The 428,292-nt window shown below is 47.2% G+C and overlaps 15 protein-coding genes, 2 long non-coding RNA genes and 1 other non-coding gene across 34 annotated transcripts; 8 read left to right on the top strand and 10 right to left on the bottom strand.

Annotated features, from left to right (window-relative positions):
- Window positions 1-4,148: 4,148 nt before the first annotated feature.
- Window positions 4,149-12,836, bottom strand: MDH2 (malate dehydrogenase 2). Its single transcript, XM_052804246.1, has 9 exons — window positions 12,679-12,836; window positions 10,719-10,887; window positions 9,846-9,929; window positions 8,720-8,829; window positions 8,067-8,192; window positions 7,319-7,396; window positions 6,066-6,165; window positions 5,471-5,622; window positions 4,149-4,454 (listed from the first exon to the last, which is right to left on the bottom strand). The coding sequence occupies exons 1-9, from the start codon at window positions 12,760-12,762 to the stop codon at window positions 4,323-4,325; spliced, it is 1,035 nt and encodes a 344-aa protein (XP_052660206.1). The 5' UTR covers window positions 12,763-12,836; the 3' UTR covers window positions 4,149-4,322.
- A 126-nt stretch (window positions 12,837-12,962) lies between these two features.
- Window positions 12,963-23,708, top strand: STYXL1 (serine/threonine/tyrosine interacting like 1). Of its 2 annotated transcripts, XM_052804835.1 has the most exons (9): window positions 12,963-13,146; window positions 14,001-14,062; window positions 14,544-14,670; window positions 14,991-15,047; window positions 15,993-16,138; window positions 17,522-17,667; window positions 18,784-18,878; window positions 20,935-21,044; window positions 23,258-23,708. In XM_052804835.1, exons 1-9 carry the CDS (start codon window positions 13,044-13,046, stop codon window positions 23,387-23,389), a joined length of 978 nt encoding a protein of 325 aa, XP_052660795.1. In that variant the 5' UTR covers window positions 12,963-13,043; the 3' UTR covers window positions 23,390-23,708. The 2 variants fall into 2 exon arrangements, with proteins under 2 accessions (XP_052660795.1, XP_052660796.1); XM_052804836.1 differs by lacking the exon at window positions 14,991-15,047.
- Window positions 23,709-24,034: 326 nt separating this feature from the next.
- TMEM120A (transmembrane protein 120A) lies at window positions 24,035-33,689 on the top strand. Its single transcript, XM_052803295.1, has 12 exons — window positions 24,035-24,203; window positions 26,676-26,794; window positions 27,310-27,426; window positions 27,930-27,989; window positions 28,720-28,815; window positions 29,131-29,220; window positions 29,617-29,682; window positions 30,076-30,137; window positions 30,391-30,483; window positions 31,235-31,299; window positions 31,934-32,002; window positions 32,092-33,689. Exons 1-12 carry the CDS (start codon window positions 24,129-24,131, stop codon window positions 32,203-32,205), a joined length of 1,026 nt encoding a protein of 341 aa, XP_052659255.1. The 5' UTR covers window positions 24,035-24,128; the 3' UTR covers window positions 32,206-33,689.
- Window positions 33,555-65,155, bottom strand: LOC128148894 (NADPH--cytochrome P450 reductase). Of its 3 annotated transcripts, XM_052803294.1 has the most exons (17): window positions 65,137-65,155; window positions 62,821-62,956; window positions 51,858-52,050; window positions 44,451-44,499; window positions 43,464-43,592; window positions 42,691-42,840; window positions 41,688-41,812; window positions 40,677-40,766; window positions 40,105-40,203; window positions 39,321-39,437; window positions 38,374-38,492; window positions 36,983-37,164; window positions 36,676-36,825; window positions 35,837-36,104; window positions 35,232-35,377; window positions 34,881-34,966; window positions 33,555-34,629 (listed from the first exon to the last, which is right to left on the bottom strand). In XM_052803294.1, the coding sequence occupies exons 3-17, from the start codon at window positions 52,034-52,036 to the stop codon at window positions 34,485-34,487; spliced, it is 2,034 nt and encodes a 677-aa protein (XP_052659254.1). In that variant the 5' UTR covers window positions 52,037-52,050; window positions 62,821-62,956; window positions 65,137-65,155; the 3' UTR covers window positions 33,555-34,484. The 3 variants fall into 3 exon arrangements, with proteins under 3 accessions (XP_052659254.1, XP_052659252.1, XP_052659251.1); XM_052803292.1 differs by lacking the exon at window positions 65,137-65,155 and having other exon boundaries at window positions 62,821-64,451; XM_052803291.1 differs by lacking the exons at window positions 62,821-62,956; window positions 65,137-65,155 and adding an exon at window positions 57,612-57,759.
- A 3,788-nt stretch (window positions 65,156-68,943) lies between these two features.
- RHBDD2 (rhomboid domain containing 2) lies at window positions 68,944-76,513 on the bottom strand. The gene is made up of 5 exons (XM_052804035.1): window positions 76,458-76,513; window positions 75,734-75,951; window positions 74,173-74,574; window positions 73,646-73,796; window positions 68,944-71,427 (listed from the first exon to the last, which is right to left on the bottom strand). The coding sequence occupies exons 1-5, from the start codon at window positions 76,511-76,513 to the stop codon at window positions 70,995-70,997; spliced, it is 1,260 nt and encodes a 419-aa protein (XP_052659995.1). The 3' UTR covers window positions 68,944-70,994.
- Window positions 76,514-78,353: 1,840 nt separating this feature from the next.
- Window positions 78,354-101,146, top strand: TAF15 (TATA-box binding protein associated factor 15). The gene is made up of 16 exons (XM_052803665.1): window positions 78,354-78,527; window positions 82,603-82,639; window positions 83,776-83,824; window positions 84,023-84,113; window positions 84,192-84,309; window positions 87,061-87,344; window positions 88,168-88,282; window positions 95,285-95,319; window positions 95,949-95,981; window positions 96,557-96,666; window positions 97,212-97,341; window positions 98,544-98,633; window positions 100,008-100,092; window positions 100,183-100,268; window positions 100,373-100,475; window positions 100,779-101,146. The coding sequence occupies exons 1-16, from the start codon at window positions 78,518-78,520 to the stop codon at window positions 100,816-100,818; spliced, it is 1,416 nt and encodes a 471-aa protein (XP_052659625.1). The 5' UTR covers window positions 78,354-78,517; the 3' UTR covers window positions 100,819-101,146.
- A 7,030-nt stretch (window positions 101,147-108,176) lies between these two features.
- On the top strand, window positions 108,177-126,393 carry MMP28 (matrix metallopeptidase 28). Its single transcript, XM_052804647.1, has 8 exons — window positions 108,177-108,325; window positions 115,655-115,734; window positions 116,410-116,573; window positions 120,431-120,652; window positions 121,300-121,545; window positions 121,986-122,135; window positions 122,672-122,839; window positions 124,019-126,393. The coding sequence occupies exons 1-8, from the start codon at window positions 108,236-108,238 to the stop codon at window positions 124,411-124,413; spliced, it is 1,515 nt and encodes a 504-aa protein (XP_052660607.1). The 5' UTR covers window positions 108,177-108,235; the 3' UTR covers window positions 124,414-126,393.
- A 2,844-nt stretch (window positions 126,394-129,237) lies between these two features.
- On the top strand, window positions 129,238-133,936 carry GAS2L2 (growth arrest specific 2 like 2). 2 transcript variants are annotated; one of them, XM_052804437.1, is made up of 7 exons: window positions 129,238-129,462; window positions 129,569-129,938; window positions 130,615-130,853; window positions 130,999-131,106; window positions 131,697-131,793; window positions 132,161-132,434; window positions 132,601-133,936. In XM_052804437.1, exons 2-7 carry the CDS (start codon window positions 129,581-129,583, stop codon window positions 133,811-133,813), a joined length of 2,289 nt encoding a protein of 762 aa, XP_052660397.1. In that variant the 5' UTR covers window positions 129,238-129,462; window positions 129,569-129,580; the 3' UTR covers window positions 133,814-133,936. The 2 variants fall into 2 exon arrangements, with proteins under 2 accessions (XP_052660397.1, XP_052660396.1); XM_052804436.1 differs by having other exon boundaries at window positions 129,238-129,938.
- A 928-nt stretch (window positions 133,937-134,864) lies between these two features.
- Window positions 134,865-145,331, bottom strand: RASL10B (RAS like family 10 member B). Of its 4 annotated transcripts, none has more exons than XM_052804434.1 (4): window positions 145,314-145,331; window positions 141,194-141,526; window positions 138,437-138,481; window positions 134,865-138,025 (listed from the first exon to the last, which is right to left on the bottom strand). In XM_052804434.1, exons 2-4 carry the CDS (start codon window positions 141,407-141,409, stop codon window positions 137,639-137,641), a joined length of 648 nt encoding a protein of 215 aa, XP_052660394.1. In that variant the 5' UTR covers window positions 141,410-141,526; window positions 145,314-145,331; the 3' UTR covers window positions 134,865-137,638. The 4 variants fall into 4 exon arrangements, with proteins under 4 accessions (XP_052660394.1, XP_052660393.1, XP_052660392.1 ...); XM_052804433.1 differs by lacking the exon at window positions 145,314-145,331 and adding an exon at window positions 144,750-145,011; XM_052804432.1 differs by lacking the exon at window positions 145,314-145,331 and adding an exon at window positions 143,784-144,356.
- A 1,960-nt stretch (window positions 145,332-147,291) lies between these two features.
- AP2B1 (adaptor related protein complex 2 subunit beta 1) lies at window positions 147,292-229,295 on the bottom strand. 3 transcript variants are annotated; one of them, XM_052805088.1, is made up of 22 exons: window positions 229,117-229,295; window positions 224,839-224,896; window positions 222,652-222,757; window positions 221,244-221,379; window positions 218,658-218,903; window positions 205,944-206,134; window positions 203,564-203,785; window positions 202,550-202,670; window positions 200,238-200,333; window positions 195,402-195,517; window positions 194,111-194,276; window positions 193,493-193,591; window positions 190,245-190,504; window positions 185,602-185,794; window positions 175,065-175,106; window positions 173,002-173,148; window positions 171,579-171,724; window positions 168,921-169,050; window positions 160,189-160,273; window positions 159,384-159,470; window positions 150,714-150,868; window positions 147,292-149,623 (listed from the first exon to the last, which is right to left on the bottom strand). In XM_052805088.1, exons 2-22 carry the CDS (start codon window positions 224,873-224,875, stop codon window positions 149,549-149,551), a joined length of 2,856 nt encoding a protein of 951 aa, XP_052661048.1. In that variant the 5' UTR covers window positions 224,876-224,896; window positions 229,117-229,295; the 3' UTR covers window positions 147,292-149,548. The 3 variants fall into 3 exon arrangements, with proteins under 3 accessions (XP_052661048.1, XP_052661049.1, XP_052661051.1); XM_052805089.1 differs by having other exon boundaries at window positions 229,136-229,224; XM_052805091.1 differs by lacking the exon at window positions 175,065-175,106 and having other exon boundaries at window positions 229,117-229,242.
- A 39-nt stretch (window positions 229,296-229,334) lies between these two features.
- On the top strand, window positions 229,335-232,188 carry PEX12 (peroxisomal biogenesis factor 12). 2 transcript variants are annotated; one of them, XR_008237716.1, is made up of 4 exons: window positions 229,335-229,522; window positions 229,853-230,397; window positions 230,956-231,754; window positions 231,917-232,188. XR_008237716.1 is itself a non-coding variant. In XM_052805087.1 (3 exons), the coding sequence occupies exons 1-3, from the start codon at window positions 229,397-229,399 to the stop codon at window positions 231,353-231,355; spliced, it is 1,071 nt and encodes a 356-aa protein (XP_052661047.1). In that variant the 5' UTR covers window positions 229,335-229,396; the 3' UTR covers window positions 231,356-232,188. The 2 variants fall into 2 exon arrangements, 1 of the variants encoding a protein (XP_052661047.1); XM_052805087.1 differs by having other exon boundaries at window positions 230,956-232,188.
- Window positions 232,189-233,993: 1,805 nt separating this feature from the next.
- LOC128149635 (uncharacterized) lies at window positions 233,994-236,056 on the bottom strand. Of its 2 annotated transcripts, none has more exons than XR_008237718.1 (3): window positions 235,871-236,056; window positions 235,279-235,426; window positions 233,994-234,402 (listed from the first exon to the last, which is right to left on the bottom strand). It is a non-coding gene; the product is annotated as an uncharacterized LOC128149635 (long non-coding RNA). The 2 variants fall into 2 exon arrangements; XR_008237717.1 differs by having other exon boundaries at window positions 235,347-235,426.
- Window positions 234,977-235,074, bottom strand: LOC128149737 (Z30 small nucleolar RNA). Its single transcript, XR_008237801.1, has one exon. It is a non-coding gene; the product is annotated as a Z30 small nucleolar RNA (small nucleolar RNA).
- A 5,666-nt stretch (window positions 236,057-241,722) lies between the features above and the next one.
- Window positions 241,723-257,043, bottom strand: UNC45B (unc-45 myosin chaperone B). Of its 2 annotated transcripts, XM_052804655.1 has the most exons (21): window positions 256,932-257,043; window positions 256,498-256,582; window positions 256,193-256,362; window positions 255,356-255,392; window positions 254,845-255,020; window positions 254,195-254,284; window positions 253,522-253,689; window positions 252,165-252,333; window positions 251,705-251,875; window positions 250,680-250,851; window positions 250,033-250,333; window positions 249,526-249,620; window positions 248,717-248,858; window positions 248,127-248,267; window positions 245,442-245,569; window positions 244,902-244,968; window positions 244,415-244,528; window positions 244,188-244,303; window positions 243,724-243,841; window positions 243,460-243,615; window positions 241,723-242,543 (listed from the first exon to the last, which is right to left on the bottom strand). In XM_052804655.1, the coding sequence occupies exons 3-21, from the start codon at window positions 256,352-256,354 to the stop codon at window positions 242,277-242,279; spliced, it is 2,790 nt and encodes a 929-aa protein (XP_052660615.1). In that variant the 5' UTR covers window positions 256,355-256,362; window positions 256,498-256,582; window positions 256,932-257,043; the 3' UTR covers window positions 241,723-242,276. The 2 variants fall into 2 exon arrangements, with proteins under 2 accessions (XP_052660615.1, XP_052660614.1); XM_052804654.1 differs by lacking the exon at window positions 256,932-257,043 and having other exon boundaries at window positions 256,498-256,728.
- A 2,811-nt stretch (window positions 257,044-259,854) lies between these two features.
- RAD51D (RAD51 paralog D) lies at window positions 259,855-267,117 on the top strand. Of its 2 annotated transcripts, XM_052804595.1 has the most exons (11): window positions 259,855-259,922; window positions 260,251-260,386; window positions 261,643-261,704; window positions 261,864-261,982; window positions 262,753-262,834; window positions 262,949-263,083; window positions 263,510-263,605; window positions 263,783-263,873; window positions 264,727-264,797; window positions 265,735-265,902; window positions 266,605-267,117. In XM_052804595.1, the coding sequence occupies exons 2-11, from the start codon at window positions 260,305-260,307 to the stop codon at window positions 266,686-266,688; spliced, it is 990 nt and encodes a 329-aa protein (XP_052660555.1). In that variant the 5' UTR covers window positions 259,855-259,922; window positions 260,251-260,304; the 3' UTR covers window positions 266,689-267,117. The 2 variants fall into 2 exon arrangements, with proteins under 2 accessions (XP_052660555.1, XP_052660554.1); XM_052804594.1 differs by lacking the exon at window positions 259,855-259,922 and having other exon boundaries at window positions 260,034-260,386; window positions 262,949-263,087; window positions 263,514-263,605.
- Window positions 267,118-268,748: 1,631 nt separating this feature from the next.
- Window positions 268,749-302,711, top strand: RFFL (ring finger and FYVE like domain containing E3 ubiquitin protein ligase). Of its 4 annotated transcripts, none has more exons than XM_052802862.1 (8): window positions 268,749-268,964; window positions 273,577-273,655; window positions 289,667-289,857; window positions 295,080-295,484; window positions 297,406-297,489; window positions 297,869-298,076; window positions 299,375-299,398; window positions 299,959-302,711. In XM_052802862.1, exons 3-8 carry the CDS (start codon window positions 289,672-289,674, stop codon window positions 300,138-300,140), a joined length of 1,089 nt encoding a protein of 362 aa, XP_052658822.1. In that variant the 5' UTR covers window positions 268,749-268,964; window positions 273,577-273,655; window positions 289,667-289,671; the 3' UTR covers window positions 300,141-302,711. The 4 variants fall into 4 exon arrangements, with proteins under 4 accessions (XP_052658822.1, XP_052658823.1, XP_052658821.1 ...); XM_052802861.1 differs by lacking the exon at window positions 268,749-268,964 and adding an exon at window positions 269,820-269,962; XM_052802863.1 differs by lacking the exons at window positions 268,749-268,964; window positions 273,577-273,655 and adding an exon at window positions 269,819-269,962.
- Window positions 293,863-299,921, bottom strand: LOC128148732 (uncharacterized). Its single transcript, XR_008237388.1, has 4 exons — window positions 298,242-299,921; window positions 297,286-297,500; window positions 294,982-296,184; window positions 293,863-294,225 (listed from the first exon to the last, which is right to left on the bottom strand). It is a non-coding gene; the product is annotated as an uncharacterized LOC128148732 (long non-coding RNA).
- An 833-nt stretch (window positions 302,712-303,544) lies between the features above and the next one.
- Window positions 303,545-318,783, bottom strand: LIG3 (DNA ligase 3). Its single transcript, XM_052802865.1, has 19 exons — window positions 318,211-318,783; window positions 317,541-317,678; window positions 316,374-316,571; window positions 315,770-315,921; window positions 314,674-314,840; window positions 313,918-313,995; window positions 313,638-313,806; window positions 312,800-312,955; window positions 312,203-312,334; window positions 311,363-311,442; window positions 310,807-310,894; window positions 309,749-309,826; window positions 309,355-309,478; window positions 308,837-308,979; window positions 307,915-307,989; window positions 307,169-307,315; window positions 305,928-306,102; window positions 304,921-305,012; window positions 303,545-304,079 (listed from the first exon to the last, which is right to left on the bottom strand). The coding sequence occupies exons 1-19, from the start codon at window positions 318,767-318,769 to the stop codon at window positions 303,846-303,848; spliced, it is 2,985 nt and encodes a 994-aa protein (XP_052658825.1). The 5' UTR covers window positions 318,770-318,783; the 3' UTR covers window positions 303,545-303,845.
- Window positions 318,784-428,292: the final 109,509 nt, after the last annotated feature.

Raw genomic sequence — 428,292 nt, 5'->3', positions numbered from 1 at the left:
ATGACCAGCTCCCACAGCCTCCTCTGTGACACCATCTGATCTGTCCCAGAGTCCCCAAGGACCCCCTGCGGGCAGCAGGTGCCATGGACAGGCAGAGCAGTCACAGAGCTCAGCTCGAGCGTGCTAACCTCTCCTAACAGGCAATCAAATCCCCGCCCCGGCAGGAGTCCCTGCATATTAATTGCACTGCGTTATCCAGCCATCTGTTCCCACAGCCAGGAAAAGAGCAGTCCCTTTGGTCTCCTTTATTAACAGGTTTCCCTGTAAATGCAAACAAACCCTCCTGCCTCGGCGCTGCAGATCTGCTTTGAGGCACCCGGGAGGGAAGCGAGAGCTCATGGGCATTTTAGTAAATCAAGAGCAGGGAATGCAAAGGTGGTGATTTCACACTGCCTGTGGCTAGGTGGGAGAGCCAGGGGAGGGGGGAAGAGGCCTCTGCAAAGCCAAAACTGCAGATCAGATGGTTTCTGATCCTCCTGCTCACATTAAAGCGTCTCACCATTGCCCTGCAAGGGAAGGGGGAAGCTGAGCCGGCTGCAGGGGAGAGCTGCCCGTGCCCCAGCCGTGCCCAACCCACCTCGGGGTGTATTTCCCCCCCTCTCCTTTCCCTGTTCACCCACCATCTCCCTGGGCAGAGGATGCTCTGCATAAAGCAGAGCCCAGCCCGGGCTGCTTCACCGCAGGGAGGTTTTACACCCCTACCAGGGCTGACCCTGCCCATAAGCAGTACCTGGTGCACCGGAGGGGCTCTGCACAGCCACACGTGGTGGGATGCCAGATCCACCCCAGTGAAACTAAGTGGGAGCTGGCTCTGTCAGCCAGCAAGGAACTCGTTACGCCTGCTGAGCAAAGCATGAAGCCTCCGAAAGGGGATCAGCCACACAAAGCCTGCCATCAACCGCCAGCCCCAGTAAACCGAGGCTGAGCAGCAGTGACGGGCGGGGGGACACGACACACCAGCATCTTTGCAAGGTACCTCCAGCCCCTCTGGTTTTGCTCCTTTTCCGGAGCTGGGAAGGCAGCCAGCTTTGGCAAGGCAGAGCCTGCACCCAACTGTCTTCCTGTTGTTGTTTCCCCTGCTTCTTCTAAATATCACCAAAATGCCAGCAATTGTCCCCAGGCTGCGGGGGTACCAGCCCTACCCGAAGTCTAGCTGCTGCTGCCACCTCCCGGCTCCTGCTGCCCAGAGCCCTCCCAGGGTGAGATGGGGCTCAGGGGTAGCAGGTCTGTACCCCCACCCCAAAGCACTGGCCCTTAAACAGAACCAGCAAGAGAAAATAGTTTTCCCAGGATTGAGGGACACGGGGCTGCCAGCCTGCACCCTGCTCCTACAGGCATCCCACCTGAAGTCCCCCTGGGACACCAAGGTCAATCACGATAAAAGACCCGAGCCGTAATGTCCACCATTTGCTTTTCTCCTCATTTCCTCCTCTCCTGCACTTTACCATGTTGCCCCAGCAGCATGAGTGGCAGGTGGGATCAAGTGACCTGACATCTGGCCATCTGGAACATCTTTATTTATTGCTGTTAATACACATCTCCTCCGTATCTTGACATCTGGGCTCCAGCGTGGAGCTGAGCTGCCTGAGGAGGCGGTGGCAGCTCCATGCACATAAACGATGCTGCAATGGAAGATGTCAGATACTTAAAGACCATCGAGACAAAAGTCTGCTCAGTAAACAGGATGAAACTCAAGAGATCTGAGCAGGGCAGGTTTTTCGCCTCCTCTCAGACCCGCTCACAGCAGCCTGGTTACTCACCTCCACAGGAGGTAAAAACCAAAGGCTGCCGGCACCGGAGCTAGCGCCGTGACTCAGCAAGGCAGCCACACCACAGCAGCTTACAGGACAGAGGATGAAGGTCGTGCCTCTCATTAGAGAGACAGCACCAGGAAACAACTTCCAGGGCAAAGCATCAGCTTACCTAGGTACGCCCAGCTAATTCCTACTTCTCCTGAGGAGGGGTACGCCCCGGTTCCTTTCCTCCTCTGCAGAATCTGTTCAGAGAGAAGAGAAGGGGTGGGATGTCCCACACTCACCTCTGCAAACCATCTTCAGTCTTCATAGCGATTAAGTTATCCACCACAGCAGTGTTCGGCCAGGGGGACAGGACATTTGACCAAGCAGAGAACGCCTACACAAGTTCATTTCTGACCCTCATCCAATGTCCTCCCGGCCTCTGCCTTTACTGCAGAAAGCCACAAGAAGGGTCTCATTCCCTTCCCAAAAGGAGAGCAGATTTCCAGGCCCAGGGAATAGCTGCAACTCCAAGCATGAGGCATGGGATTGGAGGGGGAAAAACAAACCAAAAACCCAAACAGTGCCGAAAGGGAAGGGACATTGTTAACATTAAGGGGATTTGAAGGAGACCCTGAAGAATCTACGAGTCAGCAGGTGCTGGGAAGTAATCCTCTTCCATCTCAGCTCCACTTAGCCATGCTGTTCCTGAGTCCCTACTGGTATAAGTGAAGCTTTCTGCTTGTCCATGCAATTCCCCCAGACTTTGCTGGATTTGGACTGCTGACACAAGAAAAAGAGAATAACCCAAGCCACACTATGAACCTCAAGTTCTAAAAATCTCCAACCCTCAGCAATCCCCTCTTTCTGCTGTATTAAAAATAGCAGGACTAGAACAAGTGTATGTTATTTTCCTCCTGGTTGGAAGGCAAGGCTTTCCCCGCAGCCCTTAGCTCAGCAGCTTCGTGTTGTAGTTCCCCTGGACCACCTGGGCACACACACTGGGGGTGCAGACCACTAGCTCTGGCAGATGGGTACACGTGATTTTTAAATAACCCCTGCTGCCTATTTCTGGATACAAAATTGCTGACAGGCCTGCAAGACCCCTACATCCTGCAACCTGCCTTATAGCAGTCTGCCACACACTTCCCCTTTATTGTTCTGAACAGACCCCATGCTGTATTTACTAGGTCTGGCCAGTCACTCTTCCTCTCAGTGTCCTCCCATTCTGACATCCTCCCCTGCCCCCCTCCAACTCTATCTTTAATTCTTTAATCTTTAATTCTATTAATACCACCTAATAATTACTTTGTTCCAAGCCTGCTGAGTAATGACTGCCGACACTTCTATTTCATTACTATTCCTGTAAAGAAACCAAGCTTTAAGACATTGAATTTCTGCAGAGGAGTGACAAGAACTGTGCTTGCTGTCCTCTCTGCCTACATGTTCCACAGGGCAGGGAAAGAGCCAAGCACTTTATTCTCAATGCACCTTCAACAATGTCACAACTGTGTGATCCAGTTCAGAATGATGAACCAATTAAAATTAAAAAAAATAAAAAACAGTTCAGATAGCTCAGAAGAGAGTTAGAATACAAGAAGTGGGAGGAACTAAGGTGGCAGTGACCAAACAGCATCTACTACCTTTAGGTATCTTTCTTATGAGAAGCTTCTACACCAGGTCCTCTTGCTCAAATCAACACTCCCCTCAGTTCCTCCAGAGTTGCTGGGCTTTGGTGTTTCCTTCACCCAACCAAAATAAAGTCTGTTCAACTTAAAATTCAACCTACATGGATCAGAGCAATTCAAAGCAATAGGGTAAGCAGCCCACAGAGCATGGAGGAAGAGCAAATTAATAGCTTCCTTCATTAAAGCTTACCTTCGAAGAAGTCAGCAACAGAACTTATCATCACCATTTTCTTGCAGACATTTATTTTTATATTCACAAGAGGATGAATGTAAAAGAAATTTATGTAGATGCTAAATCAAGGCTTTTGTTCCTAACTAGAAAGAAGTCACTCTCAGCATTTTAATTCTTTTTCTTAGAGCTGGACTGACGTTTCAACCACTGTGCTCTTTTACTAACTCTTTTAAAATCAAATTACGTAAGAGATTAAGGCAACAAAAGGTAACAAACAGAGGTAACGCCACCTCCTGAAAAAACACCTCTTGGATCACTTCATTGTTATCCCTTTCGCAAGCCTCTTCACCCTATCTTGATCTTATTTGATCATGCCTCGTTTCCCAGGCTGCACCAAACAAGTAGCCCAAGCCAAAACCCAAGCAGCAGAGTTGAGAGTAATCGGTTCACCCACTTTAAGAGGCTATTTCATCCCTACTGAAACTGATAACCTTTCAGAGACCTACAGCTTCTACCTTCAAAAGACAAGCATATCAGGACAATTCCAGATGGTACACTGAAAAAATGAGGCCATTTTATTGATGATTAGACTCTGCACTGGCAACAATCATTAAACTAATACAGACAGACTTCAATCAAAGCATGAGCTTTGAATCAGAAGTCGTAAAGTGACATGATGCCTTAATAAATTAAGGAAGTTGTTAATTCCTCTCCGTCATCAACTCTTCACTTGAAGTTCTTCGCAAACTCCTCTCCTTTCTTAATAGAAGCCTTCAGCTCAGACATGGCCTCAGCAACCATCTTCTCTTCAAAGGGGGAGATCTTGCCAATACCTAGGTTCTTCTCAATTCCATTTTTCTGAGGGAAAGAGGATTTAAGGATTAACCATTCATCGAATGACCCAGAGAGTAACTTAACAGCTCTGATTAAGTATTATCCAGCTGAGATGGAGAACTAGCCTGGGACCTGTCATCTCTAGTCTGCCAAGCCTGTGCTTCCTGGCAAGGCTCAAAAGCCCCTTATTATCTGTAGCAACTTCTACAGCCTTCACAAACTTCTCATTCACTGTTCACAGGTGTGAAACTTGAAGCTAGCCCATCAGCTCCTTCAAGAGGAGGCTGATACCAACTGCTCCTTCATGCCTCTTCCTATCTTCAAACCCACCGTGTGGCAAAAGAATTTCTCTCCTCTGGTGTATGCCCTTCCCTTGCCGCTGGCTTGCAATCTGAAACTGCTTCAGAGTTGCACTCCTAGGTTTTTGAGATCTCATGCCTACATCCAAACCATTCCCCCTTAATACCCCCCTACTTCCATTCCCTCACCAGCCAGCACCTAAGACAGCACACACCATCCTTTGCATCCCAGCAGGCATGACAGGGCTGCAGCATCCTTGTTTTTCACTCCACCCACAAGGGAAGGGTGACAAAAAGAACACTGCTTTTAGAGTTCAGTAGAGGTCCTGAAAGCAATCTATTAATCCTAATCCATGCCATAGTTCCCCATGTGCCTCAATTTCTGAGGGATTTGCTTGTAGCAGATCAAGCTGAGGAGACAGGATTGCTGACCCTGGTTAATCATATGAAAGCCCTTCATAAACAGGCACTGACTTGAGGCAAGCATGACCTCTTAAGCCAAGTCTGAATCTCTGGTTACTCAGCGACCCGCAGCCTAAGAGCAGATAAAAGCAGCAGCATCCCTGTTAAGCATGAGCATATGCCTAAGTACAATACCCAAATATTCAAGAACTCTCAAGATACACTCAGCTGTTAACCTCAGTGATACCTAGCATTAGACTGTATTGAAATCACTGAGTAAAAACCACAAGACTAAATCAGTAGCTGCTGTTTATAAGCCTCATCATTTAAAGCACATACTCCGAGTAGAAGGGGTGTAGAGAAGTACGGGCTCTCCGTCTCTTCCGATCGAACAAAGGCACATTCAATAACCCCTTCCTTTCCATTCATTGCATCCACCAGAGAGAACACAAATCGAGCACCAGCATAGGCCATAGACAAGGTGGCAGATCCTGTAAAAGTTAAACCACTTTTAGAACAGATCACACTGAAATCTGGTACTTTGTTTAGCATCAAAGGCTTCCATACTGATATGTTTACAGAGCTGCAGTGTCATTGACTTCAAGCGCACAGCCAGTTGGATAAAGCAGCAGCTTTTGGTCAGCTACAGCTACTTAGTTGACCAGATTTATAGGAAGAAATAGCTTAATTTGACAGAGAAGATTCTTTTTAAAGCCATACATGGCATGCGATCAGTTAATGTTTAGTCTTACCTACATACTGAGCTGCTTCTAGTACCACAGTTCAGGCAGTCACTGACATGGCAGAGCAGCTAGGTTTGTAATCAGCAGTTCATAATTCTGCACCGCAGTTGTAAATAAGATTAAACTGAAGAGGACTGCATCCATTCAGCTGGCCAACAAGAATTACTTGGAAGCTGTAGTCAAGAACCAACCTGCTCCTGCTTTAGCTTTGACAACTTCAGTGCCAGCTTCTTGAATTCTCCCTGTAAGCTTTTCCAGCTGATCTTGAGGGAAGTCCACTTTTGGTGTGCACTAGATTGGAAAAAAAAGAAGTTATTATCAGATAGCAGGACCCCTCCAGATTCAGCATAAGGCCACCCACACGATGCTTTTTGTACCATTACAGTTGTTACCAACAGTTCTCAAGTGGGAAAATCAGTTACCCCAGCTCACAGATTGTGTGACACTGACCACCTGCAAGCGTTCAGGGAGGCTGCTGGTTATTGCATGGACTGTAACAGGAACCTAGCCATGCCTAGCTTGCTCAAGGACAAACCGCAGCTTGACAGCAAAACCAGGGCTTGCCATGGTTACTTGCTAGTCTGTGGTCCTTTGCACTAGACGGATGCTCTCCAAGCATGTAACAGGCCTTAGGAATTTCAAAAAAACTAAGTAAATATTTGGGTCACTGTGGCATTATAGAAGTCGAAAGACTTATGAATGATCGTCTGCCAGCAGTATTTAGGAAGTTACTGAACCTTCTGATACAGCTACGCAAATATGTTAAGCACAGCTGTGTCTGCTCTGATCGACTGTCTAATGAACGCACCCTCTCAGCATTCAGCCCTTGCTCTTATTCCTCAAGAACATCCTTCTCTGAAGGATACTTTACTCCCCACTTAGAGCAAAGCTTTCTCCACTTTCTCGCAAATTGCTCCTTGGACATACCCTAGCCATCTCCTCATGAAGCGGCAGCCTGCTTTAGAACTGCATTTCATTCTGGCTTAGATGTACGAAGGGAGCCTCTCCCTGACTACCAGTCATTACTGAAGCAGGCATCCCCACACAGCTTGAGCTACGCCTCCTCATTTCAATGGTGCATGTTGAAGTGGTGTTTGTAGTTCACCACAGCAAAATCAATTTCCTTTTCCTGCTGAAGCAAGGTATTCATATCATGAAATACCTGTCACAAAAAATAAGAACCAAAACAAACAGTGCCAAGACATCTGAACACCCACACTACGCCTCAGTTCTTATCCCAAACTCCTTTAGAGGAGAAAGGCTGGAACTATTTTAGCTCATTGCCTTCCAGGATCCTATACCTCATCTCAGAATGAAAGCAGCCACATGAGCAAGGAAGACTGTCTCTGCTGTATTTTAGCACATTACATGCCATCATAAAGGCACTTTACAACAACTCTAACTGATGAGTGTGATGCCACACAAGGCAGTAACTATGACTTACCTGAGAGATCAGAGGGATGATTGTCTTCCCGGCATGGCCACCAATAACCGGAACACTTACTCGAGCTGGATCTAAGCCCTAAAGGAAACATGAAATTTTCCAGCTTCTGAAGCATATGGACAAGAAAAACATCTAAAAACCACATGCTTCATTTTCTGCCCCGGATATTTGGACCCGTCTATAACCCAGTGCTACACAGGGCAGGAGTTTCAGAGGCAGCTATACTCCAGGGACAAAGCCAGATCTACAGAGTTGAACTCCAGGTTACTTTAATAATTTTAGACAGTTACAGGATATTATTAATGCAAGTTCAGATAAATAGCAGCACAAATACAAACTCCACCAGAGCTATTAAGAGCAGTAACCTGCTACACCTCCTGATACTTTGCAGAATATCCTGTAACACACAGCACAGATAGTTTGACTTGCAAATACACACTACGATTCAACCCTCTCCTCCGGTTGCACCAGCAGGGTTGAAAATGCCAATAGAATTAAGGCAAACATGTAGCTTGCTCACAGGGGACAGCTATGAAAAGAAAAGGTCAAAGTCTCTTGAACCACATTTTGCAAGAAACCCTATCCCCAGGCTCCTCTAGAGAATGGAAACAGGGAATCATTGCCTTTGCCTCTAGGTCCACAGAAATCCGAGCTCCTTTGGCTCTCTGCGGTGATTTTAAAAGCATTTTTGATAGATTTGATGACCGAAGTAGGCAGTATCCCGCCCCCAGCATCTATTATGACCTACCTTTAGTTCAGCCACAAAAGTATTTGCTCTGACAATGTCCAGCGTTGTAACACCGAAGATTCTGTTGGGATTATACACACCATGCTTCTTGAAGACTTCTGAAGTTATTGGGATGGTTGAATTTACCTATAAGCAAGAATAGGCAAGCATTCATTAAAATCAGTATAATAATGAAGCCAATGCATGAACTGAACAGGCCAGCAAACAACCTGAAGTATACTTCCAACTTGAAGTCAACTGTAGCCAACAACTTTAATTCCTAAATTGAAAAGCAATTCACAGTCAGGCTGGAATAAAAATCATCCATTTTAAATAACCATTAAGACAACAAATTTGTTCATTCACATTACAAAAGCTCCTCCCTTAGTGAGCTAAGACTTCTATTCCAGCTAATATATCAGCATGTATTATAACCACAGTCATACAGATGTTGAGATATTAAGCACTTTTATATCCAAGTTTCCTCTGACTTAAAATAAATATAGCCAAGAAAAACGGGTTAGTAGAACCAGGCTTTTAGTTCTTTTCTGTAAATACACTGCAGACCTTAGAGATACTGGTCAAAACTAATAGGAACTCAGATTACTCTAGTATTCTCAGTCTGGACTTTTTTTTTTTCCTCTACATTTTCAAGGTCTCCAGAAAACGCTTACCGGGTTAGAAATAATACAGATCATGGCTTCTGGACAGTGCTTTGCACAGGCAGATGTCAAAGTAGCAACAATGCTAGCATTGGTGTTGAACAGGTCATCACGGGTCATACCTAAAATGCATCCAGTACAGTATTTTAAGTTACCCATAGGCTACTAATTAACGGACAAGCAACCCAATCAGAAAGCAATATTCTGCTCTGGACAGAGAGACATCAGCTTCTGGTTTCATATATCAAGAGAAAACTCTCCAGCTGCAGTAGTGAACTGGCTCCAAAGGTAGCTCCTCTCGCTAATAAAAGATTACTGCCCTTTCAGAGAGATCAGCCCTTTTCAGCAGCAACCAGCCCAGCTGTCAGTTGTCAGAACGTATTTCAACTAGGCAGCCTGAAGTACGGTGTGACCATACTGACCCACACCAGTGTACCAGTGGTGCTCAGAGCAGCATAACTGCTCCTGAGATGAATTCTCCTGCCCCCTGAAGTCACCTCCGCAGCTACAGTTTGAATGCCAACTGCTCTGTGCAAAATATTGCTAGTTGCTTAAGTGCCACCTCTCATTTCTGTTGCAGCAACTACTTTAACCACGAAAAATGAAGAACTAGGAAGAGCTAGGCATTAAAGTCTAGAATTTTGCTACATTCCCAATAGGATAGTCAAAAACAGTAGAAATGGAGCAGGTCAGGGACATTCTAGGAGGGATTAACAGCATTCATTCAGAGATGCTCTAAGAAGTTATCAACCTATTAACGCAAAACAGATTATTTCTATTCTGCCGAGAAATGAAACAAAGAACCAGGGTTGTTTTGGTTTTTTTTACTAGAGTATTGCTCTGGGCAAGAAACACTAAGGGAGATTCAGGACCACTTGCAGGGAAAGTCTTTGCACCTCACCCCTACACAGAACTCCAGAAATCAATTCTGCCTATTTTACAAGGGACAATCTAAGACAGAAGCAAAATGAGATGCCTGATACCACAACCTCTAGGTCAGTGTCATTAACAGACTACTTACATCCCAAGCCAACACTGAGAGCACCATAAAGCACCAGACACAGCTTTATTTGAGTAACAGTACTGCAGAGATACACTTCAATGAAGCCCTGGGTCTTTTTAACAAAAAACAACATACCTGGTTTTCTAGGGACTCCCGCAGGAATAACTACAACATTACAGCCCTTCAGACATTCTGGCAACTGCTCAGGTCCCAGGAAGCCTGGAATGGAAGACAATCAGGCATTATATTTTTGCCAGTTATTAAACATCTGACACTTTGAAGTACAAAATTATGCCCAGAGGCATCCAATTCCTTTTTTGATTTAGCCTTCAATTCAGACTTACACTGCAAAGCAAAGCAATACAATCACAGATGGATCCTATTTGATGTTCTATCGTTGTTTCAAAACTTGCAAAATGAGAGTGATGAGAACCTCACATTCATCTGTTTTGAAACGCCTCAGTTCCTCCTGTTACGTGTAATTTACTCTCCAAAAACCCTAGCTTGCCACTACAGTCAGTGCCCCCAAAGAACTGCAGATAGGCATATTCAAGTAAAATGTAACCTCTTGGTGATCTTCAAATAAAATTAAGATCAGCAGGTTAAGTTGTGATTTCATCAGAACTTGACAGCTGTCCCTTCAGAAAAGAAGCACGCAGAATTCACGTAGACACCCAGGGAGTGTTAAGTCTATTTGTAGTCAAACTTTTAAAATCAATGCTCAAGCTTTTTTCTGAGACAATTTTACTGAATATTTCCTGCCAGGTATTACAAATTCCCCTTCAACAGTGCAACCACAGACCATTTTCATCTCCATACATGTCAACGTAATCAGCTAAACCTTAATTAGTGATGCACTGCTTGAGAAAAAGCTACTTAAATTGATACTAGGTTTCAGGTTCATGTGAAGATTCCCCTTCACAAGCACAGCAATGGGCATCTCCAAGTGTCAGAGACACCCAAGAGGACGCCTTCAGAACACAGACCGTTTCCAGCGGCTCGCAGTACCTTTAACGTTTGCTCTTGTCTCGATGTGGCTGAGGTCAGCTGCAACACCTGGAGTGTGAGCGATATCGTAAAGGCTGAGCCTGCTCACCAGTGGGCTGTTCTTCAGGAGAAGGGAGAGAGGCTGGCCAATGCCTCCTGAGGCCCCCAGCACTGCTACCTTGGCATTGTTCTGAGGAAAGAAGATGACAAATACATTGAAGAGATGCTTTGGTAGTTATTGCAGCAGTGACCTTGGGGATTTCACCACATTTTCTTTACTTTTAGTTCTATTTCTCAATTTCTTTATCAAGCACTATGCAAAATCGATTGCCTAAGGCCACAGAAAGCGATCATCACTACAGCCTCCCAAAGATCCATGAGGTTTATTGGTAGGACAATTAGAGGAAAATGGGTTTTTTGCGATCTGAAGCTCAAAAGGGAAGGAAGGCTGGGCAAAGTAACCAAAACGATCATCTTTCTTCAGATGGCAACATCTGCCTGAGGCTAATACCTGCTACCGTGTGGACCTAGGTCTGACTTAGGGCAAAATCTGGTTTGCAGTTTTTCTAGTTTTCATTACCAGTATCAAAAAAATATGCCTTCCCATTGGGCAAATCAATACATTTAATGGATTACAATAAACATAATAACCACTGTATGTATGTGAAGAAAATGCATATGCTTGAAATAAATTCAAAATAGTACCTGCAGCTGCCTCAAGATTGAGGCCTGAGAACATCAAGTGACTATCATTTCCAGCTTTGATCAAGTGTGGCTGAGAAGCAAATAAAACCAACGCTGCTTTATTGCCCTGGTGAACCAGTTTTACCCTAACATGCTCACTGGAAGAAAGTTATTTCTCTCTAAAATGGCTGTGCTCCTGTTTGTAGAGAAAGTGTCACTAGGCAAAAGGCAAGCTACATTAAAAGTCCAGAACAATCTTAAAATGCAACGCTCTGCCAAAGTGATGGAGAACCAGAGGCTACTGCAGGGACGTAACATGGTAGTACAATTACCGCTGATAAGGACGTTCTCTATCGCACCGTCTTACCAGATAAAGCCATAATAGCTCCAAGTCCCTGCACGAACAGCTTAATTATTATGCTATGACAAGAAATAATCTACCCAGGAGCTAGATCAGCCTAACCACAGCTCAATTTTCTTGCTATTGCAACAAATGTAACTCAGCATGAAACTCTCCAAGGGGAAGCAAAGTCTAGCGTTAGCCACTGTTATGCCCCATATTTATGGCTGACCTGATACCCTGAGATCAAAACCGCATTGCTAATAAATATAATTCCTATCAAAATAATTACACAAGCCTCTCTTGTAAAATGCATCTTTATAGCTACAATAATCATTTTGTCATATGCCACTGGGAACTATTTACATTAGAAAATAGATGTTGGTCTCTACCTACCATGTAGCAGCAGTCCTCTCCTGGTATCAAGAGTCACGCACAATGAATTTCAGCATATTAAGGATTACTGTTAACCCCCCAACCGCCAGCTTTAATTCTTGGTACATTTTGAAAGCAGGGGCGTATTTTCAGTAGAGGAAGGAAGCAGCGAGCAAACCGGCGTATCACCCGTTAGAGAAATTCACCTAGAACCGACACATTTGGCCAGCAAGTGTCTGGAGAAAGACATCAGCCTCTTTCTCGGCCAGGAGCCGCAGGGCGATGCCCGCAGCGCGGACGCTTTACCGGGCGGAGACACCGCACCAACCCGGCACCCCCAGAACCGACCCCGACCCCCGAGCCGTGCTCCTCACACCTCCCTCACAGCACTGACTGAGGCGGTGACCCCCACCGGCTACAGACGCCCCCAGCCCCTCCTCACCGCACACAGGAGGGCCGAGCCCGCCGGCGGGCCCGGTTGCCCCCTCACAGAGGAGGAGGGCCTAGGCTCGACCCCGGCCCCGAGGGGGTGCGGGCCCTGTGCCGGCGGGGAGGCTGACAGCGTGGCGTGGCGTGGCGTACCTGGGCGGTGGTGGCGAGGCCCCGGCGGAGGGCCGCGGCGGCGGCGGCGGCGGCGGCGGCGGGACGGGCGAGGCGGGACAGCATGGCGCGGCCGCTCCAGTGACTCCAACGACCTCCACGGCGCGGCGCCTGCGCGGGACCGCCCGCCCGCCCGCCCTTCTCGCGAGACTTCCCGTCGCGGGAAGGGAGGGGAGGAGAGAGAGAAAGCCTCGCGACATCCGCATGACGTCACCCCTAGCGACGGCCCGGCGTGCGCCCTCCCTAGCAACCAGGCGGCGCCAGCGGGCCGCGCTCCGCCGTTGCCACGGCAACGGGGCGAGCCGGGCTGTAAGGCCTGTCGGCGACAATCGCCCTGTCGGCGGGGGATGGCGGGGATAGCGCTCTGCGAGCCCGGCCGCCTCTACAACATCCTCAACCAGCAGCGGCGGTTGTCCCGGCTGGCGGAGCCCAACTACCTGTGCCTGCTGGGTGAGCCCGCGGGCAGGAGGCCTGCTCCCGCTGCTGCTCCCGCTGCTGCTGCTGCTGCGGCCTGACCCTGCCTGCGGCCCACGGGCACCGCGCTCCGGCCTGGGCAGGTTTCCTGAGGAGAAATGGGGTTTGTGGGCTCCGGCCTACGGGGAAGAGCACACATTACTTCTCGTAATTCCTGGGGCCTTGCCGTTGGGGCGTTTCTCGCATCCCATCTCAGGTGCCGTGAGCCGGTACTGCTTTTGTCACGTCCAGCTCTTCCTGCTCTGATGCGTCCCAGGGATACACGCTCTTCCCGGCTGCTCCCGGAGGTTGTAGAGGTGGACAAGATTTCTTGACCGTTGCACAAAAATTGCGGATATGCATTTGCATCCGGCATGCTGCCAATACCCCCCAAAAGGGTGCCTGATATTGCAACATTATTAAGTGTTTCGGCGAGGGAATCAGCCAGTTTGGGAGTGGGGTTGGGGTCTCTCCGGTGCCCCTCTCCCCGTCTCAGGGGCAGCACAGAGGTGGAGGTGCTGGACGCCAGGAGGTCAGAGCAGGCCCAGTGAGTGGGGGCCTGGCTACACCACAGGGCAGAGCAGAACAGAGCATGGGACTGGCGCCATGAACGCTGCGGTACCACACTTGGGTCAGGACTAAAGCTGCTGGCATCACTTGGTGTTACACGTAGACTCACATCAGTATTGGCATTCATTATAGCCACATCAGAAAGTCTCAGTGTCTGAAAAACCGAATCTCTTTCCCTGGTTGATGTCGGTGCCTGAATTCCCACTGACTGAATTACAAACAGGATTCTACCTTTAAAGCATCAAACAAGCCAATCGCTCTGTCTTGGTTGCTTTTTTCAGATGCTCGTACTCAGCGTGAATATGATGAAAGCCATATTATTACAGCACGCAGGATTGAACAGGTGAGGGGCTTACCGTTTGTGTAAACCATCCTTGGATTTAGCAATTAGCTGTAAGCCAAAATTGACTTTAAACCCACGGAAATTGTCCCAGTCTCTCCCCTGCCTGTCTCAGCCATGTTCCATTTCTGCCACTGGGGGGATGTATTCTGTCACAAAGCAAAGGTGGCTTCAGTAGCCCAAAGGATTGGCACATAGGAGCTGTATATCAGGAAAAATATTGCACAAGAATTAACATATTTGGCCTTGTCTCACAAAGGACTGTGCTGGCATCTTTACCGCTGCAGCTGATGAAGCAATCCGGCGTAGTTTGCGTCATTTCTGAATTCTAACTGGGTCTTTCAGCGTCAAGTGCAGACATAGCCCCAAACCCATCCCATAGCTATAGAGTAGCAATTTGCAAGATGTCGCAAGATGTAGCATTGATGCCACAAGAAAAGAGTGGAGCTGTGCTCCTGATAGAATTCCTCTGTGATTTTGGTAGAGTCCTACAGGGGAGTACCTGGTACCGGATTCAGAGGAGCTGGGGTGTGTCAGATACTGTGTGGTGTATGACTGCGAGACCAGCTCTTTGGATTGCTGTGACTATGAGGAAGAGGAGAAAGAAGAAGGTACGTGTGACCCATGTCAGTCAAGACCTCACTGTCAGATAGGTATTCTTCCCATTTCTCATTTAATTTTATGAGCTTATTGGAAGAGATGCAAATTTACCCAGTTTTATTTGAAAAATGAACATCTGTGCTATGCATGTGGTTTTTCACTGTGTTGCATATGTTCTTAGGCTTCAGAAATCCAGGTTTTATTTCAAAGCATCCTGGCAGACCTGGTTTCCTATCTGTGGACTGATCCCGCTGAAGTTCCTTGTCGCATATGAGGAATTTTTTTTTCCACATTTCACTGAGATTGGGCTTGTCCAATGATTGTCTTTTAGGGAGCAGTGCTTCTTTACATACTGAAAACACTGACTCAAGTTCCGTATGTTCACAGAGTGAGTACTTCCTTCTTTGAGGGTTATAAAAGGCTTTCACATTATCATATTCTAAAAGACTTAGCTTTAATGGGGGTGGTGATTTGATGGAGTTCACTGAGAAGTGTGAAGAGCTGGAAACTTTTCCATGTAATTGTTCAGTCTTCCCTGAACCATGGAAATGTTTAGCTTTCACGCATCCTTTGGCAAGGAGTTCTGCTGTGTGCAGAACCACTTCTGTATGTTTCTTTGGCTCCTATTAGCTTTATAAAGGCTACTGTAGTTTCAGCAAAGATTTACATCATTTGTTTAAGAAAAATATCTGGGAGTGTAAGGGGAATGAATAAAGCAAGCATGCTCATAAACACTCGGTGATGAGACAGTAGCAAGGGAAGGTGTGAAGAATCAGAAGTGGGTTTCTATTGTGCTGATCTATTTATAAAGCAGACATAGCTAGAGGCAGGCGGGATGGATCCCTTGGGAGAAGGAGGGGGGGCAGCCATCTCACATAATATACTTCACTGAGGGGAGTGTTCAAAACACTTGTGAAGAATTTATTCACGATATCTCCTTCTTTCCCCCTTTGCCTAAAGCAGACTAAAGAAAAGGGGCTCAATAAAACTGAGATTATTAGATTTAAATTAATAATACTTCCCTATTAGGGAAATTATTACAAGCATTTCCCAAAGAATACTGGGGAGGGAAAAAAATCTTGATCTAGACCTACAAAAGAAACCAGGAGAGGCATAAAAGATCAGGACAAGAGGTGAAAACCAGCATGCTCTGTTACTGACCTGCAGCAACAGTAAAATTTTGAATAAGTCTAGCTTTTAACAAGACTCTCTACAGACCATTAGGTGAAATGAAAAGGAATTTTCTGTCGGTGTCAGTGGGACAGATGTAACCCCCAGTGCTGGTGGAGGCACTCTGAACCTACCCTGGCAAACAGCTTTTTGATCTCATTAGATGCTGAGGAAGGAACTGCCATCCAGTATGCCAGATGCTTAGAGCAGTTCACCCGCCATCCCGTCCTTGTCCTGAGGGGAGGATACAAGCGTTTTTCAGCTTGCTATCATTTTCTGAGGACTCAGAAGATATTGTGGATGCCTCAGGTGAGATGAGACTAATTTGCAAGTAGAAGACATTAGCATTCATATTCAGCTGATGATGGCTAATGAATTCAAATGAAATGGTGTTGTAAACCTGCTATCAGAATAATTTCAAACAAAGGAATTAAATGTAATTTGAGTTACTGTGCTTGCCCTGAGTCTCACCACTAGTTCTTTTACAGCCACACTTTGCCTTTTTTTCCTCTTGCGTGAAAGAAAGCTCATGAAAACAACCTGGGAAGGTTTCTCTGATAACCCTGAAACTGGCCCACTGGAGAGTACAGATAACTAAACAAACAGTAGCAAATGATGAAAGGAAGCAGGTTCCTCTCTCACACGTGGTTATCTGGGATGGTATACAGTAAATGTTTTCAGACAGAAGTACAATTCCTGTCAAGCACTGTGTTCCATGTCTGTAAAGCTTTTCATCAGGAAGGATCACAAAGCAAGTGCTGGTGCATTGTTTCAACAGGCCCAGAAAGACAACAGCCATCCATGGGAACACTGGTATCCTAATTGTTTGGTTTCGTCTACAAACATTGATCTATTTAGCTTATGAGAAACAATTACCCTTTTTTCACATCTAGGACAGGACCTGAGGCAGGGCGGATTTAGAGGGCGCTGGACAGCAGAGAGCATCTCATCGCAACATGTCTTTTGTTTCCATTGTTCCTATTCACTTCTGGTTCACGTGAAATAGCCCATGACACAGTGCTAACCTGTGGGATGCCACAGCACAGGAGAGAAAATCAGTTCACTTTGTGCTTCTTTGTGAAGGGTAGCAAACTGCTCAACTTCCCCATCAGATTCAGTTGGACACAGAGTACCTCCTTGGCTCTCAGTTTAAGCTGTTGTTCTCTGTTGCTTTAAATTGTTACGCTGTAGCATTAGCCAAGTATCAGTTAGGGATGTAGAGGCACTATGGGCTATTTGTGTATTTTTATTCTCAGCCTTCACACTGCAGATGCTGGAAGCAGTGACTTGTGTTGTGCCACTGCGTGGCACCTGCAGCTCTGCAGGTGGCAGATGATTTCATTTAGCCTTGCAAACAGTAACCGGGGAGAACATCAGATGAATCTGTTATGCTGCAATCCCTCCAGACAATGTAAAGAATATATGCTGCCTCCTGTTTAGTTAGGATTTGTTTCAAGTAATGCCACAATGACAGCAATGCTGTCAATTATTCTCAGTAAATCTAGCAAAGACTTCAATATACAGAAAGTCCAGGTGATTGAATTTCTTTACACTCTTCATTACACTGGAATGTGTCATGGGCTGTTGACTAAGTGTGTGTTCAGTTCTTCACATGACTTCTGTTTAAGAACTTACCAAGCTAGTAGGAGCAAATACACTCTCTAAACTGAGCCTATGGTTTCTCTCTGGCAGGAACTAGACAACTTCCAGCCATACCCTGTAGAAATACTGCCTGCAAAGTTATATATGGGCAATTTCAAGCAGGCCTGTGACCAACAAATTCAGAAAGATCTGAAGATCAAAGCACAAGTCAACATCTCTGAACAGCCTGCAACACTGTAAGTTAAATAGTTCAAGGTTTACCCTCACCAATGTCTGTGCCTGTGAAAAAAGTGAGGTGGCACAGCACCAGAGCCCATTCACAGAGGAGTCAGTGCCTGTGAACTTCCAAGGAAACCTCTGTTGTTCACTGCAGATTCAAGTGCTGTTTCATGCTCATTTTTCCAATCTCTACTCCAGAGTTAGCACAGCAGCAATGCAGTCCTGCAGCCTTTGACCATGACATGGGTGGATTGGGTAAGAGGAGGACTGGAAGGCCCTTGGCATTTTGAGTCTATTGCATACCACCATCCTTTGGGAAGAACGTGTATCTCTGAATAGCTTTCAGAGCAAAATCTTACAAACACATCAGTGGAAAAGCTAAATCACCGATGTTTCACATTGGTGATTTCACATTGTTGGTCTTCCTTCCTTACCTACATCTGTCCCCGATCATTCAGCAGAGTCTGTAGGCCATCCTGGAAATGCCATTTCACACAGTGAAAAATCCAGTGGCATTTCTCAGTGTGGTGACCAAAACAAAGTTTAGTAACAAATCCAGTTACCTACCCCAGGACATGTGTACCAGCAGACATTTCTCATGCCTTTGGCTCCAGAGGAAAATATCAAAGGTCTCTGTGTCATGGGTAATCTTCCCATACCCTCTGCGTGACGTGCCTTAACATTTCAGAAATTCCTCACCAATTTTTTGCTCCATTAGTTCTCTGAGTTGAGTTTTCTGAGCTTGTAGAAGGAGGAGGATGCTGTCACAGAAAAACACATGAAGGCAATTGGGGGGCTATGTCCACAAAACAGCCAATATGCACACTGTGAAGGCAGTCTTGCTTTCAGTCAATCCGTTTTCATTTAGCTCACAGATAAAGGAAGCTGTAGGTTAAGTTAAGACATCAGTGCTGATACCATGTGGAACAGAAAATCAGTAATTAAAACTGGTTCTTTATTACAAGCATCTCGGTGTCTTACCATAACAAATCCCTTATCATAATGTTAATGATGACGATGATGAAAAACTCAACACATGTAATAGCAAACAAAATTATCAGCTTGCCTCCAACAAACACATTTTTTCAAAGCTGCTTCTCTGGTCCATGTCACGCTCTGTACTCTTTTCCCAGGTTTGCAGAAGGCGGCAAATACCTCCATATATCTGTTCCAGATTCGCTTGAAGGAGATCTTTTTTCTTCCTTTGCCACCATTTGTCATTTCATAGGTGAGTTGTTCCTGATCTGGAATTCCTGAGACCTTGCTCACTCTAGGATATTAGATGGGAGTGACTGCAATTCACTCGAACAGGAAGCTCAGACAGGAGGGTCATAATCTTTCATGATCAGTATACTCCCGAGCAAGCCCACACCCTAATGGATGCCAGAGCTGCCTTACCAACCAGCCTGATGGACAGGGAGATTTTACAGGGTATCTCACTCTGATGTTCCTACTCACTTTAAAGAACACCTCACTCTGATAACAGTGAGCTTTCCACCTGATCTGAAAAGGTTTTGCTGCAGGATGTCTACCAGGGCTTCATAGGATTGCGTCCTATTCCTTCATTCTTAAATACAACCCTTTGACCCTTACCAGCCCAAATCTTCATCTGCCAGAGCTTTATTTGAACAACAGTGTGACACACATTAGAGAACTTACCACAGGACGCTGCTAATCTTTGTGATTTCCAGTGCAGACCCACCGTAGGGCCTAGGAAGATTTTCAGGTTGGACGGCATAAGCCCGCATTCAGCTGATTACATCAGAGAGGGCAATAAAGAAACATACTCTGCAGCTCAGTGTCTGCAGCAGCACAGCAGACAGCTCCCACAGCTCCATCCTGTGATGGTGTGCAACCATGTCGTCATCTTTTATCACACTTATGAAGTAACACCTGCCACAGACCAAGGAAGGCCCTGCTGAGTTGAGTGTTGTACAGACTCAGAAGCAAAAGACCACCCTGTCCCCATAGACCTTATAATCCAAGTACAAAATAAGAAATGACAACTGGATGCAAACAAAGAAACAAGGAAACAATATTTGAGGATATAATTTTGTAGTCCTGAACTGAATGTCGTGATCTGCATGCATTAAAACCCAAGTATCAAAATACACTTAATTGCCTTTCATTTCTCCCCAGGTTTTTTCCCAGTAGTATTTCAGAAGAAAGTTTCTTTCCCACATCAGTTTGTGGAAGTTTCCAAAAAGACTATTAAGACTTTAGTAGCCGTAGCTCCTGTGGAACTGTATACTGTTTACTTGATAGTCTGTTTACTTGACAATTTAGAGTAGATTACTTAAACTGGAACAGTTATGGGTGAACAGTAGACTAAAGCTCTCCCCATACTCTGAGAGGAGTGTGAGTGTCCTCATGCGAGGTGTATGCTGGAGTGAGGCCATTGCTGCTCAGGTCTTAGAATAGAATTAGTATCTCATGGTAGAAATAAGTCAGAAAACTGTTTTAGAGCTTGAAGAAAAAAATACAAAACCCTACAACCTCTTGGCAGCAGTAAAAGAAGAGGCTTTGCCCTATGAATTCTAGAGTTCAGTTGCTGATATTCCAAAAACATGTCATGCTGCCTGCTCTGGAGAGCGAGGGAAAGAATTCAAAAGGCTATTAATAAAATAGGCAACCTTTTAGGCATAGGTAGCAGAGTTGATGTGGTTAGGAGCGACTGACAGCATCCCTGGGCTTCGCTTTTGTAGAAAATGAGTTTGCTGATCTTAGCAATTTTCACTGCAAAGTATCCATCATACAAACATCATAAAACCAGTGCCCTAGCTGGCATGTACATGCTTCCTGCTGGTGATCACCATGGAGGGGTAAGGGACTGGAAGTCTAAGTCCCTCCAGTTTGATTGCTGATTCCTCCAGCTTCAGTGGAGAACAGTTAGGCTTGCATTGATCACAAATTTCAATATCTTTGAACATTTCTGGGAAGAGTTTGAGTAGCTGATGTGATGCTGACCACAGCTGATTGGTCATGGTAGGCCACTTTTCTTCAGCTATCTGATGTAAAGGCGACACTGATCTGTAATGAAGCATTGACTGGCCATTGTCATTTGTTCTGGTCTTCAAAGCCACGTTTTAACTCTGGATTTTTAAGAAAGGCAAATGCTACAGAAACAGGAGCTGGCAGTGCCCATCTGCTGCTGTCAGGGTTCATGAGGGGTCCTGTCGCTCAGGCTGCTAGCCTGTCGGCTGTCACTGAATTAGATCTCAACCGTACAACTGGAAGTTTGATTTCCCAGATCACTAATTTGTGACTGGCATTTCTTTACTCAGATGCTCAGCTGGATCACGGAGCGGTACTGGTGTTCTCCAGCCTGGGGATAAGCCGGAGCAGCACAGCAACCATGGCCTATCTTATGCATTCCTGCCAGTTTTCCCTGAAGGTACATCACTGTCATATTTCCCACAGATACTGGCTCGGTCTGCAGTTTATTTCTGTTTCTGAAGCCTCATTACTGTAGTAATGAGAAAGCCATTATCTGTGCTTTGATGCAGATTATCCACCTGATAATGTAACAGATTCTGTTATATCAGATTGCAGCCTCTATACTGTTAAGGAGGTGGCTTAGGTGTGATTTTGGATCTGTGAGTCCTTACCCTGGCACCTGTCATATTCTTGTATTTCCCTCCTTAACTACAGGGCTATAAAAATAAAGCTGTGGTTACAGATCTTAGCATTTCTGCTCTCCTGGATCCGAGAAAGAAAGTACCTGGAAGCTACTGGAGTTAATCCCATCTCTTAATACCATGGGGTTACAGGGCAATTAGAACCCAGTGCTTGCAGGGCTCTGATTTACCACTTACTTCAGCATCAGCATTGACTTCTTCCAAAATCCTATTTTATTTCTCCAGAAGCAATCCCTTTCCCACAGGTACTACTGTAGAGAAATCTGGAATGGGATAATACTAGCCCAGGAGGCATGTACAGGTTAGATGGCCAGTACATGCTGTTTCATAGCTCTGAATAATGTAAGAAAAATAATGAATGATGGCTGAGAATGACCCGGCTGTGCAAGAGCCTCCCCTGGTGCCAGGCCCTTTTTCCCTTTGCATACAATGCATGGGCATCATGCTGCTGTAGGCACCATCCCATGGTGGTGCCTGCTTAGCACAGAGCAGGCTAGTTCCCATGGGAACTGAAAGGCGTCTCCTTAAAAATGTTGTCCTATTTTGGAAAGCGTTTCCTCCTTTGGGAGCTTGAAAGGATTGATCCAAGCTTCACTGAAGCTGGGCCTGTATCTAATAATTTAATTGATTTTGTGCAAACATTTGCAACATAAGAGGAAATCTCTTGCCATCGCTGTGTGCCAATGGGTAATTTCAGGTTGAGCCTGCCAACAGGGCTGCAGACACTATTTAGTCTCTGCCACTAATGCTGGGTGTGATTGTTCCTGCACACTGATAACCATTCGCTTGCACACTAAATTACTGGAGGTGCTTGCAACGGCAGTGCAAAAGTCAAAAGCTGAACCTTGCAATTTCTCTCAGTTGGTATCAACAGGCTTGTTTCAGGATTTTACTAAGTGCCAAAAAAAAGAAGAAGGAAAGGTCGACACAGCAGCAGCATGCTGCGGCTCGCCTGGGCAGTGCTTGCCCACAGTTGACTGGGTGAAGCTTTCCTGGGGGATTACCCTGGCAGACAAGTTTGTTTCTTGCTGACGAAAGCAGTGCAACAGACTCCCATGTGATCCTTTAGCCAGTCTAGGCAAAGATCTTCGAAAGCTTCCAAAGATGCAGATATTGCAAAAGAAAGGCAGACTTGGGATGTGCAGCCCCTTATTCTGTCAGTAATTGATATGTGAGTAGATCTATTGAGTTCAGGGGAACTAGAGACATCCACACTGTGGGCCCAGAGGAGTAAATATTGGAAGATCAGCCTCGGAGCCTGCAGAATCATTGAGATTAGAAAAACAAACCAATGGAGCACTATCTTCTAACCTTTGGTCTCATTACGCTTAAGCAATCCTCCAGGTGCTGGGGGCAGTCTCTTTTAAAAGCGGGAAGATGAGCACTACTGGGTAAACCCAAGGATGCAGCTGCAGTAAAGCCAAGTAATGCTGGTGGATCTACCCTGTGTGTAGCAGAGTTCCTAGCTGGTTACTTGGGACTAACAAATAATGAAGATGGCTGTGATTAATGCAGTGGGATAACTGGAGTGTCATAGCTGCTTTGCCATATCAGGTCACACCAATCCAGAAACATGATAACCTTTGTTGCTTCCCTGTGAATAGCTGATACTTCACTGCTTTGCTTATCATCCATGGAAGAAACAGCATTTTAGGGTAAAAATCCAGGGCTGCATTGCTCCATCGGTGTAAAATAACACAAGATACCTGCTAGGTGGTGAGAGCAGCCTGAGCTGTCCTCGTATCCAGGAGAGCAGAGCATGAAGGTGACAGGCTTCTTGGAAGTTCACATCTGGATCCAGACTGTCCCTACTTTGGTAGCCAAAGTCTTATCTGCAGGTTCTTGCTGTCCAACACAAGGAGTAAATACAAAGCTGTGTCGTCCACAGGTGTAGCTGCTTTGTGTACCTACCCGAGATTCACATTCAGTTCAAATTCCTAACACTTCTTTTCTTTCCTTCTGTTCACAGAGAGCTTGGGACTACGTTCTGAAATGCAAAACGAACATGAGACCACACCGGGGCTTTGTGAAACAGCTCTCAGACTGGGAGACCCAAATCTATGGGGCCACGATCACAGACATCTCTGAACCAAACTACTGACAGGTAGCAAAGAGAACACCCAGCGGGGAAAGGTGCTTCCCTGTCCGTACCACCGTGTCGGTAGAAAGTTCCTTGAACTGTTTGGAAAAAGATCTTAATGTAATGGAAAGGCTTTCGTCTTTAGCTCCGTATTATTTTGGGTCAAGACCACACCTCCCACTTGCCACCTTCTAATACAGCAACCGAAGCTCTTGGCACGGCTGGTAACTTTGAAGCATCAATCCTGCTACGTGAAACCTAAACTCAGTACTGTCCTCTCTCTTACCGCACTGTGAATTCTTCACGTTGGCGTCACAAAATAAAACATTACAGAAAACGCTCCTGGGCTTTCCTTGCACTCTGTGCTAAGGATTTACGGTTTTTTTTCAATTTAGATCATCCCCCGCTCCGTTTGTAATTCAAATACGTGCGCTCAGGGACGGAGCCAGCCGGCCTGTACCGTTCTGTAGGTGAATTTACACCCAGAACCACCCGAGCTGACAGCGAACCGGCCCCCTGAGCTTCGAAGAGCCCTGAGCGCCCGGGAAACGTCTCTGATTTTTTTTTTTCTCCCTCCTTAATCCAGGTCGCTACTTACAAAAAAACCCCAGGCTAGAGCTGGCCCCGCCCCCCGGCCCGTGGTCCCGCCCCTTTCCCCGCCCCCCGGCGGGGCGTGCCCGGAAGCGGGGCGGGAGGCGGCGGCCGCCCAGCGCAGCCCAGCGCCGCGGGCCGGGGCCGCTCGCCCGCCGCCATCGCCGCCATGGCCTGCGGCACCTCGGCCACCGAGTGCCTGCGGGAGTGGGAGGAGCTGCAGGACGGCTACCAGCGCATCCAGGTACCGCCGCCGTGCCCGCGGGCAGCCGCGCCCCGCCGGCTACCGGCCCCCGGAGACCGAGAGGAGCTTTCCCCGGGAGACCCGGGCCCGGTGACCTCAGCCACCGGTTGGGCAACCACCACCGGTCGGCGCCGAGGGCGGAGGGACGGCTCCGCCGTTGCATCAGGGTTCGCCTCGTCCCCCAAGCACCGCGGCGGGGACGGCCGAGCCGGGGCACCCCGGGGTTACTGTCACCGGGGGTGAAAGCTCCTCCGCGGGGGGGGCCCGGCAGCATCCCTAACGGGTGCCGGGGACAAGCGGGGTCTCCCTGCTCGGATTCTGGTCGCTTTTCCCGCTGTTCCCCTGCCCCAGCCCTCGGTCACGACTGATAAACGAGCCCTTGTGCTTCTGGGAAAAGGGTTTCCGAGCAGGGCAGGGGGTGCCAGGCTGTGCCGGGGCACCGCCAAGGAGCCTGGACACGGGAGTTTGGCAAGAACCGGGGCTTTCCAGGGCTGGGGCAATCTAATTATCCAGCCTGTGATGGACGTGGCGTGGAGACACGAGGTCTCTGGGCTTTTAAAAGCTTGGAGTGGGGAGCAGTGCTGCCTGGCATGGCACAGCTGGGAATGAGGTACACAGATGCTGTTTCACACTACTTATCGCTCCTCTCAGCCTGGCTCCGGCAAGCCCAAAGCCAGCCTCACAGTGGAGCCGGCCAGCAGAGCGGAGACAGCCAGGAATCCGGTCACACTACAGCCAGGCGCCTTGTCTCGAGAGCCTGCCTCCCTCGACCCCGGGCACCCTCCCTCCAGTGCCCTGTCACCCACCAGGGCTGGCCAGGGGCTCTGTGCTGGGAAGGTGACTGGTATCAGAGATGTTTCCACCTGCTTTGTGTAATCCCCAGGGCGCTTGCTGCCAGGGGAAGGAGTGGGCAGGCTTCATTCTCAGGCAGGGGTCACCCAAGGAAAAGACTGGCTAACCATCTTCTGCTGCGGTTCAGCTCAACCAGCTGCATCTGCACCAGTTCCCTTTCCCCCTTCTTCCCCCCCGGGAGCGGGGCGAAGCGGATGTTGTTGCGGTCACGTTGCAGCTGTGCCCAAATCTGGGGCAAGGGAGGCTTTGAGAAACCTCCTCTTGCTCCATAGGGGTTGTGTGGATGTCCCAGGTTGCCCGCTTTGAACCCTGCGTGCAGCTGCACAGTGCCGGCCCTTTCCTTTGGGAACATTCTCCTGGAGGGGCTCCTGATCCAGGCTGTCTCTGAGCGTGGTGCTCGGACGCTGGCACGTCTAAAGGAGTTGTCACAAAAGCCACTCGCTCTCAGTTAACTCCAGAGCAATAGAAGGAGATGACTCCAGCTGGGAGCAGGAAAGCTTGATGGTCAAGCAGGGCATGTCCTGTGAGAGATCAGGGACATAAATCACTGCTGAGGGAGCCAGGGCTATCTGGGATCTGTTCTCACCCTTCTGCTGCTTGTCACCAGAGGGAGAATGAGTTGTTTCCCTCCTCTGCGTCTCGGTTTCACCTTTCTCCCTTGGGAACAGCTTTGAGATCTGCTGATAAAGTGCTCGATAAGAGCTATGGAGGCTAAAATGTGTGTGCGTCAAGGTCTAGTCCAAGGGTTGTTGTGAGCAGCATTTAATTCCACCTGGTGGAGGTGGCATTCAGGCTGCCCGTGGTCGAGGTGAGGCTGTTTTCCAGCTGACCTGGACAAGGAGCATTGATCCAGCACGCTCTCTCCTCTTCTTTCCTTTCTAAATATAGCAGAAGAGTGGCATCTAGCCTTACCCAGGTGCGGTTGGGTTACCGCTGCACGAGGAGCTGGGCAGTTGGCTGCAGCCATGCTGCAAGTCTGTCCCCTTTGTCCAGCTCATTGATGGGCTCCTTCCAGCTTCCCTGGGGTGCTCGGGATGGAGCCCCAGAGCCACGAGTCAGGGCAGCAGCAGGTGCTGCACAAACCTCCAAGCAGAGAGTGCTGCTAATCCTGTCCCTGCAGTCAAAGCCACTGCTCCCGGGTGGCTGTGGCCCTCAGTTGTAGCTCTGGCCCCAGCAGCCTTTTTTTCCGAGTCTTTCCTATCTCCTGTGCTGCAGTCAATGGTTTCCCAACCACGGGAGCATCCCCGGAGCGGGACCGTGTTGCTGGCTGGACTTTCAAAGCCCGCAGCTGGAGGGGAGGCGGACGCAAGCCATGTGCAAGGGCAGGACCAGGCTGTGCCGTGCGGATGTGTCTGCACCTGCAGATAACTTCCTTGGGATTGGGGATGGGTGTCCCCAGCAGCTGCTTCTGCCTCCACCGAAGCAGGGATGGCTGCAGGCTGTCCCCAAACACACCTGGCTTTCTGCCTGCAGTTTCTGCCCACCTCTTGTCTTACCCAGCTGCTGCGCAGGTGAAGTTAAAGACAGATTTTCACAAATGCATCAATAGATGCCCCACAGGGGACCCAAGGACAGGGATGGCTGGGCAGACAGCTGTAACGTATGCCGGTCTCTCCTCAGGATAATCACAAGCTGTACAAGCAGAAACTCGAGGAGCTAACCAAGCTCCAGGATGGGATCTCGAGCTCCATCGCACGGCAGAAGAAGCGGCTGAAGGAGTTGTCGTTGTCCCTCAAAAAGTGAGTTGGTGTCCTGCGATGGTGCAGGGCAGGAGGGGAAAGCGGCAAGGACGGGGCTATTGAACTCGTCTCACGGCTCTGTCTTCAATACAAACATTACTGCAGCCTCACTGATAGCAAAGCACTGTGGAGGTCTGGACTCACCTAGGCAGGTCTTCCTCAGTTTCCCTTTCCTCTGCTCTGGTTTGTGCCTTGTTTGCAGTTCAGAGCTTGCAAGGGCTTTGCAGGTAACGAACTGCCCCCCTCCTGCACAAAGCTCTCTCCATCCTTCCTCGAGGGTGAGAAGACCCGTCTGTGTCTGGCCTCACCTTGCCCTCGTTCCTGCTTCCTTTTCTTGAGCAACATCCCAGCCTGACAGAGGAGCTCGCCCTGCAGATGGAGTTGTGGACTTGCCTCCAGTCCATCTTCCCTGTCCTTGGGGTGTCCTTGTCTGAGACAGTCACGTATCGAGTACCAGCACGTGCTGATTGTGTTACAGAGGCTGTCCTGATGCCAGCATCGTGTTTCCTCCCCAGATGCAAAGCCCACGTGAGTCCCGAACAGGAGGAGTCCATCCAAGAGACCCAGAACCTAATAAAAGAGAGGCAGAACGTTTTCTTCGAGATGGAGGCCTATCTGCCAAAGAAGAACGGGTAAGAGGCGCCTCGTCTCTGGGTGAAACACCAAGTCCTCCCTCCACGTCCCTGCGGCTGCAACGCTGCAACACGCAAACCTGCTGTCACCCTGCTCCCAGCAGCATCACAGCTGCGCTGCCCTGCTCGAGCTCCCCAGAGGACACCTGGGCAGGAGCCAGGCTGAGCCTCTGCAGCGCTGCCCTTGTCCCCCTCGCTCCTCTGCCTGCTCGTGGCCCTTCACCCACCCTTGAACGGCAGCTGTGCACAGCGGGGAGCCCCAGCAAACACCCCAGTGCTCAGGGGAGGTGGGGCGTGTGCTCGGCCACCCGTCCCCCTGCCCTTGGGAGGAGATGCCAGAGTGTTTGTGCCAGTCACGCTGCCTGGCAGCTCCGAGTGGAAAACAGCTGGGGGCTCGTTCCCGGCCCCACTGCGTCAGCGGTGGCACGAGAGGGGATGGCTCTGCCTCGCCTCCGCAGCAGCGCTGCCAGCTCCCCGTCCTAACGCCTCTGCTCTCTCCCCAGGTTGTACCTGAGTCTGGTGCTCGGGAACGTGAATGTCACGCTGCTCAGCAAGCAGGCCAAGTACGGTCCTCTCGTCGCTGCTGCCCTGTGCTTTGCCTGGCTTGGGATCCCCTTGTCACCAGGAAACAACAACTCCTCCCAGGCTGAGCTGCTGCATGTGCAGACACATGGCTGGCCTGACCTGCCTGGTGCAGATTCCCTTCCCGGGCTGTCCCCTGCTTCCTTTCCCAGAATCAGCTGAGTCCTCATCTCCTCCTTACGCTCCTGCTACGGGGCTGGGATGGACTGTTAGCTCTGACGAGCTAAATAGGATCCTTCACCGAAGCCATGTCCAGGTTTCCCCTGTGTTAGAGACTTCCAGGAGAGACAGACTTGTGCAGCCACTGGCGAGCCCCCTCCTCTTCCCCTGGGAAACACCAATAGCTGATTTTGGCCTATGAGAGCCCCCTCTATGCTGGGACACTAATGCCAGAGGTGCCCAGCCAGGAGCCTGTGTCCCCCTCTCAGTTCCCCAGGCCTCCCCTTGAAGACCTGAGCAGAGGCCAATCTGTCCAGCTTCCCCAGAGTCCTCTGGACCACCCGCCAGGTTGGTGGTGTCCTGAAGCTGTCTCACCTGTGTGAAAGTGGCCTGGTGTGCTCTCCTCTCAGAAATACCCAGGGGATGAGACTTTTCCTGAGCATGTCCCAGAGGTTCCCAACAGAACAACAGTTTTGTCCAGCCAGATGGGATGGAGGACACAGACTTTCAGCAGCCACCTTGCTCCAAGCCTGTCCCTGTGCTTCCCTGCAGGTTTGCATATAAAGATGAGTACGAGAAGTTCAAGCTCTACCTCACCATCATCTTACTCATTGTCTCCTTCTCCTGTCGGTTCCTTCTCAACTCCAGGTGAGTCTGGCTTGCATGCTCTCTGTAAGGGGCCAGGCAGAGATTTCCTCCCAGGGCCCATGTCCTCTCCCATCCCGAAAGGTCCAGAGCTGAACAAGAGATCCTGACAAAGGATCTGGCGGCTGCCCTAGAGGTGGGGTGGCTTTTGTGGCTGCTGTGGTCTCGCTGTGGCCATGGTGGATGGTGGAGAAACAGGTCTCCCTGCCCGTAGGGTGGCTGGGCGTCCTGCAGCGTTGGCTATCTCGGTGCCCGTGCCCCCAACACACGGGCAGTGGCTCTGCTGCTGGCTTTACACCCCGCTTTGTTCCCCACCAGGGTGACAGATGCCGTCTTTAACTTCCTCCTGGTGTGGTACTACTGCACCCTCACCATCCGGGAGAGCATCTTGATCAACAACGGATCCAAGTGAGTCCCTCGGGCTTCAGGAGCGGGGTATGCAACGAGTTGGTCCTTCTTTGCAAGGCTGGGGAGTTGGGACCCGCCGTGTAGCTCTCTGCTTCCCGAGGGAGCAGCTCCCTCCTACTCAGGGTGTGTAGCAAACCCTGGTAACGAGCTGTACCGGGCATGAGGAACTCCCCGTGCGGAGGCGGTGCGGGAAGAGCCCCAGCCCCTGGGTGCTGCCTAGATCGGAGGCACTGGGTCCTGCTCCACACACGGCCGTTTCGCAACCAGCCCTGCTCCTTGCCTTGCCCTGGGAGCTGGAGGGCGGCTGGCGCTGGGTTGGCTCTCCTCTCCTGGTGTGTGTTTGGGTCTTGATTTGTGCTTAAGACTTGACGCCCCTTCTCTGTGTCTGCCTTCCAGAATCAAAGGCTGGTGGGTTTTCCATCACTACGTCTCCACTTTCCTCTCAGGTGTCATGCTGACATGGTAAGTCTGCGTCCCCCCATCTTTTGGCAGTAGAGACCCCAGCCTACTTGGGCTGCGGCCAGCTCAGACAAAGGGGCCTTCACTGCCCTAAGCCATGGCTGTAGTCCTGCTCTGTGGATGTTGTGGTCTACCAGTCAACGCCACACGTTCCTCTCCAGGCCCAAGCACCCTAAACAAAAGCAGCCGTCAGCACCTTTGTGTGGTAGGCAGGGTCCCTGGGCTGGGAAACACGATCCCCTGCACTGCAATTCCTGTGGGAGGGCTATCTCAAATCCCTGATTTGGTGGGAGCCGGGGCGAGGCGGCGGTGCCCTTACCCTGGCTGTGGGGTAGGCAGGGCTGGCTGCGTCCCCTTTCAGCCCCACATCCCCCAGCCAGCACCGTCTCTCCGCAGGCCAGATGGGCTCATGTACCAGATGTTCAGGAACCAGTTCCTCTCCTTCTCCATGTACCAGAGTAAGTGCTGCCGCGTGTGCTGGGACCACGGCTGGCTTCAGAGGCCGAGCATGCCTGCCCAGCTCTGCAACATGTGGAGGCCTGGCTGTAGCTGCTCAGAGCTCTCAGCTCACCTGGGTTTTCCCTTGGCCTCTGTCCTGCCCTCCACCACCCTGGCACTGAGGTGGTGTTTGAAGAGTCATCTCAGAGCTGATGCTGGGGCCAGGGGATGATGCCTGGGCATCTGCTGATCACATTCACGCTCTCCTCGCAGGCTTTGTGCAGTTCCTCCAGTACTACTATCAGAGCGGGTGCTTGTATCGGCTGCGAGCGCTGGGCGAGAGGCACAACATGGATCTGACTGTGGGTAAGCTGGGATCTTCCCTGACTGGTTGTCCCAGTCCAACTGGACCTGCCATTGCCGCGAGGCCCGTGGCTGCTAGCAGCTTTCCTCCCAGCACCAGACAGGTGCTCAGCTAACTGGGAGCTGTGGTTTCTGTTAAGGCAACAGTGACCGTTATTTTTGGTTTGAGGTTAGTTTGGCTGCAGTTTATCAGTGGCAGTAACGGTAAAAGCTACAAATAAGCCAGAACCCCACGAGCAGCATCTGCTGTGAGGCAGCAGCACTGGGGAGATGCTCTGTCCCGCAGGCTGGACGCCCTCCTCCTCCTGCTCTCCTGGGGTCGCCGGCCCACGGCTGGCTCCCTCAGGATGCGAGGTAGCAGTGGATGTGGCTCCTGGCATCCGAGCTTCCCCCAGGAAGCTGCTTCACAGACAGAAAGCCTCCCTCCGACACCCACGTGCTTGTGGGCTGCCGCCTCCCCGGCCCCTGCGACACCGAGTGCTCAGGCTGAGGGATGGCAGCTGCTGGCGAGGGCAGCTCTACCAGAGCAGCTTCCTCCAGAGGCCCACGTTAGATTAGCGCTAGGAATCCCTGCCACAGTCCTCCCTGCGAGTACAAATGCCCACGGTGAGGCTGCGTTAGCCTGGCAGGACCTTCTCAGCCAGGCACGGGGTGGTCACCAAACCTCCCTGCCCGCAACCTCAGGAGCTGGGCTCTGTCCGGTCCCCTAGCTAGTGTGTTCTCAGGTCTTCATGCAAACCTTCATCCTTTGCAGAGGGCTTCCAGTCCTGGATGTGGAGAGGCCTCACGTTCCTGCTTCCTTTCCTCTTCTTTGGGCAGGTGAGTGTGCACCGATCCTTGCAGGGACATGCAAGAGCCCCAAGCCTCAGGTGGGAGCAGATCGTGCTGTATTCTCAGCTGTGCTGGGCAGCCTGGATATCACACAGGTCCCCACAGGCTGCTACGGCCATGCGATACAGATGCCAGGGGCAGGGAAATGCTTTCAGCAAATGCTGAGCCTTTTCCTCCAAAGCACCCACCACCTCCATGACTCGGCTAGTGAGCTGGGGAGGACCTACGGGGCTGCTGGTAGTTCTGCCAAGTGCTTAAGCGATGGGCAAAATACAGCCGAAGTGCTGGCTCCGAGAACCCTTCAAAAACCCTTCTGCAGCTGCTGCTGCTGAAGGTCGAGTTCTTTCTTGGTCAGATCATTTAGGCCAATGGCCAAAAGCAGTAGGCTGATCTGAGGCTTCCTCCTGGCTGTTGGGCTCCAGAAGGTGACAAGAAAGGGGGAGATTCCCAGCTGGGGTCCTCTGGCCCCAAGCCTGGATGGGGTTTCACTGCGTGCTGGGGCAGGCTGGCCTCAGGCAAGGTCTGCGTGGGGTTTGTGCCCAGAGGGAGCAGCTGGATAAACATCAGCATGGGGTCGAGCCTCTGAAAGCAGAAACTCCCCTAAATCTCCTCTCTCTTGCAGTTCTGGCAGCTCTACAACGCTGTCACCCTCTTCCGCATGATCCAGCACCCGGAATGCAAGGAGTGGCAGGTAAGGGGGCTCCCAGGCAGTTGCCCTGGGGAGGGGGATGCCCCAGGCAGGTTCCCTCCTGCTGACTTGTGCCTCTGCGGCTCCTGCAGGTCCTCATGTGCGGCCTCCCCTTCTTCATCCTCTTCCTGGGGAACTTCTTCACCACCCTCCGCGTCGTCCACCAGAAGTTTCAGAACAAGAACAAAGACACGAAGCGGAATTGAAGCGGGGGCAGCGTGGGGGTCAGGACTGTTTCTCCCCACCAGCTCCATCTCCCATCCCCATCTTCTCGATGCCGTCCAGACTCTGGTGTCTCGCCCTGTTCCTTGGAAGCCTGGGTGTGGGACAGAGCTTGGGGCCTGCTCGCGAATAGACCGCGCGTTCACTGCGGTGCTGGATCTGTGCCCGAGTCACTCACCTGGAGTCAGGAGCGTCCTGCAACTCCTGTCCTGTCTGCCTTCCTCCTCCAGGAGAGCAGGGTGCCTGGGGCAGCTGCTCCCCTTCCCTCTGCCCTGAAGACATTTACTGGGATGGTTCTCTGGGGTCGAGCCCAGCTCTGCTAGCACTCCCCACCCCACTGCAGGCAGGGGGCAGCCCGGGGTGCCCAGCTTGCATCAACTCCCTTGGGACAAGGCAGGGTCCAGGGCTGATGGCTGCCTCACACAGCTCCTGGGGTGGCCAAATCTCTCCTCCTTCTCCCCCCAGCCCTGCAGCAAGGGCAGCTCCTGCATGTTGAAGGCAGAGGTTAAAAAGGCCCTCACATCTCATCGGCTGCAAGTAATCACTTCCCTGGCTGCCCTGGCAGCCCTCTTTGCTTTCAAGTGCAGCTGGAGGCCGTGCAAAAGTGCTGCCTTCCAGGGTGCATCATACCCCAGTTCCTCCTTTACCTTCATGCCACAGGGCAGAGGAGCTGTGGGAGCACCACAAGTCTGAACCAGGCTTCACGCTGGAGCCATGCAAACAGCACCCTGGTCTCGCATCTCTGGAGGATGCGCACGTAAAAATAAAGGGAAGGTGCTGCCTTGGGTTGCCAGGGTGGTCTCGGAACAGCTTGCATCCTCTGAGTGGGCCCAACACTATGTATCAGGGGGAGGGAATAAGAGGCATCTCCAAGTGCCCCCCACACCAGCCTGGGGTGCAGGGGGGACAGGAGGGCAGTGCTGCGAGCTCCCTCCTGTGGCACCCCCGACCCACACAGCCCCGTGCCACGGGCTGTGGCCAGAGCTTTGGCCAGCCAACGAGCCAAGCAGAGCCCAGCAAGACTTCAGTGTCCCTGCAGACTAGGGGAAGAGAAGCCCTGTACTACCACCGGGAACGCCTGAAGCGTTAGGAACCAAACAGCACGTCTAGCACAGCTGTGCCTCAGTCCAGAGCCATCCACCACCCCGCCCCAGCTGCCATCCTCACTGCTCTGCCAGGGCTCAGCACCCCAGGGCAGGGGCTGCCCCAGCTCCAGCACAGCCTAAACCAGGAGTTGCCGCCTGTTGCCCAGGTTTCTTCCTGGTTAGCAGCCCATTGCTCCTCCTGCCTCCCTCTTCCCTCTGGCTGAGTAGAGAGAGGGCAGGAAGCAAACTACAGAAACAGTATTTTTATTCCAAGGGCAAATGTATTTAAATAATTTACAGTCATTGGACAGCCTGAAAGTTTTGGGGTTTTTTTCCATGATTAAATCACAAAGATGTTAAAATAAAAACTATTTAAAAAATGACCGTATGCACCATGAGGGAGGGGCTGGGCACCGGGAAGCTGCCGGCTGCAGGGAGCAAGCAGGGTCCCTGCGGACTGAGAGCCCCCCCAAGACTGGGTCTCTTCCAGAGGGGAGAGGAGCCACCCTCTCCCCGCTGCGTGCTGGAGCAAAGGCAGGCAGCGGGGGAAAGGAGCAGGGTGCCTGCGGGGTCCTGGTGGTGTGGGGCAGCTCTGTGCCCAGAGCCAGCTGCCAGCCCCACATCCTGCCGGGATGTCACAGGGTGGGAGGGAGGCGAGGACAGATGGCTGCCCCACGCCATGCCCTCACGCCAAACCCACAGCGCAGGGGGCTGCCGGCTCCTCCGCCCCTCTGCTGTCCCCAGGCTGCCCGTGCCAGCAGGCCAGGGTGGTCTCCAGCCCCAGGGGATAAGGCAACACCTTGTATTCAGGGAAGGACCCCAGAGCTCCCCCGGCACCGTCCCCCCCTCCTGCCCCACATCAGCTGTGTCCCTTGTCCCTGACCTCAAGGCAAACGCTGGTGCCATGAGGTGCTCCCTGGGGTGCCGGGGGCACCGCAGCTCCTGGACAACAGCCTGAGCTACCCCTCTGCCCCTCTCAACCCCTTCCACTCCCCAGGGTACACAGCCTGCCCCGGGGGGCTACTGTGGCCCAGGAGGGGTTGGGAGTGACATCGGGGTAGCGGTGGGCTGGGGACGACACTGTCACCCACAGCAGCAGTGGGCGAGCAGGCACTTTCCACCTCCCACGGGCCCACACCCGGGGACCCGTTCTCTCCCCAGCCCCGCCAGCCCCGCTCTTAACTCCAGACGTCCAAAGAGTACCGGCCCTTCGTCATCAGTTTCTTTACATAGTCCACAGCCTGGGGCTGGCTCATGTTCCCAAACTCTGCCACGATCTCATAGAAGGTGTTCTGCACGTCCCGGGCCATGTTGCGAGCATCGCTGGAAACAAGGGTGACCATGAGTGAGGCAGTAATACATCAGAGCCACAGAGCCCTGGTCACCTCTCAACACCCAAACACGGACAGTTCGCTCACCCCAGCCCGTCTGCCTGGCCGCTTGCCCTCCCCTGGAACAAGGACAGCGTAACCCTCCCAGGGCTTGTAATGGCACAAGTGGGTAAACCGAGTCACACTCGTTTTCCTGAGAATAGCAATCTTTTCCCAAAGTCCCTTCCCTGCCACCAGACCTACCCGCACACGTAGATATGAGCGTTCCCCTCATTAACCAGCTTCCAGATGTTTTCCTTGTTCTTCTTCAGTAAGTGCTGAACATAAACCTGGCAGGAAACAAGGTGGGAGTGAGGCAAGAGGAGCAGAGCCCCCACGCCACAGGCCATGGAGAGGGAGGAGAAGCCAAGCCCGTGCTCGTGGCTCCGAAGACAGTGGAGGTGCTGGGTGCTCCTGTGACTGCCATGGGCTTTCCCCAGCAGCGAGGCTCCAGGCTGGGAGTCTCCAGCCCTCGGGGCCTTTTCTTCCCCCGCTGCCACGGCTGGGAGCGATGGTGGGCAGCACGAGCAAGCGGCTGGGGGACTAGAGCGGTACCTTCTCAGCCTGGTCCCTGGAGAAGGCAACGTTGAGCTGGGTGAGGACTCCCTCCTGATGGAAGCGGGCCAGCTCCTCACGGTACAGGTAATCCTCACGCTCGCGGCGGCAGCCATAGTAAAGCACTGTCTCACCCACCTCTTTGCCTGCAGAGTCACACAGCACGCATCAGCTGGCTCCCTGCAGCCCCCAACCTGGCCTCCCCACCTCCCTTTGTCCTGCCAACCCCGGGGGAGGCAGAGCTGCGTGACTGCTTCTGTTCATAAGAGGAAGCTCAAGACTGATTCCCAGAAGTACCCATATGCTTTAGAAAGGAGTCTAAGCGACTTGGCTGTGGTTATTCGGAGACGTGGTGGCAGAGGTCAGAGAACTGTCTCAGGTCTATCTGTCCCCTCAAACATCCTCTGTGGCCAAGAGGAGGACAAAGCATCCTTGTGCTGGGCAAAAACACTTAGCTGCTGTTCACCCTGCTCTACCACCTCTGCTTTTTGCTAGACCCATCACCGATGTGAGCAGCACAAGCTGCACCTTGGAGGCACCAAATGGCCCCGCAGAGCACCGTCCTGCAGCACCTCCAGTCCCCAGGGAAGTTTCTGGGCTCTCACCTTGCTGCTTCAGCCAGGCCCGCTCCTGAATGAAGCCAATGAAGGGGGCTATGCCAGTCCCTGGTCCAATCATGATGACGGGCGTGCTGGGTTTGAAGGGCAGGCGAAACTGCGACTTCCTGACGTACATGGGCACCAGGGAGTTGCTCCCGTTCTCGTCAGGCACCTTGTTCTTGAGCCAGTTGGTGGCCACCCCTTTGTTCAGGCGTCCCGTCTTGGTCTCGTACTCCACTGTCACAGCACAGATGTGAATGGCGTTGGGGTGAACCTGCAGGGAAGGGATATCAGCGTCAGGCAGAGAGAGAGCCCCAGCAATCCCACAGCTCAGTCCCTTGTGCTCAGGGATGGGGAGAAGTTTAACCTAAGATTAACGCTGGGACAGCTATTCCTCCCCTGGCAGACCATACCTCCAGGCACGACCCTGTGAGGCTTCTGTCTGGTGCCCAACTCATCACTGGACCACTGAGCTTTCCTCAGTATTGCCAACAACCTCAGGGCTTCAGGCGCAAAGTAAAGAGTAAATTTCAACCAATCCCTAAAATGCCACCTTGCTTCCAAGCCCTGATGGCAAGACCTATGGGCGAAGAGAAGCAGGGCGGCAGGGAGGGCGGTGATATCAGGGCACAGCTGGCTGTAGTGTGGGACCCTCTGCAGACCCTATGGAAGTTGGGATAACCCCCTCTTCTCATGCACAGAGGTAACTAAAGCTGCCCCCCCTCACAGAAAGTGTCGCCAGGGCAAGTTCCCCATGTCTGGTCCCCAGCTGAGATGGGAACCACGGCATTGTGGAGCTGAAATGGTCTCCCAGCAGCCTCAGTCCCTGCTGGAAGCACACTCACCTTGGAGGAGGAGGCGATGGAGTAGTAGCGGGCCTGCAGGCGGGGCAGGAGCTCACACAAGTGGTCGATGGGGGGGCGCAGCGAGGGCATGTCCTGCAGGATGGCCAGGATGTTCCTCCGGGCCTCCACCACCCAGCTGAGGTAAAGAGCCTGTGGGCAAGGAGGGCACACGCATGACAGCTTCCCTGCCTGGCAAACACTCCCTCAGCTCTCTGCACGTGGTGCCCAATGGTCCTGGATCCCTTTTGGGGATCCCCCAGCACCCAGTTCAACCCAGCAGCTTTGCTGGGAAGGCCACAGCTCCCACCTTCCCCTCGGCAGCAGATGATGCCATTTTGCGGAGGCGCTCCTGCTCGCCGGCATCCGTGGCATACTGGGCCAGCTCGTAGAGGACGTTGGTGCGGGGTGGGTTGGTGATGTCCAGGTAGTATGTCAGGGCTGTACGGTAGGATGTGGGGCAGGGGAAGGGATGTTTCTTATTGGATTCCTCTGGAGAAGAGGGAAAGAAAAAAAAAAATTAAAAATCAGCAACCACATGCTGTCATATGAGAGATTTCGTGCCAGCAGCTGCATGTAGGGTATGAGAGCTGGAGACAGAGCAAGAAAACAGGCTTCAGGGAGGAGAGAGCAGCCCTAGGGCTGAATCAGCCTGTTGGCCAAAGCCCCGATCCCACACTGAAGCAGCTCCAGCACAGGGCAGCTCCCTCTCCATGCAGCTACGTCTCCAGTAGCCTGTCTTGTGTTTCACAGATGCTGCCTGACAGCTTATCAACAAAAAAAAAATACCCCATGCTCCCCAATGGGGCTCTAAGTCCCATAATATCCATGCACAGAGGCACCCAGCAAACTCCCAGACCAAGCAGGAGGGCTGTTCTCTACAGCTAATTTGGCCTCACAGACTTACACCTCCTTCAGATCTGGCCTCAAAAGTGTCCTTAGTCTCCTTCAGCCATGGACAGTTGTGCTCAGAGCCCCCTTGGGAAAGGTAAGCGCCAGCAGTCAAGGCTGGAGACATTCAGTTCAGCAAATTAAGATGCCCGTAAGGGACAGGAATGACAGCGTGAGGCCGGACAACATGGGACACTGCACAGGGGGCCGCAGGCTCTGGCAGTGCATTAAAGCCACTTGCGCTCTTGAAACCAGGAGCTCTCTCAGGCTTCTGGGCCAGCGCATCTGATGCCTCAGGTCAGGCTGCACTGCTTCAGGAGTAAGATGGGCAGCAGCTGCCACATCCCTCCTGCCAGAGGCCAGCTCTGCTGGAAACACTGCCCAAGAAGAGCTCTTTGTATCAGCACAAGTGCTCCCTCCTGGCAGTTCAGTCCCCAAGTCTGTGCCTCCTCCAAGGACTGAATAACAGCATCTTGGACATGAAGGCCCCTGTTAAGCTCCAGGGCTGCTGTGGCACAGAGATGCTCTGGCAGGCTGATGCTCTGTAATTAGGAGTGTGCTGTTACATAATTTGCTGTTGAATGGGCACACTAAGTACATTTCACAACTGACCCACTTCAGCTGGCTCTCAGTAAGCAGGCTCTGTGCCACTGCTAAAATGGCACGGCATTCAAAGTGGCCACGGGACGTCTCTGTTTGCCTGGAGGTGCCCTACAGGACCTGAAGGTCATCTGGCTCCTGCTCTGGTGGGAAAGACAGAGGCCATAGCTGAAGGAGAACTGCTGACGCTCAGGGGTGATCCATACTCACCATCCAAATTGTTTAGGGACATGATTGTGTCCAGATCCGTGCCCAGGATCTCACCAATCTGATTCACCAGAGAAGAGTCGTTGGCTGGGTACACCGCCACATGGTCCCCAGACTCGTACCTGGCATGAGAGCAGGAGGAGAGCAGGTGAAACACCACCACCGCTTCTTGTCCACCCCAAGCCTGAGCTGCTCAGCTAGAAGACAAGGGGCAGTAGGACAACACTAAGATCTGAGTTGCTACACAGTGCCTGCACAATCAGGGATCCCAAAGAGCTGGCAGCAATAGCAGAAAGGACCATTGTGAAATAATGGTTTTAAGAACCAGTTTTTTTACAAGGGACCGCCAAGATAACAGCAGTTTTGCCAGAGACTTCAACGAGGCCAGACTTCCAGCAAGGACAGGCCAACTCCCCAACAGGGAAGAAGCAAAGCTGCTCAAAACTTCTGCAGTATTTTGTTATGTTAAGCCACCCAGATTCATGGCTTTCTCACAAGCATACACAGAGGAATTTAAGCCAGCAAGAGGGTTTTTAAGAACAGGGCTTTATTCCCCCTATGCATGTACACCTAAGCCAGGCAAACCCAGGCATGAGCGATCCCCAGCACTCGCCTCTCTCATAGCTCATCTGCCCCCTCATTTTTTGAACGACTCCTAGAGAATTCTTGCAGTTGGGACTGCTCAGGTAGGACAGGTATGTGCAGCCAGCTCTGGAGGGACCCAGAGCAGCCAGCTGGCATGGCCAGGCAAAGCGCAAGAGCTGGGAGAAAGTCCTGACATGGGGTACCTGATATGTGGTACAGAAGTCCTGAGGGGCAGTGTCAAGTAATTACGAGAACAAGGTCCCCTTCTGAAGTGCTGGATGAGGCCAGGGCCACATCCTTGTTCTTTGCTCCTGATGCGGACTGCTCCTGCCAAAACAGAGGAGCAGTCTTCCATGGGAAACTACCTGATTTTGGAATTGGAGATATCCAGCTCCAGGTGCATAAGGTGTCGCTCTCCACCCTCATTCAGCTTGCGGTTCTCTCTAACCTGGGCCAGGAAGGGGTTCTTGGCATCAAACGGTCTGGAAGGAAAGACAAGGATCCTCTGGGTTACTCTCCTGCAGGCTCACAGTGCTTTCTGTATCCAAGCGTGTTCCCTCTGCCTCCAGAGCAGGCTCCCATGATTTGAACATGGGGCTGTCCTGGCTCATGCTTCAAAGCACACCACAGCACAAACCAAGTTATGATCCTGCTGCTACCCACACTGGCAGAGAAAACCAATCATTTTCCTTCTAAGCATGGCCCAGCAGTAAACAGCCTCTGTCCCATTAAGAACAAGTGACGTAAAAGTAGATTGGAGGAAATGTCACATCTCAAAGAGATATTTCAGTTTGGAAATAATTTATACAGCTAATCTTCCCAAAGCAAAACTGCAAGCAACCATCACACATTAGCTACCCTGGGCGAAGAAAGGCTCTGAGTGACCTCAAGACAAGATGCTGCAAACATACCAGCCAAACAGCACATGTAAACACAGCCACCTTCTCACACACTAGTGATTCATTAACTGGGGAATTCCTGAGAGTCCCAGTGAAGATCTGAGCCCATTTCTCTTGGGCAGACACCTGCCACATGGCTACATTGCAGAAATGACACTGCCCACATAGCACATGTTGTTAGAAATATCAAGGACTCCGTTGGCCAAAGCCTGGCCCACGTACACCCTGCCCAGGGTGGTTTCACACTTACGGCTTCTGGTTCTCGTAGCTCTTGAGACGACCCATCTCACCAGTGTAGACTTTGTTCATGTTCACATCTGTGTGCACCACCAGCTCATACTGGCGGATGCTGGAGGAGGAAGGGGGAGAGAAAAGGAAAAAAGTCAAACTGGAAGTCACAAAGTACAGTTGGAAGCATCATCTGCTTTGCTGGATTTGCTGCAGTTCAAAAACAAATGCAACCTCCACCCCTTTGCTCCTCTCGAGACATTAGGAATCAGGCAGACCATGCAGAAAGCCCAAACCAAGAGGAAACATCAGCTTCACTGGGAGCATCAGAACCCAGCAAAGCCATCCACAAAGGAACTAAACCCATCACATCCCCATCCAGAACAGAAATCCAGAGCTGGGTTCAAACTTGCACCAAGACAGGCTCAGTCCAAAACAGCCCCACTCACTGATCTACTTCACATGTGCCCTCTCAAGCCTGGAAGGGGAGGCAGCGCACAGGAAAGTGGACAGCAGCTCAGGGCTGATGGCACAGCCACCAGTCAGAGGTGGCCAATCTCTCTGGCACCCAGAAGAACCTGCTCCCATACCCACCTGGACTCTTCTCCTGTAGCCTCCACCCCAAAGTGCTCACACACCGCTGGCCAGAATTGCTCTCTCCAGGTGATGAAGTCTTCTTCCAAGCTAGCCAGGGCAAAAGAGAGATTCAATAACCCTGCCCAAGGGGGAACAAAGGGGTATTCCCAGAGGAGCCATCTGAGATCCCTATGGACTTCCTCCTTCACCATGGGAAAAGGCACTTGCCCTTGGATCCAGGCAATTTTGGTATGTCTACATGCCCACAGATCACCAGAAGGGTATCTTCAGATCACTAAGTGGAGGGAACTGTTGCTATACCAGCCACCCCTCTCTTCACTAGGTCTGCCAAGGAAGGCTTTGTTATTCAGACTGGCTCTTTAAGCAACTCGGCCCCCCTTGCCCAATCCTGGCGTTAGGTCACCTTCCTAAAAGGCAGATTCCACCATGGCAATGCTTATTTTTCTGGGTTCTGAGCCTCCCACACACAGCACATCCCTCTCATCAGATCTTGCAGCCCTTGGAGATAAAGCCACAGGCTGATGTAATTTCCCAGGTTAAGCTGCTACCCACAGGGTGCTCAGGTGAGCACAGAGAGGTCCAAAAAAAAAAAAAAAAAAAAATCATTGTCCAAGTTGGAAAATTGTTGCCTTCCACCATAAAACAAACAGTTCACAAGGAGACAGAGCTTGCCTCCTCCACATGGATGGGTGAGTTTATGCATACAGGCTGGGTTACCAATGGAGCTGCAGCAGGGCAAAGGCAAAGGAGGCTGCGAAGCCTCCTGGAGTATATAACTATGGTCATTTAAAGCTGATGTGGGATTTCCCAGACACCAGATCACCTAGGATCCTCTAAGTATACAGGGATCTGATTGTGGGAGAGAGCAGGCACACACTTAGAGACATGTCAGCTCCCACAACTAGCCCTATGGAGTTTATTTTTTAGTAGTAGAGCCAATTTCCTACCAAGGCCCCTTCCACAATGCTTTAGCCAGCTCTGACTAGCCCATCAAGCCAAGCTACTCACTTGCCATCGTCATCTCCCAGCCCAAGTTCAAAGATGCGCTGGGCTCCAAGCTCCTCCAGTCTCTTGTCCACATACTTTCCCATGGCATTGAAGTGCTCATAAGTCTTGTTCCCCAGCCCAAAGACCTAGAAGAGAACACTGCTAAGTGTGGAGAAGCAGGGGCTGGACTTTTCCCATCCAGTTGGCATCCTCTGGCCAGTATCACCCAGCAAATGATGTTGAAGACAGACAGCAAGACCTCTCCCAGCTCCCCGTCAGCTATTTGTGGACCTTGAGTAAGAATCTACCACTGGAGAGTATCTGGTCAGCAGGCACCACCACCTCCCCTGAGCCAGGCCTCAGGCGTGTCAAGAGGATGCACATACAAGAGCTGCCTGCGCCATCTCCTCGAGGGACCAGTAAGAGCCTGGACTGCCTGGAGACCAATTGCTGTCCCTTGCCTCCTACAAACCACTCGGCAAATGTCTGCTCACTGCTTCATACAGAGCAGCTTAACATCTCCAGCAGTGGATTTTCTACTCATTTGCAATTATTATGCTACCTAAGGAATTTGGCTGAGGTTTAGGTGAGGTGGCTGTACCTCAGCCAATTATTCAGCTCATCACAGGAAAAGTGCTACACACTCCTCCAAGTAATTTAATTTGTGGGAGAAGATCTGGCCCAGGGCTGCTCAATTAGCTTCTGAACAGCAGCAGCAGCCTGTAACTCATTTACAGACCTTGTATTCAATGCCTGCTGGGCTGTTTGTGGCAAGACATTACCAGCAAAGCCTTGTGATTTAGGGAGTGGAGAGAGTACTCTGACATCTGCATTTAAAGCCCCAGATACATGTTTACAAGCGTCCATGAAGCTGGGGGAGAAAGACAATAGTGAACCACATCCGACACAGGCGTACAAGGCACAGGCATCAAGTTGTGCCTTTACGCAAGCCATGTGCAGGCACAGTGGAGTGCTTTTGACTTTCCAGCCCAAATGCAACATAAACTGAAATTGAGGCACTTACTGCAAATCGGAGACCTGACAAGTCAGTGTCAGCCTCCTGCAGCCAGTCGTAGAAGTCTTGGGCATTGTCCGTGGGATCACCCTCGCCATAAGTGGCCATGCAGAACACAGCTAAGGACTTGTCAATCTCGGAGAGGCGACTCAGGTCCGACTACAACCAAAGCAAAGAATGAACCCTCAAGGATCCCACAATGTGGTTATTGGGCAAGCCTATTCCTACAATACAGCTACCTCTGGTGTGCAGAACAGCACCACATAATGTCAAACAACTGATTACAAAAGGGGTTGGGAAAGGCCAAGCCCACCCAAAATGGCAGGGGAAATAAAGCTAACCACCCTCACTGGACTGCAAGTCAATACTTCTACCCCACCAGAAAAGAGATAGGATTTTCCATACAAGGCTTTAAGGGACCAGGATCATTGCTCACTCTGGAGAACAACACAATGTCAATGCCTCTGTCCAAGACTGCAGCAGTATGGGACCAATGCTAACTACAGAAGAAATACAGAGCAAGTTTCATGCTGCCAGCGGATGACTTGCAACTCCCAGACACTCCAGGCTACCTTCCTCTTTCAGTCATGTTGTAACGTCCACTCCAAATCTGTAGAACGGCAAGGACCAAGCCCATCTCTGCATCTCTCAGGCTGATCTTTTCTCCCCTAAATGACACTACTAAAAGGGCAACTGTCCCTTGGCCAGGTTCTTTCTGGGGTTTTTTGGGGGGGACACTAAAAGGATGTTACCTATCCTGAGGCTGTTCATGGCTAAATTACCAAGTCATACTCCTCTGGATCCGCTGCCATGCCCCGAAGGCCGTAGCGATGAGCATCTTTGGAGAGACGATTGGCAAACTCCTCTGCTGTACCCGTCTGGGAACCATAGAAAACCACTATGTTTCGCCCCTGGAGAGAAAAAGAAATCCCTGTTAAATGGCGATTACTCATTTCGCAAATGCACGGACAAAACACATCTTGTCAGAGACAAAGGAAACGCCTGGGATCAAGAGCCCTGGACTGCAACCTAAACACAACTAGGAGTCTGCACTTGTATGGGACTCCATGCCAGGTTTGCAGCAGAAAACTCAAGGTTAAGCTGTTAATAAGAACGTGACTCTTGTCAGTCTCAGAGGGGTGACTCAAGTCAAACTAAAACCCAAAGCAAAGAATAAACCTTCAAGATTTATTCTCAGCCTCAAGGCTGCAGCTCAACTCCTCGAAACAGGGAACTCCCTGGATGAGAAAGCAGACTTGCCTAAGCTTTGGGAAAGTGCCTAAGCACCGGAGCTCCTCCTCTGCTGCAAGCCAGCTACTTTGAAGTAAAACAGAAGATATATCCAGCCCTTGCTTCTTCCTCTGCTTCCTCTTGTGTCCAGTCCAGCAGAGTCAAAAGCTGCCAGTTCTGTGTACAACAATTCCCGTTCCAGAGTGAGCCAGTCTGGGACTCAACCACGCAGATAAACAACTGCCAGCCAATGACTTTAAAGTCTCTGCCATTTCCCTCCTGACTTTGATCTCGTATTACACTTTTTTTGCACCAAATTTTCACTTTAATTTCTTCTCTAAGAACATCTCTCAGGCATAGACTGAAAGAGCTATTCCTGTCTGTCCACACAGCCTTCTGCTGGATGCTCTTTGCAGCAGACGTGTCTGTATCCAAACCAGTCCCCCTGCTGACAGCTAGACAGTCTCCAGAGGAAACTGGGAAGGACACGAGCTCCCCCACCTTCCCAGCACCCCACATAGCCAGAGCAAGAAGCTTACCGTCTTCTTCATCTTCTCAATGAAGCTGCTGTCCCTCACCGGAGCTGCTCTGAAAGACAGGAGGAATCTCCTTTCAGATAAGCACGTTCATTCTTTAAGGTCAGGAATAAGCAAGTGGGGAAAAAGCAGCACCCAGATCTCAGGAAGGCTGCCCAAAGGGGCGAGAGTCCCCACTGACCATTGTTATTTACCCTGTCCCAGGGATGCCCATCGCTCAGCTGCAGGGCTTCTCTGCATGCAACCAAGAAGCAGGGACTCTTGAGAACAGAGGGGAAAAGCTGACCCCCTGCCTTACCTCCATTGATAAACCCTCCTGCAGGCAAAGCCCAGACACACAGCCCTGGGCATCAGGAAACCTTTACTCTATCAACTGCCCTGAGAGGTTTCATAGCTGAGCAGGTTACAAGGATCTAAACGAGCTACGATGCAAGAGTAGGTCTCCAGGTAAATCTCAGGGGCCAAGCCACTGTGGGAGAGAAGGCAACGGAGAGCTCCTTGTTTCCCCCACCACAGCAGACAGGCAAGGGATCGGTCCTGAGCCATGCCCCCCAGGGTGGATTCCCCAAGCTTAAAGTCAGACAGGGCTAAAAACCAGCTGTTCCAACCTCAAAACAGCATGCCAGACATGAGTCCCAGAGCTGGAGAGCCCTGCGGAGCAGACAGATGCAGCTGATCAGACCCACAGAGCCGCCAGCAAGGCAACTGCTGCCTGCCAAGGTCTCGCAGGGCTCATTCCCACACCAGGGTTTCCGTCCCCAGTGCGGATCTCTGACACAGAGACCGTTTGCATTATTGCATGGAGGTGGCTTTCTCTAGCTCAGAAGAGGGAACAACTGTGACAGCATCAGAAACTTCAAAGCAGAGATTCACACTGCTATGGCTACCCTATTAGATAGGAAGCCAGAAGAGCTTTGCTATCCTAAGCACACCCATGGGTTTTCAGTGTCACAGGGTGAAAACAACCCAGCCCTGGGGACCGTGGGAGCCTCACAAGCAGAGGTGGCTCTAGCTACAGTCAGATTAGGCACTGGGGTCTTTTCAAGGCAGGATAACAAGTTCCAGGACCTCACTTGCTGTCTTCCCCGCTGGAGCTTTGGTAGTGGGGAAGAACATGGGACCCGTTCCTGTTTCTCTTTCACAATGGAAGAATGCAAGGTCTTCTGTGGGAAGAGAGAAGCCTCCAGGCAAAAAACAAATGGCTTTGGCTCCGGCCCATGTGAGAATGTGCAGAGCTCGCTAACAGTTTCCTAAACTCTGCAGTCCAGAGGGAGGGATCTTTGCGGATGTGGTGAGACATTTGCAAAGCGTGCACACACACACACACACAGAGTGTGGCAGGGTGGAGGACGTTCAGTAAAGCATGCCTTCAAGCACCCCTTTCTACCCAAAGGTATGAAGGAGCTCTGTAACTGGGTCTGACAGCTCTGCGCACCAACACAGGCTCATACAGCATGCACAGAAGATGAGCAAACCCTACCCAAAAAAGCTACCCAGGGCAGCTGTGCTCCCAGGAGAGAGCTGCTTCGCACCCCCCACTTTGCTCTCTCAGCAGTTAACAGTCTCCCCATGTTGTCCTTTGTCCCCTCTTGGGAACAGGGATATCGCAAGCATCTTAAGAGAGCAGCCCCAACCCTGCCCAGGCTACCGCCGGGACCGGGACTCGGGAGAGCTGCCCCCAAGCCTGCTCGCAAGACTCAGCTCTCCCTTAGCTTTTGGCTTCCTGGTGAACCTCTTTGGTTTACTGCCCTCTGCAAATGAGATCCAATTAAAATAGCTGTTGGGTCAACTGCTAAACAAAATGCTTTTTAAAAGAGGAAAAAAAAAGGGTTTAGATCCTTTCAGCAAGCTGCCTTTGGAAGAGAAAAGGGAGCACATGGAGCTTGTCCATTTTCAAAGGAGGCAACCCTGCACTGAAGTGTTGTGGTGGAGAACAGTCTGTGCCTCAGACACAGAAGAAATAATGAGTCTGGCTTTTGAAAAAAAGGCTACACAACTCCCTGAAATTGCTTCATCAGGGTGGCTTGAAAATCTGAGCTGCAAAAATGCACAGATGCCGAAGACAGAAATGACACTCGTTTTCAACAGTCAGCCTGGAAAACTTAGAAGAGAAAGCCTGTTTTCAGCAACGACTGCTCTTACAGCTTAGATAGCTCAGAGTAGCAACTAAGAGAGTTAGAAGAAGTGACGGGTGGAGGAAAGGGGATTAAGTCCATTGTCAGAGCAAGTCTTTTGCTTGTACAGATTGCCTAGCCTTGGTGAGAGCCCACAGCACAAGCAACTCCCAGGGCGCTATGTCACTTTGATTTCAGGAGAAAGAAAGGGGGAGGAAGTTCCAAACAGCTCAGCAACAATACCAAAGTCTCCATCTCAGCTGAACACCTCTCCTTCAGAAAGTTCCCATACCCATAGCTTTCCTCCCGAAAGCATACGTACATCCAGAAGTGAGAAAGCAGCCTGGACGCTGCAGAGGAACTGAGCACCAACAGCAGAGTCTCCTCTGGAGCAGCCTGCCTCTGAGCAGAGCCTCTCCCCTTCCTTCTCCTCCTGCCCCAGAAGGGAGAGGCACCCCACTCCACCCAGCTCTGGGGAAGCAGAAGCGACCCTCCGAGTCAGAGCGATCCCGCCTGCCCATCGGGCAGATTAACTCACCTCACCACAGCCGCCTCTTCTCGTGGGGCCGAGTACACACAGCCCATGGTCAGGGCAGGGAAGAGGCAGACAAAGAGTCGCAGGGCAGCCGTGTCCGTCTGCAAGGGGAGGTGTGGGGGGACGGATCTAACTTAGCTCTGGAGCAACACACACACAAGCCTTTCCATTCTGCTCCTCCTGGGCATTAAAGCCAAGCGTCAGCCTTTTGTTAAGAAGAAGAGAGCCGGCACAAAAGGTCCCGGCACAGGTCATAGCAGGAGTGGTCCTGCCCACTCAGATCCTCATGGCGGGGCTTTGGAAGTTACCAAGTGGATCCGCGCAGTCCTGAGAAACTGCAACATCTGGCAGCAGTGGCAGAAAGGAATTAGGAGTGGAGAATGAAACCTCCCAGGATCCTCCGCAGCACACATCCCTCTCCCATCCGTGTGGAGCAGAGGGACGGGACACAAAACCCTCCCCCAGCCTTGTTACCTTGGAAACTGTTTATATCACAGCTGCTTTTATATATATTCTTTAAAAAAAAAAAAAAAAGTCGATGCCGTAGCTGAATGAAATGATTCCAGACACTGCGTGAGCAACACTACGGGTAACTATGGCAGTGCCATTACGGAGGTAGCTCAAAGGAGTTTGTTCTCTTCAGGATCCTATTAAATTAAATTAGAGATGGTCTCTCTCTCTCACACACATGCAGGCAGCAAAGAGAGCTAATCAGGCTAAGGAGTTGGAGCAATTCCTGCCACAGGAAGCCCCACAAGCACCAGGGAATGGATTTCTCTATAGCTGCAGAATAGAGATAAGCCAATTTCTGCCCCAAACAATGTTAAAGACGGGGGGAGAAGGGAGGGGGTGACACCCAGCATACCAATCACTGTCTCGCCTGCATCTGCCCAGGGCAACAGTCTGCACAACTCCGGAGCAGGCATATGAGAAAGGAAAGAAATCTGCAATTGAGAAACACACAGAGGAGGTGCAGCCAAAGAATAAAAATAAATTAGTGCATTCCCCAGCAATGCCCCTGCAAGGAAGCGCAGTGGCCATGGCTGCGTGGCGATCAAGAGCTGTTCTCCCTAATGACATCTGCAGAGCAGGCTGTGGGGAAAGCTGCTCCGGTGGTTTCAATTAAGTCTGAAAATGGTCAAAATGCAAGCAATCCTCAGACGGTGGTATCCTGGCCTGCCCCAAGCACACATGTATTACACAACACAGGTACAGGACATCTTGTACACAGGAAACCTCCGCATATGCTGGACTCTGCCCCTTCTCTGCGGGCCTTGGGCAGGAAAACAGCTCTGCTTGGCTGTAAGCGTGAGGGATCAGCAAGTGCCCAAGCTGTGGCTGAACCCAGAGACACATCGTCAGGGCAAGATCATGACCATTCCCCAGCCACGCAGGCTGGTGGAGCCATGCAGAATGAACCCAGTCCAGGTGCCATCCAGAAAGGGTATTTTGACCATGCATCTGTTCTTCCACAATCAAGGGCAGTTGCAGCAGCGGCATGTCCTTTGCAGACCCTGCTGAGCTGACATGGCTTGATCAAGGTATGCTGCTCAACAGCGGCTCCCAAAAACCCCAGGAGGGCACGCAGTTGCTGGACGCTGTGTTCAGGTCGGAGACCCTGCTTGCACTCTCCCACGTTGCAAGCAAACCCATTGAAGCAGCAGCCATCATCACGCGTCCGAACTGCTGTTCAGCACTTCTGTCCTCAGGTCTTCCAAGGCTGAAGCTGAAGTTGGGGGCCAAAGCGGCACAACAAAAACTGTCACCCAATACCATCAGATAAAGCAGTTCAGGACAGTTTGGCGAGTCAAGGCGGAGCTGCAGTGAACGTGCTGAAGAAAAGCAACACCTCTTAAGGTCAAGGCTCTCCATGTCAGCCAGAGACAGCCCTGCCAAGGGCTCTCTGCCTTCATGGGTCTGGGACAGCTTCCCTGCAGATGCGCCTGCCCCTGCCTGCCCATAGACCAGCTTGCTACATCCAGCCAGACACAGGCAGTGGCTGAGAGTGTGATCCTGTATCTTGCCGATTTGCTTGTTCGTCAGAAAGGAAACTCCACCCCAGACTCAAGGATGACAGGAGGGAAGGAAATCCTGGCTGAACAAGCTTGTTTTCCCCACTCATTTCCCTCCCAGTTCCAAGTGTCCCATAAAATAACACTGCAAGAGCTGCAGGAAGCCGCTGTCTCTGTCCCAGAGGATGGACGTGCCACCAGCCACAGTCTTGGCTTACGGGTCCACACTGCCCTCAGACCAGCTTGCTACAATGACCACAGCAGGGCTGCAGTACGCTGTGGCAGGGTCAGGCTTAATGTACGGGGAAAAACTGTTTCAAAGCCTCCTCACTATTTACCTGCCTGGGTGTCACTTTTCCAAAATGCAATTATGTCAGACAACGTCTGGAGCAACCTCGCCTCTCCCCCCTGGTTATCGGTGATGGGAGGTGCTGCTTTTCCACAGCTCTTGCAAGGAGCAGTCGCACAGTGCTCCCTGCTAGTCATCTCCCATGCAGATGGAGAAGGCAGCACAGACCCCACAGACGAAACATAGGCAAAATGCCCGTGAGTAAGCTCAAAGCCAAAACCTGCAGCCAGTCTCAGATGGAAGCCCACAGGCTGAGGTCTTGCTGCAGGACAAGGTGGTAACACGCACGCAGGGGGAGTCAGAAAGCTCCTCTGCAGCGTGACTTCTCTGCAAGGTCATGACAGCCTCTGGAAGAGCTGCACGTGATGGGTGGTAGGTGGAAACAGTCACAAGGACAGTGAGCATGGGAGCTCTCCAAGTCAATCTGTGCCACGTCGGGATCTAACTTCAGATTGATAGTGCCATTTCTCCAGCCACCTTAGCTCTCATCGCAGTGCAGCCGTTCTCGTTACAATCTCCAGAGGCAACCACACGCACTGATACACACAGCCTACTCTCACAGACACGAAAGGGAAAGTATCTGACCTATCCAACAAAACAAATTCCCAAGGTAAGGCCAAGCAGGCACAGATAGCCAGGCTGCTACCAGCCTCATGGGCGCCTGTCTGCACAAAGTACTGCAGCCAGGGACATTTCTTCCTTTTAAAACCCTCCCAGACAGAAAATGTACTTTCCATCCTCCTGCGACACCAGCGTGTGCAGCCAGCCTGAGAGTTTGTTGTGAGCTGTGTGCTACTCCTCCCATTACCCAGGGACTTCACAACAGACCTGGCATCCCAGGCTTGCCTTCAAGCAGAGGGCTCTGCCACCAGAGGAGAGGGTTATGATCTGAACAAAGTGGAAATGATGAGATCAAACCTGGTCCTTTTCAATTATGACCTGAATTACAATGTAAACACTGGATGATGAGCCCTGAAAACTGAAAGCCACATAACCCACTAAGGTAGACATACAGGTCTGAGATAACAGACCCACAACTGCTTGCTGTGTTTGATTTAGCTTTTACACACAGGGTAACAGGAGTATCAATCCCCTGCTGAAATGCCTTGGCGTATCACCAAACATCCTCATCTGAGCAGCCTATGGACAGGTCCTGCCACAGCTTCTTTCCACGTTGGGCTGTAACACTTCGAAATGAAGGACTGAGAAGTATTTCTTGCCAGAGCAGCACCCGCTAAGTGCCACGGGGAGAAAGCCACTTCACACGGGACACCTTGCTGGTGCAACTGTATACATTAAATCTTGAACCTACTGCAAGCAGCCAGACATCACCTTCCCCCTCCTTGTGGCATGGCCTTACAACCAACTGCTCAGGACTGGGAGGCCTACAGTGAATTTGCAGCCAATGCTACAAACCCAGAGGATTGACCTTTGTTGTGTGGTTACCTTCTGCAAAGGTACTGGAATACCTACTGGATTACTGGAATACTAATACTGGAAAGCACAGAGCTGGGCTAAGGCTGAGGCTCGCTTTCTCTCTGGGGCAAACTGCACCCACACAGGGAACAGATCCGAGGAGACTGAGGGGAAAGGTACTGCACAATGCCAGCTCCTATGGTCTCTGCTGCAGTGGGTTTCAAACCTCTATTTAGTGCTCTTACCAATGCTCCAGAAGGAAACAGAAGGAATGAGCTAAGAGGTCCAGAAGAAAACTGATGTTAAGTTTGGTATGTGACTGAGATGAGGAACTAAATGCACCCAGACCTCCACCAACATGGCTTGCTCCTGGCCCTAAGCCCTTTGCAGAAGACCAGGTGGAACAAGGACCTCTCCCTCTCCAAATCCAGTCTCCTGCTGTGGTTGTAACCTGGCATGAAAGCCAAGCAAGTTTCACAAGAGCTGCCAAGCAGCTCGTGCCCAGGAATTATCTCCCAGCTCCCCAAGACTATTTCTTCTCTTCACAGCTAAGGGCAGATAAGACTTCTGATAGGAAACCTGCTTAAAAGCAAGTCCACTTTTCTCCAGATTTATCTAAATATGACTTTTATCAGAAAATGCAGAGAATAGCCAAAGCAATCCTTAAGAGTTTTGAAGTACAGCCAGAGGCTTTTCTGCCTTACCTTTTCTTGCCTTGCCTGGGAAAGACAAATTACTGATTTGGGCCACACGGTGGGGTAAGGCAGAACTGCAGCCTGGCTCTTCCACAGGGATTTCTGCATTGCGAGGTGAACGCGCAGCTCAGAAGAAACGTGAGGGGAGTGAAATGCACTTTGGGACCAAGTCCCCTCACCTGGGGACCTCCTATAATCCAGCTGAGCCTCCTGCACAGCCTCCAAGGACCCACCATAAGCAAGACAGAAAGCTACGCTCACCCCATGCTGTCTGAGAGTTGTTACTTACACTGATTGCATTTTGGGGAGGTCTGGGACTTCCTCCTTTTTCTTGCGGAAGAAGAACCAGTAAGTAAAAAGCCCAATGATGAGTGAGATGAGAAACAGGTCCATCATGCTGAAGGCAGAGTCTTGCTGTGCGCTGTTGTCGGGAGGGGAGATGTTCGGTTCCATGCCAGCATCCCCCATGATGGTCAAAGGCACTGCAAGCAAGGAAAAACAAATGAACACCAGCAGTCACACAGCGCCACAGAAAACCAGAAGAGCATTAGGGGCCGTTCAGAGTATGCTTTTTCACTATACGTTTAGTCCTAGGAGCACAAGGCAGCCCAACTCTTTGGAGAAAGGCTTTACATCACAATACTGCAAGATCCTTTTGCATCCCAAGGTATCTCGCTGTCCCACCAAGCTTTTCCCTTCCTGTAGCATCCATGCTGATCCATCAGAAGTGATTTCTGCTCTCCCTTTGCCAGCACCATTGGAGCAGCCCCACATTCCAGCCAGGGAGCCCAACCTGGCTCCTACTAAAGCCCCAGCAAAACTGAACAGGGACTCATGGCCAGCCTTTACTAAAGCCCTTACTCACCACAGAGCCCATGGGGTGTTAGTGGGGGAAGACCCCACTCTTCCAGTCACTCCACAGATCTGGGGCTTTCTCCCTCCTTTCCACAAGGTGATACGATGCCCCAGATCTACTGCTGTGCTTAGTAACCGCAGAGCAGAACTCTGGCATGGTAATTCTGTGAGCATCCCCACATTAGGTCATTACAACACAAATGATGAATACTTTTGATTTACTATACACCTCCACGTGCAAATTGGATTTACTATCTACTTCTTCTTGGGCCGATGACCTCCCAGTCCTCTCCACTATCTTCCCCAGTTTAACTTCCATCTCCTCGAATTACTCCTTTCCACTTGCCAAGGCAGAGTTTAAGTGACTTGAGACTTGGCTATGGCCATACCCAGAGTCCGCAGTAGTGCAAGGATAAGCACCCAGCCCTGAAGTGCCTGACTAGCCCTATGACCCCTGTCCTTCCCCTGGGGAGCCACCCATCACTCACCCCTTCCTGCTGCTCTGCCAAAGCTCTGAACTTCTCTGACCCTAGTCCAGATTGCAAGATTATCTTCCCAACACAAAAGGGCGCACTCTGTCCAAGCAAACAGATAATCAACTCAAAACTTGATTTGTAAGGGCAAAGTGACTCTTCTTGTACTTGGGCATCCTGCCAACCCAGGAGACCATGGACATTTGAACTTGCACACAGAAAACTGACTCAGAGCTGTGGGGGTGCCACTGTAGAGAAAGGACACGTCCCATGGCTGAGCCGTGCGGGGAGAGTTAACCTGTTCAGCAAACATGTGCCTGCTGGAGAAAAGCTCCCAGACAGCTTTCCTGGGGGGCTGAAAGAGAAGCAGCAAACTCCAAGCTGTGCCTGGGCTGAGAAAGAAAACTGACTGAAGTTTAAGGTTATGCTAATGCATTCACAAGGTGGGAAGAAAAGGGAAGGTGATGCTTAGGGAGCACTAACAAGGGAGACCAGGTCTTCAGCAAAGAAGAACCCCTTGTTGTTACTCCTACAAAGAAAAAGTCCAGCTCTGGAGAACAGAAAGTACTCTGCCACAGGCCACCAGCTATAAAAGGCAGCTCTGCAGCGTGTAGGGAGAAGTCCACGGCCACCTGGCAGTAATCATGGGTGGGCTCCTGGGTACTTTTGCAGCCCAACTAGTTCTCAACCCCACAAGAAGTTTAATTTGGTGGAGAACTTGGCAAGTGACTGTAGTACGAAGGGTACTAAAACACCACGCATTAGGTTGCCAGAGATGACGCTAAGCAGGGAGTTGGAAGAAAAATGTGAGTGATGAGACTGCAGACAAGCAAATTGCCCATTCCTCTCCATCAGGCAGGTCACCCTGTCCTCCCTCCTTGCAGACAGGCTTTCCATCGCTGGATCTCAGAGCCAGGCAAGAGCTGTGTGTTATTTATGTACAACTGTAGACTAAACTGTTAGTTAAAGCCTCCACAACTGGAGTTTAGCTGCCAAAAAGGCACAGCTCCCAGCAGGGTGCCTCACCTCCTCCTTATTCCGTTCCAGTAAATCACCAAAGAGCTGGTCTGGCAACTGACACCAAGGAAATGCACCAGGGGGGAAAAATGTTGCTGGTTTATTACCTTCACTCCAATGAAACCTCAGAAGTTTTAATTGCAAGCTCTTCTCCTTGTCACTGCCACCCCACCTCATCTGTTGGAAGATCTCAACCAAAAACTGCCAGATGACCCATCCTCTCACACACAGTTTTGGTTCTTGCTGTCTCTCATCACTTGAATTGCTCATTACATCTCAGGGCAAAGAACCCCTGAGGGCTGCTGGTCAATGCTTCCCCAGGGAGCCTCAGCTGCTGCTCATGCACAGCACAGCCCTAACTCTTCTGCAAAGAGATGGAGGAAGCAGTGCCCGAACACAGGCAGTAGGCTGCCTTGATAAATATCTCCAACACTGCAAGGTGCATTTTTTTCAGTGCCAGCTTCCATTGCCCAAATTACATGAGGGTGACCGGTTCCACTCATACAGGGCAGCGATGGCCACGTCAGTAAGTTTATCCTCAGCAACAGCCTTTCTTTCACCCACTTTCCTTGACAAGCCCTTTCCCATGGTACATAAGGTAATGACAAACCTTTGCTCAGAGGAAGCCATGAAAAAAAACAAGACTGGAGACCACACTAAGCTGGTTTGGGGCAGCAGATGCATACCTTCCCTTCTGAGCACCAAATCTAGCACTCACAGCAGCCAAGCCCTAGGAAAGCCTCTTTGCACAAAGCACAGCAGTATCTCTTGTAATAAACTGCATGTGGAGGAGAGTTTCAAGCTAGACACAACTTTGGTGAGTGGCAGCCAGCCCAGGGTGGAACGCATATAGGCTGCATATGCTTGGCCCCACAGCAATTCCCCTCCCAGCTGCCAATAGCTCAGACATGGATATTTGCCAGCTGCCCTTACACAGGACAAGAATGAGTTCCCAGGCTCATCAGCAAAGTGAGGGCTATGTCTCCAGCAGCAATAATTGCCATGGCCAAAGCAGCAGAGCTTCTGGCCTCCCAGAGCAGAGGGGACAAGCAGCAGCCACAAGGGGTTTTGCTTTTTGAAGCCTCGGGAGGTGGTCTGCTCTCCCAAGCAGTGACGCCTTGGAAAGACGCATCCTCAGGAATGAAGCTCCCAGGAATGCAGCATGGACAGATGCAGGGGAGGAAGCCATACTGTCTCCTGGCCTTCACCACACTGCAGCTCTCCAGCATTTCAAAGGGGAACCCTACAGCTGCAGCAGCAGCCAGACCACCCACTAACTCCCCGCACCCATAGCCAGAGGGGAGAGCACCATTTCTGGAGGCTTATGGGTCTGGTGCATGGACCAGAGTCTTGGCTTGGTCTCCCCTCTCCATTTACAAGTCTCCATAGCATAAAGGTTATATACTGACCTCTAACTCTGGAAGGAAGCACAGTTGTTCTCTAGTGATGGAGCCAAAGACACAAGAACTGCTTTAATTTTGATGATGGGCTCCATCTGGTCCTGGACATATAGTTATCGAGTCCTATATCATAGCTACAGGTTTTTCTTTTTGCTCCCCACCCTTAGGAAAAGGTTTGCTTAGATGTATCAAGAGAAAGGCAAAGGATGTGGAATTAGACCTCACACTTCTTTTTTTAAAGGGTTGTCATAACTCAGGAACTATTTAACTCACTTCACCTAGCACAGGAAGACTATTCCTCAATTTATCTCAGTCTGACCTAGTTGGCTGTAACAATTATTTTCCAGAAGTTCACAGCAATTCATTTTCAAATACATGTCCTTTTCTAACTTCCAGTGAAAAGAAACCTGACTCTTATTTGGAATTTAGCTATCCTGGAAATCCTGCAGTCTCTGGAAGGACCCTGATAGAACCAGATCAGGTTTTTAAAGGGGAAAAGAAATTTATGATGCAGAAATAAAAGTTCCCCTGACACCAGTTTCAAAGGTAGTTACTTTATCCCCATTGTTTATTATGTCTTCAATCAGGACAAGACAGACCTCCATTTCCCCTTTTTTCTTTCTTTTTTTTTTTTTTTTTTAAATCATGGCTGCAGTTCCTGGATCCTTGTTTATGCACACAGTATCTGGTGTAAAGCAACCAGTCTCAGCAGAGATGTCAGGCATCTATGTCACACAGAAAAGTCACAACATTTTGAAAGATTGCAATCAAGCGATGCTATATTTTAGCGCAGCTTTTCAGCTTCTGAATGCAGCTTCTAAACCCGGGAATTTGCTTGATACGCAATCATTCAAATCACCGGGGACCCTCTCTGCACATCTCCGTGCTGCCAAACAGATGCACTTCCTTCTCATATTAAAAACCATATTCCTATGTCTCATGCACATCTCAAGCAAAGGACTGGAAGCACTGTCAGTGCCAGGCATCCTCAAATTCCCCACAATTTCCACGTGGACAAAAGATGCTATCACATCATAGCATTAAAAATATTAAAATATAAATAAAAATAGTATTACAACAAACAAGATGGGATGGGGAGTGCCCTAAAAGCCAAGTGATCAGCAACCCGAAGAGATCCATTCTTTCCCCTCTCTTGCACACAGCCAATGGCAGCATTAGGAGATGGTGGAGCAGATGCCCCCAAAAGCACGCTGCAGCCCTCAACTCCAACTGGCAGGCACAGCACCATAGTCATGAAACATGGCTGGGAGGTCTCTCTTTCTGCCAAATACAAGGACGTTTCTGCGAGTCATGTTGCAGCATCTTCTAGTGACCAAAAAGCCTTGTCTCTGAAGCCAAGTTGGCGACCTGGGCAGGAAGTTGGCTCTTTGAGTTGAAGTAGCCTTTTATTTATAAAATGCTTGGGATGAGTTTCAAGTATCTCAGGACAGTTTGGCTTCCCGGTCCCAGATCAGGACTGCAGCCTGTGACTCTTGCTCCAAAAATGAGTGACCAAGCCCTGTGCCATCATAACCACGCCACAACCCACAGCATCAGCCCTGCTCACATGAGAGGGAAAGGAGAAGGAAGACTGCTGACCAAGCACAGGCCCGGGCTGCTCACTGCTCCCACCTCCAATAACCCGACCCCAGGCTCCAGCTGATCACAACCTGTAGCACCAAGAAGCCTCCGAGTTCAGCTCAACACAGCAGAGAGGGCTCCCCACAATCCCTGCACACCCACACAGTGATAGGCACAAATTCTGCTGTGCCCTACGGACTCTGCCTGCCCTGGCATGGGGCAGTACAGAGGCTGCACCCCCATCTCCCATGGCCCTGAGCTTATTGAAACAGCCAGTTTTCCTAATGGGAACCAAGCGGCAGCAGCGCTCTTTGGACACCTGCAGATAAACACAGGAGCTGCAGGCAGAAGCTCTATTTTGCAGTATGTGCACACAAAAATCTGTGACAACCGAGTCAAATGAGGAATCGAGTGACATAAACGCATGCAATGCCATTAGCCACTGTCACCCAACCCTCGCACCAATGCCAGGCACCGTTCAAAGGATGCTCAGCAGGGCGCAGGCAGCCAAGCCTTCCCCAGCCCACAGCAAGGTCCAGGCTGTTTCAGATAGATGCTATCAGGGACACCAGGTAGCCAGTCTGAAGTCAAACCATGCCTGCAGGAACGAGCTCTCCACACATCGCGCAGCAACGCCATCATGCCACCAACACAAGCCCCAGAGTGCCCAGTTCCTCCATGCTAGCCACCCCGTTCACTCCCAGCAAGGACACTTACCGAAGGACTGCCTTCTGGTTTCTTGTAAACGGGAATCCATGCAAGTCACCACCACATCTAACAGCAGCACACACTCAAAAAGCCACTGGTTCTTTCGGACTGGCTTTCTCAAGTCAGACTGCCAGAAAAAGCTCCGCACAGCCGCACCAGGGAAGGGGACAAAGGGGCACTGCTGGCAGAGCCAACCTGGCGGAGCACTCTTCTTGCTCTCTGCAGCCACATGATGATGACCCTCGTGTCACTGACTCAGCACTTGCATTGCATTAGCAAACAAAGCGGAAACACAGCTGTGTCAATTTCTAGCACTGGAAGCTCTGCACAGCTGGGGATGTCAGCATTACCACAAGATCTGCCACAGCCATCTTTCTGATTGAGAGGGACCAACCTGAATTCCCTAGGTGCAGGAGGGTGTCCATGACCAGACCCCCCTCCCCACCACATGCCTGGCCTGCCCCAGGGATCACCCTTTCTCTCATGCTGACCATCCTTGCACGGCATGGCACATGGCACAACACAGACCAGGGACATGATCAGCTTCAAGAAGAAGCCTTACAAAAAAACCCCTACAGTTTTAAACCAGAGATCAGTTATTTCCACTGGCATCATGGCACAGCCCCAAAAGACAGCTTCAGGACAGAGGGGAGAGATAGCATGGAAATGAGCAGCCAAAGCAAATGGAAACCCCTTCTTTTTGTACAGCATTGACCTGCAGCCTGAGCTTTAGAAACAATGGCAAAATAAACAGAAACTAACTTAAAAACCAGCTAAAACACCTGGGAGGAAAAGAAACAAAAACCACTCTGCAGCCCTCTCACAGGTCCCTATTCCCACGGCATCTGCAAAGCTCATTGAGAGCTCGCACAGACGGCAGCACCAAAAGGAAGCTGCAGCAAGCCCCCATCGCTCTGTGCAGTGGTGGCGGTAGAAAAGGAAGGGACTTGCTTACAAACAGGAATGCAGTCTTGTGACCGGCAAAGGGTTTTCTTCTTTCATCCACTAAAGATAGAAGACAGATGGGTTACTGACTTGTGTCAGGAAGAGGAGCCCCACAGGCACAAGCCTGCAAGGAAGGATGAGGGTCAGCAGCAGCAGAAAAAGAGCAGGGCTGTAGTGGAGATGGCATTTCTGTGCCCAGTCTCTTCTGAATCTCACTGCAGTGAAGACTTTCCTGCATGCTAGTGTGTGGTGTTAGGCCAGGAGACCCTTGGGGCAAAACCAGATTTCTCTCGTTCCTCTTTGGGTATGAATGCAACCGATTAGAATAAGAAATTCTGTTTACATCAGCCTGTGCCAGTTACTGGCCTCAACAAGTCTCAAATTAGCTCTTTTTCCCTTCCTTTTTAGTAAAAGGAGACCTGGCAAGAAAAGTGGTCCTTTCCAAAACAAAAGCAGACCACTGAAGTTGGCACTCAGATCCAGGTTATTTAACATTGCCTTCAACAGCCCTTGGATTAGCCTTTTCTCTGTGGCTCTGCCGTGCAGAGATCGCGTTTCCTCTCAGTAAGAGGCCTTTGGTCAGCCCAGATGAGTGGCCGTGCTTGGTCTGGTCTGCACAGGCTCCCTGCTCTGGGTGGGACCACACTACAGGCGAGTTCCTGGGCTCCTGGGGGCTGCGCTGGGGAAGGCAGGCATGGTGTGAGACCTCACAGCTTCCTCGCTCCATCAGCCTCAGCTCGAGCACCAGTGTTGGGGCTCGCTGTGAAACAGGGCGGCCACTGCACATGGTGAGCCAAAGGCGTGCTTTCCTCATCACAGCAATAACAAGCGGTGATCCAGGGCTGACTTTCACCAGTGCCCACAACAACAAGGTTTAGCTTTCACTACGCATGAAGGCTCACTACGCCTAGCACTTCTGTATCACTTTCTTCCCACATATGTAAAAAAACATCCCAGCACATTCCACAACTTCCCATTAACCACCATCAGCTCAGTAAAGAAGGGTGGAAAGCAGCAGTCTCTTTTTCACGCAATACTGAGAAAGTGACTCTCCGTGGGCCTCTCGTCACTTCCAGCAACTCGGAACCCCCCACCTAAACAGAGGACTTGGCTGCAGCAGCACCTCGAGCAGGGGTAAGAAACACACACCCAACTCAAAGCTGGTTTTTTGGTGAGACAGAACAAATTACTCTCACTGTGCAAGGTCTCTTCTAGCCAGACCTTGACACACCGGCTCAGACGTCGGCAGAACTTCTATTTTAGGCATGAGACACATGCGGAGCGTGCATCAGTCAGTCTGGAGCTTGAAACATGGCATATTTGAGCTTTCACTGTCACACTTGCTTTTTTTTTTTTTTTTTGGCCAATAGGTCCTTATTCAAGGACAGCAGAGCAGCTGTAAAAGCAAGGAAGAGAACAACAAGAGGAATGGTTTTACTGAGGCAGAAAGCAACTCTACCCTATGGGTATACCAAGGTAGGGCTATGTGGTAAGCCCAGTACACTGAACAAAAGGACTTAAAGTATTATTCAACACAAAAATGAATTCAAACTTGCCAAGTTGCCTCAAAAGAAAGCAACCCAGAATTACTGAATTTGCACACTTCCTTTCATCAGATAAAAGCCTGTCTCTCAACCTTTAAACAAGGATGTGGGGCATCTCACCAGCTTAGGCACCTGAACACCTTCCTTCATGGAGATTAACATGAGCCAGCACAAAGAAACAAGTGTTCAAGATTACAGGATAAACAAAACCTGAGAATGGCAGGTAAACTGAACCCCCTGCTAACTAATACTGTTCCCCAGCCTGCCCTCCCAGGGAGGGACAAATTTAGAGCACCATGCTTCAGGCATTTGAGAGAGGAACAGGGGTCTCAACACCACCAATATTCAGGAGTTGGGACAAGTCTGCAGGAGTTTTAGAGGAGTTTTATTACCAACTACCGTAGGCACTACTCAGTCAAACCAACAGCTCAGAGGGCTATGCTGCAAAATCTCAGGAGCAACCCATTCAGGCATGCATTTTGCATGGTTCAGCTCCTGCTGAAGATGTTTTTTTAAGATCAAGAGGGAAATATGGTATTTTTTCAGCAGCCTCTTCTGCAAGTGTTTTACCCAATGCTGCCACAGGTGGAAGTTCACTTTCCCCAAACAGGTCATTTGCTTACCCCCTGCCTGCATTTGTTGAGGGTTTGTGTGACAAGCCGTGATTTTGCCTGCAGCCACTACAGGGAGGGGAGCACTATGGACAGATTTGGTATCCACAGACTTTGACCTCTTCCACCAGGAAGAGTTTGGACAGCAAAACCCTCTAACACCCTTTTCATCTGGAAGGTTTCCATTGAAACTGACAGCTGGAAAAGCATCAGAGACACATGGTTAAACAGATCCTGCAAAGGTTTAAGAACTGTAAAGACCTCCAATCAGAGCAGTATGTTTTGGGAATTTATTTATTTAAAGAAAACCAAGCACTGTTTGTATGGAACCAGGACATTTTGTTTTTATAAGGTAGCTTTCCTCTGAGGATGCGAGAGCTTTTCAGACATTACATGCCTGTTTCCTAAGTTGCTGTGAGGGAAGGAGGTGTTACTGCACAATCCTTATGTCACGTGGTAGCTCAGCAAGAGAGCTGTCCTCCTGGTCCCAGACCCAGGCTCCATATCCGGCTGCTCTATTAGAAGTGTGTGCAGTCACCCTATGAACCTCCCTGCCTGCTATGGGCAAGGCAATCTGAGCTGTATTTTACTTTCTTGAACACTTGTGAAATACAGACCCCGCTACCCAGCCCAGTCCCCTGCAATCACACACAACCGCATGCACCAGCAGACACCAGAACATCAATCCAGTATCCAAAGCGGGTATCCCTGTGCCAAAAAGGGACACCAGGCCACAGGACAACAGACAAGTCAGGCAGGGAGTAAGTGGGGTCACAGGCTGAAAGGCTGACCCTGAGTTGCAAAAACTGCAGCTCTCCAACTCCATACTCCCACTCCAGTACTGTCAACGTAAACAGAAGATACTTCACACAGAATTTTTCTTTCCCTTTGTAACACAAACTGCTCCTCTTACCTCCAGTGGCTACGCATACAGCCCTGTTACACAATCAGGGCTTGCACAATCCTTGCAGGCATTTTATCAGCTTGCTCCTCCAAAGCTTGGAGTTAGCTCGAACCGAGAGATGCTAGCAACGACCCATGAAAGCAAGTCAATAGATGCATTTCACAAGCAACCATGCAGCAAGATCCAGCGTACTTGCCAGCATCGCAAAGACAAACCTACCAACTCCCCAAGCTAGTTACAAAACCTTCCTGACAGACTTGCACATGCGCTGCCAGAGCCAGATTTTCCAAGGAGAAAAATCCAACCCCATCTTTAACTCTGAACCTCCCCATCTTCTACTCCATACAGCGAGAACGGAAAGGAAAACGAGTCAATAACTCTATTCCTTGCAAAGGAATAACTGGAGGCCTAGAAGTGGCTGGTAATTAAGCAAAAATACTACCATAATCTGCCACTATAGATCAAACTCAGCCACTCTTTGGACCTGTAGCTCAGCCACTCTTTGGACCTGTAGCTCTAGAGAAGCCACTGGAGATACAAGCGCTCCTCTTTCGCTCTTTCCAGACTCCATGAGTGATCAGCAGCACACAATTGACTTGAATGTTCACTTGGGGAGAAGCAGCAAGAGATTACAAGCAGCCTGTAATTATTTGTTCCGACATATGAAATTTCAAACTTTATAAAAAACCAATCTTGGCAGAGGTGTACCTGTCACTGCAGGGCTCATGACTCACTCTTAACAATAGCGTGTATAAAGTAATCTCACCGCTCGGATAAAATGATCACATTAGGAAAGCAACTTATGCAAGTTCTACAAATTTTTTAGAAGTAGGAGAGCCCACGTCAGGAAACGAACAAAGTTCAGTGTCAGCAGAGGTAACTGCCAGGTGGCTTTCTTTTATATCAGGCGAAAGGGATGGGGAGGACATGGCAGGAGCGCAGACCTGAGCAGGGAAGCCTTTTCCCTAGTCCTTCAGGATCGAGCAAACACATTATCTTGGCTGCGTCACAACAGCCAAAGGAGAGAGTAAAGATCAAATGGGATTTCAGTCTGGACAGAGTTCTACATGCCACTTTTGCAGCAGGTGAACTAGGTAAAGAAACCATCGCTCCCAGCTCCTGGCCTGTCAGCTCTCACTGCCAGCTGCCCTCCCCAAACCCAACTGCACCCACAGATGCTCCACAACCTGTGATGCTCAAAAGAAAGAGGTTACCTTGCACCTACGGTTCTGCAAGCAAGCGCTGATGCGGCCTGTGAGCTCCAGCACGAATGGTGGCGAGCAGCAGGGAAAGCCTCCCTCAAAACAAGACAAGGAGTTTTGGTCGTATGGCCCCGTTGAGCTCCTCCAGCTGCTTTGGAAGAAACAAAATAAAAGTTGCAGAAGGCACTTACTTGCTCAACCCTGGCTACCCAGAAGGCACCATCTCAAGGTTATTGACTGAACAGGAGGTAACTGCAAAGTGATGACAAAGCAAGAGTTTTTACTCTGTCAGTTAGAGCAGGACAAATTAACAGAGGGTTAAGCCAGCTGTATGACACTACCTCCTCCTTCCTGCCCACTCTTCACCTTACTCTGGAAGGCCTTTACTCTAGAAGATTAAAAGAAAGTGCTCAGTTGCGTCAATTTTTTTTTCCTGTAGCACCGGTATCCTCCCTGCTTCTTCACTGCTTTATAGAAAGTGTTTAGCAAATATAGTACTTGTGCACCATCACGTCCACGTGCAACACAGAGGACTCTCCGAATCCAGACACTCTGTGCCGTGCACATCTTGTTTCAGTGCAATCAACCAGCACAAGATGCATCTGAAGGAAAACTGACAGCTGTACTGGGACAATGTCAGGTTCTCCAGGAGGGGTCTGGCTCACCAGCCCTTCCTCAACAAAATACCAATTTCCTCATCTGCAGCAGAGTAATCTGCAAGTTGGCTTTGCATGTGCCCAACAGCTCATCAGGATTTCTCAGAGAACTACAGAAATACTGGAAGAAAGCACATTCTTTTCTACCTAGCAAAAGGGATGAGTGCATCAGTGCACCCCACTAAGCGCAGCTCTGCTGGCTAACAAAAAATATTAAATCACGCAGCTCCTCGCTATGGTCCACACAAAGCATAAAGCACTATGGAAGAAGGGATGCCCCCACCAACGCTAGCACTGTTTCGCCTTCAGTATCTAGAAACAGAGACATCATCCTTCCTTGTCCTTTTCCAGCTTCTCAACTGGATATGTTTCTGCTTTTTAAAAAGAGCTGCAAAAGTACAAACCCATTTCAGTTTTCCAGATTCACTCAGATAAGGCAGAAAACCTCAGTGATCCCTCTTCTCTATATGCATTCCACTAAGCATTACTATTTCTTTTCACACTCTGAAAGCTAAGCCAAGCTAACCTGTGGTCTAAACACTGGCAGACCGCACACTCCAAGCTGCACCAGCTGTGGTTATTCCTGCAAGTAAGACAACTTCCCAAGAATCAATTCCACGTTGATGACTAACTCCCAACACTGCGATCTAGGTTTCTTTGCCCCCTCCAGCTTTAATATTCCCAAACAGGGGGTTTTCCATTATTTCCTTTGACAAGCACATTCCCCAAGGGAATAACTTCACTCTCCAAAGCAATTCCATCAGGAAAAGACAGGGGCAAACAGTCTTCCAACACCCTAGAAGTTTATAAAGAGAAATAGGCAGAACAACAGCAAACCAGACCAGCGTTCAGCAAAGGTGTCAGATGCCAGGAATAATGTTCTGCAGAGAAGCGCCAGAAAAATGAGTTCATTGAAAGCTTTTAACCAGCAACAAACGGCCTAGGATGGGGTAAGTATAAGCAACCCTTCAGCACTGTGGAAGCAAAGCAGGCATCACCCTGGAGCACCCCCCTCCCAGGCTGCACGCCCTGCCTCACACCCCCGCCTCAGCCCCAACATGGGGGACCCTGCCACCTGGGTGCTGGCTAGCCCCCTACCCCTGGGGAGCCAGGCATGATAGGGGTACCCCCCCCCAGTCATCCCAGTCCTCCCAGTAACGGGGGCTCAGTCACACCAGACCCCCTAAATAAAAGGGGCCTCTAGGCATCCCAGTCCCCCCCCCCAAATAACAGTGGGTCCAGTCACATCAACTTCCCCCCAAATGACAGGGGGACCGCTCACACCAGCCCCACCCATACAGGGGACCCCAGTCATCCCAGTCCTCCCAATAACAGGGAGCCCATCACACCAGTCCCCCCACAGAACATGGGGCCCACTCATCCCAGCCTCCCCCACCAGGGGATGCCGGCCCTCCCCTCTCCATCACAGAGGACCCAGGTGTCCGAGCCCGGCCCTCCTCAGCCACAAGGGACAGACCCAGGGCCCCGGTTCCCCGCGGGGAGCCTCCAACCCCACCACGGGCGCCCGCGATCCCCGGCCCCACACGTCCCGGCACGGGGGAGCCCCGGTCCCGGTCTCCCGGTCCCTCTCCCGGTCCCTGTCCCTCTCGCGGTCCCGGTCCCGGTCCCTGTCCCGGTCCCCCGGCCCCCCGCGGTCCCCCGCGGCACCCACCGCCCCGGCCCGGCCCGCCCGACCCTGGCGGCGGCGGCGCCCCGCAGTCCCGGCGCGGCCGGCACGTAGGGTGGATCGCACCACTCGGGCACAGGCGCGAGGGGGGGGACACGCTCCGCCCCCGCCCCCCGCCAATGGGCTGCGAGTGCGCCTGCCCGTGGAGATCTTCCCCCTCTGCGAAGGCGCTGTTGGTACGGCCCCACCGCGCCCGGCGGAGGGAGCCTTAAAGGGACAGGGAGCTCGGGAGGAGAGTGCGGGGTCGGGATTAGGGGCAGGGTGGGGTGCTGGGGTCAAAGGTCAAGGAGGGGGTCAGGGAGCGAGCTCAGGGAGCGGTCGGGGTGCCGGGGTCAGAGGTCAGGGTAGGGTGGGGGCGCAGGGGAGGGGTTAGGATTAGGGCGCAGTGTGGTGGTGGGGGGGGTCACGGTGCAGAGGGCTAGGGGTCAGAGGTCACAGTGGGGTGTAAACAGGGGGTCGGGGGTCAAGGTGGGAGTCAGGGGTTGGGGCCAACATTGTATTTGGGGACGGGTGAGGGTTGGGGCCAGCACTGGGGTCAAGGTGGGGTCAGGTTTGGGGTCAGGGCTGGGGTCAGGTTTGGGGTCAGGGCTAGGGTCAGGGTGCGAAGCAGCTTTGGGGACAGGCCCTGTCTGAGCCAGGACCCCCGGCCGTGGCTGTGCGCGGTGCCTGGGTGCACGTGGTGGTGGTGTGGGACCCCAAAACCTCCCCCCGAGGCCGCTGCGCTGAGTGGGGCCTGTGGGGGGGCCGGGTGACCCCGGGATGGAGGCTGGCACCCAGTGGTGGGTCACCACCACCCCTCCCTGGGAAACGAGGGGCTGCTCCACCTGGGCAGCTTACAGCCAGAGCGAGCGAACGCTCCCGATTTAACCGCAAACCAGATGATTCAGATGTTTTGGGGAGGCCTTTCTCATAATGCCTGCGATGCCGCTGCCGGGGAGTTGCACAAGCAGCTCTGGAAACGTCCCCGGCAGGAGAGGTTTCACAACCCCGACCCCCAGACCCTGACTCCCACGGGGGGACCGGTGCTCTCCTCTCTCCTTTTTTTGTGAAGCTGAGTCACGACTCTGCCAAGCCCAGCCCGGCCGAAGCCAGGAACACAGCTTGCCCTGACCCCCACCGAGCAGCCCCACGGCCAGGCCCCGGCCCCCTGGCATCGTGCGTGGGGTCACCCCGGGGCTGCTTCCCCTCCCTCGGCCAGCCAGGCGCTGGCATGTCCGAGGTCATGGTCCTGCCGCTATCGCTGTATTGACACTTGCTTCAGAGTCAATAAAACCCTCGGGGAAGGTGCAAAGTCTGCGCCAGCTGAACAGGGACCGGCAGGCACCCCAGGGGCCAGGAGGAGTGCGAGGAGGGGGCACCGACCCCAGAAAGCACTGGCTCTGGGGCAGCGATGCCCGGGGCTGCAGGGACACCCTCTTTCATGACGGCACCCGAGCAGAGGGCTCAGGGGTGTGAGGCCACCCGGGCACCTGCTGCCACCCACATGGGCTCTGGGATCGATCCCACAGAAGCTCCCCAGGGTGACCCCGGTCCGTGACTGTCCCCCGTGGGGTGAACGGCCGCAGGTTAAAACGTGCCTGCACTGGTCCCGAGGGGATGGCAGGACAGAGTTGGTTCATGGTTTGGGGTCATCAGGCCCATCAGATGCCCAGAGAGGGGACCGGCATTATGGCACAGCCCGTCTGGTTTTGTTCCCTGCGCGGAAGGGGCCGGGCTCTCATCACACCCAGACCAAACGCTGCAGGGGCACGGGGAAGCCCAGCCCAGCCCGCCCACAGGGACCTCTTCGGTCAGTGTTTTGCCTCCACACATATTTCTCCCACCCGCCGCGGGGCGTGTGAGAACTCGCACCTCTCTGGCTCTCCTCCATCCCCAGCACAGGCTGGGCCTGAACTTTTGGCCGCAGAGCCTCCACGGTGCCGGCAAACAAGCCGGGACCCGGTGGGACAGCCGCAGAGGTGGCGTTTGGCAGCATCCTGGCCCTGGCACAGAGCTAACCTGGCCCTCGATGCAGGATAAGCATCTGCCCACGTGTGCTTTGCCACAAATGAATGAGCGACAGGAAAGTGAATACAGACCCATTTTTCTTCTGACATCAGTGTCTCCTGCTGGGCGTCCCCACGCTGCAGGACCCCCCCTGCTCCCAGGCAGGGTGGTGATGTAGCTTAAAGTTGGTTCTGCTTCCCCACGTACCCTCGACTCCTTTTATCTCACACCACGGTGGGTAAGGAAGAGTGGAGGGGAAGGAGCTGGGCTTTCCTGGAGCATCCATCCCACAGCAGGACTGGGCTGTCACAGCAGGACCACTGCCCTGAGTGCAGGGGAACGGCCAGCTCAGCTCCCAGTGCTTGTCCCCAGAATCTCATCATTCTGCAGTGACCCACCCAGGAAAAAAGGGACAACCCAAGGGGCTTTCTGGACTCACTGTGCACTCTGCCTCCAGGGCAGAAGCAATCCTGACCTTCAAAGAAGTGGCGGCTTTACTGGGAACGCACCAGAAGCACAAAACAACAAACCTTCAGGAACAGCATGTTCCCCGGGGGCAGCCATCCTAGGCTGAACTGGGGGTTTATTGATTTTTTTTTCTTTCCCCACCCCCCCGCCCACCCCCCCCCCCCCGGCTTTAGAAACTTTAATTCTCTGTCTCCCCTCCGAGGAAACGACCTGCTATTGCAACATGCAATCAGCAACATTGCTGTGAGCTTAGTTAGACAAATGCCAAAGCCCAACGAGCTGATCTTTTTTACGTCCCTCTCTTACAAATTTAATTTCTCTTTTCAGCCTTAGACAGATTTGCAAATGTCTCATCCCAACCTCTTCCCTCCTTCCCAGCGACTTCCCTTCCCCAGGCGAGGAGTTATGGGTTTGCCACCAGCCCTGGGGAACTAGGACTTGGTTGGACTCCACGGCTGGAGCAGCAGAAGGTCCTCAGCTGATTTATATGACAGTATTTCACTGTGAAACGGCTGCCCTCAGGAAAGGCAGGGAACAGACCTTGCCAGAAATCATCTTTATCTCTACAAACGTCTGTCTGAAGGCCACTGAACACAGGAATGACACATTTCAAGTGACAGGTAGGCACCAGGGCAGTTGTGTAGCTGGACTTGGAGCAGCCCCATGGATATGGTGGAAGCTGATCACAGAGACCAAGTCATGTGCCAAGGTCACCAAGAAGCTCATGACAGAGCTGGGAGCAGGAGGAAAAAAACCCAAACTGTGGTTTTGTGGCCATCCCACCATTTCCCATCCCCAGGGCTCACCTGCAAGGCTGTGGCAGTTGCCTTGTCCCAGCATGGAAAGGTTAACGGCTGGTACCTGCTCCCTCGTGCATGAGCACGTCGTCCCGCTGCCAGGGCCAAGGGGCCCACCTTACCTCCTGGAAGGGGGTTTGTTGTCTGTTCCCGACACCAGCCAGGCTTGGGACTGTTCTCACTGCCAGCAGTGACGCAACGGTGACTCTTACAGGCCAGGGCTTCCTTCACCACTCTAAAGCCGTGAAGCTACTCACTGGAAACACGCCATCCCTTTGACGGCTCTGCAGGGAAAGTGAATCTCTTACCAGATCAGCCGATAAGAGTTGGAAAGGAAAAATATCCGGTTTCCAGCCCCACAACCGGTTTCCAGTATGCAGTACCAGTCTTCCCCAGTGCGCGTCCTTTGTCACCAGTCTGCCACGCAGCTAGCACCCTCAGATGCCCGCTGCCTGACCTGCAGTCCCCATTGCACCCAGCCCACCACCCGGAGGGGCATGCTCCAGCTCCCCACTTGAAAGCAAACCAGGACGCCTAGCAGTTTGTCTTTCAGATTGTGTTTCAAGCTTACAGTTTGGAGGTATACAACATTTGCAATTGCTACCAGTCCTCATCGTGCTTCTGCACGTTTCTGGAAAAAAACAGTGATAAAATTCCTAGGTTTACAGAGGAGGATCTCACAAGGAAGAAAATCAAGGCACTAATGAGAGTGGAGTATCAACATTTCAATGTTATGTCTAGCATTTCTTTCCTGGTATTAAAAACATGCTTTTAAGTTCCAAACAAGCACCTTATCCTGGTTTTGCTCCGCACTAAACATGTAACAATGCAATTGCTGTCAGCAGGAAAAACAAGAACATGAAGTCAAGTCCATTTGTGATCCCATGGAGGAGTGAAACAACCAGGGATGAGACAGAGCTGGCTGCCAACTCCAGGCTGGTTCCTAAATTGCTGCATCCTCCTGCAGAAAGCCCCTGCCCAGGGGTGCCTGCCTTTGTGAGCAGAGCTTCTTACTAACGTGCATCTGAGGTCTAAATCCTCAGCATTCACTTCAGTCTTCCCCCAAAGCAAGCCCCTGCGAGGCCACACGTTAACTGTGGCGGTCATCCCAGAAGGGCTGCTGGAGAAATAAGCAGCTGTACGGCAACATGGGGCTTCTTCAGACACCGAAAAGGGGAAAACAAAGACATACATACATGCTTTGGAGCATGCAGCTGCCAATGCTGCCTATGACCCTGGCTCACTGATAGCATGGAAGAGCCCCAAGACTACTGCAGTTTCTGGGGGACAAGTTAGTCACTGCAAGAACATCTCCAAGAGCAGTAATGGCACTTTGTGCTCAGGTAGCTTTTTTTTTTTTTTTTGAGCACAAAAATACCTCTAAGCAAAGAGTCAAGAGCAATAGTTGAGATCCTGGCTGATTTACAGACACAGAGACAGAAGATTCCTCCTGGGCATGGCACAGTAAAGCAGCTACACAGCTGGAAATAAAGCTCAAGTCCCACCAACTTGACCAAACTCCTTCGTTACTGCCACAGGCACCAAATGCTGCATCCTGCTCTGAATCCCTTGCTGAAAACTCCCCTCTCCCACACACCTTTCCACCAGCTCTGAAGAAAAGAGAGAGAGAGATTGTGCTAATACTGGTGGGTGAGACATCTAAAGCTGAGCAGTGTGAACACCCCCAGTGGCATTGCTACATTCCAGTTAATTCTTCTAACCCACTGTTAAGGTCCCTCCCAGCTCCTTGGATTTATATACATTTGCTCAACAAATGGCCAAAATCCCCTACTGACGAGTCTTCCGCTACTTTGCATGCATCTGAGGTTGCCTTATTCACAAGTGCTGGCAACACAGGCTGAGCTAGTGCAGTGCTATCAGAAAATGAAGGCAACATGTTGATGCACGCACAGACTGCAGTTAAGAAGCACCTTCAGCATTTTAGAGCTGTGTTTTGGCAGGCAGAAAAGGGTGTTCTGTACTCTGCCCTCTTGCCTCAGCCCTGGTTTAACAAGCCCCTTCAAGGCACACTCTTAGTGGAGAAGTCATTAGCAGAACAGACATCTGTCCTCCTCCACTGAAATATTAAGTTATAAACTAAGGTTTCCATGATTTCAACCTCTTTTGGGTCCGAGCTACACCACACCTGTAAACAAGATAGGAGGCTAAGAGCCTCAGCATAGATAGGACATGTCCTTATTGCTGCAGCCTAGTTAAACCCCAGATTAGGGTTTTGACAATTCGGTTCCTAGCTTGAGTCGGGGAGCTGATGCACTGTAACTCTAGTGGCAGTGTGGAAAAAGGCAGCTGCTAAATACAGCAATGAAAAAAGACTCCAAAAGGATGAGAAGCGCACAGAGGTGATACAGTCCCCATCCCCATTTTTTACATTATCAAAAAGTAAAAAAAAAATTATAAAGTAACTATAATTAAAGTAGCCTGTGCCAGGGGGCAGGGGAATGACCTACATTGGAGCTACCAACCCATTCCACTAGTCACCCAGATACAGCAAAGATGCCAGCAATGCACTGCTGTGTGAGCATCACACAATGGTCCTGCCACAGTATGAGAGTCCTGCTGCTTTCTGGAGGATCAGTACACCTGCACTCTCGAAAATTCAGCTGAAACAGGAGCCACCGTGGCTGCTGGATACCCTGATGCTTGCTGAATCCCAGCCAGGGGGCCCACGCCTGCAGGTGTCTGTGGATCAGTGAGACACACGTGCTGTGGGGGGGAGAACGTGCCCAGCTGGCAGCACTGTCCAGGTGAGGCTCCAGCATGGGCCTGCATGTAACACTCTCCGAAGGCACCTCTGACTTGGTAGGGGGAAGAAGCGAGGCCGTGTCCTGCAGCACGGCCATGCTGAGATCCCTCGTGTCCCAGTGCATGGCCATATCCTGGAACGCAGCTGTGTTGAAACCCCTGGCTCAGAGCATTAGGGTGCTGCATCTGGAAAGCAGGAACAGCCGGAGGCGAAGAGCAGTAGTAGCTTTGGGTTGGGTAGGCGCCTGGCGCAGGGTTAATCCTGGGCAGGAAGAAAACAGAAGGTTACACTGTGTTGAGAACTGGCATTGCCTCATTAGTGCTGGAAGTGCCCTGGGGGTAGATTTCCTCCTGACCAGTGCTCAGAAAGGTCACTGCAATCCACCAGAGAGAGTCACTACAAAAAGAGAAGCTCTTATTATAAGCAGCACTTAAGTAAAAATAGGTTTACTGGCCTCCCAGGACAGATGTTCCCACTCCCACCCCACCCTAATTCCACACCCACTGAATGAGCACGGTTCTTGACCTGAGTCTCTTTGTGCAAAAAATACGCAAGCCAAACTGCAATGTGCTTTTAAGATTTCCATACACATCCTCCCTGCCTTCCACTGAACGACACATCTGCTAAGTTATTAATCAGAAGTCACAGCTGCCAAGTGTTATTTATCAAGAAGCCATAAAGGCCTTTGGTGAGAGTAAGAGCCCAGAGTATAGAGCAAAAAGGGAAGGAGGAGAGAGTTACAAATAAAATTAATCATTCAGAAGCAAGGTCTAGAAACAGCCTTTGCCAACAGAAGGCATGACTCATCCCGCCAAAACGTATCAAGAGAGAGGCAATCTGCCTAGAAGCCAAAGCCTCTGGGACTTCAGGAGTATGGCTCAGCCCACACACAACACTAAGATGAGCGCTGAGAATCAAGACCATATTCATGAAGACCATGACTGCCAGATTCCCAGCAAGAATAAGAGACTGGCTCATGCTGGGCTTTTTGGGCTTGGATTTTTTTTTTTTTTATTTGGGGTGTGGTTTTGGGGTTTGTTTGGGTTTTTGTTTTGGTTTGGGGGTTTTTTGTTTGTGGACACAAACATGATGTCAAAATCTGGACCTCCTAGAAATGTCTCCTGTCTGGTGGCAAGTTGATGCCTGAAGTCTTATGAAAATTTAAAAAAACCCCAACCAACCAACCAAAAAAAACCAAAACCCAAACCATCAAGAGCTCTTACTTGGGAATAAGAATCAAAATAATAAAAATTAAGCCTCAGAAGCACATATAGAACTTGTGTCCAAGACACAAAGACATGCAAATTTAGCTGCAGAAATGGAAACATCCTAGAAACACCTTCCCACGTCCTGCTTGATAGTCAAATGTTTATGTAAATACCTTTGAGCCAGAACAGTCTACTTATGTCATCTCACCTAAAGAAAGCAGGTTTAGACACAGAGCAGAGATGCTGTCCACAACAGTTATCAGCAGAAGCATTAGGCTGATGCGGACACAGGCTCAGCATGCAGTGAGACAGTCCCTCCTCCCAAAAGCAGCACTTGCACAGAAGGGAGAGAGTAAAAAAACAAATGCTGCTGAATCTGCCTGGCCTCTCCTGCAAGCACTCACATGTTTGAGTGCCCTAATGGATCTGGGGTACGCTCCTGCTGCAGGCAAGGGTTTGTTTTATGGTTTCCCCACGGGCAAGGGCAGATGCAAACACTTGGGAATGCTTCCACTTCAAAGAACACTTTACAGTGAGCTGATGGCTTAAACAATACATAGAATTTAACCCTTAATAGAAAGCTATCCTTCCTCTGTGAAACTGAAATGACGAAATAGGGAAAAATTTGACCTACATTTCCAAGCTTTTTAGAATACAAGCGAGTTCTCACAGCTTGTGACATACACAAACTTAGAACCATTCCTGAATGTCAGCCACAGGCCCCAAGGTTTCTTTTCGGTAAAGCAATCTTGTCTTGACACTGAAAACATGCATTGAAAGGTCTACATTGAACTTCGTAAGTGACATCTTTAATTTATAATGCTCTGCTCCTACCTAAATTTGGACACAACTCACTTCACAGCATTCCTGGGAGGCGAGGTGGGGCAAAGAAAGATAAAGATCACGCCCCAGGGAGCCATACAGCCAGAAACAAATGCCATAAGTCCTAATGTTAGGGCAAAACCGCACAACTTAACTTTCATGGCAGCCGAGCTGCAATACCTTTGCATGTGTACACACTGCCCTTACAGCAAATGAGAGGTCTTTCACCTCAATTTAGCTTTCAGTGAAAGACCTGGTTGAGTTAATGTGTGATAATGTATTAGTCACAGTAATGTCACCAGTGTAACATTAACGGGTCAGTATGTTCCCAACACCCAGGTTATGAACACAACAAGCACAATACAGCTTTTAAAGGCAATTTAATGCCTCCACTTACACCTCAAAATTCCCCTATATTGTAAGATTTTCACAGGAACTCTTGTACTTACTTGCTGCTTTCAGAGGCTCTTCTCTCTGCTAAGGACCCTGGGATGTATTTCAGCCCTGGTATCCTCTTTAGCAGACTGAAAGGGAGCACCCGGTCCACCTTAGTGCCCACCGACTCCGGAAAATCCAAGCAGAAACAGTAGCCAAGACCATCTGAAGTCAGCAGCATGTTAAGGAGGATTGCAGACAAAACACACTCATTTCTGACACAGCCACACGCAATCCCAGTCTGGCCACAAACCACTTTCCCTGGAGAATTCTCCCAGTTCTACCCAGCGCTATCTTCACAGACCATCGCCCTTCTCAGCTCCATGTTCTCTGCATGCACTAAAGCCACAGGGGAAGCAGAAGCCCGAGGTGAAAAACAAATGCAGAACTGGGTGTGATGAGACTGGCAAAGCCAGTGAGAATTTAATGCAGAGCAAGAGTGCAAGCCTGTGCATCTCAGCAACAAGAACCACAGCACGCCCTCCCCCTCATGAGCCAGCGATCCCACTCTGGTTCAGGGCTTTGCATGTGAAAAGGATACAGGCTTCCCCAGCTAGAAGCCCACACAGGTTACTCAAGAGAGAAGAGCGGGGGATAAACCATGCTATGCAAAGCATAAACCACGGCATCAGCACCACTGGAACTCTAACCCCAAAAAACAGAGTCCTCTTCATCCGTGAGCGGGTGGTGGACACACCCAACATAGCAAAAGCTACTGGCATGAATCCTCTGGCATCTTCCACCGCTGACACCTTCGAGACAATGGTCTCGAGTAAGAGGTACAGGAGGGCGGAGAGGACGGCAAACGCGACGGTGAGGAAACAGTGCTTCACAGTGCCAACGTTCTTCTCAAAGCTGCCCGCAAAATACCAGATGATAATGGCACCGCAGATCAAGGATATCAGGTCGTCGTAGACAAAGATATAGGTAACTAACCTGTGAACTGAGCACACCAGCATATTAGAAAGGCAGAGGCAGCAATGAATTTGTTTTAAACCACTACAATGACATGCTCGAGCAGAGGGAGAGTGAGCCTACAGGATTAATTAATAGCTTTCATTTCTATCCTGGTGTAGAAGAGAAGGAACTCGAGGCCTTTAAAACCAGGCATAAATAACCAAATAGAGTTAAAACAAGTGCTATCTTGGGTATCACAGACATATGGACTGACTCTTGCTACTCCCTGGGAAGCTGCCTGGAAAAAAGCAAGAGTATCTGTAGTAAATTTCAGTCTCATTAAAAGAGAAGGCAAGAGGTATAAAAATGACCGTTATGGTAACTATGATTTTTCTCCAAAGATAAACACTTCTTAAACTGCTAGAAGGCCGATTTTTCTCACAAAAAATGCCTGGAGATTATCAGACCTTAGAAGTGTTCCCAGGCTCTGTGGTTAGCTGTTCTCCTGGGCACTCAGTGAGGACTGACGCAGAGTTCTCTACCTCCCTCCCATCAACCTCACTCCCACAGCCAGGAAAACAGCAGTCGAGGGCATAACCTGGTGCAACCTGACTGTCCCCCTGGAGACATACGAGGAGATGGCGGAATTCACCCATCAGCTCACCACTGGACTGCTCAAAGAAATCACTGCATGGGGGCGAGCAAGAACATGGGAATTAAGTGTGATAAAAATCGTTTTGGGAATACCACAGGGACTGAGGAAAGCAAACCCCTCAAGCTCCTAACAGCATACGCCCTCTCTGCATAGTGTCAAGGGCCAGAGATGGGGACTGAGGGGAGAGCAGCCTGATATAGGGGGGCTGAGAAGGATGCCCAGCAGGCTCGGTGCAGGTCAGGGGAAGTGCCTAGAGAGGGGGGAGCAAGGGGCACAGTGCGGGTCATGGGAAAGGCCCAGAGAGGCGGGCCACGGAGGGAGCAGCAGGCTCGGTGAGGGACTTGAGGAAGTGTCCAGAAAAGGGGGGTGAGGAGGGGGGACCAAGGGGCTCAGGGCAGGACACGGGGCAGGCCCGGAGAGGAAGGAAGCAAGGGTTCGGTGGGGGATTCGGGAAAGGCCTGGAGCAGGGGACCGACGCGGGGACAAGGGGCCGGCGAGGCGGAAGGACCAAGGAGGCGGCGGCTGCTCCACCCCGGCGGCCCCCGCTCACCTTCCCCCGCGCGGAGGGCGGCGGGCCGCAGCGAGGCGGCGGAGGAGGCGGCGGGGGCTCCCGGCAGCAGCCCGGGCGCGGAGGCTCCGAGCGACAGCAGCAGCGTCAAGGCAACGGCGGCCGGCGGGCGCCCCCACCCCGCCGCCATGCTGCCGCGCGCCGCCCTGCTTCCGGCCGCCGCCGGAAGGCCTGGACCGTTGCCGTGGCAACGCGAGGCGCTGCGGCGCCCCCGTTACCGTGGAGACGGGCGGGAGGTGTTTGGGTTTTTTTTTTTTTTCCCCTCCTTTTGAAAAATTTTTAAATTATTATTATTATTATTTCCCTTTCCAGAAGGGAAAAATATCCCCGGGGAGAGGTGTGAGCTATCGCTGGAAGCCCGCCCCAGGCTGGGTTACTGCCGGCCCTCTGCCACCCACAGCCCCCCCAGGGTGCGGGAGGCCCTGCCGGTCCCACCGAGCCGGGAGGGCCCCGGGCACCCCCGTCCGCTCCCCGCTGCCGTGGCGCGGGGTTAGGCTGCTCGGAAGGGCCAGGTGTTTCCCTTCAGGTGTGAGGGATGGAGGTGGAGAGGAGCGCCCGCACCGGAGCTGCGTCTGCCCACCCGCGCTGGTGCAAATGGAGGGGATGCCCAAAGACAGGCCTCCTCCATGTCAGTGCGTTACAAACCAGGCTAAACCTGCTGAAACGGCATCAACTTTGCTGTCCGTCTACAGCGTTGTGCACGCACCGGCTGAACACACCACTGCCTGAAGGGAAGTGGCAGATGGAGGGATGCTCTGACATGGGAGCCCCTCGCCCCGAGAAGCTGCTGCGTGAGGAGAGGGACGTGCAGGAAAAAAGTGAGAAGCAGGGAGAAATAGAAGCTTTGCTCCAAGGGCGGTGGGAGGCCCCAGCAGTGAGCGGAGCATGTGGCTCCTGTTGCCCAGCTTGGACACACATCCACTCGCCAGGAAAGGTTACGTGGCAGAAACGCTCCCCTGCCACCGGCTCCTCCTCCAGACATGACCCCAGTCGCAGGCTGCTGGCTCAGGTATAACAAGAGATCTGTGAGGTCTTGTCTACGTGGGAAGGATCAGAAGAAACACACCTTCCCACACCCCCTCTGATTTTGCAAAGTAGAGAAAGCATTTGAAGCAGCTGGGATCTCTTTCGGCCAAGGGTGATGAGCAGAGGGGTTGAGAGTCTGACATCTTTTTCCCAGCCCAGCTTCAAAGTTTTTGGTTGGGAGCAACGGGAGAGCACAGCACAGACCTATCAGCAGGCAAACAGACACATCAACTTGTCTCTCTGTCTCAGTTAATGCCATCTTCCATTTATGAGAATCCTTCAATCTCTGAGGAATGTAAAGGCACTGAGAGGCTCTATGCAGAGCAAAAGATCCCCCCACCTCCCCTGCCCTGCCCCTGCCTATGAAGCATTGTTTGGGATCTGCCCTAATCCCGACAGAGCATGGCAAAGGCAGCCCTTGTGAGAGGTCCCAGGTTGTCGCAGGCACGGGAAGGCTAACAGCACGGGAGAAGATGTCACGGCTGGAAGAATTGAAGTTTTTCAAGGAGAAACCAAAAGACAGGCAGAGAGCTCAACCCCTTTTTTTAATTAATCATTCTAGTCACTGCTTGTTTTGCAGAAACTTATTTTAGGCTGTGGCAGTGGGATTTGCCTCCTGCTGCTACACCCGGGGGGGAAAGAAACAGCCCAACTTATTTGCAGATCTGCTCAATCCATTCAGCTGAAATCAGAGAATGCTCTTCACTGCCTTTAAAAAACAAAAACCGGGGTAAAATCTCACAGCGCTCGCTGTTTCCCCAGCTGATGCGTGCGCAGACTGTCACTAGACAGAAAGTGTGCAACGGTTAACTTTCCCTCTCCAGCTCTTGCAAGAAGGTAGCTTGATCTGAAACAAGAAATATGACTGCTCAAAAACAATCAGATGAAATAATCAACGTTGCTTTTGCTGTTGTTTCAGTTCACTCCTCGTTAATCTTCCTTTCTGAAGCAATGTCTCGTTTCATATACTTGCTTCCCAAGATCCCGATCCCTTTTCTTAGCCATTCTCCAAGCCAATATTTCGCTTTTTAAGATAGTCAGAAACCCTGGCTAACCTGGTTTGGTTTTTGTTTTTTCCTCTTTAGGACCCAGATTTTGGATGTTTTCTCTTAGCACCTCGCTTCTTTTCCTGGCTGCACGCACCCAAAGCGTAGCAAGGACTTCTCCCCTTTCGGTCCCCCCCCAGCTGCTGTGAAGTTTGGCATGGTGAATTCTTTTTTGGAAAGCCTGAAACATCCTCAGGTCCAAATGATGATGCACAATCAGGGTGCAGAGAGGGAACCGGGGGGGCTGCTGGTGCAGAAAGCCAGGCGTTTGCCCGGCTTTCCGCACCAGCAGCCCCCCCGGTTCCCTCTCCGCACCCCTACCGTACCCTGCCTGTTTATTAATTAAACTAATCTAATCTTTTAAGCCACTCCCGGCCTCCCTGCACAGCCTCCTACAACCCAGCACGCCCGTACAGCGCCGAGCACCCTCCGCCCCCCCCTCTGACCGCCGTAAGTTGGTACGACCCACCTCCCCCCCCAACTTCCCCACACGAGTGGTAGGCGCCGCGCGCGCCGATTGGCTGCCCGGCCCCGCAGTCCGCGCGAGCTGCGGGTGCTTCAGTGTGCGCGCGGCCGGCGCGGCGCTTGGTCTCGCCCTTTTTCTCTCTCTTTCTCTCGTTCTTTTTTCTTTCTTTCTTTCTTTCCCCCCCCCCCGCCTCTTCCCTCAGCCCGGTTTGCGGCCGCCGCCGCCGCCATGGCTTCGGGTAGGTGCTTCGAGGCCCGGCGGTCTGAGGGGACGTTGGTGGCGGCTCTTGTTTCCCGTCGCCAAGCGCGGGGTGTGGTGGGCGCGGGAGGGTGGGCCAACGCCATGTGGCGCAGGTGGAAAAGGTCGCGGCCATGTTAACGGGGAGACGCGGCCCCCTTCGCCCTCACCCCCCCCCCCCGCCCCCCCGTTTACCGCCCGCTCCGCGCTCCCAGCCGGCGGAGAGGGGGAGGGGAGCCACGCCCCCGCGGGCTCGAGACCACGCCCCCTCCCCCGGGGAGCCCTGCTCCGCGAGCCCGCCCGGACACGCCCCTTTATGGCCGGGGGCGTGGTCAGTCTGGCCACACTCCCCCCTCCCCCCCCCGTGTCGCAATGGGTTGGGGGGCGTGGGGGCTGAATCCCATTGGGGTCGCCCGCTCGGATGCTGCGTGGGATGTAGGTCCCCCCCGCGTGTGGGACTCCCCTTTGGTTGTGCCACACCCCCCCGGTGTGAGATGTGGACTCTGTTTCGGTTCATGCCCTCCAGTGTAGGCCCCCCGCTTTGGGTCGCGTACCCCCCCGGTGTGAGATGTAAGCCCCCCCCCTTTTTTTGGGTCATGGTCCTCCCCCGTGTGGCCCCCCCCCCGTGTGAGATGTGGACCCGACTTTTGGTCGTGCTGCTCCCCACAGCGTGGTTTGTGTGATCCCCTTTGTGTCAACACTCCTCATGGAATGCAAACGCCCCCTCCCTTGGGTCGCGCCCCCCCCCCTTAGCATGGGACATGCACTCCCCACCCCCCCAGCATGGGACCCACCTTTGTGTCCCAGTATCTGCTGCATCTGCTCTGCATTCTGCTCTAGCAGCCCCCCCCCCCAACGAGCATGCCAGCATAGCGAAGGGGATAGCTTCACAGCCCCCCTGCCGTGGGCTTAAAAATGCACTGGCTGTAATTCTTTTCCCAATGGAGGCGTTTAGTTGAGTATGGAGACAGTATGTCTGCTGTCCCAGATGACTTGACAGCCCAGCTTCTCCTGGGGCTTCTGCGAACACGTCGTGTTGTGTTGCTGTTGTTTCATCCCATTTGAGGTGAAAATGTTTCGGTCCCACCAGCAGCGATGCCCCTGTGAAGCCGTGCATAGGTCATGTACCCCAGAATGGGAGAAGAAATGCCAGGGCTGTAAGTGCTTTGTGGAGTAAGCCGTGTTTTGTTAGGGTTGAGCCATTTTAGTGTTGTCTCACGTTACATATAGGAATGATAGAGAATAAAATCAAAACAAAGCAAGGTATGTTAAAGCAATCCTTTAATGCAAGGAACAGTTCTTTACCATGAGAAGAAAACATGTCCAAAGGTACTGTAAAATGAGTTCAGACCATGAATTCTTCTACTAAATGAGTAAAGTTTGGTAGTAAATTAATACCACTTTCTTCCCAGACCTCAAGTACTTACCAGTCAAGCACCTGAGTGTCTCCTCTGTTTTTACTCTATGGTGATGTTCAAACATGAGATTCTTTTTCTGTTGAGAATACTACAGAAGCAATGCTGCTTCTTTAGATGAATTACTTTGTACAAGAACTTCACGACACAGCAGATACTTCTATCTTAAGAGGACTGCACTTCCTGAGCAGTGCAAGGTGAATAGTCTGCTATGCCCCACTTCATTCATGGGAAATTTTTCCATGAGCTTTTTAAACATTCAGAAAAAGTGTCTGCATATCCAGGAATTTCTAGAATAAACTATCTGTTGTTTCTGAAAATAGTTACAGACTCTTGTCCCCATTGAGTCCACCAAAATAAATTGATCAGAAGTCTGTAGACTAAGAGGTCCAACAAAGGGTGTAGAAAAATATATAAATAAAGGAAATTCCTCTGATTCTGTGTGTTCATATTTTACAGGCTCCTTATCTGGTTGCTTTCAAACTTTTTCCAAAATTTTGTGGTTTGGCAGAAGTTTGTAAGGGAGAAGCTAAGATTAAATGTAGTCCTTCAATTTATAGCTAATTACATCCTTACTCAAGAATTCTTTCTGATAGAACCATTAATATCCTTTGCTTAAATTAGCGGCATTAATGGCATATAAGTTTTAGAGTTAAACCATAGTTTTAAAATGTGGTTTAATAGTAGTCTTTGTGATCATTTATATTGAAATAATGTAAAAATTTGACCTTCATCTCATTAAAAACAAGAAACATGTTTGAGTTGCACTTTTACCTCATTTTTTAATTGCTTTTCGTTATGAAAAGGCAATGAAATATTTGTGTAGCAGTGCAAAAAGAGGGGAATGTTTCATATCTGAGTGAAACTGCTTTGTAGGATGTGTGAAATGAAATACTTCATCTCATCTTAGCTTTTGGTAAATGTTTCTTTTACAGAATATGAAATTTGATGCTTTGTGTTGCTTTGAGGAGATACTTTACCATTAAAAATGCTGCTTCATGTCTGAATAGCTTAGGTGATATCCTCATTTTGGAAGTATATATGCATGTGTTTAAGTATATGTGTAAGTACTAGCAGGACTGGATTTGTAACCAGATGAGGGAGATATAGTGAACAGACTTTCAGTGATTTGATGAGTGTTTTGATTGGAAAACGGTTGTAGTCTTCTACAGTTTATGACATTTACCCTGCATTGTAATTAATTCTCGGTTTCAGCTTTAGTCAGTTCTAGGTATAGAGGTTAAGAGAGAGAGCGTGGGGGATAGACTGAAATCAGGGATGAAAACAGAGAAGTTCCTGATAGTTTTTATTAGACCACAGCACCACAATATTTGTACAAATTCTTGAAATGATTTGAAAGGAACAGGAAAATTGTAGGGCTGTTATCCAGAGTGACAGTACTGGTGAGGCTGGTAGGGAAGGGAAGAAGGTGTTTGGCTTTTGACAAGAAGGTGGGAATTTCAAGCAAAAATGTCAAGAGGAGTTGAGACTCCTGCATAGAAAGCAAGATCAACAGAGTCCGTGTGGTTAAGAAGTTGGTAGTGCGTAGAGCAGCTTGCGGCACGTGGGTATCTCTGAAGAGATGGAGCCTGCTTGTGACAGTCTGAATTCTGAAGGGTCTGAGGTTGATGGAGCAATGCATGCATGTTCTGTGTGTCTGCATCTGTTGCATGCAGCTGGCTTGGGAAACTAAATCAGTAGGAATGTGTGTTTTCTCCTGTATAATAAGAGCTTTTAACACATAGAAATTTGCAGTTTTGTAGAAGACAAGGAAATCCGTCATTGTGCAATTAACAAGATAAAATAACATGATAAGCTAAATCAGTAAAGGCAAAGCACCCTATTTAAGAACTGAATTCCAGCTAGCAGGTAGTGGGGTTTGTTGTAACGTTGATAGCTTTCACAAATTAAGATACTGTACTTTAAATACAAGTCAAACAATTTCAGTGAATTTTTTTTTAACTTGAAGTCATACTTTGAAATCCATATTCTTCCATTGTGTTTCAAGAATAAATTTCCTTGATAACTGATGTTTACATTAATTGGAAATAATATTCATAATACCTGCCTGGACAACTTGTGTAAATGAATACATTCTTGCGTGGTTTCAGCTATGAGTAATGTTTTTCCTTTTGCAATATGAGAGAAGGGAAATGTCATGGTTCCTCCATCCCTGATTTTACGTCTCCAAATTCTGCCTGTGTCTGTGCCCTTTTGCTAGGCAGAGCTTTCTTACGGCGTCTTAAAAAGGGGTTCAGTAGGACTGACCTACTTAGCTTTGCTTGATTAATTAAGCTGCTGCATTCTGTTCATTGATGATGGCACTGTATTCGATAGCCATTAGAGGGGGTTGTGTTGTCCCAAATATTTGAAGAGACGCCTTAAAAATGGCATTCAGATCCTTCAAAAAAGAAATTTCAAAGTGGCTAATACCTGTGTCATGTCCCCTGCACCTTGTGCTTCTGTGCTCCTGTTCTCCCAGTTTTACCATTTTCTCTTTTATTAATAAAGAGGAAGCTGTCTCATTTTGCAGGGAAAGTAGTTGCATTATCCAAGTGTACTTGAACCTTTCTCCCTCTCCCTCAATTTCTTCCTCTTATAGTAAGTAGAGGAATAAAATGTTAATTGGAAGTTCTCAATATGACTTACTTCTTTTTCTAGATTCTGGAAGTTACAGTCAGTCTGGGGGCCAGCAGAGGTATGTGTGGGTTTTTTTGCTGTTAGCAATTAAATCTGCAAAGTAAAAGACCATTTAGTATTCCCAGCATGATGTTTGAATCTTTGGGCATGATACAGTGTTGATAGGTTTTTAGAGTTTTGGGTGCAGAAAGCTTGCTGCCCTGGGCCTTTATTAAGATGTCTTATAAAACAGGAAAAAAAATTTATATTCCTGAAGAGAAGACAATAAGCAGGTTTAAAGTGGAATGACATCTTTTATTAGTTAAAAACTTTTGTAATGTCACGAATATAGAGAAATATTTTTCACATGGCTTCCTTAAACTGTCCACTAAGATTTTAGTCAAAGGCTACACAAGTGTAAAGATGATGGGCCATATAGATGTAAAATTTTATTTTTCCATTTTATTTTCCTGATGGAGGGAAATTTTTGTTAAAACCCTCTCATAACTGTTTGTAATTGTGAGATTTAAAAGCCAGTTCGTAAAAATAGCTGCAAGTTTAGTGGTGGTGGGGGGTATTTTAATCAGTGTAACAAAAGTGTTTTTGTGGAAGTATGAAAATCACAGCTAATACTGACTGTGCTAATGAAAGTCATAAGGTTTTATGCATATAACACTGCGTGAGTTTGAGTTTATATCTGAGTATGATATGAGTTTCAGCACATGTTTCTTCTGTCAGTTCATGAAGTCTTAAAGTGGCAGAATAACGAGTAAGTATAATCTAAAGCTAGTGCATTTTTTGATGATGATGTTATTGTTGAATAGTCCAACAAATACCAAATTGACAGTAATTGATGAAAATAAAATTAACTTTATAAGAATATACTAAAAAACTTAAAATGCCTTGGCTCCATACAATAACATTTTCTGTGATTCTGAAGAATCTGTCAAATTACAGTAAGCCCAACTTTCATGTACTTGAAATTTACACTTGAAGCAGAGCAGAAATTAAAATAAGCTCTTCTGGCTTCTGACAGTCAACTATGGTAACCATTAGTTTATTGATGCAGTTCTGATAAGCCTACAACAGCACTACTTGGATTAAACATCTATTTTGGAATGAAAAGAAACTTAAAATAACACCAAAAATACCTTTACTTTCCAACCCATCTGGAGGGCACTGTAAGCATTTACTAAATGCATTCTTCTCTTACAGCTATTCATCCTATGGCAATCAGAGCAGTCAAAATTATGGACAAGCACAGGTGAGTTGAAAAAAACATCGTGTCTTTCAAAGCAGATGTTCCTTGAGTAAAAATAATTGTTCCTGGGTGACCATATCTGGACCAGGCAGAAGTCCATTCTCAGCTGTGCTTGATGTTTGTAGTTGTGTCTAGTGAAGGAAAACCTTAATTACCTGCTGTGGAAGTTACACTTATTTGAGTATGTTCTTGAAATTACAGGGATATTCTGGTTATGGACAGAGTGGAGACAGTTCCTCCTACGGTCAGAACTATGGAAGCTATCATGGCAACTATGGACAAAATCAAACAGGTTTGGCTAGCTTGTTACATTCATTGGCAGTAATTAAAAGGTGAATGTTTACTAAAAAATTTCTTCCTCAATTTCCAGGTTATGGACAAGATTCCCAGGGGTACGATGATGAATCCAGTTATGAAAATCAGAATCAGAGCTCATACAACCAGCAGTCTTATGGCAGTCAGGGGCAGCAGAAAGGGTCGTCTAGAGGGTAAGGAAGCCAAGATTAACAGTATCTATTTAAAGTACTGCCTAGACTAGAGCTATAACAAATTTCCTGCTATCATTGCTAAAAAAGGACAAACATCTGAAAATCCACATTCTTAGGACATTTTTAATGCCTGAAAGGACAGGAGGTAAGGGGAGAATGTTTCTTTATATAAGAAGGATGGATGCAGTTGTTTTGAAGTCAAGCTGTACGGGGAGATACGCTTTAGAAAGACTTTGGATAGTGACTTTAATGAAGAATGGACTTGGTAGAGACTATTTTGGTTAGGAAAAATATGTATCGAGTACCTCTCCAATCACATTGTTTTGTATAAGCTTACAGTACTCTTTTATTAACTTCAAGTAAGCTGTTAGCAAGGAATTTCTTAGCTGTTCTTAGATTTGCAGACTTCTTATCTGATTTAGAATGCCTTTTGTTGGTGAAAGAAGAGGAGAGGATTCAGAAATGTCATTTAAGAAATATATTTTCTTTTTCCAACTAAGTAGGATTCCCAAAACACCATGTTTTTTATATCCTCATCAATAACTTAAGTGTTCATATGCATACTGCACTCTGATTCAGTACTTTACACTATTGCAAATGTATTTTACTTGTTAAGTGATGTTGTACTTGAATCAGTTTCAGGAGGATTAATGATACAACTTTGAAAGTATGTTGGAAAATACAACCCAATTTCCCATAACAACTTACAAGGCCACTTGGTGCTAGGGTACCTTCATTATCTAATTTACAAGCGTTGTGCGTACACCCCAAGGTTACTGCTTGTATTAGATCTTTATTGAGGATCATGTGACATCTTTAAAATATGCTGTCATGTACTAAACTTCATTCTTGTGTCCAAGGTCCAAATATTTTTGTGGGTTTTTTTGCAAGCTGATAAAACAATCTGGACTTCAGCAAACCTGTGCTTGGTTTCTGTGTTTGTAGTTATTATTGCAAAACATCTTAATATAAACAAGCATGGTCTCAATCTGTTAGCAGTAGGTTTTGTTACTCAGAGTGTCTTTTTCACATCCCTAAAGAAGGCAGGTAGGCAGTTAAGTTTTGCTTTGCTTTGTTTTCTGAGCATTAATTAGAGCTGCACAAAAGGACGGAACTAGGCAATAATGTAGTTTTTAACTCTGTAGGCATCTAGGGAAAAATGCAGTATGGCATAGATTCTCCAACAAGTTGGTTTTGACCAAGAAAATGAAAAAAAGATATTGGAGGGAAATTTTCAATGTATGGTTGTAGCAAGTAAGGAGAAACTGAGAAATTAAATTGTAGCAACTTTAAAGAGGATGGCCACAAAATTGTAGCGCTCGCATCCTAAGTGAGGGAAGGAAGGAAAACCAGCAAATAGTGAATGCTCTCACCGATGCTTCCTTCACTGGTGACAGTGCAAAGGCTAAAGTAGAGCTGATTTTATTTTTTTTTTTTTAAGTGAAGATATTAACAAAAATCTTTGCAAGCTCTTTGCCACTGGGTTTAGTTATGTTAAAGCTAAGATCTAGGCTAGAACTGGGAGGGAGCAGATTAGATGGCATTTACATGGATTGGATATTTTGAGATTGGTTGGACCAATGTACTTCATCTTAGAGTGCTTTGAAAAGCTGGTGGAAACTTTCTCTAGGCTCTTAGATTTTTTTTGTTTGTTTTTCTGAGACATTTTTGGCTTGCAAGTGAGATTGCCAAAGATTGGAGAGTGGCAAATGTAGTGCCTCGTCTTTTGAAAAAGGGTGGAAGCAGGGAGGAGGAAGAGAAGAAAGGGTGGCAGAGGTCAGTGATTAATTTCAGTTACTGAAAAAATAATACAGTTAAGCCGCAACTAAGTACCCAGGGGGAAAACAAAGGTATGAGTAACAGCCAGTGTTTCCTGGATGCAATTTATTTCTCATAAATCTATATAATGTCTTGCTATGAAGGGGTAACCCCACTGGAACTGTTCTGTCATATATATCTAGATTTTCAAAATACTTCTGTTTCTACCTTGGATGCTGAAGTAGCCTAGGGAAGTATGGTGTAGGTGAGATTTCCTCGTGGTTGCTATAAAGTTGTTATTAGTCAGAGAAGGGTTACAACTCCCTTTTAGAATGTATAGCCACATTGTGTTGGAGTATCCTAGATGTGATGTTGGTCAATGTTGCTGATGAAAGTTGGTGGGATTGTATATGTAGATGGCACTAAAGTGAGAAGAACTACAAGTATGTCAGAGAACATCACAAGAGTTAGAAAAGATCTTGGCCAAATGGTAGAATGCCCAGAAAAAGATAAGGTTGCAATTCAGTGAAAGCAAAATTTTGGGATGCTTTTTTTTTTTTTGTAGGTGGAAGTATTAGCTGCACAGTACAACATGAGCAGCAGGTGTCTTCCCTGCAGTTCTGTAGAGAAGGATTGGGCGTGTAGCAGCTCACGGGCTATGCATCGGCCATTGTCACGCTACTGGGGAGAGGGGGGAAAGGAAGCATTGTACTGGGATATCTAAAGGGAGTGATGCTCTTAAGTTACATTTACAGGGGAAACTGAGGATGTCTTGAAAGCAATGGTAATGTAGTTTTCTGCCTTGCTTGTACTGGAAGCCAGATATATCCCAACAGAGATGAAACATAGAATATTTTCATATCCATACGCCAGTAATGACTGGGAGGTAACTGTGACTAGGAAATTTTAGCAATGTCATGAATTTTCAGCCATTATTTTGTTCTCTATTCTGTGAACATTTAGCTATTAAATACAAATTCTGTTTATTTTAAGTGGAAGAGGCTCTTACGAACAAAAGTCAAACTATGGTCAGCACCAAAGCTCTTATGACCAGCAGTCAAGCTATGGACAAAACCAAGACTCTTATGACCAGCAATCAAGCTCATATGACCAGCAGTCGGGCTATGGCCACCAGAGCTCATATGACCAGCAGTCGGGCTATGGCCACCAGAGCTCATATGACCAAAAGTCAGGCTATAACCAGCACCAAAGCTCCTATGGCCATTCTCAGCAATCCTACCAGTCTCAGAAGGGAAGCTATAGCCACAACAGCCAAGGTAAAATTCACAGGTTGAATTCAGTATTGGCTAATAAAATTGAGCAGAAACATGGTGAAATAGTTGGATTTCCTTCCACAGACAGCTGATTTGATGCATAGTTAAAGCTCTTTTTCTGTGTTGATATTCTTGGGGAATGTTTTATTTGTTAAGACTTTGAAAACATTGTGCAGAGATGAAAAACTGTTGGGCCCCCCAAATTGTTGCATTTGCATTTGTTGGAGGCAGCCTTGCAGAGCCCACCTCCCTGAGTTCTGCAAATTCTAGATGAAATTTTCTTCTAAGCTATTTTCAACTTTCTTGCATGGAGGTGACATGTCTTGATCAGTCGTGAAGAGCTTTTGCACTTCACATTCCAGCTTTATGCTGTGTAGGTGAATTCTGAGATAGAAGGAAATAAGAAGTTTTACGATCAACCCTTTTTTTGCAGTAACTTCACACGAGTGGCACAACCCACACTCTTTATCCTTGTTCTGTCTTCTGTTACGTCTTTTGCAAACCGGGAAGGCTACGTGGAAGTAGAACGAAGAGTGTAGTCTAGACAATATGTGTTTAATGTTTGGAAAATGGAGTGTAATGAAAGTACAGAGTGTTTACATTCTGAGATACCTCGTGGCCCTGGAAGCCAAGGGAGATAACTGGAGCAAAAATCAAACTTTGCTCCATTACTTTGTGGTGTAGGTAATCTAAGAGAGATTTAGCGGTTGACGCTTTCCAGATTTAAATGGCAGACTTGAGGAGGGGGAAAAAAATTGTAGGGTGGGAATTTTCACTGCACTGCAGTTTGCACTACAATTTACTCTTGTTTTACTTGTTCCTCCAGATGATCGTCGTGAAAAGAGTAGGTATGGCGAAGATAATAGAGGATATGGCGGGTCACAGGGAGGAGGTAGAGGGGGATATGACATGGATGGAAGAGGTCATATGTCTGGATATAGGTAAGTGATCTCATTCCAGTGCCTGCAGTTTTTTACCCTTGTTTCTTATTATTTAGCTGTTTTAAATTTTTGTTTACTATATGTCTGTTCCTAATGTGGTTCAGATTTAGATTTCTAAAAATGGAAGGTTTCTAAAATTAAACCTTTCTGCACTGCACAGAAATGCATTTTGCCTAGGAAAAGCTTTTAGGTGCAGATAGATTGAGACCAAGCATTTGATTGTTAGGACAGATAGCTGCATTTTATTTACATGAGCTGTAATACAAAAACTGCCTGAGCCCATCCCTTGAAATAAGGTATTTTAAAACCTGTAAAAATTTATTTTCAATGACAAGAAACCCAACAACCAGGGATTGAGAAATTTTTATAAAATTAATGGCTAAGGTAGCTAACATTTTAGCCGGGAATTATTTTGACTTTACAGTGACAAATCATTACACTAAGTTTGGCTAATTATCTTTCTGCTTCCTAAATAATTTAGGAATAATTTATTAATAACATTACTTGTTATTTACTATTTTTTTCAGTTTTAAACTTCTATTAAAATACACTTTTTATTATTGGTTTAGCTGTCAGTCTAAACACATTTATTTTAGGTAGATTTTAAATACTAACAATACTGTTACCCCTTCTGCCATTGCCTTAGGCCCTGTTCCTGTCAAGAAAATTTATGCACATATTTAATTTTGTGCTTGTAGATTATTTCATGCATAGGTCTGAGAGATTGGGACCTTTGCCTTAAATCCTATTGAATTAGGCCATATGACATTATTATTTCTTAATAAGCTATCACAATTTGCTTCCCTTTATGTACCTCTGTGAAATGGTTGGGGGTGTAGAGTGCTCATTGATGCAAAGTAAGAATGTTGAAGCTTCCAGTGAGCTTTGAAGTGTTGCTTGTCAGTACCACTTATCCTTTAATAGGCTGCACAGTTCTGGATTATTGCTAGAACTCCAGATGAAGAACTCTAATTATGTTTGTTTGAACTGATATAATTTAAATAAAACAATCCAACAGTGTGTTAAGACCAGGTTATTTTTTTAAAGTATTTATTTTTAAACTATATTTAAAATTTGACTGCTTCTAAGGTGGTCCCAAATTGTACTTCATGGCTTGCTGTTTTGATGACATAGGTGGACCCTATCTCTCCTAATTAGGTGTGGTAGCACAATTACAAAAGCATATTAATAGTTATTTTGTGTTATAGTTTGCTGGGGTTTTATATAATATAAACTGAACTAGCAGAGTAATTTCTAAGTTCATTTTCAGTTAAAACTGAACAGTTTTTAAAATTAGCTTTTCTGTGTGGATGAACGTTTTCCCTATTCCTGTGATAAAATCTGGGTTTTTAGAAAAGTTGTTAATAGCTGAGCCCTTTCCAGTAAGAGGAATGAATGAATGTGAGCTTCAAAAAACATACTTTTGGTAGATTATATCACTTTGAAACAAACTTCTGGCTTTGCAAGATAAAGTAAGATAAATTAATGTCTGTGAAAATAAAGCCTCTTCCCATCTTTTTCTGAAATGTAAGAAAAATTTTGTTCACACATCCATGTAGGTAATAGTACTTTAGTGGACTTGAAAGCCAAAAGAAGGAAAGGACTGGAGGTGAATGAATAAGTGGGGGAAAATACAGCAAAGTGTGAAGACATTTATTAGGAAGTCTGTCTGCTTCTGTGAAGTGATGCAGTCTTTAATGCCGTTTGCAGTGAAATTTTTCTGAAACTACAGTGTCTTATATGTTTATTCAGTCTTTCTGCATAATTATGATAGATTCTGCTTCTGACATATTTTACCAAAGTCATGCTTATTAGAAAAGTGTAAAAGGTTAAATTAAATAATGAACTGTATAATCAAGGGGATGTAATCAAGGGGAAAATAACTTCTAATAAGGTAAGAAATCATGTTCAGTTCTGTGAAAATGTGGGGTTTCAGGGTAGTTTTTTGGTTTTGTTTCTTTGGGTTTCTTTTTTTTTTTTTTCTCCTCCCCTAAAAGCAGCTTGTGTAGGAATGTCAAGTCTATCTCCAGTAATTAGTTATCATTTTCAGTTTTTTACTTCGATCACATTTTAGTGCTTAACATTAAATTGTGGAGATCCCATAGCCATCAGGAAATAATCTTATCTAAAAATCTTGTCTACACAGATATTTGTACTGCTGTAATAACATAGGCTTTGATTTTTATTGTGGTTAGAAAATAATGTGTAAATCAGTTTAATCAACATAAAAAAAAATTGTTCCTTGACATCACAAAAAAAATTAGCAGCTAACTTGAGATCATGAATCTCTTCTGTGTTAGCAGTAATAAAAACTTTGTCTTGACTGGCATTCAAATGCTGGGAGAACTTGTTGCAGCTTGTTGTTCATCAGTAAGGGCATTACCCAGTCACTGGTGTTCTTACAGCTGTATTGCCTAATCTGCTCTGTAGTGCTGGGCCATCAGTGCATCCTGTTTACCAGCGTCATTGCTGACTTGCTGCTGTTCTGTACTGGTGATACAGTGACTTTGGCTGCAACATCAGTTCTCCCACAAGATTCTTGTGAGTTGCATTGGCCTGTATAAACTTACCCTGCATGAAGACCTTTCACAGCAGTCTGCAAGTGCAAAAAAATTATTCTGTAATACGTGGGGCAAAATCAAATAGCATTTTTAAATTTTGAGAGCTTTCATTTCTTTGAATAACCTTTATAAAAGTACTTCAAAACTTAGTTGGTAATGTTAAGGTATGAATTGTTATTCTGAAAACTAGAATGACTTAAATATGTACTGTAATAAAAGCTTTCAGCACTCATTTTTCTTTTGTGCCTGTGCAAAGTCATGCAGCACTGAGAAGAAAATATCTTTTGAGAAATTACTGTTCAGGTTCCCTAGCTGATATTGTTATGACAGAGAACAGTCATTTCCTTGTGTGTCAGATGTTCACTTTTTAATCTTACTAACTTTGGGTTTCAACATTACTCTTCGGATTTATTTTTTTTAATGGTCTTGAATTACTTCTTTTGGGTTTTTAGTAGAATTTTTGCACCCTTTCATTCTGAAGCTTGAAAAAATTGATGATCTTACTAATTTGTATTTTGGCTAAGAAGCAAAATATTTTGTTTTTTAAAACCCATAGTAGAAGAGTCTCATCTTTGAGCTTTTGGTTAGAAAGCAGGTACACCAGGTCTTGAGAATGCAGAGGTTTACTCTAAGTTATTTTTCCAAGTTTCCTTGTAGAGTAAGTCACCTTTTTGTTAGAGTCCTCATCCAAAAGGTAAGGAATTAATTGCTCATTGTGATTGTGGGACCGAATTGTTTTGGTTAAGCATGTAAGTGTGAAATAGAGTAGCAATACAAAGCAGGTTTGTTTTCTTTCATCTTGGGAAAGCTGTTCAGGCAGTCAAGTAGCCATACCTGTGACACTACCCTTTTAGAGTCTGTGGATTAAATGGAAGAAGCTTTGCCCTTTAATCTGCTCATGCAGTCTGTGTTGGTGGAACTACATACACGCAGTTTAGAAAAGGATTTACCATTGCATTAAGATTTGTCATAGAAATCCTAACTTTGCTCAGCATAGATTTGTTTGTTTGTTGTCCTCTTGTGCAGATTTGATGTTGGTATACTATAAGCAAAACTTACCTATGCAGCTTAATTGCTAAATTAGCTATTATGAGTGGAAATTACCTTATGGTGGTACAAAGAAACTACAACTTAGTGCAAATGGTTTTTACAGCAGTGCGGTTTGTGTTCAGAATTAATATTTTGACTTCTATATGCTTGAGCTTAGCCTTATATAGACTTTGGAAAAACATGAACAGAGGCAATAAATATAGGCAGAAAAAAAGAAAAGCCATCTGTCAGTGACTTTATTGGTGCACTAAGCATTCCTTTCTTGTTTGTAAAAATACATTCTTACGTGTAACTCCTACACGCTTGGCGAGACATAGATGCATGTTGGAGGCTGAAGTTTGGTTTCTGAATTCTTAGTGCTACCTCTGCCAATATCTGATCATTTTTTTTAAGTATATTTCTTTTATCTGTAATGTTCAGCTCTCCATGTAACTGTGCCTGTAATTTAAAGAGTTATTCCCAGCTGAAGTAAGCAATGTTCAGATGAACTCCATTTACACTTAAGTAGGTGATGTTTAAATATATGACTGAGTATAGGAGAAAAGAACATCTGATGACGTTGCTTTCATAGCAGTAAGTTTTTGTCACTATGAATGGTGCCACGTACACATTCTGGCTGCTTGCAGTTCAGTCTCTTATTTTATTATCTTTGTTGGTGGCATTGCTGAATTTTAGCTACCTCTTCATGATTCTAACGTAGGATGTTAAAACCCCAAACTCCATCTGGTTGCCCATCTATTTGGTCTGTGTGCAAGACTGGTAAAGTGATATAGATTGTGAAACACTGCAATTCTGTTTTCCACATGTTCTATGACAATAGTGTGGGAACTAATTCAGTTGCTGAGATTGAGCCTTAGAGTTCAGGTCTTAGTGAGGCATAAATCCGAGACTGTGGCATCAGGTGCTTGCAGCCAGTTTCTGTGTTTGACTTCGCTTGCTGCAGCATATCCACATGCCTCCTGGGGATCTTTGGTAGCTTTGCCCAGCAATCTCAGGAAGTTAACACACTGCAGCTGTATAAATCACATATGAAATGGGACTAAAAATGGAGGAAAGCATTAATCTATCATCAAAGGTATCTGTCACTGAATTGATGTGGGTTTTTGTTGTGTTGGTCATGTGAGGCTAAACAGAAGATAACATGCTGAAGCATACTTGGGCAAAAACATTTCTACAGAAATTATTTAAAAAACTAATTAAAAATTGTGGATTACACGTGTTAGTGCAGGGTGCAGAATTACTACTGTATCACAAAGTTAGAAATTAGGCATTTGATTGTGACTTCCTTTACATTTTATATATCCAACTCTATCACTTCTCAGAGTCATGGTGCACACATTTTTACTCCAGCATCTTTGCACACATTTTTACCCCAGCATCTTAGCAAAATCCTCATTTCCTGTAAAATCCTAGTTGTGTTAATCATAAACTTATTATCTGTATGTTTTTAGATTGTTGGGTTTTTCTAATTTATGTCTCTGCTGCTGTGTAATTTCAAATCAGAAAACATACATGTTCTGGATAATACTGTCCTGATGAATTGGGACCATATTCTAGGGTTGGAAAACTTTGATAACATTTCCATGGTTGATGTATTCACCCTTATTATTTCTAAGTTAAGATCCTAGAAGAGCAGGCATCCTACTGAAAATTGTGTCATAATGAAGATTTTTTTTTTTTTTTTTTTAGCTGAAGTGAATTGGAGGTGGCAGAAAGATATTTACAGTAAATTATATGATCACCATTGTGGTTTTTATCATCAGTCCTTGAAAACAGCTAGCCTCAAATAAAGACCAGCTCTGATGCTGCATATAAAATTCATTCATTTTACCTCTTTAATGAGCAGAATGAATTACTTACGAGTAAATGACACTGCAGTTTAGCATTCAAATCTTTTCTGTGGAGAAGCAATTTAAAATCTGCAGAAAAAACTTATTTTAAGAAAAGTCCCAGTAAAAATGATAGTCTGTCATGACAAACGTCTAATACTCCTTATATGTACTGTCACAGAATGTCAGTCACCCTTCAAAGAATGTCTCTTAATCCAGTTTTGATAATATCTGTTCTATTTCTTTTTTGTCCCTCACTTTGGGCAGATTTTATCTCATGAATGTTAAGTAAGCAGTACCTTCCATTCATGACTTTACATTTGTTGTAACAGAAAACAGATATACAGTGTGCCAAAGGAGTTACTCCCTAATTTTACTTCATTGTCTGTTGCTGGGGTTCATGTGTCCCATGTTTGGACTCTGACGTGTTGGCAGGTAGATTGAATTAAACCCCAGAGTGACTTCCAGTTGTAAAGCGTATTGGTGAAGAGGCTACTCGTACTGGCACAATAGTTCCAGAGTCTGGAGATAGCCCTCTACATCAGGGTTTGAACTTACACTGGCTTTATCTTAGCCGCTGAGTGTGAAAGCTGTCAGGATTAGGTGAACCTGCCCAGTTTTCAGGTGGCAGCAGTGTCCCCACATGGAGGAGGGCAAGCGGGCGGTTGTACATGGCAGTATGAGACAGTCTTTCTGACACTTGGTTATTGACTTTCTAAAAAATCCAGTGATTGTATTTTTCCTGAAGGCTTTGAATATCGATTATATTGTGTTCATAACATGGATGCAATTAAAAATGCTGTTGTGAAAAATCCTATTAGTATGAACATTTATATTGAAAAGAGTGAGGGTTTATTTTCATGCACATAATTGGAGGCGTAATGTCCTGTTTAAAATCCCCTTCTAACCTTTGAAAATTGATGTGTGTAATCTCTTAACTTGGTCTACATTTTGTGCCACAGGTTTCAGAATGAATGAAATAAAACTTCACGGCCTCTGCTTTTGAAGCTCACATACACACACCTTCTCTGTAATGTCAAGTGCTAATAGTACAGTAGGTCCCCGCAGACCCTTTCTCAGAGAATGGCTGATACCGCTAATTTGTCCCCCGTATATAAATGCATAACAATGGAGGTTAATTAACATTAGCTCTTCTTACTTCTAGGAAAGTACTAAAGTACTAATTATTCCAAAGTATCAATTACATCTACAATAAAGCCCATTAACCTTCATGAAAATAATGTTTCTGTATTAAAACCCAGTTTTTAATAGCAGTCGTTTTGGCTTATGGGATGGGAGAAAGTTGAAACAACGACATGTGTATGGGTTAGTTTAAAATACTCTTTAGGGCTTCTCTCCTCCAGTGCAGCACCCTGTGAGATTATTCACTTTCATGTAATTTAATCTTTGAACATGAATGAGTAGTGAGGAGAACATAGAGATGGTGCTTTAGCTGCCAGACAGTAACTCTCAACTTGTGATCAGTTAACTGTAGATTGAGCCTTGGGCTCAGCACATAGAGACTTAAGGAAGAAATCATTTCTTCAATTTTTCCTCTGCAGTGGTGGTGACCGTGGTGGCTTCAAAAATTATGGTGGTAAGTGCCGAGTATCCAAAAATGTTTCAGTGGAAATTCTTTATAAATCTAAAAGCCACCAATATCTTGTTACTATCTAGTAGAAGCATTATAGTGTTTTGGTGAGGCTGGTGTGTTCATGAGTTTTAATAGCAAAACTTGTAGCAATAAACTGGATTTCTACTTTGTCAAATTGCATGAAAGAATTTGTGGAGACAGTGACGTTCACCGGATTTTTTTTTTCTTTTCTTTTTTTAATTTTTATTACAAATGCTTCTTAGAAAGGTACTAGAGGTTAAAAAAAAAAAAAAAGTGGTAAACTGCTTGGTGATCTGACAACCAGCATTTGCAAGATTAACACCAGCATAGCATCAGTGTGGCAACTGCCACACGCTGCAAGTTAAAGAACACGTTAACGCACGTAACGTCCTACAGACACCTTCTGTTGAACGTTTTAATCTAAATATTCTCTAAATCTCTGGTTAATGTTTTAGATCTTAGATGCATTACATACATACTTTAAATATTTTCTTGTCTCTAAAAAAGTCACTTGAAAACGTTTTGCTAAAAATAGTATTTTTCTTTTTTTTTTTTCCTTTTTTTTTTTCCTTTTTTTTTCTTTTATTTTTTTTTTCCAACTCATTTCATAGGTCAAAGGGATTATGGACCGAGATCAGATGCTGGTAAGAAAACAAGCAGTGGGTGGGAGTGGATTGGAGCTTTTAGGTCACTGCTTTTAAAATGTATCTGTAGAAAGATGGATGTAGCTGCAATTCCCATGGCTCAAAAGAAATCTAGCTGAAGCTTGTCTTCCGTGAAAGAAATTTGTTCTATTAAAAAAGTGCATGTGAATTTTTGGATGTCTTTTCATGCAGCAAGTAAGAATTAGCTGATGAACTTTGAATCTGCTTGAGCCAAGCAGCTGCTTTCACTGTCACAACGCTTCCGCTAAACTTGTGTTCTTTAAAACGTGTACTACTTTGATGAGTTTGGGTGTCCTAGCTGCTTGGACAAGTTGAGTGCGTGGCAGACAGCCGGTCAGCTGTCTCAGATGTACTGTAGCATCTGAAGGTGCTGTCCATGCATTTTTGAAGTTGATGGTGTTAACTTCATAATTATGCTCTCTGCTCATCTTATTTCACGCAAGATGTCTTTGGGATTTAAGGATCTGCTACTGGGCAGCATAGACCTGAGCTTAAAATGTTGCTTCTGTTGCTACCGCAAAAATGCATGGTAAATGTAGCTTATTTTTTCATAGATTCAGAGTCTGACAACTCTGATAACAACACTATCTTCGTGCAAGGACTTGGAGAGGATGTTTCAACAGATCAAGTAGCAGACTATTTCAAACAAATTGGTATTATAAAGGTATGTGAAATGAGAAATAATTGGTAAGAAGGAAGAGAACTTGGGGAACTACTGTATTGGAAATGTACTGGTGTCATTCAAGGCGGGTGCTTCTCTGACTCCCCAACAGTTGTAGATAATATTTTTATCCGGGTTCCCAGATGACAGCTCATTTGTAAGCTGGCAGCACTGGCAGCTTTTTTCTAGTGACATTTAGATTGCTTCGTATCTCTTCTTTAGTCTTTATAACCCTTAACACAGACACTCTATCCATTGTACCACTCTTACACTTCAGCAAGTATGCTTCTGTGTTCTATGGCTGTTTCTTCTGTTTCTGCAATTCTAAATTAGGGCTTTCTGCACTTGACCTCATTTTTTGTTAAAACTGGGCCCATCATTACTTCATAGAGAACAGCCAGTCAGTATCCTTTAGTCAAAAGCATCTGTTTCTGCAGGCTAGCTCCAAGAGAATCTTCTTTCTAATGATACTTAGCTGTTACAGTTTATGCTGTGAACTGGCTTTACCAGTATTTCTCCTATGCCAAGTGTACAACTTTTCTTTTCAGACCAACAAAAAGACTGGCAAACCTATGATAAATCTTTATACAGATAAGGATACTGGCAAACCAAAGGGAGAAGCAACAGTATCTTTTGATGACCCTCCTTCCGCTAAAGCAGCAATTGACTGGTTTGACGGTGGGTGAGAGTACCTGTTCTTTTTGTTATTTATGAATCTAAAAAGCAGTGGAAGAAGCAAATCAATAACCTCATTAGAGACCCATGGTACTTTTTGGCTTTTGGTTTTTGGTTTGTCTTGGGTTTTGGGTGTTGGGGTGTTTTTTGTTGTTTTTTTTTTAACAAAGACTTCTATTTCATGGTCTTTTGTGTGTGCTGGCTTTCTTTTTCATTCGGTGGAACAGCAGCTAGTGATTAAGACCAAAAATGTGTAATGAAACCATTAGGGTTTGCTGCTGTACTTCAGTCATCCCTGCACAAAGTATGAGAGATGGTGTTCAGGTCACTTGGGGGAGCATAACTTGTTCAGACCAATAGAGCTGTAATCTGTGTTAGCAGCTGGAGGGATTTCCTACAGTGTTAGTATTGATGTTATTAGTGTTATGGTAGCATTTTTAGAGTTTGGGAAACTCTTCAATCTTGATGCGGGAAATACAGTGATACTCTTTTGTAGTAGTAAACTTGAGGCAGGAGGGAAAGTGCCTGCTCCTGTGACCTTGTGTGTTCACAGAATTTTAATAATATTGGGCAGAAATAAAAGGACATATTCTGCATCTGGTGTGAAATGATAATGCATAAAAAATCTGGCATGGCATGCTATTTGATGGGTTTGCTAATAAAATGCAAACTGACTTTTGTTTAGGAGGGTAAAGCAAATATGACTGTATTAGACACATGCAGTCCTGTTGTTCTGTGATAAACCTTGTATCTGTGGAGAACTGAGACTTTGTATTTAAAAAGTTCATGTTTTTCACTTCCTGGGGAGTATTTAATTTTTGTGTTGGCTGTTGAATTGTACAAAAGCTGTGTTGCCTGACTTGGGGGAATTAAAAACAGAGTTCTAACATCCAAACTACTTACCCATGAACATGGCCAAAAATCTTTTAAATATTCTTATGTATCTAGTTAAATTGCAACTTACAGATCACATGTAACTTAAGAGAAATACCTGTGGGTTTATGGAGAACCTAACAAGTACGTCAGTGTTTGTCATCTCACATTTGGACCAGTGTGTTAGAAAAATAAGAGATTTACTCCAGACTCCCTGTGTCTTAAGAGCTTTGTATTCAGTTGTATGTGCAAATCACTTCCGTTCTCCTGAACTTGCTGCTGTGTTGTTGGGAGCTGTATTGATCTTTCTCTCACTTTCTGTCTTTCCACAGGAAAAGAATTCAATGGCAATGTTATCAAAGTTTCTTTTGCAACTAGAAGGCCTGAATTCATGAGAGGAGGTGGAGGTGGTGGACGTCGAGGTGGGACTAAAATCTGTAGAATCCTTGTTTTTGCATAGTTAAATGCTTTTTAACTATTATTAGTTCATAAAAGAGAAGTTGACTTTGAAGCAGTGATTCATCAAAGCCTTTGGGATTCTGCCATGAAAGGGAGTAATAAGGATTGAACCAAATTAAGTAAACTGAAATCTGTAATCTCTTTGGCACAGCACAGAATTTATGCTTTCCTTTTGAACTGAAAAGTCTCCAGATTGTGTCTCAGCATTGCTTTTAAAGAGGTAGTGTAACAGTGATGTTGAGGCTGTACAGGTTGTACATATATAGGTGTGAATGCCCAGTGAGTACTTGCTTATTACAGCAAAGCCTTGAGATACTCTGATGTTTCCAGATGGTATTAAGCAGGGTAAATGATTCAACTGCTACTGACTTAGAGCAGCAGTTGGATGTCTGACTCCTTTAATTAAATAGATGTTAATCTCCCTGATTCTCTGCATAATACAGTTTTGTCAGTAGTCCACTGGATATTAATTTCCATTTTACAGGAAGCATGCTTTGTGTGGTGGTTGTCAACAAATTTTAGTTCTTAAATCAGGCAGTTTTGTAGGCTGATAAAAAAATGATTCTTCAAGAACTTCAATTGGTATAAAAGTTCTTAATCTTTTTGATGCACAAAACAAGAACTGTGTTGTCCCTGTGCTTGTCAGATGCATCCTGGCATTAATCTAGACAGATTTGATTTTGTTTTTTTTTTTTTGTTGTTGAATTTTTGTTCTGTGACTAAGTCTGGCCATATGTGATTGCTATTATACATTGTTAAATCTTTATGAAATTTTATTAATGCACATAGTGGGTTTATATTTACCCATTGGCAATTCAAGCAGATCAAGTTTCCTTTTACTGCTGAAAAAGAATTTATAAAAAAATACATGGTGGAGCAAATTTTTCCGGCTGCCATGTGCTAGCCTTACTTCTTATTTTTCCCCATCTGCCTAAGTTACATATCTGTCCATATGAACATGTGTATTTCAGCTATGCAGATACATTAGCTTCAGGACATCGAATGCTGTTGAGATTTGGTGGTGGCTGAAACTTCTGTTGTCATTTGCTCAAGTCTTCTAGCTATCTTTTAGCTAGTAGTAAATCAGCTAGTAGATGCTGAATTCCACAGTGGTACAATTTTTTGTTGTTGGCACTACCTGCTTCTTTCAGAGTTCCTAACACGGTTTCAGAGGCTTGCCCAGTGGGGTTATATTTACATTAAACACTTACTCCTTCTTCCACCTGAAAGGTCTGTCACTTGGGTTCTGAAGCCAGTGACAGTCTTTAATAAATGTTTCTCATGTACAGGTCATAGACACTTCCCCTCCTTTATTCTGATTATAATTTTGTCTACAGGTTCACGAGGTGGATATGGAAGAGGTGGGGGCTTCCAGGGTAGAAGTGGGGAACCCAAAAATGGTGATTGGGTTTGTCCTAACCCGTAAGTGTCATTTTAATTGGGCAGTGGCGTTTCATGTATGCTCTCTGAGTTTCTTAGCATCTAACTCTGGGGAATCCTTGTCTTTTCTAGGGCCTGTGGTAACATGAACTTTGCTCGCAGGAATTCCTGCAACCAGTGTGGTGAGCCCAGACCAGAAGATTCACGTCCATCAGGAGGTGTGTAAAAACAACTGTGTCTCTTCTGAAGTGTTAGAAGCATTAATGACATCTGCAGCTTTTGGAAAAACCTGGCTGATGTGTCGGTTTGCATTTTCCTCCAGATTTTCGTGGGAGAGGTGGCTATGGAGGAGAAAGAGGGTATCGAGGGCGTGGTGGCAGAGGCGGTGATCGGGGAGGTGGCTATGGTGGTAAAATGGGAGGAAGGTAAGCAGTTTCTTTGCCTTTGCTTGGTTGTGTAACATACAGACCGTGGAACTGATAGGGACTGTGGGAAAAATGTGCTGTTTATGTGTGCACGCACAACTATGCTATGAAAATATTAACTACAGATTGGAGCTTCCTGAGAAAATGAGTCAGTTTGCCTGTTGAGTGTGTTTTGTGAGCATTTTTGGATAAGGCTATCTAAACATAGAAGAATACACAGAAGTCGGCGTAGAGATGTTTGCTTGAAGGAACTATTTGTTATTTGCTTAAGTGATTCCTTATAACTTTTTATTTCCCTTTCAGAAATGATTTCAGAAATGATCAGCGCAACAGACCATACTGAAGACCACTGTGAATGTTTTGTTTGTCTTCTTGATGCGTTTGATAGTGAATTGCCAGAGTTTTGCCTGCCGCTTCACCCATGGCCTCTTTGGATAGTGGAATTGAGTGAAACTAGATTTTTATTTTGGTGGGAGGGACTGGGGTGGTTTGGGAGGACTTTTTTTAAGCAAGACATTGAAATTTAATCTTGATTTCAACATTCTCCTCTTTTCTTCCCCCCATACCTTTTGAACAGGGCCTAAGAAGGAAAAGGATAAACTGTAAAATATTGCCAAAATATGAAGTGTTTTGTAATACAACAATAAATGCTGATTGTTTTATTTGTGAAATCTTACTGTTTCACAATTACTTCAGTTGCATGCATTTCTTTACATATTCCCTGTCTTCCTGTGATATGAGCTAAGTAGTAACTAGGGTCTTGTTTGAAATGACACTGCTGCTTTGACCCTAGCTCTGTGCTGTTTGCAAACAACTGCAGTTAAGTCAGTGGTAAGTCTACTTGCTATCATTGCCCTCTATCCCAGACTTGCAGAGTTGTCCCCTGCTCCTGTCTTTCTTCCCTCTGAGACTGAAGTCCTGTGTTGCCTGCGTTTCCTGCTACGCATGCTTTGGTGTGCCCTGCAGCCTTCATGAGGAGCAGGCAGATGGCAGTGTGTTCTTGTGCTGCCATGGAACATATTGTGTCCAGGCCAGGATAGCTCCAAAAACAAGGTGGGATGGCTTCAAAAAAAAAAGGTAATTTGCTACATATTGCTGTGCCTTTTAATTGCTGCTTTTGAAGTGTGGGTGATAGCAAACAAATGTGTGCAGCCATTTAATCTTTGAGATAAGATGCAGGCGAGGTTCAGTAGACACATTGTAAGCATTTGGGATTCAGCACTGAAGCCAAGGTTTGAAGAAGCAAGGGAGGTTAATTATCGCTCCTCCTTGGACTAGGTCACTCTGCACGCTGCAGAGGTGGGTTGGTGGGAATCTATGAGAAGCTAGCGCTGCCACCGTCAGCTTGTGTCCAGTGCTACCTTTTCATGACAAGCCTTTAAGAGAGAATGTCCGGTCGTCCAGTGCTCCAGTGGGCAAGATACTACAGATGCAAGTTCTCGGGGTCTGTAGTTACAGTCTTGATAACTGGGTGTACAGCTGCACAATATCCATGACCTCTCACAAAGAAATGAGCAAAAATGGCTTTTGTTAATGTTTGTAAGCCAACTCCCTAGCTTGGTGTACATTTATGGTCATGGTAACGGTTAAGTTCAAATCAGCAATTACCCGTGGCTGTAAATGTAGTAACTATGCTGTGCCTTTTTAAGGTTTCTCCTGGAAAGCACGGGTACTGTTGCTGCTGTCAGAAAATGCATTTGTTGCAAATTCTGGATGGCTTGTTCCTCTTAAAACAGTGGAATTTGAGGTGTGTGTTTATATATATATCAGTGACACTATAAAATTTAATGTATGGGTGAGGCTTTAGAAAGGCAAACTGTAGACAAATAAATTCCATATCTGTTGTTTTGCTTGGTTTAAGATCCAAGGCCTGATAGTCCTAACTTGGTTCTGTCAAAAATGAGCCAGGCTAGAAAAGTCCAAGTGTTTATCGTTGTTAAGCTAGTGTGATTATTTTGAGTGATGCAGGCTAGAGGGTGCTCTTGCACGTAGCTGCGTTGGCAGATCTGAGGGAGTGGTGGCTGCTGGATGGGGTGAAAGAGGAAAGCAGTGATAAGCAGTTGAGAACAGAATGGGACTTGTCGCTGCCTAAGGTTTCTTCCCCAACACAGCTGTGCTGGCGCGTTGCACTGCGCAAACACTTCCTTGGGGCTGCACCTTGAGTCCTCAAAGCTGTGCGGAGAGAGGGAGGAATGGCTGAGCTGAGCAAAACCCAGCTGCGCCGAGGCAGGCGTAGTGTCGCCTGTCTGGTCCCACGAGTTCCTTGGTGGGGCTCTCGCTTTTTCCCTCCTGGGGAAAGGAATGGCGGTTGAAAAAGCTGGTACTTACAATATTGGGAGTAACAGTTCTAGCTCCATTTAATGCTGACTCGGCTTCCAACCTTGCTTTCTCCCCCGGGCTAAGAGCACTTACGTCTTTAAACAGTCACTACCCAACTGGATTACTAAGTAGGCTGGTATTCAAGCAAGCCACGGAACTGCTGGAGGCGTCACCACCTTCACAGCTTTTCCAGCCTGGCAACAATGCTGAATGTTTGTTTTGTTTATGTTCTATTCTGCACTGGGGCAAAACAACCTGTGTTCCTACGTGGTTTTTAAGACAGTGAAGACATCTTCTTCACCAGCTGTTTTGTCTTACAGCAAACTAGCAGGTCAAATAGGGAAAGGGTGGTACTAGTTTGATGGCATGTATGGTTTTTAGTTGCTTTTGGTGTAAAGAGAGTTAAATTAGTTTAGAGAGTCCTGGGAAGTGATGTTTTGTAAAACATGTAAACCCAGATGACGGTTTAACTGTGTCATTGCCCTCCGACTGTTTCTGCTAAGTCCTTTAGCACTGCAGTGTGTCTCCACAGCTGCCTGAAGTTCAGCAGGGTAAGCTTTAATTGAGGTTAAAAGAAAAGTAAAAAGCTTAAAAGAAAAAAAAACCCCAGTAGCTAGTATATTAAGGATTGAATGAATTTTAGCTCTTCCTGGCATGGAAACATTTGCTGTTAACCTCTTGCACTCTGGTTAAGCAGACTGCTCTTTTAAAAACAAGGCCTTACAGTCATGCTAGGAATATTCCTGCATTTAGTTAGATAAACTGAGCAGGTTGCATATTTAAGTGAGCACTTCTGGCACTGCAACTAGCTGCTCCTGTTCCTAGGGATTTATTTGTAATACTATGCAAATAAAATGCTTTACTGATGGTCAGCACTGTTCATAAGAAGACAGGGTTTTACAGATACTAGAATTGCTGCCTTTTTTTTTTTTTTTTTTTTAAACAGATGAGGAAGGTGTCTGTGGCAAGTAATCTTTTACTTTTAACAGACCAACAGCTGAATCAAAAATAAAAGGCACATCTCATGAATCCTACTTTGAATTTATCTTCAGTAGGTGCTCTGTGAGAATTTGGTAGGAGTTCATATAATAAAATTGCAAACTCAGGAGAGAGGATTGCAGACCTATCAGGAGGTGGAAAACCAAGAGAGGCTATCCCAGCAGAAGGAGCAGTTTGGGCTGTCTGAGCTGGGAACAGCTATGCTCTGCTTCCTTCATCTCTTTTTATGACCTATCCTCCAATACATTTTCGAAGCGGCGAGGTTTTAGATTTGGAAATCAGTCCTGTATGGAATGCTGGTGGTTTATTTATAAAAACAGAGCTAGCACTTGCCAAGCTCAACAATGACTTTATGGAGAAAAGCGTAATAGAGGGATGCCAGTGTAGAAGAGGCATGTGATCATTACAGAGCTGAAATGCAACAAAAATAGCTAAACAATTTAAGAGACAGCCAAATAGTTTCCGTGCTGGCTCTATACAGCCAAACCCACCTCACCCTAAGAAGTAATGCAACTTAAGTTGCTCAAATACCACAGTCCTAGAGAGAGATATGGAAGCAGTGACTAAAGTCGATAGCTCGAGCCTTTGGGGTTTTGAGGCCAGGATTCATCCAGTGCTGCTTTGTCTAATTTAGAAATGATAATTCCCATTTCCAGGGTAACAAAGAACTTGCGTGACGTTGTCCCCAGTAGATGATGTTGCTAATGCTGCTGTAGAAATCGCTTGTAAAGCTGTTGTAATAAAACACAGCTGTCGGAAAGCACCCGAAGTTGCAAAACGGCTTAAAAGTCCACTTCTCATACTAATATGATGATGTCTGCTGGAACTTGGGTGACACCCTGATCCTAGAAAGAGAGATGCATGCTTTTAGCTGTCCTCTGAGCAAGTAACTGCTGAGATCCAGTCAAACTGTTCCAGCAAATGCAGAACAACTTGTGCTGATGTATTTGTAGGGGGGCTGGTGAGCTGGGCGCAGCCTCTCTTGACCTTGCTGACTTCCCAGGAACTCCGGACACAAAAGGTAAAGCCAAGAAAAGCATGTATGGATTTTGCATTTTCTTTTTTTCCTATACACCCTTGTGATAAGTATCTGTTCCTGGCTCTGTTGAAGGCAGGATACTGGACTAGACAGATTTACCTAACAAGTTAAGGACACGGGGAAGTCCTGTCACTTGTGAGAACTTACTGTGCACAATGAAGTACCCAAGAAAACTGTGTCTAAGCAGAAAAGCTTTACCCTTGTGACAGCTAAAGCCAGGGGAACGTAAGCTTCTTGTGCCTGTGTAAAGAATTTGATTTGACTCTTGCAGGCTAGGGTTGCTGCCCGTACCAGAGGGCAGGAGGGAAAGGCGTGACTGTGCCCATCTGATCTGAACTGAAGTGATCCCAGATCTGGCCACCTTGCAGCAGCAGGGTTAATATTTTTGACATTGCCTGACACAGCACCCAGCGAGCCACCCTATTGCTCCCCAGCTGCTGCAACTGGTTTTGAGCAGCAAACATTTGAAGAATGACTGTTCTCGAGAGGCGCTGTCTCGAGTGGATGAAATGGAACAACTTGAACGTGTTCTTAGTGCAAAAATTTAAAGGCTTTTAACCGGCAGTTCTTGTGCATCACATCCATCCTGGGTAGAAACTGCCACAGAGGAGTAACGGTGTTGCTATTTGCCTATGGGTTGTGGTAAACATTAAAAGCTGCTCTGAGAAATTTCACGTCATTACAGCGTTGTTTTATAATGTTGGTTTATAAACTCCTCTTGGAGCTCACCTCTGCCGGAAGCAGGCGGTGATTCACCAGCGGTTCAGCTGTTGGCTCCGCAATGCGCAACTGCTCTACACTGCACCCGTACCGACAAACAAGCCCCCCTGATTCCGGGTTCCATGTCTGTGGTAACAACATCTAGTTCTCTGTGATGTTTTCAGGTGAATATGCTAATGGTATTAAATTAGGAACCCCCTGGATCTCCCAAGTTCAAGCTGTGGAGTCATCTTAGGAAAGGGTTCAGAAATCAAGCTAGCTGACTGCATTGAGACCTTTTGTGTGAAATTCAAGGGAGATGGGATTTTGTCTAGAAACCCAAGAAATCAGAAATGTTTAGGCAACCAGAACTTGTATGGATGTATCCATCATGCTCTTCTGAGAATGTTTTTCAGTAAAACTTTATCAGCTATTTGCCATAGGCTTAACTTCTCAGGTTTCAGTTTTGGGCTAGAAGTTACAAGGATTCAAACTCTTTCTTGTGCCCCAATTCTGAGCTTTTACCTAATGCTGAAAGAGTTGGAAATCTGTTCACCTTTCCACAAGATAGCTTTTCTGTTCCTGATACCATTCTGATTACAGCAGCTGGATAAACATCTTTATACTCCGAGCCAAAAGGCTGCAGAGAACTGTGATTTGGCATCTCCAAGACTGGGCTGAATTCTTCTGTCTGAATGCCCCAAACCCTAAGGACTCATGCGGCAGCCCCGGGAAATGCCAGGTCGGAAAGCTGGCTGCTCCGGGGGTTGCAGGTGCCCTCCCAGACGCTTCCCCACATTACAATGAGCAGAGGGGGGAGTTTCCTGCTCTTGCTGGAGCCGAGCCAGTCACTTTCTCATCATCCATATTCTTAAGTGGAAGAGCAGATGGATCAGTTGCTTCCTAGATACGAACCAAACACGGATGCGTTTGCAGACAGAGCTGCTCTTGTTTTGAAAGGAAGCGTTGGGCTGACCTGCATGAGGAGCGGTCAGCTCTTGGATCTCTGTAGCAAGGCCGAGTATTCCCCTTGCACCAGCCCCTTACGGCATGCCAGCCGCCCTCTGTGCTGTCCTGGCAGCCCGTCGGTCAGCGCTTACTGGCCCAGCTGTGACCTTCTTCATTTCTCCTATCTGTACTTTTCTGCCTGTGGCTCAGCGACTTCCTTATTTTGCCATGTTATGCAGATCCCTTTCTCTCTCCTTCGAATCCCGCTTGCCTTCCCTGCATGCTAAGCCGTGTCTGGCTGAAAAGCAATGTGTTACAGGATCCCTGCGGATCTCTTCAAGCTGCACTCAACAGATGCTCCTGTAACTTCAGATTTTGGCATGATTAAAAAGAAGAGGAAGAGGCCTGTGAGCTTTAAAATAGGTGTGTGGTTGAAGCTGGCATGAAAACAAAAGCAGATATAAGTCACATCCTATTTTTTTCCCCCAAACCAAAGCAGAATCAAAACATCCTTTTGCTTTAGTCAAATTAAAACAAAATAGTCAAACGAAATACTGCAGGGAGTAAACAGAGATGGTAACTTGCCACTGGAAACTGCAAGATCATCAGCTGTGTACCGTTTGCAGGAGAGCTGCAACGCTGACACACGTGCACCCTGTTGCCTTGGGTGGTAAACAGCCCCTCGTTGTCTGTGGGTGACCAAGTCCCACGCCTAGGAAGGGAATTTAAGCATAAACAGTGCAAGCCCACAACCCTGAGTGGGGGGGGGGTATTTTGTAAAGCTTGAGAGTGTGCTCTTCTTACATGTGGGGTTGTTTTTACCAGACCCCTTGAAGAGGGGTAGCGTTGCTTGTCCAGCCTCCTGCCTTGCTCGGCTCGTAGCTAGTGCTGGCCACTGTCAGAGAGGTACCCCCTGCGTCCAAGCCCTCGTCCGCTCTGCATCCGTGTGCTCGGGACGATGGTGAAGGCAGGTTTATGAAAAGCTGGACTTGCTTTCTCCTTCTCTTTCCCCCAGCTTCAAACCGGGCAGAGCCCAAGCCTAGCTGCCACAGCTAGCGGGAGGTTTGTCCCAGCACCCTAACCGGCCTGTGCTCCGCTCCCCATCCGGCCCGGAGAGACGGTGCCTGCGGCAGGGTGGATGCATCCTGACACGGCCACCGTGCGTGTCCCGCTCTGCGATGGATGGGGTGAGTTAGTGATGCCCGGCAGGCCTGGGAGCAGAGCGGAGATGCTGCACAGGGGAGACCAAAGGGAAGAAGGATCCATCCTCAGTGCTACGTTGGCGCGAGCCGGCTGTGGGGTGAGTCCCCGGGGCAGCTCTCCCAGCCTTTCCCCAAGGCTGGAGATGGGGTTGTGGCGGCCTGAAGCTCCCGAGGGCCCTTTGTCCCAGTGGCACAGCTACCCCTTGCCCTGAGCTCGGCTCCCTTTCCCCTCAGTCCCAGGCCGTATGTGTGCGTGCGGGAGAGGGCCGTGGAGCGAAGGGGCATCGCCCTGCCGGGAAAGGACGATGGAGAAGGCACAAGGGATCGTTTCTCCCGCACGGGAGCAGCCTGCGTGCGGTGGGAGCTCTCTGCTCGGGAGCAGCACCCACCGCTCGGGTGCCGCCGGCGGAGCCCAACCCTTCGGCCGGGGCTGGGGCGGGCCGGGGCCGCCCCCGGGGGCCGGCACCGGGGCGGGGAGAGGAGAGGCGAGGCAAACCGGAGCCGGGACACCGGGTGCCGTCGGGTGCGGAGGAGGGGAGCGGAGAGCCGCCGGGATGCTGGGAGCGCTACGGGCCGCCCTGGCGCTGGGGCTGCTGGCGGCCGCGCAGCCCGGACCGGCCGCTCGCCAGCGGCGGGAGGCGGAGGTAGGACCGGCACCGGGGCACCGGGGTGGAGGATGGAGGGGAGGGAGACTTGGTCTCGCACCCGGCCGTCGTGGGATTCCCGCGCCCCGGCTGCGTGCGTGGGCGTCCCCGCGACGCGTCGACGCCGTAAGGTGCGTGCCCGCGAGCGCTCGACGCGTCTGCGGGCACACGCGTGTGCGTGGTGCGCGGCCGCGGATGGCGAAGGCGAGCCCCGCGTGCCGCAGAGCGTGTGCGGGTCGGCCACGGCTTTGGGTCCGTGAATTTAGGTGAATCCGTGGCGGAGGCGTGTGCGCGCCGAGATGGGCCCGCGCCGTCGGGTTGTGTTTGGGGTGTCAAGGCGCGTGCCGTAGACGGAGGTGTGCGCCCACAGGTGATGCACATCTGCACCCCTCCTCCTATATGGCTCTGACAACAATAGAAGTCTTGCACTGGGAAACCTTCCCATCTCCCCGCGAGCCGGGAGGGGACAAAAGCCAGCCTTTCCCCTGCCCTGCCTCTCACCAGGGCTGTCCCTGTCACCTCTGTTTGGATTTCTTCTGTTTGTCCCCGTATCATTGTCATGCTATGCCGCCAGCCGTTCCTGTTTGTTTTGGGAGGACGAGGTATGAGATTTGGCTGGTGAACAAAGGTTGACATCAGGGATTTGTTTCTTCTTTAGGCATCGATGCGGTGTACGTTTGCACAGATGCTTGATTTTAAAACCCCAGCCAGTCCTGGTGGATCAATGGGGATTTTTCACATGCTCTAAGAGGAAAAGTGCACATCAATGCTCAGAGGCTTGTTTCAATGTGCAGGCTTCTCATGCTGGGAGATGCAGTTTCAAAGAGGTGATTTATACGTGTGCTTCTCCCAGGGTGCACAAACCTCAGCCCGGCCCATCATGCCACCTGGAGAAAAATAAATCTGCAAAGTTCTTAATGCTCAGAAAATCAATAATTTAAAATTCACTTTAAAAATAAAAGTTTTATTGGGGGGGCAAGAGCTTTAAAAGGTCCAGTCTGCCTTTTGATTCCTCACTGGTGACTTCTGAGAACTTTTCCCTTGAAGCCTCAGAGCAGGTCCCAGGATCGTGGCAGATCCCAGGCGAGGGGTGCTGGGCGAGTGACTATCCTGTCTCCCTGCCTCAGTTTCCCCAGTGCGATGTGCTGCGCTGGTCAAGGACTGTGGGACAATGTATACAATGGAAACGTATGGAGACTGGGGTAAGAAAGCTTGTCTAAATAAACGGAGCAGTTAATTTTGCTTTTAAGAGAAAGCTGAAATTCTCACGTAACATCAAATAGTTCTAGTTACTTGTGGCTTTCAGACCGCTGCCAGGCTTTGCTTCTAAAGCTGTTTTTAATGCTTTTAAAATAGCCAAAGTTAGCAACAATAGGTTGTGTAAACTTAGATGCAAAAGTCTGAGAAAATGTCCAGTTGTGTTATTTTCCTGGCTTGTGCCCTTGTTTTCACTGCCTTTGTATCAATTGCAGCTTCCCCCCAAAAAAGAAGGAAAGTTTGGAAATTTAATCTGAAACATTTGTATGTTAAATCATCTTATTATCTGCGGGCCCCAGATAGGAGAAGGTCCAATACTAGATAGCACGTAGTTTGGCAGACCTGGTCTCTGGCTGGGCTGTGCTCAGGACAGCAGTTGAGTGTGTGGTAATGCCCGAGTCTCCCTGATCCCGGGGGAATTGTGTAAAATACATGGCACGTGAGACTTCACCCCGTATTGGGAGTGAAGAGCGTGGCCGAGTGCTGGTGGTGCCAAGGACAAAGGACAATAAAGTCCCTGTAGTGATTTGCGTGAGAAGATACAGGTCTGTTGCGATGGGAAGAAAAATTGGGTAGAAATTTGAGAAAAGCAGGGAATGGAAATGGAGAGCGAGACTAAGGGACTGAGACATTCTCATTTTGGATTTTATTTATTTATTTTTCCTATGCTGCCCTCCTTCTCCCGCTTTTGCAGTAGCACGTGGCCTCTGACTTTTCCCCCTCGGCAGCCAAGGGCTCGCATTTAGCGTAGGCTCTGAGCTGTATTTGTGCTGAGAAACGCTCTGGTGTCCGGATGAGCTCCTTTACGGAGCAGGCAACCTGCTGGGATGCTGAATGCTGAGCGCAGCCTGGCTGGAGCGAGGGTCTCTGGGTACCACCCAGCACGTGGTGGGGCTTGGGGGTCAGCTGGGACCCCCGCATGCTCCCGGCGCACCCCCACATTTTGCCTCTGATTGAAGTAAGAGGAAGAAAACCTTCTTCCTGGGAAAAATCCCTGCTGTTCAGCCTCAGCAGGGCAATGCAAGGAGTGGGGGAGAGGAGGAGGCATTATTCAGGTGCCGTCACCCCTGTGAGGCACTGCCGGGCTCTGCGTGGCCGCGGAGAGCATGTAAAACCCATGAGATCATGGCTCTGAGTTGCTGCCCATAGCGCGGATGTGGCAAGTGGTTCCAAGGCACCCGGCGGTCCTCCGGTGTGATTAACAGCCCCGTGAGTCACCGCAGCGTGAACAACCCCACTTTCTTCCCGGCTCTCCCCCTGAACAATCCCCACTTGTTACAGCGAATAACGCCTGCCAGGCAAGGGGTCGGCGGCTGCTGGCAGCGGGCACGTCGCCTTCCCCCCCGCCGGTTCCCATCCCGATGGATGGCGAAGACCAAGCATCTTGTTTCCTTTCTCTCCTTAGACATGAAAGCACAACCAGTTTGCGTGACCAAACTGGTTTGTCAGCTGCTCTGGTATTTGCAGGGGAAGGTTTGGCCAAGCCCAGTGTTTTCCCCTGTTTTCCCCAAGTGCTTTGGGTTGCATTCGGGTAGTTTCAGTGCTGCCGGAGCTGTGGCTGGGTGGTGCAGCCCATCGCTACCCAGGGTGTGGGGTGCCTGGGGTGCCGGGGCAAAGCTGCGAGCTGGTTTCAAAGGCAGGAGCGAATCATAGTAATTGCTGATGAGATATTCTTGTATTTAACACACAAAGAAGCAGAGCGATCTGCCAGCCCCACAGGCAGGTAACACCAAGCCCAGTGCCTTTCATGGCCTTTGTTTCCTTTCAAGTGATGCGATATTTACTGTTCCTGTCCCATAGCATCCCTCCTGTCCAGGCAGACAGCAGGGAGCTAGGTCCAGTTCAGCATCTCAAAGATCTGTGTTACTGAAACCAGGAGAGGTTTTAGTTAGACCTGCTACAGTCCTGGCCTGCTGCCCCTGCTTCTCAGCTCAAGATTAAGCGTGAAGAGTAAAGGAGCTTAAAAGGCGCTGGGCACAGTATTTCCCCAGCTCCACATCTTCAGTGGCAAGTAGATAATTTCCAGCTAAAATAGATTTTCAGGAGGGGTAGGTGGGAGAGGAGATTCCTTCAGGACCGGATTAGGCACAGCGGGGGAGCATCACAGCAACCAGACAGGGCTTGGGGTTTTAATCAGCCTCCGTCATTAACATACAGAATTAGCTTATGTTTTGCTGTCTTTTCAGCGGGGGACAACGAAGCCCTGTACTTGCTAATCTCCCTTCTTGTGTATCTATATATATAATATTTATATAGATACTTATACGCACACTTAAACAAAAGAGACACAAAGATTCTGCCTAAGGGTTTATGACTGCAGGCAGGAATGTGGCTTGGGAGAGTGGAAAGAAATGAGTGCTTTTAAATGCTTTGACATCTTCTGAAGGCAGCTGACAGGCAGGCAGTGACCCGATGGGCAGGAGGAGCTGCCACTCCTTCTGTGGCCATGCCAAAACATGCTCGTCCCAGAGGTCAGCTCTCCTTGTGTCTGTGCTGCAGGGGGAAACCGAGGCTGAAATGTGGGAGCTACAGCTTCCCCCGTGTCCGTCTCGGTGGTGAAATGCTGGGCTGCTGTCCTCTCGTGATTAAAAACAAAAGACCTTGGAGGTGCAGCTTGTGGCCAGCATCCTCTGTAACCACGGCACCAAGCGCCTGCCCACCCTTCGGCAAAACGGGATCGCTTCCCTCCGCTGCCGGGGATGGAGGGGAGAGATGGCGCTTGTATCCGGGCAGAGCAGAAGGGACCACGGTCAACGGGAGCCAATGTGAGGCTTCTCTGATACTTAACTGGTGGTAAAGGTGCCAGAAGCTGAGTGTCTGGAGGGGAGGGCAGGCAGGACCACCAGAGCCTGCTGTCTCTGCCCTCTTGTTATCCCAGTTTCCAGGGAGGGAGGTCTAATTGTATTCGCTGTTGGCTGTCCTCCACCTGGGATGCCTGTGGTCAAGGGCAAGGTGTTTCCTTGGCTTTAGCTCTCAGCAGAGATGATTTCCAGGGTTGCAACCAGCTCCACATCAGAGCCCTGAGATGGGAAGGGCCCCTCCGTCTCCCCCAAACTCTCCTCCCGCTATCCCCGCTGCAGCCCCGAAGGCTTTTCTGCCCTGGCACTGGCTCCCAGGCAGCTAGATCTTTTCTCTTCTCTTCCCCACATGCGGAGGGGGAGCTGGGCATATTTCATATTAATGCTCAGCTCTTGGTTTCCTGCTGTTTTTCTTTTCCCATTGTACAGAAAAGAGCATTTCCCCATCTGGGGCAGGAGGGAGGGAGTTTTCCCAGCACGGCCAGGCTTTGCATTGCAGCCTCGGGAGAGGTTTAACAGGTTGGTGCCAGCTTCCACCCAGCCCTACCAGAGCCTGGCTGGTCTCTGGGGGTGTGCGGGGCACGGGCAGTGCTGGAGGGGGTCTTCAGCACTAGTTTGGGCACAGGACACTGTGACATGGGGCTCTTGAGTTCCCTTGTCACCCTGAAAAGCCTTTGGTCCAGGGGACTTTGTATGCTCTGCTGTCTGATAAATACCTTGTGCAGTGGAGGATCAGCACATCCCTCTCCTGTAGCTCTGTGTTTCCAGGACTAGCATCACCTGGAGCTCACAATAACCGTGTCTAGAAAATGTAATAAAATTTCTCCTGGTGGTTTTGCAGCCTGAGAGCTGGTGCTTGTGTGCAAGAACCTCAACATGACACGGGCCAGAAACTACAGGGAAATTGCCGCTTTGGTTGGACTTGCAGAGCTCAAGGAGATCTGGACAGGAATAATAAAGCCAGTGGCCTGCGTACATTTTGGTGCTGTTCAAGAGCAGCTGCTGTGATAGCTGTGGCTTTTTTGCCATGCACCCTGACTTGTCCAGATGAGGTTTCAAGCCTTTGTGAGATCATGGTGGGGAAAAAACATTTTCATGCTTTAAGAATGGGATTGTTTTAGGTTACAGGAGAGGAAACGGCTTCAAGTGGTTACATTTTAGATGCTGAGTGAAAGCAAAATTGTGGTAGAAACAGTTTAGACTGTGCCATGATTTGAGACCCAGCACTTTCTGTCTGGGTGCTTTGTAGCTCACATTTAACTGTGGTGATGTAACCACCGGGGATTATCACCCCACGTCCATATATATGTGGTTAGTGATTTTCTAATTCTGGAGGAGAACATTACAAAAACACAACTGCAGAGAAAGAGGGCCAGATACCTTCTCCTCTCCAGACTACTCTCAGGGCTACCAAACCTCCATGCCGCCCCGTCCCCGAGAGTCTCCCCCCATCCCCGTATCCTCCTTCCCTGCTTGTGCATCCCGAGTTGCTGCTGTGTTTTGCCTCCTGGTACCCATGTAAAGGGGGGAATTATCCCCATATGGCTGGGGACATGGCACGTCCAGGCTATATGGTCCATCCCCGGGCAGAGGTGTTGCGGCTTTGTCTGATGAGCAAGCCGATGCTCTCGTCTGCCGGTGCAGCACTTGCTCACGCCTGATTTATCCTGACTCACCGGGACTGGGTGTGCAGTGTCTGGGTGACTCTGACCACGCTTGGGTTTTTACCGCTGCAGCCCGATGCTGCTACAACGAGATGCTGCTACATCTGGCCAAGGTAGGCAGCTGGTAAAAGTGTTCGGTGGGAAACTCGGCCAAATTTTTGGGCTGGGGCTGAGTGAAGAGCGTGTCCTGGCAGGAAGCCGTGCTGGTCCTTGTGGTGCTGCAGCCAGAGGGGGATCCTCCAGGTAGAAGGGGTGTAAAGGAGGAGATCAACCCCGTGGCTGGAGGAGCTGAGGTCTGGGAAGGGGGTAGGGAGGGCTTCCACAGGGGCGAGCAACAGGCAGAGAGCACATGGAAGGTGCCTGCCCTGCTCGTGGGGAGGTGGCGGGCGCAGAGGATGACGTGTTTGGGGATGATGTGAAGATGACTGTTAAAGGCAAGCGGAGGGTTTGGGCAGGAGGAGGAGAGGGAGAGGCTCTGGTGCACCTCAGGGCTGCCATATCCAGAAACTGTTCCCACTCCCCACCAGACGACTGGCAAAGCGCGGCCGGCTCGGTGCTGCCCGTGCCCAGGAAGGGATACTGCCGTCGGTCAGGAGTAGCATCGAGCGCAGGTTAACACCAACCCCCTTCTTCTCCTTGCCCTCTCACCCATCAGTGACCCTCCAGGTGAGCAGGGAGGGAATAGGCTTTAAAAGCACAAGGCTCTGCAGCGGGCAGCAGCCGAGCTGTCCCGGGAGAGTCCATAACGGTCCTGGTGCTCAGCCCACCTCTCCTTTGGGATGCGGGAAATGAAGCAGCCACTTTCACTTTTTATTCCTCATTACTTTAACTCCGATTCTGCTGCACTAACAGGATGCTGGGCGGCTTGTTTGTCTCCTGCAGACATCCCCGGCGGCGGGGAAGGCGGGTGTGGAGCATTCCTGCGACCATGGCTATTAACTTCTCCGAAAGCTGGAGGCGCAGGCTGGGCAGAGGGAAACCATTTATTTTCTTTAACGTGCAATTTACGTGTTGGAGCAAGTTCAGAGCAACAATCTCCGTCCATGTAAATGGCCGATAAGAAGAAGAATGGTTTGGCAGAGCAGATTGCCCCTGGAGTGCCTCCGCTTTGCAGCACCACATCCTGCATGGAGATGGGGGGAGGCTGCAGCCTGACCCCATCTCACCCCACCCGTGTCCACAGCACTTCAGCCTTTATTTTAATCACTGCCTTGATCCATCCGAGGTGATTAGAGTGGGTTTGGTAGCCTCTGGCTGCGGATGACATGGCAGCAGGGTTTTTTGATCTGTTGATAGCAACGTTTCCTCCTACGCCTCCATCGCGTCGTGGCCAAAAACCCAAGAGCCATCAAAAATGATGGGCTTAGTTGAGGTTTTCCAAAGTCCCATAATGCAAACATATAGACCAGCTCGGCTTGGCACGTGCAAGAGGTGCGGCTGCTTGGGGTGCAGAGTTCTCAGGAAAAATAAATAACTGGAATTTCTGCACAGCCCCGGGTTTGCTGCACTGTTTCCCATGGCATCTCCTTTTCCCCCCACCCCCCCAAGCCAACATGTGCAAATGCCTGCCCGTCCTCTGAGCTGTGCCTCTCCCGTGTCTCTTCTTGCAGCTGTTCCTGGAGAAATACGGCTACTTCGGTGAGCCGGGGCCCGGCACACACAGCCCCGCCGAGTTCACGGAGGCAGTGAGGTATGAGCCTTTTATTCAAAACAGCAGCAGAAATGCAGACACTCTGGCTGTGTGGGAGCTGCTGGTGCTTGGGGGGTCTTTTTGCAGCAGCAGAGTTCTTTCTGCAGCCGGGGGCTCTCTCTGGCACGGTCTGATGATAAAGCACAACCAGTCCTTTTTGGAAAAGCCGGTCCGTACCCAGGTCCCGCAGCTGGCTGCTGGCAGCCTGGCGCCTCGCTGCGCTGCTTTATTTGCCTTTTATGGCCCGGTGCTCCCCTTACAATAATATCTGTGGCGAGGCCGAGGTTGGGGATGGCTGGGAGATGTCAGGGGGCCGAGCTGACAGCCCCTGCTCGGACGTCTCTTATTGAGATCACATTGGCTCTGGGAGAGTCCCTGGTCTGACCCTGCGCAAAGTCAAGTGCAAAGTCAAACAACTGGGGTTAAAAACTGGGAAAGACATTTTTTAGGCTCCTCTGTCTACTTTTGCCCTGCTAGAAGATGGATTGCTGGTCAGATGTAGTTTCAGAGCCAAATCCTTCTTGTTTTATCACCCAGATACATTCCCCGTGGCAGGGCACGGAGTTCGCTGGGTGAAAGCCCTGGCTCAGGTCAAACACCCGGCACAAACCCAATCGAAGAACCCCCCCTGGGGGGGTCCGGGTGTGGGTGCTGACATCTGCCTTCCTTTTGCAGGGACTTCCAGCGGGTGACCCACCTCCCGCTCAGCGGGGTCCTGGATGCCCCCACACTCCATCAGATGGCTCTGCCGCGGTGCGGCACGGGCGATGGGGAGAGCCGCGCAGCCTGGGCACGCTGGGCGTCTGCCACCCGGCGCCGCAGGCGTACCACGCAGCACGGTGAGCGTCGATGCCGGGGGTGCCGGTGAGGTTTGGGTTTCCGGGGTGCTGGCAGTCCAAGTCTTCCATCCTGTAACTGGACTCCTGGAGATGCTGCCGTGGATGGGAGGCACGGTCCTGCTGGTACAGGACCTGCCTGGGCTTTGCACTGCTTTATTTTTAAACCTCTTTATTTTTAGTTGTTCGGTATGGCTTGATGTCAGAAATGATTAGAGAGATGCAACTCCCACTCATGGGGAAATTCAGCCCTCTGGGGTGGTTTTTTTGCTGTCGAGGGAGCCAGGATATCTCCTGAGGAGCTATCAGTTCACCGTGGCCCCGGACACAGCCGTGGTGGCATGATCCGGAGAGCAGGGGCTGGCTAGCAGTGGAGTTATCTCCAGGCTCTGCTGAGCTTTGAGACTTCTAACGTGTGTTAGTCACCCAGCAGTAACCACAAAACCTGCTGGTGCTGGGCTGCCTGGCCACAGGGAGTTGTTTCACCCACATTAAGGGATTTAACTCTGCTCCAAGCAACCTCTCTTGCTCCTGTGTAGCCAGGATTGGGCCTCTTGTCTCTCACCCTCCTGGGCTTGCGGATGAGTAACTGGATTCCTAGAGAGCAAGAGGGCTGGGGCCAGCTGTGCTTAGGACATGGGAAAAATGAAGGCGAGATTAAGAAAGGGCTCTGTGCCTTGTCAGGCTGTCTCTGCATCTGGCAGGGCTGGCGATGGACGGCCCCAGGAGACAGCCCCATCGTCCTCCTCCTGCCTCTGGCTTTCCTTCCAAAACCCTGACATGCAGCATCGCCCTTGCAGGCGCCATCCCGGGCAGAGGGTCTGCCATGCCCCGGGCAGCAGGGCGATGAGGCAGAGCTGGGAAGGGCATGCAGGAGGACATGGGCAAAGAGAAGCAGCTTGTGCCCTCTGGCTCACGGGGCTCCTTTTTGGGGATTGTGGTCTGCGGGTGGGTGGCAAGAGACGCCCAGCGGCTCTGAACCCAGACAGGGAAGGGCTGTGTGTGGCACCGGTTATTGCTCCGGTGGTCTGGTGCCGGCAGATCCCCCGTGGCAGCAAGCCGGGGTGCAGCTGGCGGCAGCACCAGCAGGCAGCGGGCATGGGAGCAACTCCATATCGGTGCCCACAGGCTGGAGGGGAGCGGGGGGGATGCCCGCACAGCTGGCGGCACCGGCCAGGAAGGCTGGAGGCTTTGTGCCAAGTTGGCTGTTTATCCCACTCCAAGCAGGAAGCCGTTGCAGCCGGGCAGGCAAAGTACTTTGTTATCCACCCCTCTCCCAGCAGGATCGTCACCGGGCAGCCGCTGTGTCCGTCATCCCGCCGGCTTTGGGCACGCTCGCACCCCAGCGCGTGGGCAAAAGGCAACCCCGGCTGAGCTTTGGCTCCCAACGGAGTTAGCCCGGCAGTGGTGGCCAGCGTGGGGCTGGGGAGGGCGTCCGTCCCTCCTGCTGCTCCCGGGGTCGGTCCCAGCCCAGCAGTGGAGATCGGCTCCCTGCGTGGGACGGGGTCCGGTCTGTCCGCTCCTTTCTGCGCCACTGAAGAAAACTTCCCTTCTGCAGTCAAAGCCCAAGGCTTTCTGCTCTCTGGGAAGATTTGGGGACAGGTCCTATTTGGAAATTGGGGGTCTGCAGTGGAAGGTGCTGGGAAGAGGACTTTCTTCTAGTTGCCTTGCTGGGCTTTGCCAGGCACCAGAGCTGGCTGGGAGCTCTGCTGACCAGCAGGTCCTTGGCCAGACGGCATGTCGGGCAACCAGCATCCTGGATTTCCCCTCGGGGAACTCCCTGCCTGTGATTGTCCCGGGCTCAATGGCTCCATGCAGCACCCAGCCCTCCTCTTCCTGAGAGCCGGCCACGATTGCCTCCCCCAGCCCTGCCCGCTGGTGCCATCCATCCGTCCTCCTCTGGTGGGAGATGCTCTGCCCCTGTGGAGGGAAGGATGGGATGCTGGGGCTTTTTATCTTAGGACTGCAGCCATCCGGGCAGCTATTTAGCCTTTACCATGCAGGGTTTGTCCTGGCCAGTGGAAAGCACAGCCGTGTCCCTTTTAAGTCAGAGGCCGTCATTGCACTGATGAGCAGGGAGAACCAATTCTGCCCCCAAGGACTGCGACCAGCTGGCCCAGAGCCTCCCCCGCCATGGGCTGCTCGGAAACAGGGGAGAAGGAAACAGAGCTGGGATGGGATGTCCTCCAGGTTTGCCGAGCAGCTTGGCTCAGACTCGCAGCAGTGAGCCCCGGCGTGCTGCCGGCTCCGTTCCCCCTGTTTCCCTGCACATCTGGAGCAGGCGCACTCGCTGGAGGTCTGTCACCGCTCCCACGCCTTGGCACCGGCTCTGGCACCTGCATCTTCCCAGCGCAGCCCCATGGCTTCTTTTCTGCTCCTGGACACCCCCGGCTAGACGTAACTGTGGGGCCCCCGGGTCCCCACAGCTGCTGAGGGGTGCTGGAAGAGGAGGAGGAGGGGGCTGTGATGCTGCGTGGCGGCTGCGGGAGCACACATCTTTGCACTCCTGCGTGGTGGGAGGAGGGTGGGGAGCTTAGGGGGATTTCACGGGCTTGTCCCCTTCATCCTTGTCACCATCTGCCCTGGTGGCATCAGGGCTCTGTCTCCCTTAGAAGAGCTTTTAGGGAAGCCATGGGCAGTAAGATCCTTGGTGCTGTTAAAATGAATGGTGAGCAGTAGTTTGTTCCTGCTGGAATATTGCTGGCTGGACTTCCAGGCAACAACTTCTGCAGGTAGAAATGGTCAGGATGTCCTTAAAAACAGTGAAAAGGCAGCCCTACCACGGGGGAGCTGGCCTTTTCCTTGCCTTGGCTCAGTAGCTGCTGTGTTCAAATTACACATTCGGGGGAAAAAGAAAAGGGATTCCCTATAAAACCAGACAAGGCTGAGCCTCAGGGAGGGAGTTCAGGGGAGACAGGGAGGACCCCCCTCTCACCAAGGGAGCTTTGGGTGCTGGGGACCCCCAGCCCTGCACACACACCTCCCATGGCCCCCCGGTTTTGGTGTCTCTGCAGCATCTGGGCTTGTTGCAGAAGGTGCAGAGGCACCGCAGGGACCAGCCGCAGGGCTCTGCTGCAGATCCCCCTGGTATGACCGGGCATTTTCCCTCCCTGCCTGTGCTTGCTTGCCAGCTGGATGAAGCCCTGGATGTCTCTGGGGTCTTTGAGCATGTGATGGAGATCAGCATGTGCTGTTATGGCAGTCGGTACCATTCCTTCCTGAGGATGTATTTCAAACCCGACTGGTGTCCCCTTGAGGATTGGCTCTTTTTTCCCCTCTGGCTGGTGCCCAGCTCTTGGCAAATCTGCCTTAACCAGGATGCAACCCTGCATCCTCCATCCCCACCGTTCCGTTGTGCCCCCAAGTTCCTGCCGAGAGCCCTTCCCTCTCCTTTTGCCTTTGGGCCACTTGTTTTCAGAGGTGGCTTTGCTTTCTCTCCCTGAAAGCCAGTCCTTGGGCTGCATCTTCTGGGCACGAAGCTGGCATCAGGCAGGAGACCTGCAGGTCAGGGACCCATGCTGGATTTGGCCCTGGAGAGCATGATGAGGCAAGGGGGGGGGGGGTTCAAACCGAGTGCCCCAGCTTCTCCTCGCCTTAAACAGGTTTTGGCTCCTCTCTTAGGCTTTGGTTGCAGGTCCAACCTTGGGAATCTCCGGGTGGGATCTAGTGGTGGTACCTTTGGAGGGATTTCATGGGTCAGATCCTGCTGCTGGTGGGACACCTGGGTTGACTTTCAGCTTCGGCTTGGGAAAGCCATGGCATTTCCCAGCACTGGGAAGCTTTCCTCCACCCTGGCAGCCCCTGGGTGGAAGAGCAAGTCCAAGTCCCCATCGTCGTGCTGAGCTTTGCCCCTCTTGCAGGCAGGAGGTGGTACAAGCGGCACCTGACCTACCGGGTGGTGAACTGGCCCTCCTACCTGCCACAGCACGAGGTGCGCCTGGCCGTGAAAGCTGCCTTCGAGCTCTGGAGCAACGTGTCTTCGCTGGTGTTTTGGGAGGCACGGGATGGCCCGGCTGACATCCGCCTGACCTTCTTCCATGGAGATCACAACGATGGACTCAACAATGCCTTCGATGGACCAGGTGCTGGTCGCTTCCCTCTCGTAAGCTTCTCTTTTACAATGTGGGCTCTTCCCCGGCAGGGAGGAGGGCTGGGGGTGATGGAGGCAAGGCTCTGCCCCAGCAGTCCCTCTAAACCCAGTTTGCACCAGTTTGCTTTCTGATTTGGGGTCCTCACTACCAATTCTGCAACTGAGGTCTGCCAGCGAGGTGGCTGAGATGCTACTCATTATAGGATCGTGCCGATGGTCTTCAAGGAGCCCTCCCCATCCTGATGGCATCCTCCAAACCTGAGCTCATTCTTCCAGCTGAGCCTTTCTGCTTATCCACTATCAGACAAGCCCAGGTTTTCTTTCTTCTTGAGCATTTGCCCGACACGGGTCAATGCAGCGGCTTCAGTCCCTGGCCCGAGCCCAGCAAGAAACCAAACGTATAAACCACAGAGCAGACAAACCCCTGCCGTGCTCAGGAGCCGAAGGCAGAACTGGTTTGGCTTGTACCTGCTGCGGGAAATAGTCGTGGGAAGCTGCTGTTCTTTCTCAGAAGGCCTCCCAAAGAGCTCAAATTAATGCATATTTAAGCAAACCAGAGCTGCGCGTGCCCCCTGCCCCTCGGCTTGTGGCTGAGGTCCTCTCCCGCCCCGTGGTCCCTGATGGCTCTCATGTCCCCAGGAGGTGCCCTGGCTCACGCCTTCTTCCCCCGGCGCGGAGAAGCCCACTTCGACAGCGCCGAGCGCTGGTCCCTCCACAGCGGCAAAGGGCGCAACCTCTTCATCGTGGTGGCACACGAGGTCGGCCACACGCTGGGGCTGGAGCACTCCCCCGTCAAGAGCGCCCTGATGTCTCCCTACTACAAGAAGCTCAGCAAGGATTTTGTCCTCAGCTGGGATGACATCTTGGCTGTCCAGAACTTGTACGGTGAGCCTGGCTTCCCCAAGCATCCCTCAGTTCCTCTGGGGATGTTCCCTGGGATGGAGAGCGAGGAGCAGGGATGGGAGCAGGTCCCTGCAAGGGGAGAGGACTACGTGCAAGGGGCATGGTGGGGATGGGCCCCATCCTTTCGTGGCTGGGCAGGAAGATGCAGCAGGGCATGTGGAATGGGTACCATGCCCTCCAGGGCAGGGGATATTGGACTTGCTGCCCCCTTGTTTGCAACCAGGGAAACACTGGTGCATGTTTTTTGGGGGTACCAAGGGGTCTTTTCCACCACCGTATAGAGGGGGACGGGAACCAGGCAGCGGGACAAGGAGTGTTTGGAGCCCTGGGATGGCTCCCGAGCTCTGTGCTCACACAGTGCTCTGGGGAAAGCCCTTTCGCTGCCCCTTCTCTGCGATTCACTGCTCCCTGCTCCATCCTAGGGAAGCCCTCCAAAGGCTTGGCCGTCCAGCTCCCGGGAAAGGTCTTCACTCACTTCCAGGACTGGAACACGGACCTTTACGATGGGGACCGGCAGCAAAGGAGCCTCAGCGCCTATTACTGCCACTCTTTCTTCGACGCCATAACTGCTGGTGAGTGTTGGCTGGCACGGCCGTCTCCCGAAACACACACCCCACCCCTCACCCCAGTTCTGCAGCAGCCAGTTTCTGCTCTGATAAGCTCCAGCAGTGGGAAAGGTGGATTTGGCTGGCCCACAGCCCCATATGTGCTCCTGGGGCTGATGGCATCACTGATGCACATTGCTGCCACAGAGTGGAGTGCATCTCAAGGACACAGCGATGGTTTGGTGTGTTAGGAGGGGGAAAACATCCTAAAACTTGGGCCATGACAAGGCTTATTCGCTGCAGGAGCTCAACCGTGAAAGATGAGCCTTGAGCGGGAGCTGTGGTCAGCTTTTATCCTCTCTGGGCTGGAGTGGAGGCAATGAATTATGAAAGCTGAGAGGGCGGTTGGAGAGGCAGAAGGGAGCCTCCAAAACCCAAGCATCCCCGAAGCACTGTGGAGCTGCGTGGGGAGGAGAGGGGAACCGGGGAGCGGTGGCTGGGAGGTGGGATGAGGCTTCTCGCCTCTCGCCCGGGAGCCCCTCACTCCTCCTTCTGCCCTGCAGATGGGGATCACAACCTCTACATCTTCAAGGGCAGCCACTACTGGGTGGTGCCGACGAGCGGCAACGCCAGCGACCCACGGCCCCTGCACACGCGCTGGCCCGGCCTCCCCGCTGGCATCGACGCCTGCGCCTGGTCCCAGCTCAGTGGCAAGTTTTACTTCTTCAAAGGTAGGTGAAGCACAGGCAGGAGAGCTCTCCCTGGGGCTGCCGATGCTCCTGCCTGCTTGGTCTGGCTGTCCGGGTCTGGCTGGGGCACCTTCTCCTGCCCACGTCCCCTGTCCCTCCTCCTGGTCCCGTCCCAGCACAGAGCTGGGGCATCACTGGGTCCCGGGTGTGCAAAAACCCGCAGGAGCCCTGGGCTCGTTGCCTGCCATGGATTAATTTTATGGCTTTGGGTTTATCATCCCGGCAGGCAGCATCACCCCCTCGTGCCTCAGTTTCCTCATTAGCCCATTCAGGAGAGCGGCGCTCACCTGTGTTTAAAAACAAAACCAGATGTATCAAACCCTTTGGGGTCTTGGGGTGAAAATGCTCCCCAAAGACGTGTGGCCACAGGGGAGCTGGGACGAGTGTGATATTTTCATGGTACACATGGGTCCCTGCGCCGTGCTGGGGGCTGAGCTGCCACAGGGAGCTGAAATGCCATCCGCAAGCTGCTCGGCAGCACGCTGCAGCTGGATGGGTAGAGGAAGGTCAAACCAGGCAGCCTGGCTGCCAGGGTCAGCCCCAACCTTTAATGGAAACCAGTTGCAGGCTCATCAGAATGGGGGCTTTGTTGCTGCGGCTGGGTGAGAGCCAAAAGCCCCTCTCCCTCCCCAGCCCTCGTCTGCTCCCTCCCTCCCCGGGGCTGGGTCAGGCTGTAGCTTGTGAGCAGAAAGGGGCTTTTGTCTGCTTGCTTCATGGGGACAGGGCTCTGCAGGGACAGGGCTCTGCGGGGTTGGCCGAGCGCTCGGCCCCGGTTGCAATTCCTGCTGCTGCAGCGCTGGTGTCGGTTGTCCCGGTCCCGGGGGGATCTGGGTCTGTCTGTCCTGCTCGCTGTGCAGGAACAGGGGGAGGTTTGCAAGGAAGCAGCAAAGACTAGCGAACAGCGTGGTGGCCTTGCTCTGTCCCTGGCAGTCTCTTTCCGCGCCTTCAAGCCCCTGAGCTACTGTGCCTCAGTTTCCCCCCCCAGCCTGGGAGCAGCCCCGCAGTGGTGCTGGTTGGATCACCAGCGGGATGGATGTCATGGACACGTGTCTAGGGCTGCAAGGCTGGCCCGATGGCTGAGTCCTTCCACGTCTCCTGAAGCTGGTCCTGCGACGGACCCCGTTGGGGTGGGCTCTAACCCCTCTCCCCTGCTCTTCCCAGGTGGCCGATGCTGGTGCTACACGGGCTCCACCTTGGCGGCAGGTTTCCCCCAGAAATGCAGCGCCCGCGGCCTCCCACGGCACCCCGACACCGCACTCTACTTCCAGCAGCTCCGGCGCCTGGTCCTCTTCAAAGGACCCAAGTACTTCGTGGTGAGCGAGGAGACCCTCGGCGTGGAGCCCTACTACCCCCGCAGCCTGCGGGACTGGGAGGGCTTGCCCCCTGGCACGGCGGGTGCCCTCACCCACCGCGACGGCTTCATCTACTTCTTTCGGGATGACCAGTACTGGCAATTCGACCGGGCGAAGCTGCAAGTGGTGGCCACCGGCAAATGGGCCACCCAGCTACCCTGGATGGGCTGCTGGGATGCAAACGGTGGGCAGGTCCTCTTCTGAGCAGAGCGTACTGGGATGAAATGGGGGGCTGAACCCCAAGTTGCTCACCGCTGCCTGGATCCCTCTTTATTTGACTCTGGATTCCGGTCTGAGGACGGTTCGGCCGGGACTGGCAGGCTGAGGCTGCCTGCGGATGGCTGGAGCCATGGGCCGGTGGAGCAATGCCCCGGTGCAGCAGGGATGCAGCCGGGATGGGGCAGCCATCAGCCCTGGCCAGGTGGGCTGGAGGCTTTGGGAGACAATATTTTTTTAAAAAAGACCACAAAAAAAGGTCTAAGCCATGGAGACTGCAAACACACCCGTTTCTGTTAATGTTCAGGATATCGTTACGCATTTTTTTTTCAAACCGGGACTGGAGTTTGTTGATACTTCAGCTGTCGTTTTCCTGCGATCGGACAGAGGAGTGCCTCACCATTGCTTGGTTTGGGGCTTGGGCGGTTTTAAATAAGAAACTGAGAATGTTTCCTGGTTAAAACAAAAAGAAAAGAGACATTTGGACAAAAATACGGTTCCGTGTTGAGCTCTGCCCCCGCTGTGTGCACAAAGCCCCCCCCTCCTGCCTTCTCCCCTCTCTTGCCCCAGGGATGGAGGGTCGGCAGCTGGAGGAGGAGACCCATCCCCTGTGGGTGCTTTGGCACCAGCTGGAGACACCAACATCATGGGATTTTTGGGGAGAAAGCAGAGGGTTTTGGTGTAGGAGCCTCTTTGGGGTGAAGGAAGAGGGGGAGGTACAGCTGAGCTGCTGACCGTGTCGCTGTGCAGCTTGCAGGAGCATTGCAGCTTGGCTTTCTGATGGGGTTGGGATGGCTGGTTGGGTTCTCCAGTGTCTAATAAGGGTTGTGTTCACCTGGCAGCCTTTCTTGTGTGCAGAGAAAGTGTCTGTCCTCTGCTCCGTCTCTCTGCAAGAGACAGGATCAACATATTTTTGAGTCCCGTGCCCCTCTGCCACAGTTGGATGAACTGGATTGAAAAATTACTGGGGGAGGAGAGGAAGAGGAGAGGGTGAGCAGGACAGACAGACATGTCCGTGCATGCAGACTCACAAGGACAGCTCGGCTGCATATTCCTCATTCCTTTCCCAAAGCAGGGCTCCCCACCTGGAAACGCCGCTGCCTCCTGTGCCCCGAGTCACTGGTCATGTCTACAAAGGGCCATCGTCTCCCACAGCCGGTGGGGGAGCGTCAGGTCCCTGAGGCTTGAATGCAGTGGCAGAAAATGCCAGCCGTGGGTGCTGACCAGGACAGGGCTCAACTTTCTTAAAATATCCTTTGAGTTGAGAGATTTGGGGATTTTCATCATGCTGGGGTTCTACACGGGTGGGCTGCTGCTTCGCTGATGGTTCTGCCGGGACTCGGACCCCGGCGCTGGGTGCCTTTCTTCGCATTGGTGGCTTCGGCACCAGGCTGCGGCTGGTCCTGCCGTGCCGGGATGCCGTGTCGGGATCCCCTCCCGATGCCAGCAGCTTTTCTTCAGCGTAGCGTCCTCTGTTCACCCTCGCCCACCCTAGACCTTCCCTACAGAGAAGGCACGAGCGGGCCTTGCCCCAGGCAGGGTGCCAGGGCTGGTACTTCCCGAGGGCTTTTGGTGCTGCCAGATACCAGCTGAGAAGTGGATTTGGCAGGACGGAGAGCTAACACAAGCTGTTCTGTCCGTTTTCCATGGTATTTGTGAGTGAGCCCTTCCTGTGCAGACACGGACACTGGGACTTCATCTGCTCAGGGCTTAAAATCTCAGGGGACTTTCAGTGTTGCCAAAGAGATGGGGCTGCATCATTCTTATTTTGAATTGAATGATAATAAGGCAACATCGCTTGCAGGGAGTCCCAAGGGCTTGGAGACCTGATGGCAAATAAAACGAACCTCTGGATATGCGGTGATGGGATTTCTGCTTGTTTTCATGCCAGGCTTTTGTATTTTTTTTTTAAAGCCAATCTCCTGGTTCCTGAAAGGGGTGCATTTAAGATGCACGTGTATGTTTGGGGCTGGAGTGGGTATTGCTGAATTTGGCCTCAGCTTTCATGCTTGCTGGATCAAATGAGGGGGACAGATCCCACTAAAAACATGCTGATGGTGAAAAAACCATGGAAATGCTCTTCCCTGCTTCATCCCAGATTACTGAGGATTTCTCCACACCTTGGGATGTGTTAATAGTTTTTTGTTTGTTTTTTTTTTCCCAGCGTGGAGGATGAATTCACACTGATGGGGGCCCTTTAGGTCTCCACCTCTGCCCCAGCCCATTGTGGTGTGTGAAGGTGGGTCCTTGCCTCCCATGGGACAGGGAGCACCCTGAAACCTTCCCTGTTGCTCCTGTTTGCTTTCCTTCATGCCGCAACATGCCGGGGCGTCCTGCCTGTGCTGCCTGTTGAGCGGGCAGCGTTTTGCCTGCAGGGAGAAGGACCTGCTGGCCAGCACCAGCAGTGTCACAATGTTTGCAGAGATCAGGCTTGCCTCCATCCCCACTCACGTCTCCTGCCTGGAGCCATGTCTCTCCAGCCCCCTCGGCTGCCACCAGCCGTGGGATCTGCAGCGTGATGGGAGGTTGATGGGGGGATTGATGGGGAAGGCTGGCACTGGATGAGGTCTTGCTGTCAAGACGTCTGCTCTGGGCATTGAGGAGAGTCAGAAGAGCAGCATGACTTCTGCTCCATGAACCGCTTTTTGGAGACAGGAGGATTTATGGGTCCGTCTGTACCCCAGGGGTATTCCACACCTGCAGCTCTGCAGAGAAGCAGCAGATCATTATCCCCTTTTGTGACCCCTTAGGAGAGAGCCGGGCATCCCTTCTGCTGTGGGACTGGAGGCTGAGGATGGGACAACCTCAAATCCTCTCCTGTTTTGGGGCTTTCCTTTTCCTCCCTTGCTTGCCACCGTGTGTTTCCTGGGGCTGTGTGCTGTCGGGATGCCTTGGGCTCACAAGTGATGCTGCCAGGGCTGGGGCTGAGCGTAGCATTGCTGGCAAAGACAGGGTGACTGGCCTGCACCCTCAATTTAAGGGGGGGCCCAGGGGAGTTGGACTCGCACCCTGAGCCATGTGATTGGCCCCACTGGGTGCTGTGGCTGAAAATCCTGCATCACAAGGGTCCTTTTCTCCCACTGGGCTCCCTGGCAGGGCATGCCAGGCGCAGACTCCTCCGGCCAGCCTGCCATGCATTCCCCAGCCCGGGGGAATAGCTGGGATTCTTGCATTTCCTCCCCCAAAATGACACCGGCTGATCCAGCCATGATCTGCAGTGAGCATCAGCAGCTGGCACCAGGGAGAGGACGGGGTCCCCTGACATAGCAAGAAGCCCCCAAGCTCACAAGAGGCTCCGTTTCAGTCCTGAGGTGCAAGCACATGCCTGGTAGGTTTGCTTTTTGCAGCAGTACCTGGGTGCTGGGGCAGCTCTGCCAGCCCTGGGTTAGGGAGGGAGTCTCTGACATTCCCAGCAGTGCCCACTCACCCGTGTAGTTATTTTCTTAAAGCCCCAGCTCCTGGAGTCACGCCATCCCTGGGGGAGCTCGGCTTTTGCTGAAGACCTCGCTGTCATGGGTAATTCAGGAAGAAGTTTGCAAGCGAGCACAGTGCAGAGAAACCCCAAAGGTGGGCATGCAAATAAAACCCCTCACGCTTATTTTTTTTTTTTTTCAGAAAGAGGTTTGAGGGAGAGGATTGATGGATTTGCTCTGTGAAGGGGGCTCTGGGGACCAGGGTCCTTGCGGTGACCTGCTCTGGCCCCAGCCTTTGGAGGTGATGAGACCTGTCTGTTCCCTGCAGCGAGATCAAGGGATGAGCTTGGGTTCAAGTGTAGGGATTTACACCCAAACATGAGCAGCCACTAGCATTTTTACCAGATGAAATGAAATGATGAGAGTACATGGTGATGCTCGGGATCAGCTTGGGGGTGTTTCCTTGGGAATGCTGCCCTGGGGGTTGTGGCTGGGAGGAGCTGGTGGAGGGGGAGCCAGGGGACAGAGCGTGGGGGTCTGGGACTCCTTGGGGCTGCTCGGCTCTCAGACCACCCCCTTGCTCCATGTCTTGGTGGAAAGCACAGAGCAAGCGATGGCAGTGGTGTCTCTGTTGGTACCCTCTACCTCTTGCAGCTCTTCAGCCTCTTCCTCCTCTTCCTCTGGCTCTCTCCACTGGGAAACTTCCAGGTTGCACAGAGACCCTGTGGGCCAGCTGAGACAACGAGTTTGGAAGTCCGACTACCGTCAGGACCAGCTCTCTCCAAGTGATCTCTGCCCCAATCCCTATGGCTTTGGGAAGCCCTTACCTGAGGGTTTGGCTTTCCAGCTCCTGGTGTTGCTGTGCCCCAGGGTGCGTGTTGGGAGGGGAGGAGGGGTGCAGAGGGACTGGTCTAAGCATCACCCCCATGATGTGTTCAGAGGTCCTCACACCAGACCTGCACGGAGCTCAGCCTCTCTCCATCCCTCTGGGCACCCCACCCAGGGATGAGGGAGCCCTGCTCAGGGTCACCCATGCCGGGGCTCCCCTGCGTGGGTGGGTTCCTCGCCACAGCGTGTTTGGGCTTGCAACGGCACACGGTGGCATCTCAGCAGAATGTCTGAGCCTGTAAAATGGGTGCAAAAATGTGGCTGCCTCAGGGCTATCAACTCAGGGGTACCGAGTCCTGAAGATGCACCTTGTAGGGCCCCCAGGTCACCCCACCTGTGGTGGAGGTGGGTGCAGAGATGGTGGGGAGGGGGGGAAATCCCCCCCTCTTTTGGGGTTGTGAGCAATTTGGGATGCTGACGAGCTGCTCTCTAACTCCCTCCTGCCCCGGAGCTGGGGACCCCGGGGGAAAAATCCAGCCCTGGGGTGGCTGGGGAAGAAGGAGCAGGGCTGCCGGAGGAGGAGCAGGCGCTAAAGGGTTAACGGGGAGTGTTTGCAGCCTGTCCCTTGTCACCAAGGAGAAGGGAACAGCACTTGGGACGGAAACAAAACACCCACTGCCCAGGAGGGTGATTTTCTTTCCCCACGCTGCATTACAGCCCTTGAACCCCGAGAAGGGCTCCTAGCACCGGGAGGACGGCGTCACCGTCCCGGGTGGCAGAGAGCAAGTGGCACCGGGTGAGTGTGGCTGCTGGGGAGGTGGGCTGGGGACACGGCCTGGGGCAGCTTCCCACGTCCCCATCACCCATGTCTCCATCGCCCTTTTCCCTCGACCTCCTCCCAGTCTTATGGCAAAATGTTGGGGCCACCGGGCACTGTGGTGCGGAGCATCCGTCCCTACCGGTCCAGCGAGCAGTACCTCTACGCCATGAAGGAGGACTTGGCCGAGTGGCTGAAGGAGCTGTACGACCTGGACATCGAGGTGGGCACTTTTGTGGAGGTGCTGGAGACGGGGGCCGTGCTCTGCTCCCACGCCAACAACGTCACCCACGTGGCCGAGGAGTTCGCCCGCTCCTGCCCCGACGCGGCCCGCCACCTCCGCCTGCCCACCGCCGGCGTTGCCTGCAACCTCGCAGCACAGCCAGGCACCTTCCAGGCCAGGGACAATATCTCCAACTTCATCCAGTGGTGCAGGAAGGAGATGGATATTAAAGGTAAGATACCAGGCTCCAGCTGCCCTGTGTCCCTGTGTGCAATTCCCCTCCAGCTGCTCCTGGCATCGCTCCAGGAGTTTTCCCATGTGTCCTCCAAAGCCAGTGCCACCCCAGCATTGGGCAGCACCATGCGCATGCGTCCTTGAGCTGGGATTTCTTGCACAAGTTCCTCTGGGCTCGGCAGCAGCTTTGCAGGGTGCTGCCACTAGGCGGGCGTGTTTGCTTGGGTGCAAATATGCGCTGGAGGGGTGGAAATGGAAAGGGCGTATGCCGCAGTATGGCCCTACCATGCATGGCACGATCCTGGCTGTAAGGAGATCAGAAGCAGTCCTGGCTCTGAGCAAAGGGTCTGTCACCCTGTCCACACCACCAGTGGATGCCTGGGAAGGGCATGGAGTGACACATCCTCAGCGCACCCAGCCACTGGGTTTTGTGGCTTTGGGATGCCATGAAACATATGGCAATGCCTTTGCATGTAGATGCCCAAGGGGAAGGCTCTTCCTCTGTTAATTTATCCCAATTCTTATTGGACCCAACCATATTCCTAGCAGGATGGCTCCAGGGAATAACATCCCTTTGGGCGGGTTTTGACCCCACCTGTGCCCCCGTCCCCCGTCCCCTTTGTCCCCATCCCCACGTGCCTGCCCCGGCTCAGCCCAGCCCTGCCCTGCCCCAGACGTCCTGATGTTCGAGACGGAGGACCTGGTGCTGAGGAAGAACGAGAAGAACTTTGTGCTGTGCCTGCTGGAGCTGGCGCGCCGTGCTGCCCGCTTCGGCATGCGTGCCCCGACTCTGGTGCAGATGGAGGAGGAGATTGAGGAGGAGCTCCGTCAGGAGCTGGACCTGCCGCCTGCAGACACCCCCCTGCCCCGGCCCCCCCGGAAACCACGGGACCTCCACAACCTTGACCAGATGGTACGGAGGGGCATGGACCGAGATGGAGATGGGGATGGAGTTGCACATGGGGATGGGGGTGGAGGTGGAGATGATGGAGATAGGGGTGGCCACCCCAGGACCTTTCCCAGGAGCCCTGGTGAGGATCCATCCCTGCTGCCCACAGGTCCAGCACCTGGTGAGCCGCTGTACCTGCCCTGTCCAGTTCCCCATGATCAAGATATCTGAAGGGAAATACCGCGTGGGAGACTCTGACACCCTCATCTTTGTCCGGGTGAGTCTGCTTCACCCTGTGTTTTTGGAGCACAGGCGCCAGGAATCCTGCTCTGCTGCCATGAATCTTCTTCCATAATCCATTCCCCAAATGGGGCCAATGTGGGGTTTTTGACTGTTATCCCCAAAGCAGGGAGGCTCAGCCCTGTAGTACATGTTTGCATGGCTGTAACCATCCATGTCTATGGGAAAAAACTTGCCATCCCGTGCCAAGCCAGAGCCAGGTCTTACCCAGCAATGGGAACACTGGGATGCTCTGTCCCTGCCTGGGTCCATCCCTAAGCCTGGCCTTCCCAAAGGGCTCAGCACATGACAGTAGAGGGGGGGGTTTCCAAAAGGCTCCCCACTCTCCTTGAGGTGACGAAATGTTCCTGTCGGGGTGGCAGTGGAAGCTGAGACCGTCCTGCCTCAGTGGTGCTGAGCCGGGGATGAAGCTGTCCTTTGGGACACCTGGTGGCACGTAGGGCAAGCCCATGGCTCTCGAAGCCCAGTTCTGCATGCCACCTCCAGGCTGCTTAAAAAGAGGTGGGGGTCCCAGGGGTGCACCGCATGCACCTCTCCGGACCTCACGGCACATGGCATCCCGTGCAGATCCTGCGGGAGCACGTCATGGTGCGGGTCGGGGGCGGCTGGGACACGCTGGAGCACTACCTGGACAAGCATGACCCGTGTCGCTGCACCTCGCTCTGTGAGTCCCTGTGTCCCCAAACCCCGTGGCTCTGCCCCATGCCTGGGGTGAGGGGTGGGGGGCTTCTGTCGTGGGTCTTGTTACTTCTGGGGCCGTTTGTGGGAGTGGGAGGCTTTGTTACCATGATGCCTCGTTGGCTTTGCTGGGGAATGTCTGGTTTTGGGGACTCTTTTTGGCTTTGGTGGCCACTAGAGGTCACGGCAGACTTTTGGATGGAGCCAGACCCCAAAAGCCCCTTTGCAGGGAGCACCACTTTGCACCCACATCCCCGTGAGGCTGGATGTTGAGCAACGGCTGGGTGGGTTGCGCTCGTGGGTGGGTGCAATGGCCAGGGGTGCTGAGCCCCCCGCTCCCGTTTTCCCCACAGCTCACAAACAAGCCTGGAAAACCAGGAGCCCCCAGCAGCAAGTGCAGCATGAGATCTGGCTGTGCCCGACCTCGAAGGCAGCCGCCCGCGGCCAGCCCCAGCCCACGCTGCTGGTCAGCCGCTCGCAGAGTCCCCTGCCTCCAGTCGCTTGGGGGTCCCGTGTCACCCCCGGCCCCCGGTCCCCTGCCACCCCTTCGCCGGAGGGCTCGGGTCACCCACCGGGTGCCAGCCCTCACCGGGAGCCAGCGCAGCTCCGGGGGGTCCCTTCAGGCAGGTAAGCGGTGTAGAGATGCTTCGTGCCCCAAACCGCCTGGTTTCAGAATAGTTTTTCTCACATCCCTGAATTATTTTATCCCTCCCTCATGGAGGTGCCCAGCAGCCGGCTGGATGGAGGGGGACGCAGCAGCTCCTGGGCCCTTCTCCGCTCTCTCTCCTTGCAGGACACGGGAGCCACTGGCTTCCACTTCAGGGAGGCAGCCACCACTGTCCAGGTCGCCCGCTCGACCCAGCTCCCTTGGCCGTGGGGCGATGTGCCGGGCGCCCACCCCTTCCCGCCTGGCCCCAGGCACACGGGACAGCGTGGGGGTCCCCAACGCGCCGTGTGGGAGCACCCCAGGAAAAACCCTTGTGGCACCGGCACGGGGCAGGTCCATGGCACCCAGCACCAGGCTGACATCTCGAAAAAGCACCCAGCAAGGAGGCAAATCTTCTGTGGCAGCTGCCATGCCTCAAGAAGGGGGGGTGCCTGCTGCGGCAACACCCCGTGCCCCCAGCCCCATCAAGGTTTGCGCCCCTGTCCTGCACCAGGATGCCCGGGGAGACTCACAGAGCCAGAAAAGCCCGCGGGAAGGGAGCCAGGGAGCTCTTGGCCGGGGCCAACCGCCCTCACCCCGAAATTCCTCCAGCCAGCCTCTGAAACAGGACGGCAGCGTTAAATCCCCCATCAAAGCCAGCCCGGCGGTCTGCCGGCCCCCCAGCCCTCCGGCTCATTTTGCAGACGGGTGCAAGGTCTGTGATGCTGGGGGGGGTCCCCAGGGAACCCAGCAGTGCCACCCAGCCCCGAGCCCAAAGGCTGGGGGTGCTGAGGGACCTGGGGTGCCAGCGGACAAACTGGGGGGAGCCTGTGGCCCCAGCGGAGGGAGCGAGGGTCTCCGGGGATGCTGGGGACACGTGCAGCCCCCCGGCTACGGCAAGGTGGTGGAGGAGCTCTCCCGTGGGAGGCAACCCCTGCGCCCCGTGGGGCTGGGGAACTGGGTCCCCAAAACACCCCCGCAAGCCACCCCACAGCCCACTGCCCTCCCGGCTGGGGGGGAGGCGGAGGGGCCAGGAGGGGGGGGGCAGACCCCACGGGGACCCAGGGCCAGCAACGTCCCCAAGCCCCGGCGGTGCCTGAAGAAACCCGAGCGCGTGCCCTCCATCTACAAGCTGAAGCTGCGGCCCAAGGCTCGTCCCCGGCGGGACCACAGGCCGGGCAAGCGCCCCTCGCGTATCCCCACCCCGCTGGGGCAGCGCCCACCAGCCCCCCGGGGCCAGCATCACCCCCCGGGACCCCCCCGGCACCCCCAGCCCAGTGGCACCCACTCTGGGGCCAAGCCCTCGCTGGCCGACAGCGGTGCCTGGCTGACCGAGGATGACGAGGAGGCGTGGGTCTGACCCCCCCCGCCCCGAGTTTTGGTGGGGACGGACCCCCTCCCTCATCCAAAGGTGGGAGGGATGCTGAAGCCGGAGCTGCGGTGCTCGAGGTCAGCGTGGACAGCACGATGAATTTGCTCCCAGGCAGCCTGGGGGGGGAGGGTTGTCCGCTCTTTGGAGCTGCACCCCCTCCTTCCCCGTGGGGGTTGTTTTTTTGGACTGGTAATTCTCCTCCTAAACAGGTGCTCTTGTACTGGTTTGGGTGGAAAAATCCAGCCCCAAATGGAGAGAATGGGGCACTTTCTGCAGGGAAGAGGGGTGTAGCCAGCCCCTACAGTGTCCCCTAAAGCGGGGACACCCTGTGCCTGGCATCCAAGTGTGCAAACCATCTCGTACCTCACTCTTCCCCATCTGTACAATGGGCCTAACGATCCTCATGTCTTACAGCACCAAGAGCCTTCACGAGTGTTTGAGTCGCTCAGGTCAGGGGGGTCACAGGAGGTGACCCTTGCTGACCTCCGTGGGCTTCCTTATGGGTGAAGGTGGGAGACGCGGGGGGGGTCACTGGTCACCTCGGCGGTGATGGTCGGGGTGCTGTCTGTCACCAAGGCTCGCTGCAGGCACCGCCGTACTCCAGAGCCTGCAGCCATGGACCCAGCAATGTTGTTTGTGCAATAGAGAGATACCAAAGCTCTTCTGTTCCAGCATCTTTTCCGTGTGGGTAGGGAGGGAGAGAGGATAATCCTGATGGGGGGTCACGGCCGATGAAGGGGATTCATGCCGCTGGTCTGCTGTCTGTGTGTACAGCAAACATCCCTCCGAAAGCCCCCCCGGGGGCCAGAAGAGCCCTGTTTTCCAAAAGAGCGTGAAGCCCGACCCACACGCCTGCAGAGGAGCGGGAAGGGCGAGCGCCAGGGCCCTGGGGATGCAAAACCTGCTTGCAAAAATACTCCTTTTGCAGGGGAGAAACATATTCCCCCATCCTGGACCACTGCCTCTCACAGAAGGACTGCGAGAGCGGCAGCGGGGCGGCGAGAAATCGGGTGCCACGGGCAAAGAGCAGCAAAGCGGGTACAGAACAAGGGGGGACAGACCTGATTTTTAATTCGATTTCAAAGAAGGGGGTGCAGGGCGTTACAGGCGGTGTAGACACCTCGGGAATCTCCGACAAGAAGTCCAGGGGAGGAAAGGAAAGCCAAGTCCAGGCAACTGGGACACTCACCGGGGCAGGAGGAGGAGGAGGAGGAGAGGGAAGCATTCTTGCCAGGACTGGACTGAACCCAGGCATCGCCCCTGCAGCACCATGCGCATGGGGAGGGGGGGACAGGAACCCAGCGCTGCCCTGGGGACAGCGGTGGGGACATCCTCAGCCTCTCCCAGGCTCAGGAGCAGGTTATTTTTAGCAGGACCAGGGTGGCATTGGGCGAGCGGTAACACTTTGTACTAAGGGTGTGAGCAGGGGCAAGGCGCGGGTCGCTTGTAGCTGCTGCTGTGCTCCTGGCTGCTCTGATCCCCGCGAGCCTGGCCACACGCCGGACCTCCCTGCCCTGGTTTCCCTGCCTGCACCCGGTGGGTACCACCACCTACCCTCTCCTGGGCTCTTGGGAAAGTAGCTCTTTGTAGCCCTCATTTTCTCGGGAGCTGGGAAATGCTGTCAAAGCAGTGAGAGTTATCATTACTAATATAACTTTCTCTGTCTATAAAGTACAATAGAATATAACAATTATATTTATAACCTTTTTTTTTTTTTCCAAAATACTAAATAGATGCTATAAAAACCTGTAACTAATTGTGCTATAAACTGCAGGCTACAGGGTTATAACAAACAATGTATTGGCTTAGTCGTTGATATGTATACGTCGGAGCACTTTATAAATGCTTTATTATTAGCATTTACCAAGGAGTTTCCTTCTCAAACAATTTGGAGGGATAAAGCTAGCCAGAGACCAATAACGTGGACTTACACGTGTTAATAAATCCTGATGAGATGAGGTTGGGGGGACCGGTGGCGAAGCCCCGTAGGTTTGCCGTGAAGGCGAGGGATGATGATGGGTGCCACTGCCCTTCCCCGGCCCGGGCTCTCGCAGCCACCTGAGACGGACCCATGTCCCCCCATCACCTTTTCTCTTTTTTTCCTTTTTTTTTTGGAGCAAGGGGAATGGGGTTTGGTTCTCAAAGCGGCTGCTGGGGATGGGAAGGGAGGAGCAGGGTGACCCTCAACCCTGCGGCATTGGGGCTGCAGGGCAGCGCACGGCCCCGGCGGCAGGGATGGGGCAGTGAAACGCACCGTGCCGGAGCTTCAGCTGGACCTACTCTTAATAGAAAGTGTTACCGAGAGCACAGCGGTGCTTCTATGAGATGGAAACCTGGCCGAGGGGAAAGAGATGGGGCTGGCGTCCTTTTGCTTTACTGCCCAGAGCGATGCTGAATACCTGCATTGCCTTGTTACACCAGAAATCACCGCGATGGTTTTGCCAGAGGATGGACCGGCCTCAGATCCTGCTTTGGATGGCATTTCCCTGTGTCCTACAGGGAGCAGCCAAGAAGGAGGAACCACAACCCCCTCGGCCTCTTGCTCACCCCTCGCCGGCACACCGCCCCAACACCATTTACTAACAGGGACTGCCCTTTGCCACCCACCCTGCAGGACAAGACGCAGGTGAGCTGCAAGTCTGGTGTAAAAACAAGCTGAAAGATTAAAAAATAATAATAATAAAAAAAAATATGGGGGGCTCACTTTCCTATTAGGGCTATGCAGAGAAAAAAAAAAAAAAGGAATGCAAGTGGAATTGCAACTCCAGCTCCCTATTGCTTTGGAGGCTGCCTTCGCACCACTGCCATCTCACGTGGACGGAGGCAAGCGTCGCTGTGGGAAAGCCCGGCGCGGGTTGGACCCGTCTCATGGCACCACCGGTGGGGTGCGATGGCATGGGGGGGGGGGCTGCCTGCCTGCCCGGGAGATGCCGGGGGTTTGGGTCAGAGCCGTGCAAAGCCGGTCGCCCGCTGAGCCCGGGATGCGAGGTAGCGGAGGGGTGACCTGCCTGGCAAGGAGTGTTTTGAGATTATTTGGTGTTCAACAGGCTGGTGGGGGAGGAGAAGCCTTCCTTGGCTGAACCGGGGCAGAAAGGGGACTCAAAGCCCTGGGAAAGCAGCGCCCGGCACCCCAGGGGATGTAAGGGGCAGAATGGGGGCTTTATTTTTTTTTGTTTTCCCCTTTCTTGCTTTCATCCAGAAATTCCACCTGGAAATCTGACCCAACCGAGCCAAAAAAGAGCCCGTGTAACCTGGCCTCTTGCCGGAGGCTGCTCTGCCCTCCGAGGGGAGAAACCTCAGCTCCGCAGGGAGGAAACCGGGACTTCCATCTCCACCATGCCCCAGGGATGGAGCCACCCCCGGCGCATCGGGACACAGGCGCTAGGCAATTTCCTTCCAGGGGGGCAGGTGATGGCAGGCAGCGGCAAGCGTTGCCCCTGCGATGCCGGGGCAGGAGCCGGCAGGGACGGACCCGACAGCCAACCTCTGGGCACCAGCTGAGGCATCTCCTCCACTCCTCCCTGGTGCCACGGCGGCGTTTCAGGCACGGCAGAGACACTAAACCCCCAGGACGGTTTTGGCCCCGAGCGCTGGAGGCTCAGGGAGGGCTTGGGGGGTTTAGCCAAAGTCCTCCCTCACCCCTTGCTACCTCCAGGAACCATGCTGCTCATCCGCTCCGACCCGCCAGTGGCCACCGCATCACCCTGCCCAGCACCGCCCAAGGCGCACCGTCCCCCAAATGTCACCGTGGGGTGCCAGCGCCGGTGGGGAAGCAAACCTCAAGGTGCCTCCGGCACAGCTCCCACCGCGGCATCACCCCCCCCAGAGAACGGTGATGCCAGCGCTCGCCGGGGAGCCGTGGTCCCTGAGGACGGGCGACCGCGGGGACACGGCCCGGGGCGAGGGGGGTCCGTCGGGACGAGGGGGGCTCACATGATGGTGCATCGGTTCCTGCGCAGGGCACCCTGGAATCGGATGGTGGTGTGGACGTGCTTGCAGCGGGCGCAGCCCACGCTCTTCAGGAGCTCGCTGAAGAGCAGCAGGATGTGCCAGTTGTACTTGGCCGAGCACTCGATGTAGCCGCACTTCCACGTCTTCTTCACCAGGTTGGAGACGTTCCAGCGCGGGATCACCCGGCCCCGCTGCAGGTCCCGCTTGTTGCCCACGATGATGATGGGTGTCTCCGAAGTGCCGATGACCCTGGGGAGGGGGGGGTGGTGAGGGAGGACAGAAGGGGACGGGGCACAGCATGACAACCGACCGACCCGTCCCAAACTGGCTCTTGGCTTTGGCTTGCCAAGAGGGATGTGCCTCCTCTTGGCCTGTCCCCTTGTCCCTCTTCGTGGCCAGCCACCCGCCGTGCCAACCCCAGTTGCTTTCCCAGGGATGGCTGCCCTCGCTCACGGGGGGTACCTGCCCGGGGTCCTGCTCCTTCTCCTGCCCCTGAGTCCAGTTTTGCTTTTGCTTTTGGGCTCCCAGCCCTGCAAAGGGGCTTTGTCCCAGTCTGTAATATCTCATCTCCGATGGCAAGAGCAGGGGAGCGCTGGGGCGAGCCGTACGGCCCTGCCGGCAGCCGCAGGGGGATGTACCCTCCGGCAAAGTGGTCCCTACCTCGTTTCCAGGATCTGCTGGCGGATGGTTTTGATGTACTCGAAGCTGTCAAAGCAACAGATGTCATAGACCAGGATGTAGGCATGGACGCTCCGGAGCCCCCTGCAACACACGTCTGCCCACTCCTGCAAGGTGCAGAGAGGGATCAATCCTGGCTCAGCCCCGTCGCCGTGCCCGGGGGATGCCCCGCACTGCTTCGGGGCTGGGCACGTCAAGGAGGCTGCTACGCCGGCAGGTAGCAAGGGGTAAGACAAGCGCTCCGGCCCTGACACCCAGCACCGATCTCACCTCTGCTCTGCCCTGACCCGTCCCTGCAACAGCTGCGTTTGTCCCCCGCAGCCCTTCAGTCATCCCCCCCATCTCTGGAGATCCTTTATCCCCCTCGTTAATCCAGAGGAGAGATAACGGGATTTGTCAGCCCCAATTCCTCTCTCCAGTGAGGATTACAGCCTGCCTAATGCACAGCCACCCAGAGGTGAGCTGGAAGCGGGGCTGACATCCCCTCACCCTGGATGTAAAAGCTTCATCCTCCAGAGCTGCTAATTAGGTGTGTTAATTAGTAATGCACCCTGGTTTTTGGGCAGGGCAGGTGAAGAGGATGTTGAGGGGGGCTGGGGATGATGGACTAGCAGGTCCGTGGGTAAGAGGGGGAAGGTGACGGCAGGGCTGTTTGGAGGGGACGTGGGGACAGGAGAGGAGCAGCCGCTGCTTGGGAGTGGGATCTGCGAGAGCGAGGGCGGGAGCCAGAGCAGAGGCAGTCAGGGGTGGCCTCTCCACAGCCAAAATTTGGAGCTGTAAGAAATACCTGTTGTTAGGAAAGCTTTGGGTTTCCAGGACTAACAGGATTTTTTTTTTTCCATGCTATAGGAGTGAAAATCTGGCCCACTTCCAGCCACTTTCCCAGCCCAGCAGTGGTACCGGGAATGGCAGCCCATGCAGACGGCACCATGAACTCTCCTGAGCACCGCTGGAGAGGAGAAAGATGCACCAAGGAGGAAAGGCATCACTTGTCCCTGAGCAAACCTCTTCAGTACGATGAATCATCCCTTTCTGAGTTTATCATTGGAATGAGGCAAAACAAGAAGACCTAGGACCAAAGGGAACTGGGGAAAGAAAAGTTTTGGGGTGCAGGTTGGTCTCCATCGCAGACCACGGCATGGGAAGGAGCTGGGAGCGAGCGGCATGACACAGCCCCTCTCCTGTCCACCGAGGAGAGGAGATGATGTGTAGCTCCTCGGTATCAAAGAGATGCAGGTGGTTGAAGCGGCAGTGTCTCAGGTTACTCTGAGTCCTGATACACCTGGGAGATTAACAAATTGCAGCTATTTCACCACGCTGGGGTGCAGCTTGCTCCGGCGCCGTGATGTTGGGATGGTTTTCCCCGTGCAGGGCAGGTTTCCCGGGATGCTCGGGGCTGGAGGAGGATCGCACTGTGCATCCCGCCTGGCCCTGTGTGGGAGCGGGATGTCGGGGAGCCACTGGCTCCTGTTCCTCTCCCAGGACATCGCTGCAGGGATGCTGCTCTGGAGCATGGAGCAGAGCCCAGCAATGCTCCCCAGCAGACAGAGCCGTATCCCCCACTGTGGTCCTCTCCTTTCCCCTCGGAGACATCCCTCTGACCACCCTCTCTTCCCTGGAAACCTCCATCTGTTCCCACCAGCCGCCTCCTCTTGAGCGCAGCAAGGCAGGGAGTTAATTGAGTATGTTAGCATCGGCTGCTGTGTCAATAAATTACTCTTTGCTATTTCGGGCTGTCTCTCGCGTTGACCTTTCGTTCCCTGCACACACCGATTAATTTTTAAACTTCCTCCTCGCCCCCGGAGCGCTCACTTCACCTCCTGCCCAACGGCACAGGGGAAACTTGGAGCACTACAAGGCCCCTATAACCCCGTCCCCGTCCGGCAGGGGAGCAATATAATTCTCTTGATTAAAAATAGAAGAGAGCCCAGCTCCCGCGGAGGTGCCCCACCGGTGGCCTTGCCCTCCGGCGTGGCTGTGGCCACAGCTGGGCATCTCCAGCTCCTTTCCCCACAGCGGTGGCACAAGTTGTGCCCCTGGGATGGGGCTATGGCATGAGCTTAAAATCCTCTTTTTCCCCACTAAACGCACCGAAGCGGTCGGCACTGGTGGCAAAGCTTTCCAACCCCACGCTGCCTTTTGGGGCTGTTTTGGAAGCACCTGAGGGTGCTGGGGGTTTGAGGAGGAGTTGGTGGGCGCAGCACTCCGGGGAAAAACCCAGGCAATGCTGGGGGGTAACGGCCACCCCGGGAGGGGACGAGCAGGCCCCGCTCCTCTGCCTGGCTCAGGCAGTGGGTGCATCGGGGTCTGGGTCTCCAGGAACCCGTGGTTTTCACCCGAATGCTCTGGCCACGCTCCCCCCAGCCCTTTGCTGGCACCGGCTCTGACAACCGTGGAACTGGAACCCAGTGCTCCAGGATCCACCGCCCAGCTGGATGGGGCCGTGGGCAAGGCCAGAGCCACGGTCCTTGGAGTGGGACGCTGTCCTTCCTGCGTTTGCTGTCATTTTAGGTGAAAAACCTTTAAAAGCCACTTTATTCTGGGCCGGCTCAGCCAGTAGCCATGAGGATGGGATCCCTCGCACCGGCTTTTAGCAAGCAAACCCCAACATGGAGGGAGAAGCATCCCCCAAAGAGGAGGAACCGGGACCCCGCAGTGCCATAGAGCGAAACCCCACGGACGTCACCGGAGACCCCCCAACGTGGAGGTCCCATCGCACCGAGCCGGGTGCACCCCTACCTGCAGGGTGTTGACGGGGAAGGCGGTGATGGGGGGGAAGTCCATGATCTGCAGGTCGTGGACGTGGCCGTTCATGACGACGGCGGGCAGGTAGACGCGGCGGGCCGTGGTGGGCACGCAGACCTCGCTGAACTCGTTGTAGAGGAACTGCCGGACTATGGCACTCTTGCCCACGCCCTGGGCTCCCAGCACGGCGATCTTGAACGTTGCCACCATGCCGCCGCGCGCCGGCCGCTGCCCTGGTGCTGCCCCTGCGGTGCCGAGGCTGCATATTCCCGCGCAGGGGGCCTCAGCCCCATTCAGGATGCATTTCCCCTCCGGGACAGCCCGTCACTGCAAGGCCAAGGAGAAGCTGGTCAGATCCTAGAAATACCCTGGCAGACCCCACTATTGCTTCAGGTGAGATTTTTCCAAGCAGGAGCCCATGGAAAAGGGTTATATCTGTCCTTGGGGAGCAGGAGCATCCCCCAGGGCTGGGCAACGTCCTCAGCGGGGTCCTCGGCACTGCGAGACCTCAGGGTCCCCCTCGGAGGCTCTCACCCTGCAGAGCCAAGGAGAGCCAGGATTTGAGCGAGTTTTATCCCAGGACGGTTCTCACAGGCACATTCAGCCCTTTCCGTACCACAGCAAGGAAACCTCCGGGAAAGGGACCGTCTGCAGCTCAGGGTTTGCCCAGCTCCGGCAGCAGCAGGGTCCTGGGCTGTGCTGGGGACTTGTCCCATAGTGCCCATGGGGACCGTCACCAGCTGCTCCATCCCGATGCTGCCCCAAGCCGGGAATCCATCTTCTCTCCGCTTGGACAGCCAGAATTGCCTTTTGCTGGGGCGGGGGGGGGGAATTACTCTGCGCCTGCGAGCGACATCTTTAATGTTTAATTTCAGGCTTTGAGCAGTTTGGCAATTAACTTGATGGAGGCTAATTTCCGAGCCAGCTGATGGGGTGAGCCCACAAGCTGCTGGCACACGTGCTGAGGCCGGAGGTGCCCCGGGGCAGGGCCACGTGTGCAGGGGTACATGGGGTGATAACCCACACACAAGGATGCAGCAGCTGAGTCTGAGGAGTCCAAACGCCAGCTGGCACCGAGTTCCCGACCAGGGACTGCGATGGCAACAGCAAGGGTGAGGCACCGGGTCCCACTTTCGCTTGCTCCCATTGCTAGGAAGCTGCTTGTGCTTTATCCCCAAGTGTGGATGGATGCTTTTACCGATTTGTGATGCTCTGGTCCATTTTCCCTGAAAACCATCCCCAAAGCACAGGGCAGCGGTCCCTGAGCTGGCAGAAAGAGGCAGGTTCAAACCATCCTGTCCTGCCTGTTTGATGGAGGTTATTTGCTCCGGGGAGAGCCCGGCCGTGGAGGTTCTTGCTGCTGGGTGCCGGGGAGGCCGAGCCTCCCGCGGTCCCCCAAGCTGGGCCATGGCTCACACCATCCTTGCAGGCAGGGCCTGATCCAGCCCCAGGGCAGCGGGGTGGGTTTGTGCCCAGAGCTGGGGACCATGGCACGCTGCGCTGCTGGGACCATCCCCTGGGGTGCTGACTGTGCTCTCGGGGACCAGCTCACCCCGGCCCCAGCAGTGGGAGCGTTTCTGTGCCACATGCAGGGAAAGGGGGGGGGGGATGCGGGACCCCCCCAGACGCGGCCCTGCCGGGGCCTTTCTCCGCCAGCAGAAAGCACTGTCATTGCAAGTCCCGGGGGGCCACTCTGCTGCAGGGACAACCCCGTCCCCTCGAATTCTTCCTCCTCGCAGAAGCAACCCCAGCTCCTCTGTGGGGCCGGTGGGTGATGGAGGGACACAGCTAGAGACCCAGCACCCACAGGGCTGCCCTGAACTGCGGAGCGGGCTGAGCCCTGCCGTACCACCCCAAAAACCCCGTCCCCCCCTCCGGGCCGGCACACGGGGCCCACGTATGGGGAAAGCCGGCTTCACGGGCCCCGGAAAGCAGGGCTTGCACCCCAAAGTATCAGAGGCCGACCCGAGGGCTCCCGGCCCCACGAGCATCTCATGCCAGCGTGCCACCGTGGGAAACTGAGGCGCAGAAGGGGGGACGCAAACCGGGGCGGCCCCGCGGTGTGGTGGCGGAGCGGGGAGCAGCCGGGGGGGCCCCGGACGCTCAGCACAAGGCCGAGCTCGGCGGGTTGCAGGGCCGGTTCGCAGGGCGCTCCCGGGAAGGATGCTGCCCCGGTCCCCGCCGCCACCCGCAGCCGCCACCCCGCGACGCCGGCGGCAGCTGGAGGAGCGAGCCCTGACCCCCCGGCGGGGCGAGGGCGGCGGCAGCACCCCGCACCCCCGCACCCCGCACCCCGCACCCCGCATCCCGCATCCCGACCCTCCCGGCTCTGGCCGCGGCGGGCAGCGCAGCATCCCCGGCACCGGGATGGGGATGCTGGGGCTGGAGAAGGTCGGGGGGGGGGGGTGAACACACGCCCCCCCATCTTCCCCCCCCGCCGGCCGGGGGAGCACCGGCGCTCAACTTTCGGTGGGGACCCCCCCGCTTCCCACCCACCCCCCTCCGGGCCCTGCCCAGCAGCAACTTTGCCCCCCTCCTCCATTCCCGGTGCCCCCCCCCCCCCCCCCCCCCCCCCCCCCCATACCTTGCAGCGGCGGCCCGGGCCGGCGGTGCCCCGGCGGGCGGCGGAGCCATGCGGCGAGCCCGGTGCGGGGCGGGCGGCCCCGCTGCAGAGCCCCGGTCCGGCCCGGCCCGGCCCCCGCCCGGCTCGGTGTTACCGAGGGGGGCACCGGGCGGGGACCGCGGCCGTCGCTGGGTCGCAAAGCCCGGCCGGGGCACGGGGAGGGGGCTGGAGGAGCGGGGAGAGGCAGGGGGAGGTAGGCAGAGCCCGGGGAGGGGGGGAACGGGAATGGAGGCAGTGCCCGGGGGGGGATGCAGGGAATGCCCGGGTGGAGAGGCAGGCAGTGCCTGGAGAGGGAGGCAGGCAATGTTCAGGCAGGGATGCAGGCAGAGATGCCCGGGAGTGATGCAGGCAGTGCCCGGGGAGGGAAGGAGGTTCTGCCCAGGCGGGGATGCAGGGGATGCCCGGGGAGGGATGCAGGCAGTGCCCAGGCAGGGAAGAAGGCAGCGCCCGGGAAAGGAGGCAGGGAATACCCAGACCGAGTCGCAGGAAGCCGGGAGGGACACCGGCTTCTCCCGGGGCTCTGGGGAGGTGCCGATGGGAAAAGACCCTCCCATGTCCCCCCCCCCCTGCAGTGTGCTGGGTGCCACACCGTCACCCCTTCCCCCCGCGGCGCCCAGCAGCATCCGTGCCCTCATGCCCACCCCACGCGGGAGCCCCCTGAGGCCAGACTCCTTTTGGGGGAGAAGGGGAGGACCCCTCCAGGGAGCCTTTCCCTCCTCTGACACTGTTGCTCGGTATGCTCTTGGGCACATCACTTCACCCTTTTGCTGTGCCAGCCCCTGGTTCAGCGGGCAGGGCTGGGGGTTTCTCTGTGCCCGCTGTCACCGGGGGGTGCTCTCAGTCCAGGGTGATGCCAGGCCCCACTACGGGAGGGACGTTTCTGTTGCAGCGGCTGCATTTTTGGGACATATCACACCAAGCGTTTACCTTGCACGCCAGAGAGCGAGGAAGATGGTGGTCGCACCTCCAGGGAGTGTGGTCCAGGCCCCCGCGACACGCTGCCGATGGACTCCCCGCACCTCTCTGCTCCTCGAAGCAAACCCCGAACCCCGCTCCAGCTCACCGTGACACCAGGGAGCACCGGGGTGTCTCCGTGGGTCTGGCTGTGACCACACAGGCTTGGCTGAGCCTGAACACCGGCCACGGCACGGCCGGGCTCCCTCCAGCCTTGTCAGCACCTTTGGCCAGGAAAAGCATCATCTCCAGGGGCTCCTCTCCAGGGTGAGGAGGTGGTGCAAGGGGGAATACATTGCCATAGCTTTCCTGGGGGAAAGAGGGACGGCAGACACAGCCCCATGGCTCGGGGGGACAAGGGCAGCTGGCAAAACATGGGGCAGTCTTTGTGCCACTCTGCACCGAGGCTGGGTCAGAGCCCCCCTTTCTGTGTCTCACATTACACCCAGGCTTTCAGAGATTTGGAGCTTATTTCCCTGCACAGCTGCCTGATACTCGCAGCTAGGGAAATATTTACGTGTCCCTGGGGGTTATTACCAGCCCTAGATGCTGCTCTTCTTCCACAGCCCGCCAGCTCCGGTTCCCCGCATCGCCATAAAGCAGCCCTGAGCTCTGAAATATTTCTGGAGAGGGCAGGGATCGCGGCTGCATGTGAACTCGCCTGCACAATTCAGGCTCCAGCCTCGGGGCTATTTTTAGCAGTTCCCTCCGAGATGCTCTTCACTTGCAGTTTTATTTGTGAAATTTAATATACGAGGGAGGGGGGAGGGGAGCGGGGCTGGATCCTGGCACGTCCCTGTTGGCTGGGAAGCTTATCCCAGTCTCAGTGACAGGAGCCCGACGCAAACCTAAAATCATCCATCAAAGAGCTCCCATGTCCTGGCGTGCAGGCAGCAGCAGGGAACAGGCAGAGCTCATGGCTCGGGGGGCTGCGGTCAGCCCCCACCTCTGCCACAGCCTCCGAAATCCTCAGACCTCCAAAATGCCTCTCCCCACACTTCATCGTGGGCTCAGGGACCTGCTGTCACCTGATGCTGGCCCTTAGCGCACGCATTGGCACGGAGCAGGATGCGTGCGAGGCCGGCAGGAGCAGCAGGGATTTTGGGGAGCCCGCCCAGCACAGCAGGGCTGGTCCCATCTCCAGCCAGAGCAGCAAGGAGCAACCTGGGAGGTCCCTGCCCCACTGCGTGGGCCTCAGGACCAGGGAAGGCTGTGGGGACCATCCGCTCCCATGGCAGTTCCCAGCCCAGGGAGCATCACCTCTGTCCCCTGAACTCCCAGCACTGGAGGCTAACAACGTGAATGATGCAAATCCAGTTTGCAAGGTACAGAACGGCCCAGGGCTGGTGTGTCCCCGTTTACGGGGCATGAGCGTGCTGCAAATCCAGAGCAGCAGGAAAGACCTATTTCTCCCTGAGGAGCCCCTGGCAGAACGGGGAGGGAGAAACCTTTCCCTTTGCCACGGGACATGAAGGGAACAGCAGCCGACACGGCAGAGCCCTAAGCATCTTGCAGCAGCTTTTGTTCCTGTGGGGCCAAATGCTGCCCCAGGCCCACCCCCAGCACCACGGCAGGAGCAGACCCACAGCAGGGAACGACAATCCAATTCCATCCACCCCATCCCCAACGGCTGGGCATGCAGCCATCCCAGGCACACCAGGGATGCATGAAGGGACACAACAGCAACATCAGTGACCCCAAACCAGCCTGTCACTATTGCCGCTAGACACATACCCCAGCTTCTAATACAAAAACATCCCAGTGCAGAACATCATGGGCTGATACGGTACCTGCCACCCCAGGCCCTCAGAGGGTAGAAGTTACCTAACTTCCAAGTGCTGCTAAGCCAAGGCTGGGCAAGGGCAAAGGAAAGAGTCGCTCTGCTCGAGAGCAGCACTGCCCAAACCTGCTGCTTGTGTTGTTGCATTTCTGGCCACTTTGAGCACTGACTTTGGGTCCACCTGAGCTTGGCTCTGGCCCAGTACAGAGGTTTTGCAGCCCACTCCATCCTGCCTGAGACAGGACCAATGATGGCAAAGCCCTCTGGGAAATGCCAGCACCAGACCAGAGTAATCCAAATGCATCACCGACTCACACGACTTTATCATTTCACCGCAGGGTCACATTACACACAGCCCACCTGGGGCCCAGAAAGGACTAAATGGGTACATCCATCTTCTGCTCCTCAGCAGAGGCTGTCCATGCCAAGGTGCCAGTGCCCCCTGCAAGCCAGGACCCTTTTCCTGCTGCCCTTCAAGATTAAGACGACAGCAGCAGCCAGAGGCAGAGGACCAAGGATACTTGCTACCTCCTCATGCTGCAAGCCCCTATTTTGGGGTGTCTCCACTGTAGAAGAGAAGTGGCTGGCGAAAAGAGGACAAAAGGCTCTTGGTGAGCAAACAGCCTCCTTTCCACCAAATCCAGCCTTCAGCAATGCCTGCTCCCATGGGCAGGGCCAAAAGCAGGAAAATTGGATCCTCTCCCCAGCCCCACAGAGCCACACACAGCCACAGCATCGTGGAAATGAGTTTATTGACGCGGACGGCAGGTAAAGCCTGAAGAGCAACACAACTACGCGGCGAACACTCGAACGAGCGGCGTGGCGGGAGAGGCGGGCGAAAGGCCACTGACCGAGCCCAGGCTCTGCCCTGCAGCGCAGAAACACCCACGCGCCCGAAAAGCTGGGAAGAAATTTGGCAAGAGAAAGGGGTGCTCAGCAACCCCTCCCTGCGTCAAACCTACACTGGTTGTTTAGTGGAGGAGGCTCAAGTCTTTGTTCCTGACCCTGTACCATCTCTTCCCTGCCCCGCCACAGCATCGCACTCAGTGCCACTGGTGCTTCCTTAATTGCTCTATTAATGATTTTTGCAGTGCACCCGCAGGGCTTGGAGCAAATCAGCACACGTGGGCAGGGCTCAAGGGCTGGATTGCTCCAGCTCTGCCCCACTTTTTCTCAGCCAGAGCACAGGGGTTCCTACACTGGGACACCACCTTCCTCAGGGTCCGGCAGCTCCTGTGCCCCACTGGAGTCTTTTCCAGGGCATTGTGACCTTTTCCCAGCACTGGCTTCTTGGTTGCAGACAGTGCCAAAGCCCTGATGAACCATCTCCCACCGTGTAACATTTATTGACTTTGAATGTGGCATCTAAAAAGACAACATGGGGGTTGCTATGCATAAGAGCTTTGCTCGCTGGGGAGGAGATGGCATCAAAGCATGCTGGGGAGGGTGAAGCTGTTCTGGTTAGTGGCTTGGTTTAAGCAGGACAAGCTATGGATGGAGCAAGGACATGCAAGAGGCTTTGCTTTCACTGCTGTTGCTGCAGCACTTAGTGGTTGCAATGTGGTCAGTCCACAGCCAGGGACTGGAAAGGGAAGCAGTCCTGGCCCTAAGGACAGGTTGGAAAAGAGGGGCCAGGGCATGGGGCTGCTTGGGACAGGGGGTGAGAGCAGGAACCCGACTGGCCCTTGTTACCGTGTACCTCTGGGCGCAAAGAGCCAAGCTGCAACTGGAAGAAATGCTTCCACGATCTGCTTGACTCTCAGCCGAGCCAGGACCTGAAGCCCCTAGGCAGGCAGGGTGCAAACACCATTAAGCCCAAAGCATCTCCCATCACACCACAGCCTGGGTTTTGGGAAACAGCACGGGAACAGGGAGGGCTGCTCAACTACCCGCAGCACCCTGGGACACTGCCAGCAGCAGCCCCTTCCATAGGGGCACAGCTGATGCCCACAGCCCCGGCAAGGAAGCAGCACTGCCACGTTCAGATTTACCACCGCAAGCCTTGGGGATTGCCAGGGGTTAGCGCAGTGCCGGGTGAAGGTGGCACAGCTCAGAGGATGGCCGAGAAGGCAGTTTGGCCATAGCAGGCATGGAAAGAACAAGAAGAGGGGCTGGGGATGGGTGAGGATGCAGAGACCATACCTGGAGCTCTGGCAACGGCCATTTGCTCTAAGAGCGGGCTCGTTTCCTTCATTTCATCCACTGCTGTCCCGTTACCAATCTAGGTCTGCAGCTCCTCCCCATGCAAAAGCAGCCTCACTTCTCAAATCAGCAGCTAATGAGCCAGGGAGATGGTTGGAGTGAAAACACACCATCAAAAAGCAGAGCTGAGTCTGCTAGCACAAGTGTAATAAAAAACCCCCTCTCTTTAGGGCTCCATCCGCCTCCACGGACCGAACTGATGGCTCTGTTCCTAGTTCCCCGAGGCCGTGCTCACCCTGCTAGAGCCTGTTGTCCCTGCAGGGCTCCCAATACTTCCTTGGAATCACCTTCCCTTTAAGCCAATTACAATAGAAAAACTCAAAAAAAAGTATAAAAATATAAAATAAAGTGCAGTGTTATGTTTTCGACACTTTTGCCTTGTTTTAATGAGCCAACGTGTGGTTTTTGCTTGGTTTTTTTCAATGAGCGGTATTTTACAAAATTGTAACTATGCCTAAAGCCATTTAGAAAACACCGAACATTGGCACAAAATGGAGAAGCCCACAAGAACGGACAACGAGTGAGGGGCAAGGGGGACGTGGGAGTAGTTGAAGCAGTGGTTACAAACTCCATGGACGCTAAAAATATCAAAGGGGTTTGTTCCCTATCATCATTAGCACGTGGATACTAATTGCTACCTTGTTTAATCAGTGCCTTTGACTGAAATCCTACACATGAATACAGCTGCTTCCAGTTAAGAGTGCTTTTCCCCGCACCAGTGGTGAAGGAGGATCTGGGGACCCCTTTCTCCCCCCTCCTTCTGCAGGGTGAGGCACAGGCTGATCTCCTGTTAGTTTTTCAAGATGGCATCGTAGGCCTGGTAGATGTACTGGGACACTTCGGGAGCTCGGCATTTCAGGGAGAGCTGCGGAGAAGAGAGGAGAGGTTAGCGGTGGTGCAAAGGAAGGCAGGAGCTTTCTACCATCTCAACAAAAGCAACTGGAAATGTCTGACCTACAGCATGGGTTGGACAGATCATGGACGTGGCTGATGACAGTCACCCAGAATATTTCTCCTGGGTACTGCTTTCTTCATCACCAACACCAAACTGCCTTTTCGGAGCTTGCTACAAGCAGGAGGAGATACAGGAAAGCAAACTCCCACTGTGGGGTTCCCGAATCCCTTAACAAATGTAGGTGCCTCTGCAGGCATGAAAGAAGGGGACGTTGCCCCAAACTCTGAGACAAGGGGCTTACTTGCCCTCATGTTGTAAATCACAGCTCTAAACCTGGGGGCTTCTAATGATTTGCTGCTCAGTCCTGACAGACACAAACTTGGCTGTCACCCCTCTCTAAAGCAAGGATCAGGCTGAGATGAGGCTTGCAGCATCAATCCTTGTGCAAACACTTTAAATCATCTTCCAACACTCACTTTCACCCCGCAGGTCCCCAGACCATGGATTTCTCTTGAAACTCCTGGAACAGCTTCCAACAGGAGATAAATCCTCTAATACCGGGATGCTCAGACACACAGGTCCTCAGAAGGGGAGCAAAGGGAATAGCTATACAGGTGCGCAATGCAGGACAGACCGCACCTTCTCACCAGCCATAGGCTGATGCCAGCACAAGGCCAAAGAGCCTCTGACATCCAGACAGCCGGTCTCCGCTGCAGGAACGCAGCAAGGCATAAATTTCTCCTTGTTTATGAGAGGGGGAAGGGCATCCTGGCAATGCTTTCTCGCTAATGTCTCTTGGCTTTATCTCTGGGTAACCTTGGCAAGTAACTGCTCATTGCTGAGTGGGCACTATCCCAGCTCACTGGTAACAGAGCAGTGTAATTCTGTTGTTTCTCCCTTCTCTCCAGTTCAGTGGGCCTTCCTAACCCCTCAGTCAAATTAACAGGATGTCCCCCAAAACAAGCACGTTAGGCAAAGCAGGGAGAAATCGCTCTGCAAGCGAGGCGAGTTAGAAGGATCCCAGCCTGCGCCACGTGCCCTCCACAGTCCGACACCTCACCGTGTAGTTCGGGTTCCCTGGCTGAATGCGAAGCTCGGCCAAGATCCAGATGCCATTGGTGAGTTTCAGAGACTGGTAGAGCATGTCCTGGCCCTCCACGTTCCTCTTTGCAATGGTGTAGACATTGTTGTTCTGCAGTTTGCTGGAGACGGTGTCTTCGGAGAAAAGAAAGAAAAACACATCTGTTAATTCAGATTCATCATCTGAGAAGACAGGAGACCCCAGAGGAGCGTTCCCAGGATGCAAGCGCACAAGGAAACGCTGACTTCTGTCCTAGAGTTTTCCCTGGGGACAGGAGCAGACATGACACAAGGAGAAAAAATTCCAACTTGCTTCCAGGGACCCACCTCATTCCTTTCAGGCTGTGATCCCTTGTGAAGTATTTGCCCACCTTGCAAGGCTTTCCCTTACTGCTTACTGCTCTGGGTCACTCAGGACTTGCTGCCTTTATCAAGGCGAGAGTCTGCAGCTCAGAGGGTAAAAGGACTCTGCTCTATCTATAAACCCCAACAAGCCCCAGGCAGGCTAACCTGGAGGCAGCCAAAAGTCAGAAGACAAAGGTGGAGAAGAACAAAGATCACTGCCTGAGGCTTGCTTGGGTACCTGCTTCTGAGGTCCTGTCCCGACCACGACAGCTCCCTCCTGCTTCCCCCACCCTCACACACAGACACCCCTGGCCAAACCAATGTTCTACAAGGTAGTAAAAAGCCTTTCCTTTTTTTTTTTTTTTTTTTTTTTTTAAAGCAATTGCTTGAAAGGATAAAAACCCACAGACATCTGTCTCTAGACATCATAGGGCTGCGATACAGTTTTAATGCACTGTATAACCTCAGCACTCGCAGAAGATGTGTGATTTCACCTGGAGACCTGTATGGATGTAACCATGACACACGTTACTTCTAAGGGACCTTTCAAAGAAACAAGAACAGAGGCAAACATGCAGAACACAAAGACCCAAACCAGCGGCTTCTAGATGCCAAGGGGTTTCTCAGCACAGCACAGAGCAGAGCAAGCCTCAGTCTTTTGATGCCAGTAAAAGGGGCACATTTGCACTTTGGGTGAAAGGCTCAGGGAGGAGGACTCCACACTTGATAAGCATCACTGGCAAATTCCCATTCCTGGCGCCCAACAGGAGAAATTTAACTCGTTCAAGCTCTCTGCTGGAGAGCTCTGGGTGGAACACCCTGTCTATGCTGGGCCATTATCAGCAGGTTAGGCACTTTCAACAGAAAGCAAGGGAGAGAAGTGGCCTTAACCCAATTTGCACTGAAAGCCGAGAGACTGGAAACGTGGGATCCATTTCAAGGAGCGCGAGGAGCAGGACAGCAGCATAGAAGCAGCACAAAGCGACTGTGCAGCTCTAATCCATCCCTGCACCTACAAACACCGAGATCCGCTGGCATCAGTGCTGGATTTGAGAATGGACACAAGTTGTGCTGGTGCATGGAGGGATTAGAGAGGGGACAGCAGAGTCTGTTCACGCACCAGGGAATGGTAGAAGCAGGAAAAAGGCCCCACAAATCCATACACCGATGCAGAGACTTGGACCCGCTGCCTCTCGCAAGGGCAGTGTTGATAACCAGAGCTGCGAGCAGCTCCATGGGCAGCCTGGACCCTCCAACCATGGCTGGGCTGAACCCTTTTGCTCCCCAGGCTTCAAAGCAGCTCCATGCAGGTTGAGGAGGGTTCAGGCATCCAGCTACCCAGACACACTCAGATTTAGGTTTCCTCTCTTCCCCAGTTACTATGGAAACCAGCAGATATAAGTAACTAATGAGATCCTTTGCTTAAAAACCCTCATTCCCTCTGTCTCCTCCTCCCACCTCTACTCCTCTATACAACAAACTCATCCAGATTAGGGAAACGGGCGAGGCAGAGCAGTCCCCTCCTTGCAGGGAGCGTGGCTGGGAGAGACCCGTGCTGGAAGGACATCACCCACTAGGGATGAAGCCCAAAATCCCATCTCCTCATGCCCTCCCAGCCGGCGAGAGCAGCCTCTGGGGCTTTGTGAAGGCATGGTGTTTAACGCAAGCGCCGGCTCCGAGAGTGCGTCCTTGTTTGCAAGGGATGTTGGTATTAAATGTGATTTTGTTTGCCCAATTTTAACAGGCTGTGGTTAAATCTCACCAGTCTGAAGCCCCTCTGGACTCGTATCCTGGAAGTGGAACTGCTGGCAAGGGTTCGAGACTTTCTCCAGCAATCTTTATATCTGCCAGCAGCAGTCTCCCCCTCTGCTGGGGCATGCTGTCAGAGCAAAGGCATTCCCCAGGGCGCCTGGGTGCAGGGTCAGAAGCAAGGCTGCAAGTGGGAAGCTGTAATTTTGGCAGCTGTGGGGCTGCTATCCCATCACACGGTGCGACAGCAGAGGAGAGGAGCGCTCCTGCTGCCTGGGGAGCTGTGCTTTGGGGGCACAGGGGGCGAGACGGGGTCGCAGAGCAGCTGCTCTTACACCAAAGCCTTCAACTGTGCCATGGCACCTCTTGCAATTTAAACAGCCACTGCCTCTGCTGGGGGAAGATTTCTGAGCAGAGGAGTGCTTGTAGAGGGGTACAGGGAAGGAAACTGAGGCAGGGCAACTCCTAAGAAAGCCTGTTTTCTGCCTCCCTGTCTGACCTCAGTTACCCTCTGAAGAATACAAGAAACCCTACCAAAACATACCCTCTTTCAGCCAGACACCCAGAGCAATTGTGAACAGGCTGGAGTGCTGATGCTTGGCTTCCCTGACTCCTCCTGCCCCCTCTCGTGGCACTGGTTTGGGGACTGACGAGAGCCTACCCCCTGTCCCCCCAGGTAGCAGCTCCCATCCCTCCTGTGCTCCAGAGTGTCAGGATTTTGGATTTCAGAGATCGGGCAGAGTTGCTAAGCAACAGTGCCAGGCTGAAGGCAGGACCGCTAATGCCATGTGACAGCACAGCCTTTCAAAAAAAAAAAAAAAAAAAAAAAGGCAGATATTTGCTGGGAGCTCTGAACAGGGCTGCTGGTTTCGGAGCAAGAGCGCAGCACCCACCGAAGCCCTGGTTAGTGCCCAGCGCAGGCAGGAGGAGGGCTGAGCCGCGCTGCCTGGGCACACGTCTCCCCACACACGTGGAGTCTGGTGACTCTGCAAACCAGAGCCACACGAGTCCTTCTGCAAGACGGCACAGTCTACATCTGACCTTGCTAAGCAACTTTCCACAGGGCTTTTTCTTTTGGCTCAATGATTATTCTCAAAACCCTCTTGAAGCACAGTGTAAGGATACAGAAAGATTCCCCCATCACCAAGGCCAGGAAAGCCTCTGACATCAGTCCATCTTTCAGGGTTGGGGGTTTTTTGGTGTGGTTTTGTTTTTTTATTTTGGTGGTTTTTTAGTTGTTTTTTTTTCCTTTTCTTTTGCTTTTTAAACAGAATTCTTTACCCTACCTCAGTCCAACAACTAAATAGGACACATAGAAACACAGGCACACAGGAAAGAACAACCGCACGAGGTCTCTTCCCTTGCACTGAAGTAATCCAATTCTTTTCAACAGCACTTTCCTTCTGGGTAAAGCGAAGGACATGCTTAAATCTTCTACCCATACAGCATAAGAACTTCACTTCTGAACTCAAACAGCCAAGATGACCAATTGGCAACAACAGGAGTTTTCACAGAGGACACGCACAACTCAGAATCAACATCGACAATATACCTTTTCTGAACCTGGACCTTTGTGGCGTTTTGCAACAAGCACTGGATCTCAGGACGTAAAATTTAATGACTATATTTTATGCTGTGGTAGCTGAAAACATCCCCATGCCATTTCTAGCAACACCTGAATGGTTCTGAGCATCCAGCCAAGAACTGCATTCAAATACGAAATGCATCTGCATACTCTGATCCAGTGGGGAGGCACTTTGGTCAATATTATGACAGTACATTCATTTCCAAGACATGTAATATGCATGGATTCCATAATTTATTAAAGGATCAGGTTACTAGATTTGCACATACAGAAAAAAACGATACCGCACATACAGAACCCCCCCACCATACCAAGGAAGCTTGCGTATGATTGTCCCCCAGGTTGTTAGAGCAAGAAAATCCAATTTCTCTTTGTTCTAGCATTAGCAAATTACTCAGGGCGGGGTGGGGGCGTTGGGGGGGTGGGGTGGGCAGAGAGAAACAAAGTGACCACTGCATATCAATAAAGCCATATTTAACTCCGAATACCAAAGTTGTTGTTTCACACCAAATTGGGGACCAGTAATAAGCAAGCAAAACCAAAGTTCCTAGAACTGCTGAACAGCACAGCAACTAATTGCCTCCTGCTTAATGGCATTCAATCTCCATGTGCAAGTCAGCTTGTCCTCTTTCACTCTGTGGGTTTGGGTAAGCAGAATTTTAAAAAGGAAAAACATTTAGCTAATCTGATTTGCATATCTTAGCTTAATGTAGTGGTCCTTTAAAATTTAATCAAACTTAGGATGTTGAAAAACCTGCGTAAACAAGGCAAACAGCTTTAGCACATGCTCAGCTGCAGGGGAAACCTCAGTTGGTATAGTTGCACCAACAGCACCCTGATTATTTGAGCTATAACAGTCTAGGAATTTATTTTCATGCACTAGATTCTTATATTTTCATTAAAAAACTCAAAAATCAATTAATTTAGCACTGGATTCATAAGAGATGAGAATGCTGGGGTATAACAAGGACCTTGTGTTTTCATTACAAGTTGCATTTCTGAATAAGGTTTTCTCCATGGAACTATCATAACCTCTTCCTAAGAGGCAGATGCATGAAACAGCTCTAATGAATTCATCATGTGCAGTGCATCCTAAGTACACCTTGGCCCCATGATACAAGTCCAGAGAGACCTGCTCCTTCACAGCCATATGGCTCCAGCCCTAAAGAACAGCCTCAGGGCAGTGCCAGCTCTCACCGCTGGGAACCTGAGCCCCAAATCCCTCATCCAGAATTAAGCACTCATCTCTCACTGAGTCACTGGGAATAGTGGGAATATCTTCAAGTGTCCAGGACTTGGGTTTGGGGATGGGGTTTTTTTGTTGTTGTTTGTTGGGGTTTTTTTGAAACAAAGATGCTGGAGACAAGGATCAGAGTGGCAAGTTCTGACCATTTAAGGGTACCTGCTCCTCAGCCCACAGCCTGGCACCTTATCCTAGGTTTCAGCTTGTGGTGCCATGGGCTACCCACAGCAGCCAAGATTTTCTGGTTGTTCTGTACCCTGTTATGGGGTGAGCTGCCAGGGACAGGAGCTTTTTCTACCATCCCCGTCGCAAACCATCAAAGCTTAAGTCAATCCTATTTGGCTTGCATCATGGGCACAGGATGGTCCTTTTACCTACAAAGGCCTGGGAGCACAGACTCACTCAGAAGTATCTCCACTGATGGACTGTTTATCTCCTTTTTGTTTGAAGGAACAAAACAAATTATCTGGGGAAAAGCCTGCAGTTTACACAGGAGGTGCTGTGAGGTGACTTGCACAGTGACAGACAGACAGCCCTGGATGTGCAAGAAATGCACAAACTGCTTCTTTGACAGATAAAATCCCAGCCCCCTAAAGCCCCCTGTTCCAAGCTTATTTCACTTTGGTTTAAAGAAAAAGAAATTCAAATTTCAGTTTCTCCATTGAAGAAAATCAGCATCCCCTGTTTAGCTGCTCAGTAGGGCCTCCTGCATGCCTGCACATAACTTCAGCCCCACTTCTCACGCAGTGCAGAAACAGCGCAGATCTGAGCACTTAGGAAAGTGAAGGCTCTTTGCAGCTAGGAGAAGAGAAGCCAGGCACCGAGGGTGCAGGGACCACAGCTCTGATCAGCTCTCTGCCCAGCAGCAGCCGCACGCTGTTCGGCACGCTCTGCTCCATCTGTCCGACGCCTGCTGCAGCCGTGCGGCTCTATTTAAGTGGCTGGTAGCGCTGCGATTAGGGCACATCAGCTGGGAGCAGAGGTATTTTTAGCTCACAGCTAAATTCGCGTCACTGGGCTGGAATCGGTTAGACCGAAGCATGAATGGTGCGGTGCATCCCCAAGCCTCAACAGCAACTCGCCACCCAGTGGGTGGGCTCACGCTAGGCATGAATTACTTATCTGAGTGGATGCGAGAGGAGGGATAACGATTCACACGGTGGCTGCACACCTCTGCAGAGCCGGCGGCGCTTAGAAGCTTTTCGTCTGTGTTGAAGGGTTGCAAAAACCCAGCACCTCTTAAGTTTTAGTAAGGAGCCGTAGAAATCTGCAGACTTTGTTCTGCGCAGCTCTGCCATGGCAGCTGTTGCGTACCTTATTTTATGCAGTGATATGAGCGCTGCACGCGGCAGTATTTCATCAGTGAACAATAGAATTGCCGACAGCCCAAGTCGAGAGCTTTATTCTGGTTAGGCATCTCCTACCAGAGAGTCTTTTGAACATGAACCAGTCTCTCCTCCACAAGGATCAAGTTCCTAAAGATTTTATACCCAGAGCTGCTATTCTTGGAAGAAAGGAGGTGTCTTAAAATAAGGCTGTTCTCACTGGATTTAAATGATCAAGATTGTGAACCTTGAAAGACTATCGCCCTACTGCAGCACATGGCCAGACACGCACCCTTGCTCTGGTATAAGCTAGTAGCAAGATGGATTCAACTGTCATCAGAGCTCATCCAGCTTATTTCACCTCTGCCCTGGTGTGCACCACTAGCCACTTGCCATGCTGTGAGAAGTCTCCATCCCTGAGGATGCTGGAAGCCCAGCCCTCCACAGGGTGTGGGATCTGGCTGATCCTTGTACAGGCAAGGCTTGATGCTGTTAGGATGGTCTGTACTAGAGGAGGTTAGTGCTTAGATGAAATCAAGTTGAGCAGCAGACTGAGTCAGGGTTGCATTGGTAGTTAAAATACAAGGGACTAAGACAAGCACACAAGATTTCCCTAGTTTTCCCTCCTGCTTTCCCTTCCTATTGGCCTGCTCCGTGCTGAAGCCCAGGTGGTCAAGGAAGGAAACGGCCGGTATAGTCACAAGAGGGAGGAGGTGTCAGCAGCGGAAATACAAAACCAGAAGCTTCAGAGGATGGAAGTGTTTGAAATCTGTTTATGAGACATGACCCACTTTCTACCGCACATAAGCCAAAGAGGCTGGCAGATCCTGCACACCCCCGAGCATCCTGAGTGACGGATTGTGCTTGGGAGAGGCACTGCGTCCAGGGCTCTGGCTAAAGCACCAAGAAGCCTCTTCCCGCCTGAGTCCTGGGAATGGCTGCAGATACCACTGCAGAGAAACTGCCTGGCATTCCCATGCTCTCCCTGCGAGCTAATAACATGTTCTCCACTGAGTGTCACCAGTTCAGGCAGGCCTGAGCAAGCAATCTGGTCTTGAGCTGGCAAAACCTCCCTGAATGGGGAGCATTGCCTGTCACTCCACATTTTCTAACATTTTCTTCCAGAGGGAGAAGGGAGCACAGGCCAGGCTGCAGGATCACCAGTGCTCATCTTCCCAGACCCCCCCTTCGCCCCCAATGACAACCCCCGCTAACCAGCACTGCAACACCCCAGTGCCAAACATGAGAAGTTACCAATGTTTCTGACTGGAGACGCAAAGAGCTCTGGACAGTGCCGTTAGGGCATGGCAAAGGCAGAAGGCATTACCGGCAGCAGGACTGCAGTGCAGGGGGAGAGGCTATGCCAAGCTCAGTTGGGAGCAGAGGGAGGACTGGGCGAGGCACAGAGGTTGTTCTCACTTGAAACCCCACAGTGAAATCAAGTCATAAGGTCCAACAGCTGCTATTTTTTCCCCTCTTGCGTGCTCCATCTCTTACACTCCAAAATAGTAATAATTATGAGTACAAAGAGACCCGTGGTTTCTGTCTGCCATTGAAGCAAGAGAGTGTTCATTGTGTAATAGCAGACATGAGAGAATAAAAAGGTTATGGAGTTTGTAATCAATAGGGACACTTTTTTCCTTTGTGAAGCATAGCAGCTTTTGGTAGAATCACTTGGCTCCTGTCCAGAACCTCTTGAACAGGAGCAAAGCTGCTATGCTGGCCCCATTCCACTTTTTTTTTTTTACACTCCCTCATCCTTCAGCAGTAGTAAGGTCATACGTACAAGCAGGATGCTCAGAGAGGCAACTAGACAGATAAACACAGAGCTGAATGGGACAGACTATGATCAAAATACATCAATATATCAGCTAACAGCAGCAGACCAAAACTCTTTCTCACATGGCCTGTCCTCCACAGATGTCAAAACATTTTATAGTGTATACAGGGTTACTCTTTCACAACAGAAAGAAGAAAGCAGATGCTGCAAGGTGAAGTGACTGGCCCAGGATTATGCAGTAGGTTAAAGTCAGGGCTGGAACACCTTGCCTGAAACACACAGTAGCAGGACAAGATTGCTGAACAGCCCCAACACCATATTCGGCTCTATTTAAAAAGAGCAGTTTTGCAGAGAAGCAAAGCGTGAAAGAAAAAACAAGAATACAAGATCCAGAATGAAAGGAAGAAACAAGTAGGTAAAGTCTAAGATCTGGGATTTTAAATGTGCTTTTACGGGGACCCAGCTAAAGTTTTTGACTGAAATAAGCCCTAGGATCCAAGGCTGTTCTGTTCCTAAGTGCAATACCCATCTATCCATTAGCCATAGACAATGCTGTTCATAAGGTGATGTCTAGTGACTGTACATCAAAAGTGCTCTCAGCGTGGTAGAATTAAGCTACTCACCGGCATTCAGGTGACAGTCTTTAATCTGGAACTGAAGCTCATTTTCGTTTGGAATATCCTTCCATGTTGCAAGGAAGACCTGGCGCTCTAGAAACAAGACAGACGATCAGCACTCCTGGATCCTCACAGGACCATAGCATTAACTAATTCACCGCAGAATGTTACAAGGTAGACACACAAAAAGAGCATTTAGTCACATTTTGCCCTGCCATGGACAGATCCAGGATTTGCTCCTATAACAACCTCAGTCTCACTGTAAAAGCAGCAAAGCTTTGATGGATTTTGGAACCCCCAAACCAGAGGCAGTCTTTATCATATGCGCTGTTTACAAACCAAGAACAGGCGGGAAGGAAGATCCACACATTTAGGATTATGTTAGTAAAAGCTGCTTTTCAAGCAACTTCCCAGCCAGTTCCAACAACAGTTTAATAAAGGTGACCAGGAATACACGAGTTACAGTGGAAGTGGTATGGGGGCAAATCCTAGACCCATTTGAGTGAATCAAACCCTCAAAAAAAAAAAAAAGCCCAAACAAATACCCCAAAAATCAGCCTCAAAGAAAACAGATCCACCCCTTGTCTTGCAGAGAGAATCAGAGCAGAGGACTTGGTTTTTGGTAACTATTGGAGTTGCAGGACAACAGGGACAGGCTATCAAACCACATCAATTCAGGCTGCTGAGATGCACTGGCATGAAGGTCATGGCCAAGCACACGTGAATCTCAGCCATGGGACAACTGCACCCAGCTGGGCGCTGCAAAGCAGTCTGGCTGAAGGAGGCTGACCACAGACCTAAAAGCACTCACCCATTTTGCCATCCTCTACGAAAAGCACATTGAGAGGAATTAGGCAGCTGAAGTAAAAGACATCAATGTTGTTTTTCACAGCCACCTGTTATAGAAGAAACAAAGGGGGTTAAAGCATCTCTATCAGCTGGAAGTCCAAAGGGAACCCAAGATTTTGCACAGCCTCATCGCCTGCCCGCGCACCCTGGACTATCTCTCCGAGCAGAAGCCAGCTCTGAACATGAGACTACCTGGAGAGATGTTACTGAGTTTCCGGGTATTTTCAGACAAGGATCAGTCCCGCCCCTCTGTGCTCACTCCATTTTCACTAAAAGCTGCTCAATCTTCTCCTGTGAGCATTTCACCATGCTGCTTCAGAGCCAATTGCACTGATGGGGTCACAGCCAGCATCCTTGCTCTTTTCTGCTCTTGTTCAGCCTCTCCCTCCACTCACTTCTTCCACCTCCGAGGTGCATTCATACCTCTTGGCTGCACAGAACTACTATCATGTCTGTCATATTGCACATGAGCTTCTTCATCATCCCTTTTTGCTATCTCACTCTTGTAATTCTCCAGCTTCAAACCCCTGCATATTCTTTATTTTCATCCCCATTTCTTTATTTTTCACCTCCTTGATTAGTCCTGTCTCAGCCCCGAACACTTTCTAAAAAGCCTGAAGTACGTCTATGGCCTGCACTTTTCTTGCAGCATCTCCCAAGTCTCCTGCCTTTACCTTAGTGAAAGCTATATAGCAAACACATGCAGCGTGTTGATTCCTGGAAGAAAGCCCTGCTACAGAGCAATCAAGGCAGGCAAAAAAAGATCACTTGACAAAAGGCTTAATTCTCAGGGTCATTAAACTCCACCAGCCAGGGAGATGCACTGGATTGCCTTTTATCACACGGGCTTGCCACATTACCAACTAATCTCTGCTAACAGAGAGCAACCTCACTTTCAGTTTTCCCCAGGCTGAGAGCTGACGGTACAGCAGGAGCAAACGGGAGGTCTGAGAAAGTGCACTGTCATAATATAGCACAGAAAAGGTAGCTCTGGGCTTTATTTCTATGCCTCTCACGCTCTCCTCACATCATCCCGCACAGCAATAGCCTGTCATGGGAGTACAGTTCAGCAGACACCTGCCATTGCTTGCAACGAAGGAAACAGCCTGTAAGAGAGACCTAGAATTGAGGTTGTGGGGAGCCCTGAATTTCAGGAGCCGCCTGAGCTACTACTTTGAAAAATCCCAGAAGGAATTCTCCGATTTGTCACCCAGCTGAAACACAAACCAGACCATGCTAAATGCTGAGCCAAAGAAATAAATTTGCTGCTACAAAGACTTATGCCAAGACAAACTCCATTCACATTAATAATTACATATATTAGTGTCCTGCTGAGAAAATCTATTGTCCCATAGTGGCAGGTTTAGAAAGACATCCCCAAATGTCAGTAAAAACAGCTGCAGATAGACAAGGGAGGGGAATAAACCAGAGAATTCAAACGCAAGTCAGTTGATTAGACATGCATGCAAGCCAGAGGACAAGTGGTAGGAGATCAAGCTCCTGAACAAACTCTTCTAGCAATTGGGAAGGTCCCAGAAGTGCAAAGAACAGCAGAAAGGTAGATGTGACAGTCTGTGGGGTTTCTACTTTCAGCCATCACTAAAGGTAGCAGCTTATATTTAATTCCCACAGCGCAAACCAGCTTAAGAAGGGATTAGTTTAAAGCCCAGTAAAACCATGTAAATGATGGTGCAACCTAGGAAAAAAAAAAAAAAAAAAAAAAAAAAAAAGAAGTCATCCTCTGTAATAGGGAGCTGTTACATGCTTTGATTGCTGGCATCACTCATGAGTTGGAATGTCTAGTGTTTGAGCTAGAGGCACCAAAGCCAGAGGGGTAAAAGCAGTTTGGTGGATGGACTTAGCTGATTCACCTCTGCAAAAGTGATTGAACAGACTGGGTGAGTAGCCAAAAATGCACCTCTGAGTCTGGGAGGGAAGAGCTGGGGAAGGGACAGCAGTGTAGCCGTTCCAGATGCTATGCTTGGATGTAAGTTATGGAGATGAGCCAGAAGAGGGAAAATTTAGGCTAAACGTCTGGGAAAACTTGATAGTGAGAATTATTAAGCAGCAAAAAATTCTCTCGAGGAAGACAGAAGCTTCCATGCTTGGAGTATTTAAAATCAGGCTTGACAATGCTCTCAATAAGAGGAACCGTAGCAAAACAACAAAGTATAGCACAGACTACACTGTGTGACCTAAGATCTTTCCAACTCTGATTTAATGATTAATTGCCTTGCCTTAGAACAACAGAGATTACTTAGCTTTTGTAGCTAATTGTTGTTGCTATACAACAGCAGTTTCTTACAAGAGGGGCTGGAAAGCAGTGCCTTCTCTCCAGTCACAATTCTAGAGGCACACTCCAAATTAATATGCTAACCCTGTCCCTGCAGTTATAAGAATGCTATAAAAAGGTATCTGCTGACCTGCTTCTCAACTCTGCAGAAACATACTGAGTAAGCTGCTTTGGCTATACTCTGGAGAGCTACCCAATTAAGTTGCTCTGAAGTGCAATTTCTTCCCAGCAAAGAAAAGCAAGCCACACACCAGCCTTCCTCCCAAACTGCATCATTGGGTTCAGTAATGACATCACGTGTCACCTTGCAAGTATCTGTAATGATGCAGAAACCAGCTGTTACAAATCATTTTCGGAAACAGGAAAGGAAAACGTTACAGTCTCCTTAAACCTATAGCACTGGGACAAGTCTGGTAAGCTTTTCAAGACTAGCTTTCATTGTGCAACACCACATACTTCCCCCAAACAGCCAGGTATGCACTGTTAGTGCTGTGGTCCCCAAGATCTGGTCCATGAAAAGGTACCTGCAGATACCTGGATGGGGAAACTAGCACTAAGAAGAAGCTAAGAGGCCCTACCAGTTGATAACAGCTTTCCAAAGTCATGCTTCAACCTTTGCACTGCCACATCAGGAGCACCCAATGCCATCTGACAGGCTACAAAAGCAACTACAGGCAGAAAGCGGATCCAGCAGCGCCTGTGAGAAACTGAGTAGCTAGTAACAGTGACTTGCCAAAAAAATCCAGCGCTCCTTAGGTGGGAACATTGGCCTGAGACAATCAATGACATCTAAAGTGATACCAGTAGCTGAGAAGTCTCTCCAGGTTTGACATGCTTGAAAGGAACCTCCACTTGCATTCAATAAATCCACCAGTCCAGACTAACTTTGCCTGTGGCTCCGCAGCTTTAACTTGCTGACCTGGACACGAACTACTAAATCTTTAACTAGATCTTCAGTTTCAGACATTTTAAATAGAACAAACAGAAGCACTTTAAGTAAAAATGGCTTTCCATCGGCAATCTTTTTGAAAGGAGAAAAAAAAGTAATATTGCTACCTTGTGAATTTAGTCAAAGCTTCCAAGGGATAAAGTCAAAAGGTGCCAGATTTTCATGTGATGCTTCACTGCTGAAAAGGTGTGAACCCACTAAAAATTGGCACAGGTTTCCCAATCACTTACGTCTTATTCATGATCTGATTAGGGGAAGCAGCACCTGTAGAAATAATCCCTGGAAAATATTTGCTCACCTTGAAGCATGAGCACCCTTCTGTTGTCCTTTGTTGCAGTGCAACCCTCTGATAGCCAACACATGGTATTTTGGGGAAGAGGTACCTCATAAGAACAATGCTGTTATTTTCTTCAATAGTGTAGGTTTCTGATGCTTTAAATCCCAGACTTGAGCATAAGAACTGACTTTCAAAGTCAAGTCTGAAAGCAACACAGATGCTTTCCATCAGCAGCAAGTACACAACATACCCACTTGGAATCCCATTAGCACCTACACTAAATTAAGGATTTACTTCAAGTTGGGTTTTGCTTTAGAGCCTGGTAACAGCCAAACTGTTAAGGCGAGAAGAACTCTCCTATGCAGAGTCTTTTTTACCTCTGCCAGCACAAGGTCATGGTTTATTCTGTGACAGTCTGCTGCTCTGGCTGTCAGATGCCCCCAGGGAGTGCTAGCTACTTCACTTCATTTTGTTTGACAGGTAGGGTTCTCAGGATCCTACGGGCGCTTGACAGCGGCTGCCAGCCAGATACTCTACCTACAGGCACAAGTCTCGAGCCCGGGGAAGCAGAGCTGTGCACAGACAGCGAGGCTGGGTGCTGCGCCCCTGGCTGCAGCTGTCATCTCCAGGCACGCCGCTTACGTCAATGGTCAGGGAACAGCGAGTTACTGGGAGGGTTACGCTCTCATGTGTGCCTGGCTGTACTTGAAGTTCAAAACGTACATTTTAATCAAATGAGCTGTACCATGTGGCAGACCTGCCCTTAATCGGCAAGCCAACAGCTTTCCACAGCTGAGATAGGAACTGGCCGCAGATGCCAAGCTGTGATCTGAGTCCTTAATTCAGGGAGCTCCCAGGAGGGTTCTCTTCTTTGCTGGAATAAGACCCTCTCTAGTAGAGGCTGTTGAAAAAATAACTTAGGCAACAAATCCAAGAAAGCACCTTCCATATCTAGCTACTCAAGCCTGTTCTGCAGCGGTTGGTCCAGTTATTTTGACGCAGCTCACACACAGGCAGATATTGTGCCATTTATCAAGCAGGCTCTAAAGGGAGAACATCTGCTGGCCGGACTTGCTGCTTACGCTGATTCTCAACCTTGTTTTTATGGAGAGTTGAATGTGTGAAATCTGTTTCCAAGTACCGAGAGCTCTGCATTTGTGACCTGAGATACATTAACACTTCTGATGAATGAGAGCTCCAGTGGTTCTGCATTGCAAGCGATACACCGAAGAGTGGAGGAGCACAGGCGATGAGTTACAGCAGAACTGAGCGTAGAAGGGTAACTGTGATCTAGTGCATTAGCAAGACTGATCTTTTCTCAACGAAGAAGCTGCACCTTCATCTGCCTTTACAGAAATGTTTTGCCAAACTCATTGGAAGATACGAAAATGTTCTGCACCTCACACTGCTCAGCAGCAAGGGAGAGGTCTGTGTTTCCAAGTGTCACTTTTCAGGAAGAAATGCAGCTGGCAGATCCTTCTCTTTCAATACTCGCCAGATCATTTTACAGGCATTTTTGAAAACTGAAGCTATGCTTCTTTCAGTTGCATGCTCAGTAGCTGCAAACAGCCCTGGCAGTTGACAGCAGGTAACACTGGGGAACACAACACACTGATTGTCAATTTTGAATGTGGATCCCAAGAGAATGGCAATGCTCCAGGCTCAGGCAGACTCGCTACTGCTCCGGGAGTCCCTGCAGCTTGTTTTCAATTGTATTGTCTCCTGCAAGTTGTTACCATCTCACAGAAGAGATTATCATATTCGTGCCATGACAGGCCAGGCCTGAGCTCTGAAACTCTCACAGCAGGCTGGCTCCACTTCACCCATTTCCAGGGTTAGGGGAGCAATTCTCATGTACCCAAACGAGCAAATCAGGTATTCTGATTTCACAGCCTTTCACAGCCCTTGAAAGGCCATTTATTAGGAACAGTGGTGCTCTTTAGCATAGAAAGGTTCTCATCCCAGGCACTTATTCCAAATTTGACTTGAAGAAGTATCTGGAAAGAGTTAATATTCCTCACCGATGCAAACCCCTGTTTCAGAACTCACCTTCCTCTTTGAGAGCCCAAGGTCTCACACACATGGTGGCAAAGATACCTCAACCACCCCACCTCTTCCACTAGGTACAACCCTAACAGCCTACATGTCATTAGAGGGATATCACTGCTTGGGCTGCCAAAAGGCAACTACAGGACCCAAGCAAGCCTATACAACTACTACAGCCATCTCCCTGGCTGGCAAATGAGACACGGCTGTCAAATACTCAAAGCTCAATGCAGCCTCTCGCACACCTTTTGGCAAGAGCTTGTTATCGCTTACGAGTGCTGTGCTCTGCAGAGGCAGCTCTGGGCAGGGGGACCACAGTACCCACGAGTGCCAGGTAGCCTCCGAAATGCTGACAAGGCACTGCAAGAGTGTCTCCCAGCAGAATTTAGCAGCGCACAAATAACTAAGTCAGATTTTCTTTAGCAACAGGCACACTCCAAAGGCATCTGACAGCAGCTTTTTAATCTGTAAAAAGTAAAAAAGATGAACCAGAGAGCAGGGATTGGAGTCTGTTCAGCCCTACAGTGCTGTGTCAAGTTTAACTTTGGTTTTATCCTTTGAATAAATCACTGCTTGACTGGGGGTTGAATCTGAGTCAACAGGTCAATCATCACTACTTTGGGATGGGAGGGAGAAGCCTGGTATTCATTATCACAAGATGCAAGGTGACTGGCAAACAGAAGACTCTTCAGTTATATTTTACCTAAGTGAGCCTCTGAAAATATTTCAGTCTTCCTCATCTTCTTGTAAAAATGGCTTTTTTGTTAACTTGTCAAGTATTTTAGTTTCTTTGCGTGATTACAAATGTTAAGATTAAACCAGCTGTATTGGGCGAAAGATTAGAAATGGTAATAAAAATAACCTGAACAAGACTTGAATTCATTACTTCTGAAATAGTTGCCTAAGGAATGTACGACTAGTCTTTGAAGTTTCTAATTAACATGACAAAAAGTTGAAAGCTATCAGTTTGGTTACTTCAGGACTTACTTTTCTTGTTACTAAAACAAAAAAACCCACCAGAATAAGAGCTGAACATAAGGTCCTCAGGGGTTCAAACCAGCCCTGCATCTATTTCAATGTTCCCCAGCTCAGAAAAACTGCATTAAGCAAATTCAATTTGATGAGTGTTTTGGTTCTTCAATGAATACAGCAACATTTGTATTCTCTACTCCTATATTATGCTATAAATTGCTCCCTAAGTAGGTCACCAAAACGATTTCTGAATGTTTCAAGACAGATAATTTCTACATGAACTCACAAAACAAAACCAGAGCCTTGGCTGTCAGGGCAATGACAGATCTCCATCAAACCCACTGCTGTCAAAAAAGTAAGGGGAGTGCTCTTTTTAACTTGGCATCTGCTAACATGACTCAACTCTTTGCAGAGAAATATACTATTACTCCATATGGCAGCTTCCCCAATTGTAAAAGGGCAGCCAACTTCTATGGCAATGAGAGAGCTAGCAAATTAGCAACTAAGTCTGGCACTAATGAATGCTCTGCTGCCTCAATATAAGGTAGCTGGAGGTTTCCTCACATGTTTTCTCTTTGCTTTGTTCTAGCAGAAGATGCTACAAGAAACAAACTGTGTCCCGATTCCTTTAGAGATTTAATAACCCAAATACTTCACTTCCTTCCTGATCAAAGGAAGCAGTAACTTGAGAATGCCTCATTGAGAGAGTCCCCAGTGTTATGGAGGCCGATCAGGACTGTCACCTCCTAGAGACTTCTAAGTTTCTTTCAGAGCAGGAGGTAGATTTTACCACAGCTGACCCAAATGCAGCGATGCAACCTCATTCTCATGACCTGGACGCAGAGGGAATCCAGCTTTTCCACAAGCTGGAAGGGCCCTCTGTAGAAGACAAGCACATGTAATTCATTCACTGTCCACACGCTCCCCCATCGCATGACTGAGCTCAGAGCCGGAGTGTAGGACTGCTCGTTTGAGCGCCAGAGAAGCTATTTTGAGCTGTTTGCCCAAAGACTCATCAATAAGTCATAAGCCCCAGAATGGAAGTCAAAAGAAGGGAAAAAAAACAGTTGCTCAGGCAGAATAAATAGTAACTTCCACTGCATTCTCTTAATCTAAAAAGAGAATGAGCTGCTTCAAAACATTCCCCTCTATGGGCTGCTACGCTACAGGAACCCAACCTAGTTACATCTCCTGGAGACTTGAGGCGAGTGAGACATGCTACGGTGCAAGTTAACCACATCTTTGGGATACTCGGAAAATCATCCTGGAGGACCCAGCTACACAGAGCAGAGCCAGGAGTCACTCTCTGAGCTCTGGTCCACAGAGTGGCTGCACATGGCAGTAGTGGGGAAGAGCCTTCTTCCAGGGAGAACTGGCTGCCTGATGAGTACTTTAAGACCAATGCCCCTGAGGCACACCAGGACTGATGGAGACAGTCTCTGGTCCAAACCAGAGGAGAACATCTCCCTGGATCTGTCATGCCTTTATCAGATTGGCAGCCCAATCTGATAAAAAGCCTCTTCTAGGGAATGCTGTCCCTGACATGCACCAACAGCCTCATTAATGAAACATTAGCTGCTTACGTCATTTCTCCTCTGCTTTTCCTGGAACACATCTCATTTGCCTTGGATTAAGCTACCTGGGGCAGGGATGGGCCAATGCCTTTGTAAAGCACCCTGGAAGTTAAGAGCACTAGAGAAATATTAATCACTCAGCAGTTGCCATCTTTCCTGCAATCCCTTTAATTACCTCAATTCTTGCTGACAGCTCTCGCTGTCTGCTCCACCACCGGCATGCACTTTCTCTGTTCAGAACAGCTTCAGTTCATAAGCCCCACCAAACCTCATGCCCAGTTTACAGAAGAGTGTTACTGGAGCAGACAAAGACCTTAACCTACACAGATGCAAGCAGTGGGTTTGAGGTGTTTGAAAAGTCACAAAATTCAAGAAGTCTCTGCTTCAGTCCTTCTAAGAGACACTAGAAAAGGGAACAGGAAGAAGTTTCGGCCGGACTCATGGCCCAAATCCATGAGGTCTGCCTGGTTACCCTATACACATGATATTCTGTTACTAGAGTCTTACCACATTGTGTTGGGCCAAACAAACTGAGCTAAGCACCTGCTGATCCCCGCACTGCTCTGAATGAGACAATCCTTACCTGGAGGTTGTTCAGAGGCTCCATTTTCATGACTGGTCCCAGAGTGTTGAGGGGCAGGGAGACGTCGATACTTTGGTTTGGCATCAGAGGTGTGTGAATGGCCAGTGGGGTGCTCGGGATGACCCCGAAGCTAGGCAAGAGAAAAAACAGAGGCAATGAGAGCAGTACTGCATTGCCCAACACCTATTCCCCCCTTTGCCAAGCACAAGCTGGCTCATCTTCCCGTTACTCCTGAGCTGCCCCTGCTGTTACTACAGGGGAGGAACACAGCTCAAAACAGCAGAAACTCAAAGTAGGACAAGGCACAGGAAACTCAATCAGGTCGGTCTTGCTGACAACATGCACCATCCTGCCCAGGAGACAAGCATCTGGGAACTCTTCCATTACCCACGCAGCACTGGCCTATGTGCCGAGCAGCAGCCTGCCCAGCAAGGAGTGGCACTTGGACTCAGACTCAGGCCTCTTGGCTCTCTCTTACAGAGCTGCATAGCACTGCAAATAGAGTATAACACACACTGCATGGCTGTTATATCATTAGGAGCTATGGAAGAAGGAACTGGAGCCAACAGAACAAACAGATAGCCAAGGAGGAGTATGTGGTTTGTAACAGAGCACTGTAGAACAAATGAATCAATGCAGCCAGCTGTCTGGTCCCAAATGATAGCATCTGGCTCTGTTGCTTGGTTTGAGACTCCTTCAGCTGGAGACATATACAACCATAGCAAAGCAAATGTTTACTTGCCCGTTCAGTCCAAGAGGCATTTAATTCCACAGGCACCTCTACTTAGTGGAGAAGAGGAAAAGCAGCTAACTTTTAACATAACACTTCTGTACCATGTACCGGCTTCTTTTCAAAAGCAGATGGAAGTGCAGATGCATAAGATAGTTTTGGTGTCCACTTGTGACTGTGTTTCTCTTTAGCAGAATTCACATTAGCTCAGAGGTGACAGAGCATTTACAGGACCAAAGATGTATAGGTGTGTATTTTTGTTTTATGCACTAAAAACCTGATACTGTCTCTGCACAGAGTCAGCCGCATGCGTATTGGGTATGTCACTTTCAGAAACCAGTAGATGCCCCATTCTTTGTTCTCCTTAGTTTTGACTCTAGGGAGCGGAAATAAAAATATTGTCAGCAAGGGCCTTGCCACGTGATTTGCCTTCTGCAGCCATTTCACCTTGGGGGACATAAGCCCTAGTGTTTTCCCTAAGACTCAGAGGGAAAACAAAGTTGCATTTTGCTACTAAGTGGCTGTGATATTACAGCACACTAGAGCTCTAGCTTTCTTTTCTTTTTTTTTTTTTTTAAAGCTTTATCCCAAGACTGCAGTGAATGTGATTAGTAGCAGCAGGAAAGGGGGAAAAGCAATAGAAACTTCCCAGTCACAAACCTTAACATTTAAACCTAAAGAGCCAGCCCACTGTAGCTCTTTCCAATGCACCAGCCACAGTGGAAAGCAGTGACAGGAGAACAGTATTTGTAGAAGAGTAAATAGTAGTAGATTGTATTCAGAGCGTGTGCTGATACGCTGCAAAAGAAACTGCTGTTTTACTGTACAGTACTTAAACTTCTTACATCCTTGAGAAGTACCATGTAGGTGTGGCTAGAACACAGCTTGATGTATGGGGAAAAATCACAAGGAAAACAGCTTTTTTTCAGGCCAATTTGCATGAAACATTTGCATATTGCAGCTTAGCAAAACTCTCCAGAAAATATAGCAGTCCAGAGAGAACATTTACTAAGACTTACTTAGCATAATGTCTTTTGTAAGTAAATATTATTCGTCCCAAGAAATCCCAAATTTGCAAGGCTAACAGTGATATAAAGAGATGGTTTCAGTGGATCTTTAGTATAGCGAACCCTTTTCCAGTGAAAGGATATTAACAAATACAGGGAACATTTCAGTCACAAGATATTCTTTACAGTCTTGATAAGAACTAGCCTGGTCCTTGCTCAAGATAACATATAGCAAACCGCACAGTAAGCTCTGACTGGGAAGGCTATTTGTGGGAAGACATCGTGGCTGTACTGCCATGTCATGTCTTTTGGCTGAGATGGGTTTCTGAGAACAATATGTATGCTCTAAACATTCAAGTGGCTGCTCCTTCTGACAAAATTGTTCTGCTGCCAATTACAGGGAAAACATGTGCCATTGACTCTTAACTTGCAACTTCTTCATTGACAAATAGCTTTATTAATGAGACCCATACTTCCAGACAGTCTGAGGGGCAGCACAGCAATTAAGTCAGGAGGTAGAGGCATTATGGATTGATATCTGTGCAGCTCAAATGCTTGCCTGTTTATGCTCTTGCTTTCCTCGGGGCACTTACTGGCTATAAAACCACTAACCTGTCTAACAACTCATGAGGCTGCTTTAAAACGCTGCAGAGATTAAATGGGGCAGATGCCATTTCAGAGTTAGGAGAATGACGGGACCATTTGCTGCCTGTTTCCTCACAGATTTATCAGTCTATATTTTCAGTCCTTTCACACAACTGTGGTGTGATGGAGAGTTCAGGCTGTATCATCCAGCTGTTTCCATGACTGCATTATGTACCTACATAAAAGCCCTCCCTATATCTAGCAGTGTAGACAGACTCCTTTCATAGGAGCATGCAATCTTTTTAACATAGCAGACAAAGTGCGTTGTTTTCTTACCTGTTCTTATTGAACTGAATGGCAAAGTCAGTCATGTGCTGTAAAGCCTTATTGGTAAAGTTCATCTCCATGTAGATGTGTCCCTGCCTGTGACTGAACGTGCCTGAGATCTCCAATCCTTTAGCCTTCACTGCAGGCAACCAAACCTTGAACACAAGAGATGTCATTCAGCATGAGAAATCTGGCCTGAAGATAACAAACAAGTAGTTTTCCAAACAACAGAGAAGTCCTGAGTTCGGAAATCCAGCTACATTGGCACGTTAAGCCCACAGACACTAAAGAAACACTACAGGGAAGATACAACATGGGGTGTTGAAAGGATCAAGCTCACCAATGAGAAATAAGCTTGCTGCTCCTAATCCATATTTGTTCACAGCACTCACATAATTCAAAGATACTATAGCATTAGTGTGCACAAGAAACAGTGAAAGCTTGTGCCCATCACACTAATGTGAGACTTACCAAGTCTGCTGATGGACAGGCTTCTCCAAGGACTTGTTGGGCTACTAGAGGCAGGACAATACTAAAGTTTGAACCAAATAAAAATCACAGGGCTGATACTATTAGCTGTTTGGGTTCTGGATCCCCGAGTCATCTTTGTGGGAAAAACCCAAACCCAAATTTGAGTGGTGCAAAATGAAGTAGTACTTAGCTCAAAATTACTGGGTTCTTTCATACTTGGTCTTACATATGGTGTAATACTTGCAAGCAGCTAAGGACCAAAAGCTTCAAGTATGCTCTGCAGTACCTTGGGATCCTAGATTTCATAGGATGACTTAAGTTTATTCATCCATTGACTATTTAATAAGAGTGCTAATTTTTGTTTATTCCCTTGATAGGCTAACCCTGTGGCTGCTCCACAGCCTGTTACCAGAACCACGTTCTGTATCTCACAAACCCTGCACATGAAGCATGCTTCAGTCAGTGCATCTGCGATCTCTGTCACTAACAGAGCATTTATCTGCATTACACTGTGGCATGCTCATCCCAATCACGTGATTTCATCTTCACCATCACATTGGATTCCTCCAAATAAACGAATCTTCTATGAAAGTTGTAGCAAACTGTATCCTGCCCTCAGTTTCCTGGGGAAACTTGCTAAGAAGTAGGTCTCCAGGAAAGCTGCTCTGACAAAATTGAAATTCTCATATCTTATATAAGCCATTCTTTAGAGCAATATCATTACAGGCAAAATGAGGGAACTGCTAAAAAACCAGAAGTCTGTAACTAACAACTAACATGGTCTCCAATACACTGTTACTCTGCCTGGGAAAAAACCAGGGCATCCCTAATGGGACTGAGTTGAACTAAGGTGCCCTGATAGCACCAGAGACCCACAATAAAGGGGACAAGTGAGCAATCTCAGACTTCTTGTAGCCTAAGGTAAGGCAACATACTGAGGATGTTCATTTTCCTTACGTACAGACTTCGGAGCCACATATCCTCCAGGAGCCATGCCTATACCAGATGAGAGCTCGAAGAGATCGTTGAGTCCACTGCTCACCACCGCTGGGGTGGGTGATGGGGCAAAGGTGGCTGGCACAGAGGAGGGAATGTAGGTCTGCCCCACCTGGAGGAGTTAGAAAGAACAGGCACTGGTTAACATCACATATGAAGAACACTACTTATTAAATAAAGCATGAACTCGGGCAATATCCTAAATATTTTAAAGCTGTTTGCAGCTTCCCCACTGAATTATCAATAGTGCTAAATAATGCATTTGAATTCCAAAGCTCTTGGCAACTAATCCCTATGCTCGGCTGTCACCTCAACCATGCAATAGCTTTCACATTGTTTTTTTATAGCTCCAGTTATCTGTTCCCACTGTAGAGGAATCATTCTTCTCCATCTCTCCTTCTCATAAAGACAATATGCTTTGTGGATCTACCCTACATAAACTCAAGGAAAAGAAAAAAATGCTTCAAATCTTCCCCCAACTACAACAGTCTTCAGGAACCTGCAAGATTTTGCATATCCAGAGACAGCAAGGGAGTCCTGACCGTATTGTGTACTCCCACCCAAAGCCAGAGCTCTGCATTCTCAGCACTGTGGTCCAAAAGGTTCAATGACATGAAGCAGAACTAGTTGTCTCTGTCTGCCAGAGGACAACCTTTCTGCAAGAAGGGCAATCCTTCCCTCTCAGGACTTAAATGAAGGCACCAAAAATGCAATATTAACCTTTAGGTGCCCAGCTCCAGGCGGGACAGTCACACTCAAGTTAGACTCCCAGGTTCTCTTCTTTACTGTGAGCAGGAAGAATGACGTGCTTGAGAATAGGATTCACCAGTCAGCAGCCCAGAAACAGGCAGAATGACTAAGGCAGGCAATAGGAAATACTGATGACAGGTCTGGGTCTGAAGTCTCACCACTGTTCTGTGTTCAGGAACCCACCTGAGATGTGGTATTTCAATCAACCCTTTGGATAGGGAGGACTGGTGGTTTTATACAACTGCTTGGTGGGTTTATGCTGGCTCAGGAAGGCAGAGACCTGGCTTTGTAGGTATGATCTCTACAGAGTTAAGTATCTCCCACGTCCTGGTGCGTACTGCCTGGGGGCTACAGGTGTACTGCACCACCAGCTCTCCTCTGCCTCATGCTGAAGTTAGAAAGGAATGCAAGATTCACAGGGAAAGAAGGAGAGAGAATTACTGTAGCCACAACAAGGATCTCTGAAAAGCCCTCACTCCAGAACTGAGTATGCTTTCCTCACTGAATTACTGGCTACACAGTCCTGGGAAGAGGGACTGGGGCTTTCTCCAGGAGACTGCTTTTGGCTGTGGGTTGGAGGCACACTCCCTCCTGCCCACCACATCTCCAACTCATCTTGCATCCTTTTCCCATGTTTTCCTGGAAGAAGCTGGTATGCATTTGAAGCCAAGGGTGCTTTGGAAGCAGCCTGAAAGTCTCCCATGTCCTGGCAAGCGCTCTAGGCACTAGGACACTCACAAAGCACAGGCACAGAGAAGGAGGCCGGTGGCAGGTAGAGTTTAGCACTGACCACATGTAGTAGGAAAGCTCAGAGCACCTGATCCTGATGTCCAGGAAAAACCTTACATGGTGTTTGGGAGGAGAAAAGCATTGAGTTCAGACAAGCCTGCGGTGACACTGGGTTAGGGTTACAATAGAACAGGCTGTGTGAGTAGAGAGGTAAGCATCCTTGGCCTTTCAGCTGCCAAAGCAGTTGCACAAGGACTGCACAACACTGCCAGCGTTAACGCTGGTGCTCAAACTAAAAGCTCTGAGAAAGAAGAGCTAAGCAGATAGAGTCAACAGCTCTGGCCCTGGCTGCTCTTAGGAAAGCCCAGGTGACAGCTGGACTCAAAGCAATATAGGTGGAGACCTGCGTGTTTCAGTTGCATTTGTCCATTTTCAAACATCTTCAGGGATTTAAAGCATCTTCCAGCACATAATGGATGAGGTTATGTTTAAAAACCCTGAGCTTTGAGCAGCTTTTTAAATTGGGGAAAAAAATGGAATGGCACTTACTGCCGGGCTTCCTCCAATGCCCCCGCCAAGGTCACTGCCAAGCTGAAAGAGAGAAGGAGAGAGAGGAGAGAAAGACCGAGTTCATTTAAGCCAAGTGTCAGATGGCCGGAGTAGAGCTCAGTTGACTGCACTGCTGCGAGCATGTCTCACTCGCTTGCCGCATACAGGACAGACAGAAACGCAATGATGGGAAAGCACAGGGAACAGAGGGGTTTTTTTGCCATTGTGTGAGCAGAGCTGTTTGGAGAACTACCCCACACACCTACTGCAGACAGGAGTGTTTTGCAGGTTAATAAGAACAAAAACTCATCCCCTCTTGCACCCGTCATCTGCACCAAAAACTCTGCACAATTCTTCACGTTTCATGCATCAGTGCTTTCCCTTCAACCCACCACGCTGGTTGCCAGCAGTCCTGAGCAGCTCCACAAAACCCAGTGGGGTAACTGTGAAATGGAATAAAAATAAAACTGACAGGAAGCTCACTTCCTGAAAGCTTTAGTTTTCTAGGGAACAGCTACAAACTACGGGAAAACACAATGCATCTTGGCTACATTCCTCTGACATGTGGCTCTTTTCAACAACAAGGAAGAAAGAGAACAGGATACTTGCTGGCTATTACAACAGCTCAGATAGGTGGGCTTTGCCTTCCCTTTGAAGATGCCCCCCTCCCTTAGAAAGGAAAAAAAACCCAGCTTTATATGTTAACGGGCCACTCAAATGGTAAAGAGACCTACGGGTGCACTAGGATATTTCAGTAACGATCTCTGCCAAGCTACACGGCTACAGTTTGAAGTAACTGAAATAGCCACAGTGTACCACCTGCCCAACCCTCCATAAACACTAAATCCTCTCTGGTACCCTTCTAACAAACCATCCTGCAGCCCACCTAGAAGCTGTCCTACCATGAACTCCCTTTACAAAGCATCCAGACCTCTTTCTCAGTGATAAAGCCCATTTTTTTAAACATCCACACCATTCTACAAGCTTGAGAGAATTCAGTGATCAGAACAGACTCCAAAGCTGGCTACAAGTGCTGTTTGTGAGTACATCATCACTTCTGTGAATATTTATAAAGCACTTGACAGATGACTGATAGCCAGGAGGAAACAAGCACAGATCTGCAGCGGTTATTCACTACAGAGACATCTCCAGGCTTATCTGTGTCCTAGGCATTTGTTCAGAAGACCATGGTAGTTTTTTGCCTAGTGCAGGGGTTTTTTTGGTCACGTTCAGACAAGGATCATGACCTGACAACGTGCATGGAGAATGAAGCAAGTGCAAGGGCGAGGTAGGAGGAAAGGCTGGACTGGCAGACCAGAACAACACAGCTCGCCTCGTAGATGGCTTTGCTCTTCCATTTGATTAGGGTTTGGGGAGTGAGTTTGCTTTAAAAAAAAAAAAAAAAAAAAAAAAAAAAAAGCATTTGACAAAATGGTTCAACTCTAGGTATATTGTTCAAATATACGCTGATGTGTTAAGATGTTGAAAAAATGCACCATATAGCTAAAGCAGAAGCTTCCAGGAGTGTCTGTGCTTAGAGCCAAAAAGGCTCCAACCTTTTACCTCTGCACAAAAGACTTGGAAATTTAACTTTGTTCTGGTCCCTGCTAGCCTGTTACCTGGGAGATCTCATGACAAATGTATTTTACACTGGTCAAGAGATACCATAAAGCTTCATACTTCTCTCCCTCAAAGCACAGATAAAAAGGATAAAACGCCTTGAGAACAGCAGCAAAGTCGCAGACAGTGACTTACTAGATCATAACTATCCTCCAAAAAACCTGTAAAATTTGACAAATCCCTGTGCTATTCTGGATCCCCCTTCTATCCCCTGGCATCTCTCCTTTCCCTAGTCCCCACAGGAGCCACCTGATGCAATATTAGCTACCATCAGTAGATGTTAAGAGAAGTACAAATCACACACAATTTGCTTTTAGTTAAGAAGCCTTCAGAGCTTTTTTCCTGTGTGAGACTTGGTTTATCCCTACTTGAGGTCATGGCAGAAATCTATAGGACATCCCTCATCTTCTGCAATGGCCACCTCTTCATACCTCAGCATGAGGCCACCACAGCAACCCATCCTCTTGCTGCCCACGGCAGTGCATTGCGCAAGTCCAGTTTTTCTTAGCTTACTTAGGAGATAAAAGCAAGCGATTCCCAAGTCAAAAGAATCAGTCACAGACCAAAGGAAGCCAGCCAGAGGATGCAAATCCAATTAATACTGAGCTTATAAAATAGGGCTTATTACACTGTCAGGTCTCCCCCACTGAAACAGGCTGGCAGAGCAGAGTTTTGTTCTACAGACTGCTCTTTAAGCCAAGCTGTGTTTTAGATTAATACATCAGATCATTTACATCTTGTTACTGGCTCACTGAGGAGTAATAAATGCAACTATTACACCTCATCCCTATTCATAGTCTTGCACGCAGATGAACTTCACACTTTATACTGACAGGCAGTGAAGTCCAGAGGAAAAGAAAAAAGGGTGAAGAATCCAGTTCATTTCCAGATAATATTGCATGCACGGAGGATTTCTGGTACTGTTGTCTGAAGCAGGAGAAAGACTGGTTTATCAAGCAGCAAACATTTTACAAAGGGTATTATGGAAATGACTGAATAATTCTGCATAATCAAGCCAGATGTTAACTATTCTACCATTTCCTACTACACTCATCATAAGAAGCTGCAGGCTAGGAATCCAACCTCGAAGAAACCCATACACTGGTATATGCATGTACTCAGTGTGAAGGAGGGAAGGAATGACATATTGGGGTTCCTCAAGCTATCTGCAAGTCTTCCATTTTCCCTAGCTGTCAGGCCTTGAGGGAAAACTAGAATTTGGATTTATTGCTTGCCTTGAGTCGAGACTCCAGCTCTCACTCCCTACAAGGCAGAGAAAAAAAACCCTCACTGGCTCAAAGAATGTACCATGAGCCTCCTTACATTTCTAAATTGCACCCAACATCTCTGCTTTGTGGTAGAAAAGATTCTTTCCAATGCCAGGAAGCTCTGACCTGCTCCTCCTGAAGCCCTGCTTTACTCATAGGAGGGGTCTGCACACAGTAGCCTGCCACTCTCTTGGCTCCTATGCTTGGGACCAAGCACTGCAGATGTGTGCTACAAAGCCGCAGAGTGAGCTCAAAGGAGCTGGCAGCTTCACCAGGTCCCTACAGGCAGAGCTGGCTCTACTTATATAGTGAAAAGGGAAGTGACAACATACCTACTTCAACAGAAATTAAAGGGGGGAAGTAAATATAGAACTAATCAGTTCCACATCATATCTGGGGTGCACTACCCATTGCAGCAGCACAAAGTCCCTTTCTCCATTTTTCTTGCCTGTCACTCTCCCTTAGCACTAATGCTTTCCTCATTCAGAAACTACAGGTCTGGTTTACCCAATCCTCCTGCAAGATGCCCAAGACCTAACTTTATTCCAAACTCAAAATGATGAAAGAGACGTAACAGCGAAGCGTGTGAGTAAGAGGGAAGGAGGAAGACAGAGGGAACAGGAACCAATTACCCACGGACTGTCCTCTCCCATCTGGAGTGACAGGCAGAGTGCAGAAGGAAAGAAGCAGCTATTAGTCAAGCACGAAGTGCTGCTGAACCAGTTCCCAAGGGCTGGCAGCTCTAGTTAACCATTTCCATTCATCTCATGGGCAGGCAGCCACTCCTGTCGGAAGGACATCGTGAACCTGCCTTACATGAGAGCAGGCAACAGCGCCGCAGAGGAGAGGACCACGTTAATACAGCTGTCAGCCCTACTCAGGCTGAAACGCTCGCTGTGAAGGTGGGGTGGACGAAGGCTGCCACTTGATGGCCAAGGGGAATTTGTAGCACTGCAAAGCCCTCATCCTGAACCCAAAGTTGGCAGGCTTGCCTCTCGCTGAAGAGCCCAAAGCCTCTGTCCAAGATGAAGAGCTGCCAGCTTCAGGAGATGAACAGGGAGCCTTGGCCACCAAACACATGAAGTTCTTCAAACAGGAATTCTCTTTATTCCCTTCAAACCCATCCTGCCACAACAGCACTCAAGCAGCCACATGGGTTTAAAGAAGAGGCTGGGCTCAACCCTCTATCAACAAAAACAGTACTAGCACCTATTCCTAAACTGCATCGGCGTCTTTACTTTGTATTAGTTGGCTTGGATGGTGTTGCAGCTGCTCTGCAGTTGAAGAGCAGTTGCCCTGTAATTTCAGCTCCGTGTAAGCAGTTATGCTGACTTATGAAGTGTAGCAGTGCTGGAGTTACTGCATTAGGAGGGTTTATTTGCATCGTAACAGCAGCTCGTAATGAAGTGACTCTGCTGAAGTGTTCATGTGATCTGGAGGGGTTACAATCACTTCTGCAACATGACGTGAGGCATTTAGAGCTCCAAAAAATAACAGGGAGGGTGGAGCCAGGGTCAGAAGCTGAAACAACCACTGCTCAGCAACCGCTTTGCCTTGTGTCCACAGCATAGCCAGGGCTTTCAGAGCAGCTATGCATTTCATGAAGCCATAATTCATGGGTTAACAGGGGACAATTGCTGCCTCCTCCCTCCCTCCCCAAACCAAGAGTTAAGCATCACAGCTCAAGGAGCTAGATGAGAGCATGCACTCAGTTACCCAGCAGCAAGGAACACAAGGCATTTACCTAACAAGAATCCGGTGATGGGGCTGACTGAAATGCTGAGAGCACAGTTGCTAGCAGGCAACTTGATCTGGGCTAATCCTGTTAGAGATATCTTAACTGCAGGACAGATCATGCATGGTCTGCATCTTCTGACATCCTGATGGGCTGTAGATATCTCATTGCAGACTCTGCTGTGGCTCACACAGAGGCATTTTCAGTACCTTGTTTGCTGCCTATTTTATGTGTCTGTTTTCATACTGCCAAGCCAGGCTTGCAGAAGAGAAGGGCTACTGTCCAAACCAAGGACAGCTGTATCAAAGGTGGTGGAGGACAGGTCATGCTGCCAATATCACGGCCACCAGTTTCAGTAGCACTTACTACTAATACTTTACCTTGCTGAATGATTTCCATCAGCAAACAAAACTAAGTATTAACCATTTTCATTTTCTAAAGTGTAAAAAAAAGCAGCTCTACAAAGGTCTGGTGGTCCCATTATTGTTACAGCAGCAGCAACCTTAAATCAGACATGAATGAGCAACCCACCAGAAGAGCTCCTTTTCCGTATCAGCACTGCTCCAGCAATGGACACATGCCCTTTGTCAGAAATCCTAACAGATATCATTTGTAGATCAAACCAGAACAGCCCAGATCAAAGGAGATGCTTAGCTCCTTGTCAGAGGCTGGAGGAGCACCCCGGGGAAGCATCACATCCACTGCATAAATAGATGTTGGGGCTGACCTAGCATAGACACTCTCATGCTGTAGTTCCAGGAAAAGGTAAATGAAGTAACTTTCCCAAGATTATACATAGCAAGTCACTTGCAGAGCCAGGAGAGGAATCTGGCACCCAGGGCAGACTAGGGGTTGCTTTTGGGCTTCCACAACTATGTGAGGCTTCCTACTCTGAGTATATGAAATAACTTAGTAGAAGTTGTTTGGTTTTTTATAAAACATCGGTGAGTCCCTGATCAACCTCAACAAGCCAGGGCGTTGCCCGCTAAGGCCAGACTTTGAACTCTCCACTTGAAAGCAGTCAGACAGGGAGGGAGTGGCACCAGCAGCCCCTACTCATCAGCCTTTTGGATGAGGCAGGCACTCAGGACCCCTGGAGCAGGGGTTTCTTCCCAGGCTGCTAAGCCTACAGGTGCCCAGAGCCCAGGACACCCCACAGGAGAGGATGAGCTAGCACTCAGGTCCCAGCCCTCCATCACACTTCAAGGCAAGCACAGTGGTGGGATACAGCACTGAACCGTGCAGAAGAGACCCCGGGGGTCAGACTCCCCTATATCCAACCTGATTACATAGAGAGGCACAGCTCCAGCTGGAACACCCCAAACCAGTCAGGTATTACAGAAAACTGTGGATATCCAGTGTTTATCAAAAAGCTTTACAATTCAGGACATAAATCAGTCTGACTAGCTGCCAGACTTGAATCAATAATATTCTTGTAGATGAGTGGCTAGAGTATTAAATAAAATCCTTACATAACAGACAATCCAAGCCTGTCCATTCCTACAAATTTATTGCTCTGCCCCCGGGTTGAAAGCCAGCCTCCTTGGCTCCTGGCCACAGTGCTGTGCTCCTGTTAAACGCACGGACTCACAGGGAGCTGCACAATGTGCCGGGCAGCACGGAGCTCTCATGCCCAATGGATTTTCAGAACAAATGAACACACAAAAAGGTTTAAAGGCAAAATGACCCTGGCTCATTACAGCACGGATAGACATCCTACAGAGCGCTGCATCGACAGTAAACCAGGAGTTGGAGGGCTGCCTATAATCTGCATGAAGTTTAGCCACTTAAGAGCCGGCTTTAAGGGGATAAAGCATCAAACTCCAGCTCTCAGCATGCACAACTCTGTATCCGGCAATCTGCTGTCCAAGCAAGTTTTGCTTCTCCTACATTAGTGACTGGTATCACTACTTTACACTGTGGAGCTGGAGATCTCAAACAGCTTTGTAACAGTGGGCTTGGTCACCATTTTACAGAAAAGAAAGCAAAGCAGAAGAACAAGGTCTGCCCAGGGTGGCAGACAGGGGCGCAACCCGGAACAGACTCAGTGCTGGCTTTGTTCACTAGAGAACAGCTCTCTGTAAGTCATATAGTGAGTCTGCTCTGGTTATAAGCAAAGCATATCTTGTTCTTGTACTAAAGGCCCTTTTTCTCTTTTTTTTTTTTTTTTTAAATTGTTAACACATGCTCAGCATCTGTGCATGCACAATATGCATGTTACATTTAATACCAGTTACAGGACTCACTGTGGAGATAAGAGTTACTCACTAAAGAAATTAACCTATGAAGCAGCTGGAGTCTCACTGGTCATGGGGATAAATATCTAGCAACGCTGAGGAAAATTCAAATGAACAATATTAATTTGGTGTTTTTCCAGTTTTACACCATGCAGTCTCTATTTAAATGCCTGGAAGAAAACAAAAACCCACAGTTTAAAAAATGGAAATGCAGAATGACATTTGCCGTGGAAGTTAATGCTGCTGTTGATTTTTCTGGGTTAGTCCTGTTGGGACTTTCATTGCAAAAGCATCCCTCTGAAGACAGACACCCCCTCCAAAGACAAGGAGGTATTATCAAATACACAAGAGCTGCAACAAGTATCTAAGGGGATCAACACATGACACTGAGTGAATGTGACAAACTGGCAGAGATCCTGCCAGCAGCCTCTTCCAGACCTTCAGCTGCCTTTGAGACACTCACAGCACTGATGCAATCTCACCATCACAGCAACAGACCATGATTTCATGCATTAACCCAAGCACATCCCAAACCATTTTCTTCCACTATAACAGAGGGGCTTATTTAGGGTTTGGTTTTTTTTTTTTTTTTACATACCAAACAGTTGCTTGGAAAATGGAAGTAGAGTTTGGGTTTGCTCTGCTCTGGCAGTAGAGCAACTTACATCCCCACTCAGGCTAACAGATAATGCCAGAGGCACAATGCAAAGAATACTCTGCATTCGAGTATCTCATGTTCCCCTGTCTTCTCTCAGGTCACCTGAGATCCAAAAGGGATCTGCTATTGATGAGCAGAAAACAGGGATCAACAGTAGAGGTGGTACAAACTCCATCACTGGGACCCTTAAAAAAATTTACACTAGACAAATTCCTGTTGGGAAAACGCATACTCAATCCTTCCTTAGATCAGACCCCAACCCCACTTGGTTCCAGTACTCTTACTTAAGACTCTTAAGACAACAGGAGGGATGGGAAAAGAGAGACCAAAGCAGCACACACAGAAGACAACAGCTGCCTCAGCATTCACAACCAAACAGGGTTACTTTCTGGTAGCACAAGGGCCCAAAGCAAAGTAAACTCTGGTTTGAGGAGGAGAGAGGGACTGCTCACACCACTCCATGCTTCATGCAAGAGTAAGGGAGCCTCAGTCTTCCCAACAAAGCAGGGGAAGAAATGCATTAAAAAAAGACATTAGGAGTAATGGAGAGGGAAACTTCAAAGCAGAACAAATCAGGCAGCAATATAACATAAAGCAAATTGTGTACAAGGTATCTGGAGAAGAAAGAGAAAGGGATTGCTACACTGACAGCCAGAACACCTACTGATGGGCAGAACACTGTTAAGGACAGAGGAAGAAGATTTGATTCCAGTCTCCAACCCCACTAATTGACTACATGAACAGCCCAAGTGACCACCATCCCTGGCTCCCAGCCATTTTTGATCCCTGGTGAAGGGTGAAGAGCTCAGCCCTTCTTCAATGGGGTACCTTGATGCATCTCACCCCCTCACCACATACACAAATCAGGCATGTGCGTACCTGCAGTTTGAGGTTGTGTTTTTGGCACCGCACAAGTGTGGCTTAATATTAGCCTAGGATCCAAACACCAATCCCCTTGGCTAGCCATGCAGCCAAGACATACTGCCTAGCAATTTAGCTAATATCAGGTTAGGGTTAACTCAGCTTGATACTTGTTAAATACATGCCCACAACAATAAACAAAAGACACAGATCACATTCATTCACACACCAGTTAGGCTTATTAGGGAAGGAAAAGCCTGAGAAATAGAGTTTTGTCAGGAAAAGATTCACTTATACAATGAAGGGATCAGAAGACAGGACATTTGATGCAACAGCACTTCAACAGAAAGCATTCCAGGGGGACACAAAAAAAAAAAAATCACCAGATTTTTTTTTAGTCCTCACCCCATCTAGTAACTCAGCTGAGACACTGCTGGCCCACACAGCCTGAGGCACAGCTACTCCCCGTCCAGACATGATCACTTTATTAGATCATACTCCACAGCCCCATAGATTTACTTAAGGCTTGAGAAAAATATTAAGTAAAAGCCTAGTACTGTATCAACTAACAGCTCTACCACCAAAGCAGGTCACTAAATTAAGCCCATTAATGCCAACTGCGAGACAACTCTTTTCCCAAAACCAAGCTTTAGTCCTCCTGCTGTGTCCATTTATCTGTCTCTGACACTAATGAGAAACAAAGGGTTACTGTAAGTGGCCTGGAAGACGGTATAGACAGAGAAATTTAACTCCTAGCCATTTTGAGCCACCACAGATAGCATCATTTTCTGCAATGCCTTAACATAATTAAAAATCCCAGTTTCTTAGTAGCATGTCATGCAATGCAGGGCAAAGGCTGCAAAAGTTACTGCTCTGGGCTCACTGTCTGCTTTCCCAGCAGCTCCAGCTTAAACCACTTCCCTAATCCCCTATCTCCCCAGCGTAAAAGCAGTCTCCTTGCTAAATAAGCAAACTGCTGTTTAGATGGCACAGAGGCTAAAGCACATCTGACCTCTGTGAACACCAATGCCATTAAGGGTTAGGTTGTTTCCAGTTCATTAGCTCACAAAGCACTGGAATTGGAAACATGTTTAATGTCACAATCTTATTAAAGCAGACAAGTAAGGACTAGGGTTCATCCAGCTGCCTCCTACCTCTATTATTCAGAACTTGACTCAGAACTGAAACCGTACCTAAACCAGGCACACAGATAACCCAATCCAGCTCACTACAAGCCAAACCTCAAACCAAAGCAAGACAAATCCACTGTAGGTCTGAAAAACACCCAACTATGTTCTCTGAGGTAGTCTTACTCAGGTTATGTGGTGCAAATATACCTAGACTGCTTCTTACCCCTGTAGGCAAGTCACCAGGGTGTTAGGGATCTGTGTGCTGTGCTCCACCCCATGGGAACACCTCCCAGGCTGATGATTACATTCACCACTTCTCAATGCCTGGCTGCCACCAGCGTAAGACCACAGCACCGAGCTCCTCTCCACTGCTGCGGTCTCCTTGCTAAGTGATTCTCTCATTGCAGCTCATGCCCAGCTCACACCCCAGAGCAGAAGCAATGTGTAATTACTCATACTCTGGAGCTTGACCCTGTTAGTACTAGAATACCTCCTCATGAGCAGCTGCGGCATGGGGAGGACTACACAGACTGCTTCCCTCTTGACCTAGCTGCAATTAAAATGTCACCGATATTAAACCATGACATAATCTGGAGAATATACAAATGGGATGACACGGGGCTATGGCCTGCAGCCCTGAAGAGTTTTGCACTGAAATTCAGTAGGGTTGGGAACCGGGTGGAACAAACGCCTTCTTGAAAGGGAGCCTGAATCAATTACAAAGCAGTGGGACGCTTTACATCCTTAAACCAACTTTTTGGTTTTGTTCTACGGACAGAAAAAGCATGGAACAAATATATCCGCTGACCATAGGGATTCTACAGCATGCAGCAACATTCATTTTATAGCAGGAAAAACCTGCTGAAAGTTGGTACAATAGCACTGGTTAAATCCTCTTGGAGTTTTAGGACTCAGCACTGGGAGCTCGGTGATCCAAGCATTACAAGCACAAATGATCAAGGCTTTGCAGAGATAAGCACAGCTCCAATTATTTCACATCAGATGAAGCTAAAGAGGATGCTGCTTACCAAGCTGTCCAGCCCTCCTCCCAGGAGGTCCACAGCACCCATCTGCATGGAGGAGACTTGGGGAACATTCACTGGGGGTCCCAGGTCCAGGTTGAGAAGGTCCCCCAGAAGGTCACCCTGCGATGGAATGACCTGCGGCTGCTCCAGGTTTGTAGTGGCCGTTGTGCCCACAGGGCTATCGCCTGCATCAGTGCTATGGGTGGGAGGAATAAGAAGCAGAAGAGAGAAACATTAGTCACCTTCAGTCTCCAGATTCCCAGCATGGGGAAACACAGCAAGAGGTGGCTCATGAGCGGAAGCCAGTTAAAAGCTTATCCTAGCAGCTTATCTGACCACTGCCACGTACAAGGCAGTGTGTTATGGCAAGTGGTTCTTCAACACATGCTTTGAGCACAAAGACTTTCCTTGCACTGTGCATGGTTTTCAGTTCAGAAAAGGGAATCTTCAAAGTGTGAAATCTGCCCACCTTGAGAATCACGGACCCCTCAAAAGCAGTGAGCCATGAGTACTGCATGGACTACAGCACTGAAAATAACTATTTCCCAGCTCAGAAACCCATAGAGATGATTTTCAGCCCAATGGGCCTGGAGAACTACATGTAAACGTAGGGAAAAAAAAAAAATCCAGCTTTCCTCAGAGACCTAACACTGATAAAATCCTTGAGCCCTGACTCAAATGAGTGCAAACTCAACCACTCCCCACAGATCTGGATTAACCACCTTCTACTGACCAGCAACTCTTTTCTAATTAAAGACCTCAATCTAAAATTGATTCCTCCCTTCTATCAGTAATTTCCTTTTCTCCAAGTTAGCAGGCATGTTAATTACTAGTCTAGAAATGCTCATTATACAGCTCCAAAATTTCTCAGCATATACAGTCTGGCTACCTTTTATATTCACTTGCCACTGAATTTTAGGAGAGGAAAAAAAAAAAAGTAAGACTGACTGTAGCTCCTGCAGATCTCATTACAATGTATTTATTCTTTAAATCCAGAGATGCTAATATTTTAGATAACTTAAAATCTATTTTGTATCCTCTTGCCAGCAGTAACTGACAAAATTATTTCTAGCTCATATTACTGCAGATGCAGCCAACAGGTAATTGCACACAAATGCCATGGGAATTAGCGTCCTGACAAGGTGTTTAACACTGGGGCTCTTTTGTAAGGATTGCAGCTCCTGATTTTGAGTAGCCACAATTCTCTTCCTTATCCTTATTCAGTTACTGAGGGGAAAGCTTTAGCAACAGAGTATAAGCTGCTCCCAACTTCAGTGCCAAGAGGAAAAGATGTAGCATAAGGACTGCAGAATGAATTAGTTACTAGGCAGCAACAGAAAGAGTTGAAAGCTTTTTTGCATTAAAAGCTTTAGAGCCCTAATAGTACTAATATTAGTTGTCCTTTCTGCTTCTGCCTTCAGCAGGGAGATTTCTGAGTATGCTGAACAGCTAACTAAAAGATTTTTGAAGAGCAAGTGGTTACCGTGATGCACTCCCACCCCCAACCTGAGAACGGGGAAGAACAGCATGTATGAGCAGAGGCACATTACAAGCCGGTAGTGCACACACTTGGTTCGTTCCCAGTATATAATCCCTTTAACACTACACCTCTTCAACACTTACTCATCCTTCTTCTGATGGGAGATAAAGCAATCCTTCAAGGTCTTGTGTAACTGCAGTTGCCCCGAAGCCCAACAAGAAATTAGGAAAGGACAAAGCTAAGTCAGTTTGTATTAAAAAACAAAACACCAAGCCTTCCATTTCCTGTACAGAATGGGCCTTTTTAAAGAGATTTGTATAAACAACTTTGCATTTTCTTTGAAAGAGAAAAAATGAATAAAGATTATGTGGGTTATAAAGGGCAAAAAAACTTGACATAAGCTTTCTCCCTTATAGTCTTGGGCAGTGACTAGCAGCGGGGTTTGCCCATGCGAGTTGGAGATTTGGCGCTCCTGTGAGTTCAGCCTCCAGTGGTTCCCAGATGTTGGGTGTCACAAGGGATGCACAGCCTGAACAAGAATCAAAAATTTCCTGCAGCTGCCTGTGTGGGAATGGGGACTCCTGCCCAGGTCTAACCAGACTGCTCCTCTCCCAGGAGCCTTGTAAACATCTCCCCAAATTTCCCAGCTGCATTATCGCTGAGCAGGGGTGGTGGGAGCCACCACATGAGGAAACACTGCCAAGCAATCAGGAGATTTCTCCCCCACCTTTAGGATTCATCTGCAACTCTATGACACTTGGGCTCATTGAAGAGGCAGGAACATCTCACCATCTGTGAGCTGTTCAATGGGTCTTCCCATCAGCTGAGAGCTGAAAGGAACCTGTCCTACACTGCTTTGAATGAAAAAGAAATGAATCAAAATGCAATGTAGTGCATGCATTCTGCCAACCATAACTAACTCCTCATAGGTTTATACCCAGGAAAGCACCACTCATCTAGCTACTTCTGCCCATCTTCTCAAGGCAATGCTATCTTGACTCTCTTAAGCCACATTCATTGCAGACATCTCCACATTTCCATGCTTCCACCTCTATCTCACTGTGCGATCTGAAGGAAAACCTCAGTCTCTAGTGGATGGGTCAGCCACCAGAATGGTCATTACTGGAGTACAGAAGTAATGAAGGTAACTCCAGAAGTAATGAAGATAACTCCAAATACGTAGGTGAGGAGGTTATCTTTCACTGGACACCCTTAACTTGCCTTAAACTGACAGATTTTCATGTATCTTTTCATGCACATTCAGCATCAGAAAGAGGCAAACCAATTTCTTAGTCATCAGTAAAATTATACTGGATGCACAAATTCAGGCTCCCCACAACCATGCTCCCGCAGAGCTGCTCACTGTAATTCCCATCACTGAAAGTGGCAATTTGGTATGCTGTGACATGGTACAAGGAGGCCTTGGCATCAGCTGGTAAGGTTTTACTGTCCTTTTGCTAATAGTAAAGCAGAAAACCACAATAATGGGGTGTCTTTACGAGGTGAGCTCACATCAGAGAAGCCTGGTGTGCCATTAAGTAACACCACTCATTTTTTTAATTTACCAAACAGTCTGGAGCACTGCATCAGTATGCAGCGTGCTCTGCTGAGCACCCTTGAGACCTTCCCCCAACTCTGGCTTCCTCAGCTTGCCACTGCTGCTGAAGGTTTTACGTTGAAGGAATGGGTAATTTGGTAGTAAACACCACCAAGGCAATGTACAACACTGTTATAGTCAGAAAAGATTTGAGGTCAGCAGACTGTTTGAGCATGAGCTACGAGAGTCAAGCCATGTACACAGTATACTCAAGAAGCTAGTAAAAAGACCACTCCTTGCAAAAGCTGAATTCCTTGAGCTGACTAAAACCCCCTAAAACATTAGCTTCCATAGTGACCTGAAACAACAGTGTACAGGAAGGCTGGTAACACCAAAGACCAAAGCTACCCCCACCCCAGCTCATTTTGCTTTTGAGGCAAATCTTTGACTAGGAGAGGTAGCTGCGGAAAGCAGCCACTGCTTTTCTTCTCCAACTGGTAGACTTGTGCTTCCTGGTCCTGGGTCAATGCAGCCAGACTTGATTTCATAGGCAGGGAGAAAACAACTCAGCTTCCAAAAGCTAGTTATTACAGAAATAGCTTTAGTTGCTAAGAATAGCAGAGAAGTGGTGTCAGAAAATAGACAAGGAGCAGCATCACACGCTGATTTATCAGTGCAACAGCAAAAAATAGCACTCCAAGTGTCACTTTGGGAATATTATTAAGAGGTAAGCCTGGATACTCTTGCCTCTTGTAAAGCACACTTACATTTGTCATTAATACCATTAGTGCAAATAGCACTGCTTACCTGAATGAGGAACCACAGGAACAGGCTCAACAGCAAACCAGCCGCAGCCCAGGACTACTGTACTGCCTGCTCTTGCAGATCTAACCCACTTCCAGGACTATGATCATGGGGAAGCATTAAAGCCCCAGACAATAAGCCAAAGCATTCCCCGCCCCCCCCCCAAGGTTAGACAGAACCTTAGCAGTCTAGCCATCTTCTTTTAATCCCAGTTTTCAGTGACAGGGCTTAGATGGCTCGTACACTCCCCTTGCTTTATAGGCACCAAGTGAGAAAGGTAGTTTTACCAGTCCTTCCCCATTTCATATTCCAACAGCAAAGGAACCCTGTACTTGCCTGTTCCAGGAAACCAGCATTATTCTACACAAGTGAGGCTTGTAAAGCTGCGCTGTTGCTGAAGCAAAAGCTCTTACAAAATCAAAGAAGTGTATCCTTCTCAAAAAGATGTTTGTTTTTACCACAGTCGTCCTCCTCCTGGAAGTATGCCCTTGTACCAGTTATCCAAAGCTTCTGCCTTTTTATTCAAACTCTCATGTCAAGAGGGCTTACAGCCAGCGCCTTCTGAAAAAACATCATAGCTTCTCCTCACACAAGAACTTTGATACTTCCTCTGTCTTCTGACCCAGGAACTCAGACACTCCATACCCAGGATTAAATTCTACAATGAAATGGTCCCTTGAATGACCTGCAAGCCCCTACACAATCAACAAAACACCACTGGAGTGTTATTAAAAAAAAAAAAAACAAAACTTTGCACCTTTTGGACTGTTTGCTAGAAAGAAACAACCAATCCTGCCCATTATCACCACGGTTGCCTCAGCTTACCTTCCATGGTGAATTGGCAAGTGTTTGCGGTGGATCCCATGGCTCCCCTCCACAAAAGCATTGGGTGGTTTGTGGTACACAGAAGCCAGAGACCCAATATGGCAGATCAACTCATCTAGCAGAGTCGGTTCAATCAGATCAGTCTCTTCAGAAATAAGTGGCTTTTCTGACAGGACCACTTCTTTGGCAGTCACTGGATCCGTGGAAAGAAGGCGCCAGTAGATGTAGCCACGATCCCGCAGGTCTGGGTTGTCAGAATCCTGGGACAAAGCAATACATCAGTCACAGGTTTGAGGCGGACTAATGCCTGTAATCACTTAATTTTTCTAGCAGTGATTCTGCTGGATTAAAAAACCCCAACCATCCAGTAGCGACAGTCACCAATTTCAGAATGATGATACAAACTGCTTGTTGTGAAGAACATCCCAAAATTAAAAGTGAGAACCAAAGTATTAATGCCTAGCTTCCTGCTCAGCAGGTCAGGGAGCAAAAAGCCTAGGATTTACATCCCATATTTGCTCCAACCCACAGAGCCATCAACTACTTTCCGAACTCTGTGCCACTTGACATAACAGTAAGTATTAGGAGAAATCCAAGGGGGTGTAGACAGAAGAAAAGAACGCGAGTCAAAATGACTCTGTCACATATTAAGAGCAGACATGCAATACTGCATATTGTAACAGAATGATCCAAGATTCCTGGAAATATATGACTTACCCAAGGGCACTGCTGGACAAAAAGACACTGCAGAGCTACAGGATGGATCTTAATAGGCCATATTCTTCATACTAAAAGAGATCTTATTTATCCTGCCTTTTAGTTATCTAATGACATATGGAAAGATGCTAATGATACACAGTTAGTATACTTCATCAGTTCTCCAGCTGTCCATAATACCCTTGGTCTACTGCAGATACTTCTGCCTCTGCATGAAGTGCTTATTATTTCTCTCCTTTTCAAATAGCTCTGCCCAGAACAGCAAAGTGACTGGTGATAGTTTGCAGCTAATGTTCTAGGGAGACGGAGGTGGTGTGGTTTTTATGTTGTAGTGCAACATGTTTTGAACTGTTCATGGAAACAAGAGCTAGGATTTTTAATCCCCACATCAGCAGAATAACGGGGTAAATGTTTCTGAGGTTTTCCCGTAAAATTCTGGCAACATATTGTATACCTCATTGGCCTTCCTCCTTGTCATTTCTTTTCTTCTTCTGTGATCTCATTCACGCTGCTGCTGACCTGCTATAACCTGCCTCTCTGCCGTCTGTCTCAAGACATTCTCAGGCACACAGCAAAACCTCTGTTTGTAATGAGACTGAGCACGCTAAGCTCATTTTGCTTGTAAGGACCTAGATACAATGTCTGGGTCAACTGATAGATTTCTCTGCAGTGCTGTTTTTCAGTTTGATGGTGGAGTCGTGGACTCTTTACACCCTTCGCCCTTAACAATTCCTACAAGATTCTCCGCAGGCTGCCTGCGGCAGGCAGATCAAGATCAGGCAGGGCTTCTACAAGGGCAGGCATGAAAGACCACATGCTCCTATCTACTTGCAGGCACATACAGATTCAAGACTGACTGTTTCTTCCCACAGCCAAATAAACAGACTTGAAACTTTAGTAAATCTACTGGAACAAGAGGCTCAGATCTTCCCTTTCCACATTTCTCCCAATTCTCCCCTCTCCAGGGTCTGCATGCACACCTGTGGTGCATACCAACAAAACCATGCTAGCTTAGTTACCCACCCACGCCACACAGACAACAGCTATGGAGATGTAGAGGCTCTGTGCCATCCATTAGGTTATGGGTTTGCCAGGGACCTTGATCACTGCTACACATCTGTGTCCCTCCCATCCCCAGCTGCTTCATTGCTATTTTCACCAGTGTTGGCTGGATTAAGCTGGCTCCTGCTACAATCACACCTGCAGTTCGCTGAGACACTCAAAGTGCAACAATACCTAAGGCTGGGGAAAGAAACACACATGTAATTACTCTCCCACTCAAGTGAAAAACAGTATCTCTACCTAGAAATCAGACCTTGAAGCATAAGGCTTTTTAGTGTTTTACAGCCAGTTATCCTACATTGACTTATTATTCACATAAAATACAAGAAGCCAGACTGAATCAACATTTGTGACAAACAGAGAAAAAACAGACGCCTATTATATTCCTAGGGTGCCATTAAGTGTTTTGTGACTCAGCATAGTGGGTTTTAACACTTAGTACCTTTCTTCTGTTGACTTAGACAAATGACACAGCATGCCCTTGGCCCAGCCCTCTCTAAAGAGGAGCTGAGAGCCTGCCTAATAGCAGGTTTTGAAGCAAGAAAAGCAGGCCACAGATTTCTTGCCACTGACCAATGCGACACCCCCAAAGGGATGAATAAAAGTTTTAAATACTAATAGTCCACAGCCATGACTTCTGGCAGCAAAGACAACCAAAAAGGCCAGCTAATGATTGACTCCAGGTTTTCTGCTCAGAAACAATCGCAGCCCATTCAGAACAGCTGGGAGACTATTTTCATCACTTGACACAGCAGGTCTGGAGAGGAGCTGCTCTTTTTGGACTACACCATCACACATTTACCTCAGTCATTACAGACAGGGAGTGTAGGAGGATCAGCTGAGGTCTTCCCCACTCCTGCCACCATGACATCTCCGCTTCTGTCCTCCAGAACTACAGCACTTCTGTCTGCCAGCTCGAGCCCAGCCCTGCCTGCAGTGATCTGAGCTCATAACTCAGCACCTCATGCATAATGAATCTGGGATCTTAACCCACTGTTACAGCCTCCAGCAAAGCTGCCACATTGGTTGACAGCATCCAAGTACAAAGGAAAAAAACCAAACCTCGGTTCTTTTTTTTTCATAGCACTGCTTATGCTTTGCTGTTCGGCAAACAAAGTCTTTGCCAGGCCCTTTCCCTCTGTCATAGCTCCAGATGTTTTAACTGCAAGCCACCTTCAAGGAGAAAGCATTTTGGTTTCTTCGTAACTCTACCCTGTCTCTGACTTTTCATTTGGTGAGGGAACAGGGAAGGAATTAGGATGAAGCAAGAGCTAAGGAGGAGAGAGCAGATGCCAGATGGCACGGTAACAGGCACAGAGCAGCTCTTAAATGGAGTCTCTATGGGAGAGAGAGGAACACGCTTGAATCCTATCTACTGCAAAGCTGATTGGCCTGGCAGATGGGAGACACCACACAGCAGGCCAACACAGCGTCTGGAGGGCTCTGGTTCACTGGATATCTTGGCTTACCTGCGTGGCCAGGCTGAGGACCTGCTGAACCAGCTCCTGTGTCTCCGAAGGCTTTTTTAAGAACAGCTTCACTATAGCAGTCAGCAGGGTGAGCTGCACCTAAGAGAAAGGGACACAGTAGAGATAAGAAAATTCATCCATGCTTTAGCAACGCCTCCCAAGTCTCAACATCCTTTACTGATATGAAACTCAAGTCCTGTGCTTTATAACAGCATTATACTATTCTTTGCCAGTGAAACCCATTACAATGAGACGCAGAATCTTGCCTGTTGCAAAACATTTTCGCAGACAAGTCCCTGATCAGCACACTGAGATTTATGTCATACTTTTATGCATCTCATTGCTATTCTTCTGTATGTTCTGGTCCCTAGTAGGGCTATTCCCCAAGAAGTATGCAACATCTAGAAACCCCTCCTGTTCTGTCTTATCCTTCCAAGAAGAGAAGTTTGGGAGATACAGACAACAGAGCAAGTCTACAGTCTCCCAAGAGTTTTATTTTAGCCAAATATTGAAGTTTTCATTGGGGGCTATTTTCTGACCACTGCAATAATATTTACCTTCCATCCCATACATACACTGCATGAAACACTACAGATAAGATGTACAACACAATTTTACCTGAGTACTTTCATCATGGAAGCCCTCCAAAAAACTCTCCAACAGCTCATCTGCATTGTCAATTCTTTCTGCATATTCGCCCACTATCCAGATCATGGCAGCTCTGGCATCTGGTTCATCCAGGGAATCTAGGTTCTCACACAGAGTGGCAATGATGCTTTCATACCTGATTTGTCAGAGTACAGGTGGATTACTGGGGTGATTTCAACTTGTTACTCCATCTCTGCCCACATAATTCTGCAGAGAATCCTGCACTGAATTACAATGTCTTGTATTTCTATGCAACAAGCAGCATTTTTACTCAACTACGGAAGGTATTCCTAGGCTTTTTCTTTTGCCAGGCTGAGTACTAAGATGTCACAGGGTCCTCAAGAGCTTTGCAGTTTCATTAACCAGCAAGAGCACCCAGATGTGGAATGCAAGACAAAGCTGCCTCCCTCTCTGTTTTGCTAAAGGGAACATTTGATCATCCCACAGTTCAAACCATGAGTTTGTATCAGATCCTGCAGCCTCACTGGCATCTTTAGACTGGTAACTCTAAACTGCATATTACGCTTCCCCAAAGGCTTTGCTGTAAAACAGACAATACCCCACACTAATTATTTAGCTTCCCCTATTCCCATGCGTGGGTATCCCTGTCATAAGCAGGCAATCTATCTTGCAGCTGACAGCAGAAATTGCCAGAGAGGCCTGCAGATGTCCCATATTACTTTTTTAGGTGATCACGAAGTCTCTGCTGAAAGACACTGCTGCTGTTCTGTAGCTGAAGAGACAAAACCCCACTGCAGAAACAGCTTAAAAGAAGCTGAGTACTGCCCAAGCCAGAGAGAACACTCGATGGAGAAAGCCAGCAGTGTTCTGTTCAGCACAGTCTGACTGGGATCTCAGACCATGAGAGCCATGAACCTTCATGGCCTTGTATAAGCCTTCTAGAGCAGACAAGCAAAACCAGAAGCCTGATGCTGTAAACTTGGTCAAACTTTCCTTCTGGCATTCTCTACAAGAGCTTTACTAGCTTTTGATTAAGGCTTACACTCAGCATCAACGTGGAGTGGTGGGGAAGGAAGCTTTCAATTCAAACTAATAATGTGTCAGGGTGACACCTCATCTAGAGCCAACCTCCGAATCCTACTGTACCTAGGACCTAGAATCAGAATGGACACTGCTTTTCAGAAAAACGGCCACCTTTGCTTCGGAGCCCTGGTAAGCTATGCTGAGTGAGTTTTACATTGCTATATTCTGATGCTAGCAGACAAGAGCTTCCCAAAAACCTTATACTACTTTCACATACTTGTTAGGGTACTTGCGGAAGATGTCTCTGATGACCACAATGGCCTCCTGGACCACATAGTTGACCTTGGTCTGGATGAGGTCTAGCAGTGTGCTCACGCAGCGCTCTGCAGATTGCTAGAGAGAAGAACAGAACAGTACAACTAAAACAAGCTGAAGAAACCCTCCTTCCCAGCCCATGGTGCACACTGAGGCACAAGGCATGCACAGGAAAAAAGGCCCAGAGTGGGAAAACAAAAGGACGACAGCTACCAACTCAATATGCATGTCCAGAAAAAACCTACAGGTTGACAAGTGCTTGTGTATTACAGTGGAGATACCAGCTGACTCCAGCTCCTGCGAAAAGTAACGGTTGAAGCAACCGTGCCAGTAGATAGCTGGATCACCACACAAGAGACCTTAAGAACATTGCCTGCATTACTACTTATATCACCCTCTTGCTGGCTAGCAGTTGAAACAGGCCACTGAATGAGCTCTCCTGGACTTGCCCAAGCTGTGGCAACCAAAGCTGGGAGAGTTTTGACAGGGACTGCTGGAAGGTGTCTGGGGAAGCTAGTAGGCAGGAGAAAACCATGCTGTCAATCATGCTGCAAGAACAGCAGCAAAAAGCAGCTCACACCAGCAAGAGGTTCAGTATTTTGGGGGTGAGGTCACTAGCAACATGTGAAGATACAACTATAAATAGAAATCCAGCTCTTGCTAATGTAGCTTTCACATTAATTAGTTCAAAATTCCCAGCCACAGGCACTGTAACATAACAAGGACTGGACACTGGCATGGTCCAGGAACCAGAACTTGAGATAGAAGCAAATAATTCAGGGAGGTCTATTCCCAAACAGCACAGTGAGGCAGGACATCACAGGAGCAACCCACTCCAGCACCAGAGAGTCTCAAATAAGGACAGCAATTTGGCTATTAGCAGAGCACATATGAAGCCTCATTACACAGCTGGTGATTAATGTGAGAAGCAGACTGCTCAAGACACTGCCTAGGCAGTCACCATCAGAACATTCATAAAGCATTCAGGATCAAGACAAATATCGTAGGGCACAAACAATAGCAACGTAGGTGGATTTTTCAGTTCGAGTGAGCTAACAGTGCCCTTCACTTTCAGAGCACTTGAAGGCTGGGCAGAGGGAGGAGGAGGAGGAATGCTCTGGCATTTAAGTCAAAGGAATAATTTTTTTGAAAATGGACAAAAATCTCAAGGACAAACCTCAAGACTGGTAGAGCTGAATTTGGGACAAGCAGAGACTAAAACCTTTTGCTGATTTCTTGCCCTCGTGACTCTAGCTGTGGTATCTTACAAACACAGCCTACAAGCACAAACAGCGGCAATGCTGGCGAGGGGATCAGCCAAGAGAGGAGACACCGTAAACCAGCATTTGCTCTGTCTTTGCAAACTGGCACTAAAGGTTGTAAGACTCTCCCCTGAAATTCACACCAAACAGAAAAAAAATCCAATACAAATGGAGTCAGACTAAGGAGAGGTATCGTGTAATTTTATATGATTGGTACCTTTTTTTTATGATACCTCTCCCTCCTTAGCACAGCTTTACAGGTACTGTGTCACTACAGAGTCAGTGAAATGGCAATCTGACAACATCCTACTCTGCACCCTTCTCCTGCTCAAGAAGAGATTTGAGGCCTGAGACCTCGAAGACTCTTCCATTTCATTGAGACTGACCATGAACCTGGCTCCACACAGACTGACATTGCACACAGTGGGAACCCCGCTCAGAGTCCTTGCAAGATAGATGCTTTAGAGCTTGCAATTTCATCTCTTGCCAGTTTCTCAACAACTTTCACTAGATGTTTTAACACATGGCCCTGCAGGCCTTGGGGCACTTGGGGTAAATCTGTCCTAAGCCAGCTCTACAGAACTTACAGCATCAGTCACTGTTTGCAACAAGCAGTCCAGCCCTGTCAGAGCCTACAACTAGCAAAGCTTTAAGAGCTGCAGAATTCAAGGAAAAGCAAATTAAAGTTTATTTTTCTTTTCTTTAGACACTTCAAAGCATGATTTTTCCAGGAAGAGCACAACATCCACTTTGAAATATGCAGTATTGATTTTTAGCCCAAGAGTCCTTTGGAAAGTGAGCAGTCATGTGGGCACAAGCACAGTAGAGCAGTCCCTCTAACAAAATACATCTCAGCTCACCCCATCCCTTGTAAACACACTGCTACTTGAAGGTGGACCTCCCTGGGGATTGCAGTGCTCTGCAAACTGATGAAAGAGTGCCCCAACCAGAACAGCACTCAAGTTGCAGTGAGGAAGGACAACCAACCAACATCAAAATTGCTTTGTTTTTCTGTAGACACCAAATGAAATCCTGCAAGATTACTGAAGTAGCACATACCATGCTCACAGCTGTAAGCCTCAATGATTTCTAAGAACCAGACTGCTGGCAGAATCTCCTGGAACCGGCACAAATCCCCTTCTAATATGGCTCCTTCTGCTTCTCCTTTGCTTCAGAGGAATCACTATTCTTACTGCATCCACTTCATTTCCTTTTCCTGTAGGAGTGGTGCTTTGTTTCCATACAATCAAAGCATCAGACAACTTCTTCATCTAGTGCTGTCAATGGAGCAAACTGATGCACAAGCCAGATACCTTCACCTCGCGCTGTCAAGTCTAGATACACCACACGGTTTGCTGTAGACATACTCAAACTAACTCTGAGCCCAGCTAGACTATCCATGCAAAATGATGTTGTTCTGACATCCCCCAAATCAATATGACTACTTAAGCTTGGGCAAAACCCATCAGCCCTGCTAGTCAGCATGGGTATTGCTTACATTTCCAAAACAAGCGCTACCTCTGCTGTTAGTACCATGCGCTGCTGCGCAGCAAAGGTAATACCACACTTGCTCTATGGCGCATGTCACAGCAGACAAATTTATTTACTGTCTTACTCTTCTCGGAAACACAATTAGACAAAAGGTAGGATCCTTGAAGGCAGAGCTGAGGTTCCCCATGAATATTCATTCATCAACAGCTCCTGCTGGCTGTGCCCTATGTCAAAAAGCAGATTTCTAAGCCTTGGGAACTTGGACACTGATGGCTGAGAGAATGCTCTTCCATTAGTCATAATTCACAGTGCAAACAGCCTCTAGTAAACACAGATGCACTGGGGACAGGGATTAACCTAGAGATGAGGACACTGTAATGAGTTGTTCTATATTTGCCCTCCTTAAATCTGGCTCTCGTTAGAGGAGTAAACAGACCTCATCTTTAGCAGCAGTGTCTTCCAAGGAGCATTGCTAAAAATCAAGGTTAACGCTACTTATTGAGAGACAATTACACAGTTAGAGGGTCACTGCACATTGGCTGGGACATTATTATTAGCCCTTTGCATATTGAATGTGGCCATCTTGGTATCAGGGATGGGAAGAAAGAATGTAGGGGATGAGGGCAGGAAAGGGTAAAAACAACTTGATACTGCAGGAATACCACCACCTTTCATGTGAAACTAGGACAGACACACGGTCAAATCCTAGCGAGAAAGTGTCTACTGAGAACTAAAGCAAACTCCCACTTCCCAGCACAAGCACCGCTACAAAAAAAGGCTGCCACCAGCTTCTTTCGGCTTCTCAGTAGCCCTCTTCCCCTCTCAAGAGCATTTTCTACTGTCTCTGCTGTGGCTCCATCCAGACAGCCTCCTGCCTGCACACAACATGGAAGAAGTACTCTGGTATTTTGAACTGCAGACATGAAAGAGGAGCAGCAATCACCTGCTCTATTGGGCCACACTTAAAAGAAAGCCCATGGCAGTGATAAATCTTTAGGAGCTGAAGGAAGGAAGACAAGGCTGCATGGTGCAGACAGTGGTGTCAGAAGTTGGTGGCCTCTTTACACAGACTTAGGGTAGTTTAGCTGAAACAAGGGAAACCTGTGCACTGACACTATACTCAACTAGGCATGATTAGGTTTTTATTTAAGTCTGCTGTCAGGCAATGCTCATAGGAACACACTTTAGTAAAAGCTAAATGAGCTCAGCTGAAATTAGACCACTTATGTGACATTTTGCACTCAGTTATCAGTTTACTGAAAAGTACCAACACCACAGCGTAAGTCTTCCCTCTCTTCACAGGCTTTCTGAGCTCCTGTCAGGCACAGCAGATTCATTTACAGGGAGATTAACAGGGACATCACTAAAAAAAAAAAGAAGTCTATTATGAACATTTTGGTGGATGTTCAACTGGCAGAGGACATTTCAGACTGTTGTTTTGGGTAACTGCAGAGGTTCTTGGGAACTTACTTGCATAAGCATCTAGGCTAAAGAGAGCACAGTCCAAATGAAGCTACAAGCTATATGGACCTTTAACACTAGATAAGCAGGATGGAGCCACTATGTCTGTGCAAATTGCACTTACATGCCCCAAACCTCTGTAATTCTATGCACGTGTGTTCTATTCAGCTGCAACGAGGGAGACAAAACCTTTCATAATACTGAGTTTCTTTGCACAATCTCCTCTCCTTCTGCCTTCAAAACGTCAAGCCACAGCTATTAAAGGAGGTCCTCATGGGTAAGTGGTCATTGTTCTATTGAAGCCAGTGCAGAAAAATATTCCATCAGGGATGATTTAGCTGCTTTGCTCTGCCTGCAAGCTGAGATCTGAGAGGAGCACACCACCCTCCTGTGATGTACTCACCTGGAGCTCACAAGTCCTACTGTTCAGCTGGGGCTTTGCCCATGAGCATGATTTATCCAGGTCACTTGATTGCCAACACAGGAGCAAAGAAACTTTGCATAACATGGGAACAAGATTGCAAAGCTCATCATTGTTTCTGAAGACAGAGAATCACAGAAAACCTCAAGATTCAGATACTTGCCTCAACCTTGATGGCACAGCGCCCAATTGCTCGGACAGCCTTGCGCACAAAGTCAACGTCCACCTCAGTAGCATATTCCTTGAGCTCTGCCAGGACCTGCAGAGAAAGCACACCAATGTGAATCTCTGGGGTCACACAGAGAATACATCCCACTCTGACAAGTGATGCTACTTGAATACCATAACACGAGCAGGATGTATTCTTCCACAGCTAGCCACACACTTTCAAAGCTAACAAACTCTGTAATCAGTCTCTATCTCTGAAACCCACTGGTTTGGATTAGGCAGCAAGACTTGGTTTAGGCTGACCAAAGCCAAAAGATGGCTCAGTCTAGATTATTTTCAAATTCCCCTGAACAAAAGCTGGGGGCAAAGTCAGCCCTGCCAAACGTAAATGTTGCTGTTCGTTCTTACACTGAAAATACAGTGAAGTAGGGGTCACATCCATACACATAGATTTTCCGTGTGGTTTATTGTACTTATTGTTCTACATTCACTGTATGCAAAGCTCTCAGCAACAACCATTCTTAATCCCTCCTTTTCTGTGCTGAGACAAACATCTGGATCTCTACTGGATCCAAAATGAGGATCCAGAGGAGATCTGAGGACACCCTGGAACACCTATACAGAGATTAACAACAGTGTGAAGATATTTCCCCTCTTAAGAATAAGATTTACTGTTTTGTCTCAGTTTTTTTGCTAATGGAAACTGAACAAGGGCTTGAACCAGGACCTGCTGGGATCTTACAAACCACTAACTAAAAAGCTACTTTGTCTTAAACAAATTACTTAGTTTAGAAAGAAAAAAAAATTTAGAAAAAGACCCTACACAATTTATATTCCCTCATAAACTCGTTTCAGTTTCTCATGTCAAACATGACATCAGGGATTTCATCGTGATGTCACAAATAGATTGCAAAGGAGAGGTGAACAGCACAAAGCGAGACAGTGGTTTGAAAAAATCTCTAGTCAATGCAAATTGTTCAGAACAATGACAAGATGAAGAGGCCTTGAAGGGCCAGACTGCAGACAAATAAATCTTCAAGGAGTAGACAGGACATCTGTGTTTTGAAGTTTTATTATTTCCTTGGATGATCTATGTTGCACAGTACTTAGAGCACCCAGGTTTAGTAGCTTATGCTTTTCAAATACTGCCCAAGTCTGAGTGACTCGGATACAACTAGTCTGCTGCCTTGGTCTAGAACAGGCATGGAGATGAACAGTCTTGACAAGCCACACAGGGAGGATGCGGGTAGAAGCCTGCTCTCCTTGCACCTCATTTCAGGGCATATTTCTGATGAAGCTTTGGTTGTTTTTAGGAATGCCTCTTTAGAACCAGGAGAAGAGTCATTTGTTAGTCTGCAGATTCCAATCCCAGACTCTGCCCTCCAGACACCACTGCCTTTCATCCAAACAACCTGCATTATCTAAACATTATGCATTAAAATTGGTATGGAACCTACCAAGAGTAAATAGAAAATTCTGAATATGTTCTCATGGAAACTGATTTTTAAAATGTTTTCCATGTCCCCAGCACAAAAGGGGCATGAATTATCTTGCTCTGTTCCAAAAAACATCAGAGGAGAGAGCTGAAGAGAGCTGCTTAAAAATGTCACTTTAAATGAAACTGTTCTGTGACAATTAGGATAGCACAATAATAGCACTAACCAGAGACATTAATCATTCTACATTAGTGTTAGGCCTTGTGGCAAGGGTCGCACTCGAGACCACTTCCTCTCAGAAAGGAATTTGGATTAAAACAATATCAAATCCAAGGAGAATCTACGCTGTAAAGCAGTCTCAATTCAGTTTAGCTTTAGCTTTGTGCTATTTCAACTCTGGAAGCAAGCTAAGCAAAACAACGTTATTTTAGCTCTGAAGAGTGCCTGTGCAAGGGTTTAACAATTTAACTAATACACTTGAAATTCACACTTCAGTAATGTTTGGCCTTTCTGAATGCCTCCATTACAGGCACACCTCTCTCACTGGAAACAAGCCTCTCATTCCAACCTCAGCACTAGCAGTGACTCATTTGACAAGAGACATCAGCTCTCCTCCTGGAATTGTAATCTGTAAAACAAGATCTACCTAATGGTCACGATCTAAGACATACCATGCTATTAACATTTAAATTATGGAGGAAACTCCAACACCTCCCATTAAGTAGCTGCAAAGAGCACTATACCAGGGACAGTGATGCCTAAAAGCCAGGACAACACTAGAAGTAGCTGCATATATCCTCATGCAAGGACCCCGAGATGGTTTTCCATCCCCAGAACACATGCAGAACACATCAGAAGTTCCTCAGCTGACCTGGGCAATGTTTGCTTGAGAAGCTAGGCGGATCATGATGTCCAGTTTCTCCAGTTTGACATAGATGGGGTCGTTGTACTTCACGAAGAACACCTTGATTTCCTGCTTCAGGATTTCAGGCCTGGAGGGAACATAACGTTGTTTCACTTAAGACTGGTAAAAACAATGGGCTATATCCTAACCAAAGGTATCTTTTGTTTAGAAATCTACCCAAACATTCACTGAGAAACAGAATGGTGTCCCTTTGTGTCCAGGACATGCAAACAAACATACAAGAACAACATTTTGAAGAAAGTTAGAAGCTGGACAAAAAGATTTAGACACAAAATGCAGAATTCAAGTCTCTCTATGCCTACATCTCTACTTCCTCCATTTGAACTGCTGAGCCAACCACTGCCGTCAGTCAGTGGATGACAGTGTTTTCAGTGAAAGACTAACATCCTTATCTCAATGCAAACCCCACCTACAAACTCATTTTCTGCTTTCACTTGCAAGATGCCAGTGCACAGTAACTCTGCCCTGAATACAATCTACAAAGTGCTATCCAACCTATCCTACCTTTCCAGCAAGGAACAGTATTTAAACATGCATGTGGGAGTAAACTGGTGAAAAAACCAACCCACTGTACATCAATATGTCACCAGCCTGGTTTTTCTATGCTGAAGAGAATAGCGTAGGCACATTGAGTTTCTACAGGTCACTATGAACCGTACAGTTACACCCTCCTTCCTATTTGCAATCTAATTTAGAGTCTGATTAGAGGGCAGTTCTTACGGCTCTTAAAAAGGTGGCAAAGAGAGAGGCAGGTAAAGAGATACTGTATGATACCAGTATCACAAGTATGCTGTAAAGAAAATTAATTCAGGCTACCAGAGTCATGAGACTGTTTAAACTGTCCCTCGAGGGATCTGAACCTGGATTAAACGAAGTTCTGTGCATGTCGAAATATCTGAAGGTCTGAGATAACTAGATGCCCTTCGACAACCCAGGAATAACAGCTCCCTGAGGCTTTACCTTTTCTGCACAATCAAGTTGATGTTCCTCAGGGCAACATACTGAACTTCAGGCTCTCCAGACAGCAGGGTCACCAGCGGAGGGGCAAGTTTCTTCAGCAGCATGTTGTAATAGTCAGAGTCCTTGGGAAGAAGTTCCAGGAACTTCATCAAGACCTTCACTGCTGACAGCACCACTGCCGAGTTGGCGTGAGACAGCCGAGGGGTCACCCGTTCACAAATACTGGAGACAGAGGAGTAAGAAAGGGTTCACGCGTATTTCAGAATGTCAAATATTTCAGGTCTTATCTGAATTTAGAAGATTGCACATGGCTGAAGACAGCTTCTCAGACACTACTTTGCTTTGGTTTTGTTCACAAAGAACAGGCAAAGTCCTGCTTTCCTGAACACAGCAGGAAGCAGACAAGAATGACTTCTCTCACAGCTTCAAGCTTCTCTCCTGCCACAGTTAGCTCAGGAACTCTTCCAGATCTCAGCATTACAGCCCCAACACACGTTCAGTCATTAGTGCCTTCTGCCTTTGCCTGGTGGTATTCTCTATTTCTGTGATCTCGTCTGTCACTTACAAACACAACTTTAACAAAACAGCTATGAGAAAAACACCTTAGCCCCCATATAATCATTCAGAGGTGATACACGCTTCTGGCTTGCTTGAGGGGGTTTGCTGCCATTTCAACCATTTGTTTCTGCAAAAAAAGGTTTCTGTTACTCTGAAGATATAGGGAAAGAGTGACCTAAATACCCTCCCAAGTCTCAGCTTCACCACTTGCCTCAGTGGATCCTACAATCAACAGCATCCTAAACAACCCATCCCAAGCAGAAAGGAAGTTTGGGTTCATATGGTCTTTCTTGCAGCATCTGTCAAGTTTCTTTCCACCCCCTCCTGCGTATTGCTAACCCAGAACAATCTTATTCCCATCTGTGCCTCCTGAAGTTTCTTTCCCTGAAAGATTTGCTTTCAGCCACCCTGGAAGGGAAGCAGCATGGCTAAGTGAAGAGCAGAGATGTCTAAGTCAGAGTTGGGGGCAGTCCCCAGCCACCTCTGCCCAAGGTCACCTGGCACGCCCAAGCTGCTTCATCTCTCCGTGCCTCAGTTTCTCCACGCACAGGGGTAACAACATCAGCCTTGCTGTGAAGGAGAACACTATATAAAACTAAGTGCTGTCATTCTCCTATCTGAAATAAGGCAGGCTCCAAGAGTCAAACTCCACACAAAGGAGTAAGAGGAGTTACTGCCCATCCAGTTTTACACACCACTTCAGAGGAATTACGGACGAGGAACTGGGACGTGTTCACAGTTGTTCAAACTAGTGGTCCCTTTCTGACATAATAATAATACTAGCCTGACACCCTGGAGATCTCTGCAGGTTTCTAGCACTCATTAATAGCTGTTTCTGGCACAGAAACAGAACACAAGGGGGAGGGAGGTGGGGAGGAAAAAAAAAAATCCAGCAAGACTACTGGCGGGCCTTTTTAAAAAAGTGGATTATCTGTTGTGCCTCAAACAACAGTCAGTGAAGAAACCAATCAAATTCAAAAAAGGCCTGCCCAGGATTTTGCACTTGGGCTTGTGCCCCTTCCTCCCCCTCCATCCCCCACATCATCTACATGAAATATATCAAGTCTGAGAATTCCCCTGTTCCAAATAATTCTTCTTGCTGGTTCCTTGTTCTCTTGGGTACAGGATATGACTTTTGGCGATTCTGGACACAGATGAGGAGGAGGCTTTAAGTGCATGAATTAACACTCCACTACCTAAACCCTAAGGTCTTTGTATTTAGGTTTAGTCATTGCAGCTAAAGGTAAAAGCACAAGGATGAAATTGGAGTGATAAGAAAAATAATTTCCTTACCTTTATTTTCAGTTCTACCATATCACAGACCAGTTTTTAGTTGGAAAAAATATTCCAGTCTCAGACCTGTAGTACTTTGGAAGCCCCCAAACCTATAAGGGCTTCTTGTGTCTCAAAGTAGCAAAACCAGATTTGAAAGCTCTGATTTAAAACAGAAAATCCTCCAAACAGTGCTTCCATTGTTTGTCAGACAGGTTTTGTCTTGGGCTGATCGCTTCTTAGTAGGGCCAGTTCCCATAAGAATTAGCCTTTTAAATGGAAAAAAGTAAAAGAAAAAATCTAACGATAAACAGAGAAAGTGGTTCTGCAAAGGGAAGGGGCAGGTTTCCAGCATCAGCCCAAAGTACCAAAAGTTGCCTTCTTCTTAAACCTCTTTTACTTCAAGTCTTATTTGTGCTGTTACAGACCTCAACAGAGACTCCTGTTATCACAAGTCTTTTCCAGGAGTTGTAACACTGCCAGAAGCCTGGAAGTGCCCTGCTACCAAATAACCCCAAGGGGCCCATGCAAAGAGCGGTAACAACCGTACCTCTGAGCTTCGCGATCATCCTTGGGGTTGTAGTTGGACAGGCAGTCCAGGATGAAGATCTGGCCCCACTCTGTGCACTCATTTAAAGCTGTCAGCAGCTTGTTAATGTTCTGAGGGTTCAAATCCAGCAGGTTGCTGTTGGGATGAGATTCACTGATTTCTGACAAGGCAGCCACAGCGTTTGCTACCACCTGGAAGAAGAGACAAGAAGATGCGTTCTTTGCTAGCATGTCATCAATGGCTTGGCAAGGATTAACTTGGGCTTAGCATGGGTTACACATGGGGAAAAACACGGAGATCCTGGTGTGTGCTGTCGGCTGCTCAGCAGCAGCTGCCATGTCAGTCATCTGAGCCTTCAGGGACCAGTACAACCTCACAAACAACCTGGTGAGCCCAAAGCTTGACTGTAACCTTGCTCTTTGCCAAAATTTGAAGGGTCTCTTGGGATGGAAGTGAAAGAATAGCAGCACAGCAGGAGGGGGCTGCTGACACACACAGGAAACATGAAAAGCCAGCATGGGTGCAAAGAGCATTTTGCTAGAGAAATTACAACTTGAAAGTATTTTCGTTGAAGATAAATGAAAGTTAAAGTCACCGGTGGACAGAATGGGGACCTGGGACCAGGACGTCACAAGAAACTTTACTCTGGAGGGAACTAAAGATGGCATCAGAGAGAGTCCACATGGAACAAGAACACCTCACCTTCCTGCAGGCTCCAGAGTTCCACCCTGGCTTGCTTCAAGTAGGCATCATCTCCCCTCATCTCCCCTCACTTCCAGGAGATGCTCAACTGATAGAGTCAAGGTCTCAAAACCTCTAATTGCCCTACTCATTCAGCAAGGGATGCCTCTTGCCTGATTTCCCCTTGGCAATCCCATGGCACATTGCTTATCACAATCCGAGCAATGAGAAGAACCGTCTCCTCGGTAAGAGGAGATGTCAGGTGCCAGGCAGCCTTCAGCTCTGTAGCAATTCTGTCAGATCACCCAGTTTTAAAGCAAACACACAATTTCCCTAAAATGGACAATTCCTGCTAAATTTTTAATAACACATATTTCGATTCCAAATAGTCTCCATATCATCCATTTGTCTGCTTTACAGAGACAAGGCTTGCTTAACGCAAGCACTCCAGCACAACTCATCACTGAAAATATTCTTGCTACATTTAAGACTATATAAGGTCTTCTCTTTTCCAAGCATGGATGAAAGGAAGCAGAGAGGAGGTCCAGGGTCCAGCTTGACAAGAGCAAGAAGTGGGAGTGCAACACAATTTTCTAATTCTTAGTTCCATAGTCAAGTTCAACAGTTATTCTAACAGATGCCTTGTGAAGATTTTTAAAATAGAAAAGTTGCAGAATATACAGACAAAAATAGAAATTTGCAGACAAGACGAAAGTCTTTTATTTTTTTAACTAACTAGAAAAGGGATTTAAGCCTGAGTTTGACACACAAAACTGATATACCCTATGAAAAGGCATTTTCAGGATATTTTACAATGTATATCATGTCCAGGCACCTCACTAAAATGAAGATTTATAGCATTATTTTCTAAGGGATTAAGCCAGAGAAATGTCTTATCTAAAACAGCCTGATTCTTTGGATTCTTGGACTAAAATAGTCTGATTCTTTGGATGACTAAAGATGTTTTTGATGCAGTACACTGAAAACAAGAACACTGCAACCAGAAAATTCTCTGCATTGTTCCCATCACTGCTTGTCATTAAACCAATATATTCCAAAGTCATTGCACAAGCACAGTAATGCTGATTGTTTTGCATTTCACACCTAGAGGTCAGAGATAGGATTTTGATCCAAGATTTTATGAATTTCATTAGTTGAATGAGCCTTCTGTCACCAAAATCATTAGCAATCAGAACTGCTGTCTTCTTGTACTGTTTTAATGAGTAACTTACTAAGATATGCTGCTTATTCTTCCCATTACTTAATTTGCTTAATTCCTGAATGGTTAATGTGACACAGCATAAAACTGAAGTGAAAGACTGTTTTGATTTCATTATATTTTGGAAGTTTACAAGTGAAGACAAATCATAAGAGCAACTGAAAAGTTCAAAATCATTATGAAAAAGCACTTATAAAATGAAACGAGAACTTTGGAAAAAAAATTTTGAAGTAACAAAAAAAAGTTACAGAGCCAAAGCATCACAGAAAGGTACCTGTCAGTTGTACTAAGGAATAGGGCTGAGGTCTGGCAAATGCATGCACACTGCCAGGCACTACTTCCAGTTGCAGTAATTGGGCCATGTGGATGTCCTAAACCCTGGGGCAAATACAAGTCAAAGCAGCTGCGCTTAAGTTTCCTTCCTTGCAGAGTAAGTAAAGTCTATCACTTTGAGTTTGCCACAGGCAAAGGATGCACAGAAATGCTGTTACCACAAGCTGCCTGGTACACACTAGCTCCAGCCCAGAGACCTGACTATGAATGAGGTCTTGCTTTTAGGATCTTTTGGGGCTCTTTTCAGAAACTAACATGGCAGCATACATGCAAGTGTCTAAATCAAAGCTGAGGATGGGACACTACATGACAGCCCACCAGATGTCAGATTTCCATTAAAAGCATCCATGAGAAAGAGTGTCACATGGCAAGATGCACTTAGGAGCATGGGCTGTGGTCTCCTTGGGTGTTACAAAAAAAGGACTAGAAGGGGCTGTGAAACACCTGGTGGCAGCTCAGTTCTGCCAGACGAGCTGGGATCTATAATCTTATAGTCAACAATTAAAGCTGGTCCTCACCTTCTACCTCAGCAGAACAGTGCTGCTGTCAAGTTGGCGACAAGGAGATAAATGAAGCAAAAGGGGATAAGGGAAGGGATGGGGAATATCTTCAAACTTTAAGCAAAATTTATTAAAAAAAAAAAAAAGTACTTGCTGGCGATTCGCACTGAACATATTGATATGTTATGGTATGCCAACAAAAATAATTAGCATCTTCAAGGCTTTTTACACAGCCGCAGCACAGTTGAAATGAAAACAGATTTCAGGAACCAGTCCAACATAAACACTGGTTCAAGTATGCATGCTCACCTCTCTTCATTGGCACTGCCATCGCCTTCATTATGAGATAGGAACATAGAGCAATACAAGCTGGCACTGCATGGTTTCATTCCAGTACACAAGAACTCCTGCTTTGCTGACAGCTCTCTGTAAGTGATGGCTCAGGCAATACGTAAACAAAGATTGAAGCATTGTCCACAGTTGGGATACTAACAGTTATCACTTAGGTATGGAAAAGAAGTCCATTAAGAACCAGTCAACACCAATTCAAGTATTATATCACCTGGTAACCTAGTATATACTTTGGCAGTCACATAAGTGTCATCAGAAATATTTAGAAAGATGTTTTGGCCAAAGAAAATCTACAACATCAAAGCTGAACCTTAAGTCTTCAACTCAGTTGATGCTTCATCCTTAACAGAGCAACACAAGATAATGAAGTCCAACCGCACTGAACAGCAAGTACAAGGTACAAAGTAATAAAATAAGTTACACAACAGGTTGGGTTTTTTCCCTTGAAAATAAATAGCAGTGATAATCTACTTGCTGGGGGACATATTAAAAGTAAAGCTAAAGCTTTACAAGTGGTATAGGACAAAGTCCTCCATGGAACTGGACAAATTTCACAGCCAATGCCACACCTTGGCTGAGGAAAAAAGCCATAAGCTTCTTTAGCAAACAAAGTACTCCCTGCTTTTCAAAACATGCAACAAGTTCATTCTGATGAGAAACCAACCAGGAGCTGTGTAACTTATTTCACAGATTGGAAGAAGGAGACTAAAAGGACAAGCAACTAACATCTAGTATAGTCTTTAGTTCTCAAAAATAATGAAAAAACCCAAGGTCAACCCACCAGCCAAAGATATGTGAGCCCAAACAGTTAATGAACAGGAAAAGCTTTTAAAAGCTTAATAAGTTAACTCCATGGCAAAATGCCTCACTTGACTTGCAATTAAGAATACTGTCTTTAAGCTAACAGCTACCAACCAATGAGACTCAGCCTAAAAAAAACCACCTAGGAAGTACAAATGCAGAGCAGATTGAAGATTTAATAATAATAATTATAGGTCCCTGGTTTGCTGATGTAAATCAGTTCACCCTGGGTACATTTCAACATTATTCAAATGCAGTCACAGCAACATCCTGTTAGAGCACAGTTGAGCCGAATGACAATAAATCTGCTTTTTGGCTGGAATTTCCCAACAAATTTAGACTCTCAGAGAAGTGTCATTGGGATAAGGATAACTAAATCTCACAAGCTCTTACTAAAAAAAAAAAATAATAAACCCTCCACTTAAAACTACATTACAGATTTAACAAGAACCCAACATCTTTAAACCCACCTACAGACAAACCCCTTCTGCAGCCAGAGAGACCAGATCCGACCTCACGGAGAGCTGCAGAGGTAGGAACACTGATTTGCCAGTTATTCCTTCTGGCAGCTCAAACCTTTATCTCAGAGCAAATGGTATAAAATACATTAACAAGGAGGAAAGGGGGTGGGTGAAAACCTGAGTGTCTGCCTATCAACCCACACGGAAAAGCTTTGCAGGGGGTGGGGGGACAGGAGGGAAGCTAGGCAGATCTAGAACGCCAAACAGTCAAAGCAATCAGATTATTTTGCTAGCATCCCAGGCTAATTGGGAATTAAACCAAGTGTGTAACAGAGTTAATGAAATACAATGTTCTGCTGCTTAAAACAGGAACCTCTGGCTCACCATCCCATTAAAATGGGGAGAAAATGAAGACAAAGAAGAAAAATTAAGGGGCTCTGAGCAGATGCTGAGGAAAGGCAGCCTTCCCCACATAGCTGGAGGCTCCTACCCTCAAGGGAGCCAGGCACCACATGATGTTTTCGAGAACAGAAAGGTGCTGACATTTTCGAAGAGCACTCTGAGCTTGCATGGTACTTTTGTGTCATTAAGCACAGACTCCCAGATGGGATATTAGGGGCATTCGCATGGATGCATATTTCACAGGGCTGCTCATTTTCATGGCCACAGACAATGCTGTTTGCCTGAAAGGTCCCTAACAAGTACTAACACAGGCAAACTCTCTCCAGATTACAGGACCCCTACTTCTGTTCATATTGTATCTTTCATCTACAGGTCTCCTTTACTTTGCTTCTCTAGAAAAGGTCTATGAACAATTAAAATGGCCCAATCAGGCAAGTCAGAGAGCCTATATGAACCTCTCACACTGTTAATGCATGCAACGTATACAGCTTTAAATGAAAGCTCTGGGAGACTAACTCATCCTCAGTCTATGTATCATCTTGGAAAGTAACAGCTCGCCTGTTCAGCCTTAATTGTGACAGATTTCCAGGGCTCTGGGTAAGTCATTCATCTTCCATTAATTCCATTCCAGGAGATTGTACTTTAGCACCTAGAAGTCTGGAACTGCACTGCTGGATACGTGATCAGTTCCTGACCGTGTCCCGAAAATTGCCAGGGTGGGGAAGACCTCCTGCTTGCTTTTTGCAAGTGGAATGACTTTTTCTGGAGGTGGCAATGAAAGGGAAGTCAAAGTGTTATGCTTTGTGGCAGACTAAAACTCTGTGCCCGCTCTCATGTCCTTGCAAAATCAGAATGTGTTAGTTATAAGACAGGAAACCATACTTCCCCCAATTGTTGAACCCCTTGTGGTAGGTGGACAAGAAGCTGTTGAGGGATGGCTTCAACACAAAGGGTTTCTCCTTGGTACAGCTGAGCCCCACAGTGCAGGAAACTAAGCTCTATAAGAAGCCACCGAGGGTCTGCAACCCCCTGTGCTTCTTCCAGAAAGCACCATGGTCTGATCCCGGCCTGGATCAGGCACCTATCACACACCAGGAAGGTTTCTTTTGCAGGTTTTGTTTGTTTGTTTGTTTTTTGTAAGGCCCTTTGCAATTTTCCTTGCAGAGGTTCTCACTGGCACCATCCAGTGGCAAACAGGGCTGTGTCTGATCCAAGCAGCTATTTATAAGAAAAGCACCAGCTAAGCATCAACAAAAACCTTATGTAGCCCTAAAAAGCAGGGTGCAGAGTTACAAAACATCATAGCCACAGCATTTTTTTACAAATGGTGCTTGTCAATAGCTAGAATTGTCTGTTCCGATTGAAAATGTAACATCTAGACACACGTCAACAAAATTCCCCAGGACCCTGATTGATACTAGAGATCCTGGAATGATCTATTCGGCAAGACTAACACTTTGAAAATTAGACACATACTGGTAGGAGTAATTGGAAGGACATGGGTCTCTGATGGATGAATTTGTGAATTAAGCTTTATAGATGAGGGGTCTGGGAGGACAGACTCTGCAGAGTCATGGAAATTCATGCATTACCATATAAACTCGTTGCATCTCTCTGGCAGAGTGCTAGTATTCAAAAGGCAGGGAAAAGCAGAGCTTCTGTAGAAAGTGGTCAAGACCAGCATCCCTCATCCACAAGCCTACCAAAAACAACAACAAAAAAAATCATGTCCCACATGCAGACTTGAAATTCCCTCAGACCTGTTTAGGACAACAACCAGGAGAAAAAACTAGCTACTCAGTAAAGTCAGACTCCAGCCTTCCTCTAGAGAAGCAGTTGCAGAAGCTCAGCCCGAAGCCACAACCACAGGCAGAGCAAGTGGGATCAGACTGGCTAACCAGAAGCCATGGCATCGATTACAGATGGCAGGTCTTCCTTCTTCCCCAGTTTAAATCTTTGCAGTCTGACTGCTGCAACACAGACAGACAGCTGGCTTCTGAACTCTGAACTTCTGAACTCGCAATCTCCCACGTTGCCTCTTTCAAGCATCCCACCACATACATTAACAGAGCCACTGTTTTATACAGGCTCCTCCGCAACCTCTACCTATTTCATTTCCAGCTTGCTACTGCTAGCTGTCTACTTGCTTTGCAAAAAGTGTTCCTTTCCCTCCCGGGCAGCCTCATGTAAACAGCAGGAACATCCATTAAAGAGCCCCAAAGTGAAGCCACCACTCTTCATCAGCCCCTAAGCAATGGTCCTATTCACTGTAACATATCCAACAATGGGTAAACAAATTCCACCTACTGATGCCTACAAATGCCATCAAGTGTCTACCAGAAGGAAAAATTATCTCCACCTGCAGCACAAACAGATTAAAAAAAAAAAACACAAACCACACTCAGAACCAACACAGACATGGTTGGGGGACTTCAAGATACAGCCTTCATTCTGCAACACCTAGGTTGAAAAGAAGAGGGACATTTTTTGGCCAGTGGGGCAGCCAGGGTACCTTAGAGGCAGCTCCAGGCTGACAACATGCTGCAGAGGCACAACTCACAGCTCCTAGTAATATTCAGCTCCATACTAGGATGTGAATTTTCAAGTCCTTACAACCTTCATGAGCAGGAATCATTAACTCATCCAGCAGTGGCTGTTCCCTCCTTGCACTAGATAAAACATCAGCTGCAGAGGAGAAAACACACAGCTGTGAGAAGTACAAGTTTCCCCATGAGGAACAAGTGCTTTCCTGTGCCCATGAAGAAGGTGGTTTTCCACTCCCTGTTGTATAAGGGAAGTGCCATGTCCCAGACTGCCTCCCACAAAGTACTTTTGGGACTCAGAGGACCACCAACAGTTTCTCAGCAAGGGGTTCATTTCTCAGCTTTATTATACAGAGAGGGATAAAATTCCTGCAAAGTACGCAGCGGAGAACAGCCCAGGAGGCAAAAGCTGCTTCTGTTTCTAAACAAGCTTGTTCCTCAGGACACAATCTCAGAAAGACATACTGCTTGCCAGCTAGTAGGAAAAAGAACAAAAGGAGGATCTTCTTCCTCCATAAGGCCATCCAGGAAGCCCAAACATACACTCTGAAGTTCTGGTTGGCAGAGGAGGAACCTACATGGCTTGCAGTCTCAGCAGGAGAGACAAGAGAGCACTGTGATTTATACCAACAGGTTTTTAGTCTAGTCTGTGAACTACAGAAACTCAGTACTGCCAGAAGGAATTCTGATTAGATCAAGAGGGACCTCACCACCTCTAGTTGTCAGATCTCAATAGATTCCCTTCTTAGTGCAGGTTAATGCTAAAGGCAAAAAAACCTTCAGGCACAACAAAAGAGTTTAATTATATTCCACACACTTGGTGTATTTACTAATCAGCTTCTTATGTGATCTCAGTTTACTCAGTATTGATTCACAACAGTGTTTCTCCCAATAAAATGTGACGTGTAGATGGTGTAAAACATGACATATTATTGGACAGCATGTGCTATGTCTATACAGCCCACAAAACCACGGGAGCAGAACAGCCACACCTGTGAAAGCTTTGATCCAGCACATCACAGTGACAAAGCAGAATACGAAGATGAAGAAATGCTACAAGAAGGAATTAAAAACCCAATACCACCTAGAAAAGAACTGGGAGAAGGTGACATGAACCTAACTTAAGCCATGTGGATAACAGGTAGATTGACAAGAAAACTATTCCATGGCTTAAAAGTTACCCTAGAAGCTCAAGGATTGAAAATATTTGGAAAGAAAGGTTGTTCCATTCAAATATTGAAAGACCAGTAAGACTTAAGATGGATTTCCTCTTAGGTTTTTCTGCTAATATTTACATTCCTGAAGAAAATCAAGCGCAGTGATAAAAACCAGGAAGGAACTAGTTACAAAATAAGGTGTCTACTGATCAACAGCTTTGGTTCTGCTTTAAACTGCTGCCATCTCGTGGTCTTGCTCTTCATCACCAGGGCTCAGCACTTGGCAAGGCTCCAACGATGAGCCGTCATTAGGTCCGATTCACAAACGTCAGAACAAGACAGTATCAGGAAAAAGAAAAAAAAAAAGTTTGTCCAAGACTTCAGAAAGCCTCTGGCCATCAGTAGGTGTGTAACAGACCTACCTCTCTCACTCCACTATTACCTGCTGCTGTTGCTGGGTGTGAAAGGCATTCTGCAGTAACCTGCCATCCTGTGTACAAGCAAGAGTACACAAAATCCTGGGACATCATACTGAAATCGTATTTTGTTAGAACATGAGGATTATGAGAGGACATGCCTTCTGAGTTGCACTATACCAAAGGTACCAGCAAGAAAGGCCCTGAGGACTTAAGTCCAGCTGCAGCACACTGACAGCCCAAAGCAGCCAGGCCCAAACTTTATATTCATCCAGACCTGGTTCTGCTGAGCTTCATGTAAGGAAATGCACAGCAAAAAAGGAGAAGGGTTTGCCTTAAGACAGCTCCAGGAAGAAATGAGCGTTCCCTCTATGGAGGGAAACTCTTTGGCAGGATCCCAAGTGATGAAGAGCAGTCACAAGCACTTCAGGCCCATCTGTAAAATGAGATTAAAGACTCTTTCCACAATCAAACTTCTGCAGTGTAACCACCCAATAACTGAACCATGCCCTTGTATGCGTTATTGGCCCATTGCCTGCACAAGCTAAGACATCTCAGATAATTCAGCTGAAATGTAGTAAGCCACCAACCCATCTGGTAACTTGCCATATATATCCGTATGAGTACATATGCAATTAGAATTTTGAATTAATTCATCCAGGATAAACTGCAAAGCTACCACAGAGATTTTTCAGAAAAAGCTAGTGAACTACCAGACTCAGGTGTCAGTCCTTTAATCACAACTACAACCAGCTCATCTGGAAGGGTGCAATCCTACAACTGTTCAAAAGATCACTGTATTACTGTATTCAAACGAAGGCCAAATCCTGACAACAAAAGGCCCAGATAAAGGGGGAAAGCACCTTGGCTGTGCACCTACAGCACCTTAACAGGACTTCAAAGCAATTCCCTGAACATCCCCAATCTGTTTGCACGATTCTATGAAAAATTATTCGTCAAAAAATACGAAAGAAAAAAAAAAAATGCAAACCCAAAACGTTTTTGACAAGGTCACCTCCAACTTAGACATTGTTATGATAAGGGTGATTTGAGCTGATAGAAACACACATCCTGATCTCTGCACAATTACAAAGCAATTAGCAAGCCACAGATGGAGTTGTTACTCTACCCAGCTAGAATGTTTAGTGCTTGCTCATGTGCTAGAGGCAGCCAATTACAAAACCATAATAAAACCCTTCTTGAAGACTATTTTTCAACAGGAGTTTTTTAGCTCCTGCACAAAATCCTCATTTCTCAGAAGACAGAACAAGTGTGGGTTTCCTGTCTACAAAATTCTGCTTCATTAAGTGTCTAATGTTGCCTATTTCCACAAGTCAGCAAAAGAGGAGAAACATTTCTAATATAAATATGAATGAGTTTAGATAACAGGTTGCAATGATTGAGATGCATCATTTACAGGGGAATAGGCCATAAGGATAGATCCATCTGTACTATTCTTTTGATAGGCAATACTGACACATACATTTTACTGAAAAAGAGCTTCCAGGCAGGGCTGCATTCTACCTGATCATGGAGAAATACCTTAATAAATATCAACTTGCACACAAATATAACTTATCTGGCAAACACAACTCCTGGCCATCAGGAACCCCCACTGGAGTTTCACATGGAGAAAGCAGCAATGAGCTGGATGGTTTGACTAGGAAGATGAACCTTAATTAGGGGTGGATAGCTCCTGTACTTTTGAGGGAATCACTGTGCCACAAAGGCATGAATTTCAAAGGGGGCCAAAATGATAAACTTAACTAGAAGGAATGTCTGTATCTGCTAAAAATTGTAACCAGATTAAATATTGTATTAAGTCAGCAGCTATAAGAGCCACAAACCTGATAAAATCTCTCCCCATGCACCCTTAAAAAGCAAGAATATAATGCCCTGTCTACAGTAAAACCTGGGAAACCAGTACACTGAACACCAGCCACATGATCCTCTCAAAGTCTGCAGATCTGAAGACACACCACAGGCCTCTCCATCACCATCACTCCTCCAAATTGCATACTCTTGCTGTGAATCCTCACCTTCGGGAAGAGCAGGTGAGTACAACATGAGGCAGGTACTGTAATCCTGCACAGCTTCAGCAGTTGTAGAGCTGCAACCAATTGCAGCAGCTGCAGAGGTTTTGCTGTCCCAGTCCATCCTCATTACCATCAAGAAGGTCAGTAGTTGTACTGATGTTTTATTAGGAATCCCTATGCTACTTTGGGGGGTTTATTTAGCAAATGGAGCATACACTGCCCTTTGGTATTTATCCTCTTCTCTCCATTCATTTAAGTCAGTATTAAGTTAATGTACTTTTGAAATAGATATTGGTGCTTTCATAATAGCCAATGGTTCACTTACCAAAACAGTTAGTTCCAGAGATCAACAAGCAGAAAGGGCAAGCAAAACCTTATTAATTTCTCCTGAAGTACCACATCTTTTCAGCCTGAGCTCCTCAACTCATATCCATGTGGCTGTAATCAGCAGAAGAAAATTAGAGTTGGAACCAAGGCTGGAAGAGGAGGTTATATCCCTGTCCACAGCGCACTCCATTGCTGCCTGTGAGCTAGTGAATGCCAGGGGCCAGCATTTAAGTGGAACTAAAGCAGCCCCACCAAGTACTTTCAGAGTCTGCAAGGCACACCCTCAATATTAAATTAAAAAAGCAGGTGTTCCCCTATATGTCTCAAAATTGCCTAGACAGACAGAGCATCTTCAAGTGGTCATCAATACTCATGCAGAAACCTGGCATAAAAAAAAAAAAATCAGGGAGGCATACAAAAAGAACAGCTTGTAAGAGCCAGATATCAGAATCAATAGGCACCTCTATCTTCTGATAGGCACCACCGCTCAGACTTGTGCTTGTGAAAGTCAGACACTTAGTTTTACTGTCTCTAGAAAGCCATAAGAAAAACAATCAGCAGCCTTCACCCTCCTACTAAAGGGGATGGTGCCTTACCACCTGCACCTTGTTTATCCAAACCTGCCCAAAGACAGCTAGAACAGGACAGCAATTTGCTTTATGTGGTTTGATTCATGCACCATAGAAAGAGCTGTTAGACCTGCACTAATGTGAAATTATGTCTTTAAGTGGAGTCAAATCAGATCTGTGCTCTAAAAGAGCTAAAAAAGTAGCAGTCAGATCCTTAAACTCTGAGTTAAACTGAACTGCAGAAGTTTTCTTCCCCGCTAAGAGTTACGACAATATCAGTATGCTCACTGGATTCTAGTAGATCACAGGAAAAAATATTGAATGAAAGGATTATGCAGTGGGGCACTTCAATCCATCAGCCACAATCTTTTAGTTACAAAGTAATAGTGGAAGATGCCTGGTGTGGAAATGGACCCTTCATCAACCGTGATGAAATACTGATTTAGTAGGTAATGTACTCCTGTGAAATTCTTGGCCTTGATCTCCACCTCTGCTCTGATGACTCATTTAACTTTATTAAAAACATAAGCATTGATTTTTCTCCACTCATTAGAGGCCAGTGGATTTACCTGCATTAGTGAATTAATTAATCCAACCTCTTACTCCAAGAAAAGCCAAAGCCTGCAGGAAAACAATAGCTACAAGCTGTGATGAAGGTAGCAGCATCAAGTATTTCTTGCTCTTCTGATTCATCTGACCAGGAAGTTAAACTTTTGCTGCAGCACTCAAGACAGGCAAAACAGGCAAAAGCCAAAACAGATCTAAGAATAGAAAGTATTTCCTGTTTTCTGAGGCAACAAGTGTTCTCTAAGCAATGCATTCATCACAGTGCACCAGTTGCAATTAAAAAGCCTTTGCGTTTCTGATTATCTGCCCATTACAAACTCAAGCAATGCGCTGGAAGGACATATACATTACCATGGGATTGGAGTCTGCAATCAGGTCGCGCAGAGAATCCAGAAATCCTTGGTCCTCCACCATCTGGGCATTGATGTCATGCAGCTTTGCCACACAGACAGCTGCAGTCTTTCGTACATAAGGGTCTTCATCCTTCAGACACTTGCGAAGGGGCTCACACAAATACTCAGTGATCTTGTCCACCCTGATGCATCCCATTGTACGGACAGCCAGAGCACGGATGAGAGGGTTTGGGTCTTCACAGTCCTGCAGTGGGACAGAATATGCAGTAAACAGATCTGCACCACTAGCCACTGATACCTTCCCTGCAGCCAGAATCAGGCTGCTCTTATTTAAAACAAAAAGATTCTCTCTGCTTACATGCTAAAAAGAGGCAATTATTTCAGATCAGGGATAAAAGGTGGAACTTACTCATTCACAAAAACATTCTACACTATCTCAAGATGTTTTCAGGCTATGATAGCTTGTAAAATTGTGATCTGAGTGTCCCTTTGGTCCTCCCAGGCAAAGATTCTTCAACATGATCTAGCAGCTACAGCTAAGCTAGAAAGGCAGCTCTCACCACCCAAAAGCTAGCGACAGGCAACTTTCAGACAAAGTAATATACTGGTTTCCAGCCTTACTGGTTTGAAGGAGCAAGAAAATATAATGGGAAAAGTCAACAACGAAACACAATGCAACAGTCATCTAGGCCTATTTCTCACAGGCCATCAGCTCTAGACACAAGCATCCCTTAAGTTTGCAACATATGAAGCACTAAGCAAAGGCTAGTCTAGAGGTGCTTTTTTGATGAGGAAAAAGCAGAAGGGAATATAACACTTCATACAAGACTACATAATTTTCCATACACCCAATCCATCTGCACCTCTGAGCAATGCTCCTCCAAAATCAGCCTATAAAAAGATGGCTGCAGAATGACCTACAAAAGTCTATGGTACATTTACCTTTCACTGTTTAAATTTCCTACAGCTGAAAAAACACCTGAATGCATCACTTCTAAATCATACAAGAGAAGTGACATGTCTTACCAGCGTATTCAACACCTTGAACTGTGAACTGCGTGTGAAGTGCTGAGCTAATGCAGAGTAGCGTCAACACTTTCTCTACTAACAGTTGTCCCTCAACTTGCCAAAAGGGACATCAGACATTCCCTTGCACGGAAAAGCATGAAGCTGGAAAACATCATTTTTGTTTGTTAGTCCATTCTAACAGAATTACACTTTGAAGATATGACAGACAACGATATTCTTTCCAGAGAGCAAGATAGGACATCTTCTTTGGCCAGAAGAGCAGACCTGCTCTTAGCCTAGGTAGGTCTTCTCACCTCTTTCAGCCTCAGGCACCCCAACAGAAACTTAAAACATGATGAGATTCCCCAGTGTCTCAGATTTTATAATACTCTAGGAGGAGTCTCAAACTTTTTCTAAGCACCAGGTTTTAACTTACATAACGTGGGACTGAAATAACACTTCCTAGATAAGGAGAGGCAACTTGACAACAGAATTAAAGGCAATACAGCAATCAGGCTGTTATTTTTCCAGTGAATTGTCTTTCAGTTTCACCAGAGATAAAGGTTTTCGACACAGAGCACAGTTGAAACATTCAAACAAGAAGTAGATATCCATATATCAGTGTCCTGGTTTCAGCTGGGATAGAGTTAATTGTCTTCCTAGTAGCTGGTACAGTGTTATGTTTTGGGTTCAGTATGAGAAGAATGTTGATATCACACTGCTGTTTTCAGTTGTTGCTAAGTAGCATTTGTACTAAGTCAAGGATTTTTCAGCTTCTCATGCCCAGCCAGCAAGAAGGCTGGAGGGGCACAAGAAGTTGGGAGGGGACACAGCCAGGGCAGCTGACCCGAACTGGCAAAAGGGGTATTCCATACCATGTGACATCATGCCCAGTATATAAACTGGGGGGAGTGGGGCTGGGAGGAATAGCCACTCGGGAACTAACTGGGCATCAGTCAGCAAGCGGTGAGCAATTGCATTGTGCATCACTTGTATATTGCAATCCTTTTATTATTATTATTATTATTGTCATTTTATTATTGTAATTATTATCATCATTATTATTTTCTTCCTTTCTGTTCTATTAAACTGTTCTTATCTCAACCCACAAGTTTTACTTTTTTTTTTTTTCCAATTCTCTCCCCCATCCCACTTGGGGGGGGGGGTGAGTGAGAGGCTGCATGGTGCTTAGTTGCTGGCTGCGGTTAAACCAGGACAATCAGAGATACTACAAAGGCTGGAAGATGAACAATAAGAAATCTGTTATCCAATACCAGAAGTTGGTCTTTAATGACGATTATTAAAACAATAGAAGCAGCTTTCCCTGGAGCAGGCTCTCTCATAACCACTTACAGGGGCTCTTAAGTAATCTCCTCTGCAATAACTAGCTGCAGCAAGTGAGAGGGAGGACCCAGACCTACTGGATTCAGCATGCTCCTCTACAAGCACCCCCAGCCCAGAGACTCAAGTACAAAAGCAGAGATAAACAACAGCTCACAAAGGCTAACGGACAAAGGAGCCATGGCGACAGCCACTGCGCTGGACCATTTGCTGATGAGCCGTGTGAGTAAGTTACCTTCACAAAGCTGTTAACAGCCATGATGGCCATATCTGGCTGACTTTTGGCGTAGTTCATCAGGTACAGGTAGACCAGCTTCTTCAACTCCAGGTTGTCGGTCTGCATGCAGTTCACAACATCAGGAAAGAGTGAGCTGGATTGACAACAGTAAGCAAGAATAGAGAAAAAGTAGTGAGATCGCATGGTATGAAAAGGGGACAGTAACAATATCAAGGAAGCCAGGAAAACTGGAGTTCCACATTAGGAACCCTGCTGTCTAATGAGAGGTCAACTTCCCTCCCAAAACAGTTTGCAATGGCTTTTATAATAATAATTTAATCTCTTCTAGGGCTTTAACATAGGTTGGTTCTGTAACAGGTGAAAACTAATGCAATTTCCTAAAGGTGTTTTAATTGGGGAGTGCACCAAACAACAAAATTCTACCATGCCAGGCCTGGACATGAACCCACAAGAAAAAAAAGTGGCTTAAAAATGTTTTGGTAATGCAGGACACTCACAAAGAACCTGCCAAATTTCAGACTAGTAAGCTCCAGAGTGATTAGGAGCTTAAACGCTGACAAGCTGAATTTCATTCAAATATCAAGCAGCAATCTTTAAACAGCACTGCAGAAGAACACAGCACGTTACACAAGGATTTCTGCAGCTCTCGGGTATGCTGTAGAGATGTAAAGGTGAAAGGCAAGTGCTGCTGGCCAAAAAGATTATTTTTTCTTCCTTCCAGTTTGTCTGTTCCTTCATTCTATGATGAAGTCATGATGCTAAATTTGCAACCTTATATTAATTTCCGTAGCAACAGACCACAGTGCCATGAATCCAGGACTACTGCAACTTTATGGCAGACTCCAGTAACAGGAGAAGCTGTAAGGGAGAAAGCATTCACTCAAGCAAGTTTTTCTGGTTGTCTCAAAGACAGAAAAAAGTATTGGGGACAGCACTGCAGAAGGTAAATGCCTGTGTCCTTTAGTCACCATGAGGCAAACATTCAATTTAAAAATCACTCATTTTAAAATGTAGCTTAAATTTATGTTATGACAAGTAAGGCTAAGAAAAACACTTGGAATTACCTTTCTAAGCCTAAAACCAAGGCTAGCAAGCAGTGAGAAAACATCTTCTAAAGCGACATACAAAATGATTGAATTCTGGATGCGTTTTTAAATAAAGAGAGCTATTGGCATCTAGCTAAACCAGCGCTGAAAACAGTTGTTTCTTTTGCTCTCGGTCACAGGAAGGAGCTTGAGAAACCTGTGACTCAAGCACAGCACAGGCAAGGACACAGCCAGCCTCACTATCCAGCCACACTGAGATGACAAACTCAGAGCTGTTCCATGGAGATGTGTGCCCACTACACCTGACTGAGTCCCAGGACAACCAGAGCTGCTACAGCTACAAGAAAAGTTGCTTTTACCTGACATCCTTCCCCACGGTCATGGCTGCAATAACCTTCTTTACAGCTTCTTTCCTCTTCTCTTTCTTTTCATTATTAAGTTCAGCCTTCAGTTCAAAAATCTCTCCTGGCAGAAGACAAAACAGATTGAGCCTCTTGGAAGAAGAAAAGGGTCTCGCTTCAGGGATAGTTCAAGAGTGACTTCTTACTTTCCCGGCCTGTTGTTCCCATAAAACTGGTACAGCAGCATGTGGAAGCTGTCACACCTTATGGAGAACATGGTTCAGTGAGAAGCAAAGCTGCGACACTCAAGAGAATGATATGGGCTATACCTTGCTAACAAAAAAGCAGTTAACAAGAACCACGCTGCATGTTGCAGCTCTCCCACTTCTAGAACATTAAATCACATCACTGTAGCGTCTGTTTCTCAGAGGCAACTATTATATAACTAGGATGAAAAGATATTTGGAGACACCAGATTCATGCCTGCAAGAAAAAGAACTAACTAAGCTAGGAATTTTGCCCAGACTTTTTAAACTTTTGCTCATCATCGCCTGCTTCCTGCGAATGCAATGAGAAAACAGCAGACTGTAGTGTAGCCCAAATGCCGTGATACACAGCAGCAGAAACAGGAAAGCACAAATTTAGTCCACTGGAACAAATTCCTTCCAAGCTAGAAAGACAGAGCTACTACTAACAAAAGCAACATATAACATGGCTTGCCTGGATTCCGGGGTTGCCAAAGTAGCCTTTTCCACAACACTAATTCTTCCAGATATTACTGCATGGAAAGTCAGTTCAGGCTGGATCACAAAAGTGACAAAGCAAGTTTGCAAAATAAAGCAACACCTGCAAAAGACTGCTTATCAGGCCTGCTCCAGACAGAGCAAGTAGTGTGAGCAGGATAACACTCCCGACTGACAAGACAGCTTTCCCCAGGAAGGAGAGTGAGCAGTGTTCCCACTGGAAGCCACAGGCTGAGGACACATTACAAATATCAAAATATCTCTGACAAAATACATTCTAGTCCCTAACCTTCAATTCCTATGCACCAATGCCACTTTGTCAGACCAGCAGCACTAATTACTGAAGAGCCTGACACGAAAAGACTGACAGATACTTCAAAAAAGAAAAGTTACTGTTCTGAAGAACACAGTGCAGCGACCGCTCATCATACCTCCTGCCTGAGAAAGAGATGCTCGTGTTACTCACACTGAGATCGTGCCCTGGTGCAGAGCTGAGCAAGCAGCAGCACGCTCACTAGGGCTCAGACAATGCCCGCTAGTGTCTTGCAGCCCTCCCAGAAAAACCTGCCTTTAGGACTGAACTTACAGATAGAGTCGTTCCTTAGAAAGATGTGAACTGCAATTGCTTAATTTATGAGCTCATTCTGAAGCTTAATGAAACAAGTAGATCAACACTGTATTTTTTTCACTGGCAAGCATTCATCAGAAACATTCAGCCATTCTGAAAAGGAGAGGTTAATGCAAACTATTTTCCACATCTACTGGAGAAGGATGAGCAAAATCAGGCTTAAATTGCAGTCAGCAACAGTGTTTTGTTTCAGAACAGGTTAGAAAATAAAAACTGCCTGGGACAGTTTCAGCAGAACAAGCCCTGCTCTGAAACAGGTGAATGGCTAAAATGTCCCCAAAGATCCTTTCCAGTCTTCCCCATTTTTAAGGGCAGCAGTTTGTCCTCAGGTGAGGTGACCACTACACCTACAGTAAAGCCAAGGGAAAGTCAAACGGAGAACTGCAGCTTTGGAGGAAACAGCAATAGAAAATCCCATTATCTTTGCAACAGCTTGATGTAGAGATATACACTTATACCTTAAATATTAAATGTCTCTCAATCAATTTAGTCCTGTGATGCCCAACAGAACAACCATCCTCAGTCTTGAACTTGTTAGCCCATAACTAAAACTCTGTCTCTGACCAGATCTGCACTCAAATCCCAATGTTTTGTTCTCTGATCCTTGAAAAAGCAGCAATTTGGGTCATTTTGTGCATCACAAAACCATATAAGACATCAGTTTTGTCTTTTGTCACCATGTGACCTACTTTCGAAGTTTCTCCCTGGATGATTAAGACAAAAAACAGGGACAGAGCTAACAGAAAAGCACAAGTTCTTCTGCACACAGTTTAAAAAGCTGTGTAAAAATAGCCACCCACCACCTCCAATCCACTACACCAGCTTAACACTAACCTTTTTTATTGGTTGTGAAGTATTTGGAGTCCGTCATGGTTCCAGTTCCTTAAAACACCTGAGAATAATAATAAAAAAAGAACAAGTAGTCAAACAGCATTTGCAGCTGACAACACTGAGTTTGCAAGGCAGGAACTCAGAGAAAGGACAGTTGGTGAGTGCGTAACGTAAGGCAAGAAGCAAATGCTTTACATCCACAGGCACAAGTTTCACAATCTTCATTCTGCACCTGCTGCTGATACTACTTGCCAAACCCAGGGATTTAAAGGGCTCAGATGAACAATGTTAGTGAAAACACAACAGCCTGAGGCGGACAGGCTGGGAAAGCAGTGGTGCTCAGCCCAGCTTTTTAAACTTAGAAGGAAAAAGGCAGTTTTTAACTCCTTATAATCAGCACATCTTGACATGTTCTGCAGCTGTCTTCCCCTTGGGTACACAATTTCGTTTTCCAAAAAAAGCACTGCACATTTAATATCTCGATTGGAAGCAAGAAGTCCATGTTTCAGACAAAGGAAACTGTCAACTCCCCCTAACGATACTTTCCTGTGTTGCATCTTGATGGAAGGAACAATTAATCCTACTTGCAATACCCACCCCGAGGCCCTTTCATTTCTTTCCCTTCTTTTGTTCCCGGGAGATGCAAAGCAGTTTTTTGGAAAGAAAGTTCTCTCAAGCTTGAAATTGTAATCTTTCTCTGCCAAGATCTGACATCCCACCTCTGACACACACAAAAGCTTATTATTTCAGTGCTGCACTGCATTTTTGTGGACAGGACTGAAAAATGCTGCTGGGCCAGCAATCACTTCACAGAGCTACAAGAATGGCCTCACCAGCATTTTTCTTGCTCCACTGAACCAAATTATTAATAACTTAGAATACAGGGATTGCCCAAACATACGTGGATATCCATCGTTTTATTCTTACAATTGCCAGCTCTGTGACAAACATGACTCAAACAATTTTCAAGTACTGCCTGAAAAAACAAGCATAGGAGTGGGCAGTTTTACTGTTTTTGAGGAAACAGTCTGCATCAGTGCTAAGAACCTATGACCCTAAAACCATCCCAAAAAAGGGTTTTCCTACCTCTTTCCTCCTTTTTCTATTTTTTGACCAATTCCCCTTCTCTTGTACGTACTTCCATGACCTTAAGTGCTACCAGCAAAGCAGCAAGTCATCTGTTCCCTAAACGCTGCCTGTCTTGCCTCTAAACCTCGTAGGTCTTGCTGGCTCAGCAACAAAAGGACAAGCATAGCTTTGAACTCCAAGACACTGCCCAGCAGTGCAACCAGCTTGCTGTTTCTTAATGCGTTCCTTCCTCATCCCTTAACCAACGCCAACACCACTACCATGCTTTTTTCCCCTATCCACCTTGAACAACTTAATACCTCAGCAGTTAAATTCCCATCAGCAGCAGCCGAGGGGTAATGCCACAATTTCTACCACCTTCAACGTACTTTACAGCACGGCAATGGAGAGCAGTTGTAATCTTGTCCAACTGCCAAGCAACCAGATGAGAAACAACCTGTTGCTTAGCCCAGTTCCCTGGAGCTCCTGCCTGCCCTGTGCCTGCATGGTAACTGTCTCATCCCAATTAAGCAGTATTACTGGGTTTGGTTTGATTTCTCTCACTTTCTGCTCCTGCCAAGCTGGAGAGCAAACTATGCCTGGGGACAGCTCTGGAAGCGCGTTCCTCCTGCAGGAGAGGTTTGCCCTCCTTCCAAAACAGAGGCTGGGCTGGGAAAGCTGCATGAGCCACAACACTGCAACCTTTCCAGCAAAAAAATCACAGCATCCTGAAAGAAGAATCTGTAGTGCGTCTTGTTTTATAATTAAAAACAGAGCCTGTGTTCAGCTGCAATGTTATTGCTGACACAGTCCTTCGGATTTGAGCCCAGCTTAGAAGATGACTTAAATGTTTTCCTCTATGAGAATATTTGGCATGGTGCCATGCAAAAAGCGTTGAAGATAGCCTTGCCATTCTTTGTTTGCATTACATGTGAATTTATCAACCTGGGTCGTACCTCCCCAGCTGAGCTACTCCGATACTCTTTTAACAGTGGCCAGAGCAGCAGATTAAAGAGAAAAATCAAGGTGAAAAAAACACCACCATACACATCATCCCAGTTGCATAAAGCTAGACAGAGGAAGAAACCTTGCTGAATTTCAGAGATGATCTTTAAACCCAAAAGCAGGACATTTCACTGTTTTTTTAACTTCAGATCACATACTTGGAAATATGAAGAATCCTAGAAACACTCAGACTCAGATAAGGCTAAGCACAGCACATGTCTTTACAACCCATTTTGATAGATGTAAATGAGATCTGACAGGTCAATAAGCAAACTACCATATTCCAAGTGCAACACAGGAGAAAGCTCTTTTTCTCATGAGCACACAGATTTTTGCTTCGTGTATGTCAGAGCTTGCTTTGCACATTGTTCAGAGAGCTTGCTAGCAGTACCGAGTATTATCTCATCAACTAAGCAAACTCAGCGTGGTTTACAGCAAGTCCCAAATGAAGGCCAAAACCAAAATAGCCCAGATATACAAATAGCAATATTTTAAATAACTCAAGAAAATGTTAGCTTCTTGTGCACAAATCTAAATTGAAGAGAGCCAAGATAAATTACAACAACATCATGAACATTCTTGTATTTGTAGGAGAAAATCTACATCAGATTGCCCCCTCCTTACTATCGTTCTGTGTCCAGCACTTGCTAAGGTGGAAACAGGTAAGAGGTGTTCAAGCTGACAGCAAAAGGCTCCTGTTCCAACCCCAGCAAACAAGAAGAGATGAAACAGAGGAGTTTCTCCAGAAGCTCTGGCAGTGTTTAATGCTATAAGCACTGGCTTGACATTTAAATGTAGACTGAACCAAAAATATATTAAATTAAAAGACTAAGGAATCATCATAACCAGGAAGATAAGCCTCCTCAGCCCAAAACCACACAGAAAATTGGATCCTGCATCCGACCGACACCTGCTTTGCCCCATGCATGACTCCAACAACAGCCTGAGCAGCTCCCCACCACTGATTTCACATAGGTGTAAACAGGAAGGGGGCAGGTTTAAGGCCTCAGTATTGATCCACGCTCCCTAACATTGAAAAAATCCAGTGTTGAACCCCTAAATCTCTAAAGTGATCCCTGGTTTAACCTGGCTTACAGTCCAGCTGGTGCCACCACCTCTTATTTGCTCCCATTTCACCTGCAAAGCCTCTCAAGTAGCCACACAATAGACTAAGAGTGGCTCGGCTGCCAGAGCATCAGGAAACTAAACAGAGCGGCCAAACATGGATGGCAAACGGAAAGCAGCGCCTCAGCTTTAGAAACCCACGGCCCTAACAGCATGTGGTAGGGGCAGGTAATTTGTTTCCATCTTGGGGAGCAAACACCCCTTTGGTGCTCCCCACCCCACTCTCAAATGCCCTGTGGTTCCTACCACCTCCTCACTCCTCAGATCCCCCATCCCAACTTTACCACCAGCCCCCCCCCCATGCCTCCAGCCTCAGCCCCCAGCAGGACTCGCAGCCCCTCCACCACCCACAGCACCCACCCACCCTCCTCTAAGGCATCCCCAGCCCCCTCAAAACACCTGCCCACCCACCTTCCCCCTGCAGCAGCATCCCCCAGACCTCTCCCAGTACCCCCCAGTTGCAGGAGCATCCCCCACCAATCACAGCTCCCCTCCCCAGCCCCCCCCCCCAGCACCTGCCCAGTCCCCCTCAGCGCCCCAGCCCTCAATCCTGCCCAGTCCCGCCAGTATCCCAGTAGCTTGCTCTGCACATTCCCATCCCAGCTCCCTTCCCCAGTCCCACCAAGCCCCAGCCCACCCACCTCCCACCCCACCCCCGACCAGTGCCTCCTCCCAATGCCCAGCGTTCACGCCCGCCCCTGCCCAGTGCCCCCACGGCCCAGTCCCCACTCCCAGCACCCACCCCTCACCGTCGCCCTTCCACTGCCCCTCCCAGTACCTCTGCACCCACCTGCCCAGTCCTCCCAATGACTCTCCAGCCCCTCCCAGTACCTCTCTCCATCCTATCCCAGTATCCCACCCGTGCTCTTCATCCCCTCCCCGTGCCCCACCAGCGACCCTCCCCACCCTATTCCAGTCCCCCCTCCCAGTACTCCACCAGGGCCTCACCAGTGCCCCATACCTCCTCCCAGTATCCTCTCCCAGTGCTACCCCAGCCCCTCCCAGTTCCCCACCCTATCCCAGTCCCCCCTCCCAATACCGCATCCCCCTCTCCCAGTGATCCCCCCCCCCGGCCCCACTCACGGCGGCGGGACGGACACACCGCTGTGGGGGCGGCGGCGGAACCGGAAGCGGAGCGGAAGAACCGGGAGGACTCGCGAGGAGCGAGAATAAACCCTCCCCCGCCTAGAGCGGCCGCGCCCCTGCCACCATAGAGGGGAGCGGGAGGAGACAGAGCGTCGTCCGCGCCGGGCTTCCGGAAGGGGGGGGGGCGGCGGTGCTCCGCTGCGCCTAGGCGGGTGCCCGGCGGGGCGGGGCGGGGCGGGGGCTCCCCCTGGCGGCGGGGCGGGGCGCAGCCGGCGCCATGGCGGAGCTGGGCGCCCACCTCACGGCCCCCTCGGCCGGCGACGACCGGCCTTCCATCTTCGAGGCGGTGGCTCAGGACAGCCTGATGGCCGCCGTGAAACCCGCCCTGCAGCACCTAGCCAAGGTAAGGGCGAGGCAGGCCGCAGGCCTGGGGGGAGGGGAGGAGAGGAGGGGCGAGAGGCGTCCTCCTCCCTGCAGGCCTTGGGGGCACCGCACTGAGGTGAACAGTGTCTTGAGGGTGAATATTCTGTGGGGAAACTGCTGCAGAGAGGGACCCTGTGCTCTGTGCTGAGCCGTTCGTCGCCAGGGTTTACCTCTGGCCACGCTCACAAGCCAGCGTAACAGTTTTGACCCACCCAGCTCGCTTTATGAACTGGAGGCATAATTTGTACCTGCTGTCATTTAGCACATTACTCCGCTTTCAGTTCCTTCTGCTTTGTGTCCCTTTCCATAGGTACTTGTTGAATCTAATCCTGGCCGATACGGCTTCCTCTGGCACTGGTTTGATGAGATCTATGTCCTTCTGGATTTGCTGCTCCAGCAGCACTATCTGACCAGGTGCAGTGCCTCCTTTTCTGAAAACTTCTATAGCTTAAAGAGGATACCAATAGGAGATCACAGACAGCAGCCTCTGGCCACTGCTGGCCTGCCAAAGAGGCAGCACTGGAAGTCTCTCCTCTTGCTGGTTCTTGTTCCTTACCTGAAAGGAAAGCTAGAGAAACTGGTGTCCAGCCTGAGGGAAGAGGATGAGTACTCCATCCACCCTCCATCATCATCCTGGAAGCGCTTTTACAGAGCCTTTCTAGCTGCCTACCCCTTTGTAAACATGACCTGGGAGGGCTGGTTTCTCATCCAGCAACTGTGCTATATCCTTGGGAAAGCTCAGCATCATTCACCCATGCTGCGGCTGGCTGGTGTTCGCCTCGTCAGACTAACTGCAGAGGATATGCAGGCCCTGGAGAAGAAATTGGCTGGAGCCACCGCAAGTCAAACACACAGGTATGTCAGAACATGGCTTAGCTGCTGCTCTCTACGGGGTTCTGGGGGTGTGTTAATTTAGAGGTGATGCTGCAAGTAAAACTGTCTTGTTCTCCAGAAATTCTTCAAGATGAAGTCTACCTCTGGCAAAACATGCTCCAAAAGGGTATATCGTTAGTGTAAATAAGGAAACAAGTAGCAGGGACAATATTGCTAAAATGACTGAAACTTAGCTTTCTGATTTTTCTGAGCAGCAGCTAGTCATGGCCACACTTAATGGCCTGTAAAACAACGATCCATGAGTGAAACACTCTGTGGTCCAGGTCCCCTCAATCCAAACTCTTCCAATTTAGACTTCTGAACAAAACAGGACTTGAAGCTTTCTTAAAATACAAAGAATCCGAGAGAAACATCCTAGCAGATGCCTCGTTAAAAACATGGGATATGTTGACCAACTTCCTTAGCATTAAGAACCTGTATAAAGCGGTGACTTACTGCCCAAGTCCTTTTTGCTGTGGTTTGCAGATGGACAAATGTGCAGTAGTAACGATTTCTCCCTATCTTCTCTCTCTTTTACAGCATTAAAACACAAGTGCAGTCAGCAGTGAGGAAAGCGTTGGCTGGCATTGCCTTCTCCCTGTCCACCGGGCTGTCCATCAGCGTGTTCTTCCTCCAGTTCCTGGACTGGTGGTACTCCTCAGAAAACCAAGAGACAATCAAATCTCTGACAGCACTCCCAACTCCTCCACCCCCCATGCACCTCGACCACGGGGCCGGCTCAGCTCTCTTACCCAAACTGAAGACCGTGTGCCCTCTGTGCCGCAAAATTCGCGTCAATGCCACGGCCCTGTCCACGTCCGGCTTTGTGTTTTGCTACCGCTGTGTGTACAATTACGTGAAGACTCACCAGCGCTGCCCGATCACAGGCTACGCCACAGAGCTGCAGCACCTTGTCAAACTGTACTCTCCTGAGAGCTGAAAGGCCTGCCTCATGCTGTCAGAGAGATACATCTCTGAGGCTAGCGGCTGGGTAGCAGCGAGCCTAAATTTGCCCCTTCTTATGTCCCGTAGAAGACTTTCAACCACTACAACTCATCAGTGATCTCTAAAGCTCCTTTGAACTTTGGTACATCAGCGTTTTGCTGCCTTTGCGTATTCTGGTAAGGCTCTCCCCTTTGTTTATTAGCTGTTTAAACATCCTGTGACAGTTTCAGAGGGATCGGACAGCCACAATCCTGTCAGCCGGCACAGAAATGCCTTCAAAGACCAACCGAAAGGGAAGAAACATTGATTTGGATAAGAAGAATGCAGATGTGAGGATCAGAGAGCATAACTGCTAAAAGTCCTGCTCGAGGGCATGAGCCAGCAAATTAAAGAGGTAGGGAAAATTCTCTAAGCGAGTTATTCCTCCCTTAGCAGCTTCCCAGGCGCTCCTGCTGCCCCAGGCAAGCTCTGGCACTAGTGCTTGTCAAAGAGGTAGAGACAGGCTTAAACCTCTCCTCTGATCATGCTCCTCTTAAGAGTCTCCCTGTGTTTTCAGGCTATCAGCCTTTGAATTGAGAACATCACACCCCTAATTCCCATCAACAGTTCTAAATTAAGACTTTGGACTCTTTAAAGGAACAAGAGGTGATGTGTACAAACAAGGATACAAGAAGGACATTACGTTTTCTGCACGAGGGAGAAAAGTGACAAACCAGATTAAAGCAGCAACTGTGCCAAATGATGAGAGTTGTTTTTTGTTAAATAAGTCTTTGCATCTGTTATTATCTGCTTTTATAAAGCAAAATTCTTTCTTGATTGAGAACCTTACTTACTTCTTTTCTGGTTATTGGAAAAAGAGTTTGCTCCTCTAGGGGCTCTATTTACATAAGGGAGACTAGACTAAAGCTGCTTTCATCTTTGCAGATGATGATAATGGATGTAAGATTAGTGTTTTGTAGGCTGAGAATCTTTAATGTCTGTCTGATTTAAGTATTACATTGAAATTATTCCAGTCCCAACCATGTAGCACATTCATATCACAGGAAAGCATCCTTTCACTGAACAGAGGAGAAAAGAAAATGTGTATGACATTATGGCTGGTTCTTGCTTGACACCTGCTTTTTCACGATGGAAGGTTTTTTTCCCGACTCGGCTCTAGGGAGCAGCAGTTAGCTACTCCAGACATCACAGTGACATTGCTTTTAGAATACGAAGAGCAAAGTTTGCTGCGCAAAGTACATGGTCTTTCCAGATTAAGAGATGTGTTTGAACATTTAATCCACTGAACTGGTCATCTCATTTTCCCCCCACTTGAGCTCTGCTTCAGAAGATAAAAATCTCTAATATCCTCCCTCACCTGGAAGCAAGATAGCAAGGCTATCGAATAAAGCAGAAAAATACAGCAATTTGCATCCTCCCAAAGATACTCTGGAAAACACTTACTATAACAAATGAGATTTGTCTCCAATGCTTGTCTTATTATCGCCATACAACTTCTAGACCCTTCTACCTGTGCCACTATGGAATAATAATAAAAACTGCCTCCTTTCTCCAGTAGTTACAGGATCCATAGACACCTCCCTTCCTTTAGAGAGCCAGTAAGAGCACACACCTTACTGGAAAAGAGATCACATCAAGGCGTGAGATTTTCTGAGATTTCAAATCACTTTTAACATAGCTGGCTTTGGGCTGGATATTAACTCACACCACTTGCTACATCAGTTTTGTTTCATACAGAGATCATCATCTCTGTGAAAAGCCAGCACCCAAGATGCTCCACTGCTGCGGTATGGTCTTGCAGTAACCTGTCTGATCAGACAAACATGGGCCTGATGGTGTTGACTCTAGTGCAACTGCTCATTTAAATAAGAGCTGAAGGATCTGACTGATAATTCAGTTTCAGGATAGGTTTCTTTTCCTTTTATCCTTTCTATACTTTCCAAATTATCTGTCTGTTGCTCAGTGAGAAGCTGGGCAGACCTGGGACAGAAGACTGACCGATGCCAACTCTGCAGAGCTCTTGGGCAAGTTCTGCACCATCCTCTCTAATCCAGAAGGATTCACTAACTGCTGAACAGTACAACCAAGTTGCCTGCACACACACTGCGCCAGGGTCTCTACACCTCCTTCTGCCCGGGTTAATCTCTCTTCTCCCCAGAATGGCCGCCAGATGCTCACCGTGGCTGCCTTCCACTCCACCTCCCGCCATACCACGCTGCACAACACCGTGTCCCTGCCAAACTTGGATCTGGCCAACTCCACGGCAGCTCCGAAACCTGAACAGAACCACCCATATCTAATCTAAGTCTCACAGTTCTGAACAGCTGTAATTACTCTTCTGAATGTTAAATTGCTCTTTAATGCCTAGCTGACTAACAGGCACTAAGCCCACAATGGCTCAGCAGTTACCTGGCAGATTAGTGTTCCTGCAGATGGCTGCAGAATACCAACTTGGATTTGACTGCTTCTTCTAACCCTCCTGTCCTTAGTAGCCAAACACATACCCATTTATCTGGCTTATTGCTCTAAAACAAAGCTACTGATTTGGGTTATACAAACATTCCTGTTTATCTGCTTTTTAACTGTAATAGAGTTATTAAAGTCATGATGGTCTAAAGATAGACAAGAAAACATTTTTCAGGGAACACCAACTTTATTAAACCAACCTTTGGACTTACATCCTAATTTGTGACTTCTATACAGTCATGTAGCATATATGCATTCAGGATGCTTTGTTCTGTTGCTTAATACAATTACATTAACATTAACAGCAGCACTGGAGTTACCCAATACACTACCGTCAGAACCTGACTTTGCAAGTCTTTTAAAAAACGTTTAGTGAACCTAAGCCACATTCACATTCATCTGGATGCTCTTAAAAAATCAGTGCATTAGCAACTGAGTTGTTTTCCCTATTTCCTTAACAGAAACCATGTGGCTTCTCCTGTTAAGAGAAAACCACTGTAACTATACTCCTAGGTACATATTCCCCATAGAAGCTTCCTTCACAGGGAGAAATGAACATCAAGCTGTCACCAAGACCTGGAAGAGAATAAAAACTAGATTAGAGAATAGCTCCATATCTCTTCCTGCGCTTGTTTGATTAGCCCAGCCTTCCCCTCTGCCCCCCCCCAAAAGGGCTGCACTTCATCCAGAGCAGAGCACCAGAGCCAGGCCCGACACCGCAACTCGCTTCCAAAAATACTCCTGCTGCCATGCTGGCAATCACTAGATGAGAGTACAGCTGAACCAGCTGCTAATGAGGTACCTACAGGACAGACGGCTCAAACTCCGTTTTACAGAGTCTGCATTGCATTTACGAATGGCGGAGATACAGTGGCAGAGTATCTGGAGTTTTGTAAGCCATGTCACACACAGGAGAAAAAACAAGAAATCCTTCTCACTGCAAGCTCAGTACTAAACCCAACGTTGCAGCAAGATACACAAATCCAAACAAGTATTTGCACTACTCGCTTTTCAAATCGAGGTTTTGTTTTTTTCTGCTGGTAAAAGAAATTGCTAAAAATTCTTAATATTTTTTCAGTATTTTTTAGGGTGCATCAAAAAGTTTCAAGAAGCAGCAAAGCTGTTTACTCTAGATGAGCTTAGCCTAAATAAGCTCAGAGAGAAGATTACGTGATCATGCCCTGGTCAGAGCAAAGACACAAAGTCTCAGCAATACCAGTTCAGAGAATACTTCGCTCATCATTGCTTTGGGCGAATTTATTTCCACTCAATAAGAAGCCTGCTCCCAAGTAAGGAACTAGAAAGGTGGGGGTTTTTTTCCTGGAGGAAAAACCAAACAAACAGACACCTCCCCACCCCCAACAAACACAGGTTAACTTGGGTTCTGGGTTAATTCTTTTCAGGATCACATGGCTTTCTACAGGACAGAGTTTGCAGTAAGTTAACACTGACCCTTGGGAGATGAAACAGGAGTGGCTGTTACAAGACTGAAAAACTAAGCCCCGAGTTGCTACTTCTACCTTCCCAGCAGCATGGAGGAGGTGGTACTTTGCACCGTCAGTATGGATGTAGTCTCTCCACACAGAGCTTCTGTGTTCAGCTGTGTGCATGACAAAGCCATGTTGGTAGAGTTACACAAGAAAAAACTCTCCATTTCCCCTCCCCAAACACCATTAGCTAAGCCAGCAAAACCCCTCTTTTTCCTCCTGACACACCTATACACAATGCCACTCCATAAGGCACGAGAGACTCCAAACAGGCATTAATTAAAGCTTTGGCTGATCTGCAAGCATGCAACAGATAAAAGAAGCTGGTTTAAGTTTTATACTCATCCATGAATTAAGGGTTTGTTTTTTCCTCCTTATCACCTCCTACTGTTATAGATAAGGGGACAAAGCACATTTAGCAGGCGAGCAAGGGAAGGGAGGAGGATGATGTGCCTGATAGAACCGAGTTGGAGCTAGAGAAGACAGGTCACGAGTTTGGGCTCCAAGGTCAGGCAGAGCCAGTACCAGGCAAAACAAGAGGAAAAAACCTGCCATACCTATAAACGTTGCTGAAGTCAGCGGCTCCCAAAGGGTCCAAAGGCCTATTTTGATCTAACCCTTCCCTCATGCCATCCATTCCCATCTGCTTCCCTGCGCTCTCCCCCCATGCCCCTCGGAGCTCTTCAGTGCCCAGTTCCACTGCCCCTGTGTCCCCCCCGCCCCGCTCAGCCCCCTGCATTCCCCTAGCCCCCAGATTTCTACCCCTGTCCTGCTCATTCCCCCCCACACCCCTTCAGCCCCAGATGCCCTACCTCCGTCGGGTTCACCCCCCCATCAGCCCCTTCCGCGCCCCCTCAGCCTCTCTGGCCCCGTCCCCCCATACCCCGAGCCCTCAGCTGCCCTACCCTGGTCCCCCCAGCCCCTCCGCCCCTGCACCCCCAGCCGCCATATCCCCCTGCAGCCGCCCCCATCCCACACCACTCACGCTCACGCAGGCCCAGCCACGCCCAGGCGGCGCTGCCCGCCTTTGTCCCACCCACCCGGCGGCCAACAGCCAATAGCGCCGCGCGGTCCCGCCGGCGAGCCCGGGTGAGCGCCAATAGAAAGACGCGTTAGCGGAGCTCGGGGCGGTGCGAGCGTTTCCCGCCCTGAGGAGGCCTGAGGGGACGGGAAGGCCCGGCCCCGCCCTGCCCCGGCGCTAAGCGGCCTTTTCTTTCTGGCGGCCGCCGCTGGAGCTGCTTCAGTTTCTGTCTTCCGTTTCCTCAGCGACATGACTTGCTGAGCCGAGGCAGAAGGCGGTGATAAGTCACTGCCTCAAACGCCGTCCAGTCCTGAGGGCCCGGCTCATGCCGTGAAGCAACGGCTCCACGGCAAAGGGGCAGCGTGGCGAGTGTGGTGTCACCGTGAAAACAACTGAGAAAAAAAAAGAGGGAAGAAATAAACAAAAAAAAATGTAGGAGAATAAAAATATTCCAACAATTGAACAGAAGGTGCTTTGGAAGGGAAAGTGTCATGATTCAATATATAAGTTAAAACGCTTGCTTGTTTAAGGCCAGATGGGTAGCTTTATCCTATTCTAAAGCAGTAACTCGGTTCCTCTTGATGGGCAGCAGTTTGCAAGAAATTCCTGTGTAACATGCATTCCTTTTTCAGGAGATGTATTTCACCTGGTTTTCCTGGGGAGGGGGTTTCTGACCCTGCTGGGGACTTTTCTGTGCGGGATCAAGAGGAGGATCCAATCTGAGGGGCAAAGACAGCCCAGTGAGGTAGTAAGTATGTAGGGAGACTCAGAGTTCAAGAAATAAAAGCTTTTTAACTCGCTCATGCAGCTGTGGGTTTCATTCTGACTCTGTGCAGCCCACAGAGGAGAAATCTGCAAGTCTTCAGTAAAGCATGGTGGGCACCGTGAAAAATTCAACTGGAAAAAAATGTGCTTTGTAATGAATAAAGAGGAGCCTGGGACACCAGAATGCAGTCTGAAGGGAGAGGAAAAGAAAGGAGAAGACAAGGGGCAAGGCAAGGAAGGGGGGGTATTACACCAGGTCCTGCCAAGGGGGTTGACCAGGGGACTCTCTTTTACACCGTATGGAATCAAAAGCTAAAAAGCATTTTTTTGTTGTACATGAAGGTGTAATCCTGCCCACAGAATACATTCCTGTTTCCTTCCTGTCCTGCAGGCAAGTTTCTGCAGTCTAGTGCTAGCTTGCTCTTTTTCCACACTATTTCATTTTCTCTCACCTCCCCTCAAAAAACTACACAACTTAGTTGAGCAGATACCATGGGCACACTCAGCCACTGCTGTGCGAGGCTTCTCAAGGCTTTGCAGTTAAGCCCACAACCTTCCCTGTTCTCGGTCCTCACTATTTCCCCAATCTCAGTGCCTTTGCCGGAATTCTGTCCCACGGAGGGAGGTGACACTGAGGGTGCTCCAAAGTGCCCCCCTGCATGGATCACCTTCATGGGGAAAAGTTATGAGACAGTTTTAATCCATAACTTTAGTTATTTCAGCTGAAAATTGTATATGATCATGATTTCAGTATAAAATTATTAGCTTTAGCATGCTTTGTCGGTGCAAAAAGTAAGAAAATTGAATTTCATGTTGCAAATGAAAATACTCAGACTGTATCTTCTGAATGGGACTTTCTAGCTTGCTATCCTGCTTCCCAGCTTCCAGAACTGTATCTCTGACTTTGCAGCTCTGGAGGTTTAATGGAACACCAACTTTTCAGACTGAACAAGCAATGACGTATGTAAATGCTGTAAGTTGGGGGATTTCTTCTAAACTATCTTTTTCAACTATCTTTGTCTCCTCTGATAACGCCTTGGCCGCTAGAAGAGTACCAGCAGGAGGGAAGTAATAGCTCCAGAAGGCTGAGCTCCCAGCAAAAACTGGTTTTGAACTTCAGATAGAGCTAGAAAGATCCCGTGAAGTCTGTGGACACTAGTACTTCGTCACAGGAAACACAGAGGAGAAGAAAACAAAACCGGCAGAGAAGTGAAACCAGCAACAAAGTACTTTTCATTTCTCCCAGATTTTAATAGAGGGAGGGGGCAGAGATGAAAGCAGGTAACACGCTCTGGATGCTTTGTACCCCGTTTCTACTGCACATCATTCTGGGACTTAAATCCTTAAATATTTAAAATTGATATTTCAAATATTGATGTTTTAGCCCAGAGCTAAGAAGAAGAGATGGGGTAAGTCCTTTTCTTCTGTCACACTGAGGGAGTCTGAGATCTCAGCAGTCAGCCAGGCTGTCCTGTTGCAGCAAGCTAGAGGCACGCTCATGGAACTGGATGGGAAAATTCCTCCAGCTGGTAGCAAAAATTAGCACACACTAACATTCTTGCTGCTTTAGTTTTACCATAACTCAAAGCTACGAGAAGCAGAGCTACATTCCTCAGCAGAGCTAACTCAGAGGAGAGGCAGACAAGGCAGGAAACTTGACTCCTGTATCAGATCTGGAGGAGATGCTCGTTGGAGTTTTTGTGCCCTGCAGCTCTCTGGCTTAATATTTGGCCACACGGAAGGCAAATCTATGCTACTGGAAATAAGCTGTGCTCCTGCCACAGGTGAGATCTCAGTAAGGCCTTTGCTGCTTCTCACCCCACCCCACCAGCGAGGAGGCTGGGGGTGCACAAGAGGGTGGGAGGGGACACAACCGCGACAGCTGACCCAAACTGATCCAAGGGATATTCCAGACCATATGACATCATGCTCAGCATATAAAGCTGGGGAAGAAGGAGGGAGGGGGGATGTTCAGAGTGATGGTATTTTGTCTTCCCAAGTCACCGTTACACATGATGGAGCCCTGCTTTCCTGGAGATGGCTGAACACCTGCCTGCCGATGGGAAGTGGTGAATGGATTCCTTGTTTTGCTTTGCTTGTATGCACAGCTTTTGCTGTGGGTCTTTATCTCAACCCACAAGTTTTCTCACTTACCCTTCTGATTCTCTCCCCCATCCCACCTGGGGGGAGTGAGCAAGCAGCTGGGTGGTTCTCAGTTGGCAGCTGGGGTTAAACCACAACTATGCTATTTGGTCCACCACCACTGCAGTGTCTGAAGTATGTAGTTGGGATGTGTTTTGAGTAAGGCTCAAATCCTTTTGCCGACATCCTGAGCATCTACTAATAAACATGACTTCAATATCATGGGCGTTCACTTTGTTCTGATCAAGTATAACCAATAGTTTGCAATGCAGAGATTGTTTTTAATCTATTTGTATCTCTTCTGTAGGCAGAAAAACATTTGCCAAGCTGTCACAAGAGTAGCCTTTTAGAAGGCAAGCTTTAATGATGTGAAGCACATAATTGAGGAAGCACAGGGAAGGTGATTGGCATAACAAAGCCTTGACTCTAACTTCATCACAACATCTCCCTGAGCCTGGCTTTTTCTGGATTTTCTTGGACTACTTACAGACAAGTCACTCCTCCTCAACTGGTCTTCCAGAAGCAGCATGGCATGATCCTGTCAAGTCACTAACGAAAGTGGTTTGTAATGCTATCAGTATTTATAGCTATGTAAAAGAAAATATGGAAATGATTGTAAAGCACACTACCCTAAAAATTCCTAATCAATATTTGGAAAGGTTATTCTGCAGAGCCATGTGTGCTCAGCAAACTAGTCAGAAATGGAATAGCAAAGTATGTGGCAAAACATTGTTGTACATATCTTAAAAAGGGTTACTCCGAGAAAGATATTGCTGTTCTGTGCTACAGAGATGAAGAAGCAAGAGCATACTGTGGAATACTAGCATCAGAAATGAAGAAGTCAGTCAAATGTATCATTAAGAAAAACAGAGGGAGGGCTAAAGGAGCATCTATTCTTGACAGTGTCCATTGAGAAAGCAGCATTGTGTCCTCAACCCTTTCTGTTTCAGAAGGAAATTTTAAGAAATATATTGGTCTGTGTAGCATCCAGAGCCAATTTAAATCTACACTTGTTATTTGAGAACTGAGAACAGGTAACCACATAGGATCCCAACAAGGCCCCAGTAGGTCAATGGTTATGTATGTTTGAAATTTTTTTACTCTATATCTGAAGTAGAAGGATTTCCTTTCTAATGGCTGGTCCTCTCTAAAAGCCCAGACATTCTTGAGAAGCCTCTACAGTCTGTTTTAAATCAAATGTAAAGTTTCAATAATGCAGAGAAAAGAGATACTTTGAATGTCAGTAGAATTACATCATTCCCTGAAGGCTCCTTTCAAGGACTTGCAAAACCTGATGCTCAGCCTTTGACTGCATGCAGGTGCATTGCCAAGTGAAAGCCACTATGCCAAGACAGGAAACTGGAAGACTTTCCGGCTTTTACCAGCTCACTCCCATACTCATAGCACAGCTCACAAAAGTTACCAAACAACATAGGCATCCGGTGGTAGAAGCCATTGTTTTTAAAACACAGCCTCTATTCAGAGATCTAGGAAAGTAAAAATGGGGCCTTCTGTCCATGTTTTAGCTAAGAAATACAAACAAATGGCTTTTACAGAAGTAGTTTCCCCACTCAATTTCAGCAACAGTCAGTATGGGTTACAAGAACCCAGTTGCTCCAAAGAGGAGCTTTAATGGAGGAAGGAAAACTTTGTATAACTGCCCTTAGATACCAATAGCATGTTTTGTCTTGGTTTCAGACATGCTGGTTAGATAAAACTCTCTGTATAGAGTTAGATGCTAAATACTTTTGAAAGACAGATCCAAAATTCCTAAAACTGGGTATCCAAAACTGAAGGCTGGTTGAAAACAAACCATATCGTTTTCCATCACAGAATGACCTGTGATTCATTTGGTTTGGAAGAACAGTCCAATATCCTCCTAGTGTGATTATAAAGCACCAGTGATTTAACTGAATGTGGTTACAACAAGGAGAAGACATTGTACACAGCTGGAATCAGTCTCCAGACAAATTTGCCATTAGGTTGTCAAACCTATTAGCTTAAAATTTCTTGCTTTTCTAACTTCAGGAATCTAGAGGCACTTTCCATCTTTTTTCCTTAATCAACATACAAGGAAATACTATCTCCAGTTCCTTTCATAACCACCAAAACCTCAACACTTAATCATGCCACACCTATCATGTGAATGCAAACATTTATATAATAAAGTTTAATGTGATGACCAACTGGTGTGTTTGCTTCTCATTCTACTTCTTCCATAAATGAGATATTTTCAACATTCCCTGTTGAGCCATACACTGTGTCCTGGTGTGAACCTCAGCTTAACCCATTAGTGCCACCTCCTCGTACAGCCTTTTATGGCGACTTCACATGTTTTGAGCAGGGTTGGATATTTCACAAGTGGTAAAAATTCAAGCTGTGCCACAATTACTCCAGCTTCCTGGGTGTGATACAAGGCTGCAAGTTGGAGTTGCCTTAGATTCTCCATTTGCTTTATAAAAGCAAAACAGGAATTCCACATGGAACAAAGTAGTGAATTTATTAAGAGTTCATCCACCATCCTCACACTGTGGCACACCAGTTAAGGCTGTTTAAAAATTACCATAAATGAACAAAAAAGCATACAGCTAAAACCCAACCTATTTTCTGACTACAGAATAGAAGGCATTTAACCCTCCCTGTTTCACCATTGCTAGGAATTCCAGAAGTACCAGGAGCTGTAGATGGATGCAGGACAGATTTCAGCTCAGTTGAGTTTCCTTCCAACAGCACTCTGCCACATTTCCAACATAACCACCTCTTTTACAGCTAGGCCTTGAAGCTTTCATTGTTATCAGCTGAACAGGGGCAAAGAAAGGATTTATACCATTTGGGAATTACTCAAATGGACACCTTCCAAATTTCCCAGGCAAATGTCCCCCTTTTCCTCATACAGTTTCTGATCCTCCAAAGTTGTCCCCAAACTATTCCATGCCTTGACAATAGTGCTAGATTTTCCTCACAGCTCTCGGTTTTCCACATTTCTCAGTAGCATTTTTCCCCACATTCAGCCCTTTTTGGTGCTTTTCATCTCCTCATGCCCGAGACAGAGGTTTGATCAGACCATAATCCATGCATCTTGTGAGGCAATCACGTGCTACGTTAATGATGTGCTGCTTCTTGGGGTCATCTTCTTGCTTGCCAATGTATGTCAGGATCTCTAGGAGCTCTGACTCCACCAGCTTCTTCGCTAGCTCTTTGTCAGCACTGATTAAGTTGAAAGCGATGACCAGCCCTCGATGCTGTACTTCCATGTTATCATGCAAGCAGAGCCTCTGCAGGATTTCAAGCCACTGGGTGGTCTTCAAAGGAGAGAGAGATTGTTAGTATTGATTGGAAGAATACCTCAACCAAGAATGCAAGTTTGGCAAGGCATGTCTCACCAGAAGGAAGCACAGGGACTCCCCTCTTCAATACTCACGTCAGGTACGGTTATTTGATTCTTTAACTAAGGAAACCTGACTCCAAACTTTTGAACCTGTTTTTTGTTATGCTAAAGTCAGAAGCTTTCATGACACTAGCACCATATGAAACACATTTCAGGTTTAGGCTGCTGCATGATCTCTGTGCAAAGAATCTGATCAGAGTATTAACACAGCTGAGATGACCAGCAGCAGACCACCCACTCCCTCCACTGATCTTCCCGAGCCCCTCCTTTGGATTAATTAATCATTTTTATCCTAACAAGCCCCAGTGTCCAACATCAGTGTGTGCGCAACGCAACAGGGTTCATGAGTTCTCAGCCTCAGCTCTTCACAGATACTCAGCTGTGCAGGGTCTGAGTTCTCAGGACCTACAGATCTGTGCAGGAAATGGAGATGGTTTGGGATCTGTAAAGCTCAATAGGTGGTCTGTCAAGCTTTTGTCACTTCTGAGTGAAACAAGGTTTGGATTTCAGGTTATGTATCAAAAGCTTTGAGGGCCTATAGAATAATATTCTGCATTCTTAACCTTGCTTGACAGTTAGCATCCAGGACTTAGCGTGAGGAATGGCTATATAGAATTGTTCCAGCTCTGAGATGAAGTCTAGTATAAGGCAGGCTGGTTTACTTTCTGCAGGGATGGACTAGGAGCATGCACACCCAGGTCTCAACTTCACCAAGTTCCTCACTATCAAACTGGTAGACTACCTCTTCCTTTTGAGAGGCATTTTCATGACTGAGCCAGGCCCCTTCAAGGGTATGTCTACACTGCCAATAATCAGACTTACGGCCTTACCACTTCAGTCATCTTAGAGCAGAGTTTCTTTTGTGCTGCTGTAAGCATGGCCAGGGCTCCGGCTGCTGCAACCTGGACCTTCTCATCATCCTCACCACACAGTAACACCACCAACTTCAGCCGGTCATTTCCATCAGCCACAAAACGCTCTTGCACCTAAAAAAATTCCTCATGATATCCAGAGATAACACAAGTAGGAATGCCTCAGCACAGGGACTCACGAACTGGTGCACGCAATCAAGTTTAAGATGCCCAGTGAGTTACCTCCTTGTTGACCACCAGGTTGCACATGCACTCCGTGGCTGCCTGTCGAAGTTGGTCATGATTCTCAAACATGTAGTTTTCAATATCTGGCAGGGCCCTCTCTTTGACTATCTTCATCCTGTGTTGAAGAGCAGTCAAATAAAATACATCATGGGACAAGCAATAACCAACTTAAATATTAGCTGCAGACATGGAAAAGCCTTGAAACAAATCAGTGTCCTGGAGCTCATGACGTGTGGTTCATTCCCTATGCAGATTAGGTTCATGTCTTTCCTCTTTCTGAGGAAAGTGTGCCACTCTCATTTTCCCAGCTATTTTATTAATCTTTTAGGTCTGAGACCTTTGCAGCTCTGCCAAAGGTAGCTCAACCTGACCAGTCTTCATAGTCCTACAAGAAAAGTGTTGAACTGAAATTCACATTCACTCCTGGGGAAGAAAGAAGGTCAAAAAGCAGTTAAACTCACCTAAGTTTATCACTTCTTCCTGAAAAATTAGTGAGACCTAACAGAGCCTCGTAATTCTGGAGGCCATCCCTCTCAGTGTTGAGCAGGCTGACAAGGGGCCTCACCACCTCATACACCTAAGAAGAGAAGGCATGTCACTGCTTTTCCAGCTCTCAGATCTTGGCGATTTTCATTTGCTAAAGGAATTAAAGTTTTGTTGTTGTTGTTGTTGGTTTTTTTAAGCTTACCCTCTCTCCTGGGAATGCCATGTCTGGATTGGAGATTGCAGCAATTTTCGCCAGAGCGTGAGAAGCCTTTATCTTGCCAACTTCTGTGCCTTCCACAGCCAGAGGTATCAGGGCCTAGTGACACACAGGAAACCATTCAATGCTTGTGAGAAGATTTACAGGTTTGCCTTAATATACTAAAATAAGTTTAAAATATCCTAAAGATGTATCTGTTGAAGAAGTGGGTCTGGACTGTAGCCCACAGCGATGTCTTGCTTTTGTTCTGAAGTAGGCATCACACCAGAGCTTGTAGCTCTCACACAGTTGTTTCAAGAAGATTGCTTCTTTGGAGGCTTGCAGAGATAGGACTGGAGTGTCAGTCTGGGCCCCAGGGGCCACCAAGACAGCTCATACTTTTCTGTCACCTTCCCTCACTGTAGACATATCATAGGCTCCCAGCGGACATTAACTGCACATCAGGTTGGGCTGCAAACATAAAAGTAATCACCTTTCCACCACCTTGAGCGACAATAGTCCCACGGTCCTTGGGGTCTTCACACAAGGCAAGAAACACCCTGCAGAAGCACAGCATCACTTAGTGAAACAGCCACATGGGAAGGCAATAATAACCCACATCCCTCATGGAAGGGGGCTATGGTTTTGCAGGGGTGCCAGATCCACCAGGTAAATTCCAGATGTTTAACCCAGTGCCCACAGCACTCTAGGAAAGAGCAACAAATGGCACAGAAAGAAGTTTCCAGGCCTGTAAGATGAACTCTATTCCAGCCAAAACCAGTACAGAGGACTAGAAATTCAAAATGCATCCTAGGAAAGCAGCCCTGTAAGCCAGCTTCAAGGTCAGAACATGGATTTTTGTGACATTGCTTAGGAAAAACTTTGGGTTTAAATCTTTTCTCCATCTCCCTTTCATCCCTCCCCCATAGGCAGAATGCACCATCCCACGAAGCAAGGAACCAGCCCAGGTGCCCATCTCAGTGGCACATGGGCTGGCCAGCACTCCTGGCTCCCACGACAGCAATGAAGGCACCTGGCGATGAGCTCCTTGCTCTGGTCTGTCAGTATGGCACTGTCCACCTTCACCATGCAGGCCAAGGCAGAGACGACGCCGGCTTTCAGCAACCGCTTCACCCGCTTCACCACAAAATCCTTCTTGTCCTAAGGGGAGACATTGGAAAGGGATTAGCCCCTTAGCAGTTGCCATCCTGCTGACTACAGCCAAACCTGGTTGGAGAGCAAAGCAATTTCAGCCTCAGAGACAGGAGACCTGAGGTCTGTGCCAATGGATACACCAAAGAAAGCTTTGAGATCCAAGCATCTCCTCCCAGCTCTGACGGGGGTGACCCAATCGCTCTTAAAAGGACTCCTAGTGAGTTTCAACTGATAAGGAAGGATGTGCTAGACCTTGCGAGCCGGGAGTTGCACAAGATATAAATAACTCAGCATAAAAGGCTCTGTACTGATAAGGAACAAGGCCAGCGAGCCCTTGTCAGCTGCACAATAACGGGATGCAGTGGCCAAGGGATACGTGGAAGGGGCCGAGAGAAAGGAGAAGTAGTAATAAATCTTGTTGCTTAACTGCTAACCAATCATGAGCTCAGCTTTTGTAATATGTATTAGGTGATTAGCTGCTGTACCAATCAACTTAAGACGCATACTGCTCATTGTTCATCTAAAGATATAAAAATGACTGTTGTAATCAATAAATCAGATCCTGACTTGCATCAAGCCGGGTCTCCGTCTCTCAATCGCGGCAAATTGGTGACCCCGACGTGATGCGGGATTAAGAACCACCTATCTGCGTGGCATGCTGCGAGTCCCACAGAACGTTGAATGAGCTGCTGAAAGGAAGCAGGAGCCGGCTGGCCTGAAATCCCTCCGGAGTAGAGAGGTGAGCTGTGGGAAACATGGGGAATCAAGTGTCTTCCCCCGAGAGAGACGTATATGAACTTATGAAAGCTCTTCTTCAAAAACATGGAAAGAATATTTCTGGGCATGATCTTAAGGCAATGCTTAAATGGGTACAAGTAAAAATACCCACTGTAACTGCATCTACTATTTTCACACGAGAGCTTTGGGATGATGTGGGGGTGAAACTATGGGATGCGGCGACTACGGGGAATGCCGAGGCACAGCGCATGCTTCCATGGTGGAGAGGTATTTTTGAGACATTAAAAGCCCAGGAAAAAAGTCACAAAGACAAAGCAGAAAGAGAGGAAGACTCTTCTGCGATACCTCCGTTATCATCGGAGGGTCAAAAATCTATTGCGCCGCTAGAGGCGTGTGCCGCGGGGTACCCCCCAGAGGATGATCCTTTTGATCCAGGACCAGTGGACCCAGAGGAGGAGCCGCAGCTTCATCCTCCCGATCCTCATGATGTGTGGGCAAATATTAGACGACAAGCTCTGAAAGAGGGAGACTTACAAATTGCAAAGAAAATAGTTGCTCCTGTTATTTATCAAGGGAGGGGGGCTCAATGGGAGATCCTGTTATTGAAGTTAGCTGTGGAAAATGCCAATGTGGATTGTAAGAAATTATTGAAATCTCTTCCGAACCCCAATCCCTCTCTCGTGGAAATGGTGGAAGCTTGTAATAGAATTGGCACTGTAGATCATAAATTTGAAGCAATGGCCGCTGCCTTTGCTGCCATGCGTGGCCCTGCGGGCCCCGGGGTCTGTTATGGTTGTGGCAAACCTGGCCATTTAAAAAAGAACTGTGTGGCTACTAACATCGGAACCAAACCCCAAGCGCCGGGGATTTGCCCTAGGTGCCGAAAAGGGCGCCACTATGCTAACCAATGTCGCTCTAAGTATGACTCCCTAGGACAACCGATACAGGGAAACCGGTCACGGAGCGCGGGACAGCGGCGCGCGCAGACACAAGTTCCGCAGCCAAACCCCCCGATGCCGCAGAGGGATACGGCAGTGTCTCAAATCTTCGCCCAGCCACAGCCGGGAGCGCCGGGTTGGACTTGGCAACCAGCCACACAGTAACGGTACTTGATTCCTCGATTCACGCTAGTATACAGCAACTCAAGGATGAGGTTTCCAAACTCCATCAAGACGATAGCTGGGATTGGCTGGACAAACTTTTTGGAGGTTGGGGCCTATCAGGATGGTTAAGAAGCCTTGTAAAAATGATTGTGTATGCTTTGGTCGTTTTTATCCTTTTGTTACTCTGTTTACCCTGTTTCCTGCAGTGTATGCAGAACCTAATAGCCAACTCGGTGAAGAAGGTCCTTATTGTGCAACAAGAAGGGGGAGATGACGGGGGTGACCCAATCGCTCTTAAAAGGACTCCTAGTGAGTTTCAACTGATAAGGAAGGATGTGCTAGACCTTGCGAGCCGGGAGTTGCACAAGATATAAATAACTCAGCATAAAAGGCTCTGTACTGATAAGGAACAAGGCCAGCGAGCCCTTGTCAGCTGCACAATAACGGGATGCAGTGGCCAAGGGATACGTGGAAGGGGCCGAGAGAAAGGAGAAGTAGTAATAAATCTTGTTGCTTAACTGCTAACCAATCATGAGCTCAGCTTTTGTAATATGTATTAGGTGATTAGCTGCTGTACCAATCAACTTAAGACGCATACTGCTCATTGTTCATCTAAAGATATAAAAATGACTGTTGTAATCAATAAATCAGATCCTGACTTGCATCAAGCCGGGTCTCCGTCTCTCAATCGCGGCACAGCTCCCTGGCTGTAGACAACCTACCTTTGGATGCTCCTCAGGCACATGCTGCTTGGAGAATTTTGCCAGCTGCACCAGCTCCGGGACCAGCTCCTTGGTATCATAGCTGTTGGTACAGTTCACCAGCGCAGAAGCCACAGAATACAAGATAGTCTTGTCGCTTGTCTGCACGGAAAAATAAAAGCTTATGTGAGGGTGAGGATGACACAGCAAGGAAACAGGTCCCTTAGGACTGCCATTGTGGTGGCTTGCACTAGCTGAAGTGTTCTTAGCCTTATCCCCAGCTTTATAGCCCAGGGCAGGGAAAAAACAAAAGTTTTTATGGTCAACAGGCTGTTTGACATCATCAGATGCTGTCAACACCTTGATGCTTTTGGTTTTCATGCAGTTGCTGACAGTAAAGGTAAAAGCAACCTTCCCCAGCCTTGGGAGAAGAGCAGGATGATAACAGCCTTGAGGTATCTCCGTGGCACAGGCAAAACTGAAGTTTTGATAAACTAGAGGTGAGTGGTTGGGGTCACAGCTCCTCCTGCCTGGGGAGTCAGCGTTGGGCTGGAGAGCTGAGAGAACTTCATGCTACCAGAGGAATGAGGGACCAAGGTAAGGAGATAGACCTTGGCTAATTCAAACATAGCTTGCAGGGCTAGCTCATCTTCAACGAAGTCATCTTTCACATCTGCGTCAAGGGTTAGATACGCCAGCCCTTCCACAGCCCACTTCCTGGTCCGGGCATCAATGCTAGTGTTGCACAACCATCTGGAAAAGAAAAACATCAACATTTCTATCTCAGGAGCCAGGACTAATTTCTCTGGGAGAAGAGGAAGGAAAAAACAGCTGTTAAGATGGTTTCAGGCCCAAAAATGTACTTGGGTTTTGCTGCAGCTCCTAAAGACTGTGGGTGCTTCCCTCGAGACACGACCTTCCTCCCATGGCCCAACTTAAGGGATCTAAATGCTGCGGGGACAGACCAGGACAGCTACTCAGCACTGCTTTGCCTTCACCATCACATGAAACACATGATGCCCTGCTATCCAGTGCCAGCAGCAATGATCACCCATTCTGTCACTTCCTAAATCCATCCCACCTCCTTGGTTAGTTCACCTGGTAAATTCACCTTCAAAAGGTGCTTGTGCATATTCTAGATAGCACTTAATTAAGCTGTACCATTCTGGCACCATGTCTGGTGTCTCACAGGGGAAGTGAGGGAGGGAGAAGGCTTATCTGGTTCTTGAGGCAGGAGGAATGTATGGTTGCTTGAGGCACAGAAGAACTCCAGGTTCCAGTGCAATGCCTCTGGGGGCACAGTCAGCTGTTAGGCAGCAACAGTAAATGAAGGCAATGTGCAGGCAGGATCTCTGGGGAAAGGGGCATATTGTATTTTGCAAAGTATGGAACAACAGAAGAAAAAAGTAAAATCACCCACTTTCGGCACTGCTTGGCTAACTTCTCAGTGGACCCCTCAGCAAACTGCCGCAGTCCGTAATCTGTACCTCCTGCTGAGCCCAGCTTGCAGAGACCCTGAGGAGAATGAAGAGGGTACACCAGTGAGAAAGGTTCATTAATCCTCTAGCATTGCTGCCCCAAAACAGCCTAATCCCATATCTAAAGTTTGAAGTCAGGTCTAACAAAGAGGAAGCATTCTAACACCCAGTAGATCATTCAACTTGTAGCAGAGCAAAGTAAGGTTTTGTGCTCTTATTGGATGTCTTTAATAGAAGACTAACCAGTTTTGCCTTCAAAGTTACCAATAGTCCCTGTGCTCTCCTGGTCTGCCGTCTCCCCCTTTCTTGTAGGGGGAAGCACCATAAACCACTCCCCAGTTGAGGTGACTGAACCCAACATGTTCCCAGGACCTCCCCCTTGTCCCAAGTCCAGGGTTAAGCTGGTGAGTGTGCCATAGTGCCATAGAGGCAGGGCCTGCCATCCTTACCACCAGGGCTCGGATTTTGATCTTCTCATTCTTGGTCTTCTTGTAGATCTCCTTCAGGAGCGTCACCCCGTTGGAAATGATGAAGGTGGCCCGGCTCAGCTTAGTGGAGGCATGGATGAGGGCTTCCACAGCCACCAGCTGGTCAATCTCCCTCTCGGACCCACACAGGGCAACCATCATCTCCATGACTCCCTTCATGCCAAGCAGCTTGTTGCCCAAGTCAAAGGGCCCTTGCAGAACTCCAGACACCATCTGGATGGCATGGAGTGTCTTATCCATGTCCTGTGGGTCAATTTTGCTCCTGCATGGGATAGGGGGAGTCAGCATGTGGAACAGTAGTTGCTTACAGTTCTCATTCCCTTGGGCAGCAAACATCCTCCCTCAGATTGAGAGCCAAGCTCCACTGCTGAAATATATATATATATATAGGTATTTGGGACACAGCTGAGCCCAAATTCGTGCAAAGGCTGTGATCCAGGATCTGAGGATCCCAGCTGAAGGATCCAGCAGGATCTCAAGCAAATCATTGTCTCCCAGGGCCTCAATTTGGCATCTAAGTGGATTGCAAGTGCCTCATCTCATCCTTAAGACCTCCTGCTCCCATGCCTCTGGGCCAGCTCAGCCCCAGTAAGCCAGCCCTGACTCACTTGATGTACTCCTCACAGATCACCCGGTAGTTGTCACGCTCTGGGTCACAGCGCAGGTCATCATAGAGTTTATTTAGGAGGACGGAGGCAGTCAGCTGGGTGTTCTCTGTCAGCGGCAGACAGTCAGGCATCTCAGGAATCTGGCCCGCCACTTTCAGTATCTTTTTTAAGCCTGGAAACAATAGAGTGATATGGCTGTTAGAGGGGAGAGGGACTGTACAAAAAACTCAAGATACTATTTGTTGGTTTCTTGCAGTGAAATAGCTGGCTTCGATGGTTTTCCATCATTTTTCAGCCTAACCACATAAGCCTTAAACAAAGACGACACTCCGATATTTACTGGGGAGGAGCTTCTATTTGTGAGATTACAAGTTTGCAGCATCAGGCTTTTATCCAGCTCTCAGGTAAGATAAGCAAAACTGTGCGTTTGGTCCCTGGCTGGATCAGTTATTTTTATCAGGAGGCATTAAACCTACTGACCTCCAAGGCTGGAGGCTTTAACTGAGGAAAAGTCATTGACTTTCAAGTGATTCTGGATGTCTTAACCCTCCTTTTGCTAAAGTGTTATTAAAAAACTTCCACCAAAATGGTAACACACACACGCATTGGAATTAGTATAAAAACACACGCCACACAAATTCCTCACCCCCTTCCAGTCTTAGATATGACCAGTTTAAGGATCCAGCAAGTGCAGCGGGTGCTCATGTCATCCTGTCTAAGCTAGACCATTTATCCAACCCAAATCCTCCTAACATTAGGAAATACATTGGAATAAACTAACCAGAGAAGTTAAGTCAGTCCTTTAGAAACTGAAAAATTCTTGTTCTCATACACAGGTTTTTTCTCCTAATCTTAATACTGTTTCCTGCTGAGTCTAACTTTGCTCTAGGCTTGCATGAACAAAAAAAAAAAAAAAAGCCAGAGAGGATTTATTTTATAGAGAGGATCATTTCTACAGGTATTCAGGCAAGAATACGCAGCTCCACATCTCCCAAACCAGAACAGGATGGAGAGGAAGGACTCACCATTGTCGATGACAAAGATGGTCCTGCTGTTGTCATGGTCCTTCAGGTCCTTCCTCGGTATATTCTTGTTGAGGAGGTTGAGAGCTCGGTCTCGTCCCTGCCCAGATACTTCCTTACTGACCAGCATATCCAGCAAACGCATTGTGATCATCCTCAAATCTTTTTTAGTATCTACACAGAAGCAAGACAGTAGCAGCCAGTTACAAGAAATTCTCTTCAAAAGCAGATGAACCCAGTGAAAACCATTGAAAGCCACTGTGTGGGTGGAACATAGGTATGTAAGTTAACACGATGAGGATAAGAGCTGTGTGCAGTTTGTCATCCTGGACAGCTGAAGGGTAAAGACCCCACTTCACCAAAGAACAAGGAATAAGGTGGACATCCCAGGAGCAGAGCCCTCCCTGCTCACCCCACTTCTCCTCCAGCAAGACTGAAGGACCACCAGGTCATACACCATTACCTAGCACTACGGCCTCCTCCTTCCCGTGATGCTCCTCTTTCCCTTGGCCCAGCAAGCAGTCAGTGATGGTCTGCAGGAGGTTGCAGACAGCCAGGGAGATTTCTTCATTGTCTACAGACATCCACATGCAAATGTTGTCGATGCCTAGGTAATGGAGAATGGCGGTAGCCTGGCCTCAGAAAGGAGAGAGCAAGGCAGCTGTTAGCAAAGGGTACGAGCCTTTCCTTCCTGCATGATTTAGAAAGGTCAGCCTCAGCTTATACGCTCCTGGTATTTTCCTGAGTGAATCCCGGGTCAGTACAAGGCACAGTTTGCTTTTCACTCTTATTTTCATTTATAAGAAGACGACTCCTAAAATCTAGATTTGCCAGTAATGCAACAGTCTATTTCCAACAAGGATGTTGAGAAGAGTGTGGCTGGGTTTGGAAGAGGCCTTCATGCAAGGCTGTTAATGAGCCTGTTTAGTGCACAAAACCCATCCTGGCTGTGAGCAAACCCAGTGTCATCACACAACCTGTCCCCGTGCGTGGTGGCACTTCAGTAATTCAGGGGAGGCATGTTCAGAAACACACTGACCTAGTGGGCTTTGCAGAACAGCCTTTTTGCATATGACAACAGTTAATGTTTCAGAAAAAGAAAATAGGTCTCCATTGCACTGCATTTTTATCCAGTAGATTTTATTTTTGTTATGTCTTAGTTCCCCTCACTCCTTTGCACCGTTACACTGACACGCATATTCATTTTGCACATGTCCATGTCCTGCTTCCAACCATGTAACACAGACAAGGCTTCTTATGAGCTGTTTTACACTATAACAACTGTCTTGGTATAGAGTAAGATATTAGCTGGCTCAGAGACCCCAGCGACTTGCCTTGGGACCCTTCCCAGGAACCTTAACTTTCTTGTAGAGCCTTCCTGCTTTCCTTCATCTAAGCCTTGGACAAAACTTTCCCAAAGTTAGTTGTTATTACTTGCTTTTCTGAGACCTGTGGTGAAGGACGTGGATTTGACCCAGCCATGCTCACCACTTCTGTGGTAACAACTCGGTGTAAATTTTACTTCACCAGCACACATGAAGGCACCGTAGGGAACACATACAGCTTTGAACCCATAGATGAGGATCACAGTAACAGGGACAGTTTCAATACTCTGTGTTAACCCCACTTGCATAATTATTTGTATTCCGCCCCCACCCCCGAATTTAAAATTTTGTTTGTAGGATTTCATTTTTTCCTGCAAGAACCAGGAGGAAGAGAAGAAATCCCCACTGCACACAAACATCATGAACTATTGCAATTTTCCATTCCCCCAGGTGCAAGGCAATAGCAGTAGAAGTCTCAAGGACCCCATTACTTACGCGAGCCTTATGTCCTGTGCACATGCCCGAAAGCGTCCTAACAGCTGCCAGGATCAGCTCAGCATTTTTGGTTTCTATCAGCTGCAGCAGCAAGCTGACCCCGTTGTTCTGGAAAATCCTCTCGGCACCCGCTTCCTCCCGCCCCAGGACGATGAGGTTGTTTGCAGCCTGGGTGGGAGACAGAAGAACCAGGGGTCAGCGGCACAGCCTGCTAACATAGCAGCCTCCAAAACACTTCCGTGAAGCTCTGGGATGTCCCGGTGGGAGCTGTGGTGTGACCATCTCCTGACGGATGGAGTAGACCAGTTCAGACCCCACCAGACAGTTTCTCCAGGTCCATCTGGGGATCAGCTTTGCTCTGCCCAAGAAAAGTGGGTCACTGCTTGGAGGGAAACATGGGCAAGGTGGCAGAGATGGGCCTGAGCAGAATTCCAGTCTGATCCCACCTTTGGAATTTTGGGAGGTTGGTCCACCTTCCCACTGCACAAGGGTGATGCCTCTTGGGGGCATTTCCCCTCTCAGTCGTCCCTCTGAGTGCAGTTCATCTCCCAGCTCCTTACCTTCTGCTCTGTCTGGGGGAGGTGGGGAAGGGAATGCAGCCTTCCGCTCCTCGGTGCGGCCTCTGACATTAAACAACAGCAATTTGTTCTGTCAAGTCCAGGACAGTTCTCACCTTTTCTCGCTTTTCTTTCTCACTGTTCTCATCCAGCAGGATTTCAAACATCTTCTGTACCCTCAAGTCCGTGGAGAACTGAATGCGTAGCTATGCCAACAGAGATTGCATGGTGCATCAAAGGGAAAGGAAAATTGCTCCTCAATTTTCTATCACTTCAGGGACACCACAGACCCTCAAACCACAGACAATTTAAGCTGAGTAACAAAATAGGCATCACTTCTCAGAGATCAGCATCAATTACCCACCTCAGACTCGTGGGCATGGGCAGAGCCAGCCCTAAACCATCATTTCTGAGACTTCATGGTACCTAGTGATGCAAGGACTTCTCCACAGCACCCCCATAAAGGTAAGTCAATGTGGCAGCTGCCAGACCCAGTCCAAAGCTGGTCCAGTTCCTTGCCAGGACCTTACCAAGACATTCAGGACCAGGCCAGCCTTAGGAGTGAGCTGCCATGCTTCTTAATTTAACCATTCAATATGATCCTCAGATTTACATGCATCAAGTATGAACTTCCAGTTAATGGAGCCTATTTATCCCTCTCCATTGTTATGAGTTTCCAATATGACCAACGATCCATCGGTGTAACCCAGAGCAAGGACTTCCCACACCCCATCTGTGAACCCAGGACTGCTCCCCCGGCATTTACCTTGTCCTGGATGTTGGCCCCCAGTCGCCTCAGGGTCTCCTGGAAGTTTTTGTTGCGGGGTTCAATGGTGGCACATTTCTGAGCATCTTTGAATGCTTGGTCCAATTTCCCCAATTTTTCTAGAGCTTGGCTGCGCCGGTACAAGGCTTTGATATCTGAAGCATTGATGTCAATAGCTGGGAAAGTGATCCAAAACATCAGGCATCAGAGTTTGCTTCTTGGAAATGCTCTGTGTAAACTGTGATTTGCTTTACAGTGACTACAGCTCCTTAAGACATAGTTAGTAACATTGTGAACGAATGGGTACCTGATTGGCACCAATTGCACAGATGCACCAAATCGGTGCATCTTCTTTCGTACCTTCTCCATTAATTCCCTTGTGGCCTCAGCACTTGGGTTAGTGGACATCAAAGAACAAGACCACAGTGACCCAAAACCAGATGTGAGCACAGGCTGGAGCGAGCATACCCAGCAATGCAGCTCTCCTTTCTCGAAACACCCGCCTCCTTACCTCTAGATGCATCTGAAGCTGCCTTGGCGTATTCCTCCTGTTAAACCAGAAAGGAGAGATTTGTTAGCAGTGGAATAACAGGGCATGTCCCCATTGCTGATGCACACTGTGACCTCTCTGTTCCCACTTACTAACAGGACACCCCAGTGAAGCAAGCAGCAGCCTACACAAGGGAAGATGGGGGTTTAGGTGCTTTTTCATCACTGATGGGGGGAAGAGGAAAAGGTCTGTGACGCAGGCGAGACAACATATGCTCTTGCTGATGCAGCAGCAGATCATGGACACTGAAAGAAGACAGGATACTCACAACAGCCTATCTGCAGCTTGTTCTGGGCTGGTGTCACTTCTGGGTTAGTGAAAATTCAGGAACATGCAAGCAATCTGCTAAAATCCCATGGCAGGTTGCTACAAGCTGACTGCAGGGAGCTGAGACAATGATGGTACAGATGCAAATAACTTTTTGTTTTGCTAAAGATCTGTGTCTGCTTCTCTTGTGCCAGAGCAGACAGCAAGAGCAATACCTCTGCACCCCAACCCATGGCTTACAGAGCTCTCCCGTAAGTGTGGAGTAGGCTGGCTGCCAAAAGCTTTTACTTCAAAATGATTAAGTGGGACCATCTCTGAGTTGAACCAGTGTGCTCAGCCCCATCAGGATTGAAGCAGGGAGGCAGCTTTACAGCTCCAGGACAAGCCCAGAACAAGATTTCAGACCAGTTTGCAAACACCCTATTCAATAAACAGACAAACCACACAGTCTGCAGCTGGCGAGCACCCTTAGCTGCCTCCCTGCTCTTCTCCCCTTGAGCACTACCCAGGCAAGCTGGGAGCTTTTCTCACCTTTTTGAGGAAACACGCTGCCCTGTTCCTGTACAGCACTGCCTGCAGCGCCTTGTCCTTGTTGAGCTTTATGGCTTGAGTGTAGCTTTGAACAGCTTTCTCGTAGTCATTGGCCTGAAAATATTTATTGCCCTCCTCTTTCAGCTGGATGGGATCCTCCATCTGGAGAGCTTTAAGGAAAAACATCAATTTGTGTCCCATTTTCAACTGCCTGTGTCACCGGGGTCGCCTGCCTACTCCATCAAGCTGAGTTTCACCATGAGACCAGCATATAATTAACGCACACATTAATAAAAGCAGCTTACCAGACTGAAGAGTTTTGAAAGTGAAGACCTAAATTGCTCCTCAAGGCTGTGGCTTCTCAGAAGCTTTTTCCCAGGGCTGTAGATCCTCAGGAGTCAGTTAATAAAAGAAAGAAAAACGAACAAACAAAAAGAATTAAAGAAGTCTGCCAGCACCACAGAGGGTCCGTGTGGCTCAGGAAAGAGCTCGCCTCCCACTCCAAGTTTGGGCAGGACCTGGCAGCTCCTGCCGCCTGTCAGCGTCACCTGTCACCGCAGCCTGTCCTCCTCCTCGTCCCCCCTGTGCTATATAGTGTCTGGGGAAGGCTTTGAGCCAGGGCCCCCAGCAGCCAGTCCAGCTCGGGGGGGGGGGTACCTGCATACAAGCAGGCAGCACCTCTTTGCAGCAAGAGGGGATCCTCTCCCACCCGCCGGGGCAAATCCCAGCTTCCCTCTACCTGCAGAGCTGCACTGGGTGTGGGGAGCAGAAATGAGGGGGTTTCATGCCAAAAAAAGCCCGCGGCTGGGATGGCTGACCCCCATTGCAGTGCTCAGACCCTTTTCCCTTTCTATTTAGGGAAGCATGAGACAGCTGAGCCTCAGGGACAAGCGGCCCCACGCCAGCAGCTGCAGCAGTGCCCAGCACCTTCCAGAACACCCTGGGACTGAACGCCAACTTGCACCCAGTGCTGCCTCCTCCTCGCAGGGCCTTTGGGAGCCCACCCCGCTGGAATCCCACCCATGTCCAGCACTGCCAACCTGCCCTTGTTTGGCAGCCCACCGGCACAGACTGACATAGATGTCTGTACTGGAGCATATTGGCCCACTGCTGTGATGAGTGTCTCGGGTCTCAATTTGAATGACACCAGTAGACAGAGCAACACTGAGCTCTGAAAGAGCTGAGCCCTTCAAACCCCCCTGTTTCCCAGGAAATTAAATCAGGAACTCTCCTTTGCAGCTTACTTCCCCCAAAACACAGGCCTTGCCTCTCTGAGTGTACCTACAAGCATCCCAGCAATAAAGTAAATGGGGAAACTAGGAATAGGGATCGGGAAATGACCAAGGGGAGCATGGGCTGACTGGTATTGGCTCAGTTGCTCCCATCAGGCTTATGCTGCAGAGCTGGGCTATAGCAGACAATGCACTTCAACACTGAGACACTGCAAAGAAAAAAAACCAAACCAGTTATCTTTAATACTGGGGGTCTGTGTGGTGGCTCGTTGATCTTATGCAGCAAGAATCAGCACAACACTGCCCTGTTCAGGTCTCCTATTTTATTCACCCTGCACCAACAGCACTGCCTGATCCCTGGTATCCGGGCAGGAGATGATTGCAAAGCAATTTGGAAGTTCCTCCCAGCACATCATCACCTGCGCAGCAGTTGCAGGCAGCTCAAACACCTTCACCTGTTTGGGGGTAGGTCCAAGGCACAAGGACCACATCTGTGGAGGATGTAAGAGGCCACCTCTGCATTGGATAAGCTCAGTACAGTGGCTTTTCTAGGACTCACCTGGACTAACCCACCAGAAACCCCTTCCCACGTTGCTTTAGGTACAGGGGAAGGGTCAGCTTGCTTCATTTCAGTACTCACAGTGTATATAGCACAGCCTTTCTCAAGTTATCTAGAATAAAGGCTGCATTTTCACAAGCAACAGCACTGCAGGTACTTCAAGTAAACTAAGCAACAAAATAAAATTGTGTTTCATACTGCTAATGTTCAAGGCAGAGCTAAGAGTGACCTCAGCTCCCCTTGGTCTGCGTTTTTGGGACAGGGTATCGGTGATGACACCGCACCGGCAGGGAAGAAGAGCAGCTGCCCGGGACGGGGGTGCCGGCGCCGGGAGTTACCTTATCCCTCTGCCTTCCTGCAGCTGGAGCAGATGTGTTAATGCGCTTTGTGATAGCCCCTGAAGTGGCTGGCAGGGCAGGCAGCAGCGAGTGCGGGGGGCCCTCTTCAGGCCTCAGCTGGGAAAGAAAAAAAAAAAACAAAACCCAAAACTTTTCCTGGGGAAATTCAAGCCCCAGGCAGCCAGGGAGGGGAAGAATCCCTGGGCTTCCCCTGCAGCAAGCCTCTTTCGGGGGCAGAGCTCTCCCCTTGCATCCTCATTTTCCGCCCTGCAAGCCCAACTGCAGACGTTGACTTGCCAAACCCGGTCCAGGGATCCCACCTTACTTCGTGGCTCCAAGCCACCTTCTAATCCAGGACCTTGCAAAGAGCCGGCAAGGTCCATGCTGAAATTACCCTCCAGAAAATCCCAGGATGAGCTCCAGCACCTCTAGAGCAACAGCAGGGTTGCAGAGGTAGCTGTGCTCAGCACACAGGGCTTGAGCTTTTTTCCAACCCAGCGTTAGAGACCAGGGTAAAGCTGCATGTAATCCCTTTTAGAGCTGCCTCCAAGGCCCTAATGCAAGTTTAGGGCAGTTAAAATGTTTACATAGAGCTCAGGTTCATCTCCAAATTAACTTCAGAAATTATAATTAAAGTTTTTTTTTTCCTATTCCCATCAGCTGCTCTCCCAGCAAGCCCTCAAACCCCATCATCTCTGCAGGGTTCTATGGGTCTGCCCAGCTCCAAACACAAGCTATGCTTTTAAAAGTGAAACAGGCACCACTTAGAAACACACAGAACTCCATAAAAAAAAAAAAAAAGACTGGAGTAGCCTCATTTCAATCTCCTACTTTTTCACTTTCTCTCAAATTTTAAACTAGCTTGCTTGATTCTCCCCAGCCTCCCCCAGCAGCAGCAGCACCTATCCCCCAAAACCAGTTAGCCCAGGCTCTGGTTCTGTTATTTATAGAGCCTGGGAGCCATGGCATTGCTGGCACCTGTGCTATGGTCATTTCAAGACAGCTGGTGGTTGGGGGAGTTGCTATAGATAAGCGGGGGAGCTTTTATTTCTGTTTCTTTTGCTCCAGCTTTGCTGCAGCTCCTGAGCAGGCTCTGGTGCTTCCCCCAGCGTCCCTGCTGGTATTGGGCTGTGCCGTGAGCTGAAAACTTCTGTTTGTCTTTGTGTGCTTCCAGAAGCACCCTTGGGTGTCAGCAGCTGGCGAGGTTTTTCCTTACTGGGACCAGCAAGGAGGGGAGACGCTCCGGAGGGGTGTTTGCAAGCAGAAACCGGCAGCGCTTCCCACCGAACAGGACCAGAAGACGGACCCGTTTGCTCGCAGGGTCTTCGCTGGGCCCGGTGGGGAACCAGGGGCCAAACCCCCCGGGCAGCCCCTCACCGGGGGGGGGGGGGGGGAGAGTGGTGGTGGCCGGAGGGGCTGGAGGTTGTCAGATGGAGTTTAGATGCGGGTCTGGAGCCCGGCTGTGCAGCCACTAGATGGGAGTGCAAATATGAGTCCTGCCTGGTTCTTCCGCTGCCTGCAGGAAGCAGGAAGGGGAGCGGGCCGGGGGCTGGGGTCGGGGCCCCGGGCAGCCGGGCTTCGGGTGCTTAGGGGAGCAGGAGGTGCATTTGGGGGTGTAAAGGGCAGGCAGGGCGGTGAGGATGGGGCGGGAAACTCGTCGTAGGGTTTTCTGTGTTCATACGGGCACGTCTGCCCCGAAGGGCTCTGCTAAAGATAGCTGGGATGGGGATTCGCTTGCTGTGCCGTGCTGCGAGCAGGAGCCCGCTGCAGGATTTGGGGCTGTTTGGGCCCAAAGGGAGACTAAACCCTCACTGTAACCACCCGTCCCAGACGCAGCCTGGGTAGCGTCTCCCCAGCGCGTATAGCTCCCAGGGCAGGCACCATCCGTGTGAGGATGGTGCCAAATCCACTCTCCCATCTCCTCCGCAGGTCTCTTCTCCTCCTGGCCCTGTGGTGCTGCGTCCTGGGGGGGAGGCTGAGGACATGGTGGTCCTGCGGGCTGGGCTCTGCCCTGGTCTCACCGAAGAGATGATCCAGCTTCTCAGGGCGAACGGCATCAGGACAGGTAACGGAGCGGCAGCGGGGTCTCCGTTTGGGGAATGTCATCCCCTGCACGTTTGGGGTGGCACCGTGCTCTCCTCCTGTGCGGGACCCATCTGCCAGGCTGGGTGGTCTGGGCTGTGGGGCAGCCCCTGGAAAATATCTCCCGCCTCTGTGGCTTTGGCTTGCAGCCCAGAAGCTGCAGTGGGGAGTTTTCTTAGAGCCCTGCAGAGAAAAGGAGGGTGGGCGCACGTTGTCTGCCATGAGCACGCTGGGTATTGACTGCAGGAGCCTGGGGGGCTGCAGCTCCAGTCCCTGTGCCAGGGAAGGGCACCCTGTACCCTGGAAGGGTGGTATTGGTGCAATATCCCTCCTGTGTCCTCCTTGCTGGGTGTCTTCTGAGTCCTTCTGGGTGGATATGATGAGTCAGGACTTCTCCATAGGAGCAGCAGAGTGTTAGGACACGGTGGGGGTCTCTGCAGAGGCTCTTTGAGGGGCAATCAATTGATGGCTTCTAGAAGTCATTTCAGGAGAGTTTGTGAATTTTTCCCTCTGAAAAATGCCCAAGTTCCTGGCACACTGCACCCTGGGCACCTCCTGCTCTTAGAGGGGGAAGGAAAGACTTCAAGTGGATTCTTTACTTGCTCTGAGAAGCTGGATTAGAGCTGAGAAAAACACCATTTTATTCTTGTTAAATGGAGTCTGTGAGATCCTGTGGGTGCTGGAGCCATGGATTTTGTAATCCTTGTTTTCCCTATAAGAATTGCTTTTTACCACTTTTTTTTTTTTTCAACCTGTAACATACATACCTGTCTGAAAAAATGAATCTTGGAGTGGTTCCTGGGAGCAGAGATGGGGCCACTGGTTGTTCTAATTTCTGTGGCTTTAGCCCTTCCTGGCATGCCCAGGGCTGGCACTTCGGGTCAGTCACTAGCCCTGTGAGGCTGTGGTACGCTGGCAGAAGGGGACTCTCTAGGCTGGCCCTAGCTATCAAATGGCACTGGGCAGCTCTTGAGCAAAACAGGGAGAATTTTTACCAGTTTCTCTCCCTGATCTGTTTTGCAAGAAACAATTTGTTTTGCAATGGGTAGCAGGGCCATCTCGGAGGAAAAACTCCAATACTTCATTTTGTGGGGCATCCTGCTCATCCACTTGAAGTGTTGGCAGAGGGCACACACATTTTGCCTGTTGGTGCCCACAGACAGGTTTTGTTTAAGCTGGTCGTGTTTGTGGTCTGTCCAGGTTTGGCTTCCAACTTCTTGTTCCTCATGTTATTTGCAGTGGTGGACTTTGTGTCATCAGACCTGGAGGATGTTGCCCAGAAGTGTTCCCTGTCTTACAAGGTAAAGGGTGACTCCGAAGTCCTGGTACGTTAACTGGGGAGCTCAGAGCTCTTCAGCTCACGGCTTGGATGGGCTTGTCTGTGGGGGGACCTTCTGCAGCAGATGTTTTTGGCCCTGGACTTCCTCAGTCCCGTTTCCAGACATCTCTCTGCCCACCAGGCACTGGTTGCAGTGAGACGTGTGCTCCTGGCCCAGTTCTCTGCCTTCCCCACCAATGGAGCAGACCTCTTTGAGGAGCTCAAGAGCTCCACGGCCATCCTGCCCACTGGGAGCCCAAGGTGGGTACATTACCCGGCGAGCCAGCAGGTCTGCCTGGGGCTGGGCTTGCTGCAAAAGGCCATGGTTGCCCAGTGCAGGCTTTGAATTTCAATGTGGTGATGCCCTGAGCAGGCTCAGTGGTGTCCAAACCATCCCCAGCAGCTGTTCTAAAAACTTCCAGCCACAGCCTGGCTCTGCCTTTTGTGAACAAGAGATGAGTATTCTTCATGTCCTGTGGCTGCAAAGCCAGCCGGTCTGTGTCGCTTGAGGGAATGACATTGCCGTTGTCCTTGCACACCTTTTGCAAAGTGGTTGTGTGTCTTGCTTCCAGACTAGACAGCATGCTGCCTTCAGCCTTTCTCTTGAGGGCTCCAGAGAAGAGGGTTATGAGTCTGGGGGGACTGCTGAGTGATGATGGTCCAAACTGTCTAGATCAGGCATGGAAATGAGTTACTCTAGTGCATATCCTTATTTCTTCTTCTTTTCCCCTGTCGCCTCGCTGGGTTGTTACAGTGACTATGCAGAGAAACCCTGGGTATTCAAACCTTGCTCCCAGGACCACAGCTCTTCTCTAGCTCAGGACTATCCTCTTGTAGCCCCCACGCTGCAGATCTGCTGTTGCCCACCATGTGGAGAGGGAAGATGGGAGGGAAGGAGCAGAGCCTGAAGCACTTGTCTGCATTTGGGAAGGGGACTCTAGGGACGAATATCTGGGGCCTGCTGCTTCCTGATACCCCTGCCGTTCTGGCTGAAGGGGTGTTGATAATCCCACCTTGTGTTCAACCTCTAGCCTGGACCAGCTGCTGGACTCCGGGCTGTACACAGGGGAAGTGACAGAGCTCATGGGAGCGCCAGGCAGTGGGAAGACGCAGGTGAGTGGGACGGAGGAGAGGGGAGAGGACAAGTAGGGTGAAGATGATGCCTTCAGGCAAGTGAAGCAGAGAGACCTGGGAGGTCTGGCTGATGCCCAGTCCCTGCCTCTCCAGGTGTGCCTGGGCATTGCAGCCAGCGTGTCTCTTGGCCTCAAGCAGCATGTCCTGTTTCTTGACTCCACGGGGGGGTTCACAGCCTCCCGACTCTACCAGATACTTCGAGCCCGGGCAGAGGATGGAGAAGAACAGGCAAGTTCCCCTGGCGCTGGTCCCTCCACTTGCACTGAAACTGCCTTGGCTCTTGCCCGCAGACAACCCTCAGAGATGGTTTGTCTGTCCAACTCTGCCTTTGTCCTCAGGGGCTTTTTTGGGTCCAAACTCTTCCTCCCATGGCTGGGTGGGTGCCGTGCTCAGGGACAGACACTGCACTTTGTTTTTTTTTTTCTCCTGGGGAGAAGGGGAGGGCTTGCTGTAGTCGCTCACACTTTCGTTCCCTGAGCTCAATCCGCATTGCTACTCCCATCAGTGCAATGGGGACAACGGTGTTCATGGGGTGGAGGCAAATGTGGAAGACATAAGGGTCCCTGGCTCCATGGCATGGTATAAATGCAAAGAGCTGGTAGCAGCTGGAGCTGGAGGGAATGAGGCTGTTGGTGATACCACTTTGTGCCGCAGCTAGAGGCTCTGCAGCGGATCCAGGTGGTCCGTGTGTTCAACATCTATGAAATGCTGAGCGCCTTGCAGGAGCTGCGGGATCGCCTCTCCCAGCAGGTAGGAGTGAGGGTCTGGGCCCTTCTCCCTTCCCCACTGCTGCAGGAGGGCTTGTGTGCCTGATGAGTGATGCCAGATCTCCCTGCCCTGGGGACGTTTGAGCCTCTGTGCAGCTCACGACCTCCAAAACTGCAGGATTTGTTACTCCACATTGCACACAGTGCCTCCTTCTTCCAGGTTGTGAGCTCCATGGGACCTCTCAAGATCGTAGTGATTGACTCGGTCTCGGCTGTGATTTACCCGCTGCTGGGCGGCAAGCACTCAGAGGGTGAGCTGCTTCGTTAGGATGTGCAATGAGGTTGCAGACCTCTCTGCTCGTCCTGAAGAGCATCTTCCTTCCATGCTTGCTGTGCCTGGAGCTGGGGCAGGACGGATGTGGGTGCGACTGCTCCCAGCTTTTCCTTTGGGACTGGATAAAAGGAGAATCTGTTTGCAGTGTTATCAGCAAACATTCAAGCTGGCTGTGGCTGTGCAAGCTCATGCTGGTGGTCTGAAACCCAGCCAGGGAACAGAGGAGGCACTGAACTGTTTGTCCACAGACTAAAACCTCTGCTTACAGTGTCACAGATACATCATGGTTGCTGGCACAGTTTGCAAAGCTCCCCGAGGCTCTTTCTGCCAGAAAGGACCATAAATCAGGAGTGAGGGGCTTTCTGCTGGCTGAGATGCCAAGGAGGCCCCTCAAACACCTTCCAGAGGGTCTTGCACACCTGGGTGGCAGCCAGTGCTATCACAGGAGGTCCCCTTGAAGCCATGGGCTGTAGGAAATGAAGCTGTGAGCTGGAGTCCTGTACCTGTTAAATCAACCTGGCCAGCTTTGTCTGGAGCTCCTGGTGCTTTTGTAGGGTTTTTTGGCCTCAGGGCTTCTAAGATGGCAAAGGAGGGGGTGGAACAACTTGGGAATTGCTCTGTCCATGCAACATCCATTTGGCCAAGGTGCCGTGGAGTGTGCAGTTGTAATGGGTACATTGGGGTGCTGGTAATGGAAATGGGTTGAAGGTGTCCATGAACACCAGCACTGGCACTAAATCTAGTGCTCATGCAAATCTAGATGTCACCTGCTTCCAAAATGCACTTTGGGGGTTGATCCCCAAACACCCAAAAGCTTTGTCCCCCGCCAGGTTTGGCCATCATGATGCAGCTGGCCAGGGAGCTGAAGACACTAGCCAAGGAGTTCAGCCTTGCCGTTGTGGTGAGTGTTGCTGCACCTTGTCCTTTGCGTGCTGGCGTGTGCCATGGCGAGGAGCCCTGGAGAGGCTTTGGAGCCCCTGGGAGGGGGGACCCAGCTCCCAGCTAAGCAGGAGCAAGAGGCCTGTATCCCACGGTGCTCTGCTCCCTGATGTAGCTCTGCTTCTCTGCAGCCTGTAGATATCTTGTTCCAGCAAGTGTGGAGCAAGAACAGGGCTGCTTTGGTGCCTGCTTTTATTGCTGTCTTCAGCCAATGAGGCATTCACTTGATTGAGCAAGGTAGAGTTAAGTACAGACAGATTGAAAGGTTGTTTGTATTTATTTTTGATATAACACCATTCATTTAAGGGGCTGGCCAGCTTACTAAGTAACCTCTTGCTTAGTTACCTTGGAGGAACTGCAGGGCATTGCATCATCCAGAAGGAGCTGGGCACTGGAAGGGGGCCCTGCTCTAGTCCTCCCCAGCTCTCGGCCAAGCAATTGCATTTGCTTCAATGCACCCAGACAAGTTGCTGGAACCACAATTAAGGTGTTTGAATTGGGAAGGCCACAGCAGAAAATGGTGGTCTGCTGAACCTGGCACTGGAAGGCATTGAGACAGTCCTGCCCTTTGCTCTGATTAGCAATAAAGTGACAAGGATGGGGTGCCTGGAAGGACGCTTGGAGGCTCCAGGTTAAACTTTGCAGGTGGCTTCAGCACCAGGAGTCACTGCAGCTTGCAGATATGAGTGAGCTCCTACCTGAGTACATGTCTGGGACAGTTGCGTGGGATACGTTTAGAGGGGATGGCATAGGTGTGCTAAGAAGGAGGGCTCAGGATGGAGAAGAAAAAACTTCATAGAAGTAGCAAACTGGCCATTATCTCCCGGCGATCTCCGGTGTTTCATTACACTGAGTGGCACTGCTTTTCCCAGGCACCGATTAGCCTGTTTGTGTTGCAGGTGACTAACCAGGTCACAAGGGAGAGCAGCACCGGTCCGCTGAAGCCAGCCCTCGGCCGCTCCTGGAGTTTTGTGCCCAGCACCCGGGTGTTGCTGGAGAGCAAAGAAGCCACCTGGGAGAAAGCCACCACGCAGCGTGTCGCTTCCTTGGCAAAGTCATCCCGGCAGGTGAGGCTCCCTGGACCAGTCCTTCTGGTAATGGAGGAGAAGCTATGTGACATGGACCTGGCTTTGGAGCAGAGGGAGGCTCCTTCTTGGGGGTAGGGCAGGATCAGGCCTCACTGGGTGACCCATGACGATGGAAGAGGAGCAAATGCCAGCCTGGTTGTATGCTACGGAAGAGAAGAGCATCTCTTCCCAACAGCCTGAGCTTGTATTTTATAGGCATGTTAAATGAGTGGCACCACTTCCAATCCAGGTCATTGTGTTCCTTGTGCTTGTCTCGCTCTCCTGATTGCATGTGGGCAGAGCTGGCTCTGACACGTGCAGAGGTGACTTTGGCTTGAATCCTGCCGATGTACGGGGCAGTGCTGCCTGGGCCTCCTGGCTCTGAGCCCGCTCTGTGGCCTCATCCAAACGGGTTTGGATGTGGTGGCATGCTGGACAGCAAAACACATCCTGGATGTGCTAAATAACAGCGTGTCTGGGGATATCTTGGAGCAAGATGTTCTATCTTTACTAAATTGCATTCTCTATTTGTATCTCTGTGTTCAGCAGACCCACTTAAAATGAGGGCACCAGCAGAAAGAAATCCTCAAGGGGATATAACTGGGGATTTTTGGCTCTGGGGCAGGTGATGGAGTGATGTACAGGTTTGCCCTTAGAGTCCCAGCAGTGTGAGGTGAAGCTCCTCTCTGTTTCTCCTTGCAGCCAACAGGGATACAGGTGGAGCTGGATATTGGAAATGGTGATGTGCAGGAGCTGAGCCCAGCAACACCGACACAGGGGCTCTGATGTGGGTGGAAAAGCAAATGTCAAGGTCCAAGAGAGCTGCAAAAAAGCAGACAAGCACACAGTTTTACAGACTGCCTCAGAATCCTGTAGCCCTGGGAAGGACCAACATGAAGAAGCTCTTGTTCTTCTGTGCTGCAGGGAAAATGAGTGTGGGGTTCCCTGGAGATCTCCTTGCCTCAGCAGATGCTGCCTGCAGTGGCTGGGCTGTGTGGGCAGCATGACAACTGGGTTCTCTCCTCTGCTGCAGGCTTGTCTTCAACCAGCAGAGCCAGCCCTGCCCTAAGGTGTTGGCCTGGGACCAGCTGGCACGTCCCTGCGCAAACCCATGACTCCTCGTGCTGGGTTTGTTCCCCCATAACTCGCTGCCCGATAGTCCTTGGGCAGTCCACTGTGGTCTTGGTTCTGAAATTAAAAAATGTTGTACACTGCTGTGGTTGTTGAGAGCTGGAATTCAATTAATGGCAACTGCTGTTAACTTAACTAAAATTTTGAGGTTTAGTCCCTAGCAGGACTGGGGTGGGACATGCTGTTGATGAGCCGAGACATAATTGGGTGCTTGATCTGACCACCTCCCCAGAGTAACACCAGACCCTGTAGGGAGCTGCTGATATTTTGGGGGCACTACTGTGCTGCATAAACAATTGCTGTTAACTGATGGTTATGATCTGGATCAGCTGGGGTGGATGAGTCCTGACTGACACCAGCTGTCCCTGTCTAATGCTCAAGGGCCTACTACTCAATTGCATGTGGTGAAGTTTAAAATAATGTCTCCTTGCTCCAGTGCTTTCCAGCTGCTCTTATCTGCTCTGGGCAACCTCCTGGGGGCTCATGCAGTGCCAGGAAGGAGATGGGAGGCTGGGATGGAGCGTGGCCTCTCCTCTTGATCCCAGATGCCCTAGTCACCCTTGCCCTCTGCTTAGTAAGAAACCTCCTTGGCAGGTGAGCTGAGCTATGGCTTGCACTTCCAAGGCTGCTGATGTAGATTTTGGGGGCTGGGACTCATCAGGGCATGCTTGTTAAGCTAATAACACAGCAGTACAGCTCCTGGAGCCTTCTAAGGCTGTGCTGGGCAAAAAGGAATCTGATTTAGCCAGAATTTGGGTTCTAATTTCTCCAGAGTAGACATAACACTGTACAGCCCTGTATTCTGAGCAAATAGCTCCTGTAAGGAAGGGGTAGCTGAAAGGGGTATGTGAAGGCACATTTTGGTTTCCCAAGAGGTCTCAGCACAGATTTTTGTTTTGCACATCTCTGACCTGTGCTTCCTGCGAAACCACCGAGCCCTCAGTGCTCCCAGGGCTGTGATTTACGGGGTGGGTCTCGCCTCTTCCATCGTAGCCACCCAGCCACTGCAGCCCCGTGCACGTGGCTGCGGGAAAGGCTGTCCTCCCAGCGGGTCCTGCCCAAGGAGGGGAATGTGCCAAAGCAACGTGAGCTGTACCATTGAACAGTTTTCCGTAAAAATAAATGTATTTTAAAGTTGTGTATTTATTTGCACTTCTGGGCTTTCCAAGCTTGGGAGGGGAGGTTTGGCCCCAGGGATTGCAGCCTGGCTGGCTGGGGCGAGGAGGAGCATGGTTGTCCTGTCCACTGGAGACTTGTGCTGATGTGGCTGGTCCTTACAAGCAGAAAGTTTAGCTTGTTAGGTGTCTTGAAGCTGTGAAGAAAGAGCTGGTACCCCCAAGTTTCAACCAAAACTGTGCGCTACTATTTTATCTCTCTACCTGAGGTTCTGTAGGGGAAGCAAAGCTCTCATGGAGAGTGTGGAGCAGGGGAAGAGCCAAATAGAAACCTCTTTGGTTATGTTTGAACCAAGGGGGCTTTCTCGCTGCCTCCTTCCCCTAACTAGCAGGAGGATGAGAAAGGGAACAGCCTGCTTTGAACTCTGCATCTGCCTCGGCGTGAGACCAGCCACGCGCCCAGCGTGCATCTTTGCCGTGGCCCCCAGGAAATGACAGAAGAAACTCTGCTTTTGCACTTAGTCACCGGGCAGCAGTCATGGGACCGTGATTCAACAGGGATGGTGCCGGTCAGTCGGGAAGAGACCGGGGAAAGGCAACGACGTGTGGGCTGTGCTCCTCCAAATCTACCTATCCCAGGCTTTCAGGCATAGAGGTGACTTGGGGGGATTTTCTCTCCTTGGCAATCAGCTAATTGCAGCTGTGGGAGTTTTATGCCCTCTTGGGAAGAGCTGGATAGGTTGGGGAGGACAGCGTGGTACGGGGCACGGCTGAGCTTCGGGTGGCAGCTCCTCGGCTCCCAGGTTCGCCGCTGAGGTAGGCAGCATGCGTGCGAGGTGACGGCGATGTCCTGAATTTCTGGCTGTGTTGCTGCAGGGAAGGCATTGCTGTGGATGCTGGTTATTGCTCGGTGTGGGGACAGCAGAACGTTTCAGGCTACGGGAATCTATTACCTGATCTGGAAAAACTTGACTTCTTACTCAAGCTGATTTGCCCTAAATTTGCATAGTAAAATTAGCCTGAAAAGAGTTTCTGACCTAAATATCCTAATTCAGCCTTTCTCCTCCATGCTCAGACAGGCACTTCTGCAACCCTGTAAGACAGGGCCTGGCTGTGCCAGCGCGCACAGGGATGTCCCCTCTCCCCACTCCTTCCCGTTGCCTAAATCAGCTGGAAAACTGCTGGAAAGGGCTGGGGCGGGGTAATAAAACCCGTCCCAGGGCAGACAGGGCACCCCTCGCCCCAAGCAGTGGGGATGCCTTTTGGCACTGAGGACTCATTTGCCCTTGATATGTATAAAATACATATATAACCATGTGTTTATATGTATTGTGCGCATATACGTATATATGGGGGGGATGTACATGTCTGTGTCTACCTGGCTGTGTGTATATATGTATATATGGGTGTACCTGTATGCTTCCCGTGCAATGCAGCTAAGCCCCCGTGCAGACAGCAGAAACTCCTCCGAAGCACATGGGACCCCCCCGGGCCCCCCTCCACCCCCCACCCGCCGGGAGCGGGTCTCGAACCCGCGTCCCTCGGATCCGCCGCGCTCCGCGGGCGGCGCTGCTCTCTCGGCCTCCTGAGGGCGCTAGTGAAGCCGCCGCGCCGCCAGGGGCGGGCCGCCCGGTGCGGTCTAGCTCGCTGCTCTATGACCGCCGCTCTGGCCGGTCTCTCTGTGGCCGGCCGCCGCCGCGGTGGGCAGTTGCCATAGCGCCGCCGCCGCCGCGCCCCGCGGAGGGCTCGGGCCTGACCCGCCGCCCGGCCCGGCCCCGCCGCCCTCTCCGGGTCGGGGCTGCCGAAGGAGGCAGGTGAGGGGGTTGGGGTGCTGCTAGTGTTTGGGGGGGCTGCTAGGACTTGGGGGGGTGCGGCGGGGGCTGCCCGGTTTGGGGGGGAGGGAGGGTGAGGCCTTCGCGGGGGGGGGGGGTGAGGCCTTCGGGGGCGGGTAGGGCAGCGGGCGTGCTGACAGAGTAGGGAGGGTGGGTGCATGTGGTAATGGGAGGTGGTTAAATGTGGGGGCCGTGAGGCAGTGGAGTGGCCGCTGAGGGTGAGCAACGGGCTGTGGGTCTTGTCAAGTGTGGGGGGACATGGGGCAGGAGGGGGCTGCCAGGGCTTGGGGGGCACGGGGCAGGGAGAATGGGGCTGCTCGCACACCGGGGGTGGCAGGGGGACAGGGAGAGGCTGGGAGGGGGCTGCGAGTGCCTGGATTTTAGTTTTGGGGAGATGGGGTGAAGGGGCTCCCTCACGGGGAGCGCTTTCCCTAACAAGGGCGGGTGGGACTCAGGTACAGCCTCTTTTCTCTTGTTTAGAAAGTGGCATTCAGAAACTCTTTCCTTTTTTGAGTTATGCTCCCAAAGGCACTCTGAGGTTTAGTAGGTTATTCTGGTCGAAATGCTGTAAGAACTGAGGAACAGTGGATAAGTGCCAGCCTTCAGTACAGCTCTTTGCTTAAAGTCTTGCTTCTTTGCATTTTACCACGTTGAAGGTACTAATTTGTTTGGTACTGTGGCAGTGTATCTGGGGTGGGTGACGCTTCCTTGGTGGTAAGGACCCAAGTTACTTTCTTAATGAGGAACTCTGCCCCACTTCTGCTCAAAATCGGGGGTGTATGGCAAGGGTGAAAGCTGTCCAAGTCCTTCCTTTGCCACAGAAGGCAAAAGGAGTTCAGAAAATAAAAGTACTCGAGTGTTCTTCAGAACAGTTTGTTCCTGTGAGCTGGTCAAGGTGTTTCCTGTGGAGAAAGCGTTGACGTATTGTCAAATTGGTTTCTTACCAGTATTGCAGTGTGAGATTGCAGGTTAATAAATGTAAACTCTCTGCGGTGAGAACGTGCACGCAGTCCAGTCTGAGCCTTTACAGATCAGGGACTTGGCAAAATAGCTAAGGATGAATGCGCTCAATGTTATGACCATATGATAAATAAGCTGTTTCACTTGATAGTTTCATGTGTTTTCAAACACTGCAAGGATGGCCAGGCTTACTTAGATACTGTAGAGGTAAGTATAATATTAAAGTATAGACAGGAATGTTTTAGTTTTATGGTACTTTGATTAAGATACGTTCAGGGTAATGTTTAATTTGCTGAGACATAAAAAGGTTTTGTTTGTGTGTTTTGTTTGAGCTCACTTCCTCCTCTCCAACACAAAACGTATCTTCTGTGAGTAGCCCAGGAGGTCTTGGAGGTTGGTTTTGGAGAACTGTTTCACAGCAGTGTAGGAACTTGTAGCAGTTTTCTGTTCTTTCAAACCTGATTATGGAATTGGTAAAGAACTTAGTGGGTTTACAAAATGCTTTTTTAGTTCTCCATTTCATTAGGATGGGAAGTGGCAGGTGCATTTATAAGGTGGCATTTTTTGTGTGTTTAAATTGTAGTGGGTTGCATTTCAAAACTTTGAAGCTCGTATTTTAAGATAAATGATAATTAAGGCATATACATGATTACATGAAACAAAGAAAAAGAGTATTAACCCTTTGTCATTTCCACTGTTACCTTGTTTTTCCAGAGCCGAGAAGTGGAACAGAAAGCTGTGGCCTTTAAATGTTGTTTCTTATGAATTCCAGATCCTTGCATTTAACTACTGCCAGCTGTCAAATACTGTTATCGCCTTAATATGTTTTGTGTTCACAGTGACGGGGAGGGGGATCTTGTATTCATTCTTTGTAAACATTACTGCTTTTGGTAGAACAATTGGGCCTAATGAAACAAAACAATTTACTTTGGCTATTGTCATGTTTTCTGTTATGGGCAATTCTCTCTGCTTGTGTGAATCCTGGTGCAGAGTTACCTGGCTGCAGCACTGTGTTTGCATATCACTCAGCTGGTAGCAATTGAACTTTTAATTAAAAGCTGGTTGCCTTGACATTGGTGTTCATGGGTTAATGCTTAATTGCTCAAGTTTTTGCTGAATTGGGTTAGTTTTAAAGACATCATTTAAGTATTGTGTTTAATTGTAGGGTAGAAAAAGTAGGCTGACTTTCAGTCAGGGTTAGTCTTTCTCATTGGCAGGTACATGTGATTGGGCTCTTGGGATTCAACTTAAAATGAGAGCTGAATGCAATACTCTGCAATGAGAGTACAAAGGAATAATATATATGAATTATATTTTGGGGTTGATGGTCACTAGTTGAGTTTATGACCCAAATCTATCTTCTTTTCTCCAGGCCTTCAGTTTTCTCTTTATTGTGGTTGACTTCAGTATGGTTTTGTGTTGTTTGTTGTTTTTAATTGTGTAGTTTTCACTTGTTGTATGCAACTTTGTACTACGGTTGGTTGTTTATAACAACTTAGAGAAATTGTAAACTCTTCAATCTGGCTAGAGCGTGATTTGAGTGGAATTGCCAGTGCTATATATAGAAGGGTTATTAAAACTTGTGCTTTAGACTTTGAACCAGCTTTTGCATGGTGGAAGGGTGGAAGCAGATTTTCACGTAGTCATCTGCTGTGGTGTTGTATCTATGTGCCTGCCTCTGACTCACCTAAACCTGTGTTGGAGGCAGGCTATAGAGCTAGACAGGCTGTGTGTCTGACCCAGTACTGCAGCTTTGCGTCCTCGCGTCTAGCCAGGTAAAATGCTGTCCTCATCTACTGCGTGTTGGTTTCACTGTCAAACATGTAGGAAAAATTGTGTTTAATTAGGTTTAGGCTACCTTCCCATCCCTTATAGGAATGGTGCATTTTCATACGTACATAGGATATCTCAGAGCGTCTCTTCTCTAAAGCCTTTGACCAGTCATGAGGGATACAGAGCCTGATCCAAAGATCAGAAATTAGAAAGTACGTTGAACCAAGTACTTGGTGCTTAATAAAAGCACTTTGCAGGCAGAAGGATAATGTGAGATGCAGATAATCGTGTGCCTGTGTCCCTTTTTTGGACACAACTGCGTGTGAACTGCTGCTGATCAGGGAAAGAGGACCTACTGGTATGCAGTAGTAAAAACTGAGGGAACTCAGTTCTCTATAGTCTGAGTTCTGACTACAAGCATAGCATGGCTTTCAATTACCTGAATATTGCTAGCAGTCCGGTGTGGGTTAAATCCTTGAGTATTGATCTAAATTCTCAGAGAAGTGTTACAGTCAATGCCATGGTAAGGTCTGCGCTGCTGCGATGACGCTGCTCTTTATCTGCCCGTGCTTTGTGCTCTGCACTTAAATGTATTCATGTGGTGCAAATATTTCTCCAGCCCTCCCCTGATTGCCTGCTTCCATTGCGAAACCCCAGCCAGTCTCCTGCTCCGCAAAGTAATGCCAGTCATTAGTCTTGATAGTACCTATCTGTGTCTCCCCATATCAAGCTTGTTTTCCTCCACTTCCCAGGGACTGTCATTACAAGAAGCCAGAAATTAGTACTTTGAACTTCCACCAACTGGCATTCAGGGAGCATGGAACACTTTGCAGGGATGAGTAAGTGTAATCTCTGTTTCACAGGTGGGGAGAATCGCATCACTGCTGAATTGATGTCAGAAACAGAACTTGTCTGCATGCCAAGTCTTCTAACCACCTGATGGTATGTCCCTCCAATGTCAATTATTCAGTCTTCAAAGAGCATTGCAAGGTTGAAAAATTACAATTTTCTTTAAGAAACAGAGTATGACTGTCAGATCAAGAATTCAAATTTTGTGTTAGTTTCTCCCTTCTTCTCAGCCAGTTTCCTCAGAACTGAGAGATGGCTTATTCTAACCTCTGAAAGCCCTTTTTTAATTTATGTTCCCATAAGGGACTTTCTTTAAAAAGAATTGTTATTTTCTGAGACACTGTTTATTTTTCTCAGTGTCTGTAAAATCGACAAATTCTTCATGTTAATTGCTCTTGAGGTTTTCCCTTTACTCCAAAATATTAATTAGGCTTCTTTCTCTAATGCCCTCTGGCTTCTCTGCCAAATAGTCTTGGAGTAGGAATTTCCACATTGTATTTCAGTGTAGACTAAAATATTAATTTAACATCAGCTTTTTTTTATGTGCCACCTTTTTATTTATATTCAGAAGGTTGTGGGATATGCTTATAAGAATATATTTAAGCAGCATATGCTTTGAATCTTTTCATTTAGCCTCTAGACTGATGTTAAGGGAGATTTTAAACAGGCAAATTTAAAATAGTCTCCTTTGGGAGTAGCTTGTTGCATAGTAACTTCTACTGCAGAAGGACAGTTCCTTTGGGCATTATATATTCTATATATAACATGGATAATTTCAAATTGCAGTGTCACAAGCAGCATCATTGAATCAATGCCACTTACTATGTGCATGAGCTTATATTGGTTTGGCTTGCTCCCCGAATGAGTCAGAAACCATAATATTGCATCCTGTGGAAGTCCAGACTGAAACTGATATGACGCCACTTTTTGTTGATGTCAAAATACCTTGCTCAGAAAGCAATTGCTACTGGCATCAGTGAATGACTTCCACGTTTCATTCACCCAGCTACTTTGTTAGAATCGCTCAGATGAATAAGTTCTCCAATGTTGTGTTTGAGGACATGCTCTGCGAGGTTGCGTCATGCATTGATAAGTTTTCTTCCATGAACATGTTGGTGCTTCTTAGGACTTTGCCTGAGCCACAGTTATTTGGAAAACTGCTGAGCAGTGGCGTTCCCGGGAAGGGAGGGTCAGTGAGCAGCAAGTTAATACTCTGCTGTATTATGGTGTTAGAATAGCTGGGCTGGAACCGCAACTGGTACTGCTGCTCTGTTGCAGTGAGGAATCCCTTCTCTATAGGATTGCCTTTGAATTTGTTTTATACATAGCTTAAAATGGAGCTTTTATTCATCTGGTAGAATGGGTTTCCTTATAGATACTTGGATTTAATAACCTGGAGGACAAACAGGCCCATGGTTTCCTCAACAAGTTTTAAAAATGACAAATTAATCGTTAAAAAAAGGGAAATGTTTCTCTGTTTAGATTAACAAAATAACTTACTGAATCCTTGAACCTCTTCCTATGCGTGCCCTGTATTCTGGGCTAGCAGCAGAGACGGATAAAATGTCAAGCTTGATAGATTGTTGGAGCTGGTTTTTGGTAGTTAAACAATAATGAAACTGTTACATGCTTGCAGGGAAACACTGCTCTCTGTGTGCAGACTTTGTCCTGGAGAAAGTTTCAATTGTTCCAAAGAAGGGCGATTTCAAAAATGCAGCTTCTGTGGCTAGTTGCACAGCTGTCTAAATTACTGGCTGTCTTGAGGCCATTACACAAGCATTACAAAATAGTTTGGAAACAGTTTATTTTTCAGATTCCAAATAAAGTGTAGATTTCAAAGTCCCTTTTGACTGTATAATCAAAAAAGTAGAAATTGAAGCTGCTGTTTATATAGAGACTCTCAGAGCTCAGAATGCAGGTTTCTTCCAGTCAGAGGCTGATACTTGCATAATTCATACCTTATGTTTCTCGGATTGAAGGGCTTATCAGTTGTTGCACGGGATCATGTATTTCCTTGTTTGTTTAGTCAAATCTAGTCCGTCATTGTGCATCTTTTTGTGCAAAGGGCTCTCAGGTAGAAGGAGTAAGATCTTGTCTCTTCTGCATAAGAGAAGCAAGAGGGAGTTGATGCAGGTATTTAATAAAAATAAAGCCCCAAACCTCAGCCTTCTTTTTGACAAACTTCTTGTTCTTTTTATTCCTGTTGTTATTTATACTTCTTGCTTCTTGTTACTTGCTTCTCTGACTTGAAGACAGATCACAGACTGTTTTTTGCAATGGAAATAACTAGATCAAGAATGTCATTCTGAGTGAAGTAAGAAATTCTTGAAAAGAATTTAAATACGTTGTTTAGCTTGCTGCTGGAGCTTCAGAAGTGAATTGCAATGCCTACAAAATGTGCATAGAGAATGCAGTTGGAATTCAAAGCACCAGTAAATGACTACTTGTATATAGCAAAATAATGCGCTTAAAAACAAAGTACTTGCAGCATTTCTTTTTATCTGCCGATGTCTGCCTTCAGAGACATCTTCAATCTGCAAATAGCTTTATCTCATAGTTGTGAGTGGTGCTGATAACATCTCTGAACTCTTCTGTGGGTGAAAACCCATTTAAAGATTTTTAAAATGTGTGTATGTTAGAGATAACGTATAGCACATTTAATACCGTTTTACCATTTTAGTTTGCTCACCTTTTGCTGCATTAAATGCCATTTGTATCACATTTTCAAACAATGTGTTCAGCTGCATATAATGAAGCCTTTTCATAGAAGAGAATGCAGGCCAAACCCAAGCCTAATTCATGAAAGGCTTTACTTTGTCAAAGTGAAGTAAGATGATCATTCTTGGAATGAGTCCTGTCTCTTTGTCAGTGTTTTGCAAGTGGTGTTCTGCTCAAAACCTAAGTAACTTGGTAAGATATTATGGAGGCCTAAGCTTGTTTTTTTACTTCTGGATGTGACTCTTAATAATACAAACTAAGGCTTTTATTGCTCTGCCTGGAATAACAGATGCGAGCTTGAAATTAAATCTGTAATAAGTGGTAGTATTTCCTAAAAATTCCCCTAATAGAAACAAATGTGAAGAAAAGGATATAAACTATTACTGTCTACTCTATACTTGCCTGATCAGCTTTAATCCTTGATTATGGAGGAAACAGTCTAAAAATATTTATGGAACCTTCTGAACTTTTAAATGAAAAGGAATTTTTACAACATTGACAGAAGATTTGAAATCTAAAATCCTAGATGTTTTTCTAAACAGCAATTTGATAGTGTACTGCCTCCTTCAGATGTTATTCTTGTCTCAAGTACCAAGAAAGTCTGTCTGTTTTTGTTTTTTTTTTTTACAAGGCCAGATTTGTCAGTGACGCTTTTTTTTTTAGTTAAAATGCCTCATTAAGTAAAAACAAACTTTTTGAGCAATATTTTATTCTGCATGTTACCATAATTTGCACTGTGAACTGGTAAAGAGTTAAACAAACCAACCCCAACAAAAGGAGGCCAAAAAACTAACTGTACTTGCATTGTCTTTTGCACTTGTGTGAAACGAAGTTGAACTCAAAATCATCTTGTCTGGTCTTTTTTTTTTTTTTAAATATTTATGTGTGTTCTAACGTGAAATTGTTAGGATGCTCTGCAGAAGTGCAAGGAGGTTGTTCACTATAACTGTTTCCTCCCAGAAGTGCCTTACTTCTGTGAGCTGTGATAGTTCTCTGAAAGTATTTAATTCCATTGTGAATACAGTACTGCTTTAAAGAAATGAAATATTGACTTGATTCCATTCCCTGATGAGGTATTATCTGTATTTTACTTATGGAAAACTGAGGCACAGAGAATTGAAGTGGCCTAGATGCACAGAGTGTCTGTAACAGAGCTAGAAACTGAAACCAAAAATCTTCAGCCCCAATTGTCCCATATTATTTATCCCATTATTAATCTGAAAATAATTACCTGATAGAATTTGTTGAACTTCAGGTCTTTTTTTTTTTTTTTTTTTTTTTAAATAGGAATAACTGGTATGTGATTTTGTGTGTGTTTAATCACAAATGGGGCAGTTTCTGCTGAACTATTGAGCTGAAAACAGTAGAACTCAAAATGGAAGAAAGTTCATGTTGATATTATCAGGTTAGTGGTGGAAAAGATTGTGTTGCAGGAAGCTTCTTAGCAGCAAAGTCATGTCTGCTTGTGCTGAAATGCCAGATAAATTCTTATTTGTTTGGGATCTAAGAACAGAAGTGAAGATGTTTTAAGGTTTTATTTAAAAAGTAAGTGTTTGTTGTTAAAGGGCTGTGTGAAAGTACAAGACACCATAGTATCTGTTCCCAGCTTCCATGATGGTCGATATGTTTATTTTCTTAATGCCCCAACACCAGGATTTAATCTAATACAAAAATCTTGTCTGTCATTTTACAAAGCAAACAAACCCAGAATGGAAAGAAGTGCTCCTCCCAGTTACAGAGAAACAAAATGAAACATGATGATGCCTGTGTACTGCAAAGGTTGAGATAAAAACCCCAACAAACCCAAGGCAAATTAAACAAAATAAAATAGATTTATTGGTTTATAAAACCCAATGATTTCTGGAGCACTGACTCATGATGTCTGAATGCTTGGGCTTGCCAAAAGCCATGAACTGAAATGTGACCCTAAGTCTGCTTGTCGGCTTGGGCCATATATGGGAAGTTTCCTCTTCATGACAAAGATAGGGAATCCAGAAGATGCAGGTCCTTAAAGGCTGTTTGAAGCTTTCATTACCTAGTATTCTCTCAGTCTTGTTAAAAAAATATATTTTATACAGGTTGGATCCAACAATGATTCCATGTTCAGCAGTTCTGACTTTCTCCTTTGAACAACATAAATTGCAGCAGTTTTAGGTGAGCTGTGCCTTTAAATGATGCCCTGTTCTGCCTCTGTTGGCAGTTCACACAGGTGCTTAAAGTGCTTGACAAAGAATTTTAATGTTCTGCCATAATATATGCTCCTGTGTGAGCTCTTGCAGAATCTCCTAGGGATGTTAACCTTCAACTCAGTAACCAAAAATACAGGATAAGATGGCTATTGGGTTTGTTCGTGTTTCAGTTTGAATAAAGCCCAGATTACAGTTTGCATTGTTTTGGGTTTACTAGTCCTTAATGTTCTCCAGAGATTGAGGCTGGAAGGAGAGAGGCATGGCAATTGAACAAGGGCAGTGGTAAAGTAAACCAATTTAGAATTTTTCAGCTCTAGAAACAAACACTGTTGATGGTTGGAAATCGACTTTTTTACAACATCTGTCCCACGAATGTTATAAGTAGTTCATGCTAGTCCTACTGACAGACACTGGATGGTAAGGCTTGAACTTTCCCTCAGTTTTCAAGCTCTTATCCAGGGCTGCACGTAAGCAATTTTGAATTTCAAACGATTCAGTGCTAAATGGAGATTGGCACAAAAATAATAGTTAATATTTATGGAAATGGTTTAAGACTGCAATTTCACCTTTACTAACTTACTTCAAATGAGAGTGGGGTATTTTTCCTTATCCACAGATGAGGTCACTAAGCCATAAATAAACTGACTTTTTTATTCCGATATCTTTTGTTGTCTCAGTAACAAAACTAGTATTCAGTTTTTTTGCTTTTCAGTACTGTATTCAATATCCTGGATCTTTCTTTAACAGCTGACAAACTCATAAGTATTTCTGCGGTCTGGGAGAACAGAGCTTTCTACACAGTTTCAGATGTGACGTATGTGCTGGTCTTCGTACACGTCTACCGAAGGAGATAATATGCAGTTGCATTTTATTCTATTTCAGCACCTAGTTTGGATTTGAATTCGGATTAATTTGGAATAGGCATAGCTATGAAATGAGTCTGCAGTGTTTGTACTTGTTATGATGGGCCTCAATTATATACATTCAGATCTTTTTCAGTCTAGCCAAATAAAAATAATCTTTTTTTAGGCTACAGTTAAATAGGTTAGAGGGTGCCTACCAGTCTGCACAGATCTTTGTTGCGTGCAGTTTTACTGCATTTGCACTCTTCCACGTGTATGAATTCCATGGGGTTTAGGTTGATTTTCTACTAACAGCTCCCAAAATAAGGGCGGGGGGAAGAGTAGGCTTTGTGTGTGAAGAATTTTGAGGCTATCTTTTGATTTCGGGGGAGGCGGGGAGAGAAGAAAAAAAAAAAAAAGATTTAGAAGTTTACTGTTTAAAAATGAACCTGAAGCTTGGCATGAAAAGTAATTTACGGGATTTCCAACTGGTGTAGCTTATCAGCAAACACTCTTAATTCTGGGTGTCTGAGAGAGTGATAGCATGGAGTCTTCAGAGCATTAGCGCCAACTGCAATCCCAATTTTAGACAAACTTATTGTAATTCTGGCTGATACTGTACCACCTCCAACCCAAGCTCAACTGTTGGATGAATAACACTGCAATACTTAAGATTGTACTTACAACTGTCTCTATTTTGGGAACAGCTGCTTTAGAGTCCTTCATCTCTCTGAATCCTTGTACACCAGGTGGGATAGGGAGCTTCTGTGCACATTGCTGAAATTTGTGGTGAGATGCCTCCTGTTTTCTGTGTTCCTGCCCTGCCTCTGTAGATTGGGGGTAAGGGTTCTTCTAAGTTTGTGGAGCTGTGTCTGGGATAATGCCTCTCTTTCTCCTCTGTTCAACTGCCCCCATATGCTTGTGCTTCATTCCAAAGATGAACTGTTGATGAATATGTAATTTATCCAGTTGGAGAGAAACCTTCTGTCACAATGCAACAAGATGTGCGGCTGTCATCATAGGCCTCTTGGGCCAAGGATTTTGACAGAAATAACTTGATCTCTTTTTATCTGAAGTGGGAACTCTAGTGATATGATGAAAATACAAGTTGACATCCTTTCTCCTCCCTTTTTTTCTCCAGCTCCCTGCATTGTGCTCATTTAGGAAAAGAGTATCATTAAAGCCATCCAACAGTGGTTACCTTCTTCCATGGTGAAACCTGAGGTGATTCAAAGCTGTTCCCTGATGTCCCTGGTTAAATTGTGGAACTGCTCCTGCCTGTTTGTAATATCTGAATGCTGAAGTCATTTAGTTCATAGCAGTCTTCAGCACAGCAGGATCTTAGTTTGAGCAACTTTCTCTTTCTGGGCAATGTAAAATTTGCAGAGAGAGTAAGGTATTTGTAGCATTATGTTGTGCCTTTAGACACCATTTCTGGCTTTCAGGTGGGCACAAATCCAGCTAACCTCCTCCAGTTATTGCCATGTGGCTGTCATGGAAGAGTGGTCTAGGTGGGTTTTGAGATGAAGTCTGGAGAGTATGGAATGACGACCTCCTTTAAATAGAGCTGGTTAAAGAAGCTACAGACTTATTTAAATTTTCAGGTTTTCATTTAGCAATTTATTGCTCCATATTGCAATTACAATTTTAGCAGCTACCCACTGCTTGGAAAAAACAGCTAGCTGAAACTAAATCCAAGGAAGACTTGTAATGATGTGAAGGAACAGAGAAGAAAATTCAGAGCGCAAGCCAGCATTGACCTTTTTCCTCATAATGAAAAGGACTGATTGAAATGGTATGTGATAGTCTAGGATTCCTGGACTGCTCATTGCTAAAGTTTTGACAGAGAGCTTCCACTTTCAGTGCCACTTTTGTCTGTGGGACAAAGGATAGAGACACACATACACCCACGCAGGATGCTAGGAGGGTGGGAGTGGTAACAAAGTGGACTACTCTGGAATCTTGCTTCTCCAGAGTTTTCTTTCTTTTTCTGACTTGGTTCATGCTATATATTACAGCTGACTTAATTTTGTCATGCTGATGAATACCATACTAGTGTGAAAAGTGCACTGTATTTTTTAATTGTTTTTCAGCATAGCAGGAGGGTGGAAGGGAGATAGTGTATCTGAGATCACAGGACATTACTTGGGAAGAGGTAGGGACTAAGGAATTAAGATAGACTGGTTGAGAAATAATTTTCTAAAACTAGTCACATGATTTCATTAATCATGTTGTTTTGTTTTGTGTTAACTTGCTGGAAGAATGTCACTGACTTGCAAAAGAAAAAGGCTGCTGTTGAATTTCCCTCTTGGCACATGTCTAGAGACCTAATTACAGTTAATAGCAAGAAGAACTTTTTATCTAAATATTTTTCAGTATATAAAGTGCAATTTTGGGTCAAAATAAACAGTTTATATTGAAATAATACACGCCCCAGGTACCTGATTCCTTTTAAAACAAAACAGGATTTCCAAGCTTCTCATGTTAAAATTGGGAAAAGTTGTTTGGTTTTACTCGTGCTACAGAGGAGAGAGAAAGTGGGTGAGTGTTGAGTGTGCGATTCAGGTGCAAGGCTGAGAGTCAAGTGAGAGGGTTTCTGTTTCTGCCTTTGGAACTAGCTTCCCGTGCAATGCTCTATAAGTCACACAGCTTTCTAAAAGCACTTTCTCGATCTTAAAATGAAAATTGCAGCGCTCTAGTTTCAAAGAGGTACTTGAAGCTTAGATCCCTTGTGCTTGGAACAGTATTGGTGGGATTTGCTGATGGGCAAAGGTGCTTTCATTGAACATCTATCTGTAAATCTAACAAACAGAACATCAGCAAGTGTTGCTGAGAGTAAGCTTGCAAATCAAATTACTTAGAGCATGCTGATAAACACTGATAAAACTGCAAAATGTTCTTAGAATACCTACTGTATTTTTTTCATGTATTTGAGAACTCTAATTCTTAATTTTCCTCTCATTTAAGCAAATTTTCTAAGGGCTTACCTTGCAAATTATTTACTCCAATGTAAACCAGGTTATAGCAGTATAAAAGGATCTTTGTCTGCGGGACGGTTTCCTCTGTACCATGTAACTAGGAAGTTACTTTTGGTACTTCTCTTGGAATCAGCAATAATTTAAGGCAATAGCATTTCAGTGAAGTTTTGTGTGGCTGTCTCTGTGCTGAACTACTGCAGCCCCATTTCAGCTTTTTCCTGCGCTGCTTTGCACCCTGCCCCGATGGGCTACGCTGTTTACTTTCTGCTCTGTGGTAAATGGATGTCACTTCCTTGATTAAAATGCTGGTGTGCAGCCAAATTCTCTTCCTTTGGGCTCGCGCTCTCGGTGAAGCAGCGCACCTAGTAAGCACGCACGCTGTTGAATCCAGTTGTGTGCTGCGCTCCGGCCCCTGGCTGGTCGTGTTGGGATGTGCTGCATCTCCTGCCTTCTAAGACGCCTGGCGCTTGCATGTAGAGGCTTTTGAAGGCATCTCTGAGGTGGAAGAGCACAGATGCAGCTGTGTCATGCTGTAGTAAAGAGGGTCTGAAGATGGATTACCAGGAGGCACAGGCTGAACTACCAGCCATGTATTGTCCATGTCTGACAGGGAAGGTCTAGACAGCGTACGGGCATGGGGTGCCAGTATCAGCCTGTTCTGTCCATCGAAAGCAGCCAGTGGATGCGAGTATGCAGACACTGTTCCAGTACAACCGCTAGCCTTGATGTGCCTGACAGCATAGGCACTCTTGGATGCACAGAAGCCTGACCAAGACGCCACAGAAACTAACCTGGACACCCACTTCTGACTATGCTCGCTGCAGATTGACCTGAATATTCTGTCCTCTGCCTTCATAGCTGGCCAGTTTCTTGCCTGAAAAATTTTAGATTGACATCAAAGTTGCTGATCAGACTGGTGAGCAATCATGTATTTGTCTTTGTAAAGATTATTGGTATTGCATACTTAGATGATTAAGATGTGAAATGTCTCTAGACATTTTGAAAGCACAGAACAAAATGGAAAAATGTCTCCTCCCTCCATACCAAAATTTCAGTCTCTTCCCTCTGAACACTCAGGTTTCTAGCTGTGATACAGTGCTGATACTTATTTATGTATTTTTTCAAGATGTGCGTGCTGTCACCTTGGGCACACGTGAACTAGTATCTTTACTCATAAACAGTTTTTTTTTTTCCTATCCCTAGGTAAAAATATTATGTGCTCAATCCAATTGTTGTATCTGGCAAATTAGATTTACATGCTTTGTGATAGATAGCCAGGGCTGGTCCCCAGTCTTCATTTACTCATGCTTTGTACAGGTTAAGACACCACCTTTGCAAATGTCATGCTCAGACTGGCAACCTGCCTCCTTCCCTTGTGCCTCCTGCGAATGGCTAATTTGCTGACTTTTCCACCTGTCCCAACATATGGTTGCTCCCATTTATCATAATTCAGGTCTGTGTGCCTGTGACACAGGCTGATAAAAATAATACTTCATGCATGTCATTTGAGTAGATTATTTGATAGCTCTGTTACCAAGTAAATACTAATTTTTGACCAAGCAAGCTGTGAATTCAGTTTATAAGTGGTAGGTTGTTAGTGAAACTAATTTTAGCAAGGCATTTCTTATCAGTGTGGGTTTACTGAAAAAAAAAGAAAAAAGTAAATTGTAACAATGAGCAACCGTACAATGCTATTAATGAGGAACCAAGATGGTTAACTCATTAAATACTTAAATCATTGCAAAACAGCATTCATGAAAGTGGGATGTGATGAATTTTGCAGGGAATACAGCATGGAATAATAATGCAAAAGTAGTAATTTTAAATGTACTTCAGCAAGACGTCAGTATTTTAAAGCCACAGTGCCCTGTTCTGGCTTTCTGAATAGATTTCAGTGATCTTCAGGCTACTAGAAATGGCAGAAACTACTGCTTCTGTGAATAGCATTAATCCCAGTCTTGGTGCATTGCCTTGAAAGTTGTGTCTTACCAATGAATGTGGTTTTGCTGTTGTGGAGGCCACACAATGGATAACAGGTTGGATATGCATTGTTGTATAGCACCTGTACTTGAAGCACAGAGACCTTACTGGATTCTGCAGTTTGGCAGTTCCCTGGTATGTAGCAAAGAGTGAGAAGACTGAGACACTCTGCATTAATCTCATGGAAACTGCTGAAAAACAGGAGAGGACAGTTTGGGATCTTGGGGGGGGGGTCTGAAAGGTAGTAAGGAGGTAGTCAAGGAGGATGGCCTTTTGATAAATGAGATGGAAGGAGGAGCTTGATGGTTCAGGGAGCTAATAGAAAAGCAGCTCATTGTGGTGAGCAGTCTTCCTCTAAGTTAGGAGGTGTGAGGGCAGCTGATAGAGCTAATGAGGAAACATTATTGTAGGAAAGCATGCCCTAGCAAAGCTGCTATTTGTCTTGCATCTCCCTCCCTTTTTGGCACCCTTCTCCATTTGCAGTAGCCTCAAGGGTCATCAGCCCTGGTGTTCCAGTGGCTGAAGGCCTCTCAGGAGGAGGAGGAGTAGTACTTGTTGCTGTGGCTTCTCCTTGTGTGGGAGCAAAATCAGCTGCCCGTGGGAGCTCGGTTCCTTTTGATCCCTTAACTCAAGTGTCTTGTTGGTGCTACTGCATTCCAGCCCCCAAATTCCTGAGCAGTCATGAGAAGGAGAAAGCCAGACACAGTCATTGAGAGCTTTATTATACACAGCCGAAAGCTCAATGATTCCAAGAGCTGTTCCTTTCGCTTGTTCTAGTCCCTTATTGTTTGCACTCTTAGGAAAATAAAGGGAAATTTTATATTCAAACATAAACCACAGTTTTCCTATATGGCCAAAGCCTACCCTTTGACAGAAATCCACAAAGCGCGTGTAATAAATCCTGTGTGTAGACAGCAATCTCTGATACTCCAGCCAGCAAGGTTATGGCATTAATATGCATATATAGTGAGAACCTGAGTTCAGATTTTTTTTTTTAATGAAGATGGAAAGTATAAAAATCCAGGCTTGCATTATGAATACTATCTTCAACAGTGTACGGGAGGAAAACTTTGACGTCACTGGTATTTCCTCCAGAATTAAATCATGCTTGCAAATGTATACAAAACTCATGGTGATGTATAGAACATGTTAATGAACAGGTGGTGAAATGAATTTCACTCTTCTGTTTAAAATCAGTGAAGAGAATCACAGCATTCACAGCTTCATATGAAAAAAAAAAAAAAAAAAGGCAGTCCAGCAGAGCATGATAGAGTGCTAGCACTGCTTTGCCCACAGACCATGGCAAGCAACTCCCTGCCTCGTCCAATATTTATTGGATTTCTTCTGGCTTTTCCTTAAATAGACTCAAGACAGAAGATAAAACAATCCCCCTTCCCAAAAACAAGCCCAGCGTAATGATTGCCCTGTGGGTGGATGTGTTTGCAGGTCCAGGATAGACTGTTTAATCTTGCATCTCCACCCTTGGTGAAGCTCCTTCTCCCTTTGCTCTTGCAGATATTCCCAAGCACAACATGCAGTTACAATTTAGGGCAGGTACTTTTTGGCTGCAGGAAGTCATCTGTTGAGTGCCGGCCATAGACCTTTCAGTTTCCCAAAAACACACTCAGCTGTGTAGTTAAAACACTTATTTTCTGCGGCTCCCATTGGCCAGTCCAAGAATAATGAAGATTGCCAGTATCAGTAATGCCTGTAATGTTAGTCATGCCAGTAAGTCAACATCTTTTATTCAAGAAGTTGCTTGAGAATTCCTGAAATCTATGGTGGTGTTAATTTTACCAAACCTACATGTTCATATTAGTCAATTTACTGTAAGTATTTACCAAGCCCTGGAGCACAACAAAGAAGTAGCTCTTTCCACTGGTAAATTTTTTTGACTGGGCATTTATTTGTCACTTCAGCGTAATTGTGGAGCTCCTTGCATATAGAACAGCCACTCATCTGCAAAGGATTGACAGGCTTTACACAGGGCGGTGCTTTCTAGTTATGATGCTCAAACTCTGCCACATCTGTAACAACAACCCATCCGTCAAAGCGTTGCTTATGGAAATTGCCACTTTATGGATGGTACTGACCACATACCTCTGAATGGGTAACAAAATAAATGAGGGAATAATTAGGCTGTAGCAAACATTGTAGAGATACCTAGGAAATTGCCATCCCGAAATTTCACTGTGAAATTCTGCTGGCCACTACCAGTCCTCTCTCACTGGTCGTGCTTATTTCCTCAGGTCTGTTGTACAGAACAAAGGAAAAATCCCTCTTGAAGCAGCTGCCCAATCTTACCTGCGTTTCTTGTTGTTGTTGTCATCGTCTTAGTGCGGCTGTAGGCAGATAAGGAGACATTTTAGCATCTTAAGCCTCAGTCACATCTGCTTGGTAGTATAGCTGCCAGTTAGCAAAGCTTTGCCCAACTGGTGGCAGCATTTTAAGTTCCCGTGTAGCATCCACTGCATGTTCCAGGTATCAACAGTGTAATTCGTGTTTTTCAGCCATTATGGTCTGCTGGGAATTTGGAAATGGTGGTAGATATCTACAGAATCAGTTGGGGTGATGTTGACTGAGATGCAGAGCATGATGGCCACTGTCTGGACAGAGGTGGAAATGTTTGTGAGTTCCTTTTCTTGCCCTTGGAGCAGTCTAAGATGCAGAGGAGCAGGTTGCAGCATCGCCCAGGTGCTGTCCCCGACCTGTCCGCTGTGTTGAGAGACGATGGCTGCTGGCTGGCAGGTATCTCTCGGTGTGCCTGGAGGAGAATCCTGCTTTGTGTAACAGCTGACAGTGGCACAAAAGAAGTGTGGGATGTGTGCTCACACTGCAAAGTACCAGCTCAGCAGGAACCCACCAGCCTCCTGAAATGCTGATAGTGAAGTGAGAGCTGTCCGTTTCTGTGTGGCTATCAACCATCAGCACAAAGTGGTTTTCAGTGAAGCATCTTTGTCAATGTAGACGCTGCACGTAGACAAGCCCTAACTTAAACTTACACCTATACGTAGAGGTCCTTAAATAATTAAAACCTGACATACACTGGTACAAGCTGAAGTAGTGTGCCTGTGTTGTAGGAATGGCTGTCGTGTTTCCATGTGCTCCTTTCTCTTAAAGACGGGAGGTATCTTTGGAAAAATGTTACAGATCAGAGGACGGTCCTGGTTATTAGTTGTTTATGGATGTATCCCTTCCATGCTTTTGTATTTGAGCAGGATTAAGGTTCTTCTAAAGCAACATCTGAGCCTTTTGTCAATCTTTTCATTTCTGGCAATTACACAAAACTACAACTCCAGCTGAATACTGAGTTCTGTCTTATTTTATCCTGGTTTGTGCACTCCCTTGTGTTTTTCTTCCCAAAGTTTGACATGTTGCAATGTTCCAGAGTGAATTAGTGGGCTGTCTTTTTTTAGGAAAACAAAGTTTTGGGGGCAGGCAGTAGCATTTGTGTATTCTGTTATCGTGGGTGGCCTTCAGTTTGCAGGGGTCCTTGAAACAGGAAGGGAACTTAACTATGGGTGCAGTTTTCCACTGGTGTGGAGGTTGTGAATACTTGTTTGACCGTGCAGCTTTTGTGTTGTTTGGATTTGCAATTCCTAGGAACAAATTAAGCCTCCAAACAGCATCGTTTAAAATGGAAATTTAGTATTTTTGCAGTAGAAAGGATGTGTTAACTTCTGAGGGGGACTGATAGCTTGAAAATTAATGTGCAGAAAGAAAAAGGAGTAATTGTTTCTTTTATGTATGATATCTAGTGTGTTTTGATTGCAGTGCAGAGCTAATGCAAATGGATGATATGTTATTTTTGTTCATGGAATGGTTCTCTCCATGTATTTATTAAGATCTAGTTGCCAGTCTAAGTGCAATTTACACTACAGCATTGTGCACATCAGTTAAACTAAGAATTGTTTATCACGTCATGAATCTGTAGATTTTCACTTAAACATTAAAATCTGCTGAGCCTACAGGGTAGAGTCCATTGGTAAGCTCACCATTGTGGATTTTGAAAGGCATATGTCCACTGCAGTGACAGCAGTAACTTTGACGAGCCAAATTCAGCTAGATTTTGAAAGGATTAAAGATGCCACTAAAGCTACAGATACTGGAACACCACCAAACTGCAAAAGCTTCCCAATTCCAGTACATCAACCCAAAAGACTTAACACAGCTTAAAAAAAAAAAATCAACAGAACACTATGTTGGTATATTATACCAAATAACCTTTAGGACTCATACCAGCTCCCTTCCCTTGGGTATCTGGAGTTTTACGGTGGCAATACTTACTGAGGCAAAAGAAATTAATTGGCTGTGTAGCTGAGAGATGCTTTCTTTCCAGAAGTTTATAAAATTGAGCCGTTGCTGAACACTATCAGTGATGGACCTGATTTTTAAGACATAAAAGAAACACAGTCCAGGAACTACTGTGTGAATGCAGAAATGCAGAGGAGGCAATTTGTATTCTGTTTACCAGTAAGTGATGACACATGGTGTATGCTCTAGAAACTGAATGCCCAGATGAATTCAGATTTCTTTGTAAACTCCCAAAAGCAAGTTTATAGCAGTGTGTTTCTGGAATACTTCTGCATGGGTGGTCTTAGAAGACTCCAAAACTGTGCATTTTGCACTGGACTGTAAGGATTTTAGGTAAGTGTGTGTATATCCATCTATGTATGTCATTATTTGACTTGAAAAAAAAAAAAAGGCAATTATGTGTCTCAGATGCAATTGTTTTTTTCCAAGTAAGTTACCAGAAGCTAATATTTGATTTTTAAGTTACTGACATTTACTTGCTGTGTGATGATTTAGCCTTGTAATGCTGCAAATTCAGTTGAGAACTGGCATATGTTAAATCAGTGGCTCCACTCTCCTTGTCTTTTGTCTTTTTAGATCTGTAGCTGAAAATCTGTAGAGGGATTTAGAATAAAATTGAAGAATAGCTATCTATGATCTTGCTGCTGATTTTATTTAAATAATGTATGAGACATAATTTGAGTTTCTGTTTGCTTTTCCCAGTGCACAAAACCCAAAGTCAGTGTATTATGGTTTCCGTGGAATAGAGACAGCCTGTTACAGCAGACTTGATCACAAAGTCTTATTCAGCCAACGGGAACATAAAATTTATCTTATCTTTTCTGTGATCTCTTAACTCTAAGAAATTTCAGTAATAACTATCCTGAAGTTTATTTGTCCTTTCTCACCAAAGGCATACCGTGCTGGACTGGGTGTGTGGTTTTTCCATGTGTTTGTAAGTTAGAGGAAAGATCAAAACTTACAAACACACTGTCAAAAATGAATTGCTGGTGGGAAATTTAAATGTGCATTTTATGCTTTGTTCTCACTTTAGCTAACATTGTTTCCCATGTTACTACTAATGTGTATCTTTTCCGCTTTCAGTTACTATGTGGGCAAGCTGTTGTAATTGGTTTTGTCTGGATGGCTCACCCGAAGAGATGCAGCCACAGCCGCAGCAGGGAGCCAGAGCCCAAGCCTATTCCAACCCCGGGTACAGCTCCTACCCGTCTCCCACTGCTTCTGAACAGAGCTGCAAAGCCTGTGGGGTGCACTTTGACAACTCCTCTAGGAAGGTGAGTCGCAAACGTCTTCTCTGGCACTGCTGCCTTAGGGGAGTGTTCGGTTTGACTGCAATATGCCATCTGACTTTCATTTAGGTACAAAAAGCCAATTTGAAGAGAAACGGGTTCACATTAGAGGCCTCTGATTTTAGGACATACCATATGGGAAGAGACAGCTTGCCTTTGCTTCTGTGTCTTTAGTCATTCTTTTGCAATTAGCGGACGTAGTTAAAGATGACTGGAAATGTGGTAGTTAACCTTCAGTAGACTTGGCTTTCCCAGGCGCTGAAAGAAGAAAGCCAAACTGCTTATAATCATTTAAAGGAGCATTAACTTGAACATGAGTTTTTAAATTTGTTATTTAAAAACACCAATATCCTTTAAAAAAAAAAAAAAAGTTGTGGCAAGAAATTTAGTAATCTGTTTGTGCTTTCAGTAAAGGAAGATCTACATCTCTCTTTTCCAAACTATTGTTGCTCAAACTAAAAAGCCATATAAGTTTATTGAGGGTGCATGTTGAATTGCTGAGGCTTGGTGCCAAAGAATTAAAAAAAAAAAAAAAAAAAAAAGACCAAATCCATTTTATCTTGTTCGTAAACTTCACTTGTGAGCATATATGTGCCAAAATAATTGTTGCACAAGATTTTTAATTAGCCAGCAGACCCTGTCTGAGACATTATTTGGGCATGGTGGTTCCTATAATGCTGTTTGAAAAATATTTTAGTGAGGAAGGTTGTTCAGAGTCCAAACTCTGTGGCTTAGGAAGTGTCTTATATATAGCATGTTACCAAACTTAATAATGTGAGAACTTTAAAAATTACAGTGAATTTTGGCTACAGCCCTTTTAGATTAGATGGGGAAATTAAAAAAATTGGTCTTTCTTGCACCTTTTTATTCATGCATGCTGGCACATATCTGAGAAAAGGTAAGTCTTGCAGAGCTGTTGCTTTCTACTCACAGAACAACAGGGATGTTTATGCCTTTTTGCACTGAGAAGTGTTACTGCTCCAGAAATCACTACAAATTTAAATTTTGGAAATATATTTTGGGTGTTGGGTCTATATGTTAATATATTTTGGGTATGTAAGTAAGCTTAGACTTTTTCTGACAGCAGACAGATTTTGGGTCAGCTGGGAATGGTGCAGTCGCTGCACATGACTCCACACAGTGTTGCCTTTAACGTTGTCCTCATTAATGTGGTGTGTCTTCGCAAACACTCGTGGAAAGAATTATCCTGAATCCAGTGCTTACTCTTCTGCATAGTAGCAAATAGAGGATGTAGATGATTCTGCTTTTGAAATGAAAACAATTCATGCAGTTAAGTATACAGTAGCAGTGGTAGAACCATGATCCCATTTTTCCTGGTGTCTTCTAAAATATATGTTCTAATATAAACTGTCTTTAAAGCAGTCCCTTGTATAAGAGTCACCAGTACCGCTCCAGATGGGTGACTGATTTGGGCTAGGTCAAGCTCTGGTGTGCAAATCGTAGAGGATCTGCTAAAGCAATTTAAGACGTTTCTGCCCCCAGCAGACTTCCCTGGTTTTCTGCGGGAGCTGGCTGTCAGTGTAACTGGGGCAGCAGAGTACAATGTGTGCTTGTGTCTCAGCTGCTCCCGTTCAGTGCAGACTATCAATGAAAATGAGTTTGAGGTTTATATTCTGTATTGTGAAGGAGGTCTCCCTAAACCTTCCTTCGACCCTCTGTCTGCCACCACAACTACTGAGCAGTAATCTCTGGGACTGACTTGAGCTAGATGGCTACAGGTGGCAAAGCTTAAACAGCTGCAGGAAGGTCTGCTAGAGCTTCATCCCCCAGTCCTTGGTTTCCAGAAGACAATTTGAGATAAAGAACTGAGTACATAACCTGTAGAACACTGACATGTTTGTAAGCCGTGTTAATTCTTTAATTCTGTTGATATGGACCAAGAAGTATATGAAATCTCACTTTGCTGCAAGAGCACCAAAACCTGCATTTTGACCCAAGAGAGGCAGTACCTTTGAACTCTAGTGTCCAGTTAATGTTTATACTGAAATACAATAGATAAAAATTAATTGCTTCTGCACTGGTGACCATAAGGATAACCTAGATTTGCTTTTAAAAAAACCAACCAACCAACACCCCCCAAAAGCAAAATGATGGTATCTTATGTACTTGATCTTTTATCATAATTGCATTTTAATTTTCATATAACATAGCACCTACTAAAAGGTTTAGGGTAAGGGAGGTTTGAATGGACCATGATTTATAAGATGCTTTTAACTGTTGGAGCATCTTTAAAGGATGTAAAATTTAATTGTGGTAGCAAAAATTTCTGAGTGTTTTTGGTGTTTTCCTTCTCTTAGATGACTTTTTTGATCTTGGTTTTCTGCAGCAAACTGATTCCACAAAATCTTTTAAATTTAAAACAAACATTCTTCATTTCCTTCTCTGCTGAGAGAAAGCTATGGCAGGCATTCTTGGTGGATATGTCAGATTGTTATTCCTTCCTCCCCCATTTTCTGGTTTCAGTGCCTTAAATTGGCTGACATTTTCAGGAAGATGCTTTTCTTTGCATACTTACAGAAAAAGCTCCTGGCAAGCTAGAGTGTAAGATTAAAAAAAAAAAAACAAACCTGAACAACAGTAGCTGTAGTGAAAGCCTGAATGTTGGCATGTCTTCATTTTATCCTGCATACAGAGAAGAGCCAAGTGTATCAAAGCCCCATCCTGGTATCTCTGGGGGACTAGCTGTTAGAGCAAACAACCGGGAACAGCTCCCATTCTGGACAGGCTTCTGATTTAAAGTATTTCACTTCTGTTTGACCATCCTGTGATTGTGCTGCCAGTTAGTAAGCATCATTCAGAAGTGGTCTGACCTTTTAGTAACTGGATTTAATTTACAACAGCATTTGAAAGTAATCATTCTGAAGAGAACAGTGTCTTCAATCATTGCCCTTTCAGTCAGAGTTCAACAAATATATCGAAGCTGTAAAAGCTGCTTAATACTGAGATACGGCAAACAGCTTCTGTGCATGTTTAAATACTTGATGCTCAGATACAGGCTGGGGAATTTTTTTTTCTCTAAAGATCAATCCTAGTGGTGAACTGATAAGCCAGAGACATGCCTGGTTTTATTTTGACTTCTCAAATGTATCATTTGATAACTAAGGCAGACTCGTGTTACTACCGTTAATTGCTTGCAAAAGACATGTTGGATAATGCAGCCCTTGTACTGTGCTCGCTTACGTGATACCTAAACATGTAAGTACTCGAGTAGGGGTTTTCTGGCTGGAAGGTCCTTGGCTGTACAGTGGTTCCCCTTGGAGCCAGTTTGGCAGTCTGCAGAGCATGGGGTAGCACTGCCAGAGTAAAGCAGGGTTGGGTTTTTTTGGTTTGTTTTTTTGTTTGTTTTTTCCTCAGTTGTTCTGGTTGCTCCCCTGTCAGAAATGGGTGATTGAGAGAGGGAAAGTGTGTTGTCAACGGGGTTATTTTCCATTACTCTGCCTTTGTGGAGTGTTTGTTCCCCTGCTCTAGATGCACGCACAACCAGTAGTTCCTGTCTCTGCCTTGAAAATTTCCCAAGAAACTGGATTGCTCCTGCAATCATAGGGTCAAAAAAAGTCAGTTACATACTAATGTTTTTTCTAATGACCAAGTTAAGGGAAACTTCTCAGCACTGGATGGTATGTGGAAATTGCCCTTCCTGTCTTGCTTTGTGATTGATGAAAGTCACTTTTACTTGGCAGGCCCCCAAACTGCAATTTTGAGATGAAGTTTCAAGTTTGCATGACCAGAGACTCTCTCTGTGGTAGAAATTTTCATGTCTTAAAATGTTTAGGCAGGAAATTGGGATTCTTTCCCCTAACTGTCATTATAAGTCTATTACAAGGTCTAAATGAGAAGTCTGATGGTTATAATTATAGGTGTGTGTATGGGGCAAGGGGGCTGCCAGGCTGTAAAGGGTATCAGAAGGAGCTTATGTAAGCAAGTAGTATATTTACACCTTTTAAAACATGAGAAACTCCTGCCTTCTTTGAACTGTGAAGTCAAAAATGTTCTTTAATTCCTAGAAGCATTTCGTGAAACAATTTTTTGTCTCTGAGTTTGTTGCTTCTCCAACTCTCCATGTGTATTTTTCCTTGCATAGCTCTGAAGGGTCAGGATTGCAGGATTTCATAGAGATGCTTGTCTTCTCTGAGACACTGAATTAGCATTTTTAACCAGCACTGAAACCAGTTCTTTCTTCCCTCAGGACTTTTTAAAAGGCACGTAATGCGGCTGTTCTGCTGCTGTTCCTATTGGAAAATGTAGAATTTGACTTTCCAAAGTGTTGAACAGTCAAGTTTCTGCAGAAGTCAACATGGACTGTGAGTGCTTGGAACTTCTGAAAATCGAGCCCTGAGTGACAAGACCAGAACAGTATAAAATATCAACATTAAACAACAGAATTTAATCTGTTTTTAAAGTTTTTAAACATCTGGGGCCTAATATTTCCAAAACTTCCAACACTTTCTGTCTAGCACCTAACTGGCATACAGTGTGCATATTATTTTCAAAATAAGCTGGCTATTTTTATTGCATAAATAAATGTTGAATTCTTTGATGTCTGTCAGACACTGTAAGCCTTGCTGTTTTCTTTTCCTCTTATGGTGAAAAAAAGATTCATTTAGTGATTGCAGCAAATTGGAGGGAAAAAAAAAGGGGGGGGTGGGGAGGGAGGTCACTCATAGCAAGTATTAAATTTATGAAATAGAGAAATGTTTTTCAGTAGTTCCCTCCAATGCTAGAGCTTTCTTAATGCACAGAGCAATTATTTCACTGTTTTGTAAAGCTATACATGACTAGCTGTAATTTACTTGAAAGTCTGCTGCCTCATAGATATCTCCTGATTTCATCTGTGGGTTAAACTGGATGAACAGGTCCAGAATAAGGTGCAGAAAACTCCTGTCATTTGAGGGAATTGTCTCAGAGTACAGTATTTCATTCTGGGTAAATGGAGTGTAAATAGTGCTTTTCTAAGAACTGTGTGGAAACTAGTGATTTGCTCATGGGATCAATCCTTTTCCTCATCCTCATGAACAAGAGTAACATAGTTGGCACTTTTTCATAAATTAGAAGGTTTTTGATTATGCTGTAACAGAAGCTACTACTTACTTTGCCTTCCAGATGGTAGGGGAGCACTGCCTGCAGCCGTTGTGCACCTTTGCAGATCATGGTGGATCGGTTTGATTCTGTTCCCTTCTCTTTACCAGCACATCTGCTTGGACTGTAAGAAGAATTTTTGTACGTCCTGCTCAACCCAGCCTGAAGGTGGTCCCCTTCTCTGCCACCTATGCCAGCGTTTCCGAGCCACAGCTTTTCAGCGGGAAGAGTTGATAAAGATGAAGGTGAAGGATCTGCGAGACTATTTGGCACTCCGTGAGATTTCCACAGAGTTGTGTCGTGAAAAGGAGGACCTGGTATTTCTGATTCTTGGCCAGCAGCCTGTAATTACCCAGGAAGATCAGATAAGAACAAATCCATTTAATACTAGTGCCTCTGGACAGCAAGACTTCGTGATTCTCCCGCCAACCAGCACAGCATCTTCTACCTCACATGATGAGTCTCCAGTGTCTGCAGATCCCATCTCAAGTTCACTAGCTCAGGAACATCAACAGGTACAGTCTCTAGCCAGAACCTTCTTTTGCAAACTCATTCATCTCTATTTTTGGATTAACTACTAAGATGTTGCATGAGGTTTTCCAAGTAGATAATGTGCCAAAAAAGTTTTACATTAAAGATGCCTGCTTATAAAGCAAGGAGGGCTTCTGTTTAGAACAGATGTCAGAATACTTCAGTTGCATTTTATACATGCTCTTCTCAGGTTTGTTTTTTAATTTTGAATTGAGGACCTCACACTTCCTTACAGAATAATTAGGAAAGTAAGATGTGTTATTTTACACTGCCTTGCTGTGTAAAACTGACTTGCTGTCACCAACTTTGTGCTATTCCCTTTCTACACTAGTGGAATTTAATTTGGTGGGCAGTGCTGAATATATTGAACATTCACTCTGAGAACAACATCACTGTTTTGAGATGTTTTCTCTGGTGCCCTGGTCCACCCTTGCTGTTGCCACTAGATAATGGCTGTGACTGGTTCCTTTGGTACTTCATGTCTGTATTGGTGCACAGATCTATCTTGTGTGTTGATGTTGACAACTTGCTGACAGTTGTATGTAGGTATTGGATGAAATGGTTATTATTGCTCTTTAATTCGTGTGCAAGACAGCAAGCACAGTTTAAAGCAATTTTGGAACTGAAACTGATGAGAGATGATTGCGAGGTGGCTGAGGTTTTTGGTGTCTTCTGCACTCAGATCTATAGAAGACAAGACCTGAGTCTGTTGTTAAGTCTTCAGTTTATGATGAACCCTGCAGTTCTGACAAACCTTGTCAGGGGCATTTGAGCTTAATTATTTTTTATTGACTTTGCTTTGTTTGTCTTTCTGCTATCTGGTATGGGAAGTTTACTCAGTGTTTGACATCTGCTCCTAGTTCTATTACAAAGTTAATAGGTGTTATTTAGTTCCCAGTGGACCAGAGCTGTGAAAGTGTATGTGCCTTCTGCTTCCTCAGCAGATATATCTAGTACAAAAGAATAGTTTTCCTGGGAGGACACTTTTTACAAATCAAAAGGCCTTTTCATTTTCTGGTTTTCTGGATATTGCCATTCCAATTTTTACCAGCAAATTCAGCTCTGTTGTCTTCCCTTACTGCCCCATGATACATTTCAGCTTCTTGTCTCTACTTGCATGACGTTCTGCTACAGTTCAGGCTCTTTCATTATTGTTATTCTTTTGCTTTGTAAATATTAACAAGTCACCACTTAGATAAGTAGGATGGTAACATTACAGTCTCCTTTGTCAGTAGGGAAACCACAGAGGGGAATGATAGCTGCTGAGGGCAACTCAGCTAGAATTACACTGCAGTTCCTTTCATTTTATTAAGTGCTCAAAACAACTGCCCCTTCTCATTCTCCAGCTTTGTTGCTGCTGGTCCTTCACTTAGCATCTCCTCTTTGTCCAGTCCAGCACCCACCTGAAGAGGTGTTTCTGTATGGGTACTTTGAAGATGACCTGTAGACTTTGAGCTGTGTTACAGAGGAGGCTTATACAGAGCCTTACACTGACAGCCAGTGTGCCATCAGAGCTGTGATATCGCACCACGTCACACTGCAACACTTCAGTGAAGGATTGTGTATATAGATACATATATAAATTTGGTCTCCTCCTGATCCAGCCTCACAAGAACATCATGTGGGATTGTGCTGTACAAGAACTCCATCAGGGTTTAAATAAAGCAGGGCTTTAAAGGGTCAGATGCTGCACTTTGGTTTCAAGAAGTTTTACTTGTTTAAAGTTTATTTGTTTTTGTAAGTGCTGCATGGGAAATACCTTCTGCGAGCATGCCTCGCTTCTACCTTGTGCTGCAGTTCATCCTTCCAGTGGGCAGGGTTTGCAGTTGTGCTGAACTATTGAGTTTATTTCCCTTTGGACACACAGAGAGATGCTGTTGGTGAAAGCTTTATTTCCTCTTCTAGGCAAATGGTTATGTGCCTCCAAGCCAAGTTGGTGTGACAGGAGTTGAGAATGCAGCAGAAGCACCAACAGAGGAGGAGACACAGGTTTGTGTGTCCTGGAATTGGATGACAAGGAATACCAGGTTTTCTAGGCTGTATTTGCTACCACAGAATCATTACTGCAGGGAGATGGGTGGCTAAACAGTAATTCAGACTGACCGCTGACAGACCCAATCAACCCCTTTTTTGGCATCATCTTGTCCTCCACATATAAAAAGAACTGGTGTCACTTGGATACTATAATAGAAATTATTTATTTCTACCCTAGGACTTGTGTTTCTGAGAGAGGGAGGAATTCCCAGAGTAACCAAAGCTATACGTACAGCCAAACATGAATTCCTGCTAGCGTGCGTGTTGAAAGTTGATTTAAATTGTAGTGCTAGGTATTGAGAGCAAGAATCATTCCATCTTTGTTCCCTTTCAGTCTACTGACTCAGAAGATAACCTGGTACAGGGGAGGAAGGCTTCCCTTTCTGATCTAACAAGCATTGGAGATATCAATGCACTCTCTGTGCGACAGCTGAAGGAAATTCTTGCTCGCAACTTTGTCAACTACAAAGGCTGCTGTGAAAAGTGGGAGCTGCTAGAGAGGGTGACTCGTCTTTATAAAGAGAAAGACCTTCAACATCTAGGTAAGAAACTTAGCTAACGTGCCTGTTTTCCAGGTTTTCCCTTTTTACCGACAGTTGCAGAAGGAATTAGAACTTACATTTCTGTTTCGTGGAAGTGAGGAGAAGGAAGGAGCGTTAGGCACGTTAGAGTGAATGTAGCTTAACTCTCTTCACTACTGCTTGTACTTGTTTAAGAGGAGAGCATCATGGTAGCTCTGGAGAGTGTCTTCCCTGTAGTACCAACAAATGAGAACTGTGTGCCCTTCATCTCAGGATTCTGTATAGCTGTGGCAGATTGTGCTGGTCGCTGCATCACCCACAGAATAGCTGATGCGTGACAGTAGATGGATGACTGTAAGCGCTGGGGTGAGCTCTTATCTATTGACTCATGGTAACTGGCAAAGCGAGCAGGAAAATGCCACCAAAAAGCAGCCAGGCAATTCAGAGCTGGCATGTGCTCAGTGACAATGGCTCCTACTGCTGAACAGTTGTGGTTATCTGTGGTTTGATTCTGTCCTCTTGATTGCAAGTGTGTTCCTCCTGCGCACTACCTGCTCCTGCTGGGCCTGCACAGTTGACTGATGAGGGGATAGTGGTGCGATAAAGGTGCATAGAGAATGTATCTGGCTTGACTTTCATGTGCCAGTTTGCAATTCCAGGTGATTAGTTAAAAAAGACATGTAAATGTTTTTCTTGTAAACTTACAAGTATAAGAGAAATGTATTTTAACACTTTGATTTCCTAGATAGATTTGTTTCTCAATGTTGTCCGAAGTAGCGGTTTTCTTAAACTCATCTCTAAGCTTTGTCCTCTAACAATGATAAAAGATTTAAGACAACCGCTTTGGTTTTATGTTCTTCTTTCATTGTATCTTGTGCTTTTGTCAGAATTTATCCTTTTCTCTTAATCACTGTTGCCTGTGCGTGTGCCTCAGCTGTGCTCAACAATATTGGTGAGATTGTGTAACATCAAAGAAACTGGCTCAAGGGGCTACTGAAAGTGTAGTTCTAGGAAGCCAAACACTGCCTAAATTCCAAGGCTGTCTCAAAAATTGAGACATCACTTTAGATGGTTGCTTATCTTTGTGAAGCGTTAGCTATTATGTAAAGTTAGTAAAAGAGAAAGTTTCTTGCCAGTTGAACAACCTATCCTGATCAGAGATTCAGCTTGAACCTCTGCATGGGCATCCGCAAAAAGCAGTTTTGGTTTAGTAATCTCCCTTCAAGGCTTTCATCTCCTGTGTAATAATAATGCTTGAGTAAATTTTTTTTCCAGCTTCTCTTATTCTCACCAAATAACTTTCTCTTCTTACGTTGCAGTTTCTGACACTGACGATCAAACTGGTAAGTGATATTCTTAATCATAGAATCACAGAATCATTTAGGTTGGAAACGGCCCTTAAGATCATCTAGTCCAACCGTTAACCTAGCACTGCAAAGTCCACCACTAAACTATGTCCCTAAGTGCCACATCTACACATCTTTTAAATACCTCCAGGGATGGTGACTCAACCACTTCCCTGGGCAGCCCGTTCCAAGTCAGTGAAGAAATCTTTCCTGATAGCCCATCTAGACCTCCCCTGGAGCAACTTGAGGCTGTTTCCCCTCATCTTACCACTTTTTACTTGGGAAGAGAGACCCATGTTGCCTCATTGCTAAGAATCTCAGTGGCATTTCTGTTTTCATCACACAGAAATTACTATGTAAAGGCTAAAACTTTCTGCTCCTTGCCAGTTGACAGAGCAGATATATCCACATCAGTGCAGACGCAAGGGGAATTTTTTTCAGACCTTCAGCTTGCACAAGTACCTCGGGGAAGCCCTTTGATAAAGCCAACTCAACAGATTGCACAAAACCAACATGCCTTTCTTTGTCATGCAAACCGTGGTCTCTTGTTTACTCAGGTGGTGCTGGGCTCCCTGGCATGGAGGACAACCTCTGCAAAATCTGCATGGACGCACCCATTGACTGTGTCCTGCTAGAATGCGGCCACATGGTCACTTGCACCAAGTGTGGGAAGCGGATGAGCGAATGTCCCATATGCAGGCAGTATGTGATAAGGGCTGTCCATGTCTTTAAGTCCTAAGTGTAAGAAGACTGGTGATGCCTTAAAGCCTCATCTTCTGTTAGAGAAATGGTCAAAATTGCTACAACTAGGTCAGAGGTTAGCATATGGACCCCAATGGAAGCTGGAAGTGAGGGAAGGATGAAGCCTGGGGAAAATTGCTCTTACTCAAGCCACGCCTGGCTGTGCTCTTCCCACTATAGTGCTTTACACCACAGTGCCTGGACTCCTCGGAGCTTACTGCCAGCAGCAGACACAGAAATCATTAACAACCTACATCGTAGAGTAACTTGATCCACTGCTGTTGGGATAGATGGATGCTTGGCTTTCCACCACAAAGATCAGATTCAGAGGCTTTGTATTTTCCACTGAATAATAAAAGTGGACTGGGGTCTCAAAAAGTGACATTTGTTTTGCTGCTTAGGCTATACACCCAGCAACAACTTTATTTTCAAAGATTAAAATATTACTGTACTTGTTTATTTTTTTTTTAAATTTAATGTTAAATTCTTATGCTTGCAGGACAGGCAGACAGCCTCTGTTTTCTGTATTCAGAATAAGCATAATTCTAGCCTAGTGCAATTGTGGAAAAATGTATAATTTTGTTTGAAGATGGACTTTGTATTACTGAAAAATGTAAGGTGACTGAGACTCTGTGAAACATACAGCCTTACCTTGTGTGGTGGTGGTTTTCTGTTTACATGCCAGCAAGAGGGAGATTTCTAGTTTGACTGTTGTTGATCCCTTTGAATTCAGAGGCTTCCTTACAGTATATGCCAGCAATCATTTTAAAACTGAGCTGATTTCACTTGATTAAGGAGCTATGAATCCAAGGCTTGAGTCTTTTAGAGGGTTTAGTGAGGAAAACGTAACAGCTAAAGAGTAGTAAGGATTCTGTTGCTACACAATCATATTTAAGTACAGGTGACTTTTTCTTTTTAGAGGGGAGACATGAAAGAAAGCAAACTTTATCTCCCTTGAATCAGTAAGATGAGTGATCATGATTGCAGCTGCTTCTGTTCACTAATCAGCTTCCCCCCTATTCTCCCCTTTGCTCAATTTTACAGTCCTGTTACATCTAGACTGCTTATCAAAAGCAATTTTGTACTCTTTCTGCTTGTGAGGGTGGATAGGAGATTCTGTGGTCTGCTATGTGACAACTGCAAGCCCTTACAGCTATCCTCATGAACAGCATGTTCATTTGGAAGCCTTCCTAGAGAAAATTGTGACTGGCATATTTTTCCCTCTGTGGCCTGCAAGCATTCAGTCCATTTGGCTGGTAACACAGCTAAGTTTCAGAATCTTGATGCCTTAAGTTTTCAGCCACTGTGGGATTGTATACTCATTTCAAGTCATTTGTGAAGTTGAGTACCTTCTGCTGCAGGTTTTTTCCTGTCTAGCTTTCCCCTTTATGGGGGGGGGGTGATCACTTTGTGTTCAAACTGAATCTCTGCATGGCTGCCAGCAGAGGAACAGCATAAAATCCAAGTGTCCACTTACAGCTTCTGCAGTAGTGGAAGTGTAGTTACAGAAATGATCACTGAAGCCACCTCTTTACGAATAAGTGGTAATATATGTTAACAGCAAATTAAACTTGTGTAATCTTTAACATGGAATATTGCATGAATAGCAACTCACTTCTCAACTGGCACGGAGTGGAGGTCTCTGCAAGTTGGAACGAATAAAGCACGCACTTAAGATGAAGAAATCTGTCACTCAGTAGGTAGCAGGACCTCTGCACTATTGAGGTGGTCTGAACTTCACAAAAATGCAACAGCTGCTGAGGTTTATTGAACTAAAAATTCTAAGTTTTACCTCTTTCCTGTTCAGGTTGTTCTCTAATCTTTGGCTTAAGGTTTAACAGCTTCCAACATAAGAAGAGTACTGGTACAATTCAACACATTGTTGTTAAAAAAAAAAATTGCAAGTAAGCAGTAACTGTATTTACTCTTCAAGAGGTTCACAGGGACCTCTTTAAGAGGTACAGGAATACACATACAAAGTGCTGAACAGCCTCATGTAGTAAATTCACTGTGAAAACTGATGTTGTCATATCTTTCAATAAACTCAGGGCTGGGGGAATTTAGCAGGAAGAAGATTATTCCCCTGTGGACAGATATACTTTTACTTGTAGAGGTTAGGCTTATATTCTACAGCAGATCAGATACATTGCAGATAGATTGATGCCTGAAAGTATAGGAATGAAAAGATAGACCCACTGTATGACTCTGAAATGTGCTTTTTGAAGGGAGGACTTTTTTTTTTTTCGTGGCTACAGTGTTTCCCTTGCAAAAATGGATTTGCTACTTACGGATATGGTTGAGTTGTTATTAAAGGAAAATCAAAATCTGGAGGAAATTGATTAATGATCCAAAGGAATATAATGAGCTGAACTAATAAAGTAAATGGAAATATTTATGTGCTTTACGTACATTGTACATAGTTTAAATATTTTAAAAGTTAATATTCTACTTGAAATGGCATGTTATTCTCTATTAAATCTTCTTGGTACTATGATGGTTAAACTTACTAGTTTTGGTACAGAAGTTTGGTTTATAATTTTATAATAAAGTTGAAATGTGATTTAGTTAACCTTGTTTTCTGACTCTGTTACCACCAGGCTAGGAGAAAGCAGAGATCCTACAGCTACTTCTGAATTTCAGCCAGAAGGGCTTGGGATGCCAAGTGCTTAAATAGCATTGGTGGGTGGGGTACAAGTACAAAAGAGGTTGAAGGAAAAAAGTTAACTGACAATACTAACTTTTTAGCAGTACAATCTTAACGTAATCTTCACAACAAAGGGGAGAGCATGCTCTGTACCCTTGAGACAAGACCAGTAAACTGGTCAACTCACTTTTCCTTTCATAATGTACACATGCACTCGGCCTACTCATGCAGTTATTCAGCAAATGCACATCATCATTTGCAAAACAGTTAAGTTAAAACGAACCCCTAATTTCTAGAACCTATCATCTTCCTTATTTCATTAATATTCAAGTCCTTGGAGTCATTTTGAACAGCTTCAGATAAGGAGGTCTCTCAACTATCCTAAAAGATCCAGATGGCAGAGTTCCTTTCTCAGCTTTTACTTGTTGAAACACGAATAGCAGAACACATGAGCAACATATTCCAGAAACAAACACTCCAACAGAACGCTTGGATAATGCTGCAGCAGTTGCTGTATTGAAGCTTATTTGGTGTCCTAGTTTTCATATGAAACCTACAGCAGAGGTGTAATACTACTGGATACAGATCTGTGCTGAATGTTGAAAGACAGGAAAGAAAAAAACCAGAAGGACAGATGTCCTTCACATAAATTGCAGCCATGCAGCAAAATGATCCTGGTAATAGTTTCACATATTTGGTGGTCTGTTTTCCTGTCCAGGCAGAGAATAACCTTTGGAAAATAAGTCCTGACAGCAAAAGAGAAACTGCTTCAGTTTTATTTCTTTATCTATAAAAATACCCAAACTTTAAAAACCCAAGGAGACTAAACCAGCACCTAGATAAGTGCAGTGGTCTACATTATGGGCAGAAAAATGGATTCAGCAGTGACATTTCTTCAGAGAGTTGTTTTAATTAATTCCATATGGTTGCTATGGATCTTTATAACTACCTCTGATGGACTTGAGCATTTTATTTCTATCCACAGAGGAATCTCACCATTTCTTCCACCTACCTAGTTCTCAGTTGTTCCCTTCAGGGAATTCTTGTGTCAAGACATTGCTAGCATGGGGCTACCAGTCTCCGTTTCCGGATGCATTCCCAGATCCAGTTGGGAGACACACGCTTAGCACCAGGATTCTCATCAATGTCCCCTATAACATGCGTTGCTGAGGCTGTGTCAAACTCTGGCACAAGATCCCCATCATATGCTATAAAGTACCGTCGGATTTTGTCGAAGTCCTTCACAGAGGGCGACAGGTACAGCTTCACACCAGTGAATATGTCCAGCAATGTCTGCATATTGTGAAAGAGGATGAGAAGCACAGGTTAGTAAAACATTAGATTGGTCTGGAAATTACACTAAATTCTTTGAGGCATGAACAAGTCCATTCACAGCTCTCAAGGTTATCATTCTAATCCCATGCCTAATAATTGTAAATTGCTCTTTGGACCACCATTAAATCGTACACAAGAGCAACACCCATACAGTTCCTCTGAAAACCAGATGTTACAGCTGAACAGTGCTTCTTCCCTAGCTAAGGGGAATTATTACCCCATTATTCCCATTAGTGGTGATGCTGATGTGGTCCAGTGAACATGATCTTAATGTCTTTTGTCTTTACAAGCTGATGCTTCTTAGTTAAGTAGGAGAACACAACCGCCCTGGGAAGGGACATGCTGTTTACATCACAATAGGTATGCCAGGCTTATCAGGAAATTATAGCTCAGCGATTCTTAATCCACTCCTACAATTTGCTGCACAATGGGCTAGAAAGGACAGTTCTCTCCCTTTACAGCTCCCAACTCTTCCATGTGCGGCACTCAGGAGGAGTAGCCGCTCAGCAGTCACAACACTTTGTAGAGCAGGACATTGGTGGGCGAACAGAGTATTGGCCTTTAGCATGACAAACCCAGTTATGTCAGCTCTGCAGACAGGAAAGAAAAGCTGCAGCCATCCGCTTCCTTTACAAGGGGGCTTGTTGCTGCTATTTCTGCCTTTACATTTCATTTTAATTTAGGGTGCTGCTATAGGAAGATTTCAGACTTTTCCAGATGAAAGGCAAAAGTGAACAGACAATTGAAACTGCCTGAGCTTCCTCCCACCCCAAAGTGGTTGCTGTCCAGCTGTCCATACCTTTTTTCCATTGTCATCCATCTCAGATGCTTTTCGCTTCTCTCCTCGTTTCTCCTCTGATTTTTCAGGGGATCCAATGACTGCTTTGCTTTCTAAGAACAAACACTTGTCTCATTTGTGTTCTCTGTCCAGATACTGGTTGTGTATTAAAGTGGGGAAAGAAGACTAAAGGGGGTAAAAGGCTTTCCCCTGTTCTTTCAGGAAAAATCCATGAATTAGAACCTAATTAGTAAGACACATTTTTCTACTGCAAATGGCGTGGAGCATCTTCCTGCCCTCATCTCCAGGATGTTGCTGTTCAACTTCCCTCCTTGCTGTCACCACACTGTCTTTTTGAGACTGCTCAGAAATTTGCTTCAAGTTATTCCCCAGTGACAAAGCACTGGTGAAGCAAACTCATTTCACAGGTTTGCAATTTACTACCTGGAAATCCCCACCATCCAGGTGCCCTATTATATGCATGAATTTCATCCAAATAAAATTAAATCCTGGTTCATGGCCAAAAATGTCTAACCAAAGGGCGTGTGATCTGCAGGAACGGGAGCAAGAGGTTTGCTGTTCAGATCAGTCTTACACAGTCTGCTAAGGACCTTGATCTAATAAGCTTAACATAGACTGCAGTCCCAGAAAAATCACTCCAAAGTAGTTTTGGCACTAACTGTAACTGAGACTCTGCTAGGTTCAAGATACCTGTTCTAGGCAGCATATAACCTCAGAGAGTTTTTACTGTCTAAATGAGTTGCCTAAACACCAATCTGAACAGCATCAACAGTGCTGTTTCCATCTCCTCTCAATCCCAGCACACCTCAGAGGTGTGGCTATTCATGCTATGAACAACACAGGCCAAACCAAGGGCCTAAACAGCTTTGCCCGTTAACCCTGACATGCACATAAAAACTTCCATGGGATCTTCGAGCATCTGACAGAAGACAAAGATCCAAAGCCAGCCTGCCCCAAACACAGAGGACCCACCCTAGGGCTCCTCTCCCTGGAAAGCACCATCTTACCTTCTGGCTTCTGGGCTTTTGCAGGTGACTTGCTTGGGGGAGTTTTAACAGTGCTGTGTGGTGTGGAAGACCTGGAATTTCCCTCATTCTCTCCACTGCTGCCAGCTGTGGACTCATCTTCCTCCCCAGCAGCTACACTGAAATCAGCCTTCTCTTTGGAGAGTTGGTACAGCTCCTGTCCCGCCAGAAACAAAGCACTGCCTTTAGCCACAGTGAAACCTCTGACATTAGACACGAGCTGTAATGCATGGTCTGTTTGTTTCCCCCGCCCTGAAACATTTGCTCATATGCTTTTTCCTCCTGCACATCTTTGTAGCCATTTTCCTGTCAACTTTGTTCAAGCTCTCTGCATTCCACCCAGCTGCTTGACATTAAGGGAAGCCATACAAGGAGGTACCAAGATCCATATTCACATCATCTGCTACAGAGCAAGACAAACTCTTCAGAGCATGGCTCCCTAGCCTGACAAATGAACAATACCCATTGCTCACGCAGGGAATAGTCTGTCTGAAGAGGGTATTTTACCTTTCTCTCCCCTAGGGAGCCAGAAATACTGCAGGACAGCAGGTGGGCTGAATCACTCCTTGCTTCGGTGGCGTAACAAGCACTTACATCTGCTGCCAGTATCCCTGTAGGCAGTGTGAAGACAGCCCAAATGACAATAACTAGACTGAGAACAGAGCTCATCAACAGCTGACTTACTGCTAGGATGGCAGCAAGCCAACCGGTTTCTATCTGTTAAGGAGGTGTAGAAGCCGTGTGGGGTAGGTGCAGCCCCAGGAGTCCTGGCTGACTGCCATTTGGCCCCTGTGCCCTGGAACTGGGCCAGGCTACCCTTAGTCACTTCCCAGATGCCTCCCCCAATCTCAGCAATTAATGGGAGACCAAATGACCATAAACGCTCAAGAGAATAAAGGTCACCTCTTTCAGGAAGGAAATTTCTCACCATGAAGGCTGTTACAAGAGCTGATACAACTAGCTGCCAGCACAGACTTTCCTGAAAGTGCACAACACAACAGCTCAAGAGACTTGAGAGGCCCCATGGAAGAATAAGACTTACATCAAAATAATCCAGCAAGGAGCCTGAGCCTAGAATAAATGGAAAATGTAACATGCCATCACAGGTACCAGTCAGCAGATACCTTCACTACATACCCTGCTATCCAAATTTGTCTTTTTAAATATAGACTGTTGTCAGAACTTATTCTTGAACATGCTGCAGACATACTGCGTTAACTCACCTTGAGCTGCTGGAGGTTGGTGGCTGTCTTCCAGTCTTTGTCATCTCGAATGCGGGTGCAGCGAGGGAAGCGAATGGAGATCCCATCTGCAGTGTGGGCTTCGGCTTTAGAGAATTCAGCCCCTGTGATCTCCCACACTGGGGCTTTCTAAACACAGTATTGAGGAAGTCACATCACATTCCCATGTTCTTTCATGAACTAACTCTAATGCGTCTGTGTTCCTCTACCTCTACAACAGCCCCCTCTGGGCCCCAGCACACAGGGTTTCATATACACAAACTGACCTTCTTGTGGTCACCTTAATTAGAAAAACTTCCATTTTTTTCAGCGAGCCAGAGATCCTCAACTAATATATAATGTCAATTTCTAAATAACACCTTTTCTATCAGACATAATGGCACAAAACATACTGATAAATTTTGTAAAACAATAACAACTTTTGGGTTACAGTTCTGCTTCAACCATTTCAAGTCAGATTTTTCATGCCTCAAATTTAAAGTAAGTTCACTTCTGGATGCGATTTAATGAACAAGAATATTTCCCAGAAGTGCTGCAGGTATGATTTCTTCATGAAGCTCTTAGCCTCAAATGCACCTGCAAGATTCAGAGATAAAAACTTGCACTTAATTTCCTGTTCCAAGTATGAAGACTAATCTTGTAACAGAGATAATTTGTACACTTAAATAAGTATAGTAGATTGCTATATCAGGGCTGGAAAACAGTTAAATAACTATGACAGCACTTACCTTTGGATCTGGGACAATGAAGTCTGGGTAGTAGATTTTGTTAATTTTTAGCCACCTTGGAATTTTACTAGGATCCTATTAATTAAAAGCACAAAATGGAAATGTTCATATGATCATATATGAACCTATTTCTACAAAAGAAGTTGCTGAAAGATAACATAGAAGTAGATTAGCATATAGGTGTTACATTGCCTTTGTATGGATGAAACTTGCTTTAGCCTGCAGTGCAAGGTGCACTGATTGACAGCAGTTTCTCTTATCTAGAGAATCACAAAAATTTCTTTAATGTAGCTCTCAATTACTGTCATTTTATATGTAAAACAATAAAATTGTTGCTCCAATTGTGATTCATATAAAACTACTCATTTTTTTAAGATTCTATAACCTTGATGCAAATGGCCTTCAGGATGACAAGTAAATATTAAAATTCAGCTCTCTGTTATTTGTCAAGTCTTGAAAAGCAAGATTCCTCACCTTAATAAGTCACTCACAAAAAGTCTTTTAACTCCAACATGCCGGGTTATCTAGCCACAAGACAATAGTCTGACTTGAGCATTTCTCACCCGCAGCCCCATCTAGTGACTGTCTTCACCAACTGCAATATGCAAAAAAAATGGAACTTCCTCTGCTCTTCCTAATAAAACTTTGTCTTAGCAGGAAACAGATGGTGCCTGCCTTCCCACTCAGTGTCTGAGTACAAATCTCAGGCATGCCTCATCTCGAAGCTGGCTGCACCAACACCTCGTTTGTGTCAGAGCAGTTTAGCTGCTTTAACTCTAATCGAGCCTCTATTCATTGCCAGCAGAGCACTTCAATTCTGCATTTAGCCAGCACCTCAACTGTAGCTCAGCAGGAAGGAGGCTTTTACCAAGCCCTTTGCTGAGCATTCCTTCGATTGCCTCCATGCCGGAGCCCCTCTCACCTTGCTGATCTTCACCATATCCAGCTCTGTTTGCAGACGTGCCAAGGTGGCATCATCATGGCCACCGGAACACTTGGTCACAGTGCACCACTTCTCACTCTTGGGATCATAGCAGCCCATGAGGAAGATGGACATCATCCCACCTGCAGGAGGGGAGAGCAGGGTGGTTCACATCTTCTACAGGACAAGCCACAGCCTTTCAAAAAAGCAAAGTAATGAACCAAAACCCTTTTCCATCTTCGGGAGTCAAAGGGCCTTAGGCTTGTAATGGCTTAACAGCATCAGCTCCCAGCCTCTACACTGTGTAAGAGCCCAGCCCAAGACCTAAGGCTTTGCTGTGCCAACTAACCCACAGTAAACTCATAGCCTGGCATGTGATGGGCTGCAGCAGAGTCACTGCTACAGCCAGTCTCATTCTGGTAGGAGACCAAATGCTACAGGAGGCTTGGAACAGGAAAAAGCTTCAGAGTTTTCTGAACTGACAGATCCTCCGGCTTAAGCCGACTCCAGAGACTTACCTTTACTGCCTTGTCCATAGAAAGCTCCCAGCACCACTAGGTCTGCTGTGTCAGCCATTGCACCCTCATTTAAGTAGTCCTTTTTCACTTTCAGCCAGTGTCGTTTTCCCGGTTCATAATTACCCTGTGCAAAACAAGGCAAGAACCCCCGTCAGAAAGATCATCTGGTGGACAGCTATCTCCTCAAAAAGCCCTTGCTTTTATCCAGCTTAGCAGTACAAGAACACAGCAGTGCTCAGATATTTAAGGAGCAACTTGAATTGGATGTCAGCATCCACAAGAACCCAGAGATGTTTCAAGGATGCTCAGCCTTGTGTGCTTCATCCACAGCCCTCTGTCTGTTGTTATTCCCCAATTCCCAGCATACACCAGTGAAGAGTAAACGTAAACCTGCCTTTACATCTTTCAGCACCAGTCCTTCCAGTCCCTCACGGATGACTCGGGTGATCATATCTGCCAGATCTGAAGCTTTCTGAAAATGAAAGGAATCATGGTTAACTCAAGACTGAAAGGGCTGTGGTCTTCAGGCTTTCTGTTCAGAGCAGCGGTGCACTAAAACCAAAGCAACTGCAGAGAGATGAATGGGTAACTCCATATAATATTTTTCCAAGGAGAGTCCCATACGTGTTCTCTTTGCTGCACACCCAGTGACTAAGCTGGGAACGTGTCCCAAGAAGAGAAGGGTTCGTTAGTTAAAAAAATACCCAAGAGACGAGGCAGCCACACTGATTGTGTCCTGAGTATGTCCCACATGTACAAGATTAGATTTTCCTCAGCCAGCAGTGTCTGCATACTTCTCTATCCAACTGCCTTGGGACCTATGCTCTTTTCTTCTTCCCAAAAATGCTTTCTCTGCCCCAAAAGTACAAGCATTCTCCACCAAAACCAAGGTACTACAGGAATCAGTAGCAGTGGGGAAAAATAATGGGACATATGGCTTCTGCATAACAACCAAAGGAAAAACTGAGCATGCTGCTGTCTAAATGCAGTTTTTAGCACTCAGGATGTATCTGGGCTGTAGTGGCAACTTGAAGTTGCCAATTTGGGAACTGGAAGCAGTCTAGCTCCTTTCAATCATACTTCAGTCTTCTCTACGCAGCTCAGCACTGCACTGTACAGACTAAGTTACAACAGGCTTTAGCTCCTCCTAACAATGTCAAAGTTACAATGACTATAAAATCATTAAGCAGCCAAAAAAGAGAGATGTGCAAGTTAAGACTATACTGAAGTGGTGGTAGCAGAGACAAGATGGGAGCACAGGCATGGCCCTTTTGAACAACACTAGCTCAAGAAGTCTTGCACACAGAGCAGAAATAGAACCATTTTGACAGGCAGAGAATTGCTGGATTTGCAGCCTTAATTATAAAAAAGGCCATGTGGTAAAGGAGCAATGAAGTATCCAGAGTGCAATCTATGAGATCACCATGCATGCTATATTAACATTGAACTCACTGTGACATGCTTCATCTCTGAGAATAGGATCCGGTTGGGGATTTCAACCATGTTATCACGGAGAAACTTACGACGTTCACACAGAGGCCTAAACCAGGGCACGGATAATTAAGGACAAGAAAGCAGTTTTAACATGAAGTACCAGTCACATGAACGTTGAGAAAAGCTATTTAAATAATTAAATTACTTATCCTACAGGGTTGCAGAAAGGACAATCAATTCTTACTTTCCTCCAGAAAGCAAGTTATAAAACAGAATTTTTGTGTTAAGAGTGCATTTAGTTTCAGAGGATGTAAGATGAGCTGGGTACTGAACCACACTCAGTTCAGTTGAAATGCAGTTAATCCTGATATTTTGGAACTGCGGAGCAAGATGGACCTCCACAGTGAAACTCTTTAGCACAGCAAGGATTCTCCCATGCTGTCTTGATTTTACAGGGGTAAATGGCCAGTCATAGCAGCCAATGTGAACGGCTCCCTCTGCAGTGGTAGTGTGTTCCAGCAAGTTCATGCTGGGAAACCGGTCAGGCTACTCTCACACTATGCCGGACACATACCTGTCCATCAGGCTGATGTCATTGAAATAGATGCAGTCAAACACAAACAAGCAAACGTTGGCATCTTGGAAAGCAGCTTTCTGAAAGACAATTAAGATTGATTAAAAGAAATCTGCAGTTGTAGCGAGCAGCAATATGGAGTTTTAGAAAACCAACAGAAACAAAAGGATGTATTTTTATCTCCATAATCTTTTAGTTATAATGAGCTTAGGCCTCTTCTAAAAGACAGAAGTATTCTGAGAATTAAGATTTAGACTGAATGTGTCAAAACAGAAACTAAGAAGATAAAACATGCTAATTTCCTAGTGACAGGGAAATAACGCCACAAATATTAATGACTTTGGGCCATGTAACATCCATCACTACTGCTGCAACAAAAAACCAACAAGCGTTCCAGAGACTTCAGATTAATGGCTACTTTAAGTTAAAGCACTTACAGTTTAATTTTCATTTTACTGTCCTCTTCCTCACAACCATTTAGTCTAGACATAAGCACTACATAATATTCATATGGACTAAATACTCTCTGCATCATTGTCATCTTCAAGTCTGTCATACATTGCTCAAGCAATGATAAGCAATGACAGAGTTTTTTAATATTTATCTCAAGATGACGTTCTGCTAGTGATCAGGTTAATATCAAATATATTGTATTAGAGCAGTACCTTTTTCATTAATATCAGCCTTCTCAGGGATCTTATTTTTTCCCCAGATGCTCTAGCAAGCACCAGATTTTTTAAACTATCCTGTGATAACAGATGACATGCTAGTGCATTTTAAGTCAGCAGAGTAATAGCCTCCAACCACAACAAAGGATTTTTATTTTTTTCTTCTTTTTACCTTGTGCACACCAAGAGTCCCAAAAGGAAGTGGCTTGCCAGTTTTGTTGTCAATCAGAAGAACTTCTGAATCCAGGATCATACTTTGCCCACCAGGGAAAGCCTGGGGGATGAAGTCCTTAAAATGGGCTACCTTGGGAAAAAAAAAAAGAAAAGAAAAATACATCTGCTGGCTGAAGAGAGGGACTCACTCCAATGCAGATGTTTCCTCCAGAAGCGTGTCTGAGGCACATGTAGGCATATCTGCACTAGCTTTACTTTCTACTGTGGTACAGACAGCACAGTCTACAAATGGAAAAATGAGTCTTGAACAAATATAACCAAGTCACCCAACTGGCATCAAGCCTCCCAAAATGCAGTGCATAAAGAGGACTCTAAGGCAGATAGCTTAACTTTAGTTTCAAGCTCTTAATGTCCACCAAAACTAATTGATTACAACTCTATTAAGTGTTGCTTTTCCAGATTCCAAGTATCTACATAAATTAGGAAAAAACTCTACAACAGAAGGTATCTTCCTGGCCTATAGAAACTGTTGTGAAATTCAGTCGTGTTTATAGAGGAGCTGGCACAACAGAAAAGACAGTTTGTAGGTGCTTACTTTATGTGGGAGGACAGGTTTGAGGCTTCTGCTGAAGTAGCTGAAATGATCTCCATTTTTATGGACCTGCACCCGCTCGCCATCATATTTGATCTCTGCATACATGCCATTTGGGCACTTCTTCATGGCATACTCAATTGACTTGCAGGCTTCAGCCTTAGAAAGGTGGAGAGAGACAAGTTCCAAACAAGCTCACATGATATATTTAAAAATATAGCTACTCTCACAAAGTTCATGAATCAACTACTAGTTCCTTTGTAGATCATTTTGTCCAGGGTCTCTCATATCCAGTCCAAGTTTTCCTTTTCTTAATTACTCATTTACTTAGAATCATTTGCATATGCCCAGATAATTACAGGTTTTCAGTGCTTATCTCCTCCAAATATCTAAAGCTGTAAGTACTGTGCCTTTTGGAGGAGTGCGCCTAGCCCAGAAGTAGATATTTAACTCAGATTTGTTCAAACAAAAAAACCAAACTTATTTGAATCTCTAATCCAATGGAAAGCTCATGCTATTTCCAGAGAAAGGATCAACTTCTGGAATGACAGCAAACAAACAAAAAAGTCACTTCTGGACTGAAAGCAAGTCAAGATTTTAGCTTTTGCAATGGCACTGAAGGTGCAAGTACTGAGTACATTGAATACTGGCCTCTTGGTAGAAAACACTTTATAAAATGGCATTAAACATAAAAATCAGCACTGCACACTCTGTTAGCTCATACTACACACAGTCACTTATCTGTCTACTGATTCTTAAAGGTGAGGGTCTCTGACAGTACATATGAGAACTCCATCTCTTGCTCGGCTGAAGGTTACCATTGCAGGGGAGCCAACATTACCAGCATGGGCTGAACCGGGGTCATCAGAGAGGCCTGCACACTGAGGGTTCGCTTCAGACCTGGCATCTTCTCAGCCTCCTGCTGGTTCTTCAGGACTCGTTCTACCACATCCTGGAGGTTGCGTGATGCTTTGAACGCCTCGTAAGCATTGGGATCCAAAGCATCCAACCTTAATTGAGGAAAGGAGGGAAACCAAGCATCAACCTCAGGTCTGCTGCTCCTGGCTTAGGAGGCTAATGCCCACTTCTGGTTTTATCTCACAATGAAAGGTAAGACTTACACATGCTTTGCTCCAGCATTCATTTTCAAGTCATGCTTGATTAGCCTGATGATGCATTTCAGGTCATTGCCTGTACATCTGAAGTGCGAGAGAAGATTCAGAGATGGTAGACATTTAATTGAACTACTTTCCAGCTGGAAAAAAGAAACTGATCCAGGCCTCTGTACAAAAAGGTCCTCCCCTTCTTTAGGGTTTAAACTCAAATGAGGACACATGTTACTAGTGACATCTCAGAGGCACATGAGAATATCCAAAAGGCTTTTTAGCATCTTTATGTTTGAATGCCAGTATTAATTCTGCCTCAGTGTTGACATACCTTGCAAAATCCACTTAATTAATGTATCAAGAGTAAGTGATTGTAACATCCTCAGCCTCAGATCAACAGAAACTGAGACAGACCAAGAATCTTCAACATGTCTAAATGGCTTGAAGGCTTTTCCCAACATACCCAAGAACAGTAACTTAATTAACAGCTAAGTACCATTAAGGCAGTTCTGCAAGCCAGTTGTTTAGTACTGATTGAACAGTGTCTTGACAGGCAAGGATGAAATTCTCTGGCACAAACAGGAGCCATACATGTTCTCCATTGCTGGTCAGCAGTCAAGGTGTCTTAATCAAACCACAAATACCAGCTTACAGATGTTAAGTTCAGTCTCTGTGGCTTATGGTTAGTTTTTCACCTGTTCCAGCTTGTGATATGTAGATAACCACTCCTAGTTTTAGGGTAAACCTTCAGAGGCCAATTACTTTCCTTACCTGCGAGTGATACGTTGCAGCACACTTTGCTGGTCATCTTCCTTAGTAAGCTTTGATAGCTGGATGAGGAAATCATCTACCTCTTGGATGGTCAGGAGACTTTTGGCTGCTGGAGGACAAGACTTGCTCTGTTCAAAGAAGAGGCGTACGGTCTCGGAAACATCTCCCTGTCTCCAAAAACAAAATAAGGGTGTGGATCAGAGCTATGGCTAGAGAATGGAGACGCCACTGGGGATTCAACATGGTTCCAGTAAGTAGGATAAAGCACAGGAATGATCCTGGGATTGCATGAAGGAATTGGAATCAAATATTAGAAAAAAGTTGCCACGACACAGAATAAAGCTTCTCAGCTGCTTCATGTGCAAAAAATGGTAAGTAAGAGTACCAGTATCATCTTATTGCCCTGTTTTTCACTGCTACAGCATCACAGACCCTTTATTTCATCAGGATTAATCTACTTGTAAATCCAAGGATCTGAAAGAGTCTAGTGATGTCAGTAGAAGGCAGCATATACCAAGGCAATAAACAGAGGTGAAAGAATTAGCTTCACTATCTAATTCACCCATTTTTTCCATTTTGCAATGAATCAGAAGTGTGCATAATCAATTACCAACTCCTATGCACAGGAATTAAATGCCCATGTGAGCACTTGCAATTTTATGAGTGTATCTTAATTGTATGAACCAACTTAAGCTCACAGTAACAGATCTGTTAACTGAACCACAGTTTTTGATATGTGATGTTACAAAAAAAGTATTATAAACCAGTTACATAGGAATACACTAAACAAAGCAGTTTAGACAAAGCGGGTGCAGCCCAACTTGCCTAGATATTTTAGTCTTGCCTTCTAAAGTTTTGCAGGTGAATTCATATCTTGCTTTCTGTTCAAACATTATTTTCTAAAGGTTCCAGATGGCAGAAAGGGCTATGAAAACTGCTAAAGCACAACCCCCCCTCTCCAACCCCCAAATCACCAACTCCTATTCTAACAGTCAAGCTAACAACGTTTGAAATAGGAGTGAAAAACAAACATTACAGAATTTCCATACCAAGGGACTGAACAGCAGAAATTAAGAGAACTGCTGTCTGCACTCACCTGTTCCAGGTCCCGGACCATTTCTTCTTGGCTGCAGTTAAAAATCCTACTAAACAGCTTTACAATCTGCTTATCGTTCAAGTTGTAAACAATTTTAATGACGCCTGGTAATAGCAGCTTAATGGTCAGGTATACATCACCATGAAAACCATCTGGAAAAAAAAGCACAGACTATTAGAAACTGTCACAATTTATCTTCACATACAGGCTCTGGTTGTTTGTGCCCATTAGCATGAGCCTGGGAAAAAAAAACCCCCGCAGTTGGGGCTTCCTCTTTCCACCATGCTGTTCTACTTCACATGAAAGGAGACTTCTTAGAGGAAACACCCACAACTGTCCTGCAAATCCGACCCCACAGCCCTAAGTTTGGCAGCACCTACAAACTTTCCCTGCAATCCTAGACTGAGACTTTCTTATCTGAATTTGTTATTTAGATAAACAGTTCACTTTGCAAACATTATCTCCATAGTTCAGAAATCATCACAGCACACAGCTTGGACTACACAGCAATCAGATTTTATTTCACCCTTGCTTTTGAAGTAATACTTTGAGATTGATTTTGAGAAGGCTTTCATATGCTGAGAATGTCAATCAGGAATCATACCTCCTCCAGATCCCTTCTTCAGAAAATCCTGGATGATCTGTGTTTTCACATTATAGCTAGGCTTTTCAGCAACCATGGCACAAAGCTTCCTGAACTCTCGCAGCAAGCAGTCTTTGTGCTTCGGATCACATTTTTTTGCAGATAGGCTAGACTTGTGGGAAAAGTTTGCAGAGATATCTTCTGAATTCTTTGGCTTGGCTGCATCAAAGACATAAGAAGTTGCTTTTTTAACAAGTACAATACGGTGCAAATTTTGAAGCTGAAGCCACCTCTGCTTGGCAAGCTGAAAAGAACAATCCCAGTATGCTGGCAAAGCTTCAGAACTGAATAATGATGCGTGCTATGCCAAAATTTGTGACTTTAAATTTCAATTACCATTAAAAAAAATTCTAAACTATTTTTTCATTAGTTTTGCTCTTCACAGTACATCAGAATTTTTCTGGACCTTAATTCTACCAGACAAATATGATTAAACCTTGGTGAAAAAGAACTCCTGCTGGCAGATGCTTCTGTTTTATTTCTATTTTATAGGCCTTTGCCCTTCACAGCAAGATGTTTTCCTAAGATCATTTCTAAAATGGGGCAAAAAATGTTCCCATCCCCTCCTCTCTCATAATACTAACAACCCTACACTTTCTCATCTCTTTGGCTGTGTATGTGGCAACACGTGCCCTGAGTGGTTCAGAGCCACACGTCTGTGTCAGGCCAGTCAGTGCTCACACACTGAGTGTCCTGCTGGCAGCTGTTTCTCAGGACAAGCTGCTGAGGAGTAACAGTTTTCTTGTCCATGAACGCTGCAACCGGGAATCCCTCACAACCAATTTTTTACAGATTTTGAGCTCCACATGGGATATCTTTAGTCTACACCTTCACAGTTTGATTGAAATTGGCCAATGGACTAAGGCAGTAGTGGAGTCAGCCTGACAAAGTGGGTTACTGCATAAACTTTGTTTCCTTGGGAATACTAGAAACTCAAACATCAGTTCTTCAAGACTTGACAGCCTAAGAAAGCACTAACAATTTTTGGCAAACCAGATTTTAAAAAACGTAATTAAAACTAAACTATCTTCTATAGATAAAAAGCTGCTGATCTGAGCCAAGTTAACATGCCTCTGATGCTGACATTAGAAGAGAACGATTTCCCAGAATCGGTTTCTTAAGTCTTACCTGTGAAGCCAGAGAACTTCTTTGGTGATGGAGCGATGAGAGCTAATGGATCTTTTGTAGTTAGTTGTCCTGTGGCAGTGAGCTTGGCTTGGACTATCACTTTTTTCTTCGGTGTACTTGCAGCCTTGGAATTAGCTTCTGTAAAACAGCGAGGTTCAAACCAGCAGTCAGAAATAATCTCATACATCCATCAACATATTATGTAGGATATACTGCAACAAGCAAGTCTTAAAAGAACTGGGGATGGAGGAGAAAAAAAATGAAGGAAGATTTTTCAGATATCAAAAGTTAAAAGACTACATAGTTTACTAAAGATCATGCGAAAAAAGCTGAAAATGGAAAATAACTGCTGCTACCTCCTGGGATTTATCTGCCCATCTCTGCACGTGAATTAAATCACCTAGACCTTCTCCATAATCAGTTGTGACAAATGAATTAAGAAGTACTGTTGCAGAAGTGACTATTTCTTCCCTATATTCTTCTATTTCTTCCCTATTCTCACCTATAGAGCTGAGACACACATTTGTGCAGTACTATCCACTTTGTCACTAGGTCATACTAATACATCAGTGAGGATTTTGTGGTCAAGAGACGGCTGTGTGGCAATCAGTGGCATACCCTGAAAACAAGTAAAATAGAAGAGTGACCCAGATGCTGCCTTGTGTCTCACCTGAGATGTGCTTGTTGATTAATTCTTTCTCCCCATCTTGTAGTTCTTCCCATCCTTCCAAGTCTGTGATGTCTTCAATTTTCTTTGTGGTGGCCCGGGCCTTCTCTAGCTTCTCAAACATGCACTTCACATGGTACCACTCCTTCATGTCCCCGCCAGACTCCGTGAAAGGATTGGGAACAATCTTTCCAATGCGCACCATTCCTTTCACAATCTTCTCCTTGCATTTCTTGCAGCCTGCCGTGCCACGCTTAGCATAGTCTACGCAGTACCTCTGCTCTGCCATGTCCTCTGCCGCTGTGCAGGCCTGGCGAAGCCAAGTGTTTAAAAGCAGGGAGAAATGGAAAGCCCCAGCACCGCCACCCTGGTTTCTGTCTGTGGACTGGAGAGATACACGCCGTAACAGCAGCTGGGACCAGTAACTGGGGCTGGCCTCGGGGAGGCCAACACAGCAAAGGTAGGGTCTTGGCAGAGAAACCTGTGTGTGCGAAGAGAAAAGTCCTGTGCCCCTGCCAAGTGCCCGGACAGCCTGCGATAGTGTCCGGCTGCCTGTGGGCATCCAGCCTGCTCCGTGCGTGCTGCAAGCAAGAGAGGAGACACTGAGCCATCCCCAGCCGCCTGTGGGCCCTGTGCCTTATGCCCGGTGTGGCACATGAGGCGTCTCAGAGGCCTCAGTCCTCCCCCCTCTCTCCCAGGCCTGCCCCACAGCTGCCTCCCCATCTGGGACCCGGTCTCCCAGCCCTCAACGGCCTCCATCACCCGCTGAGCCTGCCCCACGGGCCCCGATCCTCCACACGCCTGCCCCACAGCCCCCTCCTCACCCTCAGCCCCTTCTCCCCTCATACACGAGCCCCGGCCCCTCCAGCCCGCCCCAAGGCCGCTTTCCCGCCCTGGCCCAAGCGCAACCTCCCGCCGCTACGGGCCTCAGGCTCCCGCCCTGCCCATCGCCGGCCGCCGAGGTGAAGGGCTCACCGAGATCCTCAAGGCGCCGCCATCCCGCCCTCACCCCCGGCCGGCGGACGGGACCCCCTCCAGCCCTCCCTGTAGGCCGGAGCCGCCGCCACCGCCGCGCCTTTAGAGGCGGCCCGCAGGCTTCCGTAGAGCAGAGCGCATGCGCGCTGCGCCGCGCCCCACCTCTTCCGCCCGAAAGTGGCGCCCAGGTCGTGCGCGTGCGTGTAGCGGCGTTGCAGACGGTTGGCCCCGCCCCCGCGGCGCTACCCCCCGCCTCCGCGCAGGCCCCGCCCCTTGCCCCGCCCCGCCCCGCCGCGCGCAGGCTCCCCGGAGCGTCTTCCCGCCTTGGAGGCGGCTGAGGCGACGTCGCGTGCGCCGCTCACGGGCGGGGCTCGGGGAGGGCTGTGCCGTGCGTGTCCGGGTCTGAGGCGATGCTGTATTCCCGGCCTCCAAAATCGGCTTTCCGAGAGCAAATCGGGGCAGGTCGGAGGGCATGACCTCTCTCTGGCTTCACTAGATCGGCCTTCCAAGAGTGCTACGCCACGTTGGTGCAGGTTTGAGGTGCTGTTGTATCACCTGGTCTTCCAAATGGGCTCTCCAAGAGTGCTATGCAGTGTCTGAGCTACTGCCCTATCCCCAGCCTCGTGAAATTGGCCCTTCAAGAGCGCTGTGCCATGTCACCTAGCTTTCAAAATGGGTCCTCTTAGGAGCGCTATGCTATACCTGCACAGGCCTGAAGCACTGCTCTATCACTTGGCCTCCTGAAATTGTCCTTCCAAGGGCCTTATGCTGTGTTTGTGTGGGCCTGAGGTGCTGACTTACGCTTGGCTCCCCCAACATAGGCCATCCAAGAGCACTCCCCTGTGTTTGTGCAGGCCCTGAGGTGCTGCTGTATCACCCCAGCACCCTGAAAACAGCCCTTCATCCCAGTACAGATGGGCACACACCTGCAGTCCAGCTGTTGGCATTCTGGTGGTGGCAGCTGACCCCGTTTCTCTGATGAAAGCGTTGTGCTGTGCCAAGAGGCAACTGAGGAAACTGGAGTGGATGCTATACACGCTACCAACAGGATTCCTGCCTTCATCCAGGCAAAGGATGCTGTGTAGGTTATCATGGCCAGGCTGTCCCTGACCTGCTCTGCTATACCTCAGAGGCAGAGTATGAGGCATAAGGTACAGAATTTGCTTCACCAGACATTTATCTGTCTTTTTGCTGGCCTCCAGCTAGTTGCAAGGTGAGCTACAGGCAGTCTTCCTCTTTTTCTCAGCACACCAAACTCCAGCTACACAAATTACACTGTTTGGAGCTGTGGATGAGCATAACAACTATGTCTGGTCACAAAACTGGCATGAAGTCCATGAGATAAGCATTTCTGATAAATAGGATCTGGCTATAAAGTAGTCAGTCTGCATTACTTTGCAATACTTTGCTCTTGGACAATGTGTTCAATCCATGATCTCAGAATAGAAACACACCTTCCTGTTCGTCATGGCCCAGAAGTGGTGGAAACCCCAAAACGAAAGAAACAAGCTCCCTCAACCAAATCCAACTGGGGTTTTGAGTCACAGAAGAGGAATTGCAGAAAGATTCAGGGAGTTCATGAAGGACTTCTCAACTGCTATTGACCTTATGTGGAAGGCATCTAGACCAGCACTATGCTTCAGTTTTAAAACGCTGAACCAGAAGTCTGTATGCATTCAGCTCAAGACCATGCATTTGACAGACTCGGATTAAAGGTATGTGTGTGAGTTTAATGTGGTTGAATTGTAATTGTTCAAATTGCTTTGAAAAAGATGTACCATTGAGAAATTATTTACAGAACCAGCAGTGACAGGTGCAACAGTTTGCATTAACACTGATATCTTACAGGGCAAGAACATGATAAAACCCAGGAAAAGATGGGGCGAGTACACTGTTCAGAGAGAGCTTGCTGGGAGCATAGAGCACAGTGCAGTGTTCACGGCATCCCCTTTGGTGAGATCTCTCATTCATTGTCTGTTTGGGCCTGGTAAAAGAGACAGAAAGATAGACTCAAGGGCTGACACTCACTGCAGTGCATCGTTATCGGATTTAAATAAGGCAGCTGAGCAACCTCTCAGTGGTAGGATTCGCTTCCCTAACGTTTACTGTCTAAAAGTCAGCAAAATTATCTAAACCAGGCTGTGTCTATAATCAGTAGAGGAACCTGCAGAGGGCATTTCGGAAGCTTCAGTTAGGGTGAGATGAATTGCTTTCTGGCTCTTTTCAGTCTGGAGGATGTTTAGATGGCAGCATGGACAGGTAAGTGAAGTAGGAGGGCTCCCCTCTGGAGAGTCGTGCTGAGACTGGAGATTGATGACTTGACCCGTGATGAAAGGCAGTATGCACAGGCAGGTGGCAGAACGCTGCCGGGAGAAAGTGTAAGTTTAATTTCTTCAGTGAGAAACACACAACTGATGTTTGGTTGCTTTTGAAAGGCCTGGGAATAACTCTTCAGCCTGGAGCATTAATTTTGCTGTTCTTCCACTGTGGCCCCAAGGGAATGGGTGGAAACTTGAAACCATGCATCTTCTGATCTTCTTGTGGCTAACAGGTCTGAGATGACATTAGGAAGTGACAGGAAATCTTCAACTGGCATGGGACTGAAGGGCCCTGATTTTGGTCACTGCTCTTTAAGTTTTCCATGTAAGCACTTCCTGTGAAATTGCAGTGTGCTTTTACTGTTCTTATTCTCAGTAGGAAGGTATGTTTGCAAGGGGAGGAATTAAAATTACTTTGGGTTTTACAGTCTTATTTGAATAAACTCCTCCAACTCCCACTTTGGCCAAGATGTACCTTTAAACATATGTGAATAGAGCAATATATCCAGTGAGTGTCTTTTCCACAAAACTACAGGACACTGAGTTCACAGAAAGCCAGGAGAAAACTAGGAGACAAATCACTGCTGTTTCTCAAAGGATCAGCGAGGAATCACTGCTGGTGTCTCTCTTGGTAGCTAATACTGGAATTGCTGAGATGAGCCTCTTAACATAATGCGCTCTCTGTGTAAAAGTCATCAATGACAGACTAGTAGAGAGGCCCCTAGGGAAGTAGAACTCTGTTTTAAGGAGTTTATTCCAGTAATACAGGCAAGATAATGCCCCAACAGTCAGATTTAAAGGTTTAAGTCTGTCCTTGCTTAAGCAAAGTGGCCGTCAGGAGTTCTGTCAGGAGTTAAACGTGAAAGTGAAATAATGGTGTCAGGTTTTGTTTGTGTTTTTTTCTGTATTAAGAAGCAAAAAAGAATTTTAGTTTCATCTTAAACTAGTGTTGAAAATAGTTCATAAAAAAAGGTTCACCTTGTCCAGATCTTCTGGGGTTACCTTAAATTGAAGGGGTTTTGAACTGAAATTAAAGTTTTGATGCAAGACTTATTTCAGAATTACATTCCAATGAATCCAGTCTTCTTGGTGTTGAGACAATGTCCAGAATCTCACTAAAATCAAATAAAGGGAGTGAGATATTTAGAATTTTAATAACTGCAATGAACAAATATATCTCCCTCTCTGGCTGCTAAAGAAGATATTGAATCTGGGCATGTGGTTTATTAAAATACAAGAGATAAGAGAAATGGAGAAGATTATAGGAAACAGACAAACATACATGCAATACATTGGGAAAAAAGGGAAGTGATGTCAGTTAAATAACAGATCAAGAAGACACGTAAGGGAGTTATAAAGCTCAATATTACTCACTTATTTGCATATATAGTTGTTGGTAAGACTTACTTTGTTAGGGCTTTGAAAGGAAAAGCTATTACGAGCTTAATGGTGAAGTAACAATGGTGAAGTGAAATGGTGAAGTGGTAGTTGGCAGTTCAGTCTGAAAGGATTCACAGTGCTTTTGGTTTGAGAAGTGGCTTACAAGGCTTTCTGGCTTCTAGAGGTGTGAAAAGTTGAAGCCAGATATAACAGGAATAAAATCTCTTACAAGCCTCTTTCTGGCCCTCAGTTTGGTGGGGAAAAGGGAGAATATAATCTGTTGTCAGTTTACAGATGAGTTTGCTTTTTTTCAGTTCACATTTTCTTATAGACAGGAAGGGTGTTTCCTGGAACAGTAAGTGGGACTAAATATGATCTAAGGTGTAATGCTAAAAATTTGGATCTCAAAAGAATAGCTGTTCCTTTCTGTAGGACATGTTATCAGGTGTATGGACGGTAGTTCACCTTTGCTTTCCCTCCATGTTAGCGCTCTCCAGGCCGATGCTTGTGATCCATTGCATATGACACATGCAGCCATGTAACTCCCCTGCATCCCTGTTCCCATCGCAGTAACATGCCTGCCTAGGGTGGTGACAAAAAGATGACAATGAATGTGGTATTATCCTGAAATTGGTACATACAGTCCTCTGTGGAGGAGGCAGTTTTGGAATTTGAACTTTGTCCTTTAATCCAAATACAGCAAACGTCTGTCTCTCCCTTCCTTCTTACCGCATCTTAGCTGTCTTTTTGAGGAAAAATCTTAAAATTTGGTACGTGGACATTATGAATATCTAAGTACAGGGAAACAAATGTGAAATTTGTCATTTCTAGTGCAGGTTGCCCAAAGAATCATTTAACAGCCACAAAAAATGTGTCAGAGATTTCCAAAGGTGTTTAGGAGATGCTCATGCCCTTTTGCTGTTAATACTAATGAGAAATGAGTGTCCCAATCACCTGGACAGGTTTTGGAAAGTCTCAGCTAGATTCATGTCTTCCTGGAGGAAATTACATTTGACAGGAGGCTTCTGATGCAGAGAGAATAAGGGCATTGGAGGCCACTATTTGAATTCATTGTATTTCGGTTCAGAAATCTGCCAAATGTGCAATATATACAGATGCTGATATCTATACCTCTATTCTGCTGTCAGGTAATATAATATCCTTTATTTTTCTGCTTACTGCATATGCTGTTAAATTAGGTAGACGTATTTGCAAGGTGAATGACAAGTGTAATTGGCTATAAATGCTCCATTTAGAGAGATTGCAAACTATGTTTAAGTTACACCCAAGTGCACCTGTACTTGAGATGCAAAGTCATTCAGCTCCCACAGCACCTTCATTATAACCATACTTCATCCTCCCACACAAATAGATTCTGAGGAAAATAATTTCTCCCCAAATGTACATCTGCTGCAAATTATACCAGCATCATTACACATGCAAGTATAGGGAACACAAATCTCATACTATATGTTGGTGCTGATTGAAAGATGACACCTACTTTTGGAAAACAAAGGAAAGCTAAAATAAAAGCTTGGCAAATTCTTGTTTGTTTGTTTCAAAGCATTTCCTAAATTCATTTGTCATTTCTGCATGCTCGGAGAAGATTTTTTGAAAATTTTAATTGAAAATTTTAGCTTTGAATCCTTGAGAACAAGATTGAAACCATGGCTGAAATTTTTTTTAATTGACCTTGTTCGGGAATCACTGTTGCTAAAACCTAGAGATCATTTTTATACCATTCTTTGAGACATCTAAAATTAATTTCAGAAAAACATGAATATTTTCAAGAAAGGCTATAGTAGTTAAAAGGTTTTTGTCTTTTTTCTTTTGGAAAGTCTTTAAGGTTTCAGATAAAAAGGCTATTTTTTAATGCGAACAGCTTTTTATTGAAATACTTCTGACTAGTTCTCCTTCAAAGTAACATTTGTCACCAGAAAGAAAATGGTACAATTTAATCGGTGCCTACCTTTCATTGTCCTCGTCAGATCTGCAGTTGGTTGTGTTAAGAGCATGTGTGTGCAAAGCACTGCTTATTACCTTAACAGCCAGGAATCTTGCAGGTTTCAAATTCCCAATTTCTCTTCTCTGTTTCTTCATTATTCTAAGTGGCAGTTGTGTACCAACAGAGAACAGACAGGGCCGAGGCAGTTTTAACTTCTTTTTGTGTCTCAGGTAATCTGTGTTCTCTTTTTTAATACAAAGTAGTCCCAAGGCTGCTGCGCACTTTCCTGTGTTCTTTCAAGCCACATCTGTCAAATCTGTACTCGACAGCTGGTCTGTATGGGTGTCATACATTCAAAGCAAAGACAGTTAAATGAAAGAAACTCCTGAACAAATTCAATATGGATTGTGCCCTGCTGCCTGTGATGTGGGACTGAGGTACGCCTGATTGCAGATCTAATCTCACTCTGATACCTGAGTGGCAATAATGACAGTCGCTCCATTTTGTCCTGCCCCAGGAGGCTGTGGGATATCTTTAGCTATATGAAGTATTAGCACTTTTTAGGCTTTCCACAGCCAAGACCACGTTTCGGAAGGCAGATGGAAATTCAGGTACAAGATGACTTCTGGAGACCCCAGCTCTTGGCCTCTGCTGTTCAGCAAGTGTAGGAGTTCTTATCTCTAGGCTTTAACAGAGCCTCAGGATGCCACCTGCTAAGGAGGCATAGACAAACCTCTGCTTGCAGGGAAATTCTGCTGTTTAATGTTACAAGGAAGTTTCTTACTTTAGTGCTAAACTGCTAAACTGAATCTTCCCTAAAGTAGTATGCGGCGTTGCGCATTGCTGTGCTAAGGGCTGTATGTGTAATTAGTGACTTGTATGACTCCCAAAAGCTGCAGTCTAAACCTTAATCCAACCTTCGTGTTGATCACCATGCTACATCTCTTGAAAGCATTTATGATCAGGGGACCGCATTTCTTAGAGCCAATTCCACATTGGAGCTGACTTTTATTAGGGAGACAGGATGTTAAAAAAAATATTAAACTGGTCCTCATTAGAAACTGGAGACATAAAAGTCTCCAGAGCCAGATTGTGACTGCCGCTGCAGAGCTGTTTATGCAGCTGTTTATGCAGAGAATAGCTCTCTAGGGATGGGCTATTTTGCTGCTGCTTCTGCTCCGAAGACCCTGCACCTAGATGCCAGTGCTGGAACCAGGGGTTTTGGGTTCCCGCCTGAACAGCATGAGTCGTAATGATTGCTAAGTGCCTCGTTCCCCCCTCTGGAGAGTGGATGGGTTGTCACAATACCTCTGTCTCACTTGCAGCGCCCTGGGGCATGGGAAATGACATAAAAACAAAGGCAAAGCAAATGCAAAACCTCTGACCTATCTGCAAATGTTGCTTCTGGGGCTATTTGTTTCTGTGTATCCCCAGAGCACGTTGGGGGATGCTGGTTTATTGCTGCCTGGGATATCTTATCCTTTCACTTTCAATGAAATGTAACTCCTTTTTCTTTCTGGAGGGTTTTGAAAATGACTTAAGATGAACTGAGGAGCTGCCATTTGGCTTCCGTGTATCTCCAGCCAAATTACAACACATTCACTTTGTTACTATCAGAAGCACCAGGTCCTTCTCTGCAGGGCTGCTGCCCAGAAAATCAGGTCCCAGCCTGCACTTATGCATGGGGACTAAGCTGTCTCAGGTAGAAGGGCTTTGCTGAATTAATGAGGTTCCTGTTGGCCCCTTTCTCCAGACTGTTGAGGTCCCTCAGTTAAGTCCAGGCTTGGCCTGTCCCTCTGTATTCTCATCCCATTCCTTCCTGGCTCCCAGTTTTCCCCCTTCATTACTCCAAATCTGGAGTCTCATTGAAATAAACATGAGTGAGTGAAAACACATGCACATCGAAGCAAATACATTTAAAACAACATTAAAAAAAGCTTTTCCATCTTGGTTATCATCTGTGGTTGGTATTTTGGAGAAAGCCAGCCTGCTTGCAGTTACACCATTACCTTTACACACAAGGTCATGTTAACTGTCTGAGCAAATGCCTACAGTGTTGGAAACACCCACCTGCTGCAGATGAAACCCAATTAACTGGCCTCATGCTGTTATAAGAACCCCAAGCAGGAGCTCTCCTGGTTCTTTGCCTGGGGAGAGAGATGTGTGGGCTGTGTTTTCGCTTGGAGCTTTACTCTCTCTTCTGTCTTTCTGAAGACTCCTTCCCCTTATGATAGGAGATGCTGTGCTAAATAACACTATTTGAGAACAATGCCTGTCTGATCAGTGAATTTTCTTTAAACCAGGTCTAATTGCCTCATCTAGATCAGTGTCTTTTTCTCCTTACTTTCAGCGGTATTTTTAGACTAGTCAGTAAGTCTGTGATATGACAGGACCCCTTAAAAGCTCTGGGTAGCTTGGCTTGCGGAGTCTAAAAGGAAGGGGTATAGGATTTGCCTTGTAAGGAGGCTGACAGCTATTCTTAAGGTGTTTAGATCTAATCCATACTAATGAGATAGCTTCTTATCTAACTGAACCGCAATATTTCTTAACTGCTTTCTGTCTTCTTTTGAAAACCTATGTAATAAATTACTATGAGACAATAGTTTCTAAAAGGCATTCTCCTAACCTTAGTTTCTTCACTAAATTGAATGAATCTAGTGAAGTGTCTCTTAGAAACAAATCTTTTTTAAACCTGCACTCTATTCTTCTTAACCTCTCTGCCCTAAACTATTTCTGAGACAAGATGAATACCAGCTGGTGAAGATCATAGTTACATATATTCTACTTAAGCATTCACTTGGCTGATAGCCTGGAATAAGTCACTTTTGAGGGTTAAACAACTTCTGAGGCTATAGATGGGACCTCATTATGCAATGTGTGAGGAGAGTTATTACTGTAAGCTGGTTGCTCAGGTATAGTTGCTGTGTTCACTACATAGAAAGTACAGGCACTGAGGTTACCCTGGTGTTGAAACCTCTTAGCTGAAATCTGAAACAAGTGGGTTAACCTCTCTCCCACGGGAACCTTCCACACTTTGCCCCATTTTTGCTAATTCAGGGTTCTACCATTTTGCTGCTAGAAGATGTAGGAAAGAAGGTTTCCACTCCCTGTAAGGAGTATGTCCTTGCTTTGAGATACTTTAAATTGCTAATACTAGCTTAAATATGGCCTGGGCTAATACCACTGCTGAGAAGCAGACCAAGTCATTGACAAAACTTTGAAATCAGACTTCCAATTTGAATCGCACATATCCCTAAGGCTCTTGAGCACTGAAAGACAGTATGCCTAAACATGAGGTATATGATCCTGCCTTTGTACTTCAGTGGGATAACCAGGATGAGTTTCTCTAGAAATGTGTTGCTTAGAGTGATCTCCACCTCCCAGTGTACGCTCCCATTACCCAATACAGATGAACGAGGTTGGGACATTTCTTCCTCCTTTAGAAGTGCTCTGAGCTGAAGCTTTGTTTGGATTCTTCTTAACAGCCAAAACCCTGCTATGGTCCGTCAACAAAGGGTTATTTGTTTGTGAAAAGCTTGGGAAATAATAGGACCAGGAAAATGAACCAAAAGCAGTTGTTTTCTTCATTAATTAAATAATCTTATTAGCTTTTTTTGCTGATAGAAAGTTGCCTTCTAAAGGCAGATAAAAGGGGGGTTCTAGCTAGATTTGTCCTCAAATGGGACTGGAAGAGAAATCTGGATTGTTGGTTTGGACTCGCATAGTGAAGGGGAATTGCTTTGTCATGTTCAAAGAATCACCAAAATATTAAAGGTTCCAAACTTTGATGCTGCAACCTTAAATGTCTGTGTCCTAGAAAAATCACTAAACCAAGTAGCTGCTTTTCAGAGCCATCTGAAATGCTTAGGTCTACAGGCTGAATTTTGAAATCCCAGTGAAATGCATAAAGTCATCTTAGATTAAGGGTTTAACTCACCTGTACTGCATGCTTAGAGTCAGACAGGATGAATAATGACATGATTTGGATCACTTTTCCCACACAACAAATGACAGTCATATGTATCTGGCTGAAATTCAGAGTGGAATAGGATACCCAACTTTGTCCTATATGTGTAGATTTTTCAGCTGAGCTTTGGTCTCCTTTGACTTGCTGCATTTCCATGTGAGCTGTGTACCTCTTCCTGAATTAATGTAAATTATGAGTAGATCTTCAAACAGGCAGGGTTGCTGCATCCTGGGCCTGCTTTCAAATAGCCACATCCTTACGGGGAACTCATGTTCTAGTTAGTGTGACAGGACATTCCTTCCTCCTCTGCATGCGGAATAAGCACCAAAAAGTCATTGACCAAATGCTTCCGAACAATGCCAGATTCTCTTAGGATTGATATTACAAAGCGGTATGTTGCTAAGCGTTCAGGGCTTCGCTCATAAACATGCTTAACTGTCTATGTGATGGAAATGGAAGGTTAATTCAGTGATGGCTTGCTCACTTTCTGCATGTAAATAGTGATCTGGAGGGTGTTGACAGGACCCTCTAAAGCAGTTGTGTAATGTTAGAGATCTGTTCTCTATAAATGCTCCCCCAGTGACTCTCCTACAGATGGAAGTGGCTGCCAGTGCTGTTCTGTGCACTAAAATTGTCAAGGCTTTCTGTTTTCCAGCCTTCAGAATGGAATCATACTGCAAGTCTTACTTAGCCTGTCCTTGCTTCAGAGTGAAAACGGTTTTGATAAAGATGTCCTTAACTCTTTCAGGACACCGTACAAAGGTTGCTAGCTGCTTTCCTACCTGCCCCCCTTGAGTTGCTGCATAATTTAAATCATCAAGTTATTCTTGCAAACAGTTCTCCCATTTCATTTTAATACTTCAAAGAATTACTGGACCTCGTAATATTGATCTATTCACTTCCTATCCTTTTATAGCTGCCTATATAATTTCTGATCCTTAAATCTGACAACTGTGTCCCCAAGATGACTGTTCTTAATGTTTAAATGATTGCTACCTTCCATCAAAAAAATCTAGCATTAAAACAGGAAATACAGTGCAAAAGCAATAAAATAGTATGTCTATGGATTAATTTCAGACTACCCTTTAAGTATAAAACCAATGTGTGGAATATAACTCGATTTTTAGCTAAAAGTGGATCAAAGTTCTCTAAGCGCTAACAAGAAATCACCTGGAAATAGTGCCAACTGCAAGTAAAAGTGTCCAAATTTTGTACATTTCATGTATATGAAACTGCATAGAAAGAATTATTTCAGAAAGAATGAGAGGTTTATGCTTTTATGTAGATATCACAAAGACATATAGGATTACAAGAATGCTAGGAACAGCAATTAATATACTAGGTCTTTCAGTAATGCCATTTCCTCTCTGTTGAGCAATACAGTGTTTAAACTTTATTTTTGCTTTTTAGTGGATCTGTGTTTCCATGCTAAAGCACTGCATATAATTTTGGGGTATAACTTTTTATAAAGGCAAAAAAATTCCCTGCTACTCTCCTTCCTGCTCTGTAGACCACCAAAGAAACTACTAATGCAATTTTAATTTATAGCTTTACTTTTTTCTCAAGCTCTGGGACAAAGATTCCCTAAAGTGCTTTAGAACAGAGGTCAGACTGCATTTTTAAAAAAGCTGTGAGAAGTCTCTGATCTGCAATATAAACCCCATGCTATCCAGCTCTGCAGTCTAATCAAGCTTGGAAGCTGCTGATTTGGTAGGAGGGTAACTGTGCATGCAGCAGCCGCGTAGATCACATCACATCTTCATAAGGCAGTTAGATGCTGTGAAAGAACAAGCTTCCAGTTTTCCCTCTAGTACCGTACCTTCCTTTTCCTCCAGAGCCATCCCTCAAGCACAGAAGGTGACTTAAACAACACATGCCAACTGCAACTGCCTACCATGATCATTGGCTTCCCTGCTAGTGCTGCACTCCACATTGAAACTGTTACAGCCTCTCCCTCTGGGTCTATTAAGAGCTGCAGCCTCGCTGAACATGCTTCCCAGACCTTCTGGCTTTTGGCTTGACATGTTTGTCCATTTCTTTGTTAGCACACGTAGCAGAGAAGCCCTTATCCAGCTTTGTCTGTTTGCTCTGGCTTCCTACTGCAAATGTCAAGTGACTTAGAGCCATCTATCTTTTAAGGGTAAAACAGGCATGAAAATCAAAGGCAGCAATTTTTGAATCTGGGCAACTTCCGGAGTATGAGCTTCTAAATTTCTGTGCTGTGAGGCAGATGCTTTTTAACAGTCGTCTTGCTTATCTGATGATCAAATCTCCAGATAGTTAAGTGATAGATACCTGCCAGTCCTACATCTGTCATCCAAAGTATGCTTGGATTGTTTGCTGCTTGTGCAGATGGAGTGTGTTAGGTGCTTGCATTTGGTTGGGACCATGTTACATGTTACCTGTCTGATCCTTATATTCTATGCAAAGTGTTGAGATTTGAACAATTTGTGTTCCCGTGGTACTTTTTTTCCCCTTTCTTTCTTTTCCTTCCTCTTTTCTTTCCAAGATGCATGACCTCTCTATACTCCCATTTTCCCTCTGTTTTCACCCCATGCCACCAAAGGTGTACCACCTGTGCAGACAAATGTTTTGACGACAGAAAAGTGAGGTACTGTAATTCCAAGTTTTAAATATGTTTCTGTTCAGTGTCTGTAGAATCACCTAGTGAGTCATCTTTCTTCAGACTACAATGAACTTACTTTTTAGCAAACAGTCTGGGATACATCTGCTCTCACTTAGTGAGGCCAGGTGTTACAGTAGAACAAATATTTTTGAAACTGAAGGTACAAGTGTTGAGACAATAGAGGGAATTTTTGAACTGGCAGTCACAAAAAGTGTAACTTTGTTACCAGGTCTGTTTTTTAAAACTTTACCAAAAATGTTTTCTAAGGGCTTAATGATTGTGGTATCTTAAACTTACACCATCCCTCCCCCGCCGAATTCACAAACAATCGTGTGATTAACCTGCTTCTTTCAGGCAAAACACTGATATGTAAAGCTGAGAAACATGAAACAGGCGTATCTCATATCCAGGACTGATACTCCAAAATCTGTTGGGGCAGGAAGCCCTGTTGAAGCATAAGCAGAGTGTTAAGCTTTTCCCGAGAAGAACTAGATGGGAATTTCTGTAATACAAAGAATAATGAATTTTAGAGGTTCTCCCTTACAAAGAAAGGGAGTTCACTGAGTTTTACCAAATGTCAGGCAAGTAATTCAGCCTGGAAAAGCTGGTTCGGAAGGCTGCAACTTTGAAGTGGCAAGTCAGTCTGCAAAACACAACTCTGCTGAGAGATTTCAGTGACCCTGCCTGAAACTTCAGGTAATGGTGGCCACTGAAGTTCTGTAGGAAGCAGACTCTGCCTGCACGAGAGCTTTGCAGTGTGGCAAGGAAAGCCGACTTCATAAAAGCTCCACCACCAGCCACCTACTTTCATCTTCCACTGCTACAACTTTCCTGGAAGGCTTTCGCTAGAGCAGTATAACAGGATTGTGCACACAATGTCACCTAACAGTTGTCTTTTCCCAGCTGCAAGCCTCTTTTTTGCACCCTGTTATGGGCATCAGGATTCACTCTGCAAGGGCAGACACTGAACCTCAGTCACGTACCTGTCTGAACTACTGAGAGCTCCTGAAAAGTAGTTCTCATTAGGGCAGACTGGCAAAATAAAGCCCTCTTTAATCTCTCAGCTGACTTATTAAATACAGGGTGGTGTTGGGGCTGCTCTGGTGTTGTCAGTCTTGTTTGAAGCAAAGCATGAAAAATGTGCTTTGCCTTGCTGCTGATGGGGTTGCTGGATAGAAGAGGGTGATTTAGCAGCTCATCTCCCTACCTTCCATGTGTAATCTGCCACTTGAAAAGCTGCTGGTAGTGCCAGGGTGGTGCTGAGCCATAGTAGGTAATTTTTCTTCCTTGTGCTGTTGGTGGGAGAAGCTTTTGCACAGAAACTGCCACTTTGCCCTTCAATTTGCAAGAACAGAAATACTAGCCTTTATATAGGGAGAGAAGGGAAGGGAACCTGCACTTTCGATGGGAGAAATTTGCACCTCTGGCAGGCTTGTCTGGGCTCATGTAGAAACAAATTATTTGAATGCTGTACCGTAGTTGTGGCCACTTGCTGTCTCTTCAGATTGTCTTATCTTTTCCTTCCTTTTTTTTTCCTATCACTCTTTAACATGTTAGAAAACATCTTCATTTCTTTCTGAGAATAAGAATGGGGAATGGCAAGCAAGAAATTAGTAGTACAGAGGAAAGCATGGCTGTGATCACGTCTTCCATCAGATCAGTTTCAGGTGCTAAGCAATAATGTGGTGTCAAAATACTGAGCAATGAAGCATTAGGATGATGCATGTCAATTCGTTTCAATCCTCTGGAACCTAAAAGGAAATCCCCTACTACTTCAGATCCCATCATGAAATAATGGCATTCCTCCTCTCCTGCCTCCCTCCCTGCTTCCCTAGGGAGAGATCAAGCAGTTTTAGATAACCCTAGTCTTCATTCATGTGGCATAATGATATTATAAGAGAGAAGATATTTAAAAACATGCAACAAACAGGACTGGAATCAGAGTCTCAGCCCACTCTCCTTGTGGTTGATGGGAAGGGGAATATGGTTGTCTTTTTGGAGAACTGCTCCCCATGCCATTTTTACTGCCTTCCCTACTAACTTCAGTTCCTTCATGGGCCATGATGTCCAGTTTCTCACATACCCCCTGGTTCCTGGCATCAAATGCCAGCTCTGTAAGCAATGACTTTTGAATGACTGAAAAGTGGTATAGAAGAGAGAGGGAAATACAGTATGACCAGGTGACCTAACAGGCTTCCAGCTGGTGCAACTGTCTGAGAGCCCAGAGCTCCGTTCCTCATTGTGACCATTTCTTTCTGGACTCTTCCATTTGCTCACCAACCTCAGTTTTCAGCACGATGAGATGCCCTTCTATCACAGGCAGTAGGTCAGCCTGTTCTCCATCCTGCTTCCCCTAAAGAGACCTGTCATCCTGTGACATGGCCAGGCAAGGAGAAACAGGCTCTCCCGGGTTTTTCAGGATGGCATGTGAGCAGTCTGTAGCCTGTAGTGCTCTGGGCAAGAGCAAGTTCTTTTTGATTAGAGCTGTGGTGTATTGGTAAACCAGCAATGTATGAGGGACAGCTGGAAACATTCAGATCCTCCAGGACTAGATAAGCATAATTACATATTTGGAATTAGCAAAACTGCAAGGATCAAAGCGATCTCCTGGATGGATGACTAGATCAAAGGAGAGACTTTAAAAGGAGAAAACATGGATGTTAAGTTCTCCATCTACACTCTATAAATACAAGATGCCAGCGGTAAAGAGGATATAGGAATAAAGGGAGCTTTTGCACATTTCTCAGCAGGAAATAATTTGGTGTCTGACTAGTTTGATTTTAAATTATGATAAAATAACAGGCACAAAACTCCAGCACAAACAAGGTTCTCCTTTTAAAAACTGAGTTTGAATCCTTATTAGGATATAGGATAAAATCATAACTTCTTCCATAAATTTACATGAAAGAGCAGTATCATGTTCCTCTGCTTGAAGAACAGATGCTACCTGACTAAACAGCAAACTGCAATGTATCCAAAAATCTATTAAGAAAAGACTGTTACTCAGTCTCACTTTAAATCACTCCCTGACATTCAGATAGAGAATACAGATCTCTCATCGAGCACAAGGGGCCCAGCAAAGTGCATGGCAGATTGGAAACGTGACTGCTGCTTGTTGTGTATGTGGCTATTAAAAGCATGTGGTATTCTGGATGAAAAACAGTAATGGTAATCTGCTCAGGCTTGCCTTATCTTTTGAAGAGGGAGATGCTTGCTTTTAATATTGGTCAGTCTTATCTTGAACAGCCTGCAGATGTGGTTGTCCTGCTTGCAAATTGACTGTGATACTTTGACCAGGGTGGAAGTGGCAGCCAGTGGAACTAGGGTGAGAGCTGAGCTGCGAACTCAGAACAGCAGCATCTCTAGAGTCCGTGTGTTGCAGTATGAATTGTCTTGTCATATCCTTGGGGATTGAACTCCCACACTGACATGTGCATCCTGCTGCAAGTAACACTAATGAACAAATACTCCTTCGGTTAAATGAAACGGTTCAGAGGGTTATAAAAGCAGCTTTCTGGGAGTCAGAAAATAAGCTGAGCAGCAGCTTATGCAAGAAGAAAGTGCAAATTGTAAATGTCTGTACACTCAGCCTATTGCCCTTCCCTCACTCCATGCTCCGTGTTTGTGCTTTTGGAAGTATGTTAAAGGATTAGGCAGGCGGCTCTGAGGATCTCAGTGTTGGACTGGACTGGAGTTTGTTCACTGAAATGCTTTTGTGAATCTGACCCCTCAGGCCTGTCCCACAGCTTGGCAGGGAAAATAAGGAAGCCTGGAGAAAATGCCTGGGTCTTAGGAATAAGATTGACTTAACTTCGGTGAAGGGGCATTTAGAACATGGCAGCATTAATGTTACCTCTTGCTACAACTGAGTTTTCTGCCTGAGGCTTTCCTTAATTACACTTTGGATGGGAGACAGGAAAGAGAAGCATCCGAAAGAACAGCCAGCACTGCTGTGCCTGGCTCCTCTTCTTTTCTGAGCAGATAAAGCTGAGAGGAAAGAAAACATCTTTCATTGTATACTGCTGTTTTTCCAAATTCTGAGATCATTTAACTGCCAAGCACTTTCTAATCCAACCAAATCAATTTGCAAACTTTCATTAATACTATCAGGTAATCTGCAAGCTGTTTACCCCCTGCCTTATTGGAAGGGCCATTAATACACAGGATAATGGATACCTCAGGGAAGACAGACATTAAGTTAATAATTAATGATTACAGAGGCCTTGAGGCAACTGAACGTATTTACCTCTGTGAACATACTGAAACTGCGTTACTCTAATTTCAGCTATCTCCCTGCAGTTGGTACTCAGCTGGGTTGGAGCCTGGCTCCAGACTAGATGTTCTCACCCTGGATTGTAACATATAAAGTGGTCTTGAGAACTGCTGGGCTTGTCCATGCTATTCTGTTAGCTCGTGCTAGTGCTGGGGGAGATGTATGGGGCTAATTCCTCCTGACAGGCTCCTATGGTGCTCTGCTTGTACTGTTGGAGCCTGCTGCACACGAGTTGGTGGGTGCTGAATGCAGGGTGGGTGGAACTGATGTGATGTGAAGTGCTGATGCCTTCACCGTCTTCTGCGGACACTGCAGAATAGTTGTACAACCTCAGAAGAGGCTCTCAGTGGGAAACATGGTGCAGGGTGGATCCTATGAGGGACATGCAAGCCAAACACCAGCCCTTGTTTTCTGCTAGCCAGGGAGGTGGTATTCACTGAAGAAGCCTCTCAGACATGGTAACAGAGAATCCAGCACAGCCGTAATCCAAAGATCAGGGTCAGAATCCAGATCAGGATATGGATGGATCAGGCTCCATCCATAAGCCCGAGAAACTGGGATTTTGGTTGGCAGGTCTTGGGGTGTGGTACGCATGCTTTACCTCTGCAGTTCAGTGCTTGCACAGTCTGCATAAATTAATGGTGTATGTTCATTTAAGAATCTCAGCTTTTTGTAGGTTTATCTCTAACCTTCTCTCTTCCCTTCTTTCTGCAGCATCCACAGTTTGATACATCACCTCCAAAAGTCCTGGCTGCAGTTTGACCGGTTACCCACTGTACATTCCCCGCTCTCTCAGCCCACGTGTCTGCTGCCTCTGAAGTTTTCTTTCTGTATGCTACACTGTGCTGATTTTGTCCAGTTTCCCTCAGGGTCTGTTCTCCTGTAGCAGCGTTGCTTGTTCCAGGGCCAAACTAAGTCTGTTTGGGGTCAGTGTGCTGGGCTGTTGCTGGCAGGACAACACTAAGTACATGCCTGTGCTGGGACAGTCCTGGAGCATTTGGGCAGAAGGACTTTAGCACAGGCATCTACAGATGTGAGGGGACACTGAGCTGGGTGTAAGGCACCTAGATATGTGGCTCTGTGGGTGACTTTCACAATGCAAGCATAGTACCAACGTTCCCACCCCCATGTTTGGATGAATTTTTGCCAAGTACTGGAATGTCTAAAATAGCATTAGACAGGCCTCCCCCTCAATTTATAACCCTTCAGTTCTGAAGAATCTGGTTGGAAAGTGTGTTTAATTCTTACACCCATTGTTTTCCACTCAGAGCCTCTTCACTTTGGATGTGAAAACAGCTACTCTGAGCTCCTTGTCTTTCATCCAGTCTCCTGGAGATAGGTCTTACCTGGTTCTGAGGTGTATTTGTTTGAAACTGTCCTTCTTTACTCATCAATTTGAATGATGTTAATGTGGTGCTTAAGCTAGTTCTTTTATTAAGTTTCAGGAGGTTTGTATTCCACAATCCAATTTTGCATTATTGATAAAGTCTTGAGCAGGGGATTACTTGAGACCTGAGCTTTCTGGTGCATTAGTCATACCTGAGTTGTATTTTTCAGAGGAAGCTGGTCTCCTATTTAGGCCAGTTACTTGCCTGCCTGGCTGCTTCTGTTCCCTCTGTAGCACTGGGGTTAGTAACTCTGCATAATTGCAGGCTTATGTTGTCAGGGAGCAGCAAGGGAGAATGAGCAGGGAGATGAGGGTGAGAGCAGGGCAAGCAGAGTCTACGACCTTGCCGACAAGTGGTGCAGTCCCACAGTACCTCAGCAAGAAGAGCAGAGCAGGTCTGGTGATAATAACCAGGGTTAGCCACAGCCCTGAAACCACTAGCCAAGTGCACAGTGCCAAGGCAGGTCTGAGGTCAAGCAGGGAAGTTAAGCAAGCAGGTCAGGATCCAGAAGATACATGGCCAGGCACAGGCACTTGCTGAAAAGTGTGTGTAATGCTGTCCTTTGGGTAGTCAGGTGCAGTGTCTTCTGGTGGCAGCCTGTGGGTCCGTCATGGCATTGGGGAAGCACATGTGCTCACAGCAGTCCCTCTGCGTGTCGAGCTGCTTGTCCCAGTATAGGCAGTCTTCCTGGTCTTGCAGGCTAGGGCAGGTGGTGCCAGTTTAACGCTATGCCAGGAGTGGGACATTTGCGATTGCCTGGAGAACTTCTGCAGAGAGCTCATCCCTTTTGCGTGGCTAAAATGAAGTGACTTGGAGAAAGGAGAGCAGGGGTGTGTTGCAGAAGCCTGCAGGGCCACAAGCTGCTTCTATAGGCCTGTCATAGTCTCTGCCAACGTTTGGAGGTCAGTCTTGAGGTGTGGGGGAGTCCTAAAAGTGTGTGTGTGTAAGATTGCAGAGCCTGTTGATGCACTGGAGGCCCTGACATGTGGCTTCTAAATTACATATATTTCCCTATGGATGGGCATGCTTTGTAGCCTTGGAACCACAATGATTTTCATGTACCACTTATAAATAAGTCTAAGAAAATGTTAAAACAGATTTCACCCCACCCTCCCCGACTTCAGCAAGATGATCTTAAAGAAATTCAAACTAGTGACAGCCTTACTTAATCTGTTAGCTGACTAGTAGATATGCATGTGTTGGTTAAAGAACAGGCTATGTGCAGCCTTCCACCTTCACAGCAGGGCAGGGTACACCCTTCTTGAATCATCACCACAAAGCACAGATCTGCCATTACAGACTTGCTCACAGAATAGCATCAACCAGAAAATGTAAACCAAATTAAAGCACTTGTTCTCTTTGTTGCAAAAGGAAGGAGACATTTCTTTCTGCAACAAGCTTATGTCTTGGGTTTTCCATGGCTAATTTATGTATTTTTTAAACCACTGTAGAACTGCCAGAAACAAGGTATTGACAACCCCAGTGTTGAACTCAAAATAGACTTGAAACTAGTTCTGCAACAGTTCTTTCCTCTGAGGGTTTTTTAGTGTGGTTTGCAGAACTGTGCAGTGAAGTGTGACTTGTATGCAGTCTGGTTTTGCTTTGCTTGACTTGTGTATTATCACTTGGATAGGACAGTGATGATGGAGTGGTGGTACTCAAAGGACGTGCTCCTGCAGATGGTGTTACATGCATATTTCAGAGTCAGTACTCCCCATCCTGTTCATGTTCCTTATCACACACTCATTGCTGCAGTATCTTATTGCCTTCTAGATGCACCATAAAGGCTAGAATAAAAATGTCCCCTCTGTTTTTCCTTCAGCCTCTCTCCTCTTATGTGGGTGGAGGGGGAAACAGGAAATAAAAAAGCCTTAAAATTGCATTCTTCTGTGAAATGTCTTGATGGCTAGGATAAAGGCACATAGCTTCTTTTTAGAAACCACAGGGAAGTCTGGTGTGGGTGAGACAGGATACCTTACTTTGCACTTGGGGGGTTGTCTTCTGAGCTGATCCACCAAAGTTGTGCCCTACAGACTGAGAGCATGTCCCGCACATGTGGCTCTGATCCGGACAGTGGAATGTCACAGAGCTGAGAGTGGTGCCTGGTCCCACATCAGCCTGCCCTGGCTGCCCAGTCTGGGTGGCTGCATCCCAACTGCTCTACCTGTTCCCCATGAACCTCTGCACTTGAAACTACTGGAGATCTCCTCTGAGCTTCCTTGAGCCTCTATTAGCTGAAGATTTGACAGGCTTACATTTCTGTTACAATTCACATGCTTAAAGGCCTGTTACTCCCCCCCTCCCTGTCCTAGCCTCTATTATAGAGGGCTAGTTTTATAAGCCTTATTAGAGTCTCATCTTGCAAAGCTCTTGGGGGCTATTTGGCTTGATAAAACACCATATAAATTGGAGTGGCTGTTGATTTTGGAGCCTTTCTTACGAGACAATTGTGTTTCCAATTAGGGATTTCCTTCTCTTACATGCACCACATGTTTTTTCTTTGCTAGATGGCTTAAAATGCCTGCCATGTGCTGATAAGCTCTGTGCTAGACCTTTTGTTTTCTCCTCATGCATTTGTACAGGACAAAGTGCACAATGGAATAGTGGATACAACTCCCCAAATCCGTTGCCAGTCATATAAAGGCTGATACAAGACAGTGTTCGTTCTCCCCAGCAGCTGTGGGGATGTACAGAAAATTCAGTAATGAAGGTAGTTGCTGGTTGAACACTGCCAAATGTGGAATTATTTTGTTTGTAAGACAGCCTCATAAGGCTGAGAAGGTAGATTAGCGGGGCGGGAGTGCTGGCCAGTGCTGATACCAGCTGGCTGTTTGCGGGCATGGTGTCTCCTTGTTGAAGAACGCTGGCCGCAGGGAGGGATGCTCACATGACGTCCCACAGAGCCAGGTGCTCCTTCATTTGAGGAACAGGAAGCAGGGCGAGTGAGCACAGGCCATTTCAAGGTTCACGGGCCAGTATCACCCAGGTTGGAAATAAGTGAAGAATCACAATTATATTTTTGTTGAACCTTTCTTTACTTCTGTTTGCCTATTCAAAAGGACTTCCATCATGAATTAGACTTGATCATAATGAGGTTGCAGATTTCCCCCCATCCCCTCATCTCAAAAGGTTACAAGGGAAATAAGAAAGCCAGGTTTATTAGAGGATATTATCTATTAGGATAATATAGGTTCTCGTTTGGAGGCCAAAAGTGATCTTTTATTGTTTAAAAGATGACTAGCTAAAAACACCTGTGAAGCAGGCCTTGTCGATGCATGAAGATTTTTAAGGGTGGGGGAGAGGTGGTAATTCTCTCATACTTTTTTAAAAAGAGTAGGAGATGAGATAAAATTTGCTCTGGAGTCCCTAACATGCTCCAGTACACTTGTCCTCTGGTAGTGGCCTGTGCTAAAAGCACATCAATAAAATTGCTGATGCTGCTGTTAAGTAACAAGGTAATTACAAATGATGGGGAGGGGGACATAACTAAAAATCTGAAATAGTAGTTAATGCCGTTCCCATTAAGTTACCAGCCTTAAATACATGGCTTACTGCATCTCTAACTTTTAGTGCTATAACATGGTACAAATTGCAGACTTAAGAGATCATTAGAATAATACACAATGGATTTATCTTCATGAATAAAAATGATGCAACACAGAGCTTTTTCTTTTGTGGATAAGCAGATACAAGTCAAGACAAGAAAGACTGTGTTCCCAGATAGTGTTTCTTAAGAACAGCAAATCTGATTGTGCTCCAAAGGTTATGCTATATGTGTGGTTAAGGCTGTGTCTTAACCTCCTTGATGTAAATAGTTCTTAAGATAAAAGATGAAGCTCTTCCGAGAATATTTTGCTGTTCCCTGGTGACAAATCAAGAAAATGTGTGCTGATTAAGTCACTGTCAGAAGGTCAGCCATCTCAGTGAACTGATTTAGAAGCCTCTTAAATAAATCACCTCTTCTTCTCCCCCCTGTCCATTACTCATTCAGCTCTGTACCTGTCCTGGAGATGCGGCTGGGGCATTGTGTGCTGTAACCTCAGCTGTGACTCTCCCCTCACCTCCGGGGAAGCTTGAGCAGCACAAACTTCATGTGCTGGTGTCTACCAGCTCCATTGCAGACCAGCTCCTGTTGTGCCCTGAGCCCTACAGAATGAAAAGAGAAGACAACACGTTCCCATAGTGAAGCTTAGGTTTTGTCTGTGCTTGAGCTGGTTATGTTAAATGTGGCTATTCAGGTTTTAGACTGCATCCAGCTTTAAGATGCAGTGAAACTGTGCAGGTTCTCATTCCAACATGGTTGGAAAAGTACGCTAATTACCCCAGGGTGTCTATCCTAAGCAAGTCTAGAAACAATGTGCCTCCATTCTCTGCTTCATTTCATATCTGGTAATGAGAGAATGTGCATGTGCCCCACTTCTGCTTAGCTAAGTTGTCTAGAGGACAGGTCTTTCAGGTTGTAGTTTCACAGAGTTACTCTGGATCTGGGTACAAATAAAGCAGTTGCACAGCCAAGTCAGCAAGCTGGTACAGTAGTGACTCTGTGCTGACACAAGCCTTTGGCATGCTGCCTGGCATCTCACTGTCTTGTATCATACTGGATACCTTTGCATAGTGGGACTTCTTGGGACAGTACCTGCTGGTCCTGCCTTTTGCTTTCCCAGTCAGTTGTGACTCCCTGCGGCTGTGGTCTTAGAGATGGAGCACATTGTTCTGGCGTTGCCAGGTGCCTGCTGGGAGTCCCTGGCCCTTGTGTGAGCCCTTTTCAGAGCTTCACCTCAGCACAGCACTGCACAAGATCCTGGTGGTACCACCATGGGGAGGTCTGTTCTGCAGTGCTGTGGTACATCGTGTCATTCAGTATTGGACAGCTGCACTATCTGCTGTTTTTTTCCCTGGAGCTCCAGCAGGTCAAGCACTTGCACCCAAATCTGCTTGCATTTCTACTGTGAACCACAGATGGTTGTGGCTTTCAGACCTTGCTTGCCTTTCTGCCATCTCATGTCAGGTAAAGCAAGCATTTTTTCAGAAGTGCTAGCAGTAAAACGCCACTGGCTCATGCCAAAGGAGACTCAGTGCTTCAGTCTTAAGGCTAAGGGGGGCATGCAGACACACACAGTGATCTTAAACAGCACCAGGAGAGGGGAAACTGCAAAAAAGGACTGTTGCAGAGGCCTGTAGGATTTTATTATGAGACATTAACCAAGCATAAATTCTGTTATCATCATTAACATTTTCAATACCAAGCTGAACAGATCCAGGAGCTTTAGACCAGTTCAGGGCTCTGTATCATCTAGCTTTTGATATCGAGCCAACTTCAGCCTCTCGCGAATCAGAGCTTTGGCTAGCAAGAATCTGAAAAGCTTTTGCTCTGTTTTCTAGGTGGAAGAGATGTATCACCAGTGCTCCAGCTTTCCTTTTCTCCCATTTCCTAGAACAATAAATATTTCTCATAGATGGACCTAATGGTTTAAGCACAACCTGGCAGTTCATGAAATATTTCCTTGCTTAAATCAGAATCCTGAAGCAAACAAGGAGGGAAATAAAAAGCCAATAATATGCTTGGTTGTGTGCACAAAAGTAGAATGAAATATATGAAGCTGGTAATGGCTCTGCTGTCACATCTTAAAAACATTTGCTTTGACTTGCATAAGTGTCAATTCAGCTTGCAGTTGATACATTACACCATGGATAAAGCTGCTGGCTTTTAAAATCAGGTCTCTTACTCAATGAACATAGAGATGCTCTAAGTAGCTACTCTGTATTGTTGGGTAATGATGTATATAGCAGAGAAAGTTTTTTTTCTTTAAAAGCTCAACTTTTAGGCTGCAGTTTTTTCTGCCATGTCTCTGCATTAGGGAAGGAGGCCAGAAGCTCAGCCACAAAGCATGATTAAAGGCAGATCTCTTTTGCCAAGGTTACAGCATGTTCAACCTCTTGGCCATTTGCTGGGGAGCTGTGCTAAGCCAGGCCTTGTCCTGTGCCAGTGCAGCTTTCCAGCTTCTGGGCAGCCTGGCTGGGAAGAGAGAGTGGAGGTGCTGGGGGCTTTGTGTGCAGCTACCTGGAAATATTGCAAATCTCAACTTCCATTTGTTAAACCTTCTGTTCTGCTGAACATCCTTGTGGTGGTCCCCTATGCCTACATGTTGTGGCTTTGAACTGGACTATGAGAGATGAGATTTATCTGCTGCTCTTTCTCTGTTGGAAGTGCCTCACCTCTCTCACGCTTGTCCCTGTCACAGTTGCATCATTTAGCTGGTCTTGGAAGGACTGAGACTCCAAACTCATCTAGATCCCTTGTTACTTGCAGGCAGCAAATGCATGACAAAACCTCTTCTGTTCTAGGCGGTTTGATCTTATTTCTGTGTCTCTGGTGTTCAAGGTCACCCAGTTACTTCTGCCCTCTTTGCATTATTGTGACAACTGAAATGCAACACCTCTGGCACCCCAGAATGATTTTTTTTTTTTTTTAAAGACCATGTCAATCACAGGACTCCTGGCAGAAGTCCACCAGTTGCCTGCCTCCAGCCTGGCCGCTCCCCTTACAGCGCTGCATGCCTTGTAGTCTTTTTCTTTTGGTTCCTTGTCTACACTTAACTTCTCATCTTTTACCCTCTCCATGGTAACTCCCCCCACTCCACCCCCAAAGGAAGACTGCTGTACAGAATAGCCGGTTAGATCTCCTGAAAAGCAAATTTCACTCCCTGCCCCCAGCCCAAGATCATTGAAATCTGGCACTCTTACCCAAGAATACCTTCTACTTTCTCCTTTGGGATTCAGAATTGACCGGCAGCCTCCTACCACCCAGAGAACTTTCTTCATTTCCCCCCCAAGTGGACACTGAGTCAAATTAAAGTCTCCTGTCTTCATCCTCTGTCCTGTCTGCCCTCTTTACCCACTATCTTTGACATACTGCCACCTTTGCCTCTTACTTTTGTTCCTGAACATACTGTATTTAGTTTCTATGATCAAACTTGATGGATCGATGGATATTTTCTCATGCTGAGGTCACATCTGTCATAGGCTTGTTTGGTTTTTGGCCCAGCCCTTTCTCTGTTTATCATGAGAGCGTGCGGTAGGCCTAAGGTCCCTGTCTAAATGCAGCACTGGCCCATCTCTAGCTGTGTTGCTTGTTTCCTTCTTCCTTCGTACTTTTACTTTATTTGCCCTCTGTGGCAGTACATCCCGCCCCCCCCATCGTGCCAGCAGGAAACGAAACTTCTCCAGGCAGGGAGAAGGGGAAGGAAACCCTGGAGGCTGCAGGCTGAAATTTGAACTGGCCAATCGAGATGCGCCAGGTACACCGAGGTGACCCTCCTGGCCAATAGAATTAAATGACCACAGGTCAGATTCGACAGGGGTATAAACGGGGTCCCGCTGGAGGACACGTTGGCAGTCCTCCTCGGAGCAGCGGGTCTGCAGTCGGGGACTCCCTCTCGGGTCTGGCCACTGCCCGAGGTAACTCCTCGAGGGAGAGAGCCCTCAGCTTTTAGGTGAGTGATACGCGCGTTTTGAGCCATCACTTTAAATCTTGGGAATTCTTAAGTCGGCCGTGTAGTATTAATTCTCTTTACATCATTGAGCCTGTGGTTTTATTAAATGTTACTGGACTTCTAACTAACTTTTGCTGAAGAATAAATCTGAGTTTTAACACCTGTTGGATTTGGTTAGTTGTGCATCCGTAACACCCTCCTGTTGTAAGTTGTTCCTTTATCCCTTCCTAGAACCTTGTAGTCCTCGTCCCGTTTTACTCCTGCTGTATAACAAGACCTTGTCTCTGTGCTAATGCTCTTCCTCCATTTCTGCACTTGCAGGTTTTTGCATTGCTCCTCCACTCGTCTGGAGTCCCTCCTGTACAAATAGGCCTCGTTCCAGAGGTGCATCCCACCAGTTAAGCATGTCTCCAGACCTTCATTCCAGCACTCATCTTTGAGCCACCTCTGCTTTCCCTCTCTTTGGGCTGGAGAAATCCCATTAACGGGCACTCAAGTGCTCTGTCCTTTGAGCGCCCACCTGTCAGGGTAGCAGTATCCACTTTGATTTGTTGAGCTGGGTGTCTTACTGGAGTATCCTGGAGAGCAGCTAGTTGTTCTGAGCAAAAACTGTAGGCAGGGAGAAATGACTTGCAAGGGTCTGTAAGTTAATGCACCTTGCACTGGGCAAGACAGTTTACCTTACAACTGCTTCTCAAGACTTTACAGCCTCTAATTTTCTTGTCATACTGCCTTGAACTTTATTTACTCTGGAGACAATTGAGGAGATGGCTTTGAGTGTTTCTCAAACACTGAACAGCAAGAGCTGGATTGGGATGTGTGAATTGCTGAGAGCCTTAAGTGACAGCTGCTGTACTTGTGACTCTTGGGTGAGGAAATTAGAGGCTATGAAACCTCTAGAAAGGCTTTCTGCCACTTTATTTACTTTGCCCAAGGTCCCTAAGGCTCACTCGGAAATGTGCTTCTGAGGACTGTTTAGTGCTCGCATTTTTACAGTGCAATGGAGTTAAAAGCACTTGGGATTCGCCTTGCTGCTGGAAAAGCTGGGTGGGAAGCCAGGCTGCCTTGAAGGCTTTTTAAACAGGATTAAAGCTTTCCTTACTCGGAGGATAGGAATGGGAAGTCTTTTGCCACAGTGTTGTTTGATCAGTGGGAAAGGGGATTCATACCTAGGATTAGCTGTTGTCCTGTTTGAGGGGCAGCCTCATGACGTGTGGGAGGATAAACATATCTGGACTTTTCCAGTCCCATTTTTCTCTGCCGGCAGTTTTAGGACTTCCGAATGGAGCCCTCTTGATTTTTTTTCTGTGTCAGAGAGGGCAGCAGTCCCTAGATAAAAAAGAGGGACCTAGCTCAGAGAGGCAGTGTGCTTTAAACAGGAATTTTGTCTTTGTAATACCAGTCCTCCTCCCTCTGCAGACTTCTACATCTTGGAGGAGGGCTGCAGCCCTCCAGGTAACCTTTCTCGCTTGCCCTGTGGATAGATGGGAAGCAGGTGTGTTGCAAAAGGCCTCCACCACATCCTTTGCAGAGCAGGGAGGTCCTTCCTCCATTTCTGCTTCCATATTCGGGATCTAACTGGCTAGATCTTTTCCTTCAGCATTGGTTTTAGAGGGGGACTCACCCTCTCCTGCCCTCAGCCCAAGGATCTTGACCTCCGGGGCAATAAGCAGTATTAATGCGGATACTTATAGCCATGTTCATTCCACTGGCTAACGTGGTTCTCATTAGAAATATAGCTGAGCCCCTCCATTACTCAGGAAGTGGGCGGCAGAGCGCTGCATGAGAGCAATTGAACCATCTGTGAAACACTGCTGGAGCCCATGGTGTTTTAAGGAGTCAAGGCCATGAAGAGTGATTGCAAAGGATGTGTCATATTTCTGAATTCACACATTATCCCTCCCCCTAGATGCTGCTCATGTGTGTCTAAAAACTTAGTTTAAAGGCAGCTCTTCCCAACTGCTGTCTCTGAAATATAGGGAGGGAAATATCCCCTTTATCACAAGGTGAACCCAGAGATGACAGTCCTTGTAGGCTTGGAAGATAGTTCACTTCCCTGTCAGAAATCATGGGGAGGTTCTTCATTTCCTCTGTGATGAGAAATGTCTTTGCGCCGCTCAGCACCAGAGGTGCTGTCAGCAGTGAAACACTGCATTCCAGTGCCTGTGCTGGCCCCCTTGGGGAGGTCCCTTCCTCGGGAATGTGCTTGCAACTAAAGTCCAGCATCAAAGCCCTTTCTGAACATCAAGGTGGTATTTCAGTCATTTTCCAAATAAGCTCTGGGGTAGCGAGTTCAGGATATTCCTGACACAATCTGGCCGCTGCCAGATTTATAAGGCTAAAATCTGGGAAATGGAGTCTGATTCCCTGCTCTGCCAGTGACTCTGTGACCTTGGATAAGTCCTGCTTGAGATGAGAGCTTGAGATGTTTTTGTCAACAAAAAAGTGCTTATGTAGGCATAGGATAAATAAATAAATAAATAATCCAGGAAATTTTGTAATTTTTTTTATCTACCAGTACCTGGAAAAAAAAAATCAAGAAAACTTGGCTAGAGTCCCTATTCACTTAATCCTTTTCTCCTTGACAAATGCTGTGAATTCTCTATGCTGGAGCATATTCTTCAAGAGAAGTCTGGCTGTTAGTACATTAAGAGGCAATTTAATATTGAATGCACACTGAAGAAGCAGAGTTCTTGACTAGAAAGCAAACAGGACCAGAAAGGGGATACAAATAAATAAAGCAAGCACCAACCTTTTCCCAAATCTCACCTTAAATTCCCTTTTAAAAAAAGGTAAAGCTGATGATACCACCATTTCCTGCTTGGGGAACTCCTGCTACTTCATCACGGTATAAATGCAAAACAAGCCAAGCAATAAAACAGTCCTCTGGTGATCAGTTGCGTTGCTGACAGCCCTGTGGCTGTGGGTCCTTCTCCTCTGAGTGCAAGCGCAGTTGATTTGGTTTTTTGCTGTCCTGCAAAGCCAAATGCTTCAGGCAGGTTTTACCCACAATTTCCTGTGGCCTATTTCATACAAATAGTACACTGATAGCTGGGTTTTGTTGTTTTACTTTAAAGCATCTGTTTTCTGTGAGGTGGTTTTCAAACAGATTGGGGTGGGGGGAGAGTCTTTGCAGCATGGTATGGAAGACATGTTAAAGCTCCATCCTCACTGTGTCAGCTTTAAAGATAATGGAACATCTTTGCATGTTGACATCGCTGAGCTCTGCCTGTTCCACCCTGCGCCCCGTAGTTACTTGTCATATCTGCAGGTAACAGCTGGGTAAATAAAGCTCATATGCTAATGGTAGGATTACCATCTTATTATGCTCTGCTCTCAGCAACGTGAATTGAAATTATAGCTGTTACCTTTTCAAGGCTGAAGATGCACTCCGTTCAACAAGTAATGGAAAGCTGGAAACTTGTGGTATAAAAACTTTCAGGTTGGCTGGGAAAAATTCTGCATTTCAAGGCTTGTTACAGTTCTTGCTCTAGTCCTGGCAGTTAGGCTAAAGCTGCCCACAAAGTTTCCTCATCTCTGCAGCACACATACAGTACTATGGTGCCCATTACCCACGTAGATACTACATTGATTTTAGTGCAGTCTGGTTTATGTGGTGGCCCCTGGCTGAGTTGTCTGGTTTACCCAAAGATGCACTGATTTAGTGGTGAAACACACTTCACTCTCCTAGCCCCTCGTCCCGCATCTCACACCCAAGACTTACCTTTCCATCTTTTTGCAAACATCCTTTTGCAAAACCTCTCCATATTCAGAGGCATCCAGTGCTGTTCTGACATCCTTTCTCCCTCTCTGAAGCAACTTCCCTTAAGCAGCTCTTTCACAGAGCAGGCAATCTGCTACAAATGGTAGGAGCCATGGCTTTGCCAGAGCAGTGTCTGGGCTTCCTAGAGACCTGGGGAGGGGTTACCTCTGGCCTGCATTTGGCACTTTTGAGCCTCTCTGAAGTGAAGGAGACTTGTTCTCTGTTCTGTCCTAAGGATGTGTTTCACCACTGCAGAGTTTGAGGGAACGGTGAGACTTGAGCTAATGCAGCAGTTAAGGTCATGGCGTTAGGGCTGTGTACAGGTTTTGGCTTCTCAGCCTGAGATACAGTACAACTCTGTGTCATTGCAGCTGCCTCAAGCTTTTCCATCTGTTCCCTGTCCCCCTTTATTGTTGCCCTGTAACAGAGAAAGGATTGGCAAGCTTGTGGAGACTGAATCAACCTCTGCTTGTGGTGGGAATAAGTAGAGAAATGATGCTCTGAGCCTTCTCCCCTGGGCCTAGTCAGGGCAGAATCCCTTTAGTGCCAGAAAACTCCTCTGAGGACAATGCCTTTCCCTCCCTCCTCCTGTCTGTGAGCAGATACAAATTGTCCCACCATGCTCTGTGGGTTTAACTTCATTACAAAAAGTGTCCCTGCTGAAAGCCAATGCCCTTCACAGGTGCTAAGGGAGAAAAATGTGTCTGAAATAGCCCATCTGGTACGTGTATTTTGATTACTTCCCCCCCTTCCATCTCACTGCCCTCATTACTAAGAAATGCCCAAATGCTGTTAACAGTCCATTCCCCTAATAACAGTGATGCTTCATCAAGTGCAGCCTCCATTAGAGGAGAAAGTGAAGAAGCTTTTTTTCTTCTTGTGATGGGGAAGGAGGAAATCATGTTGGGAAATCACGTTTGGACCCAGAGGAGGGTAGAGAAGGGAAGAACAGCCCTGGGGCAATAGGTAGCGAAGTTGCTGTTCTGTCAGTGTGATGGGCCAGCAGGTTTAGAGCAAGCCATGCAAAAAAGCTGAGATAACACAACTGCGTTTGGTCGTTCACATGCCGTAGGGATGCTGCACTATGCAGCAGCAAGGCAGATCAGCCCTCAATTTCTTCTGCTCTTACAGGACTGTAAAACTCCCCAGTTGTTTTGGGGACATGCACATGATCTCTCTCTCAGAAAAATGTAGTGCTGGCCTTAAAAAAAACCCAGTTGTGTTTGTATTTGGAATAGTAGATGTTTGAAAGCCAGTTAGATGGGCCAGTGATTTTGAAACTAGCAGAAGATATGACTAAAAGTTAGAGCTAGCTAACTGAGGAAATTAGTTGCTTATATAGTCCAAAGCCCTGCAAAACATTCATGCAACAAAATCAGATGTCAGTTAAGTTGCTGCTGTCTCTGGTTATGTTCCAAAACTTCTGTTTCTTCCTGCTTGTTCCGCATGCTCCCAGCATGACCATATCATAACCCTTTTTGTCTTGGCAGTTAAAAAAAAAAAATCTAGGTGTAGTGACCTATCATCTCTGGCCTCTGTCTTGAAACAATAAATTGCACTGTCTGGACATCTGTGCTGAGCAATAAATTTGTGTCTTGGGTTAAGCAGAACTTAAGTGTAGGGGGAGGGAAACAGTGAATTTGTAAATTGTGGGGAGATAATTCTATTTGTCTTCTCCTGATTTGCTACTCTTCTCTACATCTCCCTGCCTGGCTTTTGGGTAGTCACCGAGACAACTTAGCCTCTTCTTCCCTGTGTGAATTACCAATAAACCAAAAGTGACTTTTTCCTGTGTCCTGATTGTCTGGGGGAGGCTGTAGCTAGCACCTGAAGCTTGGGGAGGGGAAAGATGTGACGATATTTGAGTCTCTGTTCGTACTACATTTGGTATGTACCTTCCACAACCTTGCACGTGCTTTCCGTTGGCACAGAACAACAGGCTGCTCACTAATTGTGGGTTTCCCACGTGAAGTGTGGCCCTGCAATCTCTGCAGAAGTTAGAGGAGCATTTTCTTAACTGGGCACTAAGCAGATCTTTCTACCAGCCATATCAGGCCCCAGTGTTAGCCAAGAATAAAGCTGGAGAAAAAAAGATCATCTAGCTGTGGCTGAATGGAAGTTGGGACTGTACTTCTAAATCTGTGTCCTCTAAGGCGTACATCCTTGTTTCATAGGTTGCAGCTCTTCATGCTTTTGGAAAATGTTTTGGTATTTCCACAGCTGCTTCTGTTCTTATTCCGCAACAGAAGTGAGCCTCTTGCAGGAGCCTTGTTTCTTTTACAGGTAAGTTACAGGGCTTTCAGTAACACTTGCATCTAAAGTAGCCAGCAGCATGAACAGTGGCATCATATTGTTAGTTGAAAAAGCAGCTTCAACATTTGATTTATGGAGGAGGCAACAGAGACAGAACTGGTGTGGTGTGGGACCATTGGAGTCAAATTGTACTTGTCAGGAAAACATGCTAAATTTCTCTCCCACTGTGTCATAATTTTTTGGCTTATTAGAAGCACTCTGAGTTGGCGCTCTCTTGCCTGGCTAGCAGGAATCCTCTTTTCACCTTCTTCCTGGTCCTCCCCCTTCGGTACTCAGATTTTGCTGATGCTCCACGACCTGCTTTAGGACTGCATGCCCCTTCAGCACAGATTGTTTTTTTAAGCTCTAGCTGCTAGATGTGCCACACAAAGCTGGACTTTAGGTGCTGTGCTGCCTTGAAAGTAGTCAGTCCCCGGCAACAGTTACCTCTGACAGCCCTCTCATTCTTGGTTCCCTTACAGCAGAGGGATTCTAAGTTCAGCCTGGACACCCCAAGCATGGTAGCCGCCTCCCCACCTCAGACCTCTCACTCAACTGCAATGCAACAAGCACAAGGTATGTGGTTGTTTTGCTCACAAACCCAACAAGAGTGATCTTCAAAGTCGAGGTACTGCTTTGGATGCCCAGACTTGTGTACAATCCACAATGATCCACCACCATCTCCATCACTGTTGCTGCTGTTTCATTCATTGGGCCTGACAAGACTTCTTGCAAAAAGACTTCAGGAGCTAGCAGATTTCCCATGCGTTGCAAGGCCCAGTACGCAACACAGGCACTTTCTACATGGAGGATTAGTGCCTGTTAAACAGTGCTGGAAGAGGAACAGCTATACATCTCAGTAAACATCCAGCTGAGGACACAGAGCCCAGCCCTGGCACAGGCAATACTATTTTGCAGGAGACAGCTTGGTTACCGCTGCCTGTGTGCTGCTGCCAGATAATGGTTTGCCTCTACTTTGAGCCTGTGCTATAGATTACATGCTTTCAGGATTCCCCCAGAAAGGCAAAGGCAGGTCTGAGGAGAGGTGTTTGTTGGTGTGGATGAGGAAGGAGAATGTTGGAGGGGAAGATGCTGTGATACACTTGATTGATAGAAATCCTGGCATGTTCAGCTCTTTCCCTTTGCATAATAGGCAGGATGAAGGTGCAGGGCCAGGAACACCACTGGCAGGTCTCTTGATGCATTCAGGGCACTGTCAAGGGGATTTCCTGCATTTCTTGCATTCTCTTCGCAGGCATTGCTGGGCTGAGCCAGATGCACAGACAGCAAGAGGAAATCCTGTATTTCGAAGTGGAGTGATACCATTACACAGTGAGCAGCAGGTCAGCAGGAGAATAATGTCTGTGGACAGCAGCCTAGATGTGCTGGAAAGGAGAGCAGAGCAAATATTCGAGAGATTTGTTCCCTAAGACAGCTTCTCAGGCCAGGGCTGGCACTTACCTTGAGTACAGTGGGGTTCGTCCCCAAAGAACTTTATAAAGCTCACTGAAATCTTTGTCATTCTGTCTTAATAGTGATGTGCACTAGTGGCATAATGGAGTGGAGGTTATTGTACAAAACAAGAATAGCAGAGTTTATTCTTTATGAACGTAATACGACCAAGATGAGACTAGCTGGCATATGTGAAAATAGAAAAAATAGCCATTATCTTCTAAAGGAGCCTGTAAACTTGTTACATGCATACGTGCACACAAGCCTACTTCAACATGTTCTGCTGAGATCCTTACCAGCTAAAAACCAGTAGAGCCACCACTTACCAGGGTAGAAAACTTTATCTGATTCCTGCCCAGCTTCCCACAACTCCTGCTGTCCTCTAGCCAACTAGTGACAAATGCCAGGTCCTAGCCTGCCTGGTGGGCAGATGTGCCTGGCACCAAGCCAGCTCTCACAGTGAGCATCTGAATCCACATGTGTCTTGATGTCTTGGTCACCCCAAAGCTGTGCTTCTGGCGATTCTGTGAGAGGTCGGTGGGGGCGGGGGGAAGGACGACAGCAAGAGGAGTGGAGGCAAAGCAGCTCATCTGCTTCTTAGAGTTGTAGAACTGACAGGAACCACCAGCAAGTCCCAGTTCCTCCAAGTTAGCTCCTGACCAGCCACCTTGGAGCTCTGCTCACTGCCCCTAACACTCCCCCATTCCCTCCTGCCCTCCTCAAGCACAGCTCAGGGTTTTCCCACGAGGGTGCAGCTCACAGGGGACTTGGAGCATGACCTTCCTGTTTGGTGTGCTGTCACTGTGCCACTGCAGTGAAACTAGTATCCTTGTTTCAGTTCCCTGACCTTCACCAGCCAAATCATTTACTGTCATTTCCTACTCTCCCCTCTTCCCTACCCTGGCAATAACTGTGTGTGCACATAAAAGCTTAGTGAATGCTAATCAGGATAAATGTAATGGTGTTTCTAGCCCTGTGAACACAGGCTTTATGACTATTGTGGGTTTTGGGTTTTTTGGTGGTTTTTGTTTTGTTAAAAAAAAAAAGTCCCACGGGGTTTTTGTTAACACAATTGTGTTGAGCAAATTTGAAATATTTGAAAGCTTTTAAGTGCCTGTTATATATACATCCAAGGTTTGTCTTGGAACATGCTAGGTTGCAATAGACATTTTCCAATTAAGTGAAACAGCAGTGAGGATAATGGGTTTATGGAAATGGAAGAGCCATGCTGGAGGGAGATGGAAAGCCAAAAAGCATTAATCTTAATAGGATCCTTTTTCTTTTTCTTTTTTTATTTAGCTTTGTTTTTCCTTTAAACTTTTTAAAAATTTCCCTAGGCGTGTCCCTGGTTCTGTAGTGGCACGTTCTGTATCTAGAGAATCTCTTCCTCTTTTTTTCCTCATTTACTTTGAATTTCTCTCCTCTTTTTTTTTTTTTTAACTTCTCCTTTCTCTCCAAGAAATCATCTACACAATCCTTTCTACAGTGATGGAGGCTCATGCCCACATACAGTCATCTGTCACTTTAACTGAGCATGCAGTGTGGGAAATGGGGAATTCACAGCCTTCTGCTCTGGAAAGCAGGGTAACCCTCCAAAGAGCCAAACCCTCCCTCCCTCCCTCCCTCTGCCTCTGGTAGAGGAAAACCTCTGGGAGAGGTCTGGGCTCTGGTCCAGTTCTGCAGCCCAGTCACCTTGGGCCAGGCTCCTCCCTTCTGTATGGTGAGTAAATATCCTTTCCAGGAGGCTTCCCAGTAAAATAAGCAAGATCCAGGGTGGAATCAGTGCCTGGGACTGGCATCTTTTTATGCTACTGTAATTTCATGTTGTGCCTTGCTCGGTCACTGCTTGGCTGGGAAGTCCCCATGGGCTGAAGCAGCCAGGTGGGTAGTAAGTCTGGCCTAAGAAGGTGGAGGTGAGCTCTGCTGTGGGGGCCATCCCCTCTTTGGGAGGAGGCTCTTTGAACTGAAGGTGGGATCAAAGGGGAATTTGATACTTTCAACCAGAAATCGGGACTCTCAGACCCTAGCCAAATTTCCTGGGAGTTACTGGAGCTTTAAGAAAGTAGGGAACTTGGGGGTTGCACATGACACATTATGCAGAGGGAGGACTGTGCCATCTCCCAGGAGGGATGCTGGGCTTCACCCACCACTTTCCTCTGCCTGTCACCTCTCCCACCATTTCTAAACTGATCTGTGAAGCATTCCCACTCCCAACTCTCACTCCTGCTTCACCTTGATTGCGTGACTACCAGCACAGATTTCTATGAGATGCTTAATTGGGCTACATCTCTATAGAAAAGATCACCTTGAGTCTAGTATGGATTTTTTTAGTTTCCTTCCTATGCCTGGCTGTAAAAGTGGACTATGTTTCTTTAAATCCGCTTACTCCTTTACAGTTGCTGTTTTGCAGGAAACAGTGCTTAGATCTTTAATCTGAAAACAAAAGTGCTCAGACTCCCCAACTGTATTTATCTTTGCCCAAATCAGAAGGGTTTGGAGGCTTAGACACCACAAACGTCTCCCTAGAGGTAGGTGCATTTCAATAGTGGATGAAGGGATATATATATATATAACATTCAGGTTAGATAGGCTTTTGCATGGGAAGGGCCCCGAAGGTACTACATAATTCCACTCTATTGAGGTTCTAATACTGCACCTGTCAGTGTGGTGTCAGTGTGATATTAGAGCGGGTCACTGGGGAGAGCATATTGATCCCATCTGTATACAGTTTACAGCATCCTCTGCATCCTTTATGTCCAACGCATCAGTCCTTGCCCAGTTTCCCCCCCCTCCTCTAACAGCAAAATCTTTCATCCATGAGCCAAAGCAAAACGGCTTCACCAGCTCTGATGTCCTGAGGAAATGTGTTGGGCTTCTGCCATGAGTACAGAGACTATTTCCACACCCAGAAGCTTTCAAGCAGTAAGCAGGATTAAGACACACAGCCGTAGGCTTTTCTGTGACCTTTGGGTGTTTAAACAGTCTTGGCTTGGCTTCATGAATATGTGTAGACTTCTATCTGGTTTCAAACCCAGCGCTCTCCCTGCACGGAAATACTTGAAATAGCGGTTTTGACTATGTTTTTAGATGGCTTTCTTGGAAAAGTAAAAAATAACACTGTAAGTGATGATCAGACTTTATGCCTTTATTTCCCCATGATATTATGTTTCCCTCTGTTTTCAAGCCCATTCTGTTCCTGTTTTATGCTCACTCTCAGTGCATTTTTTTTGAGATCTAAAATCCTGCATTTGTGTGTGTATGTAATGATTTTAAAGGCTTTCTCCAAGCTATTCTCCCACTAGAGGGTACTCCTGCTACATCAAAAATAGACATTCAGGGCTAGACTTAGTTCGCAATGCGTCCCTCTTCTTTTGGAGCAGGCTGTTCATTGACAGCACAACCTGGATGTGTTCAGTCGTGCTGCTTCCCCACTTCAGCAGCCATGGAGCTGCCTTGTTGCTGGTTGTGGAGGGGCCCAGAAATGCTGTAGTGCCATTTTGACCTCTCCTGTTTCCACCTCGTCGGCTACACAACACTCTGCTCCTCTGTGAGCAGAGATAGTTTGACCCACTGGCCCTCAGGCTGGGGGCCTGAGGTTAGTGCCAGCTCCAGGGAGCATGTCAAGAGGCCCCTATACCACACTACCAGGTTTTGATTTGAAAATGCCCTAATGGCTACATGGTCCTGCAGAAACAGAACTGCTGCTGAGCTGAGGGGTAGGCTGAGGGGTAGAGTTTAGGTGCTCTTGTTTTGGGGGGATGTTGTCGGGGTCAGGAAACAGAGAAATTTTACTGGCCACCCTTTTTTAGGCAGGAGATCAGACCATGTGGTCTATTCTGGCCTTGAACTCTGTGCATGTGTTGGCTGTTGATGGATAGGAGGCTCCCTTAAGAGCAGATTTATTTGGCTTTCATGTTGCGAGACTGCAAAAGTAGCATTGGGTATGGCTGGACCCCCTCCTTTCTCCTCCATGCCTGAATGCCCCTATGTATTTATGGCAGGCAGGCTGCCCGTGGGCAGGCAGGCAGGATGCGGCACATGCTGTGGTTTATGCTACTCTAGGGGCTGTTCTTTCATTGCAGTGTGGTTTCAGCCTCTGAAATGGCACAGCTAGTGGAGGTGATTTTAGTTTTTCAGCTCTCATCCAAGGAAAAGCCCCAGGTTCCTTCCCTGTGGTCTGTCGTATCAGAACTATACCCCAGTGTCTCACTCCCCTGCCAGCATCTCACCTTCACATCTCCCTGCTCTGTAGAGCCTCTGGGATTTCCACCACTGCCTGCTGCTTTCTCTTTTGAGCATGCTTGTGCTTCTGTCTGTTCACGCTGATTAAATGAGTAGGCAGGAATTACAGTCAACCATCCATCACCAGAGTCAGTGTTCCCTTGACCCAGTCAAGATGAAAAAGGTCAAAATCTTTCTTTCCCAGGCTGTTCCTACCAGCAAGATAGCCAGCTACAGTTTACTGACAGTACAAATCTGGAACGTGCTGGGGATGGTACTCTTTCCTAAAAGAAGCCCAAGTGGGCTCTGTCACCAGCTACACAAAGTGATATCTTTAGAGCAAGGAGAGTCACAACTCAGTACTGGTAGTTAGTTGAAAAGTATTCTATTCTCAGGAGAATAAAACATTATCTTCTGCAAAAGAGAAGGCCTGTAGCATATGTTGGTGTTTAGAGCAGTAAGTCCTAAATGTGGACCATGAAAGGGAATGCCACTGTCCCATCAAGTCTATCTTAGGCCTCTCCAGAGCAGCTCTTATTTGTATGTGCTGCCTATAGGTGGGTCTCCTGAGTGTGTGCTGTCAAATACCGGAGAGGAGATAATCCAAGACACTAAATGCTCTGCTTGAGCATTTGGTCCTCTCTGGCTGAATCTGTGGGCTGTGGGATCTTGCAAGAAGCCTAGTGGTGGTTGGGATGTAGTTGGTCCTGGAAGCATCAGTAGAGCTGGCTCCTCTTCAGATGTCTGTGTAGCTGCCGGGGGAGGGGGGTGGTAAGGAATTACATCCATGAAGCTGGAGAGTAAGTTATACTCTAAAAACCAGCAAAGCCTTCTCTCTTCCCCCAGAATGACAGCACTGAGGTAGCAGAGGCCAGGATGGGAGGCTGGAATAGCACTCTTTGCTCTCCAGGAATGGAAAGGAAGTTGGGGTGACAATCAGGAAGGGGAAAAATGGAAAACAGAGCCTACAAAGGGGAGTAACTCACCAATTTGACTAACTGTTCCTCTTGGAAAACCTGAAGAAAGTAATCTAGCATCTCAGAATTACAGTAAATTACAGACCTGGCTTAGTCTGTCTGCTGAGTGCTTTCAGCCTCTATTGATTTCAGAACCAGGCTATGAATTGCTGCCAGGCAATGAGCTGGCTGGTGGCTGAACACTTATGTACTCCCCTGGGCCCGATTCTTCTCTTTTTCCCAGTTCCCATCAGTGGCTGTAGATGCTATCAGTCAGTCCAGGTGAGTGGTAAATCTACACCATTTTACCCCCGTGTAAATCCAGAGGAATTTTACAGATGCTGTAACAGCCCTTTCAAGCTTGCATCAGTGTAATGGAGCCCCTTTTTCTCTCGTGTACATCTGACTCCTGGTCATTATCCAATAAGTTCCTGAGGGCAGCAGGACATCTTGAAGCTCTGTTGGAAGGAGGAGTCTCTATTTCCTTCTGCCATCTCCAGACATGCACACCAAGGGCAAGCCACTGACTGTCTCCATGCCGTGTGCCTCTGGTCCCTTCCCAGCTGAGAGCAGATTAATCTGGGAGGTGGAGAAGAACATCTCAGCCCACCTTGCACACACAGAACTGGCAAGGCCACTCTGGAGTGCTGTTGTGCAAACAAACATCTATTTGTTTGTTTGTGCAGCCCGTAGCAATTACGACATGCTGAACTCTGTATTTTTTGAAGCAGGGGCATGCTGCTCCTGAGGACAGAAGACCGTTTGAAACATCCCCAGCCAGGGGACGTGAGTCAGCTCTGTCCAGCAGGCCTCGTCTGCTGGTGCTGACAGGTCTCTGACAAGCTGCTGCTTCTCAAACAAAAGGGGAGACTATTGAGCCAGAGCTCCCTAATGGAGAGGTTTGAGAGGGAGGATTAGACGTGCTAATTGGGAGGTGTCTGGTGCCCTGTGTTGGGACAGCTTTATCCATAACGGTGAGTCATGCGTGCTCAGGTTAGCAGCCTTGGGGGTAGGCAGAGTGTAAATAGAGAGAGGACTTTCCCTTAATAAGAGCTGCAGCCCTATAATCGAGGCAGCTCCAATCCATGAGATGTTCCCAGCCTCCAGCTGCACTTTGTTCAGCTAAAAATCTGCTGGATTTGCTCTGTTCTCCAGCTTTTCTTCTCTTATTCTCCCTTGATCTTTCCACATCACGCTGTGGCATGCAGCCCTTCCTTTCCCCTGTTTTATGTGCCTTCGCTTAATCTGTGGTGCCTGTTTTGTGGCTTTTGGTGTGACGATCTCTGAGCTGGGAGGCTTGTTGCTCTGCGTATCGAAGTTAATGATAAAATACACAGTGTGGTACAGAGCAAAACTAGCAGGGAACCTTTGTGAAAGAGCGGCTCTCTTGGGTGATCAGATGGTGATGGATTCAGGATGTGTTCTCCAGGGCTCACAGGAGCTTGGAGACCAGCAGTGGGTGGCTGGGCTTTGCTGGAGGTCTGTACAAGCTGTCTTGGAGGTCTGGAGTGGGAACAAGGCTGGTGCTATGGCTGGGGAGTGAGGCTGGGAAGGAGAGATGGGAGGGGGGTGAGAGGCAGAATGAAGCCAAGCTGCCGCTCGATTGAGGTTGGCCAGTGGGGCTTTGGAGTGGGGACATCAAAGACTAAGTCTATGGCTAGGGGAAAGGTGTGGAAGAGCAGTATTTGGGTGTCTAAATCTAAATCCCAGAGGATGGACCAGCATGTGAACACAGCACATGAGAAAATCCTCGGTACCAGCCTAGAGCGTGTGAGGGAAGGGGAGACAAAACTAATGAAGATAGATGTTGTACCTGGAGGGATGTTTGCTCTTGCTTCCATTAGGTACTCAGACATATGAGAAGAGTGAATAGCCTCAAAGACCCAGAATAACCTTGGGAGCTTTATCAGGACCTGTGCCTGTGGTTCCCTCTGTATGGGCTGACACAAATGAAGTGACTAATGATGGTAACCCCCAATTACCACAAAACAGCTTAAAAATTGAGCACCTTTAAAGAAATGGAGCTGTGTCAAATCCTGACTCCGGAGTGTGATGTCTGTTGCTGTGTCTGCTGAGCTGTTTGTTTGTCTGATGAAGGGGGAAAAATAATGTGAAGCTGGAGACGAAAGTAGGCTGAGAAAAGGGGGTTTTTTTGTTCTCAGTCTCAGCCTTTCCAGGCGGGTTCCAGCAGGTGCCAGTCTCACCTTGTGAAGCAGGGGAGGTGGAAACTGCTAGCAATTCTTCACAGAAATACGAAAAAATACAGCACAAGAGGGGGTGGGAAGAAAAATGAAAGCCTCAAGGAAAGACCTCTGTTCTCTGGGATGCTCACTTCATTTCTTTTTCCCTGCTCAGCAAAGTTTATCTTGGCCTCGGCAGCACAGACCAGTCTCCCCCCCTGCTCTTTAATTAGTGTGTAGTAAGGGAAGAAGGTGTTGGGGGAAGGAAAAGGAAATAGGATATTGTGTTTTGATGCCCCAATGGGTAGAAAAATGCATGGTTTCCAAATATGATAGTTAATGCTTAATCTGACAGACTGTCTCTTATCAACAGGCTGTATGTGACACCCCATTACATGATAATGGAATCCTGTATGGAGACCACAGGAGACCCAGTTCCATTCAATTAACTTAAAAAACAGCAAACCTCTGAAAGCATCTTTGTCTTCTCTTTTCCCCACCTCTTTCTCTCCTTTTTTTTTTTACCCTGAGAAAATGAAAGAGTGAATATTTCTATTTTGTTTTGCAGAGGATTAGAACCAACTAATAGGATTAATATCCCGAGTTGTGTGGCAAATGGAACATTGTTAATAGGGTGATTATTAGAGAATTATATGGAGGGGCAAAAAAATTAAAGCAGTTGAAAGAAAAGCATCTCTGTGTTGGAGAGACTGCCATTTCTGTGCAATATCCCAGCTGCTGGCCTGCCCGTTCTGGCTCATACTTCTTTATTTCTCAGGCTTGCTCTGCCTCTGGGATTGACTTCAACATCAGCACAGGGCAGGAAGCAATTTCACAGACTGGAAGTGCTGGATGCAAAAAGCTGGCGTCTCCTCCAGGGCTAGCTACCAGGACCCTAAAAGTAAAAGGAAGGTAAAGGATTTACAAGTACCAGATAGTCAACATTTCATCTGACATCCTAAGGATGCCTTCCAGCCGTGAATGGACTTCTTCTCATGATGAATAACTCCATCTCTCCCTCTTGTCTCCTTCCTCTCTGGTGGGTTTGGATTTGCCCATGGGCTCTGACTGCAGGCAGGCAGCAGCAAGAATCGCGGGGGGGGGGGGGGGCGGGGGGGGCGTGTCCTCTGGCAATATTTAGCACTTGAACTCGGGCAGCTCTGTAACATGTGCTGGAGAACTTTAGCCTATATGAGTTTGCAGGGCCAAATACAGCTGGCAAAAATCTTGTAGTGGTTGCATGCCATTGCTAGCAGGTGTAAGACAGGCAAATTCTGCAAACTAGTGGACGGAAAGGCCTGGAGCTCTGGTTCACAGCTAGGAAAGCATATAGCTACATTCTGCTCAGAGCTTGCATAGTCCTTGGGAAATTAAAGGATACTTACTTGTTTTCCTGAACCCTCTGTGTGTGTGGGGGGGGTCCCATTCACCTAAAAGAACATGTGTGAGTGTGAGGCCCTCAAGGAGGGACTCTTGGGAGAGAGGTTTCAGCAGCAGCTGAACACAGTTGATGCGTGGAGATTTTTTCTGACATCTGTCTGAGAGAGTATCCTTATGTTCTGCATAAATCCTTCTGTCCCACGCCACAAACTAAAGCCATCCACAGCAGTGGATCATTACTAGACAGGGGACTGGCATGAAGGGCTTTCTGCCAGAGAGGTATTATCCCAACCTCTGTATTTCTAGATGCCTAGAGGTATTTAGGCCTGCACCTTCAGAGGCATTTGCTGTAGGAGGCTTTGTCTGAGCAACTGATAGGGATTTGTTCCCCTGAACTGGATCCCCATTACACCATGAGTCACTACTATTTATATCAGCTGTCGATCTCTCCCAGTGGCAGCTATTTCTGGCTACCTGCCTTGTATTCAGCAGAGATTTAGCACTTTTTTTTTTTTTTTTTAAATTGAACCTCCTTTTAATTCTTTTTTCAAACATTTTTTATCTTAGTTTGTTTTTCAGCAGCTGACAAACTGTCTGGAGTTGAGTTGCCCTCACCTGCTGCTTGCTGTTCTGCTGAAAATGGGATATCCAGTGCTACATTTCAGCAGATTCAGCTTTGTCTAAAAGAGTACTTTGCCACAGAGTAAGAGTGTCATGCCATCTAGAAATGAAAGGCTACAAAAAACAAAACACTTTGCATCAAACAGGCATTTTAAACACTATAGAACTGCAATCCAAAGTAGAAGGTTCACTTTGCTTACGGCCCTTCTTACCCTAGGAACTCTCCAAGAAAACAGTAAATAATCCATTCTTGCAAGTAGATCAAAAAGGACTGACCCCTTTTACTGAAAGAAGAAGGGAGATGGGCCATGTGAAGGGCTATGCCTCAGCCATTCTGAGGAAAGTGGTAGCAGAGCTGAGAGTCTGACCAAAATCTCCTGAGGTCCATTTGGATGCTCTGCCCATAAGGCTGTGCTTTCTGCTGTGGTATGGTTTCCTTCCCTGATCTTCCTGTGCACACTCAGAATTTCCAATCTATCATAATCGGTTAAACAAAACACAGTCATTCTCCTGTCTTTTATCAGGACCAGGATTTTCCTTTTTCTCCCCACATCCCAGTCAACCAAGGGATCTCTTGCCTGCTTTTGGCTCTCCCTGCAGCAGAGCAAATATCTAGGCTGCAAGAAGTTGTGTAGGAGCTGTGTGCACTTCCAAGAAGGAGGAAGTCCTCTGGGACCTGCTGGGAGACTTGTACAGCATAGCTGATTTTCTGTGTTGCACGAGGTAGGGACACAGTTATCGTGGCACCTCGCCACACCTGCAGACTCAGCATGAATGGTGAGTTAGCCATTTTACAGCTAGGTGAATTGAGGGCAGGCACTGGTAAGACAGGAGTGTCCCGAGGGGCTCAGACTGCTGGATCATGCACCCTAACCCTCTCGCAGAGGTCTGAGGAGCCACCTCTGCTTGTGCATGAAGCCAGCTGCTCTGAGGCAGGATGTGTAGGAACAGCAGGATGGTGTTTTACCTTCACCTCCACGGAAGGTAAAAGTCTACGTAATTTAAAGATGAGTTCCCTTATGCCAGGCTATGAAAAGAGTCTTCAGAACACCCCCAAGGTTTCCATTTAATTACCAATTGCAGCTGATTTCACAGAGCAATTTCTAAGCCTCCAGCAAGGCCTTGTGGCAGTTCTTTCATCTCTCAGGCTTATTGGGAAAAGCTGTATTAAACGTCTTTTAATCCTGCCTTGGATGCACTACCTTTGATCACCTACAATTTTATACATCTGTGCTCAGGCTCACGTTCCTATGTACGTGCTTCCCCATCCAAAATGCTTTAAACTGTGTCCATTGATTAGAAAGTCTCTCCTGACTGATATAAAGCATCTTGCAAACTTGACTGAAATACCCTGATAGCTAATGATGATCCAAAGGGTCTGGGTGATCCAACCGTAAGTTTTAGCATTGCTGGATAGGCTGGTGAATGTCAATTCCTCATTTATGTTTTAGTCCATGTTTTCTTCATAGAGAACAAGTTTCTGCAGGGGGAAAGAAAACAGTAAATGTCCCTGCATGAAAAGAGAGAGCTTTAGCCATGTCTGGCATGAGACACTTTTATGTATTAATATAACTTCAGTCTCAGTTGAGCGTGGGACACAAGAAGGTGGGATATTCCCAGAGAGCATGCAGAAGTCTACACCCTAAAAAGCCAAGATTTCTCTGGTTCATTGAGGGCAAGGTCAGTGCAAGGAGCTGGAGCTCTGAGCTCTTAGTCTAATGCCCCAGGTACAGGACAATATGCCCCTTATGATTCTTGCTTTCTGAGGAGAACCTGATCTCTTTTTTGGGAGGATCACAGTGACAGCAGTAAGAGATCGCACTTGGGATCCAGCTGGACTCCCAGTGCTCCCGAGTACTGCAAATGTGCCATGGGACTTGTGCCACTTCACAGCAATTGGAAGGCTCTCCCTTTTGTGCATCATGGGGATCTCTGTGAGAGCACTGTCGTTTGGAAGAGTCCCATGACAAGAGTCCTTCCACAGAGGGAAGGAAAAGAAAAGGCAGGAAAAGGTGCATGCTGTTGTGGGGTGGATATAGACAAAGGTTCCACCACATACAGACAAGCTCCATATCACAGCCATGAAAACAGCAAGAAATCCACACAAAGCACTGGTGGGATTACCTGTCTGAAAAAGGCAAACAAGCCATGCCCTAAAACTGCCTGTGTATAAACAAGGACATCTGCCTACACCAACAGCTCTGTATGACCACCTGGACTTAGACTTGCATCAGTGCTGTTTGAACATATGTTTATTTCAACTACAACAAGAAAACTGAATGCAGGGTCATGTTATGGAGGCCTTAGGTTTGCTTACTGGAGCAGGAACAATCTTTTTCCCAGAAAGTCATTATCTTGATGCTCAACGAGAGAACAGCCGGAGAGGTTTGTGGTCTAAGCAGCCAATTTGAAAATAGCTCGGCTCTGTAGGAAAAGCAAGGTCAACTGCCAGATGGGTCAACTCCAATCCTTTGCTCTGCCAAGACCAGCATGTTTTGCACTTGCAGCTTTTACATGGGATCTTCAGGATGTGCATTATCAGGCAGACGCCCTTTAGGTGTGTGCCCACTAGATTCTCAAGAGCCTGTCTGTTTAGAAGCATCATGCTTATAAAGAAGACATGATAGGTTTTCTTCTGCTCTTCTTTTGAGGTCTTGGGTGCTGCTGCTCTGCCCTCACCTTGAAGGCCTGAATAGCTGTGTGTGACTGCTTACACACTCATGTGTGTGACATGAGATCCTCCATAAACTCCTCTTTCTGCACAGCAGATGAACCCGTGGTTTTGGCTGGGGGGATGAATTAGGCTCATTTCCTTTCCTTGCTCTATCAGAAAAGAGAGTGAATCCTAAAGGAGTCTGATCCAAGAGTTAGATGTGAAGATCCAGCACTGGCACACTTGCCAGGTCTGATAGAACTGCGATCTGATGTGTCAAATGCTTTTTAGGGTCTCAGCTATGTGACAGCTTGCTAATGACTTTGAGCTTCAGGAAGCTTTGACTGATCCCTCTGGGAGCTGGCAGAAAAAACTGTAGGAAAACTTTTTTTTTTTTAAAACATTTTTGTCAAAATCAAAACATTGAATGGAAACATGTCTCTTTCAGCATCATTTAAAACTGGAATGTGTCAAAACAAATGCTTTTATTTTGATTTGAGTGAGACACTTACAATTTTTACTTTACCTTGCAATAAGGAAACAACACATTTACCATATTTTTATTTATGTCTCTGCTTTTTGGATAATTGTCAGAAATGAGGAACTGCATGCTTCCAAAGTGAATTCTTGGCATTTCTATTCAGAGATTTTCGATTTCTTGCTCATGATGAAGGCAGATATGGATGTTCAGCCAGAATTACCTACAGGTGGGAACCCCAGCATTTCAGATTCTCACTTCTGGCCCTGGCATGTTTTCTTTAGCTGCAATCTGATTGTGCAGACATTTGGAGGGGCCATCCTACAGTCTGCTTTAGGCTGCTCTGGGTATTTAATGGTGGTGCAATTGAAACCAAAAGCCAAATAGGCCAAAGGTCAAAATACAAGGCAGAAAGGTGCACTTTTGCCTGCAAAAAAGGATTCAAGCAACAACCCTGGCATCTCAGTGTAGCAAATTAATCCTCTGGTTCCACCTCAAGCTTGTCTCTTTCCTTCAGACAAGAGGAAGGCTTTTTCCTTCTCTTCTGCCTGCCAGCCCTGCAAGGCTGGGTTGAGTTGTCAAACATGGCTGCAGAACGTAATGATAACCTTAACCATCACTGTTCTAATTTCTTTCCAGCCAAGCAGAGCAGCTGCTGTGAAAATACTGCTGAAATTAATGTAGGATATTGGACTTCACTGTAAGATATTGGACTTTGCTATTCCTTTTGCTACCTGTTTGCTTGGTGAATTTGGGTGGGTTGCGCCCATGGCTGTGCCTCAGTTTCCCTTTCTGTCTGGTGGTTTGTGATATCATGCTGTACTGTTGCCTCTGTCTAAAAGAGGTTCCTGTCCATACAGTTTGGGAGTGCAGCTCCAGCAACCAAATTAGTTGTGTTGCAAAAGCTTGGAGAGGGGTAGACTGTACCAGCTGAAGGATCTTTTCGTCCTTTTTTGTAATCAGAAGGGTGCTTACCCTGGGGCCTGAACTGGCCCAGTAGCTTCCTGTTTGAAGTGAACGCCCAGACTGTGAAGTGGTGCTCAGGGCTGTTTGGATGGGTGGGTGATGGGGAACTGGGGCAGATGCCTTGGGAAATCTCTCTTTCCAGACCAGTCTGTCAATTTTTCTGCCTACTTTGAAGCTCCTGCCTGGAGGAAAAAGAGCAGCAAAGGTGAAATGGTGTGAGGGGAAAGCAGGAAGGGAATGAAAGGAAACAAAAATAGCATCTTCCCTCCACCTGCTAAACAACTGTTGAGCAAAGGGGGCAATCAGCATGGTGCACCCCATGTTGCTTGGGTCCCTGCTGATTGAAGCGGTCTCAGCAGTGAAGATCGATTCCTGTTTCTGGACTGGAGATACACAGAATTCCTCTTTGGCCCCTCTGGGACATCCAATGAGCATGGCAGAGGAAGGATGCCCTGCTGCTTGCCTGCTTGTTTCATGCAACCTGTTCTCTAAATTCAGTCATTTTAGGCCCCAGAATTTCAAAACTGTGTAAATAAATCATGGTCCTGTCATGCATTGAACTGAGCTGCCCTGAAAGAGCAGAGCATGACTGAGCTTGATCAGAAAAAGCCGGTCCTTGTTCATGTTCCTGTGCATTGAACAGCTCTGCTTTGGAGGACACAGACTCAGCCTGGGCTTCAAAGGGGAGGATGCTCTGGTAGCCATGCTGACCTCTGGGTTGGAGGTGGCATTTCCCCATCGTTTTTCTTGCCTGTGGGCTGAAAATGGCTTGTGGGTTTTCTTTTTTTGTGCGTTTGCCCCTAGGCTAATGGTGATTCTTGTCTTGTCTTAATTGCTTTTTAAAGCATGCAAAGCTCCATGTCTGTCCCAGATAGTAGTGAGCTCTGTGATGCACTTACCATTTTCCCAAATATCTTTTTAATTAAATTGGAGCAAAGCGCTCCATTTTCTAGAGCTATCCATCTCAGCAAGTTTCTTGTTTCTGGGCAGGCATTATCCTGTTTATCAGAGGCAAAATTTGGTGACTTTTCCACAGGCTTTGGGATTTGCAAGGAAATTTTCCTCTGGTAGGCAGATAGCTGCTCAGGGTGGCTGCTGTGGGCTAAGGACATGCTGCATCAGTTCAGGGAGGGTTTGTTGCAGGGCTTAGCAAGAAAAATGTGGTGTCTGTGATATAAAGGAATGAGGTTTAACACTACATTAGGCCCTCTCTGCCCCTGAATCCTGCAAATCTGTGCAGGAGAAAAAAAGACATTTTTTCTGGCAAAGATAAGGGCTTGGAATGTGGTTAAAAGGGTAAACCCAACCCTGTGAATTCGGGAAACGGGCACTTGTTCTGCTCCATCACAGGCACCTGTGATACTGGTGACCTCTTCTGCTCAATATGGAAAATTTGTTCTCTGCAGCACCTTTTGGCTTGACAGGCCCTTTGTTGCGATGTGCCATTTCAAATCTCCCTCCTTGCTCTGAGATTCAGTGGTCGAGTATCCGTCCTGCCCCAGCACACACAACATTGCTTTAAAAACCCAAACACAGATCACGCTGTTGGAGAGATGAAGGTCACCAGAGTGACTCTGTAGAAATAACCCTTTCTTCCTCTGAAAGCAAACAGCAAGCATCTAAGTCACATTTGCTTTGCTGGAGGAAAAAAACAGAGGCGGTTTTCACTATTTTTACCACTGTTATCCCTGCAGAATCAGCTCTGTTCTGGGAGAGCACAGCAGTCTTCTCTGCCTTGTGAATCAACAGTATCGTGAACTTTCCTCCAAATCAGGGCTGTCTACGTACCCTGATTGACTTTGTGCCTATGCCTTGAGCTACAGCTGTGTGATCCTTTTACAGGAAAGGGGTTGTGGAGGTGTCCGACATGAGCAGCATTTGGCCCGGGGAATCTTTTTATGGCTGGTGATGATGACTGAGCCAAAGAGAAAATGATTTGATCTCCCCAGGTGAGTTCATGGGCATTTTCTCTTGGCAGAGGGGTATGAGGAGTCATTTTAACATGTGAATTGAGCAGATTTGCTGCTGACATTGAGAAAATGGAGGTGGTGCCCCACAACGAAGCTTTGGAAACACAGCTTTTAAAAACTCCAACAATGTGTGACAGCTCTGAATTTTCCTGTGATGAATTAACTTCATTTGATAGAGACAATGCAGCTGTTGGCTGGGCACATCTCCTCACTTCTAATTGAAGTGATCAGGTGGGAACTGAGAGTTAGTGCCTGGTGAGGAGTAAAACTGCTGGCATGAGAGCAGACAGGAACTCAGATATTTAAGTGCAAATCGCACCAACACCCGTGGAATGAGCTGTAACACCAAATCTTGCACTGGTGCAGAACCAAGATGTCAGTGCTTGCCTCCAGAGAGGGACACTGACAAGGTGTCAGTATTCTTGTCCCCACATTTTAAGGCTGGAACCTGGAATTCCCTCATTTAAAATGGTGAAGTTGGTGTAAGAATTGCAGTCTAGGAAAGTCTCTGCTTGGCTCTGAACATATTTGAAGGTACCTCTGGCCTCTGGGGTTCAGGTTGTTTTCATTTCTCGTTTGTGGTTACCTAAGAGGAACTTGCATGCTCAACCTGGATGTGTCATACCAATGTTCTGGGACTCACCCAAAGAAAGGTTTTGCATCTTTGAGACATCTCTTTTTGTCAAAGACAATTGGATCAGAGATGTTCAGGTTTGTTGAGTTTTGGTTTTGATTTTTTTTTATCACAACAGTTTTGTCTTGAAAGATGTCATTTTGATGAAACAGAAATTGCTCAGGAAATCTTACCGATTTTGACAATTCTGCTTGGAAGGGAGCTTGGGAGGAATATCTTGAAAGTGCTGGAGCTCCCAGTTATGACATTTTCTGAATGGAAAGGAGTTTTGATTTATTTCCTTTTCTCTTTTCAAAATGATGTTTCAAAATGTACTGTTTTGTGGGAAAAAGAGGCTGAGTCTGAATGAAATGCCTGAAAAAAAGGAAATAAAATATTTTGACTGATCCAAGGCAGTTCTTCATTTAATTTTGCAACTTTGTTGGCTTTTCGGACAACATAGGATGATTTAAAAATTGTTGGTTGTTAAGTTCTGCTATCTGTACTCACAGATGTGTTTCTAGGTTAAGCCAGTGATGTATGAACCATGCTTCTTTTTGTGGTGATAAATTACCTGGTTTCATAGCTGAAAAAAACTGTTTTAATCCATTAACTGTAGAGAACAAAATACCCAAAGTCTCTCGATTCATGGAACCATGCAAGGATCTTCCACTGTATGAATTATTCAGGAGCAGTGGTGAAAATGAAGTACCCATTACATTTACAAATATTCCACAAAGAGTTCAAGGCTGAGCAGGAATAGATCAGACAGCATTTATTGTAAAGCCTTGCTGAGTATTACTGTAGATGTAATTTCCCGTAGTAATTAACACAGGATCTGCAATCCAGCTTTGAAAAGGCGATTGAACCTTTCCCTGTGAATTTAGGAATCATCTGCATTATTACATGGTATAGGTGACTTCGAGCGTTGAGCCTTTGTCTAAAATTAGTCCTCAGTGTGGTGGATGATGAAAGAGGGATTGTTCCTTCGGGCTACTTGGGATTGATGTTTTCTATTAAAAAATGCATTGCTAAGGATTTGTGAAATATAGAGAGCTTCTCTGGTTGCGTGTAACTCATTATGCAGATATGCTTAAGCTATCAGATAAATGATAAATGATTTCTATAAGTTGGATGGGTAGCATGACCCAAGGGTAGGGGGGGTTTATTATTTTTCTTCCTCTCCAAGAATCGGAGAGATCCATTTGTCAATTCAACCAAGTGAGGTGCCCAGAGATTGTATGTCAAATACTGTTCCGTCTGGAGTGGGCACAACACGAGTTAATAATGTTGCACCTCCTCAGACCTCTTCATTTCTACTAAATTTCCCTGCCCTTTTCCTTGTTTTTGAACTACACTTTCTTCTGGTTTCCGATGGTATGACTGCCTCTGAGTGCTGCCTGCTGGGAAACCTGCCAGCACCGCTGGAAATGAGCAAAAGCACCGTCTAATGGTGTCTGAATGACCTTCTCTCTGCCCCTGTACCAAAGCTGAGCTGACAACAACCGGGAACTAGGAGACAGAGTAATCCCTTCATCTCCCATTCCTCTCAGAGCAGTCAGTGCTTTGTTCTTGATCATCTGTCTTGCTCATGTGTATCCCAAGCGCCTTGCCAACCTGTGGAAACAGCCACTTAACAGGACCTGGTTAAACAAAAGCCTCCTGAAGGCTGGCTCTTGTCCCACCCTGAGCACAAGGCCTTCCATTTCCACGTGGGAGCACAGGTTGTGTTTTGATTGATGCAAGACCCTCTCCGAGGGGGGTAAGCCAGAGGCATGGAGTGGGTGGAGCATGGAAAGAGCAATGTCCTGCGCAGGTCTCACACTTGTATCAGAAATAAATGTGGAAGAGGAGATCTTCGCATTTTGCATTTAAGTTCTCTCTCCACAGCTGCAAAAAGTAGTGGGCTAACAGCGCCTTTGGACAGAATTAAGGCTGTTTGGATTGTGTTAGGTTGTGTTAGCTATATCATCGGATGGCTTGGATGGCTTGTAATTTTTTTTTTTTTTTTGGTACTAAGAGACTCATTGACCTTAGGTTGAACAAAACTTCTCCTGTTGGCCTTTTTTTGAGGAATAAGATGCAGAGTTTGTTCTTGATGGAGTTCAAACATCTCTAGCTCCATACAATCCTAAATCAGGTTTTTAAAAAACAAGACCTTTTCTAATTACTTCCAGAACATTAATTCACCGTTGGAAATTGGGATTCTGTTGTGTTAAAGTCTGTACATAGACTATAAGAGTCACTAGCTTGAAGAATTATCTATTTAACAAAATAGAGTAGGGGAAAAGTTATTAGAACTGGTCCCAGCTTTGAAATATGTAAAATCTTTTCAGATCAAAAATTTCAGTGGAAGAAAGGGTAACTCTTTTGGAAACACAGTTCTTACCTTTCACTTAGCTCTGACTCTCATCTCATTGGTGAAGAATTGACAGGAGATAGTGATTTCTCAAGGAATGTTGAATTTCACAATAGAGAAAAATGGCAGTTCTGCAAAAATGACCTTTTTCTGTAGAAATCGATTTGACTGGATGTTTTTCTGGACTCTTTCATGTTGGAAAAATAATAATTAAATCACTTTCCAAAGTTTTACTCTTTGAAATTTGTTTTTCTTTTGTAAACCCGAAATATCTTCATCCAGTTCAACAAAACAATTTAGCAGTATTTCCTCAGTAATAAAATACTTTATAGGAGCTATTTGGGCCTTTCCTTTACTCTTGCTGGCTAGACCGCTCTGCAGGACTTTAAATCATAGGGCTTCCTGTCAAGCTGCATCATGTCTCCTCAAAGAGAGGATTAGAAGACCTAAGAGACATCTATGTCATTGAGGCAAGGGATGTCTTACTCCACATTTTTAGAGCACCTAGCACAACAGGGCTGTGATCAAGGCCAGGGCACACTGATGCTACCATAAACCTCCTTATTTGTGTTTTTTAACCTAGTCTTGGAATTATAGTAGAGTTTGGATTTTATTTGGCTTTCCCAAGAACATTATCTTTTCCTAAACATAATGTAAATAGCCCAGGATATGCTAAGAAGAGAAGGTCTGAGGATTTGAACAAATTGTGCTGGATTTGGGTAGTAGGAGATAATCCCCAGCCTGTACAAAGCACCTTTCATCTTGTTGTATTAGTTTTGTAGACAGCAATCACTTTGCTCTAGACTGAATTGTATGTGACAGCAACCCTATGCCTTGCTACCTACTCCAGCAAAGAGTGCAGCAGGCTTTTTAATTACTGTAATCCGCTGTGCATGGTACTGGTGTGTTACAGTGATGACTGCATCCAAAGGATAAAGCATCTTGGGAGAGGAGTGAGCAACAGGCACAGATAAGCTCTGCAGAAGTTCAGACACGGCCCACCCTGAAACAGCACTGACTTCGGGACCAATTCTCACCTCCGTTCTCAGGGGCCTTCTTTGCTTTCCACTCTCCAGGGACATTATCTGCTTTTCTGGGCATCAGATGCTTCAGAGCTTCACTTGCTAATGCTGAAGGACAAGGGAGATTCTGCTGCCAGGGTTGATATAAATATGTAATAATTTGTTTTTAATCGGTATTAACAGTGCTGAGATTACAGAGTCAGATCCACTCATATCACAGTACTGGGGTAACAAGAAACGATCAGTGGCATGTTGGTTGAGTTCTTTCTTTCTAACAAAGCATATAGATAATTTAAGTATAGATCATAAATGCAGAATCAAAGACAGCATGTGCAGCTTCTTTGGGAAACTCCTATTCCAACATGTTTGTCAACAGTGTGAGTCTAATTGTACACACAAGTCTCTGACGGCTCAGAGAGCCCAGCATTTCATTTGTTTGCAGAGGAAACTTTGGGCTTGTGTGTGTTGAAAATTTGCTTTCATTAAAAGAAAAAAAGCAACTAATAAAATGAAGCAACATATTGTTTTCTTAACGCTGGCAGGTACCTATCTGATTGCACAGGCAGACTCAGTGTTGCTGTTTGTCCCTTAATGCTTTGACAAGTTTCCAAATCAAATCAGGATGGACAGGAATGCACAAAGATGCCATTTACATTTGTCCTTCCTTCCCCACTTCAGGCTCAGCAGTAAGGCCTGGACACTGCAGTGCTGTAAGAGAGCTCCACCCATGCTCCTGAGCACAGATTTCCTGCAGGGTTTCCAGTTCATGGTGCAAATTCCTTGTTGAGATCTACATCTTGCCATGAGTTTGGTAGTTTGGTGCCCATCTTTAGGCTGTAACACCCATTTTGACAGTGCTCGTGTATTTGTTGCTGATTTCTTTGGGGTGGGACGAGATGGGTGGGTGGGTGGGTGACCTCACTGCACATCCATTGACGGTATCTTCTTCCTGCTGAGACTCCCTGAAACCTTAGTATCTATAAATGCTGGCAGCCAAACCCTGATGCAGCTGCTGGCTGAGTGGAGCTGGTTGACCATTTGCTGCTTCATCATTATAGTCCAGAGGACCCCTGTACTGAACAAAGCAGTGCTGTAATGGCAGGGGGACAGGGAACCTGCAGCCCTTTCTCCCATGCTCTCCACTGATTATGTCTACAGTTGGAACCAGCAGGGACATGCAATTCATTGGCCATCACAAAGAAGGATCTTGCCCAAAATCATCTGAGGCCTGTTACTGAGCACACAAAGTGGGAGGAGCTCAAGAAAGCCACCTGGAGGTGCCTCAAGCCCCTTTCTTCTTCCTCTAAGGCTGCTGTCTCATTTCTCTGCAGAAATGTGCAATGGCCACAGCTCTCCCTGCACGCACGTCTTCCCTGCTTACAGTCAGCAGCTGGGGCTCTGGCTGCACTCTTCAATAAATGGAAATAAATTAATAGTTTTGCAGGCCAGGGAAGGAGCATGGGCTCCAAGCATTTGGCCTTTGAAAACCTTTCCTCAGTGCCTGCTCCTTTATTCACAAAACAAAAGCGAACCAGCTGAAGAACACTGGCCAGCAGTCCCTGCAGTGCCTCTCCCTATGCCCCGCTGTTTATAGTAGTGCCCTCTGTGGCGGTCAGCGCTGTGGCTCAGCCAGGTTTCTCTGCAGGTTTTAAGGCTGCTTATTGCAAAGGGGGGCTGCAGCAGGCTTCTCCGTGGTATAAGTCCCACTTATACCTCAGGACTTGCCTAGCAGCTGGAAGTGGCTGAAGCAGGGCTCCAGTTTCTCTCCTTGTCTCCTCTGAGATGTTGCACCTTCCTTATTTGGTTGAGTAGCCATCTCAGGAGCTGCTGCTTTTAAAGTTATTGGTGCTTTGGGCTGTGCAAGGGGCTCTGGCCTGCTGAGCACCAACCAGACCTCTGTTCCCTTCTTTCACTTTCCCTGCATTCATTACTATATTGAGAAACTGGCCTATCTTTTTCCTCTTTTGCCCCAACAGTGGGGCAACTTTTCAGTGGTTTTTGTTCCAGTGTTGGGTGAACAGGGGGAGGGAACAGGCTCTCGTGTTCAGGGGCCTCACAGATTACACTGTAAAAGTATCCTTGTTGAAGAAATCCTGTCTTTCTACATCTGTCTCTACATTTTTAGAATTTCACAGGTTGCTTTTATTTTTTTACTGCTAAATTTTGCTTGGCTTTAGCTAAGTTCTTTTATTTTTTTTTGTAAAGAATAACAGTGTTCTTCCTGGGACTTGTCTGTCTGTCCTTGGGAAAAATTCCTCATCCTCAGAAATAACCGAACAGGATTTTTTTGAAGAGCCAGGCCCACACTGTCTCCCAGGAGCAGTGACAGCATGGTGCTGACGTGCGGAAAACAGACTCCACAATCGGTGAGATTGTAAAGTAGGTATGTTCATTCAGCGCTGGGCAGCACGGGGGGGTAGTCCCACCAAAGTCGTGTGCGCCTGATTTGGCAGTTCACTTTAAATTTGTACAGTCAAGTGTTACATATACATACAGTTTCGCAATACGCTTATACATAGGCATTACCTATCCCCGCTTCATATTATAATTAGCTCTAGGAAGTCATTTCCATAGTCTCCTCTCAACTGCGCTTGCGCAGTGCCTCCTTATGGTGGTCGTCTGGTGGTCGTGAAGATGAAGGCTGTATGTCTTCTTCACAGTGAACTCTTAACCTTCTGTCTCTGCGCAGACTCAGTTGTCCCTTGGCATTTGTCCAAATCACAAGGTCGGTCTTGGCTGGTTCTTGGAGTCACTGCTGATTCTTATCAGGGACTATCTCCTGTCCCAGTCAGCCTCAACAATGGAAATGTTAAACATCACTTCTCATCCCCTTGGGCCATGTCTACCTCTATTGAAACTTCTTTAATTTCATTATAAGCTAGATAATTATTAAACAATTCCTATCTACATTCATATATCTACTATATCTACTAAGGTTCCTTTGGTTCCCTGTCTCAGTGCCATGGGAAGGGTTGGCTCCAGCCACGTGGGGCTGCTGCTCCTTTGGACCATGTGTGGTCCCAGCTCTCCTGGGCACCAGACTGGGCTCCTCACAAACGGGTCTGAGCCCAGCTGCTCTGCCCTCTTTACTTAATAAGTAGCAAGATGTCTCAGCAAGGCATCGAAGTCTGTGCTGCGTGTTCAGACTTCAAATCCCTGCCAATAATGCAGATTTAAAGAAGGGGATTACAATGGTGCATAACAAATAACAAGGGTTTAAACCATCTTAAGAACACTGTACTCAGAAAAAGAGGGATTGTTTGGATGGTGAGGCCTGCAGGTATGAAGAAAGGTTTTTATTTCATGTACCTATGCACTTGCAATAAGAAACTCTGCTGTGTGATATGCGTTGCTATAATGAACTTATCCTGGACTTACGTGTTCCTCTTGCTCTAATGCATGTGGGTTGTGATCACTTTCTGCTTCCTTCAAAGCCGTTCAGTCCTATTCAGCAGCAAAAATACGAAGGATGAGCAGATACCAGGGGCCAAAGGCATTGTGGAAATCTGCCCTTCCTCACTTTCTTCCCATCCTTTTCTCCTTGGTTCATCCCCCAAGCAGGGGGACCCCCAGCACAGCTCACCTCTCCTGGTTTGCATCACCCTTACAGCACATGTGGACTGCTTTCCACCAAGCTCATCCTGCCTCGATCGAGTTGGTAGATGCCAAATGACCTGGTTGTGGAGAGTTGCCTCTATGCAGGACCTCAGGGCTCCTTGAAAAGCCTGGGAGCCATGCACGCTTGTGTCCCTTCATGTGGGGGAAGGCCTGAGTGGTTTAAATCTCAGTGTAAAACAAGACTGTCATATGGGAGACAGAAGCGAGGGTGTCAGAACATGTTAGTGCTGCTTTGAGCGCCTGCCTACCTCGTAAATCCTCCCTTCCCTCTGAAATCTCACACAGACCTTGGTTTGTGCAAAGGGAACTGGCAACTGCAAATGCTTGCTTGTTTTGTCTTAAACAAAACTGCTTTTTTCCCCTCATGTTTTTCAGTAGTTGCCACAAGTGGCAAGAGAAGATGGGGAGGAGGAACCTTGTTTTTGATATCTATCTTAAAAAAAACCAAAAAATCAGTAAATCTGAGGCATCTAAGAAGTATTTATTTAAGCCTGTGTGTGGTTTGCTTTATGTGTTCCCTTTTTACAAGCTGAAACATCTGGATTTGTCTCATTTGCCAAATTAGAATGGCAGGCAGCAGAGGTGAAGGTGATTATATACAGGTTTAAAACAAACAAGAAAAACAAACCGGTTGCTATTTAAGTGCCATTTCCAAGCCAAAGGTAGCCCTGCTGTAAACACCCATTACTGTAGTGCAGACTCTTGATACCAGCTGTCTTCTGGTGTAAATCTAGCTTTGCTCTCCTGCAGTTTCTGGGCATCTTCTTTGATGGAGTCTGACTTTTGCTTGCTGGCTTCAAAGAAAAGTGATATTTTTTTTGCCTCTCCTAGTACTAAATTCAACTCCTGCAGGTTGATCCCTTCCTATTTTTAGGTGTATGTGCACTGAGGTCTAGGTCAGCTTCTCTATCATTGCATGTGCCCACTAGTTCTGCTGGATTGCCGCATTATAGTGGTACCCACCCACTGGTACGCTGTAACTGTGACACTATCCCAGAGGCGCCCAATTATGGATGAAAGTGGTCCAGCTGCCTGCATAGATTAGACAGAAGAAAACGCGATTTGCCATCCTTGTAGATCTTCTGACACACAATGTTCACAAAGGGCAGGGTGTCGAAATGCTTTGACTTGGAAACAGAGAAGAAAAAAGCAAGAAAATGGGTCAAAATGAAAAGGACTGGGGTGGAGAGGGAAAACGCATTAGAGATGCTGCAAAGTTCTGTGCTGCTCTGCTGGTTATTAGCTTGTCTCATGGAAATTGGGAAGTTTCTACATACTCTTAAATACCCAAAAGGGCAACTTTCTTGTGTAATTCTACTTCTTGAAGTGTATATATTTCCATTGAGTGTGGAAATAATTTTTTCTGCCCTGCATAGAGTGACTCAGAGGAAAATTCCCAAGTAGACATGTGTACAAGAGCCACTATTGGAGCAGGACTCAAACTTGCCTTCCCAAGTCTGTAACAACTTTCTATCCCAAAGAAGTGCAAAACGCATCACGTACTACATATACAATGCATGCACACAGTACAGTTGAAAAGCAGCTAAATCTGTGAAGATTGCACAATCCATTATATGTTGAAGGTCTTCACTGGAGAAAGAAGCTGAACAAGGCACAACCCTCCCAGGGCCTCCTAGGGCTCCATGTGGCATGGAAAAAAGTTCAGGGACTTGGGAAATGCTGGGGAATGCCTTATTTATGCCTCATAAGCTCAGACACACTCAGCATAAGGCATTTCCAAGAGTTCTCCAGATTGTGTGACCACTTGGCCCCAAAGATGGAGATGCAGGATGCAATGAACTATAATCAATAAAGGGCACATTGAGTATCCATCTCCTCTCTCCCTGCTTTTTTCACTGTGTATAGTGCTGACAGGCTTCTCAGTACCTTCCAAGTATTAAGATGCCAGCTGACCTTGCCCAGACAAGCAGCTGCAGTTGTCATTTTTGTGTGTTGCTGTTGAATGGCCTGTATGCTGGTCTCTAGCAGGCAATATAAGGGAGGGGAGGAAAGACTCCCTCAGCTATTTCTCCAGCTTCTTTACTCCCAGCCTTCCTTCCTGTTTAGGCTTCTCTTTTTTCCCTAAAGCTGTCCTTTTTCTTGCAGAAAAGCCGTTCAGCTGGCAGGAGATCTCTCCAGGCATTTTGAGGATTGTCATCACTCTGTGTTCCACCTGGGGAGCTTTTGGCCATTGTTAGCTGGATTCACAGTTCAGCTCATTTTCATCTTCATCCAAAATAGGGAGCTAAATACAGAAGTGCAGCTCCTCTATTAATATCCTCTGTGTTATGGTAGGACCAAGCTGCCAGGTGCTGTACTTTGTGCATAGGGAGGGAGACTATTGTTCCATTGAGCTTGAAGCAAAAGCACAGAGAGAAGCCAGATTACTTGGGAGAGCTGAAAAATCAGCTTTGGTTTCCTAAGCCTCAATCCAATCTTTGATCCATCAGGCTATGCTGTCTGTTAGTTTGAAATTGCTCACTTCCATGAGAGCTGAATCTGCCCCCCTGCAATAAAATGTGAAGCTCTTGATGTCTGACTCCAAACTTTCACTGCCTCAGGCCTCTCCTGAGGGTGCTTTCTATTCTAGCATCCCAGAGCCACTGGTTTTTAATTTTTTTGCACACATTTTAAACATGTCAGAAGAATCTACTTGACTGTCTGCTGTCAGATTCATGCTCCAAGGGCAAATATCCTAATTACTGTTGGGCTTCATGGAAGGGTAGGGCTTTATGAAAGTGTCTAAATCACAGATTTATTTGCTGATTACATGACCAATCCCCTTCCTTACGTCTAGTGTTTGTATCTTACTGGATTTGGGTTGGTTTAAATTTGTTGGCATCGTTCTGTTCCATGAAAAGGCAGCTGATAGGTAGCAAGTTCTTACTTGGCATGAATCACACTGGACATGGGCCCAGTTCACTCCGGTGGTGAATGGCCACAAATTTCCTGACTAATTCCTGAAACAAAGAACCTCTTAGAGATGCACAACATATACATGATGCCCTTAGCAATCTCTCTTGCCATGCTCTTCTCATGGACTCCCAGTTTGTGGTATTGTAGGCTGGACTGTATGGTCTCACCAGTTACACTTCCCTGTATGGAAGAGCTCATGTCCCCAAGCAACACTTGGACTCTGTCTTCTGATATGGTCAATGGATGCTTCAGACTGAATGGGCTTCCTCCACTAGCAGGGACTTTGATCTGTTGCCTGCAGCTCACAAAGGTGTCTGAGACGGGTTACAGAAGGTATCACTCAGAAAACAGAGGCCAGACTTAGTCCTTTAAAGAAGGGTGAGGGTGATGTAGCAATCAGAACAGCTCCTAATGGTGTCCTATCAGCTGCACAGTTTTGCTGGCTGAAAAATTACCTTTTCCCATGATAAGATTAGAAACAAACAAACAAACAGAAGAACACCCCAAGCCTTAACAATCATAATTCTGAATTCACTCTGAGAGCACACTCTGATTTGAACATGCTGGAATAATACTAAAACTTTTTTAGGTTAATAATTAATTGCATGTTTTTAATTAGAAATTGCTGTTGCATCCGCATGGACTTCTAGCACATTGCATCTTATTAAAGCTGTAATTGGAATACGTTATTTATTTGTTTCTTTTGTTAATGTTCATATTGCTGGCTCCTCAGGTCACTAGAGCTGCAAAAGAAACTTGTTTAAATGAAATGCAGCAAACTCCCAACAGTAAATGTTCCTGTATGATAGCAATGTTTCTGTCCTACTAAGCTGTCTTCATCTCAACCCATGAGTTTTACTTTTTTTTCCGATTCTCTTCCCCATACTACTCCCTCCCGTGGGGGCGGGGTGAGTGAGCGAGCGGTTGTGTGGTGCTTAATTGCCCGCTGGGGTTAAACCATGACATTGTTCTTGTTCCTCCGTGTTCTGGCTTGGTACTTCGAGATGCAGAGGATATTTATGTGGTGTCTTTGCTCATGGCCGAGTGTCTAAAATGGCATAGATTCAGCTGCTCACTAGGTACTTCACGAGTCCATGGTTACCCCTGCTTCTCTCCCATGGATACCTGGGTGGGCTGTGCTGTACTGGCTATCAGATTGCAATGTAGACATAAGCTAGATGATGGATGATGTTTGCAGGATAGAAGTATTTAAAGCACTCCCAGAAGTCATTCTGATAGCACACCTAGTCCTCTGCTGCAGCTGGGAGTGCTGCTGAATGGATCTGAGTTCAGCTATGTCCTCGCTTCCTTATGAAAGATGTTTAGAGCTTACTCATTCCTATAAACCCGGTGGGAAGATTTCCTGTGCTCATTAGCTCCACTGTTCCTTCTGGCCCTTTCTGCATCCCCTCCTCTTGTTTCAGTTACTGGTAGCAAGCCCAGACGAAGAGCAGAGGCTCACTGCTGGGAAAGCTCTGCTTCATATCCAGGCCGGGCAATCTGGACAGCTCTTGTGCTGGCTGCAGGGAATTGTACAGGCTGGGAAGAACGCCTCGTGTGGCTCAAAGCAACTACTGAGGTCGCCCCTAAATATCAGGTAGATACAGCATGACAGCTATGCTAAGGAATGAAGCTGGAGACCTCCATAGGCTTTGTAAAACTTTAAAGAAGTAAATCAGCGTAAGCATAGCTGGAGCAGTCACAGCTGAACGAAAGGGAAGAGAAAACAAAGGCACAGATGCTTCCTAAAAATGGCGTGAGTGGTCAGTACTAGAGCTGGTGTTACAACCACTGCCTCCCGAGGCCACTCAGCCTTTCTGGACATCACAGGACAGGATGCAGCTGAGAGGTGAGAAGACTTCTCAAGTTTTCAGCAACACAGTCAGAAGTCAGGTATTCCCTTGTGACCGCAGGGCAATGTATCCCAGATACAAGTGAGTCCTTGCTGCTTGATGCTGAGCAAAGCCAGTATGACAGGCCTTCCCTGGTGGAAGTGCATTCCAGCTGGCAGGGGTTTACATTTGTTTCACATGGTGCCTTGGATCAGCTGCCAAAAGCAACACAAAGTCTGAGATGGCAAAGTCCACGGCATGTTGCCTGTCTAGATTTCTTTCCTGTGGAGATTTAATGCCCAGGCGAGACTGTGGTCCTGTTGCAGGTGAAGGTGGATGTGATGGTGAGAATCCAGAGGAGGGCTCTGGGAAGGTCTCGGTGAGGGGGAGTATGATCATCCAGGGAGTGATGGGCTGGAAATTCCTTTGGGTCAATCCAGTAAAGGCCCATGGAAGAAATAACAGAGATCATCAGAAAGAACAGGTGCTCTTTCAGTTACATACAAAATTGCATTTTGTTCCCCTTGTTCCGTTTGTTTCATTATCCACTGAAAGAATTGACTCAGAAATCCTATGTCGTGTAAGAGATAAATGAGATAATCTAAGGACCCTTTGTAGACTTCTAATCGAAAGTCTGCATGGAAGCTGACACCTAAAATCTGCCCTCATTAAGATGGTTGAGAGATTACCAGTTGCAGGCCACCCAATTTGCCTGTAAATATACAAGAAGTTGAAGTAAACTCCACAGATGTGAAAAGCCAGCATGTCAAAGCAACAGCAAAACCTTTGGCACATGTTCAAATAATCTTTCGAACACCAGGATTTGGGCTGATTAGAAGAGAAAACCAAAGCAATTTTAGGAAGAGTTTGGGGCGGGGGGGAGGGGGGAGAAGGAAGTAAATTTAGACAAGAAAAAGCAATTACAGGCTTAAAAGGAATAATAAGCATCAATTAGCAGCAAGTATCTCTGCCTACAATGAAAGCATTTTCAAGTACATACACAGTGGAATAAAGAAAGAGAAAAGATGGCTCAGTCAATGAATTACAGCAGGGATTCCAAGATAAAGGGGAGCAAATGCTGCAGAGATATTAAACAATTACTTAGCATCAGCCTTTTAGAAATTAAAAAGGTGGAGGTTGCCCTGAGTTGAGGAGCTTTCCAAAGAGACTAGATAAGACTGTGGATGTCAGCTGATAATGCTGCATGGCTGATTCTCTTCCGAGAGCCTCGTGCGTTTGGCCAAACACCAGCTTTCCACAAAGCGCTGCAGAGGCAGCACGGCAATAGCGGGGAGCTGAAGGAGATGGACTACACGGAGATGGGTAACGAAGTGCCTGCTCTGTGCTGGCATTGCATGGCTGCCTGTCAGGATGTGTGTGCAATTGCCTCCTGTGGAAAGGGGATGGGGGGAAAGGTTTGGTTTTGTCCATCTGCTTCTTGTTGCTTGTGGTCCTTGGTGAATGATTATGCTTCCCGTTCCCATGGCCAGGATTTTACGCTCGGTTGTGCCTGGTGGGAAGCTAAGTGATGGACAGCTGTGCTGAGGAGTCCAGACTTGGCATCTATTATGAAAGGAGAGTGATGACAGGATTCAGTTGGCTTCACTTCTTCTTAGCTGTGGCCATGTTTCTAGAACAGGCCACTAATTGGATCACACCACTTACTCTGTGGAGCATAACTAATCCTCTTCTGTCTCTCTTCTTCTCTCCTGCCCCAAAATAGCTAGTTCTCAGCTAGAACTAAATCTGGCCACTATCGTAAGGGACAACAAAAAATGTTTTTACAAATATGTTAACAGTAAAAAGAATCCCAAGGAGAATATCTATCCTTTAATGGATACAGAAGGGAACGTAGCAACCAGTGATGAGGAAAAGGCCGAGGTACTTAATGCCTTCTTTGCCTCAGTCTTTAATAGTGAGTCCAGTCATCCTCAGGGTACTCCACCTCATGAGCTGGAAGGTAAGGATGAAGAGCATAACATACCCCCCTTAATCCAGGAGGAATTAGTTAGGGACCTGCTACGCCATCTGGACACTCACAAATCTATGGGACCTGATGGGATCCATCCAAGAGTACTGAGGGAACTGGCTGAGGTCCTTGCCAAGCCACTCTCTATCATCTATCAGCATTCCTGGTCAACAGGGGAGGTCCCAGAGGACTGGAGGCTTGCCAACGTGACTCCCATTTATAAGAAGGGTCAGAGGGAGGATCCGGGGAGCTACGGGCCTGTCAGCCTGACCTCGGTACCGGGAAAGATTATGGAACGGTTTGTTTTGAAAGCACTCACATGGCAAGTCCAGGATAAGGGGGATCAGGCCCAGTCAGCATGGGTTTACGAAAGGCAGGTCCTGCTTGACCAACCTGATCTCCTTCTATGACCAGGTGACCCGCCTAGTGGATGAGGGAAAGGCTGTCGATGTTATTTTCCTAGACTTCAGCAAGGCCTTTGACACTGTCTCTCATGGCATACTCCTTGAGAAGCTGGCGTCTTGTGGCCTGGATAAGTGCACTATTCACTGGGTGAAAAACTGGCTGGATGGCCGAGCCCAGAGGGTAGTGGTGAATGGGGTGAAATCCAGTTGGCGGCGGGTCACGAGTGGTGTTCCCCAGGGCTCGGTGTTGGGCCCTGTTCTGTTTAATATCTTTATTGATGATTTGGATGAGGGGATTGAGTGCACCCTCAGCAAGTTTGCAGACGACACCAAGTTGGGAGGCAGGGTCGATCTGCTTGAGGGTAGGGAGGCTCTACAAAGAGATCTGGACAGGCTGGATCGATGGGCTGAGGCCAATTGTATGAAGTTTAACACGGCCAAGTGCCGGGTCCTGCACTTCGGTCACGGCAACCCCATGCAGCGCTACAGGCTTGGGGAAGAGTGGCTGGAAAGCTGCCCGGCAGAGAAAGACCTGGGGGTGCTGGTTGACAGCCGGCTGAATATGAGCCAGCAGTGTGCCCAGGTGGCCAAGAAGGCCAATCGCATCCTGGCCTGTATCAGGAACAGTGTGGCCAGCAGGAACAGGGAGGTGGTTGTTCCCCTGTACTCAGCACTGGTGAGGCCGCACCTCGAGTACTGTGTTCAGTTTTGGGCCCCTCACTACAGGAAAGACACTGAGCTGCTAGAGCGTGTCCAGAGGAGAGCAACCAAGTTGGTGAGGGGCCTTGAGCACAAGTCTTATGAGGAGCGGCTGAGGGATCTGGGGTTGTTCAGTCTAGAAAAGAGGAGGCTGAGGGGAGACCTTATCGCTCTCTACAACTACCTGAAAGGGGGTTGTAGTGAGGTGGGTGTTGGTCTCTTCTGTCAGGTGTCTGGAGATAGGACAAGAGGAAATGGCCTCAAGTTGAGGCAAGGGAGATTTAGGTTAGATATTAGGAAAAATTTTTTTACTGAGAGGGTTGTCAAACATTGGAATGGGCTGCCCAGGGAAGTGGTTGATTCACCATCCCTGGAGGTATTCAAAAAGCGAGTGGACAGGGTACTTCAGGGCATGGTTTAGGGGGCATGGTTAATGGTTGGGCTCGATGATCTTGAAGGTCTTTTCCAACCGAAATGATTCTATGATTCTATGATTCTAAAATAATGGAGACTGGGGATAGGCCCAAGATTGCAGGGAGTTGTTTTGCGTCTGAGGCACTGATTTTTTAGCCTTTGCTTAGGAAGATCTTGCCCAGCCCCTTTTCCTGAATAGCAGCAACTTGCAGAGATCAAATACATCTTCCACTTCATCCCTTCTCTTCTTAGCAAAGACGTGTCAGGAGCTGTAGCACTGTCCTAGAAATGATCACGGTGTACAGCAAGATGTGGGAACTACTGCCAAGTCAGTTAATTTTGGCAGCCCACCTGCATTGTGCAGTTGTGGTCTTCCCATTTCATAAAGGATCTAGGATAACTGGGAGAGGTTCAGAGGGTGGGGTGACAAAGGTGATCAGAAGTCTGTAATAGCCTCTGTGCAAGGGATGAGTAGGTAGCTCTGACTCCTCTGTCTGAAAGAGTACTGATTGCAGGCGTGTACGAGAAAGATCTGTGGAGTTGTGAGAGGCCTGCAGAGGATGGGCAGGGATTGGTTGTGCACTACCACTTCCAGCACAAGAACTATAAAGCACCAGGTGAAGCATCCCGTTGTAGGTGGCAGGATCAAAAGAAACAAAAGGAGGTTGGTGCTTGCAGTGGTAGTTCACGCGAGGAACTCCTTGCTGCAGGATGGTTTATACAATATCGAGGTGACGCTAGACTGATTAATGGAAGAGAAATCTGCTTAGGGATACTAAGTACATGGAAGCACTGTCCAATTCTGAATGCCCCTGAGACACAAAGGCTGGAGTCTGAGAGACTGTTTGGGGAAAGATTATATGTTTACTATTAATTCTTGTGCTTTTCCCAGGTATCTATTTCTGGCTGCTGTCAGAGATAGCTACACAGATGTTTGGGGTGACCCAACTGCTCTTTATGCTTGTATGTTTTTCTGTTGCTGTGTTCTGGTGGTAATAGTCTCACTGCAGTAGCAGTAGGATTACAGAGCTCTTTCAGAAAAGCAAGATCAATTTCTAGTCTGTGTGGCTTTCTCTGCTGCTGTGGCTGGGATGATACAGGTACACATGACAGACAATAAAAGTCAACATGGGTCTCCCTCTCCAACACACTGCAGTCATTTCTGTGACCTCAATGCAAGCATGATCCTGCTAGCATTAAATGGAGCTGAAAAATATTGGTATTACTGCTAAACAGTAGCTATTTCAAGAGTGGGAACAAGTGAAGGAACACCACTGATACTTCAGTTGGTAAATGAGCAATGTAACCCTTTGTTCCTTCCTTCCCCAAGATCCAGTGGGTCTCTACAGCAATCCAGAATTAGGCAAAGCAAGCAATTAGCAACGTAGATTCTCTCTGCATTTTTCTGTAACTACCTGGAAAATTTAAAAAGTCATATTGTGAGCTGACTCATTCTAATGTGAACAGGGAGCAACTCACTTGAAATGAGTAGCATTACCCAGATTTGTGCCAGTTTGATTTGTAGCTACTGGCATCTTGGCTTGCACATGTTTTCATGAGGCATTTGCACTCTCCCTTCTGCAAACACTCTTTGCAGCATCGCTTAAGGCCGTGTCAGAGTAGGTGTGAAACTGGGTCTCATTAGGATCTTAGCAAATGCCAAGTGAGCCATCTTGACAATGATTTCTTTCCTTTCCTCCCAGTCGTCTAAAAGGCTATGCCAGGGCAGAATGGGTAGTGGAAACAGAAAGGCTCATACCTTCTGTTAAAATTGTTCCTCTGCAAGGTATAGGTCTGATTCTGTCTGATCTTGCAGAGGTAAAAATGCCTTAAAAGCATGAAGTGCTCATTTTGCTGCATGTTGAAGGGATTAACTCAAATGCGCTACAGCTACCGCTCCGTCTGGGACAAGACCTGGGGCAGGTTCATAGCCAAAGCAGGGTTTCTCTGGGAGCGACAAGTGTGCTGCTAGGATCTGCTTGGAAGTCAGTCAGCGGTTGACATCCAGGGGCGAATCTGGATCAACTTTTCCATGCTGAAGGCTTGCTCCTGTGATGGCAATGTGCTGAGATTGCAGAAGTGTCCAGCAGGATTAGAGTGGGAGGAGCTCTTGGGGGGGAGAGGAAGATGGGGAAAGGAATGCTTCAGTGAACTAATTCAAAGCTGTTTTTTAATTTAAAAAAAAGAGTGAAAAGAGAATGAGATAAAAGTCAAAGACAAGAAAAATCTGCTTAAGGCTGGACAGACCTATCATGCAAATAAGGATTTTAAGTGGAAAATTAAAAAAAAAAATTAGCAATAAAGAGAAGAGAAGCAAAAAAGTAGCCAGCATAAAAATTAAGTTGCTGAGTCAGGCCTGGAAAGAGTTCAGAAGAGAGGGCTTCTTTTTTTCCCCAGATAGATCTTTTCCTGTAAATTATAGATGAAATAGGAACCAATAACACAAAAAGACTGGAGTTTGTGAATGCTGAGTGTGCTTTCCCTCATTAGAACTATTTTTTTAAAGACATTCATGGGGGAACCCCTCTGCCCCAGCAGCTGTCAAGTTCTAGAGCAACTTGCAGCCACCTGTGGCCCAAGGGTTTGCTCAGTTCTCTTTGCTTGTGCAAGTTAGTGATTATGAGGCGTATGGGAGAGGGACAAAACTGGTAGGGATGAAGTCCTCATGCCCTTTGGCTGGCAAAGCCTCTGTGCTGGGTGTATTGAAGCATCATCTCAGTGTGAGGTGGGGTGGGAGTGATGCGTAGCATCAATCCCAGCTAAGCCCAGGAAAAGCTGACAAAAGTCTAGTCTCCCGCTTGGAGTCATAGGTCTGAGTTTGGCAGCCAACAGCTTGGAGAGTTGTCTGTTTGTTGTGTTTGCACAGCTCCATTGGGGGTCCAACCCCTATCCATGGCTGCTGGGCACTACTGCAGACCAGCAATGCGACCCAGCAGTGGTTCAGCTGAGAGAGCTGAGACCCCCACTGCACCCTGAGGGTGAGGCAGGAGACAAGCTTTGCTACGTTTCTTCAAGGTTGACTTCTTCCACGCAGAAGCACTGTCCCCCAGTGCTTCTCTTTTCAGCCAAGAGCATATTGGCTCCAGCCTGAGGAGATGAGGCAGGCCTTGGTCATAGGTGTGATGTGTCCCCTGGGAGAATTGTCCTGTGAGGCACCATGGAGACTGGGGGGGTGTTGTCCATCAATCCATAGCCTCTTGCTTCTGGTGGCAGAGAACTGAAGCTGATGTATAAACAGGGAAACAGCTTAGCCTGATTCTACCTTTCGTCTTCCTCCTGGAAGTCTCCAGTAGTAATCCTAAAAGCTGTCAGCCTTTCACAAAGCATCCACTGCAGGAGATAAGCAAATCCTCTGAGAAGCCGATCTGGCAGCAGCATTAATAACCAGCCACGTATAGCCACTAAGTAGGTGGAAGAAGCCTTACAGATTCGCAGTTTGCTCTGCCAGTAGAAATGTCACATAAAACCACCCCACCATCTGGCCAATGCTGCCTTTTTCACACCCCTTCTCCTACCATCATCTCTGTCCTACCTCCAGGTGTGATAACCAAGGTGCCGAGGACTGAACTGGTGACCTTCAGCACTGAGAAAGATGTAATACTGCTAAATTCTGCTCTGAAGCCATCTAGCAGAGGGACTGTAACAAATTCTTGTTTGTGATTGGGTTTGGTGCCATCTGAAGGCTTGCTTTGTTGTGTCCAGTTGGCTGGGAGATTCTGCTCCAGCCTGCCAGATGACAACCTGACCTTGGTTATTGGTGTCTCCATCCCCTTTGGGCTGAGCTGTAGTGAAGTGATGTTCCTCGGCATGAAGCCCTTCATTACTTAGGAAATTCCAACTAAAGTATGCTGTAATGTGTCTTCTTCGCAACACAGGCTACTTGGAGTTCATTGGCTCTGTGGCTTTCTCTCCCTCTACTTTCCAGGCTGACCTCCCATGATACTTGAATCAAGTTCAAATTCACATCAGTCCTGATCTTCTTGCTGTTGTCTGAGCTCACATCTGGGGTATCTAGGACACATCTAACACTTTCAGGAAGACCCTGAGAAGCAGCTATGGTCCTTTGGCACCAGAGGAGTCTGTGCAATAGAGGCACCCTGTCTATAGTTTATACTCATGCAAAGCAGATTTTAGCTTTTAAGAACTTCTGATAAGACAGGCTGAAGTGCCTGTCCTGTCAGTGTCCAAATGATGTGTGTGTTAACATTCAGCTTTTCCATTTCACACTGCAGTACAGATGTCTGTCTGTCTGCTCTGCCAATACAGAGCATAGCTTGCTGTTCTTTTTTGTACTTTCAAAGTACGGGTATGTGTCACTTCTCCCTATGTCCTGCCATTTGATCCTGCCTATCCCCACACTGACAGTACTCCCTTCATGGAAAACAGCTTCTGACTCTTGAACATCCCAAGCTGGCCTTGGGTTGAGGCTGCCCAGCAGGTTTGTTTGGGCTTTGCATTTGCTTGTGCTTGCTGCAGTCACTGGGAAAAGGACAAAGCATCCTTTTCCAGTAAAGCGAAGGGTTACATTCCTCTCTGCAATACTGGGACTCCAGCAAGAAAGAAAACATGAGACCAAGAAAAGCAACTGGCAATAAATCTTATTTCCTAGAATCTCATATGAAGCTCTGATTTTCTTTCTGTTTTCCTAAGAGATATCTAGGTTGAGGACTCAGTTCAGAGGGTGATCCCCTGACAGCACTGTGCCATTGGAGAGGGTCTCATTCTTGGACGTCTGTCCCTTGCTTGAGCTTGATGATTCGTTGGTTGTTAGTGAACACAAACAGCTGTTCCTGAGTACCCCCACATTCCTGTGCTGGTTTTAGGAGCCATGTTGTAGTGTGACCTTATTGGTTGCTGCCAGGATCCATCAGGGACAGAATTCTCTTAAACAATTTCACCTCTTCTCTCTGGCAGGGTGAGTGGATTGTAGCTGTAATTATGTGATTATTAGAATGCATTGCAAGTCACATAGCAGCAAATGTCTGTTTCTTGCTGTACAGCAGTTTCAAATGTCCTTTGCTTCTTAGTAGCCTTTTACAAAGACATGCACCGTGTCTTAATATGCACATTAAGGCTAAGGGTCACAGTATCACACGCAGCGCTGGCCTTGGGGTGAAACTTCTTGTAGCTCATGTCATAAGATGGGATTTATGATGAACTCCCCCATGACCAAAAGATTGACGCAAACTTCTCCACCTTCTGGGACGAGTAGTGGGAGCGTCTCTTGGACCTTGTCAGATATACCTACCAAAGAAAAAATCTCTGTATTAAAATAAATGCACAGATCACCTGTTTTTCCCACTAGGAAAAGAAGCAGAGGCGTAACAACCTTTGTAATGGTGGATGAGATCAGCTTATGGTTTGGAGCATCCTTGTGGGTAGCATGTGGCTGCTGGGACTTTGTGTTGGCAAGATAGGGGAAACAAAGGGAAAATATATGTGGGTAGTCCTCCCTGATGGTTAGAGCTAAACACAAGGAAGCTAATTTCTGTCCCTCCACATGTCTGTATTTTAACTTTCTGAAGTAGGTGATGGGGACTGGGATTTTGCTAACTATGTACACAGCCCACTCACTTGACAGGATAAAGGAAGCATACATGAACCCCAGAGTGACTCCCTCATGCTGGAGTGGCCTGGAAGTGGCTCTGGGTACCTGCCATACTACAGGACTGATGGGAGCTAGAGCAGCCACAATGCCTTGACCAACACCAGTGCTTGATCAGGTCCCTGGATGTACAACCGTAAAAAGAAACTAGTGCCCTTCCAGACTTTTCCCCCTAATATAAATCACCCATTTTTTTCTTTAAATGAAAAAAAATGCCCCACGATATTATATTTTAACCATTTTCTTTTTGGGAGACAGATCTGAGTGGTAAACAATCCATTGAGTTGTGACGTGAGCTATATTGCAGAAGCAGGCCATCTGGGACTGTTTGTTTTCCCAGGGTGTCCGAGTACCATGAGTTAGTGGTATAGCACCGGGATATGGGGAGGGTGAATCCATTGCTGAAGACACAGCAAATGTAATTTTCTTTCTCCTCTGTCTGTGCAGTAAAGACAACTCACTTTAATCTTTTCTTTCCAAGCACAAATTAATCTTCTAATGAAAACAATGACAATATTTAGCCTGGCATGGTGGGTGGTTACTCATGCAAATGAGATGTGTCTCCATTCTACCTTTCTTCCATCAACAGCGGACAGGACTGAGCCCCCCCATCTCAGACTGCAGGCCAATGTCAAGAAAATGACACAAAGGAACTGACTGTGCCTTGTGCGGAGACACTGTTGGACAGGTTCGAGACCGAAAGCTTAATTCCAGATGGCTGGGCAATTAGTAGACTGTTTTGTTGCAGCACTAACATCAGCTGCAGACTATCTGCTTTGATAAAACCCTTAGCATTAGAAAACCTTAAACCCAAAGAAGCAAAGATGGAAGTAATAAAGTGAGAGTTAGGTACTGCTCAGTTAATGAAGTGAGCTTCAGTAAGAAGAAATGTGTGTCAGGTCAGAGGCCCTGAGGGAGGAGCGACGGGGTTCCCTCTGAAGAAGCAGGTGGAGGAGTCCAAGACCTGAGGATTCAGTAATTGAGTGAGTTTCAGGCTGCCAGGGGAACTAGCTGCAAATACAGGCCTCCACCCTGGCAGCTGAGGAGGAGAAAAAATAGCTGAGCAAGATGTTGACTTATCCCTGAGAGAACAGAATTAGTTGTCTGGGAAGACAGAGCATATTAGAGGAGGGCGAAAGGTGGGTGAACACTGCCCTTTCTTTTCGGTTAAATTCCTCCCCTATCACTGCGGCATTTGGATGTAAGATTAGACCCTTTCCTATTCAGCTCTTACCCACTCTAATATAAAGTTAAGCACTACCATATATCCTCTCCCAGCCTATGCTCTTGGCCACAGTTAGAGAGCAGGATCCAGAGCTGGCCAGACCTGCCGGAGCCATTGCTGTACTCCTCTGCTTATGGCTTCATTGCAGATAAATTGAAGCTAAGCAATTCCATCACTGAGTAGGGCCTTGGGCTTATAGGTTGGAGGGCAAAGAAGGCCACCCTGGTTGTCTCAGGGGCTGTAAGAGGGTGGTCAGAGGTGTTTGACTGCTACTGTTTGACATGGGCTTGCATCAATTCCAGTCTGGAGTTTGGTGGGCCCAGCTGGCGGTGCTCCAGCAGCAAGAAGGCTGGGGGGCTGCTGAGCTGGTCAAGCCTCCTGCAACAGTGTAAAATGTCACCCTGGCAGCTGCATCTCTTTCACAAGGGTGTCCAGGCTTGATTTAAAAGCTGCAGGGAACAGCAAAACTAGCTCGTGTTGATGGTAACCTTGACCGGTTAACAATTTTCACTGTTACTCGCAGTGAATGCGCCCAGCTTCCACCCACTAGCTCCCACACTACTCTGCCTTCTCAGCCTGAGCAACTTGAACCTGTTGCCAGCAACCCACGAGACCTTGGCTCCCTTGGTCTCCTCTCAGAGACAGCCACTATTCTTCCTCTGGGGAGTGCTTTTTTAAATGCTTCTGTCTGTTCTGCAGGAATTGTGGGGCTGGGTGAAGATTTTTCACTTCTTTGGTGCTCTGATATTAACCACATTTTTTACAATGACTCCTTAGTTTGCTGCCACAGTTTCCAGTATATGCCAGTGGCCTTCTGTCCAGATCACTTAGTCAACATAGGATGGTGTAGCAGGATCAGGTGTGTTCAGTCTGTAAGCATATTTCATATTCACTGCTCATAAACCTGTTGAACACTATCTCCATTGAGCCTTGGATTCACCATTGAAAAAGCTGTGATATAGTTCCAGTCTGTAACAAGTGGCTAGTTCTAAATTGGGGTAATCATTTAGTTAATAAACACTCATTAAAGGTTAGATTAAACTATTTCTTCCTTTGCTGATCTGTCATTGTTTCTTATTTAGTAGCTGCATTCAGGAATATTCACACATGATTGCTTACGATGTTTCAATTGCCTTTGAAATGTTTTACAGCTTAGGTTGAAACCTGGGTAAAGTGATGCGCGTGGTGATCCTGAAAAACAATGCATCTAATTGGTATCTGGCTGCTTAACAGTGATGCAGGGTTATCTTTTCTTCTTTTTGACCATTTAATTGCTGGTAATAGTCAAACTTAGTTTTCTGCTTGCTGAGACTGAAGTCCTTCATCTTGTTAGGAGCAATGAGAAATCACCAGGAAAAAGCTCTGCCGTTAATATCCAAGGAATATGGCTAACCAACTGCTATTAATCTTAATGCAAACCAACATTCAGACTTAAATTGTATCATCCTTAATGGAGTGATGCAGTTAAAGCAAGCATCAAGTGGCCTCAGGGCAAAGATGTTTTGGTTTCATTGAACTTTTTTTGATCTGGCAAGGGACAAGTCTTTGGTTTGATAATTTTGGGTCCTACAGAAAGTGATGCTGCCAGCAAACCTCCAGGGGTGGATGAGGTTGTGCATGTGTGTGCGTTACGAATGGCTTGTGTGACCTTGGGGAAGGGAGACAGCTGGCCTTTGCATAAAGCGCTCCACAGCACCTGAGGAGTTCTCCCATGGCTGGATCAGGATTTCTGCTCTCTCGGGCCCTTCCCCTTGCTCTGCGTGGAGGCTTTCTCAGCAGCAGCAGCAGAAGTGACAGTTTCACGTGGTTCATCATAGTCACTGTCATGCAGGCATCTTTCTAGCCTTGATGCTTTGATGAAGGGACTTGGCATTCACCGTTTTGCTCAAAACAGCTTGTCTGATGTTCCTAGTGCAAACAGGACCCCTTCTCCCTGCAGGAGGGTAATAACTAACTAGAGAAACAAGGGATCCCTCTGAGCAGCCCTGACTGCACTGGAGAAAGAAAATCAATCTGTGAAAATCCCAGCTGAAGCATGGAAAAGAGGATCTAAATTTAGCTGCAGCCTGCCTGGGGCTCCTGAGGTTTGTGGCTGCTGGGGCAGTTGCTTGCAGCATTGTGTAGCTTAGAAGTTGAATCTGCATCCAAAGGCTGCAGGCAACACAGGAGAGCGCACACTTGCTCTGTTGTATTTCCAGGTACCTCTCTTAAGTCTTTGGGGCTCGTGGATTCACGTGGTGCATTTGGTGTTATTTAAAAAAAAAAAAAAAGCGGTTCTACATACATGGGAAGAGCAAGAGTCTGTGCCCCACGGGGCTTGCAGTCTGCACAGGAAAGTCAAACAAAGGCCTGGATGAACAAAGCTCTTCTTATCCTTGCTTCACAGCTGGCTAACTGGAGTTTGGTGAGATGAAGTGATTTGCCTGTAGTTGTATGGGAAGTGGGGAGGCTGGGTACAGAGCTGGGTTCTCAGGGAATCTGAGTTCAAAACCAGTTTCTTTCTGTAACTCCAGACAAACCGGGTGATTTTTCAGTGACCTGTTGTTTTGCCCTTGGCATTCCCCAGCAAAAGAATCAGCAGGTTAGCATCTGCACTGAAAACAGATGCAGTACAGCCACTGCTTATGACTGAGAAATGTTGGGTCTTTTTAAGAAAAAAAATAAAATCCACACTTCATTTAGACACTGCTTGTTACCTTTTCTCGACAATTTGTAGATGCCACATTTAGGCCTGGAAGCAAACTAGAAACTATCATATGTCTCAAAACTGCAAATTATAGGAGAATATGCTTACTGTGGCTGATAAAACTTACATGGACTCACATTTTTGAAGGCCAGCAGCACTGAAAATTGAATTCCTGGAGAAGAGAAACCAGGTAGTTGTGACCAGAGGAAATTGCTACTGCTCAGTGAAGATGGAACGGCTACTGCTGTAAAAGTGTAACCCTAGATTTGGTGGGATCAGTGCCAAAACCAGCACATTGCTCCCAGCTCTATGACCAAACTCCTGCATATTTTGTTCAGTGAGTGCAGCAGTTGTATGGTGCAAAGCAGTCATACCCTCAGTACTCATAGAGTGGTGAAAAGGACTGCTAAATGAATGAGAGGCAGAAATGAAAGAACTTTGAGTGATCTACTTGCTTATTAAATGTTCTCTGGAAGCGGTCATTGTTAACGTTGCTGCTTGCCATCTAAACAGAAACACACAGCATCCTTGACAGGGAATTTAGCAGAAGCTGAAGGGATTACTGGGTGTTACAGTATCTTACTTCTAAAAAGTTAATGTATTAGTAATGTGTGAGTCTAGACACGTATTGCAAGACTGATTTAGGATCTTAGAGAGGATTCTGCCTTTCATTCTGGCTTTTATTAAAAGCTTTGTAGTACATCTTTAAAGAGCCGCTAAAGCCACACTGAAAACATAAAGGAGAAAAGAATAGAAGCAAAAAGGTTTTTAAAGGGATTTCTTCCCCCATTTTCTCTCTTGCCCCTACCCAGAGTTTAAGGCTATTAGCATAAAACCAGGATGTTCATTTTTTTCCTCTAAAAATACAACTACTCTTCCTCTTTACTTTCTTCCTCTGAAAGCTGTGGGCCAGTGTGTAAGACTAATGTCAGACTGTGGAGGAGCAGAATGCCTCAGATTTGGAAGTTCATCCAAACTTCATCTAACTGCAGACTGGTTGAGATAGGAGCAAGCATGATTACACTGCTGGTGGCATTTGGGACAGAGTAACTGATTCTCAGTAGGAGTTGGAGTAGCTTCAAAGAAATTAGGAAAGAGATGATGGACAAGGGAGCTATGTAGATTTATGGAGGATGTGGATATTACTGTGGGTTGGTATGCATATGCCTATATGAACATACTGGTTTCTGTAAAACCTTGGTGAATATAGTAGTTTGTATGGGCAGATCCTGCTGAGTTCCTGCTGTATTTCACTTCTAATTTTGGAAAGAAAAATAGCATGGCACGCTGCTTTTGGGATACTTAAAGTCTCCTTCTGCAGGGAACTGTCCTGAGCTTGCTGTGTGACGGAAGAACATCCACTGTTCACTTTTACTTTATTTTTTCTCCAAGTCTCTAGCTTCTTAGGTCCTTTCAACTCACAGGCACCCAAAACACTGTAAGTAGGACTGCCTGACTTCAGGTGAGGAGGGAACAGCAGGAACAGATGGATGCCTCAGCACCAGAGGCTGGTTTCCATGCCAATACAGCCTGATGACAAAGAACAAGGAGGCAAACACTGCTGACAAAGGGTGTGGGAGCTGGTGTCTGAAAGTTTCCCGAGGCTTTGGTGATTCTGTAACAGGTGGCAGCCAAATGGAGCTGCTTTATAATCAGAAGGGATTTTTTTTTTTAAATACAGCCTAAGTCACTGAACAAAGCAGAGAGAAGTTCCTAATAGCGTCTGGTGGAATGCAAATGCACTGCTGTTATCAGGCACATTATAGCCAGCTCACCTGCCCTCAGACAGGAGGAGGAAGGCACCACAATTAGCATATAGATAAGGTCAGATTGTGTTCCTCTGTAGGCATTAAGGTGGGTTTATTATCCTGTTTGTTCTTAGCAAAGCTGTTCACCCCATTACCCCACTCCCGACCAGCTCCTGACAACCCAGTTTGTCCTTGGCTGGAGAAGAAACCTCATAGAAGCTCTAACATGTAGCTAACATGCAGCTCAAACTGCCCAGCATCCTGCTGTCCCTCTCCACTTTGGCTCTCAGGAGAAATATGGAAAGAGGCCCTGGAGCTTGTGGTTCAGCTCTGGACCTCAGCCACACCAGGGAGCTGTAGCGATGCGTAACTAGGGTTAATGAGCTGTGATTTGCAGAGAGGGAAACTGAGGCGCAGTGTGAAAGAAAAAGTGGCTGGGTTGGAAGAGTAGAAGCAGGACTGACACCCACCTTTTGATGCAGAGAAGCTGGTCCTTACTTTCACTGTGGAAACTTCCTTTACTGAATGCCAGTTGGGGGCCATGCAACCGCAGGGTCTGTCTTCTTTCTTCATTCATGCCTCAGTAGATCTGTACTAGCTCTGGTGACTTTGAAATTACTCTGACTTCACATCGGCAGAATCAGGCCTAGTGTGTGGCGCAGGATAAAATGCTAGTGAGTGAAGGTTTTATGTTGTTTGACCCTCTGAAGGGGGTCTAGTTAAAAGACTTCGAGTGGTTTTCTGTCTCGCTTTCTCTTTGGAACAATCACCGAGCCATATCAAAATGCTCTGCCACAGCATTTCAGAGCGTTTAGTGTTCAGAAATTACAGGTGACTGTGCTTTGCTCTAAAAAATACAGTAGGTGGGTCTTCCCCCCTCCCCCCCTTATTTATAATGAAAGGTAGTTTGAAGCCAAACCTCAAAGTTCCCAGATTTGTTTTGATTTTTACAAAACACTTCCAATCAGCAGACTTCTCTTAAAACATGGAGTTTTTATCAAAATCAAGTTGGCTTGTTTTGATGGAATACCATTTTCTGTCAGAAAAGGTGTTGTAGGGAAATTTAACTATAGCTAACACAACAGAAGCACTCACAGACACAGCAGGATTAGAACAAAAATGTATAGAATGAGAGGAAATGCATTCAGATCCTCCTGCTGATGGCTACTAAACCTTTTGAATAGACTTTGTGGCCCTCTAATTCACACCCTTCAAATGCTCTACCTGCAGCAAAGTACATACCAGTACAGCATCTCTGTATCCTGCTAGCACCAGGGAGCGCCTGGTGTTAGAGTGAAATAAAACTGTGCCTGCAAAGTGTCTGCTCTTTTTAATAAAATACGGGCTTTCATTTTAGCAAGTGATCTCAGCACAAAGTGCTAAGTGTTGTAAACAGTTTTCAGTAAGACATTTCAGGTGCTGAAAACTAACTACTTAGGTAGCTGCAGTTGATAAAAAGCAAATGTAAAAGCAGAAGCCTTCTCACTGAGCTCAGTAAAGGCAATATTCTGCTTTCCATGGAGTTTTCTGCTCAAATCCTTCTGGCTGACCACAATCAGCTGTGTGACTGGTGACTTCAGCTCATAATCTGTGAGTTACGTCTGTAAGTTAACAGCTGTCTTTTGAGCATTCAGTCCTAGGCATGGGGTCTCTTTGCTTAGCCCTCTCTGTCAGCAGTCTGAGCTTCGATGAATTTCTTCTGTTCATCATGGAGTAACATGAATTTGTTCCATGTTTGCCATGGACTAGGAGCGTTTCTGTAGATGATTAGTGTGGCTCGGATAATGCAGGATAACCAACTGGTTAAGTTTCCACAGCTTGCATGTCTAAACCCCACAGTATAACACTTCAATGTATTTCATTTTCCACACCTTTAAATGGAGGAGATTCATTTCTGTTCCTTCATGGACAGCTGTAGCACTGTACACTGGCTTCTGTTCTCTCTTTTCTCTTATTGAAACAGTATGTAATATAGAGGAAGAAAGCAGGGACTGACCTAGGACTAGCTGTTCTGGCTGCAGCAGGTATTTGCTCTACAGCTATAGTGTACGATTTGGGCTGTTGATAAGAAGCAACAACCACTGTTGCTCTTAATTTCACTGTATGGCCAGTTTCCGAAAGTGTTAATCCTTGAATGCTAAGGTCAAATGGGTGACTGAAAGACAGCAGGGCATGTCCAGAGAAGCAGCTGGATTTTCACAGTAAATTTGTGGTTGTTCTTGCTCACATCTGCTCTCATGGGGCTGGCTGGGGCAGGGTAGGTGCTCAGGATCTTGCACCTTTCATTTATGTGCTGAAAGTGGGAAGCTCAGAAGGGCAACAGAGGTTATGATCATGGTCATATGAGCAGGTTCACTTGTGGCAAATCAAGCTACCCTGAATTTTTAAAAAGCAATAGCTGGAACATAGAGTCCAGCTACTTTAACCAAGGGAACCCCACAATTGCATTCACAGCTAGTTAAATTCAGAGCATACTTTGAAACATGGGGCCAAGCTGCCATAGAGCAATTTTACTCCAGATTTATGCCTTAAATTTGCTTCCCCCCATTGTACTGCTCCTGGCCAAAGAGGTGGATGCAGCACAACTGCCAGGGCCTCTGCAGTGGTGACACCGATGTTCTGCTGGGAGTTGTTCTGTACAAACCACTTAAGGTCTCCCATCCTCCTGATCTCCTGGGTTGTGCTAGCCACAAATAGACAGAGATCCCAGCTAGGCATGAGTGACTTGGCTCAGCAGATTTTAGGGGCTCTCTTGCAATTAGGTGCAAGGCAGAGCAGAACATGGGCTTGGAGACAGTTGTTCTCTGGGTGACAGGAGCGCTGGGGCTCTCAGATGCTTTTCTTGACCGCTGTTTGCTACCCTCCTCACCTAATAGTAATGCCATTACCTCCTGTTCTCTCCGTCTGTTTGGCATATCTGCCAGCTTTTTCCTTTCAGGCTTGAAGTGCAACAGAGACAGGGTTGTCCTGTTGGACTTGCGGTGCAGGGGAAGCTTCAGATATACAGGGAAACATCGATTGAAAAGAGGTGATGGCAGGTTCAAACTGAGCAAAAGGAAATACTTCTTAGGCAACATGTATTCTAAGCTGTGGTACTCCTTGCCATCAGGACATTGTGGTGCAAAAAAGCCTATGTGGATTTGAGGAGGGATTGGACATAGTCAAGGAAAAAAGATCTCACCGGGAAAGATCCTGTGTAACAGATCTCTAGGAGCAGGGGAAATACTCTGGGGAAGGGTTGCTATGTGTTTGTCCTGTTGTATTGCTGTTTCTTGGATATCTGTTATTAGGCATTGAATAGAGGGCTGGCTTGATCTGTGGTCTGGCCAGTTGCTTCACTCCTGTGCTGTGAGACCCCCAGACTGCCATCTTTCCAGTGATCAGAATTCAGTAATGTCTCCATTCCTTGCTTGTTTCTGCAGGTTGCCTCTGGGTCCTTTCCAGACATCATCTTCCACCTAATGAGAACAAGAGCTTACTTGTCCTGTGCCTTGGAAGTGACAGGGCTGAGAGGCTGCCCTGAAACACATTGCTGGGCAACATGCTGTGAGGGCACAGCCAGAGAGTGGGACTGAAGTGGTTAAACAGCAGAAGGTTCTGCCAGGCAGTGGGTAAAACGTGGCTGATTCTCACCCTAGAGTTGAAGTGCTAAAACTACCCGCAAATACTTCAATAAATAGCAAGCTCATAAATAACTCGCAACATTGCACTTCATAATAAACCAGTGACAAATGTTACATCTTTCTACAACGTGGATTAATGGTAATGGGGGTGGGAAGAAGGAGTGTTGTCTGTGAGGTGGTATTAAAAATCACTTACATTTCACAGGTTCCCATAAAAGGGAGACTTGTGCAAAATAATTAATCATGCATTATAAATGCAGCTTTTATTAAAGACAAGCAAAAGCATAAATACAGCCAAGCCCTTAAGCACTTGTTCTTTGCAATGGTTAGAAAGTGTTTGGAAATATGAGCCAACACTCGGGATCCAGTTTAGCACTGTTGTTGGTGCTGGAAGAAAAGCTGGGATGCAGAGGTGGCTTTGCTGCTTTATTCTTGTCTTTCTTACAGTCTGGCATGGACTGCACTGGATAGCCAAATTTTCCTATGCCTTGCAGTACTTGAGGTCTAGGAACAGCCCAGCTAGATCCTTCCAAGGACTTGTTCTGGAGATCACCTCTGCAGAGCACTGTTACACAGCTGTCTATGCTGCCCCTGTGCTGGCTGGAGATTCCCCCAGTCATAGAAGACTAAAACCTTTGCCAAAGCCAATTCAAAATAACCCACAGAGTGTTCCACCAAAGCAACAGAGTGTTAAGAAGAGGAGAGGGAGCTGGTTTCCCTAAATGCTCCCTGTGGAGAGCTGTCACAGCAGTTCCCCCATTGCATTAGGAAAGATGAGTTGGTTGGTTAGAGTTGTGGTGCTATTCTGCCCTCCCAAATCCTGGACCTGAGGAATGGAAACTTTGGGGGGGTCTTTTTTATTCCTCTTGGGTTAGATCTGCTCTTTCAAGTTAAGTCTAAGCTTTGAAAGAGAGAAGGTGGTAGAACTAGAAGGTGATGCAAGAAGAATATTAAGGGGAAGGGGGATTTTATGACAGCACATTAAGAGAGATGATTTATTTTGTCCTTCAAGCACTTTATTTCGAAGGCTGCTAAAGCCCATTAAAACTTCTGTCTGAAGCTATGGTGAGATTCACTCCCTGGAAAGGACAGAGGTTTTACCATGGGGAGCCAGAAGTGGTGATGGCTCTGATTTCATTAGCAGAGCAGTTATCTGAGCTAAAAGGGTTTCCGCTAAATTAGCAGGGGCTTTTGTTGCAATTAAAGAGCTACTGTTTTGTAACCAAAGTCACTGTCATTTGTTTGATTTTTGACGGTGAGCCAGAAGACCATATTCAGAATCACAGAGCTGTCAAACAGCAGGTACCAAAGGGATTTCAGGAGATCATCATATTCACAAATCCTCCCCAGCTCCACCTGTGCTAGTCCTTTCCTTGGACTTCTCTAATGTTCAGCACCCCAAGGTTCAATGTCTAAGGTTCAATACCAGACATATCCAACCTACAGAGTGCATATGGTGCAGTGTTAGGATACAGTATATAAGCAAGACCATTTCTTGCATGTACAAAGCAGAGTGCGTTTTCTTGCTTGTGCAGTGCAGTGTTTCTTCATGTGTGAGTTGGGAATTAGTTACCATGCTAGCTCTTCTGTGTGACTTGCAGCCTCTGAATTGTTTCTCATGGCCTTGAGCTCTCATGGTCCAGGACTGTATGGAGACATACATAATGGAATAAATACTAGGTAAGTCTTGCAAGAACCCCTTTATTCACTGTGGTGTCAGCCCAGAAAATATTGTATATTCTGGAAAAGCATAAATCCTGGCGTTAAAATCCTCCCATTCTGCTCAGATTCATTCTTTTGGCTGCCAGGTCATGGTTCCTCCAACTGCAGAGCCTGTGGCTGCAGTTCTTCTCTGGAGACCAGCCGAGGATGCTGCTAACTCTCACCATTGCTGTGTTCCTGTGTCTGCTGACTGCTTTGAGGTACGCGGGGACCTTCCAGGACCATTTTGACACAGCAGCTGTCCTGAGCTGTCACACAGGCTATTAAATATTTAATTCATCCATGACTTGAGGACCAGCCGTGATCAAAGGGACAAAGTAGCTGCTGTTCAGTAATGCTTGTTAATCAGAACAGTTCTGATGAACAGCTCTGACAAGATCTTGAGAGTATTTTTAAAATTTCCATTGGGGTGCTTGGATCTGTCACCCTGGAAAGGGATACCTGTCAGCTCATAGCTGAGCAGAGTGTCCTCCTCTTTCTCTGAGTCCTTAAAGACCAGATCTCATCTGGCCTAACAGTGGGCTGCCACATATATCATGTCTGGCTACTGGAACTGGAGCTAAGCATTGAAAAATGGGTAATCTGTGAATGATTCTGGTGAAGAGGGATTGACAAGAAATTCCTGCATCACCCAAGCCTAAACTTGAAGGTTACCCCTTTCGTTTGGAGACAAGCCATGATCTGGAATGAAAACACAACTCATGCTCTTTGCTATCACTTAATGTTCAAGTAAAATGAATTTTCAGCAGCTTGTGAAACTGGATATTAAATTTTCCTGTTGTTCTCACTATATCTCTTCTCTGTATCTCATCTGTGCCCTTGCATCTGCAGTCAAATCTCAACTGTCCCACGTCTTTCTTCCCCTTCAATCTGAAAACTGGCTTCTCTGTTCATACTGGACTATCTCCAAACATTGCCACCGCCTGAAGGGTCCCCAGGCTCCAGCATCAAATCCAGCTCTAATTGCTTTTTCCTGGTCTTCATCACCCTGGAATGACAGAGGTCCGAAATGCCTTCCTGCCCATCTGTTTTCTCCAGCTCCTGGATGAAGCTCTCTTCTTTGTCACAGCACTGTTTGACATGTGTAAGGCTATGAGCGTCTGAATGGAATACAAGTCACTGAAGTTACAGCATCTGGGACACACAGGGGAAGAGCAGGAATGGTGCAGAAATCCCTCGTTCTCAGTGTCTCTAGGTGGTGAGAGATCTTACAGCTGTCACCTCTTTTATTTCTTGCCCTAAATGATGACTAGGCTTCTCTTGCCTGTCAAGTTGCTTTGCCAACGTTGTAAATACTTTCCATTACCCATTCAAACACCATTCAGCCAGCTGTTTCTTGTATCTCTCTTGCTTATAAATCCTACCCTTAGTTCATATATTTATTTAGGGCAATTAGTTCTACAACTCCGAACACTGCTTCCTAGGGCAGCCTGAGTTAGCAGTGCTTTTCATTCTTTCCTCTTTCTTTTCTTTTTGCATTCCCTCTCCATGCTATCTTGCCCAATTTTCTTTCTGCCCTATTTTACTGCTGCTAAATTCAGAATCCTCTTTTTCCTACACCCTCAATTTCTCACTGAAATGCTGCCTCTGCTCCCCAGTGCACCTTGAACCCTAGATGTTGGCTAGCCTGTTTGCTTGTGGGTAACCTGCCCCCCAAAAACAGAGCTGATGAATCCAAACCATCCCCTTTTCCTTGCTGAACATGCTGTGTGTCCCCAGACCTCCGCACTGCCTGGTCTCCAGCTTCCTTTGTGAGCGCCTTGTGCATTTCAGTTCCAAAAAGCCTTATGCCCACAAGGAGCAGAGGCTCCCAGTTTGACTGTTGTCCTTTATACCTCTGGATCTTTTCCAGGTCCCAGAACACTGTTCCATAGGTTTCTAATTAAAATCTTCAAAGAAGCAGAGAGGAGCTATAGGGAGCTGAGAACAGCTGAGTGAACTCTGGACTCCTATTCCCTGATGCCTTCTTTGTCCTTAGCTTCTGTGGGCTGGGGTGTTTGCTAGATAGTTGGTTCTGATCACAGGAAGAACATTTTATACAACCACTGCTATTAGCGATAATGAGAATAAATGATACAATAATGAAATCTTATTATACACTTTTCAATGAGGGCCTTTCATCTGAAAGATTTCAAAGAAGTGCTTTACAGGCTAGTGAACATAGAAATCATTTTACTCACTAGGGAAATTCAGCCAGTGTAGGAACAGTATGTGGGGAACTGTAGGAAAACATACATTGAGCACGTGGGACAGTTCAGTAGGGGGAGCAAACATACTGGATTCAAACGAAATTGCTGCCTAAGTTTAGGGGGAGAAGCAGGCTAGAATGCCTTTTACGTGGAGCATTAAGCAGCTACCCCTTGGCTAATACCTGTTGTTGGAGTGAGACAGATGTGAGCTTTTTTGATCAAGGCTGGTACTTTCTTAAAGGAGGTCAAATGCTTGACTGTCATTTAATTCTGGTTCCTAACTCCCTTTGTTTCCTTTGAAGATGCCAGCCCACCCTGGTTTCACATTCCATAGGGAGAAGGAACTTTCTGCAGCTGTGATTGCCTTTTTAACCCTGCCTGCAATGGGGATTCAGGGCTGGCTCAGACAGAAGAGCATTACTCCCTGGAAAGCCAAGTCACAAGTATTTCTCTTCCTCCTCTACTGTGGATTTTGTTTTCCCTTGTGATCTCCCATCCAAGTACTGACCAATGCTTGACCTGCTTAGTTTATGAGAGGTCGACAAGATGAAAATCCATAGCAGAAAATTTCCTGAGCATATTTATCTTTTGTAAAGGGGAAAAAAATCAACACAAACCCCTAACCTCTAAAGACACGAGCTGCCTCCTGCTTATTAAATGGTCCTTGTTTCTGTTTATAGAAGTAGATTGAATAGGACTGGCCCTGGTGCTCCCTGCAAACGGGAGCTGTGTGCATTCCCCAGTGATCTATGAGGTTAATAATATTCGCAGTACAAGCATTATGCAAAGCAGGACATCCATTCTGCTGGTTGGCAACCAAGGAGCAGTAGGCAAAGGCGACAACGCAATCAATCTCCAAGCTCTCCGCACTCCATAGCTGCCTGGGCTGACACTGGGCCTGCTGAACGCTGGAGTGTGGCTGAGCACACTAGCTGTCTCCCCAGGCTCTGTGCGTGTGTTGAAAGCTGGATCTGTCACTGGGAACCCAGTATCTTGAGCTCTTTGGGTTGCAAACAGTTGGTTTTGGTGAAAAGATGGGACTGCTAATAATGCATGAACCTCTTGCAAAACCTGTTGCATTGAGGGGCTGGGTGCGAGGCCTTTGGAAGGAGGAGGGAAGGGAATTCCCTGCCTTTGCTGCTTTGACGGTCTGAAGAAGAACATAACGGTCTCTCCAGGCCTCTATAAAAGCCTTGAAAGTCCAGAGAGAAACAAAAGTGGGTATTTGAGGCCCAGTCTGTGATGCCTCATGGTGGACGTGGTTGGGCTGTGAGAGCTCATAGCCTGGAGGAGATCGCAGAGGGAGCAGCATTTGCAGACAAATTGAGTACGACCTTTCCTGACACACCAGAGGATTGAAAACTCCATCATGGATTGACTCATTCCCCAGGAAAAACACCGTTAGTCTTACAGGACTCTGGCAGCAGGTGACAATATGAACGACAGGAAGAGGGCACATAAGGGCAATGTGGCAGCTCTGTCAACAGAGGTATTTAAGAACAGATTAGACAGTTCTGACAAATGTGTGAGGTGTTAGACTCCTGCCTTGGAGCAAGTGGAACGGACAAGATGTCTCTCAAGTCTTTCCCGGCCCTGCCTGCTACTGCCTGTGATCAACGCTGCAGGAGTGGGCACTTAAACACCAAGGCCCTTACTCATCCTGCCGGAGAGCAGGATTCATCCGGCGCAATAAATTATTTAATGTAATTTGTCTGCCCAGAGAGAGTGGAGCCCAGCTCCGTGTACTGATGGCTGTCTGAGGGTGGTCCCACATCCACTGAGGGGATGTGAGCTGCTCTGCAGGCTATTTTGGAGGCAGAGGCGAGTGAGGAGCTGCTGAAGCTATTATATGAGCTGTTTGGAACTGCCACCTGCTTTCAGAGAGCCAAGTTTGAACCTGTGATTCAGAGCAGGGACCGGTTACACACGGAGCTCCCTTCCTTTTCTCCACAGAGGCTGTGGTGGGAAGAGCTGGCAGTACAGATAATTAACAGCAACAGTTGTTGGGGAGGAGAAGTATTTGGGTATTTGGGAAGTATTTGAGTCAGGGATCACTCTGAGGAGTTCCTGCCTTTAAATAGCCAAGGGCAAGAGGGAAAAGGAGCCATGAGAAGCTATCACGAAAATGGTGTCTTGACCAAAATTCGTCTAGGATCAGTGCTGGGCTATCTGAGGGAGCAGTTATTTGTGTTAGGAGTCAGGAGAGTTATAAACAAGCAAAGATGAGTTTAAGAAACCCGAAGGCATCCAGTCTGGATTTTCTGGCAGCTGTTCCAGGAATGGGGATCATCAGCAACCCATTTCCACCACACTTAGAGGACTGTAGCATTTCCAAGCCCTTTATTCCTGTGGTGAATCTCGGAGAAATCGGCCAGGAGATTCAAGAGTTATTAGGAGGAAATGACTAATGCAGAGCAATAACAGGCCTTTTTTTTTTCCTTAGGAAATCTAGGCTAAAAAGAAGCTTGAATAAATGCATGCAGTAGATTATTTACTGTAAGCTATTCACCTACCTCAACTTTAAACTAACTAGTTGAATGACTTGCTTGTGCTTAAAATAAATGTTTATTTTAACCTAAGCACACTGTAGAAAGCCTCAAACCCCCAGTGCTGCTATCGGCTAAATATATTTTCTCAGTGTATATACAAGGCTCTAATTAAGGTTTTGTCAGACATTCCATTATATGTCTCTCATCTCCATCTCTTAATATTTATCACCCATTTTCACATCACTCCAGCCTTACTCTGGGCAATCACTCAGACCTGGCATGATATTTCCCCCTGAAATGGATTTAATCCACCAATGATGGTTTCAAACCTTCAGAGCATCAGTAAAGGTTGTTTCCAGTTGGCTTTAAAACAGCTCTTCAGCCGTCGGCTGCCCACTGCCTGCCCCTGCCACATGCAGTTTGCTGTGGGCTGGGCTCATTTCCCAGCATGGGGTCTCTCATTTGGCTCCAGCCAAGCAGGGACTGGAGGGAGTGCTTCCCATCACATCCTCACCCACTGTGCCTATGCAAGGGTGGTCTTGGGATGGAGCCCTTGCTGACAGAGGTTGTCTGTCATGTCTTGGCCCCAGTGTTGGCCACAAGTGTTTATCCAATTGCAGCCACAGTTGGGTCCATGTTGACTGGCGCCAGTTTCCATCAACAGAAAAGCAGTGTCTCCATAATAATGTTCGTGGCCGGTGCTGGCTTGGGTTTCTTAGGATAAACCTGGCTTCCCGTAACTCTCCTGCTATGGCCCAAGGTCTTGAATGTCCTTCAGGCTGGTGTAAGGACTGCAGTTTGTCTGTGGTTGGTGTGAAGGACTCCCTGTGAGTTGTGTGAGGGTGACTCCGCTTCACGACTGCACATTCACCCCTCTCTGGGCTCCCTTGGACCTGTGTATTGTACCAAGCGAGTGGCTCATCCTTGTATCTTGGATCTTGCAAAGTAGGATGCCAGTGAGACATCACTGTCTGGGCTCTGAAACGCTGTAGTGGGACTCAGAAATGCCATTTCTAGTTCTGCTGCTCACCTGCCAGCTCCTTTCCTCAGGGAGGAAATGGTGATTAGCATATCTCATGGCCTATATTTTCATACCAGACTTTATAGTTCATACTTACTGGGGCTTATAGGTGCTCCAGATGACAGCAGAGAGGCGCCAGTGTCCTGGGGATTGGTGGCAGCAAGGACCCCCCAGTCTAGCTGGGGTTGTTTTGCTTTCCTTGGGAGTTGGGGGCATAGGGCAGGAGGTGGCAGGAAAGGAGGCTTCAGAGAGCAAAGAGCAGGGTAATCTGTGGGCATCAGTATGTAAGCGTGCTGTGTCAACTATGCTAATTCATTTTTGCTGAATGAGAAGCATTTATTATATGTCAGGGGGAGTGTGATGAATGGGAAGTCAGGTTTTCCCCCGTATTATTTCAGCTCTCTGGTCTGTGGGTGATTTATTCAGTAGCATTTATGGTGTTACTAGTCTAAAACCAAAGGGGAAATTTATTCAACCCTTTCCTGCCTTTCTTTTTTTTTCCCCTTTCTGTTTTATTATATTTCTGCTTCTTTTTTTTTTTTTTCCCTCTGGTTTAAAGTCTTCCTTGCTTTTTGGGTAGATGGATTACATTCCTGCACCAGGCAGTTTGCTTTTCTGCTATTCAGCTCTCCGAAACAAGGGCAGCTTTTCCAGGGACTTCAAATGCTCAGCTTGGGTGATGGGCTCTTTCAAAAGTCCCATGTGTCACCAGAGGAGCTGCTATGCATCAAGCTTTTCTGGAAGGCTGGCCCTGGTGGTGAGTGGCTGAGCTTTTAAAAATCAAACCATATGCTCTTTGAAAATAAAACAAATACTCTAGCATTTGTTGTATAAAATCTGATCACGAAGCAGATGGGACAGTTTGGGGCAATTGGCTTGCCCCTGTGTTTTGTGTTTTAATCTCATTTGACAGGAAAAAAACACTTCTCAGTATCTTAAAATAAAAATTAGTGTTTAACCACAGACCTGTGTACGGGGAGGCTGGAAAGGCTCAGGAGACTTTAGGTGCCTTTTCCCCTTACTGTTCAGAGATCACTGCACATTGCAGGACCTGCTTGTATTTGCAAGCTAGTGTAAAGCAGCATGCAAATCAGTGCAGCTCCTCCAATTTAATCCCAAATGAAGGTCGAAACCTTTATCTATAGGGCTGCAAACCACACTGGCATTCTTCGTGTCCCTCAGGCACAGCAGCCTCTGAACATGCCCACTGAATCAAATCATGGAGTGATGCAACACCCATTTACTGCACTGATATCAAAGTCTCTTTCTATCTACAGAAAACCTGCTTCCCTTCATGCATAGCCTATAGGGAACCATCATTCATGTCTTGCAGTTTATAAATTGTGCATGCTGGTTTCGATCTTCTGGTGTAATTGTACTTGGTTTAGTGTAGCTGCCCAAGAGACAGCAGTGGAGGATCAGACCCTATTCTGGGACCAGTAACCCCCACTGTCTCTGGGGGTACTGGCAGGCTGTGTGGGTAGCACTAGCTAGTCACACTGAGACACGCTTCTTACGCTTTTGAGTCAGAGCACACAGAAACTTGTTGAAGGAAGTTTGCTGCTAGTAATAGGTTGGTTTTAAGTGGCACATAAACCTGCCGGCTCTTTATGGAGGCTGTCGGGCAATAAGGACATGGGGAATTATGACAGTGGAAGCATCGTACGATCGTGCTTTGCAGATGATGTCTCACAGGGGATGTGCTATTTATTTATCTAAAGGAGCAGGTTTGCAGTGCTTTTTCAGAAGAACGGCTTCCAGGCCAGGATGTCTCAGTGCCTGCATCTACTTCTTCATATTAGCTTTGACAGGCTCTAAATCTGGGGCAAAGAGGGGTTGGAGGGGCAAGGGAGCACCCCCGGAGAGCTCAGAAGGATGTTGAGAGGAGCAATTTTTCGCTGGAGACCTATAGTATTTCGCAAAGAAAGCTGGGCTGCTTTTGCTGAGCACTGCATTTTTTTTGTTGCTATTGTTGTTTACAAACGGAGCCGTTCTTTTAGGAGCAAAACGTTTAATTGCAATTGGCTTTTCTCACTCTTGTACAGTCTTGTACCAGCCAGGGAAGGAGGGGAGAGGATGAGAGGCTGTTAAAAAAGAAAAAAATTAGTTTCCGTCTGGCTTTAACAATTGCAAGGGACTTTTACTGCCGCTGCAGCAGGAGACAGTTTCTTTCCTCACGTCTGTCCTGAGCTTGGCTGTGGTGTGGCTCTGCCTTGTTGAGCAGCTGCAGTTGTCCCCCTCAGAGACTGCAGCAGTGAGCAGATTCCTGCCTGCAGCAAGGGGGGCAGGACTGGGGTGGACGCGAGGGTGGCACTGGCCCTGTGAACATGAAGGGCCTCTGTGCTGCCCTGCAATGCTGGCACAGCCGGGCAGTGGCCGAAGCCTTACCCATTTTAGGGGACTTGCCTTTAATTGTAATTGCCAGACCCCTGTGGTGCTTGTAAAGAAAAATCTCCATCCAAACTGGCAAGGCTGATTCTCATTTCCTACCGGATGGTGTGTCTGCTTTCATAGCTTTTGTCTTGGAAAAAATCATCCTTTTGTGCTCCCGAGTGGGAGCTGGTGAAACCCATCCAATCTGCCATGCGGTGTGGGTCTGCAAAATAGCTCTGCATTTCTACATGGCATTCTTCTTCCATCTGGAACAGGGCTGCAGATGGGTGGCACATAGAGGGAAGGGGTGTTTGTACCACTTACCATAGGTATTTGACATCCCAGGCTAGAAGGAGAGAGATTTCTTCAGAGAATGATGCAGAGCTCCTAAATTCAGCTCTTGCTGACCAATCTAATGAATTAAAAGGAGCCTAGAGCAAAATCTCACCCTTTTCATGGAAAGTTATGCAGCATGAATACCACTCTGCACTGGCTTTTTCAGGGCAGAACACCCGCTGTACATAGGGGAACTAAAAGCAGGGACGGAAACCAACTCTACTAACGACGCAGGATAGATTTCCCATAATATCCTTGTAAGGCAGGAGAATTACCATTCCCCCTCCTTTATCGAGAAAGGAAATGGAGGCCCAGAGGAACAGCCTTTCCCAAGTTCTCTGGTGAGAGGTGAGAGGTGCTTGAGTTGTCTTCCTTCCTTCACTTCTCCCTCGTTATATGCTGCATTTGACCCACAATGATCTGATCTGCCTCCCACCTCCATCTCCTTTGACTTCTGGGTGATAGCTCATCCAAGATTCCCTTCTACCCAGTCCCACAGGCAGAGCCTCTTAGCTATCTCCTTCGAGAAGTTCTTTCTGCACGCCATAGGGGGCTGCAGGGATTTTTGTCCACACAGAAGAGCAGGCTCCAGTTCTGTGGGCAGGGACAAGCCAGTCTGCAGTCCCTGCCTGCTGCAGGGAGTCGGCTTTTCTCCTAACGTTTCATTTAAAGCTGCTGCTTTTTAATAGAGATTCAGTACAACCATTTTAAGATGGACACGAAAGAGCAGCGCCGCAGTGCATAAAAGCCAAAGAAGGACAAAGTAAAGAGTCAGGATGTGACCAGTTCCTCAAATAGCTCATGTTATTGCTTTGTCTTTCTGTGTTTCTCAAGTGAATAAACCGAGGTCATGATTATAAAAAGAACAAATAAATTAAATCCCAGTATCCTGAAGGCTGCCTATGTGGGTTGGTTCAATTAACTCACTCCAGTGTAAGGGCTGTGTCACCCTTCCCTAGGGGTGCAGGACCTCCAGCGTTAGGCTGATGACTGGCTCCAGAAGTGCAGCAAGTGGAGGGCGATGAAATAGAGGGGATGGTTCCAGGAGAAGGAATTACATACAGGGGGGCAGTGAAATTTCAGTCATCGCTGAGATCAGTGATGCTACCTGTTATCCACCTGGCCTGAGAGCTCAGCTGGTGTTCCTCATTGCACACATGACTTGAAGTGGAGGCCAACAAGCCAAGTTTCCACCAAAGCCTCGTCTCTGGCTTTGCTTTTATTTTTGCTATAGGGCTAGGAGGTACTTTAGGAGTCAGACAAAAAACCCAAGGAACAGGCTGTTGTTGGAGCCAAGCAGAGTAAAGCTTTTTGTTTGGGGTGCAAACCAAAAGCCTTTCATTTGAGTCAAAATTGAAAACTGAAAGAACATTTTGCTCCATGTAACTGTCCTTAGGCCATTCAGTAAAACTGAAAATGGCAGCCTCAAAGCGAAGTGCTGAATTGCTCTTAGGAACTGGTGAAATAAAATGGTTTGGCATTTCTGAAACAAAAAGAAAAGAACTTTCCCACATTTGGGAGAGAAATAGTACCCCCCAAAATCTGTCTTTCAACATATTTGCTCTTTTTCCAAAAAATAGGCTCTGTTTTTGCTTTCTGCTTGCTAAGATCTGATTAAAGGCCCTTCATATCCCTCTGTCAGACCATGCAGCGAGACCTAGTGCTCCCTTAGCACCAGGCAGACCTTTGAGAGATTATGTGTCCTCCTGTCCTCAGGTCACTAAAACGCACGATTTCTGGCCTCAGCAGTCAAGATGCAATGAGCTGCTCATGTCCCATTGCAAATCTCCAGGCACCAGGATCTTTAGGCTCCTTCCTGCTGAGTTCATTTGGGTTTCTCCTGGCTGGTATCTGCCAGCTGTGGCCCCAAGGCACATGAGGATAGTACTTGCAATAAACCGCTTCTCAGTATCCCCATAACAGGGGAATGCCAAGGAAATGTGGGAATATGAATCTAGGGAAGATGCACAATGCGGGAGGCCATAGCCTCACATGTGGGACATGTCTCCTCAGCTGCCCCTGGAGTCAGCAGGCAAGGGAGAAGGGATGTTTGGCACACAGAGTTGGGCTGTGGAACAGTCTGGGCTGGAGGAGGGAAATTCTCTTTTCCATGCCACGAAACAGCTAAGATTTTTAGAATTCCTGATCTCCCTATAGCTGTAACTATGATATTGTAACAGTTTTTGTAAAAATGAGAGGCAGACAGCCTGGGAGAGTCTGGGGAAGAGGAGTTGTGACATGGAGGAGAGGGAAGGGTCTTAAATCCCTCCTTAGGTTTTCTACCTGTGAGGGAGAAGGCAAATGTCCTCATTACAGGATTGCTGACTATGCTAGAGCCTCATCTTTCCTGCAAAACAAATAGATGAATGAAATTAAGCTGCAAGGGATTGACATATTTTGTAAATAATAATTTAGAGACAAATCCTTTTTGCTAGGCATTTCTAATTGTCTCCTTTCTGTGTACAGCTGGGTTATCTCGCTGCTGAGCAATCCTCTTGCAGATGGGTGTGTATGTGTGTGCGCACGTGCGTGCAAGGCAGGGGGGTCCTGGCGTCCTCCTCCCAGGGTAACACTTGTGTGGAAGGCAGGCGCAGAGGGCTGCCTCATGCATCCAGTACATTGGGATGTTCATTCAGTCTATCTGCTGCAGGGTATCTATCTCCCCTGTAACAGAGCTGATGGGATGAGACGTGTGTCCCCTCCTGAGCTGTTGCAGGTCACCATCCAGGAGATGGCATGGGAGGAGGTAAGCAGAACTCTGTGCCACATGCAGCTTCGGGCTGGCTGGTACTTGGCGTGCTTCATTCACCCTGGAGGGAGTTTCCAGCCACAGTGAGTGAAGAGCTGCTCCCCATTAGTGTTGCTTCACTGGCGTGGGGAAGACTCAGCCTACGCCTCCTTAGAGAAGTCTCGCAGGTGCAAAGCAGACTAAGAAGTCTCCTCCCAAGTTCTTGTAGGCAAGAGACCTTAGGCAGTGTTTGAGCTCATTGCAAGGGGTGAAAGACAAATACACTCACCACCTCCCTCATCAGTCCCATCCTGTCTATAATTTACGATACATCGTGTTACATTTTTATTACTACACCATTTCTCAGGCTCTTGGCTGGCATGATTCCCAGAAGGCAATGCAGGAAGGCTTTTGTATTGAGACCTTAAACAGGAGGAGCAGTTCCTTGTGAGCCTTTGTATCTATATGTGGATTTAACATGCAGTTCCTAAAATAAGCTTTAATAAAATGTGGGTTTGTGCGTTAATAATTTCCAAGTTTTTTTTTTAAATGGAATTGATACCGGAAAAAAAGGCTCAGAAGAAGTTGTAGAGGAAATGAGAGTCACCCCAGTCATCTGCATATAATCGCTTCCAGTATAGATTGCAATTGTGTTTGAATTATAGGGCAATTAGTCTGTCAGGCTGGTAAGTATTATACAAGACCCCTGGAATTTCCTTAGAAGCTCTCAGTACTTAGCCTTGAAATCTAGAGAGGTTTTAATATGAAAAGATGTGGTACTGGACTGTGCTAATGCCATGTATTGATTTACTACCTGTAGCAGATGTTATAGGGCAGCAGAAAAATTGGTGACATATAAATATTGAGGCCCCTGAAACACAGTTCTGGAGTGAGGCTTGTGCAGGTGACAGAAATAGTCCTTCTCAGGAGCAGGAGCTTCCCTTGCAATAGCACATGCTGTGTACATGCGCGTGCAAGAAACTTCCCCTTGCTTCGGAGGCAGGAGTCTGGTCTCAGTGCGGGACTGAGACATTCATTCTTGAGTGCTCCCCTAAGTGTGGTAGGCATCATATTAGAATGCCTAAATTAATGAAATCTGGGAAGTTTTGGTGGAAAGATATATTTAATGCCTGGCCTCATTCTGACATGAACGATAACATAAGTGCCAAGGCAGGTTAAAAATAGGCAGCATCTCCAGCAAAGTTCAGGAGACCTGGAGCTGCAGGAAGAAAAATCCGGCACAGAAACAGACACTGAGGGCAGGGGCTGAGTATTTCTTCTCAAAAAATGATATTTCGCATCTTCTAACACCTGTGTCTCAAAGAGGGTCATCTAATGATTTAATAGCAATTGATGAGTTTCATCTTAAAGGTTTGTCTTCCTGGTAATGGACTGGTTTAAACCCTGCTTGGGCTTGTGAGTAACCCTGTGCGCATGGGTGGAGTGCATCATTCAGAGGCTCGCGATACACTTTGCAGCACTTAAGTGACTTTCCAGATTTCTGTGGTTTCCTATTGCCTGTCCTCCTGCCCTGTCTCATCTGTTTTGATTGCAAGCTCTTTGGAGCAGAGCTTGTCTTTTGTACAGCTCCCTAGCACAGTGGAAGTGCCTTCGCTTCAGCCTGGCTATTTCTAAGGCATTGCTGTAAGACACACACCATAGTTGCTTCTGGAGCTCCTGCTCTTTGTCCTTTGCTTTATCCAACTTAATGTCCCACTTTAAGTACCAGAACTTCAAACTTAGTTCTCAGTGCTTAGCAAGACCATGGAAGGCTCATTTCCTCTGGCCTGAACAAAGGTTTTGGGAAGCTTTGTGTGAGCCAATATAAATAGCCAATTCTCCCTCTCTACCTCTCTCCCCTGCTGCCCTTGGGAAGACACCTCCCAAAAGCAAGGCAGAGAGAAGTGTGTTCTCTGCTCTCAAGCAGTCATCACACTGGCAAAGGGAGGAGAAGTTCATCCAGCCAGGAATCTCACGGAAAGCCTGCCCTGTGTGCTGGCAGGCCCCAGCAGACTTCATTTGTCTCTGCCTGCTCCAAGATGGGGACATGAGGGATCTTTCATTAGAGTCTTGTTGCTGGCGATGCTGCCTATTCATTTTCTGCTCTAGGATTCACAAGGTCCTGGGCTTTACACAACATGAAGAGCTTTAGAGACAAGGGTAGGAAGGAGAGGAGAGATAAATTCTGCTGCAGCCTTGAAAACCCACCAGTGATGCTGAAATACCTCTGGGTTTCTCTTTGCCTCTGTCAGCATTTCTCAGAAGGATGTTACCAACCTTGACTTCTAGGGCGGAAGATGCAGACTCTGAAAAAATGCAATTTAATGTGAGACACAGAAATGTTTGGTAGATAAAGTGCTGTGGTTGTTCCTCACTTTCTTCTCTCTGCCTGGAGTTGAAGCAGCTCCCTCTCTGCTGTGAACCAGTCTGAGCTTTCGCATTGCTCCTGTATGGATGGATCCCCTGTTTCTTCACGCGGAAGTTCATCTAAGGTACTGCCTTCCCAAATTTGCCTGGCCTGCAGGCAGTGGATCTAAGGAATGTATGCACTGTGGGCTATAGTTCATGTCTTTGTTCCTCATCAAACTCAAAACCACAAAACAAGGCGAAATAAAGGGCTGTGAGCAAAAGCAGTGCTGTTGGGGAGCTAGGATCTTGGAACATCTGCAGTGAATCTGCATGGATTTGTAGCATCCCCTTCTTTCTGGGGTTTTTGTAGTGTACCAGTGTGCACCTCATTCTACAGCAGATGATCACACACATGAAGCTGTGTGTTTAGTTTGACTCCTGGTGTTCTCCTAAATCTATTCCTCCCTGGTGTCCTGACACTAAGTGGACTTTGCTCTCCCTGCCTGGCTCCCAAACATCCAATTTGATGGCAGATATGAAGAAAACACCCTTCTCCACAACCTGGTGCTCTGCTTGCATTGTTATTCCATTCCGGATTGTGAATGAAAAATCTTATTGCATTTGAGGGTGTGCTTCTAGCTGGTAATTAACACCCAGCACACTCTGCCAATGCATCTCATACTTGCTTTACAGAAACCTAGAGCTGGAACAGAAGCCACCCGGAAAAACAATGTCTGCCAATCCAGTTAAACCTTAAGTAAAATCCCCAGCCAAATGTCTGCAGAGTAATCTGGTAAGGATGTTGGCTCCTGCACTGAGCTCAGGAGGTGTTTTCCAGCTACAGGGCCCAAGAGATAACAAACGTTAAGCGCTAATGGGACTTATGCAGATATATCTCCCCCTCTTGTATGCTGTGTTCCAGCTGGGAGCGGATGCTTTATGGGGAGTTAACTCCTCCAAACTTGTAGTGGAAGTGCTGACAGAGCCGAGTTTTAAGCACTGCTAGTGGAAACATCTGCTTTCCAGATGAACTTGGGAACTGGGTTAGACACAGTATACACAAAGGCAGAGAGTAAGTCCTGTACTAACAAATTAAGTTTGCAGCTTTCAAGTGAAGAAGTAATCTGTACACTAAATACGCCTGCCGGCCATGTGGCCTGACTCCAGCATTATGGATTGCTCTCACCCACATGCTTTTTCCCCCTCTTTGTCATCCTCTCTGAACATGAGCTTAACAGAAAGGCTAACACCCTTGTCCAAATGCCTCCCTAGCAAACATGCCTAAACTGTAGCCAAAGCAGCTGTCAGAGCTGAGAGTGTAAATTTTCACTTCCCTGAACTCCCTACACTTTCTGGCATGTATGGAGCTGGGGGAGAGGAGTTTAATGGAGTTGATATCGTGGAGAGCAGCCTTGTCCCCAGTGGCCAGATTGCCCTGTGCTGCTCTGATGTGACACCACTTCCACCAAGGATGTGATCTCCAAATGTGTGGGATTTTCTGGCAGCTATAAATTAAATGCCTGTCTGCAAGGGAATTGAGCAGCTGGTTCATTAACCCCTTCTGACAGCCACCGTCCTTGCTGCTAATGCATGTGGGTTGTGTGTGGGTTTTGTTTTCTTTCTCCCAGTTCATGGCTGAAGAGGTTACAAGCTGATTCGCCTCCCCTTGGTCTGCTTGTTCTTCTGTGTGATTCTAGCTCCTGAGAAGCGTCCTCTGGCCGAGAGCACTCAGTAACCCTTCTAGATAGTCAACAACTGTCAGGGTCATCAGCATGGCTCTGTCCAGCTCCTGACTGCCAGCAGGCAGGAACAGGCAAGGTCTCATGTGGCCTGGGTGCAAAGTGGGAAAAGAATCAGATCCACAGTTTTGTAGCCAAGATGCAATATTGCACCTGCAATAGGAATCTGCAAGGTGGTTACAGGCCTGAGACCTCCTTGGAGACAGCTTTTAGTTTTAGACCTCTGTAGCTCTTTGGTTACTTGTACCATAGTGTAAGACAGCAATGTGCATGTGCATGCATACACAGACACTTATAATTATACAGACAGTTATAGTAAGAGACAATTTGCTGCCTCAAAGAGTCTAAGGGCCAGATTTGGAGAGGCATTTGGATGCCTGAGGCTGCACTGAAATGGGACAAGACCCAAGTGAGTTAGGCACATAATTGCTTAGAACAATTTTAAATGCTTCTGGGCACACGCCTGCATCCTCAGGGGTCTATATTGTCTTAGAAAACCTGGTCCTTAAGCAGTAAGCAGCAGGGAGAGACACAGGAAGGACTGCAATGCTCATTTGCCAAGTGGGAATTGTGGCAAAGGAAGTACCTGTGGCTTTCCCAAGGTTATGTGAGAAGGCAGTGGCAGAACATCCTCTTTCTTCCATTATGCTACTCCCCAGCACCAGCTCTCCCCTTTCCCGTTAGCACCAGGGATGAAAGATATGAGACTCACTCATGCAGCTCCCCAGGCATCTTCTTCCTGTTCATTTCTGCTAGGTCTGCCTGCAGCCACGATACGTGAGCCTCAAACCAACTCAAAGAAGTTTCTCATGAATCCTTGAGCTCCCCAAAGGGGCAGCTACAGTCGCAGGCTGTGAGTTTGCTTGTGTTTCTCCAGTTTGGCCCCCTCCAACCCTCCTTCCATCTCCCCTCATTGTTTGTCTGCTATTTTCTTTTGATTTGCAGCTTTACCGAGCACTGAGTTTGCAGCAGCATGTGATTACCCTGTATGGAGCCTTTCCCACTGACAGCATGATGAGCAGAGACGGTGTTCAGTGCATATACAATTTAAGCCAAGCAGGAGGCCAGTCCAACACCTCACTTGCCAATTAACTGAGTCGATATTGTGCACAGGATAATGTTTGTTGTTTGCCTGTGTTGCTAAAACACTTCCAGAGTGTTTAGAGCAATATAGCAATATCCTCGCCTCCCCCCTGTAGGGATGAGCTCTTCGGCTAAACCAGGACGCCATCAGTCTGAGAGGAACAGCCAAGGAGGGAGAAAGGGAACTGGGGACCTCCATAGCTCTGTGGTCCATCAGGGTTTTGTGTGAATACAGCAGCAGCTTCTACAGGCCTATTCAGGGTGTAGGAAGATGAGAGTCTCTTCCATTGATCAGCTGATAAAGCGTGTGGATGCAAGGAACTGAAAAGGAAATTGCATCTATGTAGATAAAAAGGCCTTCAAGAAGATGTTAGGCAGTGGACAGACCATCTGCAAAGCAACTACATAAAAGAGCCACAGGCAAATCTAGCTCCCACCAAGCTCCCTTGCTTTATATGTCATTGTAAACCATGCCTCGCTATCTGATTTACAAAGGTTGGTGTCTGTGCTGTTTCTACTGACAGCTGAAGGCAAAGGGAATCCAGCAGAGAGAAGCTACAAGTGGATGGAGGCTTATCCCATGTAGCAAGCATCTGCCCTGAGAGCAAACCTGCCGGCAGCCCTGCAGCACGTGGGTGGTGTAGGAGCACTGCCACTCACCTTGGAGGCAGCTGTGATTTCCAAGGGAGGTGGGGCTGTGAGCAGATGGCAGCTCCTGTCAGAGGTACTTGCTGGTTTACTTTCCATTCCGTGAGGGTGAGCTCCCACTTCTTTCTGGGGCTAGGTGGGATTTGGAAGCACAAGGATGTGATCCCTGCCCAGATCTCAGGTTGCATATCAGTGGGAATCGCTCATGCTTGCAGAGGAAGCAGAGACATGTTCTTGGCAAGGCTAGCCTGTCTGCTGGAGGACTTTGAGAGATGTTCCAGGCAAACTGCTGTTGGTTCTCTCAGGGCAAATTTCTGCCTCAGGTTTATTTCTTTTCTCAAAGAACGCAGACAATGTTTTCCTGCCTCTCTGCAGTGACATGACGATGTATGTCCATGAGGCACTTCCATACCCAAGCAAAGGTGGCTGCAGAAGCATGTTGGCACACGGGGCCATCAGCACGCAGACCGTAGGGCGCACCAGCCCTCCTCGTGTGGTGGCAGTGGATGATGGCAGCACAAGAGAGGAGAAAGGGCCACACACCGTTTTGCTTTGGTATTTAGACCCTTCATCCCTCATTATCAGTATTATGAAACATCAGTGTCCACAAGGGCCTTGCCTGAGCTCACAAGGGGCCTCTTATGGTTATGGACAAAAAAATCCCTATTAAGCTGAGGCCTCATCACTCCATTCCTCTAACAGGTCCCAGGCCTGTGTTTCCTGTTTGATCTCTCACCATTCACCATGTGCCATGTTCACTGAAAGCACCTGGTGACCACAGGCATGGGATGTCCCCTCCCTCCTTCTCTTCCTCTTTCCTGGGCTTCACCAGGAAGTATTTATTAAGTGTCAGAGTGATAAATGAAAAGTCATATTTTATTGTGAATTATTCCAGCCCTGCAGTGGAGCCCAGATCTATAGCCTCAGAGAGTTATTAACTGCTTACCGCAGAGAGCTATAAAATCCTCATCATTTTCTCCAGTCGCTGCTCTGTCAGGGTGAAGGAAAGAGAGCCAGATTATCACACAAGATGGTTGGGAAGCTGCTTCCAAAATTCCCCTTTGATTGGAGTCCAGTGTTGGCTGGAATGATTTCATCAGAGCAAGACAGGTCTCGAGAAACACCTTTGCTGGGGCTGGTTCTTTCCAGCTTGCTCTTCTCATTTTCAGGTTGCACCCACCACTCAGACTCCTTATGAGACAGCCCATGGGAATCTCACACTGGCAGTGGTGGTTGTATTTCTTCCCTTGGTGGTTTTTATTCAGAGGCACCAAAGTAAACAAATGCCACTCAAAGGTGCAGTCAGTGCTGTCTTTTAAATTTCTCCAAAGACACCCCAAAGCTTTCCAAATAGGTAATGGTATTCGCATGCCCTTCATTGCTGCACTTGGGACTTAAATATGTCATGTCCGTCTGCTCCTTGCCCAGGCTGCAAAGCAAATTCCTGGTACAGTTTCACCACTTCAAATGCCTGAATAGGAGCTGAATTCCTGTTGACGCCAATTGAATTAGGAATGTGTTCTTCACTTCTTTTACTTGATGAGAAATGATCTTGGCTCCTTGTGTCTTCCAATCATCTCAGAACAAAGACCCTACTGGCTTTTTTCTGTAGTCTGTCTGCTGCCATTTCCCGTCAGCTTTGCCTCAGCACTTTTGAGCTCTGTGCTGGCACATGTTGGTTCCCAGGCAGCTGTGACAGCTGAGTTGTGTTGGCTTTCGTGCCCAGAGAGGAACTGGGTCCCAGGACCTGGGTGGCATGATGGTCTGGTGAGTACATTCAAGTAACTCATCCTGGCGGTTACCAGTGGTGCTGTCTAAAGGACTCACTGTTGTTTCCCAGGTGCTGCAAGAGTTGTTGCTGCTCTCATCCCGGTGGCTGACAAGGGCTCACATCTTAGTCATCGTAGGGCTGGTTACTGCCTGCTGCAGCAGAAAGGCCAAAGATTGACTGCACCCAAAAGGCTGCCAAGGCCTTTCACTATGCCCTGGTGATGCAGGGTTGGACACTTGGGTGGTGCAGTGTGGGAGGAATATATACTGACTAGGTTAGTTTGTTGCCATCTTTCTCACAGGTACTTTTTGTGCTTTTCTGCTTTGGATTTTACTTCTGCTCTGTGGTAATGACTTCTTTCTGTAGTGCTGATAGTCCAGCAAAGGTTGGCTTTAGAATCTACCAGTACATAAAAAGTTTAGGCTGATCAAGAGTTGAAGACTGCATTCCATCTTTCCAAAGACATTTGACAACTGAATTCATAGGTCCCCTGAATCTTCTCCAGAGTTTGTTTGCTACTGGAGGATTGCTGAGAGGTAGAACAAACCTCTCTCAGGACAATGAATATAACAAAAGACTGGATCATCTTCCATGCCTTCATATACACTGGGCTTTTCTCTACTGGCATATTCATTTCTGCTTGAATTTGTGATCTGGAAGGGAGTAAAAGTGCATGCACTGAGTGTGCATTGGAGTTGGACAGGCTTGCTTGGAAAAGGGAGGGGTCCTACTATGGGAATAGTTGAAAGGCAGTGGATTCAATCCATTGGCCTGCAAGATCTGTTGCTGTCTTGTAAGATCTGATAGGTGTAATGATGGGCTAAATTAATGTTTGGAGCTTTACTTCTTAGCTGGAGATACAACATCTGAAGCAAGATCATCAGCAACATCTAGGTCAACCTCAAGTGAAACAGGCATTTTATGTGCTCCAAAACAGCAACAGCGGCAGAGGGGAGGTGAGGAGGAATCATAGCTTGCAGCTTGGTGGACTCTTGGGGTGCTTGACATGTTGCTGCCTCCATTAAATGAAACTCCACTTCTAATTATATCCCATAATTATAGCCTTCAACCAATGTGATTTGTAAAGAGAGGGGTCATAGATACCGAGATCACCCTGAGATTGACTGTGCAGTGGATATCAGTAAACATCCTTGACTGCCTACCAGAGTCTGACAGAGATGTAAAGGACTAATGCAATAAGGCAGGGCACGCAGCTGGATTGATAGAAGCAGTGGTGTGGCCTCTGGCCCCTGAAGATATTACGTGACAAGGCAGTGAAAGCTGCAAACACGAGGGCAAACCATCTATTCAGCGTGACAGTATTAGACAGAGGTTAAGAATCTTGTGGACTGCTATCAACATCGATGAATGGTCTCCAGCAGGGATCTGCATTAACGCATTGAGTGCCAGGCTCCCTTGTGTGTACAGCAGCTGTGTCAGACCAAAAATCCCCATGTCAGAGACAGAGCCCATCACCCTGAGACTGCGGCCTGGACAGCAGGGCTTCTGTGTCCCTGGAAATGGGCTGCCCATCTGAGGTGGCAGCTTGGGAAAGCTGGGCAGCCCAGGAGGGATTCAGTTGCGGATGAACTCTGTAAGGGCATGGGATGACAAAGAGTTTTGTTCTGTTATCTGAAAAACCCTGTGGTCAGACTGGAAGTGTTGCTGTAAATGATGCAGTTTTGGCTTGAAATTCTAGTCATGGGTCTTGTGCTTTTCCACTGTCTATTTCTTTAATAGACTCCAAGAGTGGTGCAAGTTCCTCTCCCAGGGTTGGTACTAGTGCAATAGAGACTCTGTATGAGTAAAAGTCAGTCCTGTAGGTTATCTATCAGAACGAACCTGTGTGTTGCTCTGCTCTGGCCTCTTGCACCTGTCAAGCTCAGAAAAGCTCAATGACTGACCTCTGCACTGAGCCTAATAAGTTGTGGTTCCTCCTATGCTTTCCTGGTTTGGATCTAAGTGATGGAGAATTAGCACTGCTCTTTGGTCAGCTCTTCCAGGGAATAGTTCTTCTCCCTGTTAATATTTGTGTTTCAGATGCCATTTAAGTATTTCAGTCTCAGCTTACAGCCACTGGGTCCGTGGTGTATTAAGACAGCTAAGGTGATGGAGACTGAATGAAAATCAAAACCAGATTGTCTTCTCATTTGCCTGGTGATATAATTCCCTTTGGACTTAAAACTGTATGGGAAAGGATACAGGACTCTTTAGAGGACATAAACTGATCTGCTGATTGAGACGGGAGAGTTGGTTTGGCTTTGCTACAGCTGGCTTGATTTTGAGTTTTTTTTCCCTGGAAATGGGTTGTGCAGCTTCATGTCTTTTGACTCACCAACTTCTGCACATCTCAGCCAATTTCAGCCCTGTTTGATGGAGGGGTAATGATCTTAAAAGGGATGATGCCCATACAAGTTTCATAGAAGTGGGGGTGAGGAAGAGGAAAGGGACTTTGTAAAGCTCAAAGGCCCCAGTTCCAACCTCATCAGCATGTCCCATGGGAGAAAGAGGTCCAGAATGTCTCTCCAGTTGAAAAAACTTCAGTAAGAGCTCACAGGCAGTGAACAGGGAAACACAAAATCATTTAGAAATATGCTTTAACTGTGCTGGTGTTCAAGAATTTCTTCTTTATTTACCTTCATAGCAATATGGGATCCACTTGGCTAGAAAGTGTGCAGACATGTAATGGGAGACCATCTCTGACCCCAGCCTCCCATAGACTAAATGGATAAGGTGGCCAACAGCCATTTTATGGATGGGGAACTGAAGCAAAGAGAGATTAAATTGTGTTCTCCAAGTCCCGCAGGGCGTCTGGTTGACTGTCAGCCAGTTCTCTCTTCCTTTCTTGTCTGTAATTCGATTCTTTGATCAGGGGGTTTGGCTTTTGTTTCTATAATTCGTCCAACCTTCTTCTTGTTTCCAGCAGCCTTGTTACGGATTTTAGCAGGCTCTGTGCGCTGGCACAAGCATTGTTCTTCTCTGCAGGCTGGGATATACGTCTGAGTCATTCTTTGCATGAGTTGTCTTTCTCTCGAAGACGTTTCTCTGGTTTCTGTGATACAGAATAAATTGCAGTACATAGCTTATTAGAAAAACAACAAAAAGCCCCCAAACAAACCTTCAAAATCAAGGCGGTTCAGAGAAGCAAGCAGCGAAGCCCAACATAAACAAACTGTAGGAATACAATTAGAAACTCTCTCACTAGTTTCTGGGATAGACTTATCAACAGCCTCTGCTCCCTCGGTCATCAAATGCTGAAGTCTGGTTTTACATTCATGTTTTCACCCTCTGAACTGAATAGCAAAGGGCATCCTGCCCTGCAAGGTAGAATCTGGGTGGAAATGCTCAGCTTGTGAAATGCTTCCCACTGGTGCCTGTGGCCAGATCCTGGGTCCTCCTGTCAGCCAGCTCCCTTCCTCTTGAGGAGGGGAAACCAGTGTACGAATGCTTCTCTAAGAGACCAACACAGTCCCTGGAGCTTGCTTACTGACAGGGCTTACGTGCAGAGGCCTCTGTTGCATTAATGCAGCCACCAGGAGATGACATCTGGAAAGCAGGATCTGGGAACTGCACCAGTGTTAAAGTGCCCTGGCTTGAGCTACAGCCGCGAGCAGGTCAGACTCCTGAGCATGGAGCGATGAAACTCAGTGCTGCTGTTAGAGAAATTCAGGCAAGCTCAGAGGTATGTTCTGGAAGGATTTCCCTGCTTCAGGTGCTTTTTGCTGCATGCTGCTGCCTCTGAACACCATGGAGGTTTGACAACCTGTGGGAAGATATTCCAGACCAGCAGACTTTCCATCTCTTGGCACCTGAAGCGGAAAGCACTTCTTTCCATGCCATGTTCTTTTTTCCTTTTTGGAAAAAACAGCTTCCCCCCTTCTGGACCTCTTAGCAATGCAGCTAAAGTCTTTCCCAGCTAAAAATCAGACTTACCAAGAATGACTTTATTGATTTACAGGGTTCACCTTTATGAACAACTCCAGTATTTCTCTCTGGACAAAATGAAGCAATATTAAACATTGTAACAATAAATCCAGGGCACCCTCTTCTCGGCAGGTTGTAAGGTTATCCAAATGTATGCTCTTGTATTTATCATTTACCAACAGAGCTATTTAAACTACAATATTTGACAGGAGTGGTTGTGTCAGGTGTGATGGAGTGTGTATTATAAAAGGACAGTAAGAGAGACTTTGCATTTGTCCTTCAAACATAAAGTCGATTTTTGCATGATTGGTACTTCAGAGATCATCTTCAGCACAAGATTAACTGGGGACAATATTCAGTGAAGTCAGATGACTAAGACCCAGTGGCTTTCACTGTGTGCTGCAGTCTCCCGGAGGGCTGTGTACTTCTGCAGCGTACATAAAAGGTGCTTAAGAAAAGCGAGTTCACCTATGTCGTACTGCAACCTCCAGATGTGACATTTTCAGAGTAGTTCACACCCCTCCTGGAAGATTTTGAGTTGGGGGCAAAAAGTTTTAACTCCACCAGGCAATCATGCCTTTAATACATTCTGCAGGAGTGACCAGCAACTGCAAACAGGCCCAAATCCGGCTAGTAAGAATTCTGCTTTTAATCTAAGAGTTACTCCGGTGAGCACGCAAGTCTGCTTTGGTCTCAGGAGCCCTCCGGGGCACCATCCCTGAACAGTGGTGTTAATGCGTGATCGCATGGTGGGTGGCTGAGGTCAGATGGGTCAGGAATTGACCCCTGCAGAAAGTATGATTGATAAGGATTCCCTATTGAGTTGGAGAAAAGATGTAGGGAAACTGTAGGGAAACCATAAGCTCAGTGTGAGGTACAAGGTATCAAACATGCACAGTTCACCAGTCAGTCCGTGGTGCGCAGAGGTGTAGCTGCTGGCTGAGCACAGGACACGTGGAAAATACCCCCTGGATACAGCGCAGAGAATAAGGAAAATATGGTGTGAACTGGCTTGTGGAAGGGCAATGAAAAATTATTCTGTATAAAGGCTTTTGCTAGAAACTTACAATTTCATCTGAAGGAATGAGGAAGATTGTAGCCCCTGGATAAACTGGTGTGTGCTTACGCATCTCCATCCGGTTGTCACAACTTGCCCTGTATTTTGCAGTTCTGGTTCTTGTCCTGGAAGAGAGACTGTCTGGCCAGAGAAGTGCACCCTGGCTGCTGAGCTGACAGATGATGTGCTGAGCCTGGAGCTGGGGGGCCATGGGCTATTACTAATTACTAGCATACTTTCAGCTGCAGGCACCTTTTGACAGTGCTTTACCCCCTGCACTACGTGTTCTACAAACAGAAAGCGAGAGCCGTGGGGTGCTATGCAGCTAGGCAGACACGGTAAAGTGTTTTTCTCAAGTCTGGCAAGGCAACTGGTGGCAGAGGCAGGAACAGACAAGGTCTTCTCTGTTATCTTCCTGCAGTTTCCTTGCCACTATACTGAAGAAGATGCAGTTCCAGGCTACAGGTGGGGTGGAGAAACAGAAATATTTAAAATCAAGACTGGAAAAAAAGGAACAGTGTACTCAGGTGTTTCATTATTCCTCAGGTAACTCTGAGCTAAAGTGTCTAGATCATAGCAGGAAGAAGGCATTAGTTTTGTAAGCCCATGTTTGCAAAAATGTGAGCCTCTGTATGCTCAGCTGTTGAGCCAGGATCTTAAATGACTCTCATAATGTATTTACCAGTGCTGTGAAGTTCACCCTGTTATACTAGATTATGGTAATAATGGTATTGTGCAGTAGATGAAATTAGTTTTTCTACACAGTTTTGTTTCATCTCAGTGGCTAAATGTGTGAAATAAAAGGTGCAATTGGCAATATTTTCATGGGTAAGCCAGTTTCCTCCCACACCCACCCTACAAACACAGATGCTTCCTCATATCCTGGGGACAAGCTGACTGCCAAGCAAGGCATGAAAGGACTGTGAGAAGCAAGGGCTTCTTTAAGATTTATATTTGCCATTAGGATAATTTTGGAGATTTATGAATTTTCAGACGATTGGGGACTGTTAAGTGCATCTCACGTGGGCTGGCATCTAGCATGGACTGTAGCAGCCCCAAGGGATACAGGTATCATGACCATTTTTCTTTCCCACTAGCACACACCAGCAAAAAGCGCCCCACATAGATATAAAGACTTGTATGTAGCACAGGAGACTCCGCTGTACCTCTGCATCCTCTTTAAATCAACTCTGGGTGGTCACAGCAAGCTAGTTGCCTCGGACTGAAACATGGGCATCCCTGCAGTGCTGACAGCACTCCTAAAACCTTGTCCAGGCATGGGCTCAATACATTTGGGAGAGCAGCACGCTGTGCGGGAGAATAGCACACATCCAGTGTTGGCCTGTGCACCGATGTGTGAGGCTTCAACCAGGAACAATGTGACACATGGATGAGGAAGAGTACCAGGACAGTCTGTAGCATCTTGGGCCCCATTATATCAATGCTTGCATTATGTGGAATGTTTAATGGACTCACCTGTTGATTTCTCAACCCAAAGCCCTTTCTCCTGTGGAAAGCATTTACAGGAATAAGAACACTGACCTCTTTTCTCATCCCTTTCTGAACCTGGGGTTGGCTGTGAAAAGATGTCAAAAACCATCAACATTGATGATGTCCCTCAGCAAAAGTTCACATCTTTTTTCCAAAAATCAACTGAAAAAAACCTGTCCAAGTTTCCGTAATCTTGTTTGAGACCAATCAGTATCCACTGGTTGGTCATATTGAGCCAATGCACCAGAGAGAATTAAGAGTCCTGCCATGCAAACTTTACGTCCTGGGATGCATTTTGGTAACTTCTCTTTATAAGCTGATGGAGTAGGTAAAAATTCAGGCTACGGGTTCTTATCACACATCCCAGATTTGCCTGGATGAACATCCAAGCTAGGAGTCAGCTTAGAAATTTCCCAGGAAGATTTTGTTGTTTTCGTGTTCTGAACAGATAGCAAACTTTAATCTTACATTTTGCATGGAGTGGTCCAGTCCCAGCCTCCCATCTTAATCGGAGATTTCTGCAATCATCAGTGTCCCAACAATGAGGCCAAGGTAGAGCAAAGTCTTTTCTTAGCTTCAGTAGCAAGTTCTTTAAGTTTAATCTTAAAGATTTGTATCAAGAGGCTGAGAGAGACAGGGAAGGAAGTGCTGCTGCTTATTTTGGAGGGGGCGAGAAAGTAGGTCAGATGGAAAAGTGTATTATTATTACCAATTCATTGCATAGCGTGTACTCCAGTAAAAAAGCAAGGCTTTGTTGTACTGAATACTACTTGTACTTGTGAACATTTCACAGTAAAAAGCCTTCAAAACTGTACAGAAGTGAGTCCAGCCTGAGCTGAAATGCAGCCACCTCGAGGGTTGAACACAAAGGTGCTTTAACAGCTGAGCACTGACCACTGGTGACCAAAGAGGTGGATGTGGCCTTAGAAGTAACAGGTTGGGAAGAAGCGAGTCTAAGTATCTTATACACACACTAGCCTTAAAAGGATTGCTTTTCATCAAGGAGCAGATACAGCTGTGAGAAACAGCAGGCTTGTTTCTCCGTATCTACCTCACGTGCCTGTAAGCTTGTTAGCTTTCTCACTAGGTTAATGAAAGATACTACTTGTCTCACCAGTCCTTGCTTTGCTGATACCCTTAGCCCCCCCCAGCACTGAGCCTTTAATGAGCTGATGCAGTTAGGGCCTTGTTTTTTCTGCTTCCACTGAAAAGTAGCATGTGCAACAACACGCATGCCCTAACAGCACATAGGGGAGCTACTTCACCATGGCCTGGAAGGGAAGAGGGACACCCGTGGTGCTGCCAGTGCCTCACGGAGAGTCAGATAAACCATGTTTAACTTGCGAGATGTGACAAGATTATTACTCTGTGGCGATGGTGGGGAAGGAACCAGCTGCAGCATGACAAACAGCTTCTTTCACACTCGCAATGACAAGCACACCCCACCATGTGTGAAGAGGGTGGAGGGGCATGAGTCCAAGCCAGGGATGAACGCTCAGCTGCCTGCTACAGTATGAACCCATCTCCACTTCTATGTTGGTGCTGTTGGTGGGTTTCAGATCAGCCTTGGTGTTCAAACAGGATGTGTGTGTGTGTACATGTTCTTTTTTCTTCAGTCTAAGTTTTGGCAATAATCATACGTAATTTTCATGCACTGCCTTGCGTCTCAGCTTCATTCATTACCAACATGATGGCCAATTAGTCATCTCTCACTATTAAGCAGTGCTAACAGCTACTTTAAATGCAAGCAGAGCCTTAATCTAGTTCTAACTCAGATGGACAGTGATACTTGTAATTAGGACATCAAACAGAGGAGAAATGTGATATGTTTATAGCTGAGGGAACCTTTGCTTTGAACTATTTCAGGAATAATTATGTATTATCTTTATTAACATGACCCGAGTTAGTAAATAATGGGTCATGCTTTTGCATTTGGGGTGTTAAATATATGTATTTTAGATTCAGGCTACATTCCAGATTTCAGTGCTGTCTGATTTGCTGCGAGATGCTGCCTTGCCAGAGCATCCATTACAGCTGCAGGTTTATTGGGGAAGGGGTGTCAGGGCTTCCCCACACCCCACCCTGGGTAGGGTAGGGATGCTAGGGGATATGATGTAGTTGTATGTTTCCCTTCCACGCCCCCCCCAGTTCTTTCTGGGGCATCTTCCCAATGCAGCTGGATCTGATCATGCCTTGATGTCTCAGGCTAGGGGGATGTTTGGATGCTGCATGCCAGATGCACATCACTACCTGCTACTACACATGGTACCATTTACAGATAACAAGTAATAAGTGCAGCATCAATTTCCCATCGGGGTATGTGTGTGTGTTTCTGTCTGTGAGATACAGATGCAGGGCAAAGTAATGGCATTTACAGTTTTGCAGTACGCCTCTCCAGGAAACAGAAACTATGTTCCCCTCTGTTTTTCCTTTGCCCTACAGCATACATTGCTCTGCATCGATGTTAAAGCACTGCCATTCAGGGGGGGCTGCCTGGCACATCCTCTCCTCCTGCTTCGGGTCTGGCTGGAAGCACCAGGCTCACTTTGCCAGCACCACTCCTTCACTGTGCCAAACTGGGATGCTGCTGGTGAGGTACAAGGCACGTTGGGTGTTTTGTACCCAAGGGCTCCCTTTTGGCTTGTAGCCAGTTGCTATTGCACATCCATGCTGCTCTGATTTGAACCTGGGGTTGATATGGTGCTTGCAATGGTGGGTAAAGCTGAATAAAGTTCTTCCAGAGAGAAGAGCAAAGTAATAAAGGGTGAGGAAGCCATTGCAATAAACATACATTGATATATATCATGAATATGCCTCCTCAGACATGCTTTGGCCTAAGCAATGTGTGTGACAAAAATCAGATAAACACCTACCAGGTTTTGATGAGAAAATTCGAACTGAACATTTCCCTCACTGGAGGAGCTGAGAACCTGCTTGCTCCCTTGTTTTGAGATTAATAAAAAGGAGAGGGGGAGAAATGGAGAGAATTTGTTTTGAAAGCAGAAACTTTCTATTTAAAACAATAAACAGGAAAAGGGGAAAAGATCAGTGTCAAAATTCATTGGGGGGGAAAGAAAAATATGGAAATGAGTTTAAACAAAATGTATTTCTTTCTCTGGAGATGGTTCTCTGTTT

Source organism: Harpia harpyja, chromosome 12 (genome assembly GCF_026419915.1).
Source record: "Harpia harpyja isolate bHarHar1 chromosome 12, bHarHar1 primary haplotype, whole genome shotgun sequence".
In the NCBI taxonomy this organism is placed as follows: Eukaryota; Metazoa; Chordata; class Aves; order Accipitriformes; family Accipitridae; genus Harpia; species Harpia harpyja.
This window is presented reverse-complemented; position numbering and strand designations above follow the sequence as displayed.

What these genes read in the sequence shown, in the direction of transcription:
- RASL10B (XM_052804434.1), bottom strand. Translation starts at nt 141,409, where the DNA reads ATGGTGGCAACGTTCAAGATCGCCGTGCTGGGAGCCCAGGGCGTGGGC. An exon ending in TCCCCGTCAACACCCTGCAG is followed by an intron (nt 138,482 to 141,193) that starts GTAGGGGTGCAC and finishes TTGCTTTGACAG; the next exon opens with CTTCGAGTACATCAAAACCA. An exon ending in CAGCAGATCCTGGAAACGAG is followed by an intron (nt 138,026 to 138,436) that starts GTAGGGACCACT and finishes CCCCCTCCCCAG; the next exon opens with GGTCATCGGCACTTCGGAGA.
- RHBDD2 (XM_052804035.1), bottom strand. Translation starts at nt 76,513, where the DNA reads ATGTCAGAGCATCCCTCCATCTGCCACTTCCCTTCAGGCAGTGGTGTG. An exon ending in GCTTCTAGCTGGGGAAGCCT is followed by an intron (nt 73,797 to 74,172) that starts GTATCCTTTTCA and finishes TGCTGACTTCAG; the next exon opens with ATGGTCTTGGCTACTGTTTC. An exon ending in AGAGCCTCTGAAAGCAGCAA is followed by an intron (nt 71,428 to 73,645) that starts GTAAGTACAAGA and finishes CTTCCTGCCCAG; the next exon opens with GATTAACCCTGCGCCAGGCG.
- RFFL (XM_052802862.1), top strand. Translation starts at nt 289,672, where the DNA reads ATGTGGGCAAGCTGTTGTAATTGGTTTTGTCTGGATGGCTCACCCGAA. An exon ending in TAGCTCAGGAACATCAACAG is followed by an intron (nt 295,485 to 297,405) that starts GTACAGTCTCTA and finishes TTCCTCTTCTAG; the next exon opens with GCAAATGGTTATGTGCCTCC. An exon ending in GAAAGACCTTCAACATCTAG is followed by an intron (nt 298,077 to 299,374) that starts GTAAGAAACTTA and finishes CTTACGTTGCAG; the next exon opens with TTTCTGACACTGACGATCAA.
- LOC128148894 (XM_052803291.1), bottom strand. Translation starts at nt 57,651, where the DNA reads ATGGATTCCCGTTTACAAGAAACCAGAAGGCAGTCCTTCG. An exon ending in TTGAGAAGATGAAGAAGACG is followed by an intron (nt 43,593 to 44,450) that starts GTAAGCTTCTTG and finishes TTTTCTCTCCAG; the next exon opens with GGGCGAAACATAGTGGTTTT. An exon ending in ATCCAGAGGAGTATGACTTG is followed by an intron (nt 42,841 to 43,463) that starts GTAATTTAGCCA and finishes CTTTGGTTGTAG; the next exon opens with TCGGACCTGAGTCGCCTCTC.
- TMEM120A (XM_052803295.1), top strand. Translation starts at nt 24,129, where the DNA reads ATGGCCTGCGGCACCTCGGCCACCGAGTGCCTGCGGGAGTGGGAGGAG. An exon ending in ACGGCTACCAGCGCATCCAG is followed by an intron (nt 24,204 to 26,675) that starts GTACCGCCGCCG and finishes GTCTCTCCTCAG; the next exon opens with GATAATCACAAGCTGTACAA. An exon ending in TTGATCAACAACGGATCCAA is followed by an intron (nt 29,221 to 29,616) that starts GTGAGTCCCTCG and finishes TCTGCCTTCCAG; the next exon opens with AATCAAAGGCTGGTGGGTTT.
- UNC45B (XM_052804655.1), bottom strand. Translation starts at nt 256,354, where the DNA reads ATGGAGGATCCCATCCAGCTGAAAGAGGAGGGCAATAAATATTTTCAG. An exon ending in CTATGTTTGAATTAGCCAAG is followed by an intron (nt 248,268 to 248,716) that starts GTCTATCTCCTT and finishes TTTTCCGTGCAG; the next exon opens with ACAAGCGACAAGACTATCTT. An exon ending in TGCCTGAGGAGCATCCAAAG is followed by an intron (nt 245,570 to 248,126) that starts GTAGGTTGTCTA and finishes GTCTCCCCTTAG; the next exon opens with GACAAGAAGGATTTTGTGGT.
- MMP28 (XM_052804647.1), top strand. Translation starts at nt 108,236, where the DNA reads ATGCTGGGAGCGCTACGGGCCGCCCTGGCGCTGGGGCTGCTGGCGGCC. An exon ending in CAATGCCTTCGATGGACCAG is followed by an intron (nt 120,653 to 121,299) that starts GTGCTGGTCGCT and finishes TCATGTCCCCAG; the next exon opens with GAGGTGCCCTGGCTCACGCC. An exon ending in CAAGTTTTACTTCTTCAAAG is followed by an intron (nt 122,840 to 124,018) that starts GTAGGTGAAGCA and finishes TGCTCTTCCCAG; the next exon opens with GTGGCCGATGCTGGTGCTAC.
- STYXL1 (XM_052804835.1), top strand. Translation starts at nt 13,044, where the DNA reads ATGGCGGGGATAGCGCTCTGCGAGCCCGGCCGCCTCTACAACATCCTC. An exon ending in CAACTACCTGTGCCTGCTGG is followed by an intron (nt 13,147 to 14,000) that starts GTGAGCCCGCGG and finishes TGCTTTTTTCAG; the next exon opens with ATGCTCGTACTCAGCGTGAA. An exon ending in GGAAGAGGAGAAAGAAGAAG is followed by an intron (nt 14,671 to 14,990) that starts GTACGTGTGACC and finishes ATTGTCTTTTAG; the next exon opens with GGAGCAGTGCTTCTTTACAT.
- PEX12 (XM_052805087.1), top strand. Translation starts at nt 229,397, where the DNA reads ATGGCGGAGCTGGGCGCCCACCTCACGGCCCCCTCGGCCGGCGACGAC. An exon ending in CCCTGCAGCACCTAGCCAAG is followed by an intron (nt 229,523 to 229,852) that starts GTAAGGGCGAGG and finishes CCCTTTCCATAG; the next exon opens with GTACTTGTTGAATCTAATCC. An exon ending in ACCGCAAGTCAAACACACAG is followed by an intron (nt 230,398 to 230,955) that starts GTATGTCAGAAC and finishes TCTCTTTTACAG; the next exon opens with CATTAAAACACAAGTGCAGT.
- TAF15 (XM_052803665.1), top strand. An exon ending in AACAAATTGGTATTATAAAG is followed by an intron (nt 96,667 to 97,211) that starts GTATGTGAAATG and finishes TTTTCTTTTCAG; the next exon opens with ACCAACAAAAAGACTGGCAA. An exon ending in AGCAATTGACTGGTTTGACG is followed by an intron (nt 97,342 to 98,543) that starts GTGGGTGAGAGT and finishes GTCTTTCCACAG; the next exon opens with GAAAAGAATTCAATGGCAAT.
- LIG3 (XM_052802865.1), bottom strand. Translation starts at nt 318,769, where the DNA reads ATGCCCACAGGCAGCCGGACACTATCGCAGGCTGTCCGGGCACTTGGC. An exon ending in AATCAACAAGCACATCTCAG is followed by an intron (nt 317,679 to 318,210) that starts GTGAGACACAAG and finishes GCTGTTTTACAG; the next exon opens with AAGCTAATTCCAAGGCTGCA. An exon ending in TGGTGCTGAAAGATGTAAAG is followed by an intron (nt 309,479 to 309,748) that starts GCAGGTTTACGT and finishes TGTTTTGCACAG; the next exon opens with GGTAATTATGAACCGGGAAA.
- GAS2L2 (XM_052804437.1), top strand. Translation starts at nt 129,581, where the DNA reads ATGTTGGGGCCACCGGGCACTGTGGTGCGGAGCATCCGTCCCTACCGG. An exon ending in GAAGGAGATGGATATTAAAG is followed by an intron (nt 129,939 to 130,614) that starts GTAAGATACCAG and finishes GCCCTGCCCCAG; the next exon opens with ACGTCCTGATGTTCGAGACG. An exon ending in ACACCCTCATCTTTGTCCGG is followed by an intron (nt 131,107 to 131,696) that starts GTGAGTCTGCTT and finishes CATCCCGTGCAG; the next exon opens with ATCCTGCGGGAGCACGTCAT.
- MDH2 (XM_052804246.1), bottom strand. Translation starts at nt 12,762, where the DNA reads ATGCTGTCCCGCCTCGCCCGTCCCGCCGCCGCCGCCGCCGCCGCCGCC. An exon ending in GACAAGAGCAAACGTTAAAG is followed by an intron (nt 9,930 to 10,718) that starts GTACTGCGAGCC and finishes CTTCCATTCCAG; the next exon opens with GCTTCCTGGGACCTGAGCAG. An exon ending in CTTTTGTGGCTGAACTAAAG is followed by an intron (nt 7,397 to 8,066) that starts GTAGGTCATAAT and finishes TGTTTCCTTTAG; the next exon opens with GGCTTAGATCCAGCTCGAGT.
- AP2B1 (XM_052805088.1), bottom strand. Translation starts at nt 224,875, where the DNA reads ATGACGGACTCCAAATACTTCACAACCAATAAAAAAG. An exon ending in TTGCAGACTCCAATCCCATG is followed by an intron (nt 206,135 to 218,657) that starts GTAATGTATATG and finishes CTCTTCTTCCAG; the next exon opens with GTGGTAGCAAACGCTGTGGC. An exon ending in TCCTCAGCCTGGCCACGCAG is followed by an intron (nt 190,505 to 193,492) that starts GTAAGCCAAGAT and finishes GCTTTGTCCCAG; the next exon opens with GATTCTGACAACCCAGACCT.
- RAD51D (XM_052804595.1), top strand. Translation starts at nt 260,305, where the DNA reads ATGGTGGTCCTGCGGGCTGGGCTCTGCCCTGGTCTCACCGAAGAGATG. An exon ending in CTGCCCACTGGGAGCCCAAG is followed by an intron (nt 261,983 to 262,752) that starts GTGGGTACATTA and finishes TTCAACCTCTAG; the next exon opens with CCTGGACCAGCTGCTGGACT. An exon ending in GGGATCGCCTCTCCCAGCAG is followed by an intron (nt 263,606 to 263,782) that starts GTAGGAGTGAGG and finishes TCCTTCTTCCAG; the next exon opens with GTTGTGAGCTCCATGGGACC.